The sequence below is a fragment of the Plutella xylostella genome, chromosome 31, assembly GCF_932276165.1.
Source record: "Plutella xylostella chromosome 31, ilPluXylo3.1, whole genome shotgun sequence".
Lineage (NCBI taxonomy): Eukaryota > Metazoa > Arthropoda > Insecta > Lepidoptera > Plutellidae > Plutella > Plutella xylostella.
This window is the reverse complement of record NC_064011.1, coordinates 4,560,124-5,136,839: the sequence shown is the minus strand read 5'-3', so window position 1 is coordinate 5,136,839 and position 576,716 is coordinate 4,560,124. Positions and strand designations below refer to the sequence as shown.

General features: G+C 37.4%; 16 protein-coding genes, 2 long non-coding RNA genes and 1 other non-coding gene across 28 annotated transcripts in view; 10 read left to right on the top strand and 9 right to left on the bottom strand.

The window, feature by feature from the left end:
• Positions 1 to 11,097: 11,097 nt before the first annotated feature.
• Positions 11,098 to 24,750, bottom strand: LOC125491095 (pro-resilin-like). Its single transcript, XM_048632186.1, has 8 exons — positions 24,576 to 24,750; positions 23,844 to 23,905; positions 22,400 to 22,519; positions 14,730 to 14,822; positions 13,844 to 14,135; positions 13,245 to 13,394; positions 12,435 to 12,569; positions 11,098 to 11,917 (listed from the first exon to the last, which is right to left on the bottom strand). Exons 1-8 carry the CDS (start codon positions 24,579 to 24,581, stop codon positions 11,777 to 11,779), a joined length of 999 nt encoding a protein of 332 aa, XP_048488143.1. The 5' UTR covers positions 24,582 to 24,750; the 3' UTR covers positions 11,098 to 11,776.
• A 75,925-nt stretch (positions 24,751 to 100,675) lies between these two features.
• On the bottom strand, positions 100,676 to 101,347 carry LOC119690536. Its single transcript, XM_038105874.2, has one exon. It carries the CDS (start codon positions 101,345 to 101,347, stop codon positions 100,676 to 100,678), a length of 672 nt encoding a protein of 223 aa, XP_037961802.2.
• A 15,378-nt stretch (positions 101,348 to 116,725) lies between these two features.
• Positions 116,726 to 119,033, top strand: LOC125491094 (trypsin, alkaline C-like). Its single transcript, XM_048632185.1, has 4 exons — positions 116,726 to 116,730; positions 117,717 to 117,911; positions 118,310 to 118,601; positions 118,953 to 119,033. The coding sequence occupies exons 1-4, from the start codon at positions 116,726 to 116,728 to the stop codon at positions 119,031 to 119,033; spliced, it is 573 nt and encodes a 190-aa protein (XP_048488142.1).
• Positions 119,034 to 122,077: 3,044 nt separating this feature from the next.
• Positions 122,078 to 125,962, bottom strand: LOC125491093. Its single transcript, XM_048632184.1, has one exon. It carries the CDS (start codon positions 125,960 to 125,962, stop codon positions 122,078 to 122,080), a length of 3,885 nt encoding a protein of 1,294 aa, XP_048488141.1.
• Positions 125,963 to 135,312: 9,350 nt separating this feature from the next.
• LOC119692929 (DNA-directed RNA polymerase II subunit RPB1) lies at positions 135,313 to 138,846 on the bottom strand. Of its 2 annotated transcripts, none has more exons than XM_038114629.2 (4): positions 138,655 to 138,846; positions 137,835 to 137,913; positions 136,603 to 137,305; positions 135,313 to 135,924 (listed from the first exon to the last, which is right to left on the bottom strand). In XM_038114629.2, the coding sequence occupies exons 2-4, from the start codon at positions 137,911 to 137,913 to the stop codon at positions 135,816 to 135,818; spliced, it is 891 nt and encodes a 296-aa protein (XP_037970557.2). In that variant the 5' UTR covers positions 138,655 to 138,846; the 3' UTR covers positions 135,313 to 135,815. The 2 variants fall into 2 exon arrangements, with proteins under 2 accessions (XP_037970557.2, XP_037970558.2); XM_038114630.2 differs by lacking the exon at positions 138,655 to 138,846 and adding an exon at positions 138,003 to 138,076.
• Positions 138,847 to 150,482: 11,636 nt separating this feature from the next.
• Positions 150,483 to 159,708, top strand: LOC119692931 (pro-resilin). Its single transcript, XM_048632354.1, has 6 exons — positions 150,483 to 150,676; positions 152,430 to 152,462; positions 155,461 to 155,892; positions 156,277 to 156,412; positions 157,264 to 157,347; positions 158,997 to 159,708. Exons 2-6 carry the CDS (start codon positions 152,448 to 152,450, stop codon positions 159,104 to 159,106), a joined length of 777 nt encoding a protein of 258 aa, XP_048488311.1. The 5' UTR covers positions 150,483 to 150,676; positions 152,430 to 152,447; the 3' UTR covers positions 159,107 to 159,708.
• Positions 159,709 to 160,308: 600 nt separating this feature from the next.
• On the top strand, positions 160,309 to 171,295 carry LOC119692915 (damage-control phosphatase ARMT1). 4 transcript variants are annotated; one of them, XM_048632312.1, is made up of 16 exons: positions 160,309 to 160,724; positions 162,483 to 162,561; positions 162,650 to 162,751; positions 163,151 to 163,269; positions 163,901 to 164,057; positions 164,484 to 164,597; positions 164,822 to 164,899; positions 165,302 to 165,409; positions 165,941 to 166,034; positions 166,653 to 166,800; positions 167,094 to 167,223; positions 168,093 to 168,171; positions 168,488 to 168,519; positions 168,791 to 168,968; positions 169,230 to 169,401; positions 170,448 to 171,295. In XM_048632312.1, the coding sequence occupies exons 1-16, from the start codon at positions 160,486 to 160,488 to the stop codon at positions 170,563 to 170,565; spliced, it is 1,947 nt and encodes a 648-aa protein (XP_048488269.1). In that variant the 5' UTR covers positions 160,309 to 160,485; the 3' UTR covers positions 170,566 to 171,295. The 4 variants fall into 4 exon arrangements, with proteins under 4 accessions (XP_048488269.1, XP_048488270.1, XP_048488268.1 ...); XM_048632313.1 differs by lacking the exon at positions 168,488 to 168,519 and having other exon boundaries at positions 167,094 to 167,224; positions 168,097 to 168,203; XM_048632311.1 differs by lacking the exon at positions 168,488 to 168,519 and having other exon boundaries at positions 167,094 to 167,224; positions 168,094 to 168,203.
• Positions 162,328 to 162,400, top strand: Trnak-uuu. The gene has a single exon. It is a non-coding gene; the product is annotated as a tRNA-Lys (tRNA).
• A 7,126-nt stretch (positions 171,296 to 178,421) lies between the features above and the next one.
• Positions 178,422 to 201,557, bottom strand: LOC105397750 (zinc finger protein 37). Its single transcript, XM_048632183.1, has 25 exons — positions 201,464 to 201,557; positions 200,374 to 200,500; positions 199,835 to 199,977; positions 199,321 to 199,504; positions 198,312 to 198,681; positions 198,011 to 198,084; positions 197,485 to 197,644; positions 197,028 to 197,138; positions 196,312 to 196,398; positions 195,740 to 195,831; positions 195,103 to 195,193; positions 194,343 to 194,510; positions 193,599 to 193,668; positions 193,128 to 193,251; positions 192,623 to 192,740; positions 191,109 to 191,246; positions 187,781 to 187,919; positions 187,260 to 187,401; positions 186,764 to 186,904; positions 186,339 to 186,401; positions 186,166 to 186,214; positions 180,161 to 180,226; positions 179,479 to 179,517; positions 179,176 to 179,258; positions 178,422 to 178,523 (listed from the first exon to the last, which is right to left on the bottom strand). The coding sequence occupies exons 2-25, from the start codon at positions 200,497 to 200,499 to the stop codon at positions 178,434 to 178,436; spliced, it is 2,868 nt and encodes a 955-aa protein (XP_048488140.1). The 5' UTR covers position 200,500; positions 201,464 to 201,557; the 3' UTR covers positions 178,422 to 178,433.
• A 1,842-nt stretch (positions 201,558 to 203,399) lies between these two features.
• LOC105384440 (heterogeneous nuclear ribonucleoprotein L) lies at positions 203,400 to 537,314 on the bottom strand. 3 transcript variants are annotated; one of them, XM_048632216.1, is made up of 16 exons: positions 537,137 to 537,314; positions 433,555 to 433,668; positions 269,780 to 269,865; positions 260,362 to 260,458; positions 243,061 to 243,115; positions 225,819 to 225,902; positions 216,668 to 216,754; positions 214,135 to 214,214; positions 212,750 to 212,845; positions 212,167 to 212,277; positions 211,784 to 211,905; positions 211,272 to 211,422; positions 210,631 to 210,749; positions 209,914 to 210,002; positions 209,303 to 209,441; positions 203,400 to 206,764 (listed from the first exon to the last, which is right to left on the bottom strand). In XM_048632216.1, exons 1-16 carry the CDS (start codon positions 537,197 to 537,199, stop codon positions 206,761 to 206,763), a joined length of 1,497 nt encoding a protein of 498 aa, XP_048488173.1. In that variant the 5' UTR covers positions 537,200 to 537,314; the 3' UTR covers positions 203,400 to 206,760. The 3 variants fall into 3 exon arrangements, with proteins under 3 accessions (XP_048488173.1, XP_048488174.1, XP_048488175.1); XM_048632217.1 differs by having other exon boundaries at positions 212,167 to 212,262; XM_048632218.1 differs by lacking the exon at positions 216,668 to 216,754.
• On the top strand, positions 262,723 to 264,640 carry LOC125491103. The gene is made up of 3 exons (XR_007268114.1): positions 262,723 to 263,222; positions 263,860 to 263,974; positions 264,570 to 264,640. It is a non-coding gene; the product is annotated as an uncharacterized LOC125491103 (long non-coding RNA).
• On the top strand, positions 288,859 to 290,356 carry LOC125491101. Its single transcript, XM_048632219.1, has 2 exons — positions 288,859 to 289,316; positions 289,512 to 290,356. Exons 1-2 carry the CDS (start codon positions 288,965 to 288,967, stop codon positions 290,339 to 290,341), a joined length of 1,182 nt encoding a protein of 393 aa, XP_048488176.1. The 5' UTR covers positions 288,859 to 288,964; the 3' UTR covers positions 290,342 to 290,356.
• LOC105384418 (3-oxoacyl-[acyl-carrier-protein] reductase FabG-like) lies at positions 329,392 to 330,866 on the bottom strand. The gene is made up of 2 exons (XM_048632220.1): positions 329,959 to 330,866; positions 329,392 to 329,913 (listed from the first exon to the last, which is right to left on the bottom strand). The coding sequence occupies exon 1, from the start codon at positions 330,738 to 330,740 to the stop codon at positions 329,979 to 329,981; it is 762 nt and encodes a 253-aa protein (XP_048488177.1). The 5' UTR covers positions 330,741 to 330,866; the 3' UTR covers positions 329,392 to 329,913; positions 329,959 to 329,978.
• On the top strand, positions 331,928 to 334,821 carry LOC105390176 (3-oxoacyl-[acyl-carrier-protein] reductase FabG). Its single transcript, XM_048632221.1, has 2 exons — positions 331,928 to 332,814; positions 333,281 to 334,821. Exon 1 carries the CDS (start codon positions 332,026 to 332,028, stop codon positions 332,776 to 332,778), a length of 753 nt encoding a protein of 250 aa, XP_048488178.1. The 5' UTR covers positions 331,928 to 332,025; the 3' UTR covers positions 332,779 to 332,814; positions 333,281 to 334,821.
• LOC125491102 lies at positions 525,522 to 527,079 on the top strand. Of its 2 annotated transcripts, XR_007268113.1 has the most exons (4): positions 525,522 to 525,908; positions 525,985 to 526,050; positions 526,170 to 526,234; positions 526,480 to 527,079. It is a non-coding gene; the product is annotated as an uncharacterized LOC125491102 (long non-coding RNA). The 2 variants fall into 2 exon arrangements; XR_007268112.1 differs by having other exon boundaries at positions 526,170 to 527,079.
• An 800-nt stretch (positions 537,315 to 538,114) lies between the features above and the next one.
• LOC105390175 (adrenodoxin-like protein 1, mitochondrial) lies at positions 538,115 to 540,664 on the bottom strand. Its single transcript, XM_048632299.1, has 5 exons — positions 540,614 to 540,664; positions 540,251 to 540,302; positions 539,908 to 540,014; positions 539,402 to 539,542; positions 538,115 to 538,742 (listed from the first exon to the last, which is right to left on the bottom strand). The coding sequence occupies exons 2-5, from the start codon at positions 540,274 to 540,276 to the stop codon at positions 538,639 to 538,641; spliced, it is 378 nt and encodes a 125-aa protein (XP_048488256.1). The 5' UTR covers positions 540,277 to 540,302; positions 540,614 to 540,664; the 3' UTR covers positions 538,115 to 538,638.
• A 745-nt stretch (positions 540,665 to 541,409) lies between these two features.
• LOC105390174 (zinc finger protein 808) lies at positions 541,410 to 544,992 on the top strand. Its single transcript, XM_038114544.2, has 3 exons — positions 541,410 to 541,576; positions 542,062 to 542,189; positions 542,914 to 544,992. Exons 1-3 carry the CDS (start codon positions 541,453 to 541,455, stop codon positions 544,954 to 544,956), a joined length of 2,295 nt encoding a protein of 764 aa, XP_037970472.2. The 5' UTR covers positions 541,410 to 541,452; the 3' UTR covers positions 544,957 to 544,992.
• Positions 544,993 to 550,192: 5,200 nt separating this feature from the next.
• On the top strand, positions 550,193 to 564,521 carry LOC105390173 (F-box only protein 28). 3 transcript variants are annotated; one of them, XM_038114509.2, is made up of 10 exons: positions 550,193 to 550,685; positions 551,087 to 551,214; positions 553,961 to 554,081; positions 555,750 to 555,875; positions 558,617 to 558,680; positions 559,118 to 559,230; positions 559,682 to 559,769; positions 560,532 to 560,621; positions 562,173 to 562,292; positions 563,209 to 564,521. In XM_038114509.2, exons 1-10 carry the CDS (start codon positions 550,602 to 550,604, stop codon positions 563,535 to 563,537), a joined length of 1,263 nt encoding a protein of 420 aa, XP_037970437.1. In that variant the 5' UTR covers positions 550,193 to 550,601; the 3' UTR covers positions 563,538 to 564,521. The 3 variants fall into 3 exon arrangements, with proteins under 3 accessions (XP_037970437.1, XP_037970438.2, XP_037970439.2); XM_038114510.2 differs by lacking the exons at positions 550,193 to 550,685; positions 551,087 to 551,214; positions 553,961 to 554,081 and adding an exon at positions 554,481 to 554,615; XM_038114511.2 differs by lacking the exons at positions 550,193 to 550,685; positions 551,087 to 551,214; positions 553,961 to 554,081 and adding an exon at positions 554,922 to 555,044.
• Positions 564,522 to 567,292: 2,771 nt separating this feature from the next.
• The window catches only part of LOC105390172, an 18,182-nt gene continuing 8,758 nt past the window's right edge, over positions 567,293 to 576,716 (bottom strand). The window contains exons 2-3 of the mRNA XM_011561423.3: positions 570,810 to 572,262; positions 567,293 to 568,799 (exon numbers count right to left, since the gene is read on the bottom strand). Coding sequence (XP_011559725.3) covers positions 568,590 to 568,799; positions 570,810 to 572,255 — 1,656 coding nt within the window. The 5' untranslated portion in view covers positions 572,256 to 572,262 and the 3' untranslated portion in view covers positions 567,293 to 568,589. The remainder of the gene's footprint in view (positions 568,800 to 570,809; positions 572,263 to 576,716) is intronic.

Here is a 576,716-nt window from a genome sequence, read left to right as displayed (position 1 = left end):
AATATGAGTTTAATCGAAACAGTATAGAACTATACAACCTTATCCCATGAGTCGTATCTTGTGTTTATATAAAATCCTTTGTCCAGGCCATGTAGCACGGCACGCTATTAAGACGTGACAAAAGTTGTCCGTCTCGCTCGCTCTTGAGGCTGCGCGATGTGAGTGAGCGAGATGCAAAACTCTTGTCACGTCTTAAATGCGCCATGTGCTAGCCCTTCTGGATGACTGACTGAGAATCAACCTTTTCTCAGTGGAACCTTTTCATTGCCCGTGAGTGTAACATCACTGTTTTTCTGTAGTAGTATGTAAGCTTAACAGAAAATAGATGAAAAATCTAAAGGCTCCTATTCACGGGCGCGCCAATCCGCCGGCGATGATCCTTGTGCAAGGCACAACAAAGTTGACAATCGACTGCAACTCGCCGCTCGTGCAGTGTGTGGGCGATGACGGATTTGTCCACGGATTGGTCCGGCTCGGGGCTCGGCTCGCGGTGCGTGTAGTGAATGGGGGCTTAAGGCTTTGAACTTATATTTACCATTTGGTCGTCCAGTTGAGGTGGCCCTTCTGCGAGGCTGTGGCGTAGTCTTTTTGTGACGGAATATTAGAGAGTTAGTCGCTCTCTTCAACCTTGGACCTTGGGTGAGCCGTGGAATCAGTACATCTTGGTCTAGGTTTGAAACGAGGAATGTAAAATTAATATTACTTAGCTTATTTTTAAAGCTATAGACAACGGGTCAATGGGCATCCCGACTAGGCTTAACTACGACTATTTCGTTTAGGCCTGGGTCTCCTATTTACGCCGTGGGTCGCGACCAGCGTCACGCCGTAGGTCGCGTCACGATGCTCACTATAGAAATGTACTGATGCGGTCTCCCTCACACGCCGACGTTGGCGCGTAGACATAATGAGCATTGTGACGCGGCCTACGGCGTGACGCTGAACGCGACCTACGGCGTAAATAGGAGACCCGGGCCTTACTAAGCGTGCCGATTGCGTGACAATATCCTCCGTTAGTTCGTCGATTTAAAGTGTGAATCCCGAGATGCGGTCTGGAGAAAACCACACGAAGGGGGGTCAATTTTCAGTTTCGTTTTGGCAAGAAAGCGATTGTTAGTTGCTAATTTACGGTGGTGGTAACTCCATACGCGAAATTACTCGATGAATTTTGTAGGGAAATTTTAGTTCTGCTACCGACCGCCAGGGGCACTGTTCATATTTTCATACAAAATTACTCGATGAATTCTACTTCACGTTCACGATGAAAATTCATGCTAAGGGGTCAGCAGCCTCCTATGTAACTAAACTTGGAACCACGGATTCAAATTAATCTTTTATTAAACGTAAAGAAGATTATCTTACTTATAGTGTAAGAGAGATCGTCTATATGCTCGCCGTATATAGGAGAAAGACATAGTAGGAACTGAAAAACAATACATTTATAACATAATAATTGTGGTTAGTTCAAATATCTACTAAGGTGGTCTAATCTAGGGAAATCTCGATCAAATGGGGATTGGGGCAAATATTTGCATGTATTTTTTTCAGTAATTACATCATTTTCAGTTTCTATGTGTATACTTGCTGTTCCCGTGAGCTTCGCTTCGGCTTAAAAAGTTTTCCCGTGGGTATACCGCGATAAAAAGTCGTATATCCAGGGTGTCAGCTAACTCCACACCAAATTTCGTTAAAATTGGTTCAGCGGTTTTGACGTGAAGAAGTAACAAATATACACACATACATAAAACACATACTCACAAACTTTCACATTTATAATATAGGTAGGATACATTAGGTGTGTGAAGTTAGCAGCCTAAAGTTAGCAGCCTTTGAATACCCGACCAAATTAAGATGGTCACTTCAGTCATTGCATACTTTATCAATTAAAACACGTAAAAAGCCCCAAAAACATTGGAATAATAATGCTAGGTATTTATATAAACACTAAAATATGTTCTAAAATAAATAAATTCAAAAAAATACGACGTTTACTTACTGACGCTCTTGTTGGTTAATGGATATTTTGTATGGGGGCACCAAGATGCTATAGACCTGCCCGCATCTCACCGGGTTTTATTTATGTGTGGTGAGTCATTAGAAAATACTGACAGAAGTTTCATCAACATTGAAACGGTACAGCAGGTGTCCAGGAGCCACTTTCTGACGGATTTTGGGTGAAAAATTGTCAATATTTCACGAATATTCAAGTTTGCAGGTGGAACCTGAAGAGATTCAGCTGCAAATGATAGTTCATATGAAAGGTATTATTAATACCTAGAAACAGTTTTCAGCAATTTCAGATTGAATGACTTTTGGTGACTCTTCAAGGTGAAAATCAAAAAATAAAACTTAGCAGCCCAAGATTAACATTTTGTATAGCGGCACCAAGATGCTATAGACCTGCCCGCATCTTACCTGGTTTATTATGTGCGTTGTGTCATTAGAAAACACTGACAGAAGTTTCATCAACATTGAAACGGGATAGCAGGTGTCCAGGAGCCACTTTCTGACAGATTTTGGGTGAAAAATTTACAATATATCACGAATATTCAAGTTTGCAGGTGGAACCTGAAGAGATTCAGCTGCAAATGATAGTTCATATGAAAGGTATTATTAATACCTAGAAAAGGTTTTCAGCAATTTCAGATTAAATGACTTTTGGTGACTCTACAAGGTGAAAATCAAAAAATAAAACTTAGCAGCCCAAGATTAACATTTTGTATGGCGGCACCAAGATGCTATAGACCTGCCCGCATCTCACCTGGTTTATTATGTGTGTTGTGTTATTAGAAAACACTGACAGAAGTTTCATCAACATTGAAACGGTATAGCAGGTGTCCAGGAGCCACTTTCTGACAGATTTTGGGTGAAAAATTGACAATATTTCACGGATATTCAAGTTTGCAGGTGGAACCTGAAGAGATTCAGCTGCAAGTGATAGTTCATATGAAAGGTATTATTAATACCTAGAAATGGTTTTCAGCAATTTCAGATTAAATGACTTTTGGTGAATATTCAAGGTGAAAACCAACAAATAAAACTTAGCAGCCCAAGATTAACATTTTGTATGGCGGCACCAAGATGCTATAGACCTGCCCGCATCTCACCTGGTTTATTATGTGTGTTGTGTCATTAGAAAACACTGACAGAAGTTTCATCAACATTGAAACGGGATAGCAGGTGTCCAGGAGCCACTTTCTGACAGATTTTGGGTGAAAAATTGACAATATTTCACGAATATTCAAGTTTGCAGATGGAACCTGAAGAGATTCAGCTGGAAATGATAGTTCATATGAAAGGTATTATTAATACCTAGAAACGGTTTTCAGCAATTTCAGATTAAATGACTTTTGGTGACTCTACAAGGTGAAAATCAAAAAATAAAACTTAGCAGCCCAAGATTAACATTTTGTATGGCGGCACCAAGATGCTATAGACCTGCCCGCATCTCACCTGGTTTATTATGTGTGTTGTGTTATTAGAAAACACTGACAGAAGTTTCATCAACATTGAACAGATTTTGGGTGAAAAATTGACAATATTTCACGAATATTCAAGTTTGCAGGTGGAACCTGAAGAGATTCAGCTGCAAGTGATAGTTCATATGAAAGGTATTATTAATACCTAGGAATGATTTTCAGCAATTTCAGATTAAATGACTTTTGGTGACTCTACAAGGTGAAAATCAAAAAATAAAATTTAGCAGCCCAAGATTAACATTTTGTATGGCGGCACCAAGATGCTATAGACCTGCCCGCATCTCACCTGGTTTATTATGTGTGGTGAGTCATTAGAAAATACTGACAGAAGTGTCATCAACATTGAAACGGTATAGCAGGTGTCTAGGAGCCACTTTCTGACAGATTTTGGGTGAAAAATTGACAATATTTCACGAATATTCAAGTTTGCAGGTGGAACCTGAAGAGATTCAGCTGCAAGTGATAGTTCATATGAAAGGTATTATTAATACCTAGGAATGATTTTCAGCAATTTCAGATTAAATGACTTTTGGTGACTCTACAAGGTGAAAATCAAAAAATAAAATTTAGCAGCCCAAGATTAACATTTTGTATGGCGGCACCAAGATGCTATAGACCTGCCCGCATCTCACCTGGTTTATTATGTGTGGTGAGTCATTAGAAAATACTGACAGAAGTTTCATCAACATTGAAACGGTACAGCAGGTGTCCAGGAGCCACTTTCTGACGGATTTTGGGTGAAAAATTGTCAATATTTCACGAATATTCAAGTTTGCAGGTGGAACCTGAAGAGATTCAGCTGCAAATGATAATTCATATGAAAGGTATTATTAATACCTAGAAACGGTTTTCAGCAATTTCAGATTGAATGACTTTTGGTGACTCTTCAAGGTGAAAATCAAAAAATAAAACTTAGCAGCCCAAGATTAACATTTTGTATAGCGGCACCAAGATGCTATAGACCTGCCCGCATCTTACCTGGTTTATTATGTGCGTTGTGTCATTAGAAAACACTGACAGAAGTTTCATCAACATTGAAACGGGATAGCAGGTGTCCAGGAGCCACTTTCTGACAGATTTTGGGTGAAAAATTTACAATATATCACGAATATTCAAGTTTGCAGGTGGAACCTGAAGAGATTCAGCTGCAAATGATAGTTCATATGAAAGGTATTATTAATACCTAGAAACGGTTTTCAGCAATTTCAGATTAAATGACTTTTGGTGACTCTACAAGGTGAAAATCAAAAAATAAAACTTAGCAGCCCAAGATTAACATTTTGTATGGCGGCACCAAGATGCTATAGACCTGCCCGCATCTCACCTGGTTTATTATGTGTGTTGTGTTATTAGAAAACACTGACAGAAGTTTCATCAACATTGAACAGATTTTGGGTGAAAAATTGACAATATTTCACGAATATTCAAGTTTGCAGGTGGAACCTGAAGAGATTCAGCTGCAAGTGATAGTTCATATGAAAGGTATTATTAATACCTAGAAATGGTTTTCAGCAATTTCAGATTAAATGACTTTTGGTGAATATTCAAGGTGAAAACCAACAAATAAAACTTAGCAGCCCAAGATTAACATTTTGTATGGCGGCACCAAGATGCTATAGACCTGCCCGCATCTCACCTGGTTTATTATGTGTGTTGTGTCATTAGAAAACACTGACAGAAGTTTCATCAACATTGAAACGGGATAGCAGGTGTCCAGGAGCCACTTTCTGACAGATTTTGGGTGAAAAATTGACAATATTTCACGATTATTCAAGTTTGCAGGTGGAACCTGAAGAGATTCAGCTGCAAGTGATAGTTCATATGAAAGGTATTATTAATACCTAGAAATGGTTTTCAGCAATTTCAGATTAAATGACTTTTGGTGAATATTCAAGGTGAAAACCAACAAATAAAACTTAGCAGCCCAAGATTAACATTTTGTATGGCGGCACCAAGATGCTATAGACCTGCCCGCATCTCACCTGGTTTATTATGTGTGTTGTGTCATTAGAAAACACTGACAGAAGTTTCATCAACATTGAAACGGGATAGCAGGTGTCCAGGAGCCACTTTCTGACAGATTTTGGGTGAAAAATTGACAATATTTCACGAATATTCAAGTTTGCAGATGGAACCTGAAGAGATTCAGCTGGAAATGATAGTTCATATGAAAGGTATTATTAATACCTAGAAACGGTTTTCAGCAATTTCAGATTAAATGACTTTTGGTGACTCTACAAGGTGAAAATCAAAAAATAAAACTTAGCAGCCCAAGATTAACATTTTGTATGGCGGCACCAAGATGCTATAGACCTGCCCGCATCTCACCTGGTTTATTATGTGTGTTGTGTTATTAGAAAACACTGACAGAAGTTTCATCAACATTGAACAGATTTTGGGTGAAAAATTGACAATATTTCACGAATATTCAAGTTTGCAGGTGGAACCTGAAGAGATTCAGCTGCAAGTGATAGTTCATATGAAAGGTATTATTAATACCTAGAAATGGTTTTCAGCAATTTCAGATTAAATGACTTTTGGTGAATATTCAAGGTGAAAACCAACAAATAAAACTTAGCAGCCCAAGATTAACATTTTGTATGGCGGCACCAAGATGCTATAGACCTGCCCGCATCTCACCTGGTTTATTATGTGTGTTGTGTCATTAGAAAACACTGACAGAAGTTTCATCAACATTGAAACGGGATAGCAGGTGTCCAGGAGCCACTTTCTGACAGATTTTGGGTGAAAAATTGACAATATTTCACGATTATTCAAGTTTGCAGGTGGAACCTGAAGAGATTCAGCTGCAAGTGATAGTTCATATGAAAGGTATTATTAATACCTAGAAATGGTTTTCAGCAATTCCAGATTAAATGACTTTTGGTGAATATTCAAGGTGAAAACCAAAAAATAAAACTTAGCAGCCCAAGATTAACATTTTGTATGGGGGCACTAATATGCTATAGACCTGCCCGCATCTCACCTGGTTTATTTTGTGTGTTGTGTCATTAGAAAACACTGACAGAAGTTTCATCAACATTGAAACGGTATAGCAGGTGTCCAGGAGCCACTTTCTGACAGATTTTGGGTGAAAAATTGACAATATTTCACGAATATTCAAGTTTGCAGGTGGAACCTGAAGAGATTCAGCTGCAAGTGATAGTTCATATGAAAGGTATTATTAATACCTAGGAACGATTTTCAGCAATTTCAGATTAAATGAGTTTTGGTGACTCTACAAGGTGAAAATCAAAAAATAAAAATTAGCAGCCCAAGATTAACATTTTGTATGGCGGCACCAAGATGCTATAGACCTGCCCGCATCTCACCTGGTTTATTATGTGTGTTGTGTCATTAGAAAACACTGACAGAAGTTTCATCAACATTGAAACGGGATAGCAGGTGTCCAGGAGCCACTTTCTGACAGATTTTGGGTGAAAAATTGACAATATTTCACGAATATTCAAGTTTGCAGATGGAACCTGAAGAGATTCAGCTGGAAATGATAGTTCATATGAAAGGTATTATTAATACCTAGAAACGGTTTTCAGCAATTTCAGATTAAATGACTTTTGGTGACTCTACAAGGTGAAAATCAAAAAATAAAACTTAGCAGCCCAAGATTAACATTTTGTATGGCGGCACCAAGATGCTATAGACCTGCCCGCATCTCACCTGGTTTATTATGTGTGTTGTGTTATTAGAAAACACTGACAGAAGTTTCATCAACATTGAACAGATTTTGGGTGAAAAATTGACAATATTTCACGAATATTCAAGTTTGCAGGTGGAACCTGAAGAGATTCAGCTGCAAGTGATAGTTCATATGAAAGGTATTATTAATACCTAGAAATGGTTTTCAGCAATTTCAGATTAAATGACTTTTGGTGAATATTCAAGGTGAAAACCAACAAATAAAACTTAGCAGCCCAAGATTAACATTTTGTATGGCGGCACCAAGATGCTATAGACCTGCCCGCATCTCACCTGGTTTATTATGTGTGTTGTGTCATTAGAAAACACTGACAGAAGTTTCATCAACATTGAAACGGGATAGCAGGTGTCCAGGAGCCACTTTCTGACAGATTTTGGGTGAAAAATTGACAATATTTCACGATTATTCAAGTTTGCAGGTGGAACCTGAAGAGATTCAGCTGCAAGTGATAGTTCATATGAAAGGTATTATTAATACCTAGAAATGGTTTTCAGCAATTCCAGATTAAATGACTTTTGGTGAATATTCAAGGTGAAAACCAAAAAATAAAACTTAGCAGCCCAAGATTAACATTTTGTATGGGGGCACTAATATGCTATAGACCTGCCCGCATCTCACCTGGTTTATTTTGTGTGTTGTGTCATTAGAAAATACTGTCAGAAGTTTCATCAACATTGAAACGGTATAGCAGGTGTCCAGGAGCCACTTTCTGACAGATTTTGGGTGAAAAATTGACAATATTTCACGAATATTCAAGTTTGCAGGTGGAACCTGAAGAGATTCAGCTGCAAGTGATAGTTCATATGAAAGGTATTATTAATACCTAGGAACGATTTTCAGCAATTTCAGATTAAATGAGTTTTGGTGACTCTACAAGGTGAAAATCAAAAAATAAAAATTAGCAGCCCAAGATTAACATTTTGTATGGCGGCACCAAGATGCTATAGACCTGCCCGCATCTCACCTGGTTTATTATGTGTGTTGTGTCATTAGAAAACACTGACAGAAGTTTCATCAACATTGAAACGGTATAGCAGGTGTCCAGGAGCCACTTTCTGACAGATTTTGGGTGAAAAATTGACAATATTTCACGAATATTCAAGTTTGCAGGTGGAACCTGAAGAGATTCAGCTGCAAGTGATAGTTCATATGAAAGGTATTATTAATACCTAGAATCGGTTTTCAGCAATTTCAGATTAAATGACTTTTGGTGAATATTCAAGGTGAAAACCAACAAATAAAACTTAGCAGCCCATGATTAACATTTTGTATGGCGGCACCAAGATGCTATAGACCTGCCCGCATCTCACCTGGTTTATTATGTGTGTTGTGTCATTAGAAAACACTGACAGAAGTTTCATCAACATTGAAACGGTATAGCAGGTGTCCAGGAGCCACTTTCTGACAGATTTTGGGTGAAAAATTGACAATATTTCACGAATATTCAAGTTTGCAGGTGGAGCCTAATGACACACCAAACATAATAAACAATGACACACCAAACATAATAAATAAACCAGTTGAGATGCGGGCAGGTCTATAGCATCTTGGTGCCCCCATACAAAATGTTAATCTTGGGCTGCTAAGTTTTATTTTTTGGTATTTTACCTTGTAGAGTCACCAAAAGTCATTTAATCTGAAATTGCTGAAAACCGATTCTAGGTATTAATAATACCTTTCATATGAACTATCACTTGCAGCTGAATCTCTTCAGGTTCCACCTGCAAACTTGAATATTCGTGAAATATTGTCAATTTTTCACCCAAAATCTGTCAGAAAGTGGCTCCTGGACACCTGCTATACCGTTTCAATGTTGATGAAACTTCTGTCAGTGTTTTCTAATGACACAACACACATAATAAACCAGGTGAGATGCGGGCAGGTCTATAGCATCTTGGTGCCCCCATACAAAATGTTAATCTTGGGCTGCTAAGTTTTATTTTTTGATTTTCACCTTGAAGAGTCACCAAACGTCATTTAATCTGAAATTGCTGAAAACCGTTTCTAGGTATTAACAATACCTTTCATATGAACTATCATTTCCAGCTGAATCTCTTCAGGTTCCACCTGCAAACTTGAATATTCGTGAAATATTGTCAATTTTTCTCCCAAAATCTGTCAGAAAGTGGCTCCTGGACACCTTCTATACCGTTTCAATGTTGATGAAACTTCTGTCAGTGTTTTCTAATGACACAACACACATAATAAACCAGGTGAGATGCGGGCAGGTCTATAGCATCTTGGTGCCGCCATACAAAATGTTAATCTTGGGCTGCTAAGTTTTATTTGTTGGTTTTCACCTTGAATATTCACCAAAAGTCATTTAATCTGAAATTGCTGAAAACCATTTCTAGGTATTAATAATACCTTTCATATGAACTATCACTTGCAGCTGAATCTCTTCAGGTTCCACCTGCAAACTTGAATATTCGTGAAATATTGACAATTTTTCACCCAAAATCCGTCAGAAAGTGGCTCCTGGACACCTGCTGTACCGTTTCAATGTTGATAAAACTTCTGTCAGTGTTTTCTAATGACACAACACACATAATTAAGCAGGTGAGATGCGGGCAGGTCTATAGCATCTTGGTGCCTCCATACAAAATATCCATTAACCAACAAGAGCGTCAGTAAGTAAACGTCGTATTTTTTTGAATTTATTTATTTTAGAACATATTTTAGTGTTTATATAAATACCTACCGTTATTATTCCAATGTTTTTGGGGCTTTTTACGTGTTTTAATTGATAAAGTATGCAATGACTGAAGTGACCATCTTAATTTGGTCGGGTATTCAAAGGCTGCTAACTTTAGGCTGCTAACTTCACGCAGGTGGATACATTATATTTATGCATATGACTTACAATAAATATAGAAGGAGCAGCCATTTCTCTCTGACTACCAATAGTCAGATAAAAATATTATGCAAACATTACTCAAATCGACGAAATAAAATGAATTTATGGAAATGGCATTTTTATGATTTTCACATAAATATATAATTTTATTACTACTAAGTACTTGCTATTTCGCATACTGTGTTATGGAACTTCGTTGTCAAGCCAGAAAATGAAAATGAAAAAATATTTATTTAAATATAGCTGTTCCCGCGCGCTTCGCTTCGCCTTAAAAAGTTTTCCCGTGGGAATTCCGGGATAAAAAGTAGCCTATGTTCTTTCCCAGGGTCTAGACCGTATGTATACCAAATTTCATTCAAATCCGTTCAGTAATTTTGGCGTGAAAGAGTAACAGACAGACAGACAGACAGACAGACAGACAGACACAGTTACTTTCGCATTTATAATATTAAAGTTAGGATTAGGATTAGTTAGGATAGTTAGGATTAGGATTATGAAAGTTACAAAATATGAATAGGCAGCAAATAGGTATTGAACATTTGTTGTCTGATCATGATAAACAGTGATATGGATAGGTCATATTTTAAGCACTAAAGGCCGATTTTCAATAGCCATATAATAGAAAAATGCCAGCTGTGTAATAAGATATGTAATAGCACAGCCTAATACAAACATTAGACGCGAAAACATCGAATGATTCCCCAAATAACTTTTATCTAACCATTGAAAAATCAGGCCTAAAACATGAAAATATAGTAGAGTCAGAAACTCAACATCATAAATATGAAACGAACATAAAAACATAGGGCCTTACCACAAAAACATAGACAGTATTTAACAGAAGTTTAGCGCTGTCAAACGCCTAAAAAATCTGCCAAATTTCGTTTTAAATACTAGTTAAACAGTGTTTAAAGTTTTTTTGTGGTAGCACAGTTAATGTCTAAGAGGGGTTAGGATAAAAACAATTTGGTATGCAAAAACATTTTATTTCATTTGATTAAATATCTTACCATCTAAATTCTTGGAAAAAATTATAAACTCTACATTTACAAGGCAGAGTATAATATTAACAGTAATGTATCGAAGTTATGTATTTATCTAGTGAGTATTATTCATTTACTTTGAGTACCTAGTATGAGATACAGATACATAATGAAGAACTACAAAGTAATACTGACCATAATCATAAATTATACAACTATGAGTATAGTATATAATATGTAGGTATGTAAAGGCTATACATATTTTATGCTATGAAATACTGACTTAAACTATACATAATGTTAATAGATTAAATGTTATATGATACAAAAATCCTTTTACATGGCCACGGTTGTCGATTATCTACGAGTATAATGAAGAAGAAGAGCAAAAAATAATGGCACAAGGCTTGAAAAATTGTATATAGAATATAAAATATATAAATGCTTAAAGTGTCGTTATAATAATATTTTATGTAGGCAATATATGATGACAAGATGGATTAAATATTATATTAAAATCACAGATATAGATTCCATTAATTAGGTCAATCAAAGACATACAAGTATTATTAAAATAAAAACCATACAAAAGCAAGAGATCTCAGAATAAGCATAACACATAAAACGCATAAAACTCCAAACACAAAAACAAAACAGAAATAAGCACTGGCTGGAAAGAACTAAAGCACCGTTGAGAAAAATGCAAACTACCGAATCTATCAGCAAAGAGGTCACATAAGTGTTAGTAAGGGCCGGATCCTCCTTGGTAGCCGCTAGCTGACAGGTCCTGGCTGTTTCTGTCGTAGCCTCCTTGCCCGCGGCCGGTGTCTTCGTAAGAGATCTTGGGGCGGTAGCCATCTTGGTCTGCCTCGTATTCTACCGTCTGCAAATTATTAAGTGTGAGTGTTAGTGACAACATTTAATAATGTGTAAATATATGTTTGGAATGACTTGCGATTTATACGTATATCTTTAGACCCCTTATTTATTACGAAAAAACATTGAAGCTTTTATAAAAAATGTTCTGTGATGTTTTTTTTTACTCAACAACCGTCCCGGTCGCAGCAGTCGTAAAGCCTAGTTGGAGGCTTTCGGGCAGCTTGAAAACATGACAGTCGGATTGCCCACTTACCCGAAAACTCTTTCAGCACAAGCTTGCTCAGCCGAGCCTCAGCAGTAGGGACGTGATTGGTTGTAATAAACAACCCCCGATATTCAACATTAAAACTCGCATAACTTTTGAACGGCTTATTCGATTTTGATAAAAATAGCTGAGAACACTCGAGCTAACATTACCTATGACACAAAAAAAACAAACCGCAAATTGGTCGGGCCGTTTGGGGGATTAGCTACGCTAAACAGATACACAGACACACAGACGCGTTAAAATTATAACTAACCTGTTTCCTGCCATCGGGCAACAGCACATAGTAGAGTCCCTCGGTCCTATCTCCCATCCGGGACTCGCGGTGTCCAAAGTCGTTGCCAGACTCGTCATCCTGGACTTTGTAGTCAAAGCTGTAGTTGGCTGGCTCCTGCGGGGTTTGGTAGTGGATTAGCGGTGCATTTCTTCAAAGTCAAATGTTTTTATTCATCGTATAAGTATAAAATTTTCTGATGAACGTAAGTTTTTACTAACTACCTACTCTCCGGATTTAAGATTTCGGATAAGGGGCTCTTTCTGTCTTTGGAGAAGAACGGAGGCAAACAACTCCTAAGCCATATTTAAATAAAGACTTGGGCAGTAATACTCTTGTTACAGCTCGGAAATCCGAGTAGAGAGGCCGAGACAGTGTCCGTTGCTAGCCGTTTGTTGGTGGAGAACCGGCCGAGGATACTGTCTCGCTCCACTCGGTAGGTGTAATCAGGGTATTAGCGACTAACCACCAGTTGACTATAAATAGCATGAGCTTCGAGAGCGAGCGCGAAGGTATTTTTTTGTCATGAGCATCTTGCGCCTCGTGCTAGGCTGAGTAGATGATATTAAGCCCTCTTTAAAGCGTATCTTGAGTATTTGACAGTGCTAAACTTTACGTGTTCCTAGTTTTGGTTCCTAGTATGTATAAATAAATAAGAATCGAAAGCAGTATGTCAGGATCATGGCATATGGAGATCCATAGTCTCTGCCTACCCCTCTAGGAGACAGGCGTGTACTTTAAGGCATAAGGTACCCCTTTTTCATAAAATAAACCGATCATAACACAACTCACCCCATTGCCCTCTCCGTCGCTACCATCATAACCATTACTCCTTGCGTTAGGAGGCAGGTACTGTCTGGACTGGGCTTGGCCTGAGCCTGAGCCGAGGCGGCCTGAGCCAGAGCCAGGTGGGCCATACTGCTGAGATGGGGCGGAGTATTGCTGTGGAAAAGGAAAAACATTGCGACTTATTTTATAAATTAGGGGGATTTGGGAAGGCTGGTAAAAAAGGCGAGAAGTCATGCGATAATAATGTTTTAAAGTAAGCGTCCAACTAATGGTATCGTACGTACTTAAATGTATAGAGAAACGTCTTTTGGCAATGCCGATAAATTGGACGCATAAGTGTGAATTTCTGAGCCTGCAAAGAATACTGAATGCGATGCGTCCGTTGCGTACGCTTAATCTTCGTTCCAATAGTAGGCCACAAACTGCTCTCTTGTTAACTATACCTACTTTGCGCGATATGCCTACATCTGTCAGTTAGAAACTTGATTGGGCAGTATTATGTTTGCAGCTGACTTATCTCACTCGCACCATCTTATAACGCGTAAATTATAGCCTTGGCAATTGTGGCTAAAAAAACTATTTTATTTTGACTAATAATTCACCTGAGACGGGGCACCATATTGTTGCGAAGGCTCCGGTGCGTTGTACTGGCTGGACGGAGCGTTGTACTGGCTAGACGGTGCGCTGTACTGGCTAGACGGTGTGCTGTACTGGCTAGACGGTGCGCTGTACTGGCTAGACGGTGCGCTGTACTGGCTAGACGGAGCGTTGTACTGGCTTGATGGTGCGTTATACTGGCTGGATGGGGCGTTGTACTGGCTTGATGGTGCGTTATACTGGTTGGACGGAGCGTTTTGCTGCCGAGATGGCGCTCCATATTGTGCTGATGGCCTGCTGAAAATAGAAAGATGATTATGGTTAATTAAGTTGCAATGTTTAGATGGATGTTATTTTATACACTTTGTAAATTAAACCAGTTTTAGGGTGGATTTTATTAGTGTCGTTTCCGTAGGTATATGAATGAACCCGTCGAATACTAAACATTGCGAAACGCAGACTGATTTTTAATGCTGGAAATTGATTTATAATGCATATGTCACTGATAAAATTTAACTCTGTAGCAATACTACCTTTACTGTCTAATATTATGAACATTGTGTACGAGCCTCATAAAATGCTAAGCTAGCTTAGTCGAAGTGATAATGCTTATGCCATTTTCATTATCGACCTGTTAATACAAGGCAAATGTATGGATTTGTTTACAGTATTCTTAAAGTAGGCACTAGCGTAAGTACATGTTATCTGTATATCTGGGGTCAGTGGTGTCCTAAATAGGTTTTTTAAAAACCTGTAGTAAGGTACCGCTACCGTTAAAGTACAAAAAACTATTAATTACATTTAATTTAGTTCAACAGAAAAATAAAAAGTTAAAGAATGTTATAGAACTCATGCTGTATTTTACAAGGTATAAGTATATTATTGGCTTACCTCTGGCTCTGTCGTGCAGGGGTTCCGTACTGGTTGGACGGGCGCCGGGCCTGCGCGGGGGTTCCGTACGATGAGGATGGACGGTTCTGAGATCTGTGGAGAAGGGTTTAATAGAACACACACGCACTCACGCCTTGTACTAATGTACTCCCTTGCGGGGTAGGCAGAGGTGCATTGCTGCACCCACTTTTCGCCAGAGTGTTATGTTAGTCCCAATGTAATAGGGGGCGGGCCTATTGCCATTTTACGGGCACATCCAAGACCCGAGAACAAATATCTGTGTTTTAAACAAATATCTGCCCCAGCCGGGAATCGAACCCGGGACCATCGGCTCAGTAGTCAGGTCACTAACCACTACGCCATTCGGTCGTCTACTAGGGTTTAATAGAATTACGGTTAAAAAGAATAATTAATATAAGACAATATCAACTAATTTGCATTAAAATGGCGTGAGCGTCGTGTTTTCAAAATCTTTTCTGAGTCTTTTGTGTCAATCAATCCAGTTTCGGAACAGTTGCATAATGGACGCACAACTGTGTTTGTGACTTGAGAATGTAAGCTCTGGCTGGCAACAACTGTTCTTTATCTGGGGGCACGGGCGTGCGTGTTTTGAAACTATACAAGGCCAGAACGCAGAGGGTGGGACTGCTCACGTATAGTTTCAAATTAAAACGGTGCCATGATTTACTTGAAAGTATACAAGGCCATTACGCACTAATCGCGTATATTTTCAAGTAAGTTGGGCCAAAATTATGACTTGAAAATATACTGCAGCAGTTACCACTGCGTACTAATCGTGTATATTTTCAAGTGCCAAGCGGCAATGCGAGCACTTGAAACTATTGGTGATTAGTTACCAGGTAGCCCTCTTGAATTGTTGCTCTCTCTTTCTTTCATGCGAAATAGAATAAGTTTATTGCTTTCTAAACATTGCATCATCATTCCGCACTCGGCATTGTTTTCGTAACGTGTTTTTTGTTAACATCGTACAGTTAAAAAGTATTTATTTAAATTAGAAGAAATATTTCAATATATTATTATGAGATAGTAACTTAAGCCTAATAATAAAAAATGTTACAAACTAAACTACCTATATATTATACAAACTAAACCTATGTACATAACTAAAACTATATAGTTAAAAAGTAAATTGATTTAAATTAATCTGTAGAACTGTTGTTAATAGATGATTCCGTCTCCGTTCCTCCGATCGATCGGTTGTTACTGTGACGCTGTCGCGCTCGTCCGGTGGATTGGTTGACACGATCAAAGACTAAACAATTACCGACTAGATAGGACAGTGCTGTTCACGTCGCTCACCATCATGTCGCTGTGCAACATCTGTGCCAAAACTGTCAAGACCTCGGAACTCCTTAAGTGCACTACACTTAGATGCAAACACATCTATCACTATTCATGTGTAGGTGTTAAGGAAAGTGCACTTGCCAACTTCCGTGCTACTCAACAGGCAACATGGAAGTGTGCTGGAAATTGTTCGATTAGAAGCTCCAGACATGCAGGAGATCTGGAGGCGTCTCCAGTAGCAGCGGGGTTACAACATCTGGACACCAAGAACGAGGAGCTGCTCAGGGCTATCGAGGAGGTAATTTCACGCCAGGGCAAATCGAATCATGAAGAGCTCTTAAAAAATCAAGAAGAAATTAAAGCCAAATACGAAGATATGATAACGGCAATTAATAAATATTCAGAACACTATGATGGGATAATGAAGGAGTTAAAAGAAATTAAAAAGGTCCAAGTTAAAATTAATGAGCTGGAAACTAAAAATGCATCTCTTACTAAAAAATGCCAGGACCTTGAGCTTCGGGTCTGTAATATGGAGCAAAAAGCCATTAATTGTGACGTTGAAATAGGAGGTGTTCCTGAGAACAAGGGTGAGATACTTCAAGATATAATAAGCAATATCTGCACCGTCATCCGCCCCAATCTTCCTATACCTGAAGTCAAGACCTACCGCACAGGGGCAGCTGGACCGGGGAAAACTCGCCCGATCATTGCTACATTCCAATCCCAACAAGAGAAGAACAATTTCATCAAGTCGGCGAAAGTTTTCAATAATGCATGTAAAGATCGCAGTAAGTTGAACCTGTCTGATATTGGTCATAAAAGCGCTTCGTCATTTATCTATATCTCGGAAAGGTTAACTCCCAGATCTAAGTACCTACTCGCACTAGCAAAGAAAGAAGGTAAATCTAAAGGGTATAAATAAATATATATGGTCCCGCAACGGTAGAATTTACATGCGTAGGGAGGACGGTGCCAACGGTATGCACATCTACGACGAAAGTTGCCTAACTAATCTTTGACTACTTTTTTCCACATACCGCTCTGCAGCTTTGCTTTTGGTAAAAAACGTTGCTAATATAAGCCTACTGTGTAATATCTTATATTATATTATTACCTACATTCATATACAATATTATATGCATTTTGTATACGTCATTATATATTATTTATTAATGTTATTCTACTTATTCCCAAAAACAATTACGAATATTCGTCTACCGCAACAAATGATCCACAATTTCGCACACACAATACTGACTGCACCCTATTTGAGCCTTTTTTGCTTGCACTATATGTGATACTTACGGCTATTTGCTTTCATAACAAAACTTGTTTACGACGAAGATCACCCTTCGCTTATGGGTACTTATTACGTGCAGTTTTTTGTTTGAAGTTTTATTAATTTCTTGTTTTCGATCGTCAAATTGAACTATTAGACTTGCCAGAAGGCTATGAAACGCACACTCTTAGCGATATGAACGAGTGCAGTAGCCTTTTAAGCAACTTTAACCTAAAAATACTGTCCTTTAACATACGTAGCATAGATGCAAACTTCGAAGAATTTTTAATTATATTGGGCAAAACCAAAACAGAATGGAACATTATTTGTCTCACAGAGTGTTTCTTACGCTCCGCTAAATACTCTCTGGAGATAAATGGTTATCGACAATTTAGGTCGGAGCGTAACTTCAACTTCAATAAAAATGATGGAGTAGTGCTGTTTGTGCGAAATGATCTCCAAATTACATGTTACGAATCTGCCGAGTTAATTGATTGCACAAACTTCACTGCCATAATTAATAATGATACCTTATTAGTAGCCATCTACAGGTCGCCTTTCTATAAAGATAGCAACTCCTTTTCTAAAAGTTTACTTAATTACATAACGAGTAATTCAAAATATAAACACATCATTATTACAGGTGATCTCAACCTGGATATATTGGACCTAAATAATGAGAAAGTCCAAAGTTTCATTCTTGGACTGCAGGAGTTAGGTTTCTGCCCCACAATTACTGTACCTACTCGGCTAGCCTCCAACACTTGTCTGGATCATTTTTTCCTTCGGTCGAAGAGTGAGTATAAGGCTGCCGTGTATCACGCAGGCATTACTGACCACTCACTGACAATGCTCGGTGTCCACACGAGTCTCCAGACATCCTGTCATCCTCGACGGAGCCCAGAACCCGTACGAACTAACTATAATGAAGCTAATAAATTAATATCAATGTTCGACTGGTCAGAATTATATACAATAACAAATGTTGACGATGCATTTAAATACTTTACTACTTCCATAGAAAACATAATTAATTCTTGCACTGCGCCTATGAAAATAAGACATAAAGATAAAACATTTAAGCCATGGATTACTAGTAGCCTACTTTGCTGCCTGAGAAAGAGAGACCAACTTCACATCCAAGCCCACAAAAACCCGAATGATTTTACCATACAGATATATTATAAAAACTATAGAAATATGTGCAAGGAAGCCGTGAGGTTGGCGCGCTCTCTCTACTATAAGGATCTTATCACAAAAAATAGACAAAATCCAAAAAAATGCTGGCAGCTCCTTAATGAATACACATATGCACATAAGAAGAAAAGTGATAATTCTGATATACATAAGTTAATTAAAACATTAAAAGAGAGTGGCAATTCCAAACCCCTTAATGAAATCAATATATTTTTTGCTTCAGTAGGTGAATCATTGGCTACAGAGTTAATGACAACCACTAACACTAATATTAACACATTGGTATCCCAAATATCAAGCAAGTCATTTTCCAACAATTTTTCATTTTTCTTCTATCCGGTTACAGAAATAGAACTAGCTAAAATTATAAAAAAATTAAAAAATACATCCTCTCCAGGACTAGATAAAATTCCAGCATTGATTATTAAATCAAATTTTCCCTTCATAGTTGATCCATTACTTTACATTTTAAACCTTAGCCTCAGTACGGGACTTTTTCCTAGCTGTTTAAAAAAATCAAAAATAGTTCCCATCTTTAAAGGAGGTGTAGCTAGTGATATATCAAATTTTAGACCTATTTCTCTTCTCAGTGTTATATCAAAAGTTCTAGAAAAGGTTGCTAAGGCAAGATTAATAAAGTTTCTTAATAAGCACAACCTTCTTAGCAAAAACCAATTTGGCTTTCAGGAAGGCAAAAACACTGAAGATGCTATCCTGTTAGCTGTTTCGAGGATTGCCCGTTGCTTAGATGGAGGGAAGAAGAGCATAGGAATATTCTTGGACCTAAAAAAGGCCTTTGACACTGTGGCTTTTCCCATACTTCTCGGCGAGCTCGAAGCTCTGGGTATACGTGGACTACCCCTGCAGTGGTTTGAAACCTACCTTATGGATAGAAAACAGCTTGTCTACGCTTCCCAGGAGTTCTCTGATGAGCAGAGGGTGAGCTACGGTGTGCCGCAGGGTAGCGTCTTGGGTCCTGTCCTATTTTTGACATATTTAAACGCACTTTGTGACCTTAGTCTTGATGGAGGCAACGTAATATCCTTTGCTGATGACACGCTACTGATATTTACTGGTGACACCTGGGAAGCTACGTTTGAGTTTGCTCAAAAGGGATTTACGACAGTAATGAAATGGCTAAACTCCAAACTATTGACTCTCAATAAAACAAAGACCAAGTATATTTGCTTCTCCATCTACAGTAACTCACAGCCATCTACATTATTCACTTTAAAAACGTGTCAATGTGCTCCTAGTCTGCGATGCCACTGTGTTAATTTGGAGAGGGTAAGCCAAATACGATATCTAGGAATTATTATTGACCAGAATCTCTCTTGGAAACCGCACATAATTGCCATTTCCAAGAAACTTCGGTCTTTGATCCACTTTTTTTGGCAGCTTCGTAACATCGCTGATAGTAGCTTAATGTGGAGTGTCTACTATGCTTTGGCACACTCCGTCATTGACTACGGCATTTTAGCATATGGAGGTGCTTGCGCCACTACGCTTAGTTTGGCTCAACCTGCCCAAAATAGTATAATTCGTGTGATAAACAAAAAACCGTCACGCTATCATAATGAGGATCTCTATAAAGAAGCAGGTGTCCTTAATATTCGACAACAGTATATGTACAGGCTGTGTAATTATTACCACAACAATAAACATCTACATAAACTGAATACTCGAGTTGTTACTCGATCCGCACACGTAGGTAAGTTACTGGTAGATGCTACAAATACTGTTTTTGGGCAAAGATTTTACTATTGGCTTGGCCCGCGACTGTATAACAAAATACCAGCCGATGTAAAATCTCACTTAGAGCGTAATAAAAGGGCATGCAAAAGGTGGATAAATGGTATTGGTATTGTGGACTCAGAAATACTATTAAAACACATCAATAAATGAGATTTTTTCTAGTTACTTATACTGATTGTCACACACATTATTAACCTATTATATGTGAAATTAGATTGAGGTATACATTACTTTTCCTATATATATCATATCTTATGTATAATATATATTCTATTTTAGGTATTCTACCCAGGTTTAATATATTTATGTTAAATTATCCTATTTATATACGTATTATATATTTAAATTAATTAGTCTGTTTGATACAGTAGGCAAAATATAATTTACCTAGTTTTTTTAATAATAATATGTTCAAAACATTCCATTAATAAAATTGAAAGCATAATGAGGAACGGAACAGAACCTTCACACTTCAGCACGGGCCTGCCTAGTGAAGTGTGCAGACAACTTACTGCGATCTTATGATCCCACAAAACTGTAATTTCATTGTGTAATAAATAAAAATAATAAAATAAATAAATAGTAAAACTGATCTCAGAAGAGGGTGTAGAACAATTCATAAAAGACAATTACGGTGAATTCAAAACTTGATGAAAAATATGTCTGTAATAGGTCTATAGGGTAATACCTACTACACTCACAAGCAATGAATAAGTCCAAGTAGCAAAAAATCAACACCAAATGACCCCAATTATTTAAAACATTTAATTTAGAATTTGATCAATTTACGTTTTTAGGTGGTTATAATATTTTGATGGGCTGTTAAATGTACTTTATTATTGCCGACAGCGTCATTAAGCTAGCTTTTACCGTTCAGGAGCTATCGACACTGAAACTTTTTCATTGCTTGTGAGTGTATTTATTTATTTATACACTTTATTGTACACATACACAAGCAAACATAAAAGAGAACAGTTACAAATCAAAAAACACAAAACGTATACAAAGGCGGGCTTATTGCCAAAAAGCAATTTCTTCCAGCCAACCTTCGACTGGATGAAAGATAAATGCCATTAGATCCCTTAAATCATTTGAGTAGGTACAATTACTGAGTGTAGTAGGTATTACTCTTAATTCATATAAATAATAAGATATTAGTATTCTTACTTGCAAATATGATTGCTATAAATTTATTATAAAATGATCAATCAAATTAGAGCTGGTTCATCTTTATTTATTAACATTCTATAGGTATGACAGGAAGAACAAGTAAATTGTAGTCATTTACATTTACTGAAATAGTTAATTAAATCAGAATCAGCATGTAGGTATAAATTATATGCGACAAGTACGCCAATCAAGCAATGTGCGTAATAGCAATGTATATTTTCAAGAACGATTTAGTAAATCCCAACTTGAAAGTATACGCGATTAGTACGCACAAATCGTGTATATTTTCAAGTAGAATATTATTTTTTTCCACTTGAAACTATACAGTGCTAGTACACTATGGGTGCGTTCTGGCCTTGTATAGTTTCAAAACACGCCACGGGCGTACCATTTTTCTAGATGCTGAGTCGCGAGCACAAGTTTCGAACCTCCGTTAACGTTGCGTATCGTCAACTGTCACTGTCAAAATGTAAGGCAAAGTTAGTTCCAAAAGTGACATTTGTTTTTTCCATATGTTAGGTGGAAATTCACCAAACGCTAAACGTATTTAGTAGCCTGTCATACGTCTGTCAGTTAGCACAAAATGTATTTAAAATTTGATTGAAATACGTTTAGCGTTTGGTAAAAGTGACCCTTCGTGTAGATTCGAAAATAGTATCGAATCCTATGCTCGCTGCACAGCTCAGCCACCGTACCACACCCGTCACATTAAAGTAGCTATCAAGTATCTGTCAGATTCAAATTAGGTCAGAATTAACTGACAAGCGATGTGGTTTAAGGGCGTCTTGCACCAACAAATTAAATCTAGATTTAGTTTTAAATCTCGATTTATGCCATAAATTTAAATGGACTGACGTTACTTCAATCGAGATTTGACATTAAATCTAGATTTAATTTGTTGGTGCAAGAGGCCCGAAGTGTTGATTGCTACTCTGTCGGAAGTAGTATCCCTAGGTTGTACCTGAACACAGCATCAGTCTGCCTCTGCACTCCTGGGGCGGGCGCGCCGTAGGTCTGGGCGGGCGGCGCGAAGCTGTCCTGATTGGTGGTTCGATAGCCGCCTTGCTGGGGCGGCAGGTATCTGGAATTGAAGGGAATAGGAAGATAAGCGAAGAGGAAATGTGTTGTTAAGTTGTTATAGAGAAATTAAAGAATAAGTGCCAATTTCTCTATTGTCGGTTAGATAGAGCATAACCAGGTATTAGTGGTTGACTTATGACACATCTTTCAAGAATTTTATATGGAGATGACGTATAATTGATAACCAATCCCTGGTCGGTTAGATAACCGTCTATGGAGAAATTGGTACTAAGCTGAACATAAAACATAGACGTTTAAGAAGTATGTTATTATAATATTATTGTTATAGAGAAATGAAAGAATAAGCACGATAAGCGTTGAAGTACTTAAAAGTGCAGGAAGTTAGTAATAATGATGGGACATCTCAAACACGGCCATCTGATCCCAAACTAGGCAGAGCCCAGATACTTAGATAGATATAATTATATTAATCATCATCATCATCTCAGCCATAGGACGTCCACAGACCTCCCCCAATGATATTTATTTATTTATTTATTTGATACTTTATTGCACAAATATGAAATATAAGTGTACAAAAGGTGGACTTAATGCTAAAAGCATTTTCTATCAGCCAACCTACAGGAGGTACAGAAAAACTAGTAGAAAGGTGCAACAAAAAAAAAGTAGTTACTAAATTGAAAAAGCTGATATCTGTGTGCCTTGGCCGCTTTGTACTACTGTTGCGATGTACCTAATCTTATTTTAGCATGTAAGTTTAGTAGTGAATAGATATTACCAGTAAATATATTAATATTAAGTTAAATTAACAACACACCTAACTTAAAACTTAGTTCTTAGATATAGAAAGTTTTGGCAAATGTTGTGAATACATATAACTGGTACAATTACTAGAATAAGAACTATGTAACTATAGTAAAGTTTAAGAATGATTTGTATTGTGTGTGTACTGTTTGTATTCCTTTACCAATAAATAAATAAGTAAGTAGTTATAATGAGAGCGCATGTCTACACTACGACACGACCTTTTCATCACAAACAAAATGAAGTCAAAATTGCGGGAAAGAGATTATATCCTCACTGTTTATTTATTTCTAAAAAAAAACAAACACTCACACCTTGTACTAATGTACTCCCTTGCGGGGTAGGCAGAGGTGCATTGCTGCACCCACTTTTCGCCAGTGTTATGTTAGTCCCAATGCCAATGTAATCGGGGGCGGGCCTATTGCCATTTTACGGCAACTTAACTATAGACCAGAGAGCAAATATCTGTGTTTAAACAAAAATATCTGCCCCAGCCGGGAACCGAACCCGGGACCTTCGGCTCTAATTCTAGTTCTTAAATAACAAAATGTTGTACTTACCTATTATCTACAGGCGGCTCCGCTATGGCAACGGCTAACAGCATTGTACACGCTAATACGATCTGAAAATTATAAAAGAAACACATAATTAACAGAATTTGAGTAAGTACATAACGAGTAAAGCCCTGTACAGAAATGAAGCTGGAAACTTATAAGCGCTTTATTTTTCATATTTTGCCGAACCAGCTCTGCTAAGAGCGAGAAAAATATACATAGTAAAGTAAGTGCTAAGTATCCATAGTAAAATATTATTATTATTTTATTGTCAAATCTCGATTTAAGAAACATCAGTCCATAGGTATAAATTTATGGCATAAATCGAGATTTAACACAAAATCCAGATTTAATATGTTGGTGCAAGTGGCCCTAAATATCATTTCTAGGTTAGGGCAACCCTGTACCTTTTTTGCTGGCTGTACAAGGGTAGTCTAATTGATTGCTGGTAATCTGTATCACCATGTTGTTTTGGACCATGACTTACAAGACCACCCTGTATTTGAGTCTTTAATTAAATTAAAAACTAAAACCCATGTAATCATCAAAGTAAATGCATAATCTCCACATTTAGACCCCGAATATTGTCGGTGGATCGAACCCGGGACTTCGGCATAGCAGTCAGTCACTAACTAAGCACCTCATAATTTTAACACAGACAACCATAAGTAATTTCACTAAACAACTTATAACATCCCAATTCTTTCAAATGCTTTAAATCCTTAAACCATATCCTACCTTCATTTTGCACCCGCACTGATCCAAAACGGCCAAAACTAAACACAAGTCTAAATTATTCTTCCAATAAACAAAACACAACACAATTTTTCTTCACCAAACTGTCATGCTATAACGAACTTTAGATACGATATAAATAAATAAATATAAAATTAACAAATTCGCGGCCGTCAAAGTGTTAAAGTGATCTACTGTCACGTGTTAACAGATCTAGTTGTAAGAGCTGTTAACTCATAAGCGGTGAAGATGCGAATGATGTTTAGTCAATCTCGGCTAGGGCTTTTATATACTGTGGCGAGCGAGATTAGAGGAAATTTGTAAGGTCTTCAGCCAGTTACATTTAGTGTGGGCATGTAGAGCGATGCTTCTTAAAGGGAAAGTACTTACCATAAATATTTAAAAGAGCTTTTTACTGAAATACATACACAGATGCGTACATTCTCATTCAAACATTGAAACATATTTATTAGTATGTTTTTTCGTCAAAAATTTCGTTAGAAACTATGTTACAAATAGTATATTTATTATAAGTAATTATGACATTCATTATGTTAACAATAATTTTAATCAATAGATTCAAATCATCAAAGAGCGGTGGTAGCTCAGTCGGGTAAGCGCCCGCTTCTCACGCCAGAGATGCGGGTTCGAATCCCGGCGCTGACATGTACCAATGAGTTCTTTTCTGAATTTAAGTACAATGTATACCATCGCTCTTACGGTGAAGGAAAACATCGTGAGGAAACCTGCATATCTAGATTTAGCTAGATATGTGAACCCGCAGTGGACCAGCGTGGTGGGAAATGGTCCAAGCTTAGGAAGGCAGTTTAGACCCTGGGAATATGCACAAAGGTTCCATTCGAGAGAGCCAGGTGCAGGTACTTACACCCCGACAGAGAATAGAATAGAATATAATAGAATCAATAGATTAAAAATGTACTCGTAGTCAAACCACATTAATTAAAATAATTAAATTAACATATTTGAAATAATTATGCAGTAAATGATTCATCAAAGGTATAGAACGCTTGCTCAACAACTGTAATCCTCCAAGGGGTAGTCAAAGGTGACTCGCAAGTGAGCCACCCGCTTTTCGCTGTCACATTGGTACTCACGTGATAGGCCGCGTGCCGTATCGCCGTTTTTTGAATGAGTACAATGCACTTAGACCTGGTTCAGAAGAGGCGAATTCCCCGAATCGTTTCGCGCGAATTCATACGCGCGTAGTTGAGATACTAGACATCAATATATCGCGTCCACAAGCATCGCGCGAATTCAAAATACGCGCGTAAATCGCGTGCACTACGCCAGACTCTCGACTCGCGCGAAATACGCGCGAATCGAGATACTACCGGACACCTTATTTCGACCAGTTAACGAGCGAACTCTAAAGCGTTTTTCCTTCAACTCCATGTTTCCTACTGAATTCCTCCCCAAATTTCGCGCGTTGATACGCACCTTGTGGACGCAACGGTCGCGCGTAATATCGCGGCGTATTCGCCCTTTCTGAACCAGGTCTTAGGGTACACATCTAGAATCTAGATGTGCAGGATTCCTCGCGATGTTTTAATGAAGCGAGAGTACCTTAATACTGAAGATGGAGCTTTTTCCTGAAAGAATAAGTTTTATTTTTATTTTATAACAATACAAACTGCATTCAAAGACACTCACGAGCAATGAAAAAGCTCTACTTACAAAATGCCGACATTTTGATTACAATAATATTTTACGTTTTCAGTTGGAGGCCCGGGTCTCCTATTTACGCCGTAGATCGCGTCCAGCGTCACGCCGTAGGCCGCGTCACGATGCTCACTATAGAAATGTACTGATGCGGTCTCCCTCACACGCCGACGTTGGCGCGTAGACGTAGTGAGTATCGTGACGCGGCCTAAGGCGGTGACACTTGACGCGACCTACAGCGAAAATAGGAGACCCAGGCCTTATTCTGATGCGCTGTTGACGGCGTCATTAAGCTAGACTTTTCCCTTTAGGACTTTTGAGAGTAATTTGGTGCTAGGTATGTCACTGGAACTTTATTGTGGGAAAAAACGTAGGCTATTTTGAGCGACGGTATACAACTATACAGTATATGTTCGTTTGTACTATATGTATGTGTATGTATATCTATATGTAGCAAAAATGGTAAGTATAGTAAACCGAAAGACAACCGGATGGCGCAGCGGTTAGCATCGCTGACTCTTGTGCCGAAGGTCCCGGGTTCGATTCCCGGCCGGGGCAGATATTTGTTTAAACACAGATATTTGTTCTCGGGTCTTGGATGTGCCCGTAAAATGGCAATAGTCCCGCCCCCTATTACATTGGGACTAACATAACACTGGTGAAAAGTGGGTGCAGCAATGCACCTCTGCCTATCCCGCAAGGGAGTACATTATTACAAGGTGTGAGTGTGTATATAAAAAAATATATTATATATTATAGTAAAACGAAAGAGGGTAATTCAGGGGCTCATTCTGAACAACTATAGCTCCACGACTTTTCAAAGTTATTCAGTTAAAAGTTACAAAATCGACTTTGTATATACTAAGAAGTCACGACACCATTTTAGTTAGGTAGGTACTTTAGTAAAGCTGATCTTCAAACTTCATTGAACAAAAGTCATAGTGTTTTCTTATGAGTTATCTATGCCCTTCCTTACTAGACCATAACACCATGTATAAAATATTTTTTATGCTATTATCACAGGAACTTTTTCATTGCTCGTGCAATGTTATATGTTATGGTCACACATGTATATCTACTGTATAAATGCAATTTCTTGCAAAACTCAAAATCGCATCATCCGTTCAAACCTAATGCGTGCACATGTCCTAAACGCCAAAGGGGATTATCTCAAATTATGTTATAAATGTTTTAATGGCACATTAATATAAGGACGGACGGATCTGAGTTCTGACATACTTTCAAAAGCTATAGAAGATTGGTCGGGAGTAGTTAAATTCGTTGGAGGCTTCAAGATGCGCAAAGTCCATACGCAATATCGAGATCACGCGGGGGCAAAGAGTAATAAGTCTGTAGATGTGACTTATCCAAATGGCCTTAGAATATTAAAAAAAAACTTTCAAAGTGTTCAACAGAGAGTATATTGTCCTCCTTAAAAGACAGGCGCAAATTTTAATTTTCCATTTTCGTCCGTGCGTCCGTTTAAAAATGTTTATTTAGAATTAATGCATTCAGTAGTCGGTGTTCAGAATTAAACGTTTTTAAAATATAATACGTCTTTTTATTAATCTTTGTTAAATTTTCGACGTTGTAAACTGAACAATATTGATTTATTTGCTATAAAATGGTGTGAGCGTCGCGTTTTAAAAAACGTTTGTTGGTTTCTGTGGTAATGAATTTAGTTTTACCGTTGCTTAATGGTCGCTCAACTGTATCTGCGACATGATAATCTAAGCTATACCTGAACGGCTAGCACGGGGCGCAATGGACAACATTTCAAAAAACTAAAGCTGCTATAAATCGAAAACCATTTCGAGATTTAGCTCTAAAGGACACAAAAAAAATGTTTTTGTATTTTTTGGATGTATCATTTTCGAGAAAATCATAAAATAGTAAAAAAGTGCTGATGACGTCATGCATCAGGTGCGATGCATTTTGATGATCAAAGCCTATAGATTTAAAAACAAAGTAACTGTCACTTTCATTTTTGATTGAATTTGACGTTTTATCGTGACGTTGTTGTTTATTTGGGTCATTTCCATTAATTCTGTTCTGACACTTTCTGACTATTTTTTTATTTATTATTAACAGATGACCTCTATATAATATGTCCCAGAGCATGCCACCGCCTACACAGCTGAAAAAATGCTTCTGCTTATTTTTTTACATGATAAGTACCTACTTTCCATCATCAGAAATATCAATGTCATTTGAAAATGACCCATTTGTTGGTTGGCATGTAAACAAAGTTTAAATGTCACTTGTCAGTGTCATTTATGTTTTTTTTCGAGACTCAGGCAATAGACAAAAATAAAAATTGAGCCTAATATGTGACTTCACTTCCGGTTTTAAAATAATTAACTTTAAAGTTAAAAATAACATGCAAAAATTAATGTATATACAAAATAAAAAAATACGGGTCTACTAATTTTCTATAATCTTTCCGAATAGCTAATAAAAATATAGGGTAAAGAAAATGAAATGTTGTCCATTAAGATGTGACTAAAGTTTTGCATCGCGCTCACTCACATCGCGCAGCCTCAAGAGCGAGCGCGACGGAGAACATTTGTCATGTCTTAATTACACCTCATGCTAGCCTTTCTGGTACTACATAGTTATTATATTAGTTGTAACATTTTATTGTAATGTTACTAATTTAAATCGTGTCTACTAACAATATCTGAGTCTTGTTACTTGAATAAATGAATTAATTATTTATTTATTTATTATTCTGTGGCTCTTTGTAGATCAGTTTAAGTATTGTCGCTTCTGTCTGTGCGCCTACTTAATCTACTCTCAGTTCGTGACTCGCTACTGAAATATAGAGCGGTCGCTGTATTTTGCCAATCATACTTTTTTTTAACCCATAGACCAATTTATTTAGTACCTCGCATTAAATTATAAAACTAAGCTAATTATAATTATGCTTTTATAGTTGCTCATCTGTTATAGGACTGTACAACATTCAGATGAAAAAAGCCATTTTGAAAGTAAATCCTAACACCTGATACCCTGGTACAAATATCTGTCTTTTTAACAAAACCCGGCCAGGAATCGAATTCGGGGCCTTCGGCGTAGCAGTCAGGGTCACTAATCACTACACCATTCGGTCGTCAATGTACTTATATTAATAAAAATACTATGTTAAAGTTGCGAAAATAAACCAACTAATCCAGTTTAAAAACAACAATAACATAACTTTTGGTTTCGAAAACAATGCCTCAGGCTACTTAGTGTGAATTGAATATGAATTGATACCTGTAGCCTCTTGTATTTTGAATAGTAACATCTTAAGTCACATAACGAGTTACTGATTCGCACTTGACCGAATTACTAAGAATTTATTGTTGATAAGAATTGATTGACGACCGAATGGCGTAGTGGTTAGTGACCCTGACTACTGAGCCGATGGTCCCGGGTTCGATTCCCGGCTGGGGCAGATATTTGTTTAAACACAGATATTTGTTCTCGGGTCTTGGATGTGCCCGTAAAATGGCAATAGGTACATTGGGACTAACATACACTCTGGCGAAAAGTGGGTGCAGCAATGCACCTCTGCCTACCCCGCAAGGGAGTACATTAGTACAAGGCGTGAGTGCGAGTTTTTTTTTTTTATTGTTGATACTTATTACAAAAATATGTACCTTCGTGATTTCTGTGAAATCTATGGAATGGGGGTCATTCTATTTGACGAAAAACTAAGTAACAACGAGCGAACAAGATAGAGCCGTGTAAGTTAGCGCAGCGATCCGAAGCTTCGGAAAAGCCAAAGTCAAAGACAAATGTTTTTATTCATCGTATAAATATTCTGATGAACGTCATTTTTTACAAAGTACTCTCCTTTCGGATAAGGGTGCCAGTAACCGTCTAAATGAGAAATTTAAGTATGATCTGGAGGTTCCTGCTAGTAGGACAGTCACATAGGTACTCACGCACAACGAAGATGGCAGCTATCAAAGTATTCAACAGTCTTCCAGATGAAATTAAGTCTCTGACGGCTACTAAGTTCTTTACTAAATTAAAAGAGTTCCTCATTGTTATGTGTCCATATAGCCTCAATGAATTTTATGATTTCAAGCCTGCTGCTTAACATGAATTGAAATTAAATTTTAAAATGTTAAAAACTAATTCATTAAGTTCTTATTCTATTAATAAAATGTAATAACTAACATAATTTTAATAATTTAATATTTTGCATGACATTTTACTAACTATATACATTTTGCTACACCCATTGGGTAAAATTGCATTGAAACTTTTTTATAAAATTATATAATGTAAATCTATATTTTGTAACATGTGATTTAAGGCAATAAATGAATGAAATGAAATGAAATGGGTCTCTTTCTGAAAGCCAAACTGCAGCCCTAAACACGACTCTATCAAGTTGCATTAAGCGTGCCGATCGCGTCACAATCCTCGTTCGTTTGTTCGTCGATTAATGACCCCGCAACTCCAGTGTTTATAAACAACACGAAAACGAGAACAATTAAAAAGGTTAATGTAGTTAAACAATACAAAATGATTGAGTCAACAAATGAATCTACTTATCCTAACTAATATTATAAATGCGAAAGTAACTGTGTCTGTCTGTCTGTCTGTCTGTCTGTCTGTCTGTTACTCTTTCACGCCAAAACTACTGAACGGATTTGAATGAAATTTGGTATATATACGGTCTAGACCCTGGAAAAGAACATAGGCTACTTTTTATCCCGGAATTCCCACGGGAAAACTTTTTAAGGCGAAGCGAAGCGCGCGGGAACAGCTAGTATTTTATACATATTAACAGTACATGTATTACAAAGTATTAAGTCATACAACTACATGCACCTCCTCCTATTTGTATGGACCTGTCGTCTCATACATAATGGGATGAGTTGTATGACCTTGGATTATGATATGACACAGATTATAATACTACAGGTGCTTATACTGTTGAGTAATGGTGATAAGTCCTAACCTTGTTGATAGAAAGGTCACAGTTGTTATTAAATGGGGTGACAACTCTTTATTAATACGGTTACAAGGGCTAACTTATACATCAAAGAGAAACTCTGTAAAAAAGCTTATTATAAAATTGATGATTACTTAGGGGACGTTAATGCATGGCTGCGATAAGTAGGTAGTTAGCTCTGCTCATATACTTACATATTATTATTATATTATATTATTAAGCTTATAAGTATTGTATACCAACTAGTTTTAAGTCTTTTTTTTTAAAGATGGCTCAGGAGTTTCTTGCCTCCGTTCTTCTCCTTAGACAGAAAGAGCCCCCCTTATCCGAACGGAGAGTAGTTTGTAAAAATTGACGTTCATCAGAAAATTTTACATTTTTATTTATTTATTTGATACTTTATTGCACAAATATGAAATATAATTTTTACGATGAATAAAAATATTTGACTTTGACTTTGACTTAAGATAGGTACCTTATTTTTATAAAAGGCAATACAAAATGTTCTTCATATAAATAATTTATATTTAATTCATATCACAAAATTATAGCGATAAATTATTTATCGCTATTTGACCTTGGAATAATCACCTTAACATGAAGTAAGTAAAAATATTATTTTAAAACTGTTTTCACTATCATCATCATCACGACCCATCACGTCCCCACTGCTGGGGCTCGGGTCTCCTTCCAATGAACTGGTTTTCACTAAACTTTGTTCAAAATGATGAGTTTTGTGACCTGTTTTCGGATTGTAATAACCTATTAATACACAAAAAAACACTAATAACGAATAGAATCTTCCTCGCCCGAGGACAAAAAGTGCATCTTAAGAAAGTCGGTAACAAAACTTTGTTCATACAAAAGAATTCAACGCGCTCATTTCACTGAAAGTTCATCTCTAAAGACCTGGTACTACGGTCTGCTAAAGCTATGGTATTCCGATTCTTTTGCCAATAACTGTGAATTGGCCACTATTATTTTAAAAATAGCTTTGTAATAGTAAATTATTTGAGTCAGAAATAGAGATACAGGATGTTAAAAATATTGAAAAGGGGTCATTCTGAACAACCTTTGTACTACTAATTATTTATAAGCTCAATAATATAGCAGCCTTATCGCTAAAAGCTATCTCTTCAAGGCAACCTTTGGGTGAATGAAACATTTATGCAATAAATGAAGTAGGCAGTAAGTAACAAATGCTGTTTTTTTTTTAATCCAAAAAATATATAAATTTGTGGCATCCGCAATAGCATTTTATGCTTAAAATACCTACTACGAGGAAGCGGTCTATAGTGTCCATATAATATTGAAGTGATGTACGTTCAACAGAAAATCGTGACCTACGCAACTTACAACAGGCGCTATTTCTACAGACTGACAGGTGTAAAACAAATGTTAATGAGCGGTGCAGATTACTATATTTGTAAATCGATATATCGATTACCCGTTTAATTATTATTAGGAGCTCTAGTAGTTCAGTTTTGATGGTTACAATTACAACAATCCGGAACAGGGAAAAAAACACAAAAACACGCACTCACGCCTTGTACTAATGTACTCCCTTGCGGGGTAGGCAGAGGTGCATTGCTGCACCTACTTTTCGCCAGAGTGTTATGTTAGTCCCAATGTAATAGGGGGCGGGCCTATTGCCATTTTACGGGCACATCCAAGACCCGAGAACAAATATCTGTGTTTAAACAAATATCTGCCCCAGCCGGGAATCGAACCCGGGACCATCGGCTCAGTAGTCAGGGTCACTAACCACTACGCCATTCGGTCGTCCGGAACAGGGGGTCACTCTATATGACGAAAAACGAAGTTTCAGAGCGCTGCTGCACGAGCCACGACTCTATCTCGTTGTATTAAGTGTGCCTATTGCACGACAACTCTCGTTCGTTCCTTTTTTCGTCAGTATACCCTCCAGAACCGAAATGAAAACGTACTATGCTTTGATTACATTTTCGGAATTCAAAGGACAAACCCTAGTCTAGCTGTTTACCAACTATTTCGACGACCGAATGGCGTAGTGGTTAGTGACCTGACTACTGAGCCGATGGTCCCGGGTTCGATTCCCGGCTGGGGCAGATATTTGTTTAAAGACAGATATTTGTACTCGGGTCTTGGGTGTTGATATTTATATTTAGTATCTATCTATCTATGTATTTGTGTAGATATATCAGCTGTCCGACACCCATAACACAGGTTCTGCCTAGCTTGGGGTCGGATGGCCGTGTGTGAGATGTCCCCACATATTTATTTATTTATTATTATTTATTTGCCGACATATCAGGTCGAGTCAAGATAGAAGATAATTTATTCATTTTTCTAAGGAAAACTTACAGCTTAAGTTTATGGAAAGATGCTAAAAGTATGAATTTGAAAGCCAATAAAGTTATAGGATATACTGCAAAATAATTCTTTCTATACCTACTTCTTCTTCTTTCGTGTCAGTGAACATGCGAATTTTTATATTTGTCCAGACCCAAAAGAAGCAACTTTGATAGCATTCTGGTATACATACTGTTACTGTGACACTGCCTTAGGTATCAGTGGCGAAGGTTCCATACAACACGATCCCTATTTCATAATAGATAGAGAGTAGGTATATTTTTTTCACACCGGCTATCCCTATATAAAAATCATCCCAAAGGTGGTCTGAAAGATCAGTATAAGCCTTTTCAACCCTAATTAGGCCAAAAATTTCACAAGTTTTAGTTTTCGGCGGCTGCATTCTGCTGTTTTATGTGAACCCTGTCGTGGGTCTCCCCATTATGTCACCTTATGAGGTCTCGGAGTCTCTAGAGGTAAAGTTAAATTGTTATAGTTCTCTATCAATCAAAACCTGGGCCACGCTAGCAGTAGTACCCTACATAGGGACCCTATCTATATCTAGGATGGTGTAAAACATCTCAAAATGAAAAAAAAAACCGCTTATATAAACAATATACGAACAAGATGGTTTGTCACACACAAAAACAAAGCAAAAAAACGATTTAAGTTTAATCTAATGACAACCTTTATACCAAAGCATAAAGTCACAACTCTTCTAACCGAAGTAATTAAAAATAGGAGCTCAGGTAGAAGTGAGATATTTGTTGAGACGTTTCTTTTGCACTGACACTCCATCTGATTTGTATTAAAATATCGATGAACACCTCCAAATGAGTAGAATCCGCGTAGGTAAATTGATTCAAAAGTGACAGTTGATGGGTTCTTACGATTCAGATCAAGGATGAGCCTCAACTCGGCAATTCTGATTTTACGCAGGCATTTATTATATAAATAAATTGAAGTGCAATGCGTGACAGACCGACTAACTTACATTCAATTTGTATGTATCTGAATTATCGGAATATTGAGCAAGATTACTCAGGCACATAACTATGTACCGTTAGTAAGTTGACTTTGATAATTAAATAATCTACCTTGACCTATATTTTATTTTTGGCGGTGTTAGGTTTGTCCTAATTTATTATTTTATTATTATTATAGACACTCACACCTTGTACTCCCTTGCGGGGTAGGCGGAGGTGCATTGCTGCACCCGCTTTTCGCCTGTGTTTATGTTAGTCCCAATGTAATAGGGGCCGGGCCTATTGCCATTTTACGGGCACATCCAAGACCCGAGAACAAATATCTGTGTTTAAATATCTGCCCCAGCCGGGAATCGAACCCGGGACCTTCGGCTCAGTAGTCAGGGTCACTAACCACTACGCCATTCGGTCGTCTAATTTAATGTAAGTATTAAGTAGTCAAATAAAAGTTTTATTCGCAGCGCCTGACAAACAGAACACAAACTGATGACATTTACATAAACAGTTTTATAAATGAGAAAGTAGGAAAATTTAAGACTTAAATTTAGAAGGACTTAATAATAAGGATAAATAATTATATTAATAATATTTCATGCATGCATCCCAAACTGCTATTTGTGAAAATAGGTTATAATATGTAAGGTAAGTACATTTAAGTACCCTTTAAGTAAGTCAAATTACGTCAGTATTATACTAAACTTAATAGTTATATTACAAAATGCTTCGTGCTTTGCTTTTAACTTGATTTTTCACACGCTAAACCAACGATCGGAGTGATGATCAAATAAATATCGATTAAATGGAGTGAATAATCGGTTAAATTACTCGTTAATTGATACCAGCTGTGAGTGAATCGCTAAAAACTGCTAACTGCTAAGGAGTGTGAAAAAATTCTATTGCAACAGCAAACACGGACGGCAAAAATAAGATTTATCGATTAAACTATGTTTATCCATTACTATTAATTAGTTTAAAAACAGAATACTAAGGTAGGTTTAAGTAAGATTAAGAAATACTGATAGGCTAATTTGTTAATATTTTATTGTGCTATTAATTGATTGAAAGCGTTAATGTCCTCTTCTCCCAACCTAACAAGGGTTGGCTGGAAGAAATTGCTTTTTGGCAATAAGCCCGCCTTTGTACATTGTTAGTTTTCTTTTAATGTTCTTCACCTTTTATTAATTGTAACTTTATAATGTACAATGAAGTGTTTATAAATAAATAATATCTTCCGCGGGCCACCACTATACAGGCATTTAGCCTAGTGTGGAGACCACTGTAATTGATGTTGTAATCTCTTTTTTTTTAAATAAATTCTGATTCTGATTATAGCCGACTTCGAATGTTAATTTTATAAAAAAAATATTTATTTAGAAAATATTGTGAACATTTTTGACATCTAAAAACTACTAGGTACTTTCGAAATGTTTTGAATGACAATGTAGGTAAAAGACGGAGGGAAAAATCGCTTTAAGCGATAAGATCGCCATTAGTACTTGTGAGTTAATCTAATGATTCTATAATCAATTAATCATACTATATTATGCTATTTTTGTACAAATAAAGAGTAACTATATATCTCTACAGCTCTTTTACCTATTCTACATTATTCTAATTGGTGGTTTTACTCAAGTTCATTTTAAATTGAACAAGTACACAAACAATAGCCACATCAGAAGTCAGTGTCAAAAAAACCCCAGACGAATTTGTATGGCGATCAAAAAGCCGATTTTATTTAATAGATTCACTCGATTCACTATCAGAATCGGAGCAAGGTCGAATCGAATTACTCGGTGAATGTGGCAGACGATTCGTGCATCGATGAATTTATTCGATCATTGCAATTTTAATGCGAGTAGGTAATTAGTTTGGTTAGTAAATCTCTATTTTAACACACCGTCAAAACGTATGATACTGTAAAATTTAATCCAATATTGATTGTTTGTTGCTAAGCGGTTTTCAAATTAATCAAGTAAGAGATGATGAAAGTTTGGCTGTGTGTTTTACCTGTAGCCACTCTTCTTTTTCATAGCGTGTCGTTCACAAACACTATTTTAATTATTAATGAATTAATTTAATACATTTATTTCAGATTAGGTACTTGATCCATATTCAGTACATGTCAAATTGTCAATATAATAAAACAATACCTGTGCTACCACAAAAAACTTTAAATACTGTTTAAGAAGTGTTTAAAACGAAATTTGACAGATTTTGTAGGCATTTTACAGCGCTAAACACCTGTTAAATACTGTCTAAGTTTTTGTGGTAAGGCCCTACAATTTAAGCTGGGGTATGGGTGGTCACTGTGAAGAAAGGATATTCAGTCAGAAGGACGTAGTTATTATAGAGTAAGTACAGTTAGTTGATGACAGGCCTATCTCCAGTGGGAAAGATTGGTACAATATGGTGTATAGCTATATATAGCTGCTAATAAAGCTGACTGTACTATGTGAAACATGCGCTCGAGTGTACAATAATAATGTTCCGATCATGATGTTGTCTCGAGCTAAGAAATCAAAATATTGTAACGACACGACTTTGCGAAATTTTCTACTAGTGCTGCGCCAGTGATGGAAACTATATTTTATATATATATATGTGTGGGGACATCTCACACACGGCCATCCGACCCCAAGCTAGGCAGAGCTTGTGTTATGGGTATCGGACAGCTGATATATTTACACAAATACATAGATAGATAGATATTAAATATAAATATCAACACCCAAGACCTGAGTACAAATATCTGTCTTTAAACAAATATCTGCCCCAGCCGGGAATCGAACCCAGGACCTTCGGCATAGCAGTCAGGGCCACTAACCACTACGCCATTCGACCGTCAAAAATCATATAAATATATCGATACTTTCACAGATTTTTTCGTAAAATTTACAGTGTGGTATGGTTTTGATGCATTACAATTACATTATGTTTTATGAAATTATTTATTTAATAATATAACTAAATAATTTATTTAAAAATTAAAGTGGCACTGTATCTAATATTTAAAATATTCCTTTTTTTGGACACTCTTATTTTCCACCACTACTTCTGTTATTTATTTATAAAAATGTTCATTGAATGGGAAGGCACTGACTCTCAAGATACAGGGTTACCTAGTTTGGGAGTCAGGCTTTTCATGTTTTATGTTTACTCTGCTTGTTTTCAATAAATATTATTTATTATTATTATTACTCGCTGATATTCCTGCAGGAGCTTTAAGTCCATCTTATTGTAGGTAGGTACATTACTGCTGTGGTAAAGTGTGTAATGAAAGTATAAATAAATAAGAGGCAAGAAACGGAGCCATATTTCTAAAATGAAACATAAAATAATTTTTAAACTTACTATTAAAACTACACTCCCGGGCAGAGAAAAAGTTCCACTCACAAAATACCGACAACTAACGACCTCAATTGTATCAAAAAATTAATTTAAAATTGGAATAAAATATTGCCGTTTTCGTTGGTAATATTCTGATACTCTGTTAAATGCACTTCAATGTTGTAGAAGACGTTAAGATAGCCTTTTCCGTTTAGAAGTAATCTGGTGTTTTTCTCAGTGGAACCTTTTCATTGCCCGTGAGTATATAAATCATCGTATCAGCCTAATAATATCTAGTATAATGCAAACAAACACAAAACAAAACACGCACTCACGCCTTGTACTAATGTACTCCCTTGCGGGGTAGGCAGAGGTGCATTGCTGCACCCACTTTTCGCCAGAGTGTTATGTTAGTCCGAATGTAATAGGGGGCGGGCCTATTGCCATTTTAAGGGCACATCCAAGACCCGAGAACAAATATCTGTGTTTAAACAAATATTTGCCCCAGCCGGGAATCGAACCCGGGACCATCGGCTCAGTAGTCAGGGTCACTAACCACTACGCCATTCGGTCGTCAATAATAATAATGCAATATAATGCAAATAAAACTATTTAATCAAATATTATCGATAAAGTAATTTTGGACATCACTAGCCCAATTCCAACCGACTATGCACTCACGTATGTCGTGAGACGACTTGTTTTTATACTCGGCTATCAAATTAATCCTATTGTATACAAATTGTGTTATGTACCTCCTTATGTATTGTGGTTTTGTAGAGCTTTATTTGTTACATAATGTGCAAGGCCGATGCATTATTTTGTTAAAAGTAATTGTTTTATTTTGTAGGGTAAATTGAGTCGCATTATACAGGATGTTGTAAAAGTGATAATGATGTTGATTCTGAAGGCAGAAATTCTAATTTTAACGCTGTCAAACTAAAAAATTTGCTGGCATAAAATGACATTTACGGATACAATCATAGAGTCGAATTTTAAACAAAGAAATTAAGGTTTTGACAGCATTAAAATTAGAATTTCCGCCTTCAGAATCGGCATCAATAATATGCTAAGGAGGAAGAGGGTGACTCTGGGGGTAAACAACTTTTGAAATATCATGAAAAAAATATTTAAGTCCCTATAGGAAAAAAGACGTGACCAATAAAGTTTCTATGGAGAAGGAATTTTTCTATGTGTTCAGAATGACCTCTAGAGTGACCACGTTTCGGCTTAGCAACATCCTGTATATAAGGTGAAGTGCGGTAATTGCAACTAAAAATATTGAAGTCGTAACTTCATCATCTGATAATTCTTTATATATAAGGAAATAGTATTACTGTAAAATCATGCCAAAGTCAAAATTTTATGTAGATTTTATTCTACTATCATGACAAAGAAAAACTCTGAAGAATAAAGAGCTATTGCCAAAAGTTCCGGCAAAGGCAAAAATAGTTGCAATTACCCCTCCTGGCGGGTAATTGCAACTAATCGTTTTATCTCCATATTTTTCTATGTGTGGTGTATATTGTGTATTTGAAACACAAAGACAAAGAGAATATTCATAGGATTGTGACACTTATCTCCTTGTAACTACGACCAACTTCGCATGAAACTACTGTTTAGCCGTGGGTCTGGTAATTGCAACTAATTTCTCAAAAATAGTGATGGGAAATTTATCGTAATTTTATCGACAGTCATGTAGTGTCTGCCATCGACAAGCCAAGAAGACCATGGTAGCAGAATAAAACTCGGGGATAAAAATTAATAGCTATATTTTTATTAATCAACATTATATATTTTACTTATGTTTAATCAAACAGCCTTTTTACAATTTTTTTGGAAAGATTTCGGAATTTACCGCAGGCAGGATGCCGGGTGGAATTTTGCAGGTTTTCTAAAAAAATGTATGCTTAACAGATATGTTTAAAATTTGGTATTCAGCCTTTTATTCTTATTTGTGTGTTATATTATTAGTGATTGTATCGATATATTCATGTTCACTGCCCCATCACTGGCTTTTTCCAATTTCATACAAAAATTGGCAGCTAATTGTAACCACCCTAAAAACTGCAAAATAGTTGCATTTACCAGACTTTGCATTTTTTGTGTGGTAAATGTAACTACACAGAAAACTCGGAAAACAATCGTGTTAGAATAAAACAAATACATACAAAATGACTTACCGTTATTAGTTTTTACTTTTTTTTGGAAAAACCTTGCGAGGAACCACTAAAAAATATTTTATAAAATAAAAATGCACACCATGTCCATCCGACTCCAGCAGACTCAAAATGGCCGATGACAAAAAGCTTTATAACTCCCACAATTCTTGAGCTATCAGCGCCATCCACATTTATGGGTAGAACTTTTATGATTTAAAATTGATTTTTAGTCTGTCGTTTTACAATGAAGTAACTCTAGAGGGAGTTATTGAAGTTATTTGCAATTACCGGATAGTTGCAATTACCGCACTTCACCTTAAACATTGAAATAAGTAAATGAATGGCATTTAATTAGTGGATTTTCGGATAGCGGATGTACTAAAGGCAAACGTAGTGTGGGACGCCCTCCGGCTAGATGGGGTGAGGACTTGCGAAAGTTGGCTGGTTATGATTGGATGCGGAAAGCTGTAGATCGCATCCAGTGGCGTGCTTTGGGAGAGGCATACGTCCAGCAGTGGACTGCTATAGGCTAATGATAATGATGATGATGGATGTACTATAATGTTGGGTTGGACTAAGATTTTCATGATCATACTGTAATAATTACGATAAATTAATTCGTACTAACTATCATAATACGTTAGAGTAACTATAATACACTCTCCTTGACGGCCCTAGATACCTACTTGACGGCCGACTGGTGTAGTGGTTAGTGACCCTGACTGCTAAGCCGAAGGTCCCGGGTTCGATTCCCGGCTGGGGCAAAAATTTGTTTAAAGACAGATATTTGTACTTGGGTGTTGATATTTATAATTAATATCTATGTATTTGTGTAGATATATCAGCTGTCCGATACCCATAATACAGGCTCTGCCTAGCTTGGGGTCGGATGGCCGTGTGTGAGATGTCCCCACATATCTTTATTATTATTATATTACTTATGATGTTTTTTGGACACTTGGACCACCCTTTGCTATTTAGGTACTATTACCATAGACTCCCATAGAGTAACTGAGAGAAAAGTACCAAGGTAGACTAGATCTGTCTAGTGTCTACATCTATAATCTAAATAGAGATGCCTCATGGCTAGTTGCACGTTACGCCTATTAGGGTTTAGATACTTACGCCTACATAATGTTTGTACAGTCTAGCTCAAAGAAAACTGACTGAGTAGGCTTTCCCCTATGAGCGCCTGAACACTCAAATGATATCCTTTATCATCATCACGACCCATCACGTCCCCACTGCTGGGGCACGGTTCTCCTTCCAATGAATGAAGGGTTAAGCCCTAGTCCACCACGCTGGCCTAGTGCGGGTTGGTGGACCCCAACACAAGCAAGCTTGTGCTGAGAGAGTTGTCGGGTAAGTGGGCAACCGGACTGTCACATGTTTTCAAGCCGCCCGAAGGCCTCTGACTAGGCTTAACGATATCCTTTATGGTTAGTATTAATTAACTCCTAATAATAATAATAGCTATATTAGCTATTTATACAATTTATAGGATCCTTATGTAGTGAAAGAGAAAACAGGTAAGACGATAATATGTATCTTTGTTTGACTGTACTTTGTGCTACCAAGAGGCAAGAGGGTAATGTCTTTCTACTATGTTACAGTTCTAAAGGCATAAACAATGAGATACGGTAATTTTAAACCCCATCGAGAAGCATGGGTGATATACGTTTTCGCCAACGATTTGGTTTTTGCATGTGTAATGTACTAACTTAATTAAGTTTTACAGATACATTTGCGTTCTTTTACAGTAAATACTTGTATGATCAGAAATAAAAACATTTGAGGATGTCACACACGCCATTTACCCTCATCTGTTATGGACGCGTGCGGGGCAATCCCGCGTGCGTGAAATCCGCATGCTGTTAAAAACAGCCTTAGGGGCCGTCCATTAATCACGTGAAGCTCAAAGAGGGGGGGAGGGGGTGCGTAAAACCTCACGAAACATCACGAAGGGGTCTCGATAGACATCACGTGTATTAATTTTTTGTCAAAAAGCGCTAGGTATTTCTGACCCGAAATTTTTAACGGCGCAAAAATTTGAACGATTTGTAAGTATGAAATAATATTATTACCTTGATTGACTCGCCCGCCGTTGCTAAGCAATGACTCCCCGCGCTAAATTTAATTTTCGTATATTTTTTCTACTTAAAAATAGCGTTTACAAAGACTTCCAAATAAATACACGTGATCCAAGGGGGGGAAGGGGGGTTCGGAGTCAAACCTCACCAAATATCACCAGGGGGAGGGGGGATGGGATCTCAAAAAATGAGAAAAACGACCTCACGTGATTAATGGACGGCCCCTTACACCATAGAATAACAAGTACATTACACGCAACACGAAGCTTGATGCGGGGCAGTGTAAGACTCTTTAACACTTTTTACTGTAAAATTAAAATTATATGTTGCATGTTGGTGATAAGTGATAAGTCGCATGTTATTAAAAAATAAGTTAAGAGAGCATGTACTGCCAAAAAACTGCCTTGTAGTTTGGCGGTGTTTAGTTTTAAGTTAAAATGTAGGTATATATTTTTTCTGAATAAATAAATAATAAATAATCAAGGACCGCCTTATCTAAGGTGCTTATACTCTTGCCTCCACGGTTTTCGCCACCAAAACTAGACCAATCTCGAATTCAGACCAATCGTGCGTGAAGACGCGAGAACGACACGACACCAGCAATTTGTATAATATTTTGAATGAAAGGGTAATACTCAGCCTGTGCTGTAGGGACGCTCAGATCTTGCGAAATTTTCTAAGAGGATTTCGTCATTATCAAGTATTAATACGACTGATGTCTGATAAAGGGTTCAGTATAACCTACAGGTTTTATTTGGGACTCCAGAATGTATCCTAGAGGTTGTTCAGTACACAACTATATGTACAAATAAAATAAATCGCAAGTCATTGCATACATAATTAAGGTAAATGTCCCTGTAGTTGATAGCGTCCCAGTAATTGATAGTTTCAACTTTATGGTTGAATAATAAGAAAACTAATTAAGTTTTTAAACGCACTTTTGTAAATATTTGAACTTTGAAGTCTCTCAAATTGACTACCAAAGTGTAAGTATTCTGCATCGATTCAATTTGACGTTAAAATTTTTTTCGCGCGTAGCCGTTTTCATCAACGCGTTTACTTGTGTTTGGTAAATTGAATAACTAAGCTCGGAGTGTTCGCCGGTATGATTTTGCAGTTGATTTATGGCGTTTTACGGGTAAGTATTGTTTTTATTACCTTTGAATGTAAATTTACTTCACTGGTTCATGCTTCTTTTACCAATTTTTATTATATTTACTTGTTTGTGACGAGTATCATCTACTAGGACAAGAAAAAATCAAAAACCCAGTAATTGATACCCCCTATCAAGTAACGTTTATGAGTAAAATATGTTGCTCAGACATGAAAAATGTTTAATGTTTTTATGTTTGAAAATTACTTTACTTTTGCTATGACAGATTTTTAATACTTTGTATTATTTTTTGTTGATGACTTCATATCAATTACTGGAACACAGAATGTAAAACTACTTTGTCAATTACTGGGCGAAGTGAAAAATTTCCTATCAACTATAGGTACATTTTGAGACTGTTTGAATTTTCTCGGAAAATAATAAAAAACGTTTAATTAGATACTTGATTGTAAGGAAATAATTTAGATAGAAGACTGATTTACCAAAATTTGTTACTTAGTTACCGCCTGATTTCGTAATAAAAGTTTTTCCCTAACAACGTTTTTATTATTGTCACTATTGTGTCAACTACTGGGACATTTACCTTATATTAACACAATATTAAATTTTGTAACTAACACTCACACTTAATAATTTGCAGACGGTAGAATACGAGGCAGACCAAGATGGCTACCGCCCCAAGATCTCTTACGAAGACACCGGCCGCGGGCAAGGAGGCTACGACAGCAACAGCCAGGACCTGTCAGCTAGCGGCTACCAAGGAGGATCCGGCCCTTACTAACACTTATGTGACCTTTTTGCTGATAGATTCGGTAGTTTGCATTTTTCTCAACGGTGCTTAAGTTCTTTCCAGCCAGTGCTTATTTTCTGTTTTGTTTTTGTGTTTGGAGTTTTATGTGTTTTATGTCTTATGCTTATTCTGAGATCTCTTTCTTTTGTATGGTTTCATTTTAATAATACTTGTATGTCTTTAATTGCCCTAATTAATGGAATCACTATCCGTGATTTTAATATAATATTTAATCCATCCTGTCATCATATATTACCTATATCATATATTATTATTACCACACTTTAAGCATTCTTTATATATATTTTATATCTATAATATAAAAAGGAATCGCAAAATGTGTTGTTTATTTATTTTATTTATTTATATAAGGCACATCAACAGTACATGTTATAATACATTTACAAAAAAAAGGTTAGAGAGGTACTTATCTATAACAAGTACCAATTACAGATAATAAGCTCAACACTTATTAGGCACATAACAAAACATAAATATAAACTCATCACTCAACAACGCCTCGACCAATTTGGCCAAATCTTTTTTTTTAATGATTTGTAACTAAAACGTAGTCAATTTGAGCTTTATTGCTATGGAATAAAATTCATATTAAATTACAAGCACTCACTGTTGTCTTATTTGAGGTTGCGTTCAACCTTCCAAACTTTTTAGTGATAAAATAAATAATTTTGACAAAATTTCAAAAAGTAAATTACATTCTGCCCATCTACAAGTCCGATGGACGTGGCGCTGCACTCGCAGGAAGTGTCATATCATATGAATAAGTAGTTAGTTCCCGACGGCCGAATGGCGTAGGGGTTAGCGACCCTGACTACTGAGCCGATGGTCCCGGGTTCGATTCCCGGCTGGGGCAGCTATTTGTTTAAACACAGATATTTGTTCTCGGGTCTTGGATGTGCCCGTAAAATGGCAATAGGCCCGCCCCCTATTACATTGGGACTAACATAACACTCTGGCGAAAAGTGGGTGCAGCAATGCACCTCTGCCTACCCCGCAAGGGAGTACATAAGTACAAGGCGTGAGTGCGTGTTTTTTTTTTTTTTATATATCATTTAATCTAATAACATTATGTATGGTTAAGTTAAGTTGTATAATTTAAGATTATGTTCAGTATTACTTTGTAGTTCTTTATTATGTATCTGTATCTCATACTAGGTAAATGTGGTAATGTCAAAGTAAATGAATAATACTCACTAGATAAATACATAACTTCGATAAATTACTGTTTATATTATACTCTGCCTTGTAAATGAAGAGTTTATGAATTTTTCTAAGAATTAAGATGATAACATATTGAATCAAATGAAATAAAATGTTTTTGTATACCAAATTGTTTTTATGCTAAACCCTCTTAGAGATTATTTTTTATGTTCGTTTCATATTTATGATGTTGAGTTTCTGACTCTACTATATTTTCATCTTTTAGGGCTGATTTTTCAATGGTTTGATAAAAGTTATTTGGGGAATCATGCGATGTTTTCGCGTCTACTATTTGTATTAGAATATTCTATCACATATCTTACACAGCTGGCATTTTTCTATTATATGGCTATTGGAAATCTGCCTTTATTGTTCAAAATACACTCACGGGCAATGAAATGTTCCACTAAAAAAAGCAACAAATTACTCCTAAACGGAAAAGGTTAGCTTAATTACGCCGTCTGCAATATTGAAGTACATTTTACAGAGCATCAGTATATTACCAACTATCATCATCAGCCAATAATCATCCACTGCTGGACATAGGCCTCTCCCAAGGAGCGCCACAACACTCGGTCCTCGGCCTTCCTCATCCAACCACTACCCGCCACCCGCCTAAGGTCGTCAGTCCAGCGGGCAGGAGGGCGTCCCACGCTGCGTTTGCCTGTTCGTGGTCTCCACTCGAGAACTCGCCTACTCCAACGGTTATCGGTTCTTCGGCATATATGACCAGCCCACTGCCACTTCAGCTTGCATATTTTGACAGCTATGTCGGTAACCTTAGTCCTCTGACGGATAACCTCATTTCTGATACGATCCATCAGAGAAACCCCAAGCATAGCTCTCTCCATATTACCAACTAAGAACAGTAATATTTTGTTCAAATATTAAATTAAATGTTTGAAAATATTGAGGTTGTTTGCTGTCGGCATTTTGTGAGTGGAACTTTTTCATTGCCCGTGAGTGTATTACCTCTCCATATCACTGTTTATCATGATCAGACAACAAACGTTCAATACCTATTTGCTGCCTATTCTGGCTTGACAACGAAGTTCCATAATACAGTATGTGAAATAGCAAGTACTTAGTAGTAATAAAATTATATGTTTATGTGGAAATCATAAAAATGCCATTTCCATGAATTCGTTTCGATTTGAGTAATGTTTGGATAATATTTTTATCTGACTTTTCGAAGTCAGCGAGAAATGGCTGCTCCTTCTATATTTATTGTAAGTCATATGCATAAATATAAATAGTAATAACTATGTATCCTACCTATTATAAATGTGAAAGTTTGTGAGGATGTGTGTTATAATGTATGTGTGTATATTTGTTACTTCTTCTCGTCAAAACGGCTGAACCAATTTTAACGAAATTTGGTGTGGTGTAAGCTGACACCCTGGTTTAACACATAGACTACTTTTTATCGCGGTATACCCACGGGAAAACTTTTTAAGGCGAAGCAGGCTCACAGGAACAGCAAGTATACACATAGACATTGAAAATGATGTCATCACGACCCATTACGTCCCCACTGCTGGGGCACGGGTCTCCTTCCAATGAAGGAAGGGTTTAGGCCTAGTCCACCACGCTGGCCAAGTGCGGGTTGGTGGAAAATGATGTAATTACTGAAAAAACATATGCAAATATTTGCCCCAATCCCCATTCGATCGAGATTTCCCTAGATTCGACCACATTAGTAGATATTTGAACTAACCACAATTTTTATGTTATTAATGTATTGTTTTTCAGTTTCTACTATGTCTTTCTCCTATATACGGCGAGCATATATACGATCCATCTTACAGTATGAGTAAGATAATCTTCTTTATGTTTAATAAAATGAAATGATTAATTTTAATCGGTGGTTCCAAGTTTAATTAATACATAGGAGGCTGCTGATCGCCTATGGAGCTACCACCACCGAAAATTAGCAATTAACAATCGCTCGCTTGCCAAAACGAAACGGAATATGGACCCCCCTTCATAAAAAGCTAGCGTAGCTTTCTCCAGACCGCATCTCGGATTCACACTTTAAATCATGATAGATAGATAGATAGATAGAATATTCTTTATTTGTACACACACACATAAAAGAAACTTACATAACTTAAATACTATAAACTATGTACAAAAATGGCGGTCTTATCGCTTAAAGCGATTTTTTCAAGACAACCTTAGGGTGGAAGGATATTTTGATTAAAGAGGGGTTAAGTGTACTAAAGAAAAATGATAGATAGATAGTTGCGGTCTCTCAACTTTGCAATTAACTAAGTTTTTTTGCCGCCATAGACGAAAAGGTTATTAAATTTAATTAATTCGGTGATTTACAGCCCCTATCAATATGACACTGCCTCTACCGTTGGACAAGGTTCCTCCAGGATTTGAGATTGTACCTCTACCTGAACGTTATGAAGAATTTCATAAATACAAAGGAGAAGATCAGATAATAATAAGAGGTAAGTACTTACTCTATTTAAATACTGATGCCAAATTCTCTTTTTCACAATATCTTCCTACGGCTGTTTAAATGTATAAATATTTAATCTTATTTTTAAATTTTATCTTATTATTTCTTAATAATAGTCTACAATTTATGTTTCCCCATGTTACACTATAGTTTTCCCCGCGAGCTTCGAAATTAGGGCATGCAATACCGGAAATATTTTCAATACTGGTATTGAGTTCTAATACCAGAACGGGATCCCGGTATTAATACCGGTATTAGACTTCCTTGTTATAAATGGCATATATTTTGTTTAAAGGTCATATAGGGCAAAATACAACAAGAAAAAGCAATCAAATTCTGTATTATGTATATATGTTTTACGAAAATTGAGTAAGTAGGTTTCCAAAGGCCAAAAACCGCATGTAACGGTTGAAAACAAAGTGCATTTTCATAGTATATGGGAGCACAAGGCTAACTATATCTTAATGGCATGATTTATAGCCTAAAAAAGCCCGATTCCGGTATTATTTCAATACCGGTATTAACTTTCAATACGGGTATTGAAAAAAAGCGTGAATTTTGTCCGGAATCCCGGTATTACGCAATACCAGTATTGCGGTATTGCATGCCCTATACGAAATCCTTAAAAGGTGTCTCATGAGGTTCCCGAAGGCCTAGCACGGGACACGGGGCGCAATTAAGACGTGAAAAAAGTTCTCCGTCACGCTCGCTCTTCTTCTTCTTCTTTCGGGTCAGTGAACATGCGAATTTTTATACTTGTCCAGACCAAAAAGAAGCACCTTTGATAGCATTCTGGTTGGCCTGGAGTAAGTCTTCCCGTGTGCAGGTGAAAGGGCACAGGGGACAGGAGAGTAAATGCTCCATAGTCTGGGGGCGGTACCACAGTCACATAGGTTGGTACCAACGGTGTAGCCCCACTTGCAGAGATTGTCCTTGCAGCAGCCTACCTCTGCTCGCAACCGATTTAGAGTCTTCCAGATGTGCCAGGGAAGACTGTTACCGGGAGCAAGTTTTTCCTCAAGAGGTAGGAGAGGATCCTGGGGCTGCTTTTCCTCCCAGCAGAGCCTTAGCCTTGCGTTTTGTGGGTTTTCATCCGTTAAGGACACCTCACTATTTAGAACGCTTTGCGGCTCTTAAGGCGAGAAGGTGCGGCAGTATGTGAGTAAAGTGGATGTCTGGAGTCGCATTCTTGTTTGGCTTTCTCAACAGAACATGCCACTTTACGCCGTATGCTAGGGGGTGCTATCCCAGCCAGAGAGTAGAGTTTGTAGAGCGGTGTCGGTTTGAGGCATCCCGTAACTATACGAGCTGTATCGTTAAGAGCAACATCTACTTCTCTAGCATGCGCGGACCTTGCCCATATGGGGCAGGCATATTCTGCAGCTGAGAAGCAGAGTGCTAAGCTACTTGTTCGTAGAACTTGCGGAGAGGCGCCCCAGCTGGTAGACGTAAGCCGTCGCAGAAGGTTGTTTCGGGAGCTGACTTTCTTCTTGGTGATTTGGCAGTGAGTTTTGTACGTGAGGGATCTATCCAGGGTCACCCCGAGGTATTTTTGTGACGAGCAGTGCTGGATTTTTACCCCTTCCCATGTTATGTCCAGCTCTCGATTTGCCTGGTGGTTGTGTAGGTGGAAAGCACATGACTGAGTTTTTGATGGGTTTGGCCTCAAAGCGTTTTGACTGTAGTATCTATCTATCATGGCGAGCTGATTTTCCGCATTTAGCCTCCAAGGTGGGCCATTATGCGTGAAATACCTATGGGGTGACTAGCTATTAAGCCACCCAAGCTCACGCCAGAAAGCCAGTAGACGACCTAGGTTGCTCATGACTTCCCGGAGGGACCCCGGAGATCCGAGGATTTTTGATCGTAGTGTCTCCACGCCTTTGCAATGTAACAAGACATGGGAAGCTGTTTCATCTTCCTCCACGCAACTTCTGCAAAGAGGAGTGGTGGAGATTTTCATACGATATAGGTGTTTATTTAACCGGCAGTGGCCTGTTATGGTACTTATCACGACACGTAAGTTTGCTCTGTCCAAGCATAATAATTTGCGTGTTAGTTTAGTATTAATTAGTGGTACAAAAGCTTTTGTTTGTTTGCACTCGGCACTGTTACTCCAGAGATTGGTGTGGCATTCTGTCGTTCGGGAACGCAACCAAGAGCGAATTTGGTTGAAAGGGATCGGTACTATCGGCTCTGGGCCTATTGGTGCAGTGTCAGATCCCTTTCGTGCAAGTTCATCAGCAGCGTCGTTCCCCAGCGACCCGCTATGCCCTTTTATCCACTGGAGGGTTATGGTATTGTTTTGTGAGGCAAGCGATTCTAGAGCTGAGTGACACTCTAGTACTAGCCCCGAAGTTATAGTTTTGCTAGACAAAGCTAGCAGAACTGCAGCACTATCAGATAGGATACGAATACGTTGATTCGTAACCTTTCTAGATTTGACTGCGTTAGCGGCCCGTGTAATAGCAACACATTCTGTAGTAGTCACCCAGTTTCCGCAAAGCTTCAGCGCTCGCTCTTGAGGCAGCGCGATGTGAGTGAGCGCGATGCAAAACTTTTGTCACGTCTTCATTGCACCCATGCTCGCCGTGGATGAAATCTTACGTGTAACTTGTTAATGTATAGCTTTAAAAATAAGCTAAGTAATATTAATTTTACATTCCTCGTTTCAAACCTAGACCAAGATGTACTGATTCCGCGGCTCACCCAAGGTCCAAGGTTGAAGAGAGCGACTAACTCTCTAATATACCGTCACAAAAAACCTACGCCACAGCCTCGCAGAAGGGCCAAATCAACTGCACGACGAAATGGTAAATATAAGTTCAAAGCCGTTCAGTTTTTCTTTCTCACAGATTTAAATGTGTAACACTTACTAGCCGCCCTGCTCATACAAAGTGTTATGTCGCTATATAACTTATCAATGATAACCGTATGATCAACATTCTTACAAGTACATTCACAACAATCAGAACACTCCGTAGGAAAGTCTATTTTACTTAGGGTCTGTTCCACAATGTCTGGTTAGTGGCTACCTGACGGATAAAATACATGCTGTCACTTTCTGTTATTATTTTTTAGACAGTGACAGCATGTATTTTATCCGACAGGTAGCGACTAACCAGACATTGTGGAACAGGGGCTTAATGTACTGTGACATTCATTATAATATAAATCAATTTGTTCGAGCTTCCTTTCACCCCATATTACACTATTAATTATTTTTGAGCTGTCACAGGACAATTTCGACCTAATTACATTCAAGTTACATTCTATTATCAAAGGGAAATGATCTGACCACATAACATCATATTTAACATACACATTAACAATAGAATATTTTTTTACTGGTGTTTTATTATTTATAGTTCATCATAAAAATCCAAAAGTGTAAGTACAGAACATACATTTTAAACGGGTTGTGGTTAAAAATATGATCAAAGAATACCTACCAGCGAAAATCTAGATACCTACAGTACTAGTTTATGAAAAATATTTTAATATTATTATTTTTTCAGCGAGAATGTCCATTTTAATATTTGTAAGTTGCATATGTCCTTATACTAAAACTGAATTTTAATGAAATTCATCATCATAGTCGGTCGAAAATCGTCCAATTCTGCACATAGTAACAGTTAGGTCAAAACAACTTAATAGTAATAGTCAGAAATTAACGTACAAGTACCTAAACTTACAAGAAAAAACGTAACTTTATTTAGTTCTCGTAAATTGCGAAACCCGTACATTTCATCCAGCGTTCGTAATTTGCACGGGGCTCAAGACACGTCCGATAAGACATGACAAAGCTTTATCTATGATGACGATGATCTAAACCATCTTTGACATCATATTTGATAGATCAGACTCTTTAGTGAAGGTTTTACATGTTTATTTCTCATAAGCTGTTCCCGCGAGCTTCGCTTCGCCTTAAAAAGTTTTCCTGTGGAAGTCCGGGATAGCCTATGTTCTTTCTCACGGTCTAGACCATATGTATTATGTATAGCAAATTTCATTCAAATCCGTTCAGTAGTTTTGGCATGAAAGAGTAATAGACAGACAGACACAGTTATTTTCGCATTTATAATATTAGTTAGGATAAGAATTATTATACATTCATCACCTAAAAGTGACCCGGACATTTACAGATGTATCCCAAAGGTTCATGAAAAATGACACAATTAAATGTAAGTATGTCTAAAAATACTATGAGTATGTGTAAAGGAGTCTACACACCAAACCCGCCGACCCGCCAACACAGCCCGGCGGCTTGGTGTCGGCGACTTTGTTTCAAGAATCATGTTGGCGACTCGTTACCGCGCGTGCAAGTCGGCGGCATGGCCGGCGACTTGCGTATGCGCACGCTCAGTTGCCCGCCGACACTCCACGTTCGTACACACTGCAATCACTAACTAAAAAAGTTGTACTGATTTCTTGCCGCCGACTAACTCACCGACACAGCCCCATGACACATGTTGGCGGGTTGGCGGGTTTGGGTCGCCGGCACCAAGCCGCCGGGCTGTGTCGGCGGGTCGGCGGGTTTGGTGTGTAGACTCCTTAACAGCTTTTACACCGTTCAAGAAGTGAAAACTGAAGTCTGTTTTACTCTCAGATACTAAATAGGGAATATGCATGCTTTTTTATGTTCTTATTCAATAGTTTCACATCGCTTTATTTTATATTTAAAAAAAAACATCGTTAAAAAAAGGAATTTAAGGTAGGGTAAACGTTGGTGAAATTGGCCATCCCCAATAACTGGCCACACGGCTTTTTATTCGCCTAAAATAAGATACACGATGACAGCACGCCATCTATTATAGCTTGACACTAACCATTAGTAAGTTGTCGTTCATTTTAGTTCTCACTTATTCCGCTTGAAGGATTGGTCTTCAAAATATGCGCAATTTTTTGACAGTCGGCGACAGTGCGTCTGTTAAAATGGTTGTGCGCTAAGAAAACGTTAAGCGAAAACATTATTTCGAGAGGCGATATTTTTTGTCTCCAGCTTCTGTGAGTGACTTCAAATAGTGACAACGATAGATTTTGAGGTAAGCAATTATAATTGGCCATGCTAACTTTCTGAACAAGAATGGAATGCTTAAAACCGTTTCGAGGAATATGCTTTCTGTACAATTTCTAGTTATCAGATTTTAAATTAAGTCTCTATTTTTTTAATTATTCAATAAAAACTAATAATATATATAACCTTCATTTTGCCCTTTCTATTTTTTGTAAATTAGGATTTAATGCACAAAATGCATTTGCCAATTAACAAAGTACTCTGTGGCATCTGCCTACAAAAAAAACAGTTAACGTCAAACTCAAACGTCAAAGCGTGTGTTTATTTATCTTTGCCATTTGTTACAGAGAGATTAGAAGTAGAAAAATTGTTTTAATTTATAAATGAGCAAAGTAGAAGGAAAGAGAAGGTCTGGAAGGAGGAAATTGATGTGGCTGTGCAATATCAAAGAGTGGACCGGTGTAAAAACCGTGGAAGAAATATTTAAACTAGCCAAGAATACAGAGCGCTGCAAAGAGCTGACTTCCAATGGTGGAGAGGCACTACAAGAAGAAGATTTATGTTCTACCTTGTTTTGAAACTCTACTACGAATAAATAATAAACCAGCGCATACTACGATGGCAACAAGATCGGTTCATTTCGAAAAAGCTGACTCTCGAAATTTGCCCGAAGCTTAACCCCTTGGCTGTCGACCAACCTTTTTAAGGTGGACAATAAATAGCTCACATATTATGTCCCGCCATCTCTAAAGGTGTTACTGGTCTGCCATATTTAAGTGAGTGATATTGCCTATGTGAACTACATATACAGGGTGTCCCAAAAGTCAACGTCATCCCTTAAAGGGCTGATAGGTCAGCTCATGAGAGGCCAGAATATCACAATATGACCTTAGTAAAAACTCGATAATTTTCGAGATATTGACACTTTTATAAATTTGCTGAAAATCGACACCTTGGATCAGTTTTTTGCGTGCCGCCGGTACAAAAATCCATATTGTTAGAATTTGTTTGGTGTTGCATCACCCTGTATAGCCCTGCTATTGATCGCAGTCAAAAAAAATATCGAGTAATGCTGTATGTTTAAAAAAAAACACGGTTTTCAAAGTCATAAAAGTAATCGTATTTTTTTATAAACAACTTTGACTCTACATACTGTAAAAAAAATATACCACGCAAACCTGGCACCTTATTTGAAAAGATTGCTCATTTAATGCAGTTTCCAAAATGGTATGAAACGTTGCTATTGTTTCAATTAACAAAAAAGTTGTTGCTATTTTAGTACAAAACGACCTCGATGTAAAATTGTTTGAAGGAAATTTATCTGACTGAATTTATAAAGGGTAAGTCATGTTGGAATGAGTAAAAGTAAAATAGGTGGTGTGGCCGGGAGTGGGAAAAGAGACATCGTTGTCACAGTTAATAAAAAAAACGCATTTTGAATATCTTTCTCGAAAAAAGTGGACTATAGCACCTCCACATTCCCCATAAATGTAACGCATGGTAACGTACATTCCTGAGTAGTGCTAATGTGTGATATTGTACAAGTAAAACGCTTACACATGTACATTGTACACACACAGTATCCAAAAAGGGACAGATCAGTTTGTCATTAACATTACCTCTAATTACTTGTTATTTATTTTAAAGTTATTGTTAAACAAAACTCTCAAAATTATGATTATGACCATTAATGAGTATAATTTTTTGCTGATTATGTACTTAATATAATAATGTGGTGTTATAATTTTGAGAAATAAAAATTAAAGTCAATAAATGTTTGTTTTTTTTAAATAAGGTGTAAAAAACGCAAAATATGTTTTATAAGAGTTTGGTAAGTTTTTTCTTAGCTATTTTTGCGTCATTTATGTTGCCACGGCTGACCCCACCACCCATTTTACTTTTACTCATTCCAACATGACTTACCCTTTATAAATTCAGTCAGATAAATTTCCTTCAAACAATTTTACATCGAGGTCGTTTTGTACTAAAATAGCAATAACTTTTTTGTTAATTGAAACAATAGCAACGTTTCATACCATTTTGGAAACTGCATTAAATGAGCAATCTTTTCAAATAAGGTGCCAGGTTTGCGTGGTATATTTTTTTTACAGTATGTAGAGTCAAAGTTGTTTATAAAAAAATACGATTACTTTTATGACTTTGAAAACCGTGTTTTTTTTTAAACATACAGCATTACTCGATATTTTTTTTGACTGCGATCAATAGCAGGGCTATACAGGGTGATGCAACACCAAACAAATTCTAACAATATGGATTTTTGTACCGGCGGCACGCAAAAAACTGATCCAAGGTGTCGATTTTCAGCAAATTTATAAAAGTGTCAATATCTCGAAAATTATCGAGTTTTTACTAAGATGATATTGTGATATTCTAGCCTCTCATGAGCTGACCTATCAGCCCTTTAAGGGATGACGTTGACTTTTGGGACACCCTGTATTTATCTTGCTTTAACCTCAACTAAGTGTAAAAAAAACGACAAGGATGGCATATAACTATCGGCTGTTAAATCGACTGCCCCCCGACCTTTATATCCTTATAAAACCTTTTTCTCGATTCGCCTCAATGAGGCGCGTTATTCAAAAATTCTTAAATAATAGAAATGATTATTTATTAGTGTAATATAAATAATATTTTGTACTAGTTTTGCTGTACCTCCTGTAGGTTGGCTGGTAGAAAATGCTCTTAGCATTAAGCCCTCCTTTTGTTCATTTATTTCTTATTTTTGTGCAATAAAGAATTAAATAAATTTTGAATTACATATTATATTATCCTAACTGGGTTCCCTTCATCTTCCCTAATCTTTATTGACCAAAACTCGTTTCGCATAACTCGTATGGTCTAAACTTTTTTGGCCGAATCATCACTAACTTAACCATTGACTTATATATTACTAGCGTAAGGACAGGCCCAACCGCTCTAGAAAATGGCACCCTCGCGTTGGCCCTAAAATCTCATAAATCGGTTATAATTTGTATGAATTAGGGCTAGCGCGCGGGTGTCATTTTCTTTTGACAAAACGTTCAGACGGGCGTATCCTTCCTTTTGAAATCGTTGAACTTAACCTAACTTAATCTTGTTTCTCGTAATAATATCTAAATAAATAATATATTGAGTAGGTATGTAGCATATATACAAATTGTGGTATTTTTCTCCTACATCCGAAAAATAACGATATTGAATGATGAAATATGAAAAATGGCCGCCGACAAGTGAGGGGTTAACAATGTTATGATTTTAGAGTTAGATGACAATGACATTCTACCTCACTGTTGCCTCGCTGACGTTAAGTGACACTTGCTTGTTTTTTTGTGGCGCAGGCAAGGATAAATTCTATTATGCATATGTACCTAATGTTATGTGACGTCATACATATATTCAGCCGGCCAAATTTTAAATAAATATTAAAAATAGTTGTAATGAATAAAATACAAAAATAACGAAATTAGTTCCTTAAAATGGTCTATATTTTCAAAATAAATTATAAAAATACATATCATAGATTGGTAGCATGGCCAATTCGTACTAATTTCATCCTTAATTAGAATTTTATTGGAATTTAAGGTATTTTAAATAAAGTTAAAAATTTAAAACTGACACGACCACTGTAAACACCCGTCATGATGGCGCTAAGTGTGACGTCACACTTTCGTTTCACGGCGCAGAATAATACGCTCTGCTACGCTCAGTTCTATGGGCATAGATTATTCTGAGATTGACATATACTTATGATTTACGAATTTAACAATTATTTAACTGCTCAAAAATTCATAATAATCACAAATATTGATGGAGACATAATTTAGAAATAACAAAGTTTATTAAAAATAATATTTGACCTTTATTTGAATTATATGCACATTCCCTATTGTCAAATTCTGAACCGTTCATCAAAGTCGATTGTCCCGCCAATAGATCGATACGTTACTTAATCGCGGGACAATCGACTGTTGATTGGTATCTGAGATTAAAAAACAGCTTTAGGCCCTCCGAACAGAAACTGGGTTGATGACTTCAAAACTTTGTTTATTTAAAAATAATAAATAATATGCGGGGACATCTCACACACGGCCATCCGACCCCAAGCTAGGCAGAGCCTGTGTTATGGATATCGGACAGCTGATATATTTACACAAATACATAGATAGATAGATATTAAATATAAATATCAACACCCGAGTACAAAATATCTCTCTTTAAACAAATATCTGCCCCAGCCGGGAATCGAACCCGGGACCTTCGGCATAGCAGACAGGGCCACTAACCACTTCGCCATTCGACCGTCTATTTAATACATATTTATTTTACTTTAGTGACGCCACGTAAGCTATATTTTAAGCTTTTAGTGATAATAAGGCCCTAATTAAGTTACAACTTGTAAATTTTACTATTCTTTTTTGGTGTACTTACAATTAATGTGTTTTCTATTTATCTATTTTTTACCTGTCTTCACCTTTGTACTCATGGACTTATAATGCTATTAATAAGTATAATAATTAATATGCAGGGTGTTGCAACAAGGGTATATTAAGCCGAAACCTACATTTTCGGGCTTAGATATAACATGCTGCACATGTAGGTTTCGGCTTAGTATACCCTTTTTGCATCATCCTGTATAATAAGGACGTGGCATCTAGAAGTTAGAGCTAACTTCTAGATGTTAGAGCTAACTGAATTGAATTGTGTCACTAATTGTAAAACCTACTAAATATTTTTATTTTACAGTGCCTTTCGGTAAATACTGATTTCTCACTTCTTTATCTAACCGATAGGGATTGATTTATAGAATAAACGTCATTATTCTATATAAAATTCATGACAGTTGTGTCAAAAGTTAACCACTACTCCCTGGTTATGCTGTTGCCGGGTGGCTCTAATGAGCTATGACCCTAAGGATTGTTTATTGTTAATGTTTGGTGGTACCTAAACTACCACGGTACGTAATATATTTCTCCTACAAAAATTCGGTCATTGACTGTCGGTCGTGTGCAACTGTGCACTATGCAAGTTCCTATATTATTTTTAACACACACACGCACCCACGCCTTGTACTAATGTACTCCCTTGCGGGGTAGGCAGAGGTGCATTGCTGCACCCACTTTTCGCCAGAGTGTTATGTTAGTCCCAATGTAATAGGGGGCGGGCCTATTGCCACTTTACGGGCACATCCAAGACCCGAGAACAAATATCTGTGTTTAAACAAATATCTGCCCCAGCCGGGAATCGAACCCGGGACCTTCGGCATAGCAGTCAGGGCCACTAACCACTACGCCATTCGACCGTCTATTATTTTTAATTTAAAATTTAATATGATTGCAGTTACAGCTGGTAAGCATTCTTTATGTTGGTTGTAATTTTTATCCCCTAAAAAATAGTTATATTTATTGCAATGGAGGAGAGTCAGGGAGGCCACTGGAGGGGAAGGAAGGAAACTTGAGGGATAGCGGGAAAAGGGAAAAAGGAATAGATGGAAGGAGAATAGCAGGAAAATTGGAAACAAGTTATAGCTGTAGTTTACCTATCTTCAATTAATTGAGTATTTTGTGCATTTATTATATATTTGTACAATATAGAATTCAATAAAAATAAAATAAAATATACCTGTCATAAAAATGAATTATTGTTAGCCTCTAAGGTGACCTCTTTGCATCCTGGCTCGATTACTAGTATAGTGGCCGCTAACAACTCTAACGAGCAAACACGTAGGTACAGTGCGACAGACTTATCTGTTCCGGTGAGAGCGAACTAAATTGATCCATAAATCATTACTTACTGAATTATATATTGCAAAAGATTAGATGGGTTTATTAAAACCACAGAGCGAATTACCACTACTTGCAAACTTAAAATCTTATAGAATGAAGAAATATTAGACATTTACGTGAGCTGTCACCGGAACAGGAACCGGAACTGATAAGAGATTGTGGCCATTTGTGGCACTGTATTTGATTATTATCGTTGCTAACCCGCAAATAATTAACATTACATCGTATTAAAATATCACAATGAATGGTTTTGAATGTTTTTTTAGCGGTACGCGGAAGTAAGTTAACGCAGTTATTAGAAAAAATATACAGGGTGTTTGGTGCATCGTTTGCCAAATTGATGATACCAGGCCCACAAATAGTTCTTAGGACAACGGAATTAATTATGTCGATTTTTTAGTTTTTTCTTTAAATAACCGAAATATACCGAATAATAAATTAAAATGGTGGATGTGGTGGTGTGGTCTTCAGCTATCATCTGAAGAACCCCCAATCCACCATTTCAATTGGCAAACGATACACCAAACACCCTGTATATTTATGTTTGCATAAAAAAGATTTTACTTACTAAAAAACGTGATATTTATTTATTTACAAAAACTAACACTATTATTACAGTTATAACCAATTCAATAGTGTAGCTACTTAACATAATTTTACATACTCCATTATAATTTAAAATCTAGACCAACAAACAATAATATTTAAAAACAAACAACTAAAATACAGGAACTTCCTATCCGTAACAGATAACAAATAAAGTCACTTTCGTGAATTCACTCAGCGGACAATGATGAATGTCCGTCCTGTCATCAATCCAGTAGAGCGATCCGGAAAAAACGCAGCACATTCTATTCGATAGTCTATTCGAAAGTGCTGTCAACCTGTCAACAACAAAATGGCGGTGTATAGATTAGCGAAAGTTTGACAGCTATCATTCTATAGGTCATTGTCAGAATAATATTATGTACTCTGTGGTCGTTCTTTTCGAAACTCATTCGAAAGGTAAAAAGTGTTCGAAAGTGCTGTCAAGTTGACAATAGTCGCACTCGCTTTCGATTCTATTCGTTAGCTCGAATTTTTGTGATACGGGTACTGTTCAAGAGGTGTATCGCGCGGGTGACGGGCGCCTGCCGGAGCAGGGCGGTCCTGCCGCAGGGTGCAGCAAACGTGCGGGATTTACGCGATCTTAAAGAATTGCTAGGCACCGTCAGCCGCAGCTGCTGAAGCACACTGGGATTGCCAGTCTTTCCTCTCCATATCCTAAAAAGGTATGATGTCAACGGTAGATCGCGACGAACTTCCAACCTGTTGTAACCCACCATTCCTAGCACGAATAGAGTTGGGTACAACAGTGGGTATCCAGGATAGACTCCGTACATTTTCATGTAGAGAAAACGTATGAATTTATTCTGTCAATCATGCTACTGTACTTCACTTCACTAGGAGCCCACACTACGGCGTTGAACTCTAATTTGCTTCGAACTAAAGCATTAAATAGAGCTTTAATGGCCGTGATATTTTTAAAACCTCTAACAGTTCTGAGCACAAAACCCAAAGTCTTAAACGCTTGTTTGCATACTCCCGTTATATGTTCCTTGAACGATAAATCCGAAGTCATTCGCACGCCGAGGTCCCGTACCGAGGTTACTCTCTCCATTGGGCTCCCCCCTAGAGTGTACTGATGTTGTACCGGATTTTTACTACGACTGAAAGTGATTACGCAGCATTTGGAACCATTGAATGACAGTTTATTCTCACGACTCCACTTCTCGACATTGTTAATGTCCTGCTGGAAGCGAATCTGATCATCCTGACATGAAATTGGGGCGAACAACTTAAGATCGTCTGCAAACAATAGACAACCCGAAGATTGTACTGCTTCAGGCAGATCATTGATCAAAATGATAAACTGCAATGGTCCCAGGTTGCTGCCCTGACTTACTCCGGACTTCGTGCGGTAAGGGTCTGAGTAATGGTTTCCACATTGTACGTACTGTTTGCGATCTATTAAATAGCTCGCAAAGAATTCCAGCGTCTTCGGAGTGCATCCTGCTCTTGCCAATTTCAGGAGAAGCACGTCATTAGGGGCCGTCCATTAATCACGTGAGGCTCAAAGGGGGGGGCAGGGGTTACGGAAAACCTCACGAAACATCACGAGGGTGGAGGGGGGGGGGGGGTCTCATTAGACATCACGTGTATTAATTTGTTTTCAAAAAGCGCTAAGTATTGCTGAACCGAAATTTTGAACGGCGCAAAAATTTTAACGGTAGATAGGATTTATTGCAAATACAGAAATGTTTTTCAATTCAAAACGCAATTTTCGTTATATTTTTTGTAGTCAAATAATAAAAATAGCCTTTACATAGACTTCCAAAAAAATACACGTGATCCAGGGGGGGAGGGGGGGTTGATCCCAAACCTCACCAAATATCACCAGGGGGGAGGGGGGGTTAAAAAATGAGAAAAACGACCTCACGTGATTAATGGACGGCACCTTATCTACTAGATCAAAGACCTTACAAAAACCGAAGTAGGCCGCGTCGACCTGCACTCTCTCATCTACTTCTGGTGTTATGGCAGTGACAAAGTTCAGAAGATTCGAGGTAGTGCTACATCCTGAGCGAAAGCCGTGCTGAGCATCACTCAGTTGTTTTTTAATCTCCGTATAAATAACCTTATTATATAGAGAGGATTCGAAGACCTTAGAAAATGTGGAAAGAATAGCCACCGGTCTATAGTCTTTGACGCCAGTTCCTCCGCTGCCTTTTGGCACCGGGATGACTCTTGTCAATTTCCAACAGTCCGGATTCGTGGATTTCTCAATACATAATTATATTATATACTAGCTGTTCCCGCGAGCTTCGCTTCGCCTTAAAAGGTTTTTCCGTGGGAATTCCGGGATAAAAAGTAGCCTATGTTCTTTCCCAGGGTCTATACTATATGTATACCAAATTTCATTCAAATCCGTTCAGTAGTTTTGGCGTGAAAGAGTAACAGACAGACAGACAGACAGACAGACAGACACAGTTACTTTCGCATTTATAATATTAGTTAGGATGTGACAAAGCGGGCCCGCCAGCACCTCACGGCAGTCTCTAACTAGGTATATATTTATTCTTTGACGTCGATGTCGGTAGGTGCTCTGCCCATATCATTAAAGAATCTTATTAAGTACTTAATTGCTGGTTATGATATTATTATGTGTTGCAAAAAGGGTAAAAGTATTCTAAGCCGAAAAGGGGTGACTCAGGGGGACCTTCCGAAAAAAAATTTGCAACATCCTGTATACCTACTAACTACTACCCTCTTTTGTATGATCCATACTTATAAGGTCAATTTCTATAGTTAGTTACTTACTGTTACTATACTTATTATAAAAATCTATTACCTATTTATCATTGCAGTGTTATACATTAGGTACAAAAGAATTCCCACAAAACCAATATTATAGGTTTGAATTAAGTTCGGTATCACTATAGCTTTGTCTCTGTAAGAACATAATATCTAATAAGTACTTTTTTATATATTTTCAGTCATAGCCAAAGTAGGTAAGTATTATTCTGAATACTTTACAATTTTAGGTGATAATGCCTTAAAGCTGATATGGGAAAAAAATTATGCCTTTAGTAGTTATGAGGTGTATGGGGAAATTATGTATATGCCAAAAACAGGTATGCAGATATGCTTATTTATTAAATATTTATTTACATTTAGAAAGTAAAATAAAGCCTTTGAATTGTATGCCATCTATCTAGGTATGGCAGTATTCTAGAACTTTCCTTTTAAGTAGTAGTAGGTAAGTACATCATCGTTTTGTGTAGAGAAAATCATGTACGTAAACAAATTATTACTTTTCATTATTACAGCAGGTACACAAAGTAAGTAAATATTTTAACCAAAATTGGTGACTTCAGACTATCTAAGTACCTTTTTGGATCGAACTGTAGGTACTTACCTACTAAAATGTACTACTTTATTTCAGTTCGAAAATTCTGTAAGTGTTTGACTTGTTTTGTCCATGTAATCAAAGGGGTGTCGATTACAAGCATGGAAGTAGAAAAAAAGGCGGAAGGAATCTCGCTTACTAAAACACTGAAGCACCACAATGGCGGCGACATGAGAGTGCGTGGGTGCGTAGATGCGACAAACTGACTTACTTTGAGTGTGAATGTGTATGTGACGGGGCCCGTCGTAACAATGAAAGTGACTTAATTTGGGTGCTTCAGTTTTTAGTTAGCGATATTCCTTCCTCCTTTTTTTCTACTTCCATGATTACAAGTGGTTGTTTAATTAAGCCGTGGGTCCCGGTTGCTGCCTCGGCAGCAGCCTAGTCAGAGGCTTTCGGGCAGCTTAAAAACATCTGGCAGTTTGTGCTGAGAGTTGTCGGGTTGCCCGACAACTCTCTCAAAAGCTTGCTTGTGTTGAGGTCCACCAAGTCGCACTAGTCCAGTGTGGTGGACTAGGCCTAAACCCTTCCTTCATTGGAAGGAGACCCGCGCCTCAGCAGTGGGGACGCGATGGGTCGTGATGAAGTAGTTTTTAACCGGAAGCGGCAGACTCAGGGTGGGATTGTGAACAATTTGTTGTAGGTATGACTTGTAAAAACTCGCATTTATTAAATACCTACGTAGGTAAAATGTTATTATAATTCTATCATCTTTAAACTTAACAAAAACTTATATCTCTAGGTACCTACTGTAACTTACTATAAACAAAAAAACTATGTGTCTTCGCTCCGGAACTCATCCGACGCAAAGGTCCCCGAGGCGCTGGCAGCGTTGCCTCGCTGTACAGCCAGAGAGATCCTCTGCATCAGAAACGCTCCAGAGCGGATGTCTAGCCCGCAGTCCCTCATGCGACGGCCTAGGCTTTTGATGAATATTTTGCCGTCATGACTCCAGATTCCCGTATTCATCTTTATGCATTAAAACTTATATACTTATACTCTTAACAGCAGAATGCCTTATCCAACGTCTTCTCTCCGTCCACCCAAAGTTAGGTGATCGAAGAGGTCGCTCTTAGCGACAACACCGCCATTTGTAAATTTTCTTAAATTTAGTTTTATCTATAATGTGTTTACGGTGTACAAATAAAGATTATATTATTAAAATAACTCTTCATTTTAATTTTCACAGTAACTTCCACAGGTCAGCATATAATAATTTAAATATTTTTATAGTTCTATTCTATTCTATTCTCATAGGGGGTGAAGTTCCTGTACGTGGCTCTCTCGAGTGGAACCTTTGTACATATCCCCTTGATTTCAGCTCAGCCAGCCTAGCTCCCGAGTAAACTGGAGTAGCAGGCCTGGGTGTTGTAATAGCTGAGGTAGGCGCTCTGTTGGTCCAAGAATAGATAATCTTGTTTCTGTAGTAGGTGGACAAGCTAACAGAATATGTTCAACCGTCTCATCTACTTCCTTACATGTCCTACATAAGGGACTAGTTGAGTTACCTATGGTATATAAGTGTTTATTCACGCAACAATGTCCTGTTATTAATCCTACCATTAATGATATATTACTACGGGACAGGTTGAGTAAGTAGCGTGTAAGTTTATGGTTGTATGATACAATAAACGCTTTACTTTGTCTGCAATCTACACGATTTATCCACTCCTGATTGTGTTCAGATAGTGTTTTATCAGTGAGACATTGCCTTATTGCCTTTGATGACAAACTAATAAATGGTTCTGGCCCTATTGGTAGGGTATTTGATCCCATTCTTGCTAGTCGGTCAGCCTCGCAATTTCCTATGTTGTCGTTATGACTTTTAATCCATTGTACTGTTACATTATTTGAAATGCTTAGGTTTTCAAGTGTTCTGTGACATTCTAAAATTAATTTAGATTTTGTTACAGTTCTGCCTAAGGCACCTAAAATTGCCATACTGTCTGTGTAGAAGCAGATATTGCAATTTTTTGTGTATTTTATTTGTGTAGCTCCGTCAAGTAGGCTGGCAGCTTCTGCCTGAAAAACAGTAGCTTTGTTCCCGAAGCTGACAGAGTATTGTAAATTAAGTTCCGGGCAGAAGACACCTCCACCGCTGCCCTTCTGGTTCTTGGCTCCGTCAATGTAGATATTGATGTCGTAATTGTGTTCGTCTGATGTGCCACACTGATCTCGCTGGATAGTGTAGCTTCGGTTGAAGATAAACGTCTTTATAGTAGTGTCGCTGCATTCAGTGGACCCGGGAGCCGACAACTTGGCAATGTCAAGTATGCGACTGTGTCCCTGTGCAGTAGTATTCGTTGACCATAGTCCCATGTTACTTAGCCTTATCGCCGCCGCTTTAGCTTCCTGCTTGATGATAATATCGAGTGGTGGAAGTCCTAGAATTATTTCTAGGGCGGCTGTTGGGGTTGACTTCATACATCCGGTGATTGAAACGCATGCAAGCCTTTGAAACTGTTGTTTTTCACAGTAATGAGGTTCGATCTTTGCCACCAAACCACTGCTCCATATGTTATTATAGGTCTGACCACCGCTGTGTACAACCATTTACACAGCTTTGGCTTGAGTCCCCATTTGGATCCAACAAGTTTCCTAGTTTGGTATAGGGATATTGTTGCTTTACTTAGGGTTTTCTCCACATGTTTAGACCAGCTTAGGCGGTGGTCTAGCCATATGCCGAGATACTTTACCTCATTTGTTAACTTTAAGGTTGTATTAAAAAGTTTAGGTAGCTTTAAATTACCTATCTTAGTCTTTTTGGTAAATAGAACCATTTCCGTTTTGGTTGGGTTCACTGACAATTCATGTTTGTGACACCATTCCTCTATGATGTTCAGTGCAAGTTGCATCCTTTCACATAAGGTATTTACAAACAGACCGCCGATGAGAATCGTAACGTCATCGGCGTAGGCTATTGTTGTAAAACCTTTATTATTTAGATCGCAAAGTAGATCATTCACAACTAAAACCCACAGCAATGGAGATAACACTCCACCCTGCGGACATCCCTTTGCTACTTTGCATCTTATTGTATTTGTTGAAGTAAAAGATACTGTTCTTGATTTAAGCATATTTGTTATCCAGGCACTGATGACCGGGTCTACATCATGATTTTTAAGGTTATTACTTATGCTATTGAACATAGTTTTATCAAAAGCTCCTTCAATATCGATAAAAACTGCAAGGCAGGATTGTTGTAACAATATTGAATTTTCAATTTTGCTTACCACTGCGTGTAAGGCCGACTCTGTTGACTTACCCGGTTGGTATGCATGTTGGTTAGGATGGACAGGTTTCACGGAAAGTGCACCGTCACGTATATATCTGTCACACAGTCGTTCTAAAGTTTTAAGAAGAAATGATGACAGACTAATGGGTCTATAGGCTTTCGGAGAGGTGTAGTCATCTTTACCCGCTTTAGGCAAAAAAACTACTTTCACCTCCCTCCATCCCTTAGGTATATACCCGAGGGCTATACAGGCTCTGAAGATACCTACTATCCGTGGTGAGATAATATCTACCTCCCACTGTAGGAGAGCCGACACTATACCGTCTGCTCCCGGCGATTTGAAGGGAAGGAAAGAGGTGATAGCCCATCTTACTTTTTCTTCATTTATTACGGCGGCCGCAATTTTTATAGTTTTAACAGTGCATTTTGTACCTCTGCTTGTAGATTGATTTAAAGTTTCTAGAAAAATAGTTGAATAACACATTAAAATTTTGTTTCAGTTAAGAAAATCGGTAAGTATATAATATATACAGGATATTGCAAAAAGGGTATACTAAGCCGAAACCTACATGTGCAGCATGGTATATCTAAGCCCGAAACTGAAAACAGAATTTCAAAATTTGCGAAAAAAAAATATCATTTTCCATAAAAACTTTATTGGTCATGTGACTTTTTTACTATGACTTAGATATGTCGCAGGCATTTTGTAAGATCTCGCCGTTTACATACGGCGTCGTCAGTTTACAAACACTCGCTGTTTTGTAATATGTATATTGCCGTGTCATTTTATAGTATGCCACAACATTTCATTGACAATCCATATGCCGTTTATATGTATAATGCTGCGGCAAATTGATGGTTCTTACCACGCGCGGCGCTGTTGATCAAAACAACAAAAATGGCGTCAAGTTCTGTGACTCAATAAATACTGAAAACAGTGCAAATATTACGAATGTAGAAACCTTTTCACCAGATAAATGTGACTTTGAAGTCATTTATTACAGTGCAGGAGCAGTAAAAAGGCCGTAGATAAACAGCAAAGTTTTTGAGGTTATCCCGCACCTAAAAACTACTACGTTATCCATAGATCCCGGTGTACGAAGAACATAATGCAGGATATTAATTTAGAGCTTCATGAATTGTGTAATAATGCAGGATATTAATTTAGAGCTTCATGAATCGTGCAATTGCGAAAGTTTGCAGTAGAGATACTTGCAAACCATTGTTTAAAAAAAAAAATATTAACATTGCCCTCTATATATCTGTATATTTTCGAAATGGCCGTATTTGTCAAATTAAACTTTAATATTTTCGGACACTTTAGAAGCATACGTTACGGTAATAAGATAAGCACTCCTAAACACAATACCGCACTTTTTAGTAAACCCACCCTCTATTTTCAATAAACTACTCGTACCAAAGGACATAAGAGACGCACAGGACATCCAAATGTTTAAAACCAAACTTAAAAACTATTTATTAGACAAGACTTATTACAGCGTCAATGAATTCCTATCCGATACACAGTAAGTCCCAATTAATATAACTAAATGTAGGTACTTATACAAAATGTGAATGTGTTATCTTTAGTTTTTGCATGTTTAATGAGAAATTATATAATATACTGTAATCCATCTTAACCTAACCTGTGACTCACAAATACATTATTTTGATTTGATTGTTTAGTAAAGGGTTTAGCGTTTTTCTAAGTTTAGTGCATTCGGGCACCAGTATTTGTTTTTATCTGGAAATGCCTAGTTTAAATGACTACGTTTTTATTTTATTTAAATGTATCTTTTTATTAAATATTTAAACTAATGTAGTACCTACTTTAGAAAACAAAAAAAAACTTGAAATCCTGAAATAAAGTCTGAATTTTCCATTTGTTCAAAGTTCAAAGTGTTCAAACTGTGTTTTATCATGGTCACCCTAAAACTGCTATTAACGTCGAAATCAGAACGATTGAACGAGTTATCAATATGCCTTCGGCAAATTACAAAACAGCGAGCGCTTCTAAACTGACGACGCCGTATGTAAACGGCGAGATCTTACAAAATGCCTGCGACAGATATACCATGCTGCACATGTAGGTTTCGGCTTGGTATACCCTTTTTGCAACACACAGTATAGACCTTATCCGTTACGCCACCATAACTCCATTACACTATTATATCAACCAAAATAATAATAAATATTTAGTAGCATTAAGTCCACCCTTTGTACACTTATGTTTATATTTTGTGCAATAAAGGATGTAATCAATAATTATATTGCATTTTTATCTCATACGTTTTTTTTTTTATTTAAGTTACCAAATGGAGTAAGTATTGAAGTAGCTAAGCAGTAGCAATTAAAACATATCAGGACCATGAAAGTCTTTTAAAAACAATACTACTAAATCATACGTTCACGTTAACTTCAAAAAAACAATTAAGTAAGTACTATTAAAAATTATAATGATAATGCGTATTTTTTCAGTACCCAGTAAGTAATACAGTTTTATTTGAGACGTTAAAAATTGTTACACGGGATGTTTTTCACATCTAGATGTGTGTAAAGCTGCGTACAGACCGGCCAAACGAACGCCAGCAAGCGGGTTTCGTTGACCTTCGTTGCTGCAATCTGCCCTGTATTATGTATGATAAATATCCATCAATGGGCGTTCGTTGGGCTGGTCTGTACGCGGCTAAACCTGTGGCGGACTCCTAGCCACTAGTTCAGACGAAGATCAACAGATGGCGCTCGGAACGCAATACAGAGAAGATGTATGGGAACTACGCAAATTACTATGAAAATCCTACATCGCGCATTCGAAGTTTCTCACCTACTCTGCAATATATAGAAATCCCCAACGCTAACCGTTGGGCAGCTGCCCACCAGGCCACACCACCCGGCCTGGTCGGAGGATCCTCCCTTTGCATGGGGATGCTCTACCACCTCCAGCATCTCCATAAACCCACAGTGGACCAGCGTAGTCGGAAATCGTCTATGCCTAGAAAAACTGTTTACACGGGTCTGTTGCATAAATGTTCTATTCGATAGAGTCAGGTGCAGCAGCCGTATCACCACCGACACATTAGCAATTAACAATCCAGCAATAACAGCGGTGTCATCGTGAGTATAGACTACAACATTTTGTCGAGCATTTATGTGTAATGTAACGTTCTTACAAATGGTACAATACATGCAAAAGCATAACAAAAAGTTCGTAAAAGGATGATACACTAGACTAATCGGATACCAGCTCGTTGATCTGTTTCAAGTAAAATGTTGCAGTATATAATCACCTTTAAGGATTGTTAATTTCTAATGGTCGGTGATGGTAACCCCACTGATATAATGCCGTTAATAAAATAGAAGTTGGACATTAACTAGCATTTAGGTGGATCGCTTTATATACCTAATTCTGCAGCCCAGAGATATACAATAGTAACCTGTTGTACCGCTAACAGACAATTTGTTAGTTTAAATTCAAAAATGTATTTATTGCAAGTCACATTAAGGGATTAGGTATCAATGAGTTGATTGGTTACAAACGTGCCATTTTAACCTATAGTTTCACCATAGTGTGTTAGATCATTAAAGCCCCTGTTACGTTAAAGTATCATCTAAAACATTTTTTTTTATAAAATAATATTACCCACTAATGATATTAGTATTCATTAATCTACTGAACTTATCTACAACCTATTAATAATGTTTTTGCCCATCCAGAACCAAAACCAAAACTGCCTGTACGACCGCGACCGCGACCGCCGCGCCCTAAACCATCGCGCCCTAAACCATCGCGTCCCGCCAGGCCCACTCGGCGACCCAGATCGACCACTCCTCGCTCCCAAAGGACCAGGACGACGCCTGGTCTACGCAAAACGACGCCGCGGAACAAAAAGGGCAAGGGCAAAGGCAAAGGGAAAGGGAAAGGGAAAGGGAAAGGGAAAGGGAAAGGGAAAGGGAAAGGGAAAGGGAAACGCAAACGGCGACAGCGCCGACGCAGTGAGCAATAGCTTTATTTTAACGCCATTTATTTGATATTCTTGAAAAGTGTAAAATACGAGTAGGATCTTTATTTAATCCTGGTGCCACACTAAAGCTGCGTACAGACCGGCCAAACGAACGCCAACGAACGGGTTTCGTTGACCTTCGTTGCTGCAATCTGCCCTGTATTATGTATGATAAATATCCAGTTGGGCGTTCGTTGGGCCGGTCTGTACGCTATTTAACGTGAAATGCCATCTTGCTTGAAATTAAGTTGAATTAAAGTAAATTGAACGACGTTTTCATTTTCTTTCGCCAATTAATGAGCATCACGTCACGATGGCCTCTTGTTAATTGCCTAATGAACGTTATATGAACGCGGGCAACGATGTTTGAATAGAACGATGTCGAACTAGATGGAGTGTCAGTGCAAAAAAAAACGTCTCGACAAATAACACCCCACTTCAACCAATAGCATTTATTTTGAAATAGTTTGGTTAGAAGATTTGTGACTTTATTCACTGGTCCATTTTCATGCATCTTATAGCGTTACCTAATCTATGCTTCGAGATCGAGAATCACATCGCAAGCCTCTTGTAAACTGACAGTACGGTCTGTAGAACCGTGAATGCTGCACATGCTGGTTTCGGCTTAGTATGTATACCCTTTTTGCAACACCCTGTATAAACACCTGCATTAGAAGCCTACTGTTTTATTTACAGAGCGACGCCGCTGTATCAGACACGTGGAGTGTATGAAACATGGTATCACGAGCTACATACTGGACGTAATAAGTACACCAGAAGATGAAAATGGTAAGTCGAACAGGAAAATAACCTACATACATATGCACTCACGACTGTAATCCCCGAAGGGGTAGTCAGAGGTGGTTCACAAGCGAGCCACCTACTTTTCGCAGCACATTTGTACTCACGTGATAGGTTGCGAACCATATCGCCGTTTTGGAATAAGTACAATGCACTTAGGATACACATCTAGAATCTAGCACGTGGTATTATTGTACTTAAACTCCTTAATTGAAAAAACAATTGAAAGAATTCATTGGTACAGGCCAGGATTTGAACCCACGGCCTCTCGATTGAGAGGTCGAGGCGTTATCCATTACGCCACCACCGCTCGTCGTGCCTCGTATTTCTATTATACGCTCATAGAAGGTGTCTCCACACGGCGATATAACCGCGAGTGGTTGAAACGCGTATCTCTAGCAGCCTATGAAGAAGGCCATAATAATGATAATAATGGTAGAGACTATACCAGGGACAGACTGAGCTCTCGCTACGCAACGTATGCTACGCACATCTAAACTACGATATTGAAAATAAACATATACCTAACATACCTAACATACCGTTTTTAGTTGGTAATATCCTGATGCTCTGTTAAATGTACTTCAATGTTACAGAAGGCGTCATTAAGCTAGCCTTTTCTGTTTAGGAGGTATTTGGTGTTTTTCTCAGTGGAAACTTTTCATTTATTTTGTTACAATGGACAACATTTCATTTTCTTTACCCTATATTTTTATTAGCTATTCGGAAAGTTTATAAAAAATTAGAGGGCCTGTATTTTTTTATTTTGTATATACATTAATTTTTGAATGTTATTTTTAACTTTAAAGTTAATTATTTTAAAACCGGAAGTGACGTCACATATTAGGCTCAATTTTTATTTTTGTCTATATGTTTTGACAAGTGACATTTAAACTTTGTTTACATGCCAACCAACAAATGGGTCATTTTCATATGACATTGATATTTCTGATGATACAAAGTAGGTACTTATCATGTAAAAAAATAAGCTGAAGCATTTTTTCAGATGTGTAGGCGGTGGCATGCTCTGGGACATATTATATATGTAGAGGTCATCTCTTAATACGTACTAACCATTTTATATGATAAATAAAAAAATAGTCAGAAAGTGTCTGAAATGAATTTATGAAAATAACCCAAATAAACAACAATGTCACGATAAAACGTCAATGTCAATAAAAAATGAAAGTGACAGTTACTTTGTTTTTAAATCTATAGGCTTTGATCATCAAAATGCATCGCACCTGATGCATGACGTCATCAGCACTTTTTCACTATTTTATGATTTTCTCGAAAATGATACATCCAAAAAATACAAAAACATTTTTTTGGTGGCCTTTAGAGCTAAATCTCGAAATGGTTTTCGATTTATAGCAGCTTTAGTTTTTTGAAATGTTGTCCATTTTAAATTAATTAAATCTTTGATAAAATTGAGATCGTTTGTTGTCGCCATTTTGTGAGTGGCACATTTTCATTGCCCGGCAGTGTAATATAGGCCTGTGTGTCGTGGTTTAAACATAGCCTGAGTGGCCTACCCCTACCTTCTACCCCCTTTCTTGAGGTGTCAACGTTCTTCAAGCGACCAAATCTAGACACGCGGTAGCGTGTCAAGCCAAGTTCGAGAAACAGAACTGGCGAGCCACATCGTGTGTGATATTACACGAACCATTTCAAGACACTTTTGACCCCCTCATAAATCAAAAACTATTTAATATAAACGTATGAAATTTGGCTCATATATTGACACTTAGCGAGATACATATCGCGGGCTTCATGCCAGAGGGGCGTATGCGCAAAAAATTTGCGTTTTGCGTTTTTCATGCCAATCGATTCCTATACTAGTAATACACGTTCTGTAATTTTTTTGAAATTTTCAGTAAACTAGATTTTGAGATATTAATAAATAACATAAAGGCGTATACGATGTAACAATAATTTTGTGTCGTGTCAAAAAGGCGTATAGACACCGTATAAACATCAGTAGGACGCATTTAAATAATTACGTCATATCAGAGAGGCGTATAATTTAGATATGTGAACTCACCAACCCGCATTGGACCAGCGTGGTGGGAAATGGTCCAAACTTAGGAAGGCAGTTTAAACCTTGGGGATATGCACAAAGGTTCCATTCGAGAGAGCCACGTGCAGGTACTTACACCCCCACAGAGAATAGAATAGAGAGGCGTATACGCATATAATACGCCGCATATAAATGCCTGCGACATATATACGCCGTCTATAGACGGCGTATATATGTCGCAGGCATTTTGTAAGATCTCGCCGTTTACATACGGCGTCGTCAGTTTACAAACGTTCGCTGTTTTGTAATATGCTGAAGGCAAAATGTATATTGCCGTGTCATTTTATAGTATGCCACAACATTTCATTGACAGTCCATACGCCGTTTACATAATGCCGCGGCAAATTAAAGAATTTAGTTCTGGTTCTTACCACGCGCGACGCTGTTGATCACAACAACAAAAATGGCATCAAGTAGTGGTTCCGTGACTCAATAAATACTCAAAACAGTGCAAATATTACGAGTGTAGAAGCATTTTCACCAAATAATTGTGACTTAAAAGTTGTTTATTACAGTGCAGGAGCAGTAAAAAGGCCGTAGACAAACGACAAAGTTTTTGAGGTTATCTCGCACCGCTCGATAACTACTACGTTATCCATAGATCCCGGTGTACGGAGGACACATGCAGGGTATTAATTTAGAGCTTCATAAATTGTTTAGTAAAGGGTTAAGCGTTTTCCTAAGTTTAGTGCATTCGGGCACCAGTGTTTGTTTTTATCTGGAAATGCCTTGTTTTATTGTTCTGTATAAATGACTACGTTTTTTATTTAAATGTATCTTTTTATTAAATATTTAAACTTATGTAGTACCTGCTTAGGTACCTACTTTAGAAAACAAAAGTAAAAAGTCTTACTTGAAATCCTGAAATAAAGTCTGATTTTTCCATTTGTTCAAAGTTAAAACTGTGTTTTATCATGGTCACCCTAAAACTGCAATTGACGTCGAACCAGAACGTTTGAACTAGTTATCAATATGCCTTCGGCAAATTACAAAACAGCGAGCGTTTGTAAACTGACGACGCCGTATGTAAACGGCGAGATCTTACAAATTGCCTGCGACATATACATCAGTGGGGCGCATTCAAATAATTATCGCCATGTCATATAGACGTATGTGCATATTGCTAACAAAATATAATGTCAATTTGCTTTCACTATTGATATTGACGCCTAGTCCTTTCCAGTCCAGAGTTTTAAATACATCTCCCAATGCATCACGGAACAGTATCGGAGAAATTACGTCCTCCTCCCTCACGCCCCTTTGCCTATGGATAGATCTTGTGGCTGGTTCTATACTTGGACAGTAATCGTTTCAGTGTCATTAGGCACTTCAGCGCCTCGATGTATCGTCAATCTATTTGAGATATCTGCAAGGATGCCAGAACAGCCCAGATCTCGACGGAGTCAAAATTTTCACAGTCTACGAAAGCTAGGCACAGAGGTCGATTATATTCTTCCTTCTTCTGTATAATCTGCCGAACTGTGTGTATGTGGTCTACGGTGCTATAACCCCCACGAAATCCGGCATGCTCTAGCGGCTGAAATTCACCAAATCAAGTCTCGTGATGACTGTTATAAATGTACATAAACATCTTATTCACGTCGTCAAGAGTGTGATCAGTCTATAGGTTTTTAAGAGTAATTTGTCTCCTTTCTTGAAAAACAATATAGACCTACACATCCGGGGTTCTGGCTGTTGCGCATGTGAAGCGTACAATTGGGCATAGAAGTCCTTGATCGCTGCGACTATCTCCAGCTTAGAATCGTTGATTTTGCTACGGCTGGTTGACAATTTTGTCATTAGGGTCACTTCAAGTCGCTTAGCAAAGACATTCGATCCCCGGTTTTGTTTAATAGCTTCTTCAATCCGCTGTGTGTTGAAGCACCGGAGGTCACGATTGGCCTTGCGCATCATTTTGTTGAGAGCTTCTAGTTCTGACGGAATGGTCCAGCACAAGCGTTTTATCTCCGTAAGTCCAAGAGTCTCCCCTGATAGCTTAGACTTCCTTCCCGTGTGTTACATTGCACCGAACCTAGTGCCATCTTTCTGTATTGCATTGATCACGTCGTTGCAGGCTTCTTCAATGTGTGTAGTAGTTTCAAATACGTCAAATATATTTTTTAGCTCCATCAATGAAACCGTTCGGACCCCGCAGTGGTCTGGCGCAGAGTTGGTCAGAGGGTGGACTTCATCAGTCACCGTTCTTCAAGCTTTAGGTAGATATTCAGAGTTCCTCTGAGTATACGGTGATTAAACCGATTGATCACTGATATATCTCTGAATATGTGCCACCTTATCAGTCATGATTTCATTTTTCGTGATAGAGTCCGGTTTGCACCAGGTCCTCCTTCTTTGGGGTTTCTTTTTGAAGAAAGAGTTCATCAAGGAAAGCCCCTGAATTTCTGCGAAGTTTCAGCTTCAGCCCTCTGTCATTTATTTAAGTATTTTTTTGTTCACTTAATATAGAGTAAATTTTGTTTTAAGTAACATTCATTCTTGTTTTATTTTGTACTCTTATTGTTCCTAATGAATTATTCTGTGTTTTTTACAGCTTTACCATGTATTAATTAGTTCCTAAAATAGTTTTTTTTTTATAGGCGTATCATCTCTCTTAAATTGAGAACATCCGTTCAATTACGCCATGGCAAAAGGGCGTATGAAATTCTAAAAAAATAGAAGCAGTTATATTTTTGGTTATATTTTGCTATCAGTATATTAAATGATTTAAGTTTAAACCAAATAAAATATAAATAATGAAATTGGGTAACAAATAAAAAAGTTTGTTTATACGCCCATTATTTCTATACATAATATGATAAAAAACGGATACAATAATTTCCGTCAAGGCAGATAGACGTATACGCCATAAAGTGTACTTAAAGCATACATTTTATGAAAATTTAGTTTTAATAAAAACAAAGAATAATTAATCAAGGTATATGCAAAATAATAGCAAACTCCATTACTTATTAACAAAGTTATGATATTTTTTTGCTCTCCTGAAAAGTAGGGTCGAAGCAGATACGTCCCTCTGGCATGAAGCCTGCGATATGTGTTCTAAATTTCATAAGCGTATCTCAAACGGTTATTTAGATATTAATGTCCAAAAAACCTCATTTTTAACATTGACTGACTCACGTATAGATCAAAACTCAATGGTACTATTACTATCATTATATAATATTATTATGCGAAAACTATGAAATGGTTTTGAGATGCTTTTGCATAATATTAATGTTAACTAGTCTAAGATAGCTGTTAATGGAATGGAATGGAATGGGATCGGATCAAATCGAATCGGATCGTATTGGATGGAATCGGATATGTACGGATCGGATGGGAACGGATCGGATCGGATGGGATTTGATGGGAATGGATCAAATCGGATTGGATCGAATCTGCTAGAATCGGACGGATCGGACAGATCGGACGGATCGGACAGATCAGATGGATCGGATCGGATCTGCTCAAATCGGATCGGATCAGATCGGTTCCAATGAGATTGGATAGGTACGGATTGTATCAGATGGGATCGCATCAAATCGGAGCGGATAGTACGGATCTGATCTGATCAAATTGGATCGAATCGGATTGGACAGATCGGACGAATCGGATGAATCGGATGAATCGGGCGGATTGGACAGATGGGATCGGATCGGATCAGATCGGTTCCGATGGGTACGGATTGTGTCGGATGGGATCGGATCAAATTGAGTCAAATAGGATCGGATCGGACAAAACGGCTCAAATCGGATCGGATCTGATTAAATCGATAAGGATAAAATAACACTGACAAGAAAATTAAACGTAGGAAAATACAGTAATAATATTGAATATATGATATGTAGGTTGAGTGAATAATTATCCTTTTTAAAAGTCTAGGGACTTAATAGTTTTTAGGGTTCCGTAGCCAAAATGGCAAAAACGGAACCCTTATAGTTTCGTCATGTCCGTCTGTCCGTCTGTCCGTCTGTCACAGCCGATTTACTCGGAAACTATAAGTACTACAGTGATGAAATTTGATGGGAATATGTGTTGTATGAACCGCTACAAAAATATGACACTAAATAGTAAAAAAAAGAATTGGGGGTGGGGCCCCCCATACATGTAACTGAGGGATGAAATTTTTTTTTTCGATGTACATACCCGTGTGGGGTATCAATGGAAAGGTCTTTTAAAATGATATAAAGTTTTCTAAAAAACATTTTTCTTAAAGTGAACGGTTTTTGAGATATCAGCTCTCAAAGTCGTAAAAAGTATGTCCCCCCCCCCTCTATTTTTATAACTACGGGGTATAAAATTCTAAAAAAAATAGAGGTGATGCATGCTAATTAACTCTTTCAACGATTTTTGGTTTGATCAAAGTATCTCTTATAGTTTTTGAGATAGGTTGATTTAAGCTACGGAACCCTTTGTGCGCGAGCCCGACTCGCACTTGGCCGGTTTTTTTTTATGCATTTTTAAATTTGACTTTTTAAAAGGACCTACGGCGTTACGAGGATAATATACACTCACGGGCAAAGAAACAGTTCCATTAACAAAATGCAGACACAAATTAGCATAATAAGGAGGCGTCGGCGTGAACAATATCCAATAAAAAACATAAATGTAAAATGAGACGACGACCGAATGGCGTAGTGGTTAGTGACCCTGACTACAGAGCCGAAGGTCCCGGGTTCGATTCCCGGCTGGGGCAGATATTTATTTAAACACAGATATTTGTTCTCGGGTCTTGGATGTGCCCGTAAAATGGCAATAGGCCCGCACCCTTTTACATAGCACTGGCGAAAAGTGGGTGCAGCAATGTACCTCTGCCTACCCCGCAAGGGAGTACATTAGTACAAGGTGTAAGTGTTTGTTGTGGTTGATGTTGTTGTAAAAAAAAGTTTTTATGGTGATTCGCAGACGAGGACGACAAAGGAGTAACTGTAGCAGGTTTATGGAATAGTGGTAAGTTTCTATCCACACATTATCGTACACCTTTGCTTTACTTATCTTTTTTTGCTTGAATTGCCAATTTGTGTGTGTTTTCTGTTATGAAATTATAAATCAAGACTTAACACCTTTTATTTAGTTATGGAAAATTGTATACAAGGTAAGTAGACTTTTTTGGTTATAGATAGATCTTATTTTATTACCTATATTAACGAAACATAAAGTTACATATTATTATGTAAATTCAGTTATTAGTTTAATTAACAATTCGATTGTTATTTCAGCCGTTTTAGGAGAACCGGATGAGTATGTTAAATTATTCCTTAAAATACCTCTATTCATTACTTTGCCTTCAAATGTAAATGATTTATGATTTTTTACAGTGAATTTGGTAAGAAACTGACTTTCGTAATGCGTTCGATGCAGTAGTTTTTCATATTTTCCTCGGGGTGCTGCGATCTTTTAACTTATCTCCAACGGTAATTGACTGGTTTCGTAGATACTTGCACGGACGCCGGCAAAGAGTTCGTATTGAGGAATCTAACTCACAGTGGTGCAATACCAGGGCTGGTGTCCCACAAGGTGGCGTGCTATCCCCACTTCTTTTTTGCATATTCATTGAATACTTTTGACACTTAATTTTACTTCTTGACTATCATCATCACCATATGTAACCAGTAGTTACTTTAAATCCAAACAAATATTCAATTTATATTTGATTTAATTATTTCTGCAGTCTCAGACGAAGATCCTTCGGCAAAAGAATGTTGTCCATGCGACGCAAATAATAGTAAGTGAGAAGTAAATCATTACCAGCTAAATATTTTAGTCCTCAGTTAGACAATGGATGCTTTTGAAATAGATTGAGAGTCTAAGTGAGAACTTACATACGTTTTACAGATGCAACTGAGTCTATTGAAGACTCCGATGAAGAAATAAGCGACCAAAAAGAAAAAATTAAACGTGAGTATATAATTATTATATTTAGTTATATCATCTGGCATTGGAGACAACTGGGGTCTGGGGAACACAGGGCAGGGCATTCATTAAAGAGTTAGGGCGTCGTCTTAGGGATCGAGGACATGACAAGCGCTCTGGGGCGTACTTGATGCAGAGGATCTCCCTCGCAGTGCAGCGCGGTAATGCTGCCAGCGTGATGGGAACCTTAGGGTCGGGTGCGTCCTGGGGCGGGCTATTTGTATAATTTTGTATAATATCTAATTATGTTTTTCTATGTCTCGTTATATCATCTGAATTATATCGTCACATCTCTACGAAATAAGACAAAGTACTTAAATAAAATCACTTTCATCATCATAGTAAGTTTTTTATCTCATTTCAGTGGCTCCAGGTAAGTAATTTTATATACTTACTGTAAAAAAAATGGCAGTGCCGTGAATTTGTGGTAACTGATTTAAAAATGGTATTGAAAATGTTTTTGTTTATTCATTTATTTCAGTTGCAGCTGGTAATAAGTGTTTTATTTACTCCATATAAAATTTTAAATTAATATTTAATCGGTTTTTCGACTACTAAGTTAAAAAAAACTTTTTTACCGTTGCCGCTGTAATTTAACTAACATTATGTGGGCACTTTTCTAAACTTAATAAACAGTAAACTTACTTCGGCAACAGTAGCAAAGATGCATGTATACACAATTACACAGTGCTGTTACGTAACATGCAATGTCACACGGAATAAAAAAACCCATAGTGTTAACCGTGAAACACTACGCTCATGAACACAGCATTTGAATAATGAGAATTTAAGCTGAAAGAAGGTTGCTCAGGGGGTCATCCTGCACAAATTTGAACAAAATTTGGAAATTCACTAAAAAATACAGTTATGCATAGTAAGTAAGTCACGTGACCGACAAAGTTTCTATACTTAGATACCTAAACCAATTTTCGTTCTTGAATTTCCAAAAGTCGTAGAAAAAAAGTTGTACAGAATGGCCCCCTGAGTTGCTTTAGTATACCACTTTTGCTACAACTTTAGTTTAGTTAATTTGTGAGATAAGAGCTTTGTTCCATAGTCTTTTTTTTACTATTGTCTGGTCATGTTCACCCTAACCAGACATTACAATGTTGCAGTACTATATCCCATTCAACGACTTCGCTGAATGACGTTCAGTCAAGACGTCAAACGTTACATTCAGCGACTTGACGAGTTATCCTTTAGTCATACAATTGAATAGCGCCATCCAATGAACGCGCTAGTGATTCAACCAAAAAGGAGATTCAACAAGACGCCTGCCACATATACATTATATAATATATACCGGGTGATTGGTAAGTCGATGTATTCCTTCAAATGGGTTATAGACGAAAGCATTTCCAGTCGATTGAACCCCATAATGCATTATCCAAAAGTCAACCATTTCCGAGTTATTTAAGTTTTAAGTTTTTTTTTATTTTTCCCAAATTTTATGTTCAAAAGCAAAATATTTAAAAAACTAACGGTTTTTTTTATACTTTTTTGATTGTTTTGCATTAATGACACCTTAAACAAGTAATTACAACCATTAAATGCGCAATATCCAACTTAATTTAGACACAGTGCTTCAAAATAGGTGAAACATTAAGAAAATTTTACCAAAGGTGAAAACAAAAATGCTAAATTAAAAAAGAATTTTATCTGAAAAATTTTCAGGCACAACAGCTTAAAAACATAGTCAATGTCTAAGCTTTAAAATGACATATTTCAATCTAAAATCGATTAAGGTATGACCAAATATATATAGCCAAAACAATTACATAAGCGGACAAATCTTAGTAGGGAAACGAACAAGATTTTTTCCATTTTTAAGGGAATAAGTCTTATAACTGGACTTTTTAGAGCGCCGAACCGTTTGCTAATAATTATTGTTCTCCGATAGCGCGGTTCCTCAAAAGCACAGATCGACGACAAGGTTGCTTCACCGAAATGATGCTTGTGCGATAACACGGTTAGCCGAAAGTAGTAAGTACTTTTCGATGACTCGATGTAGCATTCTTGCTTTTTCGACTGCACAGCATGTGAAATTGTTTAACCGACAAATTGCATCTCCCATAACACTATTCGGTGAAACTTTTCAGCTAAAACATTTAGCACAGTGTTTGAACACGGTGAATGTAAAACAATCATTGTTGAACAGTGCTATTGTCACGTGCTACTGGCAAATCATGTTTTCGGCGAATTAACGGTCGTCGAACAGTAGTTTTGAGGAACCGGCTTGTGAAGAATTCTTTTGTGTTACCAATCATAATTGAAAATTACTTTCGGCTAACGTGTTATCGGACAACCATTATTTCGGTGAAGCAATCTTGTCGTCGATCTGTGCCTTTGAGGAACCGTGCTATCGGAAAACGGTTCGGAGCTGTACAAAGTCCACTTATAATACTTTTTACCTTAAAATTAGAACAAATCTTGTTCGTTTCCCTACTGAGATTGGTCCGCTTCTGTATTTGTTTTGGCTGTATCTTGGTCATACCTTAATCGATTTTAGATTGGAATATGTCATTTTAAAGCTTATTAATTGACTATGTTTTTAAGTTATAGTTCCTGAAAAATTTTCAGATAAAATTCTTTTTTAATTTAGCATTTTTGTTTTCACCTTTCGTAACATTTTCTTCATGTTTCAACTATTTTGAAGCACCGTGTCTAAATTAAGTTGAATATTGACCATTTAATGATTATAATTAGTTGACCAAGGTGTCATTGATGCAAAACAATCAAAAAAGAATTGAAAAAACCGTTAGTTTTTTAAATATTTTGCTTTTAAACATAAATTTTGGGAAAAATCTAAAAAAACTTAAAACTTAAATAACTCGGAAATGGTTGACTTTTGGATAATGCATTATGGGGTACAATCGACTGGAAATGCCTTCGTCTATGCCCCATTTAAAGGAATACATCGACTTTCCAATCACCCTGTATAATATATGTTGCGTTACACCAGTGTTTATCCGCCTTGCGAATGGTACGCGTGTTGCGTCTATATTTACGAGTATGAAAACATTAAGTACCTACATATTACGTTAGTCTGTAGTAGTCTATACCTGACTTACATTTGTGTTACAATTTCGCAGTATTAGATCCACTAGCAGAATGTAAGCATTTTTTTTTACTTTTTGTACAGTAAAATATAATAATATGCGTAACATCGTACATTGGTATATATTTTTCTTGTTCTACTTCTTCTTTTTAACTAATTCAAAATAACAACTCACGTCGAAGTGGGGTTTTTATTTTGACACTGACACTCCATCTCGTTATTATATTGTTACGGTCTTATTCATAAAAAGTTACGGGAGACCTATAGGCCTGCTATAAGCAAATGTCAAAAAAACTTTATTCATAAACGATCAATAGCGCTAAAGAACTCTCCAACTGATTCGTAAAACCTTGATATGCTAAAGTTGGCTGGACCCTACTATACACCTTCCGTAAGCCTCCTCTTGTACAAAAACATGGCGGCCGGTCAACAGCTGTTGCTTTATTGACGATTTGACATTTGTTGTGAGTTAATATTTGCTGAAAATAAGTTGCCATGGTAACGTAAAAATTTAATATTTTTTTTTGTGGGTTTTGGCTTGGCCAACTGCGCCTTTAAGCCAACGTAAACTTTTTTAAGTGCCGCGCCGTGGCTAACATAGATAATAGAGATTGATAAATAAATGAAAGTTTTCGCTATTTTTGTTTATGGTTTCGTCGGACCGGCAACTTAATAGGGTAAATGTCAAAATGTTTGGTCTGTGAAATCTATTAGCATCACTATAGTTACTGAAGGTTTACGGAACTATTATGAATAGAGATTTTTACGAAACCTCAAATAGGCTTAATGTGTTCCGTAACTATTGAGCTCAGTAAACCTACTTTAAGGTTTTTTTTATGAATAAGACCGTTAATCTATGGTACCATACGATGCAACGAGATAGAGTCGTGGTTCGCGATAATCGCTCTGAAACTTAGTTTTTCTTAACTAGAGTGACCCCTTATCGCGGTCTTTCCCTAAAATACTATGTTTTAAAAAAAAAATACAATTACGACTGTAATCCCCGAAGGGGTAGTCAGAGGTGGCTCACAAGCGAGCCACCCACTTTTCGCAGCACATTAATTGTACTCACGTGATAGGTTGCGAACCATATCGCCGTTTTGGAAGAAGTACAATGCACTTAGGATACACATCTAGAATCTAGATGTGCAGTGCAGCGAGCATAGGATTCGATACTATTTTCGAATCTACACGAAGGTCACTTTTACCAAACGCTAAACGTATTTAAATCAAATTTTAAATACATTTTGTACTAACTGACAGACGTATGACAGGCTACTAAATACGTTTAACGTTTGGTGAAATTCCACCTAACATATGGAAAAAACAAATGTCACTTTTAGAACTAACTTTGCCTTACATTTTGACAGTGACAGTTGACGATACGCAACGTTAACGGAAGTTCGAAACTTGTGCTCACGACTCAGGTTTCCTCACGATGTTTTCCATCACCGTAAGAGCACGTGGTATTATTGTACTTAAACTCCTTAATTGAAAACACAATTGAAAGAATTCACAGGCCAGGATTTGAACCCACGGCCTCTCGATTGAGAGGACGAGGCCTTATCCATTACACCCCACCGCTCTATAATACTATGTACCTACTGCAATGATATCTATTAACAAGAGTGACATTTTGCAGTTTTAGTGCCGGGATACGCAGAAGGTAAACCTTATTAATAATTATAATACTTAGAGTTCTGATTATTGTGTGTTGTTCCTTTTGGGCCGGATTTTTGATCCGTGGTCAACTTTTTGGTCAAGTCGCGTGTCAAGCATGACAGTTGCCTGCGGTGCTTTTTAACTACTTACCTATATACTGTATACATATACAATATAATGGTTGAATGGTTGCCATTTTTGACCAATGGTTGAGTTACAGCTACGGATTAAAAAACGGGAGGCATGTTGTTTCGTTGCTACAGTCTAGGAGAGGTTGTTGAAGTTTGATTCACCGCATCTCCATTTATTTTGTCTATAGTTTTCTCTTTGCCTATGGTCCACTCAACGAATTAACTTGAAATACCTACGATCAATTTGAAACTCCACATTTTGAAAACAACGCTTTTTAATAGAAGTTGTTTTTTACCCGACTGCCGAAGGAGGAGGGTAATGTATGTATGTATGTATGTAAGTATGTATGTATGTATGTATGTATGTATGTAAGTATGTATGAATGTATGTATGTATGTATGTATGTGTTTGTCTGTTTCTTTGCCCTCCTTTAGCCTAAACGACTTGATAGATTTTGATGTATGAGGTATCGTTAGAAGCGTATTGATTGCGCAATGGTTATAGGCTATGTGACGTTACATTCAAATGTATATAGCGCCCACTAGAGGACAAAAAGTGATGATCGAAAAAAATATTTTTTTCCAACTATGCCGTGTGGGGTATCAAATGAAAGGACTTGATTAGCACATTACAAAAATATGCAGTATTTAAATCACAACACCAAAATTATTGAAATAAAAAATTATCATAAACTAAAACCCGACTACGGACATAAAATTTCATTAAATAAAAACAAATAAAAAATTACAAATAAAAAATATAATTATAAACAAACAAAAAACTCGACTGCACGCTAAAAAGATGAAAACAAGCCCCAAATTAAATTATAAACAAACAAAAAACCCGACTGCACGCTAAAAAGATGAAAACAAGCCCCAATGTTAATGGAAAGTATCGCAGGCGGGGACCAACTTGACCACAACACAAGGTATCTAGGTAACATTCAGCTAAATGGTGAACTCTCTGCTGGTCCCCGCCTTCGATACTTTCCATTAACATTGGGGCTTGTTTTCATCTTTTTAGCGTGCAGTCGGGTTTTTTGTTTGTTTATAATTTAATTTGTTTTCGCACAATGTTTCAATCGTAAAATACCTTATAAGTATTTGTTTTTATAGTGAAAATGGGTAAGTACCCTTTGACTCACGAATAGTAAAATATGTTTTTTAATCTCAGATACTAAATTGACAGATTCAGAAAGGTTCATCAACAGTCGATTGTCCCGCGATTAAGTAACGTAATATCGTTCTATTGGAGGGACAATCGACTATTGATGAACCGTTCAGAATCTGTCAATTTAGTATCTGAGATAAAAAAACAGACCAGCGACGTCGTAGTCGAGCGGGCCTCAGTGATTGTAACTGATCACTGAGGTTAAGCAACAACTGGCACGGTCAGCCATTGGGGGGATGACTAATTTCAAGTGGTTCTTTTCTGGACGCTTCCGTGCTTCGGACGGCACGTTAAGCCGTGGGTCCCGGTTGCTGCTCCGGCAGCAGTCGTTAAGCCTAGTCAGAGACCTTCGGGCGGCTTAAAAACATCTGACAGTCGGGTTGCCTACTTACCCGACAACTCTCTCAGCACAAGCTTGCTCGTGTTGGGGTCCACCAACCCGCACTAAGCCAGCGTGGTAGACTAGGCCTAAACTTCATTGGAAGGAGACCCGTGCACCAGCAGTGGGGACGTGATGGGTCGTGATTTTATGTGATGTGACGTCGTTTGAACATATGTAAGTACAGCATGGTTGTATGATTCGTGGTCGTATTGTGACCGCGTAAAGTAATGACCAACTTTCTACACTAGTCTTACAACGCACTCTTTCATTTCAGTTTATCAAATTAGTAAGTTATTATCAACATCTCTCAGACCCCTTACCATGAATTTTCATCGTCAACGTGTAGTAATTTATCGAGTAACTTTGTATGAAAATATGAACAGCGCCCCTGGCTGGTTGGTAAAATTTTCCTACAAAATTCATCGAGTAATTTTACTTCACGTTCACGATGAAATTTCATGCTAAGGGGACTGGCGTCTGTAGACTAAATTGATTAAAAATTAAAAATAATGGTCTATCTAGCATGTTAAACTATAAAGAAATGAAATCTTTCCAATATTAGTGTAAAATTAATTTATAAATTTTACATAACTAACTACGAAATAAAAATTATAATTAAGTACACTATGTTCGTCTTCGAAAAATAAATTATTCATAATTTTTTTACTGTGGTTTATTCAGTAATTTTGAATACTTACGAGCAGTAAGTCAACTTTTCATTTCAGTAAAGGATGTAATAGACCGTAAGTTTATCAATATTGGTCTTTATTGGTGCCTAATGATAATATTCATATATATTATATATTCATTATTTAAATAAATTATTGTATATATATGTATCTATGAGTAGATTTTGATTAACTTATTTCTCATTGGGCCTCATGGGACATTATGAATATTTTATCAACTTAATAAATATTTTTGTACGATTTTCTAGAATCCAATGGTAAGTATTTACTTTAGGATTAACTATCTCTTTTCTTGAGAGCGGTGGTATCTCAGTCGCGTAAGCGCCCGCTTCTTACACCAGTGATGTGCCAATGAGTTGACAATGAGCGCTGACATATACCAATGAGTTCTTTGAATTTAAGTTCAATGTACACCATCGCTCTTACGGTGAAGGAAAACATCGTGACGAATCCTGCGTATCTACATTAAGCACATCTAGATATGTGAACCCACCAACCCGCACTGGACCAGCGTGGTGATAAATGGTCCAAGCTTAGGAAGCCAGTTTAGACCTTGGAGATATGCACAAAGGTTCCACTCGGGAGAGCCAGTTGCAGATGCTTACACCCCCACAGAGAATAGAATAGAATAGAATATCTCTTTTTTTTCTTACAAATAATCGATTGATATTTCAGCTCCGCCCAGCGAACCACCTGCTGAACCCCCAATCAACATGTTAGACGCGGCCAGTCTGATAATGCCGCCCCAATTCGGTACGACCTTTTTAAGCCTAAAGCTTTCTGCCCACTACATCGTATAACCATGACCGTGATATGAACGTGCCAGGCCAAAACAATATCTTTGTATAGAAAAGTATGATACTATGCCCACTAGACCGTTACGCCACCGATTCGTATCCGATCATTGTCGCCTAGAATATTTTGCCGGTGCCGATACGTTCATATACCAGCATTCGTATGGGAATGGGAACCTCTTTTAACATAAAAAAACTGCTTTATTTCAGGAAAAAGATGTAAGAGACGACTTGGCTGCATTCAAGAAACTATTCTGAACCACTTATTAAACGTTGTGACTGCCCCGATAGATAATAGCAGTAAGTCAAACATGTGAAGTATAGTCGTGTTTCATACATAGCTATCTAAGATATATGATTGTGTCGCAGGCAATTTGTAAGATCTTGCCGTTTACATACGGCATCGTCAGTTTGCAAACCCTCGCAGTTTTGTAATATACCGAAGGCAAAATGTATATTGCCGTGTCATTTTATAGTATGTCACAACATTTCATTGACAGTCCATACGCCGTTTACATAATGCCGCGGCAGATTGAAGAATTTAGTTCTGGTTCTTACAACCAATAAAAATGGCGTCGAGGAGTGGTTTTTTGACTCAATAAATACTGCAAACAGTGCAAATATTACGGGTGTAGAAGCATTTTCTTCAAATGATTAAGTCATTTATTACAGTGTAGGAGCAGTAAAAAAGCCGTGGACAAACGACAAAGTTTTTGAGGTTATCTGGCACCTTAAAACTACTACGTTATCCATAGATTCCAGTATTCGGACGACACCTGCAGAATATCAATTTAGAGCTTCATATTTTTTTAGGAAAGGGTTAAGGGTTTTCCTAATTTTAGTGCATTCCGGCATCAACAGTGTTTTTTTTTATACCGATACGCCTTTTTTATTGTTCTGTATAAATGTCTAAGTATGTTTGTTATTTAAATGTTGTTTTTGTTATTGTATTGTATTGTATTTATTCAGTAACAATTTACACTGTACTTAAAATTTAATATTAAATCCAAATCTTAAAATTAAACATTCTGTATTAAATACACATTAATATAACAAATAAAAACATAATTAACTATTACATCACATTAAAACCGAATTAAAGTTATAAAATGGAAAATTGGATTAAAATTTTAATTTGGAAAATGGCGACCGAATGGCGTAGTGGTTAGTGACCCTGACTACTGAGCCGATGGTCCCGGGTTCGATTCCCGGCTGGGGCAGATATTTGTTTAAACACAGATATTTGTTCTCGGGTCTTGGATGTGCCCGTAAAATGCAATAGGCCCGCCCCCTATTACATTGGGACTAACTTAACACTCTGGCGAAAAGTGGGTGCAGCAATGCACCTCTGCCTACCCCGCAAGGGAGTACATTAGTACCAGGCGTGAGTGCGTGTGTGTTTGAAAAAAAAAGGTATATTTTTTTTTGTGATAACACAGTTCATTTACTTATCATTTAAAAACTCGTCTATCGAATAATAACATTTCTTTATTCAACAAGCTGTCTATTACACAGTACTTACTAAGTGTATTTATTTTAAGAAAACAAAGTAACAATTCTTACTTGAAACTTTGAAATAAAGACAGATTTGTTCATTACTATAAACTGGGTTATATCATGGTTACCCTAAAACTGCAATAAACATCGAAACCAAAACGATTGAACGAGTTATCAATATGCCTTCGGCATATTACAAACCAGCGAGCGTTTGTACGTTTGTAAACTGACGACGCCGCCGTATGGCTCTTACAAATTGCCTGCGACATACTCGTATGTAATAGGTAGGTAAGTAGTTATTAAGTGTAACAATCAATTGCCGAAGTCAGAAAAATACAGATAATGATGTTGATTCTGAAGGCAGAAATTCTAATTTTAACGCTGTCAAACTAAAAAATTTGCTAGCATAAAATTACATTTACGGAAACAATCATAGAGTCGAAATTTAAACAAAAAAATTAAGGTATTGACATCGCTAAATTTAAAATTTCTGCCTTCAGAATCGACATCAATATCATGCTCATTCTATTCATCTTTTGTTAACTGACCCCTTAGCATGAATTTTCATCGTGAACGTGATGTTAAATTACTCGATTAATTCTACTTTACGTTTGCGATGAAAATTCATGCTAAGGGGTCTGGTTTGGGTTTTGTGAAAGGGACAGTACTAAAAGTAATGTTATAAACAAAAGATGGGTTTTTGCAGACAACGGCACTAATTACACAGAGGTGCTGAGTCTAGACAATTTGTGGGATTCTAGTAAGTATCTATCCTGACTGATGTTGTTTTTCTTAAGTAAGTACACTTGTCCAAAATTAATAATGTACATGCAGATCTTCACACCCGAATCATTAAATCGTAAGAGCCTTAAAAAATCACTTGCATTTTGCACCTTGTTCGAAAGAAATAGGGAGTCAATATCATGTGTCACATAATCGAAAACAACCGATCTGTCAAAGATGTCTATGCGCATTATCAATTTTGGAGCACTATCTATTTTATTTTGGCTATATTACAAAAAATAATAATGTTTGTAGTTAGTGACTCATAGCATAGATTGTAAATGTGTAAGTATATGTAACTATGCGACCTGTGCCTGCATTGCGATTCTGTAAAATCAGACTTCACTTCGCATCTCACTTCGAACTTCATTCTCCCTTCACCTTTCACTTCACGTTTGAACAGTAATGATATATGTCATCTCTTACATTATTTGTCAAAATCTCGAATTCGCTGTTCTACAGATATTACAGAATGCCAATTTGAAAACTCACTCCGGATTCAGAATCGAGTTTTGACAATTTTATTAGCTTTATAGAATCGCAATGCTGAAATATAATTATATTATAGCAGAGCACAGTAAATCATAGCAGCTACCTCGCTGTAAAACATTCGTTTCAGCTTGTAAAAAATTAGAAATTAAAAAAAATAGGTTGTTGCAAAAAGGGTATACTAAGCCGAAACTTACATATGTAGCATCTGTATACAGGGTGACTTTTTAAACACTAACGAAATTTTAATATAGCATTCCTTGGTTAAAAATATAACATACGTGTATTTTCTTTCAGTACCTTTCAGTACTAAAATTATAAGATATTGGCACTCAAAGTTTTCTCAAGAAAACCAAGATTCATGGTCACCGTGCGCGAGTAGCGTGAGTAGCGCGTCTGGCCACGCCCACTTGCCCGCGAATCCTAACTAAGCGAAAGTACCTAATTGTGTCTGTCTGTTACTCTTTCACGCCAAAACTACTGAACGGATTTGAATGAAATTTGGTATACAGATGGTCTCGTCGTTTTTATCGCGGAATTCCCACACGAAAACTATTTAAGGCGAAGCCAAGCTCGCGGGAACAGCTAGTTTCAAATAAATTCATAAGTTGCTCAATGATTTTCCCCATACTTTCAAGGGGTTAGAACCGTCAAATTGCAATAAAAATCCAAATCCAAGGGGACCTTACCGCAACACCGTAATTAGCACACACTTCCTCAATCACTGTAAGTGATGAACAATTGATGAAGTATCAAATTGTTCGAAGTGGAGTCCCTTCTACACATCTACACAAAGTCTGGCACGTCACAACACTTTCAACTCATTGTATTTTAATTTATTTAACACCACAATGTAATTTTTCACTTCCTCGAAAGCGACAATTATCTTATTTCTGAGGTCTGCGAGATTTTGGGACTCTTCGACATACCTACTCCTACTCTTGGTTAGAATACATTTAGCACACACACACAAACACAACACAAGTCGGCCCGGGGTGCGCGCGCGTCGAAAGAAAAAAGGTTTTTGAGTAAACAGAGACACGTGTGACGCGGCGGTGCGCAGGCGACTGACGTCAGATCGATGACGCATTACCCATTAGCGGCGGCATCCTTTGCAAAATGAAGCTCCGCCCCTTTCTCATGCTAAGCGAGAATTTATTGGTTTATGGCGGCAATAAGGTCTAATTTCGGCTTTGTTTGTATCGTGAGAAACCTATCGCTTTTAACATTTATTGCTCAGTGACTCAGTGACCATATTTTACCAATATTTCGGGATACAAAAAAAATAAATCATGAAAAATTTACCTACTAATTTTTTCATTGAAATCGACTCTATTGTACATACCTAACTCATGGAAAAAATTTCGTTAATGACTAAAAAGTCACCCTGTATATAAGCCCGGAAATGAAATTATAATTTCAAAATTTGCTGCACATGTAGGTTTCGGCTTAGTTTACCCTTTTTGCAACACCCTGTATAATATAAATAAAAGTATTAATCGAGGCCTAACATGGTTATATTTTATTTAGTTACGGGACAATGTGGTTATGGTAAGTACAAGTACAATAATTTACATACATTTACTCTAAATTTTACACGTATTAAAGTTGAATTAACCAGAACTTGAGCATGAATGCAGCTCTGTGGTTGGCTAAATAAAGAATATGCGTAGTTAAAAAAATGCACCTAAAAAAACTTCAAGTATTAAAAAAAATTAAAACCAGAAGGTACCGGACTTTTATGTATAATAAGCGGCGGTGGCGGTCTTATTTATTTATCTTCATGACAACTGGTGGAAGGATATTTTCGATCAAATAGGTTCTTTAGGAATGCTTATACAAATGAAACTATACAAAATTATTATGTTTCAGGAAATACTGAAGTTGCAAAAGGATCATCTAAGTACGTACCTTTCTACTTCTGATAACTACACTCACGAGGTCACGAGCAATAAAAAAGGTCCACTTACTAAATGTTGATATTAAATTTAACTAAGCCATTTTATAAAATACATTATAATATTATATAATGTAAGCAATGTAAAGGGTTCTATGACCTATCCTGCGCAAATATATTGGAGAAGGACTTCAAAAAATTTACCTCGGAAGAAAAGTCTTGTTGGATTTGTGCATTTTGTAAAAGTAAAAATAGGAAGGGAGGTGACAATACTAATACCCCAGTAAGATCTAATAGCGCACCAAAGCTTGTTGAGGAAGATCGCAGTGCTCATGTCACACTTCGGAGCCGCGACCGCCAGCGCGGGCTATCCGGGCTCCCGGTGCCGCCGCCTGACCAGGACGTTGGTCATACAGGGTGTGTAAGAATGGAAGAGTTAAAAGATTTGATAGCAAAGGAAATCAAGGAAAACTTATACTCCAGCATGTTTAGTATTATCTCAACCAAATTGGAGCCTCAGCTAAAAACCATTCGCGAGGAACTGGCGGACTACAGCCAGGCGATGAAATTTTTCAACGATAAGTTCGAAGAAATCGTAACCAAACAAAGTGAATACGTTGACAAAGTCAAGACCTTGGAGGCCGAAAATCAATTTCTTCGTGATCATGTGGAAAAGATCAATCAAAGACTGAAACAAATCGAAGACAATGCACGTTCCACGAACATCGAGATACAGTGTCTGCCGGAAAATCGAAGCGAAAACCTGATAACTACTGTACAGCAGCTGGGAAATGTAGTCAAGTGTCCATTGAATGCTACGGATATTACTTACTGTTCGCGTGTAGCTAAAATGAACACAGAAAGTAACAGACCTCGCAATGTTGTAGTGAAACTCAGTAGCCCTCTGCAGAGGGACACTTTATTAGCGGCATGTATAAAGTTTAATAAGAACAATCTAAATGATAAATTAAACACCAGCCATCTGGGAATCGCTATTGAAAAGAAGACACCAATTTATATATGTGAGCACCTGTCTCCCGAAACTAAATCCTTGCACGCTGCAGCTAGACTAAGGGCTAGGGAACTTAACTATAAGTTTGTGTGGGTTAGAAAAAACCTGTTTCATTTGTCAAAGACAGTACTTTAATTCCGAAACCTCAGCTTAAACTCAACTTCTATAAGGCCGATTATAATGTGATTAACAGCAAAATCGAATCTGTACCATGGGCCAATAAATTTTCTTTATGCAAAAACATTGATGATATGGTTGATGTTTTTTATAATGAAATCAATGACATAGTAAAGAATCATGTTCCCCAAAGTAAGATTGCTGGTTCTAGTAAATATCCACCGTGGTTTACCAATACTCTAATTAAAATACTACGAGAGAAGCATAAATTGCATATAAAGGTTAAAAGATACGGAAATCCGATGGACAAATTATCGTTTGAGTTGCTTAGGGCTCGATGTGATAAACTACGCAAAGAAAACTTTAATAATTATATATCTAAAATTGAAGAATCAGTAATATCTAACTCTAAGTTGTTTTGGTCATACATAAAACAAAAAAGGCAAAATAAAAGTACATACCCTGCAGAAATGAAAATGGGTACCAAAGTAGCTAAAACTGGCGATGATGTATGTAATTTATTTGCTGATAATTTTTCTAAGGCCTACAGTCGCTTCAATCCCCAAAGTAGAGATGATTCAATAAACCAGCATTCAAGCAATAACTGTATAACCACTGCATCATTTAATTATTCAGAAGTCTTTTTGGCTTTAAAAAGATTGGACCACGCCAAGGGTGCTGGAGCGGATGGCTTACCGGCAATTTTTGTTAAGAATTGTGCTCGGGCGCTTAGTTATCCCCTTCAATTAATATACAACGCGTCTTTACAGTCTGGAGTATTCCCTACGGTTTGGAAGGAAGCTAGAGTAATCCCGCTTTTTAAAGCCGGTGATAAAAGTTCAGTTACAGATTACCGTCCTATATCAATATTATCAGTAGTTGCCAAAGTTTTTGAAAAACTTATACACAAAATTTTGTTTTATCATGTTAGGCCTCTTCTATCAAATAGTCAACATGGCTTCATGAAGGCGAGATCTACCTGTACTAATATGGTGGACTTTGTGGATGAAGTTTCGCAGGCTGTTGACTCTCGAATAAGTACTAGTGCTATTTACACGGATTTTAGCAAAGCTTTCGATCGGGTGAACTATTCTATTCTGTTAGGAAAACTCGAAAGCCTGGGTGTAGGGGGTAGTTTGCTGTCCTGGCTAGGATCTTATCTCCATGGTCGAAATTCTAAAGTGGTAATAAATGGTTATTCATCGTATTCATTTGAAGCCGTATCTGGGGTTCCGCAAGGATCACACCTAGGCCCATTACTTTTCAATGTTTTCATAAACGATCTTCCCCTTTGTTTTCAACACACAACTTTCTACCTTTTTGCCGATGACCTGAAAATAGTGAAGCCCATATTGTCGTTGGAAAGCAATGATGAACTTCAGAGTGATTTAAGTCGTCTGGTTGAGTGGTGTGATGTAAATGGCATGCCCTTAAACACATCTAAATGTTATCACATGATGTTTTCGCGATGTAGGCAAAATTGCATACCTCATACATACTACATAAAAGACTCCCCTTTGAAAAATGTGGTTGAAATCAGGGATCTAGGTATGGCACTGGATAGTAAGCTACAATTTAACAAACATGTAGAGTGTATAGTGAATCGCGGCTTTAAAATGTTGGGCTTCATAATCAGAAATACAAAGGACTTCAAAAGTGTTTCAGCTAGGCTAGTTCTCTTCAATTCTTTAGTACGTAGTTGTTTGGAATACTGCAGTCCAGTGTGGAATCCACACTACGCTGTGTATGAAAAAAGAATTGAGAGTGTACAAAAAAGGTTTCTGTGGCACTTAAGTTACCGTTATGGCCTTGCAAAGAAACTTCAAAGCTACAAAGAGAGACTAGAATATTTTCACATGCAATCTTTATCTTTACGTAGAAAGGTGGCAGATATTATTTTCTTGCACAAGTTGGTCAACGGATTGATAGATGCACCGACACTACTAGCCAAATTACAAATAGCAATACCTGTACGTTTACCGAGAAAAAATAAATACCTGCTTTTCCATATTAAAAAAAGCAACACAAATTTAGGGCAATTTTCTCCACTAAACAGGATGTGTAGATCTTTTAACTCAATTGCCAAAGGAACGGATATTTGCATATCTCAGAGGCTTCCAGTTTTCAAAAAGGAACTGATGCGGTTGTTGCAGTCTCAGGTTCAAAGCTCCATATTATTTTAAATGATCATATACCTATATTTATTTTATTTAATCAATAATTATTTTTAATCAATCTGTTAATTTCAATGTAAATTCAATTATTAATTGCCAATTTAATGCTATTCTAATATAATTGTTTCAATGAATTATACTTTGTTATAACTTAATTGTAAATTATTAGTGCTTTAATTTTAACAATTTAATTTAATTATTACTTATAATGCATGCTGTATTCGCCTGTTATTGAAGATGCATTTATCATCAAACTGTGATTTTTTTATTAAGCATGAATGTAATGTAATCTTTGTTGGCGAATCTTATAAATAAATAAATAAATAAATAAATAATTATATCACTAAAATTTTACAGCGAAACAGGTAATTTTGTAGTTATATTAACAATACAATACAATCCTCTTTATTTGCACCAAAATAAAAATTTAAAAATAAAATCAGTACAAAAAGGCGGCCTTATTGCTTATAGCAATGTCTACCAGACCACCTTTGGATGGAAGAGAGTTTAAAATAACATTAATGACATTAATAACTAAGCTATACCTATATCATAATGTATAGTGTAAGGGGTATAAAATCAAATACATATACATGTATAGGTAGGTACCTACTTAAATGTATGGAAAAACGGCGTCGGCAATGCCGATGAAGTTGACGCACTTGTGTGAGTTTCTTCACAAAGTATACTGAATGCGATGCGTCCGTTGCGTACGATGCTGAAAGTTAAAAGCGAACCTTTAGCTGCCTTTTATTTTACACCACTGAAATTAGGTTAGGTACCTACATTATGTATAGTTTGTAGATCATGTCAATTCATGTGCATTTAGAATATGCATCAGCTTATGTAAAATACATGCCTAAACAACATCAAAGGTATCTTATGCCTAGTTTCACCATAGTCTGTTCGATCATTAACACCCCTGTTACATTGTAATGTCATCAATTATATTACGTCCCAAAATCTATCATTTAGACCTTACAAAAAGCCACCATATTAAACACATGCTGTATCACCAGAAAATTCCTCACAACATCCGTCATTTCATCACAAAATTAGGCCCTCCTCACTTGGCTAACGCCCGTGAGATAGGAAATAAACCTCCACCTTAGCATGAATTTTCATCGTGAACGTGTAGTAGAATTCATCATGTAATTTTGTATGAAAATATGAACAGCGCCCCTGGCGGTCGGTAGCAGAACTAAAATTTCCCTACAAAATTCATCGAGTAATTTCACGTCACGTTCACGGTGAAATTTCATGCTAAGGGATCTGAGAGCGAGTTATTTCACCTATCGAGAAGTGAAATCGAAACGCAAATTTGTATGGCGCGGGAGACACGCCACCTAGCGGTAAGTAGCTGTACTAGCTCCGCGCCATAGAAATCTGCGTTTTCGATTTCACTTCTCGATAGGTGAAAAAACACCCACTCAAGGCCCAGAAAACATATTGTAATAATAATAATAATAAAGCGGCAGGGCAGCTTGTGGCGAGCTGTTGGGCATTAGCGACCCCACCCACCCGATGCCGGGGAGAACCCCTGTTCCTCATCTCTGGCTTGCCTTTATTGGTTGTCCAGAGTGAACACTGACGAGGAACAGGATCTCCCACCTCTTGCTTGCCTTCATTGGCTGGCTTGAGTGGTGTACCGCTAGAGCAGAAATGCTCGGAGGAAGGATGTATATCCAGTAAGTGCTTGTAGGGGTCTTGACCGGCATCCGCGATTGCTCTGAGAGCCTTGGTATACCTCTCCACCCTCAGCACCTCATGCCATGTTGCCCCCTTGTTGCTACGTCACTGTTATGTGCTAGTGACTGTTTTGGGGGGCCCATTTAATGTGTGTGCGAGTCACCCCCTGCCTTTTTATCCGTGTGTGAAACATATAGGTCAGGCAGGGGCCATAGTCCTTCCATAGTCCCAGTCACCCAGTCCATTTAGCACCACACTCCATAACCCTGTATTAGTTCTCTCCATATCCCACAATATTCCCGCACTAACCGGGGATTTTCCTTGGGTTAACTTCTATAGTCTGCACAGGGAAAATCGTCGGTTGGTGTCACATTTCATATAGATTAATGTTGTCAAACGGGCCTCTACATGTTGGCTTCGGCCCCATGCACGCCTTCCAAATGCCCGGGACCCCATGGTCCCGAGACGGTAACGACACAACATAATAATAAATGTGATTCACAGATTCGTCTACGGAAGAATGTTGTTCTTGCGAGGAAGAAGAAGATAACGATAGAAGTGATAATGACGAAGAAGGTAATATTTATAATAATATTCATTAAGTACCAGCTTAGGTCACATAGAATTGGTCTAAATATTAAATTCATCATCATCATCATCAGGTCCTGGGATCCCTAATCAGGGACATAGGGCTCGAAGTGTAGATCTCCACTCTGACCGGTCCTGTGCCACGCCTTCGACTTCGTGCCAGCTCATGGCGAGAGTGACTGCCTTCTGCACGACAGTATATAATATTAAATTATTTCTTACTTTTTAGTGGTTACCGCAACTACCTCAAGGGAGTACATTAGTACAAGGCGTGAGTGCATTTTTTTTTTAGTGGTTATTTGAAGTCAGTTTTTTTTTAATGGTATTTTTTAATAATAAATTACAAAGATTAGATGTTTTGCGAGCATCGCTTGTCCTTAAAACAGAAGCCAGTACAGTAAAGTAAGAAATAAACCTACGTACGTGCGACAAACTTATCTGTTCCGGTGAGAGCGAACTAAAATGTTTATTTCCTTTAAAAATATACAAGAGATGGTGAATGTACTGACCCCCACACTAGGCAATGCCTGTCCCGTGGAGGATAGAGATAATAATTAACCCATTTAAATGCGGCTTTACAAGAACTTATACAGTGCAATCTTGGATAAATTTGATATATGTTAGAAAATAAAATAAAAAAGTGTGTTTGTGTATGTGTGTGTGTGTGTGTGATGGTGTGTTTGTGTGTTTAGATTACTTTACAAGGGGTGCTAGAAAGTGTGTATGCGGTAAGTGCCAGGAGGTGATGATGAAATCTGCGCTATTTTAACTGTTTTAATAGACTTTCTGATTCATCATAGGTCCAGCTTATGAGATGATTGGTGATAATTAATTTGGTTTCAAAGGTAGAGCAGTGTTTGAAGTTAAACAAATAGACCAGTTTATTATGAATGGAAATGTGTAAAGTCGAAAGCGTTGAGCAAAGGAAGTCTTTACTGATGGTATAGGTAATTTGAAGACTCTCTTTCTAAGCATTTCATGATAGTTATCAGAATTTATAGTTTTCTCGTGAACTGAAACAGCCACCCTCATGTAGAAAAGTTTTCTTACACTAAGAACTTGGGCTTCTTCGTAAAGTGTAGTAGTTGGGAATCTAATTGGTTTCTTAAGAGCGACCTTTAAGACCCCTCTTTGAGCTCTCTCTAAAATGATGAGTGTGGAGGCCGCTGCACAACCCCAAGTCAAAATGCAGTAGTTTATTATGGACTGACAAAGTGAAAAATATACCATTTTGATAATTTTTCCATCATCTATGTCGCGAAGATTTTTGAATACATATGAAAACTTCCTAACTCGTTTTGACATTGAGATCATATGCTCTTTAAAGGTTAATCTTTCGTCGATGATTACGCCTAGGTACTTTAAAGATTCGGCTCTCTCAATTGAGCCACATTTACAAGTGAGGTCCGTAGAGGACAAACATTGTCGGCTATGGATCTTGATATGCGTAATCTCATGAGAATTTGATGCAGCAGTCTTATGAAAGCACATAAATTTTGTTTTTGACGTGTTGATAGTTAAAAGATTTGAATTTAACCAGTTTAATACCTGCGACATACCGTCTTGTGCTTTTTCAGTGACTACCGGCCAAGAGCAGCCATGGAAAATAACTGCTGTATCATCTGCGTAACAGAGAATGTCAGCGTTCTGGAGAGTGTGTCTATATCGTAGAAAAAGTTTCGGCCCAAGAATACTGCCTTGTGGAACGCTCAAGGCAATTGACCTTAGGCTACTCACGTGATCACCAATCTTGACACTTTGGTTCCGATTTGTCAAATAGCTAGTGAACCACTCCAGACCTGATCCTCGGACACCGTACGCTTCTAATTTCTTCAAAAGTATTGGGATAGAAACTGTATCGAACGCCTTTGCTAAATCAAGAAAAACGCCGATACAGTTACGCCCATTGTCAAGATGAGCTGAAATTATATCTGTGAGAAGCGTAACGGCGTCTTCGGTGGATCTTCCTTGACGGAATCCGAACTGCCGATCCATGAGCAGAGAGTTCGACTCTAAGAAAGACACGAGTCTTTTGTTAACTATGCGTTCTAGCAATTTTGAAATGCTACCTAAGAGAGAGATAGGGCGGAAGTTGTTGGGGAGGTCTTTTGAGCCACATTTGTGTATAGGCACAACTGCTGCAGATTTCCAGGCCTGTGGGAATACCCCAGTCCTAATGCTCAAATTAAATATTGCTTCAAGCGGTTTTGCTATCACGTTACACGTAGCTTTGAGCATTCTATTATTTATGTTGTTGAGACCTGGGGAACTGTCAGGATCCAACTGCATAATAAGATTTTTAATTTCCTCTTCATCTGTAGGCGAAATGAATAGAGATTTCAGTGGTGTTTCTTTGATTTTTACGTTGTTGGCTAATGATTCCTGAGTTTCGTTAGATTGAGTTAGAATAGAGTTTGCTAGGACTTGACCTACTGAGGAAAAATATTTATTACATTCGTCTAATGAATCTTCTGTTGTATCTTTGATTTTTGTGAGTTCATGGGCTGTTTTATTGTTTTTTGAGTGTCGATGCGTTATATGATTAATTGATTTCCAGAGCTTTTTTTGGTACATTCCTATATTTTTTGAGTTCTTTATTATCGTATTCGGCTTTGGGATTTCTTAAAAGTGCTATACAATAGTTACGATATCTAGTGTAGATCAGCTTCTTGGGGGCATCATTAGGATATTTTCTTGATTGTGAGTGTAGTTTATCTTTATGTTTTGAGCACCTGATCAAGCCTGAGGTCATCCAGGGGTTTATGTTAAATTTAGAGTGACTAATTTGTACAACCTTTGAGTGTATACTGACCAATTCAGATAACGTATTTGAAAAAATTAACACTGCATCGTTCAGAGACTCGTTGTTTGTTACATTTGACCAGTCTGTCTGTTCAATAGCTTTTTTAAGTCCTTCAAAGTCGATTTTAAGTCTAGATCTTTTTAGAGGAGGACATTTTTCTGATTGAGTATTGATTCCAGCCATAACCATGGCATGGTCAGTGAGATCAGTTTTACAGATTATAGAGTTAGTTAGGCTTTTTGAGCGGACAAATATATGATCTATACATGATTTATCGTGGGTGGGCGCGTTAATGGCGGAAATCATGCCATGTTCCGCCATAAGATTTAGATAGTTAGAGGTGTTTTCATCAGTTGAAGAGTCGAGAATGTTTATATTGATGTCAACAGTTAGGATGAGACTTGAGGTGCTAGTGTGATTTTTGAGATAAGTTTCTAACGAGTTAATAAATGCAGCTGGATTGATGAATGACAGGGATCGATAAATACCAATAACAGTGAAGGCTTTAGGAACCTCGACCACCAGTCCATTTGCTTCATCTATGTCAGGTTCTGGTATTTCATTTGGTATTTTCATAAATAATTACCCCACCTGATTTATTTATGTATTTTTTTGTATTGTATGATGTGTATCCATCAATTTGTTTGACTATCGAGGAATCATTTATCCAGCATTCGCTCAGAACAATTACGTCAAATGAAATTTTCAATCTTGCTAACATTACTGATAAAAATTCAAAGTTTTTTTGCATGCTACGAATATTTACGTGCAGAAGTGTAACTTCATGTTTCGATATAATTTTCCCACACTCTTCTGGAGAGGGAATAGAATAGCATTCAATATTCATAGAGTTATCTATCTCATGTATTAAGTCTAAAGTTGTCATTATGCATAAATTGATTTTCTAAAAATAAATAACATTATATTTATGTATGTAAGAATCGAGTGAGGCGGTGAATGCTAATACTAAACCCATTTGTGAAGGATGTTGTTGAAAAATTTCAATTAATATGTCGGATGATTCTAGCATACAAAAATAAGTGAGCGAAAACCAGAAGAGAGAGTTTTGAAAGCAATGCTGAAGGATACTTGATCGTGTTTTGAATGTTTGAATCGTGTAGTGTTCGGTGTCGATAGTGCGTTGGTGTATGTAAGATGTGTAATTTGTTTGTATGAAAAGTAAACATTGATAAGCTATGTTGATAAACAATTAACATGAGATATATTATGTAGAAACAAAAGCGAAGTCCGTAACTAAGCAGGCTATTCGCTTGGCTGCAAGTTATGTATATTCTTGGCTGACATCCTCTGTAGATCTTCAGATGTTCGAATTGGGATTGCTGGGCTTCCATCTCGGCCTTCTCCTTTCCGAACGTAGACTGTGCCATTTCTGACCCAGCAATGTTTGAATCCTTGAGCTTTGGTCCAGATTCGGGCGGCCCGAAATAACTGTCGGTTTCCAGTGGTGAGACGTTCGTTGACATACATCTTCCTTTCAGGTCCGCTTCCAGCGACATTCTTGCTATCGAGGCAACGCCGAGCTTTTGCTTGTTTGAGGAACTCCTTTCTCTTAGTCCTACGTGTGAAGGAGACCACCAGAGGGCGGGGCAGTCTGTCCTCTGCCTCTTTACCCCGTGGGCCTACTCGCCTCACATAATCAAGGTCACGCTCGTCCATGGTTAGCCCTATTTTCTGAGCAGTTGTCAAAACCAGGTGGTAGGGGTTTTCGTTGGGAGTTTCAGTGAGACCCAGGATGTCCAGCTCATATCTAAGGGATTCATGAGATTGCCTATCTACTTGTTCTTGCAGAACAGCGACCTGTGATTTCAGGTCTAAAATCAGCTTGTCCTTCTCCTGCATGTGCTTTTCGTAAGCTGTTATTTTACTTGCTAGACCTTCGAATCGCTCGGCAAATTCGTTCTGCATTTGTGCCATCGTCTGACGCATTAGTCGTAGTTCTGAGACAAGCGGTTCCATATGTTTTGTATCGCTTGAAGCTTGGGCTCGGTTACTATTTCGTCGTCTGGGCACTGCGAGCAGCCATCGTTGTTCGGTGAGGGTGGCGCTGGTTTCTTTTGACCAAGTTTAGTGTTCCGCTTAGTCACGTAGTCGTCATGTGGCGGGCGGTCCTGCTCTCCACTTCGAGTTGGCGGGAGGGGTGGACGCACAGATGTATCGCGGTTACATGTTTTTGGCGTCTTGCTGGAGCATTCCGGACATTTCCAGTTGTTCCTCCGCTCTTAGTCTGGGGCGTAGAAGCTATGAAAGCGCTGGGTAGATATCCCTATACAATCGATATCGTATCTTAGCTTGCACGCGTTACAACTCAGATATTGGGACGATTTGATAGCTCCGCGGCAGGCAGCACATTTACCAAAGTCATTAGGAGGCATATTTGTTGAGAATACAGTATACACTGTGCAAACAAATAAACACTGCTGTAAGTTTCCTTCAAACGGAACGTTATTGACACTGACAGGTGTTGGACGGTTGAGTGACAGCGCGCTTCGCTTTCCGATTGGTTGCTCAGTTGTCACTTGTTGACATTTGTCAGTTTGTTTGACGTTTGTTATTGTCCTATCTTTCTATCTGGAAACCGTCAAAGTTCCTTTTTGGGGTTAAGCGAGAGTTCATTTGGTAATTACTCACGAATTTGGGTTGATCTTTTGAAGCTCCTGGGTAAAACCAATGCCTCGAGTTATGAACTCGATGCCACTCAAGCTTCACTGCACTTTTAGAGCTGTTTTCTAATTTAAATTGTGAAAATTAAACCGATTGAATTGTTAGCTGTGTTTACGTTAAGCCGTCACGTTCCGTTCTCTGAACTTACTAATTTAACACCGCAAGAGCGAATTAACAATACGAGCAAACTTAAAATCCTATAGAATTAAGAAATATTAAACATGTATGTGCTGTCACCGGAACTGATAAGTTTGTGGCACTGTATATAGACACATGACACTTTTATCTATCTGTTTCTCTTACCTAAAACCAAACAATTGATCGGCTTTTACATATGTGACCAAAGAGCATGTAAAAGCTAACGCTTGTGTGACGCCTGACATATTTTTTTTATGTCCCCGTTTTGTGTCCGCGTTTATTTTTTTTATAAAATTACTAACGCATAGAAAAAACCAAAATAAGAAGTAGGTTGAGCGATAAATCGTTGAATCAATTAATTTTTCTAAAACATTACCTCAAGTGTCATTAATTTTCTATTTTAATTATACCTATGTCATAATAATATTATTTTCAAACTCTTATTAATTATAATACATTTGTTATTGTTTAGTTTACAATTAAGAAAAACAAATAATTTGGCATGGAAAACAAATCATTATAATTTTGGTTGTTAATTTATCTGACTGTTGCTTTTTTCTACCTATACGAGTGATAAATGTATATTTTATTTAATTGTAAGTGTTTTAATAGACTTTTAATACCCAAAATTAGCAAAACCAATAATTTAAAATAAATTCCCGTTTCCCGGGAACAGAAAAAGGTCGGGAAAAACGAAACCCTAATGTCAATGTCATTGTCAATGTCAATGTCAATGTCAATGTCAATGTCAATGTCAATGTCAATGTCAATGTCAATGTCAATGTCAATGTCAATGTCAATGTCAATGTCAATGTCAATGTCAATGTCAATGTCAATGTCAATGTCAATGTCAATGTCAATGTCAATGTCAATGTCAATGTCAATGTCAATGTCAATGTCAATGTCAATGTCAATGTCAATGTCAATGTCAATGTCAATGTCAATGTCAATGTCAATGTCAATGTCAATGTCAATGTCAATGTCAATGTCAATGTCAATGTCAATATCAATGTCAATGTCAATGTCAATGTCAATGTCAATGTCAATGTCAATGTCAATGTCAACGTCAATGTCAATGTCAAGTTCAATACCGGTATTGAAACAATATCCGGTATTGCATGCCCTAGTGTCAGCTTCATCCATACCATAATTTCTTCAAAGCCGTTCAGTACTTTTTACTTATGTGAAAGAGTAAAAAACACCCTCCATAATTACACACTTCCGCTTTTATACTTATATGTTTTAGGTATTTCGTAGAATTCTTGGATCTCATCTCAAGTTATCAACGTGGTTATTATGTTTTTTATTTATTTATTTATATACGGTTACGGTTACGGCACCAACCTCTTCCCATCCAATGAATTGACGCTGCGACTATCATCTGACCAAGATGTTGTGGCCAATGATGATATCAGTGGCCACAGCATCTTAACAGATGATAGTTACAGCATATCCAGAGCAGAGGCACTAGGTGGCGGATGGCACACCACATCTTCTCCTGTGGCTGTAAAGTCCAATCGCGGCACCACACTTTCTCCCACAGAGATCGCAGGTGAATTGCGAAATCGCACAAGGTACTTCCTTTGTACGAAGTCTTTTCCGCTTTATATTGTTTAGCCAGACTTCGTCGTGTTTTTTAACTCCCTGCTTTAATACGCTCCGCCATTTCGATCTGTCATGCGCCACAGTCTCCCATGTGTCAGGATCGATTCCAAAGGAAGTCATGTCGCGCTTGCAGCAGTCCTTGAAACGTAGCATTGGACGTCCCACCTTTCTCTTAGCGAAAGCGATTTGGCTTAGCAGAGTACGTCTTGGTAAACGAGTGGCATCCATCCGATGCACATGCCCCAGCCATCGCAATCTCCGCTGTTTAAGCATTGCGGTAATACTGGGAAGCTGTGCAATTTGCAACACCCTTTCGTTAGTGACCCTGTCTTGCCAAGTGATGTTTAATATGCTACGGAGACAGCGCATGTGAAAATTGTTGAGTCTCCTTTCTTGCTTTGTATACGACGTCCATGTTTCCGCTCCGTACAAGAGTGTGCTCAGGACACAGGTTTGATACACAATCATTTTTGTCCTAGTTGTAAGATGGTTGTTTGACCACACTCTGCTACTAAGCTTCCCAAACGTCGTAGCCGCTTTACCCAGTCGGCTTCCAACTTCCACGTCCAACGACAAATTGCTTGATATATTGGATCCTAGATAGCAAAATTGATCCACAACGTCAAGGGGCACACCATCCAACAAAATTGTCGGTTTCTGGCTGAAGCCTTGTGCTAAAACGACTGTCTTCTTTGCATTAATTGACATGGAAAAGAGGGAACAGGCATGCGCGAATTTATTTATGATAACTTGCAAATCCCGCGGAGACCTAGCAATAAAGGCAGCGTCATCGGCAAAGAGCATTGAGTCGATATATAGGTCTTCTCGTTTAGTGCGTGACCTAAGTAGGGTGGAGTTAAAAAGTTTTCCGTCAGTTCTTGTGTGCAAATACACTCCCTGAACTGAGTCCTCAAAAGCAGCTTTAAGAAGCAGGGAGAAGAAAATGCCAAAAAGTGTCGGTGCTAGAACGCAACCCTGGCGCACTCCTCTCCGCATATCAAACAAAGCCGACTTTCTACCGTCATAAACAACGGCACCCTGCATACCCTCGTGGAAAGACTTCACCAAGTTAAGAAGTTTTGGTGGACACCCTATCTTTCTGATAGCGATGTAAAGACCCTCCCGGCTTACAGTATCGAACGCTTTGTTGAGGTCTACAAAAGCTATCACAAGGGGACTATTTTGTTCACGTGACTTTTCCTGCAACTGGCGTAAGGTAAATATCATATCCGTAGTTGAGCGTCCGGAGCGAAATCCGCACTGGGCCTCGGGATATACACGCTCGGCAAGTCGCTGGAGTTTAGCCAAGATGACCCTCGCAAACAGCTTACCGACGATGCTAAGAAGGGAAATGCCGCGGTAATTATTGCAATCCCCGCGGTCCCCCTTTCCCTTATACAAGGTAATAATATTTGCGTCGCGCATATCGTCGGGGAAACGTTCGTGCTCCCAGCACTTTCCTAGAAAATTGTGTAGGATTGGCAACAAGCACCTGATCTTAAGAAGTTCAGCAGAAATGCCGTCCTCACCGGGGCTTTTGCCGTTTTTAAGTAGAGTGACAGCTTTATGCAGTTCACTTGCGGTGGGAAGCTGATCGAGCTCGTGCCAAGTTTCCAGTTCGTGGATGGCGACCACAGCTTCAGGATCGATATTGACCGGATGTGCATACAGCTCAGTGTAGTGTTCTACCCATCGGTTCAGTTGTCGATTGCCGTCAGTAATAACGGAACCGTCGAGTTCTTTTAAAGGAGCTGATTTCTTTGGTAAAGGTCCAATAGCTTGTTTGATCCCTGCAAAAACACCAGACAGGTTTCCAACGGCAGCACAGATCTGGATGTTTTCGCAGAGTTTCAGCCAAAATTCATTTGCAAACTGGCGACTTTTCCGCTGAAGATTAGACTTAGCCGTCCGGAGTTCATCTCTTGTTGCAGTGCAAGGGTTAAGCCGATGGTTTAGAGAGGCTTGACGTTTTGCATCGAGTAAAGGCAACAGGTGGTTTTTGTTCTCTGCGAACCAGTCGTGAGATTTTGATGTATCATAGCCAAAAACTTTACCAGCGGATTTTGTCAGAAGTGACTTGATAGACTGCCACTCCAAGTCCAGTGAAGCGTCGGGATCCCAAGTTCCTGCGATATGACTTGCCAAATCACTAAATTTGCTCACTAGTTCTGCGTTCCTGGTATTAGAGAGCATTAATTTCTTTTTCCCGGGAATTTTACTAGAGTGAATCTTTTTGGGCGTAAGGCGAACTTTGCATATCACAAGGGAGTGATCAGTGTCACAATCAGCGCTGTGGAAAGTCCTCGTTTGCGTAATATCTCTCAGGTCTTTTCTCCTTGTCAAGGCAACGTCCAGTTGATGCCAGTATCCAGAACGAGGGTGCTTCCAGGAGACACGACGCATTAGTTTGCCCTTGAAGTAAGTGTTTGTAACACATAGCTGGTATTTGCAACAGAATTCCAACAAGCGCTGGCCGTTCTCGTTTTGTTTACCCACGCCGTATTTACCAAGGCACTCGGGCCATGCTTGATCATCTTGCCCGACGCGGGCATTAAAGTCACCCAGGATTAAGATGCGGTCTCCAGGATGTATTTCACGCATTGTGATGCACAGTTGATCGTAAAACTCATCTTTAGACTCGGCAGAGGACTTCAGTGTTGGAGCGTATGCGGAAATAATAGTAACATAGCCGCAGGTGGTTAAAAGACGCAGGACCATTATGCGGTCAGAAATTCCGCGAGGACCTTCTATTGAGCTTAGGAGGTCGTTTCGAACCGCAAATCCTACGCCGTATTCACGGTGTTCATTAAGTGCTTTGCCTTTCCAAAAGAACTTGTAGTTTTGCTCGCACATCGAGCCCTCATCAGGGAGCCTAGTCTCTTGGAGCGCAGCAATACTGACATTGAGTCTGGTTAGTTCAAGATCGATAACCGATGTTTTGCGCAGATCTTGTGCGCTTGGAGAGCATCCACTGATGTCCGGGAGGCCTGTCCTCATTGTCCGGACATTCCATGTCCCAAAACGCAGGGCAGTGTAAGCGTTTACCTTTTTTGTCACATTTCTAGTACCAGGTGTAACTAGCACAGCATCAACATACAGGGGAAGCCTGTTTGTTCCCCACACCCTAAAGGAACAGTCAATGCCGGGACGGACCAGTACCATATTGGCCGGGGGCTGCCCAGCTGAAGCGGGCGGTAACCGGTCAATGGGTCTACGATGGACCCTCCCACTGTCAGGAGTGACCCCTGGCGCCCGCACTTACGCCCATGTGTGCGGACTTAAAACCGGTCACTGCCACTCCCCGTGTTGTTTTCCACGCAGCTAAGCTGACGTGGGTGAAGTGCCCTCTCCACAGACGTGGCTGTGCTGTAGGCTATCGTCGGGGTCACAGGTGGTGGATGGTGAACGACTACTAGATATAGTAGCCAACTGCGAATTAAATAAGCAGTCCCCAACCAAGCAGCAGGGGTGACGGCCCCTAAGCATTGGTCTGCAACCGTCTAGGAGAAGGAAAACTCCAAAATCAAACCCGGAATTGGTGTGGCCAATGATGATAATGATGATGATATACGGTTACACCAAACGGATAGCATACATATTACATGTTTTAATATTATTTTATACAAGAATTGTGCACGTCCGTAACCCAATTATTGGTGAACACGGCATTTTTATATTCACAACAGCTGACTTAAACTAACATGCAACTATCCTAATCCTAACTAATATTATAAATGTGAAAGTAACTGTGTCTGTCTGTCTGTCTGTCTGTCTGTCTGTCTGTCTGTCTGTCTGTCTGTTACTCTTTCACGCCAAAACTACTGAACGGATTTGAATGAAATTTGGTATACATACGGTCTAGACCCTGGGAAAGAACATAGGCTACTTTTTATCCCGGAATTCCCACGGGAAAACTTTTTAAGGCGAAGCGAAGCGCGCGGGAACAGCTAGTAAGTAGATAAAATGAAAAAAAAAACTAAACCTAATTAACCTAAATGTAGGGGTGTAAGGGTTCTAAACATCCGAATGAACCAATTGCCAACCTCACCTGCCCGTGGTGCACCCTGCTAAATAACAGACGAGGCTCTGGCGACCGGATGATGGCGGTATAACCATCCAAAAACAACTACACTAAATCCCATAGGCCGGCGATGGGCAGCAGCGTCACCGGTACGAAAAGTGTAGCCCTGCGATCACCAACCCGCATTGCCAAGCGTGGTGATTATGGCAAAATCCTCCATGGAGTCACACCCAAAGCCCCGGCCCCCAGTTCCCGGCAGCCCTACTATTCCTGACTACGGCAGCGGCCTAGGTAACGGTAGGGCAGGGGGTGCGAAGAATCCCCGGGTTACGAATGGCTGCCATCAACGACTACAACTGGCGACATACAACGCACGGACACTGAGAGACGACGAGAAGATGGTAGAACTCGAGGTAGAGCTTAGCAAAATAAAATGGGACATCTTAGGGCTATCAGAAGTCCATAGAGAGGGCGAGGACACGATGACCCTGGAGTCCGGCCACATGCTCTACCATCGCGAGGGCGACCAACTGTCCCAAGGTGGCGTAGGATTCCTCGTCAACAAGACCCTTGTCAACAACGTAGTGGAGATCAGCAGTGTGTTGAATCGGGTAGCGTACCTAGTACTAAAACTAACTGAGAGGTATTCCTTGAAGGTCGTACAGGTATATGCACCAACCTCGGCATACTCTGACACAGAAGTCGAAGCAGTATACGTAGATATCTCTAGAGCTATCAAGTGTACTGCTAAGACCCAATACACCGTTGTGATGGGGGACTTCAACGCCAAAGTGGGAGTACAAGAATGCGACGAATCGAGGGTAGGACCTCATGGCTTTGGTAGCAGAAACCAGAGAGGGCAAATGCTTGTTGACTTCCTCGAAAGGGAGGGGCTGTACTTGATGAATTCTTTCTTTGAGAAACAGCCCCAGAGGAAGTGGACATGGGCAAGCCCCGATGGTAGGACGAAAAACGAAATCGACTTCATTATGACTGACAAGCGGCACATATTCAGAGATGTCTCAGTGATCAATAGGTTTAAAACTGGGAGTGATCACCGACTTCTCCGAGGTACTCTGAATATTAACTTCAAGCTGGAGAGGAGACGTCTGGTGAAGTCGACCCTTCGTCCCACACTACACCAAATTAGAGCTGGCAACACCAGCTTCCAGAGAGAACTACAGAGCCGATTCGAATCGCTGGAAACCACTACGGATATTGACGCGGATACAATCCAAATAGTGAAGGCTCTTCGTGAGGTGGGCCACAGACATTTTAGCGTGAGAAGCAAAAGCAAGGAGTCTAAACTTTCAAGCGAGACACTCGAGCTTATGAGGCAGAGGCGCGAATTTCCGTCGGCAGGTGACACTTCGTCAGAACTACGGGTACTCAACAAGCGTATAAAGAAGCTGATACGAAGAGATCTCCGTCGCTCCAACACACGCGCCATAGAAGCAGCAATTGAGCAAAATCGGGGGTCAAAAGTCTTCGTTCAGCAACTTGGGAGAAGCCACTTGACGAAGTTGAGGTCTGCAGATGGTAATATCGTTGCCTCTAAGCCGGAGGTTCTTGCCGAAATCGAAGGTTTTTACGGACAACTTTATGCTTCACACGCGCAGAAGTGTGTGGCGCAGCTTACCGATTCCAGAGCGCCACTAATACGCCACTACACTGACGACATCACTGACGTCGACATAGGTGAGATTAGGATAGCCCTTGAGCAGCTTAAAAACAACAAGGCTCCGGGTGAAGACGGAATTACTACAGAGCTTCTGAAAGCTGGAGGTATTGCAATCCTCGAACAGCTCCAGAGGCTCTTCAATTCGGTTCTTCACAATGGCATTACACCGGAGGCATGGTCTGAGAGCGTCGTGGTATTGTTCTTTAAGAAGGGTGACAAAACCCTTCTGAAGAACTATAGACCGATCTCGCTTTTAAGCCATGTATACAAGCTGTTCTCAAGGGTTATCACGAACCGTCTTGCCCAAAAGTTAGACGAGTTTCAGCCCCCAGAGCAGGCTGGGTTTCGAAAAGGCTTTAGTACAATAGACCACATCCACACAGTAAGGCAGATTATACAGAAGACCGAAGAGTATAATCAGCCTCTGTGTCTAGCCTTTGTGGACTATGAAAAAGCCTTCGACTCCATCGAGACCTGGGCAGTTTTGGAATCCTTGCAGAGATGCCAAATCGATTGGCGCTATATCGAGGTGTTGGGATGTCTGTACAATGCCGCTACTATGACTGTCCAAGTACAGGACCACAAGACAAGACCTATCCAACTGCAACGTGGAGTGAGACAGGGGGATGTAATATCTCTGAAACTGTTCACCAATGCATTGGAAGATGTCTTTAAGACGTTGGACTGGAAAGGACATGGCATATGTATAAATGGCGAGTACATGTCACACCTCCGCTTCGCGGACGACATCGTTATTATGGCAGAATCTCTGCAGGAACTCAGCTGGATGCTAAGTGGCCTAAATGCTGCTTCCCGACGTGTAGGCCTCGGAATGAACTTGGACAAGACGAAAGTCATGTACAATGCTTACATCAAACCGGAGCCGGTCGCCGTTGGTGAGGCAACACTCGAAGTTGTGCAAGAATATGTCTACCTCGGGCAGACTATTCGGCTAGGCAGAAGCAACTTCAAGGAGGCTGCAAGGCGCATCCAACTGGGTTGGGCTGCATTCGGGAAACTTCGTCACATATTCTCCTCGGCCATTCCTCAGAGCCTGAAGACAAAAGTCTTCAACCAGTGCGTCCTGCCAGTGATGACGTATGGTGCAGAGACGTGGACACTGACGGTAGGACTGGTCCACCGATTTAAAGTCACTCAGCGTGCTATGGAGAGAGCTATGCTTGGGGTTTCTCTGATGGATCGTATCAGAAATGAGGTTATCCGTCAGAGGACTAAGGTTACCGACATAGCTGTCAAAATATGCAAGCTGAAGTGGCAGTGGGCTGGTCATATCTGCCGAAGAACCGATAACCGTTGGGGTAGACGAGTTCTCGAGTGGAGACCACGAACAGGCAAACGCAGCGTGGGACGCCCTCCTGCCCGCTGGACTGACGACCATAGGCGGGTGGCGGGTAGTGGTTGGATGAGGAAGGCCGAGGACCGAGTGTTGTGGCGCTCCTTGGGAGAGGCCTATGTCCAGCAGTGGATGATTATTGGCTGATGATAGGGCGTCCAGTAATTTATTCTTTTATGAGCCGAGAGAATCATGATAAACGTCAATATTTATATTTTTTCGTGAAGTATTGCGTTTATCCTATTGTACCCCAATAACATACGGTATACCGGGAAGTATCTTACTATATACTTTTTTTTTTGGGGGTATGTGCAAAAAAAGTCAACACTTGTCTTTTAATCTTTAATTAATAACTATTAATTAATTAACTTTAAATCAAAAATTATTAAAATTTATTGATCACAATATATACAAATTCGGTCAAAAATTGTTATACAATTGTTTGGTCTATGCATTAATAGTATTTGCACACCCACCTGCTGGTTGACCTTTGAACCCACTACAACTTTCATAATTATAATATCACAAATCACAACATAATGATGACCTCTCAAGCACTACATGAAACCCAGATGACGCTTGAAAGAACAATGGCTGCTCGAATGGAAGATTTTGAGAGGAGACTCGGGAGCATCAGTACATCCTCCAAGAAGCTGGACCTCGAGGAGCTCACGCGGGACTACATCAGCTTCAAGGAGTCCGTGCTGCCCATGCTGCGCCTGCTGCAGGAACAGATCCTCAGTGTCGCCACTCAAGTCGATGAGATGGATTGCCAGACCCGTCGGAATGTCCTCCTCTTCACAGGCATCAAGGAGGAAGACAATGATGATCCCTCTGCATTGATCTGCGACACTGTGGTCTCTCTCATGGGGATCTCGGAATTCAACAGAAGCTCCATGGTGCAGTGTGTCAGGCTTGGTGCCCGTCGTCCTGATGCCACAAGGCCGATTTTGGTTAGACTTGCCAGTCTAGCCACTAAGTCTCAACTGTGGAACAGCAAGACGAAGCTCAAGGCAACTCCAGTGGTCGTCGGCGAGTTCCTGACGAAGCCGCGGCAGCGCATCTTCATGCGCGCGCGCCGGCACTTCGGAGTCAGCAGCTGCTGGACGAGGAGTGGCGCCGTCATGGTGAAGTTGCCCGACGACAGCCGGGTCAAGGTGGTGACCGAGGCGGCGCTGGACGAGCTGTGCAAGAAGCACCCCGCCGTCACCCCGAAGGCCAAGGAGACAGTGAAGGGGCCCTCTGCGAAGCAGGTGGGCAGTCAAGGCAAGGTCACTCCGCCTAAAGGTCGTGTTGGTGGTGCGACTGCGCCTGCGACCAGAAGTAAGACTGCAGGGTCCACTGCATCCAGGGAGAAGCGGTGATTCTTCGCTGTTACGTAATTTAATTCTTTTTCTCGACCTCGAAGGTACTGATAGTTTTTGTTTTTTGTTAAGTGCCCACAATACTCTTTGCAACTTTTCGTTTTGTGACTGTCATTATCAATTTAACGTGATGTGTCAATGTCAAGATTGTCAAGTTAATCTGTCAACTTTTTTTTTTTTTTTGTTACGTTCCAAAATAAGTTGTCGTTAGATTGTAACTGTTATTATTCTGAGATTTTAATTGTGTTGTTTGCGTTTTTTATAAGTTTTTTTTTTCTCTCTCTTCAGTCTGTACCAAAAACGCTGTTAATTTTAGATGGGCATTTGTTTGATGTTGACTTTTGCATTCCGGTACATCATTTTGTTAATTCATTGGTTTGTTTATTGTTATTAACTAAAGTTACTTTTCAGCCAGCAGGAGCGTGCAGGCTAATTGTTCATTTTAGCTTACAGTTAGTTTTTCAGTCACGTCACTTGATAGTTAAAATATATTATATTTTATATCTTATTTTATAGTATTTATATTATATATAGTTATATATTAATTTATCATATATTTTTATATTTTATGTCTGTCGATGATGACTCTTTCGCGTCGGCTGACTCCTCGTTATCTTATTTGAGCGCTGATGATGATCTGACGTTGGGTGAAATTTTAGCTAAGGATTTTGCGCCTCATTCCAAACAACTTAATGTTTGTCACATTAACGCTCAGAGCATACCCGCGCATTACAGCGAGCTCCTCGACACCTTTTCAAGTGGTGCCTCTCACGCCATCTTAGTATCGGAGAGTTGGCTTAAATCAACCTTACCCTCCACTTCTTACTGTTTACCGGGCTACATTCTAGTTCGGAATGATCGTGAGGGGTGCAGAGGTGGCGGAGTTGCCATCTACCTGAAAAGTAACATTCCGTATAAGGTTTTAGCTCAATCTCCGGCTCGTAATGCTCCCGCGGAATACCTGCTCCTTGAACTCAATCTTGGTTGCAAAGTCCTTCTTGGCGTGGTCTATTGTCCCCCCACCAACAATTATTTTTCTTCCTTGGAGTCGGTTTTCGAAACTCATGTTTCTAACTATTCTCATCACTTAATCATGGGTGATTTCAACACCGATCTACTTGTTTCTGACTCCCGTTCCCGTAAATTTCTCTCAATCGTCGATTCTGTCAATTTAAAAGTCTTGCCGTTAATGGCTACCCATCACTCTAACACCTCAGACACACTAATCGACTTAATCCTCTCCTCCGATGACTCACTTATTGCCACTCATGGCCAGCATCTCGCCCCCGGTTTTTCTAGGCACGACCTTCTTTTTTGTTCATACAAATTGCGTATCCCAAAAGCGAAACCAGTGGTCTTACTCCAAAGGAGTTTTGCGAAGATGGACGTGGAGAAGCTTAGGCACGATGCGTCGCTGGTACAATGGAGTGACATGCAGGACCTACCCAGCGTCGACGACAAGGTTGCATTCTTATGCTCTAACATACTCCACATTTTCGACAAGCACGCCCCGGTCCGACCTGTCAAATTGAAACACCGACCTACGCCTTGGCTCACCGACACTGTCCGCAAGGCTATGGCTCATCGCGACCGTCTTTTTCGTCAATTCAAAAGACATCGGACCGATGAAAATTGGTCTGTCTGTAAAGCTGCAAGGAATCGGTGTAACAAGCTGTGTAGGAACGCTAAACGCCGATATATCCTGGAACAAATCGAACTTTCTACTCCTGCAGGGATTTGGAAATTCCTCAGGACTCTTGGCGTGGGAAAACCTCCTAGTCAAGATGTTCAAATACCGTTTGATATTAATGACCTCAACCTCCATTTTACCACAGTTCCCTCACTTGATCCCCTTACTAAGAGTTTGTCATTAAATATTATCAAGAATACTATAATTGCCACGCCAGACATCGATTCCTTTGAATTTTCACCAGCATCGCGGGACGAGATCAAAAAGATCACTGAAATCCAAAGCCGTCGGTCATGATAATATAGGGCGTATTATGGTAACAACACTTCTAGACATCCTTCTCCCTGCAATAACCCACATAGTCAACCACTCCCTTTCCACAGGACAATTCCCGAACCTTTGGCTTAAAGCTTACGTCCTTCCTCTTCCCAAAGTTCCAGCCCCCTCCGCTCCCAATGAGTACCGTCCTATTTCCATATTACCCTTCCTGTCAAAAATATTAGAATCTGTCGTACATCGCCAACTGACTACATTTCTTACCAAAGGCAGTCTCCTCAATCCTTTCCAGTCTGGATTTCGTTCGGGACACAGTACGACCACGGCTTTGCTTAAAGTGACAGAGGATATCAGATGTGCCATGGAGGATCGGCGGGTGACAGTTCTGGTGTTGGTCGACTTCAGTAATGCTTTTAATGCAGTCGACCACGACCTGTTACTTGCCGTTCTCGAATGTCACAAGATCTCTGTTCCCGCTATCAGCTGGTTCTCCTCTTATCTTCGAGGCCGCCAGCAAGCAATTCGTAACGGGCCTTCTGTTGTATCAGACTGGGCTGACTTGACTGCTGGTGTACCTCAAGGCGGCATTCTCTCCCCCTTACTTTTTTCTACTTTTATAAATTTCGTCACATCTAGCCTTCATTGCTCCTACCACTTGTATGCCGATGACTTGCAGATTTACAGCCATGTTAAAATTGACGATCTTGATGCTGGCATTGCGGCGGTGAATGGAGATCTCGATGAGATACCTACTAAGGTGGTCGCAGCATTTTGGCATTTCCGTCAACCCCAAAAAGTGTCAGGCAATAATTGTAGGAAGTTCAAGACTTCTATCCTCTCTGGACTACACCACTGTTCCACCAGTTCAATTTGACGGTCGTGTGATACCTTTCTCTCCAACTGTCAATGATCTTGGTCTGATCATAGATGAGCACTTAAGTTGGGAGCAACAGTTAGACAAAGTGTCCCGCAAAATCTACGCTTCTCTCCACTCTATGCTTCGCCTTAAAAACTTTCTTCCACAACACACCAAACTAGCCTTAGTAAACTCTTTGCTTCTACCTATCTTAGACTATGCGGATGTGTGTTACTTGGATCTGACCGAAGTGCTACTCAATAAGCTTGAACGCTTATTGAATACCTGTATCCGTTTCGTTTTTGGGCTACGTAAATATGATCACGTTTCTCAGTACCGTTCACAGCTAAAATGGCTCCCCATTCGTGATCGTAGGAATCTTCGTATCCTATGTCTCCTTTTCTCCGTTCTCCACGAGCCTAATACTCCTCCCTATCTTAAATCCATGTTTGATTTTCTTTCTGACACTCATACACGTCATCTCCGTTCCTCCCATAATCATCTATTAGCACTGCCCTCTTTCCATTCCGGTTTTATGTCTAACTCCTTCGCTGTCACCGCCGTTCGCCTATGGAATAATCTTCCCGAGAATATTAGAGAAGCCCCTTCTCGCCACATCTTCAAGCGACTAACCCGCGCTCATTATCTCAGCAACTTAAATAAATAGCATTTTCGTATACCTGTCTGGATATTATATTATTATATGTTTGTATATATTATATTTATGTATCCTAATATTATATGTATTTTATTATTATCTTTTATAAATTTATATAATTATTTGAATGTATTGTTATTATATATTAAGATAATTATTAAGTGACTATTTAGTTTTTAGTTTTTTCATCTTACATACTTTTTCGTTTTTTTTTTTTTTTTGCACATCTTTGTACGTGTTTTCCTGCACCTCCTGTAGGTTGGCTGGTAGAAAATGCTCTTAGCATTAAGCCCACCTTTTGTACATGTATTTTTATATTTGTGCAATAAAGAATTCAATAAATAAATAAATAAGTATCGGGTGGTATTTGTTTTTAGCAGAGGTATGTAGAAAGTTGTTGTATGAGGAAGGCGACGGTTTAATCTCGGGACGGAATAAAATATTAAGCGAGCGCTTCGGGACTATATATTTGGTGGTTGATGATTTCCAAAGGAATATTTGATCCATTAGCTACCTACGATTTTCTAACGAAACCATTTTAAAATATTCTAAACGGGAATTGTAGTCGTTCCATCTACTAAATCCCTTTTCATTGTGTGCAAGATGCCTTGTGAATGATTTTTGCAGACGTTCTATTCTGGTATTGTGTACATTGTACATAGAATTTGCAACAATTTGGTTGTAGTGAGCAGTTGAGCACCAAAACTCAACTTACTGTCCAGTATTGCCCCAAGTCTAGAATTTCAGTCACTTCTTTTATATGCCCGCTGCCGATTAAATACGAAGATTCTAACTTGTTGGTGTTTTTGGTGAATTTATATGGTTGCATTTAGATACTTTCAAGGACATAATAGTTTTGGTGACACCATTGTTTTAAACTGTTAAGATTCTCTTAAATGAGACGTGCATCTTCCAGCGACAGGTCTATATATTTTCATATCATCTGCAAAGACTGTGCAGCTGCAATGTTTTATGTAGGTGCTTAGTAATGTCGTTAGTAAATAATAAAACAGAATTGGGCCGAGGTGCGATCCTTGCGGTACCACAGATGTTGATATGTAGGGATCTGATTCACATCCATCCGCAACCACTTGCAACCGTCTATCCTTTAGACAGGATGAAAACCAGGAGTGAAGCGTACCACATATACCGTAACTACCAAGCTTTCGTAACAAGATCGCGTGGCTAACCATGTCAAAGGCACTGCTGAAGTCGGTATAAATGACTTCGGTTTGGATATGTTTTACTAAATTTTCAGCAATGTCTGCCACAAATGCAACCATGTTGGTAGTCACAGACTTACCGCGCTGGAAACCATGCTGCTTTATGTTTATCATAGATCTAGTATGATTAGATATTTATAACGGGACAAACTAAAGATTCGAACAATGTGGAAAAAGAGCTAATTATAGAATAGGCCGATAGTTTCCTTTCTTATGAACTGGTACAATACGGGCCTCTGGATGGAAATACGCTAGATTTATTTATTTAAGTTTCAGTTAACACTCCAACTCAATCTTCAGCATGAAAATCATTAAACGCTGCGTACTGCAGTATACAGTACTGGATTTATACTTCCCAAGAAGTACCAGAACAGTCCACATCTGGCCTTCCTGTTCTAGCTGCCACTGGCTTTCGGTCTAAGGTCATCGTTCCAGTACAAACGAGGATCCAAATATGGCAATAAATATTTTGATTTGATCCCCTGGTATATTTGTTTGTTCTTACTCGGGGACTAATGTATAAATATTGTATTATCTTCTACAATATTTATAAAATCTAGCTAAGAATCAGAAGAAGCCCTTTAGTAGTGGAATCTATTTTCCGAAATTCCACCCCTAAAGGGTTAAAAAGGGGAGGCAAAATTTGTGTTTGAATAGAATCGTTTGCCCATATTTGTGAAACGCGAAACATTCTATGGGTGGAAATGAAATTTTATCGGTTCTAGACGATGTAAGATTTGTTATAATTTTGTACAGCGGCGGTCGCGGCGACGGCGCAGCCCGAACCTACACCTACCACACCTACAGGATAGTCGGGGAGACGACGGTCGAGCAGTACCCCTCTGTCGTGCAGGTGGACTTCCTGTTGCCCAACATTGGGTGGGATCAGATGTGCGCCGGCACCATCCTCACGCCCTTAGTCGTGGTCAGCGCTGCTAACTGCTTTCTCGGGTATGTACCTGTTCAATTACAATACACTTCAATACACTTTATTTGCACCAAGAACAAAAATAACAAGAACAAAAAAGGTTATTTTGTTATAAAACAGTACAAATGGCCGACCATATTTCTTATAGCAATCTCTAGCAGCAACCTTTGGATGGAAGAGAGTGAATTCACTTACTATCAGTTCCACAACTGGGCACATCAAGTAAAGCAGAACTTGATCATGGAATGAAGACACTTTTTAGGACCTCTTGAAGGTTGGAGGTGCCGCTCTGTCATCATCGTTTATTGCAGCAAGCATCCTCTCATAGTCTTTAATCTTTCATAAGTGTAACAAGATAGCGCAAATTACCGCCACTTTCCAAGTTCTACTTAATCTTACACACTTTCCATGCCATCTGCAGGAACGTAGCCGCAGAACGTAGGCGCATCCGAGCGGGTTCCTCCATCAGGAACTCCGGGGGCACCATCATCGGCCTGCGCTCGTACCGGAACCACCCGGAGTTCCAGATCCAGCAATCCATTTCATCAATCATGAATAATAATATGATGAAAAAAAACGCCGCGGTCATCAGTCTGCTGTACCTGGCGCAGCAGCTGGTGTTCAGCGCCTCGGTGCAGCCGGCGTCCATCCCGCCGAAGGAGCATCTGCCCAGCGGCTCGTCGGTCACCCTCGCCAGCTGGGGACGCAGCGTGGTCAGTTCTCCTTCATGATTTCAGCCCCTACTTCGATGGAACACCTGTGAAAGGAGTGTCCTATTTGTGATGCGACGTCGCGTAGTTCTGTGATCCAGCTCACAGATTGAGACTTGCTGTACATATGTATGACCACCGTCATGACTTTAGGAGAACACGCAGTCGAGTATTGAGAAGATGTCGAAGCTAGGGCAGTTTTCGTTCATTCGACATTCCCTCGCACACGGTGTAAGATATTGTGTGTTGACATTATTTTAGTTATTTACTTAATTACGAGAAGTTAAGGGAATGAAAGTCTAGCGCTTGGTTTGATGGACATTAACAATAACTACCCCTCCTTTCTCGGAGAAGGTTATGTCATACGGTGGATTGTTTAAGATGAATGTCTGTGTCAATGAGGAACCTTACTCCTTCCGAGGGAGAAAGTATTAAAGAGTCTTAAACCCAATAACCCAAGCAGTGACTGTCTGAGGATGTTGAGATAGCAATATAACCTAAGTACTGATTCCACTGTTGCTGACCCTTCCTTTCCGCCTGCACCCTGACCAGGACTTCTCGCCGGTGCTGCGTGAGATGACGGTCACCACGGTGAGCTTTTGGGAGTGCATCCAACAAATCGAGGGTGTCACGCCGGACATGATCTGCTTCGGGATCCTGGAGAGACGGCCTGGAGAGGCCGCCTGCAGGGGCTTCGCAGGCGGCCCGATGTACCAGGACGGCTTGCTCGTGGGAGTGGTCACGTTTACCCATACCTGCGCTTACGCCTACTCAGGAGTGGCCACCCGTGTGTCTGTCTACGAAGACTGGATTTGGAACAACAAAAACAATCCGTTTTGAGTAACTGGACAAGTGGACATATACGTTTTTGTATTATACAAATATATATGAAAACATAAGTATACCTATGTGATTTTATTAATTTGTCCTTAGTTATAGTTCGTTTTTGGGTCTGAACATTCACGACACTGACACGCAAGAAAAATAAAGGATGAGTGAATATTGGTAAATTTTTGGGGTCATCTAATATACAGGGTGATTGGTAAGTCGATGTATTCCTTTAAATGGGTTGTAGACGAAAGCATCTCCAGTCGATTGAACCCCATAATGCATTACCCGAAAGTCAACCATTTCTAAGTTATTTCAGTTTTAAGTTTTGTTTAGGTTTTTGCCAAAATGTATGTTTAAAAGCAAAATATTTTAATAACTAACCATTTTTACCCGACTGCCGAAGGAGGAGGGTAATGTTTTTCGATTGTATGTTTGTATGTATGTATGTATGTATGTATGTATGTATGTCTGTTTCTTTGTTCCCTCCTGTAGCCTAACCGGCTTGATAGATTTTGATGAATGAGGTATCGTTAGATGCGTATTAATTGCGCGATGGTTTTAGGCTATGTGATGTTACATTAAAATTGTAGCGTCTCATATCGCAACGTCTGGCTTTGGCGATCTGTCTGTTTAGACGTCTGTATTTGACCATATCAACTGAAGACTGCAACCTCATTTCTCTCCGTTCTCTTATGAGACTCAGAGTCCCATCTGAGAGTTTTTGAGGTCCTCGGTTGGTTCGGGACGAAAAATATTTCGATCCTACCTCTCGGACAGTTTCCACAAACCTATTATTTAAATCGTGAACTGTAACGCAATTCTCTAAACATATCAGGCGGTCGCAAAGCTCAGACTGAAAGCTTTCGGGATCTTGGATTTGAGCAGGAGTAGGACGGAGCGTGGACTTCATTAGACGTTCTATTTTGCAGTTTATATTCAAAGTGCCTCTTACGAGTCGGTGATCGCTGCCGGTCTTAACCCTACTGATCACTGAGACATCATTGAATATGTGCTTCTTATCCGTCAATATGAAGTCGATCTCGTTTTTAGTCTTCCCATCGGGGCTAATCCACGTCCACTTCCTTTGTGGCTTCTTCTCGTAGAAGGAGTTCATCATATAGAGGCCCTCCTTCTCCAAGAAGTCAGCCAGCATTTGCTCACGATGGTTCCTGACTCCAAATCCATGTGACCCCACTTTCGTCTCGCCGCCTTCTTGTTTTCCGAGTTTCGCGTTAAAGTCTCCCATCACCACCGTGAAATGAGTAGTGAACTTACGCAGGGCAGACGATACGTCTTCATACGCAAGTTCGACCTCATCATCGGTGTGCTTAGATGTGGGTGCGTAAACCTGTATGACCTTCATTGAGTATCGTTTAGATATTCTCAGGATGAGGTACGCAACCCGTGTCGACACACTTCCGATTTCAACGATGTTGTTGACGAGGGACTTGTTGGCGATGAACCCGACACCCCCTTGGGACAGTTGGTCGCCCTCCCGGTGGTACAGCAAGTTTCCGGACTGGAGAATTTCCGTATCCTCTCCCTCTCGTCGGACTTCGGATAACCCTATAATGTCCCATTTTAACTTGCTGATTTCCTCTTCCAGCTCCTCTATCTTCACGTCTTCCCTCAGTGTCCGTGCGCTATATGTTGCCAGGTGCAAGGGTCGGTTGGGCTGGTAGCCGACTCTCTGCCGGAGATTCTTCGCACCCCCTGCCCCGCCGTTACCGTGACCGCTACCGGAGTCCGGGATAGCGGGGCTGCCGGGGACTGGGGGCCGGGGCTTTGTTTTTTCCATCATTAGGAGGTGTGTTTGCCATAATCACCGCGCTTGGCAGGCGTGTTGGTGATTCTCTTTTTTTACGGCGGGAGATCGCCGCCTCTGCTAGGAGAGGAGGTCGGGTCGATTTACCGCCGTCCGACATTCGGCGTTGTCACTCGTTAGCACCACCCAGGGGACACTTGTAGGGTAACTTGGGTTTGTACCTACCGTGTGGACGTGAGCGACAAGCCCCCCCAAGAAAAAGCAACAGTCAGATAAATTAACAACCAAAATTATAATGATTTGTTTTACATGCCAAATCATTTGTTTTCTTAATTGTAAATTAAACAATAACAAAGGTATTATAATTAACAGTTTGAAAATAATATTATTATGACATGTAATTAAAATAGAAATTTAATTACACTTTAGGTAATGTTTTTGTGGGTGTTAATTAGGTTGATTTTACTATGTCACTGTATTTTAAAGGTGGAGAAATGATGAGCAGCGTGCGTTCTTATTGATGGTTTATTTGCTACTAGAAAATGAACTCAACATACCGCCCCCCAAAGGGCATTTATTAAAGGCCCTTTTAAAAAAGTGATTATACAATGCTAATGGCCTTAAGTAGATAGAATTCATATGATAGATCCTTTACTTGACTGAATACATACTTCTTTACTTACAAATTACAATGCATTTTTATTTAAACTGAATTTTAACTCTGTGGACTGTATCTTAAAGATTGATTAAGTAACTACTACATTTTTCAATAAGTAACGTTAGGTAATAAGAACATTTTAACTTAAGTATTTGATCATGCAACTTATTTAATTTAGAATTAGTTAGGTAAACAAAGCTACTGAAAATATTAAATAATTAAGTTTTAAGTGGCAGTGTCTATAGGTAAGTAACACAATTTATTCATAGGTCTTTCTTTCAGGTTATCTTTCTTGTATCGCATGAATCTTCTGCAGTGTGTGATGACTATGAGGAGTTGTGTTAAATCTTCCATGTTTTCAAATTGTTTCTGTATGTTTTCATCTTCATTTACTATTGTTGTATTAATCTTTATCTTTTCTCCTTTTTCCAGGTCTGTTTCCAGGTATGCCGGTTTGCTGTAGATGACTTCTTTCTCTCTTAGCCACTGTGGGCCCTTCCACCATAGTTTGTGTTCCTTTAAATCTGCTATTTCAATGCCTCTCGTAGCTACATCTGCTGGATTCTCGTGAGTCTGGACATGATGCCAATTGTTATTAACATCGTCTAAGATAGTAACAACTCGATTACGTACGAAGGTGTTCCATCTTGCTGGATCTCCAGACAACCAGGACAGTACGATTGTGGAGTCTGTCCAAGCATGAACTTTACTTTCAGAAATCCTCATGGCTTCTCTTATTTGTTTCAGCATCTTTGCAAGCAGTACTGCACCGCATAGTTCCAGACGAGAGAGTGTTACTGGTTTTAGTGGTGCTACTCGAGTTTTAGCGGCTATTATGTTGGTTGTTACATTTCCTTCTTTGTCTTCTACTCTGAGATATGCTACTGCTGCATAGGCTTTGGTGGAAGCATCACAGAAACCATGTATAGTTGTATGATCTCTGTTGCTTTCAGTCGTTTCATGCCATCTCTTTACTTGTACTTGGTCCAGCTCTTGAAATTTCTCTCTAAGTTCTATCCACTCTTCTCTTGCTTCTTTGTCTACGTCTTCATCCCATCCAGTTCTTTGTAACCATAATCTTTGCATGAGTATCTTTGCAGGGATATAGGGCAGGGCAGTTATCGCCGGGGCAATCCATCCAAGAGGATCGAACAACTTCTGTATTTCTGCCAGGATACTTCTCTTCGTGTAAGATTCAGCTGTAGCAGGTAAGTTGTTTTGATATTGAAATACATCTTCTCCCATGTTCCAGATGATACCTAGTGTCTTTATGATACCATCTATGCCAAATTTAATGTTGACATGAGTGCTAATCTTTGATGGTTCGAATTGTTTCAGGAAATCTACGTCATTTGAGCACCACTTCTGTAATATGAAACCTCCTTTCTGTAATATCTTCTCTATATCTTTAGCTGTTTTGATTGCGTCTTCTAGTGTTTCCTTTCCAGATACTATATCATCCATGAAACAATCTTCTTTGATTATTTTAGCTGCTTCTTCGTTAATGTGGCCTTCATCTTTAGCTAGCTGAAGCAGAGTTTTAACGGCTAAGTAAGGGACTGAAGCCGTTCCGAATGTTACTCTGTTTAATCGATAATCTTTTACAGGTTCTGCCTTACTTTTACGCCATAGGATTCTTTGATTATCTTTGTCCTCCTCTGTTATTAATATCATTCGGTACATTTTAACTGCGTCAGCAGCGAAACAAACTTTGTGCATGCGCCATCTCATTATAATGCTTCGCATGTCTTCTTGTAGTTGTGGACCAACTAGCAGTTCATCATTCAGGGATGTATTGTTGGTTCCCTTGCATGAGGCGTTGAATACCACTCTACATTTTGATGTTTCTTTCTCTTCCTTCATAACTGCATGATGAGGTAAGTATACAGCTGGCTGGTTGATTTCTTCTATAGGTACTTCTTCCATATGCTCCATCTCAAGATATTCTCCTATCACCTTTGTGTATTCTTCCTTTAGCTTTTGATTCTTTTCGAAGCGTCTCTCTAGTTGCTTTAGACTTCTCAGAGCTATGTCTCTCGATCCATTCTGTATTGATAATCTATTCTCTGTTTTAAAAGGCAACTTCACAATGTACCTGCCATCTTCTGTTCTGGAATGATTTGATTCATATATTTCTTCACATCTTCTCTCTTCTGCGGTTAGGATCTTTTGCTCATGATCATTCAATTCCCACATTTGTTTTAGCATACTGTTTATTTCCAGATCAATCTGATGGTGCATTACTGTATATTCATCTCTGTGTTCCTCTGTAGTGATGTGCCCGAAGAGAATCCACCCAAGGCTGGTATTTTGAGCACTAGGGGTGCCTGGGGGACCCTTGATAATCTCGCCTTTCATAATTGCGGCACACACTTCTACACCCAGCAGCATGTCTACAGGTCCAGGTTGGTTGAAGCCGGGGTCAGCTAAAGCTATACCATGGATGTGTGACCAGGTGCGTTCAGAGATAACTCTCGTTGGTAATTGTGATGTTAAACGCGTAGGCATTACATAAACTTTCAATTTGAGGCTGAATTTGTTATCTTGGCTTGAAAGAACCTCAATTTGTGCTACGTGTTTGACTGTTGTCTTTGTTGTGCCGACGCCAGTGATTGTACCATTGCAGGGTATCCTCTTCAGCTTAAGTAACTGGGCGGCTCTCTCACTAATAAAACTTGCTTGTGATCCATTGTCGATTAGTGCTCTTAACATGGTGACACGTCCTGATGATTCATCTCTCACTGGTACTAGGGCTGTAGCCAGGAGCGCAGTAGACGTGTTGGTTGCTATGTTGGTTGATAACTCTGAGACTGGTTCATTGATGTTGTTGTTCTCGTTGGTAGCTGTATCATGGTGACATTCTACATTGTTTGGTTGATAGGTTTCATGCAGTAGCGTGTGATGACGCTTCTTACATACTCGGCAGAACATTCTGAGTCGACATCTAAAAGCTGAATGTCCTGGGGCCAAACAATTGAAACATAGTTGATTGCTTTTCACGAACTCGCATCTCTCTCTTGGTACCTTTGATATGAACTCTCTACAATGACATAAGGTGTGGTTTTCTTTGCACATTGAGCAGCATTTCTCCTTGTTCTTATAGTTATTGTTACTGTTGGTGTCCGTAGAAACATGAACTTTGTATTCTCTTTCTCTGTTTTGGCTCTGTATTATCTTCTGTCTCTGTGGTGGGTTAACTAGCTCCAGTGTTCGATATTTAGTTTCTAAGAATCTTGATAACTCCGTCCACTTAGGTAGTTCTGCGCTGTTTCCATTGAAAGCTGATTGTTCCCATTCTTGATGTGACTCTGGGTCCAACTTCTGAATGACCAGAAATATGATGACTGGATCCCAAGAATCAGTTGATATGCTTAGGTTTCTCAGGCTGTTTAGACAATCATTAGTTGTGTCTAAGAGTGAACGAATGTTGTCAGCTGTAGGTGCAGAGATCTTCCTTTGGTTAAATAATCGCTTCAACACAGAGTTGGTAATAAGTCTCATATTGTTGTATCGTTCTTGTAACAGTTTCCACGCTGGTTCGTAATTGCATTCTACAACTTGCATGTGCTTCAGTAACGACTCTGGTTCTCCTTTGATGCTACTCTTCAAGTAGTGTAACTTTTGGACATTGCTAAGTGTAACATTGTTGTCTACCAATGATGTAAACAAATCCTTGAAGGCCGGGAACTCTTCGTAAGACCCTGAGAATGTAGGCAGCTGTATCCTTGGTAGCTTGACCTGCGACGCGTCAGCGGCCTCCATGTTGGTGCTGGCTGCGCCTGCTGACTGCCGGCTGGTGGCTGACGGCGAGCACTCGGATAATAAGTCAGTCAAATCCGCTTGTAAACCCAAGTATAATTCTTCAACTTCGTAGTACTCGTCGTTTGCAAAGTACGGGTAATTCTGTCTATTTTGTTTAGGTACTTTTCTAGTTAGGGCCAAATGTGCATTCGTAAAGTCTCGCCAATATTCTTGAATAGTTTGTAGTCTCACGGTAATGTAACCTTTCGTAAGCCTAGCCCTAGGACATTTCTTGAAATTAACTAACACTTTTTGAAACATTGATATTTTATCTTCTAAAATTTGCAATAGTTCCTTTTCCGCTTCCATTTTGAATAAACACTATATTTACGTTTGATAGTCCAAAGTGTTAGGTAAGTATATCGCACTATTTTAATGTTCAACACGTTCACAAAGTCAATTCTTATAATAGTTATTCACTTAGCGTACTAATACACACTTTGATTAGGTATTTAGTTCTTTAGGTTTCGTTTTTAAGCACTGGTTAGTCCATAAGTTAACACTGTTTAAATTAATGTCCACACTTGCATTACTTTAATTTTATTTGAATTTTAACACTTGTTTTCTCGACTTCCCTCGACGATAGATAAGAATTCTTTTGTTCTCAGCCGGGCTGGTTACCGGCGAATTTGTAGTAAACAACTTTGATTCGGCTCGATAACGACCATTTTGTGGGTGTTAATTAGGTTGATTTTACTATGTCACTGTATTTTAAAGGTGGAGAAATGATGAGCAGCGTGCGTTCTTATTGATGGTTTATTTGCTACTAGAAAATGAACTCAACAGTTTTAGAAAAACAAAAATAGCAACACCAAGCATTTAAAATTAATTCCCGTTTCCCGGGTGTCAATGTCAATGTCGATGTCGATGTCGATGTCGATGTCGATGTCGATGTCGATGTCGATGTCGATGTCGATGTCGATGTCGATGTCGATGTCGATGTCGATGTCGATGTCGATGTCGATGTCGATGTCGATGTCGATGTCGATGTCGATGTCGATGTCGATGTCGATGTCGATGTCGATGTCGATGTCGATGTCGATGTCGATGTCGATGTCGATGTCGATGTCGATGTCGATGTCGATGTCGATGTCGATGTCGATGTCGATGTCGATGTCGATGTCGATGTCGATGTCGATGTCGATGTCGATGTCGATGTCGATGTCGATGTCGATGTCGATGTCGATGTCGATGTCGATGTCGATGTCGATGTCAATGTCGATGTCAATGTCAATGTCAATGTCAATGTCAATGTCAATGTCAATGTCAATGTCAATGTCAATGTCAATGTCAATGTCAATATTAATGTCAATGTCAATGTCAATTAGGGTTTCTTTTCCCTAATTGACACCGTCCTTCCCGAAACCGGGAAAAAAATTGCATTCCCGGGAATTCCCGGGTTCGATTTTTTATCGATTCTATGCTATATTTTCATCTTTATTTATCTGTTTCCTCAACCTTAAACCAAAAAAAATTATCGGCAGGCTTGTCGTCTTCGATCAGAAACTCGGTTTTGTCTTAAATTTGTTTAATTTATTTTAAATAAATGACTCATCTACATCACCTTGTTTCACCTCTTCCTGATTCAATATTTTCATCTTTATTTGTCTGTTGGTCCTACCGCCTACCTAAAACCAAATAATTGATCGGCTTTTAAATATGTGACCAAATAGTATGTAAAAGCTAACGCTAGTGTGACGCCTGTCATATTTTTTTTATGTCCCCGTTTTGTGTTCGCGTTTATTTTTTATAAAATTACTAACGCATATAAAAAAAACAAAATAAGAAGTAGGTTGAGGGATAAATCGTTGAATCTATAATTTTTTCTAAAACATTACCTCAAGTGTAATTAATGTTCTATTTTAATTATAATTATGTCATACTAATATTATTTTCAAACTGTTATCCTAACTATTATTATAAATGCGAAAGTAACTGTGTCTGTCTGTCTGTCTGTCTGTCTGTCTGTCTGTCTGTCTGTCTGTCTGTTACTCTTTCACGCCAAAACTACTGAACGGATTTGAATGAAATTTGGTATACTTACGGTCTAGACCCTGGGAAAGAACATAGGCTACTTTTTATCCCGGAATTCCCACGGGAAAACTTTTTAAGGCGAAGCGAAGCGCGCGGGAACAGCTAGTTAATTATAATACCTTAGTTATTGTTTATTTTGCAATTAAGAAAAACAAATGATTTGGTATGTAAAACAAATCGTTATAATTTTGGTTGTTCATTTATCTGACTGTTGCTTTTTTCTACCTATACGAGTGATAAAAGTATATTTGATTTAATTGTAAGTGTTTTAATAGACTTTTAATACCCGAAAATAGCAAAACCAAGCATTTAAAATAAATTCCGTTTTCAAGACTTCCCGGGAATTCCGGGAAACGGGAATTTATTTTAAATGCTTGGTTTTGCTATTTTTGGGTATCAAAAGTGTCTTTTAAAACACTTACAATTCAAATATACTTTTATAAAAAAGCAACAGTCAGATAAATTAACAACCTAAATTATAATGATTTGTTTTACATGCCAAATCATTTGTTTTTCTTAATTGTAAATTAAACAATAACAAAAGTATTATAATTAACAGTTTGAAAATAATATTATTATGACATGTAATTAAAATAGAAATTAAATTACACTTTAGGTAATGTAATGTTTTAGAAAAACAAAAATAGCAAAACCAATGAAATATTAATAATTTCGTGACACACAAAAAGGGTAGGTAATAGGGCATGCAATACCGGATTAATTTTCAATATCGGTATTGAGTTCCAGTATAACAACCCAATACCGGGATCCCGGTATTAGACTTCCTTGTAATAAATTGCATATTGTGTTTAAAGGCCGTATAGGACAAGAAAAAGCAATAAAATTCTGTATTTTGTAATAGATTTTTACGAGAGTTGATTAGTTGATTATTACGGTTCAAATTTTAGAATAATATTTTTTTTACATACGGTGTGCGTTTGCGCATTATTTCCAACGTCCGAAAACTGCATTAAACGGTTGGAAACAAGTGCGCTTTCGTAAGATATAGGAACACAAGGCTAACTATATCTTAATCGCTTTATTTATAGCCTAAAAAGTTCGATTCCGGTATTTCTTCAATACCGGTAGTGAAAAAAGCGTGAATTTTGTCCGAGATCCCAGTATTACGGGATCCCGGTATTGCATGCCCTAGTAGGTAGTTATTTATATAATTACGTTTAACATTTTTCTTAATTGCTCCTAGTTTTTTTCTGAAAAATATCAACCGACAAAAACTTATCATTATGTGAGTGCATATGTGAGAGCATATTCTGTGTAAGGGTTGGCCAGAATTTGTGCAGGTAATAGAAAGATAAAATAATTTGTTATTAAAGAGTCTTAAACCCAATATCCCAAGCAGTGACTGTCTGAGGATGTTGAGATAGCAATATAACCTAAGTACTGATTCCACTGTTGCTGACCCTTCCTTTCCGCCTGCAGCCTGACCAGGACTTCTCGCTGGTGCTGCGTGAGGTGACGGTCACCACGGTGAGCTTTGTGGAGTGCAGGCGCCACAGCGAGGATGTCACGCCGGTAATGATCTGCTTCGGGATCCTGGAGTGGGACAAAGAGGTCGCCTGCAGGGGCGGCACGGGCGGCCCGATGTACCACGACGGCTTGCTCGTGGGAGTGGTCATGTTTACCCGTACCTGCTCTTACGCCTACTCAGGAGTGGGCACCCGTGTGTCTGCCTACGAACACTGGATTTGGAACAACAAAAACAATCCGGTTTGAGTAACTGGACATATACGTTTTTGTATTATACAAATATATATGTTAACATAAGTATACCTATGTGATTTTATTAATTTGTCCTTAGTTATAGTTCGTTTTTGGGTCTGAACATTCACGACACTGACACGCAAGGAAAATAAAGGGTGAGTGAATATTGGTAAATCTTTGGTGTCATCTATATACAGGGTGATTGGTAAGTCGATGTATTCCTTTAATTGGGTTATAGACGAAAGCATCTCCAGTCGATTGAACCCCATAATGCATTATCCGAAAGTCAACCATTTCTGAGTTTTTTCCATTTTAAGTTTTTTTTTAGGTTTTTGCCAAAATGTATGTTTTAAAGCAAAATATTTAAAACTAACCATTTTTTAAATACTTTTTTATTGTTTTTCATCGGTGACACCTTAGAATACGAAGAAGTATAGCACATCCTGTAAATTTTTCTGCAAAGCATTTTAAGTCCATAAAGACTGCCAGTACCTAGTTCAAACGGCTACGTTAAAATCCGCTAACTAGTTGGACGTTTTGTGACGCTTGTTCAATCAACATTCAGCCTAGTCATACAACTGAATAGCGTCATTCAGTGAACGAGCTAGTGATTCAATCAAAAAGGAGATTCAACCAGATGCCTGCGTCATGTATACAGGGTGTCCCAAAATCAGTTGGAGGGCTGATAGACCAGCTCATGAGTGGCCAGAATATCAAAATATGACCTTAGTCAAAATTCGATCGTTTTAGAGATATTGACACTTTATGACACTAAGTCACTAAGGTCATATTTATTTATTTATTTAATACTTTATTGCACAAATATAACATAAGTGTACAAAAGGTGGACTTAATGCTAAAAGCATTTTCTACCAGCCAACCTGCAGGAGGTACAAGAAAACAAGTAGAAAGGTGCAAAAAAATAAATAAAATTGAAACACGAAGAACTAAATATAGTCACTAAGTAATTAAATTAATTTTATTATGATATTCTATATATGATATGATATTCCATATATACATATTATGATATTCTGGCCTCTCATGAGCTATTCTATCAGCCCTCCAAGGCATATCACTGACTTTTGGGACAACCTGTATAAGGCGCCTATCATTTAGAACAGCTATACTCAAACTGCGGCCCGCGGGCCGCATGTGGCCCGCCGGGCCTTTATCAGTGGCCCGCGTGCCATGAGAGAATATAGAGAATATACATTCTGTATAAAAAGTATCGGCATTACATCCTTAAACAAAAAATGATTGTTATTCATCAAATTTTATTTTATCACCTCAAAGTTTGCTCCTTCAGAAACGATACACATACGCCAACGAATTATCCAATCATCACAAATTTTTTTTAAACGCTGTTTTCAGAGTTGTGTTTAGTTTTTGCGGCGATTTTTCTTTATTGTCTTCTATCGATTGGAAATAGTGTCTCGAAGTGGTAATTTGAATTTAGGGAAAAAAAGAAGCTAGAGCCGTGAGCTGCAGCAATATCTGGTTAATATTGTGGATGCTCGATGGTATTTGATGAATGTTTGCTCAAAAATTCATTTACAATGATGATCCTTGTGCGAAAGGCGCGATATTGTGGTGCAAAATCTTTTCTCGAATTTATTTTCACCACGATAGTCAAGATAACAGTCAACATGACTTCAACTAACAATCGATAGAAGACAAAAAGAAAAATTCGCCGCGAGTACTAAACACAACTCTGGAAACAGCGTTTAAAAAAATGTTGTGATGGAGTACAGTACATGAAAACGGAACTGGATTATAACTAATTGTTTAAGACCGTATTTAATCGATCCATTTCATATTTTTTTTGTGTGTGTGTGCGTGTTAAGGACAATCCGTTAAAAAGCCATTATCAATCAGTATTTTAGTTTTAAAATGTATGTAAATGTAAATAAATAACTGAAAATGATAAAAAGTCTTAGCAAAATCGCACTCTTTACTGTCAGGACTTTTTAGTTGCACTGTATGTGTATCGGAAGGTGATAAAATAAATTTTGATGAATAACAATATTTTTTTGTTTTATTGATCTAATCCCGATACTTTTTACACAGAGTAGTATATGCATGTGTTTTTATATTATTATTCGATAGTTTAAATCGCTTTAAAATAGTTAAAAAAAATTTTGCTTGCGGCCCGCGACACCATGACTTAAACGTGTTTGTGGCCCTTAGATAAAAAAGGTTGAGTACCACTGATTTAGAAGTAGACACGACAAATGAAACAAAAAATAAATTAAAGATAATTTATTAAAAATCATTCAAAATCCAGTATTTTTACTGACAAGCAATAATATATTAAAATGTACTCAGTGTACGCAAATCTTTCTACACATAAGACAATCCCTTATATTATATCAGAATATTTAGAAAATCATAAAAAAGTTGATAGTCGAAAGGGGGTTTACTTTAACTCATTGTCATCATTCTGAACAACTTTGGTTTCATTACTTTTAATGGTTAAACCCTTTACCCCCATTCTTTGTACCAATAATAAAAGCATTACTATAAAGTCGTCGAAATATAATAGGCCCGTTTGGACAGCTACAAAATGTATGGGATGACAGCTGGTGTCAAACCTAAATCATGAAAAATCTAAACAATAAGTAAGTTTTGGTGCTTCAAAAGTTCTTTTTTTCTATCAGCCGTTAAAAACTAAGCCAGATTATGTGTCTTTTTGTGTATTTCATCAAGTAAATCAAGAGTAAATAGCAAATTTGTGTAGCTGTCCAAACGGGCCTGTTATATTTCGACGACTGTAATCAAACTTTTAACATCAAATTACTTTGGAAATGTTCCATCCACCGACATCCACCAAGTATATGAAAGTAACAAAAAAATATTTAAAATTATCTTCTATATATATCATTAATTAATTATACATAATGTACTTCCTATAACTACCTTCCAACATTTTTTTTCCATAATATCTCTCAATTAAAAAATATTAGAAAATGTCAATACCTAAAACACAGTTTAAAATTCATAAAATCAACAGCGCTTAAATATTAAATAGTTGAATTAATGTTTCGCCTATCTTTTAACAGGATAACATTTTATCAATGATCAACCCGAAGGCTGGCCATGGTCATCTGGTAACATTATCACTCTAAGAGGGGTAAGGTTTCTATTCCCCAGAGTGATTTTTAAGTATAATATAAAATACAAAACTAAATAGCAAAAATTCAAAGCGAATAAAGTACTATTGTAACTTAAGAATATGGAGATCAATGATAAAATTTCACCCTCGACCGCAAATCGCAATATCTCAGCAAAAATAAAGATAGTCATATTAAACTATGTAGACACATCTGCAGGTCTAGTACAGGTTTTATAGATTGGCGAAAACTATAAAAGTTTACGTTTTCTCGCATACTAAGTGGCTTTTCTAGCGGAAACTATCATGAAACTTGACAGATAATGTATGCAGATGACAGGAGAAAACTTAAACTTTTTTAGTTTTCGAAAATAGTAAATACTGTACTAGAGGCTCCGTATTATATACCTACTAAACGTAGATAATACAGTCATTAACAATAATACTGAAAGAAACCCAGTGGGTTTTCTATTTGAAACTTCTTATTTTAAACTACTTTTAATTACATAAATTATGGTACCCCAAGATACGGGCAAAGCCTAGTTTGGGGACCACTTTATTAACTAAGATAACTTAAATAAGACATGTGCAAATTATAGTGTAATATTAATGTACCTAACGGAAAATGTATGTACCTAAACTGTTTTTTGTGCAATAGAGTTTCTTTTTTTTATTATTTATTAAACCCAGTGGGGGTTACAAAAATCAGCAATCTAAAGATGCAAATAGCTACTTTAAAAATATATAAATAGCGAATCTTTGAGCTCAACTCAACCAAACAGTACTTACTAAAATACTTTGTCAAGTGTTTAAAAAGTCATTGGTTTTACATTTCACATAATTATAAGCTGGCAAAATTATACACTCACGGGCAATGAAAAGGTTCCACTGAGAAAAACATAAAATTACTCCTTTAACGAAAAAGGCTAGCTTAATGACACATTCAAGTAAAGTTAGGTTTTTTTTTATTTTTTATATTTATTTTCATATAATATTTTTTTTTGCAACAAAATTATTATTTGGCTCAAATTTTTATATGTATTTTTTCTTTTATCTTTGTAGTTATTGCATGTCATATTATGTAGCATGGACTTTAATCTTTAAAATATTTGTACGCCCTGTGGCATAGCATAGTGGAACTTTGTTAATATTTACCACCTTACCATTAACCTGTGTTAAACAAATAAATGATTTGATTTGATTTGATTTGATTTGTTAACTACTACTACTATACTTATAAAAAACAAAATGAAATTTCTGTGTTCGTCAAAATGATAAAAGATAAAATTTGTCGTCAAAAGTTGTGTAAAATTATACAGGATTAATTTTTACTTCTCTTACATAACAAGAATGAAAATAATAAACAGATCATGTAAAAATGTGTGCTGAGGTCATTAAGAGATTATTTTAAGTAATACTATCACAACAAATTTGTGGTTGTTCCTTTGTCTTGCATCAGAAAACATTACAGAACAAAAAAGATGAGATTTTATCTATCATAATAGGAACAAAAATATGAGATCGATAAATATTATGGTCAGTCCTAAGATTCCTAATAAACTAGTTAAAACAACAGGTTTCTTGGTTTGTCAATTTGTATACAACATGCATTTAACATTACAATTATTTTCTCTCAGTCATATCATACTTGCTTATAAAAAACTTACTTACTAAATTGTCTAAGATTAGAAATACTGGTCAATCTTGGTCATAGCATTAATCATTAAAATTATCTTGTCAAAAATTATAAAGTTTTTTGTCACAGTGGAATAGGTACCTACTACCTATAGATTTACGTATAAACATGATTAAACTTTTAGCGAGTTTTAAAATTATAATTATAAAAACTCTGAAGGTGCAAAAACTTTAGCATACGATGGACACAAGAATTTAGCATACGATGCGTGGCAACGCGCAACGTCATTACTAAAGGCCTAGAAATACATAGAACGTAGGGCTAGCACGGGGCGCAAGACTTTCCGTCGCACTGTCGCTTGAAGTCTTGGGCCCCGTGCTAGCCCTTCTGGTTTCTATGTATTTGTATGGATTTCATTTGGCAGCCAGCTATACGAAGATCGCCGAAACGGCCATAAAAGTACAGTGGTTTACAGAGAAACTTGACCACTCTTGCTACTGTGAGGGGTCAGGTTTCTGTGTAGGCCACTGTACATATAAACTAGTAGTGACGTTGCAAAACGTAGTATGATCTAAGCTTGTGTCGTCCGAAGCCTATTTTCGCCTTAATCATGCAGTAATGGTAACATAATTTGTTAAATACTTGAATTATACAACTAGAATACAGATAATGACATGATTCAGTGGTATGTAAGTGTAAAATGTTAAAAATATTATAAAATGTCAGTTGAATAATCCTTTTTGTCACAAATTAAAATGGTGTTTGTTTCATTATTTTGTCATGGTATTACTTTCTTATATCGTCATAGTAAATCGAAATACCAACCTTTATAAACATTTACCATAAAATCTTTAAAAAACTAACAACACTAAAAAAGCTGTCATAGTTTGAGCAATATTGTTGAATTATAACTTATAAAACCGACTATCAACTAGGGCAAATTACGAAAACCTAACTTAAATTTGTAAGTACTAAAAAGAGCAAGTGCTTACAAACTATAACTTAATTCTAAAATCCCAATCCTTACCCCCTTATTCATAGAGAAGTTACAAAACGTTTTAACTAATAAACTGTTTTGTCCCTCTCCAACAAAGAACAATTTGTTCTTTGACAGAGAGGGACAAAACAGTTTATTAGTTAAAACGTTTTGTAACTTCTCTATGAATAAGGGGGTTAGTCTCTAAAATGAAATTTAAAAGGAGCATTTTTAGTGTCTCAGTCGATCCATAAAATCTACAGCGTCCTGCGGCCGCTACACGGGTTCTTTATCGGCGTCGATAAACTCGTATCGCTGTATTATGGCGAATCGCGATAAAGTGACGTCTATAACGAACCCGTGTAGTGGCAGCTACCCAGCTACATGCAACCAACGCAAGGCCAACTGACATCTAGAGGCCAAACTTGGAACTAATCTCCGAAAATTCCACCACAAATTCAACTGGTTCACTCTGTAAATCGTCGAACGAACAAACATGATACGATACAAACAGATAGAGCCGTGCTTCGCGCAGCGCTCCGAATCTTCGGAACAACAATATACAGCGATAACCACGAGTCTATCTCGTTGTATTAGGCTTACCAACTGAATGACAGCTCTTGTTCCTTCATTCATTCGTTTTTGGTAGTGGCCCTCCTGTTGTCATTAAATTTTAATAATATTAGTACCTCCGTTTCCCGTTACTCTTGATTCTGGTATTCTTGAGTGTGATGGTGGTAGATTGTAGAGGCACGCCGTTGTTGATGCTGCGGAGGACTGGGCAGTAGGTGCTGGAACGGGAGATAAGAGGGGTTAACTAGTGGAGATGAAAGTATAGTTAGATTCACAGAAGATGGCTACAAATGGGGGTAGACAAGGCGTGAGTAAAGTGAGTGAGGTTTCTGTCTACCAGTTAAATAATGTATGTAACTAGGCCTAGGTATCTATCTGCTGGCTAATGTTGGCTGAAAAAATCTAGGATTAAAACAATTTTTTGCTTATTCTACTGGATTAGATGGCGGGTGACCGTTTGGGGTGGCGATCGTTAGGAGAGGCCTATGTCCAACAGTGGACTACAGAAGGCTGAGAGAGAAAGTAAAAACAGCTAATAAAATGCATGGTCAAATGAAGTCAAATCATTCATTTTGGTTTTCATAGTAATCCCCTAATGCATGGGAAAATCAATAACAATCTTCTTAACCTGTCAGAGACTGAAATTAGATTTACTAGAACTAGGATTTGTCACCAGATAAAGGGTTAACCAGTCACATGATACGTCAGAGGCCAAATACAAGTTATTGATAGGTACAGTCCGCTGCATAAGTAGCTGTACACTTTTGTACCTTGTCAAACTCACTAACTGCCTATTACAACATTGTCAGTTTGTTTGTTATGTAGCTAGTTAAACAAGGAACAGAAGTGTATAGCTACTTTTGCAGCTGACTGTACATAAACAAAGAAGTACTCACATAGTATGAGCATTATCGCCAGAAGCACCGCAAGTGGAACACACATGGGACCTCAAGATCGGACATGTGACCACACTCCTGCCCCCGACTCGCTCCCTGATTGTATGGTTCATGTACACCACCGGAGTCTCCCCGTTCTTGCGACAGAACGAACACATCTTCGACCCAGCCATGTCAAAATTGCCCATATGCGGAGGAGACGCAAACGGCTGGAACGTTTTCGCGTTGACTTGAAAGGTTTTCGGAGATGTTTCGTTGAATTTTGCAGTCGGTGAGTACGTTGATGAGCTCGGGGAAGCATTGGATGGACTCGGCATGTAGGTTGGGCTGTTCGGTAGTTTCATCGGGGTTTTGAAACCGAAATCTTTCTTCTCGGGGAACAATTCGTAGTGTTGTGGGTATTCCATGTAGTGGTTTGTTGGGGTAACACCGTAAAGTTGAGGCTCTTCCCTTACCCAGTTTGTTTCGTCTTCGTAGCTTTTCCTAGTGTCAGGGTTGCATGGTTGCGGTTCAGTGTTGGTGAAAATCTTGCGGCCAACTATGGGGCGTTGTCTTGCGAATGGGATACCGGGGCGGGTTATCTCAGCATATTCTGGGGATATGGATTCGGCAGAACTGGACGAATTGTTAGCCATAGCTCTGGTCTGTACCGGTGATTGGTTGAAAGGGTGCTGAGCGAACATTGGAGGGAGGTCAGGCATTTCTGAAAATGGGAAAAAAAAATAGGAATTAGAATACCATAGCTAATAAATTGTTATTTTTCTCTACCATGTGATATTTGATGTCTTGTTTTCTACCTTACTACATTTCTCAGTTGATGTACCAACTACCAAACAAGATAAGTACACAATTAGTTACACAAATGCTAATTAGACAGTCTGCTACAATAGGCAGCCTTATATCATAGATCATAGAGTTATCTTCCAGGCAACCCTTGGTTGGATGTGTGACTGAGAGTAGTAATTGAGGAATATGTATAAAAATTGTGTGTACATTTTAAATGCACAGTTTTTAATCTATCTAGATAAAGACTATAAAGAACCTAGGTCTGGCTCTGTAATCTATGACAAAAGTTTTGAAGTCTCAAGGTCAAATCAAATTAACTTTAAATGGCGACCACATTAGAAATACGATTACCCGACCGCTTGATATACATCAAGAATTCTTCACACACAGACACAAACTTATAACACCATTCCATTTATATCATAAGAAAAAATAATTTAAGTTACCATTGCTCCGAGATTTGGGGAATAATCTGTTGATCTCTGATACGTAATCGTCCATGTTTTTCGTCGGGTACATTTTCATCTGAAATGACACAATTTTAACACGTTAAAAAGATTTAGAAGCATCTGCAATCGAAATAAATAGGTAAAAAAGGCATTGTTGTTATTTACTTGTTACTGTAGGTAGAATAAAATAACCTAAAAAAGAGAAAAGTCAAAACAAAAACTATCTAGGTACCTATCTTGGGCATTGGTAGGGTTGTGGTTGTGACGTAATTTCCGGTAGAAAAAATAAAGCTGCGTTGACTCTTGATTTTTTATAAATTATTCATCAAATGTCATCAATTAATTCACCAGATATAAATAACTAGGTACCTAACAAAATAATTTTAAAGCATTGACACTATAAAATCCAGTGGAGTGCTTTGGGATTTGGGAGAGATCTACGTCCAGTCGTCCAGTGGACTCGATAGGCTGATGATGATAGCATGCAATGGAAATGCCTCACTTCTACTTAGCATGGAAACTGGTTCGCCTATACGTTTTATTATTGTCTAGCCTGAAATAAATGATATTTATTTATTTATAATGGTTTTACTATTAGAATCTAAGGTGGAAATTCAGATTCAGTTTGGAGTCTTGAATCTTGAGACTCACAAAACTGGCGAAAAGTAGGACCTAGTAGTAAAGAGTGAGAGAAGTATTGTTATTTTTCTATTGAGATTCCAATCAGAAAATAGTCTGCATTATAAAAGAAACCTGCCGATTTAAATGTTATGGTAAAGGGAATGGATACCCAACTGAATAAACGTGAAACTCGTACCTTATTATCTTGCACACCAAACGGCACGTTCACAATCACAAAATAATAATTTAATCCACCACAAACAAACAATTAACTCAGCGCAAACCCAACAACCACTCAGCGCAAGATTCTCGCGAGAAATGAAGAAAAAAACCGGCAAAATGGACGGTTTCGGCGACTTCAAAGGCTTTGTTTACGTGCCGCCACTACGCGGTGCCTTTTGTTGTTTTGTTTTGACGCTGCGCCGCGAAAATGCGGTTTTTGTCAAAGAAAATCGGCAAACATAGAAAAGCTTCCGCTATTCGCCTCTAGATGGCGTTACTAGTCTCGTTTTGAGTTTGTGAGAACTCTACATCAAGTAGAGTTGATATTTTCTCGAACCAAAAAAAGGCGTTATACGTTTGACGCTGATGCTGACTAAATTAATTAGTAATGTAGTCACGTCGGTACCATCAAGACGCATGAACTGATAGACTTTACACCGTTTTCCCAAGAGTCAAATTCGAATGCAATAAATAGGTACAATCCATCAGAACAATACTACCAGTACCAGTTTTCCACAGTAGGTAGGTACGTATCTAGAGCAAGTTATGTAATCCTAACTTTAACTACCTATCAGTACATCTGTAGATTGTATCTCGTAAGTAAGTATCTATCGTAGGCTAAACGATCTACGAACAACAAGCTACAAAATGTATGGTATCTTAGGTACGATCCATTGTTCTAAACAAAATATTAGTCCAGTGATATGGGGATTCCCACAAGAACAAAGCAAGAACTGAGTTTTATTTTTCTGAAGTAGACTAAGTATATCCCATTTCACGGGGAAATACATCTGATACAAACAAAAACTACCCTTATTAAAATGTAATAAGGGTTCTGTCAGATGTCTTTCCCCGTGGAATGAAATATAGAAGGACTAGCAGTCTAGCACAGGGCGCAAGACGTGACATAAGTTCTCCGTCACGCTCGCTCGGTTGCGCGATGTGATGACAACAGCTCCCGTTAGCTATGTCACTGATAAAATTCCCCCCTCTTAGGTAGGATACGGTAGTTAACAGTAGGTACTTACCCACTTCGTCGACGCTTGAGGAGCCGCGGTTTTGACTACCGCTCTGGGGCGTACATGGCACAGAGGATCTCCCTCGCCGTGCAGCGCGGCAACGCAGCTAGCGTTATGGGGACTTTTGGGTCGGGTGCGTCCTGGGGTGGTTTATTTAGCTAAGTAAGTTGTGTTTTGTTTGTTTGTTTTACATCAATATAATAAAGTACTTAACATCAAGTGCTACATAGATAATTGTAGCTTCGCCCCAGTAATTACAGTGCTAAAGAAAAGACCTTTACACGGAAGAACACCTTAGGATTTGCATGGCGAAACTAAAATAAAATACTTACCTAGATGATAGCCGATAGAAATCTAAATACCTAAGTAGTAAGTATTAGTAAGTTAAGTATACATCGGAGTATATTTAGATTTTTGTTAGTTTAAATAATAAATAAATAAATATGTGGGGACATCTCATACACGGCCATCCAACCCCAAGCTAGGCAGAGCCTGTGTTATGGGTATCGGACAGCTGATATATCTACACAAATACATAGATAGATACATATTAAATATAAATATCAACACCCAAGACCCGAGTACAAATATCTGTCTTTAAACAAATATCTGCCCCAGCCGGGAATCGAACCCGGGACCTTCGGCTTAGCAGTCAGGGTCACTAACCACTACACCAGTCGGCCGTCTGGCCGGCAGTTTACCCCACGCCATAGACCCAACGTCATGCTTTAGCATAATCTTTGAATTCATCAATGCGATAAATGCGAAAGTAACTGTGTCTGTCTGTCTGTCTGCATGGCTGTTACTCTTTCACGCCAAAACTGCTGAACGGATTTGAATGAAATTCGGTATACCTAAGTACATTATGGTCTAGACCCTGAGAAAGAACATAGGCTACTGTTTATCCCGGAATTCCCACGGGAAAACTTTTTAAGGCGAAGCGAAGCTCGCGGGGACAGCTAGTAAGTAATAAAATTAAAGTGTTTGCGCAAGGGGTACATACACATACTGGATAGTAATCTCTTTTTCTGACTGTACAAACAAGTTGGATTTGAGCTGTAATTTCATAAAGGTACTCCCCGGTACAAAATCTCTACAGTAGACAACACAATCGATTTATAATTCGTGACCTTGCTCTGATTGTGAATGTGAAGAGAAAACAGAAAACATCTCATATTCTGATATGAGTTCGATAGACTGGAGAGTCTATATAAATATTTTATTATCGTTTTGTTGGTTAGTTGATTACCTGTAAGCTAATATTAATGATTTAATCGCTTTAAGAGTCATGAATAAGAACCTAGTATATTATTGTGAAATTAGTTCCTACTAGCTTTAAGTAAGTCAATTTGCAGTGCCCACTATGGGTATCAAGTTGTGAGTAAGTAACAATGTTACGTACCTACTAAGTATTTTATTTTAAGATCATTAAACTTGATGGTAATAAAATATTTGATTTGATACCAGCTGGCCTAGCACGGGGCGCAAGACGTTAGAGTTGACAAAGAAAATCGCGCGCGAGTCAAAACTTGTGTCACGTCTTGGCGTGCGCGTCTTGCTCCCCGTGCTAAGCCTTCTGGAACTTTTTAATTGATCGCGAGTGAATTTTCTTTCGGCCTAGCTTTCAGTGGGATTGATAGATAGGTATAGTGCGACAAACTTATCTGTTCCGGTGAGAGCGAACTAAATTGATCCATACCTCATTATTTACTAATGAATTGTATATTGACATAGATTAGATGGGTTTATTGAAACCACAAGAGCGAATTACCAATACTGGCAAACTCAAAATCTTATAGAATGAAGAAATATTACACATTTATGTGAGCTGTCACCGGAACAGATAAGTTTGTGGCACTGTAGGTGTAGGTTACTTACACTAGATTACAACCTTCACATAGAAGCCGTAAATTGCATAACTTCAATCAAAATCCTGACGTTTCTGGGTTATTAAAACACAACACAATACAATATAATGATATCAATACTTACCATCATTGTTATATTTGTTGTGGAATACGTTTTGGGAGGAGCGAGGTTGCTTATTGTGTACTTAGGAATAAGTATAACTGCAGGTAGGTATTTTACTTTATACTGATAGGGTTGCCACTTAGAATAGAACAAAATAATAGAACGAAAATTATTTAATCGGCGGCCATATCGCTAAAAGCGATATCTTAAAGGGTAGGGGAGACCGGGGACAAAAGTAACAGTTTGTAGTTTCTGTCTGATTTCTCGTTATTAATAACATTTACGATAAAATAAATATAGTCATATAAAACTTTCGTTTATAGTCTACAAATATCCATTATTACTTTACTTAATACATCTCGAATTTTAGCATTTCTAAAGCCTCAAAAAAAAAAGGGAAATCGTTACTTTCGACCCCATGGTCAGGACGAAAGTAACAAGGCATGGGTCGAAAGTAACAACCCATAAATTCTGCCCAATGTTATAAATACGATTCAAAAGAAAGAACAAAAAGAACAATCAAATTATTTAGTTAAGAAAACTTCTTACAAAACTATCGAAACTAAAAAAAACTTATGACTTATTGACAAAACTAAAAAAACTTCTTAATATAAACTTTAAATGAGATCCATCATTTAAACTGACTAACTGATAAGAAGTTGTTTTATTTGTGCCATAATATACAATATTATGACACAAATATCTAATCAAAACAACAAAAAATAAAAAAATATAATTTGACCTGGCAAACTTACGTAAGTAATTCGTTACTTTTGTCCTGCCGCGAGCTGTTACTTTTGTACCCATCCCCATTTTTGAAATATCAGGCGACATAACTTTAAAACAGCACGTGTTATTCGAAAACAATTTATGACATGCTACAGACCATCTTATAATGAATCAATAAACAAATAGTCATATGGTTCTTGGCATCTTAATTCTACGTAAACACTTAATGAATAAACACCCAAAAACTTACTTTTGGTGTGTAAAATCACGAAATGCTCACTAAAACAACCTTGCACCGCGGCACGGGCGCGGAAAATGATATCATGCGCGGGGGGCATGGCTTGCTGACTACCAGCGGTCGCTTGGGAAGTTAAGGCTATTGGGGAAGTCCACAGAGTCTTTGTTACTTTCTACCCGCTGTTACTTTTGTCCCCGGTCTCCCCTACCTTTGGGTGGAGGAATAACTTAAAGAATAGAAAGATACCAGTTACAAAAGTGATAAGTAAAGTATAGTAAGCTAAAAAGGTATGGTTCAGCGGTTAATTCCAAAACTTACGCTGAGTTGCAGAAAGGAACATTAAGCTAATGTCGACATTAAATCTATGTTCATCTCTTTCTGTCTGTATTCTGTCAAAGCAAGGCAGCAATAGATTTAAGGTCAACATTTAACTTAAAGTCCCTTTCTGCAACTCAGCGTATCACTCACAAATACGAATCTAAAATCGGTTCAGCCGTTTGGGGGCTAATCCTAATCCTAACTAATATTATAAATGCGAAAGTAACTGTGTCTGTCTGTCTGTCTGTTACTCTTTCACGCCAAAACTACTGAACGGATTTGAATGAAATTTGGTATACATACGGTGTAGACCCTGGGAAAGAACATAGGCTACTTTTTATCCCGGAATTCCCACGGGAAAACTTTTTAAGGCGAAGCGAAGCGCGCAGGAACAGCTAGTGCTGTATAAGTACCATAGACATATTATACACACACACCTATAAACAACATACACATAATATAGGTACAACACGATAAACTTATAACAGCACTCTTTTTTGTCGGGGGTTAAAAATGAATCCTAATGCGTGCACTTTAGGGACAACCCTATGCAATAGTTTGTTAATGTTATACAGTTGTTGTTGTTGTTATAAATACTCACTCATTGTGACCTTATTGTTATAGTAAGTTGATGGCATAGCCTGACAGTTAAGGCCAAAATCAAATCCATATTTTCAAATATATAAACAAAATAATCACTTACTTACAGTATACAGCTGCACGTCACGAGCAATGAAAAAGTTCCAGTGACTAAATTACTCCTATTAAAGTACCTAAGTACATTTATTAACAACGCATCGAAATCCTAATCCTAACTAATATTATAAATGCGAAAGTAACTGTGTCTGTCTGTCTGTCTGTCTGTCTGTTACTCTTTCACGCCAAAACTACTGAACGGATTTGAATGAAATTTGGTATACATACGGTCTAGACCCTGGGAAAAAACATAGGCTAGTATTTTATACTAGTTGATCCCGCGCACTTCGCTTGGCCTTAAAAAGATTTCCCGTGGGAATTCCGGGATTAAAAGTAGCCTATGTTCTTTCCCAGGGTCTAGACCGTATGTATACCAAATTTCATTCAAATCCGTTCAGTAGTTTTGGCGTGAAAGAGTAACAGACAGACAGACAGACAGACAGACAGACAGACAGACAGACACAGTTACTTTCGCATTTATAATATTAGTTAGGATGTACAGTTTAAGTAGTATACCTTGCACCTCTACTCCCATTAATTATGTTAAAATTGTCTCTTCCATCCAAAGGTTGTCTGGTAGAGATTGCTTTAAGCAATAAGGCCGCCTTTTTTGTACTATTTTATGTATACATATAAGTTGTGAATTGTAATATGTCTTTAATGGTGCAAAATAAAGAGTATTCTATTCTATTCTATTCTAAACTTAGCAAAACATAAATTACAAAACACATACGGTTACCATACGGTAGGTACCTAATTAGACTACTTACTGTACTTACCTACTTCTTTCATTACGAAATCGGATAACGCGTATTATTATAATAATATTATACTGTACAATGCTAATGTTACATCTTACATGGGTAGAAATGGAAAGGAACTCAAAATTAAATGAGCTGTAAAGGAATATAATATGTGTTTTCGGTAACAGTTGGTAAGTATAACATGCATATAACTTCACTTAACTACATGCTTTGATTAACAATATGAAGAATTGACAAGATGGTGTGTCACACATAAAAACAAAGAAAAAAATCTATCCGCATTTGGTTTACTGTCAGGCCGTTTTAAGTTCAACCTAATGTCCACCATTGTACAAATTAATAAAGTCACAAATCATCTAACGAAATAATTCAAAATCAGAGCTTAGTGGATAACTAGCTAACTACTAACAACATCTAAAAGTGCAAGCAAGTTGGGACAGATTAATTAGGCAGTTTTTCTTGTACCCCCTGTTTTTATATATTTAATATATATTTGTATATATATATGTATATTTATATGTATATATTTATATATATATTTTGTATAGGTAGTATTTTAGTATTACTAGGTATAGGGTCATATATATTTATTTATGACTGGCAGAAAATGCTCTTAGCATTAAGTCCACCCTTTGTACTCTTACTTGTAATATTTGTGCAATAAAGAGTTAAATAAATAAATAAATAAATAAAAGTGGGGTGCTATTTGTCGAGACGTTTCTTTTGTACTGACCTCCATCTAGTTTGTATTAAAATATCGTTGCCGACATGCTTTAAGTAGCATTGCATACAGTTGATACAGTTACTTTATTTATACACTAGCTGTTCCCGCGAGCTTCGCTTCGCATTAAAAAGTTTTCCCGTGGGAATTCCGGGATAAAAAGTAGCCTATGTTCTTTCTCAGGGTCTAGACCATATGTATACCAAATTTCATTCAAATCCGTTCAGTAGTTTTGGCGTGAAAGAGTAACAGACAGACAGACAGACAGACAGACACAGTTACTTTCGCATTTATAATATTAGTTAGGATTAGGATTATTTTGTTACATAGCTTAGTAGTTAGTACTCTAGTTTAATTATAATTATTTATTCTGAATCTAGATTGGACCTAAGATACACATTTGGGCTAGAGTATTTCGAAACAGCCTCTGTGGTCTAGTTTTACAATTTATTTATTTGAAGACAAACAAATGATACACTACTGGTAACTTGTAACACACATAGAGACTAATTTTATGAATAGTGTAAAATACTTTAATTAAGTGTGTAAGTAGTGTTGTGTCACAAAAGTAAAATGACGTTCACTTACGTAGAAAGAGTTCGACACAGCTAACTTTGAAACAGATACAAAGTACGTCACGCGGCTTCGAGAGCGAGCTTTTGTCACATCATGACGAGCGTGTCTTGCGCCCTGTGCTAGGCTTGCAGACGATGCTTTAATAATTATAACTCGCTATCACCCCCTCACCATAACCATCCGTGAAGCTATCGCCTTTAGACTAAGTTACTTATCTTATCGACATTAGTAAGTACCGTCCAAAGTTATAGATAGGTATATAGTGCACCTCATCAATAACCACCATAGAGAGATTATTGGCTCCCCACAGCCGCACCAGCCAACCAAGGCCGACCCGAGCACGAGTCGAGAGCAAAATAGAGCACATTCGGATTTCGTAATTTTATGAATAATGGTATTCGGCCGGCCAATTAAGATAGTTTTTAATGAACTACCATCAACTTCTAAAATCCTAACTTATAATATTATAAATGCGAAAGTAACTGTCTGTCTGTCTGTCTGTTACTCTTTCACGCCAAAACTACTGAACGGATTTGAATGAAATTTGGTATACATACGGTCTAGACCCTGGGAAAGAACATAGGCTACTTTTTATCCCGGAATTCCCACGGGAAAACTTTTTAAGGCGAAGCGAAGCGCGCGGGACCAGCTAGTAGAATATAAACTTTACATATGAGTAATTACATTCATGCATATGCTCACGACTGTAATCCCCGAAGGGGTAGTCAGAGGTGACTCGCAAGCGAGCCAAACGCTTTTTGAGTGAGTGCAATGCACTTAGGGTCCACATCAAGAATCTAGATATGTAAGGTTCCCTAACGACTTTTTCCTTCAACGACATCGACATTAGAATAGACTTTGTAAATGGGGGCCCTAATATAAAAACTTAGACAGTGTTCAACAGATGTTTAAAATTGTTTACAATTGTTTTTTGTCTAACCACTTTTTTGTTTAATTTGCAAAACTAGCTTTGTCGGCCTCTATGCAGTTATTGTGTGCCCGATACATCACTTTATAGGTACATAGTACATATTGACTTAAATAAAACCTTTAAAAAGTAGGTATTTAACTCGTACATTTATAAGTAAGTAACTATAATTAACTAGGTAGGTATTTAACGCTAACCAACCTAGTTTCTGTAATCTCACATACAAAACACCTAATATAAATCAAACCTACCTTAAAAGTAAATCTTATTGCAGAAAAGGTAAATTATAACATCACATTAGATTTTATCAGAAAAAATAGTTAACAAGTCTTTTGTTGCTGGTTTTAAGCTTTATTCCCAACTGATCATTTATAAAATTTTAAATGGTCACACATATTGGTAATATTTATTATTAAAATGGTTATGAAGTGATATTTTGTGCATTAACTTTTTCTTTGTGAAATCACTAACATAAATGAATAGTTAATTAAAGTAATAGTTTTGTAACGTAATGTTAACACTACCAAAGGTGTTTACTTACACATTATTTTACGGAAATGAAAAATTCATGCAATTAATACATATCTTTAAAAAGATTAACCTCGATTCTTAACATTACAATTTGAACAAAGTGCAAATTCGTGGGCTTTGCTTTCCATTAAATACATAACACTACATGCCCCAAATTTCTTTTCATTTTCAATTCAATATGCCTTACTTTACTTTTAATTTTTTATTATTATGGCCAGTATAAAATGATCCAAAGTGCATTATCCGATCTCTTAAAACGTAGTGTTCTTTTCTCTATGAGCATAACTTATAATGGATTTTTATTATAATTATTATACATTATTATCCGATGGGAATGAAACAATATTCGTATCGTGAGAGAGACCTTGAATCGGCCGATTTTACAATTTCATTTGCATAGGATTCTATAGAAACTATAAAACAATTGTTTTCAAGCAGCTACCGTTTTCATTCTATGGGAACATTTTTAATCACTCCTTGAAGTAACAAACATGGCTAGTGAGAATATATTATATCCAATGCCACATACATGGTACTCTCCGAAACCGTTCAAGGTCGTTCACTATGTACTAGAAGTAGAACTTACTAGAATTGAACAAAACTCTCTCTACCCCATAAAATAACCATATTAGCACCTACCAGGGATCAGTGTTTGTTATATTCACCTACTGGAAGGATTGAAGTAGGTAATTCAGTATTTATCGAAGAACATTTTGCTATACATATAATCAATCCAACCTTCCACAATTCCTGGCAGGGAACGTAGGAGAGTGCATTTCTGCCCTCTGTTTTCGTGAGTGTGATTGTCCCAATACTGCTCAATTATATCTATTATTATGCTTAATTCAATAACGTAATCATTACTTATAACGTACCTTAATTACATGTACGTATCCACATAAATTATACTCTAAGATACTAGGTATTATATCATGGAATAATTAGATTAATAATAATTATGCTCCAATTCGTATAAATATTTTAAGCATTGTCACAATCAATTTAGGTATTATACAAGACACGCGATCGACAAATTAGTGTAATAGACTCACACGATTGTTCTTTATATTCTAGATACCTACCTATATAAAGGACAAAGCACCTTTAAGCACAGACTCAAAACACACATCTTGTTACAAAAGTTGCAGTCATGAAGTATTCCATGAGTAGGTACCTACATCTTTTTGAGTTTGGTTAATGCCTATATAATATATATGTGCTTACACAAAATGTTAGACCTACCCTTAAATCTAAATGTATAATTGTTGTTTCACTGTTTATAATATCTTTTATTGTAGTACCTAACTAACACTTGTTTGTTCACTTACTTGTTTGTTTATTTTTTGTTGTATGCTTTGTAATTGGTTAATTCAAACGATCGCACTCCTACTCTACGGCGTTCCGTTCGCAAAGGATCCAGCTGAAAACCAGCGCTATAGTCCCCGGGATTATAGCACATGCTGAGTCTGGAGTCCTTTTCGACACTGAGCAGCAACTAGCACCTAGTGTACCCTACGTACTAATTTATTAATATTTATTTTTCTAGTAATTAAGTATTTTTGTTACCTGTTTTACTGTCCATGTTGTTGTTTTTGTGTCAAATAAAGTTTTTCTATTCTATTCTATTCTATTCTATTCTATATTAAACTGAAATCATAGTTTCAATATTACCCATTCTTAGTTGGCATCTTTCTTCAAGTCACACAGCCAACAGACAAGTAAACCAATGTGAAGTTACAGTATAACTCCTCTTTGTTTTAAAATAGTTATAATAAAATTTCATCCACCTAAAGATCAATTTTTATTACATTAAACTTATGACACTAATCTATTCCCATTGGCATCAAAATTTGAAGCTTGAGCTTGCAGTAACAATCAATATTTATGAGCATAAAAAACAGCAAAATCTCATAGAGACCAGCCATCTAGATTGTAGTACCCAAACACAACACACAGTGTCCTATTTCTATTAATCATAGCCCAATAAGCGGATGGCACACACAACTGAAGAGAGCCGTAAATGCACAAATTGATGGTCCCACCCAGGGATCTACCACGGGATCTTTATATGAGACTAGCTGTTCCCGCGCGCTTCGCTTCGCCTTAAAAAGTTTTTCCCGTGGGAATTCCGGGATAAATAGTAGCCTATGTTCTTTCCCAGGGTCTAGACCATATGACCAAATTTCATTCAAATCCGTTCAGTAGTTTTGGCGTGAAAGAGTAACAGACAGACAGACAGACAGGATAGATAGTTAGGATAGGATTCTACGTCCAGATCACAGTAGGCCTCCACCACTATCCCACTCAACAAAATTACTTGTACGTGGTGTATGCAATATCGCGATTGTGCGTGCACAACCGTAACAGCAGTAAATAAAATAATCACATATGCCGGCCATGATTAATAATAATCAAAGCTTCTATATTTAATAGCAGATCCCTTTCTAGAGCAAGGTTATGGTCGGTCACGGCGCGTTGCGAAAAAATACTATAACAATTAAGGGCTTTTATGATACAATAACTAAATGGTGTATGATTCTGACATTAGCATTGTTGAAAATGTTATGCTGCTTAGCTTCTTTAAAATCGCCTATAACAAAAGGTAATTTTGTGTGACTTTGCCGCGGAGCAATTATTTAGCCTAACCGTAGAAAACTACCGACAGTGACTAATCAGCATTTCTGGGCTGGTTTTGATGAAATTTACTCTCAGTACCAACAGGTCCATTGCAGATGTTTCAGTTATTCATAATAATTACACCCCACATCCGCAAACACTATCTTGCAGAATCTGTAAAGTGTCAAAGTCAAAAGTCGTTGTCCTTATAATGGCCAAAGTTTAGCAATGTTTATTTTTCCACGAACAATATTTTTCTTGAAAATGAAATAACTAGAGGTGTCAGTGTCCTTTTTATATTTACTGTTTACTAAGAAAATCATTTAAACCACGTAATAAGGGGTAGAAAATAGTAAAATACTTAAATAATTTATTAAATTATAGCTTAAGTGTAGAAACTGGGTGAAATGATCAGTACGGAACAAAATATCAATCATAAATTACATACTTACTATTTCATCCAAAATATATATCAAATACGCAACCAAAACAAAGTAAATAGTGCATTACATAGTTGCATCGCAGATTAATTGCACTGCAATCGCACATTGCAATTTTCAAGGACGCATTAAGTAGCTTTTAAGATGCGATTGCCAATTTCCTTAGTAAAAATCAAAGTAACATCTCCGCACAGATTACTCAAAAGGAGATGGACCCTCACTTGGGCGAAGTATAAAAACATCTTTGTGAGAAATTGTACCACATACCGTGATTTAAAGTGGAGCAGTGCGGTTGGCTAGCCAGTGGCAGTGACCGAGCGCGCGAAAACAGTATCTCAAACGAACAATAGTTTTAAGTTCATATTTTTTTCTCGAAAAAGTTTGATTACCAAAGACTATTTTGTGAAAAAGTTTTTTTGAACTTCTGTGGTGATTGTTTTGATTAAAGTGTAAGTTTGAAAGTGGTTTTTTGTAAAGTGATTATTATTATTACAATAATAAAACAAAAACTGGAGCGGTGCAGTGATAAATATATAAAAAATAGCAAATGGATTAACAAAAAATTCACGGAATAAAAAGACTCAACGAATTAATTAATAATATTAAAATCTTACGACATTATTGTATAATGTAAATTTTCCAAAAGATAAATCGAATTTAAGCATTTTTACCAATAAAGAAAAGGTTTTGTAGATATAAATAATTAAGAAAATTAGGGATGTGCATGTAATAATGATTAACTTCGCATATTTCGTTAAAAGCTCTCCGCCCTGAATATTGAAAAATTGACTTCGGTTACAGTTTGGTTCAAACTACTTGATAGTTCTGAAGTTGTGCTTTATTAAACTAACCAACTATCTATCTAAATATTTCATTATTAAATATATAGGTACCTATTTTGAATGTCAGTATCAGATACACCGCGAAATAACAAACATTTCCCCGCCTAGATCCGCATCGCTTCAACGAAAAGATACAAATCAGTTTATTTGTGCTTTTCTTCTCAAGAGATACATAATCATGTTTCCGGGGAAGCAAAAACAATGGCTATTATGAACTAGTATGGTTGTTTATTTAGAATGATATTTCGTTTGAAATGTTATCTAGGTGGGAATAAATAATACACTCGATTGTCAATGTATGAGTTAATAATTATGATTATGGTTCAAAACGTGTTCAATAAATAATTTACATGTAAATGAATGGTGCATTAAAAAAATACTTATTCTTTCCAACATGATAAATTAATCTTAACGCTTATTGCGGGTAATCAACGATTGACTTTACTCCACTATATTCCAAAAGAAATGTACTAATTCCAAAATGACCTATCTCAAAACCTTCAATATTGTAATAAAAACCAAAAGAAATGGACTAAAAACAAACTGATTATCATTAATAAATAAATTATTTATATAAAAAAATTCTTTTTTTAAACCAGTACTTTAGACACTAAACAAGAAAAACAAAACTCATAATTACTACATAAACCCTAACACGTCCTAGTTCTGTCGGGAGATAAACGACAAAGGGCAATTAGATGGAGTGTGACAAAATATCACACCATTGTGCGAGATCCGAACTAAATACATGCTATTTCAGACACACTATAGACCATTATAGTAATTGCGATATTTATATTTAAACTCTGATATTGTGTTTCTTTGCACCATTTACAAATAGTTTATAGACATAAATCTGGGGGCACGGCAGTGCCCCCACCAAGTCGAGCAAAAAAGCGGCACGGCCGTACCATCCTTTTCTCGAAGCATACATTTTTACCAGTCACCTAACAGGCGGTTCCAGGGCTAATAGAAATTTATTTAGAGAGTATGTTAAAAAACCAATGTATGATTTTCGTATAAAATAGAGGTAGCTAAAATTATAACAACAAGAAAAAATATTTATTACATAAATAAAAAGCCTATATTTCACTTAAATAAACATAATTAAATTAAAAACGAACAAACGTTTAGTGCAACGAGATAGAGACTTGGTTAACCAAGTATTATATGCTAACCACGACTCTTTGTCGTAGATTGATTGTCAACTCTTCATTCGATTTCTAAAATAAACCTCCAGACTTTTTCCTACAAAAATGCATTTCCTAAGATAAAGAGTGTAATTAAAATAAGAAATTTATTGAACTCAGTTATACCTATTTACATTACAACGTATTGAACATTCAATTTTATTTCACAGGTTCCACGAGCCTTCAAAATGACACATTTAAAGGTAAGTCAAAATAGCTATTATACTCGTAAGTAGGTAGATTCATTATTAAATAAGTAATAATTAACTCAATACCATTCTCATCGACTTGATCTAAACACCTTTATCACCTCTATGGGACAAAGAAACCAGGCTATGGATTTTAACACTTAGTTTTAACCCTTCTCTAATACCTAGGTAGTCTAGGTACCTAATTTACCTGCGTATGTTTTTTTAATCATCGTCTCCTGATATCAAACAATGGATCATCCAAGATAATGATCAGTTGGGAAAATAAGCTTAGTGATCGGATCCGGCCCGATCCGATCCGATCCCAGATTCCGGGTTGGGTTTGACATCGATAAAATAAATAAGCCTAAGTTTTACTTAAGTAATTACTTACTGTACTTGCATTATTATACAGGGTGTTGCAAAAAGGGTTTATTAAGCCGAAAGGGGGTGACTCAGGGGGCTATTCAGAACAACTTTTGTTCTATGAGTTTTGGAAATTCACGAAAATAAAAATTCCTTTTCCATAGAAACTTTGTTGGTCACGTGAATTTTTACTATGACGAACGTTTTTTTAAACAATTTTCAAATTTTCATAAGCATTGATTAAAAGTTCCACATAGGTACAAAATGCGGACACCAAAGAATCCAATGTACTGTACTTACCTATATACTTAATGTGATTGGAACTTTTTCATTGCTTCTCTATCTACCTAAATTTATGGTCGGATACCATTAAATGTTGCATATTGCATAATATGGATGTTCCACTTTAGATGATTATTTCGAATTGGCGTTGGTAGGTACTTACTATAGGCATTTAATTTGATAGTTGTATTTTTAGTAGTAAGTACTTAAGTATTAAATTAAAAAGTAAAGTAAAGTAAAAAGTAAAAATGTTTATTTCCTTTAAAAATATACAAGAGATGGTGAATGTACTGACCAACACAACACCCCACAATTAATTTGGAAGTTTATTTTAAAATCAAACCAATATTTTTACACGTGGTCTTTATTATTTAAAATCTGGAAGGCCGAGGACAGGATGTTTTTGAATTCGATCGGTGCAATAGAAACGTCTCGGCAAGTAACACGTCTCGAGGATAATAGTCAGTTTGTCACGGTGATGATAAAAGATAAATACTTAAGTAGGTACTTATAATACATAAGAATATAATATGTCAATCAACCCAGGGTGTTGGGTATAAGTAGATACCTACATTTCTACATATTATTTATACGTATACCGACCAAGTCAATTTTGTAGTTACTTACTAAGTAGGTAGTTGAGTCCACATCCCATAATAACTTCAATTTTAATCAAGCCATTCGGTCTAGATTCTAGACTTTCTCACGGTATGATGGACGCAGCAGTCCCATGCAGTTAGGATTAGGAAACCTAGCTCACATCTATCATACTAGATTAGATGGACTTGCAGCTTGCAAGCAAACTTTGTTGTGTTAAATGACTTTGACCACAATACATAAGTACCTATATGAATATTGCTTACCTAATACACTCTTCATTCATCCTACATCTGAAGATATACCTCTTTCCCTGGATAGAATATTATTATGTTTAAAATTGCCTTTTCCATCCAATGGTTCTCTGGTAGAAAGGGCTTTAAGAGCAATAAGGCCGCCTTTTTGTGCTGTTTTATTTAAGTACTTATAAGTTGTTATTTTGTAATGAAGAAATATGGCACCAACTTCAAAAAAGAACAGTTCCTGCTTAGGTTTATTTGTACTGTCACATACGAGTAGCTATTGTGTAAACCTTAAATTATTTCTTACATTTTAGTGGTTTTTTGAAGTCAGTTCTTTTATTTTTTTATTATTATTTTATTTTATAGTTTTTAGTTTATTTCCAATAATTTTCAATCAAAAGTAAGGTGCAAATGATACCAAAAAGTCCTACTAATCAATACGAATCATTCAAGCCTAAACACGAAGTAGTTGCTATATATATACCGTTGAGGAGTTCCCCTGACTGCCTTCCGTTTCCATCATCAGATCAGCTCAAGGTCACCATCATATTTTTTTGTTATAAGTACTATATTTACGTTCTTAATTTCATTAGAATCGGTTAATATGTGCCCAAAATGGAAATTAATACCCCGTTTTTACCCCTTTACCCACCCATGGGGGTGAGACAAAATTCTGAAGAAAAAATGGGATCACCTGGGAGCTCAACCCAATACAACAAAAAAAGAATTTTCAAAATCGGTTCATAAACGGCGGAGTAATCGGTGAACATACATAAAAAAAAAGATCCCGACGAATTGAGAACCTCCTCCTTTTTTTGAAGTCGGTTAAAAATAACTTTCATGATGCAAAATAAAGACTTGTAAGTACCTACTTATACTTACATACAGGGTGTTGCAGCTTCCTATTACGAAATACCTACCTAAGATAAGACAGTTTGATTGCTAGGTACCTAGGTCTTGCACATCGGTATATGTAGAATGTAGATAAAATCACTAACAGCTAACTACTCACTGGAAAAGTCCAGATTTAACAATAGTTAAGTTTAGGTTCGCACTATCTCCGGCATCTTTGGTCTAGAATCTAGGTTTCACATGGCAGGCTAAGTACTAACTTGGGTTCCTCTCGTATGTTGTAGGTACAGTCAACCAGAATTATCGGTTGGTACATTCAGCAAAAGAGATACTTATGTAAATGTATGTAGGTATACCACCCAAGCGCTAATATCCATCCACTGACTGATAATGATTGATGATAGAAGACATAAGTAGTTACTTATCCTTACCTACTCAATTGTATTTTGTATCGATACACTCAATTTTGATTCATTCTCTTTCTGAGTCTTCGGATGAAACTGGTTAGCGCTGGGAGTGGGTCTTGGTCTTTTAAAATCAGTTTGTAAATCATATCCTCTGTTCTTCTTCTCTTCCGATGAATCTAGATCTGACACCAGACATTTTTTTTTTCTGTCGGTGGCCAGCCTTTCCCTTTTTTACTCTATTTCTTATACTCTTAATTATTATTCCAGACGCTAATATTCGCGGTATTCGCTACAATCGCGAGTTGCGAGCCTCCAGTGCAACAAGGATACAACTACAACTCACCAAACAACTACCAGAACGGATTTAACACACCAAGCAATAGCTACCTACCTCCGAACACCGGTTACAATGCTCCCAGTACGGGATATAATGCCCCCAGTACGGGATATAATGCACCCAGTACGGGATACAAAGCGCCTAGTACAGAATACGGCGCGCCGAATATTGGTTATAATGCACCCAGTACGGGTTACAATGCGCCTAGTTCTGGATACAACGCGCCTAGTACGGGATACAACGCGCCTAATGTGGGATATACCGCGCCTAGTTCCGGTTATAACGCGCCTAGTGGACAAGACTACAACGGAGGTTATGACAGCCATAATCACGACCACGGCCACGGTCATGAGAGCGAAGTGGTGAGTTATTTTTTACCAACCTTCACTTTGAAAATATTGTTAAGTAAATATAAAATCATAGGCATTCTTTCATTAGTGGAGATCGGAATTATCTGAATAAAAATACCTACCTAAAGAAAGTTGAAAGTAACCTATGTGGGATGTATGTAATAACATAAGTTGTTTTCTTTGAATAAAGATTAATTCTATTCTATTCTATTGTATGTGGAGACTTCCTTACTCAGGAAAAAAACTTAAATATGATGAAAGTAAGCTTTAATTAAGAAGAGTACAGCTACCGCTAGTCTTTCAGACTCATACATGTTACGCCAAATTTTACAGCCGCTACATATGGATTGTTGATTGCTAATGGTGGATTGTTGACCAAATTTCATCAAATTCCAGCCAAAATCCTACGAGTTCGGCTACTCAGTGAAAGACGCTCAGTCGGGCAACGACTACGGACGGCAAGAGACGTCGGACGGCAACACCGTGCGCGGGGAGTACCGGGTGCAGCTGCCTGACGGGAGGACGCAGATCGGTATGTTTTATTTACATACATAATAATATGCTCACACCTGTCTCCCAGAGGGGTAGGCAGAGACTATAGACCTCCACGTGCCACGATCCTAACATACTTCTTTCGGTTCTTCTACATTCATAAGTCTCCTCATACACGCTCGTAGGTTTCGGAAACTCTTGAGGTGGCTTTTCTTCAGTATGCCGACACAACCATTCATCTCCAAAACTTTTATTTAACTTTTTACATTTTCGACTCATAACTTATAGTTACAAAGCGCCCAGTACAGTATACAAGGCACCCAGTACTGAATACAAAACGCCTGATACAGAATACACCGACAAGTACGGGTCATATTACGGCGTTCGCTACAGATTTTGGCCTTAGATAGGTACCTACTAGACAGGAGGAGATTGTGAGGAGAACATGAGTTTGGCACTCCTCGCGAAAGCGTTTCGTGTAGAGTAAAGGCAGATTTAGACAGGGTCAGTGCTGTGCTGACCCGTAAAAAACCCCATGTAAATTGATTTTAAGTCAGTAAAGTGGCGACAAGTCAGTGCACTTGTAAATTCGCACATGAATATTTTAAAGTCAGTCGGTCAGCCAGCACAACACTGACTAGTCTCGATTTCGGCGCCAGTCACTGACCCTATCTAAATCTGCCTGAAGAGCGTTGGCTGATGATGATGATGATGATACCTTATGAGATTCCAATTGGTCTCTATTATTCATGATTCATGACGTCTAATAGAGACCAATTGCAATCTCATAAGATCATGGTTCTAATCGCTTTTTTTTCCTTCATGGATCATAATTTTCGTCGCCATTTTCTCCTTATTTCATGACACCATGACATTGTGTTTTATCCGCAGTGACGTACCACGCGGACTGGAAGACTGGTTTCCACGCGGACGTGCGTTACGAGGGAGAGGCGAGGTACCCGGAGCCGCAGCAGAGTGAGTAATACCCCCCAAATTCGTTAGTTAAGTACCTTCTAAGCAACTTCTAAGACCTTTCCTAGGGAACACCATATGCACTACACGCAACTCTAGACTTTCGTTTCCTTTGGCTAGCCAGTTTGAACATAACCAGCTGAAGGATATTACTGACAAACCTTGCCCGTGGAACCTACATAGGCTATCTAACTAGGCTAGGCCTTCGACATCAAATCGATTTAATCTACAAGAATAGAAAAAAATAACAACTGCATAGGTGTAAGTACCTTCCTACACTTAATCCAGCCCTGGGTCAGTTGACTCAGTTGGCACTTTGGCAGCGTATTCGAACTGGTGCTCACCTATTCAGGATTACTTGATTAGAAGCCGGGTTCCGCTCATCTCGCATAATCTTTATTGACCAAAACTCATTTCGCATAACTCGTATGGTCTAAACTTTTTTGGCCGAACCATCACTTTGCCAAGACTTATGTGGCATAAGGCTCGTTTCGTCTAAAACTCTTTAGGCACAATCTTTAAACACCTAAGTTTCGTTTGCTCAAATTTATGTTCGTCTATACCTATGTATAATCTTGTTTCTCCTAATGTTATCTTAATAAATAATATATTAAGTATGTAGTAAATGTACAAATTGTGGTATTTTTCACCTACATCCCGAAAATCACGATATTGTATGATCAAAAAATCGAATGTTAACGACCAATATAATTATTACAAACCCCATGAGATCGAAACCTAAAAATAGGTGCGACGACGAGCAAAGCGAGGAGGAGCGTGTTAGGTGCACATGTTCATCAAAACCAAAGCGGAGCGCAGCGAAGCGGAGCGGAGCGTTTTCCAAACAGCGGAAACAATACAAGGCACCAGTTTGCGCTATGTAGGGAGACGCTCCGTCAAAGTTAAAGCCAAACGAAAATTATTACTTTGTATAAACCTATACCATAGCATTATTAGGCTATTCAAGATTTGGCCATACCATTATTAGGCTAAACAATGTTATGCGAAATAACTTTTTACTAAACGAGATTTATGCCATACGATTTTCGGCGTAACGAGACTTTGACCAAACGTTACTATGCAATACGAGATTAGGCAAATAAATCTTATGCCAAAAAAGGTAGAACCTTAGAAGCCAATTAGAGGATTAGAGGAAGGCAAACAAGAACCAACTTAAATAAGCAATACTTACATTACTTACGAAGTTCATAACTTCGACTTCGTTCAGACTACGCATTATTTATATATGTACTTAGTTGTCAGCCTATGTACAACTCTATACTTAGATAAGTTTTCTTTAGCTTGAAGCTTGCTCGTGTGTGGCCAAATCTCATAGGTAAGTACCAACTAATTTAGTTGGTCTGAGGGCTTAATAAAATTCGCCCGTAAGATCTTTAGGCTACCCAATTTGCGTAAGTACACGATAATGGTAAAATTAACAGCAGCATAATCCATCCCGGTGGCCAGTTGGCACTTAGCCAATCAGCCAAAGCGCCTAGTCAGTTCTTGTATAGAAGTTAGGTAGAGGAAGGTAGTAGGCAAGCAAGTAGAAATACTTAGATACTTACTTAAGTACTTAATCCTATTAACTCGATATGATTCAATATTAAGTACCTACCTATTACTTACTGAGTTATTTTCATTCCTTGCAGATGGCTACAACTACGGAGCTTCCGACTACAGCGCATCCAACGACATCCACAGCAACACCAACAGTTACCGACCATCCACCGCCTACGGACCCCCTGGATACCATAAATAGGCTAATTACACCACCTTACCTCAAAAATAACATGTACGATGAACTGGATCCATTGGTGTAAAAGCGCCATCTGTTGACGAGTGGAAAAACTAATATTTTTTAAAATTGCATAGCGCCATCTATTGTACAAAAACATAACCATAACAACCAACCATGGAGGTTTGGTTTTTGAGATCTATCATGTTTATGGACTGTTTCCTTTCATAGACAATCTTGTTTTATGAATCTCAGAATAATAGCTAATATTGAATTTTCATTCCACCTTACAAATCTGTAAGTAGAAACGGGTAATACTCATCAATGGCAAGCAATCATCATTTATTTTAACATAACTTAATAGGTACTTACACTATGTTTAAGTACCTATTTCAAGTTTTCAATAAGTTATCGTTCTGTCGTCGTTAGGGCATTATGGTCTATTCACACAGCGGTCCGTTTGACGGGATCCGTGTTTTATTGTATAACGAGTTAAAACATAAAAACGATCCTGTATAAAAGACCTGCTGTTCAAATGATCCTTAGTATTAATGTAGTGTAGGTAGACTTGTTTTAAGTTTTTATACCTGCTTACCAGTATTTTCAAAGTAAACAAAGTTACCAAATTCATGTGTTTTCTTTTAGTCCCCTAAAAACCCAACACATTAATAATATTTGTACATACCTAAGGTACACGCTATATTATAAAGTCGCGTACAGACCAGCTCAACGAACGCCAACGAACGGATTTCGTTGACCTTCGTTGCTGCTATCTGCCCTGTATTATGTACTAGCTGTTCCCGCGCGCTTCGCTTCGCCTTAAAAAGTTTTCCCGTGGGGATTCCGGGATAAAAAGTAGCCTATGTTCTTTCCCAGGGTCTATTCCGTATGTATACCAAATTTCATTCAAATCCGTTCAGTAGTTTTGGCGTGAAAGAGTAACAGACAGACAGACAGACAGACAGACACAGTTACTTTCGCATTTATAATATTAGTTAGGATATAAGTTAGCATTAGGATTAGGATGATAAATATCCATCGTTGGGTGTCCGTTGGACATTCGTTGGGCCGGTCTGTACGCGGCATAAGACAGTGAGAATAGTATAGAACAGACAACTCCTCACTCGAAACGTTTATCAAAACTTTTTCTTAGTGTAAAGTTTTAGATCTCAGAATATTTATCTTCTAAAACGTCATTGAAATGTCACTTCAAAGTCAAATGAATGTCATTTTCATTTGGATGGCTCCGAACAGCTGTCAAATTTGATAACAAACCAAAACATGAAAACCTCTCCGAAATAACCAAAATATTCCACTTTACCATCTAAATTCCAGTACAAAACACATCCGTTTAGCAATGAAGTAAATTATCTGTTCAAACCTAAAATTTAACGTGCTAAAACATGTCTAAACCCGAGCAAAACCCTGGCGAAAGCTCCAAAGTTGGTGAAGAAGTAGAAAAGGGCAAACCTTGTAGTCAAATAGAACCTGATGAAGATGATAATAAAGCTGAAGAAAGTGTGAAGCCGGACTTCATCTATGGAGGCCCATTTATAAACCAAAGACGTTTGGATGGAAAACCAGGAATGTTTGTTGATGGGGTCACTCCATACAACACTCAACTGCAGGGGACATTTAAAAAGTAAGTTTTTTGCCTTTATTATTATTATCCTTGGGGGTGCAAAGTCTCTGAAGTGACATGTAAACTGTACCTACACTACATAAACTGGCTATATGCTACAGAGGCTAGATCCACTGCTCCATGGATCCCTGATGTCATTGTCTGACAGAAGGTAAGTATGGTGCCTGTAGTATATGACCAAGTTGAGTGCTACAGAAGGGCTAGTACGGGGCGCATTTAAGACGTGACAAGAGTTTTGCATCGCGCTCACTCACATCGCACAGCCTCAAGAGCGAGCGCGACAGATAACTTTTGTCACGTCTTAATAGCGCCCTGTGCTACACTGGCAGGTCTCTATAAATATATCACATAGTTTAGAAAACCTGGTTGCTTGTACTGAACCTACCTTATATAGGCCTAAGTCTGACGCACTCTTGGCAGTCAACAACCATTTTGACCATGGTAACAAACCCAAGACTGAGTGTGTGTGTTTCATATCAACTTGCTAAGAAGAAGAAGCAACTGGCAACCTACCTGACTGGCTAATCATTTAACCATGGTGGCAATCCGGAGTCTAGTTTCAGTGTTTGTCACTGCAATGCTTAGAAGAAGATTAATGCATAAATTTTCCATAACATTCCTTACCCTTTCATATGAAACTACCTAAAACCTAACACTGAGTTGCAGAAAGGATCTTTAAGTTAATGATGGCATTAAATGTATTGTTGCCTTGCTTTGACAGTATACGGACAGAAAGAGACAGACATAGATTTAATGTCGACATTAGCTTAAAGTCCCTTTCTGCAACTCGGCATAAGACAGGTTGTTAGTTGTGGTTGTGAGTACAGAGTGTAGTAGGCTGATGATGATGAAATTTATCCATGCATAATGAAAAGGTGAGTGTGTGAAAGTCTAATTATCCACCAATCATATTCACTGGTAGGGTTCAGATTTCTTTCACATCATAGCTGAATAGCATAGCTCTGGTGGCAAGGCACCCATAGGTTGCCAAGTGAAGAGGTGTTCAAAATTATCTTTCTGTATTGACATACGGTCAGCTGCATAAGTAGCTATACACTTCTGTACCTTATCAAACTGACGAACCTTCAATGTTTCAATGAATGGATAGGCAGTTTCAGATTGACAAGGTACAAAAGTGTATAGCTACTTTTGCAGCTGACTGTACATATTTGCTGAGCAAAATTTTTAATTTCATTGTTTAATCTCATTATTATGTGTGCTTTGCCTTTTTTGGTTTGTTCAAACTATATGTATTTACATATAATAGGATTATTTACTTAGTGATAAAATGTATAACTGTTGTCTGCATTCAACTTCCATCAAAGGCTATCATTAATAAGTTTAAATGATAAGAGTCGTACATTTCTTGTTCAGTACCTATGAAAGAAAAATACAGACAATATTAGCTAAGAGGTACTGACCAAGTATTTTCAATTTCTACTACATATTCAAGTTGTTTGAATTTGCTAACTTGTTTCGATGAATTTTTATAGAAAAAAATTTAAACCTTGATTTTTTTATTGCCACATCCAAAACAGTCTAAAACAGTATACATCAATGTCACTCTTGCAAAATGTAGGCTAATTTCAACATTATTGTCACGGCCCGGATAGCTCAGTCGGTAGAGCATTGGACTTTTAATCCAAGGGTCCAGGGTTCAAGTCCCTGTTCGGGCGATCTTTTTTCTTTTTTTTTCTTTTCTGTAGTGATATTTTGTTGTTATTTGTGTAATAATTTTATTTTATTTGGGTATTTCAGAAGTTTTGCCTACTTTTCTCTGAAAGAAAGAATGCCGATTATACTGACAAAAGTTATTGATCAAATGTCGAAAATGACTGTAAGTATGAAGAACAATTTAATTATGCCAGCACAATTTTGTAAAACAATAATAATGCAATTAATTAATTACTACTAATAAATTACAGGATTCAGAGCCGGAAGCCAAAGAAGTGATAACAGAAATAGCCAAAATGAAAAATGAACTTGTCACCAACAAAATGTTTGCCCATCTGTCTTCAACTACTAAGGTAATTCTTTTAACATGTCTAAATTAAATTTAATGTAATGAATGGTAATGAAAACCTGTCCCCGCTGCACGGGTCCGTTATTGACGTAGAAAAACGTCAATATATCGTGATTCATCATATCGCCATAAAAATACGCTGTGATTGGAGGAACGCGAATTAATCAAGTTTATCGACCTCGATAACGGAACTATGCCTAAAGGACAGGTTCGATTTTAATAGAATGAAATGGCGAAAAATTAAATTTCCCTTCTTTAAACAAACTTTGTCGGTCACATGACTTTTTACTACAAATCTCCTTTGCAAAACCTGTAGGAACCCCCTTATGTATTCAATAGCGAACATCCTATAACGGGGTAAATGTATAATTTAAATACTAATAATCTGTGAAAACTTTTCAAGGAAGCACAACGATGGAACGACTGGATCACGGCCGCCCAAGTGCACAGTTACTTCAACAACCCGTGGGTATTCAGCGAGTGCTATGTGTATAGACGATTGCAGGATATCTTTGAGAGGAGGTGAGTTATCAATAGCTATCGCGAATACATAAATAGAGGCCAAACCATGATTTATTATTAACCGCCGACCAAAAAGAGGGGAGTTTAACGTGTCTATGTATCTGTGTGACTCTGTATTTGTATGTGTATATCTGTCTATGGTATGATTTTCGATTTGTTTTTTGGGTCATAGGTAATGTTACCGCGAGTGTTCTGAGCCATATTTTATCAAAATCGACTTAGCCATTCAAAATTTATGCGAATTATAGTGTTCAAATGTTATTATTATTTAACTCTTTATTGTACAAATATTACAAATAAAAGTACAAAGGGTGGACTTAACGCTAAAAGCATTTTCTGCCAGTCAAATGTTCGGGGTTTTTATTGTTACCTACATATCGATTGTATAACCTTGCTTAGCGCCGCTGTCGGTAACGTTAGGAACTAATAGGCACAGAATTTCCGTCAAGATAGCGTAAAAAAATTGCATAAGAACCTAGCGGTAATTCATACGAAAATACAGATTATTCCTTGAATTAAACGATATTTTAATAGAAACGTAGAATTTTATTGAAAACAAATAAAAAAATAGTAACCACGCCATCTAGTTAAACTCATTATCACTATATCATATTTCATCTTCGATCCACAGCCCTAGCGAATCCCTCCGCTCTTTCGACCCGTTCGCCGCTCAGAAGAAGCAAGCGTTCACGGACAACCTCGAGGCGAGTTGTTTAGCTGCGGACGAGTTGACCAGATTGATGAGTAGTGGCGAGAGCAAGCAGGCCAAGTTTGCTACGCTTTTGAGGGTGAGATTTTGTTACACACTAACATTTAACACCCAAGACCCGAGAACAAATATCTGTCTTTAAACAAATATCTGCTCCAGCTGTGGATCGTACTGTGGACCTTCGGCATAGCAGTCAGGGCCACTAACCACTACGCCGGTCGTCATAAAACACGTAAAACAAATATTTGACATGATCAAAAACATTTTTGATGGTAATCCTTAACGTTCCCCATTTTCATACTTTATACTGGAAGAGATTCATCAAAATCCATCAGGTCCCCTTCAAATGTAGGAAGGGTTTAAGGCCTAGTCCACCACGCCGGCCTAGTGCCACCTTGGAAGAGATGACTTTTTAGTAATAAGTAATAGTTTAGTAATAAAAACTATTTATTTTCTGTTCTCTGTTTGTGAAACTGTTTCTATTTGTGTGTCTTTATCCTTCCAGCTATCCTTATGGGCTAACAAGTGCGACCTGTCTCTTTCTTGCGGCTCCGCCGTCGATATGAGCAAGGGAGAGGCGTATATCATGGACCCTGTCAAGTGGATACAGGAGTGGAAGGTAAGAAATAACTATACAGGGTGTTGGAAAAAAATATTTACATATACTTACATTATTTTTGTAAGTTTTACAATTATAATTTGCTGGCAGTATACCTACTGTGACAGAAGACAACCTAGCTTTTCAGCTCAAATAGTGAATAGTTCCAAAGTCTGCCACCAGTTGCTATTTAAGTGTAAAATGGGCGCCACTATCGCTACTAAATGTATCTATGTATTTTACAGAAAAATGTCCTAGTGGATAACAGCAGTAAAATAAAACTAAACTTCAAGAAAGGGAAACCAATCAACCCAGAAAATAAAGTAAGTTAAAACTTATACTAATTTCATTTCTTAGCCAATTATCGTCCACTGTTGGACATAGGCCTCTCCCATAGAACGCCACAACACTCGGTCCTCGGCCTTTCTTATCCAGCCACTAACGGCTACTTGTCTAAGGTCATCTAAGCGGGCCGAAGGGCGTCCCACGTTATAATTATTGCCTATTCGTGGTCTCCACTCGAGAACATCTTGTCATCTACCTTTGTAAGAGATCGCTCTGGGCGATAACACCGCCTATTGTTCATTGTTACTAGTTTATTAGTTTTTTTGTATGGTTTGCTATATTGGTGGCCAATAAAGACATAATATTCTCTTCTGTTCCCCAACGATTATTAGTTATCATGACCGATAACTTATGAATTCAATAAAACTTCATTTTAACAGAAACTAAAGTGTATATGCAAAGAGCTATGGATGCCGCCTTTGGGTAAAAAAGGTAAAAAGGGGAAAAAAGGCAAGAAAGGCAAAAAGGGAAAGAAAGGAAAAAAAGAGGTAAAACCTCGATAATTTTTTTTTGTTCATTAATTATTTGTAAAGTTATTTGATTTGATTTATTTCATTGTTATTTGTAATTTTACTTGTTAGTATTATTGGTGTATTAGGTAGCATAGCACTAAGAGTGAACTATAAATAGAACGTAAATTAAAATACACACCTAGTTATAAAATATTTATTAATCATAATATTTAGGTACTTGTAATGTACTTTAGTGTACTCCATAAATAATTATTTGCTCCTAAACACATATACGTAAGTATATATGTGTATTTGAGAGTATTTTATTATTGGAAAAGTTACAATATAATTAACTTTCTTGTTTTATTTCTTTTGTATTTTATTTTTGACGAAGCGACGGTGGATCGTATGTTTAATACATTTTTTATTTTAATTAATTAAACGAATTTTTGGTTATTAACTTTAATCTCCTTAAATTTATTCTTACAGAAGTCGCAATAGTGAAACTCAGCTACTAAAATTATCTTAATTTGAAACCCGTATATTAAATTTTTTCATAATTTCCAGAAGCTATCCCCTGTAGATGCGCCCCCCGAACCCCCGCCTGGGGAGAAATACCCGTGTCCCACCAAGATTGTCAAGAGACAGACTATTATGTTCGGTAAGATTGCATTTATTATTTAGGTAGGTACTAGCTGTTCCCGCGCGCTTCGCTTCACCTTAAAAAGTTTTCCCGTGGGAATTCCGGGATAAAAAATAGCCTATGTTCTTTCCAAGGGTCTAGACCGTATGTATACCAAATTTCATTCAAATCCGTTCAGTAGTTTTGGCGTGAAAGAGTAACAGACAGACAGACATACAGACACAGTTACTTTCGCATTTATAATATTAGTTAGGAAGTTAGGATTAGTTAGGATTCTCGTGTAAATTTCTTCCTTCCGAAAAACTACTGGCCAACCGAGCAACTTTCCCTAAAAACAAATTGAAATGATCAAATATTTGTTTCTCAAAACATTACGGATTTTGGACTTCTGTCATTAAAATCAATTTTCAGCTTTCATTGCTATTATATTTTTTAAAGATTAGCAAAATTTTATAAGGTAGGTACTGAGTGACTGACACTGTGGGTGTCATTCTGAACAACTTTTGTTCTAGGATTTTTGGAAACGCGATACAAAATATTGTTCAGAAAAAAATCTTGAATAATAAATCCTGAATGACGAAACTATTGTATTATCAAAATACACAATTTTCTACATCATTTCGATTTAATCCGCAGACATAGTATGCGACAACGCCGGCTACGAGCTTGTGACGGACTTACTGCTCGCGGACTTCGTCATCCAGAGCACCATCGCTGAGCGAGTCAGGTTCCATGTGAAAAGTATCCCGTGGTTCGTGTCTGATGTCACGCCCAACGATTTTACGTGAGTGTCTGTCGAGGAACCGGTGTTCGGTTGGGTGGATTAAGCCCCAGTTCCATCATGCTCTGTTAGATCATAACAAGGGATTAGTTGTTGACTCTTTGACACATCTGTCAAGAATTTTATGTGGGGATGATTACAATGCAATATGGGTGTTAGTGATCTAACAGACTTTGGTGAAACTAGGTCCAAATAGAGTAAATTTTTAAACAAATAAATTAGCTTTTGACAACACTTCAATATGGTCTCTTACTTTCTTTGGTTCTTGAGCACAGAGTTGTAATTACTATTTGCAGTTGGACAATAGAGGCGTGTCTCAACTCCAGCTACAGTCGGACCGGCCCCGTGCGCCCCGACCCGCCGCCGGTCAAGAAGAAGAGCAAGAAGAAGAAGAAGACTGAGGGAGAAGTTAAGAAGGAGGAAGAACGTGAGTAGAATACACTACTAATAAAAGATAGGTCGTTTGGGGGACATGGTATTCTATATGATTGAATTAAAACAGCATAATGAGTTTAGAAAACAAAATGCATGCGAATATGCTTCAATATTTAACTAAGACAGCATAATGGTGATAAAAACAAAATATTACCTATATAATAAATCCAATTTTAAGAAATTTATAGACATATTATATTTTGAAGTGATACCTAGCGCATTTAAGTTGGCTGTCTGAATTCAAAACGTGAAGTGTTTTTGCTATTGCTATTATTTAAAAAGAACGGAAGAAGAGCAAGAAGAAGAAGAAGACAGAGGAAGAGGTTAAGAAGGAGGAAGAACGTGAGTTTTTAACACCCAACGGCAAAAGGGGGTTGTAAGTTTAACGTGTGTTAGGTATCTGTCTGTGGTAGCGTAGCTCCCAAACGGCTAAACCGAACAAAATCATTTTTTTTTGGGTCATAGGTAATGTTACCGCGAGTGTTGACTTACTTTGAGTGTGAATGTGTGTGTCGGGCTCGTCGTAACAATGAAATCGACTTACTTAGGGTGCTTCCGCCTTTTTTTATACAGGGTGTTGCAAAATTGGTATACTAAGCCGAAACCTAAATGTGCAGCATGGTATATCTAAGCCCGAAACTGAAATCAGAATTTGGAAATTCGCGAAAAAAAAAGATCATTGTCCATAGTAAAAAGTCACGTGACCAACAAAGTTTCTATGGAAAATGAATATTTTTTTTCGCTAATTTTTAAATTCTGATTTCAGTTTCGGGCTTAGATATAACATGCTGCACATGTAGGTTTCGGCTTAGTATACCCTTTTTGCAACATCATGTATAATGTTTTTTTTGTTTTTCCCTCCAGCGGCGCCCCCCAAAGAACCTGAGAAACGGTCGGTCTCGGCCAACTCGCTGCGCGCGGCGGCGGCGCGCTGGCGGCAGTACGTGCTAGATGGGAAATTTGTTGTTATGGTAAATATAATCATGTCTTACTGCCAGTTTCTATAACTGTATCTAGGTACCGATGACTGGTTTTAGATACTTTCATACTATTTTGACACTAAGCCTGAAACTTCGCCTTAGTCGGTTAGATCATAACCAGGGATTAGTTTTCAATTATACGTCATCTCCACATTAAATTCTTGACAAATTCAAATTCGTGTGAAAGGTCAACCACTAATACCTGGTTATGATCTACTCATCTAATCGTCTCTGGCGAAATTGGCACTTAAAGTCAGTTAAAGCTACAATCTGTGAGTACGTGTTGGATGGAAAATTTGTTGTTATGGTAAATACATAATATTATTATGCCTAAGTAATTAGCAACCAAATAAATGTATATTTATTACCGAAATATCACATTTAAATTTACCAGTAAGCTCATATTATTATGATATCTCCCAAAAGATGTCTAGTAGTCATTGCTTGAGACGATTCGAGCTCTATTAGTTCGCTAGAATAAGTTCTGTAGAATCTTTATTGCAACTTTTCTCATTTTTGTTTGTAATTATTTTCCTGTGTTGTATAAAATAAACCATTTTTCTCTCTTTCTTTCTCAGCACGACGACTATTGGACAGCCCCGCACGTTTTCAACGACATGAAAGAATACGACTACAATATGTACAGGAAACTTCAGTACGCATCTCTAATACTGTTCAAAGGAGATCTGAACTATAGGAAACTGATGGGGGAAGTGTGTTGGAACCCACTGACGCCGTTTCAGAAGGCTTTACAAGGTAATGGTAGATTATAATAATATACAGGGTGTTGCTAAGAGGAATTCTCAGCTTATAATTTTTAACAAAATTAATTCTATGACTTATTTTCAAGAATTTTCTAAAGTTCGTACAGTTCGTAGTGCATTTTTTTAATGAAGATAGCAACTTTAAGTTTAACTCCTTTTTTAATATTCTGTATGATGTGCCCCGCTATATTAAGTTTCTAACAACTATCTTGTCATATCACATTTCTTATATCAATAACCACTTTCCCGTCAGGTTTCCACCCGGCCCCGATAATTGCCGTGCGCACGGTAAAATCCGACCTGATATCCGGAATGCCGAAACCGAAGAAATCCAAAAAGAAGAAGAAGAAGAAGAAAGGCAAAGGGGACAGGTTAGCTGAAATTACTGAGGCCGACCCTAAGTGGATGGAGACAGGAAATTACGGGTAAGAAGTTTGCAATATCGATTATTTTTATAGTTACTTGAAAACTTGAAACAGCAAAAAGATGGCGCTTTAAACAGAATTGCCGTATAAATTTAGTAATTGGTATACTAAAAAAAGGTACAGAAATTTCAAAGCAGTGCAGTAAAAATCTCCATTCTACCAATGTCCATAATTTAAATCATGTGCCATGTGCCACATAAAAGTAGGTAGTCACCTATAACGGGACGGCCGTTATAGGTGACTACCTACTTTTATCCCGGAATTCCCATAGGAAACTCTCTTTCAGCAGTAATACCTATATATGTTACTGTAAAAGCTCGAACAACAGTAAATCCTAAGATTTACGCGTAAAACCTAAGATTTACCAACTCTTAATGGTAAAAGCCCGAAAGATTTTGCGATTCGCACTTTTACCACTATTCACTTGGTAAATCTTAGGATTTACATTAAGGCACGGTAAATGTTGAAAAAGCCAGGTTATAACTTATAACCTCCGTAGTCGAACAAAGCGTCCGTAGTCGAGCGGGCTTCAGTGATCGTAACTGATCACTGAGGTTTAGCAACAACGAGCATGGTCAGCCATTGGATGGGTGACCGATTTCAAGTGGTTCTTTTCTGGATGCTTTCGTGCTTCCGACGGCACGTTAAGCCGTGGGTCCCGGTTGCTGCTTCGGCAGCAGTCGTTAAGCCTAGTCAGAGGCCTTCGGGCGTCTTGAAAACGTCTGACAGTCGGGTTGCCCAATATATATAAATTCTGAAAGAAAATAATTTAAGTTTTTGATTGAAATAAATGAATAGGTAATAATTAATCTTTGTTTTATTCCCAAAACCAACTTTTACTAGGTGTCAGTGGTAAAACCTAGCATTTACCAAATTCTAATGGTAAAAGCCCGAAAAAAATGACCCATTTTCACAAATCCTTACATTTACCAACTCATGTTGGTAAATCCTAAGATTTACTGGTAAATCCTAGGATTTACCGTTGTTCGGGCTTTTACAGTAACATATACACACTTATTCACACAAACACTTTTCCACTATTTCAGCGTAATCCAGTACTGTAAGAAGAAGGAAAAACTGAAGAAGGCTGTGAAACCTTGTAAGGACTTCTTGGATGATTGCCAGGGGTACTGGTGCCCGCCGAACAAAGAACAATACTCGTAATATTGAAGTTAGATGTATGGCACGGCCTCGGAACAAAAGCGGCTTAACTCAAAATTTCTCAATTTTGATTTGCAGTCAGAAAAAGATTTAAAATAATATATACGGGCACTGGAGCCCGCCTAACAAAGAACAATACTCGTAATTGAAGAGGTTTTAACTAAAATAACGTTACTTGAAAAAATATTACTTACAAAAGAAATTCCCAATTTTGCAAAAAATTGCTTATCTTAGATTTTTGTGTGACTTGCGAACTCGCCGAAAGGTGGACGCTTGACTTTTATGTGGAACAAGGAATATGGATTTACCCACTAATCATAAATTATGAATATGTATCATCCTTTAAAATCATGTCTAATGTTACTTAAATACAGTTAGCTATGGGGACAAGGGTTTTAGCATGTTAAAATTTTACTATACTATATCAACTCTTTTTTAAAATCATGTAAATAATAATATTCAATAGAGTTCTTATAACTCCATACTTAAAATAACTCATCTCATATAAGGAATGTTTTAGTTATGAATATTATAAGATATTTTAGATCTGTAAAGATTTGCTTTGCAAAATAAAATTTTACTTTGACTTTTAAGGTACTTAACTAAAATCAATTTCGGTTATCTATATGCCATATTATTGTTAGATCTTTTAAATTATTCACTTTTTTACATTGTTAGCACAACATTTTTGTTACCTAATTCTACAGTAAATAAATTATGAAAAACATAAAAAGCATTTTTTATTTAAATATTGTACTTACCTAACTGATATATTATTATTATTTATTTATTTACACATCATACATAACATTACAGGCTAGAGACCTATGGCGTTACATATGGTTATTTCTAAAAACACAAACTACAAATTGTAAACTTATCATTATACTTATATCTTAACATCATTTACTATACCTAACTATATTACTTAAGTACGTTTACATAATGGACGAACCTTTCATTCCGATCTCTGCCATACTTTTACACGCTCTCAACACGGTGTTGAGTGAGTCGGCAAACAAGTCGACACCGGGCTGAGCGGCGAGCAGCCGGGCTAGCAGGCGCCGGCCGCGCGGCACCGGAGACTCCCGGTACAAGTTGGTGCGCGAGGGTGCCTCTGCCAAAAGCATGTGTCTCCTTGCTCTCATAAAATTGTTAGGTACAAAAAGCACTAGGATATTGTGGAGCAAGTCCAAGCAGTCTACCTTATTCCTTATGATACTCAGAATAAACTTTGCCAGTGCCATGTTTCTTCTGAGTTCTAGCGAGTCATACCCTAGGTAACCTTCCAGAAAACGCGTTGGGTACATAAATGGGTAGTAAGTGTACTTTTTCTTGTACAGTGACCTCAAGAATCGTTTCTGGACTTGTTCCATCGCTAAAATGTATTTGTCCTGATGGGGACTCCAGGCCACCGCCGCATTTTCCAGGATACTACGGACCAGTGACTTGTATATGGTTTCCGTCGCTGCATAAGTGAGAGGGGCTGAGTTACGCAGCACGAATCCCAGCCGCTGGAAAGCCGTTTTCGTAACCTTCTCCAGGTGAGGGCGGAAGGTTAGTTGCGCATCAAATTCAACGCCTAGGTCCCGTACCTGCCACACTCTCGCTATAGGAGCACCCTCCATGGTGTACTGGTGCTGGTACGGTGATTTTGACCTGGAGAATGTCATCATCTCGCACTTACTGGGGTTGAAGTATAACTTATTCTCTTGACTCCATTTATGCAAAGCATTTATGTCACGCTGTAGCTCTAGAGAATCATCCTGAGAGTTAACTGCCTTCATCAATTTGACATCGTCAGCGAACAACAGTACCTTAGAGTTGGTGACTACATCTGGCAGGTCGTTTATTAAGATGACAAACAAGAATGGTCCCAAGTTTGATCCTTGACTTATTCCTGAGTGAGTTCCATAGGGTCTCGAGACATATGGGCCATATTTCACAAATTGTTGTCTATCCCTGAAGATGCTGGCGAATAGTTTCAACAACCTCGGCACGAATCCCATTTGACTCAGTTTAATCAGAAGCGTGTCATTGTCCACACGGTCGAAGGCCTTCTGGAAGTCCAGGTAGATGACATCCACTTGGTTACCTGCCGCTGTGTCAATCTCCTGCGCGATAAAATCTAGCATAGTTACCAGATTTGTCACTACCGACCGCTTTGGCAGAAACGCGTGCTGAAGAGGCGTCAGATATGGTGCACACTGTGGTAACAGACTGGCATGTAGTGTCATTTCAAATATTTTTGCCATTGCACATAATATAGCCACCGGTCTATAGTTCTCCACTTCAGTTTTACATCCTTTTTTTGGGATCGGTGTTACTCGCGATTCCTTCCATGTACTCGGGTAGTCACCTGAGCTTAATATTAGGTTAAAGATATAAAGTATCGGATGTTTTAGCTCACCTATGCAGCCTTTAATTATGTAGGGGGGTATGGCGTCAGGGCCAGGTGAGGTTCGCCCTCTGAGCTTACGCACTGCTTGCAAGAGGTCTCGCTCAGTAAAGGCGAGCACGTCCACGAGCCGTGAGGGAGGCGCCGGGGCGGCGCTCGCGACGTTCGGGTCCAGCGCAGGCCGGTCTGGTAGGAACACAGACTCAAAGTGCTCAGCATAGGCTGAGGCCGCAGCTTCCCCACTGTACTCCTTACCTTCCTTCGTCACTTTCGGTTCGCGCCCGCCTCTGTTCCTTAGTGAGTTAACGTGACTCCAGAACTGCAGAGGTTGTTTGTGAAGCTTTTCCGAGATAGCTTTACAATACTCATTGTAAGCCACTTTTATATCTTTTCCCAATTTGCTCCTAAGAATTTTGAACTCCTCGTAGACCTGTACGTTACCTGTTCGTTTCCATGAACGGTGAACACGTGCCTTAAGCTGAATATTTTGTATTATAGCCTTATTGTAATACACGGGATAGATCCTAGTATTAGTTGGCTTACGTTCTTTTTTTGGAATACACTGATCAAACACGTCATATATTTTATTATAGAAAAAATCTAAAGCGGCATTTACCGTTGACAAAGCATATAAAGGTGTCCAATCAATATTATTAATAAATTGGTAAACGCCTAAGAAATCAGCTTTAGCAAAGTTCCAATCTCGCGATGTGTTGATATTAGATGGAGGCAACACCGTGTCTTGTTTGGTGAAGGCATACGTCACCTTCACGTCGAGCGGCGGGTGGTAGGGGTCGATCTTCGTGAGCTCGGCGCCGGGCGGCACCGCGCGCACGACCGCCGCACCGCTCAGCTCGGGACTTGTCAGCACAACATCCAACATTCCATCTCGCATATTGGTCACGCTATTATACTCACAAAGATTAGTAAGACTTAAAAAACAATCATAATAATTTAATGTTTCGAAACTTGCCGTATTTAAGTTAAAGTCACCTAGGACAATTATTTTGTTAGTATTGTGACATTCACATACAGCTTCAATGTTCTCGAATAAACTAATGTATGACTCATACTTAGAATTAGGACGTATATAAACAATACATACATAAATTACATGTTGCTTGTCTACCGAGAGTTTCGTCCATAGCGCTTCATAGTGTTCTGTGGCTCTCTCGTACCTAGCCATTCGCTCGAGCGTGAGGCTGGGCCGCGCCATCAGCAGCGTCCCTCCGCCGGCGGTCTTGCGGTCGTGACGCAGCACCGTCCAGTCCTCGGGACAGAATTCAGCGTCGCTAACTGAGCTATCAAGATTAGTTTCTGTAATCGCTATCAATTCGTATTCTGTTGAGAGCTGGACATTGGTTTTGAGGGTAAACAGCTTGGATTTGAGCCACCTGGCATTCTGGTAATAGGTTCTCAATATGTAGCTTTTACCTCCCGTGCCTCTTCGCTGAGTATTTTCAGTCCCGTTAGGATGAGATATTGTTCCGGTTTCTGCTTTTGTGAAACCAAATCCACTCGCCAAACTCAACATTAATGGGCCAGATATTAGGGTCACATAACTTATCGTATGCGCTCTCCGGCACTCCTATAATAAACGATGAATAATCCCTCTCCGATTTCATTTTTACTTGTTCTACTTTAATACTATCGCATCCTATTTTCTGACTTTTTATGTGTTCCTCTATTTCGCTACAGGATGTGTTCTTCTTGAGACGCCACACATGTAAAAACTTCTTACGCTCAGTTCCCTGAATTTTTGTAACCTCTCTGTTACCTCCCTTTTTAACCTCAGATAGAATACTTCTCCGCTTCTGCACCATGGTCCATTCTCTCTAGGCCTTTCTAATGTAAAAATACAATATCTACAAGGAGAGAATTAGAAATTAAAATTTAGCACAGCTACAAATTATGTCTAGGTCTTAGGTAGACTAGGATTTTTTAAATAAATAAAAAACTGAAAGTCCATTAGTTTCCTATAAAACTTTAATTTCATAATGTACACCGTGTGGAAGAAAAACTCCGAGAAATCAAATCATAATCATAAATACAAATAAATAAACCCCCTTACACGAATATTGTATAGGATTTTTAACACTGAGAGGGTTTATACAGGGTGTTACACTTCATAAGAGGAGAAAAGATATGTATAATTACACTACATTGTTTTTGTAGTGTAAGAAACCTACCTATCACATTCTATAGACATAATTTAAAACCATAAAAAAACTATTTACAAGTAAAAGATCAGAGATCATCTCAACACATTAAAAGTGGGCAGTGATTAAATATATACAGGGTGATTGGTAATTAGTGGCGGACCCGTTAAGGGGAGATAGAAGAGGTCAATTCTAGTCGATTTCAATAAGGTATGTACTATCCGAATGTTAACCATTTCTGAAATATTAATAACTAGCTGTTCCCGCGCGCTTCGCTTCGCCTTAAAAAGTTTTCCCGTGGGAATTCCGGGATAAAAAGTAGCCTATGTTCTTTCCCAGGGTCTAGACCATATGTATACCAAATTTCATTCAAATCCGTTCAGTAGTTTTGGCGTGAAAGCGTAACAGACAGACAGACAGACAGACAGACAGACACAGTTACTTTCGCATTTATAATATTAGTAAGGATTTTAGAATTTTATAAAAAAATCGACCACAAAAAGTTTAAACATTTATTTAAGAAAAAGTAGACTTTTTTAACCACTTTTTTAATGGTTTTACATTATTAAATAAATGAAAAATAATAATAGCTATTAAATTTACATAACTAACGTTATCTTAAGCCATAGGCTTCAAAACATCAAAATTAAAATAAAATAAAACAGTCACTTTACAGAAAAAAAACCTTAATTAAAATAAAAAATCACATAACAATTTTTGTTGCAAATTAGCTTTAAAACTTCAGTATTTCATTAGCTTTCGAATGGGGTATAACAAACCTAAATTGGCCAAGGAATGCCAAAAATATGACTTTCTTAACACATAGGGCAGGTAAAAAACTAGAACAAAAGAGGCGCAAGAGTATTGTTATCTAAGGACTACTTGGCAACCTTTTCAGCCCGCTCCTGAAATTTAATGCGTTCGGATATGTTTAAGAAGTGTCCGTAGTCGAGCGGGCCTCAGTGATCGTAACTGATCACTGAGGTTAAGCAACAACTGGCTCGTTCAGCCATTGGATGGGTGACCGATTTCAAGTGGTTCTTTTCTGGATGCTTCCGTTCTTCGGACGGCACTGCTGGGGCACGGGTCTCCTTCCATTGTAAGAAGGGTTTAGGCCTAGACCATCAAGCTGGCCTAGTGCGGGTTGGTGAACCCCAACACAAGCAAGCTTGTGCTGAGTGAGTTGTCGGGAAAGTGGGCAACCCGACTGTCAGATGTTTCCTGACTAGGCTTAGCGACTGCTGCCGAAGCAGAAACCGGGACCCACGGCTTAGCGTGCCGTCCGAAGAACGGAAGCGTCCAGAAAAGAACCACTTGAAATCGGTCACCCATCCAATGGCTGAACGAGCCAGTTGTTGCTTAACCTCAGTGATCAGTTACGATCACTGAGGCCCGCTCGACTACGGACACTTCTTAAACATATCCGAACGCATTAAATTTCAGGAGCGGGCTGAAAAGGTTGCCAAGTAGTCCTTAGATAACAATACTCTTGCGACTCTTTTGTTCTAGTTTTTTACCTGCCCTATTGTGTTAAGTAAGACATATTTTTGGTATTCCTTGGCCAATTTAGGTTTGTTATACCCCATTCGAAAGCTAATGAAATACTGAAGTTTTAAAGCTAATTTGCAACAAAAATTGTTGTGTGATTTTTTATTTTAATTAAGGTTTTTTTCTGTAAAGAGACTGTTTTATTTTATTTTAATTTTGATGTTTTGAAGCCTATGGCTTAAGATAACGTTAGTTATGTAAATTTAATAGCTATTATTATTTTTCATTTATTTAATAATGTAAAACCATTAAAAAAGTGGTTAAAAAAGCTCTACTTTTTCTTAAATATATGTTTAAACTTTTTGTGGACGATTTTTTTATGAAAATCTAAAATTATTAATATTTCAGAAATGGTTAACTTTCGGATACTACATACCTCATTGAAATCGACTAGAATTGACCTCTTCTATCTCCCCTTAACGGGTCCGCCACTAATTACCAATCACCCTGTATATATATAATAAATTGCTTTTTAAAGTATTTTAAACAATAAAGAGAACTTCATGATATTAATTATTATTCTCAAAATTTGGAATTAGCACGTAGTTGGCGGGAAACGTGGCAGTTTAGGGAAAAAACTCTTTCAAAAATGTTATGAATGAAACGAAGTTATGATTTTTTCAATTGGCAGCGATATTTCTGCGAATATAGTTCTGTCCAGTTTCACCATAGTCTGATAGATCATTAACACCCCTGTTACATTATAACAAGGGATTAGTTGTTGACTTTTGGCACATGTGTCAAGATGACACTTACAATGAAACAGGGGTGTTAATGCTTTAACAGACTATGATGAAACTAGGGAAAACCAAGGAGATGCGCCTTCGGTCCCTTGATGACCAGCCGCTCCAAATCAATGGCGTCGACGTTGAAAGGGTTAGCAAATTTACTTACCTGGGGGGAGTAGTAGATCCAACAGGTGGGACAGACTTGGACATAGAGAGTCGTCTGAACAAGGCAAGAGGCGCGTTTGCCCAGTTGAAACCAGTGTGGAGCTCCAGCGTCATCACCCGGCGAACAAAAGTGAGGATTTTCGAGTCTAACGTGAAGTCAGTCCTGTTATACGGTTGCGAGACATGGTTCGTTCGGAAAGACCTATCCAGCAAGCTACAAGTATTTGTCAACAAATGCTTAAGGCGAATCCTGCGGATTTACTGGCCACGAACCATTTCGAACGCGGAACTGTGGAGACTGACCAAGCAGAAACCTATCGACCAAGAAATCCTCATTAGAAAATGGAGGTGGCTGGGGCATACCCTTAGAAGACCTGGAGAAACTCCTTCGAAGCGCGTACTCACCTGGCAGCCACCTGGAAGCCGTAAAAGAGGCCGCCCAAAAACAACCTGGCGACGTTCTGTGGAGAGTGAGGCAAAGGTTATGAGGATGGAGTGGGAGGATCTCGCAGCCGCTGCCCAAGATCGAGTCAGATGGAGAAATCTTCTCAAAGCCCTTTGTCCCTGCTGAGGGACGTCAGGATGGATGTATGTATGTATGTATGTATGATGAAACTAGGGCTGAAGCTAATATCCACCTATATCCAACAAACTATCGACCAACATTTTGACCCCAACGGTTCTCGGTTCTCCGACAGACATGACATTTAGTGCCTGTTTCACAATGTCTGGGTAAGGGCTACCTGTAGGGTAAAAATACATGCTGTCACTACATAAAACATAATTACAGAGAGTGACAGCATGTATTTTATCCGACAGGTAGCCATTATCCAGACATTGTGAAACAGGTTCCAGAATATATAATAGTCTAGTCTAGTTGATGGCGATCCAGCCGGTGCCTCCGTCAGCTAGTTGTATCTGCACGAGACGCACCGTCGCACCGTTCTCATCGTTAGCCACTATCTGGAAAGAGATGCACATAACATTTATTTATTTAAGTGTCATTATGTGTATTGTGCTTAATTAGAAATGAGAGTAACCTGCCAACAAACTGTTTTCACAGTTTGGTAGACATTTAATTATTGTAATAGGTACTCAGCATGTATTTTTGATAATAAAGATAATAATAATAATAATTTATACATGGGTGTTACAGTTACACACATGAACCGACAATTAAAATCGGTGATGGAGGCGATCATGAGAAGTATTTTCTTCTTTGAGACCTATTAACTATTAATACTGTATCCAAAAGTTATTGAGATATACATTTACTATTTTTTATAATCAAGCAAAATTTCACCTTTATTATAGAACCTTACAGATCAACGTTAGTTTTAATACAAACTAGATGGAGTGTCAGTGCAAAAGAAACGTCTCGACAAATAACACCCCACTTCTTCCACTGAGCTCTTATTTTGAATTATCAGTTCGGTTTTCCCGCGGGAATTCCGGGATAAAAAGTACTAAGAGTTAACCCGGGTTCCAGAGGGTCAATAATTTGGTTTGGAGGTTCATAAAAGTTGGCTTAGCCGTTTTCCCATGAAAGAGTAACAAACATCCATTCACAAATAACTTTAACGTCTATAATATTTGTAAGATAAAAAAACTTTACCTGTGTGCCTTTCTCTAAATCTGCGGTAGTGATTGACTCCAATATACTGGCGTCTATTTTCCCACTGCCCTCCACTAGGTTTTCTGAAACATAATAATATTATGAACTTATGTATGTAAACGTGGTAATTTGATTAAATAATGTATTCCTTTGCGAGGTAGGCAGAAGTGCATTTATGTAACCACTTTTCGAAACTGATAGTTTTGTGTTTAAGAATGGCATTCTTATAAAACTAGTGATGAAAAAGTTTCAACCACAAAATCTGACATCAAATGGCTTAAATTTATAAATAGTTATACTTACGCGCTAATGATAGCAAAGTTGAATCATCGCTTTCCGGAGCTGAAATTACAAAAAAAAAACAATATTATGGCACTAGCACTAGAACGCCTAGTTCTACCAAAGCATAATAGTGCCTTGTATAGCAAAAATTGTCACATCATGACTATAAAGGTCTATAACTGTATACCGCATGAAATAAAACAATTGCCTCTAAAACTATTTAAGCATAAACTAAAATATTGGTTGACAGAAAATGTATTTTATTCAATCAATGACTTTTTTAATTATAAAAGAATGAATTATAAATTAAATTATGAGATTGCAAATGAATTTTCATATGTATTAATATTTTGTTATTCTTATTTTAATTTCAATTGACATATAACTAGTACCTATTTAATTAATTGTATTGAATTGGCATAGTATTTTAATTTATGTAATTATTGTGGTGCATTTAATACCTATTTAAGTAATCTCAATTTATGCATGAAGTAACATTTTATTTTTTTAAGAAAATAACATAAGTATTTCACATACCGATTCCTCGGTGAAGCATGATAGAAACTGTAATTTGATATTTAAGATCTGATGTATAACCTTGTTTCTTGTGAATAAATGAATTCTAATTCTAATACAAACAGATAACAAACTTATAACACCTGTATATTTCACTCGTAGTTGATTAAATAATCAAAAAACTTACCACCTTGCACGATAATCTTATTTTCCCCTTGAATGAACACTTTTGAGATGTCTTCGTTTTGAGAATCTGGAAAATATAAAAACAATACATTATATCTTTGAAACGGCGATACGGCTATGTAAGTACAGCGAAAAGCGGGTGACTTGCTAGTCATTTCTGACTACCCCTTCGGGGATTACAGTCTTGAGCATATATTAGGTCCTTACATATGAAATTGGCGTTTTGTCGTACTGGCCACTTTGATCTCAAATATTACCTTTATGGTTAGGAATTCCAAATTCAAATTCATACAGCTATTTACTCATGCATTTGTGTTTCAAACCCCCTAATTCATTTGTTTTTTCTTCTTTTGTTTTTTTCTTTGTGTCACTCTGTTTACAAAATGAAAAACTTGAAATATCGCGTTATTTACGAGTATAAGTTCCACCGTGGCACCAGTGCTGCAGAAACGGCTCGAAGGATTAATGATGTGTATGGTGACGGTGTCGCAAAAGAAAACACAGTGCGTTTTTGGTTCCAACGTTTTCGTTCTGGAAATTTCGACCTGCAGAACAAGCCTCGTGGACGGCCGGAGTAAAGGAATATTCGTGGTGGATATTGTGGTAATTAAAGATAATTAATCAGTTAACTCGTTTATTGGAAAAAGAATAACGGCTTACGAAAAAGGAACAGATTTGACAGCTCATTCAAATTAAGTCTTAGCACGACAACAGCGCCATCAGTGGCAGAAATAGGAACTATAATTGGTTGCGTTCCAATATCAATAACACCCTCCCTAGGGACGCAACCCTATCTTCGTTATACAAAACAAATGTTTTTCAGCACTAGTGCCCTTGGTAAGGTTGTCTGCTAACATTTCCTCCCCTTTAATATAATCAAACTTTAACTTTAAATTATTTACATGGTCTTTTAGGAAGTGATAACGAATATCAATATGTCTGGTCCTAGGTAAATAACAATTACTATACGACAATTTTATAGCACTTTGATTGTCGCTGAATATGACGAGAGGCTTGGTCTGCTCCTGGCCCAGCTCCTCGTGCAGCTGCTGCAGCCACAGCGCCTCCTGCGCCGCCGACGACATCGACATGTACTCGGCTTCGGCGGTAGACAATGCCACAGTCTGCTGCTTGTGTGACCGCCACGATATTGGACCACCCTGCAACAAAAATATGTAACCCGTACACGACTTCCTATCGTGCACATCGCTCGCCCAATCGGCATCACAATATCCAGTGATGTTTTTATCACCATCTTTGGTGTATACCAGTTTCAGATTCTTGGTGCCCTGAAGATATCTGAAAATTCTCTTCACTGCAGTCCAGTGTTCAGCTGTAGGATTTTTATTGAACCTACTCAGTGTATTCACTGCATATGAAATGTCAGGTCTAGTGATCTGCGCCAGATATAATAAACATCCAATAGCTTCTTGATAAGGACAGTCACAGATTCCTTCTTCCTTTTTATCATTGAACTTCATACCAGCTTCAAATGGTGTTTTCACGGGCTTACAGTCTGACATTCTGAATCTTGCTAATATTTCATTTATATATTTTTCTTGATCTAACAAAATCTTTTCTCCATCTCTAGTTATGTGAATACCAATACATTGACTTGCCTGACCAATGTCCTTCACTTCTAGGTTTTCTTTCAGTTTCTGTTTGAAAAGATTTTTTGTGTTATCATCTGAGGTAAACAAAAGTAAATCATCCACCCAGATAGCTACAAAGGCATTCTTCTCTGCATTAGAATAGACACACGGATCAGTTTTCGATTGTATCATTCCCAACTCTTGTAGGACAGAGTTTAATTTCAAATTCCACAGTCTGCTGGCTTGCTTTAGTCCGTATATAGATTTATGTAGCTTGCATACCTGAGATCCATTCTTATACTCTTCTGGCTGCTGCATGTAGATCTCTCTGTCTATGTCTCCTTGTAGGAATGCACTCATAGCATCCATTTGATCTATATTCAGTCCATACTTGGCTGCTAAAGCAAATAGGTAGCGTAAAGTTGTGTACCTGACAACTGGTGAATAAATTTCTTCATAGTCGGTGCCCCATCTCTGAGCATACCCTTTTATAACAAGCCTCGCCTTGTATCTCAGCACATTCCCACTCTGGTCTGTTTTTGTTTTGAACACCCATTTATATGGAAGAGCCTTTTTCCCTGGAGGTAAATCAGTCAAAGTCCATGTTTCATTTTTCATCAATGAACAGTATTCATCATCCATGGCCTTCTTCCACTCTGCACCTTGAGGCGACGTGAGTGCTTCTTCAACAGTCTGTGGGTCAGTCGAATCCGTAAACAAACACAGTAGGCCCTGCTTGTCCTGACATGCCTCATTTTGTTTAGCATGTGATCGTGTTGTCCGTAGTGTTACATTACTATTGTAGTCTTGTTTCATGTGACGAGGAGGACAATAAGTTTCATCGAGCTCTCCAGTATCAGTGTCATACTCACTCGAGTCTTCACTTTCTTGTATATCTGCAGAAGTGGACGGCTCCTGAGTCTGACTGCCTGAGTTGCGTTGCAGCGGAACGGAACTTGCAGTGGTTGATTGGCTCTCCTTTGCTGGAACATGAGATTCACAATCGATTGGTACACTGATATTCTCATTGTAATTTTCCATGAATGAAACATCTCTACTTTTTACAAGTCTGTGTGATACAGGGTCCATCAGTCGATATCCCTTGGTGTTTTCACAATAACCCACAAATATCATTCTTACTGACTTTTTATCCCACTTTTGGCGTTTTTCTTTGGGTACATATACCATAGCTACGGAGCCAAATATCCTCATGTGAGATAAATTGGGTTTCTTACCTTTCCACATCTCGTATGGGGTTTTACCTTGAAGTGACTTTGTCGGGGAACGGTTCACCACATATGCCGCAGTTGCCAGTGCTTCAGCCCAGTAGCGCTTCTCCAGGTTGGCATAGAATAGCATGCATCGTGCCCGTTCAACTAAAGTCCTGTTCATTCTCTCCGCCATCCCGTTTTGCTGTGGAGTATATGGAGTAGAGGTCTGATGAATTATGCCATGATTTGATAAGTACTTTTCAAAGTTGGTATTACAATATTCTGTACCATTGTCAGTGCGAAGCTTCAAAATCCTGTGATTTAATTCATTCTCTACCTTTGCTTTAAAATCTTTGAAGCTCTCAAGAATATTTAACTTATCTTTCAGTAAATACACATGAACCATTCGTGTAAAATCATCAATATAGGTTATAAAGTATTTCATACCTGCAAATGATGAATTCTCCATTGGGCCACACAAGTCTGAATGTATCAGTTCTAGTGGTCTTGTTGCTCTTGAACCAACATGATTGAATGGCAATCTTGCTTGCTTACCTTCCATACATTGAGTGCATGTGACATTACTGGTATCCTCAGACAGAGTCACACCATCGGTACAAACTGGCAGCTTCTTCACATCTGTGACATTCAAATGGCCCATTCGCAGATGCCACAGGTAAGTGCTATCATTCTGTGAACTTGAGGTTAGGTGTACAACTTCAGAACTAGTGTCCATGACATATAGCTTGTTACTCAGTGTCGCTGTGCACACCACTTCATTCTTAGAGTTTTGTATCTCACATCCATTTCTGGTAAAGGTCACATTATGTCCACTTTCTACTATAGTGCTGACTGAAAGTAGATTGGCAGCCAGACCCGGAACATACAAAACATTCTTAATTTGTATCATATCCGCTTGACTTGTTTGTATGTTGATACATCCGACACCCTTCACAGCTAATGGCTCTCTGTTTGCTACAGTTACTTGTTTTACAGTTGGTTCGGTGACATTGTACATCCAATCATTTCTACTTGTCATGTGCATGGATGCACCGGAGTCCAATAACCATCTATCCTTCATAATGCTTCCTTTGGTTGCCGCTGAGAATGCTGCTACAAAACCTGAGTTCTCTCCTTTGTTTGCTGATTGTTTCTTTGGCTGTTTACAGTACTTGGCAAAGTGCCCATTCTTATTGCAATTGAAACATCGGGGTCCCTTCGGCTTCACTGGCTGCATATTGTTTTTACTTCTATTGGTATTTGTGTGGAAAGCTAACTTTGATGTGCTTACCTCTTGTATGAGTTTTGACTTAACTGAGTCGGCACTAATTTTGATCCCAGAACTCTCCAGCCCCATGATCATAGGTTTGTATTCTTCTGGTAGACCAGCCAACATCAAAGTACCGAGCCACTCATCATTTACTTCAAATCCAATGTTCCGCAGTTTGTGAGCAGTGTTCATTATCTTACTCACATAGTCTTCAACACTATTGCTTGACTCCAGTGTAGTATTTATTAGATCTTTGAGTAGACCTACTCTTCTAGTTAGACCATTGTCATCAAAAGCTCTTTGCAAACTTTCCCACACTTCTTTTGCAGTTTTGCATTCTTGAACATGAACGTAGTTCTGTGGGTCCAGCAACAATATGAGTTTAGACTTCGCCTTCACGTCTTTAGCCGTATCAACAGGCGTGGAGTCTGGACGTTCCACGCAGCACCACAAGTCCTCGTGCTCCAGGTAGGTCTTTACGCCGAACTTCCACGTTGCGAAGTTTTCCCTCCCGACCAGCTTTTCCAAGTTAAATAAGTTTTGCCCCATTTCGACAGGACCGGTAACCTCAAATAAAACCGCAACGACAATTTTATCGGTTTGAAGTTTTCAGCACTTTACTTCGGTACCACTTCACTGTTCCAACCACGCTCTGCTACCATAAAGGAATATTCGTGGTGGATATTGTGGTAATTAAAGATAATTAATCAGTTAACTCGTTTATTGGAAAAAGAATAACGGCTTACGAAAAAGGAACAGATTTGACAGCTCATTCAAATTAAGTCTTAGCACGACAACAGCGCCATCAGTGGCAGAAATAGGAACTATAATTGGTTGCGTTCCAATATCAATAACACGGAGACCAAAGTTGATAATGAAGAATTGAAGGATATTGTGGAAGCGGATCCATCGCAAACCACGTCCGAGTTAGCTGCAGGCTCCGGTGTTAGTGATAAAACTATAGAATAGTCCATAATCCACTTGAAGCAAATTGGGAAGGTGAAAAAGCTTGAAAGGTTATGAATTGAGTGAAGCAAACCGACAAACGCGCGTCGACTGCTGCGTTACGTTACTCAACCGGCACAATAATGAAGGAATTTTAAATCGAATCATTACCTGTGATGAAAAGAGGATCCTCTACGATAATCGGAAGCGCTCATCGCAATGGCTGAACCCTGGCGAACCAGCCAAATCCTGCCCTAAGCGAAAATTGACTAAAAAAAAGTTGCTTGTAAGTGTTTGGTGGACTAGTGCCGGTGTCGTTCACTACAGCTTTCTTAAATCTGGCCAGACGATTACGGCAGATATGTATCTATTGTCAGCAACTGCAAACCATAATGGAAAAGCTAGCTGCTAAACAACCGAGGCTGGTCAATCGCTCTAGGCCACTGCTGCTTCAGGACAACGCTAGACCACACACTGCACAACAGACGGCTACCAGATTGAGAGGAGCTTCAATTAGAATGTCTTAGACATCCACCGTACTCTCCGGACCTTGCTCCAACAGATTACCATTTTTTTCGCAATTTGGATAACTACTGGCAAAGGAAAAAAATCAACTCCGATGGGCAGTCCAAACCGCCTTCAAAGATTTTATTGATTCCCGCCCGAATGGTTTTTTTAGTAAGGGGATCAATGAACTACCTATGAGATGGCAAAAGTGCATACATAGCAATGGTACATACTTTGATTAATTTAATATATTTCATTTAAAAAAAAACGACTTTATGTTCCTCCTATAGAAAACGCCAATTTCATATGTAAGGACCTAATATTTATGTATGTAGTATATATCATTCAAAATTAGCGGTACCATAGTGAACCACGAGATGCGAAACTTATTCGAGTGAGGGGTATACCGTATACCACGCTTATTTTCAAGCAAGTATATTAAAGTAGATTGAGTGTGTTAAATATAAACTAGGGAACTTACCCTCATTCTCTAGTTCTAACGGATTTTCTTCCAGTGCGGGTATTCGGAACTGAAATTAAAAAAAATGAGAATTATTTATAACATTTTTTTTTAGGTGTATGATTTCTGAATTTGCGATAATATTTATATATTGCATGATTGTAACTCTTATTAATAAGTATTTATGTAATTACCGAATCATTTTCTTCCTGCGACACTCTCGGTTGATTCACCACTATTGATTCAGTCATGTGACCCTGTAAATGTAAACATGTATGACGTATACGTTTATAAAAACAGATATGTTATACAAAGAAAATACGATCGAATGGTGTAGCGATTACATACTATACTTAAATTATGAATATGAAAGTATAAATGTAATAAATTCCAAAATTTTATAGAAACGAACCCTTTCTGTCATATAAGCAGCAGCGGTTTCCTGACATACATCAGACTTCTTATCCCAGTGACTTATATGAATGTAATGAGTGATGTTATAAATATAAAACAGCGCACACTAGCGTTTATATGCGCTTATCAGACACTCATAGAGCTCCTTTTCAAAGTGACTTGCACATGTAGTCAGTACAAGTGTAATAAGTGACGTTATACTTACGCTAGCGTTCATATGAGCCAACAGTAGCGGTTTCCTCATGAATCCTTGCGCGCAAACAAGACACTCGTACGGCTTCTTGTCGGAGTGAACGAAGCGGTGAGCGTTGCGGTTGTCGCGAGTGTTGAATGATTTGCCGCACACCTGTACAGGAAAAAATATGGAAAGTTAAGAATAAAATTACCATTTTGATAGATAATTGAACTACAATAGGTAATAAATTCCTAAAGTGTTATTTATTAGAAAAATTCTCATCACTAATCACGATATCGGTGTAGCCGTCGTCGCGATTGTCATGTAAGATAGACAAATATGTTCTTATTTTATCAAATTCATATTTTACTAGGCTAACTCTAAAAGCTACAAGTTGACACAATAAAAACTTAAATCGGTTCAGCCGCTTCGTAGCTACGCTACTAAATACACAGACATACAAATACAAACACGTTTATCTTATGACACCCTTAACTAAGAGTCTGGGGTTATCCAAACATCTCACCTCGCAAACATAAGGCTTCTCGCCCGTATGTATCCGGATGTGTTTCTTGTAGTGCTCCGGATACACAAATGTGGCGCGACACACTTCACACTGGTACGGCCTCTCGCCGGTGTGGGCGGCTTTTGTGTGGTAGTCTAACAGTCTGTGGGTGGAAAATATGTATCAATAAGTCATCATCATTATACGCCTATAAGAGATTTCATTGATTGAGACTTCACTTGTATAAATCACTTTGTAAGTTCTTTGTTGTCGATATAATTTAATCTGATGCTGTCACGTCTGTATGGCTGTGTGCTTAGACAGTGACAGCAACAGTTTTATTCCTAAGAGAATATTTATCTGATGATTATTGAAAAATCGGTATCGACTATGCTCTAGACTGAATCGACATTTAGTATTATGATCTATGAAATAAACTAGATACACTGTAGCAGATGTAATAGTTACTTTGGGTGTGGTCGGTTCATAACCTTCAATATAACTTCGACTAAAAATCACAATCACACATTTTACACTCATACCTGCGTCGTTTGAAAGTCTTCCCGCACGTTTCACACTTGTGTCGCTTGTCGCCCGTGTGCGTGGCTCTCGCGTGGGACGTCAGGTTGCTTCGCTGCGAGAATGTTGCGCCGCATATGTTGCACGCGAATGGACGCTCTCCTGTTGAGTGTGAAAACGTAAGATAATGCTTCTGGCTTGGTTCTACCTTTTTTGGCATAAGATTTTTTTGCCTAATCTCCTTTTGCATAGTAACGTTTGGTCAAAGTCTCGTTACGCCGAAAATCGTATGGCATAAATCTCGTTTAGTAAAAAGTTATTTCGCATAACATTGTTTAGCCTAATAATGGTATGGCCAAATCTTGAATAGCCTAATAATGCCATGGCATAGGTTTATACAAAGTAATAATATTCGTTTGGCTTTAACTTTGACGGAGCGTCTCCCTACATAGCGCAAACTGGTGCCTTGTATTGTTTCCGCTGTTTGAAAAACGCTCCGCTCCGCTTCGCTGCGCTCCGCTTTGGTTTTGATGAACATGTGCACCTAACACGCTCCTCCTCGCTTTGCTCGTCGTCGCACCTATTTTTAGGTTTCGATCTCATGGGGTTTGTAATAATTATATTGGTCGTTAACTTTCGATTTTTTGATCATACAATATCGTGATTTTCGGGATGTAGGAGAAAAATACCACAATTTGTACATTTACTACATACTTAGTATATTATTTATTAAGATAACATTAGGAGAAACAAGATTATACATAGGTATAGACGAACATAAATTTGAGCAAACGAAACTTAGGTGTTTAACCTCTAGAATGCCGTGTGCCAGATCTGTCCCAACCCCCCTTGTCTGCCTAGTGACAGATCTGTCCCAAGAGCACTTCATCGCGATTTTTGTGATTTTAGTTATTAATTACCATGAAATAGAGTATGAAATCACCTGTAATTTATTCTATATGAATGAAACAACCATCGACAACATTCATTGATTCAAAAACTTCACTTGTTTACTAGTAGCGCGAAATTCAAATATTGGTACCTTGAACAGTCCTTGTACTCGCGACTGTTGGTAATAAAATAGTGATTTCGTATGGAAAAAACGTCAAAAGGTAAGGAAATACTATGTTTTCTTGTTATTTATTCAATTTTGAAGGTATAGTGATAAATCAATAGTATAAAAAAATACAAAAAATCATAGTTTTTATCGATCTAAAATTGTACCGGATTATTGCCTGAAGGGTGCGTAACTTTGTAAACTGTTTTCTAGACTATTATGTAAAAACATCAATACATAATTTATTTCATTTATAAAGATAATTTTATTGATAATACATATTTATATTGGTTTATTCAATAAATAGCCAAAATTTTAGATAAAATCAATATTTTTCAAGGTGCATCCAATATTTACACACACACATACGCAAACAAAATGGCCGCCGCTCGTGTATGTACACGAAGTGCGTTGGGTTGTTATACAGCGTGTTTTATTTTTTAGGATCATTGCTCTAGTGAACGTGAAGTTTAGGCTCTTTAGAATGATATATGATGTGTAGATGACTCTGAGAGGGTGATCACCTGTCCTATTTATATAAATAAATATATGTATATATATTTATAGTATAATTTTTGTTGAAAGTAGGATAACAAATAAGTAAATATGATTCAGTAAGTAACTTACGTTTCAGTTTTTATAATTTAGTATGCTAAAATACGAAACATTATAAAAATATTATCATTCTTGTTTTCATTTCATCAAAAGTGAACACCCTTGATTTGGGACAGATCTGTCACACGGCGCACTGGAGCAAGCTCTTGTCACGCACACATGCACATGTACAGAAAATGGAGTCTTTTGAAATAAAGCAAATTATAGTCATTTTTCAAAGTATAAATTATGAATCTATTTCCTCTAGAGTTTATATTTTATTGATATCAGTTGAAAGCTACATAATCTCTTCAAGTAATAAATATAAAAAAACCTGGATTGAAACTAAAATTATATTGAAATAGAGGTATTTTTATGTGACGGGTGCAGTTTCAAGTAAAAATCTGTAATCAATGACCTATAGAAATCAAATAAAACTATTATAACCAATAAAATTCATTGTAACACGTTCATTAGCTATCTGACTATAAATTTCAATCGATACATTATTGAGTACCAAACAATAATACCCAAATATTCATATAAATGTGATTCCCGCGCGGGCGCTCTCTACTGTCAAAAAGCGCCGGCAGACGGCAGTTACATGTGTGCGCGGCTGTTCGGCATAGGAAAGGTTAAAGATTGTGCCTAAAGAGTTTTAGACGAAACGAGCCTTATGCCACATAAGTCTTGGCAAAGTGATGGTTCGGCCAAAAAAGTTTAGACCATACGAGTTATGCGAAATGAGTTTTGGTCAATAAAGATTATGCCAGATGAGCGGAACCCTTCTGGCTTACCACAAAGTTAGATGCTGACAGAAAAGACTAGGAAGGAATGCTCTAAATATGTACACTTTAGGGATCCTTTGGATGATTGTTTGGTTGACTGATGGAATGAGTGTGTTTGTGTTGGTCTATAGCTGCAAGGAAGCGCTCCGAATCCTTTCTTAGTAGAAGGCTGTAATTTTGGTCAAAATACACTGCACCATGACGTACAAACGTACAATGTACCATGTACATGTGACATAGTAACTTACCTAGTACCTAAATGGAACATTTTCATTGCACGCGAGTGTAACTTATGTTGTCTTCAAACAGGATACTAATTACTGTGCTATTTATTAGTGCAGTTTGCGCTAAAAAACTGAACTTTCTGTCAAAATACTATAAATAGTAAGTGACTTAATACAGTTGGTATTTAGTTTCCCTAACTTACCAGTATGTAACAACTGCTGGACTATTTTGCATGTGTTGTATGCATATATTTAGTTCCTGTTTGTTATTTATTATTATTATCACACAAATCTCACCAGTATGTGTCCGGATGTGATCTCTGATCTCGGCCTTGCTCGCGAATGCTTTCCCGCACACTCCACACGCGAACGGCTTCAGTATGTTTGTAAATACAATATGCGCAGAAGGTTGTCATTTGGGTCAAGATTCTACAATACATTTGGTATCCAGTGGCCGCTACAGGCACGGGTTCGTTATCGACGTCGATAAACTCGTTTAATCCTCCAATCACAGCGCCGTATTTATGGAAAATCACAATATAGTGACATTTATCTACGTCTATTACGAATCCAGAAGCTTTTCCTCTATTGCTACAAGGAAGAACCCTTTATTTAAGCCAAAATTTCCGCCATTATGTTCAAGATACTATACATTTGTTATCCACAGCTTCTATAATCTATAACTAACCTGTATGTGTCCGGATGTGATCTCTGATCTCGGCCTTCCTCGCGAATGCCTTCCCGCACACTCCACACGCGAATGGCTTCAGGCCGGAGTGGACTACTCCGTGGACTTCTAAGTTGTGCTGGGTGCCGAATGCTTTACCTGAAATAAGAAGAATTATATTACTACATCATATAAAGCTTTTCGCGGCTGTCTGTATGTATGCATGCTTAGATCTACTAGAGTCAATTTTTTAACAAACGAGAACTGAAATAGCTTTACTGCGTTTCTATTGGTCCTAACAATGACTCATCTCACTCTCTCAGTATCGGAAATGTGCGAGATATACTCAGTACTCGTTTGTTAAAAAAATAGAATACACAGTACACAAAGGATTTTGATGTGGTTTTTTCTGGGGTTTTAGAGTGATATAAGTTAAGTTAGAGTGATATAAGCTAGAGGTTTATAAACTCAAACTCAAAATTTTCTATTCATCGTAAAAATATAAATTTTTCTGATGAACGTCAATTTTTACAAACTACTCTCCGTTCGGATAAGGGGGGCTCTTTCTGTCTAAGGAGAAGAACGGAGGCAAGAAACTCCTGAGCCATCTTTTCAAAAAAAGACTTAATACTAGTTAGTATACAATACTTATAAGCTTAATAATAATTATTATAATAATATGAGCAGAGCTAACTATTTATCACAGCCATGCATTAACGTACTTTTTATTCCGGAATTCCGTAGGGAGAAACTTTTAGGAAAAACTAGTAATTTGTCGAATGTACTTTTTACAGGATGTTGCGAAAGTGATAAGTATAGTATGCCAAAAGTGTCATTCTGGGCAACTTTTGTTCTTACATAATATACAGTATAAAAAAATCCTAGGTACTATTTGTTTTTTTTTAATAAAATAATATTCTATTGTATTGCACTGTATAAAACTCACCACAAACTTTACATATGAAGTCCTTGACCCCCCAGTGTGTTTTCTCGTGCTGCGCCAAGTTCTGTTGTGTGAAGAACTGAGCTAGTCATTCTAAACAACTTTTGTTCTTGCAGTTGTAGCAAGCATTCAAATAAGAAGCTAAATTTTTTTAATAGATTTTGTACACATTTCACGCAGATACCAACGCTATTTGGCTTTCTAGACATTTTTTAAAATAAAATTCTCATATTTCGGTTATTTTATCAATATTGTATCGCAAATATTGTATACTCATCACGAACTTTACATATAAAGTCCTTGACCCCCCAGTGTGTTTTCTCGTGCTGAGCCAGGTTCCGTTGTTTATTGATCAAACAGCAGAACATCTTGGTTCTAGTTTAAAACCAGCGCTATGGTGTGGTGTAGTATACCTGCCACAGCATCAAGCTGAGCTAGAACCCATTTCGGCACCGAGAAGCCACATTCATGCTCATTTTTCATTTATTTTTGTATTACTTTTTAACATTTTCTTTTATGTGTTGTTTCTGTGTATGCTAGAAATAAATGAATTTTCTTTCTTTCTTTCTAAATAAAGTAATATTGTACTCACCACAAACTTTACATATGAAGTCCTTGACCCCCCAGTGTGTTTTCTCGTGCTGCGCCAAGTTCTGTTGTGTGAAGAAAGCCTTGCTGCATTGTTTGCATTTGAAGGGGCGCGGGCGGTCCTGGGATAATTAGATAAATAAATAAAACTTGAAACTAAAATATCCTACTTACTAATATTATAAGTGTGGATTTTAAGGATGGATGCATATTTGTTAATTTATAAAGGGAAAACGGTTGAAACAGCCTGTCTCTGAACAGTTTTTATCCCGAAATCACTACGAATAAAACTGTTTTTATCCCGAAATCACTACGAGTAAACTCGTTATGGTTAATTGAAGAACGCAGGAAAAGGGTAGGGTAGGGTAAGAGGCGGTATGAAGTTCACCGGGCCAGCTAGATGGACAATAAATAATTAAGATCGCATTATTCGCATCGCATCCAGTGGCGTGCTTTGGGAGAGGCCTACGTCCAGCAGTGGACTGCTATAGGCTGATGATGATAATTACCATATGCGTCTTCAAGTGAGCCTGATATGTATATTTAGACGAGAATCTCTTCCCACACTCTTCACAGCAGTACGGCTTGTTGCCTTTATGATAGTTCATATGTTCTATTAGGAGGTTGCGGGATCTGTGGACAATAATAACAATATTAAAAACTACCTACTCTACAGAGTGTTGCAAATAGGTATATAGGATTAAATTTCCAGCTTAGATATAACATGCTGCACATGTAGGTTCCAACTTAGTATACCTTTTTTGCAACACCTGTATAAGGTCACAGTACATAATAATATAAGCGTAAACGGATCGCCTGACCTATAATCCAATATCGACCTTAAATGTATTGTGCTTTGCTTTGTCGGCATGAAATATATGTTGGTCTCTTTCTGTCCGTATACTGTCAAAGCAAGGCGGCATGAATGTAAAGTTTATTTCTGAAACTCAGCGTAAGATTTATGAAGGTAGGGTACTCACCCACAACGTTTATGGCAAATATCACACTCGTGTTGCTTTTTCTGTGGCTGTGAGGCGCCACTATGCGTTGCTGAAACAATATAAAAACTATTAATAGAGAAATTTAAGAGTCAAGGAGATCGAAGATAGATGTAGATTCCTAGCATGATACTCCTAACAGATATATAAAAGATATTGCAACAACCTGTATAAAATTATATTTAATTATTTATTGCACAGATATAGGATATTTAAGTGTACAAAAGCTGAGCTTCATGCTAAAAGAATTTTACCAGCCAACCTACAAAAGGTACAGGAAATCTAGTAAAAAGGTGTGGATAAAAATAACAAAGAATAAAGAACTAAACTAAACTAGCGGGACAACTCACTGTTGATGAACCGATCAGAATCTGTCAATTTTGTAGCTGATATTAAAAAACTGACTTTAACTATTAATAATACTAACCGATATGTTTATTGTATTCGGCCCTCATTCTAATAACTATGCCACAGTCCGCGCACACATACACTCTACTGTTGTGAATCTGCTTCATGTGTTCCACTATCTATACTGTCCTAAACCTAGCATATTTATGAAAGATATGATTTATACTAAAGTCTGTTTTTAATCTCAGATACTTAATTGAAAGATTCCGAACGGTTCATCAACAGTCTATTGTCCCGCGATAAAGCGACGTATCGTTATCGTTATTGGCGGAACAATCGACTGTTGATGAACCGTTCAGATATAAATAATATACTAACCAATATGTTTATTGTATTCGGCCCTCTTTCTAATAACTATGCCACAGTCCGCGCACACATACACTCTAGAGTTGTGAATCTGCTTCATGTGTTCCACGATGCTGTCCGGTTTCTTAGTCGAGAAGCCCGGGTTCGAATCCTGAGAGGATGAGTTGTCTTCCGTTGTGTCTGGAAAAGAAAATAAATATATAACACTCACAAGCAATCAAAACGTTACAGTGAAAATAGTCCTAAACAGAAAAGACTCGCTTATGATGTCGTCTGCAATATTAAAGTACAATTAACAGCGCATCAGAATACCTAATACCAACTAAAAACGTAAATATTTTGACCAAAATCTAAATTAAATATTAAAAATTAAATAAAAAACGGGGGGTTATTTGATGTCGACATTTAGTACGTGGAACTTGCCCGTGAGTGTACTACATATGAAATGTCATAATGAGCGGTGGTAGTTCAGTAATGCACGCTTCTCACGCCAGATATGCCGAATACCAATGAGTTCTTTAAGTACAATGTATACCATCGCTGTAAAGGTAAAGGAAAACATCGTGAGGAAACCTGCACATCTAGATTCTAGACTGTTTCCACGAAATTAAAAAGTGAAATCTCTAAACATAGATTAATATGTGAACACCAATAAAATTAGGGAGTAAGTACAAAAATAGTTGTTTTCACGAATCTCCATCATATATGACTTGCTTATACTATAGCGTTTGTGTAATTTTTATTAGTTATTTATACATAGATAGGTACATACCATCATTTTCATCCTTATTCTTCTTGGCGTTCTCACACAGAACGCACTTGTACAAAGACCCGTCTCGCTCCACTAACTCGATTGTTGAAAGCTGAAAATATAATATACATTGTATATTTGCTGAAGAAATCATATTTATAATTTAGCCTATTTACTTTAAGTTTTTTTATAATCTGATACCTTAATATTCTTTAGTTAAGAATTAAATGCATTTTATGTTTATAGTAGCACACTTCACTTCACAATGCCTCAGTATTTAAATTACTCGCATAAGTCAACAACACACAAATACATAATATACATAGACTTAGTATATAGTATACACCTACTAAGTCTATGATGATATATAATAAAAAACACATACAGAAGAACTGGGAACCTCCTCCTTTTTCCGATGTCGCTAAAAAGGTTACATAAAAGCGATCTTTTTCAGGCAAAATTTGGAGTAAGAAATGAATTATTAAGTAAATGAGGAAGGCGTAAAACACTACAGGACATTTATGGATCTTCTTTAAGATTGGACCACCACAATTTCATTGGCAGGTGGATTGGAGGTAGGCAGAGACACATACATATCAAAGTGTAAAACTCCCCTTTCACAAGGCGTTTAAAACCAACATCAATACACAACACTCACAGGCCGTTCCACTAACGGGTCATCTTCAACTTTGCTCTGCACAGACTTCACTCGGAACATTTCACCAGACTGCACCTTTATGAAGGCTCCACCTGAAAATAATTAAGTTATAGAGTTGAATTTTATTAGTGCTCGGGCCAAAGTATTTATTTCTGTAGTTAAGTGAATTAATAAAAAATAATGAAAGTTACTGGACTAGGCCTAAACCCTTCCTTCAATGGAAGGAGACCTGTGCCCCAGCAGTGGGGACGTGATGGGTCGGATGAATGAAAGTGAATTACTTAAAATTAATTTCAAATGAATTGATTGATACCAAATTAATTTAACATTAAGTAAGTTTGCCATTCCACCAGAGATTTGCTATGCTAACCATACCTATTCATTGGTCCACAACCACATAGCATAGCACTGGTGGGAACTGATTTCCTTCATAACATCACAGCATCGCTGCTGTCTGGTGAAAAGGCATTGAAGTAAAAATATCTTTGTAAATTAATCATCATCACAGGGCTCCCTTTATTAGAGAGTATGGTATACATAGATTCCTCTTCAATATAATAAATATACATTACCCTGTTCTTTAGCAGCGGCTATGATCGCGTTGGCGGTCTCCTCGTCGCCAGACACTTGCAGTTCTATCTGAGATTCGTCGTTGGAATCTGAAAAATATATAAATAATGGGTGTTTTGATAAAGGATCTTTTGGGAACCGCAAAGCCCGTTCCGAAAGTGTTTGGGGTGCAATAATATAAAAAGACCCCATGATTGTAAAAATCCACAGCAGGCCTGATTTTCTGAGTATAAAAATATCAATGGCCTGAAGGTTTTTACCATTTAATTTCTACATCATTTGTTCTCGAGTGAAAGTCTGTTTTTAACCGACTTCAAAAAAGGAGGAGGTTCTCAATTCGTCGGGATCTTTTTTTTTAATGTCAGATTCTGAACGGTTCATAAACAGTCGATTGTCCCGCGATTAAGTGACGTTGCGTTCTATTGGCAGGACAATCGACTGTTGGTGAACTGTTCAGAATCTGCCAATTTAGTATCTGAGATTAAAAAAACAGACTATAGGTGTTCAATGTTTCTTTTGTTTGTGTAAAAAACAGACTATAGGTGTTCAGGTGTTGTGTACTTATGTTATTATCATTTTTTTGGTGAGTGGTGCTAGACACCGAATAAAGACTTTTTATCTTATCTTATCTTATCTTCAATGTTTCTTTTATGGGTTGGTGTCATTTGTATAAATAAGTCTCCTACTTTCATAAAAACACATTAATGTAAAATCTCACCATTCTGCTCCCCGTTTTGTGGCACAATGAATATTTCATCGTCCCCGTACAACTCTTGTCCCATCACTACGCGGAGAAACGAGCCGTTGGAATCAGACATCACTATTGTATCTGTTGAGAAACAATATTAGAGTAGTAAATATTACAGCTTGGTAAGTAAGTGTCGAAAATGTAAAGTAATAATTATTTTAGTTACAGTTTAATTTTATTTCCACACATATTTAGCACCAATCTATGAAATATTATAAAATTTACTAAGTTTTTAATTGATGTTTTATTTTACATTATCTTTAACTATACTTAGTTATGAGATCACAATATAGTGTTTTGGCTAAATTGCCAAATTCTCAGTTTTTTTTTACACCAGGCAGTTGTTGTTTTTGCATAGGGTGGCGTACAGAATACATCTTTAATTTACTGTTACATTATTTCAATTTAATAAAATTTCAACACCTACCCTCATCCACATCCTCTTCCAATATCTCCACCTCCACTTCCTGTTCATTCTCATTCTCGTTCTCGTCATTTTCATTCTCATTCTCGGAGTTGCTTCGACTGTCCGACTCTCTCTGTATGTTGATCACTTGCATATCTGCTGATTTGTTTTGTATGTTGTTCTGGAATATGTTAAACATGGTTTAATTATTTATGGTACCTTAATAACAATATATAATTTATTTGCTGCCAAGAATTGCAAAGATTTAGCCAAGAAAGATCCAGCCTTAACGCTGAAAGCGATCTCTTCCAGGCAAACTTTGGGTGGGGAAATGGCAACCTACACATAATCATTATAAAAAATGGATATTTTTTTTTCATATACAAAAAATATACTGGTCATTAAAAATAGAGTACTTATAGTAAGTCAAAAGGTATTAATTTTTACATGTTTTGCTCTACGAACGTAGGAAATTGGTGAAAAAATATTATAGTACAATGTCAAACAGCCTATAAATGTAGGAGCAAAAAATGCTACGGAAATATACCTTTTTAATATGCTCAGCAAAAACCGAGTTGTAATCAGTTCCACTTTTCTCTTTTGCTGCTGAATTAGTGCAATCTGGAATAACACATATATATTTGATATTAATTAAATAAAAATATTGTGACATTACATAGAAAAATAAGAAATTTTTGAATAAATTTTGATTTAAAAATTAGAATCTTATCTTTTTTTTAAGACTAACAAATTTATAAGAGACCCTTTTGTTTGTCTTAAAATACTTATTTTAAGACAAACAAAAGAAAAGATTATAAACTTAAAAACACTTTTTTTAAACTACCAACCTTCATCAATCTCCATGGGCAATTCATCATTATTCTCCGCATCATCCTCATCAGCCTTATCACCACCGTCACCTTTTTTCAAAACCAGTTCAGCTAAATCATTCAACTCATCCCCTGCAGAATTTTCACTATTTATTATCGGCATTGAAAACCCCCCATTGGTAACTTCTGATATTTCAGCTATTTCATCGACTAATGATGTGGTTTTTTTAACCGGAGACAGAAGTAGCGGACTGTTGATAGTTATTTTCGGTTTTGGATGGGTATTTTTGAGTGTGTTCATAGGATGGGTTGCTACGGGAGTCGTGGCCGCTGGTATTAAGACTGTGTTGGTCGTGTTTGGTAGTTTTAGCTGGATTGATTGAGATACCTGTAACAAAATTGTAATAATTACAACCATATTTTTTGATTAGGTTGGTTTTATAACTTGGCCTTAGGGAGAAAGAGTGGAGTGTAGAGGTGGGTAATGATGAATCTTATTGATGAATTCGAATCATTACACAATAATGTCCAGAATATTGACCAGATAAGTAGGTATTTGCATCAAAAAGTTCCACTAGGTACCGCTGAAGTAAAAGTGTATTGAATAAGGTACTCATTGACATATCGCACCTTTAGTACGATATCGCATATTTATTTCATATTTATTATCGCATAGTTTTTCCCGTTTCCCCATAAAGTCGGTTTTTTGAGTTAGGTCATTATTGTACTAAAGGTGCGATATATCTGTTGTTATTAAATACAACGCAAACACACAGCCCTTAAAAATCCATTACACGACATGGGCCTCCTCAATCTCCACGCTTGGCAGACAGATTGGAGATAATACATTGCACACATTTACTTGTGGTTTCAGAATAATAGATAGATAGAGTACTCTTTATTTGTACATCAATAAATAATTAACAATTGTACATATACACGTAACTGGGGTACAAAAGGTGGTCTTATCTCTTATAGAGATCTCTTCCAGACAACCTTTGGATGGAATTAATATTAAATAACTTACCGGTTTACCCAGACTGCCTCTATTCAAGATGACATAATTGGCTGGTAAAGGCTTTAGTTTCGAAGCTGCGACTACCACCTTCGCCTGACCTTGACCTTCTGACTTCTTACTGACTTGACTCACGGTGTTAGAGATTTTGCGACTTGAGTATTGCATGGCCATTTCGGATTTTATGTCTCTTAATCTGAAAAAAAAATACCTTTATAATTTGTATACAACTAATCTGACTTGCTAATGCTTTAACCATGGCGATAAAGAGCTTTACTTGATAGCCTTTTACTCATCCTGTGAAGAAAAAAAATGTGAGGAAAACTGTGAGATTTAGCTCATCTAGATGTGTGAACCCACCAACCCGCAGTGGACCAGCGTGGCCCACCACGATAGGGAAATGGTCCAAGCTAAGGAAGACAGTTTAGTGCTTGGAGATATGCACAAAGGTTCCACTCGAGAGAGCCAGGTGCCGATACTAACACCCCCAAAGAGAATATAATATAATTTATTGTAATATTCTTACCTTTTCTGCAAGTTATCATATTCGCAGCATGTTTTGTAACATTTTCGGCATATCAATGTTGATTTTGAATCAGTCTTGTTGATTTTCCGACATACTACCTCTTGTAGGGTAACCAAAAGTTGCTGTCCGGATGGAACAATTGACTGTAATGTAGAATGGATTACATATTATTATAAGACATAATTACATACATGCTCATTGACTGTTAAATTTCACCAAAAGGTTAATCAGATGTCTGCACTGCTTTTCTGCAATTGATACTTGATCAGTTCGGACATGTGTAACACTCTCTTCTAAATTTATTTAATTTCATTGTACTGCGGTGCTACTACAAGTATCAGTACCTCTCATTCTATCCTGGGACGTTCCCTGTATAAGTATACTTAACAATGTTTTTAAGGAAACTTTAGGTGAGATATTTATGCCAAAGTATAAGTACTTGTCCACCAACCCGCATTAGGCCAGCGTGATGGGCTAGGCCTAAAACCTTTACATGGAATGGGTTGTGATGTGGTGACATACTGTATATTTTTACTTACATCTTTACTAAAGACATCAATGCTATTTTTCACACCCAGGGGATCATCTCCATTTGAAGGTGGCTGGACCACGATGAACAAATTGCAGACGAGGCAATTTGATGTCTGTAGAAAGGTCATTGCCATCCTGAAAATCAATCATTTCAATGTAATATTTGCTAGTTTCACCATTTACACAGTCAAAATTTATAACTGTTAAGGTAAGCATCCACCTATTGTTATCGCATGCAATGGGCGCTTTGCATTCAGTAAGTATTCTTTCTATAGAAATTCACACAAGTGCGTCCACATCATCAGCATTGCCGACAACATTTTTCCATACATTTATGACTATGAGTTTGGTGCAATAGCTGTATGCTTACCTTTAACCAGGCAGTGTACCATATGGACCACTTTATTTTGAATATATTCAAATTATGACCTAAAACCAATGAAAACTAGCAACTTTCATGTAGCCACAACTGGTTAAGTAGTTAAATTGCAAGTAATCATGATCTGTCTAATATATTGGACTAGACATGGAAGTTTTCTACTTCTTTGGGACTACACTAGGGTTTGTGACCGTGGTGAAAGAATTAGCCATAGCATCAGTCTCTGACTGCCCAGGTAGCCAACTTATACATGATACAGTAGTTGATATGTCCCTTGAGGAGGTTCAAACATACACTGCTAGTGTGGACTACATAGGAAAGACCAAGGAAATAACGGACTCATATTATGTGCCTGTGTGCCTAGTTATATACATCTGATTTTGAGATAATAAGTGACACTGTTATGTACTTTAAATATTTTATGAATAGAACTTTCAATAATTTAAAATATTTCTGTAGAAGCAAGCGTTACGTAAGGTAAACAATAAAATTACTTTAATTTAACTATCGAAACTTCGAAGTTAGTTTCATTTGTTTACATTCTTATCAATAAGTTAAGAATTTCAAAACTGTTACCACCCTTACAAATAAATCCCTCATACATTTCGTGAAAAGGTTACCGTAACGATGATGCTGAATTATGTCAGCCATATTGGGGTCAAAGAAAGAAACAGAACATCTTCACTAATGCCTTGGCTGAATAAATACTACAAATTTACCTGAAAACTTATTGCATTTGCCTTTTGTGAAAATAGACGAGGTTTATAAATTTTTCCAAAATGTTGTCAGCACTTTGTCACAAGCAGCCACCATTACAAAATAATTTTATAGATGGTTTCCGAAATATTCCGCCAGGGGCGCTAGGAGTTTCCGGTAAGCAAGTCTGTTCTCGATGCGCAATATTCGTTACTGGCTAAAATCGGTTATTTATTTTAAGTTATTATTCTGACGTTTTTGGAGCTCTTAGAGATTTTTTAAACTAATTTTAACTGAACTTCTTATTTACATGCGGCAGTATTTGTATTCACCTAGAATTCCCAATACAATAGGTATTATAATATGGGCAGTCTCATTATTATTATAACCCATATTCAATGGTGGCGAGCCGCATTTAATGTAATTCTCTGCAAATTTTATTTCTTTAGATATGATAACATTCTATTTATTACCGACTTTTTGTAGATCCTGCTCGTAGAATTTTAGGCTACGTCCACAACACCAGCGGGCGCAGCGGCGACCACATTGTTACTACTATTAAGTACACCTACCTATTTACTATGTGGTATGTCATATGTGGAGTGGAGGCGGGAGATTTGTACGTAATTTTCCGCCATAGAGTACTAGTGTGTATCGCTGGCGATGGCGTCGTGGACGCGGCCTTCGATCGATGTATAAAAACCTACATTTGTTTTCCTCCCACCATACGGCTGGGTGTGGGTAGAGGCGGAAAGGTACTTATAGTAGATCGCATCCAGTGGCGTGCTTTGGGAGAGGCCTACGTCCAACAGTGGACTGCTATTATACGCTGATGAAAATGAGTGGAGTGTGAAGTGCACTCCCAGAGTGCCAATACTAACTCATATGAGTCAGGTTTCTTTTCCCCAGGCTGTACCTACATATTTACATTTATAGTGCCACAAACTTATCTGTTCCGGTGAGAGTGAACTAAATTGATCCATATCTCATTACTTACTAATTAATTGTACATTGATATGGATTAGATGGGTTTATTAAAACCTCAAGGGCAAATTACCACTACGGGCAAACTTAAAATCTTATAAAATTAAGAAATATTAGACATTTACTTGAACTGTCACCGGAACAGATAAGTTTGTGGCACTATACATTACAACTTAGTGCGTTTCATCGGTTATTATATATGCCGTTATGTTGGCAGCATTTTTAGTGTTGCCAGAAAATAGAAAATAAGCTTCCCCAAAAATTTGGTAATTTTATGTTTAATTAATTTATGTAAAGAAATAATATTTTTCTTTACTCAAGCCTTTTTTCCTACTGTCTGAATATTATGAGCAGAGTAATTGGATATTTCATATATTCCTTTAAATATTAAATTGTAGCTGCCTGACATTGAAAAATATTTAGATTTGGCTATAAAGTAGCTAAGTTGGCAACATTACAGGCTTGACAGACAGGGGAGTCAACATTACGGTATATAATATATTATAATATTCTACGAAACGCACTCTAAGGGCTATATTTCACCGGGACACCATGGCGGCGCAACCAGTCGCCGCTAACAACAAAATGTATGGAGCTCTACGGAGAGTTACTCACATGGTGTGCGTTTGGTTGCGCAACCAATCTATACATTTTGATGGTAGCGGCGACTGGTTGCGCCGCCATCGTGTCCCGGTGAAATATAGCCCTAAGTATTTGAATGAGATCTTTCGCACCTGCTCCTGTACGTCTAGTACAGGTTTTGATAGTTTTTCGAACACTATAAAAGTTTAAGTTTTCTCGCATTAAAAGTGGCGCCTCTAGCGGAAACTATCGTGAAACTTTTCAGGTTTCTTTCCACCATACCTACATACTTACAGTATACTTACCACATACTTACATTAATTACAACTTTATGAATGACATCTTCACTCCAGCTTCTGAGCAAGGCAGGGTAGGTAAAAACAAACACGTACAAATAAAAACATTCTTTATTTAGTCCGTAAATAACGTACAATTGGCAACTCAGGTGCTGCTTCTATTCAATTAAATTATCTCTCCTTACGACTAGACTGTACTTATCTACAATAATTTGAATTCGAAATAATTTAAAGAAATATTTACAAAAGTTACCCGTGCCACTACTTATTATAGATATAAGAATTTTGATAGTAATAATAACCTTGGAATATCCTCTTTTGTCATACCATTAGCTGTACCATAGCTTGAGCTTAGCCAATGAGAAAAATCTTAGTAAACTGAACGAATTTATTGAAAGAATCAAGGGTTTTTGGCATTGATACTTTGGTACCATCTATTCTCGTTGCAAAGTTAGCGTTGTGGGACTCAGATAAGCGTCCACCTTGCATCATACGCAACGGACGTATCGCATTCAGTATTATTTGTATACATATAGAAATTCACAGAAGTACGTTTCTCCATACATTTATGCGAATCCGTTTGGTCCGATAGGTACGAAGTCGAAAGGTAGACGCTTACCCTAATAGAGACGCCGAATGGTATATAAAAATATAGGTACTTATGTTTGTCAGTAGTGGGTGTGTAGAAATGAAACATTTGCTGTGTTGACATGTATTTAATGTTTATAATGTAACTACAATACCTAGTTTCAAAATAGGTAGAGTTCTAAAAATAATTAAAAATTATATTAATTAGCATGTTTTCATGTTCACAATGTCTTTTCAATAATAATTGAAATTGGCCCGGCCGTTCTGTTTGTTGAATATTATGGTGACAAAAATTAGTGTTGCCATGTCAAAAATATTAAATAACCTTTTTATTTTAAATCCTGAAAAATATTTTTTGAGACTAGCTGACAATAGCTAGTCATATGTTATATCAATATTATGTAAGTCTAAGAATAAAAATACGGCTGAGCCAAAATTCAATAGTAATGCAAGAGAGTGCAATGTTTCCAGCGAAAACCATGTTTGCTGAGTTTTTTTATGTCATAGTTAATAATGTTGGTAATATCAAATAATTCGTAAATTTATAGTATTTTTATACACTTTTTGGAATCTGATTGTAACTGATCCGTAGTGTGTATTCGTCCCCAATAGAGCTTTTAAAATAATACAATTTTATAAATATTATATTGGCCGGTAACACATTGTGTGTTATGTGTAACAAAAAATAATTTTACTATTAAACACACCACAAAATTTCAGTGCAATGTCACTACTTATATTTGGTTACAAAATTGTGACATTTTCGACAGTGTTGCCATTGTAACTTGAAATGTAGGTACTATATATTTACGAAAAATCTGTGATGTTAATGAGATATGGGATTAAATGTAACTGGATTGAGTTGACAGATTGAATTAAATGTAAACAAGAAAGGACACGGACGAGGAACATGTTGCAATTATTATAACTACTTATAGGTATTTTTTTTCCTTTGCAAACTTCCTATAAAGTGTCCCATCTAGTTACATTATACCTTAATTTGATGTATATAAGTGGGAGTAGCTAAAGAAAAATTCACACCGAAAAGACCCGAAGATTCTAGATTAAACAAAAAACATTTCATAAACTATTAAACATATTTTTTTTAACACAAAACAATTTTAAGCTAGGTATCACGACATTTATTTCTAATCGCTATACACAAAATATCATCGAAAATATGTCTAGGGAAAAAGATATGCATCTATTTTATTTGATAATATTTATTTATTTATATTAGACCGCTAGTTTAGCTGGTTTCTCACTGATTAGGCATATCTATGAAAGGAGTTTTCTCGACTAAGCAGTTCCAAAGATTTAGGTACGCTAAGACAAAAAGGTCACACACATATACCTAAGTATATTTATAATCTAGATTTAGGAAATTAAAGAACAAGTCTTAAAATATCTTTTCTGGTGTTTCCAATAATTGTATTCAAGAACTATATTAAATTCATGGCGGATTCATTTCATTAGGATGATATAAAAGATTATATTTATATATTTTGAGGAATTTATAATTGATATTATCATTAACACATTCCATAGTAATATGACTTTTTCGTTTTTATCATCCTAGTGACAAGCTTTGTTCCAAGCATCAACTTCGCTAGAATTTTAAATATTTTTATCGTATTTTAAGAAAATTTATAGAAAAACGGTTGTTGTTTTCTTTACTAATTCAATATAATTGACATTTGCTGAATCTTACTACTAGCTAGAGTGCTAAAGCTATTTATTTTCTTACATTTAGATATTTTTTGGTTCTTAAATGATGATTTTTTAGTTTTAAATGGTCAAAGAATTTGTTATACAATTTATTATAAGATACAGTAAATCAGAACGACTATATGTATATGACATAAATAATAATGAAAAAAAAACTCTACACTCATGCAAAGAAACATGTACACTCTATGCGTGTTTAAATTAAAGTAAAATCTGATTTTTTTCCTTTACTTGCTACTATGGTAAAAGATCTTAAAATTAACTTAAAATGAAACTCAAATGTTATTAACTTCTCTTAACATTTCTTTATTTCTTGTACATTTCACAACTGTCATTTCGTTTTAACTACAACCAGATAATTAAAAAATAATCAAAAATCCGTAATATTAAGATCATAAGAATTTCAAATCATGGAAATTATATATCCATGTAAAAACTGGGATGATATTTCATTTAATTTTTTAAAAACAGGATGTAAAAAAAACAATGAATTTCCATAACACCTAAGTCAATTATTTCTAAAAAACATACTTAAAAATGGGAAAAGTCAGTACCATTCTCAATGCTCAAGAATGAAAGTCAAATAAATGATTACATAATAGTTAATAATTATAGAACAACGTTTTGAAAGAAATTTACATCGACACAGGCTTTGAAAATGGCACTGGGTATCTAGTCTAGGTTCAATTATTAAAAATGGGAATATTACTTAAACAATAAACCTACTAAGGTTTTAGACACAAATAATAAAGAAAAAAAAACAAAATGCATACACATAATATGCAAAAAGGCGTGGCCTCACGAAAAAAAAAACACAAGATAAAGAAAAAAAACTTGGAAATGTTTATGTGTTGTAACATGAACAAACAATGTACCTACCGTGTCTAAAAAGTTAATATTAAAAACTAAATGTTAATGTCTTTCTATGCGTGATAAAGATCACATTGTAATTAATAGTAATTAAGTAAGGAATTATAATGTTGCCATCGCGTCTTGAAATAAAAAGTCCCGACTCTGCTTGTGTGTTGGAAAGTATTTTTGCAATGGCAACCCCCGCCCACTTTTTTTGACGTTTTTCTGTGTGTGTTGTATGTCGTCCATCTTGATATGTGTGTTTTTGTGTTTGCGCCGCCCCATCGTCGTTAACTAGAAGCAGAGAGTATAAATTGAGTGCATTGTATCTTAAACTTTACCTAATATGTATACGGGGGTATGTGTCTTAAAGTATATAAATTGGGGTTGAAGTAGCTACGTTTTCAACGAATTTGTGTTCAATGTTGCCGGTAAGCTTTTACAGTTGTTATATGTATACCTAATGGTGAGATACAGAAAAAAAAAACAAAAAAAACTTGAGCAAACATGATTAGAAGAAAAGTATAGTCCGACATTTTGATGAGAGATCGGTAGTATTTTTGAAGAAGAAATATTACATTTACCGCTGTGATATGTAGATTCTCTAGTAAAACACAAAGTTGAATAATATATTGAACGCTACACAAATTGACATCATATTGACAGGACGAGTTTGCACGATCGACCACAGCGGTGTGTCAAAAATATTTCGTGTTTTTTTTACACCTAATTATTTCCTACTATAATATAGCGTTGAGTACAAATATCTATTTTAAGCTAAAAAGCTTTTTTTTATTAATAAATACAAAGCTTTAACGCTGTGATCGATCGTAGAATATATATATATATATATATATATATATATATATTTATTTCACTTTATATATTTTCCTTTTTACACATAATATCTACAATGACAAGTAGAGTTTTTAAAATTGACAATTATATTAGCAATCAGACTAACTTATGCCTATGACACACATATTATGCCACATTTTATACAACAGTAATATTATTATTGACTATTTAAGGATAAAATCCTTCTTCTTACACCTATCAACAGGACATTCTTAGAAAGTTTTATTTCGATTTTACAAATTGTCTATCTATGCTGAAGACTCTATACACATATGTGGCAAAATAATAATAAGATATACGTAATAATTATGTACAATATTATAGAACGCTTGTACGATAAGTATATTATTACGTAACATATTCATCATACTGTGTTATTCTAGATCCTCTTTTATAAACTTTGGCTTATTATTTGGCTTAGACGGGGATAAAATATATTTATATTCAAAGAACGAATGCCAATAAGAACGAGACACCCAAAGTTTTTAAAAAGATTTCCGCTTATACATGAGTTAATAGTTTATAGAGTTTTCCGAAAATAAACTTATACACGGAGAGTTAAGGATTTCCAAAATTATTAACGAATCGGTCAGTTTTTTGCTCTCATTTACCGACTTTATCCAATTTCAGGGCAAAGTACTTACATAATATATTTTATTTTATTTGTTCATGCATACAAAATACTTAAATAAAATATTTCATGAATCGTCATTTTTAAGGTGTTTCACTGTGGCAACACTGATTATGAAACTTGGGTTCATATCCGTTTTACAATCGATAGTACGGTCAGGTGCAGAGAAACCTGACCCCCCTCTCATAGTAACAATCCTTCTGATCAGGTCAGGTCAGGTTTCTCCGCCCCTTACTACGATTTGATCATTTTTTTTTCTAATTTATATTTTTTTAAGTTTGGGTTTGACATATAATATTGTGTGGATAATCTTGTGTGGTATATTTATTATTTTATTAAGACATTTAATGATGATGTTTATTTAGGTACATGGCGATTTAATACACTAACAAGTAAGTGATAGAGTAATAGCATGAAATGAATGAGCAAAAAACTAACCGACAGTATTTTCTATGGTCCCTACAGTGAAAGTATTATTAAAAATATAAGTTTTTTAAATATTATTAAGACGTATTAAAATACATAAATAGCGTTCGAGAAGAGTAAAACTTTAAAAACTTCAGTCAAGTCACCACAAGTGGCCATTTTACGATATTGTAAGTAGGCTGCAGTTAAGTAGTACCTATATATATTTTTATATTAATTAAAAAGCCTTCTTCAGAATTGTTTTGTCTTGCTGACTGTACAAATGTACATAGCTTTTTTAAATACGCCTCGTTAGTCAATAACAAGGCATTTATTATAAATACAATTTGATTGAAACATCCTAAAGCCAAATACTAAGTGTAAATAAACTTTTTGATTAAAAACTTTTTAAATAAAATATGAAACAACAATAAACTTCTTTTCAATCATTCAACTAGGGAAATTTGTGCAGTAAAATTTTAAAACTTATTTATAGGTACAGTATGATTAAAATCAATCACATACTTAATATTTTACAAATTTAAACATTTAAATTGAGAAATACCTAATAACATTACGGTAACAATACAAACGAAAAAACTTAAGTCTATATCTACACAAAACCGAAGGCATGACAAAAATTTGACACTATTACAAAACAATCTATATCTGTCAAAAGCCAAAACCTTCGCGGTCGAACAACAACAAAAAAAAAACAGCAACCAAAACAAATCTAAACCCCAAACTGGCATAACAGACTAATAAAAGCACAACAAAGAAAGAAAAAAGTCAAAATTGTCTTTTAAACTTTTTGGTCCATCCGTCCCAATCTTTACCACCTCATTTTTCTTTTCACAATGTCTTTTCACTGCTGGCAACCCGCGCAACGGTTTCTTCGCTATTCTAAATTTAAAATTTTAAACGGTTTAAATGCTTACTAATACTCGTTTTCGTCGATGCCGTTGTTTTGTCTCTGGCTGGGGTCCTGTGAGTTCTTGCCCGGCTGCTGCCCCTTGCCTTGGCCGATTTGTCGCGACGACGAGAAACACAGCTTCATTACGAACGGGAATTTCGCACCTGGAATTTATTTTGTTTTATTTTAATAAGCGATAGGTACAGAGGGAAGTTTTGTCAAGCAGTGAGCGGTTACTGGCTAAATGTGAATGAAGGGGTAAAGAATTATACAATAGGAGTAAATCTTATTGGAAAAATATACGAAATAAAAAAGAATCTACTACTAAACCAACATTAGAATAAAATAAAAAATGTATTTTATGCTTAAAGAATCACTACCATAAAAACAACAAAAATTAAATTAAATTGCAAATATAAGCCCTAAATACAAACTCTATATAAATAATTATTATGGCCAAGATGATGACGCTAAATCTATGAAGGTATGGTGCACAAAAAGAGCCTCATCCTAGGCATTCAGTAACTTGACGCTAATTTGACTGGCCAATCCTTTCACCACGGCGCACGGTGACAAAGCCTAATGTTTTTCATGAATAATTAATTATATAAGAAGAAGAAAAAGACTAAGACTCACCAGGATGCTGAATGGTGGCGTGGTTGCAGGCCATGATCGCCATCACCGACTGCGATATGTTCTGGAACTCCATTAGACCGGACGATGATCTGGAATACGAGACAATTTTGTTTTTCATTTCAGTATTATCTACTATCTGAATGATCTATATTGTATGTGTAGGTATATTATGTCAGTGGGAACGTAACTGCGAAAATAAAGTACAGTGAAACCTGGTTAAGTGAGAATTCAAATCAAGGTAGTATACTAGCTGTCTTGGTAATATTTTTCAATGGAAATAACTAATTCCAGCTATAGTGAGTCCCAGATGTGGAGGTTACCCACTTATCCAAGTTTCACTGGACTAGGCAATATACATTCAGAATAAATTAAGGTATGGTTAGTTTTTGCGATAAAATCATGGTAACTCAGGACTGGTAATGGTAACTATTGGCCTGTACAATTACTTAATTATGCTAGTTATATTGTCAACATTACCGTTCGCTTTTCAGCGGGAACTTGCTGATGGTGTGTGGCGGCGCCACGCCGTCCCAGAATACCTTCAGCTGGGCGTTCTATATTAGCGTGAGGATCCATTGATGCGCTGCGTTCTTGCATAGCATCTTCAATGGGGTATTGTGAAAAATATATGGCCACTACAATGCTGCGACGACGCAACGCACCCTTAGCCTAAATGTGATGATTAGCCTAAAAGAATAGTGATATTGTCGTCATTACCGTTCGCTCTTGAGCGGGAACTTGCTGATGGTGTGCGGCGGCGCCACGCCGTAGTCCTGGAACACCTGCAGCAGCTGCTCGTCCGACACGTCCGGCGGCGTGTTGAAGAAGTGGAGCACCTGGAGAGAGAAACGTACTCTATTAGACATCATCATTGACCTCAACTTCTACCGTTAGGGCTTTTTAAAAAAAAACAGAATACGCCGTCTCGTCGTTCCATACTCTCGTTATCTCATATTATTGAACACCTGCTTAGGGCTCCCACAAATAAACACGATACGACGTCGCGTAGTGCCATTCAGTAGCTCCCTCCCAACGCCTGCGAGTGGAAAGGAGAAGTTTGTACAACGCGACTATCCAGTATAATATAATATATCTATGGATGCGACGTCGTATCATATATCATATCGTGTTTATACGTGAGAGCCCTTAAAAATGATTGTTAAAGTATTTGTAGCTTTATTGGCTACCGCATCGTCCTTGATACCATAGAAAATGGATTGTCGTATTGGCAAACGTCAACGTCAGCCATTGCTCATATAGATCTGGACATATATAAACATAGCAAACGAATGCAATTCACTCCAGGACAACCAAAATGGCATCAAAGTTCTGTTTTTATTGCCAATCACGACACGTACCTTAGACGGAGGCTGTATCCTGTTCTTGTGTATGGAGGCGGGCGTGAGGAAGCGGTTGTTCTTGTTGCCGACGTAGTCCTTGAACGAGGGGCTCTTGTCCGGTAGAGGGTACGGGTTCATCACCTCGGATAGGTACGCTTGTTTTGAGAACCTGGAAAAGAAATAATATACTTTTTTAGGTCACTGAAAATTTTACCATTATTATCAAGTACCAGATACAAGATTCTCTAAAATTTGATTGTGCTTATAAAAAAACGTCTGTATAAAGTAAGACAAAGAGAAGTTTTAATATAATATGTTTCAAATTTCCAAAAGTCGTAAAACAAATGTTGGTCAGAATGACCCTTTGAGTCTTTCATCTTACTTTTGCAAGATCCTATAAGATGTATAGGCTACCATAGCTTACTTAATTAGTAAAATAATAATTGTCTTTATTCAAATTCAACAGACACAACAAAGTGTTTAAAACAAAACAATTACATCATCTAAATATACAAAAGTACAACACTCACGCCAGCGTCAGCGTGTAGTCTCCGACCGTCACATTGTTGAGGTTCTGCACACATCTCTCAACAGACACCGCGTCACCCATTTGAACCATCGCCGTACCTTCTTTTGTCTTCAGGAACTTTATCTGTTGGCAACATCAGTAAAATGATAAAATCCCTTGGCTATGTCAAGAAGAGTGAACATAAGTTCAAAGATACTCTTTTACGTCAAAACGCTTAGGCAATTTTTATGACATTTGGCATGTAGTAAGCTGACACCCTAGATTACAGGCCATCCACATACATGCTAACTTTCGTGCCGTAAGTCCCACGGGAAACAGGACAAAACTTGCGGGAAAAAGTAGTAAATCAACATTAAAATATACAAAAACGATAGTACAACTCACTCTGACAACGTTTCCGTATAGGCAGCACAAGTTGAAGAGCCGGTCCGCGTTCACAGTCTGCGGGTCGAGGCCGTACACCATCATCACCGCGCCTTGCTGCGGGGGCCCGCCCTGTAGCCAGGAGAGGACAATAGTAAGCGAGGTCTAATGATTTTAAAGCTTTTCTTCGATAGAGCAAAGCTAACTTATTTTTTGTGTGAAGTTAGTTTTTTTTTTATTAAATAAGGATCTTCCGAAAACAAATATGGTACTGAGGATATTAGGAGATAATTTCTTCCACATAAAAAAATATATAATAAAGTTGTTATGTTGTTGTGTGTGAAATAATGTACGGATGGTGACAAGAATAGTGCAACAGCCGCTAATCTGACTAACCAATCCTTTCGCATTGGTGCAGCTAGAAGGATACCTTCTTATAAATCTGATTAGAAGCTAAATGAACGCACGCAGGTGCCGCGTTGTCGTCTGCTATGAAAAATCATCGTGTTGCCCTGCTAGCGACTTGATCTGAACGCACTCAAACAAGTCGACTATAGAGACCTTCTTTCACCTCGGTGACTAACAACTGCAAAGACCACCTCACCTGGTTCTGCGGCGGCATGCCCGGGTGGTGCATGGGCGGCGGCGGCGCGAAGCCCTCCCCGCCGTAGCCTTCGGGACCGTAGCCGCGCCCGTCTCGCTGGAACATGGTGTAACATTGGTTCTTTAGTAAATCCGTTGCTTTTGTTCATCAAGTGTTCATTATAATGTTGACGGTTATATTGTTAGTGGTTAGTGAGACATACTGCTATGTCGAAGGTCCCGGGTTCGATTCTTGGCCGGGGCATGCATTTGTTTTAAAACAGATATTTGTACTCGGGTGTAGGGTGTTAATATATCTATCTATGTATTTATCTGTGTAGATAATAAATTATATCAGCTGTCCGATACCCTAATTACAGGTTCTATCTAATTTCGGGTAAGATGGCGGGTATGAGTGTTCGTTTCAAATTAGAAAGAGTTACAGCAACTGGATATTTTCTTATTAGATCTGATTTTTATTGTTCTATAATTCTTTTTACAAACGCGAATGCAACGATGGTAGCAAAATTGTACAGCCCTTATTTATAAATAATGCTTTTTAAATTAACTTGCTTAATTGGACTCATCGTCTTCAATTATTCAGTTTAGCAATCTGCTTAAACCCCTTGAAAGGCTTTAAAGCGAAAATCCAGGCAAGAATTTTATAATCCCCAAGAATTATATTTTAATTAGCTGTAGTAATTCTTTATTCATCCACGAAATGAATAATTGGGACCCAATTATCGAAAGTACGAAATTCAATAAAATAACCATTAAATTAAAATGGCGAACGCAAATAATCATGAACTCGTGACTCGTAGATAAATAAAATAAAATATTGCAATGTTTTAACATTAAACATCTTTTTTCCAATTGGATTTATTATCTCGCCGATACGAGTATGAGCGTTCAATAGAGTTTGAACCTCATGAATTGGTAAAAAAAAAAACAACTTTTATTATATTTTTATTACATTGATTTGTGTTAGGTATATTGTGAATAAACGTTTTCATAAACGATTAGAAAAGTAATTCGAATTAACGAGCTGAGTCACACCCTTTCGGCTTACCATACTACTTTTGTAGCACTACTTTTGTACAGGGTGTTGCAAAATTGGTATACTAAGCCGAATCCTACATGTGCAGCATGTTATAACTAAGCCCGAAACTGAAATCAGAATTTGGAAATTCGCGGAAAAAAATATTGCTTCTCCATAGTAAAAAGTCACGTGACCTACTAAGTTTCTATGGAAAATGAATATTTTTTTTTCACGAATTTTGAAATTCTGATTTCAGTTTCGGGCTTAGATATACCATGCTGCACATGCTGGTTTCGGCTTAGTATACCCTTTTTGCCACACCCTGTATATGCGAATCGTGTGTGTGAGAGAATTTGTCAGCAGCTTACCGGATGGTGCGGCGGCGGCGGACCATGTCTCTCCTTCAGCATGCCCGGGGGCGGGGGACCGCCACTACCAAAGTCCATATCTATAAGTTGAAAAAATCAAAAATGTATTCATACATTTCTTAACCATTTACAGAAGGCCTAGCGCGGGCTTAATTCAATTTGTTAAAGTACGAAATGCGGGATCCATATCTCCATTTTCCATAGCCTTTAAGGTAAGCGTCCACCTTTTGGCATCTTTCACACCGGACGCATCGCATTCAGTATTCTCTGTATAGGGTGTTCCAAAATTGGTATACTAAGCCGAAACCTACATGTGCAGCATGGTATATCTAAGCCCGAAACTGAAATCAGAATTTGGAAATTCGCAAAAGAAAATTTATTTTCCATAGTATTCACCAAAGGTTAACTGGTAGAAAATGCTGCTAGCATTAAGTTCGCCTTTGTAACAATTTATTTTGTTCAATAAAGAGTTTAATAATAATAATAAAAAGTCACGTGACCAACAAAGTTTCCATGGAAAATGAATTTTTTTTTTTTCGCGAATTTCCAAATTCTGATTTCAGTTTCGGGCTTAGATATACCATGCTGCACATGTAGGTTTCGGCTTAGTATACCAATTTTGCAACACCTTGTAGAAATTCACACAAGTGCGTCCACTTCATCGGCATTGCTAACTTCGATTCTCCATACATTTATGGCAATCCGTTTGATACGATACGCACGAAACCGATAGGTGGAAGCTTACCATTAAGGTCATGCAATGGTAGGTGTGCTGTTAAGTTATGGGGCAAAATCAATTGGGAAATGGCAGGCTTTACTGATCATTATACTGATATGTAGGTACTTCTCTCTCTCTCTCTCTCTCTCTCAGCCTTCTGTAGTCCACTGTTGGACATAAGCCTCTCCTAACGATCGCCACCCCAAACGGTCACCCGCCATCTGCATCCAGCGGCTTCCCGCTACCTTCCGCAGATCATCAGACCAACGGGTTGGGGGGCGACCGACACGGCGTTTGCCGACACGGGGTCTCCACTCCAGAACCTTTGTACTCCAGCGGTCGTCGGCATGTAGGTACTTAATAATATCAAAAGGCATGAACAGTTGCAGACATTTAAAAATATCCTAGTTACAGCTAAGATTGATCAACTGTAGATAGAATTCTGGTATCGTTAATGCTATAGTTTTTCTACTTGTTAAAAATATATCAACTTCAATGCATTAAATCTTATATTTTTGTATCAAAACACCTATTTAATATCAAAGGAAGGAGGTTACAGAGGGAAACATGCATTCTGTGGAGGTTTTATTAGAAATGAAAGTCAGTTTGTTTTGTGTTCAGAAATGTTTTATTAAAATAGTGTAGATACAAAGAGATTGTCGGTTGTTTTGAATTGTTCAGAATGTTGTAGAAGGTAATCCATAAAAGTGAAATATCCTGGTTTTCACATTGTACTTTTCATTCAGAAAATATGTAGAGAAATTCGTAAAAAAAAGTCAGAAATTTTCAAAATGAAAGCCAAGATAATGTCAATAGTGTACATAGTGATACTGTTAATGGGTGCAGAGCTGTGGTAAATATAATGTAAATATTAAAAGGACTGTAATTATGTAGAAGGACTGTAATATTTAGTTGTACTACTTCACTACTTCACTGTCAAATCGTACCTCTAAAATTGATTGTTAACATTTTACTTAAATTTCTTTTCCGTATAGCATTTAATGTTTTACAAAAGGCCTTTAGAATCGTCTCCAATGAGATGACTTGATTTAAGTGTCATACCACAACTCTGCACCATGCTACCTCACTATCAATTAAATAATGTGCTAAGTATTCATGGAATATCTGATGTACGTAGGTATACAAAAATATGTTCCACTCATACGTAGGTGCATAAAATAAGGCTATGTAAGAGTATAACTGATTTATTATTATCTGTTGTAAGTGTAAAAGTAAAACATAAATAAATGCATACATTATATACTGTACAATATAATTGTAAAAGTAATCGGTAAATTTTATTATAGGTAATAATATATAAATATATGAATGAATTATGTAGGTAAAAATATGTTTACAGCTTTCTGTAGATTAGTAGGATCACAACATCAAGGTTACATCTTCTAAAACTATGGTTAAACACTCATTTTTCCACATTAACAGACATGCCGATGTATTCTAGAACACTGTATCTATAACTACAATATTATTGTTAACTCACAATCACACCAAGTCACTAAATACACTAAATATATAAAGTTATTTCTTTTAACAATTTAGGATTTACTCAAACATTACATTGATGCTTTCAACAATTAGGTATAAAATCTTAGTTTATTTACCTCAGTGTCTCAAAAATCCAAAAAAACTTATAAACAAAAAACTGTGACAAACATGAACGATTAAAATCACTTTTTTTTTCGCTGACAACTCAGAACTGTCATTTTGAGACACTAGTCACATTCCAAAATGGCGGACCATTTTCCCACTTCCGTTTTAATCAAAAGTAGCATCTAAAACAATATGAATACAAACCATTTTGTCCCTGATCACAGGAATGCTGGCTGCATGTGTCTTCACTGCAGGTTTTCGTGACAGGTTGGTTTTTCACCGTGGCGGCATCTGCCAATATTATATTCTGTTTCATCACTTTTCACCTTAGAAGGGTCAGCTGAAAATCAACGCTGTGCCCTTATTGTCTACAGCACATGCTGAGCTGGAGACTTTTTCACGCTCTGTACGGCAACCTGTTGTGTTATTGTTTGTTTTGTATTGTATTTCTTTCTATAATTTTTTGTTGTTGTAGTTGTTAGTGTGTCAATAATAATGTGTCTTCATTTTCTGTATTTTGCATCCAATGTGGCAGCCACGTTTCTTTTTTGATCTGTCATATTCTATCTGTGTGTATTTTAGCGTAGAAGATTGTGCTTTGCGGTTGTGTTTCCTTACATAATTGTGCAAATTAATAATCTTTAGGTGTAATCCAGTGTTTAAACATCAGCAAGTGGAGTAGAGTAAACATCAATAAATTTATAACCATTTTATAGAAAAATATAGAAAAATTAAAACTCATGTCCAATAAACCTACTCCATTTTCAGTAATTCGCATAATTACTCGTAAATTTCCAACGATCGATGCTACATTTAACAAAATATAAAAGCTTTTAGTAGGCAAATAATTTCGAAACTTTATATTTTTCCAGTTCATATTTTTTCCACAGATGAGGATATAGAGAGCAGGATCAAGAAGGCGAAGGCTGCGTTTGCCCAGCTCAAACCTGTTTGGGACTCAAATGTGCTCACAAGGCGGATAAAAATCTCCCTCTTCGACTCCATCGTGAAGTCCGTATTGCTCTTTGGTTGCGAAACGTGGAGAGTGACGAAAGGGCTGACGAACAAACTGCAAGTGTTCGTCAATAAGTCCCTAAGATCGATCCTGCGCGTTTTCTGGCCGAAGACAATACGTAACGAAGATCTGTGGAAGCTGTGCCGACAATCTCCCATCGGCAAGGAAATTGCGAAGCGAAAGTGGAGATGGATTGGGCACACTGTACGAAGAGGAGCTACGAATGCCGCAAACGTAGCTTTTGACTGGAGGCCACCAAATGGCAAGCGCTCCCGTGGACGCCCTGTCCAGACATGGCGCCGAAGCGTCGAAAACGAGCTGCGAGCCGCTGGACTAAGCTGGAGCGAGGCCAAAAGTACAGCCGAAGATAGGCGGAAGTGGCGGACGTTAGTGGAGACCCTCTGCACCTCTGGGGTGCCATAGGAACAACAACAACATTTTTCCCACTAGCTTTTTCCGCGTTTTTCGTTCTGCCTTAAAACGTTTTCCCTTGGGAATTCCGCGATAAAAGGTCTATATCTTAATCCAGGGTGTCAGCTTACTCCATGATAATTTTCATAAACATTGGTCCAGCCGTTTTATCAGCGGCTGCAGTCCGCCAAGCAGACGGACTTCAAGTCCTTCCGTCTTCGGGTTCCCGCCGACCAGCAGAAGGTTCTACTGAACAAGGACTTCTGGCCTGCGGGAATCGTTTTCCGTCACTACAGGGAGGCGAAAAAGACTATTAAATCCCCTGCTATTAATAGTGCTAGAGTTTAAGTTAGTTAAATTTTATAATTATGTTATTTTATTTATTATTTTGTATGATTTAAAATGTATGTGTTTAGTTTATAATATGGGCCACTGATGCCTGAAATAAAGGTTTATTATTATTATTATTATTATTATTTATCGTTAAAGATACCTACAAAAATATCCGCAGCGAAAGCGAAGAGATAAACAAGTCACGAAGGCAAAATATAAACACCCTGTCTGTATACATCCACAAGTCCAGAATCAGGACAATCTATATTCAGGGCTCAGCTAAGTGTTTAAAAGCACATCCTGTATGGGTATAATTGGTTGAAAGCCATCAATTAGCCGACATCGGCCCGGCAATTAATCAAGATGGACCTAGATCGGATAGCCTGTTTTTAATGTAATTTACCATGTGTAATTTAAGTTGAGGTGATTTGAATCGAACATTTTGGGCCTATTTCACAATGTCTAGTTAGTAGCTACCTGTGGGATAAAATACATGCTGTCACTGTCTTAAAAAATAATAAAAGAGAGTGACAGCACGTCTTTTACCTAACAGGTAGCCACTAACCATACATTGTGTAACAGAGCCTTAGAATATTGAGGTCAATTCAGAAATAAATATGTTCCAAAAGTTTGTAAGTAAGCTTTAAAATACTCATACATATATTTAAAAGTGGCTAAGCTTGCAACACTATCCTGCAAGCCTTTACTCATTGGTGTGTAACAATAACCCTTTAAACAGTACTACCTACAGTAATATCTAAATCAAATTATAGCCCTACAACAATAAGTATGTCTCCCGTATTAGCGGACCCTATGTATACAGGAGGGGGTTTGAGGGCCTATAACTAGATTACATCGATTCCATTCCAGTAAAAGGGGGCACCATTACACTATCGCATAGGTACCACTATCTACTAGTTTAAACCGCTTACTCCCGGTGACCCATTGGTAAAACAGACACAATAGTTTTTGAAGTATAATATAATATATGGGGACATCTCTTACACGGCCATCCAACCCCAAACTAGGCAGAATTGTCTCTGATTTCTCTGGATGTGAGTATCAATCGAATTTGATACATAGAAAATTCCAGTCTAAAAAACCCGAAAACATGAATGCACTGTCAAAATGTTGAGAGCAAGTACATTTCTGTAATTGGGTTTATAATTTTATCAAGTAAATAAAGCTATAATGTTCTAAAAATACCAATGCTCAATTTTAGCACTGCCCCGAAAACAAGTATGCACTGTCAAAAACAAAATACAAAAATATGTAATCCATTTTACCTAGGCTGAATTTTAACACGACTACAGCAAAGTAAAAAGATTATTAACCTATAAATTCAAGTGAAACCTAAACAATCTTTCGTCTTTCCCCGCTTTGGCAGTAAATGTACTAAAAACCCATATAGATAGGCACGATAAAAAAACTTTTTTTTTCTAAAATGAAGTTACAGCCGAGAGAACGTTTTCGATATGAAAAACGGAAAATGGCTGTATATTTTTTAGTGTTTTTTCCACTGCAGGTGGTCAGTGGTCACTCTAGGGAAGATTAGGAGTGCTGTTGCGTCAACAACGACTCTATCTTGTCGTATTATACGTGCCGATTCCATGACCGCTCTCGTTCGTTCGTTTTTAACCCCTGACAAAAAAGACGGGTGTTATACGTTTAACGTGCCAAACTGTCTGTGGTAGTACAGCTCCCTAACGGCTGAACCGATTTTCGATTACTATTTTTTGGGCTATAGCTATCTAATGGGACCTAAAGTTTTCTTAACCATAGCCATATTTTTGACCTGTTGAATCTCGGGGGTTTTTAACGTTGTCATTATTGCCAAGCTAGTGTAAACCTCGGGCCGAGGCCGTACTGTGAACCATTTTGCGTCTGCATCTGTGCCTTTAATTTTTATGGGACCCACGGCCTTCTGGTAAGGGTTCCGTGGTAGAAATGTGGGAACCATAAATAAATAATATAAATAGGTGGGGACATCTGACACACGGCCATCCGACCCCAAGCTAGGCAGAACCAGTGTTATGGGTCTCGGACAGCTGATATATCTACACAAATACATAGATAGATAGATACTAAATATAAATATCAACACCCAAGACCCGAGTACAAATATCTGTCTTTAAACAAATATCTGCCCCAGCCGGGAATCGAACCCGGGACCTTCGGCATAGCAGTCAGGGCCACTAACCACTACGCCATTCGACCGTCAACCATGACCCCTTTCAGTGCTAAAGAAGCCTAAAGTGTCTGCCCACCCATCGGTATCGTAAGTATCGGACCAAACGGATTGTCGTAAATGCATGGAGAAACGGCTTCGGCAATGCCCATGAAGTGGAAGCACTTGTGTGAGTTTCTATACAAAGAATACTGAATGCGATGCGTGCGTTGCGCACGAAGCCAAAACGTGGACGCTTACCTTAAAATTATATTATCTTTGTTTAGATGTGGAACCACAACGATAAAAAATAGCACCCTCAGTTTTTATTTTTTCTTTTCATAGGTAAAGTACCGACGAACGAAACGACGAGGTGCTTTTTTGATTATTTATTTTGAAGTTTTTTTGACGCTCAATCGCGCCGCTGCAGCTATTTTTGCACCTTTAGTTTTTTAATACACTCGCAAGCAATGAAGTATTTAATGAATACATATATTTTTTGAATTGAATGAATATATTTAATACACTAGAAGCAAAAAGTTCTAGTGAAAATAGCACTAGATTACTCCAAAAGGAAAAGGCTATCTTAATGACGCTCTTGCAATATTGAAGTACGTACATCGCATCAGAAAAATCAGAATTCTATCGTACCATCACCAACAATGATTACATACATTAAAGTCTGTTTTTTAATCTCATATACTAAAATGTCAGAATCTGAGCGGTTCAAAAACAGTCGATTGTCCCGCGATTAAGTGACGTATCGTTCTATTGGCGGGACAATCGACTGTTGATGAACCGTTCAGAATATGTCGTATCTGAAATTAAAAAACAGACTTTAGCAATTAACAATCCATAACAAGAATCGTCGTTCGCCTGTCAAACATCTGTCAGATCCATACAAGTTACATCAGTATTGCTAAAGTATTGTTAATTGCTAATATTCGGTGGTGGTAACCGCACAGGTTTCCTCACGATGTTTTCCTTCACCACGAAGAGCTTTTAAACAATTTCTAAAGCATGTATTTTCAGTGTTTTCATTCATGCATTATTACCGGCGATCTTTTATGCATGCGACGTGAGCTGTGGGCGGCGAAAATTTATAGATTTAATTCCAAGAGGTGTTTTAATTCATAATTTAACAGGGTTTCCCGCTTTAATTTCATATTTAGCAGGATAATTTTCTTTGTGAATCCGAGAGTAGAGATTTTAGTATTTTTTTTAAAGATTATTTATCATAATAAATCTTAGTTTTCTTATAAATTTTACTAGCATATTTTAACCTTTCTTTAAATATAATAGGTATATCAAACATGTACCTAAGTTGAGTTTGAAACACTCTGGAGATAGTTTTTTTGGAAAAACAATACCTATTTACAGGTATGTAAATCATCATTATTGTCCAGATAAATCTCAATCTCTTATTCCATCTATACAGATATCGCTTTCGTCTTTTGAACCCTAATTAAGTTACAATACAAATCGTTACTTTAATCTATCTACGAGTCTTATATCTATCTACCTATCTTTCCAAACGCGTAAGCTCCATTTTCACCATACTCTATTAAGTCATTACCAGTGGATTAGTTGCTGACTTTTGTATTGACACATCTGTCAAAAATTTAATATGGATATGATGTATAATTATTGATGACATTAAGATGTAACAGGAGTGTTAATGATCTAACAGGCTATGGTGAAACCAGGCCTAAGTCTCTCAAAATCGGATTAGCAACACCCGGACCCAGGGAACTGGGCCAAAGTCCGGTGGAATTCGGAATCCTAACACTTCAATAAAGGATTAGAGAGCGAACTTTCAACTGACCCGGTCGAATCCGGTTTAAACCGGATAAGTCCGGATGTTCACCGGCCGCCACTTCGTGAACTGTTTGGATTACTGTAACATTAACTGCCTGATAATGTATTTTTAATTTATTTTGGTATATATTTATGTAGTCGCCAGAAAAAATAATTTTGTGATTAATTAATGACTATGATGAAAAAATATTAGAAGGAAAAACAAACTTAGTAAATAGTATAAATTGTGAAAAAATCGGTTTCTTTAACTAATGTTCAGGGTATAAATGCACTAGAAGAGGTAATTAATATTCAGTCTATTTCATAGTAGGTAAAATACTCTTTCTTCAGTACCCAAAAGACAAGCTACAATCAAAAGATCTCTCACACTTTTATGCGTACTAACATAAGATGATATCGAATTTTCTGAACATTACACTCGAAGTTTTAACAAAACACAACTAAAGTATGTATGAAGTAGACAATACATACAAACAACATAAGCTGATATCTAGTACTACAAGTCTACAGTTGACGCCATTATAAATGCAATTTCTTACTGTTGAAATTTGACTCGTACAACCCAGAAATTAAGAACGTTACAAAGTTCAAAGTGATACGCTATGCGAATGCCCCCGTCTGTACAAAAGCTGAAATACAGGCTGAAATTTTATCAGTGCTCGCGTTGGAGGCAGTTTTGATATGTCTCTGTCTATTTAAAAATGAAAAAGTAGTTTTAGTAGGTTTCGAGATAAAATGTATTTTATTTAATTCATAATATGGGGAAATTTTGTTCATGAATTATTTTACGTTGATGTTAGCAAGAAATTATTTAGTAGATATTTTCAAAAAATTAAATGTCCTTCTGCTGTATCACTGACAATATTCTTCCCTATACTACATAGACTTTAGTTGCGGACTTAGGAGTTCCACGCCAGATTGGGCCATGCACACAGTGTACACTCGGCGAGAAAACTGTTTTAAAAATACCAGTCATAATTTGACCAGACGACCGAATGGCGTAGTGGTTAGTGACCCTGACTACTGTGCCGATGGTCCCGGGTTCGATTCCCGGCTGGGGCAGATATTTGTTTAAACACAGATATTTGTTCTCGGGTCTTGGATGTGCCCGTAAAATGGCAATAGGCCCGCCCCCTATTACATTGGGACTAACATAACACTGGCGAAAAGTGGGTGCAGCAATGCACCTCTGCCTACCCCGCAAGTGAGTACATTAGTACAAGGCGTGAGTGCGTGTTTTTTTTTTTTTTTCATAATTTAATAAATTAAACAATGGAAGTTTAACTGCTTCTCAAATTAACTTATATTTCGGACGTGTATTTTTAAGTAACCAAGAGTGTTTATGTTCGATTTTAATACGTATTTTTATGAAGGTATATTTCATTTCACTAAAATAACCGCATCCAAAATCTAGCGTTGTTTCTGCGTATTGCAATCAAGATAATAAAATACAGCGAAGGTTTTGTCTTCTTTATTTTACTAAGGCCTAATTTTTCAATAGTTAGATAAAAGTTAACTGGGGAGGACTGATGCTGTCGCGTCTGAATGTTGGTATTAGACTGTGACAGCAACAATTTTATTCCTCAGATAACATTATATATTATACATTACATCCTAAAATTATATGTATATTATCCTTGACGACCGAATGGCGTAGTGGTTAGTGACCCTGACTACTGAGCCGAAGGTCCCGGGTTCGATTCCCGGCTGGGGCAGATATTTGTTTAAACACAGATATTTGTACTCGGGTCTTGGATGTTGATATTTATATTTAGTATCTATATATCTATGTATTTGTGTAGATATATCAGCTGTCCGACACCCATAACACAGGTTCTGCCTAGCTTGGGGTCGGATGGCCGTGTGTGAGATGTCCCCACATATTTATATTTTTATTTATTATATTTATAAATTTATATAATTATTTGAATGTATTGTTATTATATATTAAGATAATTATTAAGTGACTATTTAGTTTTTAGTTTTTTCATCTTACATACTTTTTCGTTTTTTTTTTTTTGCACATCTTTGTACTTGTTTTCCTGCACCTCCTGTAGGTTGGCTGGTAGAAAATGCTCTTAGCATTAAGCCCACCTTTTGTACATGTATTTTTATATTTGTGCAATAAAGAATTAAATAAATAAATAAATAAACATTCATCAGACTATTAAGAAATCAGCCCTAATTAATATAGTCATTGAAGTTGAAAATTTGTAATTGTACTCATTTAAAAATAAAAAGTACCAGGTGTTCTTCTTCTTACTCTTAAAATTATTATTAATTTAGATGAATGGTGTGACTGTATTTGTATGATGCTGAATAAACCTTTGGCTTATATTTGGTCTTTAGTTACATTGACTAGTGGTTCCGCCTGTACTGCAACAACGTTAGCCCCTGGACTAGGGCATGCAATACCGGAACTATTTTCAATACCGGTATTGAGTTCCGGTATTGCAACTCAATACCGGGATCCCGGTATTAATACCGGTATTAGATTTCCTTGTAATAAATGGCATATATTGTGATTAAAGGTCGTATAGGTTAAAATAAAACGAGAAAAAGCAATGAAATTCAGTATTTTGTACTAGATTTTTACGAGAATTGAGTATTAGAGTTTAAATTTTACAATAAATTATTATTTTTACATCCAGTGTCCGTTTACGCATGGTCAACAGTAGATATCAAAGGCGAAAACTGCATCAAACGGTTGGAAACAAGTGCGCTTTCACAGTACATAGGAATACTATATCTTAATCGCTTTATTATAGCCTAAAAAAGTCCAATTCCGGTATTACTTCAATACCGGTATTAACTTTCAATACCGGTATTGAAAAAAGCGTGAATGATGTCCCTAATACCGGTATTACGAAAACCGGTATTGCGGTATTGCATGCCCTACCCTGGACACATCTCCGTACCAACTCCGAGTTCGCTCTAAATCTGTTTAGTCACGGATCCCGAAGCGATACGGATCGAGAACACGCTGTATAATGTACCTATTGAATATCTATCTATGTACAGAGTGTAAGTGCATAAATAAGCTTGGAATTACACCGAGACAGCAAATTACTACTACTATTACAGTTAAAACCTAAAATGTGTCTCCCGTATCATTGTTTCAGTACATGGTATTTCCGGTAGTGTTTTTAAATAGCAATCACTACATTTAAATTGCAGGGAAGCGTCATCAATATAATCACAATACTCAATGTAAACTTAAGTACTTTTATACTAACTGTACTCAACATACTCACAGTACTCATACCTAACGTACTTACTATTTACCCTAAGCACTCAATGTAAAACTATACCCACTTTCCACTCAACATGTACTCTCTGTAATCAACGCACAAATTGTACTCAACGTAAACCTTCTCACTTTACTCAACAAAAACGCACTCTCTCACCTACTGCACTCACTGTGCTCAATATGTACTGACTGTACTCAACATTGTACTCACGTACTCACTGTACTCAACGACACTGTAATCAATGTACTCAAAATTATTGTTCTCAATATAAACGCACTCTCGCACTAATTATACTAGCTGTACTCATTGTACTCATTATTGTACTCAACATGTACTTGTTGTACTCAAAACTGTACTCACTGAAGGGCTGCGGGCGGCCGCCGGTGTACTGCGGCGACTGCAGCAGAGGCGCCGAGCGTTGCGCCGGCGGCATGTCGTCGTTCACTGCGGACAGACAGACAGATACATTAGTACTGGATGTGTTGTATAAGAGAGTAATGAAGCAAAATAGTAATAGGAGGGATATTGGGCAGCAATAGCAACAGCTTCCATTACGTGGGTTCGTTATCGACGTAGATAAACGTCACTATATCCCACTAGATTTGCTATAAATACGGTGTTATGATTGGCGGAACGAGTTTGTCGACGGCGATAACGAGCCCGTGTAGCGACCGCAGGAGGGGTTCTCAGGCTTAGACTCAACTCACATTGGCAAGGAGTCGAAGCGAAGCGATGCGTAGAAAAAAACTACTTATAGCATATGAATTCATCTCAATTTCTCTGTTATTTAAGTACCTTGACTCCAGCCGAGTGCCGAAGCGCGTATGCGCGCGTACATAATATATTTAAAAAAAATGCAAAAATAACAGAGCATTAGAGATGGATAATGCTATGGCTTTTTTGACGCGTCGTCGCTTCTCTTCGACTATGCTCGAATGTGAGTTGAGCTTTAACTAAATACAAGCAGAAAGGGTCGGCGATGCGACCCAGCAATTCCACCTGTAGACATAGGTAGGTCTGGTCTCCCAATGAGCGCCCTGTCCTCATCTTTACTCATCCAGCCATTACCTGTCTAGTTTCAGCAGCCTAGAGTTTCGAAGACATAACCAGAAAAATCTGGCTTTTTATCCGTTAAACTAATTGTGTTTTTTCCCCAAACTCTGCTAGCAATTCACGCCCGGTTACTGAAATCAGACTTTAAAGTTACAGTTGAATCAAAAATGACTAGAACCGGGAATACATTGACAAGCAGGGGTTGGTGAAATCGGGCCTTAACCTAGGTTTAACCTAAGTTTGACAGTTAAACCTGTCAGCACTCACCGTCACTGTCAAACGCTGTCAGGCACGGACGCTATAATCTTGGCCACCCGAAGCCAGTTCCCTGCACATATAAAAAGACAAGCACACTCTTTATATTTATCCTTTTCTCGCTTACGACCGACGGTATATAGTCTGTCTCATGACCACGCTTAGCGTATAGGTGCATGCCAATTGTTCAGAAAAACACGAGAGAACCAAGCTACATAATAACAATAAATCAAAAAAATAATATACAAATAAATAATTATTATGAGAAAATAACCGGTTAAATTCAACATCGACTGTGAGTGTACTGTGGCTCTCGGTAAACTGTGGATTTCTGTTCTGTGTTGTCTGTTTCCGCCATTTTGGGTGCGGCCATCTTTATTTTCAACTGTCAAAATGTCTCCATTCATAGTGAGACATTTAAAAGAGTGTGTTTGACTTTGGTTTTATATGTGCATGGAAGATTTATTAATAGAAATATAATAGATAATATTTGCTAGTTCATTAACAATCAACTAAATGTAATGTTAAAATATCGCTGTAGGTCTGTGAATGAAGATAGCTGTTAAGACACTTTCACACATATTGTAACACATCATTTTTGTGTCTTTCTTTACTTTAGTGTAAAAGTGTCCTATGTAAACGAATGTTTTAAGCCTGTAAAACAGTAAAAATGCTGTAAGCACAATAAATAAATGCAGTGTCATCGTAATGTCCTGTTGGTATGAACATAATAATGTCAATAGGTATTAGGTATTAGGTAAGTAAGCTGAAATACATACTAGAATAAACTGCCTACAATTAACAATTATCACATGGTCGACTTACACCAACCGTTTCTGACATAATTATCCAACGACTGTTAAACAGGATTAAGTGCGATAAGTTAATCCGGTATTTAAATAATGTTGGTGAAAGTCGCCCTGGCTAACATGCAGTAAATTTATAAGGTATGATTTAGTTATTAAAAAACAGACATTTATATGTACCTATTACATTCACGAGCAATGAAAAAGTTCCACCCACAAAATGCCGAATTTAAACACAATATTCACGTTTTTAGTCGGTAATACGAGTATTCTGATGCGCTGTTGAATTAACTTCAATATTGCAGACGGCGTCATTGAGCTGGCATTTTCTGTTGTAACTGGAACTTTTTCATTGCTCGCAAGTGTATTATACAGGGTGGGCCAGTGAAAAGTTTAAATTTAAAAAAATCACAGAAAAAAAAGCAAAGATTATGGAAGAGATGGTGGCAATACCAACAATATGCAAAAGAGTATTGACAAATTTCCATTCTCGTTTGGAAGAACGCCGAAGTCGCGACGGTGGTCATATGAACACTATTATTATTTCAAAAAAAAAATCCCGACTTCTGACGTTATATTAAAAAAAGATTTTTTGAAATATTTCTTATAGTTTTTTTTCTGTGATTTTTTTAAATATAAACTTTTCGCTGGCCCACCCTGTATAATAAACATATTTTCGATAACAATAATCATTTCACAGTGTGCTAATATTAAAGGTCTACTAAAGACACAAAGTCTTAAATAAAGTAAAGTAAAACTGGAGTGCACTCACGAAAGCTTGTTTAACCCAGATGAGCTATTAGAGAAGTGTTATAAGATTGTTGTCTGTGTGTGCGTGTGTGTGTGTACGAATGCAAAAGGTCATGTTGTTCAGAAATCAAGAGTGCATACAGTCAAACTATAAAGTCCTGACATCAAAGAGTGCGATTTTGCTAAGACTTTTTATGATCATATGTTATTTACTTACTTTTACATACCTATATACATTTTAAAAATAAAATACCGATTGATTATGAATTTTTAACGGATTTGTCCTTTAATAAATATAAAATGCGATCTTAAACAATTAGTTAGGATCCACTTCCGTTTTCACGACTTTATAGATGTACTTTATACTGTACAAGCAGAGTCATTTCATCGCAAAAAATAAGATTGCATATTATTATTAATTTCTCGACAAAAACAGCTGTTACTTAGGCGTTATTAGAAAAGATAATTTCCCTGGGCAAGAAATCGATCAATGTCAGACGGGAGATGGTGAAAAACAAATTGAATTACATTCTGAGGAAAACTGAGGGCAATAAATACTGGGAATTCTGTTAACGCGTTAATATAACTTATCTACAGGGTGGTTGGAATAGTGTTATGGTTAGCCGAAAGGGGGTGACTCAGTAGTAAATAGGAAATCGTGAAAAAACGTTCACCTTTCTAGAATATAATTTGAAAGAAGAATTGAATACAAGATTCGTATTGATAACAACAAGACAATAAGACAGCCATTTTCATTTAGTTTCTTAATTTCTCCGTGTTATACCTATGTAGGTCAGTACTAAACGTATAAAAAGTATTCTGGGTAAGTACAATGTCGAAGAGTGTAATACCATGTTAGGCTCACATCTAGTTGTGTTGCCGAAGCATAAAAAACCCTCACTGAATATAATATATTATTAGATAGGTATTTATTACTGACGTGTACCAGACATGAATGGAAAGAGTGATTTTCTCGATATTTTCCGTAACAATTCTTGCCTCTGGGCAGAAACAATATCTGAACTGCCTATCAATTTATATAACAACAGGCGTATGTTCAATACATTATTATTTAATACTAGCTGTTCCCGCGCGCTTCGCTTCGCCTTAAAAAGTTTTCCCGTGGGAATTCCGGGATAAAAAGTAGCCTATGTTCTTTCCCAGGGTCTAAACCGTATATATACCAAATTTCATTCCAATCCGTTCAGTAGTTTTGGCGTTAAAGAGTAACAGACAGACAGACAGACAGACAGACAGACAGACAGACAGACACAGTTACTTTCGCATTTATAATATTAGTTAGGATTAGGATAGGCATATAATATAGGCATAACAATATTATGCGATTTCGGATACATTTTGTTCAGATTTAAAGTAAAATGGACTCTTGTCTCAATTCAATTCAATTCAATTCAATCATTTATTGGTAATAACTTAAATAATATTACAAGTCATTTACATAGGTATAGGTAATTGGTAATTATGCACTAGGTATAATTAAGTTACTTATACAATATAACATAGACTAGCTAAAGTAGGTAGTTATATAATTTTATTCATAAAGTAGAAGCACTGATAGTTAGGTATTTCTTTATACATATAAATAATTTAGTTATTAGGTAGTACATCAATAGTTTTTAGGTATTACTATTAAGTAACAACATTTCAGCATTATTTGCATATTTGCATTGTGTTTTAGTTTGATAGTATCTTATTTGAAAGCTTTATACACACTGTTTTTCATCGTTATGAGAGTTACCGTTGGTAGTAGGTACCAATAGTGCATGGGTTGGCGAGGTAAGGTCAAAGAACTCATTTATAGTATAGCATGCCGAATTAAGCAACATATTTTTAAGTTTTTTTGTAAAGGTGGCCTCATTTGTTTCGTTTTTAATGTTCTCAGGGATTACGTCAAAGATAGTATTTACTATTTACACTCACGAGCAATGAGAAAGTTCCAGTGACATAATATGGTACTCTGTCCTCGGCCTTCCTCATGCAGCCACTACCGCTACGCTACGTTTGCCAATTCGTGGTCTCCCCTCCCCTCAAGAACTCGTTTATCCATCCCATCATTTAGCTAGAAAAAAATAATTTGCTAACTATCCTAATTAACAATTAAAACACCCTATCACGAAAAAACAAAAAAAAAAAACACAAAATGATAACAAAATAGAATCCGCTGTCTTTTTGAGCGCAGAGTTTTTTTTTTTAATTTAAATAAAACAGTTTCATAAAGGCCTTGCCTTCATTAAAAGTTTTTAATGAAACAACAGAGGGTCAGATGCGAGTCCTGTAAAAAATATACACGTAAGTTACCGTACTTTTTACCGTCGGCGAATAAAAAGGGGTTCTTTATGTTTGAAGTGTGATGACTAGTAATACGTGTTATGGTTCAGTTGGGAAGATATTGGGAGGTAGGTAGGTTCAAATAATTTGTGTTAGTTTGAAGAGGGCGTGAAACGTGTCAGTTTTGGGAAAAACTAATTCAAATAGAATTTATTTTTTTCAATTGAAGGCGCTCTAGGCCGCCTTGACATTAGATTTACTATGTTTTACGGTGTGCAAATAAAGATTAGGTATTTAAGATTTATTTAAAAACAGTAAGCGTTGCCAGACTACAGTATATATTCGTATCTCCAAAACAAACAAACATAATTACGCTCACGACTGTAATCCTCGAAGGGGTAGTCAGAGGTGACTGGCAAGCGAGTCACCCGCTTTTCGCTGCACATTTATACCCAGGATAGGTCGCCAGACGTACGAGCATATAGCCGATTTCTAAATGAGTACAATGCACTTAGGGTACACATCTAGAATCTAGATGTGCAGGTTTCCTCACGATGCTTTCCAAAACGTTTGCAGAAAGTCTATAAATACATCATCATCATCATCATTAGCCTATAGCAGTCCACTGCTGGACGTATGCCTCTCCCAAAGCACGCCACTGGATGCGATCTTTAGCTTTCCGCATCCAATCAAAACATGCCACCTTTCGCAAGTCGTCACCCCATCTAGCCGGAGGGCGTCCCACACACATTTGCCTAGTCGCGGCCTCCACTCCAGAACACGTTTACCCCATCGGTCATCGGTTCTTCGACAGATGTGACCAGCCCACTGCTACTTAAGCTTACTAACTCGGTGAGCTATGTCGGTGAGTTTAGTTCTCTGTCGGATTACTTCGTTCCGGATGCGATATTTCAGAGAGACTCCAAGCATAGCTCTTTCCATAGCTCCATACATACAATCAGCTAAAACTCAATAATTCATTCACACTCATTTGTTGTCTGTTTTGAATATGAAGACGGGCGAAGCAAATATTTTGAATAAATCTCATCGCTTTTGCGCGCAAATTGTTCGAGCAATGCAATCGCATAGAAACCGAAGGCGACTTTACATATTCATGGACCGTTAGAACCAGGGGGCTACTCTGGCCAGATATATCTTGGCCCAATTATTGTTAAGACATCATTTTTACTTCATAAATCCTAACTAATATTATAAATGCGAAAGTAACTGTGTCTGTCTGTAACCCTTTCACGCCAAAACTACTGAACGGATTTAATGAAATTTGGTATACATATGGTCTAGACCCTGGGAAAGAACATCTAGGGGCTACTTTTTATCCCGGAATTCCCACGGGAAAACTTTTAAAGGCGAAGCGAAGCTCGCGGGAACGGCTTGTATTTTATAATTTTATTGATGATGAAATTATAAATCACTGCGAATGAAAAGCATATAAAACATCTTCCTAATTTATATTGGGTTTTAACGTTTGCCTACGATATTAGGTATTCAAAATAATAATTAAAACAACTACGAAAGTTACGAATCTACGTAAACATTAATCAGTACTTATTGCATTTTTTAAAAGCAAATATCATTATACGTTGCGGATTGCAGTGGTCCGATTATATCACAATGTATTTAACGTACCGATTACATGACAGCCCTCAGAAACTTCTTACTTCGTCAAGCGAGAGTAGACCCCCTGGTATTCAATAGTATTATAGAGCTCAAATACGGACCCAAGACCGTCTTATATGACTGAATCTGGACCAAGCAGCAAAATATTTACCGTTTGCACAACATACCGGGGGTTGCCATATTTATACTTTTATAGAAAACTAGCTGTTCCCGCGCGCTTCGCTTCGCCTTAAAAAGTTTTCCCGTGGGAATTCCGGGATAAAAAGTAGCCTATGTTCTTTTCCATGGTCTAGACCGTATGTATACCAAATTTCATTCAAATCCGTTCAGTAGTTTTGGCGTGAAAGAGTAACAGACAGACAGACAGACAGACACAGTTACTTTCGCATTTATAATATTAGTTAGGATGTGAAAACTGCCTGTTTTTTAAACAACTCGTAAATGTATTATGAACAATCAGGTGTGTACTTAATCCTTAAAGAATTTAGCACAAGTCAACTTGCAGGAGGTTCAGGGTTTGATACCTATTATCGTGGCGAGCTGATTTTCCGCATTTAGCCTCCATTGGTGGACCATTATGCATATTTGATACCATTAATATCACACTGTGATTTCAATTAAGGAGTTTAAGTACAATAATACCACCGTGCTCTTACGGTGATGGAAAACATCGTGAGGAAACCTACATATCTAGATTCTAGATGTGTATCCTAAATGCATTGTACTTATTCCAAAACGGCGATATGGTTCGCAACCTATCGCGTGAGTACAACTGTGCTGCGAAAAGTGGGTGGCTCGCTTGTGAGCCACCTCTGACTACCCCTTTGGGGATCACAGTCGTGAGTGCATATACATATAATATCACAGAGATTCTCTCAGTGAAGACGGGTGCCTTATCTATCTTCTATCTCCTAAAGCGCGTTTTTCCGTGCCTTTTTACAATAGCACACACAGTTCAGTATTGGGTAAACATCGTGAGCGGTGGAGATCATCCATGTTGGCCGGACCTACCTGATTCTATACTGTACGTGGTTTTGACAACCTACGCATACAAAACGCGTTTTCGTTTCCATGTGCCACTTGATGGATTTCAATCAATTATGTGGGTAGTTTATAAACATGGTATTGTATAAACAAAATTATATTTAGTCCGTATATAGTCCCATTTTGAGAGAATATACAAATAGGAGACACAATTTTTTTTCTTTCTCAGTTAAACAATTTTACAGTTAGCTAAGGTGCATTTATGTTTAGTGGTAAAACCTCCTTCTCGCTTAACCAAATCTTATACCGTTTCATCATAAAACCAATCGCATTATACATTTAATCAAAGGCCTTCAAGAACCGCCAAACTTATGCACTTACTTAGCAAACACTCATAAAAAGCATTTACATCGCAGATAACTTAACTTTGTTTTACAACATCGTCCACTGCCGTATTCCGATCCTAGTTTGAAAGCTTACGGGTCGCAGTAACTTCGGAATTTATCGATACTCAAAGTTTACTCGTGATTAGTCGTGATTGACTTTATTTCACTTAAAACTACGTCTTGCGAGCGTCGATACAACTTTGTAAGGCGGATTTTACTGTGAGAAACGGTAAGGGTTAGTTAAGCAGTTTAGCGCTCGAGTTTCTAAAGTTTTTTATAACAAGCATAGTGTTTCAATTAAGGTATTGAGTCACAGAGCTTACTAAGATACGATAGTTACACTACAGCTATAGAGTACCTAACTAATCAAACGCAGTTACGCGCGTGTACCGCTAGGTGGCGTTTATTTTTCACTTCTCGAACCTTGTAAAACGCCCTTCCACGCTCTCTGTAGTCCATACCATACCTATGACGCACCCTTTTAACACACAATACACATACACATATATCAAGCAGCAAAACGATATACGAATCCAAATCGACACGTTTCTCTACATCGACAAATACGAAATCCGCGCCTATCGCCCGTCCAATACAACCGGGCGGAAATAACCGCCCATAACCGCTTATTGTGTCCGGGACAAACAAATGAACGCTCCCCGGACCCCGAGCGATAAATTGAGGCAGGGTGAGACTATTGAGTGCACTGGGAACCACGTGGCATGAGCTAAAGTCTGTTTTTTTATCTCAGATTAAGAACGGTTTAAGAACGATTCGTTCTATTGGCAAGACAATCGTCTGTTGAGGAACCGTTCAGACACCTTAGCATGAATTTTCACCGTGAATGTGAAGTAAAATTACTCGATGAATTTTGTAGGAAAATTTTATTTCTGCTACCGACCGCCAGGGGCGCTGTTCATATTATCAGTGATCGAATTAATAGGAGTGGGGTTACCACCACCGTCGCTCGCCTGTCTAACATCTATCAGACATCTACCATACAAAATACGTCAGATTTGTCAGGAGAGCTATGCTGCAATTGTTTATTGCTAATGTGTCGGTGATTGTACGGTAGAAGGAAGTTATTGCTCCCTCCTAAGAATAGAATAGGCTCCTTATGGTTATGGGCCACTTTTCAAGACAGGCAGAAGAAGTGCAACAAATGTAAGCATACTTTCGAGCTCTCGTATATAAAAAATATTCTAATGTAACTTCACACCCCGACCTACACTCCTGTCGTCACCCGCTGACTAATGGCCAGGAAACTCGCGGCTTGTAAGGAAATTGCACTCGCTCCGTCCCTCTCTTTCGCACGGCGAGTCGCATACGACATCTTCCGTCCCGCTCGCGCCAACTGGTACTTGTCAAATAAACGGACAGTTCACTGGAGGTTACTACATACGGTTGGATTTTATTCTTTGAAATGCATTTTTAGATGTTTAGCTTAGCAGGACAGGTTTGGTTGCACAAGTAACTTTTTGGCACAAAGAATTTGCTTTTAAATCTTGAGTGGTCACTGAATATGAAAGAATGTATACGAAATTAAAGAAGCGCTAATCAAAACACTATTTAAAAATTCAAATCTAACGGAAATCAAAGATGGCCGCCGCACCGAGCCACTCGTCGTCTAATGGCGCGTCCTCAAGGCACGAGCTCGAGCCGCTTTCAGCCACCGACTCCTTATTCTTATTCAAATTGTCTGTTGGCTGCAAAATGCATTTTCTTTGCCGCCTGTTGTTTGACATCGATGAGCGGTGCTTGCTCGCTCGAGACAGGCGAATGGCGGTATCTTCAGCGTGGCATTGTTGTTCGTGAAATATCGCAGTTTGAATTTAATATTATTATTCGGTTTGCATTCTTGGGAATGAGTTCGAAAATGCGAAGCGGAGCGTAATACTTACGTCCTTCGTCAGGCAGCCGGTTGGTTTATCAATAAATTAATTCACCATAGATATTAATTGAACGATGAAGAGGAAGGAAAGGAGAAAAGTAATGGCAAGATCTCAAGTTGCTGGCCATCGACAAATATATATATAAAGCATAGAAGCGCCTGGTGTCAGCCTCAGACTCCTCGGAGCAGTCGAAGAAAAGAAAAACCAGAGCATTTTATTTTTTAAATCATAACCTTTCAACTGCCAACGCTTCACGTGGCGGCCTCGACTGCGCTCGCTCGCATCCAATATTGCCATCGCCTTGCGCTCGACAACGCAATGAATACTCGAGCAGACACGCCGTCGACACCATGCATGTTTGTTTAATTTACGTTTTATAGCCATTTCTCCCGGTTTCGCTTCTCGTTGAAATGTTTTAGAGCGAAAAAGTTGTTTGTGATCCCAGATTGGCGCCCAACACGGGACAGTCCCACGTTGGGTGCCAATTTTGTACATTCATACACAATACACTCTTTTTTGTTGCGATATTCTTGAATCCATTTATGTTTTTTGTACCTAAATTGAAATAAGAATTCCGAAATAAAAATCACCGAAATCAATTTCCGCTACAAATAATAATACGCTTACTCGTCCCCAGATACGATTCCCAAGCAAACGCCATCCACTTCATTGCGATTCATTTAATTTGTAATCCGATAAACTAGGCTGCTTGTCTGTATATTTATGTAACTACATCCCGACGTCAAACGTCTCATATCGCTTTTACCCTCCAAGCAAACTTAACCTCAAAAACCTATACCACACGTCCTAGTTTACTTAGAACTGTCATGTCTATTCGTGACGAAGTGTTGAAAGGCCGTTTAGTCTTTATAGCTGTATCACTGAGAGTGGTTTTTGCATGGCAATAGTCGAAATGTAGGGTAGATGAATATTTTAGCGGGCGCGTCGCGTGTCTTGCGCGTTTTTTTAGCCGCGTCGTGACACGAAACGGTATTTACGCTCAATTTCAGTAATTTATTGTGACATTTGTCGTATTGTCGTGAGGGGCGTAATGAAATGCCCATCTTTATGCTTTCCGTTTGTGGTTTAATATTAATTTGATCTCTTGGAAGGTTGAGGAAAGCTTTTGTGCTCCTTTTTGTTATTTATAATCTGACCGAAAAGAAAAACTTCGAAAAAATCATATTACTTATATTTTTACAGAAAAAATATATACATCGGTTTAACCATAAGAGATTCTGAGCCGCGAGCACAGGATTCGATACTATTTTCGAATCTACACAAACAAATGGAAAAAGAACAGTATCGTCAACTGTTACTATTTTCGATACTACACAAACATATGGAAAAAACAAATGCCACTTTTGGAACTAACAAATTTGCCTTACATTTTGACAGTGACATTTGACGATACGCAACGTAAACGGAAGATTCGAATCCTGTGCTCGCGGCTCTGTTTAAAAACGCATACCTTACTTATGTCACCTCCCCTTTTCAACTTGAGAAATGCAAGTAAAAAAGTGCACTCCAACCAGCGATAATTCCAATTTTAAAATCACCTCATCCTTTATTCTAAGCTATTTCAAACGAGAAAAGGCACTGGCAGCAGAGAAAGAAGAAATAAGGTAAAACGAATTTTATTTTCAACTGAAGAAAAAGTAAAACCTCGTCCAATAATACACATTCCAGCAAATAGTGCCACTACAGCTTAGGGCTGCAGTTTGAATATTATTTGAATATCGATATTATAATGCATAACATTTATGTGGAATGGAATTGAATTGAATTGGAAGATGTCACTCTTAACCGTATTGTATATCGCGGTATTAAGTATGTAGTAGTTAGTGACTCTAACTTATAGGCCGAAAGTCCCGGGCTTGGTTCCCGGCTGGGGCTGGTATGTGTTTAAAGACAGATATTTGTACTCGGGTGTTGATATGTATCTATCTACGTATCTATATGTGTAGATACATATGTCAGCAGTCCGATACCCAGATTACAGGCTCTGTCTAGCTTGGGGTCGAATGGCCGTGTATGAGATGTCCTAACATATTAGTATTATCATTATTTTCTTTATCTGTGTGTGTTATATTGGCTACATATATTATCAATCCTTCTATCGATACTCGTGCATCCCTAGTCCCCACTTGCCGGCGAGGATATCGAGAGACTATCGGAGCGAGCGGCGCGGCCGACCACTCCGAGAGGCGATTAGCATCGTAGCCATTCGATTTGCGTGAACCCACCGAGAAGTGGAACGTCAACAGTGTGGTCTACAGGGTGTTGCATAAAGGAAAGCGTCCATCAGTCGACATCGCACGCAACGGACGCATCGTATTCAGTATTCTTTGTATAGAAAGAAAATTGACTCTAGTGCGTCCACTTCATCAGCATTGCCGACGCCGTTTATCCATATATTTATGACAATCCGTTTGGTGCAATACGTACGGTACCAATAAGTGGAGGTTTACCTTATAATGAGCCAACAGGGAGTGAATCAGCGTGCCACTACACAAGTTTTGAAAATTCCCCATAGACACCTTATTTGGTTAAATTACTTTTAACTATGGCAAAACAAAAGTAAAAAATCTGAAATTTCCAAAAGTATTAGAACAAACGCTGTTCAGAATGACCCTTACCATGAAGATAATGTTACTTGATGATGTTTATATTACGAGTATCAAGACTATCAAGAGACACCGCACTAGTCAAGTTCCACATGCGGTGTACTCGATTACGAATCGATGCCGGAACGGAGTCGGATCAATTCATTGGTCCGTTCATGGAATTACACTTTTATTCGCTCCAATGTGTCGAGGATTACACTGCGGATCGTGAATGAAGAACAAAATGGCGGCCACCTGCGATTGTTGAATTTATGACAAAAGATAAAGAAACAGTTATCTGACACACTGACAAAAACTACAGAAAATAATACAAAATAACAACAATAACACAAGGTTGCTGTCCAGAGCGTCAAAAAAACAGTAAGGCCACAGCGCTGGTTTTCAGCTGGCCCTTATAAGAAGAAAAGGACGAAACATGCTTTGTGCGAACGCGATCTTATATTGCCTCATTTGTCAAGTAATTTGATTCCTTTTTTTAAATACTGTTTGGACAGACACAAACTGACTTGATGGTGCTTACTAAATAACTAACTAACACGTAGGCTTCAAATTTATAATCAATTCAAATGTAAATCCACCAACTGCAAGTGTATTAATCATGAGACTCCCACTCAAGAAAAGTTGTTATGACGTTTAAAAAATGGCACCGAACAAAAAAACAGACAGGGAAAAAAAGAATAATCTACCTCCACCCTTGCCAACAGTAACTGGCAGGAATCGCAATGCAACCAGAACGAGTTAAGCGCAAAATGGATGATGCACTTTGCATAACTTTGCATTTTTCGAACATCCAGCGAATGACATAAATCGATTGTCGCAACGGCCAATTTACTCGGACCCCTCTCTTCTTCTTTTCCACCTTGATATTTTAAAAAGCAACAACTATCGCAGAGCTCAATAAACTTTGGTCGCCGATAGATTTCTTTTTTCAGTTATAGGTAATTCATTCGAAATTCGAATGCTACTGGCATAATAGAACAGTAGAAAAGCAAATGTAATTAGGCCGCTAACAAGTTACGATGCTGGCATACTGATTTGTTTCCGCAGAGTTTTTAATAAATTAAAAAGAAAATAAAAATGCGGAAACTTTGCCTATTGTGGGAAGTTTACCTTTAAAACTGGATGAGGCCTGCACAACAAGTAGTATAAACTGTCGGCTTATTAATGAAGACGTTTTCTTAATGAAACGGGACATATTTATATTTTTAATTTTTTTGATAGATTTAAATTTCAAGTAAAAATTAGGGTCATTGGTTTTTACTCTCATTATTCCATGAAAATAACAAAAGCCCTATTTGCTGAGAGCATATTTTCAAGATACTAGTAAAGTTGGCTCCCGACTCCCGAAACACAAAAGACAAGTTTCTAAACTATAAAACTAAGTACATTACGGCCGATAAACATATTTGAACTCATTTTCGTGCCAAAACTTTCAAGTTGCTACTCAGAATGGATGTCAGGATACGTAGAGAGAGGTTCTAAAGTAGGTTTCCAATATTTTATTAATTTGGCTCACAAAACAAGGTTTTACATGACCATATATATTATGTAAGTATTTTTATTTTATAAAATGGAAAAAATATAAATATTTCAATATATCTACAATAATTAGGTAGGTAGGTTACACAATTTCGGAAAGGCTCAGTATCAAACTAAAACAACACCATCAAATCAATAGGGCGATAATACAAACTATCAACATTCATTTAATTCAATAGGGTGTTAAAAACAAGAAAAACTTTTTCGCAAGACAATCCACTCTCGCAATGACATACCTGCTGCGTGACCTATTTTAAAGGTAAAGAATGGATGATCGCGATTTTGGCTCGAAACAGCGTAAAATCGTCACGGAACATTAAATTTGTGTCTTTATGTAAGAATAATGGCCTTCGGAAGGAAACGGGGTGGTATGGTCGCATGAATTTGGTAACACTTAGTTATGTATTGTTGGTGACATTTTGAATTATTATTTTGTGTTTATAAAATAAGTGTATAGAATTACCCATGGGATACATTAAAATAACTTTTATGTTCATATTCAACTGTTATAATTATAACTGAAGCATTTTTATTATATACATAGAACGATTGAACAACATAAATTCATCATTTATAACACTCTGGCTAAAAGTAGGTAAATACAGCAATACACCTTATGCAAGTAAGTTTTGTAGAGGTTTTAGGGACAAGGTGTGTGTTTATGTTCTTATGTTATGAATTTAAAGTATTCTAGAGTTTTTTTATTGCAAATATTAATTTTGGCGCCCGAACATGGGACTTACTATACACAATTGACGCCCAACGTGGAACAACGATTTTGACATTAATTATTGTTAAGCACCACTTCTATCTACCCTACAGCTTGAAAAATGAGAATTAAAAAAAAGACGCCTACTTCATAACTGGGTCAGCCTTGTGAAGGAACTGTGCGCAAATTAATAATGGAATTAGAACTCGTTTGTGAAACTGAACTGAAATAAATTACTTAAATGATGAAGTGCTGAAAATTGCTTAGTATGTAATATTGGATAAGAATAGTTAATCAAGGTTTCCTGAACTTCAGCTAGAGTACTTCTTTACATTAAGCTCATAATAATAATGTATATACTAGTCTAACTTTACACCGAAAAACATAGGTAGATATGTATATGAATTAAAACATCATTTTATCACGACCCCACTGCTGGGGCACGGGTCTCCTTCCAATGAAGGCCTAGTCCACCACGCTGGGCAAGTGCGGATTGGTGGACCCCAACTCAAGCAAGCTTGTGCTGAGAGAGTTGTCGGGTAAGTGGGCAACCCGATTGTTAGATATTTCCAAGCTGTCCGACTTGGCTTAACCCTAGTGATCTTAGCAATATCCAATATCTTCTAAAATACATCATTAAACCAACGTTACGGTTAATAACAACAACCCGTCACCATAATGTCAAGTAAACGGCGGCCATCTTGTCGGTATTCTAATTTCAAACGACGCTCGAAGGCTCCGCTCAATATGAAACGGATATTGCTTCACGCTAGCGTGTGACAGCGCATATTTTAAACTTGGATCTAATATTTAGAAAATGTTTCTCAACAAAATAATAGAAAAAATGTCCCCAGCATAGGTCGATTGTTCGTTGATGACGATGATATTCTTGAAATACTTACATAAACATATATATATCTAATGTTTGTCTTATGTATGACTGAAGTCTAATTTTCCGTAGATAGAAAGGTATGTATGTAGTTAAAAAGCTATATTGCAAGCAGAGTGTTGCAAAAACGTAAACGCACACGTAGGTTTCGACTTAGTTTACCCTTTTTGCAACAGCCTGTATACGAGTAGGTGTATCGTCGTGTCGGTGAAACATTATGTATAAGATGGAAAGACCTGGCGTTGAAAGCCACATAGATGAAAGTTAAATTAAATTACCTCTTTACAGGGTTTACGGTAATAACCAAGGAAATTCACTGTGAAATCGATGGAATTATTTTCCTATCATATTTTCGGTTATTGTCAATTTATTTATGCCCCCGCGCAGGAAGCTGCCTCAATGCAATGTGCCAATTTGTAATTTCCGTTGTAGATAGGTACAAGAGTATGGTTTCTGATAAAACATAAAAAATCTTATTATAAAACGAAGATTAAATATAGCTTTGGGATTAGTTCAGATATTTCATACATTACAAGTAATCTACAGCCGATTCTAAACCAGAACTATGTTTAGTCTACGTTTTGTAATAATGGTTTAAGGATAAAAGATTTCGGATTAATTTATAATTGAATACCATCATGATAAACCAGTTGGTGTAAATATGTATTGTACTGAAATTTCCATCAAGTATACGATGTGATAAATGCTAGCTTACTGTATTATTAGACCTAGCGATGGAATTTACTAATCATGCATTAAAAAAAAAATTATAGGTAAAGAACGACACGACCTAAAGGTCACCGCGGGGATATTTGTGATAAATTATTCTTTAGTTTTTCCTTGGGAATAGGGAATATGCCTGTGATTCAAATAAAGGTCAAATATTATTTATTATTTTAATAAACTTTGTTATTTCAGAATTATGCCTCCATCAAAATTTTTGATTATAATTCATTTATGAGCGAGTAAATAATTGTTGAAAAGTACAAAAAACTTCGCTAACTTGAAATCTTTGAAACGTTGTGACGATTATGTCAATCTCAGAATAATCTATGCCCATAGAACTGAGGGTCGGCGCGACTGGCGAGACTCATTATTCTGAGCCGAAAGTACTGACGTCACACCTCTTCAAACAAAGTTTTGGGCATTTATAGTGGACGTGTCGTTTATAAATTTTTAACTTCTTTAAAATACCTTAAATTACTTTTTTTGGCGTTAAATTTTTCTTTAACTATAATAAAGTGATGTAGGTATAACAATCGAATAAGAATGTAAAAAAAAATACATGCATATTCATGAGCCATGTCGTATCCTACAATTATTTATTTGCAAAGAAATAAGATAATTATTATTCGTAAAAACATTCAGAATATGAGGTCATAAAAGTAGCATATTTAATTAATATATTAATTCTACCAAATTAAATTAAATATTCAAATAATATATTATGCAATTTTATAAGCAGAGTTGAAATTAGAATAATAATATTATAACCCCATAATTTGCTTCCTATAATAAAAAACAGTATTTTGTTGGCGATCAAAGAGTAGATATTAAAAATAAATAATTTAATTTGGTACTTACGAGTCATACTATTCATAAAATATATGTAGTAAATATGGTAAAGAAATCTGGCACAGGTTCACAAAATAGTAAAAATACACAGCATATACTCGTGTATATAATTTTTCACGTCAATATCCCATTGTTGTGTAAAATCCTCTTCAACGATTTCAATAACATATTTGCTGAACCATTTTGAATGAAAATAATTAACAAACTCACGTGTGGTGTAGTCCCAGCTGTCTTGGTCATTTTTGAAAACATTCAGTCTCTCTGGCTGTAACAAGGAAAAAACATAATTATTACCTTAAAATGTATATTTTTATTCACTGAGTGAGACTCTACACCAAATGACCCCAATTTAAAAAATAATGATAATTAGCAATTTGATGAAAATATTTAGGTACGTTTTTAGATGGTAATATTCTAATGCAAATCTAAACTTTTTCATTGCTCGTGAGTGTATATATTGATTTATTCACGTTCACTGTAAGCTTGTTATAATCGTTCTGACTAAAACTTCAAGGGTCCGATAACGGTTGAATTTCGATAACAAAACTTGACAGTGATTAAATAAAAACACATGAATAATAAAACTTAAAATATAAATAATCTGTAATAATTATAAGTACACATTAGAACATATAATTTTATCTTTTAACAGTTAACATGTGTTTGGGTAAGCAACTTGAATTATAATACATCATAATATCTTAATTAAGAAAATCTTGTAAACCTGTTATGTACAGGTACTTATAAATAAATAAAAAAATATATAATTAGATACACATTTCGTAGTAAAGCCATATAACGGCTGTAACTTAAGTGGAATTACTGTAAGCAAGTTCACAATAAAAACAAAACCCGTTTTATTCGTCCAACTATAATAAAAAAATAGCCTAAGTTACGAGTACTAAAAGTTTTCCCAACAAAGCCCTCTTGAAATTTCAGTTTTATAACTCCACAAGTCCACAAAGGCTGAATGCAGAGGACATTGCAATAACGAAGTCTGATCTAGAATGTGCTTTAAAAGTTTTGGTTAAAGTATAGTTTTTATCCCCTTAAGTTAATATCAGTACTTAGATGGCAATGACAGTAGGATAGTAGTTTGGACTTTAATATATTTTACATACGAGCTATGAAAAAATTCTACTGAGAAATGTACCCAATTACTCCTAAACAGAAAATACTTAGATATTTAACACTAAATCTAGATTTAATGTATTTCTGCAAGTGGCCCTAAATGTTTAAAAAAGTTGGGGCTATTCGTTGTCGGCAATTTGTGAGTGGAAAATTTTCATTGCTCGCCAGTGACATACGTAGTTTTTATTATTATAGTTTTTATTTTAAGTCCGTTTAAACCGGATTAACCCTAAAATAAAACCTGTGCACGGACAAAGTTAAACATCCAACATTCAACTGTTAATTTTGTACCGTTAACTTTTTAAAGGCTTCGTGTAAAAACCCTCATTTACATCCTTCAGTGAAACAGAGTGCGGGCCGGCTGAAAACTTTTACAGGTACAGTAATTTTTAGCACAGTTTTTCCGACTGCTGGAATGGTGTAGGAAAATATTGTGAGAAAATCTTAATTTATGGAATTCCAACGTATTTCATTATTATTTAACATTTTTCACAATAACGTTGCATTAGTGATATAGAAGTTTGATACCTAATCATTATTTTTTAAGGAAGAAGAAGCATTTAAATAAGTAAATAAATCACGAATATCTCATTTTAAAAATACACCTTTGCTACGTCAATAAATAGTATCTCTCTCTCTCAGCCTTCTGTAGTCCACTGTTGGACATATGTCTCTCCTAACGATCGCAATAAATAGTATAATACTTAAATATTTTTCCATTCAACTCTCATCCTACACGATCCTATATTTATCACGATAAAATAAATATCGAAGCAAATATTTTCATTACTATTTTTACACAATAATATTATGTTTTCCTTGAAAATGGAAATAAGAGCTATCGAGTGGGTTTACCCGTGCTCGCGTCCCACACGAGTGTAATAAATACGTCTATTGTTTTATATTACGGGTATTCCCATTTATCTGCCGCCCACAGCACCACGGGGCATCCTTTCCTCGAGAACCTATTTTATAAGCCTGATAAAAAAAAAGTGTTTTAAGTTTCAATATTTGCCGGATTGGGAGGTAGCCGCATTGGATCGAGATGAGTGGAAAATTAAAGGGGAGGTCTTTGCCCAGCAGTGGGAAAATAAATAGACTATTTAAAAAAAAAAAAGTTTCAATAATTATTTCTCTCTGTGTCGGTGAGTGTATCTCCGAAAAAGGGATGGGATTGGATTGAAAGCCTTCTTTTTTAAATTGGGTCTTATGAGAATAATTATGTGACTCTGCTTTATACAAAAAAAAAGTTTTAAGTAGTAAACAACATATATCTAAAACGGATTTTTCAAAAACAGACAACGATAAAATCATTTTCTGCCTACCCATGGAATTTCCAATTCAAAAAAAGCTGTACACTAAAATTTTCACACACTTTTGTTCACAATATTTTCCGCCTACTTATTCTCCCATATTCACTGCATCAGACCCAAGTTTAACCCACAACGTGGCGGCGGCGGCTCATCGCATCGCCGACAACGGTCTGAGAGGCGCCAACTCACTGATTTATTGTGCAGATGAGCGCGAGTAGGAACGGGTTATGTAGTCCGGGAGTTTATATAAAACTAAATAGTTAAGGTTAAATTGTCGAAATGAAAAGATTTCTACTCAGATTGTATTTATAATCAGTTAGGTTATCGCCATTATTAGTAGGTATGTGAGCGAACATTCAAGTTCGTCCCGTTTTTACTTGAAATTAATCATCATGATTTATTTTCATTTTAGACGCAGGACGGCTATTTTGCCTAAGAATGTAATTGAACTATTTTTATCCCTCTTTTCAGGCAACCAAACCTATTTTCAGAACAATTTTAGGTCTTCGAAGAACAGAGATAATACCTAATATGTTCGATGATAGTTAAATGTTGGGTTATCTCATTATATCAAACTTCAGCCTTCCAGTCCACAGTTGCAATGCACAGATAAACACAACACCGCCCGCGGAGGCCGCAAGACTACATCCTGCCTCGTGTCTCAATGCGAGAATGTTGAAAATCGAGAAGCATTCTCGTTCTCGCGTCATGTCAGGCGCTAGTGGCGTGGCGCCGCGGGCGGCGAGTTTTGGCACTAAAAGCTCTTTTGTTGGTGGAGAATTTAAAAGTTGCAAGTTTGTTGGAAAGAGGTTAAAGGCTCAATAAGCTGTGGCTTTTAAAATTATTTAATTTGTTCAAGTGGTTAGGTGGAATAACATACAATTATATCCTATGCCTGATTAAGGGTCAATATAAAGATAGAAGCAAATTTATGTGGTAATAGTAACTTTTCTTTAGACTAGTCTAGCTTAGCGCGCGAGCTTCGCAACGCCTTTAAAGTGGTTTCCCATGGGAATTCCGAGATAAAAAAATCAAATGATTTTATTCATCGTATAATATAAAATTTTCTGATGAACGAATTTTTTTACAAACTATTCTCTATGCTTATAGCACTCAGAATTGCTTCTAAGATTCTCCACACACTACTACAACAACTAACCAGCGATATTAAATATTTTTACTACACCGCCGTGTTTTCATAAGTAACGTTTAATATTAACTGGAGTACAGTTGTAAACACAAGTGCTAATAAAATGAGCATCTTCCCAGTTGGCGATCTCTTAGCTGAAGGAAGCTCTTACAGTGCACTGCTTGATGAGTACAGTGGCTGCCAGGGGATGTGGAGAGCTTTTATATGTTTTTATACAAGGTGTTGCAAAAAGGGTATAATAAGCCGCAACACCATGTACACTTACAAAAATATAGTAGTTAATACAATTTATTTTAATTTTAATTTTAAAGTTTTTATTTTTGTTTCAGAATTTTACGTAGGTACTTACGTCACTTACGTGTATTTACATAAGTATTCATAAAAAATAGTACGGTTCTATATTATTCATAATTTTACGCGTAAACAGCAAGCTTTCTCTAAAACTGCTACTGGAGATTGAGAGGAGAGAAGAGACATATAGTTAGTTATTTTTATCCTAGAATTTCTAATCATAAGTAGATCAAAAATTAATTCAGACGTTAGTTAATCGACATAACAATATTATTTAATAAAATGTGTATGCCCCTTTTATACACGGTTTATTGATAAAATGATTTTAAACAAACGTTTAAAGTGTCCCTAACAATCTGTCTTCCACTGCACAAGTCAGCGCCGCCTCGAGACGGCAAGAGCGACGTGTTCCGACGAACACAAGCACTCCACTCCTTCAACGCAGTCACGAGTAGACAGAGTAGACATAGAGTAGACATAGAGAAGACTTAGACTCCTTAGACTATAGAGGGTCTAACCATAACCACTTAGACACACGCTAAACGGTTTCAAGAGGCTGTGAAAAGCCTTACCAATTTGACAAATTCATATCTTACCACGGTACAGTTAAACGTGGTATTTTTTTATTGATATTGGTACGTTATTTTATATTTCGCTAACAATAAAACACTTTAATCACGTTATCACAAACACAAAAATAAAAATATATAATATACGTTTTTTATATATATTTTAAATATGTCGTTTAAAGTTTAAAATAAACTTTATTTTTTACTATGCTGACGCCCCAACGCCAATCAACCAATCAGCGACCCGACGCATGTAAACACGGCACGCGTCGACCAATCCCGTAGCTTCATCCTTCACCCTGCCTTGACCCCTAGATTAACAATATACGAACATGATGGTGTGTCACATACAAAAACAAAGCAAAAAACTGTACGCATTTTGTTTACTGTCAAACCGTTTAAAGTTCAACCTAATAACAACTATAGTACCAATGAATCAAGTCACAAATCTTCTTAATGAACTAATTCGAAATAAGAGCTCAGTGGTAGAGTTGGGGTGTTGATTGTCGAGACGTTTCTTTTAGATAAATAGATAGAATATTCTTTATTTGTACACACACAGGAAATAAACTTACATAACTTAAATACTAACACACATGTACAAAAATGGCGGCCTTATCGCTTAAAGCGATTTTTTCAAGACAATCTTAGGGTGGAAGGATATTTATGATCAAAGAGGGGTCAAGTGTACTAAAGAATTCTAAAGGAATATTTTGCACTGGCGCTCCATCTAGTCCGTATTAAATATCTTAGTTTGACCCTCACCCGGAGTCCCTTTCATTAGTATTCAAGCGAGACAGCGGGTCAGGCCGTATATAGTGAATCTAAGCTTTTCTTAAACTTGTTATTGGTTACGTAGTCATAAGGAGGGTAGCCCTTTTTAACCACCCGACAGAAAAGTGGGGTGTTATAAGTTTAACGTTCTGTGTATCTGTCTGTGGTAGCGTAGCCAAAACGGCTGAATTGATTTTCGTTTTGTTTTTTGGGTCATAGGTAATGTTACCCTGAGTGTTCTTGGCAATATTTTATCTAAAAAGTCAAATATTTTTATTAAAAAAAAACACACACTCACGTCTTGTACTAACGTTCTCCCTTGCGAAGTAGGCAGAGGTGCATTGCTGCACCCACTTTTCGCCAGAGTGTTATGTTAGTCCCAATGTAATAGGGGGCGGGCCTATTGCCATTTTACGGGCACATCCAAGACCCGAACACAAATATCTGTGTTTAAACAAATATCTGCCTCAGCCGGGAATCGAACCCGGGACCTTCGGCTCAGTAGTCAGGGTCACTAACCACTACGCCATTCGGTCGTCTTTTTATTCATCGTATAAATATAAAATTTTCTGATGAACGTCAATTTTTACAAACAAAAATCCCCATTTACCCACTCTTTAACTAAAACTTCGCTCATCGAAGGATTTACCACGGTTTTTTCTACTGACACACGTCAGTATTCATGTCACATCAAGACCCTTACTAAACCCTCAGTCGTAAAGGGAAGACCCATCAAATAAACGGTTTTATAGGTTTTTAAATCGCGTCTGTGAATGACAGTTTGCCATCTTAAATAGGGCGTTAAGATTGGGGATAAGGAACCGATGGCGTAAATGAGTTATCGCAAGTTAATAAGAAAGTTATACCGGTAATAATATGCATAGTCATGAATAAGTTAACCTAACTAACGTTAAAAACCCCCAACATTCAATACTGCCGATTTTCATAAAATATTGCACTCACGGCCAATGAAAAGGTTCCACTGAGAAAAACACCAAATTACTCCTAAACGAAAAAGGCTAGCTTAATGACGACTTCTGCAACATTGAGGTACATTTAATAGAGCATCAGGATATTAACAACTAAAAAAGGTAACTTTTTCATTGCCCGTGAGTGTACTACGAATACCCGGGGTGTCATTACCTATGACCCTAAAAACACAAAGGTTTCGCCGTTTTGGGAGCTATGCTACCACAGACACCTGCACATATCCACAGACACTTTAAACTTGTAACACGCCTCTATTTTATCGGGGTTTAAGAAGCACAATAAAAGATTAATTTATCACTATCCATTGCAACATCTACTTCCACAACAATAAATAGCGACCAACTACTAGATAGCAAACGTCCAAAAACTGTCACTAAGTCCAACAAGCGAAGAGGCCAATCCTACAGACTACGCCACTTCGGCCAAAAACTCCAATATCTTTCCACTAGAAACTTCTTTAGTAGGTTCTTGAATCTCGACCCGGTAGGTTCGGTTGGTTGCTCTATTTCTTGTGTGTATAGGGTTCTACCTTTTTTGGCATAAGATTTTTTTGCCTAATCTCGTATTGCATAGTAACGTTTGGTCAAAGTCTCGTTACGCCGAAAATCGTATGGCATAAATCTCGTTTAGTAAAAAGTTATTTCGCATAACATTGTTTAGCCTAATAATGGTATGGCCAAATCTTGAATAGCCTAATAATGCTATGGCATAGGTTTATACAAAGTAATAATATTCGTTTGGCTTTAACTTTGACGGAGCGTCTCCCTACATAGCGCAAACTGGTGCCTTGTATTGTTTCCGCTGTTTGGAAAACGCTCCGCTCCGCTTCGCTGCGCTCCGCTTTGGTTTTGATGAACATGTGCACCTAACACGCTCCTCCTCGCTTTGCTCGTCGTCGCACCTATTTTTAGGTTTCGATCTCATGGGGTTTGTAATAATTATATTGGTCGTTAACTTTCGATTTTTTGATCATACAATATCGTGATTTTCGGGATATAGGAGAAAAATACCACAATTTGTACATTTACTACATACTTAATATATTATTTATTAAGATAACATTAGGAGAAACAAGATTATACATAGGTTATAGACGAACATAAATTTGAGCAAACGAAACTTAGGTGTTTAAAGATTGTGCCTAAAGAGTTTTAGACGAAACGAGCCTTATACCACATAAGTCTTGGCAAAGTGATGGTTCGGCCAAAAAAGTTTAGACCATACGAGTTATGCGAAATGAGTTTTGGTCAATAAAGATTATGCCAGATGAGCGGAACCCGTGTATAGTTTTCCTAGTTTTAAAACTGTCTAGCCGTTTTGAGATCTGTAGTGGGAACAACTCTTTTCAACTCTAATCTAATCTTTGAGTGGGAATGTTGATTCCTGCTTATGATTCTTTCTGATTCATTCTTATTAAACCTATGCGCAATGTGCATATCACCTTAAGGTGTACATTGCAACAAACGCCGAACAGTTCTTAACTCAAGGTGACTATCCGTATGCCCAGTAGGTACATAGTCCTTAAAGTCCAAACCTGTCTCTTATATGCCGAAAATGTTAAAATTATTACAAACTACTCAGCAATACATTTTCATCTCAAACACATTTTGACAACTTAAAACGGAGCCGAAATATCCAAACCAATAATTTTTATTTTTACCATGAAAATTTCGAATTTAGGCTAAGTTTGACACAATTTTTCCCCTAAATTTTGGGTTCTTGATATCCCTCCAAGTCTGAAGCGCAACCTACACCCAACCCTCTTTATACTATATATTATACTAGCTGTTCCCGCGAGCTTCGCTTCGCCTTAAAAAGTTTTCCCGTGGGAATTCCGGGATAAAAAGTAGCCTATCTTCTTACCCAGGGTCTAGACCGTATGTATACCAAATTTCATTCAAATCCGTTCAGTAGTTTTGGCGTGAAAGAGTAACAGACAGACAGCGCTTCGCTTCGCCTTAAAAAGTTTTCCCGTGGGAATTCCGGGATAAAAAGTAGCCTATGTTCTTTCCCAGGGTCTAGACCGTATGTATACCAAATTTCATTCAAATCCGTTCAGTAGTTTTGGCGTGAAAGAGTAACAGACAGACAGCGCTTCGCTTCGCCTTAAAAAGTTTTCCCGTGGGAATTCCGGGATAAAAAGTAGCCTATGTTCTTTCCCAGGGTCTAGACCGTATGTATACCAAATTTCATTCAAATCCGTTCAGTAGTTTTGGCGTGAAAGAGTAACAGACAGACAGACAGACAGACAGACAGACAGACAGACAGACACAGTTACTTTCGCATTTATAATATTAGTTAGGATTAATATAATATTTGTTTAATATGTGGGGACATCTTCACACACGGCCATCCGACCCCAAGCTAGGCAGAGCCTGTGTTATAATAATAAAAGTTTATTTCAGCAAAAGCCGTATGGGTATCGGACAGCTGATATCTACACAAATACATAGATGGATACATATATTAAATATAAATATCAACACCCACCTATAAGTTTTCTATGAATATAGGGGGATAGAATTTAGGCTAAGTTTGACACCATTTTTACCCTAAATTTTTAGTTCTAGATATCCCTCCAAGTCTGAAGCGCAAACTATAGGTAGAGCTTCCACTATATGCATTTTTGACGTACCCTTATGTCTGGTAAGTAAAATGGTTGGTATACACCCAACCCTCTTTATACTAGGCAAGTAGGGTAGTGTGGAGTAACTTTGGACAGGCCCATTACTGCTTCGATTGGAGTTGAGCGACGCTCGTTAAGGCTGACACGAGGATAGTTCACTGCTGCAAAGATAGCAGTCTGTTCCGTACACCAACGTTGGTTTTGAAAATAAATTATATTAATTCAAAATAAACTTAGGTAGGTATACATACTCTTTGTGTAAGACAGCCAAAATTTGCTTTGCTTTTGTTTACATACGCTTTCCAGGATGTGTATATTACATATCGTATATATTACATACCTCGGTAGTTGATCTAGATTGTATCTTAGAAACTTAAAACTGTGTACCATGTTTTGATTAACTGCTGTTTTGTATACCATATTGATAAATAAATAAATAAATGAATTCCTGTTTAGTTGGTTCTAGGAATTCGATAGCTGCAGTTTATGATACATTTGACAAATTGACCTACTTTAGATCTGTTAACAGGTGTATACAAATACTGATTGAGTTTTTGCTGCTGATGATACATTAGAAGTGCTGTTAAGAAGTGTCACACTGCGAGTGACGTACAACCTGTTTCAGGCTACTGACAATAATTTTACAGGTTAATCTTTAAATGCCAAAATTCAGTTTGTATTTATAGGTCCTAGAAGGTAGATTATCAAATCGTAAAACGTCCTTACAGTATCGCTAGCCCTGAAAAGTACCCGATATCAGCCTTGCAGACTAAGTTTTCGGCAGAATAAGGCATCCATTGAAAAGTTTCGTAAGATAATGTTGAAATTTATCGTTCGCAGGTTTAGATGAACAAAAAACGGACAAGATGGTTGGTTATATAAAAAAACAAAGCAAAAGATGTCCGCATCAAATATTTGAACCAATGAATTAAGTCACAAAGCTTCTAACCGAACTAATTCAAAATAAGAGCTCAGTGGTAGAAGTTCCTTTTGCACTGATTCTCTATCCAGTTCGTATATTGTTAGTCTAAGTTCGCAGGTCGAGCCGATCACAATCGCGACAATTTACAAGTCACGGATATCATTTATCATCTTACATGGAAAAGTAGGTATAACATTATTATTAAAACAAATCATCATCATCATTAGTTATTTTTTGCACTTCCCTACTTTCTGCTTCTGAACATCCTGCAGGTTGACTGGTAGAGAATGCTCTTAGCATTAAGTCCACCTGATTGTACAATAAAAGTATAAATAAATAAATTAGCCCTCTGTCGCCTACCGGTGCTGTGCCGCTCTGGTCAACGGCGTCTGATCCATAAAACAAATGTAAAAAAAACAATCTTAATCAATCAATAATTTTTTAAGCTAAATTTTTATTTAAGTATATTATGTAAATTAAATAGGTAGGTTAGGTACTTATGACGTAATCCATTGAAACCTCTTAAAGCCGAAAAATCACAAAACCCCCGAAATCTGTTAAAAAAATAACAAAGAAAAGCTCCTGAAAAGATCAACTTTCAACAATTTACAATGGGGAACAATTACACACGGCCCTTTCACGTCACATCCTTTATAATAGCATCCTTACAGTGATACTGTGACGTAGTGACGAAGAAGATTCTACATAGATTCCCCAATACAGGGTGTTGCTACCGAAAGGGGGAGAATCAGAATTTCCAAAACTCGTAGAACAAAAGTTGTTCAGAATGACTCGCTGAGTCACCCCCCTTCGGCTTAGTATACCCTTTTTGCAACACCCTGTATACCAAAAAAAAAAAAAAAACCTGTATACCAATGTGCATTTATTTAGGTACTGACTCTAGAGTAAACTGGTAGGGGTTCCTATGTATTTTTATAGAATTCATTTGGCAGCAGAAATAAATAGAGCTGCACTAAGGAACTTTAAGCTAATGTCGACATCCTAACTTAATATTATAAATGCGAAAGTAACTGTGTCTGTCTGTCTGTCTGTCTGTCTGTTACTCTTTCACGCCAAAGCTAATGAACGGATTTGAATGAAATTTGGAATACATACGGTCTAGACCCTGGGAAAGAACATAGGCTACTTCTTATCCCGGAATTCCCACGGGATAACTTTTTAAGGCGAAGCGAAGCGCGCGGGAACAGCTATTAAATATATTGCTGCCTTGCTTTGCCAGTACACGGACAGAAAGAGACAGACATGTTTAACACCGACAGTAGCTTAAAGTTCATTTCTGGAACTCAGCTATAGAACGGAAATTTTTTCATCAATTTCATCAAAATCACAGCTTTTAGATCCATCTTCAGCACTGAAACCTGTGCCTGAAGTGCTGTGTCGTAAAATTACAAAATAAAATTCCCTGTCCCAACATCTTTTACAACTTTCAAATAATCTATAAATCAGTATGTACAACGACGCGACACAAAAGTGCCCTTAACAATGGAAAAACTAGCGAAAAATATGGAAAAATGACACTTTAAATATAAAATATTTACTATTCGCAGGCTGCGTGTGGTAGTTTCGGTGATAAATATCGGGTGTTATTGTTATTTATAAGCCACTATGAACATGTATCATGGTGTCGTGGCGTGGGGCTTTCTTTAAAAGAAGCTTTAGTATAAAGGGTGAAATTTTGGTGTATCGGTTTAGTACGAGTAGTGTTCACAGTTTGCTAGTTTTGCGCTCACTCTACGCAATTTGAGGTAGGTATTACGCGCGTCTAGTAACAGGCGAATATTTCACCTACTGGGAACGCAGCCTAAAAGTCAAAGTGAAAGTATAAGTAATTTTTTTATAAACGACAATTTTTTACAGACTACTCCCTGTTCGAAAAAGGTCCATTTGACTTTGGAGAAGAACGCACTTATACCTAACAATGACATCCTCGCCATCATAAAAATATTATGGAAAGGGCCTGGCAAAACAATGAAATACTTATATACAAGCAAAAATGATTGATTTCGTAATTAATTGTATATTTGTGTATTTTTTCTATGGGGCTCATGTTGCCTGAAAATAAACGTTTTATTATTAATCCATTTATTTTGGGTAGTTTATTTTGTTTATAAGTATTTTAATTAAAAAGACACACAAAGATTGTTTACGTTTTTCGCCCAATAAGAATGAATACAGTATACCTATCCACTTCTAAAATCTTTCCAGACGCTTCATACATATCGCGTGGTCAAAAACGCTAAGTATTCCGCTGAAGCGAAACCAAAGCAACAAGTAGCCAAAATGGCGTTCCGAAAATCAAATTAATTCTCTAAACATGCATTTAGTTGCCGCAAAAAGTGGGTATAGCGCGACACCAAAATGGGAGGCGAAAAATTAGGAATCCCGAGTAACATTTAAAGCCAGGCAATTAAACTCAATTAAAGCAGGGGGGTCACTCTATATACCGAAAAACTAAGTTTCGGAGCTCTGCAGCGCGAGCCACGACTCTATCTCGTTGTATTAAACGTGCCGCTTGCACGACAGCTCTCGTTCGTCCGTTTATCGTCAGTATAGAGTAACCTCTAGACCGGAAACGCCGTGGCACGTGACACACGGCTAAATCGGGAATCGGGAGCAGAGTACTGGGAGATATAGTGAGTTGTATTATTAGTTGACAGAAGAAGGAACGGATTTCTCCGTTCCTTGATACGAAAACGAAGGAAAAATCTGTCCGAATTTTGTTTAAAATGTCAAACCGTTTTAAGATCAACCTAATGATAACCATTGAGTGATGAATAAAGTCACAAATATTCTAACCGAACTAAGTCAAAATAAGAGCTCAGTGGTAGAAGTGGGGTGTAAATAAAAAAAAAGTTAAAATCTGTCTATCATATGGAAAATTCATACATATTATGTATAACTCATCTAACAGACACCGATTTATCTTACAATTTTCTAAACAACCTTGAGAGTTCAATTCAAATTTACTTTTTGTAGCAATTCCGAAATAATTATAAATTAAAAGTAAATTTTCCGAGACTAAGTAAGGTCAGGAAAGCTATTGTGTGGACATTACATTAAAATTTATGGATTAATTAAATTTCTTAAAGCTACAATGGCAGTTATGATTTTATTAGAGAGTAAAATGGCAGAATATCCCATAAGGATTTTATAGCTCTTTTGAATTATGTACCACATAATTGAGGAATTTTCATAGCGTATAATATAATAACCCATGACAAGCAAGTAACGTTTTCTACTTCTTTACCTCAAAAATAGACAATAATAAGTGCACTTTTTAAGAAAAACTTTATCACATTCATCACATACATGTAAAAAAAGAACATCTAAATAACCTGACCAACCCCGACATGACATTCAACACTAAAAGACTATGCATGCGTCTTCCGAACGGCTAAGCTGATTTTGATAAGATATTTATTTATTTATTATAATAACAATAATGCTTAACAGCTACGGCCAACACGCAATTAATATGGCTAAGAACACTCGGGGTAACATAACATAATTATGACCAAAAAAAGTTGTATGTAATACTTGTGTGTATAATACTTGTCATTGTTTTATTATTTTTATTTCAAAGCTCAGTACTTTTTGGCATGGTTGCCAGCGACCACTATACTTCACACTACACTACACTATATTGAGCTTAACTTTCGATTAAGTGGTAATAAAATATGCCTTCTAAACGCTCTCAAAGTTGTGTTTTTTTCGCTTTTCCGGGTTCCAACTGACTCAGTTCATTTGTACGGTTTAAAAAACGTTTCACTCCAGCCGTAGTAAAAATTTCAAAGTAAACCAACTCAAAACCTGCTTTCAATCACGAGTAATGAAAAAGTTCTACTTGCAAAATGTCTCACACCAATATTACCTAATACTAAATTTTAAAATATTTAGGTACTGTTTCACAATGTCGGGTTAGTGGCTACCTGTGAGATAAAATAGATGCTATCACTCTCTGTTATTATTGTATGACAGTGACAGCATGTATTTTGTCTCACAGGTAGCCACTATCCAGACATTGTGAAACAGGCAGTTATTCGAATGGATGCGCTATTAAATGTACTTCATTAAGCTATTTTCGTTTAGGAGTAATTTGGTGATATTGTCACTGGAACATTTTCATTGCTTGTGAGTGTAATATTTTCAGGACACTCTACTGTAATTTCTTTACTGTGCCGTGCGTAACGTAGAGACTTAATTATACAAAAACGGGTGTGTTTAAAAGAGCCTGGAAATGTTTTTTATTAAAATCTGCGTTACGGTGCGTTTGTGCCGGGTTACATATCCTAACTAATATTATAAATGCGAAAGTAACTGTGTCTGTATGTCTGTCTGATACTCCTTCACGCCAAAACTACTTAACGGATTTGAATGAAATTTGGTATAGGTATAATATGGTCTATACCCTGAGAAAGAACAAAGGCTACTTTTTTCCCGGAATTCCCACGGGAAAACTTTTTAAGACGAAGCGAAGTTCGCGGGAACAGCTATTAAATTTATATAAATGGCTGACAATGTCCTATCTGGTGCCTCTGGAAAAAAATCTTAAGAAGCAATTGATTTCAAAATATCTGGATAATATCGCTGAGTCAAGTAAAGACAGTTGATACAATCTTGAATTTTCTATACTACTAGTCATTTTGAAAGTTTCAACACATAAAATTGTTACACAAATTCTAAAATTAAATAAATTTCATCATTCCAATTTATATTGACTTAAAATTCAGGATACAAATAATCCTCCCCCAAACCTCATTTCCAAAATCCACAAAAAAATTACTGCTGAGAATAGAAAGTTACTTTTTAATCCCATCAAAAACGGATTGCCTACGCACGGATTAGAAAAAAAAAACGCCCTCGGAAAAAATATACTTTTTTTTGCGGATAATTTTGAAGTGAACTTGAGAAGTCGTTTTCATTAAAAAATAATTAGAAGGAAAACTTTTTACGTGGATATTTTCTTACAAAAAGGGATTTAGGCCGTTGTTGCTTATCAGTCACCCGATCGAAAAAGATTAATGTTATACGATTGACGTGTGTGTCTGAAGTAGCAGTTCATATACACATTATACAGGGTGATTGGTACGTCGATGTATTCCTTCAAATCGATTGTAGAGGAAGGTATTCCCAGACTATTGATCCCTTCGTCTTATCCGAAACTTAACCATGTCTGAGATTTTTGTTTAGCCAAAATCTTATGTAGGTAAAACTCCAAAAATTAAAAAAAAATGCTTGCTTATCAAATCTGACGTAACTTTGTTGAATCTGACAGATTCTTGTCAAGTGGGTGAGCACATTTGGAAAACAAAACGCGGTTGCCGGCCGGCGATGCCGATGACGATGGAAAATTAAAAAATCACACCGCGAAAACAAAACACTCTTCGTATCGCGCTGCAATATCGGAGCGACGCCGGACCGACAATTGCAACAGGCATTTAACCGTGCACAATCAAGAGTTCAATACGTACAGTCCAACACAAGTTACTAACCCACCCACTCTTCAAACTTCACCCTTTGGACGCACGTATTAAGAAGCGAAGCTACAAAGTCAGCGCGACTATTCTGCTAGGGGTGGTGAGTACGGACGCTCAGTTGACCGGAAGCGGCGGGCGCGCGTCGGCGTCCATTTCCGGTTAGTGTCAGATCGCGTCCGCCCGCCGGCGAGGCAGCACGCGTTTGTTGTTCGATTTTACGATGCAACTTGTAGTTGTATTAGCTGCATGTTTGAAATTGATGCAAATTAGATATATTAATTTATTAAACAACTTGTTGGAAATGCACGTATTTCATTACCGAAAAAAACAGAGCTTTTATCATTTGAGTAGAGCTTCGCCTTAAAATATTATCCTGTGGAAAACTCCAGGATAAACAGTAGTATATGTAAACACAGCTTCCTACAAACCAAATATCATCAAAATTGGTTCAGCCGTATTTCCGTGATAAACATCCATACATGTAGTCATGTATACAATCTTACGTGTCATCAGCCTATAGCAGTCCACTGCTGGACGTAGGCCTCTCCCAAAGCACGCCACTGGATGCGATCTTTAGCTTTCCGCATTCAATCATAAGCCACCTTTCGCAGGTCGTCACCCCATCTAGCCGGAGGGCGTCCCATACTACGTTTGCCTAATCTTACGTGTATTAAATTTAAATTCAGCAGAACAGCTTCTATAAAAAATGCTGATTCTGCTTTCTTCGCCGAGTAATTCGGTTTACGCCGGGGGATACCCCCAGGGGCTTGGAACACAATACCTCGGCGCCTCTAAGTGGTGATCACCTCTCGAAGGGTAATATTTGTCAAGTTTTGAGTTACAAATTGCACGAGTCGCCTTAACAGTAGTGGGGAGCGAAGATTCGTTGAAAAAAACATGTTTTTTTTAGGGAAGTTTTTTTGTAATTTACTGCTCCTACTGCTACTACTTTCTAAATTTGGTATGTAGGAACAGGAAGCTTACCGGGCTGTTAGTTTATGAATACGCAAAATAGTTTTATGCCAGAATTTCCGAGGGCTATTAAGATGAAGCGAAACTCATGGGAAAAGCCAGTTGCATATCATTGAAAGTTCAAAAAGCGATAAATACTCGCTCAAAGATCCGTAAAACAGCGAAAAAATACAAAAAACCCACTGATTTCAGCTCCGCTGTCCCGTAGCTTCGTTTAAGCTGTATTGTCAAATACCTCTTTGAAAATCCAGTTCACCTTTAGCCCTCGCTTCGGAAATACACTCTATTCCAACGAACGCGAGTTCAAAGTCGAAAAACACGAGTTGCACATTCGAAAAAGAGCTTTACAAACTTCGTGCGGTTACGTTTGAAGTACGAACGGAATTAAATAAATAAAACCTTAAAAAGCAGCAGTCAATAAGGTTTAAATTCCTCTGTGTTCTTCATTGTGACGTCACCACTGGGATGAGGTGAAATAAAAAGCGTTCCTTTTTGAAACCAAGCGCTGTATTTTATTTTTCTTTATAAAATTCTATACGGCCTGTTGTATTTCTTATTTTTTGGGTTAATTAATGTTAATTTGATGGATGGAGTTGGTAATGTGTCTTGGTAAACCTTGAATTTATGTCATCTTTTTTTAATATTTTCGTTTCAGGATCCTTTCAGTATACACTGATACGAAATATCTTGTGATTTATGTATATAAATCTATAAGAGGGAACATTCACATATACATGCCTTTATACTCTCTCCATTATATTGTTGGTTTTTAGGCAGTTCAAATCCCATACATTTTTGAAGACTGCAAAGGAAAACCAACTTTACTTACCAGACATAAGGAAACGTCAAAAATACAATAACATAGTGGAAGCTCTATAGGAGGTAGTCACGTTATTTTTAAGATTTTATTTACACATTACTGAAACTTTAAAAATAAGTTTATGTCCGTATTTTCTATACATTTCTTAATGTACCTACGCACTTCTATGACAACCGATCTATATGGCTTAATTTGCTATAGTTCTAAGCCAATACATTGGGTGCCTTAATCACAATCTTCAGTACTAAGTACTACTTTGTAATTTAGTCAAAACCTTGAGTGCTTTAATCAGAAGCTTGAGCACTTTAGACAAAACATTTGGCACTTTAGTCAAAACCTTGAGTGCTTTAGTCAGAACATTCATTACTTTAGTCAGAACCTTCATTACTTTAGTCAGAACCTTCATTACTTTAGTCACAACTTATTAACTAATAAGTAAACAAGCTTGTACATACCTTAGCGTATTCTATCTTAAGTGTACAGCATCCCGAGTATATGTCGCACCCGTGGAGTGAGTCTTTCGCCCGCGTCGCGCTGTCTATACTGTCGAATGTGTGCATTGAGTTAAGGAGAATAGAGCTGGAAATCGAATGGCACAGTTGTATTAAGGAATTGACGAAGAAAGAAATGGTTTATTCGCTTTCAGAAAACACAACACGGTATATGTATAGTTATAACTTTAATTAATGTATCAACTTAGGTACCTACTTACATTTAAAATTATGGACACGGTATACAATATTAAAGGACATAAGAGCTGAAAGACAGTCATAATAAAAGAGATAACACGTTTTCTAATAAATTAATTAAAATCATACCGTATATCTACCATAGTTGGGCGTTTCTGTCAACATATGCCTATGTAGTAAAATTTTCCTAAATAAAAAAACAGAGGTGCAAAGTAACCATTAAAATTGAGGGAGTGAAAAGTGTAGAAGCTGTAAAGCCATAAAAATACACAAGCACTATCCTGTATTTTACTAGCACGGGAGTCAGGTGCGAACCCGTATGACCGTCCAATTAGTACTAAATAAAATATTTTATATATTTTTAAAGAAATAACCTAACCAACGCTAAAAACCCCCGACACTCAACACTAAAATTAGCATAACTTTTGAACTGCTGAATCTATTTTCATGAAACATAGCTAAGAACACTCGGGAAAACATTACCTATGAACCTAACAAAACGAAAACCGTTTCAGCTCTTTGGGAGCTACGCTACCACGGACAGATACACAGACACGTTAAACTTATAACACCCATATTTTCTCGCCAGGGTTACAAAAACTGGGGTCAATCCGCAGGTAATACTCGTCTGAGTCTGCAGCAAACGACCCCATTTCCCGAATCGTAAAAGTGCAATATAAATAAACACCTCTTTGAAAAAAAAAACTTTATTCCCGATGCCGATTCAATCGGGAATTTATTACTTTGTTAGCATTAGTGATCGTTTGATTACGGAGTAGCCGTACTTTCATCACGACCCATCACGTCCCCACTGCTGGGGCACGGGTCTCCTTCCAATGAAGGGAGGGTTTTTAGGATGGCCTAGTGCGGGTTGGTGGACCCCAATACAAGCAAGCTTGTGCTGAGAGAGTTGTCGGGTAAGTGGGCAACCAGACTCTCAGTCGTTTTCAAGCTGCCCGAAGGCTAAATGACTATGCTTATACATTTCAATATCTATCGCTTTCATCCTGAATAATATTAACCTATGTAACTTTTTATGATTTTTTTTTTATTTTAGATATTTGTTAAAAAAAAGTGAATTTAATTAATGTTTTGCCTTACTCTTAACTATAATCTACTTAACCAACTTGTTTCCCTTTCTGACTCCACCTGTAAATGTTGTTTGTATTCTGCCTATTGGTTTAAATCTATTTCTGTTCAAGGAAAATTGATTTCTTATTCCCACAGTTCCGTACATAAAAATATTAAGAAAATATCAAACGTAAATCAAAGTAATATTAGAGCAATCTCACGATCGTAAAAGTGAGGACTGGCAACTATTTACGATTCAGTGTTGCCATTAAATAAAATTATAATGTGAAGAGCTCGGCTATGAATTATTGTTTAGCGTGGGAGTTGGCAACATTATTAATATAGAAATGTCTGGAATGCTTATATGCAGTCGGTCAGTTGGTCATTAATTGTGTCACTGAAAATGTTCACATAGTATTTGAGTAGTTTGGTATCGAAATCGGATAACACCATTTTTAAGCCCCAACGGAATAAAAGGGGTGTTATAAATTTAACGTGTCTGTGAATTTGATCTGACTGTGGTAGCGTGTATACATATAGCTTCCAAACGACTGAACCGATTACGTGCCTCCAGCTATAATCCTCCAAAATTTAAACTCAATAGAAGCTATTTCTGATGATGCCAAAAAATAGTCGTGAAATAGTCATAAATAGTCGTGTTTTCCAAAAAAATAGTCGTATCATACTTTCGGAGTTAGAGCTATACTTTATGGAGGATTATAGCTGGAGGTCTCCAGCTATAATCCTCCAGCCTCTGCAGAACAAACGGTAAGGCCTATCGACTTGGTTAAGGTCTCAAAAAATAGTCGTGAAATAGTCGTAATGACATGCCAAATTTCAGAAATAGTCGTCAAAAGATAGCTGAGATATAAAGGTACTTTGCTGCAGCCCTGGTGGAGGATTATAGCTGGAGGTTTTGAAAATATCGAATATCTTTGGAACTACTATGACTATCGGTTTGAATTATGTCTCAAAAAATAGTCGTGAAATAGTCGCTTCTATTTATTATAATTTTAAGCTTGATAAAAGCTGTTAAATAATGATATCAAATTCTTCATACAAATCAAAGAGGACGAGAATGCCAAAGCGAGCCAGTACACAAAAATAATAGCACTGAATACAAAAATAAAAGCAATAGCATTGAATTACTCATGTCGAATTTATCTATAAATCATTTATTTCGTCATACTTTGCATCAATAGTATCTAAACGAATCTTTGGTATGACATTTTATTGCTTTTGCTCTTAGCCTTTACCTTACTGTGTACAGAGAAAACGTATGCCTATACACGCAAACATTTATCTCTGTTATCTTGACAAACGATAGCGATGACGACTACGGCGATGTAGTACCTAGGTCAGTTATTGTCATCCCTTACTAACCCGTGATCAGACAAATATTGCTATCCTTGTCTCCTTTCTAACCGGCATGCATCGCACGCATAGAACGCGTGAGCGACCGCGTCACCGGTAACATCTTGACAAGCTATAGCAAACCGGTATTTATTACGTCCCTTATGTGACCACCGCCGCGCGCCGCCACCGGTGAAGTTGGGGTTAGTATTTTGCATGTTTTGTTTGATAATTTGTTTACAGTTTAGTGCAAACTATGGTCACGATCGGTGTTATTGTTGGTTGTTAAAATATTGTGAGTGCTCTATACGCAAATGAATGTTCAAGATGTCATATTCTAAAAAATATTAGTGGATGCAGATAAAAGTGTTTAGTGAGTGCTATGTTTTAATATTGCAAATAAGTATCCTTTTTAATACTCAATATCAAAGCAAGCCATCCCATTTTGTTATGCTCAGCTTATTTATTAACATGATTTTTATTGAAGTAACGTAGCCAAATTATTTTTTAATATCTATGCTTAATATGTATGGGGATTGTTATTCAATTAGCAATTTTACACTATGAGCGAGTAAATTGTGCATACATGCAATCAAGGCATTCATGTACATAATATATCTTAGTAGATACGAAAATATGTGGGTATCATCGATTGTTTCTTTATCTTTATCTTTATCTTTATTACCCACATATGGTAGACCTGGTTAAATGTGGATATTTACCCCTCTATAGCAAAAAAGGCGTTATTGTTTGTATTTCTGAATGAAACTAGGCAAATAAATATATTTATAAAAAAATATATGTGTAACCTACCTATAAGCCTACCCATTATTATTTCAGGTGAAAACACAGCCTATCGATGTAATGCGCCGATAAACTATCATGACTGCATTGATGTAATGCGCTAAAAACTGCAATGGCTCCGAATACATGATTACCAGATAACAAATCCTGGGTAAGAATTTATCACTATTTTCATATGGTATTGTGCTTATGCTAGGCCTATACAGTGTTGTGGTACTTGTGGTGCTGAAGTTGATAAAGTTATAACAGCCAATTTACTTGTCAAAACTCATTTGTACCTATCAGTTACAAGCGACAAAAACGTGTTTCTGAACTAAATACCTATGTAAGTAATTCACACCCTGTGAAATTTCATACAAGTTTCAAACGCACCGTCTAACCAAACCGGTTTTGGACAAAAGCCAAATTGTTTTCTCAGCTATCCCTTTCGCTCAAAAACAATAGAGGTCGGTTATCGGACATATATATTGAAAAAAGCGAATACATTAATGAACAGTATTTCTACTCTACCCTTTTCGCACACAAGTTCGCAGTTTCAAGTTATTATTGCAATAAGTTACTGATAAGAAATTTTACTCCACTGTTTGCTGTGGTCTCCAAATGCAATAATTTACCATAGTCTAGGTGAAATAACGTTATTACTACTCGTATCTACCTACTCGTATATCATATATATATATACAATATTTAAAAAAAAACAAATATTTTTATTAATAAGACGTTAATTTGCCTTAATTTTTTTTCAGCGCAGCTTACGTGTGTTCTTCAATAACGTCCCAAGCTACAGTGGCTGTAGATAATTTTTGCAAGTTCTACACCTACAAGATTCATTTATCTGGGCATTATAGATACCCTATTATCACCTACGAAGTTATTTAGGTATATTTATTAAAACCATTATACAAGGTGTTGCAAAAAGGGTATACTAAGCTATATCATTTTTCATAGAAACTTAGTTGGTCACGTGACTTTTTACTATGGAGAATAAAAATAATTAAATCCTAATCTACCTAAAGATTGTTTAATGAATAACTTAAGTATAAATAAAAGTACTTTCGGCCTGTGATTGTAATTAAATGAGTTATATTTCATTATGACAATAACCGTGATTATACTTACCTAAACCTACTAATGAACAATCTGTGATTACTTTAACTTAAGCTTATTATGATATAGGGCTAGAAAATAATTATTTTTTAATAGTGAAATAATTACATATTTAAGTTCATACCATGTTTTTTTTATTGAACTACGTCAATATTATATTATTACTGTAATACTCATAGCATATTGTAGGTATAAATAATATTTTATTTAGCTTAGTTTAGTTTCGTGTTTCCAGTTAGGTTAGTATGTTTGCATACATAGGAATCATTTGTGAATACTCTGTTATCAACTAGTGAAAACTAGTAATTGGATTTCAACTGTTTATTTTTAGTGTTATACTGTTAAATTTTAGCTGTAAGTTTTCCATAAAATAAAATAAAAAATAAAATTACTTAGCAATAAACCAACTGTGATTATTTTAAATTAAACTAAATATGTTTATAGGTAATAGTCAAATAATACTGAGATAATTGTATGAAACCTAATCTACCTAAAGATTGTTTAATGAATAACTTAAGTATAAATAAAAGTACATTCGGCCTGTGATTGTAATTAAATGAGTTATATTTCAAACACCGTATTTTATTCTTATCGCTTGAGTGCTACCCTGTACTGCGTCTTCAATAAAACTAATCCCAATTTCACCGGCGGAGGTGGCGGCCACATCAACGCTAATAAAAAAACAAGAACAGCACTATTTGTGTGATCCTGGGATAGTAAAGGACGTAATAAATACCGCTTTGCTATTGCTTGTCAAGATGCAACCGATGACACGTTCGCTCACGCGTTCTATGTGTGCGATGCATGCCGGTTAGAAAGGAGACAAGGATAGCAATATTTGTCTGATCACGGGTTAGTAAGGGATGACAATAACTGACCTAGGTACTACATCGCCGTAGTCGTCATCGCTATCGTTTGTCAAGATAACAGAGATAAATGTTTGCGTGTATAGGCATACGTTTTCTCTGTACACAGTAAGGTAAAGGCTAAGAGCAAAAGCAATAAAATGTCATACCAAAGATTAGTTTAGATACTATTGATGCAAAGTATGATGAAATAAATGATTTATAGATAAATTCGACATGAGTACCTACTTCAATGCTACGGTACTATTTTGTGTACTGGCTCGCTTTGGCATTCTCGTCCACTTTGATTTGTATGAAGAATTTGATATCATTATTTAACAGCTTTTATCAAGCTTAAAATTATAATAAATAGAAGCGACTATTTCACGACTATTTTTTGAGACATAATTCAAACCGATAATAATAAATAAATAATAAATATGTGGGGACATCTCACACACTGCCATCCGACCCCAAGCTAGGCAGAACCTGTGTTATGGGTGTCGGACAGCTGATACATCTACACAAATACATAGATAGATAGATACTAAATATAAATATCAACACCCAAGACCCGAGGACAAATATCTGTGTTTAAACAAATATGTGCCCCAGCCGGGAATCGAACCCGGGACCTTCGGCTCAGTAGTCAGGGTCACTAACCACTACGCCATTCGGTCGTCATAGTAGTTCCAAAGATATTCGATATTTTCAAAACCTCCAGCTATAATCCTCCACCAGGGCTGCAGCAAAGTACCTTTTTTATCTCTGCTATCTTTTGACGACTATTTCTGAAATTTGGCATGTCATTACGACTATTTCACGACTATTTTTTGAGACCTTAACCAAGTCGATAGGCCTTACCGTTTGTTCTGCAGAGGCTGGAGGATTATAGCTGGAGACCTCCAGCTATAATCCTCCATAAAGTATAGCTCTAACTCCGAAAGTATGATACGACTATTTTTTTGGAAAGCACGGCTATTTATGACTATTTCACGACTATTTTTTGGCATCATCCGAAATAGTTTCTATTGAGTTTAAATTTTGGAGGATTATAGCTGGAGGCACGTAACCGATTCCCGTTTTGTTTTGTTAGGGTAATGTTACTCCGACTGTTCTTAGTTCTTAGCCATATTTTATCAAAATCGGCTTAGTAATTCAAAAGTCAAGTGACTTAGTGTTGAATATCTAGGGTTTTTAACGTTAACTTAGGGCGCTAATCTGACTATCCAATCTTTTCACCAGCATAGTGACAAACCCTTGTCTTGCTGTAAGCACTGTCACCGATACGCTTAAATTAAGATAATAAATATGCATAAACTTAAAATAATTGCGATTTCGGAACTAAAACCAACCCCTGCACATTGAAAACTTTTTGAAAACGCAAACCGTTTGCATCAAAAAACTAATTAAGGCGAAGACATCTGCGAACGGGTTGTTACTTGTTGTAACTTGTTCCATCTTGTTCCACCCAGTCGTCTCGGTTCCACATAAAATATCGCTCCGTCTATTCAAATAAGAAGAGAAGTTTCCATGAAATTGGATTATAAGCGCAGGGCACTTTGCTCAAGGGAGCGGCTTTGGTGGAGGCGATAAATCGTTTCTTTGAAAATGTACAGGGACTACAGGGTGTTGTCATTCTCCAAAGTAAAAAGTCACGTGACCAACATAGATAGATAGATAGATAGAAGAATGGAAAATGAAATATTTGTTTCGTGAATTTTGATATTCTGTTTTAATTTTCGGGCTAAGATGTACCATGCTGTACATGTAGGTTTCGGCTTAGTATACCCTTTTTGAATAGTATCTCCTTAATGACGGGGCCTTTGTGAAATGGTGGTAGAGTGATATTATATTATGACAATGGACAAATAATTGTAAAATTTTACGTCCAATAAATAATATTTCATTTCATTTCACTATATCACGAATTGCCATAAATATTGCGCAGTGATTTATGGAATACGAAGGTAGATACAAAATGTTAAAAAAGAACATAAACTGATAGTAAGTCAATCATTCTAAACAACTTTGTTCTAAGAATTTCAGAAAATCGCTTTAAATATAGATTTTTTATAAAAACTTGATTTCTTACGTCACGTGATCGTCTATAGTAAGTTTTTTTAAGTGGTAAAAATTTGTACATTAAATATATTTAGTCAAGTCGCTCTTTACAATGTAACCATCGCCTTAAACGCCAACTTTCTATTAATAAAGTTGTAAGACAGAGTACAAACATTTTGTATAACACGAATAGCATTCCAAACTTGGTCGGATAATACCTTTTTGATGTTGCAAGAATTAAATTCGCTTTTAAACGCTTACAAGCAAGAGTCCCTTATGACTTAAAATTTAAACTTTTCGTCCTAACTTTAGGTACTGTTAATAAATTAAAATACCCAAAAGCATGGTGAATTCATGAGTTCCTTGATCAATCAATATACCTTCGGAGTGTATTTTCTACTTTTGATTTTGTCGGTGACAAACAAAAGAGCTAGAGTAGGGTTTGTCAACGTGATTAGCGCATTGGTCATTAGCTAACATTATTATTAAACATAGACTAAACATAGCCCAGGTTTAGAACCGGTTATAGTATATAGAGATTTCATACATATCAGTAGTCTAAAGAGGTTTAAACTAGAACTATCTTTAGCAGGCCTGTGTCACTCCGCGCGTGGGCGGCGCAGGCGCCAGCCTGGCGCCTGCCGCCTGGAAGGGGCAAATCTAGTCGGCTGCCGCAAGCGGAAGACGATACACGCGCGCGCTATTTGTTCCTATTTCGTACTAGTTTATAAATGTCGTATTTAGGTATTTATTAAAATTTATGAATAGAAAAATGGAGATAAAAAGCAGCAAAAAAATACTGTGCTGTATTTAATTGCTTAAATACGGATCGTGATCTAATTTATTTTTTTAGATTACCAAAAGATGCTGACAGGTAAAACTAATCTAAGTATTTTATTGATTTCTTCTACGTTCCTTATTTGAAATGAAATTAATCCGAACTACAAACCCTTTTTTTCTCCATGTTGAACAAAGTCTATTCCAATTTTGTTTTCGTTAAAGTATTAAATTTACAGACACAACTACCTTCAAAATGTATTAATGAATCGATTATAAAATGTGCGCTGAGTGGGATTAGTGCTTAACGAAACTAACACGTTCTGTATCATAATATAAATTATATCCATAATATAAATTATAACGAAAAAAAAAACATGTTTTCACAAAATTTAATGTTTTAGGTACTTAGATTCATACATATTTTATGTACTTCAAAATATCTTAACTATGAAATTGTTATTGTTTTTACTGGTTATTTCCAATAGAAAAAAAGTTTGGAATAGCTTTGTATTCTAAATTCAAATTAATTTTGTTTTAAAACATGACATTCTTCTTCTTTCATTTTACAAAGTCAGTCCGTTGCTTAGTAAACGTTGTAGTCTGTGGTGCTGAGGCAACCCTAAGGTGGCTTCTTTTTTAATGCGTATAACCACGTATAACTTATTATGCACCGTAGTCCAGTGAAATAAGGCGCATATTCCCTCAAAAAATAATTGGTAGGTAAGTAAATAAAAACGTGTGCGGCTGGAACGCGATCTAAATTGGATCTTATTGCTTATGGGATGGAGTCATATTTCTTTGCAAGCCATTGCGAAGATGGACTTCTGTACCTGGTACTAGTTATTATTCTGTGTCTTTAGCCTTCTTTTTATAATAAGGGTAGCGGTCTCTTGGAAAACCAAAGTCTGCGAACTACACTGACCAAGGCGTATAAGTACCTAATTATCTTAATGCACGACATGAAGTCGAAACAAGGTATTCAGAGTAAAACCACGCGTGCCGATTTTTGAATTGATAATGAATGCTGGGCGAAACTGTGTATGAACAAAAGTTGAGAAAAGCTCAACATTCTGACTAGTTTTTGACACGCGCATTACGTACACTTGGGGAATCTTGTATAATTGACGTGTGTAAGTATTATATTCTATTGCAAAGGATATTCCACCATCGCCTGCACTCCATTCTTCTTGAACACCACGATCCTCTGCACCTGGCCGTGCGGCGAGCTGATTGTGTGTACCACGTCCTGCAACAAACAGATGGAGCGGTTAGTCAAACAGAAATGAGGAGGAGAAGATATAAAAAAACAATAAATAAAGAATATGTAGTCAATACTATTTAATTTTGTTGGGGGATACACGAAAGAAAAATTAAATTTTCCATAGAAACATTGTTGGTCACGTGACTTTTTACTATGGAGAATGAAATATTTTTTTCACGAATTTTGAAATTCTGATTTCAGTTTCGGGCTTAGATATATGATGCTGCACACGTAGGTTTCAGCTTAGTATACCCTTATTGCAACACCCTGTATATTACCTATGTATCTATAGGCTATTTTGGAAATAAGAATAAGTATTCATGAAATAATGAAGTCCATAAGAAAATGGAGTATCATTTATACTTTCAAAAAACTGTTAATAATAAACTTTTTACACGGCTGTGGCAATATTATTTGCAGAAAATGATATACTCATCACCATGTTTCGTTTGTATAAGTAGATTGACTATGGCTTTTGGATCAAATTACATAGAAACCGCTTACAGTTTCTTTGGCATTATTTGTATATGCGGCGTATAAATTTACATGAAGTCGCGTTCTGAAAGAATCGAGGGGAGCAAGAATAGGTACTTAGTTAGGTAAGTATGTCTGATTCTAAAAGCATTTAGTTTAATTTTAAGAAAAGCTTAGTGCAGGTCATCATCACTGTTACCTATGTATAAAAAACGCATAATTATAACATTCCGGGAATTAATTCCACCAGAGCTTTAGTCCATTACTAACCCCCCAAAGACCACGTCACAACAGTCCCCGTGACACCTCAGCCGTTCTACCGCGACAACTCACGGCAAGTTTAGCCAGTAACTTAGCCTTGTTAACGTTACCACCGAGTTTAGTTTGGACGTGAGATTTGCATAGTTTTGGCTGCAGTTATATTACCTTACGTAAACCGTTTGATATACAGGGTGTATATGAAAGTATGGAACAAGTGATACTGGGTAATTCAAGGACTTTTTCTGAGCTAACTAGAAAGCATGTGTCCCTAGGCACGAAAAATGCTAGTCATTCACCCCCTTTCAGGCATTTTTTAAAATATGTGATGCAGTTATGTAAATAAAAATAAAGTAGGTACATGTGAAAATTACTATTTCACCAAAAACCTGCAACCACAAACCCAATCGGTACCCACATGATACAAAAGGTAAACAATGAACATACAATATGAATCCCGCATCCCACATCAAAAATTCACGCTATAAAATAGACAAAACCGCAAGACTTCCAAAAGGCCAACCCTTCCGTGGACGCAGTAAACGAATTCACGAGTTAAATCTGCGATCTAAGATGAACGATATACGAACAATACGGTTTGTCACATACAAAATCAAAGCAGGAACTGTCCGGATTTTGTTTACTGTCAAACCATTTTAAGTTATTTATAACACTTTATTGTACACAAAACATACAAGCACAAAATGAAAAGTTAAAAATAGTAAGTAAACTAAGGCGGGTTTATATTGTACCAATGAATAAATTTACAAATCTTCTAACCGAATTAATTCAAAATCAGAGCTCAGTGGTAGAAGTGGGGTGTTATTTGTCGAGAAGTTTCTTTTGCGTCACATGGATACCCTAAGTGCATTGTACCTACTCATTCAAAAAACGGCGATACGGCTCGCGTCCTATCACGTGATTACAAATGTACAGCGAAAAGCGGGTGACTTGCTTGCGAGTCACATCTGACTACCCCTTCGGGGATTACGGTCGTGAGCATATGTTTGTGTTTCTTTTGCCTTGACACTCCATCTAGTCCGCATTAACCATCGTTGCCTGCGCTGCAGCGTCGAGGCTGGGTATAATCGGCGCGCGAGGCACTCTCCTCCATATTTGATCACGCGTCCGCCGACCGGACACGGGTTAGAAAGAAGTGGGTTGGAGAATATGTTAGCTGCTGTATATTTTAGCTCAATTTTAAAATGCATGAAATAACAAAAAATAGTTTTTTATGAATGTAAGGACGTTAAGAACATTCATTCAGTCACATCTCAAGAAACAATCAACATGCTAGACACGGGTTAGAAAGAAGTGGGTTAGAGAATATGTTACCCGCTGTATATTTCAGCTCAATTTGAAAGTGTATGAAAAAATAAATATGAAATAGTTTTTTAAGAATGTAAGGACGTTAAGAACATTCATTCAGTCACATCACAAGAAACAATCAACATGCTAGACACGGGTTAGAAAGAAGTGAGTTAGAGAATATGTTACTACCTATATATTTTAGCTCAATTTGAAAATGCATGAAAGCAAAAAAGAAAGAAAAAATTATATTATTATTATGAAAATAGTCACATACACAACACTCGTATTTAACATCCATGGCCCAAGAGCAAATATCTGCTTTAAAACAAAAGTGAATATTTCGTTTAAATTTTAATTAAATTTAGGAAAAAAATGAGTTGTTCGGTGTCGGCATTTTGTGAGTGGATATTTTTTATTGCTCGTGAGTATACACTCACGTATACAGTTTTAATTAATCCAACTTTCAGCCACAGATGCACACAAGAGCGTAGCACGGAAACGGAACTCAAAAACGTTCCTTCACTGCACTTCCACCGGATCCTACGCCGTTATAACCGGTTTGAACCGGTTATATCCAGCTATGAGCCGGTTTGAGGCAGACAGGCCGGTTCCAATCCGGCATTTTATTATTTGCCGGGTATTTTAGCGCTGCCTCGGCATACTCGATAAAGTTTAACGAGAACTGGAATAGCCCTCTATTCCGGGGTGAAAACGTATACAGTCCCATACTATGATGCAGGAACTTTTATTTTTTGCGTCATTCTGAACAAAGCAACGTTATTCATATACATATAACCCGGACGAATAAAGAAGCACACAGCATACAACCGTCAAACCAACCCGTCATTACCTTATTTTTAATTTAGCCGGGTTATATCATAATTTATGTCAATCATCAAAACAAAAAATTAAATCGCAAAACGATTTAACGCATAATTATCGATAGCTTTAACATAAATAGAATCATAAATGAGAATCAGATAAAGATGGATATCATTGCAACAAGTCATGAAAACAAAGACTTAAGTAAATTTTGGAAACAGACTGACAGACTGAGTCCCAGGATGAGCCTTCCTGTAACTGTAGATGGTATTTCCGATGGTACAGATATTGCAAACCTGTTTAAAAGTAATTTTATTGTTCCCCCTACACAATCTGTGAACTACATGACTCAACAAGGCGATCATCCCCGTGATGTGGCTGCTGATACACCTCATATACAGTATACTGTGAAAGATGTGACGTCTGCAATCCATTGTATGAAACGAGGCAAATCACCAGGACATGACGGGCTGAGCGTCGAACATTTGAAGTATGCAGGTGTACACCTGCCCAGAGTACTCACGCTTTTGTTTAATTTTATAATTGGACACTCTTATCTGCCTAGGGATTTTATGAAAACTATTGTTGTGCCAGTGGTGAAGAACAGAACAGGTGACTTGAGTGACAGTAACAACTACAGGCCAATTTCGCTAGCCACTGTAATAGCCAAAGTGTTGGACAGTTTGCTTAATAAACACTTGGACAAATGCTTGCGGCTGCACAGCGGGCAGTTCGGTTTCCGCGCAGGGCTGTCGACTGAGAGCGCCATTATGTGTCTTAAGCAAACTGTTCAATACTACACTAGTAGAAAGACGCCGGTCTATGCGTGCTTTTTGGACCTTTCAAAGGCGTTCGATAGGGTGTCCTATGACATTCTGTGGGATAAGCTTGCGAAAGAAATGCCACAGGAGTTGGTTTCAGTTTTTCGCTACTGGTATGACAATCAAGTTAACACAGTTAGGTGGTCTAATTCCAGCAGTGGCGAGTATAGGTTGGGTTGTGGGGTAAGACAGGGGGGTTTGTCTTCCCCTAAATTGTTTAACCTGTACATGAATGATCTGATAGGTGAGCTCAGCAGCACCAAAGTTGGTTGCTCAATAGATGGCGTTATGATCAATAACATAAGCTATGCAGATGACATGGTGCTGCTGAGCCCATCGATCAACGGTCTCACGAGGCTTCTGGCAGTCTGCGAGTCGTATGCGGAAACACACGGACTTAGGTACAATACTAAAAAAAGTGAACTGTTAGTGTTTCAGGCTCCAAATATAAAAAAGAGACTGGTTCCTTCAGTCTACTTAGGAGGAGTAGAGTTAAACAGAGTCACCGAGTTCAAGTACCTGGGTCACGTGGTCACGGAGACGCTCGTAGACGACCTGGACATGGAGCGGGAGCGCAGGGCGCTGGCGGTCAGGTGCAACATGCTGGCTCGCCGGTTTGCACGCTGTACTCGACAAGTCAAGCTGACCTTGTTCCGAGCGTACTGTCAGTCCTTCTACACGTGCAGCCTGTGGGTCAACTACACGCGCCGAGCCTACAGCGCGCTGCGCGTCCAGTACAATAACGCACTGAGGATCGTGTTGGGGCTGCCGAGATTCTGCTCCGCATCAGGTATGTTCGCTGAAGCCAGAGTGGATGACTTCTTTGCCGTCATGCGTAAGCGAGCAGCCTCCTTACTATCACGTACGCGGAGCAGCTCGAATGCTATCCTCAGTGTGTTGGCGGATAGGATGGATAGTCCAATTGTGAGGCATTGCGTAGGTGTACACCTTGACCGAAATAAGAAATGAATGTACTTAACTATTTATTTGTTAATTCAATTAATTTATTCAATTTATTATTTCATATTATTTAATCCAATTTATTTCACATTTAAAATGACATTGAAGTATATTTATTTATTATTTCTGATCTGATTTAATTTAATTTTTGCATGTACTTATGATTTTTATATTTTGACTAACAATTTTATTTGACATGTTTTACTAATTTACTATGGATGATATATCTGAAAATAAATGTTTAATAATAATAAATAAATAACTATATAACACCAAAAGGGATTAATCAACGATTATGTCAATCGAATGTCAACGTAATTTCCGCTGTAACCGCAACCTTATTACAGCACCAATAAGGGTGTATTAACATAATTATAACGTGACCACATCAATCAGCGATCAAAGTGCGTGTTAAACCACAGAGTTTGTCAACGTTGCAAGTTTAATATATTGGGTTAATATAGCACGCATTGAATGCATGAATTATTGATTGGTTTGATTACAATTTATTACAATGATTATGGACACATAATACTGGGTGTTGCAAAAAGGGTATACTAAGCCGAAACCTACATGTGCAGCATGGTATATCTAAGCCCAAAAAATAAAACAAAATTCACAAAAATAAAAGTCATTCTCCATAGTAAAAAGACACTTGACCAATAAAGTTTCTATGGAAAATGTTATTTTTTTTCGCGAATTTTGAAATTCTGATTTCAGTTTCGGGCTTAGATATACCATGCTGCACATGTAGGTTTCGGCTTAGTATACCCTTTTTGCAACACCCTGTATATTATTAAAGGGATTATTTAGCTATCTGGCCTGGACACAGCTGGTAAATGTTACCCGCTATATACCAAAGATAACACTATGCATCTAAAGGTAACAACCCAAATGCACATTGCACATACTCACATAATGTTTATGAACTACCGATAATAATCATGATGTTATCATAAAAACTCTGCAACGTAAACAAAAACTTTCATTCTTTTTGCCGCACTCTCAATATACGTACAACTCCTGAATTCCATCATCTTTTTTTCATCTCCGCTATAAAATAAACACGGGAAAAATCTCTCGTAAATACAGTCATTAAATGTAATCAGCAGCATCGCACCCAATAAGAGAGAAAAAGGGGAGAAAAATATATGGAGGGGGGATAATAATTATAGTGTAACGACCCAAGATTGGGGTCTTCCGTAATACACCGTGCTGTGGGTATCTCAACGAGGCAGGTATTAACCGACTAATTTAAGATGTCTTTTTCAGTTAAAAAGTAAGTAAATAATAAAATGTGGGGACATCTTACATACATAGATAGAGATGAGATATGGAGATACAAACTATTTCTGATTTACTCATAGGTCTCAAGTTCGATTCCCGGATGGACTCAATAAAATATATTTTCCTGGATTGGTTAGAACACTTGAGCTGTAGGAAGGCTAATGTTAGGGAAATTCAGGCCTGTCAAATTTGGCCGCGCAACCTGTAAACGTCCTGTACGTACAAACTAAGGGTGCTTACATAAAGAACCGGGTTCCCTGTATCTACCCGTACCGGTAACTTGATAAGGTATGCTAACTGAGAGATTTAAAACCGGGAAATGTTATAGCGCACTCGCAGCTAAACAGCAGGTTACCGGTACGGGTAGATACAGGGAACCCAGTCTAACTATGTAAGCATCCTAAATAAGTGATTCTATTTATGTCCACTTAAGTAATGTACCGACCGACGACCGAATGGCGTAGTGGTTAGTGACCCTGACAACTGAGCCGAAGGTCCCGGGTTCGATTCCCGGCTGGGGCACATATTTGTTTAAACACAGATATTTGTTCCCGGGTCTTGGATGTGCCCGTAAAATGGCAATAGGCCCGCCCCCTTGGGACTAACATAACACTCTGGCGAAAAGTGGGTGCAGCAATGCATCTCTGCCTACCCCCCAAGGGACATTAGTACAAGGCGTGAGTGTGTGTGTGTTAAGTAATGTATTTAATAAAAATCTGTTTTGTTTGTCAATTGTTTTTGGCATTTATGCTCCTTACGGGGTGTGAAGAAACCCGACTATATTCTGGTCCACTTTATCACCTCAATCGGGTAAGGTCAGATATGCGTACTTAACTTTGTAGTATAATACGGTTCATCTACTTCGCTTGTTTTTCCTCAATAAACTTAACACAGTATTACTGTAAGGAGGCACTCGTATTACAGTTGTCTTTTATTTATTTATTTAATACTTTTTTGCACAAATATGCACCTCTGCCTACCCCGCAAGGGAGTACATTAGTACAAGGCGTGAGTGCGTGTTTTTTTGTTTTGCACAAATATAACATAAGTGTAAAAGGTGGACATAATGCTAAAAGCATTTTCTACCAGCCAACCAGTTTTGTAATAACCAACGGAATTACAGAGATTTTAAAATTAATTAGAAAGTTTAGCATCTACATATTTTGAGTCTTTCGTAGGGGCACATCAATAATAGGTGGCATAGCTTTTAATTATGAGTAAAATAACATTACCTACCTAATGCACTTATTTATCATATTTTAAAGGAGGATATAAATATAAGGTTAATGTACCTAAAACAAATTGAGAAGTTCCATGAATAAAAAAGCTCCGAAAAGCTCTAACACGAAACATTACAAGTAGTGACAGATAATTCGACGCCATTGGACGTGCATAATTGATCAGGAGGCTTATTGTATAATTTTCCTACTATCGCTATCGCTTTCCATATGACAGGAGCAGCATATGGCAGGACATTGTAGCTCAGAATTCTGCACTGCGATTTCGGGCCGTTGGTTCGAGTCCCAACCAGGACGTCGTATTTGCCTAGTGTCTGGATATCTATGCATTTGGGAAGTTATATCACTCATATTAGAGGATCGGCATTATTGTGTGAGATGTCCCGACATATTATGTTGGAGTCTGAAGACCGTTGTATAAAATGAGCCCAAATATTATGTAGGTACTTAATTTACTGCGGATCCCAACTGCAGGTCACAATGGCAAGACGTCAGCTACCCATTCTATTCTATTCTCTGTGGGGGTCGCAGTACCAGCACCTGGCTCTCTCGAGTGGAACCTTTGCATGTGCATATCCCCAAAGTCTAAACTGCCTTCCTAAGCTTGGACAATTTCCCACCACGCGGGTCCACTGCGGGTTGGTGGGTTCACATATCTAGATTTCATGTGCTAAATCTATAGATATGCAGGTTTCCTCACGATGTTTTCCTTCACCGTAAGAGCGATGGTTTACATTGTACATAAATTCAAAGAACTTATTGGTACATGTCAGCGCCGGGATTCGAACCTGCATCTCTTGCGTGAGAGACGGGCGCTAACCCGACTGAGCTACCACCGCTCTGCAAATCAGTCAGCTATCCAATTTAAAGCGATAGTGATAGCACAAAATATGAAACAATTAGACCGCCGGGACATCTATAGAGGTAAGGATTTTTCGGGCCATTTCTTTTTATAGCGTCCAGTAAAAACACTCGGCCAAGACCGCTTGTGTCTAATGGCCACACACTCAGGGGGGTTATTCCATCTTAGAAAATAACCATTCAAGTGCTAGTCCGACTAGCGGACGAAAGGTTCCGTACCATTGACTACGAACGACCTTAACTGTCACAGAACGTTAGCAATTAACAATCCATAAGCCGCGTCGCTTGCCTGTCACATCTGATGTAACTTGTATGTATCTGACAGATTTTTGACAAGCGAGCGACACTGCTTATGGATTGTTAATTGCTAATGTGTCGGTTGTGGTAAGATAGCAGGTCTAAGGTTACGCCAAAAGAAAAAGAGTTCCGCTGGAAAAAATATCCTGGAACCGCTGAGATAGAGTGACCCCCGGGGCGAACGCTTTCAGACAAAAGGGTGCTTCACATAAGAAACCAATGGCCGGAGTAGACTTCCACTAATATTTCTGAAGATGCATTAGTGGCTGACGACATTTTAAGATATAACTAACTATAACTACGTATATACATATAACTTAAACGATGTAAGGTTTTGTGAGTAACTACAAGTAAGTATATTCAAAATATTTAGATTATTAACAATCTTCATTTATTTATAAACTATTTAATTAGGTATTTCTGCTTCAGTGGGGCGTAGTTTTCCAATAATTATTGATAACAAAATTACTATTCCAGATTTGACCCCATTTTTAATTAGTAAAATCACGATAAAACATATAACCCATACATACTTTTAACTTTATTTTACTCTAAACCAGCTGCCAGTCAACTGTTAAAATTTCACCCTGTATAACAAAGTCAAAGTTCCGCTGACCGAAGGAAAAACACGATACTTACTGTGCACTAAACGTTCGTTCGCAATTAAGTAATTTAATACAAGAAACACTTTCTACCAGACGCCTCGATGTAGGTACAGTGGAAGACAGATTATTCAGGACACCTACAAAATATAATTGTCTTTAAAAATCATCATCATCACAACCTATAAGTTCACACTACTGGAGCTTGGAGTCTCCTTCTAGAGAAGGGTTTTAGGCCTAGTCCACCACGCTGGACTAGTGCGGGTTGGTAGACCCAACACAAGCAAGCTTGTTCTGAGAGAGTTGTCGGGTAAATGAGCAACCCGATGGTCAGATATTTTCAAGGTGCCTGAAGGCCTCTGACTAGGCTTCACGACTGCTGCCGAAGCAGCAACCGGGACCCACGGCTTAACGTGCCGTCCAAAGCACGGAAGCGCCCAGAAAACAACCACTTGAAATCTATGATGTGCCATCTGTTGCTTAACATCAATAATCAGTTACGATCACTAAAGCTAGCTAGACTACGGACGCCTGTAAAGTGATACCTATATCTACAATACACACGTCCGCAACAGTACAACATGCCACCATGTCGTCTAATGGGTGTCCCCACTTAGTGGATACCTCAGACGGTGGAGGGCGATACGAAACAACAATGTCTGGACATGCCCCTACGCACCCACATGTAATAACTCAGCTAAGTAGTTACAACATGTTGCGACCAAAGTAGGAGTAAATTTTTCGTTGGAGCAGATTGAAGAGTTAAAAAAATATAACTAAACTGAAACCAAAATTACCGATACAGTTGACAATGCTAAACTCGAATGCAGAGATTTATTTGGGCTACTTTAGTCACCTGAAAGTCCTGAGACTATACCGAGAGTTCAAAGATATCAAAGAATCAAGCCAAACCAGAAAAACCAACCAAAAAAAATCCTTCGTACCTAACCTACCGCCATTATTTAGCCGAAACAACTTCGACAACATAGCGAACCTTCACATAACAGGGGTATTACTCCGACTTTGCGAGAACGTTTCTGCTTGCAGTCGCCATCCCATACATTATTGTGATGTTCTCTTTTAATCATTTCACCATTATTATCATCACGTCTCCACTGCTGGGGCACGGGTCTCCTTCCAATGAAGGAAGGGTTTAGACCTAGTCTACCACGCGGGCCCAGTGCGGATTGGTGAACTGTGGTGGATTTAAGGCAATTTCCCTGCCAGTCTTATATTTCCACCGTGTATATTCCAGCCAAAAAACCCTATTCGTCAATCAGGAGTGCGAGCTCTGCCCACGGCTATCTCAGTTATGTATGCGAGGGATTAATTTTTCACCGCCCTACGCCGCCCGCCCTTCGCCGGCCGCCCTAGAAGCTCTGCATTGTCTGTTTGGGCAAATTTGCCCTTTAATATTTAATGAGTGTTTCATTAAGCAAGATAGCCTGTGTAGCGTAAATTATGTGAGTGACAGTGAAAGATTCATCATGATGCATGTGTAAGGTAAGCTTCTACTTATCGGTATCGGACCAAACGGATTTTCTTACATAAATGTATGTATGGAGACACGGCGTCGGAAGTGCCGATGAAGTGGACGCACTTCTGTGAATTTCTATACAAAGTATACTGAATGCGATGCGTCCGTTGCGTACGATGCCGACAGATTGACGCTTACCTTCACCGCATTATATAGCATATATAAATATTACGATGAAGAAATATACGTATTGTCACCTTTGTCTGTCTTATATTAATTATATTATAATAAAAAAACCTCACAAATAAATCGATCCCTAATATTAAGCATATTTTAAATGTAACTTCTTCTATAAAACTGTCCAAACAAAAAAAAAAATACTCCAAACTATTTAAACAAAAAAAAAAAACCGGCAGCCAAATCCCGCCCGGGCCCCGGTGCGGGCGCCAATCGAATCTGAATTCAATTCAATTCAATTCAGTTCAATTTTATTCTGAATCTGCTTGCAGTTCCGGATGCAGTATTTATGAACTCCGTAGGGGCCTGTGCCTATTGCCGGCGGTGTGCCGGCGATGGAAATTTCTCGGCGACTTTATTGGGCTTCTTGGTAGAATGTTTGGTTTATGGGCTATGGTCTGACACATTTTTATGGTAAAATATTTACATTCCGTAGTGTACCTATAATGGTTAACTGGACATAGGAATTATTATTATCATTATGTATCAGGTCAGGCAAACTTAGTGTGGTACGCACTCCGGCTAGATAGGGTGACGACTTGCAAAAGATGCCTGGTTATGATTGGATGCGGTAAGCTATAGATCGCATCCAGTGGTATGCTTTGGGTGAGGCCTACGTCCAGCAGTGGACTGCTATAGGCTGATGACGATGATGATCAGGTCAGAAGTCAGAGTCAAGCTAAAAGTTATATTTAAAAAAAAAGCTTCTTTACATAATGGAGGTAGGATTTCAAACTTGGAATTAGCATGACGAACAGATTTACTCACTATATTTATACAAAGCTAGTACCTACACTATAAAACAGAGTTGCGACTAAACAAAACACAACCGGAAGTGAGTGAGAGGGCGGCCATGACAACCGGAAGTTGGGGGCTCACTTCCGGTGGCTTCAACCGTACAAACCACACACGTGCGGTAGCATTTCCAGTTTAGGAAGTATTTTTATCATGCCTATTGTTGCCTCTTGAGTTTTCATTCATATTTTACCCTATTTTATAAAATTTAAATAAGTTTCGGTTTACATATAGTAAACCGAAAGGGCACCCAAAAAATCTATGGATAACCAATTTTTTTATACTTTGTACATTTTTTAAAGTCTTACACCAAAAGCTGTTCAGAATAACACTTGAGTCACCCCCTTTTGGATTACTATACTACATTTTCTATTGCAATGCTTCTTTATCATTGACAGATTGTAGTCAGTATCTATCTACTAATTGCTCCAACCTTTGGATGTATCACTAACAAAATATCGCCCTCCCAGTTCAAACGTTTAGCTTTGGAATATAATGCGTTTACCTAATAGCTATGCACCCTCAGTGGAATATAGGTACGAGGTCAACATTTGTATGGTAAATGGGTCATGTGATACATATAAGCCTACCAAACATAAACACTAACTACCTACCTACATATTAGGTACCTATGTACTAATGTAATCCGCCACAGAAAGAGGCACTGTATATTTGTTAGAATAGAATATAGTAAAATAGCTATTCCATGGTTTAGTAGACAATAATTTTACAATAATTCAGTTTTTTTTCCGCTATTTTAGATTTGGACTTAAAATGGCAGTTGCTCAGTACATCTGGTACATTCATTTGGTAAACGAGAATTACACTGATAAAACTACACCTTATGTTCCAAGCCTAGTACAATTTTTGTACTACCAACCTTTGATATTTCCTTATGTTTTCTTTGCTCATATTGTTGTATCGGCAAATATACGACTTTAATAAACAGACACCATATTTTGGTTATTACAAAAATGTTACAAGCAAAATATTGGTTCGTTTTGGTACCAAGATAAAATTTGGAATACGGAATACTATAGTTATTGCTAAATACACTAACGAACAATAAAAAAATTCACCTGTCATTGCCGTTCCATATATAAACTTGTAATATTGTAATCTAGATGGATGTTACTCTTTCACCGGAAAATACTACATGTTAGTGATAAGTCACATGTTATTAAAAAATAAGTTAAGAGAGCATGTACTGCCAATAAACTACCTTGTAGTTTGGCGGTGTTTAGTTTTAAGTTAAATTGTATATATTTTGTTCTGAATAAAATAATAACCAATCAATCAATATATTGAGTTCAATGTGAAAAACCAGGACAAAGACAACTTTTCATCCCAGAAATCCCTCGGGAAAACCTCTTAGGGGAAACGGGAAAAGCCACTACACATTTACGTATAAGTATATAGGTAGTATATAATGCATATTGCACCACACACGATTCAATAAAGCGCCAACTTCGCGTCCGCACGGGTAAGTTTGACCGCCGGTAGCTTTTGTTTTAATACGCTGTGATAGCCGAGCCAGTCTATGGCTGTGTGGTTAGAAACTTTCGTTTGTAGGGAGACTGTGGGAATGTTATTGTTTGTTATAAATATTATTATGCATGATAATGTGTGCTGCTTTAATATAAAGTTCGTATAAAGTGAATGTATTAGTTAATAAGCTTATATCGATTTCATTCATACAAAGTTAGACATTGATAATTATCTATCGTGGAATTTTGTACGGGAGGTCAAAGGTTCTTGGGGAAAGTTGTTCAGTTTGACCAGAAGATCACGTGGAAAATAGCGAGCATTTTATTTGTACCTCCCGTATACAGGTAAAGTTAGGTATTTTAATTCGTTTGATGGTGGGTTTTATGAGTATGGCATAGTTTTTCGTAGAGAATACATAATATAAGAGAGAAGCAATAGAGTATCATTTTTTGTTACATATTGTGATTTAAATATTGTTATAATTCGTTCAAATTTATAAACCTAAATAATTGTCCATAGACTAACCAAAACATTTACTAAACTTCCCAGCCTGCAACCTCAAAAGATCCTTGTCAAAGTTAAGTTTGCCAACTTTAGCTGCCGCCGACACTACCTGCGACTATTGGACTTGTCCCAAGCACCCTTTAGCCGACTGTACTTGGCGAACTAACCTCATCAAGACATAAAAACATATGGACTGTGCGACTGTTGGTCTAATTGAATAGTTTAAATTGTTATGTTATGACGACTGTTATGAGAATTACTCTATCATTGAAGTAGTGGGACATATTAGGTTATTACGTTTATGTTATTATTTGATATTTATAATGTTTGCTTATTTATCTTAAATAAGGGCGTCTTGCACAACAAAGTTAAATAAAATTAAATCTATGACCTCTTGCTCTGACATTATACTGTCAGAGCAAGAGACAAACTATTTAATTTTATTTAACTTTGTTGTGCAAGACGCCCTAAGACTCGTAGAAATTTAATGAATGAAAGTATATTCTTCGATATTAGAATGGCCGACCACGATAAAATTTCTATCATCCATCGATCCTGCGCAAAGCAAAACATATTAGTTAAAAGTAAACTTAAAATTAAACTTTCTTTTCCATTTTAAAATAGCGATACATCAAGGCTAAAGTCTAGCTAAAGTTCTAAAAAGTCACTGCTAATCCTTTGGCTGTCAGTCAGCGAATGATATATTGCTTTCCAGGTGTTTTCCAACTAGGAGCTTCGGATTGATCCCACTACACGCCAAAATCATGTTTTAACTGGCATAGCTTTTGGGATTATTTAGATTTAGACGCCACATGTCATGGCTTATTCGAATACGCTCGCGGATTTAACGAGAAAATTCTGTAGTAGCGGATAGCTTAGTAATTATTTTTAGATATAATTTATATGCGGATTTGCTTATGGTTTTCTTGCTGGAAAATGTCTGCACAAGTTAGACGAAATACTCTTTAATCCAGTCATTATAATACTCGTAATTACGTATACTATTGTATCAGAAGATCCTTGTAAAGTCATCAATATTAACCATAGGTATAATTTTAACTTCGAGAGCTTTGGTGCAACCGAACCGAACACATCCATTAATTACTCTTGTCTGAGATAGCGACTGCAGAAGGTGGCTGGGTGTGTAAACTTACATTCAAAACTCGAACTTCTATGCACAGTTTACAAATGATAATTGACATGTTTATTAAACAGCTAAAGATAAAAGATAAAATACTCTTTATATGCCCACAAATAGAAACAGTTACAACATTACTGTAAAAATGGAAAAACCAAATTCTAGTGTCAGGATAATTATATTACCCTTATTTATAATTAAAAAACACAAACCCTTATACCTACAAAACAAACCTACAACCAAACAAAACAACCCACGACCTTGAAACTCACATCTCAGCTTAGTCACAACAACAGAGGAAGCCCTTAAAATATGCCGCGAAATACCCAACGTTACGTTGACTCCGTCGCGTCACGCGTCTATTTTTAACACACGCTCGGTGACGGACGACGCGTCGTCACGTTAGCGACGTTGAGCCCAACCGCGCGGGCTAAATGCGTAACGCACCTATTCGACGTATTGTGAAAAAATTGCTTTGATTGTTATTTTTAACTCGATGGCGAATATGATTTTTTTATATGATAAGTTACAAGATTTATAATAAGAGTCTATATGGGTGAGTGGACTCATAGGAATGTAGGTTTAAAAAGTTATTTAAAGACAGTCATGAACTAATTCCAATCTTTTTAGTTAAATTATTAAAAAACTGTGTAAGTAATAAGGAAAGGTAGATGGTAGATTGAGAAGCCAAAAATAATTATCCAGCCCGATAAACTTTCATTAAACAGCTAAAGATCGCATCCAGTGGCGTGCTTTGGGAGAGGCCTACGTCCAGCAGTGGACTGCTATAGGCTGATGATGATGATGATGATCATAAGCTTTCATTGAATTTATCCTACAAACAACTCATCATACATTCGTGGTAAAATCGAATGATTTACGAAACATCATGAGTCCTCAAATAAGACTGAAACATCTATTACTAGCTTCGGACTGTTCGGACTTCAGTCCACATCACTCACTCAGTGAGTCATGTAAAAAAAAACCACTACGAAAGATCAGACTCGTCGGCTAAGCAGATTTTGAGCCAAATTAGCTTTTATTGCCAATGAGATAAGAATACTAATTGGGTGGTTTCAGCTGGTGGGCAGAGACTTGTATATGACACAGATGGTGGTTTAGATGGGTCACTGAGTGGGTAATACTTCGCTTCAGCTAATAAAGGTTTAACGCGGAAATCTTAAGGTTGTATAAAACATGATCTATATTATGACAAAAAAAGTTTAACCTATCTTTTAAGTATTTTTGACAGATTCATAAGGTATTTGACAACGCTAAAATCGGTATGTAGCCGACTACTATAAAAGGAGAAGGTTCTGTATGTATGTTTTTTATAACAGTTAGGAAGTACCTAATAGACCTAATACCTATGAGAAAGATAACATTTTAATCGTTCGTAGTGTAAAAAATTTCTATATTCGCTTTTATTTATAGGTACTACCTATGTTTGATTTAAACTCTAATAATAATTTTTCAAGTTTTATTTTAAACAAAAACAAAAATTTCAGATGAGCTATTTAGTCGCAGGTTAAAATAACCCATCTAATGATTACTCTGTGCTCCGTCTAGATCCAGCACTCAACGTCTAAATATAAGACAGATGTCGGCAGAAATTACAAGCCACTGCAACTGTTAAATGTGTGTTGGACTCGCGTTTAAACACATTAATACAAATTATGGAGACATCACACGACATATTTGCGACTGGGCCGTTTTGACGTGATGACTACTTAGAATTGCCCGGTAAGGTAACGTCAGAGAGCAACAAAGCTAACTATGCAACAGAAACCGGGGTTCAAAGAAAGTTGATCAGGGCAAAAAACATTCCTTGCAATTTCTAACAGTCACGTGACGTGGTGCGTTTTTGTTTTACTATTCTTCATTCAATTACAGATACCAGTTAAATAAAAAATAGTCTCCCATATTTTATACCCTTGCAAAACTAGCTTAGCTGGACTCAATCTAAATACTCTCCCACAACCTTATCCTGACTAATTTCAAAATTAAAATTTCATTTTGTGGGACATCTAAAATCCACAAGCCGCATCCAGAACCTACAACCTTAGAAATGTCCAAACACCAGACAAAAATTATAACAGGAATCGCATAAAAATTGCAACAAAGCAGAAAAAGAGATTACCCACGACGAGGGGAGACGCGGGTGGTTGGCTCACTAACCGGGTTGATCCGGGGTTGAGCCGGGGTTTCGGGTTAGAGGGCGCAAGTCCTCACCAGACGACTGTATTATAGAACAACCTAACCAACGCAACATTAAAAAACCCCGACATTCATCACGTAAGGACGCAGAACTTTTAAACAGCTAAGCCGGTTTCGATCAAATAAAAACACTCGGAGTAACATAACCTATGACGCTATAACTATGACACAAAAAAAACCCAATAGAAATATAACTCGATAGTCAATACTCAATTCAAACTTAAAGCCATCCAACGAAACAAATGATTTCATCTAAGAGACTAACAAGAAAACCCGAGCGAATCACATCTCCCCAACTGCCCCTGCGTCTCAAATATTCATTACAGCTGAGCTACACTGAATCTGTTCTGGAGGGTCACTTCAGCTTACGAAATACAAGAAACCTAACATAACCAACGTTAAAAACCACAGAAATTACACTCTAAGCTCCAATTTAACCATATTGGGTTAGAGCACAACGAGGGATTATTGCTTGACTTTTGACACATCTGTCATGAATTTAACACGGAGATGACGTATAATTGATCAACGTTTCCCTGGTTACGATCTAACTGACTATGGAGAAATTGGAGCTAAAAGTCACATTAATTCTAAACGGCTAAGCCGATTTTGATAAAATATAGCTATGTTCTTAGAACAAAAAAAAAACAAATCTAAAATCGGTTCAGCCGATTGGAAGCCACAAACAGATACAGGCCTTTTTTCTTTAAAAAAAAATAAATCATGGCGCCACTACTAACCAAGACTCGATCTCATAGCATTAAACGCACCGATTTCATGGCAACTCACGTTCGTTTTCTTTTTGCGAAACTAAACTAACCCTCTTGACCCTCAGGGGTTAGTTAAATTAGTCGCTGGTTTATTCATATTGCTTGTTTTCTTGCCGTGATTGTTGTGGGCTTCGTAAATAACGAAATAATCTCTCACTCACACTCACTGGCTAGATGTGCGTACATGCGTTGTAACGGCTCATTTCCTTGCCTAAGCTATCATCAGTACTTAAATCCTAACTAATATTATAAATGCGAAAGTAACTGTGTCTGTCTGTCTGTCTGTCTGTCTGTCTGTTACTCTTTCACGCCAAAACTACTGAACGGATTTGAATGAAATTTACGGTCTAGACCCTGGGAAAGAACATAGGCTACTTTTTATCCCGGAAATCTCACGGGAAAACTTTTTAAGGCGAGGCGAAGCGCGCGGGAACAGCTAGTATCGAATATTTATTCTACCTAAAGGTAAGCGTCTACCTTTCGGCGTCGTACGCAACGGACGCATCGCATTCAGTATTCTTTGTATAGAAATTCACACAAGTGCGTCCACTTCATCGGCATTGCCGACCCCGTTTGTGCATGCATTTATGACAATCCGTTTGGTCCGTACAATACTGTAGGACGCTTACCTTAAAGGGTGCATTTCCACTAAATATTTCCACCGCAACATGGTAGCAAAGCTCTTATGGAAAAGCCTCCAAAAGTTCCCTCGTACAACTGTTGGAAACAGTGTATGAAGGCGTAACATTGTCTATCAACCTGGCCGGAGGGTGCCTGTGCCTATCTAATATTAATGTTTAATTCTGTTCCAAGAAACAAAAGCACTTATACGGGGTGTTTCTTGTAATGCTGTTGCAGTATTCACACACAATGTTTTCGTGCTATTTCGCGAAACAGTGAAAGCCTCCGTATTTCGTGACGCGTATTTCTAGCGACGCAGGGGCTAGATTAGAACGGCACGTGTTGAGTTTTCGTGGTGTCGATTGTACCTACATTTCAGCAACACTCTAGTGCTTCTTAATACGTTATAACACAACTCCTTTGGCGCAGAGAGACCGAGTTAATAAAACCGAGCGACATTGTTTCTCAGCCTATATTTCAAACATTGAAAATTCTATTAAAACAAACCCCAAAGCATTCTGGTCGTACTTAAAAAGTAAAAATAATAATAGTACATTTCCCTCTTCCATGTCTCTTGATGGTGTAACTTCTGACACTGGCCAAGGTATTAGTGAACTTTTTTCATCATACTTTCAGTCAACTTTTTTGAACCACTGTAATAATAGTAATATTTCCTCTAGCAATGCTAAACAGAACTTAATTAATAATATAGCCCCCTCTAACTCAAATTGCGATATTGGCTCAGTGGAAATCAATGCATCTGAGGTTGAGAGACTACTGCGTTCTTTAGATTTGACCAAATCTGCAGGGCCTGATACCATACCAGCCGTTTTCTTAGTGAATTGTGCATCTGAATTAAGTGTACCGGTTGCATTACTCTTCCAACGCTGTATCAATGAAGGTATCATGCCGTCTCGCTGGAAAGCCGCCTTTATTTCACCAATCCATAAAAAGGGCTCCAAAGACTGCGTCGAGCACTACAGACCTATATCCAAACTGTGTCTACTGTCTAAGATCCTGGAGCGCATTGTCTACACGCAGCTCTACAGCGCTCTGAAGCATACGTTTAGTCCAGCCCAACACGGTTTTCTGAAACAAAGATCCACGGTCTCTAACCTTTTAATTTTTAGTGACTTTCTTACAAGTAATCTGGATAACGGTGATCAAGTCGACGCAATATACACAGATTACAGTAAAGCCTTTGACCGAATAGACCACTGTTTACTCCTAAACAAGCTTCATCTTGCTGGCATTAGAGGTAATCTATTCAGATGGTTTACATCCTATGTTAGCAATAGGTCTCAGGCGGTTGTACTTAATGGCTACACTTCTGCTTGGAGATATATTCCTTCTGGAGTACCTCAGGGGTCTCTGCTGGGTCCCTTACTATTTATTGTTTTTATCGGCGACATCGACACCTGTTTTAAAAATTCCTCATATTTACTTTTTGCAGACGACATGAAAGTATTTATGGTCGTCAATAATGCTGCTGATGCCTTATGTCTGCAAGAGGATCTTTGTAGACTTGACCGCTATTGTGTGAGTAACAAGTTAGACCTAAATGTCGCCAAGTGCTACTGTGTTACCTTTTCTAGAAAGAGACATTTGTTCGAAGCTTCTTATACAATCAAAGGTCAAAACTTAGCAAGGGCGCTCTCATCGCGTGATCTAGGTGTCACCTATGATAGTAAATTACTATTTGATCAGCATATTGACCATATTGTAAGTAAAGCGTCCAAATCTCTTGGTTTTATTATGCGAGCCTCTAAGCCTTTTAAATCAATGAAGACTGTAAAGCTGCTGTACTGTGCGTATGTTCGAAGTCATCTTGAATATGCCAGCCAGATTTGGAACCCTCAATACGATGTTTACATAAATAGGCTGGAGAAGATACAGAGGAAGTTCACACGCTACATCGGATTTAAATTTAAGATTCCCTACACCGACTACGAACACCGCTGTGAACGCCTCCATCTCCTTCCTCTTAAACTCCGTAGGACAGTAGCAGACGTTATTTTCCTTTTTAAAATAATTAGAGGTTACGTAGACTGTCCGGAGCTGCTTCAGATGGTAAACTTCCATGTCCCAACCAGACCATCCAGGAAATTTAAAACCCTCCACATACCTGCTTGCAGCACAAATTTCCGACAAAATTTCTTTTCCTTACGAGCAAGTAATGCAATTAACAGTCTCTGCAACTCAAGCGAGGTCGATATATTTGGCAGTAGTTTGGAAATGGTCAAAGCAATTTTTTTCCGCAATTTCGTGTCGTCTTTGGCGTAGCGGCAGTAGTAGTGTATTATTATTAAGTCGTGCACGTTGCTTTGTATAATTGTTTTATGTAAGTATAGGTAAGTATTTGGTATGTTTACTTTTAAATGTATTTTTTTTTAAAGAAAGGTACAACCTACTATAGAAATTATTGGTTAATTAGTTAGTTATTGAGTTAAAATTTTGATAGTTACATTACTATATTTACGTTTAATAACAGAAACTAAGTTACATTATTGTTAGAATAATTAAGTATGTGTGTACAATCTTGTGATCTTTATATTATTAAGTTGTATATCAGTGAAAACTGATAATTTGCTTTTAGTTACACTTTACAATTGCTATCCAACTGTTAATAGCTGTAAGTTTTCCTCAAATGTAAAATAAAATAAAATAAAATAAAATAACATGTTGTATAAATTACCTTAATATATTTTACTTGCGTTATAATGTCCTATACTTACTTAATGCTTCTTTAAAATACTTAGAAAGACTTAGATTTATCTGCGACTATAAAAAAAATAGATTCAACAAGCAATAGCAATGACAAATTTTATCTGCCCTTACATTAACATTTCACAAGAATCAAAATATCAAGTTACCTCAAAAATTATATTTTACATTCTGTATGTTTAAACACAATCCAAAAAACGTCTCTAAAAAGGATTTCCTTTTAAAAGCTCTAAACTACTTTAGTACGTGAATAATCACCTGTCAGTCGGCTAGACTAGACTAATTCCAGGCTCAACCTAGTAACTCTTTTTGTTCCTAGATTTAGCCGGTCGCAGCGCTTAAAAAGGAACGATTAAGGACGGCTGCAGAGGTGGCGTTCCAACTACTTCCAACCGCCAAGAATATTCGAAAAACGATCTCTAGAAATTAATAACCTAACCAACTACCCCATATTTAACATTAACACGAAGAGTCGCATAAATTTTGAATTACTCTAAAAAAATTCATGAAATATAGCTAAGAATAATAATAATAGTAATATGTGGGGACATGTCACACACGGCCATCCGACCCCAAGCTAGGCAGAACCTGTGTTATGAGTGTCGGACAGCTGATATTCTACACAAATACATAGATAGATAGATACTAAATATAAATATCAACACCCAAGACCCGAGTACAAATATCTGTCTTTAAACAAATATCTGCCCCAGCCGGGAATCGAACCCGGGACCTTCGGCATAGCAGTCAGGGCCACTAACCACTACGCTATTCGACTGTCAGAATATCTAGGTAACATAACCTACGACCCTAACAAAACAAAAATTGGTTCAGCCGTTTCGGAGGCTAAGCTACCACAGATATATACATACACACAGATACACAAAAATCCGAAGGTGCCATGAAAAACTGAAAATAACAAAAACAAACCTTTAAGGCAGTGCTAAACTCGCTTTTAAATCTAGTTATTATATTGTATGAGAAGCTTTATAAAGAGTAATTCTGCAAAGTTCTAACCGCTACGTGTGCAGCAGCCCTAACCCGAGTTTAACCGTCCAGATTAATAATGTATTAGATGCACTCTTTATTCTAAGCCCTAGTTTCAGTGCATTGTGTCTAGATCCTAGGTTTAACGAGGTTAAAAGTTTTACCTCATACAGAAACGGTGCACTACGCGATAAAAAAAATAAACTTTTTCGCCGGCAGTTGCAAAATAATGTAGAGAGCTTTTGACAATAGAACTTTCGTCCATATTGCTGAACTGAACAGTTAGTACATTAAAAATATGCTTATTTTAAGGCTTTAAATTAATAATTTTAACAGACATCAACATAATCTACTTTACTAACAAATCCATATTTGTCAAGTAGCATTAAGCCCTCATTTTGTAATTTTTTTCGAAACTGAAATCAGAATTTCAAAATTCGCGAAAAAAAAACATTTTCCATAGAAACTTTGTTGGTCACGTGACTTTTTTATTATGGAGAATGGTTTTTTTCGTGAATTTTGAAATTCTGCTTTTAGTTTCGGGCTTAGATATACCATGCTGCACATGTAGGTTTTGGCTTAGTATACCCTTTTTGTAACACCCTGTATAAATTTGTGCAATAAAGAATTAAATAATAATAATAAGCCAATACCGACAAAACAGTCAATTGCACCAGATTTACCCCTCAGGTGTATTAGTATCTAGTATCTAAATTGAGCCAATTAAGTATATAATGTGCTGAAGTACGGTTCCTAACAGTATCTCTACGGGACCCTCCGCCGCTAGACCTGCGATCGGGAACAACACTTACAGTTATTGTTATTACTACCGAACCCTAATTAGGGCGGCGATCACAATTACCTTCACTGTACCGTAGTAGAGATTAAGGCATTATGGAATTGGAAATAGACAGTTTATCTTCCTACTAGCTGTTCCCGCTAGCTTCACTTCGCCCCAAAAAAAAACCGTGGGAATTCCGGGATAAAAAGTAGCCTATGTCCTTCCTAAGGGTCTAGACCATCTGTATACCAAATTTCATTCAAATCCGTTCAGTAGTTTTGGCGTGAAAGAGTAACAGACAGACAGACACAGTTACTTTCGCATTTATAATATTAGTTAGGAAGTTAGGATACCTAATCAATTCTAAGAAATATAATTTTTGTTTCATGTTATTTTATGTCCTCGGATGACAGTCAAACTATATTTATTCCTCCATACTATATTCATTAGTCACGAGCAATTAAAAATTTCCATCTGCCATTGACATATCAGCTGTCCGATACCCATATTAAGGCCTGGGTCTCCTATTTTATGCTATATGCGACGTCCGACTTTGACGTAAACGTTTCGATCAACGTCCTACGGCCTACCTACGGCGTCTACGCGCCAACGTCGGCGTGTGAGGGAGACCGCATCAGTACATTTCTATAGTGAGCATCGTGACGCGGCCTACGGCGTAAATAGGAGACCCAGGCCTAAAGGCTCGGTCTAGTTTGGGGTTGGGTGGCCGTGTGGAGATGTCCCCACATATTATTATTGTATTATTCTTTCATATTTCCTACTCTTATTTGACACACTGTTCAAGTGAACTTAAAGTTACTTACATACTACCTGCGTCACCTACTCATGTAACGACCGTATTCAACATACCTGAAAAAATACATAAAACAACATTAATAAATGAAATATACGCAGTGGAAAATTTCATGGCCAATACAAACTTATAAACCCCTTTTTTCTAAAGGCGTTATTTTAAAAAGACCATCTAAAAAACTCAACGCAAAAGAGTGCGAACGCAAATTTTCGTATTTTTCTAACAAAACAAATGCACTTCAAATAAAACAAATGCCTTTCAAAACAAAACAATCTTTCCAACAAATGGCTACCTCTATATTCAACCAACATACATCTACAGTCCGAAAAGGCCGTCAGTTCATCAAAACAAAAAACACTCAAAAATGTGTCACTCGCGAAAAATATTTTGTAACATTATTTTATTCATACCGGCAACACCTGATGATAGGGCTCTTCCACTCTAGTCCGACCAAATGGCATCTCTATTTTAAATAAAATCCATATAGGACGAACACGTAACGCACCGTCTCTATATTTTTCATAATACACTCGCTAGCAATGAAAATGTTCCAGTGAAAAATATTAAATGAATTGAAATAACATGTTTAAAAAATTTGGGCAATTTGATTTTTTTACAGTTTTTTTTAGTTATACATATTTTTGGCTAAACCAAAAGTTTTGCTTTAACTTCATATAACTTTATCTTTGAATTCCTTTGTTTTTTACAAAAAAATCTCATACGCCAGGTAGAAAAAGCTTTTAGCATTATGTTAGCACTTTGTACACTTATTAATGTATTTGTGCAAAATACTTCAATAAATACAAATATTTTACCTCCCGATTTATAGTCAAAGGTCCAAGCTACGTGATGGGAATGCACCGGCCGTACATCCACGACAGGGAATTTATTCAAACGTTCAATTTAGGAGCGCGATGGTGTCACATCCGTATCCGCTTGGCGACAATACGTAAATATTCACACAAAAACACACATATACACCTGTCACACTTTATGTTTGCTAGAGTGTAATTTAAAATATCGCAAACTTTTACATACCTAATCAATGATGTTGATTCAATTCTGAAGGCGCAAAATTATGAATGTCAAACTACATTTTGTCACTGGGAAATAGCACAAAGGTTCCATTCGAGAGAGCCAGGTGCTGGTACTAACGCCCCCACAGCCACTGGGTAATTAAATTTACGGAAACAGTCAGAATTCAGTAGATTATTTAACTAACAATTTCAGGTTTTGACATCGTGATGTTTAAAGTAAAGTGAAGTAAAGTGAAGGACCTTCATGACCAAAATAGCAAGTTCTGTCACACAGAAAAACAAAGCAAAAACTGTCATACACCTTTTGTTTTCTGTCAAACCGTTTTAAGTTCAACCCAATGGCAAGAACAGTGGTAGAATTGGGGTGTTACTAAAATTTGTCGAGACGTTTCTTTCGCACGGACACGCCATCTCGTACCTATATTGTTAATCTAAGTTCTTCAGCAAAACGGCTAGGCGAGTGTTAATCACAGTTTAATCAGCGGATTGATAGATGGCGCCACCGCTGACGGATCACTGACGCTTGTGCCGAGTGATAAATCACTTCTCCTTTGTTATAATACTAGTGAACCTTTAAGACTATGGAGGCATTATTCCGTTTCCAATAGGTATAGGTAGGTATGTGTGGTAGAAATCATACATCCTAATCCTAACTAATATTATAAATGCGAAAGTAACAGTGTCTGTCTGTCTGTCTGTTATTATTTCACGCCAAAACTACTGAATGGATTTGAATGAAATTTGGTATACATAAATAGTCTAGACCCTGAGAAAGAACATAGACTACTTTTTATCCCGAAATTCCCACGGGAAAACTTTTAAAGGCGAAGCGAAGCTCTCGGGAACAGCTAGTACATAATATGTTTACGCCTGTTATCCCCGAAGGGGTAGTCAGATGTCAGTCACCCGTTTTTCGCTGTACATTTGTACTCACGTGATAGGTCGCGAGCCGTATGAGTACAATGCACTTAGGGTACACTTCTAGAATCTAGATGTGCAGGTTTCATTAGATGGTATACAGTCATATTGTACTTGAATTTCAAATAACTCATCATGGTAACATGTCAGCGCCGGGATTCAAACCCGCATCTCTGGCGTGAGAAGCGGGTGCTTACCCGAATGAGGTATCACCGCTCCTTAAAAAATAATACATTAAATACAGGGTGTTACAAAAGGGTATACTAAGCCGAAATAAGTATATATCTGGAAAAGCTTATTTGTAGTTAAAAAGGGACAAGCTCTAAGGTAAATCATCAAGAAGAATTACTTATACGAATTTATTTATTTATTTATGAACACTTTATTTTAATGTAAAACCATTAGTAACATATTTTTAAGTTCATTGTTACTAACAAAATATGGATTAATCCGAAATAAATGATTTATTATTATTATTTATGTTACATTATAAAGTTACAATTAAAAAAAATAAGAATAAGATGAAGCTACATATACAAGACAGCATATAACTAGTACAAAACTAAATACTACACGCAAAATAATTTAAAACAGCGCAACTGTTTGAAATGTACTAAGCCAATTTGTATGAAACAATTTATCTTGTCACAGCATCCGCCATACATCAAAAACTAGGAGAGATTTATGCACTAAAGACTCGGTAAACTGAAAAACTCGAGTTTCAACAAATCGTTTCATAATTTGTCTGAATAAAAAATTCAGTGTTTCCCGACATTGCAACGAAAGCCTGAGTCAAAACAAATCTATGCGTTTTTATTAATGTTCGACTATTAGTGTTTAGTTTTATCTTGATTTTATTCGAATGTATTTTGTGGAATAGAATTGTTGGTATAGTTGCTTTAAAGATATAGAGGTTAGCTGAAAACAGCTTTTTATGCCTTTATTGTTAAGCACATGCTGAGTTGGTGCCTTTTGACGTACTGGACAGATATAAGCATATATTGTATATAAACTGGCTACTTTAAAAGGCTAAACCGTTTTTGATATCACTGGGGGTAAGATCACTTATGACCCAAAAAACAAATCGAAAACCTACCATGATCAAATCTGAAACTACGCTACCACTGACAGATACACAATCCTAACTAATATTATAAATGCGAAAGTAACTGTGTCTGTCTTTCTGTTACTCTTTCACGCCAAAACTACTGAACGGATTTGAATGAAATTTGGTGTACATATGGTATAGACCCTGGGAAAGAACATATACTACTTTTTATCCCGGGATTCCCACGGGAATACTTTTTAAGGCGAAGCGAAGCTCGCGGGAACAGCTAGTGTTAAAAAAACCCGTCGCATCGTCCCGATAGCATCAATCGTCTCACGACACGAGAACCGCGTCATTCAGGGTGATTGATGCACTGACACATTCGCCGCTCTGGCACCCCGGACTCTGCAAAACTGTGTGTATATATATATATATATATATATATATATACACACATATATATATATATATATATGCGTATACAGGGTGTTGCAAAAGAGGTATAGTTAGCCGAAAGGCTGTTTACACACATAGGATTTAGGTCTCTTTGTGTTTCACAATCATATTATTTTAGGTCGCATTTTTTTGTACCGCTATACCTTTCACTCTCAGTCCTCCTGCAGGTTGACTGGCAGAAAATGCTTTTAGCATTAAGTCCATCTGATTGTACATTATTTCTTATGTAAATTGTGAAAGAAAGAATAAATAACATATAGTAAGGATGTTGCAAAAGCAGTATCGTTACGGTAAAAAAAATGGCGTCAAACATAGTTTATCTGTAGGTTTATATATAAAGGGTGTAGGAAGGTTGCTAAAGTAGTATAGTAAGTCGAAAGAGGGTGGACGACCTTAACAACTCATCATTAGTGAATAAAAAACTTTTAAGGGCGTAACAAAATACTTTTTTTCGGATATTTTCTTATAAATTCAAGCATAATACCTACCTACTTACACAAGAGTTTCTTGGAAGTAATTACGAAATTCGCGGATGATTCGACGGACGAGTTCCATATATGGAAGCGACGGGGCGTAAAGGAGTGATGCCTATGAATAACATCGGTAAACATGTCGCCTATTCAAGCGTGACAAACTAAAATAGATTTCATTGAATATTAGAAGTGAATTGTATCGTATTATAAATCACGGTACACGAACTAATATATTTATTTATCTGAAGTATAAGAGAGACTTTGAGTAGTGAGCGCATTGATGATATAAATAATCTGAAACCTACATAATATCTTGGGTACAAATAAAGAATATTTTATCTATCTATCTATCTGCTAAAAATAAGTAAAACATGAGGACATCAAAAACACCAGTACCTAATTAAAAATTAATTTTCAGTTTATAACCAGTATAGAGCGGTGGTAGCTCAGTCGGGTAAGCGCACGCTTCTCACGCAAGAGATGCGGGTTTGAATCCCAGCGCTGACATGTACCAATGAGTTCTTTTAATTTAAGTACAATGTATACCATCGCTCTTACGGTGAAGGAAAACATCGTGAGGAAACCTGCATGTCTAGATTTAGCACATTTAGATATGTGAACCCACCAACCCACAGTGGACCAGCGTGGTGGGAAATGGTCCAAGCTTAGGAAGGCAGTTTAGACCTTGGGGATATGCACAAAGGTTCCACTCGAGAGAGCCAGGTGCAGGTACTTACACCCCCACAGAGAATAGAATAGAATAAAATAACCAGTTTGCTAGACTCACTGATAAAATTCTACACTAAAATAAAAATATAATTTACTCAACATACCTACCTGTCTGTATAATCATTGCCATAACGCAGAAAAAAACACAGACAGCCTTCGTAAAACGGCAAAAAAAAACAAGAAAGCACGTGTCAAAACATCAAATTCTTACACCCAAGTTACCAGGGCAACATACATCCCAAGACGTATTCGGAATGTATGCACGGAACGAAAGATTTATTATGCGGCGAAGCCCGACCCACCAGTGTTTACGTTTGTGGCTTTGCAAGAGAAAAAAAAAACTCATCCGCCATTTGTAAAACATGGCAGGCTGACACGGGGAAGTCTGTAAATTATTCTGTAACTTACACAGTACTGAAGTTTCATAGCGGATTCCGTTTTTGATCCGCAAAAATGGCGGATTTACCAGCGGCTACTGTCTCTAGATGAATAAAGAAATTGGTGTATTTATGTGGAGCAATCACATAAAAAGTGTCAGCGAAGGGAGATAAAAATGCTACGTTACTGTACAACAGCTGTTGTCTAGGTCAATAACCTTTTTTTGTTATGAAAAACCGGCCTAGGAAACTAATAAAATCGCCTGAGCATTATTTTATGCCCTGAGGTTACCCAGATTCTTTCGCGTTTAGTGTTTAAACCTAAGCCTAGAGACAAAAACAAAATTTGCAGTACTGAAATAAATACTGTAACTTTATTACATTTTCTAAAACAATTGGCTAATACGCTCGATATACCAGCTTACAAGAAGTTTCTAAATAATACGTATAAAAGCTAGGCGAAATGCCAAATTGACTCATAGAAAAAATATCTACACTAAAGTATCATTAAAGCGTACGACAGACGCATCTAGATATATTATGTTGGTATTCTAGTAGGAAAGTATTTATTTTGCAGTAAAAAGCCGAGATAAAATGTGTGTTTTTTATTGACCACTTAGTGAATATAGAATCTAGAATACAGAGACTAGGCGCCAATTGTATGCCAGCGGGAAACAACAATCAAAGAAACAACGAAATAATCCCAATAAAACGTAGTTTTGTTGCTTATAAACATCAGATAAATTAGTGCTAACAGATTGATACAAAATCGTCATTGTAAGCCCGTTATTGTCCACTGCTGGACATAGGCCTCTCCCAAGGAGCGCCACGACACACTGTCCTCGGCCTTCCCCATCCAGCCTCTACCGGCCACTGTCTAAACTACCACAAGTCCACAGTTATGAAAAATATAAACTCATTATCTAAGGGCTGTTTTTTCAATGCTCAGAATAGATAAGTTATCTGGGTAATAATTCTGATACTATCATGTCTGTCTACCTGTTAGAACGTGATAGCAACTGTACTTCATCTAGGTACAATTCTACAATATTCTACATATGGCTGGCTATTGAAAAATCAGCCCTAAGACAATTTATACTTCACAGCCTGAAAAATTAATTAAACCTGACCCTACCTGCAAATTGTCAAAGCTATAAAAATATACTTGGAGTCAGAAGAAAATCTATAAGAGGGCCCTTTCCAATTGATTTGATTTCCATCAGCGCTTTCATTCATTCATTTGATTTCGTTCATTTCATTTTCACTCCGGATTGACATAGAACGTCATTATCGCTGACGGAAACGACATCTTATTAGATCTTTGCTGCCTTTCGGAGGCTTTAGGTGGTGTTGGGGTGGTCGGGAATGTTATCTTATGTTTGTATGTAATCGGTAGATCTAATGAAACGTTTTTGTTAATAGCATAGTTAGCGTTAGAGTAATCAAAAATTGCGATTACTAAGAAGTAAAGCTAAATAAGAATTTAGCACGCTGATAACAACAAGAAACACAAAACAAAGAGACATAAAATGTTGCTGTCAAAAAGGAACCAGCTCAGCATGTGTTGTAGTCTATACAGCCACAGTGCTGATTTTCAGCTAACCCTTACGGCTTACGACTAATGATCTCTAGCCTTATAAGGTAAATAAATGAAAATAGAGTCGTCAAAATAAGCACATCTTATTATCTATTAAATATCTCTCTCTTTGTACGTGCCAGGAAATGACAATCCCTAATTGGGTATTTGCCCTCTATATTTCCGTCCATACCCTATCTATCTCACCATCCTTTCATCCCCAGCTACACTGAGAGCCAACTCCTCAACTCCCGGCACTAAGAGCCAAATCCATCATTATTAACTATTTTATTTCGCAAACATCAAACAGAATTCAACAGGCGTCTTCAACTCTAACCTGCCAACGGAATACAACTCTTATTCGCGACACAATAAGGCTTCGTTTTCTGTAATGCGAGCCTCAAGAGTCCTCATACTCGAGTGAAGGAGATAACAGCTTCAGACCCCAATGGGGGTGAGAGAGACAGTGAGAGTCTGTCAAGCGCGTCTTGAAAGCAATAAAAAATGCCGAGCTTTAGAAAATTTTGCAAAGCGCTAAGCACCGGAGTTATTTCGCGAAACCGTTTCGAGACAGAAATAGGTTGTGGTGTTTTTAAGTAGGTCGTCTGTTATAAACCAAGGTATACTTTTCGGTGGCCTAAAAGGGAAATGCTGAGATGGAATCGTGGAAAAATGTATGCAAAAGAAAAGAAATGTCTTGTAAATATAGTCGAATTTCGACCACAGCTGCCAATCAAAATGAGTTGACTGCACATACGTAGATTATAGCATCCAAGTAATGTTCGATGGCAGGTATAACCCGGAACCAGGATACTATTAGGTACATTATTTATATTCTATTATGTTGCATACAGTCGCTAATCCTTCTTATGTGTGCTTGTATTCTATCCTTGAGTGAAATGAGACACCGTATAACTTTCGACCATTCGCTTATATTCGTACTTTTCGCACTTTCACAATTTTTAACATCAATAGCAAAATCCAAGAATCAATCCATCTCGAGTCCATAGACCAATCCCCCAAACGTCACTTGTTTTTTTTTTAAACCTCCGTTACATTATGGTGTTAAAAATCAATTCTTATTCCAACAATGTTAATGAACCTAACAATCGTCCATCCTGACAACGTGTGCGACCCCGCGCACGACGCCGGTGCGTAACCTAACAATCGGCTGGGAACATTGGTCCATGGCACAGAGCTTACAATCATCAAACCAGAAATAAACTATGTTTTATAAACTACAATTTAGAAACAGTTAACATCAGCAATATGTTTTATAATCATTAAGTTTAACAATAATATAGCTAAGTTTACTAATATTAAATTTAAACAAAATGTAATCACAATGCTTTTTTAAAGTAATTTAAACATAATTAAATGAATTAAAGTTTATAAAAACTGAATGTTCAAGAGTAACCCAACTTGGAAGAAACAATAAATGCATTTAACAATAACAAATGAATGGGAATGTTCTTCGGTTAACACTAATTATACAAAACAATCCAACTTAATAATATATACCCAACATTTATCATTAACTAAGGAGTATAGGAAACGAACTTTCTCAGTAACCTAACTTACAACCATATTCATAATTTACCGAAACCTTATCAGTAATATAGAGTATAGGAATCTAACTTTATCAGTAACCTATCTTACAAACATTTTCATAATGTATTAAACTTTATCACTAATATAAATAGTATATGAATCTAATTTTATCATTAATCTAACTTACAAACATATTCATAATGTACCGAACTTTATCAGTAATATATAAAGTATAGGAACCGAACTTTATCAGTAACCTTACTTACAAACATATTCATAATGTATTGAACTTTATCACTAATATATAGTATGTAAATCTTACCTTATCAGTAACCAACTTACAAACATATTCATCATGTACCAAACATAATCAGTAACATAGATTTTAGGAACCGAACTTTATCAGTAACCTAACTAACAAACATATACATAATGTACCGAACTTTATCAGTAGCCTAACTCACAAACATATTCCTTATGTATCGAACTTTATCAGTACTATAAAGTATAGGAACCGAACTTTATCAGTAACCCAACTCACAATCATCTTCCTAATATACCGAACTTTATCAGTACTGAGTATAGGAACCGAACTTTATCAGTAACCCAACTCACAATCATCTTCCTAACGTACCGAACTTTATCAGTACTGAGTATAGGAACCGAACTTTATCAGTAACCCAACTCACAATCATCTTCCTAATGTACCGAACTTTATCAGTACTGAGTATAGGAACCGAACTTTATCAGTAACCCAACTCACAATCATCTGCCTAATGTACCGAACTTTATCAGTACTGAGTATAGGAACCGAACTTTATCAGTAACCCAACTCACAATCATCTGCCTAATGTACCGAACTTTATCAGTACTGAGTATAGGAACCGAACTTTATCAGTAACCCAACTCACAATCATCTGCCTAATGTACCGAACTTTATCAGTACTGAGTATAGGAACCGAACTTTATCAGTAACCCAACTCACAATCATCTTCCTAATGTACCGAACTTTATCAGTACTGAGTATAGGAACCGAACTTTATCAGTAACCCAACTCACAATCATCTGCCTAATGTACCGAACTTTATCAGTACTGAGTATAGGAACCGAACTTTATCAGTAACCCAACTCACAATCATCTTCCTAATGTACCGAACTTTATCAGTACTGAGTATAGGAACCGAACTTTATCAGTAACCCAACTCGTAATCATCTTCCTAATGTACCGAACTTTATCAGTACTGAGTATAGGTACCGAACTTTATCAGTAACCCAACTCACAAACATATAATCTGAAATAAATGGATTATTATCATTATTATCATAAACAATGTACTGAACTTTATCAGTAACCAATCTGAAATAAATGGATTATTATTATTATCATCATAAACAATGTACTGAGCTTTATCAGTAACCAAACTCATAAACATATTATACAATCTTTAGCAAGCAGTCTTTCAATAATAATGCCAAAATTGTTTTTACAAAATTACAATGTTTTGGGTGCTGAAAATGCCAGGCAAAGGAGCTACTTCTCTTCCTAAGACTCTTGCAACCCTAAATAGATCTATGTACGGCGATAAGAGCTTCTAGTTCTGTCCCTCATCGTCAGAACAAGTCCTTGTGCATAAGTTGCTGTTTTTCTGCCTTTGTCGCCCTATTAGTTTTGTGTTAATTAGGGTTTTCTATTTGTATGTGATGTAGTTTTAGTTTAGAACTAGACATTTTCCACCAGCACACCGAATGATGGGATAGGTTGTGTATTACTCATGCCGAAATCGAGTGTACTACGAGAAATTTGTCCAAGAAGGGACCTGTGCATAGGTTATTATTGTTACCTTCCATTTATTTCTGAAACTGAATAATTTAAATGATAATTTGATATGTAGAGCGAGGTCTCCTGGCACAGGTATTTTTATGCTTAATAGGAGGTATTTACCTTGTATTAGTTATAAGTGAAAAGTTTTTGAAATAAACAATTTTTAATTTTTTTTTAATTAAAATTTTCTTATACAAGTTCTGCTCATACGTTCGAAGCATACTCGACTACGCCTCACAAGTGTGGAATCCTAGGTACCATGAATGTATAAACTGGGTTAACAAATACAAAGGATTTTTAGAATACCTGCCCTCCAGGACCGGTATAGCTGTTCCCAGCTAATGATGACAGCTGCAAGCGTCATCACCTCCTCCATTATCCAACCGTAAAATAGCTGACATCATATTTTCATTATTATTATTCACGGCTTAGTAGACAGCCCTACGTGGCCCCTTTTTTTAAATAAACTTTGTCATTCCGATCACACATATTTTTATTTTATTTTTAATAATACTTATTTTACGTGACTCTGACTATAAAGCCATGGTCATTCCTATCACTAGCACTAGCTGTTGCCTATGATCATCGCTTCGCCTTAAAATGTTTTCCCGTGGACGACTCCCGAACTACCCACCCAACAACTTGCCATGGTGGTATTAAACTACTTACATGAGAATTGACAAATACTTCACTAAAAATGATTTACCAGACTGCATACGGCAAAGACTTGTATGGCAAATGGCAATGGCAAAATACTCATTTCACTTAATAATCTATGTGTTTCGCATGTAGCCAACTAACGCAATACCAAATAACTTTGCATTCACTAAAGTTGGCATGTGAATTTTCAAGCGTCTAACTTAAACGGTGCTATGCGATATCCCATAATATGACCGGTACAATTCTGATCAATAACTTTGCTCTAAATCGCGTCACGCGGAAATTTTATATTTATGCATTGAATAAAAAATTTGACTCTTGACACCCCCTATTCCCCCTTAGGGGTTGAATATCCCAAAAACCCGTCTTAGTGAGCACCTAAGTTACAAAATGGACCTCATGCAGCACCAGACTCCCAGCACTTGTAGCTTCTAAGTTTTCGTAAAGACTCAGTGTGCACGTCACATTATAGATTATCATTTATTTCCAAATAGGCTGATTAGTGATCATTTTGCTTCTCATAAAACTGGTTACTTTAGTTCGTTTTCTTTTAAAGTTTTTATTTTATAATGTCGTTCTCTCCTTTTGTATGTAGGTATTGTTCATAAATAGCGGTTGTTCATAACTCTTACGATTAGATTTAGTTTATTATAGGTATAGTTAAACCTCCCTGTACCATTTAACTAGTCTACCTAGAGTAACAGTAGAGTGGAAACTTGAGTAGCATAATTTACTTTTGCATCGTTACCTATATTAAAATTTAGTTAAGTTTTCTCAGTATTATAAAATAAAATATTAGATATAGATTTGGTATATAACTCTGTAATGTAGAAAATATGTAACTTTTTATGTTATTATTTGTTTATAATTATAATTAAATTATTAAAATGTAAAAGTCTAATTCGGAATTTGTTAATTAAATTTACTGGTTTTGAGTGAACTATGCACCATGTATTTATTAAGTTATAAGTTAAGTTGCAATTGTTTCAGAATGTACATTTACCTAACTATGGTAAAAATATTACATACATAATGTAACTATTATCACATGTTTAAAACAATTGTATTTTTATTTTTATTTTCTTCAAGAATTTGCACATTTATTGTTTTAAACTAATTTAATGTTTTATTTGGTTACTAGAGTACCTAACTGTTTAAGTTTAGCTAATTTCATTCCATTTTACAATATTTGGAGAAGTTACTGCTATGTATATTATACACAATATGAATATCTTAGGTAAATAGCTACTAGCTAGCTAATTACACTTTTCCACATGTGGTTGTAAGTGTAAGGGTCGCATTCTAGAACTCATATAAAAGATCTGTAGACTCTCAAGGGTAAATGTAGCATCAGAAATTCGCTAGTGCTGAGACTGGTTCTAAAATTCGATTCTTAGTTATTATTCATAAGCGTTTCATGACCCCAGATGTGACACACACTAACACTATACACTATTAGCTGTACTTTAATAAATTCAATCAGATAATAAAACTAGTTGAAAAAATATACTGATTTAAGTTAAATTGTTCACCAAAGCAACTGTAAGGTATCTATTTGCATCACAATATTTTCCCTACTAAATGTAACAAACTTTGATTAGTTTTTTTTTTTGTTGTGTTTGAAATGTGATTAGATAAGGTCAAGGTCAGGGAAAACTATAGATCGCATCCAGTGTTATGCTTTGGGAGAAAAGCCTACGTCCAGCAGTAAAGAGCTATGCTGATGATGAGATTCAACATTAGTATTTTGTAAGCATTTTAGTTTCATCAATATCTAAGAATAGAGGTAGGATAAGGGAATACTAAACATCTAATTAATTGTAACTTCATTCACAATTTGACCTATCTAGTAGTTTACATTTACCCCATTACCCTTTAATTTTTAATTTCATCTGTAACTGTAGTTTTACTATTATTGGCTTTACTAAGTCAATCATCAGTTGTGAACCCAACCCTGTTGCATTAAGTGCACTCATAACTGGCTTAGGATACGGTGAAAAAAAAAAACGGTGCCCCCTTACTTTACAGTCATAACAAGTCTCTAAAAGATAAGTTAAAACAGATCCAAAGTTGAGCTTTGAATAACATCACAATAGTTTTGATTGTTGTTAACATGTCCATCTCGTAACATATAAAAATATAAAGTATAATTATAAAAGAGCAGGGCCGCCTGTCCTGTAGGGCTGGAATCCCCACTGCTCATCAAGAATTGCAACAACAGGTCTAGATGAAAACAGCGCAAAACCAAATCATCCAATCTAAGTGCCTGTTTACCAAGTCAGTGTATGATATAGTTAGCAGCACACTCTCTCTCTGAACACCACATTGATTGAGGAGAGACAACCTCTCACAAAAACAAACCTCAATTGACCAATCAAGTCTTCTTTTCTGCCAAGCACCTCTTCCAAGATCTGGCCGTAATTTGTTCATACGGAACACACTTAAAAGTTTTCCTTGCCACTCTGGTCTAGTCAAGAGAATAGAGTAAAGACCTTCATACCAAATCTTAGCCAGACCTTGAAGCTTTTGCAGTGCAAAGTGAATGGTAGTGTTGTAAAGCTATCCCTTAAACATTCAAAAATATCTCTTTATCGAGACAAGACCAACCTCTTTACCTCAAACCAGTCCTTTGCTATCTCCAGCTTTCCTCTGCTCCAGCTGTCCTCTGCTCCAGCTGTCCTCTGCTACGGCTGTCCTCTCTCCGCTCCAGCTGTCCTCTCTCCGCTCCGGCTGTCCTCTCTCCGCTCCGGCTGTCCTCTCTCCGCTCCGGCTGTCCTCTCTCCGCTCTGGCTGTCCTCTCTTCGCTCCGGCTGTCCTCTCTCAGCTCCGGCTGTCCTCCTTCCGCTCCGGCTGTCCTCTCTCCGCTCTGGCTGTCCTCTCTCCGCTCCGGCTGTCCTCTCTCCGCTCCGGCTGTCCTCTCTCCGCCCTGGCTGTCCTCTCTCCGCTCCGGCTGTCCTCTCTTCGCTCCGGCTATCCTCTCTCCGCTCCGGCTGTCCTCTCTCCGCTCCGGCTGTCCTCTCTCCGCTCCAGCCTCCAGCTGCCTTCTGCTCCTCTGCAGCCTCCGTCTGCTCCGCTCCAGCCTCCAGCTGCCTTCTGTAGCCACCGTCTGCTCTGCTCCAGCCTCCAGCTGCCTTCTGCTCCAGCCTCCAGCTGCCTTCTGCTCCTCTGCAGCCTTCGTCTGCTCGGCTCCAGCCTCCTGCTGCTTTCTGCTCCTCTGCAGCCTCCGTCTGCTCCGCTCCAGCCTCTAGCTGCTTTCTGCAGCCACCGTCTGCTCCGTTCCAGCCTCCAGCTGCCTTCTGCTCCGCAGCAGCCACCGTCTGCTCTGCTCCAGCCTTCAGCTGCCTTCTGCTCCTCTGCAGCCTCCGTTTGCTCCGCTCCAGCCTCCAGCTGCCTTCTGCTCCTCTGCAGCCTCCGTCTGCTCCGCTCCAGCCTCCAGCTGCCTTCTGCTCCTCTGCAGCCTCCGTCTGCTCCGCTCCGGCTGCCTTCTGTTCAAGCACAGACCCTGGCCCGGGCCTCATCCTCCATGGCATCCTGGACTCGGTGATCTCGGCCTTGGGCACCTTGGGCCCTTCTTCTTCTTTTCAAACCATGGTCCTGGGACCATCTTGGTCCCCAATGTGGTGTCTCTGAAACTCGCACACAAAAAAAACATGGTTTGAATCGGCACCAGACATGTACCACCTCTTAGGCAGTATTAACTACTCTGTGTATAAGTTTTGGGACCAAATATCAATATGTCACTTGTTTCCAAAGGGATGCTTTATGGGTCGCGTAACTAACTATATTGATATAGACTAACAGTCATGTCTAGAAAACTGATTGTACTTGCATTCATAATTAAACACAATTTTTCCTGATTTTCTAACTATTTGAGGTTATGAAAACTTTGGCATTTAAGTTTAACTTCACTCGTGGGTAAAATATCCATTGTTAATTGAAGCTATTAAGTATACTATTGTATTCCACATAAAATCGTAGTATTCACAAGATTAATAAAGTCATTATTAAGATTCATACAACAAAAATGCACGCGGAAACTTACCACTCCTGAAATGTTGCATACAGTCGCTAATCCTTCTTATGTGTGCTTGTATTCTATCCTTGAGTGAAATGAGACACCGTATAACTTTCGACCATTCGCTTATATTCGTACTTTTCGCACTTTTACAATTTTTAACATCAATAGCAAAATCCAAGAATCAATCCATCTCGAGTCCATAGACCAATCCCCCAAACGTCACTTGTTTTTTTTTTAAACCTCCGTTACATTATGGTGTTAAAAATCAATTCTTATTCCAACAATGTTAATGAACCTAACAATTATATTCTCTGGTTTCGTCGTGGTGGCGTAGCCGATAAGGTCTCGGCTCTCAATCTTGAGGCCGTGGATTCGAATCGACCGACCAATAAATTCTTTAGAAATAAGGAATTTAAGTACCACATACTCTTGCGGTTAAGGAATACATCGTGAGGAAGCCTGCATATCTAGATTTAACACATCTAACCCGCAGTGGACCCGCGTGGTGTGAAAGGGTCCAAGCTTAGGAAGGCAGTTTAGACCTTGGGGACATGCACAAAGGAATACACCCCTAAAGAGAATAGAATATATTTATCAGTCTTAGCGTCTGTAGTCGAGCTAGCTTCAATTATCGTAACTGATCACTAGGCCAGCGTGGAGGACTAGGCCTAAAACCTTCATCGGAAGGAGACCCGAGCCCCAGCAATGGGGACGTGATGGGATGTGATGATGACATCGCAGTCGCACCATACTTCATCCAGCATCGTCAACAACAGAACCAATACATTTCGAGATCGAAACAAAATTCTAAACCCGCGCGTAAAATAAATCCTAAAGCGTAAAATCCTGGACACTCACATGACACAGGGTGGAAATTTTTGAGTGAAAAAGTTAAGAAAGTTCAATGAATTAGACAGAATGAGATATTATTATGTATAGTCGAAAGAAATTAATACACACACTCAGTAGCTCTCTATAAACATTGAAAAGGTCGTCGAGGTAAACAGTTTTGTAGAAATCGTTATCCTAACTAAACCTAACTAATATTATAAATGCGAAAGTAACTGTGTCTGTCTGTCTGTCTGTTACTCTTTCACGCACTAACTACTGAACGGATTTGAATAAAATTTGGTATACTTATGGTCTAGACCCTGAGAAAGAACATAGGCTACTTTTTATCCCGGAATTTCCACAGTAAAACTTTTTAAGGCGTAGCGAAGCTCGCGGGAACTGCTAATATGTTATATTTATACAAATTCCTATAAATTTAACTTCCACACATGCCAGCGACCGCGATCGGTAGGACCACGCACAAAATACCACCCCATACACAGCCACACCAAGCGATCTCCACCTCTAACCCAATCCCACAGAGTCTCATTTAGACTACACATACAATAAATTGACATATCACATACGGATTTTTCTGTCACGTTCGCCGCACCGGTAGCGACAGGAAGCTCTCGTTCATTTCGTTCGTTCATTCGGTCACTCGGTCACGTAGTGAATGAAACGCGTGACTCGGTGAGCTGGGCGACGAATGAAAAATATAATTTGCTACGTGAATTTAAGCGTATGTTGTAAGTTGTGACCGCGAGGTTACGTTGCAATCATTAGTGCCAATTTCTCCATTGTCGGTTAGGTTATCTAACCGACAGGGATTGATCTATAAATTCAACGTCATCTCCATATAAAATTCATGACAGGTGTGTCAAAAGTTAACCACAACTCCCTGGGTATGCTCTAACCGAGTATGGAGAAATTTGCACTTAGGCTCTCGTATTCGGCACTCATATTCGTGTATTGTTAATCTAAGAATACATCGAATGTAGTTAATAAAACGACTATAGTACGAAGTCTCAATACCTCTCACTGAAGTCGAGTGCACTCAAGATAGTCGGACAAACTTACAGTAAACTCCAAGTTAAAAGTGTCTTTGTACACAAGTTATTTTTACTTCGCGATCGCTCGCGCTGACTGAGACATATCTGCTGAATAATGCAGACGAAACAAACTCGGAACAATTCTATTTTTATATACAGACCCTCTAGTACGGGTTTTGCTATTTATGAAAACGAAAAAAGTTTACGTTTTCTCATGTCATCTGCATGTTACATTATCTGTCAAAAGTTTCATGATAGTTTCCATTAGAGGCGCCACTTAGTATGCGAGAAAACGTAAACTTTTATAGTTTTCGACCAACTGCCAACTATCAAACATGTAGTAGACCTGCTGATAGGTCAGCTCCATAAGTGCCTAGGTATAGACTTTTGTACCTTGTCAAACTCTATTCTTACAGGGGGCGAAGTTCCTGTACGTGGCTCTCTCGAGTGGAACCTTTGTACATATCCCCTTGATTTCAGCTCAGCCAGCCTAGCTCCCGAGTAAACTGGAGCAGCAAGCCTGGGTGTTGCAGTAGCTGAGATAGGCGCTCTGTTGGTCCAAATTTAGAAATAGACAATTTTGAAATGAATTTTTAAGCTGTTTGTAAGATTTACAAGGTATACAGGGTGTTGCAAAAAGGGTATACTAAGCCGAAACCTACGCTTGTAGCATGTTATATCTAAGCCCGAAAATGAAATCGGAATGTCAAAATTCATAACATGCTGCACACATAGGTTTTGGCTTAGTATAACATTTTTGCAACACCCTGTACCTATAAGTTGCATGCATACAGTATGCATCAAGAAGGCTTACTTTGTGCACGTTTCTGCCCCTGCCTTGTCAATCCCTGACTAGAAACAGGATACCCACTAAGGGCCACTTGCACAAACATTTAAATCTAGATTTAGTGTCAAATCTCGATTTAAGAAACGTCAATCCATATAAAATTTGACATCATCATCATCATCATCATCATCATCATCAGCCTATAGCAGTCCACTGCTGGACGTAGGCCTCTCCCAAAGCACGCCACTGGATGCGATCTTTAGCTTTCCGCTTTAAAATTTGACACTAAATCTAGATTTCATATGTTAGTGCAAGTGGCCCTAAGACCTTTATGTTAAAGACAATAAGTGTCTTCATACATTAAGGACGAGTGAGATGCAACATTATAACATGAGACAGACAGAGCGCCAACGAGATTGTATCCTGATAGGTGTATTGTGTGGTGTAAGAAATAGCTATGTTTAAAATATTCAAACTGTTTTTTTTCAGTAAATGACCACGGATCAAAAAACCAGGCCTAGTTAACATCAGTAGGTAATCTGGCCTTTTTTACGTCGCTCATGTACCTATTTTTGATAATTTTCCATCTAATCTAAAAAAACGTATTTAGATACCCGTCAAACAGCTGTTAGTTAATACAATTTTAAATACGTTTAGAGTTAAAAAAAACTGACCCAAAGGGACCTAAATTTTTATCTTTACTACTTAGACCACACTCCACACCCAGTGACAAACAGTCCTCATTTAACTGGAACAAAGGAGTGTAACATTTATAGTTTCAGCGATAAGACTTCATTCAGCTTAATTAGATGGCATAGTTTCATCCAACTTTACAATGGAAAACGGCTGAAGCTCGTCTCAACTTTCAGGATTACGTTTTATGCTTTTTCAGGATTGCAACTTAAGAGATTGGTTTCGAGATGTCTTTCGGATGACTTACTTTATAGTAATGAGGATTTGCCCGGTGTCTTTAGACTTGTTATAGATTTTAACTCATGACGAAAAAGAGGGGTGTTATAAGTTTAACGTGTCTGTGTATGTACTGAACTGACTGAACCAATTTTCGATTTGTTTTTTTAGGGTCATAAGTGATGTTACCCCGAGTATATTTTATTCTATAGAAATAGTTTTAGCCATTCAAAAGTATAATAATGCGACTTTCAATGTAGGCTATCGAGGGTATTTTTTTTAAGGGTATTCATATCTGTGTCCCACTACTGGGCATGCTCCCTGTTTAATATAATAAGGATAAAAGAAGTTTAACCGACCCAAAAGTTACTTAATTTTTTGCACATTAGTCACAATTCTACGGCTGTAAATATAACAAGTTGGGGACACACGAATTAATTCTGGGTCAGGAAATATAACCATTCCACCGAGCGTGGCCCAAAGAGATGAAAGGTAGAAGAATAGTTACACTTGACTGACTATGTCGCGACCTTTGTACAGCCAGCGAGGTACACTACGCAGCAAAAATAAGTAGTACACTTTTCACAGTTTTTAAGTAAAGTAAAGTTTTTGCAAAAGAGGCCTTTTCGCGTCAGACACCCCGACACTTCGTGGGTTTGAAAAACGAATGAAATATATATTTTATTTAACCGAAAATTACGATTACGAACCTTTTTTTTCGAGTCATTTTTACGTAGCGTATTACAAATTATATATTTTTATAGTTATTACATATTTAAAGTGAGTAAGTACTTATTTATGCATCGCAGTGTAATCAGTTAACTGACTGAATGTACGGTCAGCTTCATAAGTAGCTATACACTTTTGTACTTTTTAAAGTCAAACCGTCAATGTTTGAATTATCTTTCAGTTGCGGTTTGTGAGTTTAACAAGATACAAAAGTGTATATCTACTTGACTTAAAGCTGACTGTACCTTGTGCGCTGTAGTGAACATCCGCAGCTTATAGAAGGTCGCATGTGACTATGCGACCCTGGTACACACGAGATCAATAATCAAAAGGGACTCCTTGTTACTAGTCGACGTTTAAGGCGCTCCGCTCACTGCACGAGAGTCGAGGCGGCGGCGGCGTCGCGGCGGCGGAGGCGTGACTTTTCTATGCAAAAATGAAAAAGTTACTAAACGGACGGCTGATAGGTACTATTGTTAAAAATTAACTCACAAGCTGTAGAGGTGTTGAGTAAGTATACCTATACTAAATTTACCATTCTTTACCGATTAATTGTAAATATTTTTGGTTTTGTATGCAATAAACTGCGCAAATAAATTAAACTTATGTAGGGATATTTACCTAGCGATTTCATAATTACAGATGACTACCAAAGCCCTTGAAAAGCTTTGGAAAAATTGCACAAAAAAGCTATCCTAACTAATATTATAAATGCGAAAGTAACTGTGTCTGTCTGTCTGTCTGTCTGTCTGTCTGTTACTCTTTCACGCCGAAACTACTGAACGGATTTGAATGAAATTTGGTGCGCGCGCGGGGACAGCTAGTTTTATAATATATAGCTGTTCCCGCGAGCTTCGCTTCGCCTTTAAAAGTTTTCCCGTGGGAATTCCGCGATAAAAAGTAGCCTATGTTCTTTCCCAGGGTCTAGACCGTATGTATACCAAATTTCATTCAAATCCGTTGAGTAGTTTTGGCGAGAAAGAGTAACAGACCGACAGACAGACAGACAGACACAGTTACTTTCGCATTTATAATATTAGTTAGGATATCACTGTACAAGAATTTTATGTACATTTAATAAAAGTTTTCCTGTGAGAATTCCGAAATAAAAGAAGAAAGGTAACTGATAACTCGAAACAGAATCCCACGGGTTAGGTATATGAATAATAAATACTCTAATACATTATGTACTATGCCAATCTGTCGGTGTAAGGGATTCCCCCATTCTTTATTTACCCCATTGTTTTATATATTATTTGCGGGTAGGAAGAAATGTGGATTCATTTTACCCGTCTCGTTTTGCACGGCTGTTTAATTTTGAACTTTAACGACTGAGCTTTAGACGACAATTTTCTGTGTCACTGTGACATTAATTAAATGCGTCTTTTGTTTTAAATAATATATTCTTGATTTGAATTAAAACAGAGCGGGCGGTTTGGTGAAAGGCTTTGAAGCTTGCAAATAAACGCACCTAATTGTTTCTACGTTGACAGATAATGAATAATATTGCGTTTCGGAATTTATCAAATTACTAGCTGTTCCCGCGCGCTGCGCTTCGCCTTAAAAAGTTAGCCCGTGGGAATTCCGGGATAAAAAGTAGCGTATGTTCTTTCCCAGGGTCTAGACCGTATGTATACGAAATTTCATTGAAATCCGTTCAGTAGTTTTGGTGTGAAAGAGTTACAGACAGACAGACAGACAGATACTTTCGCATTTATAATATTACTAAGTTAGGATACACTTGCGAAAAATGAAAAAAATCTGTGACATATACCATCAAATTACTCCTAAACAGAAAAGGCTCTAGCTTAATGCATCAATAATACTAAAATTCTGATTCCTTTGCATTCGATGCTGTTACAATTATGTACCTACTACATACTTACATAACAAGTAGGCATGACTTAGGCCACTCATCATAGCGAAACTTACCTGAAATAAACAAAAAAATATTATTAATATTTCCATCTATTAATAGAGATCTGTGTAAAACCTACAGGGTGTTGAAAAGTGGTAAGTACATACAGTAAACTGAAAGACGACCAAATTCAATCGGAATGACGAGTCACCGCGTTTCGGCTTACTACACCACTTTTGCAACACTCTGTATACAGGGTGTTGCAAAAAGGCTATACTAAGCCGAAACCTACATGTGCAGCATGGTATATCTAAGCCTGAAACTGAAATCAGAATTTGAAAATTCGCGAAAAAAAAAGTTTCATTTTCCATAGAAACTTTGTTGGTCACGTGACTTTCTAGTTTTTACTATTAAAAAAAAAATTTTTTTTTTCGCGAATTTCCAAATTCTGATTTCAATTTCGGGCTTAGATATACCATGCTGCACATGTAGGTTTCGGCTTAGTATACCAATTTTGCAACACCCTGTATAGCAGAGCACCCTGTAGATACCGGGGAGTTCACGCACCGCCTACCTCCAATATTGCAGTTTGATTTACTGCAACCGCATCAGCTTTTCACGATTTATTACCTCACTATCGGATGGTAGATGCTATTTAAACTTACACGTAATACAGGGTGTTGCAAAAATAGTACGGTGGCCTGCGCCTAAAAGTATACAGGCGGAGTTTTTAAAATAACGATCTCAAGCTCACATGCTGCTCAAGCACATCCACATAAACACCACTGCTACACACATCACACACAACACGTCCCCGGATTTATAACAGATGTAGCTAGTCCCTTAATCATCAGGGATCGCTATTTTAAAAACTCCGCCTGTATACTTTTAGGCGCAGGCCACCGTACATACAGTAAGCAGAAAGGACGTGACAGGGGGTGGGGGTCATTCTTCACAACTTATGTTCTGCAACTTACGCAAATTAGCATATATTTTTTTTTAATAATCTGTACTTTTTCATACAGATAAAGTAACGTGTTAAGTGCGATGTATTGCCATAATAGACCTTTGGACCACAATCCATCATTGGTATAGTTAGTTCCACGTTGGGCGCCAAAAAAGCTGTGCAGTAAAAGTGACAGGGGGAGATAGCACGAGTCTGTCCGCCATTTTAATATCGTTTCTTGATTTACGCGCCTTACGGTTTTCTTTCAATATAAACAACAGTATTAAGTATTACTGAAACACGCGCCACGACATAAGCTAAGAGCCTCACCGTCCATTCAAGTAACAAACACAATCGTACGCCAAAACACTATAAACACAAAACCTCAGTTCGCAAATTACGCACCTTACTACAACAAAGCCCGTTGAACCGGCAACAGAACGCAATTAAAACCGCTTTCACCCGGTTCAATCTTAGATTAACGATGTACCAACAAGATGGTATGTCACATACAAAAACAAAGCGAAAACTGTCCGCATTCTGTTTACTGTCACACCGCTTTAAGTTCAACCTGATGACAACCATTGCACCAATGAATAAAGTCACAAATCTTCAAAACGAACCTATAAAGAATAAGAGCTCAGTATAATTATAGAATACTATATGTAACGGATGTTACTATTTATGTAGCAATAAACCATACACCGATACACCGCCCTCTAATTTATTACCCGACTGCCGAAGGAGGAGGTTAATGTTTTTTACTTTGAATTCTTTATATTTAACGTTGCCTGTGAGAGATCTCTCTTAGCGAGAAGGCCGCCTATTGTTCATTGTTCCTAGTTTATAAGTAACTGGTATTTTTGTGTGTTTTAATAGTTGTCCAATAAAGGTATATCCTATTCTATTCTCAGTGGTTGAAGTGGGGTATTATTTGTCGAGACGTTTCTTTTGCACTGACACTCCATCTAGTTCGTATTAACTATCGTTGGCTTCACCCGGCCCGTCCGGTTTCACCCGGCTGCGTGTTAGTCGCGCGACGTGCAATCACCGGCCCGGATGTAGTGTGATGCGTCATCAATGCAGCGCTTGCATTCTTTTTAACCCCCGACGAAAATGAGGGTGTCTGTGTATATCCGTCTGTGGCAGAGTAGCTCCCAAACGGTTAAAACGACTTTCGATTGTTTTGTTTTTGGGTCAATAGGTACCCCAAGTAGTGTTTAGCGATATTTTATCAAAATCTGCTTAGCAGTTCACAAGTAATAGGACTTTTAGTGCTGAATTTCGAGGAAGGCCGAGGACTGAGTGTTGTGGCGCGATTAAAAAGAAATGATGATCGAAAACATTATTATACTGCTAACCTCTACACTCTGATTATTCCCACAACCCTTCACTACTTTAAGGCTTAACTCAACTTATCAAACAATTCAATTCCAAGCGCCAAACAGATTCAAAAACACTATCTCACATCTTAAAACGGCTATTAATTCACAAACTTGTCGCGCCCCGACCTAGCTGTCGGTCCTAGTCGGATTTATTACGGAGGCATCCATTTAAATTGTCCGCTGCCGACATTTATTCCAAGATTAGGGACCAATCGGCGAGCCCGGCGGGCTGCGGTCAACCAATGAGAAAGGGTTTTGCCACAGAGCTGTTAAGTTACAGTAGAACCGCTAATAGTTATGGCCTCCTGGTAGATTTTCTAGCTTGTTGGATATTTATAACAAGATAAGCGCAGGACTGGCCAACTCTAGGTCTATCTCTGTATCATCCAAGGACTTCAGACGGTCTTCTTTGACCACTACCTACTTGTAAACAAAATAAAATTCCATTTTTTTCAGTCTTAAATTTCATTTTTACATACATACATACATCCTGACGTCCCTTAGCAGGACCAAAGGGTTTTCAGAATTTCATTTAAAAAAATCTTTAAATTTTCTTGTGCTTCTATCTTATTTGGTGCTTATTATCAGATACACTGGCGTACAAAAAAAATATTCACCAGCCGTTTCTTTAAGTCACTGGAACTTTTACATTGCTCGTGAGTTTATTTGCACTGTGCCTCTGATCTCACATCACTTAATGTGAGAGAATCACTGTACCGTTTAAAGTTGAGAAGCTTGATAGCTTTCCGGTGTATATTCGAGGAAAGTTGGCTTAATCCTTCTCACTTTGTGATTAAAGGGTCCAGCTATACATATGTGAATCCTATTCAAAACGTACCTACGCCGTGGTGGTGTGGCGTAATGGATATGATATATATATATATATAGGCTATCCTAAAAGTTACGCCATATCATAGAGAGCTGATAAGTCAGGTCAGGAGTGACCAGAAAATCGCAATATTCCCTTTGTAAAAAGTCGATAGTTTTCAAAATATTATTATTTTTTAAATCGATACCTCCAATCTGATAAGGATTTTGCGTGCCATCGGTATAAAATTCCATATTGTTAGTTTTTTTAATAACCCTATAGTCCAGTTATTGATCACAGACCAATAAAATAATGAGTAATGGTGTTCAAAATAAGATGGTTGTCTAATTCATAAAAGGAAATCATAACATTATCTCTTTTGCCGACTGTACATGCCTACAGAGTTGTACACCGATGGACGCGTCGCAAGATCGAATTACCGCCACTGGGTCAATTATATTGTATATACAGGGTGTGTCGGGTTACTAATTGATTCGCTTTTAGACCGACGTTATGTAGGACGCTACATCTGTTCATAATGTAGGTGATAGGTATCTACACTTTACGTCTGTGTATTGTGTTACTGATGGTTTAAGGTAAGCGTACGGAACGGACGCATCGCATTCAGTAGGTGTTGTTTGTATAGTAATTCAGACAATTGCGTCCACTTCATGGGTATTGCCGACGCCGCCGTTTCTCCATACATTTATGAATATCCGTTTGTTCCGATACGTTCAATACCGATTGACCGACAGGAGTGTATACTCTTTCCGAAAAAGTCGAAATGTCTTACATTGACGCTTTGAAAAACTCCCACAAAGCGATTGTATTTTTTACGAAAAAGGACAATTATAACATTAGCCTATATTTTAGTCATCTCCTCTCCACAAACTTAATGCTCTGACAAACACTCCGTGTATAGTTTAGCAATCGACTTCGGTTGAGTAACTAATAGGAGTAAGTTACTTCGAGAGCGTTGTGGCTATATTTGTAATTCAAAGTGTTTTACAGTTTGAACTACTGTAAAAATATCACTAGTATTTAAATGCAATACGTGTACACCTTCCTCTTCTACTAAATAAGTCTCTCATTCACCCAAAGGTTGCCTGGAAGAGATCGCTTTTAGCGATAAGGCCGCCTATTGTGCTTACTCCTTTTGTTATTTAATGTATGTTGTGTGTTTTGTTCAATAAAGTTATATTGTATTGTGTATTGTATTGTACTGTTCTAATTTTGTATTAAGGTATTCGATTGCTGATTGGTATGGAGAGTGTACCGAAATATACAAGTTGTTGCAGAAAGGGTATACTAAGCGAAAAGGGGGTAACTCAAGGGGCCATTCGGAACAACATTATTATACTAGTTTGGAAATTCGCGAAAAAAAAAGTTTCTCCATAGTAAAGAGTCACGTGACCTACAAAGTTCATATGGAAAAGGATTTTTAAAAATCACGATTTTTTATTACGTGAAATGAGATTATTTAGAAATGCGTGGCATACTACCGTAGTATTGTCAATTTTCTCGCCTGTGGAGACGTCCACCTGTAGGTCAGAATCAGAAGTAATGTTTTGATCCAAATTCACACCTACGACTGTTGAAGAAGCCCACAAAACGCCAATCCGAATTCAATTAATCGCGTACACCGACACACCCAACCCTACACGTCGAGTCCTAATTTGTAATTCAAGCCGTGCGCTAAATACAGGATTAAGGCGAAACAACATTATTGTCACGGATTTGAATAATTTGCGGAAACGTGCCCAAACGGATTACCGGCCGTATTCAATATCGACTTCGCCTTAATAAGTCTTGTTTACCCGACGATTCGAATACGCGGCTAATTTCGAAATAACTTCTAGTGAAAACAAGGGGGTTAATGCCGTGGGGATAACAGGAATACCTCTAACTTTGGAAGACGAAGGCTTTGCAGGACAGAGTGTTATGATTATGAAGCTCCTTGTGAGAGGCGTATGTCCAGGAGAGAACTATTACGGAACTGTTAGTCATTTGTCTTTTTACTTTAGGGAAGTAGATTTTATTTCATGATTTACCAATAGTCATGTAGAATGAGCCCTAGACTCACCACCTTTCAGCTTACCATTCTCCTGTATGAAGAACAGATGATGGTCACTCGTTAAGACTCCTTACATGTAGCCATGAAAAACCTCCAATGATTACCGTAACCACCATTATGCAGCCAGCACTGTACTCGTTACATCACTAACATTACTCTGCACTATCCAGTATCAATTACATACCGGTATTATGGTAGCCATTGGTAGCCGAGCCGGCCAGTGGGGTCACTCTATATGACGAAAAACTAAGTTTCAAAGCGCTGCTGCGCGAGCCACGACTCTATCTCTTTTTAATAAACGTGAAGATAGATAGATAATTCTTTATTGCACACAACACAAATTACAAAAGAATATGCACAACATAGACGGTACAAATGGCGGCCTTATTACTAAGAGTAATTTCTTCCAGACTACCTCAGAGGAGAGAAATTATACAAAAGAAAAGGGGAAAGTGCCGTGCAGGTTGCACGACAGCTCTCGTTCGTTCGTTTTTCGTCAGTATAGAGTGACCATCCAACACGGACGTGCCTCGCATGCGCCACGCACGGCACGGTACGATACGGCACGGCAACGTAACACATACGTGTAACGGCAGATTAAATCGGCATGTGCACGTGATTGTTGGAAGTGGACGGTTTTTGGTTGGGACGACGGTTTGACCCCCTTTTGGATAAAATATATTTAGATTTAGACTTTATTTATACATTAAAAAATAAGTTTCATAAAATACACTTCAAAAAGATTGACACGAATAGACAAACGAATAAGGTTCATCACATCATCACAATCCATCATGTCCCCACTGTTGGGGCACGGTTCTCCCTCCATCTTTCATCAAATAAAGGATGGGTTTTAGGCCTAGTCCACCGCGCGGGCCCAGTGCGGGTTTGTGGACTGGATGGTTATTTAATAAGAGTAAAATTATAAAATCAACAGTTATTAAAAATCCTCTGTGACAAGCTCAGAAAAATTACAACATTAATACAAATAACAAAACGCCGATGATAACAATATAACCATAATTTTTAAAAAACATATATTTTCAGGGACCAACAACAGGTCCCTACAGGAACAGTTCCTGAAACGGCTGCATTCACCGCCACAGTGTCATTGTTGTCATTTTATTCCTGAAACGGCACAGATTAACCTCGGCCAACGGAATAATCGGCCAAATTGAACAATCGGACAAATTTAAAACGAAGAAAATTACCGATAATTGCCGTTGTGCAACTTTAATCTCTGTGTAAAATACTTGTTAGCCGAATGCATGGTACAGCTCTTTTTAATTTGGGTACTGTAATTTTAATGTTCTGTATTTTTTATTGTGTAGATAGATAGAATATTCTTTATTTGTACACACACATAAACTAAACTTACATAATTAACTTAAATACTAACACATATGTACACAAATGGCGGCCTTATCGCTTAAAGCGATTTTTGCAAGACAACCTTAGGGTGGAAGGATATTTGTGATTAAAAAGTATAGTGTATTAGTGTATGTGTTATTTAAATAATCGATATTAGTTTCGGGTCCTTTTTCACCTCTTCTGTGAGAGAAATCCATTGCTACTAGAGGGGTTCCGCTCATCTCGCATAATCTTTATTGACCAAAACTCATTTCGCATAACTCGTATGGTATAAACTTTTTTGGCCGAACCATCACTTTGCCAAGACTTATGTGGCATAAGGCTCGTTTCGTCTAAAACTCTTTAGGCACAATCTTTAAACACCTAAGTTTCGTTTGCTCAAATTTATGTTCGTCTATACCTATGTATAATCTTGTTTCTCCTTATAATATATATATTTTTTTTAAATGTACAAATTGTGGTATTTTTCTCCTACATCCCGAAAATCACGATATTGTATGATCAAAAAATCGAAAGTTAACGACCAATATAATTATTACAAACCCCATGAGATCGAAACCTAAAAATAGGTGCGACGACGAGCAAAGCGAGGAGGAGCGTGTTAGGTGCACATGTTCATCAAAACCAAAGCGGAGCGCAGCGAAGCGGAGCGGAGCGTTTTCCAAACAGCGGAAACAATACAAGGCACCAGTTTGCGCTATGTAGGGAGACGCTCCGTCAAAGTTAAAGCCAAACGAATATTATTACTTTGTATAAACCTATGCCATAGCATTATTAGGCTATTCAAGATTTGGCCATACCATTATTAGGCTAAACAATGTTATGCGAAATAACTTTTTACTAAACGAGATTTATGCCATACGATTTTCGGCGTAACGAGACTTTGACCAAACGTTACTATGCAATACGAGATTAGGCAAATAAATCTTATGCCAAAAAAGGTAGAACCCTACTAGAGATTTGCTATGTGGACCAATGAATTTAATTAGTGTAGTTAAAAGTATACTTTTATAAGAAAAAACATCAATATATACCTAATTGTTCCATGGAAAATTGCCAGATCGAAAATCAGAGCTAGTGTAGAGTGGAAAAGGCACTCGATAAAAATAATTTATTCAATGAATATACACAATTTTCCCTGACGTTACAGCAATAAGAAATGATTTAAATTCAAAACTAAAATACCAGGTATTCCAAGGAAAGGCATTAAAATATCAAAGAGGAATAATAATAGACAGAGAGTCTTCTATTTGAATATTGTATAACTTACAAAAAGCATTCAATGGAATGAAACGAGGCGGGTTCTTCCTTTCTGTGAGTCTTTAGGAATCAGTTAAATATTTTACTAGAACAAAAAGAAAATATTATTCATTTTAGGTATGTTAGTATCCTAATCCTAACTATATAAATGCGAAAGTTACTGTGTCTGTCTCTCTGTCTGTCTGTTACTCTTTCACGCCCAAACTACTGAACGGATTTGAATGAAATTTGGTATACATATGGTCTAGACTCTGAGAAAGAACATAGGCTACTTTTTATCCCGGAATTACCACGGGAAAACTTTTTAAGGCGAAGCGAAGCTCGCGGCAACAGCTAGTTTAGATATAATTTGAAAAATGGACCTCCATAAAAATGTTTTTGGCTATGTGACTTTTTACTATGCATTAAGCATATTTTTTTCGTGATTGAAAAAAAAAGCGAAAGATCAAAAATTGTTCAGAATGACCCCCTGAGTCACTCCTTTTCGGCTTACAATACCATATGAGCAACATTCTGTATATTAGTTCAATATAATATAATATTTATTTGCACCCCAAGACATTACTGCATATAACATAATAAAATAAAAAGTGCGGTCTTATCGCTAAGTACGATCTCTTCCAGACAACCCACAATAACAAACAACTAATAGTTAATTATTCTACCGGTGTCCAGAGTGAGTGTTACTTTAAAACACACCGTGGGATGGAAATTGCAAATTTTCTCGTAATATCTGTTTTCTACTGATACTAGCGCTTGTACTCTGCAAATTTAATATCGTCTTTCACCATTTATGACTCAGTAAGTAGTTGGTGCTTTCCTTTTGCTATTTTACTGACTAAATCTGGCAATTATGTCTATTCTGAAGGCACAAATTCTAATTTTAGTGCTGTAAAAACTTTTAAATTATTTGTTTTACTAGGTATATGAGTGGTTATGATTTTGTGCCTTTAAAACCGACATTACCACGAAATGTATATCTTACTTTCAATGTGAAAATAAAAACTATTCAAGTAACTCAAAGAAAGTTAAATATTTACTCAAAACTGAACCAATATTGGCGATTTTCCTTAGACAGAAAGAGCCCCCCTTATCCGAACGGAGAGTAGTTTGTAAAAATTGACGTTCATCAGAAAATTTTATATTTTTACGATGAATAAAAAATTTTGAGTTTGAGTTTGAGTTTGATTTGTAAAGATTGATTTTGCCAAGCTGAAAAAGCGTTAATTTATATTTTATTTTAAATGAGACTAACATTTTACCTACATTAAAAATTTCAACAAAACTGTTTAGTTTGCAGTACATATCATTAAGACACTCACGGGCAATGAAAAAGTTCCAGCGTAAAATACCACAAAATTACTCCTAAGCGGAAAAAGCTAGGTTAATGATGATGTCTGCAATATAGAAAAACATTTAAAAGCGCACCTTTAAACCTTATTATTATAAATTCTTTATTGCACATAAAAACATTGTACAAAGGCGAACTTAATGCTAGTAGCATTCTCTACCAGTTAACCTTTGGTGATGTCGAGAAAGTGGTTGGTAGTGCGATAGGCTGAGAGGAGAGAAGTTATTTACTTTAATCGAGACACAGAGATATACTTACTTATACATAATAGCTATACAAATTATATACATACATATATAAATATATTCCTACATTATATTATAACCTTATAAACCTTAGATTATATGTAGGGTAAAATTTTTGTAATTGGACCAGTTTCTTTGCCCGAGATTGTATAATATGGAATATCATACATTATTTGGGACCCCTATTGTTTTCAAAAACTGTTTTCGTTATTTAAAATCCCGGTAAGAGGGGTGATGAGAAGGGAGGGGGGGGGTCCATTGTGTACGTTTCACTTAGCAAGTCTGGCGGAGTTTTCACGCGGGGTTACTTTAGGGTACCGTTTACAACTGTAAGTACCTGTTTCAAAATATCTGCAGCAAAGTATGTGAGTAAGTAATGATTTATTACTAATCGTCATCACGTCATCACGACCCATCACGTCCCCACTGCTGGGGCACGGGTCTCCTTCCAATAAAGGAAGGATTTAGGCCTAGTCCATCACGCTGGCCTAGTGCGGGTTGGTGGACATAAGCAAACTTGTGCTGAGAGAGTTGTCGGGTAAGTGGGCAACCCGACTGTCAAATGTTTTCAAGCCACCCGAAGGCCTCTGACTAGGCTTACATGCAAAGTATGTAAATAAGTAATGATTTATTACTAATCATTGTTTTTTTTTAATCCGATTCTCTCTGTAAAATTGTGGTATGTGCACGTTTTGCTGATGCTCGCGACATTACAAGCATCAGTTTGCCAAATTGCAGCTAAAGTTTTCAGTACATTTTGCGTTTATGATTCCTACAGGTTTACGTTGAAACAGGATGCTCAAAAAAGGAATAGTAGGTAAAGAAGTAGACGCGAATTTCCGAAACTCGTAGAACAAAAGTTGTTCAGAATGACCCCTGAGAGACCCCTTTCGACTTTTTGCAACACCCTGTAGAATGTTCTACTTTTTTGAAAAAAAAAATAGTGAAATAAATGCACAGATATTTGATACAGCAAAATTATACAAATGTGGATGTGTGTTTGTAATATCATAACTAATATTATAAATGCGAAAGTAACTGTGTCTGTCTGTTACTCTTTCACGCTAAAACTACCGAACGGATTTGAATGAAATTTGGTATACGTATGGTCTAGACCCTGAGAAAGAACATAGACTACTTTTTATCCCCTTTAAGGCGTAAGGGAAAACTTTTTAAGTCGAAGCGAAGCTCGTGTGAATAGCTGGTCTTGATATAAATTTACCTACGGAACCTCCGTATTTTACATAGCACAGTAAAACCTTCTCCTTTCCATTCTAAGCAGCCAAAACGTCGTTTAGTGAATACGAAAAACGTAATGGATTTTTAAATACTTCTCCGGCTTCATTACAAAACGGCTTCCGGCCAAAAAGGGGGGAGGGGGGGTGAGGTCTCCCTTTATTTCGGCTCCACTCTTTTGTATTATGAAAAGTGCTAAAAAGTATACTGAAATACCTACCTAAATAGTTTATATGCAATCATGTAATTTTTGGTATATGTATAAGTACAGATATATAGGTTTCGTTTTTGAGGAACACAATCGAGGCTACAATTTAAGGGTAAGTTCAGACAGAGACTTTGATAAACCGTTCCACGCCATTGGACTAAACAACACAAAAAATGGTACTAAAATCATTTTGAAAAACCCAAACTTCCCCTTAACCCTTAACAACATAAAACTGAGTAACTAACTACAGCCGTAACAAATCCCGAAAGCTAACGAAAAACCGATACAGTCGAAAAGAAAAGTGTCTCCACTAACTGAAATTAACTCGAGCGTCCCCGTACAGTCGCGCTCAAAAGTTGTTACACGAAAAAGTATAGTTGAGTGAGTCCGGAGGCAGTTACTTGTGGCGCGAAGTACAGTCGCCGTAAAAAGTGGTTGCGGCGGAGGGTAGGTAGGTACAGTCGCGGCGAAAGTTGGAAGGCACAAAAAGTCGCGAATTAGCTGCGAACTTTTACTGGGACAGCGTTTAAGGGTAAGCATTAATGAAGGTTAAAAAATCAGAATACAGAAACGTTCGGACAAATTAGGATAAAGGATATTTACTGAATGTATTATTTTTCAGTACGTACATTCAAATATATATAAAAATATTTTATGTAGGTTCCAGCAGTTAATTGGCAATTAGCATAATTATGAGCACTTGAAAGTTGATTAAATTCATATAAAAAATATCAAAGTATCAATTGTCAAGTATATTCTAATCGCTTATGAAGTAAACTTTATTGCTCAATCATCAAAAGTAATACTGACCAAGCATTTGCAATCGATGCTATACAACATAAACATCCATCTTTCCAAGTATCAACATTCAAACCATCCCGAAATCTATCACAGCACACATGACACTCGCATATTGCTCCATCGCAGCCCGACTCAATTCCCCGGACACGGTGCATTTTAAACACCTCACGTCGATCGTAAGTGACGGACATACGGGCAGCGTCCAGTGGCCACTCTAGCTTAACGAAATAAGGTAGCATAACACTTAAAAAGAAAACCGCGTGTGTTTTTGAAATTACTTATTCATACTTTTTGTATGTTAAAATGATAGATATAGTACTTTTTATTTGTACACCAAAAAGAATAATACAATTAACAAGATGTAACTCAATTAGGGTACAAGTGCGGTCAGTGGTTTATCTCTTTTCTGTTTTTATTTTACCTGTGTTGTTTTTCTCTCTTCCATTCAAATACGAAGGTTTAAAGAGCCAACCATCTCGTCGCATTAAACGTACTAATCGAATGACAGCTCGACGAAACTCCCTAACTGTCCATTCCGTCAATCCAGAGTGACCCCTTCGCACGTGAGGTATGCGAATTGGCACTTAAACGTCACCTGACGGACGCTCGGCCCGTCACTAGTTACACGTCACGTTTCGTGACGGACCGTAATCCCGCAAAGTGATGTCCACTTAACACGGCTGCCGAATGAACGGCTTTAGTGGGACGGTGCTGAACTCACGTGGGATGTGGATTTGGTTTGCTTTAGTGAGTGTAAGGAAACGCCTTCATGACTTAATTGATTATTTTTTGCTTTAATTAAAAATACAAGTCGCAATCGCATTTTCAGTTGCACTTGTTTCTGTTGATGGAGTCTAAATAAACCTGTACTTACACAAAAAAAAAAACTACAAATTTAATGATTATAGTCACAATAATGAAATAACACAATTAAAAAAAAAACAAACTTAATAACATTATATGCTTCGCCTTAATGCACTTGGGACATGTTTGAGCGACTCAAAGCCTCGCTTTTGCAGCGCGAGTGGCGACCGGAACCACAGATTTTGTGACAGAAAGAGTGAGAAAGTGTATTTTTTTTATTTAATCTTTTAAGAGGCATTTTTTGAATGCTTAAATAAACGTGTAGTAGTTTTAGTATTTTTTTAAAAACTGTCCATTAACTTAAAATTCATTTAACAAGTTAGAAATCAAATTTAATTGTGATTGCAAGAAAATATGACAATAATTTAACAAGCTATGTTTTACACACTGTATAATATAAGCAGTATGACGCTTCACTTCGGAGTTCAACCTCATAACAAATATTTACCCCATCCATACAAAAAATAGCTTCAACCGATTAATCAACATCGGTTAAAGACCCAAATCATAGCGACACCCTCCCCTTGTATGTCTCCCATAGACGACACGCACTAGTGATGCGACATGAAGGGAGCCTACTTGAGTGACGTAACAATTGTACCCTGGGTATACACCACCCTAGGCAGGAGCGAATGAAGTTACTCTGATTGGCCAATCTTTTCACCAAGGTTATAAATCTAATCCAGTTCTAGTATCTAGAAGAAGAAGACGATAGAGACGAGAAGAGGAATGAAATATCTGAAGGACTATCATTCCTCTCGTCCTGTCCTCCGTATCAGTCCAATGTCCAACGTTTTTTAAAGACCTGCGTTTACCCACCGGCCGCCTCGCGTTTCCTAAAACGAGATCCTATGATCGGTTTGTATGGACGTGCTCTCGGTGACAACCATACAGACCATGCATTGGATCGTTCTCGGCTTAGAAGCGGATAAAAAGATTCACTGGAGTTATAATGAGTGACGCACGCATCCACCATCCAATCCCATCCCTACCCTCTACCTGTCATCGCCAGCACACCCCACCCCCTGCAGCACATCAGAACATCCGTTCACCGCACCGTGCCGCCGAGTGTACCCCATCCATTACCGCCATGCCGCCGACTGTACCATTTCCTGCGCCTCCATTGTGCTCGGGTTACGTACAGATAGCAACCGGACACCTGGCTGGGAGTGATTAATTGGCTAACTGTACTTGAACACTCTCACTATTAGGTACAATGACAAAAGTTCCACCTGCCAATGCCATGTGCTATGTCATCATTGCTCGTGACTGAATAAGCATCAAGTCACTACTATGTATTAGTATCTTAATACTATTTAGTCTACGAAAAGACCTAAGGCATCGGAAGTATCCGACCTGAGTATTTGGAAATTATTGAAATAAAAAGTCACGAGACCAACCAAGTTGTTTCGAATGGTCCCCGAGTCGTCTTCTTTACCCACTAATTAAATTAAAAAAAAACAAATAAATGCCTTTTTTACTAATTATTAGTAAAAACATGTAAGAGTATTTTTAGTAACAGAAGTTTTACCACCCTGTAGATGAGAATCAGTAGAGGCCCTAGTAACTAATTAAATACAAAAATATCGCCTAAATCTGCCCTTATATAATTTATTAATGATTAAGTATATGATTTCATCCATATCTCTTGTGATAATAGCGCAAAATATATACGACTTGATAAGATAAAATATAACCCACAGGCGAGGCGTTATCGTAACTAGTGATTCGCGATAACGTTTCAAGATATCAGTTGCTTTATTAGTAACATAATTAGTTTTAGCCACTGAACAAACGTTAATGAAATATTATAAAAATAAAATTGATATTTAAATCTAATCTAAACAGCGTTAGGACGCTTACCAACCGCTGAGAACCTTAAAGTAGCATAACTTTTGCACAAGTAGCTAAATATGGCACAGAACACTCGGGGTAACATTACCTATGAGCCTAAAAAACAAAACAAAAATGTGTTCAGCCGTTTGGGAGCTAAGCTCTCACAGACAAATACACATACAAGTAACCGGTAGTGGTTGGATAAGGAAGGCCAAAGACAGAGTGTTGTGGCGCTGCTTGGGAGAGGCCTATGTCCAGTTGAGGACGATTTATTAGCTGATAAGAATGATTGTGAAATACAGATTATTAACTATGACAAAAAGGATGGCTGAAATATTCATAGAAACTAAATATTCGTGACAAATTAATTCAGAGGTCAAACTAACAAACACAACAGTTTCATGCGGATACATTAAATAAGTGACTCCCCGCGAATAGATATATGGATATTAGTTATGCTAATGTTATTAGAGAGTACCGGATAATACTGTTGGATATGTTAATATAATTGCTGCGATGTCTTCCCCATATTTGCATGTTGTATAGTAGTTTTGTATAACTGTAAATGTGTGTTGTTACAAGTTCGTCAGAACAGGATTCAACAAGATTTGCAGTAAGTATTTATGAATAAAACAAACTCATGATTTGTTTTGATAAAGTTGTCTTGATAAAAAGCGCATTGAAATTTTGAGTTCATTTGTTCTGCTATCTTCTTCTTAACCTGCCGGTAACAAATACTGTAGCTAGAGTAGAATTTGTTACTTTGGTGGAAGGATATCTTTCAAAACAGTGACAGATAAGTAAAAAAACATTTCCAAAATTAAAATACAAAATATATTTACAAATGAAGACATAATTCGCAGCTATCCATTAGAAACATGAATTATGAATGAGAACATGATTTCAACTTAGGCTTTCAAGGAAACCGTTACAGAATATAAAAAGTACCTTTTAGAGCTAAGTGCGTGTGAAACATAAAAAAATACATTAATTTTCTCGGAGCAAGATGTTATATTATTCGCCTCTGATAGACAGACGAGGAACTTACACAATATCGCATAAGTCTTATGAAGTCTTATCGCATGAATACATTTATTAGCATAACATGCCATTCGCCTTTGACCCTTAACAGGCCTATGGAAATATGGATCCACATTGATTTAAACTTAAACCCATTGATCTTAGGGCGAAAATCTATGTTTTTTCTGTTATAGTATTCTAACGAGTACTGAAATTGTTTAACTGCTTTGCTATTAGTCCACGTATTTTATATCTGCGTTGGTATTGGTCCTCCTAACAATGACACATATATGACTCTGTCAATATCGGAAATGTGCGAAGAATGCACTCAGAACTCGTTTGTTAAAAAATATACTATAGTTAAGTAGTAGCCATGTTTTAAAAACTAGACGCAGCCCCATCGACACACAAACTAGTAGCATTCAAACTGGCACACATATCACTAGCTGTAAACACGATCAGCCGAGCCACTTCCTCCGCCTCTATCGGCCTTTTGAACGGCATCACTTGCTCTGCCAGATTATTTATCACCACATCTCTCTGATCATCAGGTATGTTGTAGTTTTGGAGGAAATTCGAGCGAACCATACACGTTCTTACTCCGTTCATTCTTACTCCTTCTCCTACTAATTCCGCCGCTCCGGCTTTTGTGAATCTGTCCAGGGCGTCTCTAACCATACTGAATTGCAGCATGCCTGGTCGAGACCTGACTGGCGCTTCGTAAACATTCACTATGTTACCTTTAGTCTTTATCAAGTACGGGACGCATAGCTGGGTCAGTCTGTACGGCACTTTGAGGTTCAACGCTATAAGTTCGTCGAATCCGTCGATGTTGTCGTCGAATAGTGACGCCATGTTGCCTTTGCCGGCACAATTCACTAGAACATCTATCCTTTTGTATTTTTCAACTGTTGCTTTCACCACTTCTTCGCAAGCCCCTTTGCTGGTTAGGTCTAATGCTATTCGAAGGGGAAGATTGCCAGATTTGGTTTCACAGTCTTTGGCAACAGCGTCTAGTCTTTGTACATTTCTTCCGATTATGGCTACCAGGGCCCCATGACTTGCGAATAGTCTCGCGCTAGCTGCGCCTATCCCACTGCTGCCTCCCGTCACGATCACAACTTTGTCCTTGAAATCCATGCTTCCCTGGTACTTTAATTCAGATCCGGTTTAATTTTTTTGTAAATAAATAAAAATTACATCGTTTTGATAAACGAGTGCGTGCTGTTGTATTTATAGCGATACTGAATGATAGTTTATCGTTTAAAAATAGTGATAAAAATAACACATACCTACCTGATTTTAGTATGTCATTGGTTGATGATTCATTTTCCGATTATAATCTACACATAATTCTATCATTTTTACAGTTCAAGGTGAGTGAAGTGAATGATTGTTTTATACTAGGTAAGTATATTCCAAAATTTGTAAACTTATAAGTATTTGCAAACCTTGAAATAAAATCTGAAACAACTTAGTACATAGGGGTAACAGGATTTCAACTTAGTACATAGTAACAAGTAACTTATACAAAATAATACATTATATTGGTATCAAAGCTTCGGACAGAAACCTCCCGTACTATATAAAGTTCACGACCCCACAACATATTGTTCCGTAAGAATCCTTAAACATTTCTCGTCAGCAACTAACAAACGCAACCAGAGTTCGCGGAACAAACTATTCGTCTCACGGGATTCGACTCGGAAACACGGATTCGACAAAGCCGAACCGCCAACTTTTCAAACCAAACGGGAGATTTCACGCTAACAGAACAAAAACTTTCTTTAACTTTGAGATAGTAAAAATCGTTACTACTGAAATTAAAGAAAATAGGCCTAAACACAAAAACTTAGACAGTATTTAACAGATGTTTAGGGATATCAAATGGCTAATAAATCTATCAAATTTGGTTTTAAACACTTTTAAACAATGTTCTTTGTTAGTTGTTGGTTGTAATACTGCATATAGGTATTTATTTATCACACAGAATAATGTAGTTATATAATTTCCGATATATCCGAGAGAGATTCCAATGTTGTGAAGTGCAAGCAATTAATAAAACATCTGTTATAAATAGAATTGCAAGACCAAGGCCGCAAGATAATAACACGTCCATTAGTTGCATATCTAGAAATCAAAACAACAGACTGGCACGACTATAAAATTATTAGAAAACCCCGAACAACCATATACAAATTAAGGCAAAAACATTGAAGGTCATCAACATTACATAACCAAAAGGCTCACCGCAGACTGCTATATGATTACCGTCATTATATCATCAACAACAAACAACTAACCGGTTCGCAGAACGAATCTCGATCTCGGTCATTTATCAGTACTTCCGAGCACACTTCTGCGGACTGACGTGTTTTCACGCGAGAGACAGATAACAATACAAAAACAAGCGCCGTCTCCAACCATGGATTTCAGTGATAAAGTGGTGATCGTCACAGGAGGCAGCAGTGGCATCGGAGCGGCGTCCGCTAAGCTCTTCGCTTCTCATGGCGCCCTGGTAGTTTTAGTCGGCAGAAACGTCCAAAGACTGGACCAAGTCGCGTCCGAATGCGAAGTGAAAGGCCAAAAACCTTTAAAACTCGCCTTGGACTTGACCGCAGCCGGCAGTTGCGAGCAAGTTGTAAGAAAAACCATAGAGACGTTTAAAAAAATCGACGTGCTAGTCAACTGCGCTGGCCAGGGCATCATGACGTCACTGTTCGACGATGACATGCAAGTTTTCGACGAACTATTCGCTCTGAACGTTCGCGTCCCCTACCGACTCACCCAGCTTTGCGTTCCGTATCTCACAAAAAGCAAAGGCAATGTGGTAAACGTTTTCGGCTCCCACTGCCGAGGCACTCCCGGAATGCTTCCCTTCTGCATGTTCAAAGACGCCATGGAACGCTTCACCAGAGCTGGAGCTTTAGAACTCGTCTGTGTTGGCATACGCATGAATGCCGTCAGAACTGGGATCTGCCGGACAAACTTCTTGGCCAATTTCAACGTTTGCGAGGAGGCGAAAGACGCGGCTTACGAGATGATATGCAAGGATGTGACTCCGAATAACGTGCCTATAGAGCCGGAGGAAGTGGCTCGGATGGTGGTGTTCACAGCCAGTGAGACCTGCCCCAGTGTGAACGGTGCTAGTCTGTGTATAGACGCGGCCGCGTGTTGACTTTGGAAGTGATCAATGAGTTTTTGGACTGCGCTTTTTATTTATTTATTTATTTATTTATTTTATTTTATTTTTGTAGGAAAACTTAACTATATAACAAGAATACATTAATTAAGACTAAGTATAAAATACGTTTAACAAGTTTCCACCTATATGATAAAGAAATAAGCATAGGCAAAGGCAAAAATGGAGTGTACTCTAACTAATTATTACTTACTTATAGAAAACTTGCAAAACTACAACTAATTATACCTAATTAATATTGAAATCTTAGAGATATATATATTAGGAAACTTAACTACTTATACAATACAATAATATTTATTTATTTATGCTTGAGAATCGAAATAATCCTGAACTAGCCTATTGCATACTGTTGACAGGCTATTTGCGAAGATGTCTATTTCAGTATGCTTAGAGATAAGTTTATTGATAGCATGCGGTACGCGCCAGAAGAATGAATTTTGACAATAATTAGTAGAAACTATAGAATAATTAGTAGTTTAATGTGGACATCTTATGATGTTAGTTCTTTATTATTAAGTGAACCTTTTGGATAATGATTATCTCTATTTTATGCAGTAAGTAGAAAGAAAGATGAAAGAAAATCATTTATTCAATAAATACCTACACACTCACACAGGCAAGCATAAACTACAGAACAAGCCAAACAACTACAAGTGAGAACCTGCTTTTTGGAAGCCGGTTAAAGATACACTGTTAAATAAATATACCTGTTGAATGCATTTAATAAAACAGGAATTTGACTCGCATTTTCTTCGACGTGTATTGAAATTCATTGCAAAATGGTTACTATATTTATTTCTCTTAGGCTGAGAATTGTCCCTCCAGTTTAAATATGTTGGTTAATATTCAGGGTTATACAATTATGGTCTATTACGGTCTGAATTTTGATATATGTACCTACAGACAGCAACAATTAAAATAACTTGAAAATTTTCTGAATTAAAAATATTTTCTACTACCTATCCTTATACTAGGACCGTGTATTATTTATTTGAATTGTGAGTTAAATGTTAATTAGCTTTATAATAAGTTGGTCCATTAAATAACAATGTGTTTTGATATCGCTTACTATAAATAAATTGTTGACTGAGATTAGAATTTGTACCGTTTGTGATAACTGTGCTATTTTTATTCTGTTAATAACAAAATAAATGCATTTCACTGTTAGTACCTGATTATATATTTCATCATCATCATCATCAGCTAACGATCGTCTACTGCTGGACATGAAGCCTCTTTACTATGTTTTGTAATGATAAAAATATTATAGGTACTTATTGAAATATAACAAATTCAGTAGAGATGCGTTTTTCTTTACTTATTCATTTCATCTACTGCTGGAAATTCTTTACTTACCTGCAACAAAAAAATATATGAATTAATACAAAATTATAATACGAAGCAGTAGTTAAAGTCTTAGTTAAATATGTCAATTACACATATATTATATAGAAATAATTGATTTAACATGGGATTAACGGCATGCTTTTACTCTATGTATTACACTCACGGGCAATGAAAAACTTCAATTGATAAAATCACCAAATTACTTCTAAACGGAAAAAAACTAACTTAATGGCGTCTTCTGTAATGTTTAAGTACATTAAACGGAGCATTAGAATATAACCAACTAAAAAAGTAAACATTTTGTTCAAATTTCTTATTAAATGTTTTAAAAAAAATTGCCATTTGGTGCATTTTGGTAGTGGAACTGTTTCTTTGCACATGAGTGTATTTTTAGACGGTAACAGCATATATTTTATCCCACAGGAAGCCATTATACAGACATTGTCAAACAGGCACATAGTCTCTACTATAACCAAGAATTCCTATTCCAGTCGTAACCAATCTGTGTTACAGTGAGCTAGGTTAGTTTTTTGGACAGAAGCCAGTATTTACGGCGTTCCATGTTTTACGACAAACAAACATAATTTAACTGTTCCATCTGTCAGTGCATTATTGTAAACAACTCTACAAGCACCATCTCTTAAAGTGACATAAAATATGCTGTAGAATCGTTATCTTCTTTTTATTTTACCCGTAACGTTACTATTTACTATTACTATACTACAGAGCTCAACTTGCTGGCCAGCTATAGAGAAAGATGAAAGCGCCCGGTGTCGTCAGCCCCAGACTCCTCGGAGGAGTAGCGGAAATGAAGAAAAAAGAATGTTATTATTTAGCATAATTGGCCATAGGTACGAGTATATGGTAAACAACTGTATGACTAGATGGTAAACTGTACACAGTCAGGAAATTATAGTCTCCTTCTAAGCGACTCGGTGGCTGGTGACAAACTAGCGCTGGACTAGTATGTGTCACCGTGGAGAGAGGATTTAGCCAGTCGGATTAGTCAAATTCAAAGCAAAAAGCAGTAAGTAACGTCACATTTACACTCAACGACAGTGACATGTAGGGTTCGGGTTAAAAATCAACAACTCCAACCAACAGACTATTTGGCAGCGCGACAATAATTGTCTTGCGAATAAATAACGCGGTACAGTCGGACAATAGAACTAATTATATCTGTTGCTGCGGCCCTTGGGACACTCGCTTGAAGGGGAAGTACTGTCGGACGAAAGTTGTAAGTAACTTAACCCTTAAAAAGGTAAAGGGAAAATAGTTCCCACCTTATTTTAAATTCTAGCTCTAGTTAAGAGCGAAAACCAATGAAAAAAATTGTATTGACAAGCCTTATAAAGGCTTTCATACTAATGTTATACAGGAGAAAGATTTGCTTGTATGTGGGTACTATGTTTGTAAGACAAAAACTACTGAAATTATTTCAATTAGCGTACTAAAAGCAACATTTACACTAGTTTTTCAGATAATTTTTAAGGTAGGGGGACGGACATGCTAGAATATGATATAGAAAATGCCATAAATATGACAGCGCTATCCTCTGAGTATACTTGTGATGCAAACATTCATGTATTTCTTCTCCCATTAATCATTGTTCTAAACTACATACAAATACTACCCTATTATTCAGGGGATATGATTAAGTCAATTCTTTTGATGTTGGCACGCGAATTATTGAGAGGGCTTACAACTGTATCATTAACCCTTACTTACAGAGAAACATAAATAATTAAAGATCTTTGTATTGTTTTACCTCCTACCTACAACATAACATCATACACTGAGCTGAAGAAATAGGTTCCACAATTTTTAAAAGTAATTTTTCTTCTTAAATATACCTACTAATAGTTGTAGCTGAAGTTTTATTGAAGGAGGGACAACTCATTGTCCTCAACAACATCTACTAAGTTTGACGTTAAATTTGAGATTTTAAGCTCCAATTTCACCATAGTCGGTTAGATCGTAACCAGGGAAAGGTTGATCAATTATGCGTCATCTCCATATTAAATTCTTGACACATGTGTCAAAAGTCAAGCAATAATCCCTGGTTATGCCCACTATGGCGAAATTGGCACTAGACGGATATATATTTTCGATTTTAACATTTATCTCCGGAATTAAATAATTAATAATTAATTATTACCCGTGGTCACGAACACCCCTCAAGACTTGACAAACAATAAATATTAACCTCTTGCACGTAGCTTTTAATAACACTCTTGTCAGTGGCGATCATCATAAACAGTGGTTTAACGCAGCCACGGTCCATGTGTTGTGACACTGCTTGATGGGCCACGCCTGGTGACAGGAATGTTAAACTAAAATGAAATGGTAACTACATTGATAGATAATTTATGTCAGTGTAGCCCAAACCACTGGATGGATCAAGCAAACATTATTTAGTAGAAGTTACAAGGAGATGGATTAGAAGTTTGAAAAATATGCAAGTTGACTCTTTCTTTCCCCGAATTTATTTAAGATACTGTCAGTTTACAAGAGGCTTGCAAGTGTCATCATGATACTCGAATTCTGACTTTTTCTATCTAACACACATACACATTAATTTGCTACATAGAGAACCTTTCCGCGTCCAATCATAACCAGCCACCTTTCGCAAGTCGTCACCCCATCTAGCCGGAGGGCGTCCTACACTATGTTTGCCTAGTCGCGGTCTCCACTCCAGAACACGTTTACCCAATCGGTTATCGGTTCTATCGGTCATCGATTATAGGATACTGCAAGTGCAAATAAACTCTACACATTAATCACCCAGTGGACACACTCACACAATGCAGTCCGGAACCGTCGCGTTTCCAAAACAACAGGTTAGATTGTCTGGCACCGCGCTGAGCACAGAAATACCGAGCGGACGAAACACAATAGATACGGTGGACGACGAGCCGGTGCACGAAGTGGACAGTGCTAATCAATCCTACTAATAATAAAAGCTGAAAGTTTGTCTTAAAATCAAAATGGCAGAACCGATTTTAATGAAATTTTATATGGAGTTGCTGACACCACATATAGGCTAGGTACCTTTTATCGCGGAATTCCCACGGGCAAACTTTTTAAGACGAAGCGAAGCTCGCGCGACAGCTTAAAGGGAGTGAAGGGAGTGCTGTTATCAGGATGTCGGTATACAAACTATTGATTTTTTAAGATCGACTTACGGGTGAAAGAATTAAATGGTAACTGAAACTGAAAACTTTTTGAAATGATTCAGATGGTTATCTAAAAACATAAATTAATAAAATTTCGAAAACATAATATTCAGTCACATATTGTAACCACAAACAGAATACAGAATACCTCTATCAGGCACCCCTTTAATTTAGTTACTATTCTGAAAATACAGAGCTCACATTCAATCACAAACAAACAAGTGAAGCAATATCAAGTACGCATAAGCACTGTCCGCTGCGTACACTCAGTGCTAAAATAGACAAATGATTGCCATAACTCATAACGGGGTAACTGACACGCTGAGTAATGGCGGCAAATGTACAAACATAATTAAAAAACAAACGACTGTAGGACATGTGTTTTTTAAAATAAATTAACGCAGATTGCCGCATAAAAAGGTTTTATTGCCGTCGATTTGTCAAACTCTTTGCGTAGATTCTGCGTTTTTTTTCGGTGCTGCTTTTTCCTTTGTTTAGGCATGGTGAACATTGTACTTCATTACGTAAGTATTTGAAATTGAAAACGTAACAACAGCTCTAAATCGATAACAATTTCATACCTCATGGAATTTGAATACTGATAGTGAATAATAATATTTTTTTTTAATTCGAATGTTTAGTTAGATACAACATAATTATAGAGGCTATTGTTGTTAAAATAGTACGTGTTTATATAATGACAAATCATGTCAAACAACTCATCACACAAAATCTGTTCAAAATTACGCGTATATTTACCGCTTTTAAACTTACTACAACAACACTGTATCATACCATTATCTTCAAGTAAGTAAAACATTCCACAGCCAACGCACATACAAACACACACACACAATAATGGGCAATTCTACAACACCAGTACAAGATACCTACAGCAGTTACGGAAAATGTAAACCCATTTGATGGACAATTTGGCAAGCATTGACTGCTTCGATTGCTAATAATTTAATCTCTACGGCCGAGTAGGAATCCAGAAATAACGCGCGCTATTTAGACGATATGCTGTTTGGATCTACATAAATACATATAAATAGCATAGGTTCTAACATTTTCAAAATTGGGTAATTTTTACAAACGCTATTTTAGGGTCAACGTAGGTATGTCATGATCTGCGGATACTTTATATTATTGACGTTGCGATTACTGTAGTCACTATTTCTTTGTTCACACACCTCTATCATACGACTTTTTCAGCACATTTGTCAGAACACTGATGAAAGAAGAAAAACTGTATGGCAAGAATGTAAAAATTAAGAATTTTCAGGCAGATTAAAAAAAAATCGCTATTATGTTCTAATTCTGCAACATAAAATTATTATGCCATTATTATTAACGATCACCCATCAAATCTCTGTCAAGCGTTACTTAGACCTATGGTCTGGAAATAAAGATAATTTATTATTATTATTATTATTAGCCTGGTTATCATTACTGAGCGCATTGAAGTCGCAAAACAAAAAAAAACAACTTAATACTTTCTTAAATTTTCTTCAAAATCAGCAACAGTTGTCGACATAAAACCAATAACTTAAAATAAAATAAAAGCACGCTCGATCTCACTTCAAACGCTCGCTCTAAAGAATATTGCAAGTTTAGATTTTTCGCGAGTGAAATGTCACTCTAGCGGTGTGGCCAGACGTAAGAAAAAAACCCTTTTATTTGGGTACAAGATTCACAACCTTTTTAAGGTACCTACGACAAATTTAATAACTATTGGATGTTGTTAATCCTTATCCATCCGGTATTGAGACACAAATAACATAACATGCGAATAAATAGACTATCTGATCTATCTAGTATTCATATTTTTGTTTTAGCTTAGCATTTCAAGTAATCTTTAATCTTTATCCTTTTCGCGTTAAAATATTCCTATAACTGCCGTGTAAACTATATAATTCCGCGTTACCTACTCGACTAAAGCCTCAATTTTTATAAAAATCTATTAACTCTATCACCGCCATAAAAGCACTTTCACACGAACCTTCAAATCCAAATTTTTACAAAAAAAAAACTTTTAATTTTTACTGGGAATTTCAGAACAAAAGCTCAGAAACACTTCATTCGCGCACAGACGGCCGGGCCACGCGGACGTGTCGGGGCGGAGAGGAAATGAATTCAATTTAATATCGCACCGCCACTGAACTGATGCTATTAAGTTTTCTTTTAATAGAAACGTGAACTAGATTCAACTTTGGGCCTGAACGATATCTGGAAATTTGGAATGTTATTTTAAATTAACCAATTTTTTAAGTGTTTGTTTTTTAATTTTCATTTAAAACTAAATCTATTTCAAAAGAAAAAAAAAGTTTTTGAAACCTGTCGGTCGCCATAGCAACTGAGATTCGCAACCGATTGCCGAAATCGATGTTGTTAGGTACTTTGAAACTTTGCATTGTTCTTTCACAATACAGCGCACCCTGAGTTACCTCTTTTCGGCTTACTAACACTTTCGAAACACCCTGTATAGCGGTTTACCATTTCATCAGCTTGCCTATAACATGCTCTTCGTAAAAACCTCATTACAGCAACCTGAAAGTTAATCAAGTTCCTGATTTATATTTCAGCTTCAGCGGACGCGTAATTAATCAAGACACTGAGAGCGCCGTTTTTAACTCCACTATTTATCCTCACTATCGGACCGAAGAGTGGTATCGGACGCTACGATCGGTAAAGATCGACCAAAGTAATTCGATTGCGGATGGAAATGGAAGCTAAAGTCACTAAAATGTAGAATTCATGATTTAAATTCATCCATTTTTAAACAACAGGTGTTAGGGAAAGCGGACAAAGTAATATCCTACCTATAGCATTGCGAGGCGATTTCTGAATGAAAAGTAAAATATTCTTAATCACTATTTGTCTCAATACGTAAATTTAAATAAAATGGCTTAACCAGATCCAGAGCAAACCAAAACGCGTTCGCATGTACAACATAATATACCTTGAATAACGCCATAGTCTTTTTCAAGTTTTCAATTTATTTGTTCATTTTGTGACAATAAATTAGAGCAATTCTCTTCGATATGGCGTTGTATTCCAGTCCACAACAAAACTGAAACAGTCCACAACCACAGCAAAACATGAATCCGCCATTTTGTTTCAAACGCGACGCTAGCGCCACCACTCCTAGCCAACATCTCCCCGTCAACCTACACCTATTTTGCCGTGTGATTAATTGAATAATAAAGCTCGGATCCGGATAAGTTTTCCCGCTTATTTTTTTTCTTTCGTCATTCCCATTCACTTGAATGAACGACGGCTCGACCAATCAGCGGGCTCGTTCGCACGTGGAGATCGCCGGCAGATATGAAATGGTGCCATTCCACTAAAGAATGGACGTTCAATCTCATATTGACAATCGCGCTTTAGAAAACGTATGCTGAGTTTTCCAGAGGGGGTCACTCTTTATGACAAAAAAACGAAGTTTGAGAACGCTGATACGCGAGTTTCGACTCTGTCTCGTTGTGTTAAACGTGCCGATTCGAGACAGCTCTCGTTCGTTCGTTTTTCGTCAGTATAGAGTAACCCTTCTGGCGCTGTATTCTGGCTATTTCAGCGTATCAATGATTAACTAATGGCTATTAATTAATTACCTGTGTGTGTTAATTAATAACATTCCCCAACCTACCTTACCAGCTAGGATTTGACATAGTTAAGGCCGAGTTTGACAGTTGAATATAAGTTATGTCACATGTAATGTGGGCAACACTCACGAGCAATGAAAAAGTTCCAGTGATATAATATGAAACATCAATGGCACATGGATCTTTTTCATTTCTCGTGAGTGTATGTATACAGGGTTATTGGTAAGTAGACCGGATCCTTTCAAGAGGTGATAGAGGAAGGCATTTCCAGTCGATTGAACCCAATAATGCATTATCCAAAACTTAACCATTTCTAAGATATTTAATATTTAAGGTTTTTTTAATTTTTTGCCAAAATTTTATGCTTAAAACCGAAAATAAAAAAAAATTGCAACATTTCAATATTTTTTTTGGTTGTTTTGCATAAGTAACACCTTAATAAACTAATTAAAATAATCAAATGTGCATTATTCGACTTAAATTAGACATAATACCTCAAAATAGTTAAACAATTTTAAAAAATATTCAAAACGTAAAAACAAATAAATTAAATTAAAAAAGAATTTCATACGACATTTTTTTGTGCACTTTAGTTTAAAAACATGGTTAACTAATAAGCTTTCAAACAAGATAATTCAATATCAAATCGATTAAGGTATCACCAAGATATGGCCAAAACAACCAGAGAAAGCGGAGAAACCTCAGCATGGGTTTCCATACTAAAGTCAACAGGACTGAAAACAATCACACTTTTTACCTTTAAATTGGGCTAATTTTGTTAGTTATCCTGTTGAATTTTGTCCGTCTGTAAGTCGAATAATGCACATTTTATAATTTTAATTAGTTTATTAAGGTGTTACTTATGCAAAACTACGAAAAAAAATATTGAAATGTGGCTAGTTTTTTTTATTTCTGGTTTTAAGCATAAAATTTTGGCAAAAAATTAAAAAAAACCTTAAATATTAAATATCTTACAAATGGTTAAGTTTAGGATAGTGCATTATTGGGTTCAATCGACTGGAAATGCCTTCTTCTATCACCTCCTGAAAGGATCCGGTCTACTTACCAATAACCCTGTATAGAGTAGGTATTAATAATCTGTACATCACCAAGAAATAATTACATGACAACTTAATTAGGGTACGAAAGGTGGTCTTATCTATCTCTTTCAGACAACATCTGGATGGATGGGCTAAAAGAGATATAAATACATTATATATCTCCCGTCGCTGGAGATTATCTCGGCACCTCCAGAATCGACCTCCTGTTCAGTGATCAGATATGATTCTAACTTTAATAAGGCAATTTCAATTTTAATGCCATCAATATTCTGACACTTTTTATCGGCTACAGCACCATTTTCTTGATTTTAATTTTATGTTAAATATAAAATATCAATCTGCATATTTTATATTACGAGGACATTTACAATATATTTAGGTGATGAATAAAGTGCGCAATTCTTTTATAGTTCGGTTATATTAGTTAATATAATATTATAAGTATGTATGCGTGTATTCATCCATCTAATTTATTTCTGATCTACAAGTCCAGATTTTACCACGATCAATTAATGTACAAAAGTATTCAACAAAATAGATTACAATATTCTGTACAATACGATCTAAATATAATTTGAAAATTGAATTTCTCTTGCTTACTCGGGACCAAGTTAACAATTTAACTCATTTATACCATTCACAAAACTAGGAAGATATTTTTAACCCTCTCAGACACGAGTCTGAGTCTCCGAAAGTGGGTCTACTAAGTTATCTCAACTCTTACCTTAGAATAGCCCCCCAGCTTGGCTGCGGGCCAGACGCCAAATTCGACTAAATTAATAAAAAGCTCACTAAGTGGTCATACGTTGAATTGTCTGTCTCTGTTTTCTACTGTACTATAACCTTTAGTTTTCTACTATAGGGGATGAAAAATATATATGTTAGTAAGTAAAGCGGTATGGTAACTTGACATCCTATATTTGCCTCCTATAATGAACAATATGTAGCATTATCGCTAAGAGCGATCTCTTACAGGCAACCTTAGCTCTCTTACTCTAGCAGTGGGCGGAGCGCCTAAAGTCTTCAGTCCAGTGGGAGGGCGTCCCACGCTACGCTACACCACTAAATTATGCACAAAGCTCAAGTCACGTCACATGTTTGCGAGCAGTTAATTAACCACTCTGTTTATATTGACATTGTAGAGTCAGACCGTGTCTTCGTTTTGCTTGTACGAGTGATATCCTGTTAGGTATACCTAAGCTAGAATGTTTATTAGATAGAATGAGACAAACCTAAATGACAATGGGCAGATTGGGACCACCCTCCAATAGCATTAAGACTAACATCGTTGGATAGGTCTTGTCAATAGGAATAACTTTTGCTATGACAGCTTTGTTGTCATAGTTGTCCGTTCAGAGATATTTGACTTATAAGTTCCGATACTCGTCAGTTCATCTTACTGCTATTGGAGGCTGGACCACCCTCCAATAGCAGTAAGACTAATGTCGTTGGATAGGTCTTGTCAATAGGAATAACTTTTGCTTTGACAGCTTTGTTGTCACAGTTGTCCGTTCAGAGATATTTGACTTATAAGTTCCGATACTCGTCAGTTCATCTTACTGCTATTGGAGGCTGGACCACCCTCCAATAGGAGTAAGACTAATGTCGTTGGATAGGTCTTGTCAATAGGAATAACTTTTGCTTTGACAGCTTTGTTGTCATAGTTGTCCGTTCAGAGATATTTGACTTATAAGTTCCGATACTCGTCAGTTCATCTTACAGCTATTGGAGGCTGGAACACCCTCCAATAGCAGTAAGACTAATGTCGTTGGATAGGTCTTGTCAATAGGAATAACTTTTGCTTTGACAGCTTTGTTGTCACAGTTCAGAGATATTTGACTTATAAGTTCCGATACTCGTCAGTCGGAACTTATACGACCATCCATATCAAGACCTATCCAACGATGTTAGTCTTAATGCTATTGGAGGGTGGTCCAGCCTCCAATAGCAGTAAGATGAACTGACGAGTATCGGAACTTATAAGTCAAATATCTCTGAACGGACAACTGTGACAACAAAGCTGTCAAAGCAAAAGTTATTCCTATTGACAAGACCTATCCAACGACATTAGTCTTACTGCTATTGGAGGGTGGTCCAGCCTCCAATAGCAGTAAGATGAACTGACGAGTATCGGAACTTATAAGTCAAATATCTCCGAACGGACAACTGTGACAACAAAGCTGTCAAACCAAAAGTTATTCCTATTGACAAGACCTATCCAACGACATTAGTCTTACTGCTATTGGAGGGTGGTCCATCCTCCAATAGCAGTAAGATGAACTGACGAGTATCGGAACTTATAAGTCATATATCTCTGAACGGACAACTGTGACAACAAAGCTGTCAAAGCAAAAGTTATTCCTATTGACAAGACCTATCCAACGATATTAGTCTTATTGCTATTGGAGGGTGGTCCCAGCTCCCATATATTTTTGCCCATCCTCTTTTGCAAAAGAAACAAATGACGCCAAAATAAAAATAAAGTTTTTATGGCAGCAAATATTCTTTGAATTTCGTGATTATTTATGTACAGTCATCATCATCAGCCAATAATCATCCACTGCTGGACATAGGCCTCTCCCATGTATTGTACTACAAACAAAACTACCATCTTTTACCCGCTCATTTCTATCGCAAGATCTAGATAATAAAAATATGCTTTTCCATGCTGAAAGTTTCACAGTAAAGTTTCTATGGAAAATTAAAACAAAAAAAACGCCCATTTTCAAGCCATAAAACAAAAGTCGTTCGGAATGACCCCCTGAGTCACTCTCTTTCGGCTTAAACTTCACAACTTTTACAAGACCCTGTAGAAATTAATCCTAATATCCTATATACTCCTAATATTATAAATGCGAAAGTAACTGTGTCTGTCTGTCTGTTACTCTTTCACGCCAAAACTACTGAACGCATTTGAATGAAATTTGGTAGGTATACATATGGTCTAGACCCTGAGAAAGAACATAGGCTACTTTTTATCCCGGAATTCCTACGGGAAAACTTTTTAAGGCGAAGCGAAGCTCGCGGGAACAGCTAGTCCTATTATATATTCCACGCGGTTACCCAACATTTCTAATGCTAGCCTTTACAGTATAACCTAGATAACGCTAGAACCTATCCGCCGTTAGACGGTCTACATATTACTATTATTGATTTGAGGGTATTTCTGTACCGGCTTGTACATAGCTCCCACTTTGTATGCCATTCGTAGTATAGCCGCGGAGGTAGGAACAGAATAATATTTATTTATATTGAATGAGATTCAAACCTTTTTTTTAACTTACCTATCAGTAAGCATAAAAAATAGCGAATGTTAGCGAATACTTCACCAAAAACAATTATTTTTAAACAAAGACTATAAATTTAAACGTACAAAAGACAGCCTAATTGCTTATAGCAAGCTCTACCAGACAACCTTTAGTTAAGAAACAAGCAACACTATGAATGCAGCTTTGTTTATAAATACAGTTAAACCTGGATAAGTAGGACCTGGATAAGTGGGAAACCTCCATATCTGGGTCTCGTGCTGAGGTCCCGGAACTTTAGCACTTGATTACCTCTGTTAGTGAGACAAGCAAACCTCTTTAAATGGGATTCTTATGATATATTTGAATGGTAATGTTACCTCTATAATTGATAAAGCTAGTGTATTTACCTCTATGGCTGAGACAATAACTATGTTTTAATGAACTCTTACAAATTATTGACATCAAACTTTAATTAAATTTACCTCTGTAACTGAGATACATACATTCATAACCTCTATAACTGGGACTACATGTAATATTCCTGTTTGTGTAATCGCATCTAGTATGAGACCCTCTGTAAATGAAATTTTTATTATTAAAACCTGGATATCTGAGACACTGTCTTAGTGGAATGTCTCTATAAGTGGGACAAATAGGTTGTTCCATCGGAATCTTACTTATCCAGGTCTCACTGACTAAAACTGACTTGAACATTTAAGATGCTCTGTTTATTTTTCCACCCTGTATATTATGTATAAGATAGTTCATACCTCCATACAATGAAGTGCTCACGCTTACTTCACAAGTTTTTCGTCTCATTGGACAAATTGCGATTTAGGCTTATCCAGGAAAATTCTACCAGAGCACCCTTAAAGTTAATAAGTTTTTTTACACTGACTGACAGTCGGAATAGTTTGGAGAAAATTGTAAAGTAAGGGATCTAGGCAGCAAGTCAGCTAAATCTAATGGATGTAGCACGTAAAAACTATTTGACATTTTAAAATGTACATAGGTACCTATTTCACGGTTGAAGTTCAAAGTCTGAATAGTGTGAGGATGGCATGACTTTTTCGGTATATTAGCAGACTTCTCACACTGATATTTACTCGTAAGTATACCTATTGATGATTTGCTTGATCATCCATTCATACGTTTGAAAACATCTTCACGGCACATCACGAACAAATTTTCATAATTTTCAAACAGGCTCGTTTTACATCATAATGCCTATATCCCGCAAACCCTATTCACAGAATTAAAACGACACCGCAACAGGCGAGCTTAAGACAAAAAGCGATGAAAGTGAATCCGCGTAGCTAGAACAATACGAGGATAATCTCCTCCCGAGTTGTGACACAGCGGAGCCAGCTAGTGATGGGACACAGCGGAGCCAGCTAGTGATGGGACACTCACATCCGCATCCGTATTCGTAATGAGTAGCAAGACACTGTGAGTGCTCAGCAGGAGCCTCCTAGAGTGATGTATCCTAATTACAACCCACGCGAGTTAACTTGGCACCTGGTCGACAAGAACCAGAGTCGGGTACCCTCGAGCTAGTGGATTTTGACACTTGGATTTTGCCGGTCATGTGCCAAGTTAACTCGCGTGACTTATATGTTCTTTAAAACGCTGACATGGCATCCCGAAGGCGGAAAACGTAGTCTCGCCAGACCAGCGCTCAATCAAGAAAGAAATGGGCCAGGTGGGGATGTCTTGGGGAGATGTCTCTGAGCTGGCTCCAGATCGCACAGAGTGGCGGGGCGCTTCACTTGGGCCCTTTGCCTCCCAGCGGAAATTGGGAATAAGTTAGAACTATAGATATTTTTGTCACCAGACTTTTTACTTTTGACTTTTACGGGGTTTTCAAGTCATCTACTTTCGTCTTTCTATATCGTTTTGGCAACAAAAATATCGATAAAAAAACCGCACCTCAACACATCCCTATCCAAAAACTCATAGAATGTTCATACAATGGCGTGCATTACAGCTTATCTGGCTCGCTCCATTAGGGTTATTGGAGTACACGTATGTGCGTGTGTGTGTGTGTGTGTGTGTGTGTGTGTGTGTCGCACTTTTGTTGGCATGCAGTGTACGGTTTAAAAACGACTCTATTATAAAAGGGACGTCTCGGGGTTTTCTGAGCAACTCTCGGTTGAAATTTAAAATTGCACGATGAAGATTGCTGGGGCAAAAGTCGAGTTTTAAAATTTCTGAAATTAGTAAGAAAACGCTACTAAAAATGTACCTACGTATTTAAGTAGGTATGTTGTTTAGAAATCGCGCGTGCCACGCATTTCTATATACTCTCATCTCTTTGAAATAAAAAACAACATACATAGTAATTGTACACTTATATCTCATATTTGTGCAATAAAGAATTAAATAAATAAATAAATAATATGTGGGGAAATCTCACTCTCCCAAGCTAGGCAGAGCCTGCAATATGGGTATATCAGACAGCTGATATATCTAAACAGATACATACCTAGATGGATACATAATACACCCTGTATAAAATAAACTTCTCTTAAGCACTCCATCCTGTCGTGACGACCCTTAACTCTGTCGCGAGACGGCAAGTTTCAAATGCTCACTTTAATAAGCGGCGCGTCTGTGCGTTGTTATCTCTATGTGACGTGCTTGTTATATGGCCCAGTCAAGCTGAAGGACTGTGTAACAATCTTTACGGGAACATGTGTGCTTACTTGTAGGGCGAAATTTCACGAGAATGCTTTGAGCTGTAAGTCCGATATTGGGCAATAAATGCATTTTCAGAAAGCTATTTTTATACGGTGTCTTTGGTGGTTCTTACACAGGAACAAATCACGCTGCATACATACATACATAGTAGGTAATAGATATTTAAGTATCTCCGTTTGTAAAGAAATACAGTCCAAGACATAGGTAGGCTATACGTACGTACAATTCATGCGTGAAGCGAGACAGTGTGAAGACCGCTTTACAGCATCAACATTGCGTATACCAACCTATGCGACTTTGGTACCGCCCCCCAGACTATGGAGCATTTACTCTCCTGTCCCCTGTGCCCTTCCACCTGCACACGGGAAGACTTACTCCAGGTCAACCAGCATGCTATCAAAGTTGCTACTTTTTGATCTGGACAAATTTAAAAATTCGCATGTTCACTGACAGGAAAGGAGTCTTCTCCTCAGAAGCATCAACATTTTTATTTCAGCGTTATGAACAAAGTTTCGCAGTGTCACCAACGGCAAAGATTTAAAACTACACCCCTATCTATCACGCTTAGAGCTCTAAAGAAGTAAGTACCTACGCGATAGTTCGCTCTAAAGAAGTAAGTAAGTACCCACGAGCTGAAAAACTGTTCCCGGGACGGTGTTCCAACAAAGCGTTTAAGTATTATGCGCTTGACTAACTTTTTCAACGGAACAATGGCTCGTGTGAGAAGTGAATGAAGAATATTTGGAGAAAACCTTCTGTACAGGTAATGTTACCCCGAGCCCGAGTGTTCTTCACCATATTCTATGAAATTAGGCTTAGCCGTTTAAAAGTTATGCGACTTTTAGTGTTGAATCTCAAGGGTTTTTAACGTTATTGATATTGCATTTATTAGTACGTTGGTATACCTATGAAGATACGTTGATGATACGTAAGTTTAAGGTCGCGAGCCGTATCGTTTTTTTCTACAGGTTTTTGCAAAAAGCATATACTAAGCCGAAAGGAGTGACTCAGGGGGTCATTCTGAACAAAATTAGCCTCCTGAGACCCAGTGACCAAAAAATTCACAACTTTCAAAGCCGAATTTCATAGAATAAGGCTCAGAACACTCGGGCTCGGAGTAACATTGCCAATAACAAAAAAAAAACAATAATAAAATCGGTTCATCTGTTTGGGAACACAGACAGACACACACACACTTTAATTTTATAACTCCCCTCTTAATCGTCGACGGTTATAAAGAGGGTTACTTGCTCCATTCCATATTTAAGTTCAGCTAATCTTGATATTTTCAGAAGTGTAACAAACAGAAGAGAGAGAAAGAGTCCAAAGGTCTAAAGTATTATCATTATTACTCGTCATTATATTAAATTGCATAACTATGTACTTAGAATATTTTACACTTCCACAAAATGCTGTCCCCGAAATGTTCACATTTAGTTAAATTGTCTCAATTTCCTTCCCTGAATTTCAAATTGATAATTATTTCGTAGTGTGATTTTAAGTGCCGGTCGTTTTCTGCTAACATTAAGAAATCTCGGGAGTATTATGATCTTTCCCCTTGTTTAAGGTGCTTTTTCACAAAAGATGTGCTATTCTACGCTATGCTATGGATGTGTTACATATCCACCAATCATATTCATTGGTACACATAGATTTTATAGCGGGTCTACTGTGGCAGCGGATTTATTTCACAACATCACAGCATAAATGCATAGCATATCTTGGTGATTGGTGAAAAGCACAGATTTCTTAAAGTCTGTTTTTTATCTCTGATACTAAATGGACAGATTCTGAACGGTTTATCAAAAGACGATTTTCGCGCGATTAAGTGATGTATCTATTCTACCTGTGATACACATCTATTAGCGGGACAATCGACTGTTGATGAACTGTTCAGAATCTGTCAATTTAGTATCTTACATAAAAACAGTCTTTAGTTAATATTTATTTATTAATTAAACATTGAAATATCACACACATTACAATAAATTTCCCACAAAACCAACCATGTCATCGATTATGAGTTTATGACACTGAAGACACCGGTTTTTGTAATGAATAGTAATTTAAATTACCAAACTACCTCCTAAGTTACTTAAAAGTATAAAACAAAAAGCGGGAACATTTTTACGACCGTAGGCTTCGGCCAGTGGTCTTATAAGAGTATAACTTACTGATATTAACGCCAAGCCCGAGAGAATTCATTAACTTACCTGAAAAAAAAGTTATACTTTAATATAAAGTTATAACCTAAATTATAAACCTAATGAAATGAAAATTACATGGGTATTATCCATTGCTTTTGAGGGCAACTTAACACGTGATTTAGGAATTACAGTACAAAATAATATAAATTTAAGAGCCTGTATCACAAAGTCTGGATAACGTCTACCTGCGGGATAACAGACAGACTGTAGACAGAAGATTAGACTGATCTATTAGAAGATCAGACTCTCTGTAATTGTGTTTAGACAGTGACAGCATGACTTTTATCCCACAGTATACATTACATTACTCAGACATTGTGGAACCGGCCCTAAGTGGGCTTATTTCTCGGATAAGGAAATATTAACAACGATATTTCGGTTCACGATACAAAACCTCGTTTTTTGTACACAACAACAATAATCAACATTCACCAACCGACAAACAACCAGCCAACTCTACCCAAAGTCTCTCTGACACCACTACCAGACAGCAAGCCTGCAAATCTTAGATACAGGGTGATTTATTTACACCTCCGCGGCGCGTGTCTTGCAATAATTAGCGCGTTGAAAGACACCAGTCACCTCGAGAGCCCCCTGTTGTTTTCAGATGAGATTAAGCTGAAGAAAATTTAAGTTATGGTGGCTTTTTAAGACGGATAGCAAAGTTTCTTCCATTAGCTACCGAACATTAGCAATTAACATTACTTAAGCGTCGCTAGTCAAATCTGACGTATCTTGTCAATCTGACTGCTAATGTGTCGGTGGTCATACGTTAGCTGATATAATTTATTGGATAGAGACTTTTGTAGTTAACTACTTGACCATCATCATCATCATCATCAGCATGCAATCGTTCACTCATTATCGAAGTCACAACTCTATCCTCGGCCTTCCTCAAAAGCCTCTTTCTATGACCTCGAGTACAAACGTATAGCGAAAATTGGTCCGCGTGCGAGTTGCCTCTAACTACCTACTCAACGTCAAGTTTAAATTGTGACACGATGTTTGTAATCGCTGTTTTTTCTCCATTTTATTTCTAAGTCACCTAGAATCCTAACTAATATTATATATTCGAAAGTAACTGTGTGTAAACCTCTCTATGCCGTAACTACTGAACGGATTTGAATGAAATTTGGTATACACATGGTCTAGACCCTGACAAAGAACATATGTTACTTTTTATCTAGTAATTCCCGCGGCAAAACTTTTTAAGGCGAAGCGAAGCTCGCGGGAACAGCTAGTATAATATACAGGATGGAACTTTATCGTGAGCACACGCTTTGCTAATTACACCTCAGGAATATCTACCAACACTAGCACTAGGTCTCGTCTAAACCCCAAATGTAGCATCCAGCATTCGGAAACCACATCGTCTGCGGAGCGGTTCCACTACATCAGTCACACTGTGCAGCCCGTTCACTGCTAGTTGTGTTAGTCTTTTATTAAAACACTTAATCGTATACAAAATCACCACATACAGCGAAAAGCGGGTGACTCACTTGAAAGAAACGACGTCTAGTACAGATTTTATCGTTTTTTGAAAACTACAAAAGTTTATGTTTTCTCGCATAGACAGTGGCGCCTCTGGCGGAAACTATCATGAAACTTTTGACAGATAATACTAAAACTTTTTTCGATAAAGTACCACACTTTTTTTAATGTCTACCCCATGGCGGATTACAGTCGTAAGGGCCGCATCGTGTGCATGCCACAGATATTTCTATGTAAAACGACGCAGCGACACCACTCCGGCGCCGCACCGCCGCCGCAACGCACCATGTGCTCTTGCTCTAAGGTATCATCTCAGGAGTATCTATCAACACTAGCACTAGGTCTCGTCTAAACCCTAAATGTAACATCCAGCATTCGGAAACCGCATCGTCTGTAGGTTCCACTACATCAATCACACTGTGTAGCCCCTTCACTGCTACTTGTCTTAGTCATAGAATAGAATAGAATATAGCATTATCAAAAGCTACACTTAAATTAACCCTACAAATATAATGTGTGTGTGTGTGAGAGAGAAAGATAATATAATATATTTATTTGCCGCACGCAAAAATACGTTTTGCGAATAAAATTTATGCGAATGTCACGCAATCGGCAAACTTAATACAACGAGATGGAGTCGTGGTTCGCGCAGCGCTCCGAAGCTGCGTCAACACTTTCCTCGCCCTTTTTCACACAGACACTTTATTTAGTGCCTCTAAAAAGTTGCTCAATTCATGTTCGGGTGCGAGTGACAACGTATAGTGACTAGTGTACGAATGCAACTATCGGTAATTGGGGCTTCAGACGATTAGTCCAACCTTAGAACAAGGCGTGCCGTTTATCTTGTGATCGAAACCGTGTTAGTGCCTTAATGTAAAATAGCCTTTTTATAATCTAAATATACAGGATGTTGCAAAAAGGGTATACTTGGCCGAAACCTACATGTGCAGCTTGGTATATCTAAGGCCCGGGTCTCCTATTTACTCCGTAGGTCGCGTCAAGTGTCACCGCCGTAGGCCGCGTCACAATGTTCATTATGTCTACGCGCCAACGTCGGCGTGTGAGGGAGACCGCATCAGTACATTTCTATAGTGAGAATCGTGACGCGGCCTACGGCGTGATGCTGGACGCGACGTACGGCGTAAATAGAAGACCAAGGCCTAAGCCCGAAAATGAAATCAGAATTTGAAAATGAAACACCTGTAAACGTAACACCCTGTATACACTTAAGCATTCTTAAAAGAAGAACGATTTGCTATAATAGTAATTTTGGCATAACGGATTTTTTTACAAAGACATTTCATACAAAAACCAACTATTGAAGCAAATAGAATCATACCATACCATGTTTAAGGCTGGGTTAAAACCAAATCTGACAAATTATAAGGCATTTGACAGTTCCTTGACAGCGTTTAGCATGATTCTTAGTTTTGATGGTATATAAGGCCAGAATAAAAAGCTAAGCCCCAATTTCTCCATAGTCGGTTATCTAACCGACCAGGGATTGGTTTATCAATTATACGTCATCTCCATATTAAATTCTTGACAGATGCGTCAAAAGTCAACCAATAAGGGGATATGCTCCTACCCACTATGGATAAATTGCCACTAAGGGCCAGTTTTTGATCCCTAGTTAACTCAACCACTGATCATAAATCATTACTATTAGTTGGAAATCAACGAAACTTGTATGTAGCTAAAATTCTTTACCCATGACTTGGCTAATGAATCTAAACTAAAAACTGGCCCTAATGCTGCGTACAGACCGGCCAAACCAACGCCAACGAACGCGTTTCGATGACCTCCGTTGCTGCAATCTGCCCTGTATTATCCTTATCCTTACTAATATTATAAATGCGAAAGTAACTGTGTCTGTCTGTCTGTCTGTCTGTCTGTTACTCTTTCACGCCAAAACTACTGAACGGATTTAAATGAAATTTGGTATACATACGGTCTAGACCCTGGGAAAAAACATAGGCTACTTTTTATCCCGGAATTCCCACGGGAAAACTTTTTAAGGCGAAGCGAAGCGCGCGGGAACAGCTAGTGTATGATAAATATCCACCATTGGGCGTTCGTTGGGCCGGTCTGTACGCAGCTTAAGAGAAATTCTTAAAAGCGACAGGCACACTCACTAAAAATATGTGAAAACGGTTCTCTGAATATCAGCACTAGGTACCTACCGCTTGCATTTTATGAACACTGTTTGAACGACCCTTTGAACTCACAAGACTATAAAATCGTGACTGGATGTACAAGTACCTTAGATTAACAATTTACCAACCAGATAGAGTGTCAGTGCAAAAGAAACGTCTCGACTGAAACCCCCCACTTTTACCATATCTCTTATTTTTAATTAGTTCGGCCAGAAGATTTGTGACCTTATTCATTGGTAAATAATTGTTGTTATAAGATTGAACTTAAAACGGTTTGACAGTAAACAAAATTCGGTCAGTTTTAGCTTTGTTTTTGTATGTCATACACCATCTTGTACATATATTATTAGTCTAAGTCAAGTACATTCAACGGCATGCAGGGGGGATTATTATTAAAGAGCAATTTGCCGAGGACGTGATGAGAAAGCCATAACTTTTACCAACTATGGAAACTACGCAAAGATGCACTCTCCTATAGAGCCTTGGAAAGTTTAAGGGAAAATTACCCTTAGCAACTCGTGATGTTACGCGATACTGTCCGGAGGGCGTAGTGGGAGTTTTTGTACCGATCGAGAAGTGAAAAGTGCACGCGATCTCAGTATACAGTAGTATTCTTATGGTGGTGAAAGGATTAGCAAGTCACATTAGTGGCCAGGGTGTGCCGGACGTACAGATAACCCATCTATAAAGAGGGTAATGAATCCTAACTAATTAGGTAGGTAGGTACCTAAGTATTTAAGTGGGTGTTTTGTCGATTTTTTTACTTTTGTATAAGCCAAGCCAAATACAAATCTGTTGAAAAGACATTATCATGTAATAGTTTATTTTTAACATGTAGGTATCAGTAAATAACTGAAAATGGTAAAAATATACCTAGCAAAATCACACTCTTTATTTTTTATGACTTTATAGATGGATTGTATACAGGGATTACAGGGTGCCATTTTAGTCATGGACCAAACGAAACAGGACGACAAGATTTACTTAGATTTACTAGAGCGTTGCAAGATAACATCGTGGTTAGCACGGCAGCGCTCCAAAACTTCGTATTTCGTCAAGCCACAGCAACCCCCCAGCCACTCACAACACGCAATATAAAAGCAAGTATACATAATCCTAACTAATATTATAAATGCGAAAGTAACTGTGTCTGTCTGTCTGTCTGTCTGTTACTCTTTCACGCCAAAACTACTGAACGGATTTGAATGAAATTTGGAATACATACGGTCTAGACCCTGGGAAAGAACATAGGCTACTTTTTATCCCGGAATTCCCACGGGAGAACTTTTTAAGGCGAAGCGAAGCGCGCGGGAACAGCTCGTACATAATAATTACAACCGCAAATACGTGGGAATCACTCGACTAGTGAAAGTGTTAGATGCAACCACACCTACTTCTTATATACTGCTGAGGTGATGCGTAACCGGTTAATGGGGGATTACTTTAGCTTGACAAACAATGAACGAGCTGTGCAATCGGTACGTTTATTACAAGGAGATAGAGTCGCGGTTAGCTTCGTTTTTCCTACGATAGAACGCCCCCTTTACTGCACAGGCTGATGAGAATAATTGTAATTATTAAATACTTGCACTTTTGTTCTTATCAATACGTGTAGTATACGTATTAATTATCGCTATAAATACCAAACGAAGTACGGTCGGCTAGTATAGTCTACTAGGTTTTAGATTCGGCCAAAATAATAAAACTATTTTCAACCTAAAAAAAATACAAAATACGAGTAAAAGCAATTGTCGCTCAAAGAAATTTATCGTCGTCTCATCATTTTCCTCTGCAAAAAACTTGAATAAGTTTAATTAAAAATAAAAACAAACCAAAGCAAAGAAACTAATGAAGGGGCTCTTCGTTAAAAATGAGTTTAGTTTCTTTGATAATAATATACAGGGCGTCCTCAAGACAAACCCTGCCGTCCATTTAATTTTTTCATCGACTTTTGTTGTTTTATAAGGAAAGTTAATTACCTAAGACAGAGTACTTGCATCAGTTGAAGATAATAGGCTAGGCTAAGTTGCTAGGTATTAGGGAAAAGTCTCAATGGAATGGAAACACAGACATACCTATGTTAGTTTTTTTTTTTAATACAGTATATATATCTATTAGAATTAAATAGACGACCGAATGGCGTAGTGGTTAGTGACCCTGACTACTGAGTCGATGGTCCCGGGTTCGATTCCCGGCTGGGGCAGATATTTGTTTAAACACAGATATTTGTTCTCGGGTCTTGGATGTGCCCGTAAAATGGCAATAGGCCCGCCCCCTATTACATTGGGACTAACATAACACTCTGGCGAAAAGTGGGTGCAGCAATGCACCTCTGCCTACCCCGCAAGGGAGTACCTACATTAGTACAAAGCGTGAGTGCGTGTTTTTTTTTTTTTTTAGAATTAAATTGACGTTTATTAAATTGACGTTTACTCGCCACTACTCGAACCTTCGATAAGCAATACAAACTCGCACTACTACTACTATTGCATCCTGTATATAGGCTGTAATTATATATATTTTGTCTCGTTGAAAAAGCGGTAGATAAGTAAAATAATCTGTGAGGTATTATTATTATCACATTTTGTCGCACTCCGCACGTTGCTACATGCTACATGAACCGGACTGTACCCTACAGACTACAACACAGAAGTTACAACACGTCTCGATCATATCAATTCGAACCCAGCACGCCACAGTACCACCCGGCGCCTACCACTGACGCATCTACTCTTATATTTACGGCCATTTACAGCTATTTATGGCCATTTACAGCCGCCAGGTGACAATAAACAGACGGAGTTTGCGGTAGAAAGTATGCATGATAATGGCCGTTCTGGCACTACAGTGGGAATAAGAGAAGAAAGAAGTATAGTCTTGTTTATAACTAAAAATAATCTGGCAGACATTGCTTTAAGTACCATGCTGTAATAAATAATAACAAGTACTCTTTGGTGAAATACAAACTTGATAAACAATTCTACGAACTAGACGGAGTGTCAGTGCAAAAGAAACGTTTCAACGAGATGATCAGTGGAGACTACGAAGCGTAGAGTGGGACGCCCTCCGGCCCGCGGCCCAACGACCCTAGACAGGTGGCCGGTTGTGGGTGGACGTGGAGGTTCTACCTTTTTTGGCATAAGATTTTTTTGCCTAATCTCGTATTGCATAGTAACGTTCGGTCAAAGTCTCGTTACGCCGAAAATCGTATGGCATAAATCTCGTTTAGTAAAAAGTTATTTCGCATAACATTGTTTAGCCTAATAATGGTATGGCCAAATCTTGAATAGCCTAATAATGCTATGGCATAGGTTTATACAAAGTAATAATATTCGTTTGGCTTTAACTTTGACGGAGCGTCTCCCTACATAGCGCAAACTGGTGCCTTGTATTGTTTCTGCTGTTTGGAAAACGCTCCGCTCCGCTTCGCTGCGCTCCGCTTTGGTTTTGATGAACATGTGCACCTAACACGCTCCTCCTCGCTTTGCTCGTCGTCGCACCTATTTTGAGGTTTCGATCTCATGGGGTTTGTAATAATTATATTGGTCGTTAACTTTCGATTTTTTGATCATACAATATCGTGATTTTCGGGATGTAGGAGAAAAATACCACAATTTGTACATTTACTACATACTTAATATATTATTTATTAAGATAACATTAGGAGAAACAAGATTATACATAGGTATAGACGAACATAAATTTGAGCAAACGAAACTTAGGTGTTTAAAGATTGTGCCTAAAGAGTTTTAGACGAAACGAGCCTTATGCCACATAAGTCTTGGCAAAGTGATGGTTCGGCCAAAAAAGTTTAGACCATACGAGTTATGCGAAATGAGTTTTGGTCAATAAAGATTATGCCAGATGAGCGGAACCCGGACGTGGAAGACCGAGGACAGAGTGTTGAGCCGCTCCTTGTGGTCTATGTCCAGCAATGGACGATGTTGATTATTACTCAATATGCATAGTCCTAAAACTCTCCTGAACCTTAACAAACGCAGATAAACCAAGGTAATATTCATCATTCAGAAGGGTAAAAAATCCCTTTTCCGACCACAAATTTTATTGTATTTTTACGAAAACTTCTCAGCCAGTTAATTTGATTCAGTATTCATTGGTAGGATTTGTCTAACGATTGAGGAAAGCGATTGAAGTGACTGAAAACTCAATTACAAAAGCTTTGAAAAAATACGCCAATTATTTTAACTGTGGCGGCCTTTTGCAATAAAAACGTTTTCAAGTGCGCGCTGCCTCTACACTGCTTGATAAAATTAATCAAAATATACAGGGTGTTGCCAAAAGGGTGTTAAGCCGAAAAGGAATGACCCAGACAGGGTCATTCTGAACAATTTAGTTCTAGGACTTTTGGTAATTTGCGAAAATTTGTTATTCATGTTTTTATTACGTTTGTAATGTTTACCTTAGCACGTTTCATCCCTTGGGTAACAACGTACCTACTATTTTAACCCAAAACTCGCTCTACAAAACCCTTTTAACCCAAAGCAACGATACAAAAATCCACTTGCTTATTACGAATCAGTTGACAAACTCCGACACATTAAAGTTAACGCAAACCTCATTTTGTATCTTCCTACGGGCGAAGGAGAATAAGGTGAGATCCCCCGAGAGCGGGCCGGCGACGCGTCTTGGGCACTTCTTGATGGGGGACTACTGAATTTGCTTAGGGTTCCGTAGTTCGTTGGAGAAACATGTTTACTTGTCTGTGTGTCTGTAATATTTGTATACTACCTGTTACCTACTATTAAAAGAAGGCTTTATTCTTTGTTTATTGGGTGTTCCCGGCTGGGGCAGATATTTGTTCTCGGGTCTTGGATGTGCCCGTAAAATGGCAATAGGCCCGCCCCCTATTACATTGGGACTAACATAACACTCTGGCGAAAAGTGTGTGCAGCAATGCGCCTCTGCCTACCCCGTAAGGGAGTACATCAGTACAAGGCTTGAGTGTGTGTGTGTGTGTTATTGGGTGTTTAAATCAAATGTGACATATTTATAAGGAGTTTGACAGTCAACTGAGAGCGTTTAGCATGTGTCTAAGTTCTGATTGTAAAGTCGCTTTTCCAAAAAAACTTTTTGTGTAATGAAACTTTTTAATATGGAAAATGCATTTTTTTATGAAATTCCGCATTTCGTACAGCAAAATTTGTTTAGATTGGTGATCTGAGTCACCAACTTTCAGCTTGCTATAATACCTACTACTTTTGCACCCTATATAGGCTTTATTTCACATAATATTCTATCTCGGTAAAAAATAAATAGATAAAATAATTAACGAGGTATTAGTATTATCACATTTCGTACTGTTAAAGACCTCTGACGCCGCAAGTCCGACTCGCACTTGACCGATTTTTTTATTTAACTTCTGAGACTTCAGCGGAGGTTGTCAAGAATTGCTCGAGAGTGCTTCTTTTCATGTTTCACAAGGGTTTTTTTCACAGGAAGCTGTTGCAAGATTCGGAGTTTCAGGGGGTCACTCTATATTATGAAAAACGAAGTTTCAGAACTGAATTTTTAAATTTTAAATTTTTTAATTTTTTTTTTTTTTAACCACGACTTTATCTCGTTGTATCAAACGTGGCGATTGCACGACAGCTCTCGTTCGTTCGTTTTCCGCCAGTATAGAGTAACCCCTCAGGATTTTTTGACGCAACATAATTAACGCACAGTCAAAAGGTTTTTAATGAGATCTTTGAACCGCGTGATATTAAGTGAAGTTGGTGATAAGGGTCAAATTGTGGCCACCTCCAAGTTCAGTTCAAACGGACTAAATTAATTTCGACACATAGGTACAAGAATTTCATATTTATTGTCAACAAAGCGGAAGTTATTACTTCAACAAGCTCATTTGAAATTAAATTGGTTTGGGATGTTTAATTCTAACAACAAAAAAAAACAAAAGAATATAATAATAATAATAATAATAAGGCGGCAGGGCAGCTTGGGGCAGACTATTCGGCTAGGCAGAAGCAACTTCGACAAGGAGGCTGCAAGGCGCATCCAACTGGGTTGGGCTGCATTCGGGAAACTTCGTCACATATTCTCCTCGGCCATTCCTCAGAGCCTGAAGACAAAAGTCTTCAACCAGTGCGTCCTGCCAGTGATGTCGTATGGTGCAGAGACGTGGACACTGACGGTAGGACTGGTCCACCGATTTAAAGTCGCTCAGCGTGCTATGGAGAGAGCTATGCTTGGGGTTTCTCTGATGGATCGTATCAGAAATGAGGTTATCCGTCAGAGGACTAAGGTTACCGACATAGCTGTCAAAATATGCAAGCTGAAGTGGCAGTGGGCTGGTCATATCTGCCGAAGTACCGATAACCGTTGGGGTAGACGAGTTCTCGAGTGGAGACCACGAACAGGCAAACGCAGCGTGGGACGCCCTCCTGCCCGCTGGACTGACGACCTTAGGCGGGTGGCGGGTAGTGGTTGGATGAGGAAGGCCGAGGACCGAGTGTTGTGGCGCTCCTTGGGAGAGGCCTATGTCCAGCAGTGGATGATTATTGGCTGATGATTATTATTATAGGGCAGCTTGTGGCGAGCTGTTGGGCATTAGCGACCCCACCCACCCGATGCCGGGGAGAACCCCTGTTCTTCATCTCTGGCTTGCCTTCATTGGTTGTCCAGAGTGAACACTGACGAGGAACAGGATCTCCCACCTCTTGCTTGCCTTCATTGGCTGGCTTGAGTGGTGTACCGCTAGAGCTGATATGCTCGGAGGAAGGAAGTATATCCAGTAAGTGCTTGTAGGGGTCTTGACCGGCATCCGCGATTGCTCTGAGAGCCTTGGTATACCTCTCCATCCTCAGCACCTCATGCCATGTTGCCCCCTTGTTGCTATGTCACTGTTATGTGCTAGCGACTGTTTTGGGGGGCCCATTTAATGTGTGTGCGAGTCACTCCCTGCCTATTTATCCGTGTGTGAAACATATAGGTCAGGCAGGGGCCATAGTCCTTCCATAGTCCCAATTACCCAGTCCATTTAGCACCCCACTCTATAACCCTGTATTAGTTTTCTCCATATCCTACAATAGTCCTGCACTAACTGGGGGTTTTCCTTGGGTTTACTTCTATAGTTTTCACAGGGAAAATCGTCGGTTGGTGTCACATTTCACATAGATTAATGTTCTCAAAAGGGCCTCTACATGTTGGCTTCGGCCCCATGCACGCCTTCCAAATGTCCGGGACCCCATGGTCCCGAGATGGAAAAACAACAACATAATAATAATAATATGTGGGGACATCTCACACACGGCCATCCGACCCCACGCTAGGCAGAACCTGTATGGGTGTCGGACAGCTGATATATCTACACAAATACATAGATAGATACATATTAAATATAAATATCAACACCCAAGACCCGAGTACAAATATTTGTCTTTAAACAAATATCTGCCCCAGCCGGGAATCGAACCCGGGACCTTCGGCATAGCAGTCAGGGTCACTAAACACTACACCATAGAGCCGTCAATATTTAAAAATGCTTTGAATTATCGAAAAGTTATTACTTCAACAAATTGGAATAAAATTGATTTGGGAACTTTGATTCAGAATAGAGAAAAAACAAAAGTATATTTAAAAAAAAACTCTTGAATCATCGAAGCGAATACCTTTAACAATGATACCATACTATTTTTTATCACTTACAAATTTCATCGTATTGCGGATGTCACATAAACAGCAGTTCGTAAACTTACCTGAAAATAAAAAAATATATAACAAGTTAGACATACATAACAAAAAGATATCGATTCTGATACACAGATAAACCGACACGACACGTTTAACTTACAACACCCCTCGTTTTCCGTCGGGTTAAAACACCGTATGTAACAGTGTGAGGCATACCCGCATACTGCTAATAGCTGCAATGCCTGCGTCGACCCGTGGGGATAATCACAAAGATGTATCTGTATTATACCCTGGGGACTGGACTGTTCTACATAGTTTACTGTAAATGAATTTGGTGGTCAATGGAAGCAGTGCATTTATTATACAGGGTGTCCCGTAAATAGTGGACCAACGGTAAGAGGGATGACTCAAGAGTCAATCTGAAAATCGTATGTTCTATGATTTTTGGAGTGCATGAGTATATTTTGACGGTTTTTGTGAAAATGCGTGAAATTGTAGTAGTTGAATTGAAAATATTGACTATTGATAATCCGGATTACCGTATTAAACGAAAAATTCGGGTTTATTATTTAACCATAGTTTTGAGTCATTGATGCGAAATCCTTGTGCTAAGAGAGACTAAGATGGAACTAAACCGTCTTCGTAAAAGTAAAGTGATAGGATGCTAAGTAGATGGCAAGAGCTGGATGCAAATACCTTCTGATGGCATTCATTTGCTCACCCTTCCAAAAGGAGAGTCCGTAAGGCGATTGCGATTGAATAAATCTATTTAGTATTAAGAGGATCCCTAAAGCTAAAATGCTAAAGTCGGCTTGATATACTTGATTAGATTGGAAAAACGGTAGCTTCTATCACATTGATAAAAATATATATTGTAGCAGAGGGTATACTGAACATGTTAGTTGCTTAGAAATTGGTGCAGGATTATAATAAGTATGTTAAAAAAAATTGCAAACACACCATGTCTTTTGCCATTTTTCGACTTATTATGAAAAAACCCTCGAAATCAGAGAGCTCATTTTCATGGAATCTTATATGTATGTGTAGGTAATTAAATTCTTTACAAAGTTACCTTAAAGAGTTGGATTTAATGGACCAGAAGTCAACTTTTTTTACAAAAAACTAATAAATTCCGGTTTAAAAATGGTGGCGGCCTGTTAGGAGCGATACCCACGCCATTTTATTTTTTATCAAATATTTCACAAAAACTGATTAAATCAACAAAAGATGACTACAAATATTATAATACATATGCATTTGCTATGAAAAGTATATTTTCTGGTCATTTTAGATGGAGAAAAGCCGAAAATTCTTAGAAAACATTTCGGCTTTTGGATTTGTTTACATTTTTTACTATAGAGTTACAGATGCATAGATAAAGGTAAGCAATATTAATAATGACAATGACACTTATTAGCTTCTCCGAATAAGATCTATGAGGTCAATGCAGTATACCAAAGCGCGAGCCTGTTAATATTCTGAGGGCTATATCTACGTACGTAATATTCAAAGGAGGTTAGGTCGCGTTCGCCCCGGCTGCCGCGACCCCTTCATACCACGGTGATCATTATCGCTTCGTGCTTAGGAGTTATTTTTCTGTTGATATTAATATAGGTATATTTTAAATAAAAAATGCACTGAACTATGTAATGTCAAACTTTTATTGGATAATTGCAATTTAATTATGTAGGTATAGGTGTTATCGGTTAATGCAAATAATTGAAGTTTATTTTACTTAAATGTTTGTGTGTGCTAAACAATACAGGGTGTTGAAAAGTAAGTAAGTACATAATATATCTGAAATACAAAATGTATTGTATAAGAAAAAAAATGAAATTTTGTCAAACTTTTATTTTAAGACCTGGTAAGTACTCTGTACAATACAGGATGTTGAAAAATAATTTACTACGGCTAAAAATTTAAGAAAAAAATAGTATATAAAAAACAAAACGATTAAACAAGCTTTGCAAAAAAACGCTTAAGTGCAACTTAGGGCAAGCAATTAATAAAAAAATCTAGCTATCCATACAAGCAGAACCCCTTCAATATGTAAATATAATGAACAAAAAAACTCTTGAACTGTTAGCGACAAAAAAGGCATTAACAATTAGGAAAGAAATAGAAAATGGTATAATTAAATTTAAAATAAGTAAAAAATAAATTGTATAAGTAAATAAATAAAGTCTCCTTCAAGTCAAATGCGTTATCTGTATTTACCCGACAGCCGAAGGAGGAGGGTAATGTTTTTCGATTGTATGTTTGTATGTATGTATGTTTGTGTGTTTCTTTGTTCCCTCCTGTAGCCTAAACGACTTGATAGATTTTGATGTATGAGGTATCGTTAGAAGCGTATTGATTGCGCGATGGTTATAGGCTATGTGATGTTACATTAAAATGTATATAGCGCCCTCTAGAGGACATAAAGTGATGATCGAAAAAGAAAAAAAAATCCAACTATGCCTTGTGTGGTATCAAATGAAAGGGCTTGATTAGCACATTACAAAAATATGCATATTGTAGGTAATTTAAATCACAACACCAAAATTATAGAAATAAAAAATGTTCACAAACTAAAATCCGACTACTGACATAATATTTCATAAAATAAAAACAACTAAAAAGTTACAAATAAAAAAATATAATTGTAAACAAACAAAAAACCCGACTGCACGCTAAAAAGATGAAAACAAGCCCTAATGTTAATGGAAAGTATCGCAGGCGGGGACCAACTTGACCACAACACAAGGCATCTACCTGGTCTATCTAAGTAACATTCAGCTAAATGGTGAACTCTCTGCTGGTCCCCGCCTGCGATACTTTCCATTAACATTAGGGCTTGTTTTCATCTTTTTAGCGTGCAGTCGGGTTTTTTGTTTGTTTACAATTATTTCCATATCCTTTAAGCTTATTTATCGGTCTTAACCTTTTTTTTTTGCGGCTTTTTCAATTGCATCTTCAATATACTTAGGGTTTCTTATTTCTAAGTTTCTTGTGTGTCGAGGATCTAAAAGTTCCGGTAATATACAATTTAAATAAAAATTGCACAACTTTGTTTTCATTTTTTTTTCGAAAAAATCATGGTCAACATTTATCCATTCCGTTTTTAAGGGTTTATGTTCATTAAACCAAACTCCAAATAGACATTTTTTTCTTTTTGTAACGTGTAGTTGGCCTTGAATTTGGTAATACCAATTGTGGCTCAAGTTAATCCCTAAATTTCCATCTTTATCTGTAACCCAGAAGTTAACTTTCTTTTCCTTTATGGCCTCTTCTAGACCTATAGGCGGTTATGGGACACTTAACTTCTACAACCACATCTTCGCCACTTATTCCGTCAGGTGTTGCCCCTAAATATGGTACTTCTGAATCAATAAAGAGTCCGCATGGTTTGATATCTATGCCTTCTTGTTTGGACAATTGTGCAAGGGCCATTTGTTCATGCTCTTTTCCATGTTGGAGTGGTTCCGCTTGAACAGATCCCTTATACAGGGTGTTGCAAAAAGGGTATACTAAGCCGAAACCAGCATGTGCAGCATGGTATATCTAAGCCCGAAACTGAAATCACAATTTCAAAATTCGCGAAAAAAAATTATTCATTCTCCATAGTAAAAAGTCGCGTGACCAACTAAGTTTCTATGGAAAATGAATTTTTTTTTTCGCGAATTTTGAAATTGTGATTTCTTTATTTACAATTAGTACTTAGGGACCTTATAAACACAAACTAAACTAACTCAATAAGAAAAAAAATATTTACAGAATATACTTTGAAATAAGACAAAAAACTATAATTTATACTATCTTAATTAAGTACTTTTAATTTACAAAGGAAAATATCCAGTTTTAAAGAATTATTTTCGAAAACAAATAGGTATTAGTAATGAAAATTTTAAAATTATAAACCATAGGTGCAATAAGTGTTTTTTTTTTTTCATTTTAGCGCGCGCCGCGCGTTGCCGCGAGGGGGTGTGTTGCGAAATTAGTTTTTCCTTGGAATAAGGAATCCGAGCATAGAAATAATTAATAATAATAATAATTTTTTATTGATGGTATTACTTAATTATCTCACTAGCACGCTTTATTTTCTTGTATACTACATACATTTATGATTTTGATATGTATTTTGTTTTGAAAAAGAAAAAAAAATCCAACTATGCCTTGTGTGGTATCAAATGAAAGGGCTTGATTAGCACATTACAAAAATATGCATATTGTAGGTAATTTAAATCACAACACCAAAATTATAGAAATAAAAAATGTTCACAAACTAAAATCCGACTACTGACATAATATTTCATAAAATAAAAACAACTAAAAAGTTACAAATAAAAAAATATAATTGTAAACAAACAAAAAACCCGACTGCACGCTAAAAAGATGAAAACAAGCCCTAATGTTAATGGAAAGTATCGCAGGCGGGGACCAACTTGACCACAACACAAGGCATCTACCTGGTCTATCTAAGTAACATTCAGCTAAATGGTGAACTCTCTGCTGGTCCCCGCCTGCGATACTTTCCATTAACATTAGGGCTTGTTTTCATCTTTTTAGCGTGCAGTCGGGTTTTTTGTTTGTTTACAATTATTTCCATATCCTTTAAGCTTATTTATCGGTCTTAACCTTTTTTTTTGCGGCTTTTTCAATTGCATCTTCAATATACTTAGGGTTTCTTATTTCTAAGTTTCTTGTGTGTCGAGGATCTAAAAGTTCCGGTAATATACAATTTAAATAAAAATTGCACAACTTTGTTTTCATTTTTTTTTCGAAAAAATCATGGTCAACATTTATCCATTCCGTTTTTAAGGGTTTATGTTCATTAAACCAAACTCCAAATAGACATTTTTTTCTTTTTGTAACGTGTAGTTGGCCTTGAATTTGGTAATACCAATTGTGGCTCAAGTTAATCCCTAAATTTCCATCTTTATCTGTAACCCAGAAGTTAACTTTCTTTTCCTTTATGGCCTCTTCTAGACCTATAGGCGGTTATGGGACACTTAACTTCTACAACCACATCTTCGCCACTTATTCCGTCAGGTGTTGCCCCTAAATATGGTACTTCTGAATCAATAAAGAGTCCGCATGGTTTGATATCTATGCCTTCTTGTTTGGACAATTGTGCAAGGGCCATTTGTTCATGCTCTTTTCCATGTTGGAGTGGTTCCGCTTGAACAGATCCCTTATACAGGGTGTTGCAAAAAGGGTATACTAAGCCGAAACCAGCATGTGCAGCATGGTATATCTAAGCCCGAAACTGAAATCACAATTTCAAAATTCGCGAAAAAAAATTATTCATTCTCCATAGTAAAAAGTCGCGTGACCAACTAAGTTTCTATGGAAAATGAATTTTTTTTTTCGCGAATTTTGAAATTGTGATTTCTTTATTTACAATTAGTACTTAGGGACCTTATAAACACAAACTAAACTAACTCAATAAGAAAAAAAATATTTACAGAATATACTTTGAAATAAGACAAAAAACTATAATTTATACTATCTTAATTAAGTACTTTTAATTTACAAAGGAAAATATCCAGTTTTAAAGAATTATTTTCGAAAACAAATAGGTATTAGTAATGAAAATTTTAAAATTATAAACCATAGGTGCAATAAGTGTTTTTTTTTTTTCATTTTAGCGCGCGCCGCGCGTTGCCGCGAGGGGGTGTGTTGCGAAATTAGTTTTTCCTTGGAATAAGGAATCCGAGCATAGAAATAATTAATAATAATAATAATTTTTTATTGATGGTATTACTTAATTATCTCACTAGCACGCTTTATTTTCTTGTATACTACATACATTTATGATTTTGATATGTATTTTGTTAGGTACGTTTGTACTTTGACAGCAATAAAATATTCTTGACTTGTATTTTTTTTTTTTTCCAAAAGTCGTAGAAGTAAAGTTGTTCAGAATGAAGCGAAGCGGGACTGTATCATACGCTTGAATTATAATAATATGTTGATTATTTGTTTTAACTGGATTTTATTAATTGCTAGACGATTAACAATGCACACTACAGAGGCCCTGTACAATTTAAACTCAGCTCCCATGTCAGCTATACTTACATATAATTAATTAGGTAGGTAAGTAAGTATATTAAATATTAAAAGTACTTTCAATTAAAAATAAATGTTCTCGTATCACGTACAAAACAATAGGATATTAGTACCATCGAAGTTCCACTTCGAAGATTAGTACTTTTAGTATATTTTTAACAAAGTGGCATGTCTTCACTTTTATGTTTTCGAGTACTATGTTGAAATTTCATGTCATTGTCCGTAGAACGCCCCGCATACCTCAACCCCCCTCACTAGATTTGACAGATGCTGATTTTCTTCTGGCTTGAGTGACAGCCTTAAGTTATAATACGATCACGGCAATGAAAAGGTTCCAGTCACAAAAGCATCTAATTACTCCTAAACGAAAAAAGAGTAGTTGATAATAATATCTTGTAACTAACTTTAGTAAAATTTGCTTCAATATTGCTGACGGCGTATCTAGCCTTTGTCATCATCATCATCAGCCAATAATCATCCACTGCTGGACATAGGCCTCTCCCAAGGAGCGCCACAACCACAACACTCGGCCCTCGGCCTTCCTCATCCAACCACTACCCGCCTAAGGTCGTCAAGTCCAGCGGGCAGGAGGGCGTCCCACGCTGCGTTTGCTTTTCGTGGTCGCCACTCGAGAACCCGTCTATCCCAACGGTCATCGGTTCTTTGGCAGATATGATGCAGCCTTTTTGGGGTAATTTGGTGTTATTCTCACTTGAACTTTTGAATAGCTCGCGAGTGAATTACCTAAAACACTGACCACCAACCCGTTGAGAATTCCACTACACCCGTTTGACTATTATTAGCGCGTGCGAATCCGAATTATTAGCAACAACATAGAGTGGCTTGTTCGGGGAAAATAGCCATTGAAACGTACAGTCAGCTGCAGAAGTAGCTATACACTTTGAACTTTGTCAAACTCACTAACTGCCAACAATGCTACAAACACTGCCTCAATAACTATTTTTTTTTTGTGGACATCTTACACACGGCCATCCGACCCCAAGCTAGGCAGAGCCTGTGTTATGGATATATCTACACAAATTCATAGATAGATACATATTAAATATAAATAACACCCAAGACCCGAGTACAAATATCTGTCTTCACCTAAACAAATATCTGCCCCAGCCGGGAATCGAACCCGGGACCTTCGGCATAGCAGTCAGGGCCACTAACCACTACGGCATTCAACCGTCAATATTTATTCAATCATTGATTTGTTTAGTACGTAGTTTGACAAGGTACAAAAGTGTTAAGCTACTTATGCAGCTGACCGTACAACGAACCGCTATCGCCACTCAGATAAACACATTCCAAAGCTCCAAACACGTGTGCCATAAGGTTTGGATTGCGACTGAATGTGTTGCATTTATTGTGGCGTGCACTGTACGAGCGTACCGCTAGTAATTCTACCCAAATCCACTGCGATTGAGCGTAGAGTATTCAAATATAGTGGGTTTAAATATTTTTTAGGGAAAATGTGGTAGGTAGGTGCCGTACGTAGTTCTAAACGGTTTTACCGCAAAAATAAGTCACCTGAAAATCTGTAAAATAACTTTGAAATCTGTCCACTAGTGTGTCTGTGAAATAGTGCGACGTGTTTTTTTCCGATTTGGGGGCGGGGATGATACGAATGTGATTCGCTATTTGAATAACTAGTCGGACTAATAATATTTCTTTTCACATGAATTCCAACATCGAAAAATTACAAATGTTCAAAGCGTACATAAAATATACTCATAATAACAATCTAAAAAAGCACTCCTTTTAAAGTCTAAAAGTTAAAACCCCGCCACTATTCATTTCGCACTCTGAAATTTCAAACTAACATTTTGACCAACTCCCCATCCAGTACCACACCAATTTCAGCTCTATTACTTGTGCAATAAACCTGAAATTCCACCGCAAATTGAATGATTTAAGTAGTTTGTAAATGAAGATTAGGCTATAATGCGCTCTCTCATACAGGGTACCTATTATGCGGTTTTATTAACGTGTTGCATTTAGGCTTCACTCTGAATAACTTATTTAGGTGTTCTATGGTTTTATTTACTTCAGAGAACTTACATTTTAATTATCCACTTGTGTAAATAATTAATTCAAAATAATACAATGAGGAACTAACTTACATTTTAATGAAATTAAATTAGGTAAATATATATTATTAAAAAGTTTTTAGGTTATGTCAATTTTATAGGCTGCTCCGACAACCGAGACCAGTAAAAAAATATCCTTTGCACCATATAAAAAAAAAGAAAAAAAAGACGTTACACCTACGAATCCTCCACAGAATACGAAAACGAATTTAAACGAGCAGATTCCATTTTCAATTTTACCGCGCAACGTATTTAGCCGTGTTCCGTGTTCAATTTGAATTTTATAATTTGACAGCACGCACGACGCTCATTGGCCGAGAGCAATAAAACAAAATGGCGGCCCCGGGGACATATTGGCTCGCTCGTGTGATGGCTTTATCCTGTTATGCATTGCAGTGCGAATATAAATAATATGTTTTAACTGGCATTTTCTGGTAGGTGTGTTATGTAATTAAGCTAGTGACGAGTATATTTTTATGATCATTACGCCGTTAAACGAGCAAAATGAAATGGTAGCGGACTATTTCACGACCACTCTTCAACTAATTAATCAGCTAGCGTAACTGTAATTATATGATATCAACCAATACTGACATCTCTCTCGTGTAGGCTGTCCCTATTGGACGAAATACTAAATGAAGTGTCACTATTGGTTGACTTCTAATTTAACCTTTTATCTTATGCTATTAGGATATTATGCCACATTTGAAAGTGAGAGGCATCTATTCATTTTGGTAAAATTTGAATATTAAAACACGTATTTATACGCAAATTCCAAAAAACAGAAAACTTATATATTAAGATCATGTCGCAGAATAGCGTGAGAACCACAGACGTCTATAGTGAGAACCGCCTAAAGCTGCGTACACACCGGGCCAACGAACGCTCAACGAACGCCAACGGTTATCCCAACGATGGATATTTATCATACATAATACAGGGCATATTGCAGAAACGAAGGCCAACGAAACCCGTTCGTTGGCCTTCGTTGGGCCGGTGTGTACGCAGCTTTAGGTGTCAAAACCACTACTATTAACAGATATTCCACACACTAAACCCTGGTTCTGACACCGGCAACATGTCGAAACAAGCCAAGATGGCTGCTACTCTGCGGCTAACTTCAACATATTAATTTCAAAACGACTAGTCTAGGTTACCAACTTCGTAGCTTTGGTAGGCCGATGTTTTCATTATTTGATGATCGCAGTTTTATAATCGGATGGAAACTAAAAGCTGTCAAAATATGGGTTCGCATTATAGAAATCGGGTTGGGATCAAATAAAACTAAGGTATATTACCTATATTATATATGATTTTATACCATAACATAACACTGGCGAAAAGTGGGTGCAGCAATGCACCTCTACCTACCCCGCAAGGGAGTACATTAGTACAAGGTGTGAGTGTTTGTTTTGTTGTAAACCACATTCTAATATAGATATAATATGTAGGTATATCATTTTATGAAGCTAAAATCTTTTTTCTTTCTTATCGTTATAAAAATAAATACCTAGCTACAAAAATTTAAAAATAAAAATTTGTCTTGCGGGCCGCAGGTTGGGAAGCGGTGTTCTGAAGAAATTTGCGTGCAAGCCGCTCGGTTTATACTGTGCTCCAATGACTCGGATCTTATTAGCGAACAAGTTACGCAACGTCCTGTATATATGCACTGACGTAGCTTGTTTAGGTGCAGTTATAACGTTAGTGGAGATTGAGAAATATTTGAACAGTATTATTAGTTTTTAATGATATTTTTGGACGATAAATCCGTGCATAGAGTGTCCATGGTTAAAGTGGACCTATATCTAAAAGATAACCTGGTGAAATTAGCAAAAAATATTTTAACACAGCTGTAAAAAAGGCAAAATAAAAAATATTCTATATATTCCATTAATAATAAAAAAATAACACAAAAACTAACACGAAAACTAACATTTAAATACATCACACAAATTTTATAGCCAAATTAAATTTCACTAACAAAAATACAGGCTGTATAAAAAACACCACTTAATTTCCACCCCCATTCGACCAGCCGACACGGTGACAACTTAAACGACCCCAAATGTTTCCGAAACACACCACTAGATGGCAATCTTTAAACAACTAGCGCCGTTTCCTTTCAGTAACATGAATAAAAATGTCTTGACAATATCTTTACGTCGTATCTCGATTAGGGGACACGGGTGGTGATTTCGTCACTTTAATCTTAATTAATTGTTTTTTTGTCTTCTTTAGCCGCATTGTTCAGGTTTTTGATTAAACTTTCATTAAAACCCGGAAAAGATATTTAAAATTTAAGATCAGATTTTCATAATTCCATAGTTAATAAGGAGGCCTTGCCTTGCAGAAAGGTAACATTTAGTCTATAAGTATTTAAAATAATACATATGCAAACGATTAGGCCATACATTTACAGTAATTTACACCTATTTGAATTGCGCAGTGAATAGCTGAATTAGGCCTTGGTCTCCTATTTACGCCGTAGTTCGCGTCCAGCGTCACGCCGTAGGCCGCGTCACGATGCTCACTATAGAAATGTACTGAAGCGGTCTCCCTCACACGCTGACGTTTGCGCGTAGACTAAGGCCTTGGTCTCCTATTTACGCCGTAGTTCGCGTCCAGCGTCACGCCGTAGGCCGCGTCATAATGCTCACTATAGAAATGTACTGATGCGGTCTCCCTCACACGCCGACGTTGGCGCGTAGATGTAGTGTACATCGTGACGCGGCCTACGGCGGTGACACTTGACGCGACCTACGGAGTAAATAGGAGACCACGGCCATAATGAGCATTGTGACGCGGCCTACGGCGGTGACACTTGACGCGACCTACGGAGTAAATAGGAGACCAAGGCCTTATCGTTTAGTACAGACTACTACAGACTTACATTCATGTTTAGGAAGGTACATTTTTACTCAACTCAGAAAGTGGACCTAAATAGCTAGAGGCGTTTTCAGCCCACGCCGTTTTTAGATAGATAGATATTCTTCATTTGTACACAAAAACATGGATTACAAATCTTAATCTAACACAAATGTACAAATGGCGGTCTTATAGCTTGAAGCGATTTCTTCCAGACAACCTTTGGATGGAAGGATATTTAGGTATCCCTATACCTTTTAACCTATTGACTTGTACCAAAACGCCACTCAAACGGTCTAATAGCTTCTACTACTAAATTCACTTTCTTTATTTAAACATTACAACGCACCAGGGGGCCACTCTACATGACGAAAAACGAAGTTTCGAAGCGCTGCTGCGCGAGTAGGGCATGCAATACCGGAACTATTTTCAATACCGGTACCGGGATCCCGGTATTAATACCGGTATTAGATTTCGTTGTAATAAATGGCATATATTGTGATTAAAGGTCGTATAGGTCAAAATAAAACGAGAAAAAGCAATGAAATTCAGTATTTTGTAATAGATTTTTACGAGAATTGAGTATTGAGTTAAAATTTTGCAATAAATTATTAAAAAACTGCATCAAACGGTTGGAAACAAGTGCGCTTTCACAGTACATAGGAATACTATATCTTGGTCGCTTTATTATAGCCTAAAAAAGTCCGATTCCGGTATTACTTCAATACCGGTATTAACTTTCAATACCGGTATTGAAAAAAGCGTGAATTTTGTCCCTGATACCGGTATTACGGATACCGGTATTACGAATACCGGTATTGCGGTATTGCATGCCCTATGCGCGAGCTACGACTCTGTCTCGTTGTATTAAAAGTGCCGATTTCACGGTAGCTCTCGTTCGTTTGGTTCTCGTCAGTATAGAGTAACCCCCAGTTCGGACAAAACTATCGTTTATACGCTTGTCACGTCCGATAAGATATGTGTGTCAAGCGATACTCATCGCTTCAGCGGAGATAATACGGTTCAAAGCTGCGCGTAAACAAACCACCCCTATGTTTGTGGTTTCGGCATCGTGTGATAAATACAAATGACGAGGTAAAAAGCTATCAAACTCATTAATATCTGTCCGCTTCGTTCAATTAGTTGCTCATTAAAATAATATATTTTTTCAGGTACAAAAAGGTTGTGTTAAAATTATTCTCTGAAATTTTTTAGGGTTCCGTAGCCAAAATGGCAAAAACGGAACCCTTATAGTTTCGTCATGTCCGTCTGTCCGTCTGTCCGTCTGTCACAGCCGATTTACTCGGAAACTATAAGTACTACAGTGATGAAATTTGATGGGAATATGTGTTGTATGAACCGCTACAAAAATATGACACTAAATAGTAAAAAAAAGAATTGGGGGTGGGGCCCCCCATACATGTAACTGAGGGATGAAATTTTTTTTTTCGATGTACATACCCGTGTGGGGTATCAATGGAAAGGTCTTTTAAAATGATATAAAGTTTTCTAAAAAACATTTTTCTTAAAGTGAACGGTTTTTGAGATATCAGCTCTCAAAGTCGTAAAAAGTATGTCCCCCCCCCTCTATTTTTATAACTACGGGGTATAAAATTCTAAAAAAAATAGAGGTGATGCATGCTAATTAACTCTTTCAACGATTTTTGGTTTGATCAAAGTATCTCTTATAGTTTTTGAGATAGGTTGATTTAACTGTAATATTATATTTGCTGCTACGGAACCCTTTGTGCGCGAGCCCGACTCGCACTTGGCCGGTTTTTTTCATTATCATCACAACCACTCACGTCCCCACTGCTGGGGCTCGGGTCTCCTTCCAGTGATGGAAGGGTTTAGACCTAGTCCACCACGCTGGCCTAGTGCGCGATAGTGGACAATTCATAATTCAAAGTAACATTTTTACAGTACAATAATCTATAAAATAGTGCAATGTTTTTCAAAATCCACTTTAAACAAAAATTTGCCACATAATTAAGACTAAAATTTCCTATTCAACAATGGCCGGGTCAGATAAGGGTGGTAATGGAGTGTCCTGTATCGCTGTTTGCCGTCTGTCCGGTGGTTCTACACTGATTTATTGGACCTAAATCGACTAACGAAGAAAGGAGAATTGTCACGCAATCGGCACGCTTAATACAACGAGATAGAGTCGTCGATAGCGCTGTAGTTTTGTTTTTCCGAAGCTTCCGAGAGCTGCGCGAAACACGGCTCTATATCGTTGTATTAAGCGTACCAATTGCTTAAAAGTTCTTCTTCCTTCGTTAGTCGATTTATAGAGTGACCCCCGTGCAGCTTAAATGCTTAGTTTCGAATAAGTAAGTGTCTGTTGAACTGGACAGAAGGGTTTTGATTAAGACCTTAATACGATTGCGTCAAACTGATTTCGAAAGTCGACGTGTAAATACGTCATTTAACCTTATTTACAACTTTGTCTTTACTTTAATGGCGATTTAAACGGATGATAACCTCTGTCTTGTCTAAGCTTACTACGTTTGCCAGTTATAAAGATACTAGCTGTTTCCGCGAGCTTCGCTTTGCCTAAAAATGATTTCCCGTGGGAATTCCGGGATAATAGCCTATGTGTAATCCACGGTGTCAGCTAACTCTATACCAAATTTCATTAATATCGGTTCAGCCGTTTTGACGTGAAGAGGTAACAAACATACACACACTCACATACTCACAAACTTTTGCATTTATAATATTAGTAGGACTACAACACGCGTCTCACCAATTAAATCGCCGAATTTAACCCAAAAAGCGATAAGGTCACGTTTATCACCGTAGTAAAAGCTATCATGCAGCGAACTCAAGTATACTTTCTCAACTCTAACACTGAAAACTTCCAATAAATTATTACACATTCAGCAAAATTAAAGTACCTAAATAGCGGAAGGGCCCCATCTGCGTGCGATACATCACCGGGGGCAGATTCCGCTAATGTGTTCGCTGCTGCCGACTTTAAGCCAAGTTAATAACTTGCCTCGTTACTAGTTTGTGCCTGTGATGCTGCACTTGTTAAGTTTTAGCCATATACATGGTGTGGCAAAAACGGTATAGGAAGTAGGAAGTCGAAAGGCGAATTTCCAAAAGACGTAGAACAAAAGTTGTTCAGGATGATCCCATTAGTCACCCCCTTTCGGCTTGCTACAGTACTTTTGCAACATCCTGTATATGAAAGAAAGAAAGAAAGAAAGAAACATTTATTTGACACACTGAACAATAAAAACAGAAACAAAAAAGAGCAATAAAGTGTATATAAATAAATAAAAGAAAAAGAATACTACAAAAAATATATATGAAAAAAAACCAGAAAATAATACAATACATACAAACAAGGGAGAAAATGGGGAATATACCTCGTACATACTTGTTTTGTGACCTGAAGTAAATCATTTACTTCTTAGCCCCCCACCCAAAGTAATTGTTTTGACCTTAAGATACATTCAAGAAAGTTATTTCATGCAAAAATACCACCAAACCATTAATAGATCAGTGTAACCTGAAATTCCACAGTTTTTTTAAACCGCCCGAATAAAAACTATCACGTTCTCATTTCAAACGAGTAGAAACTCTTTGCTGTCACTGACAAGAAACTCTTTGCGAACACACTCTTTCAGTCTTCTTCTTTATAAACGCTCCATGTAGCCCGCGGCCGCTTTCTGACGCGGGGCAAAGCCGTCTACGGGGCAAAGTCGACTACGGGACAGTGGGGTAACTCTTTATGATAAAAAAACCGGCCAAGTGTGAGTTGGACTCGCGCACTGAGGGTTCCGTAGAAATTAAATTTTAATGACGTAAATTTGTATATTGCGAAATTACACCTTAATTGATACTTTTACCCGTTTCTGAGAAAAAGGGTGGTGACAGACGGAGGACAAAGTGATCCTAAAAGGGTTCCTCTTTTCCTTTTAAGGTACGGAACCCTAAAAAGGAAGATTCAGAGCGCTGCTGCACCAACCACGACTCTATGTCGTTGTATTAAACGTGCCGATTGCACGACATCTCTTGGTCGTTATTTTTTCGCCAGTATGGGGTAACCCTCCAGATACCTCGGTCATTCTAGTTTATGAAAAACTAAAACGCCTAAATACCTACCACAGTTGCAATATAACCCTCAAGCCATACGGAATACGAACTATACAAAGAACAAGACCAAGATAAAGACTAAAGTGTCACGCTGCACTGTAAGCGTTATAAATACGGCTTTAATATTGTGCGACATTTGAGCAAGTGTTTTTCAGTCGTAGACTTTTGTAAGACAATTTTTTTTCAGATGCAGCTAGGTAGGTACATAGGCATTGGGAGATTTTGATGCGAAAGCTGTTGTTTCTTGAATGTCGGTTTTTTTGCGTTGGTTTATGAGAAAAGTTGTATAGTAATATTACTACTATGTACAGTAAGGTGCAGATAAACCTGAACCCCCTCAGAAGCATTGTTACTATGAGAGAGGGGTCAGGTTTCTCTGCACCTGACCGTACTACCTATACTCTTGCATCAACCTGTATACGATACAACATTTAGCTTATTCTTCAATTGGCCCACATATACCGGTATTAATATTTTGACTAACAATTTTCGACATGTTTTACTAATTCACTATGGATGTTATATCTGAAAATAAATGTTTAATAATAATAATAATACCTTAATACTACCCCCCTTTCTCTCTTCAATTCTGCGCATTTCGTCCTTCCTAATGAGGCTACTAATTCTATACAATCTTCCGTCACATTAAGACGCTAACAGCACACCCCTCCTCGAAGAAATAGGTATGTTAATGGGGACGTAAATCAGCAAATTATGAAGTAAATGGGGCATATATAATTGGGACACTTGACGGACGGGGCTTTTTTAGGAACCAGGGGGTTACTTTCTAAGACATTTTATTTTAAATCGGTCCATATACGTATGGCGGTGTAATCGGTGAACATACATAAAAAAAACATACAGACGAATTGAGAACCTCCTATTCTATTCTATTCTATTCTCTGTGGGGGTGTAAGTACCTGCACCTGGCTCTCTGGAGTGGAACCTTTGTGCATATCCCCAAGGTCTAAACTGCCTTCCTAAGCTTGGACCATTTCCCACCACGCTGGTCCACTGCGGATTGGTAGGTTCACACATCTAAATGTGCTAAATCTAGATATGCAGGTTTCCTCACGATGTTTTCCTTCACCGTAAGAGCGATGGTATACATTGTACTTAAATTCAGAAGAAAAGAACTCATTGGTACATGTCAGCGCCGTCATTGGTTCGAACCCGCATCTCTGGCGTGAGAAGCGGGCGCTTACTCGACTGAGAACCTCCTCTTTTTTTGAAGTCGATTAAAAACAGTTTTCGAAAGCTGCTGCGCGAGCAACGACTCTATCTCGTTGTATTAAACGTGCCGATTGCACGACAGCTCTCGTTCGTTCGTTTTTCGTCAGTATAGAGTAACCCTTCCGTGCCTGTCCGTCTTTTGACTATAATTTCCATTGAGTGACCTTTTAGCATCATATTTCAATAATTAGGTAAAACCTTTCTATAGAATAATTTGCAAAAGCATTTAAACGATGCTATTTAAAGGTAAGCCGTACACTTATCGGTATCGTATGTATAGGACTAAACGAATTTTCATAAATGTACGGAAAAAAGGCGTCGGCAATGCCGATAAAGTGGACGCACTTGTGTGAATTTCCATACAAATAATACTGAATGCGATGCATCCATTGCTTAAAATGCCGAAAAGTGGACGCTTACCCGACCTCCCGTATTCCCCAATAGCCTTCAACTCAAAGGCATGCCACGACATCCCAGCCGTGACCCGTGACCCATGGGTCAGGCGGGTCGTCACAGCCTGAATAATTCAGTCGTCGTAACCGGGGGTCACTCTCTAAGTCTACCAACGAACGAACAAGAATTCTCACGCAATCGACACGCTTAGTATTCATTTATTTAATACTTTTGCAATTTGCACTTTACTCTGTCCATTATATTATTGGTTTCTTGACATTCGAAATCCCATACACATTTGACGACTGCAAAGGAAAACCAACTTTACTTACCAGACATAAGGAAACGTCAAAAATACAATAACATAGTAGAAGCTCTATAATATGATAAATAAGTGTACAAAAGGTGGACTTACCGCTAAAAGCATATTCTACCAGCTAACCTACAGCAATAGAGCCGTGTTTTAAGCTGCATATTTGTTATTCCACTGAAAACGCAGTGTCCTTTGTACTAGCCAAAGGCGCTGTCTTTTTGACGACAACAAATTCACTAAATTAAATATGATTTATATCTAGTATATAAGATTAATTACCTATGTTTCAATATTGCTGTCTAAGCCAAATAAAGTTTGTATTTATTTCTTTCTATTCCGAAGCTTCGGAGCGCTGCGCCACGACTGTCTCGTTGTATAAACCTTTCCGATTGCGTGACAGTTCTAGTTCGTTCGTTCGTCGGTTTATTAACCGACTTCAAAAAAAGGAGGTTCTCAATTCGTCGGGATCTTTTTTTTTTTTTTAAGTTGGTGCCATATTTCTTCAGATTACTTTGTCACCGCACCAACATCAAAAAAGAACAGTTCCTGCTTAGGTATATTTGTACTGTCACATACGAGAATTTGTGTAGTTACCTAAAATTATTTCTTACATTTTAGTGGTTTTTTTGAAGTCGGTTTTTTATAGAGTGACCCCGTGCTTTACACTCGCGACTCAACAAGTGAGGAGCCCCCGGGGACGGGGACGTAATTAATTGTCGTGTTGTTGCGTCACACTTATCGCTTCCTTGTTTTGAGAGATCGTGTTGGTTGTTGTTACTTAAATAGTAGAATCCTATCGGCCGCGGGTTCGATTCCCGAGCGGGGCAGATATTTGTTTAAGGATAGATAATTGATTTCGGGTGTCTGTGTAGACATATCAGCTGTCCGATACCCACAGGCTATGTCTAGTTAGGGATCTGAAGACCGTGTGTGAGATGTCACCACATATAATTATTATATTTTATTACTCTGTCCTCCTTATTATAAACCTCCCCTCAAGACATTATTTATACGACAAATTTAAATTTAGCTCCCCATTAACAAAACCTCCTAAAACACAGGTCATTTAATGTTGACACGGTCATACATTATTCACAAGCCGACACTATCGCCCAACAACACAGCAGTTCATTTGTAAATGTTCCACTTTAAAACTAATATCAAACAATGACGAAGCATTATGCTATACATTTCACGGAAAGCGGTGTTTCACCCCTGTTACTACATTACATTAGGGTTTAGTTAGTAGAGCTTGTCCAAAGAATTAAGGAACTGTATATCAGCCTACCCAGCTAGACACAAAAATTTATGACTCCTATAATTCTCAACCGACTTCGAAATAAGGATGAGGTTCTCAATTTCGTCTCTATCTTACTATGTATTTTTAATGTATGTCCACCGATATTCTCGCCAATTATGAACCGATTCTGATAATTGTATTTTTGATGTATTTGGTTTGTGGGTCTAAGAAAGATGATTTACGTTATGAGTAAGCATTATATATGGCTATAAAGTGAAAATAAACCTTTTTTCTGTTTAGAATACAATAGAAGAATAGAATTGATGCGAAGCTCGCGGAAAAGAGCTAGTTTCATACTCGCTCCCTAGAAACTAATACATTAACATTACACAAGCTTCACACTTAAGTTGAGTAAATCTTACGTGAGCGAGTTTAAGTTGCAACTTAAAACTTGAAGTTGATATATCTGTGTAGTTTCAAGGAGCAGGTGTAAAATGAATTACCTCAGTGTATTTTGTCAAGTACTTAGATAAAAAATATACGAAGACGATGGTGTGTCATACAAAAACAAATAAAAAAACTGTCCGCATTTTTTTACTGTCAAACCGTTTTATGTTCTACCTAATGACAAGCATTGTACTAACCGAAGAATTGCGTAGTGGTTAGTGACCCTGACTACTGAGCCGAAGGTCCCGGGTTCGATTCCCGGCCGGGGCAGATATTTGTTTAAAGACAGATATTTGTTCTCGGGTCTTGGGTGTTGATATTTATATTTAGTATCTATCTATCTATGTATTTGTGTAGATATATCAGCTGTCCGACACCCATAACACAGCTTGGGGTCGGATCGCCGTGTGTGAGATGTCCCCACAATTAAATCTTCTAACCAAAGTAATAATTCAGTGGTAGAAGAGGGGTGTTATTAGTCACTTGTGTTTTCTTTTGCACTTACACTCTCACTTTATTCGTATCAAAATACCGTTGCTTCAAGTCGTACAGTCTTTAAAGTCCGCCCTCAACCAGTCTTGATACTTAGGAACTAGTGTTCACCTCTAAGTTACCTCAAAGCTCATTTCCGGTGCGCAAGTACCAAGATGGAGCAACTTCACTACACAAGTTATATTTCAAAACTTTTCGCAAAACTTACGGGTTTTCCGGGGATTGCTAATTTATTTACAGGTAATTTGTTTGTCAAGTTCCGAGAACTATATACAGTGCCACAAACTTATCTGTTCCGGTGAGAGCTCACGTAAATGTCTAATATTTCTTCATTCTTTAAGATGTTCAGTTTTCCCGTAATGGTAATTTACCCTTGCGGTTTTAATAAACCCATGTAATCTATATCAACATATAATTTATTAGTAAATAATGAGATATGGACCAATTTAGTTAACTGTCACCGGAACAGATAAGTTTGTCGCACTATACGTTAGTAGTAGTTTTACGATATAGCTGTCAAAAATGCTGTTGCTGAAATGGTCCTTCCTACCTTTGTAACTCATAAAAAGAATACCAAACTGATGTAACGTAACGTACCTGAAACAATATAAAAAAAAATCATTAGAATAAAAACCTTTTCCTTCAACCTAGGGGACCAAACAAGTAGTATGTAAATATAGTTCCATGCGCTTTCATTTTTGTAGCTTATGGATAATCCTAACTAATATTATAAATGCGAAAGTAACTGTGTCTGTCTGTCTGTCTGTCTGTTACTCTTTCACGCCAAAACGGATTTGAATGAAATTTGGTATACATATGGTCTAGACCATCGGTCAGCAACAGGCGGACCGCGGTCCGTTTGCGGACCGCGAAAGGTTGAACCTCGGACCGCCAAATATTGTAATGTAGGCATGTCAAGTATAAATAAATACTTTGAATATTATTGTAATATTTTGAAACAATCTAACTTAGTACCTACCGAATCTAATAAATCTGTTTTACAACATCTATATCGATCAAAAACATCGCGCCGCCGCCGCGCCGCCCGCGCTGTCGAGCCGCCGAGCGCGCTCTGTTCATAGGTAGGTACATACTATATAGTATAGCTTCTCCGACGACCATAATAATTATAATAAGGACAACATTTTTGGCATATTTGAATATCGAGCAGTGGTGGCGTAGTGGATAAGGCCTCGTCCTCTTAATCGAGAGGCCGTGGGTTCAAATCCTGGCCTGTACCAATGAATTCTTTCAATTGTGTTTTCAATTAACGAGTTTAAGTACAATAATACCATGTGCTCTTACGGTGATGGAAAACATCGTGAGGAAACCTGCACATCTACCCCCTTATTCATAGAAAAGTTACAATACGTTTTAACTAATAAACTGTTTTGTCCCTCTCTGTCAAGAAACAAATTGTTCTTTGTCTGAGAGGGACAAAACAGTTTATTAGTTAAAACGTATTGTAACTTCTCTATGAATAAGGGGGCTAGATTCTAGATGTGTATCCTTGCATTGTACTTATCCCAAAGCGGCGATATGGTTCGCAACCTATCACGTGAGTACAAATGTTCTGCGAAAAGTGGGTGGCTCGCTTGTGAGCCACCTCTGACTACCCCTTCGGGGATTACAGTCGTGAGTGCATGCATATGTACCGATATAGATGTTGTAAAACAGATTTATTAGATTCGGTAGGTACTAAGTTAGATTGTTTCAAAATATTACAATAATATTCAAAGTATGTATATGTACCTATACCATTTTCCAGGGGCAAAGATATGGGTGACACTTTAAAATTTTCCATTTAACGCATGAATACTATTGCAAAATCTGTCATTTTATTGACAATGACTACAGATAACATATATTTCTAGAGTACGCACTTTGGTGAAATGGAACGTACTAGAGATGCGACACATCAAAGTCGACATTCTGAAATCGATTAAAATTTATACAATATTACAATTTTCTTTTTAGTCAGATATTTTGATTAATTTAATTATTTGATACTTTATTGCACAAATTTAATCTAGACACGCGGTAGCGTGTCTAGCCAAGTTCGAGAAACAGAACTGGCGAGCCGCACCGTGTGTAATATTACATGAACCATTACTTTACTGCAGGACTGTGATCGTTTCGCTCGGATAGATTGTTTGCAAGATGAACTGATCATTAATGTCGACTGTTGACTCTGATACATCAGATTCTGAGAGCTATAGCAGTAGTAGCATATACTGAAAGCGTTATAGCAATTATAATGTGTCTTCCGAAAATACGAATAAATTCATATTTATATTAATCTATGGAGTATATACAAATCGATAGGTTCAAGTCGATAGGATTTCACTCTCGGACATCTCTAGAACTGTCAAACTCAAAACGTCCCACATATCAATAGCTCTGAAAAATGGTATATGTATTTTTGGCCGATCTTAGCAATGAATTCGCCACAAGGTTCCAAGACTTTGCAGAGATGGGCAAGCTATCTCTGATACTTAAGTTAAGTACCCTTTTAAGTTCATGCAGCCGTCGAATGGACAGATGTGGCTGCCAAGCAAAAGTCCTTGCTGCCAAGTTATTTAATCTACCAAAGGCGTCACTTCATCATCACGACCCATTACGTCCCCACTGCTGGGGCACGGGTCTCCTTCCAATGAAGGAAGGGTTTTAGGCCTAGTCCACCACGCTGGCCAAGTGCGGGTTGGTGGACCCCAACACCAGCAAGCTTGTGCTGAGAGAGTTGTCGGGTAAGTGGGCAACCCGACTGTCAGATGTTTTCAAGCCGCCTGAAGTCGAGCGGGCCTCAGTGATCGTAACTGATCGCTGAGGTTAAGCAACAACTGACACAGTCAGCCATTGGATGGGTGACCAATTTCAAGGCGTCACTTCAAATGGAAATAATCGATCTGCAAGATGTGTCTTTGCAAATATATAAAAAGGTGTCAACTGAAGGATTTTGGGTCAAACATGGCCCAGAAGAATATCAAAATTGACTATTTTTGGTTCGACATACATATGCGAAAGACCTTTTCAAAATTTTAGGAATTTTTTGAAAAACAAATATTGTTTGAGATTAACAGACGCTCACTTAGAAGACACTCTTCAAATTAGCTGTTCTTCACGAGAACCAAACTATAAAAACCTGGCTTAAGACCGCCGATACAATTTATTCACAAATTTTAGTAATAAATAGCTGGACTTACTTATTATATCAGTTTTTTTTTCTGGACCTTTAAAATTTTTTCGACCAATATCCGGACTCTACCTAAAACTACTTGCCGACCCCTGGTCTAGACTCTGAGAAAGGACATAGGCTACTTTTTATCCCGGTATTCCCACGGGAAAACTTTTTGAGGCGAAGCGAAGCTCGAGGGAACAGCTAGTGAGAGTATAAATATAAACTAGTTAATAAGATAAAATTAGAAAATATTAGACCTAAAACCTTATTAATTACCTACTTACATCTACAAAAAAATATCTCCGCCATAACCTTTAACCCATACTGGCTCGTGAAAAGATTCAATTTCAGCAAAGAAGAAATTCTCACCCAACTCAAATTGGATAAAATCTTATTGAGACGTATAAATCAAAATTCTGTAACAGAGATCGGAATATCCATGTACAGTGCGCGAGCTCGTAGAATTAGATTCGAGTTTCGTTTGATGACATAATATACTCTAATTTTTAATTCCGCGGAATTCTAACATTTCATTAGTGATACCACTAAAAAAGCTCTTCACCGAAAAAAGGTAAAATTTGGATCCATTTAAGGGCAATATTTTTTTAAATGTTTTCATAGAAAAACATTTTAAATCTAAATATTTACTTGCTCAAGTGAAGTAGGTAATACAAAAATAACAAATATTTCAATACTAGCTGTTGCCACGAGCTTCGCTTCAACTTAATTAGTTTTCCCGTGGGAATTCCGCGATAAAAAGGCTACTTTTTATCGCAGAATTCCCTGGATTAACACATAAGCTATTATGTGTTAAACCAGGGTGTCAGCTAACTCCATTCAAAATTTCATTAAAATTGGTTCAGTTGTTTTGACGTGAAGAAGTAACAAAGGTACACACATACATACATACACACATACGCACAAACTTTCGCATTTATAATATTAAGTAAAATCACGACTCACGACCATTGTGTCGAATTCATTTTAATTAGGTACTTTATTTTATTCTTTAGCATGGCATCACTTGCTACTAAATTCAGGGATAACAAACCTTTTTAATCGATTTGAAATAAAAGATTCTCAATTCGGTAATTACATAATATGTTCGGTATATAGGTACCTATGTAAGATTATTGGAACTGCACCATATTAACATAATATGACAATCCATTAAGCCTAATAAACAAATATGAATTTTTTTATTGTATAAGTATGTTTATATGTTTGTTGGTATGTATGTTTGTCCATGAATATCTCGGAAACGATTGATCCGATTGTAACTATTCTTTTTTAGAGTTCCGTACCTGAAAAGGAAAAAAGGAACCCTTATTGTTGTCCGTCTGTCTGTCACCACCCTTTTTCTCAGAAACAGTTAAAGATATCAAGCTAATATTTCATTTAGATGTACATAATGATGAAATTAAAAGGAAAAATATCTCAGGTAAGTAGACTTGTACGGAACCCTCAGTGCGCGAGTCCAACTGGCACTTGGTCGGTTTCTTATCGTTGACCTTTCGCGTTGTGATAGTTTGTTGATTTTTATAAACGTTAGGGAGCCACAACCTGGCCCTGGAAGCGGCCCTATCTGACAGAGCACAAAAGTCAGACTTTCTCTCTCCCAGAAAGAAGCGTCCTCGTGGTTCTTTTTCGCCTAACGTAAAGACCATCATTCTAAATATTTAAAAATATAATATAGAAAATTGTCCGGATACAACTGATGTTCAGACTTGTATTGAAAAAAGTACCCAGCCAAAAAAGGTTTGTGATCTCTGACATGTCAAAAATTGATAACTGTCAGAATTCCGTGAGATTAAAGATTAGAGATTAGTATGATTGAAGTAGGTGACAGTGCCAAATTGTCTACGAATAGGTATAAAAGTGTATTATCTATTTAAGAACCTGACTTACATAAGTAGGTTTTATACGGTAAAATAATATTATACTGAATGATGTTAAATAAAAACTGGGTAAGTGTCATACCGGCTCGAGGAGGTTTTTAATACGTTTTAGCTCAAGTAAACTCAGAAACTAAAATATTTGCTGACTTTTACGATAGTGTACAGAGCGGTATGCAATATGTCACACTCTGTATAAGATTATTGTCAATTAGAGATGTCAGGATGTCAGGGTGTCAGAATGAATACATAACCGATACGTATAAAGGTCTATAATGTACTAATCGTGTATTTACAAAGATGTCACGACTTCTTTAATTGAGGGCGCGCATGTACGCGCTGTCATCAAATAGTCTCATGTATGAGTGGCTCATACAGATAGTTTAATTTGCCCGAGGATTAGAGCCACCTCTCACGTTTTTGAAAATGATAAAGACACCAGCTAATTTATGTAATATACGAATGTATGTGAATAATTAACTATCTACATAGGTAGTCTTAAAACAATTATCAAATGCAGTTGTTGGCGTGAAGATACGGATGATATTAAAAATATTCCATATTACTATTGTCAGCTAGGTTTGTCTGAATATCTATCCTATTACGGCTATAAGCGATAAGACCGCCTTTTGTACCCTAATAAAGTTGTGATGTAAAATTGATAATTATTTCCTGGTGTACAAATAAAGAGTACTCTGATGTTGATTCTGAAGGCAGAAATTCTAATTTTAACGCTGTCAAACTAAAAAAAATGCTAGCATAAAATGACATTTACGAAAACAATCTTAGAGTCGAATTTTAAACAAAGAAATTAAGGTTTTGACGTCTCTAAATTTAAAATTTCCGCCTTCAGAATCGATATCTCTATCTATCTAACCGAATCCAATTCTATGCGCTACCCGACTGTACACAGTTAACAAGTTCCGTGGGAAGGGATCATCCAGGTAAAAAATTGTGAAGGAATGATAAGTACTCGCTAACCCCAAGTATTGGTAACGATCGCACGATACGTAGGTAAATTATATACATTGAAATTTATTTATTTCGATCATCACCTCGCTTCATACATAGGATTAGATTTTATTTTTTGTTTTTTTTTGTAAATACGTATGCTAAATTATATAATTTTATCTCATACATTGATAAGTTTAGGTTTACTTTAAAAAAAATCGTGTACGAAGATCTTAGTAGATCTTATATTTCCAGATTTCCTCACACCCACAGACCGTTGTTCATGTAACACCGTATAAATAAATATAATATATTTTTTCATTTCACCTTTCCATCGTGCCCTAAACCCGTGTGCCCCTCGGGAGTGGACCCTCTGATTAAATCTGTCGAGTGCGTGCTGGAGACTTCAAACTTCAGTAATTTTGGCTAAGAATTTATTTAGGTACACATTGTTTTTATCAATTTTTTGTATTTTTATTGCTTTGAATACAATTTCGAAAAAAATGCCTGCGCCCATCAAACAAACCCTTAACAATTACCATGCAATTTCACGAAAAAATAAGAACACCACACTCATATAAAATTGTAAACACGGGTCAAACCACGCGGGTCCAACTAGTACCTACCCACCACAGTCGACAGTGGACCCGTGTCAGGGTTGTCAACACACGTGATTGCCTTCGCGAGTGAAAATTGAACTGTCCCCCACTAGAGGGCGTTATACGAAAACGTAACTAGGGGTTTTATCGTTACGGTATTTAGATCTGTTTGCTGACGAATACTGTATTTTTATGACAATCTGTTTGTTGTGTCGATAAATTCTGGCAGTGTCGTTTTCAGGATTAACATACTCACGGGCAATGAAAAAGTTCCACTCACAAAATGCCAGCACCAAATATTCTGATGAGCTGCAGCAAAGTACAGCTTTAATATTGCTGGCAGCGTCATTAAGCTAGGCTTTTCCGTTTAGGAGTAATGAGGAGGTATTGTCTAATCCTCATCACCAAACAACAACAACAACATCAACCTAAACACAATGCAATATTTAAATAAACCTGCGACAGTCTTAATCAAAATTAAATTTAATCAACATCGGCCTTGAATAGAAAATGAGTAAGTGAGATTTGGCAACGTGTTACAAATTATGAGTAATTTTGGCAACAACACGTTTCGGTTCCAATTCATTAAGTTTTGGGATCCACCAACCCGCACTTGGCCAGCGTGGTGGACTAGGCCTAAAACCCTTCCTTCATTGGAAGGAGACCCGTGCCCCAGCAGTGGGGACGTAATGGGTCGTGATGAAGTTTTGGGATCGCCCCCCTGTCATATTGAACTGAATCACGGCACATGCCTGAATAAACGTCATTATATCGCGATTCGCCATAAATACGGTGCTGTGATTGGTGGAACGTATATTTAACGAGTTTATTGAATAGCCCAAATGAATAAAAAGATTTGCTTCTCCATAGATGGACAAGTGACTTTTTTACTGGGGAAGGAAAACGTTTTGTGGCGAATTTCTAACTATTTGAACAAAAGTTGTTCATTGACCCAGTGATAAGTTGGTTGTGACCTTGTGACTCAGGTCACGTCCTTTCGGCAAAGTATACCACTTTTGCAACACCTTATATACTATACATTATACATCTGTGATCTTTCACAGACGACGTATGGTTTTAAGATGTACATAATTTACCAACTTTATCCTAACTAATATTATAAATGTGAAAGTAACTGTGTCTGTCTGTCTGTCTGTCTGTTACTCTTTCACGCCAAAACTACTGAACGGATTTGGATGAAATTTGGTATACATACGGTCTAGACCCTGGGAAAGAACATAGGCTACTTTTTATCCCGGAATTCCCACGGGAAAAACCATTTTAAGGCGAAGCGAAGCGCGCGGGAACAGCTAGTATACTATACATTATACATCTGTGATCTTTCACAGACGACGTATGGAATGAAGATGTACATAATTTACCAACTTTATCATTTAAAATTGCAAGTACCTAACATTTACAACCGTTAAGTAACATAATAAATAACTAAGGCTGCGGTATATCGCTTTATTACACATGTTAAGCCATTTCACAAGATATATCGAGTGAAGACTTCAAGAGTTTGTTACTGTATTAGCGGTAAGTAATCTCGACTCCGAATATGACTTAGTTCATAATTAGTTGAGTTAGTCAAGAAGTCAAAATTCGCAGGGAGTAAGTACATTATTATAAGGCGTGAGTGCGTGTTTTTTTTTTTAATTTCGCGTTTTGCGTCTATACACAATTTTTTTGGGAATTCTGATTTCAGTTTCGGGCTAAGATATACCATGCTGCACACGTAGGTTTCGGCTTAGTATACCCTTTTTGCAACATCCTGTATACAAATCTCTTAGAATGCCTTAATAAGAAATAAATTTTAATATAGGGGTAATTATAAGGGGCCCGTAAGGAAACTATATATACATGAATGTTTGTTATTCATTCACGGTAAAAATACAGATTTTTATTTAAATTTAGCATGTAGTAAGTTGAAGCTGACACTCTAAAGTATGGACAAAGGCTAATTTTTATCTCGGAATTCCCATTGGATTCTTATTAAGGAAAAGCCAATCAGAACATATATTATCTAGTATTTAGAAATTTTAAGGTTCCTCTAAACCTGCACCTCTAAATCATGGAATTCTTAGTAGAAACGCCTCAACTTAAACGCGGGGATATGTTGTTCCCTTTCAGAACTTAAATGAAGTTATTTATAATGTAAAGATTTGCTGATAAACACAAGCAAACGCATGCGGGCCCAAGTTTAATTAGTTTCGCGAGATCTGTAAGAATATTATTATTATTAAATTCTTTATTGCACAAAGTAAATTGGTACAAAGGCGAACTTAATGCTAGCAGCATTTTCTACCAGTTAACCTTTGGTGATGTTGAAAAAGTGATTGGTAGTGCTTAAGGCTTTGAAGAAAGAAGATGGTTGATATTGAGTACTAAACCGAAATATTAATATCTTAATATATACCTCGGCTGTCCAATTTCAAAACACAGTAAGCGCCAACTTTAAAAATAAAACGGGTCTTTTATACATTATTTTAGGCGATTCCGCACATTCCTGCATTGTCAGAATATCAAAAAACGGCTTAGAAACGAAAATAAAATTTCTAAAAACCTAGTAACTCCACCCTGCGAAATCAAAAATGCCACGAAAACCATTTTAAAACACAGTAAGAGCCACCAACCATTTTAAAACACAGTAAGTGAAAATTACTTACTAGGTTTTAAAATTGTCAATGGCGCTTACTAGGTTTTGAAATGGTCAGCAAAGGTCAATTTTTGCCCGTTAATTTTAGTAAGTCACAAATGGCATACATTATTACAAACACTTTTTTCGAAAAAATATCAGATATTTCAGAACCCGTATCTTTGAACCAATGAGACCTAGAGAGGTGAATTAAAAGTAGAACATAAGGAAATTTTGTCTTCTTTATAAAAGCCATAGAGACCTTTCTTGTCAGAACCTTTCTACTAGCCCTATTTTGCATAAACCAAAAAAAACTCAAACATTGTAAACTAATTTTAGCTCAAAATTTAGGAAATATTGTCTAATTTAAGGCAGCTATAAATAATGTTCATGTCAGACATGCCTTCTTAATATGGCGATTTGGTTCATTTAGATAAAACTTAAAAATATGCCGGTATTTCAGCTATTACTTAGTGCGGTCGTGTAAAAGTGCTGCAAAATTTGATTTATATTATGTGAAGGATCCAAAACATATAAAAAAATAAAAAACATATAAATTATTACGTTATTATTGCAATTTCAATATACTTTACTTGTCTTAAATTACACAATAATGGCTCTTACTAGGTTATAAAATGGTCAGTGAGGGCGGTTTTAGGGTGAGAAAACCATTTAAAACCTAGTTAGTGTTTTCTTTTGTGCATTACAGCAACAATATTAGTCATATTTAAATGAAATAGTATTGTATGTAAAGCCTAGGTTCTGCCGGTTCTTTTAAGCTTACATTCGTTTAGATATGTATCATAGTTTTACCAGGGCATTGAAATGAAGGGACAAAAACGTTTTTTGGCTCTCCTGAACATTTTGTCTCTTGGCTGTTACTGTGTTTTGAAATTGGACAGCCGACCTATCTATACAATATAAATATACACATGATACCTAAATAAATACATTACATACATACATAAATACATACATAAAATTACTATCATCATCATCATCACACAGATAGGGATCAGTTAGGCAGAATGTTCTGCTCTTGGAGGTAGTGGAGACGAACTTTAGATTTAAAAAGATCTATAGACTTAGTTTGTCGTATTATAGCGTAGTCCTAGCTACGAATGAAATCTCGAAACGTTATGGTGGTAGTATACAGTGTGCTGTTTTTCGGACCCGACAAACTTTAAGTGTGGGGGTTTTTGCTCGATGAAATTACTTGTAGAATCCACCCTTAAAGTTTGTCGGGTCCGAAAAACAACACTCTATATAACCATACAATTTTAATACAAATGATAAAGATTTGTTTGTTGGTTGGAAGGAGAGAAGTTTATTCAACTATTTTTGACATTCGTGAATGGTATACTTATCTCTTTAGCTGAATGTTCATATCACTATAGATCAACTTGTAGATACCACAATTTAGCCATTCGGTTGCTACCCTTACTTTCGTTAAAGATGGACGGTCCATTTTTATGGTCGTAACACACCCTCGAAACCAAACGCTATGGGCATCCTAAAGAGGTACAGTCAATCTATTAAGTCCTGTCAATAAAGATTGCAATTTCGCAGACTTTTTAGCACTGTCAGTTATTTACTTGCATTGACATACATTCTAAAAATAAAATTCCGATTGATAACGGATTTTCAACTTATTTGTCCTAAAATAAATAAAATAGATCGAAAAACAGTACAGTTCATAATAATTTATTTTTACCAAATATATTTTATTTAAAAATATGTAAGTAATTAAGTATGTTCGTATTTCTTTAAAAACAAATACTATACTGCCACTTCTTACCACAACCATTTTTTGCAGACGACCCAAAACCTTCCTCTCATGAAACTATCAGTCACACCATACGCCCTTCGAGATACGATCGAGATTTCGGCGATGACTTTATTGGATTTTCTCACTGAAACTTGTACCATTTGAACGTTTTATGACGCATGAATAAAACCTTATCGACTTTGTTGGACGTGCGACCTGCGAGGGGGAGAATTTGGGATTTATACTGATCTATGTACAATGTATACAGTCAGCAAAAGATATATAGGGGATGAGTCTTTCATACACTCACGGGCAATGAAATAGTTCCACTCACAAAATGCCGACACCAAACGACCTCAATTTTATCAAACATTTATTTGAAAATTTGTACAAAATATTACCGTATTTTGTCGGTAATATCCTGATGCTCTGATAAATGTACTTCAATGTTGCAGAAAGTTGTTTATTTTATAAATAAATAAATATATTTTCTATACAACGACTGCTTGAATGTTTATTTATATCTTGGAATTAGACATTGGTTTATTTAACTACTTATGTAAAAAGTATGTACAAAATAAAAAGGAAAGATGTTGAAAAATACAAATATTTGTATTTAATTCACAAAAAGTACCGAAACTGTGATGTTTGCGATCGACTTGTGGAGGTTTGGCACCTATTCTACTAAAGTTCGCTGAGTTAATAGACTCTGTACGTAATATGACATAAATATTACTAGAGTGCGAATAAAAAAAAAATATATACTTTATTGCACACAAACTCAGAAATATACAACATTGACGGTACAATTTGCGGCTTTATTACTAAGAGATCAATTTCTTTCAGACTACCTCGGAGGAGAAAAATTAGATTTAGCGTTCGGTATTACAATAACATAATTCTCTTACTAAAGCAATGCGAGGAAATATATGAACGTAATATTAATTTAGCAATTGAAAATCATCATGTACCTACGACATTAGGTAGTCATGAATTCAGATACGGAAGGGTAACGACAGCTGAGGACCGATTTTTGTGACGCCATTTTAAAAGCGCCTATTTGAGGTAAGCGTTCGCCTCTCGGTATCGAGCGTCATCATCATCATCAGCCTATAGCAGTCCACTGCTGGACGTAGGCCTCTCCCAAAGCACATCACTGGATGCAATCTTTAGCTTTACGGTATCGAGCGTATCGGACCATTCGGATTGTCATAAATGTATGGAGAAACGACGGCAATACCGATGAAGTGGACGCACTTGTGTGAATTTCTATACAAAGAATACTGAATGCGATGCGTCCGCTGCGTACGATGCAGAAATTGGACGCTTACTTTTGCAGTATTGTTGAATGTGTGCAGTATTGTATAACAAGGGTCGGCTGGAAGAAATAGCTTTTTGGCAATAAGCCCCCGCCTTTGTACATTGTTAGTTTTCTTTTAATGTTCTTCTCCTTTTTTATAGTAACTTTATAATGTACCTACAATAAAGTGTTTATAAATAAATAAATATACGCATCTGTTTCTGAAGGGTCCGAGTTTTTAATTATGTTGTTGAGCTCAAGTCGTGAAGCAATTAGCGGAATGGGCCCCCGTGCGTGTGTTTGTCTGGCGCTCAATTTAACTTCACGACTCGAGCCATGAGTATATTCATCCAGAAGTTCACTTCGTTGTTTAATCATTTGAAGGGTATTTAAGTGGCTTCAGAACAAACAAAATATAATGCTTTCCGCTTTTGGAAAAACCATATAAAAGTATTATATGATTTAATAATTTTATAGGGTGGAAATGACAAGCTCTCAAAAACTTTAACCACATGAACATGATCTACTGTGGTCTAACTGAGTAACTTTCAGTAACATTCGTTTGACCACTACTGTATAATTTTTTTTATGGGATAGCAAAAGGGAAAATTATTACGTCATCCCTTTTCCTAAATTTTTATTTTCTAGTGTCACAAAATCTTTTAATATTTTAGTATTAAATTGTACCAATATGACGAATAAAGTACAAAAGAAACAAAAGTGGTTTATACGCTACTATTGAAGAGTCAAAAGCCTTTCCTGCAACGCGGGAAAGAAATAAAAAATACTGAAAAGGAGATAGGCTCAAAAGCCCGCCCCTTAACCACCCATGGGATTCCCTATCTAAACCTTGCCGAAGGGAAAACTATCATATATTTATAGAGGCAACTCTTGTCGAAGTGGTGATTGAAGTCAAGAGAGCGGTGGTAGCTCAGTCGGGTAAGCGCCCGCTTCTCACGCCAGAGATGCGGGTTCGAATCCCGCCGCTGACATGTATGAATTAATGATTCTTTGGAATTTAAGTAGAATGTACCATCGGTGGTCGCTCTTACGGTGAATGAAAACATCGTGAGGAACCTTGCATATCTAGATTTAGCACATTTGGACCAGCGTGGTAGGAAATAGTCCATGGTTTTGTGTGTGACACACCATCTTGTACTTATATCGTTAATCTAAGCGTTAACCAGTCAGGATATAAACTGTAAACATGTTTAAACATGTTTTGTTTGTACCCCGCGATTGCGATCTCCCCTCCCTAATACACGTTTAACTCACTCACTTACACCAAACATGTTTCGGGGAAAGGGTAACTTTAGCGATCATACCCACTTGTAACGGGTAAACGATAAAGATAATCTAAATTCATGTTGTGGAACAAAGGAACCAACTATAAAGGTAAGCGTCTACCTTTCGGCAACGTACGCTACGGACGCATCGCATTCAGTATTATTTGTAATGAAATTCCCACTTTCCTGTGTACAAACCGCTTAAAAGCCGATTAAACACTAAGGTACAAAAGGCAGTCTCATCACTAAATGCGACTTCATCCAGACAACCTTTACTACCTTACCATAAAACTGCCATTTGTACATACCCATGTGTTAAATATATTTTTTTGTGCCTAGATATGTTTTTTCATTAAAATTAAAACTTTTCTTGTCTTGTCAACTGTGGAAAGTACCAGGGAAGCAGTAGCTCATAAGAGATTTGTTTACACGATACACACATATTGCGTAAACGTGCTTCGCCGTGATTGGCCCGTAGACGGGGGTGGTACAGCGCAAGCGGCAGCAGTGATGAAGATATACCAGCTGAGAGAAAGAGACATCCATACCAGAAATATGGATAACTAACTAAAAACGTAGGTTGTATTTTCAAATTTTAAAATAAATGTTTTTAAAAAAGGTGTTTATATTGTTTATATTTTTGTCGGCATTTTGTAAGTGGAGCATTTTCATTGCTCGCGAATGTATTACAACATCATTCGTCCCCACTGCTTTGAAGCTTAGGTACTGTATCGTGGAAGATCGTGCAAATGTTTAATAGATGGACGTTAATAATGGCGGTTTTTTGTACAAGGGTTCTTTCTATTACCCCCCGTTTCGTTACTGGCGTGTGAAGATACCATTTTTGCGTGAACGAAGCGTATTATTTTTGAGTACTTAAGAATACTATATTGTAATCATACACTATAACACACAACATGATAAATATATTATAGACAAGCTGTCCCCGCGCGCGCTTCGCTTCGCCTTAAAAAGTTTTCCCGTGGGAATTGCGGGATAAAAAGTAGCCTATGTTCTTTCCCAGGGTCTAGACCGTACCTATGTATACCAAATTTCATTCAAATCCGTTCAGTAGTTTTGGCGTGAAAGAGTAACAGAGACAGATAGACAGACAGACACAGTTACTTTCGCATTTATAATATTATATATTATTATTAAGTTAGGATTAGGATTGGTAGAGAACCTCTGAAAATTTCGAATTCAACGCGATAAAGCTAGTGTGCGCTCATGAGCTTTGGCGTACCCGGCGTGACCCCTGGTTCATGGTGGCCAGGCGCACAGATAATTCTTACGAGTGTTAGTACATGTCACACCACGATAAAATCGACTTCGAACACAGGTCTGTCGTAGTAAGGACAATATGGCTAGGTGGGGATTCACGGATGCACAAAATCTGAACTGCTTGTGTGAAGCGCCACAAACTATGGAGCACCTCACTTCATGCCCCGCGTGTCCCTACACCTGTAAGCGGGAAGAGCTCATGACCGCTACCAGCGGTGCAGTATCAGTGGCCCAGTTCTGGGCATGTATTATTTAGCGACTTTCTTGGTTTGTCGTCGATACGATAAGAAGAAGACGATAAAATGTTGTAGTCAATGATTTCAAGTAATATGTAAGTCAATGGTTATAGTATACTTAACTAGCTTAAATGCGTTGGATTCGGTTTTGTCAGTCAGGTGCACAGTTAATTCGTGCGTGTAGTATGTTGGTATTTCCACATTCAAACACTAAATACTCGTACTATGTGACCGGAACAAATAACAGTGACAATTTCCAGATAACCAGCGTTAGTGGACCCCCGATGCATCTACTACCATCTCTGCATTGGAACATTTGATGGAGATCCCAGGTAAATGGCCATTTAGATTCTGCGGTTTGATCAAATGTTATTATTCGATGGTCGTTCAGTTGCCACAACTATTTACTGCTGTTGTTACGGATTGAGAAATTTAAATATTTTATTATTTGAGCAATTGTTGCTATTTCAAAAACATACATTATCTATAAAGTCACGAAAATACAACACTTTTTGTAATTTTCAGTTATTTACAAACTATTTTAAATACCGGCTTAAATTATTACAGGATTATATATTTAAAAAAAATAGGATTTCAGTTTTCATTATATAGCGCCACTTTTTAGTAACAGCTATTAGATTAGATTAGCCAGAGCCGCGAGCACAGGATTCGAAACCTCGGTTAACGTTGCGTATCGTCAAATGTCACTGTCAAAATGTAAGGCAAATTTGTTAGTTCCAAAAGTAGCATTTGTTTCTTCCATATGTTTGTGTAGATTCGAAAATAGTGACAGTTGACGTTTCGAATCCGGTGTTCGCGGCTCAGCTATCTTCACGTTAAAAAACGCTACCTACCTCCAGATTCTAAGCAAAAAACTGAAGCATTGCGTGAGCGAGCTAAAACGACACTTATTACTTAGGTAACAAATGTGTCACTTAAACCCCACAGTGTAATATACTATGATGTGAGTGTGCATTATGTAAATGGGCAGTTGAGTGACATATTTATGTTGTTCTGTGTAAGCTGTACAGGGATGGACTGAGGGTCTGTCTCCACGGGCGAGGAATAAGCGACGATAGTATCGTCCTGCCATGTATAAAATGAACAATTTATTCTTCCTTATTTAAATTATTATCTGATTTTGTGTTCTATTTTTGTTTATTTACCAGTAAGGCCTTCTGAAATACAGATTGATATCTAGTTCGGAAAACAGTGCTCAATATACTTTGTATCTAATATGTTTTTGGTGAAATAAATATAGCTATACATAATATATCTGTCTGTTATAAATTAAATATCTATGCATGTACATACCTACTGCTTTTTTATAATAATAAACATAACAATCACAGAACTCGTGTATCATTGACGTACCATTAACAGTACAAACAAAACACAAAATTTTATGCGATCAAAGTTTTTCTAATTTCTTACTTACACTCGCGACAAATGAAAAAGCTTCACATGCTTTTGCCGTAACATTAATGTCACTGAAACTTTTTCATTGTTCGTGTGTATGTATATTCCGGTATTAAAGTATAGTCTTGCTAAATTTATATTAAATATATTATCCCTCAACGTCAGGAACCCCAGGCCAAAATTACCCTAATAATACTGGCCAAATCAGTATAGACAAACATTATCAGCAAGTAGGCCACACTCCTGAGTCCACCCCTGTTGATTATATCCTAACACTCTCTACTTACATCGCATCCAGTGAGTGTCCTTAACATTATATAACCGGCCAAGTGTGAACCAGGCATGAAATTTTCCGTTCCATATTTAAATATTGGTGAAATAATATTACTTAGGTTCACTTTTACCAAACGCACGTATTGAAAATTGTATTTAAATAAAATAAAATAAATTGTATTAACTGACAGTTGTTTGACAGGCGAATACCTAAATACGTTAAGCGTTTTTCGAAATTCCATCTTAGGATCACTTTTACCAAAAGTACTGTTATAAATACAAATTATATAACAGTACTTTTGGTACTTTTGGTAACTGCCTTTTGTACCCTAATTAAGTTACATTTTGTTCATTTTATTATTCTGTTTTGGTGTACACATAAAATGAATTCTATCTATCTACCTACGAGTATTATACACATACTACATGATCTACGATGTCTAAAGTAGCAGTATTCCAGTACTAGAAAAAGTAGCACCACATCCAACATCATTTTAATGAACATGTTTTTACGGAACCCTAAAAAACTTGCCACTTCACTCGGAAACAAATTGCTCGCCTGTTTTTGACACTTCTCGTACATTTCATACTGTCTGCCGGCGGGGTATTTTGTTTATGTAACGTGTAAGTACTTTCAATTTATCAATATTTATCTCTGATACACAGCGAAAAGTTTTGTCTCTAACCAGAAGGCTTAGATTAACAATATACGAATAGGTGGAGTTTCCGTGCAAAAGAAACTTGCCAACAAATAAGAACCCACTTTCACCACTGGGCTTTTATTTTGAATTAGTGCGGTTTGAAGACTTGTAACTTTATTAAGTGACAAAATGGTTGTCATTAGGTTGAACTTAAAATGGTTTGACAGTTAACAAAATGCGGAGAGTTTTTTGCTTTGTTTTTGTATATGATACTATATCTAGTTCGCATATCGTTAATCTAAGCGCACACGTATTACTGCTGTTGAATACCGTCTGATTGTAATGGCGACGGAGTTTGAGGGCAACTTAATAACAAGGAAAGACGAAATTACGGATATTTACCCCCTTGAGAGCAAAACATGATACATTCTGAAATAAACCTTAATATACTGAAGTTGAAGAAGATAAAATACACTCTCTGTAAACTAATTTAAGTTGATTGTGTACAATACATGCACATGAACATACATAAGTTCCTAATTCAGTTGCATTAGAACCACCGCACTGTCAATGTGTGTCTTTATTTAGTGATTTAAAACCTCAATATACAGTCCACTGTTTAAACTTATTTATGTGGTTTTTAATTTAACGACCAGCACGTCACAGATTGTACTAGACGCTACACACATACCTACTTTTAAAAAAATGTTTTTTTTTGTCGCAGCAATAGCAAGATAAACAAAACTGTTAGATATACAGTTCCTTTAGATATCACATTATATTATCATTAACTAAATATATCATGGTAATTTAAAAGCGATTTATCACATAATTATTAAGTATAATGTAAATTATGGTAAAGTCTAAATTTATGGTAATTGGTTCTAGGCAACAAGTTTTAGCAACAAAAGCTAATAATCCCACAATAGTAATGGATGGCGGGTCTATTGAACAGGTTACTGAGGCGCGTAATCTTGGTCTGGTTTTTGACAGCGGTCTGACTTTTGAGAAACACGTTTTGGATGTGGTAAGAAACTGCTTTTTCAGACTTAGGGTTTTGTACAGAATAAGACCATACATAAATGAGGAACTGCGTATACAGCTTTGTGAGTCACTGGTCCTCTCTAAGCTGAACTATGCTGACACGGTTTATGGTCCCTGCCTACTTAAGAAAACTTTAAAATTGTTGCAACGAGTTCAGAACGCCTGCGCCCGCTTCTGTTTCTGTATTCGTCCACGTGCACATGTAACACCGTTCCTGAATAAATTGTACATTATTCGGATTACTTGTACAAAAAAATCGATTGGTCACGCAATCACCATTCTATCAATACTAGAGGTTCCAATTATCTGATGCTTACCCCCGCTCATAAGTCAGCTTCATACCGACGTAGTTTTAAATACTTAGCTAGCAAGATTTACAATAACCTTCCGCCACCAATCCGTGATCTCAAATCCGTCTCATCATTTAGGAGTCGGTATAAAATGTTTTTACTAAATAGGCAAAAACAAAATCAGTAATAAGCAGTTATATATATCACACACACACACACGCACACACACATACACACAAACACACACACACACACACTCACACACTCACACACTCACACACACACACACACACACACACACACACACACACGCACACACACATTTCATTATACATTACATATTTCCTGTCTTTCAGCTGGCCTTACAACTATACATAAATAACAGAATACTCACAAGCATAGTTATGTACATATGAGTAAGCATTTGTTTATGCACTGTTATATACTATATACCATTTATTTCACAGTTTAACAGACACATTTATTCTTTCTTCCTATATATTTTTTACAACGTATTTAAAGATCCGTTAAAATTAATAAAATGTTATATGCTAATTATGGAGCATGCACTTAGAATAGACCTACTTATAACATATGTATACGCCACATAGGTACCCTTTAAGAACTGGTTCTGGCAGAATTATCAGCGCTATATATATATACACACTTATATATGTAGCACATGCTGAGTCTGAACCATTTCGCTATCACTGTGCACGACATGGAGATTGGCAACCATAAAATATTGTTTATTTATTTAATGTATAAGCTGTGTACCTACCTAATTTGTATTGTTATTTGATTTTCCATGTTGTGTATTCTTGAAGGCGAATAAACTATTTATTTCTTTCTTTCTTTCTTTCTTTCTTTCTTTCTTTCTTTCTTAATGTATTATCAACAATTTACACAATTGTTGTTTTTTGTACAATATAGGTAACAGCTCTAATGACAAAAATGAGCTAATGTCACAACAATTACCACAACACAACATAATACTCATAAACACTGCAGCCAATTTTAACGCATCACAATTCCTTTAGTAACCCTAGAACACGGCATATCCCGTTTAAAACATGACAGGACGTCAAAAGTGACAGCTGTGACGTTCGAACACCGAATGCGAGCCGCCATCTTGTTTTTCAGCGTCAAGGAATTTCCGCATCTACGCTCGCGGACACAGAATTGAAAATAGAATGCAGCTACCGTATTATCTTTCGCGTGTGACGGTTAGGGTAATGAACGTTTAATTTGTTTGATGTTTTAGAAATTTCGTCGGAAATGCTAGACGCGTGAAATTGAAAATTAATTTTCGAGGAAAATGTCTATCATTATAACATTGTGATGTTTTCATCTGGTGAGCATATGCACTCACGAACAATGAAAAAGTTCCAGTGACTTAGCACAAATTACTCGGAAAAGGCTATGGCTATTAATGCCATAAATTTATATGGATCGACATTTCTGAAATCGAGGTTTAACATTACACCTAGATTTAATATTTTGGTGCAAGTGGCCCTAGATAAATGACGCCGTCTGCAAATTTGAAGTGCATTTAACAGCATTAAATGTGACTTTAAACAGAAAAGATTGCAAATAGCTACATCCGTTGCGAGGCTGCAAGGAATTATTTACCACACAATACAAAAAAATTTAATAATGCAATAAGCATTGAATAACTTAATAATTTTTGTGCTAAACAGACAGTGCACTGTAAAACAGGGCTGAGAAATGAAGCAATTAAAAACGGGAAAAAGCAAGAAAACTAGTTTTCATTGCAACGACGCTGTCTTGACGTTAAGTTGTGAATTATAGTCGTTGTTGATAAAAAAATAGAAATTAAACTTAAGAAAACTTTTGTTGCCGAGTTGGCGCTAAGCTTATTTTATAATGAGTTCAGATTAAATTATACTGCATTATTCTATTCTACTCTCTCGAGTGGAACCTTTGTGCATGTCCCCGAGGTCTAAACTGCCTTCCAAAGCTTGGACCATGTCCCACCACGCTGTTCCACTGCTGGTTGGTGGGTTCACATATCTAGATGTGCTAAATCTAGATATGCAGGTTTCCTCACGATGATTTCCTTCACCGTAAGAGCGATGGTATACACACACACACACTCACGCCTTGTACTAATGTACTCCCTTGCGGGGTAGGCAGAGGTGCATTGCTGCACCCACTTTTCGCCAGTGTTATGTTTAGGCAGATATTTGTTTAAACACAGATATTTGTTCTCGGGTCTTGGATGTGCCCGTAAAATGGCAATAGGCCCGCCCCCTATTACATTGGGACTAACATAACACTCTGGCGAAAAGTGGGTGCAGCAATGCACCTCTGCCTACCCCGCAAGGGAGTACATTAGTACAAGGCGTGAGTGCGTGTGTGTGTGTTATGTTTAGTCCCAATGTAATAGGGGGCGGGCCTATTGCCATTTTACGGGCACATCCAAGAACCGAGAGCAAATATCTGTGTTTAAACAAATATCTGCCCCAGCCGGGAATCGAACCCGGGCCCTTCGGCTCAGTAGTCAGGGTCACTAACCACTACACCATTCGGCAGCCAAAGGCCGGCCGTCTGCGATGGTATACATTGTACTTAAGTTAAAAGAACTCATTGGTACATGTCAGCGCCGGGATTCGAACCCGCATCTCTGGCGTGAGAAGCGGGCGCTAACCCGACTGAGCTACCACCAGGATTATTTTTTTGGACGGTATTTTTTTACATTCTCGTGAATGCGTGTCTAAACTTCGCATATGCCTATGTTATAAAACGTATATTGTATCTATTGTATGTATTGAATAAATTTGCCTACATCTATAAAATAAAACTTACAAATAAAGTTTACTTACAAACCGACTACGCGGCCTCGTAGCCGATCGCTACGAACCGCTACGAGCTACGCCGTAGCAGTGATGACTTACCTGGAAAAAATAAAAAATATTAAATTTAAATGTAAATTAAAAACAAATGTGCACAAAATATACATCGAATATCGTAAAAAAAAGAATGTAAAAATTATAACTTACAATTTTTTTTCATACATTTTTAATACGAATCAAATACACCTCTAAAACTCCAAAAAATATATTTCCTGAAATAATAAGATAATTTCTTGAAAACCTTATCCAAGCCGAAACCTGAACAAACAGGGAAGTGTTTGCGTAGGACGCGACTTCATAGCATAAACAATTTAATTTTATCATTTCAGTGCAAGCTTTTGACAGTTTTTTTTTTTAATTCATAAAAAGTTTCCGATTGGCAGTACAAACGGGTCACGATCTCAGTTTGAATCTTTCGAAAAAAATAATTTGCTCCACGGATTTACAAAAAAAGGTACAGTTAGCCGAAAGGCAGTGGATCATACTTAACAACAATTGCTCTGTGACCCCATTTTAACTAGGTATACCTTTTTTTCAAACACCCTATATGTTAACAGAACCTTGCCCTCTTATGAGAAAAACCTGTCACACATAGCACAAACAATATTTAGATAAATTATTTCTAACCTCAAATTATTGTAAAATCATAATATAACTATTCAAAACCTTTTCACCCTTATTGACTTCCGTAATAACCAATTTAACATCAAAACAACATAATAACAAGGTAATAAGCGAAGAGAATCACCCAACTACAAACTATTATGACAATACTTAGTTAACACGTTCACGGACCAATTCTCTAGGCAGCGAACGTGTTAACGCGCGCATTAATGCCTTATTATAAGACAACTCTAATAACGACTACGTTATAAAGGATATGATCATGTACACTGAAAATGGGGGACGTGAAATGAAGTGCGTGACACGGGAAAAAATATAGAATTAGAATAGAATAGAATACTACTTTATTGACTAAAAAGAACACAAACAATTAATTCTTTTTTACAAAATTTATACACTCAGAGCCCTAACCTTAACAATAAATCACTTTAGTGAAAGTTCATACATGGTCAAACTATTGCAATTAATTCTTTTTTACAAAATTTATACACTCAGAGCCCTAACCTTAACAATAAATCACTTTAGTGAAAGTTCATACATGGTCAACATATTTATAAACGATAAATATCTATCGAAAGCTAAAGATCGCATCCAGTGGCGTGCTTTGGGAGAGGCCTACGTCCAGCAGTGGAATGCTATAGGCTGATGATGATGATGATGATCTATCGAGGTTTTGATTAGTTCATCACGACCCATCACATTCCCACTGCTGGGGCATGGGTCTCCTTCCAATGAAGGAAGGGTTTAGGCCTAGTCCACTACGCTGGCCTAGTGCGGGTTGGTGGTTGATTAGTAAATCAAATTAAATTAATACATTGGCAGCGATTCTGAAGGCAACAATTTATCTGGTTTGAAATTCAACTTTATAATTGGCGCTATAAAGTCTTTTTTTTGCTTTGACATTAAAAAAAGTGTATTTTACAAATTAAATAAGTCTTAACATGTTTAAAATTTAAATATTACTTCTCCATTATTCCATGTTCCACGCGTTTAACATTAATAGCTCGTTACGCAATAACCGCCCTTAAGGCGGGGGCTAAAGAATGGCATTCTCTTATAATAAATTGGTGTAAATTCTTTATGCGACATTGATGTATGTAGGTATTTTAACAAGTTTTTAAGAGGTGTTTGTATTTTGAATTGTTGACGGGCTTTTATGTAATGTTCACTTTATGTAAGAAACAGGGTGGTAACAAAATATAAAAGGGATGGTATTTACAAAAACTTACAATAAGAAATTGATGAAAATCAATTAACTAGCTTTGTCAATAAATAAAAAAACATAACTTCCGTTTGAAAGCGTTTTTCCCAAAACTGCCACGTTTCACGCCCTCTTCAGGCTAATTCTAATTATTACAACTCACCTCCCATACCTAGGTAAGTACCTAGAATGTACAAGTTTAAATGAGAAACTCTAAAATCCTCTTCTTCGCATCTTATTTATATTCAAGAAAAATATCTCAGCTCCAAGTCCCAAACAGTAACGCTATGCGAGTCCTTCGAACAGTGTTTAAAGCGGCGGTGGGCACGAGACGAATCGAGTTTAATTTGAACAACAGGCACAATGGCGGCCGCCACCGGAAATATCGTTTACGAGACGCACAGCCTATGTTGGAAGCTGTAGCGGAATAGAGTGACGACCGAAAAGCGTAGTGATGACTGCTATGCCGAAGGTTCCGGGTTCGATACCGGCCCGGGGCAGATATTAGTTTAAACGACAGATATTTGTAATCGGCGTTAGTAGGTATGTATGTGATATTCTATTCTATTCTATTCTATTCTCATAGGGGGTGAAGTTCCTGTACGTGGCTCTCTCGAGTGGAACCTTTGTACATATCCCCTTGATTTCAGCTCAGCCAGCCTAGCTCCCGAGTAAACTGGAGTAGCAGGCCTGGGTGTTGTAATAGCTGAGGTAGGCGCTCTGTTGGTCCAAGAATAGATAATCTTGTTTCTGTAGTAGGTGGACAAGCTAACAGAATATGTTCAACCGTCTCATCTACTTCCTTACATGTCCTACATAAGGGACTAGTTGAGTTACCTATGGTATATAAGTGTTTATTCACGCAACAATGTCCTGTTATTAATCCTACCATTAATGATATATTACTACGGGACAGGTTGAGTAAGTAGCGTGTAAGTTTATGGTTGTGTGATACAATAAACGCTTTAGTTTGTCTTCAATCTACACGATTTTTCCACTCCTGATTGTGTTCAGATAGTGTTTTATCGGTGAGAACTTGCCTTATTGCCTTTGATGACAAACTAATAAATGGTTCTGGCCCTATTGGTAGGGTATTTGATCCCATTCTTGCTAGTCGGTCAGCCTCGCAATTTCCTATGTTGTCGTTATGACTTTTAATCCACTGTACTGTTACATTAAAGAGACAACATGCAGAAAGAGTTAAAGCAAAAAGACACGGTTATTAAAACAATGGAAACTGAACAGTTGCGGATGAAGCACGAAATTGATAAACTGAACTCACGGATCTCTACTATGGAAAAAATCTCTCGCAGCAATAATCTTGAGTTACAGGCTATCCCGGAAAATCGCGATGAAAATGTTAAGTCATTATTCAAACGTCTGTGCGAATGTCTAAATGTTACGGTACCTGAGAGTGAGATTAAGGCATGTCGCCGTGTAGCGAAAATGAAGGCTGACTCTGATCGTCCAAGAAATATACTAGTTACGCTCTCTACATCAGATCTTCGTGATAAAGTTATATCCGCCGCAGTTAGATTTAATAAATCACATCCTGACGAGAAAGAAAAACTCAACGTATCACATCTCGGTTTTCAGAAAACAGGTAGAAATGACAGAATATATCTATCTGAGCACCTATCTCCAGATCAAAAACAGCTTCATGCTTCGGCAAGGAAATTTGCAAAGGAGAATAATTATAAGTATGTATGGGTTAGGTATGGCCAAATCAATCTTCGCAAGGACGACACCTCAAAAGTATTCCATGTGAAAAACGAAGAATCTCTCTGTAAACTCATTCAACCAACTGTTAGCACTAATGTACCTAAGTAACTACTGTCATTATTTTAGATTTTACTTTGAAATTACATACTTTTATATTTTTGTACTCTTTACTCTCAAAAATGGTTTTAATTTACTATCAAAACGTCAATAGAATTAGGACTAAACTAACAGATTTCTATAAAAGTATGCTTAACTGTAACTATGATATAATTTGCCTAACCGAAACAAATTTAAATGATAGCATATTTGATGGAGAGATATTTGATAAAAGATTCAACGTGTTTCGTAAAGACCGCCAAAACACAAGTTCACATAAAGAAGAAGGTGGTGGCGTCCTTATCGCTACAGCGAAAAACCTCAATGTTATTCGTCAGGAGTCTTGGGATAGTCACTTGGAGGATGTCTGGATAAGTATTATACCTCAAAATTCAGCAGATCCAATATTGAATATATGTCTTTGTTACTTACCCCCCGACTTATCAATTACAAACCTAGAGAGTTTTTACTCAAATTGCCAACATAATATTCTGAATAATACTGCATTGAATGTCGGTAATAGCCAATTTCTATTAATAGGTGATTTTAACGCCCCTAACCTTACCTGGACACAGTCTCAGAAACCAAGCATGATGGAAGCTAGTTACCCTAATGATAAAAAGTCATCTCTACTATTTGAAACATTGTATTTATGCAATCTTAATCAGTTTAACAACATCCCCAATAAAAACAATCGCTTTCTCGACCTAGTTTGCTCTACACTTACTAATGTAATAGTTTATGGTGTTGAGCCAATGAGTCGTCTTGACACTCATCACCCAGCTCTATTAGTAGACGTGGAACCTAACATAGTTTTTAAAAATGAGACCAAATCGTATGAAACGTCTTAACTTCAGCAAATGTAACTATGAGTTGGTAAGGGCCAAACTTAAATCGGTTAACTGGACGGAAATCCTTTCGCCTGCAGATGTCAATGAATGTGACAATGTTTTTTACAACACACTTAATGATATCATAAAAACTTATACGCCCCTGACTAAAACAAATATCATTTCTTATCCGCCATGGTACAGTGAAAGTTTAATTCGTTGCCTTGAAGAAAAAAACTAATATCATAAAAGGTTTATAAAATACCAGAATCCTCGTGATTATGATTCTTTTTCACTGTTAAGAGCTAGGTGCAAGAAACTAACTAATGCGTGTTACAAATTATTCATATCCACAGTAGAAGACTCGCTTACAGATGATATAAAACACTTTTGGAGGTTCATCAACAATAAAAAAGGCAGTGTAACAATACCTCAAACTATGAAACTCGGACACGAAGTAACCTCCGACAGTCAGAAGATTTGTGAATTATTTTCTTCTTATTTCGGTTCCGTTTTCGAGAAGGATTTAAATCAAGATAATATTGATACAAGTTTCTCTGCTAAAGCCTCTACAAGTAACAGTAGCTTATCTGAAATTAAGTTAAGTAAAATCGACATTCTCACTAAAATTAAAACCCTCAATGTAAATAAAGGAGCCGGGCCAGACGGCATACCACCCTCATTTGTTAAAGCATGTGCGGATGAACTATGTATCCCACTCTCAATCATCTTTAATAAATCTATTAAATGTGGTGTATTTCCGTTACAGTGGAAAATCGCCCATGTTGTCCCTATTTTCAAATCAGGCGATAAATCGCTATGCGACAACTATAGACCAATAAGTATACTGTCTTGTATTGCAAAGCTTTTCGAATCACTTGTCTATGATAACATATATACACAGGTAAGGCCTTTATTGTCTGAGAAACAACATGGCTTTGTTCGAAATAGATCAACGGTCAGCAATCTCCTAGAATACAAAAACTTTTTATGCGATTGTTTTGCTAAAGGCGGCCAAGTCGACAGCGTTTACACAGATTTCTGTAAGGCGTTTGACAAAGTTAACCATCGCATCTTATGCTCTAAGGTATCTTCTTACGGGATTCACGGAAGCTTGTATAGATGGATTAAATCTTATTTAACTAAAAGGAGCCAATTGGTAACAGTTAAAGGATACCTATCAGCTCCAATAGACATCTCATCTGGAGTGCCACAGGGATCACACCTAGGCCCTCTTCTATTTATATTATTTATCAATGACCTTGTAGATAAACTCAATTGCCACTATCTAATGTATGCTGACGATTTAAAAGTCTTTACCGTAGTTAATAATGATCGAGACTGTTTGAATCTGCAATCTGATCTTGATACCGTAGAAGCCTGGTGTTCTCGAAACAAAATGTTCCTTAACACGAATAAATGCTCCATTATCACTTTTAGCAAGAGGAAAACGAATAAGATCCTACATAACTACACTCTGTCAGGGCACATTCTTGATCGAAAAAGTGTGGTAAGAGACCTTGGTGTTCTTTTCGACGATCAACTTTCTTTTAGACCTCACTATGAGCATATTATAAAAAGAGGAGCAAAACTTTCAGGTTTCATATTGCGTTCCACTAAAGATTTCAAAAACCCTAACAGTTCCATATACTTATTTAACTGTTTAGTCCGAAGCGTCCTGGAGTATGCGAGTGTCATTTGGTCACCCTATTATGATATTCATTCCGATAACATCGAACGTATCCAAAAAAAGTTTCTAAGAACCTTAAGCTATAGGTATCATCATGGTCGTATTAATTATGTAGATAGGCTTTCCAAATTCAAAATGGTGTCACTCGAAGCGCGCTGTGAGCGAAGCGACTTGATATACCTTTACAAGATTTTGCATGCTAGAATAGATTCCCCCACTCTGCTATCATTGATTAATATTAACATCTATTACAGAACCCGCAATCCTAAAACATTTCTGGTCCCAACTTGTAAAAACAATATAGCATACTTTAATCCCATTCTCCGAATGTGTCGACTTTATAATGAGTTATCTGTGAGTAACAAAGACATTGATATTTTTAATAACAAATTCTTTACATATAAAAAATCTATTGGCATCCTTCAGAGCTCTAACCCGAATAGCTAGTTCTAATTATTTCAACTTCATAGTAATATTTAGTTTTATTTAATAAAATTAGTAGGTATTTACCTTATAGCATAGAACACATGTAATGAGTAATGTTCCATCCTAAATAATTAATGTTGTGCATGCATGTTTTGGGTATCAATGTAGAACAGATGTTTAGTTGTATTTTTTAAATTTTGTAACCATTGTTATCTGTTTTGTGTGCCTCAATAAATAAAAAAAATAAATAAATAAAAATAAAATTATTTGAAATGCTTAGGTTTTCCAGTGTTCTGTGACATTCTAAAATTAATTTAGATTTTGTTACAGTTCTGCCTAAAGCACCTAAAATAGCCATACTGTCTGTGTAGAAGCAGATATTGCTATTTTTTGTGTCTTTTATTTGTGTAGCTCCGTCAAGTAGGCTGGCAGCTTCTGCCTGAAAAACAGTAGCTTTGTTCCCGAAGCTGACAGAGTATTGTAAATTAAGTTCCGGGCAGAAGACACCTCCACCGCTGCCCTTCTTGTTCTTGGCTCCGTCAATGTAGATATTGATGTCGTAATTGTTTTCGTCTGATGTGCCACACTGATCTCGCTGGATAGTGTAGCTTCTGTTGAAGATAAACGTCTTTATAGTAGTGTCGCTGCATTCAGTGGACCCGGGAGCCGACAACTTGGCAATGTCAAGTATGCGACTGTGTCCCTGTGCAGTAGTATTCGTTGACCATAGTCCCATGTTACTTAGCCTTATCGCCGCCGCTTTAGCTTCCTGCTTGATGATAATATCGAGTGGTGGAAGTCCTAGAATTATTTCTAGGGCGGCTGTTGGGGTTGACTTCATACATCCGGTGATTGAAACGCATGCAAGCCTTTGAAACTGTCGTAGTTTGTTTTTCACAGTAATGAGGTTCGATCTTTGCCACCAAACCACTGCTCCATATGTTATTATAGGTCTGACCACCGCTGTGTACAACCATTTACACAGCTTTGGCTTGAGTCCCCATTTGGATCCAACAAGTTTCCTAGTTTGGTATAGGGATATTGTTGCTTTACTTAGGGTTTTCTCCACATGTTTAGACCAGCTTAGGCGGTGGTCTAGCCATATGCCGAGATACTTTACCTCATTTGTTAACTTTAAGGTTGTATTAAAAAGTTTAGGTAGCTTTAAATTACCTATCTTAGTCTTTTTGGTAAATAGAACCATTTCCGTTTTGGTTGGGTTCACTGACAATTCATGTTTGTGACACCATTCCTCTATGATGTTCAGTGCAAGTTGCATCCTTTCACATAAGGTATTTACAAACAGACCGCCAATGAGAATCGTAACGTCATCGGCGTAGGCTATTGTTGTAAAACCTTTATTATTTAGATCGCAAAGTAGATCATTCACAACTAAAACCCACAGCAATGGAGATAATACTCCACCCTGCGGACATCCCTTTGCTACTTTGCATCTTATTGTATTTGTTGAAGTAAAAGATACTGTTCTTGATTTAAGCATATTTGTTATCCAGGCACTGATGACCGGGTCTACATCATGATTTTTAAGGTTATTACTTATGCTATTGAACATAGTTTTATCAAAAGCTCCTTCAATATCGATAAAAACTGCAAGGCAGGATTGTTGTAACAATATTGAATTTTCAATTTTGCTTACCACTGCGTGTAAGGCCGACTCTGTTGACTTACCCGGTTGGTATGCATGTTGGTTAGGATGGACAGATTTCACGGAAAGTGCACCGTCACGTATATATCTGTCACACAGTAAAGTTTTAAGAAGAAATGATGACAGACTAATGGGTCTATAGGCTTTCGGAGAGGTGTAGTCATCTTTACCCGCTTTAGGCAAAAATACTACTTTCACCTCCCTCCATCCCTTAGGTATATACCCGAGGGCTATACAGGCTCTGAAGATACCTACTATCCGTGGTGAGATAATATCTACCTCCCACTGTAGGAGAGCCGGCACTATACCGTCTGCTCCCGGCGATTTGAAGGGAAGGAAAGAGGTGATAGCCCATCTTACTTTTTCTTCATTTATTATGGCGGCCGCAATAGATTCAGCGTAACTAGAAGAATTAATTATTGGTGACAGCTGTTCTTGATCACACGACTCTTCTGCTAGCATTTCACAGCCAGGGAAGTGCGTGAGCAACAGGAGGCTGTTCCTTTCGGTTTCGTTTTTTGTGTAGGTACCATCTGGTTTTTTTAATGAATCTAGCTGATTTTGAGAGTCATTTGACATGCATTTTTTTACCCTCGCAGCTTTAGTTTCACTTTGAATTGACCCGCAAAAATTCCTCCAGGATTCCCTAGTTTTTGCTCTAGTCTCTTTTTTGAATTTATTTCTTGCTAATTGAAACGCTTTCCAATCTTCCTCTTTTTTCGTATTTTTGGCGCGATTGAAAAGTTTTCATGTGATATTATGTATCTACTTGTATCTATGTAGATATATCAGCTGTACATCATAAACCCATTACAAGCTCTGCCTAGCTAGGGGTCGGACGTCGTTTGTTAGATGTCTTCACATGTTATTATCAATATATTCAACCTCATCATCACAACCATCACGTTTCCACTGCTGGGGCAAGGGTCTCCTTCCAGGGAAGGTTTTAGGCCTAGTCCACCACGCTGGCCTAGTTCGGGTAGGTGGACCCCAACACAAGCAAGCTTGTTCTCAGAGAGTTGTCGGGTAAGTGGGCAACCCGACTGTCAGATGTTTTCAAGCCGCCCGAAGGCCTCTGACTAGGCTTAACGACTGCTGCCGAAGCAGCAACCGGGACCCACGGCTTAGCGTGCCGTCCGAAGCACGGAAGCGTCCAGAAAACAACCACTTGAAATGTGCCATGTGTTGCTTAACTTCAATTATCAGTTACGATCACTGAAGCTAGTTCGACTACGGACGCTTCATATACCCTAAAAGACCAGAAAACCAAATCGCGAACTCTCATGCCCTTAAACTCACCGCTACACCCATCCAACAGTCTTGAATTGGAAGAAAGCAATTAGTCACCACAAATGGGGGGAGACAGGCGGAGAGGGGAGGGGTACAGGTAAACAAATAAACGCCACCGTTCTAGACAAATTCAAACCGAGAACCCTTAGATTAACAACATACGAGATGGTGAGACACATACAAAAATGGAACAAAAAAACTGTACGCATTTTGTTTACTGTCAAACAAGTTTAACCTTAAGTTAAACCAATATTGTACAATGAACAAAGTCACCAATCTTCTAACTGAATTACGTAATTCAAAATAAGAGCTCGGTGGTTGAAGAGGGATGTTATTTGTCGAGACGTTTCTTTTACACTGAAACTCCATCTTGTTCGTACATTGTTAATCTAAGCGAGTATTGTAATATGGGCGGGCAACTCGTTAACTTTTAACAGGAATTAATGCAGCTCTTAATTCGTGCGTAGTTAGGCGTGCATTTCCACTGCATGTTTGGGTGGTCCAATTTAGCGGTTTATACGGAAGAGATGCTGTTCTATGTTGATACTCTAAACCGGGAGATTATATTTATTTTGTTTCTTGTGGCTGGTGTGAGTGGGACGCCCTGCAGCCAGCTTAACAGGCGTTGAATCGACGATATGTAGCCTTATACATTCAGCATTATCATCAGCCTTTAGTTCCTCCACTGCTGGACATAGATAGGCCTATCCCAAGGGTCGCCAACCTATCCAGCTTCTAACGGCTATTTTTCTAAAAACGTCGGTCCAGCAGTATAATTTTTTGTAATTTCTGACTCTCACGAGGAAAATAATATACTCATAATTTTCCCGTTGCAAAGCTAGCATTGTCGGATGATACGCCACCCGTTATCTAACTAGCTCTATAACATCACTGGCGTGGATGACACAATCACAGTATAATCCACTAATGGTACTGCAGGGGCGATATCGAAATGAGTCATAGTGCGACTGAGCTGATGATAACAGCGTCATAGATATATAATATAGGTATTGGGTTAGGTCAGGGTTATAGTTATTGAGCATATTAACTATAAATATAGGGTATTATATTTTCTGCGGGCGGGGGTGTAAGTACCTGGCTCTCTCGAATGGAAACTTTGTGCATATTCAATGCTTGCACCATTTCCCACCACGCTGGTCCACTGCGGCGGCGGCGGTCCATATCTAGATATGCTGGTTTCCTCACGATGTTTTCCTTCACCGTAAGAGCGATGGTATACATTGTACTTATTCAAAGAACTCATTGGTACATGTCAGCGCCGGGATTCGAACCCGCATCTCTGGCTTGAGAAGCGGGCGGTAAACCCACTGAGCTAACACCGCTCTCATAAAATAATACTTAATTTCTTATAATTTTGTTTGGTATTAAAAAGAGAGTTTATTAAATTAAGAGTCAACTGTTTATATCCCCACTGGGTGCAATAAAACCACCTTAAGTCCTGAACATAGATATTTCAATTTAATTATTAATATCGGGAGAGAATGGGTAATATAGAAATCGAGGCATACTCCTGAAACTAAAACTACTCATTTAAATTAGAATAACATTCGGAATAAGTACCTACTTACCTTTTTTAGTACATTTTAGTGATCTCTTTTATATGGAATTTGTATTGGTAGGTAAAAGTATAAATAAACAATATATTAGGCACTCTTATATAAATTACTTATAGTAATTATAAAACTGCATTACCTAAGTGGACACGGCACGTAAGTAATGTAAACTTATTTCGATTTATTCACTGAAAACTTTTCATTGCTCGTGAGGTTAACTGGGGGATACAATACAATACAATACACTTTATTTGCACCAAGAACAAAAATAACAAAAAAAAAGAAAACTTAAAAAAATAAAACAGTAAAAAAAGGCGGCCTCATTGCTTATAGCAATCTCTACCAGACAACCCTTAGATGGAAGAGAGTGTGTCTATAAACGATTGTGAGGTACGATTGGGATTTCTTACTTCACTATGAGCCCGACTGGCACAACTGCAGTATAACGCCAGCGTCCAATTGCCCCTTTGAAACACAACGCAACAGATCCATTCTCGAAGATTATCCACCAACAAACGAGAACACGATCGAGATCCCACTTCTGACAAGAATTATACATATCCTATAAAACCTTATTAGAAGTAGGTATAATTTCACGTAATTGTTTTACAATTCTGTAGTACACTTGACGCTATTTGATCATAAAAATCTTTCCACACAAAGGTTATCTTGAGAAAAAAACACTTTTGTATCTATGTGGTAGTACATGAGCTATGTAACTCCTGTTCTTGTTTGTGTACAAATAAAAAACATTGATGTATCTTTATTTATTATTTTTATTTATTAAATACTTTATTGCACAAATATGACATACTAGCAGGTCCAGCGAGCTTCGCTTCGCCTTAAAAAGTTTTTCCGGGTTAAAAAGTAGCCTATGTTCTTTCTCAGGGTCTAGACCATCTGTATACCGAATTTCATTCAAATCCGTTCAGAAGTTTTGGCGTGAAAGAGTAGGTAACAGACAGACAGACAGACAGACACAGTTACTTTCGCATTTATAATATTAGTTAGGATAAGTGTACTTTTATTCCTTTCTTAACTTATTTATTTACTCTATTCACTGGAGTAAACGAGTACAAGAGTACACCTCAGCTCTCGCGAGTAAACTTATCGGTGTTCGCGGACGAAACATTTGCTAAATTTAATTACAATTTGGCGTGCGCCGGCCGCTAGATCAAAGTGATTCACGGTTAGTATTCACGTCGGGGTATCAGTTAAACTGAGATGTCGCCACTGCATACGTAGCACGGGGCGGGAGACGAGCACGACATATAGGTAAGCGTCTACCTATCGGTGTCATACGTGTCGGACCAAATGGATTTTCATAAATAAAAGGCGGTAATTCGGCGTCGGTAATGCCGGTGAAGCGGAAGCACTTGTGTGAATTTCTGAATGCGATGCGTCCGTTGCCGAAAGGTGGAATCTCACCTTAAGACGCAAAAGTTTCTCACCCGCTATAGAGCGCAAATAAATAAGGGTAAGATGGGGGTCCCGTAACCTTATAAATAAGTATATTATTTAGTTTTGCCCAAGGTTAGGTAAATTCTCGAACATCTCTCCAAGAATCCGAGCGGATGTGGGCGAGCCGCGAGCGTCACGTGCTTTTGCCACGTCTTGTCCCGCGTGTTTTGCGCCCCGTGCTAGGTATGCAGTTGTTGGATTTCGCTATACCTTGTTCCATTTATGAAGTCCCATATGACAAGCGTTTGTGGGTTTTAAACACAGTACAAGGATCCTGTCATGGGACTCTTATGTAAAACAAGGTATAATCCTGTCTCTATGTAAATAATTGAACAGCCCGATGGCTTTATAAAACGTATTCGTAAACAAAAGTGATTTTAATACTTTTCATTTCAATTTACATAAAAAATACAATAGTGTTATGTATAGCAACCTATGTATGCATAGTTATAAGTACACATTGATACTGCCCAATAAACCAGTTCCTAATTGGCCGTCTTGCGTTTCACTTGTACCGTACATTACATTGGCGCAGTCGTATTTTTTATTCGTGGTGCATTCATTTCGTTATATCTATTCAATTTCGTGAACAATAACAATGGTGCTCAGAAAAATTGAAGTTTTCGACGTGAATTCCCAAGACTGGGATGCTTACGTGCGCAGATTGAAACAATTTATCGCGCTTAATGAGATAGATACGAAGTTGCACGTGGCCACGCTCGTCACCGTTGTGGGCGAGGTGTGCTACGAGCTGATGTGCGACTTGTGTGCACCGGACCTACCTGAAGACAAAACATTCGATGAACTCGTTCAGATCGTGAAAGTACATTTGGAACCGCAAAGGTCGGAAATTGCAGAACGGCATGTTTTTCGGCAAAGGAAGCAGTTACATGGCGAAACTATCAGCGACTACCTTCAAAATTTGAAACATTTGGCCAAAAGTTGCAATTTTGCCAATCAGTTGGAGATTAACCTACGTGATCAATTCGTGTCTGGTCTCCACAATGAGGAGATCAGATCCAGGCTGTTTGCCGAAAAGAACATCGACTACAAGCGAGCTGTGGAGCTGGCTCTGGCGCTGGAGGCGGCGGAGCGGCACGCGGCGTGCGCGGGCGCGGCCGGCGGGGCAGCGGCGGCCGGCAGCAGCGCGCGGGACGACGGGCTGCACCGCGTGGCGGCGGCGCCGGCCCGGGGCAGCAGCGAGCAGCCGCCGCCGCGCCGCCAGTGCTCCCGCTGCGGGAAGCCTGGCCATGTGGCGGGCAGGTGCCGCTACAAGCGTTATTCTTGTGATCAGTGTGGTGAAAAAGGGCATTTAAAAGTGGTTTGTCATAAAAAAAGTGACAGTGCAAGACCGTCAAGAGGTCAATATTTCCTAGAAGAATCAGATGTTGAGGACTGTAACTTCTATAACTTGGTTTCTGAAGGTAACGATAAGCCATACTATCTTAAATTACAAGTGGAAAATAAATTATTTAACTTTGAAGTGGATACTGGAAGTAAAATTTCAGCCATATCTAAGAATATTTACAACAAATATTTTCCAAACAAAAAAATTGTAAACAAACAATTGAGGTTAAGGTCATACACAGGCGATATAATAGAACCATTAGGATATATTACGGTGCATGTTACTTTTGAACGTCATTCCGCTAAATTGGATTTGTATGTAATCGAAAATGGGGGCCCTCCACTGATGGGACGCAGTTGGATACGTGAGCTGAATGTCACCTCAATACCTTGTAACTCGTTATCAGAGGAAGACCCTCTCCTACAACAGTTGCGTGATGAGTTTCCGACGGTATTTGCTGGTGGGCTGGGCACGTACCGGTCCCGCATGCGGTTCCACCTGGCGGACGAGACGCCGGTGTTCGTGAAGGCGCGGCCGCTGCCGCTGGCTCTGCGCCCGCGCGTGGAGCAGGAGCTGGAGCGGTTGCAGCGCGAGGGAGTCAGTATGATTTCAGTTATCTAAACTATGTCGAAGATAATTTTCCTGTTACTTTTCAGGAAGTTAAATCTGAAACTATTAAGGATCCGTTGTTATCAAAAGTTATGAATTATGTGAAGTTTGGTTGGCCACCGAAAGTAGACACACCAAATGAAAGAGCCTTCTTTGTTCGAAAAGATTGCTTACATCTGGTGCAAGACTGTTTAGTTTGGGGATACCGAGTAGTTATACCGTCTAAACTTCGCAGTTCAGTGTTAGACGAGCTTCACGAAGGTCACTGCGGCATAGTCAAAATGAAGCAAATAGCTCGCAATTACTTTTGGTGGGAGGACATCGAGAGGACGGCGCGCGCGTGCGCCGCGTGCCGCGCGCTGGCGGACCGGCCCGCGCCCGCGCCGCTGCACAGCTGGGCGTGGCCTGCGGAGCCCTGGGCCCGGATCAACATGGACTTCTTGGGTCCGTTTAGAAATAAACATTATTTAGTTTTAGTGGACGCACATTCCAAGTGGCTAGAGGTCGAACAGGTAAGTAGTACATGCGCGTCAGTGATAATAACCTGTCTCAGAAAAATATTCGCCCGTTTTGGCCTGCCAAAAAGATGTGTCAGTGACAACGGTCCACCGTTTTCCTCTGCTGAATACGGTAAGTATTTAGAAACAAATGGTATCAAGCGAATCTTTTATTTATTTTTATTTATTTTAACACTTTATTGTACACAAAAAACATAAATACATAACAATTTATAAACACAGTAAAAGCATACAATGGCGGGCTTATTGCCAAAAAGCAATTTCTTCCAGCCAACCTTTGTTGGTGGATAAAAGAGTTACTTACGAGCTATTAAGTTACAGGTACAACAACAGTTACAACAAAGAAAATTAAAAATTAAAACAGTACTAATATAATACAGCCTACAATTCTTGTTGCTCAATCTTAAAAATACCTATACCTACTTAAAACATTAATACAAAATAAGCATATAAATAAATACCTACTAAGAAAAATACATAAGTACCTACTTTAAAATATAATGAAAAATATATATAAAATATATACCTAATATTGTAATACAAAAATAAATATATATAACTATATCTGCCAACCTAAGGTATTGAAATAGTGTTTCTTCACATTGATTTTAAAAGTAGCCAGCGATGGCGATAGTCGTACGCTCACTGGTAAGGAGTTCCATAGACTTGCAGCCTTCATAGCGAAAGAATCACTGTAGGAGGCCGCATTGTGGTTGGGTATACTCAACAACTTGTTTTCTTGAGACCTCAACTCTCGACCATGGGAATGAGAGCACAAGAAAGAAAACTTGCACTTCAGGTATGCGGGAGATGAGGGGTTGTTTAGCACGTTATATAATAAACAAAGGATATGAGAATCTTAGTGGCGCCGTACCATCCGTCCAGCAATGGCGCAGCAGAAAATGCGGTACGTTCAGTGAAAAATGTACTCAAAAAAGCAGTCTTAGATAATGAGAATTTAGATACAGCTTTGAGTAAATTTTTATTCACGTATAGGAACACTGAACACTGCACGACAAAGAAGGAGCCAGCAGTCGCACTAATGGGCAGGAGACTGCGGGGCCGCCTGGACCTGCTGCGCGCGGACACGGCGGAGCTGGTGCAGGACAGCCAGCAGCGGCAGCAGCAGCGCCGCGGCGGGGACCTGCGCGAGGCCCAGGAGGGAGACCACGTGTACGTCAGAGACTACGGTAAGAATGACTATAAATGGAAGGAGGGTACGGTACTTAAGAGAACGGGGCCTCTGTCTTATGTTGTCAAGACTAAAGACGATCAACTCTGCAGGCGTCATATAGACCAAGTCATAACCACAAAGAAAGGTCGCCACTCCTTATCGCGTTTTGATGATGGTACTGACAGAATAAGAGAAGAGGCGCCGACAACGCTCATTGACTCTCCAAAGTATGAACGCAACCCGATGTCGAGGCAAAGTGATGAGTCATCGTCAGCTGAGCCGACGTCGAGTTCAAGGTCATTGTCACCGGCCGCCGCCGCCGCCGCCGCACAGCAGGTTTGTAACAATGAAGTTAGAACAGTGAGCTCGCCTCGTGAAAACTCACACCATGATTCTAAAAACATAAAACCTAATCATCCTCCACATCGTATGATTTTAAGATCACATGCAAAAAGTAGTAATGTTTAAAATCTTTAAATTACTTACCTGCTTAGTAAGGTATTTAATGATTTTAATGTACTTATGTAAATAAATAAACTGAAAGTTACCTACCTTTTAAAACGATCATAATAGTTAGTATGTTAGTAAGTGTACATACATCTTTGTAATTAAGCTTATGAATTATATGTATGTACCTAGTAGTAGTAAGCTATAAAAATAAGTAGTTAGTATCCTAGTTTATTACTTACCTATAATATTATAACTTAGATAGCTCAAAGATAAGATGGAAAAGTGAGAAAATTATTTGATTAATATGTCTATACCTACCTACACTATGTTTATTGTATGTAATTACTCACTTAGACTTTTGAATTTACTTATTTTAAGAGGGAGCAGTGTTATGTATAGCAACCTATGTATGCCTAGTTATAAGTACACATTGATACTGCCCAATAAACCAGTTCCTAATTGGCCGTCTTGCGTTTCACTTGTACCGTACATTACAAATAGATACACTTCCTTTTTTACAGCAACAAAGAGTTACGTCATATGAAATCAAATCAAAACTTTATCAGTCAACAACATGCAACAGACGTATTTATTTTATAGTCTAACTACAATATCTATCTATTGCAATTGAATTTGAAAGGGATTTTTGTAGTTAGCTTTTAAAACCGATTACCAGAGCTTTGTTGAATAGTTTAGTATGTATCTATAAATAAGCATATCTATCGATTCAGTATAATTAAATACTTAACTATAAATCATCATCATCATCTGCCTATAGCAGTCTACTGCTGGACGTAGGCCTCTCCCAAAGCACGCCACTGGATGCGATATTTAGCTTTCCGCATCTAAAAACTTCAAAGTGATAGCGTTTATTAAAAAACAATCAATAACACCACCAAGCGGACTGCGCCCCGTACGCACGTCTAGATTGGCCCCAACATTACCATATAGATGGGTACGATGGGTCCAATGTATTTGTGCAATCCTCGAGGGAAATGTCCCGACAGTCAGACGGGTCCATGCGTGTTTTAATAATTTTATCTACTATTGATTTATGGGCTGAAAAAATATATTTTTTCACTGCGTTCGGATATTACTTGTTATTAATGTTATGACAGCCATTGTTGGCTATCGCAGGAGTCATTATTCCCAATGGTGCTGTTGAATATGTATAATAGAAGGTTTTTATTCAGATACATACGAGCCAGTGTCGCGGGTAGAGCCTTGTTAGCACTCTCCACTTCACTATAACATCGTCATAGAAACTGAAATCCTAGAATGGCTCAGTAAAGTCGTGCTACACCCTGTATATTTACCGTTTATTCATACAAAAGTTACAGAACGTTTTAGCTATTCAAAGTCAAAGTCAAATATTTTTATTCATCGTATAAATATAAAATTTTCTGATGAACGTCAATTTTTACAAACTACTCTCCGTTCGGATAAGGGGGGGCTCTTTCTTATTGAACTGTGTGGTCTCTGTGAAAGAATAATTTTCAAGTACAGGGTGGAAGCACCTTCTGAAACATCGTATCTGCTGCAGCTGGAGTGACCTTAAAAGCGTCTACACACAAACGGCTGAGCATGATCAAAGCCCGGTTGAATTTACATACATATTCACGTTTGAAAGGATACAATGAAACGAGGCTATCTATGTGAACTACACAGCACATACACGCGTTTTAGCTGCGTACAGACCGGTCAAACGAACGCCAACAAACGGGTTTCGTTGACCTTCGTTGCTGCAATCTGCCCTGTATTATGTAGGATAAATATCCATCGTTGGGCGTTCGTTGGGCGTTCGTTGGGCCGGTCTAGTCTGTACGCAGCTTTAGATAGTCATGTACACAGAATGTAGGTATTTGTTTAAAATCTAAAATAAAAAAATACATTCTGTGGAAAATAGAAAGAACGCCTAACTGCTACCACTGAGCTCTTAAGTATTTGAAGTAGTACGATTAGATAATTCGGTTAGTCCCGCTATGGTATGGTCCCGGTATGGCACCCTCTTAAAATACCTATCAAAAAGAGATAATTTGAGACAGTAAACCAAATGCGGACTGTTTTTTTGCTTTGTTTTAATACCTGACACATAATCTATTTCTTATATTGTTAATCTAAGAGTATTTGTCACCGACTCCATAAGAAAATCACCACGCAATCCAGTGCCTTAAAACTTAGATCAAAACTGCAATAAAATCCGAATCACCATTTAGCTGTAGCGAGGCGGCAAAGGACAAATTTCAATTCGCTACTATCTTGTACCAAGTTTAATTGGTTAAATTAAATTACATAGTTGTCGGGTTTATCTTGAATTATAGTGGCGCTGATAATTTCTGTTAGCTTTGACAAATCTTGATTACTTCGGCTCGAGTTTACGTATACGTGTAGGATACTTTAATCTATTTGTTTGCTAACTACTAATGATACCTACCTAAATACACCACGAGCAATGAAAAAGCTTCAGTGATCGTCCTTTTTATTGCCCGTGAGTTTAAGTATCTAACTTAAAGCAAAAATATATAAAAAAATTACAATAACTTGAAAATTATCTCGCCACTAGTTAGATAGATGACGCTTACTCGGTCGGCCGGCGGCAGTTTTCCTTCTAGGGACGCAGCCTAACCTATTGTCATACAAGCTAAAACTAACGGTGAAGTGTCCAATCCTCAAAAATACTGCTGAGGCACGGGTCTCCTTCCAATGACGGAAGGGTTTAGGCCTAGTCCACCACGCTGGCCTAGTGCGGGTTGGTGGACCCCAACACAAGCAAGCTTGTTCTGAGAGAGTTGTCGGGTAAGTGGGCAACCCGACTGTCAGATGTTTTCAAGGCCTCTGACTAGGCTTTAGAGAGTTGAAGTGACTAACGAAACAGCAATACAACATGGAGTAAGTGTCGCATGAAATATTCATCGTACACGCATGAGTACGAATCTTGTTGTCCCTAACACGGAGTGGTTTAGGCTAACGTCTTCGCGTATGGTGCAAGAGAAATACACTGGCGATCAATGGAAAAGTTTGAGTGACAATAGCACAAAATTACTCCTAAACGGAAAAGGCTAGCTTGATGACGCCGTCTGCAATATTTAAGTACATTTAACAGCGCATCAGAATATAACTAACTTAAACGTAAATTTTGAAATGTAATTTTAAATTAAATATTTAAAACAAAAAAAAAAGTAAAACTTTTAATTGCTCGTTAGTGTATTATGCTGGCCTAATTTATATCGTAAACTTTGATTCATTCTATAGCAATGTCGGTAACCTTAGTCTTGTCTGTAATCTGTGTCTAAAAAAATATCTGTTCCAACCGGGAATCGAACCCGGGTCCTTCGGCATAGCAGTCAGGGTCACTATCCGCTACACCATTAGGTCTTCGTAGTTCTCTTATCACTTGGACCTCTGTCACTACAACCCAGTTACTCGTAACCCCCTTAACCATAAGAGGTCAGATTACACTGCGCCCCTCGCGAGCGAGATAAGCTCGCCCGAATGATGTACACTCGTCCTTAACTCGACTACGCATTTGTGGACCGGCCTTAACGAGGTTTTTAGGGGACGGAAGTCTTGAGTATATATAGGTACTGTATAGTTGTATGTGCGATATAGAGAGGTACATCGTTATCTTAATTTAGCAATACTACTTCATATTACTTAATATGTGAATTATACCGAAACGCAAAAGGTTAAAAGTATGGATGGATGGAAGTTTATCATTATTCTTTCACGAGAAAACGCCAGAATAAATTTTCATCTAAAATAAAAACATGTAGTAAGCTGTGTCCTAAATAAACGCAGGCTGTTTTTTATCGCATAGTTCCCACGGGAAACCTTTGAAGGCAAAGCAGAGCTCACGGGAATAGTGAGAACTAGGTATATAACTGCGAAAGTTTATCAGAATGCTCAAAAAAGTATGTTTGTTAATCTTTCATGCAAAAACGAGAAGAAGTTTTTCATGAAATTTACAGTAGGTATTACTGTTTAATGCCTGGTAAGATTGCTTTGCAGATAATTCACATTTGGGGCATGTTTTACCTTGCACAGTGAATAATTTTCATTCAAAGATTCCCATAACACTAAGGCCTAAGGTGCCCATAACAAAACAATTCATACCAGTTTCCCTTTTCGATTAACTGATTTGATATTTACTACGCTTACGATTTTTCATGAGAGGTGTAATCATATTTTTTTCGCACAGGCTTCCCCACAAATTTAACTCTTTCGCACTCTTATGAGTAAGTACTCGATGACAACCATAGACCACGCAGCAATAACGTTATCAACAACGCACAGCGATAACGCAATCCTATCCACACACACATCTTACCAAGTACCGGGCTAAATGCACGTCCCAGTTATGACGGCATGGATTTAGATAAGCACTGAAGAGATTCGGAAACCGGCGTCCTATGTGCCTCGTTTCGGCCCAGTACAGTCAGCGAAACAGACACGTATGCCACTCCAATGCAAACAGAAACTGTATAACAGTTTGATCCTTAAACTTGTGGGTGGAAGAAAGATAATTCAAATAAATAATATTTCAACGATATGCTATCGTTTTTTCGCCTCTTAAATCAGTTTAGGTATCTATGTTTAACCGACTTCAAAAAAAGGAGGTTGTTCTCAATTCGGCGAGATCTTTTTTACAAACATCAAAATCTAAAGATCACAGCAAACATAGGTTCATAACATTCAGACAGGCAGGCAGGCTTTTAGTAGTAGACGCACTGATAGTGATACAAACAATCTCCATACACTGAGAGAAATTTTATTGTAGAAATAAAAAAATCGATTTGCAATGCCCGTTAATACTATTTTAAAATAAATCCAACAGAACTTTACTTTAAAATAATAGTGAAACATAATTATTAAAAACTTTTGTTATTTCCATATTGTAATATCTATAACATGACTTTTGTTTTTGAGGGTATTATTAAAAAATCATATGATTTACAATGCCTATTGATTTCAATACAGTATTAATTATTTTCACAAAGGCTTGTTTAATTACTATAAAACATCCAAATGTAATAACAACAAAAAACATTTTAAAATTATGGTATTACTACATTAAATAAAATTTACAGTTCCCTCATAATACCAAGTGTATCGATTTGTGAAGTTGAGTGTCGTTGCTTTGTAATTTCTTCTCTGTGTATTTTCTAACGTACAATGATAATTCCGAGTATTTCTTAATACTAAAAATTTATGTAGCCCTGATGAAAAACATACATTTGTGAAATCAAACAAAGTTTGTAATCCCAAATGAATATTTGGTTTTTACAAGTGACCACAATGATTATTCCGAGTATTTCATAATACTAAAAATTAATGTAGTCTTTGTTAGTGTTTAGTTCATATGCCCGCTAACAGATGTCACTATGCAATAGTCTACATCGCGGTATTAAGTTTTCTTGTGTTATATTGACTTTCTGGTACGTACTTCCACCAGTAATCAGTGCTCAGATTTGGACTTTTACAAGTCTCATATCGTACTTTGATTCACAGTTCATAGTGAGATCCTAAGTACGTATAGAGCATAGACTAATATTGTTTGTGGTATAGAGACGGTAGCTACGAGAGCGAAGCTGATGGAACTCAGTTTCCAGTTTCCTTACGCTTCACTCCCGGTGTGGCCTGCGCTATGGCTATTGATATCACCAAAACGAGTACTTGAAATTACAAAACACCCACAATATATTTAACTTCACCAATGTATTTCCTAGTCAAGACAAAACTAAAGGATTATTAGAAATTACAAATTTTATGTACAATTATCACAACACAAATGTAGAATATATAAAATAGTTAGCTGAAATTACTAAACACACTACTGAATCTCAGTATGCTAATGTATTCCCCAGTCTACACATTAAAAAACGAAAAATATGTTCAGTAATAATAAAAACACAAACACTAGTATCACAAAACAACGTCTGTAAGTAACACAAAGTTTAGTAATATTTACAGAGGTACTACTAAAAGACACTATTTTGTTAAACTTAAAATGACAAAGTTTTATAAAATTCGCTATATCTATTGTGTAATGTCTACACATATTATTTACTTATTTATACAAAACTGAATTTACAAAAGTCCGACTGTAACAGTAACAGTAAATTTGTTGTCCTGGGAATAACACCCATTTTAGTAACTTCAACACTATTTTTGTACTTTTTTCTCTCAGTGTAGGTTTAGCATTTTTCATGTATCACACCCGTCGCATCAGTAGATCATAAAACTAAAGTATTTGCGCTGAGGTGACACATATCTCTTCTGCTGACTGTACAGAACAGCTTGGGGCTTAGACTAATGATGTGCAAATGGTTATGGCTATTGATTCGTGCGCCCATTTGCAATCAGCTGTGATGGTGGTGGCTTACGTAAGTGTGACTTAAGGCGATGAGTGAATTTCGTGAGATAATTTAAGGGCATTACCAGGACCAAATAGCGCCAATGATAAAGAAACTCATTATTTGATCATTCCTACTACTGTACTAGGTTTTAGGAGGTAAAATTGGGATTAGCTGGACGAACAGACTTACCAAGCAATTCTAGGTTTAAAATATATATATCACTTTGAAATGAACTCGCAAACCGCACGCTAATATTTAAATTGGCGTAGACAAATCTCTTAGCACACCCAACCTCATTACTTTAAAACTATCCGACTTTTCCTTTCCGGACTTCTAGAGAAGCCCATTCAGGGAATCCTACTTTAACCGTAACTATTTTTCTCGGAAGGATATTCTTTATCATTTCGTAACATTACCTCGTGTAGTATCTATGATAATATACTTTTTACAAGTTTTCAAATGCATATAGGTAGACAATAGATGCGAATCTGTAACCAAGAAATTTTAACATTTACGCTTCGTAACGTTCTGTAAGCAAAAGTATGTGTATGTATTCCACCCCAGTGCAAACTAAAAACAAGGGTGGCATATAGATTATCAAATGATATTTTATGGATAAATGGTATGTTTCGCAAACAGTGATAGCATGATTTCTGCAAGGCAGATAACTTTTATCCAGCTGTGGTTAAAGAGGCACACCAGGTTAAGGTATTTTTCATGACGTCACCTAGTCATAAATTTCATGTGTTTGCGCTGGATTAGCCCATATACGTCTATTGCTGACTGTACATAACATTATGACTACACCCTAGCTTCGAGATAGCACTCGCAAAACTCTTTCCAACATATAGGATTTCCTGAAAACGATAAGCCGTCGACACAGGCGCGTTATCACGAACTGAACACACCCTGTATATAGGATAATGTACCTGAAAATTACATGCCTACATGTACACGATAAGAAGCACATGAGGATGAAGTATGATGATGATAAAACGGTAAACTGAGTTTGAAATATGAACGTATCACAGGTTAAGTGAAAGATTTAGCTGAATCGCACTTTGTTATGGTTGTTCAATCATAACCAGTTTTAACCACGACGGAAAAATAGGGGTGATATAAGTTTAACGTTTCTGTGGACGTGTAACATTGTGGTTAACATGTTCATTTATTTAGTAAGACATAATTATATACTGTGCTACTGTCAAAAAATAAAACCTTCTTTAATGGGTGTTTCACTTAAAATTTGACATATTTATAAGGCGTCCAGAAAATTAGCGTTTAGCATCCTTCTAAATTTTGATGATAAAGCCCATAACGCTTTTGCATACTACGTCCCATAACGTTTATGCATATGAACCTATACGTATCGGAAAGCAATAAACGTTTTATTTCTTTCCCCTGCAACCGAAGTTAAGTGTGGAACTAGTTGGATACCCCATCCCGGACACCGCTCACGTACAAAACTTCGAGTGTACTTCTCCCTTACAGTTGTTTGACAAGGTTTATTGCAGTTTGATGGCTGTACACTTCTTTGGCAGTGCTTTCGGGTGAAGCAGGAAAGAAAGGACTAGAAAATGTTTGAGCGTGTTCTTGTGAATATGATATCCGAAGTTTAAATACTCCTTTTGTAGCTTTAATATACAGTTTTGCATACAATACCTACCCTAGTGCCCTAGGTGTCAAAAATAAATAATTATTTGTGTTATTTTGGGTATTTTTTAGTATATTCTCACAAGGTGTCTTGAAGATCGTCGTGTGAAACTAGAGCGTATGGTCATTACAGTCCCGTAGCCTTTCGTTTGTACTCCACTTTTTACGTGTAAACACTCCACTAACTCGACTGCAATGGCCCACTTTCCGCACTTGTATAATAAATGTACTATTGTCTAAAGTCTAAACATATCTTAGAAGAATACAATGTAGTAGGTTTTGTCTGGGATAAAAAATATATCCCTACAAATATAAATCTTTGTTCGATCGAATTGACTTCCATCAAACACAGCTCAGACTCAGTAGGTATGTATTCCTATTACATTATGGATTATGGTGCACATACAAAAGGATAGATCTACACTATAAATAATCCGTAAAACGTGCTCTTTCCCACTTTCTACTCGCAACAAACTTGTGGCAACTGTGAGTTTCAAGTGTGATAAAAAATACTATCACGACAAGACAAGACATAGTAGTGATAGTGTGACGTCAAAGTGATTTTTCACTATCATTATACTAATCCTAACTAATATTATTAATGCGAAAGTAACTGTGTCTGTCTGTCTGTCTGTTACTCTTTCTGGCCAAAATTACTGAACGGATTTGAATGAAATTTGGTATACATAATAATATACTCTAGACTAGTCTAGACCCTGGGAAAGAACATAGGCTACTTTTTACACCGGTATTTCCAAGGGATAACTTTTTAACGCGGGAACAGTCTTTTTAAAATAAAACGATGTCCTATGAGATATCAGTGATATCGCATACACGAATACCTATTGATAATAGACAGAACAATACAACTACTAGTTCAACAATACACATTTAATCCAAAACTAATTTCAGTCCATCGAGTACCGTATCGGGATTGCAACCAACCACCGCTACTCAAACATTGGAAAAAGGTATATTAGAAAAAACATTTGAATGCCAAGATTTGACTGGACGAATCCGTTATTTGTTAGTGCCAAACTTTTTTAGGTACTTCATATAATATCTAATTTACTTTAATCAATGTCACAAATTCTCAGATACAATAACAGATTACAGGTTTCATATATATTTTTTTTCTAAAATGTATTAATTTCGAAAAGACGAAACGTTTAATATATCGGAAAGTGTACTGGGGGCGTTTTGAGAGGTCAAATTGAAGTAAAATTTAAGAAATAATTAGTGTTAAATTCAATGCAATTTGAATCCGAAGTTAAACAAGTTCGCCGTAGGGAGCCCGAAGTTTAAGCACCACCGGTACGGACTAGGCACACGCATATTGACAATTAGTTAGTAACTGACAATTATACAGTGTCTGTGTGTGTGTAATCGAAACGTGAAAATTCGGATCAAATCTAAGTCAAAAGATTTTATTCATTTTTGGAGTTATAAACACTGGAGTTGAAATTGTAAAATGACTAATAAGATTCAAGATACAATTATTTGCATAAATACAGGTTAGTTACATTCATCTTATGTGTAGGTTAGGACATGCCATGCTTTTCCATGAGATAAATATAGAGAGGAGGCGTCATAGTCATAATTTTATACATTTTTACACTAATTACTTATACCTATATTTAAATTTTACATTATTGATTAAGTTAGGTTTCAATTGTTTCAATTATGTCAAAAAATTATATAAAACAGTAATATCGAAATCAATTAATTAAAAAAATAGTAGATACCTATTATCAGACCTGCCAGCATACATGAATTTATCATCAGATAACATTTAGAATAAGATCACATTTGTCTCAGTTACTTACTTTCAAAGGTACTGGCCGGACCGTATACAAGTGAGAAAGTATTTCGTGGAAAAACAATCCTAACTAATATTATAAATGCGAAAGTACCTGTGTCTGTCTTGCGGGAATAGCTAGTTTTAATAAATAAAAACGCCAAATCTTAGAATTGAACAATAGAATAAAAATAGTCTTTCAGAAAAACATAACTTCGCTTATTCGTCGAAACCGGCTAATAATTTCAAAGAATTCGAAGTGGGTTCCGCCATTTTGTCAATCTCTTTTTACGATCGGGAATCAGTTGTTTCTAAATATTCTTGTTCGGAAATACCAATGAATAAAATGGTTCCTTATAAATCTGATATGAGAATATGAGGAATATTTGTTTATTTACTTTTATATTGAAGCACAGGGGAACAGTAAGGTAAGTAAAATTGAGATTTGATAGTATTTTGTTCCAAGAAACGATTGCTTATTGTTATTTTCATATACCTACATAGGTATAAATAAATAGTAAGCTATTTTTAAGTTCGATATTGATACCAATACATATTTAAACTTAACGTATACACATTATACACTATAAACACTGTCTTTAAAAAACATTTATTCATCTTTCGTCGGCATCAGTCATTTTCGATTTTTTAAATGATAGTTCCAATGTGATGAGTTATGAAAAATATTAAATTTTTCAATAGGTATACCTATATAACCACTTTCTCTACGTATATGCATAAGGTAGTCCGTGTATCCAGACTTGGTAGTAAGTAAACCCTCAAAGGCGTGTTTTGAAACTATACAAGGCCAGAACGCAGAGTTTGGGACTGCTCGCGTATATTTTCAAATTAAAATGGTGCCATGATTTACTTGAAAGTATACAAGGCCATTACGCACTAATCGCGTATATTTTCAAGTAAGTTGGGCCAAAATTATGGCTTGAAAATATACTGTAGCAGTTACCACTGCGTACTAATCGTGTATATTTTCAAGTGCCAAGCGGCAATGCGAGCACTTGAAACTATACGTGATTAGTTACCAGGTAGCCCTTTTGAATTGTTGCTCTCTCTTTCTTTCATGCGAAATAGTAATAAGTCTATTGCTTTCTAAACATTGCATCATCATTCCGCACTTGGCATTGTTTTCGTAACTTTTTTTTTGTTTACATCGTACAGTTTAAAAGTAAATTGATTTAAATTAAATTGTTTTTAATAGTCAAAATTATCTCAGAAGAGGGTGTTGAACAATTCATAAAAGACAATTACTTACGGTGAATTCAAAACTTGATGAAAAATATGTTTGTAATAGGTCTATAGGGTTAATACCTACTACACTCACGAGCAATGAATTAGTCCAAGTAGCAAAAAGTCAACACAAAATGACTAAATTTTTTAAAACATTTATATTAGAATTTGATCAAAATTTACGTTTTTAGTTGGTTATAATATATTGATGCGCTGTTAAATGTAATGTAATATTGCCGATGGCTTCATTAAGCTAGTCTTTTCCGTTCAGGAGCTATCGTCACTGGAACTTTTTCATTGCTCGTGAGTGTAGTAGGTATTACTCTTAATTCATATAAATAATAAGAGATTAGTAGGTATTCTTGCTTGCAAGTATGATTGTTATAAATATCAATTTATCAATCAAATTAGAGCTTTTTCATATTTATTTATAAACATTCTATAGGTATGACAGGCAGAACAAGTAAATTATAGTCATGTACATTTACCTTAATAGTTAAGTAAATCAGAATCAGCATGTAGGTATAAATTATATGCGACAAGTACGCCAATCAAGCAATGTGCGTAATAGCAATGTATATTTTCAAGAACGATTCAGAAAATCCCAACTTGAAAGTATACGCGATTAGTACGCACAAATCGTGTATATTTTCAAGTAAAATATTATTTTTTTTCACTTGAAACTATACAGTGCTAGTACACTATGGGTGCGTTCTGGCGTTGTATAGTTTCAAAACACGCACCCTCAAAGTTATCATAAACCAAACAAATCGGACCAACAATCCATCTTCCACGCGGCCACTAAACTTCACAATCAAAACAAACAGTATCTATACATTGCCGGTCGAGCGAATAAAACTCAAACACAAGTCCATCACACGCACCATTGTACACGGAACGGTGCAATCATCACAGTTTGCTCAACTATTGTCGTTCTCAGGTTTCAGACAGAAATTTATTGGAATGTGTTTTCAGGAAACCATGCTGCATTGGAATAGCGCACAGGTTTTTTTAAATATGTGGGGACATCCATCTTCACTGTCTTTTGTTTAAACCCTCTATGTAGAAAGAGAGCTGTTCTATACCTAATAATAATAAATGGCGAGTTCTTGTATCGGAGGCCAAGACTCGCTTTGGGTCGCTGCGCCAGCGGAGTAAGTTATTAACATGATTATTATTCATTTTTTTAATACACACTCAACAGATTTAACTAACCAACGCAAAGAATAAAGACTTTATTTTTTTTTTAAATGGCAATTGTTTTAATTATTTCGGATACCTAAAAATGTTATCTATCTTAACTATGCTATCTTTCTTTCCACTTTTCCTATCCCTCCCGTACCGATGGAGCTCAGAACAATAACTCTCGACCCATGACTCGGAACGATATACGCGTCGCCGTTCCAACTTTAAATTGCGTCGCCGACAGTTTGAACCGTTGACTCTGTGCCGTCGGACGCTTAGATTAACAAAATACGAACAAGATGGTGTGTCACACACAAAAATAAATAAATAAACGCAAAACGCATTTCGTTTATTGTCAAACTGCTTTAAGTTGAACCTAATGACAACCATTTTACCAATAAATAAAGTCATAAATCTTCTAACCGAACTAATTCAAAATAAGAGGTAGAGAGAGCTCAGTGGTAGAAGTGGGTGTTATTTTTTGAGACATTTCTTTTGCACAGACACTCCATCTTATTCGTACATTGTTAATCTAAGCTCTGTGCCGTTGGATGCGAGATCTTCGTTTGTTTCGGTGACACTGAATTGTGATGCAGTTTCACAACTTTCCTATGATAACGCTTTTCTTTGAACTTTGTCAAACTATCCATCCGGCAATGTTTGAAAGAACACATCTAGGTTGTTAGTGAGTTGACAAGGGAGATACAAAACTGTACAGATAAATAATATATTACAAAAGCTTACCACAGTTATAAAAACGTCTAAATACATGCATGTGTTTTATCTACATAAAAAAAAGTTCCGTTTAAATTGCATATTTAAGTTTGTCCATCACTTGTATTGAGTAGTTTAACTATTTGTATTTAGTCCGCCGTTGTGTTCACACACTGTACTCTAATGACATGTACCTACCTATTTTGTAAAATGCTGTTTGTATTTGAATGCAATAAATAAAATAACTAAATTGAGATTTTGGAATTTTCACAAGCAATATTTTAAAGCCAACGAGTAATACTAAATTTAATTCCAAAATAAACATACGATTGGCTTGTCATAAGCAGCAGACGTCTATTGCGAGCAACGTTGTAAATTGAGGCGACTTGTTGCGCCACAATGTTGGCCACTCGGCTTTATAATCGCTGCGGCACTACGGAATAATGAGTAATGTTCCTAGGATCGTAAATAATCATAATGAGTTATAGTATTGAATCTCAAACCTTATACGGATTACCGGTTCTTAGATTTTTTCGGGTTAAAGTTCGTTCAAAATAAAATAAAAATAAAACCTTAACCCCTCCATCCCTTAACTGGAGTTAACCTCTATCTATAAGTACATAGAATATAGTACAGAAATCCATTCACAAAACTATGCCAAAATCACCAATTATTTTCGCTTTTTGTTTTTATTTTTTTATTGTTTATGGAAATTATGGCGAGGTCCCCCGATAGTTGACACTAAACTAAAAAAAGAGCATGATTACCTCATTTTTGTACTTTCTTTCTCAAATGAGTCAACACATCCATGGTACCGCAGCAGCCAGTTCGCGAATCGGCGTCAGCTTACAGTAGCTCGTTTTTATTTACTTTTTCCAACAACTCTTGAGAGAGCCAATTTAATTGTGCGCACAGATTTATGACGCTGCCTTGCTTCATAAGTGTAAATTTAACCGCAACATTATTACGATGTATGTAACATTGCACGATTTTCAATATAAAGTTTACCATTCTATTTGACATTTCTGAGTAAAAAAATAGCTGCAAGCTGAATTGAATCGAGTGAATCGATAAACGATTCCTCGAGTGGAACCCGCGACCTGGCAAGCGCAGCGTGGGACGCCCTCCGGTACTGGCCAACCTCCTTATGCCTCATATAGACTCACGCCGAGAAGCCGCTCGCCGATAGCGACGAGAACACATGTTTGACCACACCGTGAGTGTGGATGGTTCATTGAAATCTCGGCGTGAGTCTGTATGAGGCATAACTCCTCAGGAAGTTGTCTGGCGCTACAAAGGGAGCGGCCTATGTTGACTACGATTTAGGGTCCGATACTGATGATAATGTAAAATAGACATAACATCTCTCACCAGCCCCTTGACCCAGAAACTCATGGTTAAAATTTGGTGATGGTGAAGCCAACGATAAAGATTACGGTTAAGGTTTTACAGTTTACCATATGATACGTTATCTCTGTCACCTGCATACAGTTTAACGATAGTTTCTGCTAGAGGCGTCACTTTTTAGACGGGGAAACGTAAATTTTCATGGTTGTAAGCACTCACCACAGTGATGGGGTAGGCGGGGTTGATGATGGTGTACAGCAGGATGTGGTTGGGCCGCGCCGGGGGCTCGCGCTTGCGCCGCGGCTCGCCCGACATGAAGTTGTTGCCATTGCTCTGTGGAGAGAGAGAGAGAGAGAGAGAGTTAGTTGAGAATTCATAATTAGAGAAAGAGTCACTTTTCCGGTGGAACAAGTGATCCCTCGTCCAAACTGGCGTGTAGATCGGCGCGACGTTGTAGAAGAATTGAATCATGAAACCTTTCTTAACGTAATACGAGTATATAACAGATTGCAAACAATCACAGACGCTTTCATCAGTGTAATTTCAATTTTCAACGACTCAAGCTGTGACACAAAACTACACACTTCTTAACGAAAGCTGAGTCACATAATTGCACAATCCTTGCCCAACGTATATCATTTCCATTACATTCGTAGCATACCCAACACTACAGAGGTACACGTAAAACCACGGACGGTGAATCCACGCACAGGCGAATGGATGTAATTATGTCGTTCGCAGCGGACACGGCTGCCGCGCCGTAGGCTGATTTACACGCGTCACGGTGAGAGATTTACCGCCAGCGGGGTCACTCTCTTAAGTACACTGTACCCTATTTGTGTCTCTTTTAGTCCATCCATCCAAAGGTTGTCTGGAAGAGATCGCTATAAGACCGCCTATTGTGCCCTAGATGAGTTTCGTGTAAGGGAGGAAAAAATGGCGACCGAACCAACCGATTAGAACTGGGGAATCGGGAACAGTCGTTTAAGGCGCCATCTGTAACTAGCTTTTTTACTTTTTCTCCCCATTGTCACGCACATCTCGTTCGTATTAAGCATGCCAATTGCGTGACAGTTCTCGTTAGTTCGTTCGTGGATGTAGAGAGTGACCCCACAGGGCTAATGCGGTGCGCAGATGGATACTGGCAAACGATCGCTGCAGTTCATGATTATCACTGACTGCTATTGCAGATGCATGGGATAAGGTGAATTACAAATAATGGCCCAGATACTAACTGCCGAAAATTTGCTCAGAAAGGTGAGTTTGGTGACCCCGACATGATAGATAAATAAATGACAACAATGTACTTATTTTTATATATTTAGTTAATCTTGAAATGGTTTTATTAAAATAACGTAAATACTTTGTATATGTACAATATAAAGAAAAGATACTAAAACAAACAATTTAAAAAGAAGTTTCACTAAAAGTCTTCTTTTGTTCGGATTCGAAAGCACTCTTTGAATGGCCAGATAGATTCTCTGAAAAAAATAATGTAATTATAGTCTCGAGTATAAGCATGTGACTCGTGAGTTCACACAAAATTAAATTGATCAGAGTTACATGCCGAGTTATACCTTTTCTGTAGACATAGGCTGCATAAGGCCAACCGAATCAATGACTAGGTCATCATAAGCACACAGAGCTAACCAGGCAGATAAACATATATCACTGGATGTCACCAACCTGCCGTGATTCATGACTTCCTGGTACCGTGGCGGTAATCCGGCCGCTTGCTTACACAAACTAACCCGTGTTCTGTGTCAGGCATCATGAATATTAATTTAACCAGCTTTTCCCGCGAGCTTCACTTCACCTCAAGAGGTTTTCGTGGGAATTCCGTAGGATTGTTACGCGGAAAATTTCATAAAAATTGATTCAGCCGTATTGCCGTGAAAGAGACAAACAAGATGTATGTTTAAATACTGTCAAACTTGCATGTAGGATATCAATATTAGTAGGATTCATGGTTACACTTTAATGCAAAAATGGCATATACCTATGGCTCGCAACCAAGCAAGGGCTATAAATTATACACATAATAAAACAGAAGAAATGTGGTTGTTTGTTTTTTTTTTTATAAAATCTTATTTCTTCTAGAGGCTAAGACGCTTCATTACGGGTAAGTTTCTTTAAAGAAGGAGCTTTCAGCTAGAACTCATAAGAAAATTCAATTTAAGCTGTATGTATATTTTTTTTATTAAACTGCACAATATTATACAAAACGGCAACGCGTCAAAAGACCAAACCGAGCGTGCAACCCAGCCATAGTTCAAGACTCAAACTTTAAAACTTCTCATCTTTATTCAACGGCCAAAAAGAGCAGTCTCTTTCTGTCTCTTTCTGCCGCTGTCTGTTTCGAGTGCAATCACGATTTAGTGCACAATAATGAGAGAGATGACAGTATTTGAGTCCGCCCGTCGCGAAGTTACATCCATGAATTATGCATCAGATTATTTAGCTGCAAGGGAGATAGTGGCTTAGTCACTGGTTAAGGCGAAGCGGCCAATGATGATCCATACAGGATTATTATATAAATCTCTCGCTGTATGTATATTACACACGTTGTGTACCTAGGCAAGTTTTGGACAATGCAGAAATAGGCAATCAATAATAGCAATAAAATAAATGAATAATAATATTTATTTCAGGTTCATCATACCCATATTACACACAAAACAACTCTTACCGTACAATTAACGTTAAATTAAGAGTTATCGACGTAACGTAAATAAACAACACTATTTATTTACTATTTACGGCGCAATGATTGGTCGATGAAGGATGCAAAATTACTTCTGTATACACTCTCGAAGTGAACCTAGATCCTGAGTATTTCTGAGTTGACTAGACTCAGTAACATAGAAAGTTAAACGAAAAAATAAACCATCTACGAAAGCGAAGACTCGCGCATATAACATAATTTACTTCAACTTTACCTATCCCATACTTTTTGATTAGAACCTCGTTGAAATTGAAAGCGCATCCCCTTAAGCTTCGCTCAAGACGCTCCATATTTGAATTTCGCGCGCGAATGACGTCAGCTTGGCAATTTTTCTCACTGGCCAAAGAGATTGCATTATCATCTTTACGACCTATGAAATATGGACGCTTTTTCGAATAGCTCAACTCGCTGAATCCGTTTAACTAGGTGAATGAGAAAACTATCAGGGAAAATATTTAAGAAAACAAATACACCTGCGTGACCTAGATCTAGTACTAGCTCGGAAAAATCCTCGGCGCCCTAGTTTTTCGCTTGATTTCAAAGGAAATTACACGTCTATACAGGATGTTGCAAAAGCAGTATAGTATGCCGAAAGGGGATAACTCGGGGGTTCAGTCTGAGCTACTTGTGGACTTCGGCATGAAAAATAAACGTTTTTTTCATCAGATGGCTGTGTGTGAGATGTCCCCACATGTTAAAATAAATTGGACATAGGCTAACTTTTATTTTAACATTTGACTGTGCTATAAATTGATTAAAAGCGTTCATGTCATTATCTCCCAAGCTAACAAGTTGGCTGGAAGAAATTAAAAAGCCTTTGTTTTTTTACGTACGGTCAGGTGCAGAAAAACCTGACCCCCCTCTCATAGTAACAATGCTTCTGAGGGGGGTCAGGTTTCTCTGCGCCTTACTGTACAATAAAGTGTTCATATAAATAAATTAAGTATTAATATTGTGTTCAAGCCTTTACTGAAAAAAGGTACAAATAAATTCGCATGTCAAAATACAACGCACAATTTATCCCGCCTCACAGTCCAATTAAAGTCAACAATTACCCACGATTCAACCAATTAATGCCCGTCAATAATTAGAAACGTATTTATAAATGAGTGATTTATTTCATTCTCACTCTAATTAGATTGCATTTGATTGGCTGCCGTGTTAATTGATATCGATTTATCATTTCCGTGGAATTCGTTCGTTTCGTTGCTATACTGATTTTTCCATAAATTCAGCAAGAATAACTAAAATACAAAACAGTACATTTACTTAAACTTTTTATACATACTTACTTCATTTTTTTATAATTGTAGTAGTAGTCACTAAGCATCTTTATTATTATAAACGTATCTTTTACGGATTTTAAATAAATTTTCAGGACACAGTCATATTTTAACAAAAAGTAGGTATCACCTTTAATGATTATGTTCGTGCTTTACTTTCCTAAGCTAAAACATTTAGAAAAAATCTGCCTTAAAAAAATATTTTATGATTGTATGAGTTTAAATATAACTTATTTTAACTTTAACTTGATTAAAAAAAAAACATTTTTACTTACTTAACATCCTAATTAGAAAACAGCCACTGTATTTATGAAAAGAGCGGGACCACCTGTCACAAGTATTCTTATGCTTACTAGGTGGTTCCAACCTTGTATGTAACTAGTCATAAGTACGATAAAGAAATAAACAATATTTGAATTTGAATGAGCCAGTCTGAAACTGCCTAGTTGTAAAATTTAAGTTCTCGTCCATGTCGGAATTCACGGAACACACTTTTTCCTTTTACCTGTACAAATAAGAACCTGTTATGATCCATGATTAATGTTGTTTGGCCCACAATTGCTATAGGGGTTGTATACAACGTCAATTTTATTCGAGTTTGATTAATCGTTGCTTTTATATGGTTACGCGGCGAAACGCAATGATAGCAAAATTTTTTTTCAAAGAAATCGAAAGGAAGTTAAGATGGGTATTTCCACTTTACTATTTCTTTCAATAGGTAAGTGTATGGACCATATACTAAATGTTTGGCCTTCTAGTATGTTACGCTTCATACTAGAAGGCCAAACATTTAATATATGGTCCATACACTTAACTATAAATAATAAATAAATAATAATATGTGGGGACATCTCACACACGGCCATCCGACCCCAAGCTAGGCAGAACCTGTGTTATGGGTATCGGACAGCTGATATATCTACACAAATACATAGATAGATAGATACTAAATATAAATATCAACACCCAAGACCCGAGTACAAATATCTGAAAAGTCTTCAAACAAATATCTGCCCCAGCCGGGAATCGAACCCGGGACCTTCGGCATAGCAGTCAGGGCCACTAACCACTACGCCATTCGACCGTCGACCGTTGAAATAAATAGTGAAGTGGAAGTGGAATAGGAAGTTACTATTCTTTTAAGGCACAACAAAGCTCGTGGGAAAAGCTAGTAACAAATATTATAAAGGCGAAAGTTTGTGAGTATTTGTGTATATTTGTTACTTCTTCACATCGAAACGGCTGAACCGATTTTAGTGATTTTTTTATGGAGTTAGCTGTCACCCCGGATTAACACATCGGCAATCGAAGCGAAGCTCGAGTGAAAATGTTGTTACTAAATACTTAAATAAACGATAACCCATTTAATTTGTCTCCAGGTTCCCAAGTAAATAGGCAGTTGTTCTCCATACAAACAAAGTAATGGATGTTTTGAGCCATTCGTTTCACGAATTGGCCGTTGTGACGTCAACTCGTAGTTAACCGAACCGCTTACTCGAGACGTTAAACTATTATTAACGAGTCAGCGGTATTCAAATTGTTGTCACTACCCACTGGAGCTAGGAACTATTACTACACTCACGGGCACTGTAAAGGTTCCACTGAGAAAATCACCAAATTACTCCTAAACGAAAAAGGCAAGCTCAGTGACACCTTCTGCAATATTGAGGTATATTTAACAGAGCATGGGTATATCCCGATATACCAAACTAAAACTATAATATTTTGTTCAAGTTTTTAATTAAATGTTTGAAAAAATTGGGCTTGGTCGGTGTCGGCATTTTGTGAGTGGAACTTTTTCATAGCCCGCGTGAGTTTATAAATACAGCCTATAAAGGGGTAATTTAATTATTTATGTATTTGATTCACCAAAGATTACATTAATTACATGCTTAATTAAATTAAATTAAGACTAAAGATAAAGTATCTTCAATTGTAGGTGAATACAGCATGCATTATACTAGGAATAATTTTCAGTTTATTGTTGAAATTGAGGTACCTAGTATTTTTGAGAACCTCTGGTTTTAGTTTATGGATGTAAACAAAACATACGTCGCGGGTTATTCACTCAGCGACCATTCGGCGTTACACCGTCGCGGTAATGAAGCGGAGTTATGCCACGGTAATGAAGTCAGCTGCCGGTACACGGGTTCATTATCGACGTAGATAAACGTCACTTTATCGCGATTCGCCATAAATAGAGTACTGTGATTGGTAGAACGAACATGTGGTGTCAAGGTATATAATGTTGGCACAGTTAAGCCATGGTAAATAACTCGGGAATTAGGCGATTCGATGGCGAACTCAGGTAATCGTCATAGCTCTTGAAATCGTCAAGATGAAGTGGTAGTGGGCAGTGGCCATATGTGCCGATAAACCGATCACCGGCTGGTCGCGGCTGGATGAGGAAGGCGCTGCTTGGGAGAGGCCTGTCTCCAGTAGTCGACGATGACGGGCTGATGATGATGATGTATACTTCATCGAATGCGTTGACAAAGCTGTTATTGTATTGTTGATATGGCAAAAATGTTGTAATTATCTGGATGGCAAAATTTTGTGTTAAAAAACTCAATTTTACATAACATTAATACCCCTTTATATCTTACTTAGTTACAAATTTTGCGCTAAAACCGGCCATTACACGTATTAACCGACACTCACCGCGTCCGCTGAACCTGTTTATTTGCACGTGTCTGTTCGTCTGTCACTCGGTTTTGATTTACACCCGTCACGAGTCGAGTGACGGACTGACGGATCTGACGGATGGACAGCGCATGCACGCTCGGCGAGCGTAGATGAACAAATGTGACAGATTTATGCAGTCCAAGTGTCGTCCGATTCGGGAGTCAACTTGCGAATTGACTAAATGCCCAGTCGTGAGTGTATCAGGCCTCAGGTATTGATTTCAATGTTGTGTATAATTCTCAAAAAATAATTTGAATGGAATTAATAAAGTTTAAAATGTCGAATTAACGGTTACGCATTCCTTGTGGTCTTACATGAATAAAGAACTGGACAGATTTTACATTCTTAGCGGTCGTGCATGTAGAAATAAGTGTATCTCTTCTAGGAACCCGGGATATACTCATGTATAAATAAGTATAACATCATTTCCTTCGATGATGTCTTGTGTATTTTCCTCTAGAGCAAAACGCAATATGTTTCTGTATTCTCTACACACACATTATGGCAGCTGTAAACACGTGTACGCGCACTCACTGTCAGCTGTCACACACAAACCGACTCACACACACACACAGACCGAATGCCGAAACCACAACACCCATTAATGTACCATCGGGGAATCAATTGCTAGCTTTAAAATCGTCGAAATAATAATTTTACTCGATGTTTCTCTATGCCTAATAAACATCGAAGCACAGTAAAGCTATAAATAGATGAGAGTGTATCAACCATAAATAGAGGCCGGTTAATTCTGATTAACACCTGCGATTTGTGGCGGCCAATGCCTCGGGTAATTTCGCCAATTCGGCATATTGTGTGCGTACAAACTCAAGTTTATATTCTACTAGCTGATCCCGCGAGTTTCGCTTCGCCTTAAAAAGTTTTCCCGTGGGAATTCCGCGATAAAAAAATACCCTATGTGTTAATCCAGGGTGTCAGCTAACTCCATACCAATATATTTCGTGAAAATCGGTTCAGCCGTTTTGACGTGAAGAAGTAACAAATATACACACTTCGAGCACATTTGCCACGTGCATAGCATAAGAGCAAGCTTTTCAAAAAATCTCGACTATGAAAACAGTTTTTTTCCGCTTTCAACATATAATATAGATATACATATATTATACAATCACCAACAAAGGGTTTCGCGTTAGGTTACGCCTGGAGGGTTACTTTTTCCTAAAAACGACCGAATGAAAGTTGCTATGCAAACGGGACGTTTAATACAACCAAATTTGTTGCTGTCAGTGTCAAATAAAGTTTTTCTTTCTTTCTTTCTTCTTCTTTCTTTCAAAATACAGTCTGGTTAGCTTAGCGCTCCAAAACTTTGTTCTCCGTAAGGGTATAAACTTTTTCTTAATCTAGAGTGACCCGACTGATAGCGGTCGGGGTTTCCCCTTGCACAACCCTTTCACACGCTAATGAGGCTCGAATGGATTTTAAATGTTGTAATTATGAAGTGCTGAAAGGGCCGGAAGCATGTATAACAAAAAATATGCCGTTAAAATACCACGAGGTTTTTCCGGAAAATGTTTCGAATACTTTTGAACGGAAAGACTATTTTTTTATTTATTTATTTATTTATACTTTTATTGCACAATATACAGAAGTAAATATGTACAATGAGGTGGACTTAATGCTAGAAGCATTTTCTACCAGTCAACCTGCAGGAGGTACCGGGAGCTAATTGTATGGGAGTGTAAACAAAAAAAAAAGAACTTTACACGATTTTAGAGAGAAGAAAAAAAAACAAATAAGTGCAACAAATAAAAATAAAATCCTGCAACAATTTATACTTATGGAGTTTACTAATAGATAATTTATAATCCTATATGCCTAATATATATATATATATATATTAGGCATACATAAATAATATTATTATATAAACACACAACAATAGAGGTGCAAGAAAAGATGATCTTTCTTCTATACTATTCTATGATAAATATAATATGATGATTATAACTGCGACTCTATCTCGTTATATTAAACGTACTGATTTGCATTCCGACACTTATAATTTCGTCAAAACAAGAGTAGCTCTTCTGATCATTATAAAAAATAGCAATATGTTTATTATATTAATAATATCCTGTGACCGCGATCATTGGCTGATGTAAACTATTGACCTACACTTTCTTCAAATTCAGAAATAACATTAGGTACGAGTAAATTCATACATACAATATAACTCGTGGGTAAAGTTTAAATTTAATCTTATAGTTTAGATTCAGGGTATAGTCATAGATAGATAGATAGATAGAATATTCTTTATTTGTACACACACACATAAAAGAAACTTACATAACTTAAATACTATAAACTATATACAAAAATGGCGGTCTTATCGCTTAAATATTATAAATAGCTTAATTATTATTTTTAAATCTAATCTGGCTCAATACGGACTCGATTATTCTTAAGTCTGACTGATTTTGCTTATCAATCTCAAAAATCTTTCACTTGATCTTTCGCCCGCAAATATTTTTTCGTACAGTAAAACATAAGAATTAATGTACTCTCGTAAAACAAACGAATAACGTTATCCGTTACGTCGATGAGGCACAACGACGTCGATGAAAAGAAACAAGCCATGTTTTTGACACTAGTGATGGGATTATGCTGGTTTTTTTTTCTTATTTCAACGTAATTTTCTTAGTTATTGTCAGTGGTCGGTTGCAGAAAATTTACCCTTAATTGGGCAAAAAGAAAAATCTCATATAACTTAACCCATTGGATTAAGGGGAAAAATTTGTATAGGTTTAACTCAATTAAATAAAAACATAATAATATGCATCAAATACCTACACAGGCATCATTATAAAACATTAAACGCTATGTTATTTAATAAAATAAATGTAAACGAAATGTTAACGCAAAGATCAACGTTTCACCACGCAACACTTTGTTTTGATTTGTGCTTCCTCAATTAACGCACCGGATATTTGTAAACACACCACGAAAATATACAAAACTTAATAGCAAAAGCGTAGGCTTACCACTTTAATCAACGTTGGGGTGGTTCAGACCTGCTTTGTACTGACGAGTGCGGTTGCAAACCGTATCGCCACTTCATAATTACAACGCATTTTTCTTGACCATGATATTTCTTGACGCATTCTCTCACCGGGCACCTACTACATATAATTCTATTCTATCCTAACTAATCCTAATTAATATTATAAATTTTCTCTTTTTCAGGCGAAGCGAAGCTCGCGGGAACAGCTAGTACTCTTATAATTAAGTCTCCATTTATTTATCTATTCTACTATTGTATTGATCTAATTTTAATTCTATTGAAGTCTTCTTTGTCCGAGTTTACCAACGGAGCTTAAACCGCTAGCCACCCGAGCGTTGTCTGTACGTTGCGTTACCGCTTCGTTGACCGAGCGGTGACGCTGCGTCGTGTCGTTCCGCATATCGTTGCGTCGCGTCGCGTCACTGCAACGCAACGCAACGTCAGTAATTGCTTTTAGCATTAAGTCCACTTTATTGTACATAATTACTATGGTATGTTGTGAAATAAAATAAATAAACGTTCAACGCAACGCAAACACAACGCTCGTGTGACATCGCCTTAAGTGTCTAGTTAACTATAGTACTATAGTTCACAGTGAAAACATTGCGATGCGGTTTTACATAATTTGTAACATAATTTTATTATTATTATGATGACTTTCTTTAAATAAGTTTGCGGTTTACTAGTAATTTGTATGCTAATGATGATTGCAGTAACGTGGGTAGAAAATATTTTAAATCATAACACGTTTTTGTATGCACATTGTTTTGATAGGCGCCGTAAACTTTTTTTTACTGTATTTTTATGACCCAGTCCAAGAAGGTCATTTAAAATAATCTAGCCATAAATTTTTGCATGTATTAGTAATCTATGTCAAAGCATGTCAACAATAGATTTTATTTTAAAGCCCCTGCGTAAATGTTAAGTACCTATACCTTATCAGATACAAACCTATTACCTAGGTGATGTAAATATTTTTTTTCACAGGCAAACTTTATGCTAATAGCATTCTCTTCCAGTTGAGCTTGGCTTTTGTGGAGAAAGTGATAGGTATCGTATGATAGGCTTACAGAAACAGGTTAGATAAGTTTGTTGAAATACCTACACAAACCGAGTCCCAGATACAGTGATACCACCAACGAACATTAGCAATTTAGCGTCGCTCGCTTGGCAAATCTGACGTAAGGACCTGCCAGATGTTTGACAGACCAGCGACGCTGATTTCTTCTTCTCCCTAATATCCTTTTCCTTATTTAGGGTCGGCTTTGTGCGACGCTGATTATGGATTGTTAATTGCTACTGTGTCGGTTATATTAATTTAGACCCAACTTAAAAGGTCAACTAGTTTTTTTTATCCTTTACCCATCCCTAATAATGACATCGTTCCATTTTCAAAACGCACCGTTCGGTCCAAACGGGAACTGTTAACTTCAAACGGAATTGCTGTTTTGTGAAATTGCCAGGAATAAAACGGAAAAAGTGTCTTGTTCTATATTAAAACAAATGAAAAATTGCCAAGTCTCCTTCTCCGGAGGTAGTTCGGTGGAACGAGGGTTTTTTTACGGCTTCATTTGAGGAAATGCCGCATTATTTTCGTGTTTATAAGTAAATGAGAAATTATGAAACAGCGTCTTATTACAATGTACTCGAATGTGAAGTCGCTAGCTAGTATAATATAGGGTGTTCCGTAAAGAGTGAACCAACGGAAAACTGACAGTCTAGTACGGGTTTTGCAATTTTTTTATACGAAAAAAGTTTATTATTTAAGTTTTTTGTCATCTGCATACATTATCTATCAAAAGTTTAATCATAGTTTCCGCTGGAACGTGAATTTGGTGCCAGAAAACGTTCATAGTTTTCGATAAACTATCAAACCTGTACCTACTAGACGGGCTGGAGATACAGGGTTGTAGTCGAAATCTCAAACATCAAATTTTGTCATTTCTGTTTGTGTTGGTTTCTACGCAATATTTTCGTTTTTTGCAATGAATGTAAAATGTTAATTTTAATGTGTAAATGTGTATGTATAACTATGGGACCTGTGCCTGAAATAAAATGATTTTATTTATTTATTTGCATTCAGTAAAATAATTTTTAAAGTTTTATTTCTTCTTATGTATAAATAACAATTAAAACTGAATGAAATTGCACCACGAGGCGTCATTACGGGCGCTACATGAGAATTGCACGCAAATTAATTAATCACCAATTGAATAATTAACTCGAGCATCAGAATATAAATCAGAGCAACGAAAAACGTTGCACTTTAAATTAATTATTTTATGAAAATACTTTTAATTTATGACGATTGTAGTCTTTTTGTAAAAAAAATCTTTAACGCAAGAAATAACTCAATATATTTTTTGTAAATTTGACATTCGAGTACATTTGACGTTTTTTGTGTGATATCTCCAACCTTCCAAAAGTGGAGATTCGTCGGAGAAGGCTCATTACCTGCAGAGCTGCTTACCCAATACACTCGCTAGCAATGAAATAATACTTACAGTGACATAGCACCAAATTACTCCTATAAGACTAGCTTAATGACGCCATCTTCAATACTGAAGTACTTAAATTTAACATCGAGCAGATACAGCTCATCAGAATATGAGCATACGTAGAACATACGAGATTATAATATGTATTAACTTGTGCGATTCACGTATCGTTTCAAGTTAAAACTTCACAGCAACTCCCCAAACCACTTTGAAATCTTATTTAAGTTGCTTAGCTAAGTTGTATATCTGTATGTGAAACAATCTCGTACACGTTTCAACACAAATATAACCGATTTTCCATTTGAAATTATGCTCGTGGTATTATTGTCTGCAGCACGTGCTGAGCAGGTGCCTTTTTGACGCTCTGGACAGCAACCAGTTGAGTTATTGATTTTTTTTTGTTTATAATTATGGTCTGTATTTTGTTGTTTTGTATTGTATAATTTTCTGTATTAGTTGTTGTGGTTGTCGGTGTACCTAATATTTTTTTCTTAACTTTTTTACTCTTGAAGTACAAAATCAGCCAACAATCGTGCACTGTTAGACATACGACACTTTCTATACGTGGAGTAATATTTTATCAATGACCGACGACGGTTCAAAATAGGCCACCCATTTGTCCAACTAAGCAATCAAAGGATAACCCCAAGACCTCAGGTTTTCAAACACAACGTATTTTCTCCAGAAATCAGACTGCCTATCCCGGATACGGATACGATTCGGAATTCGATATTCGGAAAATATCGGTGGTGTTAATTTTTAAACTACTACTAATATCAATAAAGCTAAGTTTAAATGTGGATGCTATATGGGGAAATCACTATTCCTATTTCTGATAGAGAGAGAGAGAGAGAAAGAGAGTGTAGCCCTAAAATCAATTCGAATGATAAGGCTGGCTTCTATCATTTTAGATTCATCATATTCACTCGTTAAAATAACTTAACCATAATGTGAAAACATACTAGGCTTTTTGTTATAGGTATAGAAATTAAGTTCAGTAATGATTTTTATAGATATAAAGCTGATAGTCTTCCATACAAAACTTATGGTTTTGCATGGAAAACTATAGCTTAGAATGATTTAGTCTAAGCATTTAGAAAATACTAGCTGTTCCCGCGCGCTTCGCTTTGCCTTAAAAAGTTTTCCCGTGGGAATTCCGGGATAAAAAGTAGCCTATGTTCTTTCCCAGAGTCTAGACCGTATGTATACCAAATTTCATTCAAATCCGTTCAGTAGTTTTGGCGTGAAAGAGTAACAGACAGACAGACAGACACAGTTACTTTCGCATTTATAATATTAGTTAGGATTAAAAAAGTAAGTAGTATAATAAATACGTATCTATAAAACACACACCGACTTTAAAAAGATACCAAACAGATTCACATAACCTCCAAGAATATCTCACACGACCATTCTCGTATTATTACGATTTCACCTTTTGCCTAGTCAATAGAAGCTACCACCGCGAGGGAATAAAACAGGATTAAGGTGGGACAAACATGGGGAATAAAGTCATCAGTTTATCTTCGTAAGGTCCGATTTCAGTCGACACGGATTTAGTAATTCTTTATTGGTTCAGAATTTAGTGGGTGAAAAGGGAATTTGTTAATAGTGATGAATTTAATAATAAAAAATTTATTGTGGGATGTTTTGGGTTAGCTGGTCAACGCATTTACGGCTTGCCTTTAGCTTGTCTTGCAAGTCACTAAATTTCCGTACCCGAAAGGGGTAACAAAAGCTACAAAAATATCTTCTCCATAGAGACTTTCATAGTCACGTGACATTGTACCTACTATGAAAAAAGAATAAAGTTATCAAAATGACTCCCCGAAGGTCTCTATAACCCCCGAAGGCTTACTATACCACTTTTACAACACCCTGTATATAGCCACCAAGAAAAATCCGTGTGTAGAGAGAGAAAACTAACGGCGTGCACAGAAAAGGGGCCTATAATTAGTTTCTTAACTTTCCCCGTCCGTTAAAAGCAAAGGCTGCGCCCTTAGATTAACAATATGCGAAATAGACGGTGTGTCAGTGCAAAAGTAACGTCTAGACTAATAACACCCAACTTCTCTGCCACTGAGCTTTTATTTTGAAATAGTTCAGTTAGAAAATTAGCGACTTTATTTATTGGAACAATTATTGTTAATTATTATTAATTAGATTGAACTCAAAACAGTTGACGGTACACAAAATGCGGTAACTTTTTGCTTTGTTCCTGCATGTGACACACCATCTAGTTCGCACATTGTCAATCTGAGGCTGCTCCAAACAGAATCACGGAGGATATTCTCGACAATCGACCTCTCGGCAGATTCACTAGAACATCAAAGACGTCGGGTAAATCTACTTAGCGGATTGTTTTCTGACTGGAAGGGTTTAGGGGCCGATTCCGGGAACAGACCACTACGTCTTTTAGGCGCGCTCGACGTTCTAAAGTGGAGCTAAGTTCGTTAGCTCGGTACAAACAAAACACTCGGCCCAGTTAATAAAGGATGTTCGGCACCGACAAAAACTACCACTTATCATTGACTCATCATCACGACCCATCACGTCCCCACTGCTGGGGCACGGGCCTCCATCAAATAAATAAATAAATATGTGGGGACATCTCACACACGGCCATCCGACCCCAAGCTAGGCAGGACCTGTGTTATGGGTGTCGGACAGCTGATATATCTACACAAATACATAGATAGATACTAAATATAAATATCAACACCCAAGACCCGAGTGCAAATATCTGTGTTTAAACAAATATCTGCGCCAGCCGGGAATCGAACCCGGGACCTTCAGCTCAGTAGTCAGGGTCACTAACCACTGCGCCATTCGGTCGTCATAAAGGAAAGGTTTTATGCCTAGTCCACCACGCTGGCCTAGTGCGGGTTGGTGGACCCCAACACAAGCAAGCTTGTGCTGAGAGAGTTGTCCACCAATCATTAGCAATTAAACCTTCAGTTGTACCTCCTGCAGGTTACTGGCAGAAAATGCTTTTAGCATTAAGTCTACCTGATTGTACATTATTACTATTGTAAATTGTGCAATAAAGTATAAATAAATAAATAAATAAAATTGCTTAAGAAGCGCCGCCGTTTTTAAGTAATTTGGTGCTATACCACTGGAACTATTTCATTGCTATACACAAGGTACTTAATACACCTGTATGTACAAACAGAGCAACCAATTTTGTCCCAGATGTTGCTCGCACACAACAGGGAGCATTAATAAGCAAAACGCGTACGAGCGAACGCAGCGTAGCTCCAGCCATTAGTTAGCGTCTCTGCGAAATGCTAATTCTGCTTCTATGTAGATATGTGCAGTTACATGAGTAAATAATATATTATGTGGATACACAGTTGGGACGCGGTAAGCAGAATCATAATAATATAGGCACGCCTAGAAACCCTAACTCAATGGGTATAGGCGAGCGATTTCATTCCACCTTAATTGAAATTTACAGATTGGCATCCACATAATGACTTAGGTACTCTATTATGGCGTATAACAACTCAATCCACTCCGTTACCAACTTAACTCCATTTGAAGTCGTCTTTGGTCATGTGGGGACAATTCAAACACGGCCATCCAACCCAAACAAGGCAGAGCCTGTAATATTGATATCCGGTAGCTGTTGAAAATGAAAATGAAAATGAAAATGTTTTTATTAAAATATAAAGTTTACCTTACATAACAACATACTGTGATCCTCACACTAGGTAACACCTGTATCGTGAGAGATCAGGTTCGAACTTATACAAAACAAGTCATAAAGCCCGGTTTGTCACGCAGGACGTAAAATGAAACATTTTTTAAAAATAATGAAGGCATGCATATAACAAAAATATATATTGTAATTACGTAAGTATGCTAAGTTAAAACCGTAAACAAGCAAATATAGAACACATATACATATACACACAGATACAAAAAAATATATAAAAAAAAAAATATAAATAAATAAATAATATATATATTAATCAACGCACATTAACAAGTTCTCTGCATCAGAGTACGATAATTCGGTCAACCAGCGGAGGGCTACCAATTTGGCTTCCCTCATGGATTGATCCTTTATATCACACTGTTTGGTAATTTCGTTATAGATATGCGCTGTTACAAAAGGCGGAAAACGTTTGGCAAACACTGTGTTTATACAAGGCAAAGGAACCCTAAACACCCGCTTCTGTATCATGTCCAGGAAATCGGTAGAGTTTATGGTGTTTTTGTGAGTGACGGTGAATGTTTTTAGTATATAAAGTTTGCGCACACTGAGAAGTGCAATCTCCTCATAGAGAGCTTTTGTGGGATGTCGACGTGGCTTTTTTAATAATACCTTAAGCACTGATCGTTGTGCTCTTTCAACTGTTATCATAGTGGTCTTGTGAGCACTGCCCCAGCACGATATGCAGTAAATTAGAAGAGATTGACACAGGGCGAAGTACACCGTTCTCAGGGTATCTAGAGTGGCAACTTCTCTAAGATGCCTCATAATTGGTATGATCCTTCTGATTCTTGCGGATAGCGCTGATATGTGGGAGTGAAAGTTTAACTTTTGATCCACGATAACACCAAGATATTTTATTTCCGGAACATTGGCAATACCCTCACAGTCACACTGGGCGCTACTGCCATTGCAGAAGTGTATTTTAATCTTCAAGTTATTGGGAGGTTGTGAGGCTTGTGTTATTCGAAATGCCAGATATTTAGTTTTATTGGTGTTAAGTGTAAGTAGGTTGTTCTGCAGCCAGTCAGCTACCAACGACATTCCAGCCTCAGCATTAGCGAACGTTTGGGCCCAGGTATTACCGTGGAAGATAATTGCTGTATCATCGGCGTAGCAAATTAAATCGGCTTTTTTAATAGACAGCGAATGAATATCGTTCATATAGATGATGAATAATGTTGGACCCAATATACTCCCCTGTGGTACTCCAAAAGAGACATCTTTAAGCGTGCTCACATGTTCACCAACCTTCACACACTGCTTCCGTAAGGTCAGGTAGCTTCTAAACCAGTCCAAAGGAAGGCCTCGTACACCCATAATCTCTAGCTTTCCTAGAAGAATTGGCACAGAGACAGTGTCGAAGGCCTTAGCCAAGTCAAGGAAAATACCCACACACTTTTTTTGGCTGTCCAGGTGACCAGATACCGTTTCCGTAAGCAAATTCACTGCATCTTCCGTGGACATCCCCTGTCTAAAACCAAATTGTCTTGGTGATATTAGTGCCTTTGTCTCTAGGTATTTTACCAAGCGTTTGTTGATTATTTTTTCTAATATTTTAGAAAATACACCAAGTAGGGAAATTAGTCTGTACTTGTCGGGTGCATCTTTGGGACCCCCTTTGTGAATGGGAATTATTGCAGCTACTTTCCAATTTACAGGGAAAACACCTGAACTGATACTTAAATTATAGATAAATGTCAGAGGTTTAATTATGGACATTCTAATGTATTTAATAAGCGAATTACCGAGCCCATCAATTCCTGGAGCCTTTTCATTCTGCAGATGCATGATATACCCTTCGACTTCAGCGAAATCTGTTGGATCAAAAACTATTGAGTCCACCATACTACTACCCGTTTTGAGAGAGGAGGCAAGTGCGTTTTCGGTGGTATTAAGCCTGTTTAATGTTTCGTTTGCCAAGTTTTGTCCGATTGTTGAGAAAAAGTTATTGCATTGTCCCAAAGATTGAACTGGGTCAGATGTATCTGGCAGGGTCAGTAACTCCACAGCATCCTTTTTTTTCTGTGATAAACTGCAAATATCTTTAACCACTTTCCACATTCTTTTTGGTTTCTTAATGCATTCATTCAGTTCTTTGGTCTCGTACTCCATTTTTATTTTATATAGTAAGTCATTGCAGAAGTTTCGGTAACGCTTATATGTTATCTGGGCTACTGAATTAGTGGGCATCTTCCTGGCCTTGGTATGTAGGCGGTCAGTGTTAAATCTACAGACCGCTTACTACATGCAAAAATTTATATAAATTCGTCCAGCTGTATCCCTGTGAAAAATAACATCCATCATACTCACAAACCTTCACGTTCATAATATTAAGTAGGATATATAGGCACTATACTACGTATCTACATATACAGGGTGTCCCACATACATACCGCTCGGCCTCCAAACCCTTTCGTACACCAAATTCATCACCATTACAACGGCGAGGCGCTTACCTGCAAATAAATATTTATTGCACATTAGAAGGGTTGAGTTGAGATTAATTAAAAAAACATACAAAATGGACAGCCACATTAGGGTCGGCGTTATGTTAATAGAACGTTTAATAAGATATTCATGCTACGCTGTGGTTGGTACCATAATATATTATGAAATACTTTCCGATTACCTAAATTTACTTGTGGGATTCGCATACCTACTACAGATAAATTGAGCAAGTTCTAAATCTATTATGAAAAGAAGTGATCCCAGTATCATACCCTGCGGGACACCGGGGTTAAAGTGAAATAAATGTTGGCTTACTTCTGGAAATGTGCTCATTTGTTAATAATATTGTATGACACACTGAGATACACAAAATATATTATTACCTCTATAAGAATAAATGTTCTTGTCTTGACAAGTAACACTCTAATGGTCAATTCAATTCAATGAATTTCCTAACAGTATTTGTGCACCGCCGATAAAAGATCTTATAGATGAAGTTTGTCTATTCTGACAAGATTTTTTCATGAAAACCATATTTATGAAATTAAAGTTTTAATATAGCATACAAAAATCTCACATTTTAACACAAGAAGAGAAAATTATTAATTTTTTGGAGCTGAAATTACTAAGAGTTCATTAAATATTTTTCTAAGTCATCAGTATAAATATTTTCCTTGCGTGAGGGAAACCTTTTAATTAGAAATTCCGAGAAAGAATTCTTGCTCATTTTTGGTCATAATTTGTAGGTAACGTACTGGGGCACTTAATAGCTAATTTAAATTACTTTATTTAATTATTGGAAATTTGTCTCTATGCCAGAACAAGAACTCAGCCACGAACCTACCTAATTAATGAATAATTATTTAAAATAAGAAATTGAAGTAGTACAAACATACTATGTGCTCTTACATGAAAGGACCGTGAGGAATACCGGCACATCTGGATTTAGCACATCCTGATTCTATGAACCTAATAACCCGTGAACCAGCGTGGTGGGAAACGGCCCAAACTTAGGAAGACAGTTTAGACGTTGAACATAAAGGTTCCATTAGAGAGAGTGAGGTTCCACAGGGCTAGCACGGGGCGTGAGAATAAAAGTTCTCCGTCGCGCTCACTCTCAAAGCCGCCCTATCCGCACGTCTTGCGCCCCGTGCTAGCCCTGCTGGTTCTTGCACAGAGAACAGAATAGAAACTGAGGATGTCTGATTCAAGTGGGTGCTCCTAAAATGGGTGAAAGGCGACATAAAGGGAGCCGCTATCAGTACTCACCTACAACCCACTTCAGCCATAGAAAGGCGGGTACTAATTAGGAAGCCATCGATATAGTGAACCGAAACAGTATTGTAACTTCATCCGATTATACTTATACCTATGTAGTATTATTTTATTATACGTGCTATACCGACTGACATTATAAAGAGGCATGATGTGCCTGAACATATATAATTATATCCTACATAAGTATATAATTATTGTAAGAAATTAGTTCTAAACTAATATATTTTTTTTTAACAAGCATGGATGATTCTCGCCATAATCTCCACACTTTACATGCAGGTTGGAGATCTAACACAAAAATATATAACTTTAAAATATTATTGTCACGGCCGTGATACGATCCCACAAGCTTTGGCTAAACAGTCAGTGTAAATAAACTGCTGTGCCACCCGGTCCTGTTCCACTAATCGATACAAACCCACGGTCCCCAAAGCAGATTACACTACTGCTTCGCTATTTGGCAGCATCGATCTAACCGCCATTGGTAATTAGTGGAACAGGAAGTGGTTGCCGGCAAACTAGATACGTAACTTTTGTGTTGATATTATAGTTGCTATGTTTTAGGCGATTTTGTATTACGACAAGGTTGCCGCATGAAACTGTGCGTTATTTAAGGGTTATTACAATACGTAATAAATTAAATAAGGTTGTATTGGTGAGTATTGTATTGAGTGGGTGCCGGGCGACGGGCGCCGGCGGAGAGGCAGGCCGAGACGGAGATGGCGGGACGACCTGGACAACTTTGATCACAACTTTACTGGGCTGAGGGTGCACAGGATCGAAAGGTGTGGAAGATGAAAGGGGAGGCCTTTGCCCAACAGTGGGAAAATAAGTAGGCTATTCAAAAAAAAGGTTGTATTTTAACTTCCCCGAGCGAAAAAGGGTTTTTAAAATATATATTGGTGTTTTGTATTCTTCAATTTTTACCTTATTCTTCCATACTATTTCTATCGTACCTTTCACAAAATCTTCTTATTTTCTTGCTAGTCCAATCCCGAGGTACATGTTCAGGGGAGGCCGAGTGTCGGTCGCGTCTTAATACTCGAACTAAATCCTTTAATTAAACGCTCCTCACCCTTCGGCCTATCTTAAGCCTCCGCGGCCGTGGCTAGGTTGTATGTTACTGTGGTTTACTTATGGAGTAGGGTCTGTAGGTAGATGGATCACTATATAAATATGTGTACCTACTAATGTGGATATGAAATACATACAGTATTATCGTAGCTTAATACACGCAAACAATCATCAACTTAATCATTGTACATTATCTAGGTATATAAACGACCTGAAAGTAACCAAACTACTTTTAAAAGATACTTCCATATACGCGGTGAAATTTTATCTGTGAACCAGCCGAAGGGAAGTTCATGAACCCTACATCACAACATTCACAACAACTGTCAAAAATAAGACGGAAATGTTCGGCAAAAAAACACAATTTTGCAATAAATATTTCTCTAATTCAGTTTTTGCAGCAAATATTTTTCTTTTTGCACGTATTTCATTCACAAACACCTGCCTTCAGGGGGTCCACTAACAAAATTGCACGTGACCGTGACACATCTACCCTACAACCTGTGTCGAAGGCTTTATGCCGACATGATGCGTTCAGAGAATGTGAAATTGCTCTATATATGTGGATTATGCGAGATAAGGGCGCGCTACAGGGGGTCACTCTATATCAATGACGAGAGAAAAAGAGAGAACCCGTTAACATCGTTACTTAAAAATATATCGTCGTCTCTTTTTAACTTATTAGTGTTATCGTACGTAAAAAAGAACAACAATAGTTTTGTCTTTGCCTAAAATGACAACATTGCGGCTGGTCGCCATGTTTAGTGGCAGCAAACCAACCAATGACGAAAGAAACGTCATTGCAACTAACCAACCAACAAGCACTTCAGTTGTCAAAGCGATTTGCTTATTCCAATTTATCCAATGACGAAAGAAAAAAGAGCCCCCATTTTAGCTGGCACAGAGTTTAGGTATGCACGTATTTTTCGTGGGTATGTCAAGTGACTTGAGTCCTCATTTTTCTTTCGTCATTGCAGTATATGACTAAGTTTCGAAGCGCTGCTGCGCGAGCCACGACTCTATGTCTTTGTATTAAAGGTGCCGATTGCATTCGTTCGTTCGTTTCGCGTCAGTATAGAGCGACCCCCCAGGGTTGTATATTGAATTCTTTTATAGTGACGAAATATTTTATGTTTACGCCCTTACGAGTCTCAAGGTGCCTTTGTAACAATGTTTTGTAGGTACTTGGGGATATTTTGTGATTTGTTACTTATATTGCATGTAATCTTTGACAAGATGACAGATATTTGTTTTCGTGTCAGTGTCACTCGATTCTGTTTTTCTGTTTTCGATATCGCGATAGGATAGTGCTTAGATCTTAAAGTAGGCTTCAAAGGCAAATGGCCTTATGCTAAATGCTTACAAGAGGCTGTCTAATGCCGTATAAATCAGTCAAATTCCGTTTTTAACAACCGCCAAACTTGGTAATATACTCGTGAAGTTTTAACTTATTTATTTATTTATTTTGGACGGTCGAATGGCGTAGTGGTTAGTGGCCCTGACTGCTATGCCGAAGGTCCCGGGTTCGATTCCCGGCTGGGGCAGACATTTGTTTAAAGACAAATATTTGTACTCGTGTCTTAGGTGTTGATATTTATATTTAATATGTATCTATCTATGTATTTGTGTAGATATATCAGCTGCCCGATACCCATAACACAGGCTCTGCCTAGCTTGGGGTCGGATGGCCGTGTGTGAAGATGTCCCCACATATTATTATATTATTATTTACTTTTTAGTTTTGAAGTTCGGCAAATCCCCATAAGTTCGACTCGCCGAATCAGGGTGACTAATACCAGTGTCACAGGAAGGGACCTATCAGATCGTGGGTACTGTCGAGGCATTAACTAGTAACCTACCTCAAAGCTTAAAATCGCTTGATAGTTCCCGCCCGTTCACTAGAAATACAAACGCTCACACGACGAGTTACGCACGGGATTTTGATTTCAAATCGCTTGTAATGATGGTTAACCACATTAAAATGTGTCGCTCAAAGGTTGCCTGGAAGAGATCGCTTTTAGCGATAAGGGCTCTTACTTGTAACTGTTGTAACGTCATTAATAATAAGTTACAATACAATATAACTTTATTGAAAAACCACACAACATACATTAAATAACAAAAGGAGTAAGCACAATAGGCGGCCTTACCACTAAAAGCGATCTCTTCCAGGCAACCTTTGGGTGAACGAAAGACTTATGGAGTTAAGTTGTGTGTTTTTCAATAAAGTTATATTGTATTGTATTTATGATTTGGAGTCATGCTTCCACATTCCCCTACTGTACAAAGTTAGTCGAGTTAATTAGGCAATTAATAGAGCGACAGAAATAGATTTGTAAACAGACGCCCTGTTGACGCAATCATCTGAGATTCAAATCTACTTGACGAATCGTAATGAGGGGGACTTTACAGTACCTTTGCGATTGAATGTTATAAGGTTATGTTACGAAGGGGAAAAAACCGTAGGCATAGATTTTAAGTCTATTCAATATGGTCCCTAGGTCCCAACTGGTTATTTCCTAAATATAGTTTACTCAAGCCGCTTTTTACCCAGAAAGCCTTTTTCTCAAAACTGTCAAGGACATCAATCACCCTAGTTATGGCATTTAATTTTTTTTGAAACCTAAGCCTTAAAAAGTCTGTCGTGTGGAGACACCCTTATGGTTATTTTATTTATTTAATTATGTTACGAAACTAGCATTGTTCCTAATGCATACGAAATAACGAAAAACTCCCACGATGTCAAAATACCTATTCGACTTATTAATAGGTACACAAAAAAATTCAGTCGAAAGACAGAATAGAATTTTCCTTAATTATACAGGAGAGGAAGGAAGCCACGGAAAGGAAAGGGCTTTTTTCATTCCCGTATTTATAAGACAAAGGGGTCTATAGTAGATTGCAGGTGAGCCGCAAACGCGGCCCGCGGGCTATTACATAATACCCACACTATATACAGGGTGTTGCAAAGACGTATGTTAAAAGAGTGACAGATTGCGCTTGATTATGAACTTATTATTATTATTTTATTTTTTTTCATTAAATAGTTTACAAAATATTTTTCGCTTAACCTAGTGATTCTGAAACTTGTTACAGTTTGTACGACCATTAGTCATTCCTCTAAATTACAATTAATAGAAAGAACTTATTATTAGGTAGGTATAAAATACTTCCTTTAAATAAAGTTTTTGGGTCTCATTAAACTGGCCTGAGTTCCATTCAATGAGGCCCATTTAACATGTGGTATATCCTTAAAATAGTGATATTTTAATTATTTATAGGATAGCAAGTTATAATTTATTTAAATATAATCACTGTCCTAGAAAGGTCAGGCTTACCGACGTTTAAAGCTACGTTCCCTCGTTCTATACATCCTATGTGTTTTTTTTATTTGTAACTGTTAAGTACCTATTATGTTTGCTTGTGCATGTGTACAATAAATATATTTCCCTCAAACGTCAACAGGTTGGCCTGCCCTGCCCGGCACTGAGTACAGAATACTCTCACAGGTATTTTTCCTTCTACGTGATAGCGATACAAAGTCCAAAGTAAACAAGAAACGGTCAAGTCCGAATCCTTCTCATTAGCCCAAGGACTTCGCGAGTTAAGTAACCTCGTTTCTTGAAAGGCAAAGTTAACAATAACTTGATTAATTGTTATTATTAAATATCTCGCATAGACCAGAGTAAGAAAATCATTCACTGGCGCGGTAAGGAGATTAAAAAGGGGTCTAACAAATGGGTAGATACATGCATTTAGGCTCACTGTAACAGCTTAGTTCCTATTACCATACTGTGAGCCCATCCACGTCCCTAACTTAATAATTATGCAGGACATAGCTCTTTTTTGAAACCTAAACTCACGAGCAATTAAAAAGTTTCAGTGACATATGGAACGTCAATGGCAGGTGGAACATTTTCTTTGCTATAAACTCACGTGATCGGTCTCGAACCGTATTGATTGAGCGAGTTTTTTCTACTATCCTAACTAATATTATAAATGCGAAAGTCACTGTCTGACTCTCCTACTATAGAATAGATTTATTATATTAGGTTTTGTATTTATTTCAGACAACTGAAAAACTTTAATACCGCGATGTAGGATCTTCATATTAATTGACCTCGGTTCCATACAAGCTCTCTGTATTGCGCTTTTAGTGCCATCTGTTGGTTATATCCGGAACTGTCTGTCTGTCTGTCTGTCTGTTACTCTTTCACGCCAAAACTACTGAACGGATTTGAATGAAATTTGGTATACATATGGTCTAGACCCTGAGAAAGAACATAGGCTACTTTTTATTGCGAAACGGAGGTTGTAAGGGGTTAAAAGGGGGGGTTAAAAGTTGTATGCGAATACTTACTTTTAAAAGATAAAAATCTGGCGTAGTGGTTAGTGACCCTGACTGCTATGCCAAAGGTCCCGGGTTCGATTCCCGGCCGGGGTAGATCTTTTTTAAATAAACTTTATATTTAAGCACTTGATGAGCAATAATTAAACATTTTGTTCTAGCGTTTTTGAAACTTCGACCTGTGAGTGGATGAAATAGTGGTTCATATTTTGTATGAAGTTCGTCATTTTTGAAGATAAAAACATTATATTTTGTATTTAGGCACTACATAATCACAAAAAAATATTATTAGCATTTTAAAAAAAACCCAGTGTGGGGGTGTAATATATGGGTTGAAAGTTTTATGGGTGTTGAGTTTTAGAAGTTTAATTTATATAGTAGCTATGTCCGCTCCTAGATGGCGTTGTCGGATCGGATATAGATCGCGGTATGGTTTGATTTTAGCTAATGTACTTATAGTTTGTATGTATTTGCGGTAAGTTTTTTGAGGTCCTCGAAAACAACCCAATAAACGACTGTACTTTTCATTACGAGGTTTCATTCATTGTCATTTGGTTCTTATGCGTCATTTTTCAAGATAAAACCATGAAACTTATTACGTAGGTGTTTTAGGAAAAATGTGCAGAGATTTTCTATACGGAATTCCCATGACTGACACGCACAGGCTAAACGTAGCGTAGGCACTTGAAATTTGGAAGGGACGTAGCTTAGGTACCGTATTTTCCCACAAAACCGGAGTTAGCGGTTGAAATTCGGCATTAACTTAGGCTGTTTTTAACAGCATGCGGATTTGATCACGCACGCGGGATTTCCCTGCACGCGTTCATACAAGTATTAAACATTGAAATATAATATAAATTAAACATTTATAAATTACTATTCTGCCATTGCTTTACAAGTCTTTGCTCAATGAAGTCATGAAAATCATTTTTAGTCAAGTATCTTCGTACTTATTTCATCTAATTTAATACCACCATGGCATGTTATTGGGTAGGTAGTTCGGGAGTCGTCCACGGCAAAATAATTTTAAGGCGAAGCGAAGCTCGCGGGCAACAGCTAGTTATTTATAAAAACACCAAACCTTATATTTTTGAGTTACGCCCCTATATAACGGGAGCGCCGCACACAACGCAACCCAGAAAACCGCACCTCCTGTACACAAACACCCCAACAAACAAGCTCACGGCTTTAATATCACGTTAGCCATTCTCTTTTATGAAAATTGTTGTGTTAGCTAACTTTTGTCTTGTCAAATTTGCCACTTCCGGTGCGCCGCCATTTTGCGTCGCCATCTTGAATGTTTCATTACGCTTCCGGCTCTTGTTAACATTTGCTTACGGCGTTTATTGTTGACGTGATGTTTAGTAATTGGCGGTTTGTTTATGTTTTTTCTTTGCCCGGCTGAATGTAGTTGACGCTCTTGAAATTGTGATTACTGTAGGTTTAGCAAAGCAGTAATCAGGACAGGCAAGCGTAGTGTGGGACGCCCTCCAGTGACTAGTGACAGAGTGTTGAGGCGCTCCTTGGGAGAGGCCTATCACCTATGATTATGGGCTATTGATGGTCACAATACAATTCATTGCTTGGAATACATGGCTATATGGCAATAAGTTCACGTTTTTTTAGCAAATACATTACGTATGCAACAATGTTATTTCATCGTTGGCTAAATAAATTATTTATCATGTAAATAAGTTGTTATTAAATGTATACAAATAATCCTTTCTCCCATATGAATTTGAGAACGTTAAGAGTATTCACATTCCACTAAGAAATCCTATTAGCGTTACACCGTGTTTTAATAATTTAAGCTCTCTCAGTAAATAACAATAGGTAAATGCAGAGAGAAACAGACAGAGTACTACACGCTCAGTGAAACGGGATCTCAGGGTATAGTATAGAAAACACAGTAAAATATCATCATAATAAATTTCATAATGTATTTTACGTAAAATTTCTCATGAGAAAATTACATAGCTTCTGAATATCAATGGTGTAAAATAATAACTTAGAATTCCTGCATATACTGAGTGTTGCAAAAGTGTTATACTAAGCCAAAAGGGGCTAATCAACAGGGTGTGTGATTTGAACATTATATTTTTGTGTCAAGTTAGTCCGTAACATCATCTAGGGTTTTTTTTTAATTATTATATCAGAGTTTAAAACCAGTGCTATGTCCTGCCATTGCAAATTGCAAAGCAACACTCACGCTCAAAACGTTTTTCTTTACTCATGTTTGCGTTTTTTTTGTGATTGTGTGTGTGTATTTTCATTCTTTCTTCCATACACAGTCGGCCTACTGCTATAGTTTACTCCACGCGGGCTCGCGGGTACAAAATGCAACAACTACACATTCCAGATAGCACTTTACATAATCTGTCGGAGGCTCATTTAGGAGCACAAACCGAACACGGGACGAGCGAGATGTGCTCATTATGTAAAAGCCTAACCAACGTTGAAAATAAACGAGATTTCAACACTAAACGTTGCATATCTTTTGAACGGCTAACCCGATTTTCATAACATATGGCTAAGAACAACCGAGGTAACATTACCTATTACCCAAAAAAAAAACGAAAATCGGTTCAGCCCTTCGTGAGCTATGCTACCACAGACGGATACACACACATAGAAAAAAACCCATCTTTTAGCCGTTGCAAAGTACGTACATACATTGTCGACCTCCAGTCACATCTCCCCACTTCAATAGCTCTCACCCAGCAGCTCTCTCGTTGCGTACTGAATACAAACATCCGACTAATTTGTGTAGAGATGTGCCGGCACTAGTCACTGTGACAGCTACACATTGTACGGTGGAAGAAAAGCAAAATGGCGCCGGCGCCTGTTACATTTATTAACAAATAGCTTTTTACTGTGGGAATTCCGGGATAAAAAAGAGCCTATGTGTTAGCTTCATCTTCACCACCCATATATACATACACATAGAGTCACGGGTCTTCCAAGGAAGCAAGAACTTCTAAACATTATGATACAATGCTGCAATGGTGTCAATGCACTATAATCGTCGCAATAGTTGGGATTGTGTTTCATAAAGTCTTGGAAAGAATACCAAAAATATCTTACGTGCCCACACGGTATGACTGGGCATAGCGCATTAAGTAAACACGTTTTAATAATCCTTACTAATATTATAAATGTGAAAGTAACTGTGTCTGTCTGTCTGTCTGTCTGTCTGTCTGTCTGTCTGTCTGTTACTCTTTCACGCCAAAACTACTGAACGGATTTGAATGAAATTTGGTATACATACGGTCTAGACCCTGGGAAAGAACATAGGCTACTTTTTATCCCGGAATTCCCACGGGAAAAAACTTTTTAAGGCGAAGCGAAGCGCGCGGGAACAGCTAGTAAAAAATAAAATAAATGTTCACTAATCGCATGTACATTTTTATGCTTGCCACCTCAACATAACCTTGCACTGGAATAATACATTTAAGGGGAGATTATGGTTTGGAGAAATTATATTATTAAAAATATACGAACAAGATAGTGTCTCACTTTCAAAACTCGTGAATTTTCAAAACTCGTAGAACAAAAGTTGTTCAGAATGACCTCCTTAGTCACCTCCTTTCGGCTTAGTATACCCTTTTTGCTACACTCTGTATAAATATAAATTTTATTGAATTGTCTCTATTAATTAGTAAGCTTAAGTGGCAGTGGGCTGGTCACATCTGTCGAAGAACCGATGACCGATGGGGTAAACGTGCTCTGGAGTGGAGGCCGCGACTAGGCAAACGTAGTGTGGGACGCCCTCCGGCTAGATGGGGTGACGACTTGCGAAAGGTGGCTGGATATGATTGGATGCGGAAAGCTAAAGATCGCATCCAGTGGCGTGCTTTGGGAGAGGCCTACGTCCAGCAGTAGACTGCTATAGGCTGATGATGATGATGACGACCTTGTCTGCACACTTACTCTCAAAATAAAATCAAATTTCCATATTAATCACATTACCCCTTAACTAAATTTTTCTTGCGACCTTCAAAGTGCAACGCCCCAACACCGACGCTCTTTATTAAATCAACTGAGTATTTAAACATCATAAATAAACTACCACTAAAAGCTTACAAACACGAACTAATAATCCGCATGAATCACTTTGAATTTCATCCAAAATAGCGTCTTTTCATTCATTATTTACAACAGGTTTTCCGTAACATTGCAAGCGGAATCCGACTATAATTCTAATGCAGTTGAGTGTGTTTTTGCGTGGAAGCTGAGGAATGCGGTTGGCGCTAAGTCAAAGTCCAGATTTCAGGAATTGAAATGTTTTTCATACTCGCGATCGTTTCGGCACGTGGTGGTCGGTTCACACATTTGTTTTGTGTACATTTTTGCTGCAATCCGATGCATTGGAATAGGATTTGTGTCTTTCATGTTACAATGGCTTTTATTTAACGGTTCGATAATGTTAGCTATTCTGAAGGCAGAAATAATAATTTTAACGCTGTCAAACTATAAATTTTGCTAGCCAAAAATGACATTTTCGGAAACACTCATAGAGTTGAATTTTAATTATGGTTTTGACAGCTCTAAAATTATAATTTCTGAATTTCATAATCAACATCAATAACATATTTTTAAGATAAAAAGAAACAAACAATAACACGACAAATTACAACTTCCCAAACATAGATATAACTTACTTTTTTAATCTCTTTTAATCAATTACTGAAAGAAAGGGCCTAATAAGAAAGACCTTGGGTGTCTACGCGATAAAACATACAAATAATATTAGATACTGAAAAGGTTACTAACTGAACATACAATAGTTCAGCACCATTCAAAGCTTGTCTGGTAGAAAGAGTTTTTATCATAAAGTCGCGCATAATTATATCGTCTGTATGCTATGAAAATCAATATAGGTACCTATCTCGAAAAAGACATTTTACAGGATTTTTTCAGAGGAGCGAGCATGAAAACTGAAGTAGTATCATACTGTGACGTCTCTTTGATTTTTTTTCGAGATAAATTGTTTTTCGCTATTAACGTACTGAATTTAAAACTATGAAGTATATTATTTCTTTATAAATATGCATAATAAGGGTGACTTGCACCAAACATTTAAATGTTATGAAATCTAAGCAAGCCAGCAATTATGTTTCAATTTTTGGTGTAAATCACCCTGAAATACTCATAAATTTAATTAAAATAAATATTCTAACTAGGTACTACTAATAAAAGCTACACAGACAAAAAGCTACCCACTGACCCGAGGGTAAATAATATTAATTATGAATGCTATAAACGATTTCAATTAGAAAGACTTTTTCGCCCCTTTCCTTTATTATATACGAAATGCCTAATGAATACCCCTCTCTGACGTTTATAAAGATGTTAATGACGAAAAGATTTTGAATATTCCGTTATTTTAGACAAGAAAGTGGTATTGGGGTTGTCAAAGGAGTTTTTTTTTACTTTATCAACCTATTTTTAAGACGATAATTTTTTTTTTAATAGAGCATTGTAAGATGAAACAAAAACCGAATTTGGAAGACTTAATGATTCAATCAATCTGGATTTGAAGCTCATCAGTAAAATTAGTATTAAGTAAATCTGTTTCAAAATGAACTGCCAATTTCTGAGTGGAACTGTCATCGATAACGGATCCGTTCATCTCTTATTTTAAAAGTCCCTTTTGGTCTTTATCGTTGGCATTAAATTAATATTACGGAAGAATTCATTGTGATTAAAATATATGATTAATATTGGTCAGGATACTAACACAGTATAAGAATATTGTAACTGACACAATTGGACCAAAGTTGTAAATTAAATAAATTATTATTATTAAAAGCTAATAATTGTATTAAAAGCTTTACTACAAACATAATAAAATATTAACAACTAGCTGTTCCCGCGAGCTTCGCTTCGCCCTAAAAAGTTTTCCCGTGGGAATTCCGCGATAAAAGTCTAGCCTATGTTCTTTCTCAGGGTCTAGACCATCTGTATACCAAAGAAGAATGGCGAAACCTGACCCGCTTTGCATAAGTTAGCAGCCACTAACCAAACTTATTTTAAGTTATTGATAAAAATGTCTATTATCAGGGAAAAATATTTAAAAAAATCTAAACCATGGGGTTCTTGAGATATTAGGGTTAAAAAGTAAATAAATTAATAATTTTTCGTTAAATAAGATATTGATGAATGGTACACGCACAAATAAGTTTTATAATCTAAATCATGGGATTCCCAATACATAGCGCATCACAAAATGTATTACATGATTTTATTTATGCAAATAATATCATAATTATTTTTGCACATTTCACACTCAGAAACCAATTTTTATAAAGAGACCAATTTCAAAAATTATTTCATTCTTTTCAAGTTCCCGATATCCCGAAGTATTATAAAATACTTTTTATCCAGAAATTCCCACGGGAACACTTTTAAAATCAATTTTTAGCTCGAGGGTAACATCTAGTACAGTAGAAAGACTTGATCTTTCATCACCTATATCTTCGTTCTCCCATGCCTCATAATAATAAAATTAATACCAGTATATGCTGTAGTCACGGACTACACATCAGTGTATGTTTCATCAATGGCCGCTCTGGGTCATGGCGCCATAGAGAAATGGCCATTCTCCTTTCATTTATTTATACTTTTATTGCACAATTTACTAAAGTAGATGTACAATCAGGTGGACTTAATGCTAAGAACATTCTCTATTCATTCATTGAAATCCGTTTAGTAGTTTTGGCGTGAAAGAGTAACAGACAGATAGACAGACACAGTTACTTTCGCATTGTGATGCATGGCTGTGATAAGTAGTTAGCTCTGCTCATATTATTATAATAATAATTATTAAGCTTATATGTATTGTATACCAACTAGTTTTAAGTCTTTTTTTGAAAAGATGGCTCAGGAGTTTCTTGCCTCCGTTCTTCTCCTTAGACAGAAAGAGCCCCCCCTTATCCGAACGGAGAGTAATTTGTAAAAATTGACGTTCATCAGAAAATTTTATATTTGTACGATGAATAAAAAATTTTGAGTTTGAGTTTTTTGAGTTTGCATTTATAATATTAGTTAGGATAGAAGCCTACGAGCTACGACTCCGTAGCGCTACGCATAAATGCTACGAACCATTTCGTAGCACTGCTACGATTGGACGCGTAGCACGCTACGATACCTGTCGTAGCTCGTAGCAAGGCTTTCAGACTTCGTCATCTTCATAGATTTTTTTAGAGTGTGGCGATAACAAAACTCTCGCCACTGCATTAATTATCGTATATGTATTCCCACAAAAAAGTTTTAACCCTGAGTAAAGTGTGTTTGACAAGAATGACAAGGTATTTGAGAGAAGTATCCAATATTTTACAGCGCTAAACATCTGTTTTACGTCTGTTCTTTTGCGGCCAGACTGACTGCGAATAGCGATGCTAACAGGCAAACCTCGTTTTCAGGAAGAACTACTAGTTTGTCTGTAACACCGACAAACCTACCACAATACGATCGAAAATTGAAACCAAAATAGAGCTAAAAATCTAAAAACACACTCGACACGAAACACCGGGGGGCCTAAATCCCGCTATGTAATTAGAAGCTACATACGCTCGCTTCGAGCGGGGGGGCTACTCCAAACTACACGAATGGAAGATCCTACATATAATGCATTAGTTCGCCTTTGTACAACTTAATTTCATCCTACTAATATTATAAACGCGCTAGATGGTTACTCTTTACAAACACTACTGATGGCGTAACGTGAAGCGAAGCTGACAACAGCTACAGTGTATGAATTAATCTATGAATTAAACTTCACCGACCAATGTACTGAATGTTTAACCGTGAATGTATCTTAATATTGTACCTACTATATGTAAATTAACTTTAATACACTTTTAATACACTTTAATGTGCCAAGACATACCATTCCGGTTTAATGGCGCTGTCAAACAAAATTTTAAAATGATTATATGCTTGTTTTTGTTATAAATAAATAAAGAAAAAAAATGTTACATGACGGAAACAGTGACGTTCTTATTCATCTTTCGACTAATGAGGCGTTTGTTAAAAAAAAAAAGTTCCTTTTTGGAGAAATAGATGGCGTTGTCTGGGGTTGTACCAACTTTCAAACCCTCAGAACACACTCAGATTACAATATGTTATTCTGTGAGGCTAACGAAATGTGAAAGTGACGTAGGTAGGTAGAATTGTAGTATTATTTTCTCTATGATGTCGATGTCACTGTTGCTTCAGCGTTCAGTGCGATTGTGCGTACAGCCGTTCTTTTCAAGTTTTCTCAGTTTCCTTGTGTTTCTCCTGTATTAATTGAGTTGTAGTTGAGCTATCTGCTCCTCCTCCCTTGATACTGTAGAGTTAGTGCACTTGAGATAGTGACTCTTTTGAGATCTTTGGGATCTTATTTAGGATCATACAATAAATAAAAATAGAAAATCAGTTCTCGCACGCAGCACCCGTTCAAACGGCGCGCATAGAGAAAAGAACACTACGTGACGGCGCGGGTAGAACTATTCACAGAATACTTAGCACTATCCCAAGCCACATGCAGTCTGAGCCTCGGAAGGATGGCTTGCGCTACCACCAGACATTTAATCACAACTAGTGAGTTCTTATTCTGAGTTTAGTACTCTTTGCTCTCTATGTAATTTTTGAAAGTTGGTACACTGCGTTTTCACGCCATCTATCGGCTTACCCAAAAGCTCAACTGACAGCTGTCAAGGAAAACGGCTCATTGATAGTGACAATATTGTGTCGCCATCTGCTGAAAACCCTCGCTGTGGCCTTATTGTCTACAACCCGTGTGCCTAATTGGTGCTCTGGCCAACAACATTTTTAAATTAGTATTTTGTAATAAGTGTGTTATCTAAAAGTATATAACTCTGTATCTTCATAATTATTCGGTCTAGTCACCTAAATCCCAGGCTACAGTCACTAGTCGTGAATCCGGAGTGCACCCCCCGGCGTCGCGGTTTCAAAGCCCCTTTGTTTCCGGTCTCAGTTTTTAATTTCAAACAAATAATGGCGTGTACTGATGAAAAAAACTGCGCGCAACGTGTGCCTCCAAACTGAAAGATTACACTTTTCAGGTTTCATTTGATGGCCGGGTTTTTGGGAGCATGCTTGCCACATTGCACATTCAACAAAAGGGATATAGAAAAAATATGCTGTAACACTAATATGTAATATAAAAAAAATACATGACGTCTGTATTAAATAAACTTACAGACTGGAAAAAATTATAGTATATTAATAATAATAAATAACAAATATTGAAGTTTCATTATAACGCGAATATACTGTAGGTTATTAATATTAATGCGACTACAATGTAAGTCCAATTGATGAGGATGTTTATGGTGCGTACAGACTATACTGAATTTAATGTGCACAATTTCTAGTTATTGCTCTCAGCCTATCGCACCAAAAATCACTGACTGCTATGCCGAAGTGTCGATCCACGATAGAGACAAATATTTGCTAAGTAGTCCAGTCAATAAATGACTCAAACTGAGGTGTAGAGTGCGTGAGCAGGTAACTAAGCGATTCCTTCAGAAACTTGATCAGGGGGCTTAGGTTGTTAACATACCAAAAGTCCTGACTCCTAGGTGATGAGCGGGGGGAAGGAGGGGGGGATAAAGGTACTAATTTTTGGTTTTTAGCTTATATCTCAAAAACGGTGCATCGGAGAGAAATATTTTCAAATAATGAAAGGGAGCTCTTAAAATTATCTAAAACTTTTATAGCATATGTTTTTTTCTAATTCCTAACCGTTTTCGAGCTATACCCTCGGAAAAAGTTGAAATTTACAAGAAAAAATTATTCATGTCAAAACATTCATAAACATTGCTTCATATTGTCTAAACCTATTCAGAAATGAAAAAAATGAATAGAAAATAAGTTGTAGATTTTTAAATTTCCTTTGATAATATATATAGATATGCTGGTTAATGTCCAATCCACCTAAAGTTACAGCTATTTTACTTACACTTAAGCTTACTAACTCGGTGAGTTATGTCAGTGAATTTACCAAAATGCAAGTTTAAAATAGCTGTAACTTTAGGCGGGTTGGACATTGACCAGCATATGCAATATATTCTAAAAGGGAAATAAAAAATCTACAAACAATATGAAGCAATGTTTATGAATGTTTTGACATGAATGATTTTTTCTTGTAAATTTCAACTTTTTCCGAGGGCAATAGCTCGAAAACGGTTAGGAATTAGAAAAAAACATATGATATAAAAAATTTAGATAATTTTAAGAGCTCCCTTTCATTATTTGAAAATATTTCTCTCCGATGCACCGTTTTCGAGATATAAGCTAAAAACCAAAAATTCGTACCTTTATCCCCCCTTCCTTCCCCCCGCTCATCACCTAGGAGTCAGGACTTTTGGTATGTTAACAACCTAAACCCCCTGAACAAGTTTCTGAAGGTATCGCTTAGTTACCTGCTCACGCACTCTACACCTCATTCCTTGACTGGACTAAAGACAAAAATTTGTTCTTGGGTCTTCAATGTTTGTGTCGTGTGAGTATGAATAATTGTAATTATAATATTAAATTCATACAAACATGTCAAAATATGCAAGCTGAAGTGGCAGTTGGCTGGTCATATATGCCGAAGAACCGATAACCGTTGGGGTAGACGAGTTCTCAGCTCTCAGTTCTCAACGCAGCTTGGGACGCCCTCTTGCCCGCTGGACCGACGACCTTAGGCGGGTAGCCGGTAGTGGTTGAATGAGGAAGGCCGAGGACCGAATGTTGTTGCGCTCCTTGGGAGAGGCCTATGTCCAGCAGTGGATGATTATTGGCTAATGATGATTCATACAAACACATTGGTTTGTTCTAAATTAGGGCCGAACAAGCTCATCTCAGTGTGGCAGCACCTGTATTCGGTCGTGCGTTAAATTTGAATCGTCCGACTCAATCGAGACTATCGTTGACGATTCATTTATTTTAAGCCGCTTTATTTTATTACACGCGATTGTCCTTTTATTTTGTATATTTGTGTTCAATATTGTGAAATATTTTGTTTTGCATACCGACTCTAATTAAATGCCAGTGATTTAGACAATGCCCGTATATTGCCTGATCGATGCATGAATATTTTATATGTGTAGCGAATACTTTAACCTGCAGCCCAACTGTGCTATAAAAAAGTTCCAGCTGCTATTGACGATCCATTATGTAACTGGAACTCTCATTGCTCGAGAGTGTATTTGACTATGTTATATGTTATAACACACACACACGCACTCACGCCTTGTACTAATGTACTCCCTTGCGGGGTAGGCAGAGGTGCATTGCTGCACCCACTTTTCGCCAGAGTGTTATGTTAGTCCCAATGTAATAGGGGGCGGGCCTATTGCCATTTTACGGGCACATCCAAGACCCGAGAACAAATATAATAAATATCTGCCCCAGCCGGGAATCGAACCCGGGACCATCGGCTCAGTAGTCAGGGTCACTAACCACTACGCCATTCGGTATATGTTATAACCGATGGGGTAAATGTGTTCTGGAGTGGAGACCGCGACTAGGCAAACGTAGTGTAGGACGCCCTCCGGCTGATTTGATACGGAAAGCTTCAGATCGCGTGGCGTGTATTGGAAAAGACCTACGGCCAGCAGTAGACTGCTAAATGCTTAAGAAGAAGAAGAATATGAAGACTAGTCAAATATAAACCAATTATTCACATCCTATATTTAAAGATCACTCACTCGATCCAGTCTTTGGACTAATGCGCAATAACAATTTACAAATTGAGCTTTGTATCGGCGTCTCAACATCAAAAGATCTATTTCGGTCGGTTGCAGACCACTTCGGTGGGCCGACTATTCGAGCCGTTACAACAAATCATACCAACCAATCGTGGTCGGTAACTTAACGTAAGCAGATACATATAAACATTCCCTCAAATTTATAGTCCGTACTGTAAATTTACAACAAAGTTAAACTTGACTTTGAAACACACAAGTTTCGACTCTTTACGTCGGTCAATAAGTTGAAATGCGCATATTACATCGTCAATTTTAAACCTATCTTAAAGTATCAAAAAAAAACCTTGTTTATTTAATTTAGATCAAAATTTGTAAAAATTTTAAGGCGTCTGAATGCCAATTGACAGCGTTTAGCATGTGCCTGTTTTGATGGTAAGGCCCATAAAAAACAAGGTGTTGCCGAGAGCTCCGCTTGCTTAGTCACTTTTTTACATTTTGTAACTTCTCCTAAGAAAAAGCCGTGGGAATTCCTGGATAAAAACCTACATGTAAATCAGAGTGTAAGCTTCCTACACATCTTTATTCATTTCAAGCTTTCGCTTTGAAATACACATAAAATTCTCTCTAAACGTTTATACATTTCCACAAATTAATTTAACATGGATTGATCGAAGTGGATTCAATTAATATCCAGTGATATTAATAGAGTTCACTAAAGAATTCTACACAGAATAGGTCTTCCGCGCTGACAGACAAAGCTCCTTATATTAAGTATAAATAAATAAACGAGTAGTTCTTTGGCCGAATGTGCACAATCTCAATCTTCAGGCATCATCTTGATTTACGCACTCAAGAGATCGGATCACTGTGTTCCTAAAATAGCTCCTAAAATAACCAGTTGGTAATATAACTATAGGGTGAAACTTTATCAGTGACGTTCTGGTCACCAGTACCTGCTTACTGTAATTTTTGATGAACTGCAAGAGCTTGTTTGTCGTCTTAATGTTGAACATACCTGTAACAAAATAAAGTATAGTTAGTTGCTAATTCTATATCGATCTAGGCGTGTTCATCATCATCATAAATCAAGTTTGTATGCTATCAAAGTTGCTTCTTTTTGGTCTGGACAAATTTACAAATTTGCATGTTCACTGACACGAAAGAAGAAGAAGTCTGTAATATGCTAACTTAAGTTCACAGCACATATAAAAGTTGTTTAGAATGATCGCCTGAGTCACCCTTTTCCGGCTTTACATACCACTATTCCAACACCCTGTAAAATTATGTTTAAACGTAAATGTTTAATCTCCAACAATTAACCTACAAGCTTTACTCCGTATTAAGCACAAAACTATGTTAAATCTTGAAGTAATACCTCAGTAAGGGCGCGCTCTCACCATGTCGTGACGACAGAATATCGTGTAGTTAATAGACTGTCCGACTCTTACCCCCAAATTCATAGAACGTATTGTAAATTTACAACAAGGTTAAAATTTACTTTGAAACACACGACTTTCGACTCTTTACGTCAGTAAAAAGGTTGAAATTTGTACATCACAAGGTCAATTTTAAACCTATTGTAAAGGGTCAAAAAGCTCTATGAATTTGGGGGTTACACTACAAAACGTTAAGTTAAATGTTAAACAAACGTAATTATAATCCTTAAATGGCCTATGTTAAGTTAAATTATGTTGGTTTATAAGTTTTACTATTGATCTGTGGATTATACTATAAATAAATAAAAATAAAAAAGTTTGCGTGGTGTAGTGGCTTGTATGTTTAAATAGAGGTGTTCACATATAGACCGACACTATTTACTGTCGCCTACGATATTGTAGGTTGGCTGGTAGAAAATGCTCTTAGCATTAAGCCCACCTTTTGTACATTTATTTTATATTTGTGCAATAAAGAATTAAATAAATAAATAAAAATATTTTTGCAGCTACTTTAATTCTTTTTTATACGAGTATGTACAACCATAGTGAATATAGTCGTCCAACGACAAACCAACGATAAACTAATCGTCACGACACGGTGGGAAGTAGTGGGAACGCGCCCTAAGGGCCCTCTAACTTTACAGGCCGAGTGACAGGTACTTAAGGGGGTTATATTCCAACATTTTATGATTCGCTAAGTCGATGGTCTCAGGGGGACCGTCCAACCTTTGTCTCGAGATTCGGCGATATTTCACAGAAAAGGTTTTCACGGCTTTTGTCCACTGCCGTCGGCAATGGAGAGAAGAAAAGTCTTCTTCTTCATAGCTTTTTCCTTCTTTCGGATCGGCTTAGCGTGTGATGTCACTCCGTTTTGCCTTATCCTCTGGCATACCCTGATTCACTACTACGCACTCTCTCATATTTTGTGTCACACAACCAAGCCACGTCTTTCATGCTCTTCATCTTATACGCCTTCTCTCAGGTCTCATTTGCAACACTTTCTTTGTTAAATAATGAACTTCTCTTCTCATGACATGTTCAAGAGAGTCCAAGGAGGGAAGAAAAAGTGTTTAAGGCTAAATCAAGAACAATTATTGTTCCTAGTGACAGGACACAAACAAAACAAACAATAAATTGTAAACAAATCGTCAAGTGACGTCCAGGCCCTGTATTACGGGGCGCTATTAAGACGTGACAAAAGTTCTCCGTCGCGCTCGCTCTTGAGGCTGCGCGATGTGCGTGAGCGCGATGCAAGACACGTCTTAAATGCGACCCGTACTAGCTCGATGTGTAGTGAGTGTGTGTGTGTCGGCAGCAGTGGACAAACGGTGTAAAATTTCACACAAAGCGGCGCGAAGATCCGATGTCACCGGACAAACATTGCGGATTACAACGATACGATCGCTCTTTACACTTACAAGTATACATTTATTCCTGAATGATATACAGGTGATATAAAAAGAAATGCTTTTATTAAATAAAACACTAATTGAAATAATATAATGAGGTGTGAAACTAATTAAGCTAAACTATCCAGCATTCCCTAAAGCCTAACCTTATCGGCATTTCCTAAACCCTAAAGAACCGAGCGAAGCTAGGCCATTCACACCAACCCTGTATTTATTAAAACCTAGTGTTAACCGGGATTACCTAAAGTGTAAAGAGCCGTGCGAAGCGTATTTTTTATGTTGTTTGAAAGAGGCACAATCAATAAAACTAGGACGTCTGATTCTCACTCTCAAAGGATTTCAAACCAACCTATACATATTACAATAACGTAACCTGAAAATAATTCCCAAATGCACACAACACCGTAAGATGATGAAACTTAAACGAAATTGGTTTTCTCTTCCAAACCGCACCATTGAATAAAACACAGAACTCTCCCACACTCTATCATTACAAAAAAAATACGATCAGGAGCTATCACGCAATAATCGGGTTTCGCAATTTACGTAAACGAAAAAAGTTTTGTTTTTCTTCTGTCATCTGCATACATTATCTGTCAAAAGTTTCATGATAGTATCCGCTAGAGGCGCCACTTTGTATACGAGAAAACTGAAACTTTTATAGTTTTCGACAATCTGCCAAACCTGTACTAGACCTACAGTTTAATAGTACGTTTAATACAACGAGATAGAGTCGTGTTCCACAGCAGCGCTCCAAAACTTGGTTTTTTCGTAACCTAGAGTGACCCCCATGCGTTTCCTAATGAAGCAGATGAAACAACGCTTTTACGACGCAATTTAACGAGCCCAAGTTTTATTAGCCACTGACGACGACACCCTGTATAAGACAAGAAGTGGAATGATTTGTTCCTGAAATCTTACACAACATTCTGTAAGAATACTTTAACCGAGCGTTTTTTTTTTCTACGAGTATATATTTTTTTATATATACATTTATTTATTTATGCAACACTGAAGTGTACAAATTACAAAACTATCGGGGTACTATCGGGGATTCTTAACGTGCGAACCTTTAGGTACATGAAGAGTACAGTGCAACTTTAAAGTCCTGAAAAAGGAAGTGGATCCTAACTAATTGTTAAAGACAGTATTCAATTGATTTATTATATTTATTTAAGCACGAATCCGTTAAAAATTAATTACAAATCAGTATTTAATTTTTTAAATGTAAGGAAATAATTGACAATGATAAAAAATATTTGTAAAATCGCACTCTTTATTGTCATGACTTTATAGTTGAATTGCCTGTAAGAACCATAACAAAATCTAAAATATAATTTATATCACAACTCGACTGTACACTGTACAGAGCCCGTGCTAGTGTAAACACGTGTCAAACACATTTGAGACAAGTTAGCACGACTGAATGAATGTGCGTGTTGATCGTTTTACCGTACACCTCCGTTCACGGGAGCTGACATGTTCTATAGAAATATAAATATTTATTTGCTGAATATGGGTTTACAATATTAGTTGTTTTACATGATTTTGGTTCATACATATTCTGTCAGGCACCACTCTCACTGCGTGCGCAATAAATATGCTATAGCGGTTATAAAGGGAATTTATAAGATTATCAGTGATCGATATCACTATCCGCCAACTCTGAAATTGCGAAAAAGTGAAAAAACTACTCAACCAAAATGTATGGATCACCTGCTGCTGACGTAGATAAAAGTCACTGTATCACGAATATAAATCTGTATTAAAATAATACAATGTGACGTTTGCATTTGTTAATTCACAGACTACATAAAGCGTTTTTGTAACGTGTAAAGTATTCTAAATAGCCATCACTTATGAACTAACCTGTACGTATAAGTACGTACAATGTTTGTGTGTGTGTCTGATGGACGCAAAGTCGGAAACAGTATTTTAATGTCTAATGCGTAGTGATATTAATGCACTGTTAAATTATTTATTATTGTTTCGTTAAGTTACCGAGGCATATTTAATGTAAATTGTTATAAATACGATCACAAAAATCAGATTCTTTTACAAATTGTAAGTTTTACAAACCTCTCTTTTTCGATCTCAGTTAAACAAATGAATGAATTGAACAAAAGAGTAGAGCTACATTCATGATTATAAATAAACTAAAAAGTAGTTTTCATTGCACGTTGTAAATCAGTTTAAACGCCACTATAAAGTCAGACACCGCCACTGCAGCCGCCTTAAATCATTAGTGAAGAATTCAGATGACAGAATTATACACTTTTTGCTTGTCTGAAATGCTAGTCCCAAATTAACCCCTTTGCCTGTAGTGGTCTAAATATGGCGACCAAATTTAGAACTTTGTGCTATTAATTTAAGGTCAAATACGATTAAAATGTTTTTTTTATCGTATTTATAAACGCGACTGTTATGTACGGGAAAACGACTGGACCAATTTTAATCAAACATAGTACCTAAGTGTGCAGTAAGCTGACACCCTGCATTAACACATATCTAGGCTACTTTTTATCCCGGAATTCCCATGGGAAAACCTGTTTAAGGCGAAGCCAAAATCGCGGGAACAACTAATTTTAAATAAAAAGATTACATATTCTTCAAGCCACTACTATCAATGAACACACATCGCTCGCCCACCACGCCACTACCGACACTAGACACTACGGTAGCCCGTAAAAACTGTCCCAAATCCAACCAAGAAGGTTACTCTATACTGACAAAATACAAACGAACGAGAGCTGTCGTGCAATCGGAAAATTTAATACAATGAGATAGAGTCGGACCTTAGGCGGGTAGCCGGTAGTGGTTGGATGAGGAAGGCCGAGGACCGAGTGTTGTGGCGCTCCTTGGGAGAGGCCTATGTCAAGCAGTGGATTATTATTGGCTGATGATTATGAGATAGAGCCGTGGCCCGTGCAGCAGCGCTCCCAAAATTAGTTTTTCGTCATATATAGTGACCCCCCAGCTTCACAAACGAGGTAATAAAACTACGCTCACGCTCGTAAACTGGGACTAATCTTGTTCATTAGATGGCGCTAGGTAATGAGATACTTGAGAGGATGAAATATTGATTTTTAATAGCTATGTGCTCGTGCCACTGTGGATAAGGGATATTGAAGGTCACAGCACACATAGGTATTAAGTTGTAAAGAGATCGTGGCCGTATCAACTGGAACCGTTCAGTAATCGTTCGAGAATCATCGAACATTTACCGCCAAGATTGGCTACATAAGCCACATCCGGGCACACCAACGAAGCCTAAATCTCCATTAGCAGTCGCCGTAGCCGTATCGGCTTGGAAGACATCATCAATGTAATCGCCTTGCCTCGGGACAAGCTCGGGTGAAAGTCAAAACGGTGACGATCCGTTTACGTTACGTTTATGTGTGCTGTGACCTTAAGGCCCCACTGCCGATTCTGCCATGCATCACGATGCGTGTTGCGCGAATGCGTGTCCGAACATTGCTTGTAAGTGTCTCCGTTTGTATAGAAAATACGCACAGACCAACACAGACAACGCGCATTAATGCAATTTACGAAAAACGTTGTGTGATGTGTTAATTACAAAAACTAGACATTAGTAATTAAGTAATATGCGGTCAAATTCATTCGTCAAAAAACGTGTCAATCTACCTATACAGAATCCTGTGATGAAACTTAGGACATATACTGTGGTACCACAAAAAACTTTAAACACTGCTTAAAACAAAATTTGACAGATTTTGTAGGCGTTTGGCAGCGCTAATCATTTATTTATTTATATTTATTTATTTATATAAGGTTACACCAACAGGATAGCACACAAAAAGGTTTTAATATTATATTATACAAGAATTGTTCACGTACGTACCCCAATTATAGGTGAACACAACATTTTTATATTTACAACAGCTTACTTAAACTAACATGCAACTATGAGTAGATATAATAAAAACCTAAACCTAATTAACCTAAATGCAGGGCGTCCAGTACTTTATTCCTATATGAGCCGAGAGAGTCATCATCTTTTAAATACTGTCTAAGTTTTTGTGGTGAGGCCAAATGTATGGAAATGACAGAAACATACGGTATAAAATCACTTCGATTGAAGTAATAAAACTAAGGCAGATTCACACCGCCATTTACACACACTTGACAATATTACGACTGCATAAGTGCAGATCAGTGTTGCGACAAGTCACTGCCTCAGTTCTGGGTTCTGTTCTGACACTCACATATTTTACGGCAAGTTTACTGCCCCGAGTAAAACTTATTAGATTCAAACATTAGATGCATTATTATTTATTAGTGTTATTACTTTAGAAATGGTCAATAAAACTAGTTTTATCACTGAATGTTCTTTAGGTATGTATGCCGTTGTGTTTACTTACTTATACCTACACTTGCGAACATTGCGAAAGTTCCACTCACAAGATACCAACACGCATTTGTATTTATATTTAGTATGTATCTACGAGTATCTATGTATTTTGTGTAGATATATCAGCTGTCCGACACCCATAACACAGGTTCTGCCTAGCTTGGGGTCGGCTGGTCGTGTGTGAGATATCCCCACATATTCCCCACATCATTAACTTTGTGTAGGTACACAACAATGACGCCTTGAGCCTAAATTTATTACAAGTTATACAATTTACACTTACATACGAAACACGTGCGTTGCAATTAAATTAATTTATACCAAAACATTAGTGCAAAATGTGCGTACATAAAAATGATTTATCACTTTTTAGAATGATTTGAATGCGCACTAAAACGAGGTTATCTGGAACGAATTACTAACGTTTCCGCAGAATGTACTAAAAGGAGGGAATCGCAATATAAGTTTGAGGAATCCGGATATCGTAATAACATTATAACACACACACACGCACTCACGCCTTGTACTACTGTACTCCCTTGCGGGGTAGGCAGAGGTGCATTGCTGCACCCACTTTTCGCCAGAGTGTTATGTTAGTCCCAATGTAATAGGGAGCGGGCCTATTGCCATTTTACGGGCACATCCAAGACCCGAGAACAAATATCTGTGTTTAAACAAATATCTGCCCCAGCAGGGAATCGAACCCGGGACCATCGGCTCAGTAGTCAGGTCACTAACCACTACGCCATTCGGTCGTCTGATTATGATTACTTGATTACATGACTAATAACATTATAACTGACGAGGCAAATCACAAATGATATTGTACTCATAAAAAACGGCACTACGGCTCTCTACTTACCAAGTTAGTTCAAAATTTACAGCGAAAAGCGGGTGACTCGCTTGCGTGTCACCTCTGACTATCCTTTCCTCATTTATTCTTTAAGTCTCTCCTCCACCCAAAGGTTGCCTGGAAGTCACTTTTAGCGATAAGGCCGCCTATTGCGTAGTATCCACTGTATTATAAATTGTAATTTGTGTCCTTTTTAGTCTATAAGGTAGTATTCTATTCTATTCTATCCTTTCGGGGATTACAGTCGTGAGGATATGCATGAAAGTAAATTACCTACCTTTGTTTCCACGTCAACATAATGTTATGAAACATTCAGTGACAAATTGTGACAATGTTGCACAAACATTAATTCCCGTCGTAAAAACCACCCTTGCGACAATTTCAAGTTTGCTTAATTACTATTGCAATTATGAATTAAATTGCATGTGAAACCATTTTATATCTTAACATAAAAACAAGGGACATAAATTTTATGCTGATGCTCAAATACCTTATGAATCTATTAAGTACACACCCGTTAAATTTTCAATAAACTTTTTTATTGCTATAAAGTTAACAAAATTTCACGATTTCCGAACGTCAGAATAACTCCAAAACCTGGAGGTTACATTTAATCTCCAAGTTTCTTTATAAGGCTGTTAAATACACCTACGCATATGAATATTATGGTAATGTCGACCGTATCTGCCCTTAACGTGTGTACGTATACGCGTACAGTCAGCTCTAGTAATATTGTATTGTATGAAATATACTTTATCCAGCTTATCTAGCACGATGCGCAAGACGCGTAAAACAAGTCGGTATAACAATATTACCTGCACAGCCAGTAGGACAATTGGCAAAGAAAACGCTACAGTCATAAAATACAGCTAACCTAGCACGGGACGCAAGAAGTGCACATCATAATAAAAATAAAAGACTCTTCGAAGGACCGCCAAAACACAGCGAAATTCAACACTAACATGTTAATTTCATCATCTAAACGAACATTACGCCTGACCACAAACCTATATGACTAAATTTCCCAAGTATACTGCGCGTGTCAAAAGGCTGATCATAATTATATTCAACTTTTGGTTCATACATTTAGTTCCGTCCAGCTGTCATTCCGGCACGCCCGTCCTTCCCGTGAGAATTCCGGGATAAAAAGTAGCCTATGTTCTTTCCCAGGGTCTAGACCGTATGTAAACCAAATTTCATTAAAATCCGTTCAGCAGTTTTGGCGTGAAAGAGTAACAGACAGACAGACAGACAGACAGACACAGTTACTTTCGCATTTATAATATTAGTTAGGATTAGGATTGCACAGCAATTGTGGCATCTAGTCATACAGGTCTTTGCGCCTGACTGTACCAAGACGAACCCTTACTTCAACCCTAGATATTGGCGTATTCTACAGTTTAATATAGGCCGACCCTTGTACGTTGTACCTATATTGTACGTACAATGCGCGCGGCCCCTCGCCTTAATGCATAATAAGTTGAGTTGCCGACGGATATTGGACAGGTCAAGTACTTGCTGTGTCGGATGTCTTGTTATTGTGGTTGAGTTGTATTTTGGTATTATTTTTACTGAGCAAATATGATTACGAGGTTGAATCTTCCCGCAGAGGTGTTAAATTAGAGTATGGTTTATTGCAAGAAAGTCAAGGAGCCACAAAAGTAGGCAAGGTTGCAGGTTTTTATTATTAATCTACCTCTAGCTTACATATTCGACAAGTATTAACAATTTGTTTCACAATCTCTAAAGATATCTGCGTTTTTTTTGTAATTTTATTATTGATTGACAGCCCTTTTTTTACCGCAATTGAGTAGTATTAAAAAAGCTGCAGCCAATAAACAAAACAGAAACTCCACTATGACCTATAATCAACTGCATAAAAAACACATAATCAATTTCATCCCGCTCCGTCTTAGAGAGGTAATAACATAAGCACCCCCCGCCCCCTGTATTCAATCTTCACCCCCCCTCTTGCATAACGAGTTAAGTACGAAGTCCACGGAACTAGGAACTAACGTGGACAGTGCATTATGCAGTTTTGCATCGAGAGAACTCTCTCTCTCTCAGCCTTCTGTAGTCCACTGTTGGACATAGGCCTCTCCTAACGATCGCCACCCCAAACGGTCACCCGCCATCTGCATCCAGCGGCTTCCCGCTACCTTCCGCAGATCATCAGACCAACGGGTTGGGGGGCGACCGACACGCCGTTTGCCGACACGGGGTCTCCACTCCAGAACCTTTGTACTCCAGCGGTCGTCGGCTCTTCCACTTCAGCGTGCTAATCCTTTTGGCTATGTCGGTAACTTTAGTTCTCCTGCGGATTTCTTCGCAGGAGAACTAAAGTTATCGAGAGAACACGAACAGAAAAATAATACTAACTAATGTAAATATCCTTCCACCCTAAGGTTGTCTTGAAAAAATCGCTTTAAGCGATAAGATCGGCATTTTTGTACATATGTGTTAGTATTTAAGTTAAGTAGTTAGGTTTATTTTATGTGTGTGTACAAATAATGAATATTCTATCTATCTATCTATCTAATGTGCAATGAAAAAGTTCAACCTGTCTTTGACGTTTCATATGTCACTGGAGCTTTTTCATTGAGCACCTCGTGTGTGTAATCCTTACTAATATTATAAATGCGAAAGTAACTGTGTCTGTCTGTCTGTCTGTCTCTCTGTCTGTTACTCTTTCACGCCAAAACTACTGAACGGATTTGAATGAAATTTGGTATACATACGGTCTAGACCCTGGGAAAGAACATAGGCTACTTTTTTATCCCGGAATTCCCACGGGAAAACTTTTTAAGGCGAAGCGAAGCGCGCGGGAACAGCTAGTTTAATAATAAATGGGGAAATCTCACACACGGCCATCCCACAAAATGTATTAATGTTTTTTTTTTTTTTATGAAACTATTAATTGAATTATGTATTTATGTAACAAGAATACTCACTGCAATATTCCAAAAATACCAAATGTAAAACCTACATTCATTTGGTAACATTTACAAAGATACAATGCGAAATAGCTCTTTTTTCCCTTCAACACAGTTTCCATCCATTCCATAGAGAGTATTAGTTCCTGGGCAAGGAGGGTTCTTCAACAGTATTAGAATATGATAGCTTGTAGAGATGCATTCTTTCCATTGTTATTTGTTTATTATAGTAAGTAATAGTGCTATTTCTATTCTTGCTTTGAGTTCTCGCTTTCTATAACGAGATGCGCTGTTTTGATGAAATTGCAAACGTAATACCATGTTTATTGTTTTTAAGTTTTTATCACTAACACTCAAGTAATCCACTCTGAATGTGAATTTAAATGCTTTTGTTACCGTATCTGCGAATGTGATACTCCTTCTTGAGCGTAATATTTTTTTTACGATAAAAATATCAATCTAACCAAAGGTTGTCAGGCAGAGATCGAGTGATAAGACCGGCTTTTGTTAATTAAGTTACAACTTGTTAAAGGAGAATGGCCAAATCTCTATGGCGCCATGACCCGCCAGAGCAGTCATTGCTGAAATACATATACTGATGTGTAGCCCATGACTACAGTATATCCTGGTGTAAACTTTATTATTATGAGGCATGGGAGAACGAAGATATAGGGTGCTGAAAAATCAAGTCTTTGTACTATTCTAGATGTTTCCCCCGAACTAAGTATCGTTTTTAAAAGTGGTTAAGTTTTAATGTTGGTAAGTTTTAATTATTTTTTCCTTATTTAGAACACCTTTAGTCAGATTTCGCCACTGTCTTTTATTATTCTTTTTTTACTTAAGATGAACAAAGTTTGTTGTCCAGACAGTCAAAACGGCACCAGCTCAGCATATGCTGTGGACAGTGAGGCCACAACGCTGGATTTCAGCTGGCCCTTAAATTTTTTGGTGTACAAATAAAATGTATTTTATTTATCCATCTATCTAGCCCGGATATAGAACGCGAAACCTCTGGGTGTTGAAGAGTGAACAAGGCTGTAAGGCCATACATTGTACACATCACAACAAACAATGTTCGCTAGACATAAAACAAACGGCGATCGCCGCTGTAGCCGAAATGTAACGCGAGCAAATAAAAGCGTCCCGCGGCCGAGTCAAAAACCCCACTAGTCAAGTGCTTTTTCTATTTGGTGCATTACCAGAGTGCAGTGTTTGGGCAGTGGGGTAACCGCTTAGTACAAAATGTACGGGTAAATAGTTAACGTAGAGAAAAATGCGTAGATTTTCTTACATAGAGCGCTCCCTAAAAAATTCCCATCCTCTAATGGCTGACCTCAACAGAGATAGTGCTCATCGGTGTTTAGGTTTAAAGCTATTATAAAGGGTGTTAAAAAGAGGAAATTGTAATAGGGACTATTAAAACATCGCACATAAAATATTTGCTTATCAATATAAAGTTTGTTGGTTATATGATTTATACTCTGAGATAATTTTTTTTCGGAAATATTCAATAGTGTTGTTTAGATTGACAAGCTCAATTTTGTTTCGGTTAGCTATCCCATTTTTGCAACACCCCGCAAATCGGGGTGTGTGTGCAATCACACACACACACACAGCCGCTCATCCTTACAACCACCAAAAGTAAACCTACTACGAAGTCTGTCAGTTACATTACACGTGGCTATGACTAGGAAGTGTCTGGACTGCCCGCTCACTACACACGCACATAACTCTCCTGTGCATCGGCGGAGGGCCGTTTGGCGGACGTCCAATTTATTCAACCACTCGCTCTGTACGCCATTGTACTAGTCAATAAAAAAAACGCATAAAAAACAAGAGCTTTTGTCTTCGCATGTACCGGGACACTGAGGGTCTCACACTTTTAAGCTGGCAACCGAAAGTAAACCTTGTTGCGATGAAAAAAGGTTCTGTTTTCAACGTGATATAATTTTTAAAAAAATCGGTGCGGCCGAGCCGGTCTGTGTGAACGGACCTTAAGGGTTTCTTTAGCACTGACACTCCATCTTGTTAATTTATTGTCAATCTAAGCGTACACCACGAAAAGAGCCTCTCCAAGTGACTTGTGTCAGGTAATGTGAACAATGCAATCTACACAAACATATGGAAAAAACAAATGTCACTTTTGGAACTGACAAATTTGCCAAATTGGTATTGAATTTACCTTACATTTTTGACATTGACAGTTGATGACAATGTTCTTTTTCCAAATGTTATTGTAGATTCGAAAATAGTATCGAATCCTGTGATCATGCTTCTGAAAAAGACTTCGGTATTTGGATGGTCATTCACTTTACATTCGTTGCATGCGTCAACCTCTAAATCCGAATTCATGATTATTCAAACAAACTGTCAGTCTGTATGCAAAGTTTGAAATGCAAATTATTTTTAATTTACCTCTTTTTAGCAGCTGAAGAAAAACAACTTCTTTAAAAATAACCATTCCATCTGCTTCTTTATTAGTCTGGAGCGTCCAAAAACATACGCGTTTTTATGCCAAAAATTATTATAATTCCAAAACACTTGGTATTTTCAAAATGGCGGGTGTCGCTCGAGAATTTATAATGAGTAAACATTGCCAAAAGGTTCATCTGTAGAGTAAAGAAATATGTAGAGGGATGGTTTTATTAACCCTTTATTTACAGCTCCGGCATCTGTCAGGACATCAGGGAGGGGTCTCACCACCCCGAGGCGACTCTCCTTGTGAGTACTGTGGATATACGCTGCAGCGGCTAGATCCACTGCTCCATGGATCCCTGATGTCAGACTGCCGTCTGACTGAAGGTATAGTGCCTGTGGTTTATGACCAAGTCGTCGGGAATTATAGGCACTATAAAACAATACGTAGTTTTAGAAAACGGGTATCGTAACCCTCTATTTATTAGAGCTTACAAAGTGTTCGTAAGATAAGGTAACATAGCCTGAAATAGCGTTGTATTACAGAAACCTCATTTATCTTAAGTGATATCATAAGTGAAAAAAATAAACGCTGGCAATTTCGTTTAAAACTCCAATAAAAGTTTTTATTTTTTTATTGGAATACAAGCGGTAGTCAGTTAATATGTTGGTTCACTGTCCTTACGAGGACGAAACCCGACGTGACAAAAAAAGAAAGAAAGAAACCTCAACAAACCCACTGCATTTACCTTCTACTCTATAGTTGCACTTCAGGGACGGCGCGACTGCTCCCGTTAATTTATTAATTGATACGAAACCTAATTACTCATCGATTTATGTTTTCCTGACTCACACCCCTAGACATGTGCAATTCGGTTTATGCATAGCTATACATATTGTATATGCACTCACGACTGTAATCCCCGAAGGGGTAGTCAGAGGTGGCTCACAAGTGAGCCACCCACTTTTCGCAGCACATTTGTACTCACGTGATAAGTTGCGAACCATATCGCCGTTTTGGAATAAGTATAATGCGGAGAGGAGATGTGGAAATAACGAAATCTGAATGGTTATTCAAAACACATCTCCTCTCCTCTCAGCTTTGGTGGAATACCGGGCCTTGTCCTATTTTCTTTAGGACCAGAAATTAAACTTTCCGAGTCGAAGTATGCAAGTGGACGATGTGGGAAAGCAGACAAAGTGGGAAAGTGTACGAAGTGGGAAAGTGGACGAAGCGGGAAAGTGGACGAAGTTGGAAAGTGGACGAAGTTGGATAGTGGACGAAATGGGAAAGTAGACGAAAGGTTCGTGAAATGCGGCAAACGGTCCGCGAAATCATACGCGATGAGTTACAGAGTACCCTCAAATTTTACTCCGATAAAATAGATGACTTTGAAGATAAAATAAAAGACTATGACTGTCGAGTAAAACTAATGGAAAATCAGTGCAAGAACGCAAACAATAAAATTGCAAACTTAGAACTCAAGAACGAGGTCCTGCAGCAAAAAATTAATAAAATGGAGCAAGCCCAATTCTGTAACGACATCGAGATCTGTGGCGTCACCGAGGACGAAAAAGACGTTAAGAAATTAGCTTCGCTTGTGAGCAAGATAATCCAACAAAAAGAAGAGGACATTGTAAAAGTGTACAGGAAGAAAAAACCCATCAAGCCCGGCGTAGCACAAGGAGCCCGTGCCATGGCAGATGCGCCTATCGTTGTGACCCTGCGTGAGGGGCGCCGCGACTCATGGCTAGCCGCCGCGAGGAGTACCAGCATCAGCGCCAGGGACCTCGGGGTCAGTGGCGACTCTAAGGTCTTCGTGCGTGCAGCATTGAGCCCTACTACGGCGTACCTGCTATGGAGAGGAAAAACAGACCTGAAGGAGAAATCACTATGTAAATATGTGTGGTGCAAAGATGGCTTGGTAATGGTACGTAAAAATGACGGGGATAAAAAAGTGTACTATGTGCGATCAGCCAACGACATCGAAACGATCAAGAAGGAGCTGCTAAAATGAGGTATGTAAACTTACATTAAAGTTTACTCCACTTCTCTTAACTGCGACAATATTTGTTTTATATTGTCATTACAAAATATACATCTTTAATGAATAATTATGAAACAGAAGTATATGAATCAACCCACTCCACTTGGAGTGAATATACCCATGATATAAATCCTCGACAAAATAAACTACTACTTTTACATGTCAATATAAGATCACTGATAAAAAACCATTCCCAACTAGAGTACATTATCGCCACAAGCAAGCCAACTATCCATATAATAATCGTAACTGAGTGTAATGTGAATGACCTGACAAAAACACTGTTTGGATTCAATAACTATACAATGTACACGGAGCTACGAAGCAACCGGAAAGGAGGAGGCGTTATAGTGTACGCTCATAAAAGTGTAACTTTCCTACAAATACCAGTGAATATATCTAGTTTTGAGTGCTTACTTGGTGAAGTGATAACAGCCGATGGCTATAATATGTATGTGTGTGCTATATACCGGCCCCCTAAGTTAAATATTTGCAATTTTATTAACGAACTATCAAGAGTGTTGAATAACTATCCGATAAACTCAAACTTTCTAATTGCTGGTGATATAAATATAGATATCTTGGTGTCTAGTCCGTTGGCAAGCTCTTATCAAAATACCTTATCTGAACTCGGATTCCAATCGTATATTAATCAATATACCAGAATTGAGACCACAGTAAAAGGCACATCTAAAACATGCATTGACCACATTTTCGTACGCGATACTAATGATCGAGGCGGGTACAATAACACTACCCTACACTCAGCTGTTGTGCGAAATGCACTAGCCGACCACTTCATAACCGGTCTCGCCTATATCAGTCAAAAGCCGATTGATCAAAATATAACTATAAACAAAATAGATGATAATAAGCTGAGATTGGAGCTTGACAATATTGACTGGACACCAGTATTTGATATAAATAACCCTAACGATATTCTAGATTTTATAGTGCATAAATTTAACAGTATATACGATCAATGTTGTATAAAGAAAACAATAAAAACTAATCAAAAATATAACTGTAACTGGATATCAGATAAACTTAAGCAAATGTGTAATAAAAAATCAAAATTATTACAAATACATTTAAGTGATGTAACTAACAAACAAAATGAGATTATATACAAAAGATATAGAAATAGAACAAACAGATTTATTAATAAAGCAAAAAATAATTTTACAAAAAAAGAAATTTATGATAACTTTAAGAACCCAAAAAAGATGTGGGAAATTGTTAATAGACTCACAGGTAGGATTATAAAAGCTGTAGATGACATCCTATTAAAGTCCTTTAGAATTAAAGCAAAAAACCTAGCAGATAAATTCTCTCAAGATTTTGAGAAAAATGTCTCCGACATTGTAATCTCGTGTAATGAGCCATTGCTTGATGAAAATTCATATATAAATACGGCAAAAGTATCACTAAGAATTAATAAAATTAATGACATCATAGTAGAAAAACTTATTAAAAAAATTAACGACAAAAAAAGTCCAGGATACGATAAGATAAGAGCCAAAGATATAAAATACATCTCCTTCAAAATTACACCAGTTATAAAACATTTAATTAATCAATGTATAAGTACTTCGACTTACCCCGACCAACTAAAAATCGGTTTAGTTAGACCAATTCACAAAAAAGGTTGTTTTACAAATACAAATCACTATAGGCCTATTACTATACTATCTTGCGTAGATAAAATTATAGAAAAATATTTTGGACAAAAAATTAATGAGTTCTTATCGAACAATGGCATCATTCATGAGAAACAATTCGGATTCCAAAGAAAGAAGAGTACCACTCAACTTCTATCTTTGTTTACTGAGGAGGTTAATAATCACTTGAATAATAAAAGACATGTACTTGCAATCATGATTGATTTCAGCAAAGCTTTTGATACACTTAACCACGAAACGCTTTATAAAAAAATGCAGCAGAATGGCATACAGGGACCAACGCTGGATTGGTTTAAAAACTACCATACAAACAGATACAATACAGTTAGTATTGCCGGTGAGCATAGTGACCTAAAACAATCCTTACGGGGCACGGCCCAAGGGTCGGTTATTGGTCCAACTGAATATTTGATTTATGTAAACGATATGTGTAAACTATTCCAGCGTGCTTCTGTTTACCAATTTGCTGACGACACATGTCTAATAGTAGGATGTCATGACCTAGAGGTTGCGCAATGTACAATGCAAAAAGAATTTGATCTGTTATGTAAATGGGCGCACGACGTTGGTTTATCCATCAATTATGAAAAAACTAAGTTAATGCACATCCACTCATCATACCTAAAATCTAGCATTACACCAACAATCGTAGCCCACGAACATAACTGTATGCATCTTCAACAAACACCATGTGATTGTAAGCCTCTTGAAATTGTAAAACAACATACCTACCTTGGCCTAGTAATAGACGATAAATTTAATTGGGGTCCGCATGTGGACCATGTGTGTAATAGGTTAAGAGCTATATTGGCTAAGATTAAAATTCTAAAACAAAAGATACCATACAACACCTTGAGATTACTATACTTGTCCATGGCAGACTCAATAATAAACTACGGCATAACGAGTTATGGCTATACCTATAAAACATACCTAAAACGTATTTATAACATCCAAATCAGACTGTTAAAAACAATAGTACCATTAAAAATTAAATATGAACATAGAAATAATTATGAAAACTTGTTCCAATATTGTAAAGTAATGAGTGTATATGATAAAGTAAAACTTGCAATTGTATGTGATAATCAGAATAAGATACAGTCACTTAACTTAAAGAAGAGATATGGTAGCCTACGAACTCTGCCAAAAACACCCACATTTAATATACCTAATTGTAATAACGAATACGGAAGAAGAATTTGGACGTACAGCCTACCCCATATATTAAACTCACTACCAAAAACTTTAATAAATAATGTAAGAGATGCAAATCCAAAGCAAGTTCGAAGTTTACTTAAACGTTACTATATATATATGACAGATATAAGAAAGAAGGGGATGTACGTGCAGATAATTAACATCCAGAATGATAATTGTACTATGTTTGTATTGATAAGGCACTTAATTATAACCACATAGTTATGTAAATGAGGGCAACCTTCCCAGGGATAAAAATCTCAAATATGTAAAGATTAAACCCGGGAATTACTAATTTATCCAATTAACCTTTTTTATGAAATAAACAGTTCAAATTTTAAATTTTAAATTTTTTTTTTTTTTAGACGAGTAGAGAAGTAGACGAAGTCGGAAAGTAGGCGAAATAGGAAAGTTGACGAAGTGGGAAAGTGGACGAAGTAGGAAAGTGGCCGAAATAGGAAAGTGGACGAGGTGCCCCTGAAGGTTAGGATACACATCTAGAATCTAGATGTGCAGGTTTCCTCACGATGTTTTCCATCACCGTAAGAGCACATGGTATTATTGTACTTATGCATAGCTATAGGACTGCAATCCCCGAAAGGGTATTTAAATTTGACTTGCGAGCTACATGCTTTTGGCCATTTTCGAACCAGTACAAATTAATGGTACTTACTTAATCGAGGATATGAATAGGATAGCATAGAATAGAATACTACTTTATTTATTTCTCTGAACACAAATAACTATTGATACAATGGATTAAATATATTTTGTTTGTACAAAACATATAATATTAACGCTTCAATCGTGTTATTGTCACTATGCACCTAGATCCGGTCATTAATTTAAGTTCTTAATTTAGTATAAGATATTGCAATTGCAATGTATAATACATAATCATCATTATTCAATGCATCAATATGCTTAATCCCGATAACTCACATGAATAATCGATGTGATTATCATTATAATTAGTGATAAATTTTAGGACATCAGTGTCGCGAGCATAGGATTCGATACTATTTTCGAAGGGTCACTTGTACCAAACGCTAAACGTATTTCAATCAAATTTTAAATACATTTTGTACTAACTGACAGACGTATGACAGGCTACTAAATACGTTTAGCGTTTGGTGAAATTCCACCTAACATATGGAAAAAACAAATGTCACTTTTGGAACTAACTTTGCCTTACATTTTGACAGTGACAGTTGACGATACGCAACGTTAACGGAGGATCGAAACTTGTGCTCACGACTCAGATTCAGTGTATCGATTTTCGTTTTGTTTTTTTTGGGTGGCAGGTAATGTTACATCCAGTGTTCTTAGCCATGTTTCACTAAAATCGGTTCGGCAGTTCATAAGTTATCCGTCTTTTAGTGTTCAAGGTCGGGAGTTTTAAACTTTTGTTAGGTTATTCCGAAAACAAAATACTATCATCCCAACACAACCATTGAAAAATGGTGTTTAACGGCCTACGTTTACGTTATAAATTGAATAGTTCCGTTGCTTTCTTTGCGGCCACAGCGCCTGTAAATTGTTGAAGAAGGCTGTTATTAAATTCCAACGTTGAAATATTGTTCAACGGTTTTAAAATTGCAACCGCTCAACCGGTGTGAGCAGGCCCAAGAAAGGGATAAGTGGAATGTTCAGGGAGAGACCTTTGCCCAGCAGTGGGACAATAGAGGTTAAGAAAAAAAAAAAAAAACCGCTCAATGTGTACATACAGGGTGGAGTTTTATCCATAAACTTACCATTGGAGTTCAATAGTAAGTAGATTGTCATGAAAACAGATGTTATATACCAATTAAAGGGCAATATTACCGTGTTAGCCAGAGGCCTTCGGGTAGCTTGAAAACATCTGACAGTTGGGTTTCCCACTTACCCGACAACTCTCTCAGCACAAGCTTGCTTGTGTCGTTGTCCACGCTAACATTGCTACTAACATTCGCCTAAATCTACCCTTTGTATCTGCTGTACTGAAAAGGATATTATAAATAGTAATGTATGGCCGTGGACGCCCCCCGAGTTTACCGTGAAAGTAGAAGAAGAAATATCAAGCAATTACAAAGTAGACAAAAAGTTCCGAAATTGGTTTTGTAATCCAAAAAAGGATAAACTGATAACAATTTGTTGAGTAAGTCACGGGCAATGAAAAGGTTCCATTGAAAAAAGCACCAAATTACTTCTCAACGGAAAAGGCTAGCTTTCTGCCGTCTTCTGCAACATTGAACTACATTTAACAGAGCATCAGGATATTACCAACTAAAATCAGTAATTTTTTCATCCAACTTTAAATTAAATCTTAAAAAAAATTGTGATCGTTTGTTGTCGGAATTTTGTGAGTGGAACTTTTTTATTGCCCGGCAGTGTAAAAGAGAACCGTAATGTAACATTTAAGTCAAAAATATCTTTGTAAAAACAAGGAATATCTTTACAAAAACAATGTATTAAATGGATAAAAGTACTCTGAAATCCGATATCCACAAATTTGAAGCTACATTACAAAAACGCATAACATACCCCTGTTAGCTTACAGGCTTAAAATCAATCACGAAACGGGCACAAATAGCGATTTATTTAGTAACTCGTATATATTGTACCTACAGTATAAACTTTATCAGTGTACTACCCGATAGCAGGCCAACGTAAGGGAGCCGAGAAAATAATGTAAGGAGGCATTTAACTTTACATTGAAACACCTTATTTTCTCATGATTTCAGAGTTGGACCCATAATAAAAGTTGCTCAATATGACTGACGGGTATATTCACCTGCTAACGGGAACGTCACTCTTAAAATTTCACCCTGTATATTTAGGTGATATCGGAAACCGTAAATAAACTAATAAACAAAATACACGTAATCTCATTTTATTTGCTCGCCGTAAATATTTAACGTTTTGCGCTGAGATAAGTGAAAATTTTACCACTCCGGGGATCAACTCCGAATTCACGAAATGAACATTGCCATATGTGGCCAATAACGATAATTATGTTAATACGAACTAGATGGATTGTCAGTGCAAAAGAAAAGTCTCGTCAAATAACACCCAGCTTCTACCACTAAACTATTATTTTGAATTAGATCGGTTATTATCTTTGTGACTTGTAGCAAAGACTCGTGGATCGCCAAGTCAGAGTAAACCCACCGAGTAGAGTATTAAACTAGAAAATTATGTTCCGATTTCGTCGATTTGTCGCTGAAATAAATTGTACTGAAATATTAAAATAGTTGTAAAATTTACGGCGCAGTGAATATGGTATCTTCGTGTTTTATGACTGTGAAAATTTCATTGGAGTATCTTTCCTGTTTTTTTTATGAAGAATGGTTTTAACGCGTTGTAGACTTTTAGGGCGTCTTGCACAAGAATCTTAAATTTAGATTACGTCACAGACTTAGCTATAATATATATTAATATTTTTATAGCTAGCCATATTACTATATATTTTCTATACATTTCCGCAGTGACCACACACTCAGCTTCTTCTTCTTCTTCTTTCGTGTCAGTGAAATGCGATTTTTTATATTTGTCCAGACCAAAAAGAAGCACACTCAGCTATAATATATATTTCTGTGAAGTCACCAATTGTACGGTATATTAATATATATTATAGCTAGGTCTGTGACGGGCTTAATGCGTCATTCACAACTGTGCAGCGATTATAAGATTTCGAACCTCCGGTTTACGTTGCGTATCGTCAACTGTCACTGTCAAAATGTAAGGCATATTTGTTAGTTCCAAAAGTGACATTTGTTATTTCGATATGTTTGTGTAGTATCGAAAATAGTATCGAATTGCCACGTAAATTCGTGATAGGCGTAAGGATATCTTAGAAAGAGCGCTCCCTAAAAAAAGTGTTGCTATCAAACGCATGGTGCAAGAACTTAAGAAATGCAGCTACGTGACTGACTGAATTTTTTAACTTTAATTTCATGCTTAAGTTGTTACTGATGCTGTTTAACTGACTGAATTATATCCACAAGTCGTCATCAGAAAGCTTTGTGTCCATACATACCTGAAACAAGAACAATGCAACATTAATGATCATACATTTAGGGCCCCTTGCACCAACAAATTAAATCTAGATTTAGTGTCAAATGTCGATTTAAGAAACGTCAGTCCATATAAAATTTGACACTAAATCGAGATTTATCACTAAATCTAGATTTAATATGTTGGTGCAAGTGGCCCTTATAGGTATATGCAAAAAATCATTTTTTTATAATCATGTCAAAACATATCATTTTGAAAGTTTTTTTAAATAATAATATTAATATAGAGCATGTTCGGCACATGCACCAAAGAAATGTTGTCGGTCGATGTGTCGAACACCCTGTATGAAGGTAGCCAAATGTTCAAAATGAAACACGCTTTAAAAACAATAACTATGTTATTAGTGACAAACAAAAAAGACACTTCAACTTTTCCCCCTTAGAGAGTTAGCTGGTTGCACAAAACCGAATTGAATTTCTAGGAAAACTTTCATACAAAATTACTTATTTCCCAACCATATTACAACACCCACGAGCATAGAAGGACCGTGGAAAACCAAATACTGTAACACCTGAAACCGGACTGGCCAAAACACACCTTATCCGCTTGTGATTAGGTGTTATAATTGCTTTAGCAGTGCTATCCGCATTTGTTATGTTTAGGTGGCGATGCCTCGTTTTTATGGTCCCCTGGTACTCTTAAACGCTTGCGATGGAATTTATAGTGTAATGCATGTATGTGGCTTACGTTTTGTTTATGCTCCGTATATTTTATGGACCCCTGGTGCCTTTGTGTGCGCACGTTTTTAATAACAATATGAAGTGGAGTTTTTTATTATTATTATTTACCGAATGGTGCCGTTGTTAGTAACTAACTGTTGTGCCGAGAATTTCGGGTTCAATCCGGAGGCAGCTATTTGTTTAAGGAATATAAGTACGTTACATAGGTACATAAAAAACCTTAGAAATTAAATAAAATGATGTGGTCTTTTTTGTAAGATTTAAATTTAAAAAAATCATACATTTATTATTTATTCAAGTTTTTTTTGTTATCCAAATAATATTAAAATTGTGCACTAACTAAAAGATAATAAACTGAGTTCAACTTAAGACAGTGATTGAACAAACTTTTTAAATGCCGTACTCTATTCTATTCTATTCTCTGTGGGGGTGTCAGTACCTGCACCTGGCTCTCTCGAGTGGAACCTTTGTGCATATCCCCAAGGTCTAAACTGCCTTCCTAAGCTTGGACCATTTCCCACCACGCTGGTCCACTGCGGGTTGGTGGGTTCACATAATCTAGATGTGCTTAATCTAGATATGCAGGTTTCCTCACGATGTTTTCCTTCACCGTAAGAGCGATGGTATACATTGTACTTAAATTCAGACAAGAACTCATTCATGGTACATGTCAGCGCCGGGATTCGAACCCGCATCTCTGGCGTGAGAAGCGGGCGCTTACCCGACTGAGCTACCACCGCTCCTTCCGTACTCTATCAAATACCACTCTAAACACCCGTTAAACGTTATTTAAATTTCCATGAACAATCTCAATATCTCACAAACGAGTTAAATCCGACGTCAGATATAAATACTAAGCGGAATAATAAATATAAGAGCTAGAAAGTTCCGGGGCGCATGCCAATAACTCGGCTTCAGTGAACTTGAAGAATATTCCAGAAGTTATTGCGACTATGGAAATTAAACTGTGGTCCAAGAATACTGAAAATAAACTTGGCCGCATTCTGTGTTTTTTTTTACTCAGATTATTCACAGTTCGTAGTCCGTAGTCGAGCGGGCTTCAGTGATCGTAACTGATCACTGAGGTTAAGCAACACCTGGCACGGTCAGCCATTGGATGGGTGACCGATTTCTAGTGGTTCTTTTCTGGACGCTTCCGTGCTTCCCGTCCCGTACGGACGTTAAGCCGTGGGTCCCGGTTGCTGTTTCGGCAGCAGTCGTTAATCCAGGACAGAGTACTTCGGGCAGCTTGAAAACATCTGACAGTCGGGTTGCCCGAAAACCCTCTCAGCACAAGCTTGCTTGTGTTGGGGTCCACCAACCCGCTTTAGGCCAGCGTGGTGGACTAGGCCTAAACCCTTCCTTCATTGGAAGGAGACCCGTGCCCCAGCAATCGGGACGTGATGGTGAAATGAGACCTCGACTCTACCAGTAAGCGCCTTAGGTTATGATGATGAAGATATTTGAGCCACACACATGACTTAGGTATATGATTATAATCAATCCGGCGAACTTATCTCCTTACAGAGCACTAGAGGGCCGGGAAAGGCTGCGGGCGACTCGGGCGGAAACAAACGCCAACTCTCAAAACTACATTTAATTAATTTCCCGAACACGTTGCATTGTTCGGAACTTGGCCGTAAGAACACATGATTGAAAAGAGAAGTGTGTCTCGAGACATAATTTGGTTCAGTTTTTAAATAATAGGTAATTACAAACATGCATAAAATCGTTCGTCAAAAACTATTTATCCTTAAACTACTTTAATAAAAACAAACAATATTTAAGTCAAAAATACCACCCCGAGAAAGTCCCGAAGGTACCCATATATACAGGATGTGGAAAACATCGAAAGAGATCGAGTCAGGTCGACATTCTAAATAAATTTTGGAAACTAAGTTCTACGACTACAGCTTTTGAAAATTCGTGAATGACACCCTGTATAGCAGCGTTTCAACAATAACCGAATCATATAGCAGTTAAATTGAAAATTACAGCTACAAATGTTAGAAATCAGTAAGTATTATATGTAATTTTATGGTTCAACTTCTGAATTTCATCAATGGTGATGGTGACCCATTAATAGGAGTAAGATAAAATAACTCCTTCATCGTCATACATAATTACAATTTTCATAAAATACTTACATAAGCAAAGACAGTATTTCACATCTCTGTAACTAAATGTTCCAAGCTTGACCCCCTAGAGTTGGGATAATTGTTTGAAATACAAAACTTTATTTCCTTTATTTATTTATCTTGGGGCACATCTAATTCGCTTTCATGGCACAAATATAATCTCCTTTGTTTTCGCTCATAACTTCACAAGTTATCTAAGTTTAAGATTGTTTGAGAAAACATAGATAAATTCAAATTAGCCTTTATAAATGAATAGGAAATAGGAGGGTAAATATTTATTTGCAAAAATTGGGTTATATACCATACGCTGTTGGGGACATTAACTTATATATTGTTTGTATGTATATGTCAAGTAGGTCAAGCAAGACTGTCAAGAGTCTCACACTCAAACTGTTAGTGCTGGGGCGGCACACATATCTCTTTTGCTGACTGTACATGTACATCAGAGACTTAAGAACAAATTTCAGCGTAAAGGTGAAAATGACCTAAAAATACCTTTCCCAGCCGGGATTCGAACCCGGCACTCCCGACACCGCAACCAGCTTTCAACCAACAAACCACCCGACAAACGGAACAAAGAACGTAACGCATTAGTGGGCATAAACTTAACTGCCGTCATAAAACTGAGACGTCATTTACGTTCTCAGTTATCGTTCTGAAACTTTCAGTTTACGGCTTTCATGACGTTGCGGCGGATTAACGGGGCTAGTGTTTAAAATTCAACGCTATAGTTGCGGTGATACGATTCAAATTGGTTCAGTGAGTGAGTACTAGTCAGGTTGATTTATATTCGTTGGTATATGGATAAGCTATGCTACGGGACGTCGGTTAATTAAGTAAGTCTTTTTTTAAATCTCAGATTGGTACTAAGTTGATAAATTCTGAAAAACAGTTATTTGATCGACAATCGATTGAATCGCGATTAAGTGACGTATCGTTATATTGGCGGCACAATCGACTGTTGATGAACCGTTCAGAATCTGTCAATTTATATATTTATATATGAATCTGAGATTAAAAAACAGACTTTAGATAAGTACATATATCATATCGATCAGAACGTAATCGTAGGTCCACTGCAGGACATAGGCCCTCCCAATGGGCGAAAGGAACTACTACCTAAGGTCATTGAAGTTAGAGCTACTCTTGGTTTACACATGAGAACTCGTTGGCCCCACCGGCCATCGGTTTCTTGACATATAACACCGTTTACGACGCCATTTTCTATGGTATATGATAATTATGACATCATAAATTACACGGAGCGACAAAATCTAGACATACTGCCGTGAAATTAGCGCAGTACTAATCATGTCACTACACGGACAGACCCACCGCATCGGCCAATAGCCATAAAGTACAATAAAACACAAATAAATATCAACAAAACAGTTCAGTACCCACAAACATGTCAATGCTCGCTATAATTACAGCTTAACTGTAACATAAATACACTACACTGTGGCAAAGTGGGGCGTATTCTGGTAATTGTGAGCGATCGTATAGCGATGACGAGATTCGTGAAAGAGACATGTTGAAACTGACGACCGAATGGTGCAGAGGTTGAGTTGGTTGTGTCCGTGACTGCTATGTCGAAGGTCCCGGGTTCGTTCCCCAGCCGGGACAGATATTTGTTTAAAGACAGATATATAGACTCGGGTCTTGGGTGATAATAATTATGTATATAATATTACGTATGTATCTGTGTAGATATATCAGTTTTCCTAAATATACGAGACCTTATGGTCAGCCTACAACTAAAGTGCAATTCTTCATGAAACAAGCCAGTTTCCAAACAGCTTATGACGCATACACACAAATTGAGGGTTTAGAAAATGTTCATATTATTTTTACTTTAACTGGTTAGATGTATAAAAAATCATAGCCTTGCTTCCAAACACCAGCACGTCTAGTACAGGTTTGATAGTCAAAAACTATAAAACATAACGTTTTCTCGAAAACAAAGTGGCGCCTCTAGCGGAAACTATCATGAAACTTTAGACAGTTAACGTATGCAGATAGAAGCAAACAAAAACTTTTTTCGTTTCCGTACATTGCAAAACCAGTTAACCATCTCAGTACCGTCTAGAATACGGACATTTAACAGAAATACTAGAGTGATGGAAATGTCGCGGTGCATACCCAGTTCCCGACGATGTCCGACACGACCAGAATTGCATGTTTGATGATATTATTATTAGGTATTATTGCATATGTTTCTCTGAAATAATTCTAGTGACACTCGAGTTACTTGAGATAAGATTTTGCCTTAATGTTATTTACATAGGCAGGACTGTAAACGGTAGTCAGAGGTGACTCGCAAGCGAGCCACCCGCTTTTCGTTGTACAATTGTACCTACTCACGTGATCGGTCGCGAGCTGTATCGCCGTATTTGTCATGTTATTTATTGGTTGATTTTAAGTTAAAGAGAGTTAACCTATACAGTGATACGTAGAATTTTATTTTGATAGACGAACACATTAAAGGTATTTAAGTTTTCACTTGTAAAATATGTAAAAAAGGCATATATATACATACCTATATCGGTTACACTTGGTTTTGCAACATGTGCAGTTTTTTTTACAGTCGTGAGTATAAATCTTTATTTATTTATTTATTTAACTCTTTATTGTACAAATATTACAAATAAAAGTACAAAGGGTGGACTTAATGCTAAAAGCATTTTCTGCCAGTCATTTTAGCATTGTATGTATGTATGTATGTAGTACCCAAATAACAGTGTAATCAAAATGAATTGCAGAGGCAAAGAAATAAGCCAAGGAATGAGGTCTGAGTCTACTTTTCAGTAACTTCGTACCTACTGCCGTGATTGCGAAACCCAACGCACTCCTACAATTTTACACTACATTACTACAAAACCAATAAATCAAACTTGCAACGCATTTCGAAATCCAACGTCACACTCGAAATTAGTCCAACAACCACTAAACAATTTATTACACCGACTCATCGGTGAAAAAAAAGCAAAACAAACAATAAATACGTTCTCACCGTTTCAGCTGAAGAATTTTGTAATATCCCACCTGTACAACAAAACTCAAAGTGAAACCGCTTTTACGGGGGTTTACACAGAGATTACTTTCGCTCGCACGTGTTTTCTGTCAAAGGTGCGTTCGGGAGCGTGCAACAAGCGTTGAAAAATCGGTGCTGGCGCCTCGCCAACGTTCGAATACTGCGCGGGCCCGTTATATGCAAACGGCTGTTGTACAAATAAATTGTTTGTGTATGTCTCACTCGCGGTGGCGTGTTTTAATCGGTGAGATTGAATCGCGTTACTTTTTTACAACCTGTGATTTTTGACCTTAAAGGTAATCGTCCATATAACGGTATCGTACATTTGTCATAAACTTCTCTCAGCCTGTCGCACTACTAATCACTTTCTCGACATCACCAAAGGTTAACTGGTAGAGAATGCCTAGTAGCATTAAGTTCACCTTTGTACAATATTTTTTTATGTGCAATAAATAATTTTTAATAATAATGGAGAAACGGCGTCGGCAATGCCGATGAAGTGGACGCACTTGTGTGAATCTCTATACAAATAATACTGAATGCGATGCGTCCGTTGCGTGCGATGCTGATGAAAGGTGAAAGCATACTTTAAGGCTATGCTGCGTTAAAAATCGCAGTGCTCATAGGCCCTAAATGGAGATGGTATGATGGTATTATGATGGGTAGATGTGATAGGAGACATAACTCCAAAATGGATGGATCAAATCCTTTACATAGTATTACATCCTTAGAAGGTGCTGAAATAACAGAGAACAAATTTTATTTGTAACATTATCGCAATCACTTCTTTAACTACCTAGTAAGCAGTATGTAAATCATTCAACACATGAAAGGCCTATAATTACATACATAAACTAGACCTAATAACTTCATTTATCAATTTCAGCACGAAAACAAATAGAAATATCAAGCCTAATGTCTCATGAAGTTTTAAATAAGCCGAGATTTTTTCCGTCACTGAAAAATTGGCTTTATAACAAAAAATACTTATGAGCTAACGATTAATTCAAGAAAGCAAACTTTTCGTTTTCAAAATAAAGGATAAATGAAAGATTATGAATTGTAGCGTTTATTTGTACAGCAAATAAACGGACGATATTCTTTTCGAATGAAATATGGCAGACATATTTATTTTCGTGACAAATACTATTTGGAGGCTCTCAGGTTATAAATTGAGGTCTTTACGTCTAGGCTCGTAGTTTTGTGTCCAAGTAAATAATACTTAGTTTCGAGAATAAATAATAGGTATCGGTTAACTGAATTATTGTTAGTATTTGTTAGGACAAATTATGCATATTAATTTGTTTCAATGGTTGTTGGGGGTGTTATGCTCTATCTTACTCTTTTTAAATAAGAATATCGTTTGAGTCGTGGTGGTATAACGGATAAGGTCTCGGCTCTCATTTGTGATGCCGTGGTGGGTTCGAATCCTGTCATGTATCAATGAATTCTTTAGAAATGAGAAATTTAATTACAATTATACCACGTACTCTTACGGTGAAGGAAAACATCGTGAATAAATCTGCACATTTAGATTCTAGATGCGTAGTTGTGTACTCTAAGTGCATTAAACTCATTCAAAAACGATGATACGGCTCGCGACCTATCACGTCAGTTAAAATGTAAAGCTAAAAGCGGGCCACCTCTGACTAACCCTTCGGGGATTACAGTCCTTGCTAAATCCGATGTTTTCTATCCAACTGGATTTTTTGTCATGTTGATCGCGTGCCTGAAAAAAACATTTGTTAGTCGTATACCTCGAAATCAAAAAATCCTTGTAGCTTTTCACCTATTCGCATTTCGCCGCGATATCAAAATTTCTGAATAGATTTTTATTCCTGTAGTATAATTTTTGATCGCTACTGACAATTGTCTGAAAAAATCATAATAGATTTACTTTCGTGCCTGCCTTCACTGTAGTCGCTTTTCACCTTGATGGATATTTGTTTGTAATGCATTATTAGGTACATATCGCGATATTTCTTTTACACGACAACAATATGCGACCCAAATAAGATGCGACATAAAATACTTACTTGCTATTCAAAATATATGCAACTTAATAAATAAGCTATTGATAATACATGCTACATAAAAATTTGCTACTGTTGTAAAAATCTGTTAAAAATATATGCTAGTAACAAAATATACTACCGATATAATACGCTACAACAAAAAACGCTATCACGGTGAAATGCGAATAGGTGAAAAGCTACAAGGATTTTTTGATTTCGAGGTATACGACTAACAAATGGAAAAAAAACAGTCATTACCATAACTCATCCCTGTCACACTGTCATCCACAAACCCGGCCCCCGTTCACCAATCGAACGGGCCATCTTCAATGGGAATAATCTATCATCTACACATCTATGGTGTTAAAAACAGACTGTGAACCTGCGAATGACAGGAACATTCCCACGAATTAGTTAAACATGTCGAACGTAGAGAGATTAGAGATCAAAATTTAACAGATAGGTACATTTTTCATAATAATTTATTGATGTATATCGATCATTCGCTCTTTCTCAATTTATTTACACTACACATGGGCAATGAAAATGTCCCACATGGGTTTAAGTTGCTGTGTCACTATAACTTTTTCATTACTTTCGAGGGTATAAGTTAGAACATAACCATGGAAGTAATAATACAACAGGAATGCGCACTGCACCGAAAAAACGAGCCGACAGAGATAGTCAGCACGGAGCCCTCCATCTCTTTCTATTTTTGGTGACCATAATTTTAGGTAATTTATGAGACATCACTTCTATATTTATTTTATATTTATAGATTGACGTAAATAGTAAGATGAGCGAAATCAAACAACACACATTTTTATAATAAGTATAATACAAGTAAATAAAATTAAGTTGGGTGTAGTGTTGACAAGAAAGTGTCAAAACAGGTTAACATTAAACGCAACTATGTACCAAAAACGTACTCTGTGGGTGTTCCGTTTACATAGTCTAGTTGATGAAAATCATAAGATTTCAAAAAAAATATCTCAACCTAAGTGCTTCCGCCGGTTTTAAGCTTGATAAATTATCTTATAATACTCATATCTATCACCAAAAAAATCAACAGCTCATAACTCTTTACCAGCCTTATAAGAAACAGCCACAATAATACCTAATGATACTTAGGTATAAAATAAAATAAAATAAAAAGTTGAATGAAACAGGTCCTAATTAATGGAAAGTGATTCAAAAGTACGAATGAATGGTCACCCTAACCATAACGTCTCTCACAACAGTATAAACGTCATCCGTCATCTTGACAACTTCAGTCTTGTCGTAAAGTATTTAGAAAAACTACCAACATTTTTTTATGAAATTAGGTATTATTCATACAAATACCAAATATTTCATTAAAATTACATGTTTATAATGATTTATTACAAATTTGTATTTGAAAATGATATGGTATACAGTAGTCTATGAGTTAATTTAATATTTTTTTTGCATAGCTCTCTTCGTACAAAATCTACTAAAGTTTACACAACTAAATCCTGGCAATTGTTAGAAAGAGAGGAAGGGCTCTGTGGTAACCCTCTCTATCGGCTCGCGGCCTCTTTCACTTCAAATATAAATTTTAAGCTGAATTGATTAGGTCTATTTTTGTTTGCATTATTTTGGTGAGTGTGCATTCCTGTTGTATTATTACTTCCATGAACATAACTCATCGGTCAGTCAGTCATCCTCTAGGTAGTCTATGGTTACAACTTGTCACACTACTAATAAAATGGCGGCAAACTCACTGACATACCTACATTAATAAAATATTACATAAATTTGGTGTGCACAAAATGGTAACTTAACACCTGTTAATTTCTTGAACACTTGTCTTACATTCTACTTGGACAGATCGACCCACTGCCACTTCAGGTAAATTAATAGCTATTCTAAAACAATCCGTCTGACAGGAGGCTATTTTCATCGTGAACTGTAGAGCGATCCGGAAAAAACGCAGCACATTCTATTCGATAGTCTATTCGAAAGTGCTGTCAACCTGTCAACAACAAAATGGCGGTGTACAGATTTGCGAAAGTTTGACAGCTATCATTCCATAGGTCATTGTCAAAATAATATTATGTACTCTGTGGTCATTCTTTTCGAAACTCATTCGAAAGGTAAAAAGTGTTCGAAAGTGCTGTCAAGTTGACAATAGTCGCACTCGCATTCGATTCTATTCGTTAGCTCGAATTTTCGTGATACGGGTACTGGTGAACCGGTGACCGATACTTACTCTCAACGATACTTTAATACGAACTAGATGGAGTGTCAGTGCAAGAAACGTCTCGACAAATAACACCCCACTTCTACCACTGAGCTCTCATTTTGAATTAGGGTCAATTCAGACGTACCACAACCACACCACAGCCACAACCACACCACAACCACGCGATGTGGTCGGGCGTATATTTTGTATTGACAATGAATAATCCAATTCACACGTGCCACATTTTGCCGTTGTTATCGACCACCTGTGTAATACGACCACATCGCAACGGCAACGCCGCCACGCGGCGCCGGCACCGCGGCAACCTGTTTTCCATATTAACTGCACACGACGACGTGGTTACCACATCGCAATGACAGCGACAACGCAACCACATCGACATTTTGTCGCTGCCACAACACAACTGCAAAAAGCCGCTGTCACACAATTCACACGTAACCACAGCTGGACCACATTATGTCGCTGCGACGTGGTGTGGTTGTGGTACGTGTGAATTGACGCTTAGTTCGGCTAGAAGATTTGTGACTGTATTCAATGGTCCGGTCATCTGCAGAGAAACCTGACCCCCTCTCATAGTAAGAATACTTCTGAGAGGGGTCATTAGGTTGGACTTAAAACGGTTTGACAAGGAACAAAAATGCGAACAGTTTTTTGCTTTGCTTTTGTATGTGACACACCATCTTGTTCATACCTCGTACAATTTCAAGTTTTCATGGGTAATCCAATAAGAATCCGTCTGACTGGGGGCTATTCTCATCGTAACCCGCTGACCCGGCGCTTGTCCGATACTTACTAGACGCGGGCTGACTTGAACGAATGGATCTCTATTTGTGGACCGACTCGACACGTTTCTAACTTGCATCTTTCTTGGAATTGCAAAATATCACAGGGATCGATATTGTTATAGTAGCTAGGTTAAGTACCCTGATGAATTATAAAACGAATATTATTATTACAATCATTCAATCAAATAATTTTCATCCTCTCGCCCATTATTATTGTTAGTGAAATAAGTAAACAAATATTGAGATAAATACAAATTCATTAACTAACGTCCAACGAAAACCACCTACTAAATAAATAAATTCACGTTCTCTATCGCCATTTTCCTTTGTGAGCATAACCCCCTAATTCATTGACCGTATTGTTAATTACAACAAGGTTAAAATTTACTTCGAAACACACGAGTTTCGACTCTTTACGTCAGTTAAAAAGGTGAAATACAATATCAATTTTAAATCATTTTTAAAGTGACCAGAAGCTTTATGCTACATAGCTTCTTCTATGAAGCTTCAATCTATAATTACATAAATACGAAAGGCATAAACAGAAAGCTGTCGATCGCGGCTGCACCCTCATACCTGAGCATACTAAAGGTCGCGCATCTATTTCTGCTCAGCAGTGGATTCACTCCCCGAGGGTTCACTTTAGCTTGCGAAAAACTACGTTTCGGAGCACTACAGACTCTGTCCTGTTGTGTTAAACGTACCGATTGCATGGCAGCTCTTGTGCAATCGCTTTTTGTTTAGCTAGTCACACTTTCAGTGCATGTTCGACTAGTCGATCTGTCGATGCGGCGGTGGCTTCATCAGCGAAAAGGTGGTGATTGGCGGCGGGCGACATGCAGTCGCGGCAGACGACGTGTCGCAACGTCATTGCTGGTCTCTGTGTATTTGTACATACATACATAATTATGCTCACGACTGTAATCCCTGAAGGGGTAATCAGAGGTGACTCGCAAGAGTCACCCGCTTTATGCTATACATTTGTACTCAAAGTGATAAATCGCGAGTCGTATCAACGTTTTTGAATGAGTACAATGTCTTAGGGTACACATCTAGAATCTAGATGTGCAGGTTTCCTCACGATGTTTTCCATCACCGTAAGAGCGATATATGGTACTTAAATTCAAAGAATTCATTGGTACATGTCAGCGCCGGGATTCAAACCCGCATCTCTGGCCTCGGAAGCGGGCGCTTACCCGACTGAGCTACCACCGCTCTAAAATCAACTACTGCAGCCATGCCGTCTGTCGACAAATGGCACCTTAAGTCATGTGCAACATAAAAGTCACCCGCTACGCCCCGGCACTAAACAGGCTAAACACAAAACAGACACAGCCCTTAATGTGTTTAACCAGAGACAAGGAATAAATACTGCGTTTAACGGCATCGATTGAAGTGTGAACTTAGATAGAATGAATATAGAGTGCACTGTTCTGAATGTACAGTCAGCAATAGATATAAGTGTCCACCCGCAGCGTGAACACTTTCATAGCAAAATCAATCTAAGAGATGAATGACTCATAGGGGAATCAATTCAAAATCATAATATATTTCGAAGAACCAATGGCCGATGTTGGTTAAACGAATTTTCGACCACGAACAGGCATAGTGTGGGACGCCCTCCGGTCCCCTAGAAAGGTAGTGGATGGATGAGGAAGGCCGAAGACAGCGCGTTGTTGCGCTCCTTGGAAGACTCAGGCCTATGTCCAGCAGTGGACCACCACTGCACATAGGCCTCTCCTAAGCACTCTTCACCATCTGACGTACAATCAGTAGTACAGAATCGAGATTACCTATTCTTGGACCTACAGAGCGCCTACCTCAGCTTTTAAAACATCCAGGCTTGCTGGTCCAAACTGGCTTACTCAAGAGCTAGGCTGTCTGAGCTAAAATCAGGAAATATGTACAAAGGTTCCACTCGAAAGAACAACGTACAGAAGCTTCTATTCTATTCTAATCTTCACCCCCCTCAGAATAGAATAGAATAGTAGGTACACTTCACTGGAAGCGATCAAAAGTACGCTCTAGCCTATTCCGTGTATCCGCAAATAGAGACGCTATTAAAAGGCGCTCGTGGGCTCAGACAGAAATAGACTGTGTTTCCGTCAAGAGACATGACAATTTGCATTGACTAATGATCGGCCGGAGGGGCAATTCTCAGCCTTTAGAGTAGTCTGCCAGTGAGCGCCTATAACGCAATAATAATACAGTAGGGCCTCGCCCCGCTTATCCTAAAACTACCTATAGGTATTACATTTTAATAACTCTTTCATTCCATAGCCTAAGTTTTTAAAGGTACTAAAAAAAAAAAAAAAAAAAACACGCACTCACGCCTTGTACTAATGTACTCCCTTGCGGGGTAGGCAGAGGTGCATTGCTGCACCCACTTTTCGCCAGAGTGTTATGTTAGTCCCAATGTAATAGGGGGCGGGCCTATTGCCATTTTACGGGCACATCCAAGACCCGAGAAAAAATTAGATAGATTAAACAAATATCTGCCCCAGCCGGGAATCGAACCCGGGACCATCGGCTCAGTAGTCAGGGTCACCAACCACTACGCCATTCGGTCGTCAAAGTTACTGCTTATTTATAGTTTCTATTTTGTGTACCCATTATTTAATGTTAAATTAGGGAAATTTGCTATTGGCCTTACCCATTTAACACGTTTAATCTCATCTGTAACGCTGTTAATTTCCTTAAATAAATAGAATAAAAATTAAAAATTGCCTTTTTATGTAACTCCTCCCTTGCAGGGTAGGCAAAGGATGCATTTTTTGGCCACAAACAAGCCCCGAGAGCAAATAGAGAATCTCTGTTTAAATCATTACCTATTTTATTTTCAGTATTTCAAAGATGTAGTGACAAGAGTAGAGAAAGGAATGCTTCGGTGGTTTGGACATGTAGAAAGAATGAATGATGAAAGAGTGACAAAGGAAACATATAGAGCAGGAGTGAGTGGAAGAGTGGGGAGGGGTCGCCCTAGACGGACGGTTGTCGACCAGATTGGCGACATACTGAAAAAGGGCCAATTTAAGAGTACCCGTAACCGACGAGCATGTATGAATGTGGAAGAAGCGAAAGAGGTGTGTCAGAATCGTGCCCAGTGGAAATCCGTAATCTCTGCCTACCCCTCTGGGATACGGGCGTGAGCGTGTATGTATATGTATGTATTTCAAAAATAAAATAACGATATCAATCCAAATAATATCCCAACAATATTGCGGGCGATTTACAGAAATTGAAAAGAGATTATAATTATTCATTGTGGCGTATTAATTGTATCCGTTTTCCGACATTTTCAGCAAGCTGAAATAAGTTAAGACATTTTTTCAGTAAGGGTTACGATAATAATAAATTTATGTATTTATTCGTCCATTCAATTAACGATTTATGCATTCATGCCATGCCATAGAAGTAATAATCTAACGTTAACTTGATGATTCATGCCTACACCTAGCTGGACTTTTGTGCGTACTGCCTAATGCGTATCCTCAAGTTATAAACTCCCTTCCTAAGCTTGGACCATTTCCCACCACGCTGGTCCACTGCGGGTTGGTGGGTTTATACATCTAGGGCCACTGGCAGAAACATATTAAATCTAGATTAAGGGCCACTTGCACCAACATATTAAATCTAGATTTAGTGTTAAATTTCGATTTAGTGTCAAATTTTATATGGACTGACGTTTCTTAAATCGAGATTTGACACTAAATCTAGATTTAATATGTTTCTGCAAGTGGCTCCTAGTGTCTATCCTATCGGAGTGTAATAATCAGTCATACATAGAAAATGTACAACATCATTAAATACACTTAATTACACACATACTTAATTACACACAAAAAAATACAAAGTCGACTCCCCCACAATACTCTGGGGCGACCCTACTGACACTCTCACTAACAAAACATGACCTCATTACACACGGAAGCGATGGGTAAGATTAAAAAACCCGATAAAATAAAGTGAGCAGTGAAGCGTGTGTGAAACTTACGTAAACACAATACAATTTCCTTTTACATAATTAGTATTATGTGCGCACGTATAATAATTGTTCTTTAACAGTTCACTCATCGTCAATTTCGATTTTCAATCTTATGCATTGTGATTATTTTCATTTGATAATAATAACTATATTAATTTCAGACGTACACATCGTACGGTACAGTTATAGAAACAAACAAATAAAACTTTTCTCTTCCTAATATTAGTGTACGAGAAAAACTGTTACCGCTACACCGTTTCATTATTGACGTAGATAAACGTCACTATATCGCGATTCACCATAAGTCAAACGCTATGATTATAGGAACACGCTTTAAACGAGTTTATCGACGTTGATAACGAATCCGTGTAACGACTACTCATGTAGAGATAAGTAGAATATATAGATAACTTGACCAACTATAAGTACATTAAACAAAACACTGTCACCAGCTTTGTAATCCATTCTTCAATTTAAAACAGAAGTCATACAAATGTGACTATTACATTCTCCCTCGTCACAGGAAGCCGACATTTAGCCCTTAAATAAGACTAGGACACGCCATGTAGCGAACTAAATTACTATTGCTGGGAACGCAGCCCTTATGGTGTGGAAATAGAGGCTTGTTTCGGTTGAAACTTTGGCTACAGCTGACCGGAATAGTATAGTATGACACGCGAAGGAAAAATGTCTACTGTATCGGTTTTGACGAAACGCAAGTGTTAAGCGCCAAGCGATTTTAACCCGAATTTACATTTATGCCGATTTACATTTATGTCGACATTAAGCTAATATCGGCATATTCAATCTTTGTCTATCTCTATCTGTCCGTATACTGCCAAAGCAAGGCAGCAATACATTTAATGCCGAAATTGGCTTAAAGTTTATTTGTGTAACTCGGTCCTAAATACTTAATCAAAATTTATGTATGTATATAATGTAGTTATATGCACACACGACTGTAATCCCCGAAGGGGTAGTCAGAGGTGGCTCACAAGCAAGCTTAATCAAAATGGCGCCTATTATTTACGAACGAATCATTAGAGAGGATTCGGAGTGCATCCTTGCAATAGACCAATAGCGGCCGAGCGGCATAGCACGCACCAATGGCGTCGCGTAATTCTGCAACTTAAAGTAAGCGTCCGCCTATCGGTATTGTACGTAACGCACTAAACGGATTATTTATTTATTTATTTAATTCTTTATTGTACAAATATTATAAATAAAAGTACAAAGGGTGGACTTAATGCTATAAGCGTTTTCTGCTAGTCAATTATCATAAAATGTATTGAGAAACGGCGAGAAATGCCGATGAAGTGGACGCACTTGTGTGAATTTCTATACAAAGAATACTGAATGCGATATGTACCTACGTTGCATACGATACCGAAAGGTGGACTCTTACCTTGAGCCGTAAGCAAGATATTTCAGACAAAAATCGCTCTCGCTTATTATTTAAAACCCCGTGAATCGGAAGTATCGATTTTACAGTTGAAATAAGGAATGGCTATTCAATAATTTCACAGTCGGGCCTACTGCTTCTATGTAACTCAAACACAATTGACTTTAACTGGCAAACAAATGCAGTGGAAATAAATAATGAATATTTGGCTGGTAATAGTTACGAGGAATTTTAGATTTGGGCATTATACTATTATTATTTTTCTGGAATTGGGTGCAATTTTATAAGTGAACTCACCGTTATTACTATTTCAGAGTTCGTTCCATCTTATAAAAGTTGCTCAGAACGCTCTGGCAGGTACTTTGACCTGCAATGGTCATTGATAAAATTCCAACCTGTATTTACAGAAGGAAATAATTCTACGGTATTCTTTAATACGAGACGTTTTAACGAACACAACACTAGCCATTTGGCTTAATTAATTTAATTGTTAAATTATTTATAGTGCAATTATATTTCACGACACTTTATTACATAGGTTAGCTTTTATTTTAATTAATTTATCGATTTTCCTTTTGCAATTCAGGTGGCAATGGTAACATGTCTGCATAATATCGTTATAGTTATTTTAGGTTATAAGAAGTGCACGAGCACTCGTTCCAGCGTCCGATAGTGCTAACTTTGCAACGAGTAAAAGACGCGAGATGTTTTTTTAACTGGTAGTTCTAAATGATTGAAGAAGAGAAGACCACGACACGACACTGACAGATTTTTTTTTTTTTTATTGTTTATTCTAAAGAAAGCAGAGCTCATAATTTTGAAAATAAAATGGTGTACTAAAGACTTGCAATTATTTTTTTTTAATGTTTCTGTGACCAAACACACATTGAATGCAGAAGGCAATTTAATCGTTATTTCAATTGGGCCACACATTACGTCTGTTTACCTAGAAAATAAATATAACTATTTAAAAGATAGGGAGGTTGGCTGGTAGAAAATGCTTTTAGCAAGTCCGCCTTTTGTACACTTATATCTCATATTTGTGCAATAAAATATTAAATAAATAAATTTAAAAAAAATGCGAGCCCACTAACATTCCATCGTGAGTATACACACCTGTGTTTGACAAATACAGAACAAATATACATATTTATGTACAAAGTATACACATACAATACAATGAACGCGGGTAGCAGGCCATCACTCAAGAACTGAACTGTCACCGAATAGTAACTGTCGTAGAAATGATATATTGTCGTTGGAATAGACAAGCGTACGGTGGGCCCGTTCTAGTAACTAAACTTACGTTAACGCCTAAAGTCTGTTTTTTTTATCTAAGATACTAAATTGACAGATTTTGAGCGGTTCATCAACAGTCGATTGTCCCGCGATTAAGTGGCGTATCGTATTATTGGCAACCGTTCAGAATCTGTCAATTTAGTACTATCTGCGAAAAAGAACAGACTACCATAAAAAACTATATTGAAAGATCACTGACTAACCAAAAAAAAACACGTAGGCAATCTGAATGATATGAGAGTTGAACTGAACCAGTTGCGTTGAAAATTACTACATTCATTTAACACACATGAAATCACTTACCTACTTGTAGATTTTGTAGCAAAAGCCGTAAACAAAAATGTTTCTTACCTGAAAAATGAAATAAAAAAACATTAGTCGCCGGACTGTTCATATTCTGTCTACTCTGTGCTGTTCAATCCCTCAACTCCAACGTACCTCAAAGAGCGTTTCATTTTTAAAAACCATCCCGACAACAGACCAATGAGATCCTCACAAATGCGTTTATTAGATTTCCCATCGCATACTACTGAGTTTTACAGTAACTCATTTACTGTGACAGCTATAAGACTGTGGAATGCATTACCTGTAAATATCCGTTTTGCGAAGACAGCTATAGGTTTCAAAAAACAGGTAAAAGAACATTATCTTTCCTCCATCTTGCAATAGTACCTACCTATATTATATAAATCTATATAACTTTGATTACATTATGTATGTATGTATTTAAGTATTTATTATTAAACATGAATGTTTACTACACTTTGTACACCTTCCTCATTTATTCTTTAAGTCTCTCCTCCACCCAAAGGTTGCCTGGAAGAGATCGCTTTTAGCGATAAGGCCGCCTATTGCGTTATATTGTAAATTGTTATTTGTGTAAATTATTTTTAAGTCAATAAAGTAGTATTCTATTCTATTCTATTCTATTAGTACTTATGCTGGTATCTGGATAAGGATGGCTGAGGACTGAGTGATATGGAGCTCCATAGGAGAAGCCTAGGTCAAGGTCTAGCAATAATCTAGGTCTAGTATTATTATAAAATGGAGCAAGCTTTGTTTGATAAATTAAACAAAGCTTTTAAAGTTACGAGTCGATAAAGCAAATTGCTCTTAACAATAAGTGCACCTCTTGTTAAAGTCCTTCTTTTACGCCATCCATAAACGTTAAGATGCAGGCGTTAACTTCATAAAATGCAAGGCGGAGTATAAAAAATATATAATGGCATACATAAATTAGTAATTTCCTGGCATATTTTTTTATCGTTAACACGAAAACCTTTCATGTATTTGTAAGCAAAATAACATCTTAAGTTAATTACGGAACACACGCTGTTACAAGCTACATTAAAACAATAAGGTTATTAAACGGTTTTAAAAAGAAGTTTGGCTGATTTTTTTCATGACCTAAGTGTAACGTTGACTCAATACATTGCGTTTTAATAGTAGTGAATTAGATTGGATACCTAAATCTTTCAAATATAAATATGTCATGAGATGGATAATAAACGATATTCCAAGATCTGCTAATTTTTGATCTGTCATTTGACAGCCACTGACATTCACGACAACTGCCTAACACTACATCAAAAAAAATTATAGAATAGAATACGACTTTCTTGATGTCACAGAACACAAAATAACAATTTTAAACAAAATAAAATAACTCAATAGGCGGCCCTATCGCTAAAAGCGATTCCTTCGAGGCAACCTTTGGGTGGCGGAATTAGCGTTGGCAATGAAATTTGTCTATCCGTTGTCGTTGTTGAATCAAAACATAAAATACCAGAACATGCCCAATTCCACAGCAAAATCATCCCGAACCACCGTGCGCGGAGCTAAGCTGGGCAAATTGGGACAAAACTTATTTTCTGTCCGAAGGAAACGTCAATTTTCTTTCTGTATTTAAAGCTAATTGGGCACAAGGTGAATTGGGAAAAAGTGTACGGTGTCCGTTAAAAAATACGACGTAAATTTGAATGACCGCATCCGGTCCGACTATGAATAGACGAAGTTTGATCGACACTTTTCCGGATCAGCAAACATAAAAAGATTTCTTCTATACACTGAACGACGTCAAAATCACATGAGAAGAAAACAGATTTCCTGTGGAGCCCCTTACATTTTGATTTTATTCTGCAACGGATGTATCTATTTAAAATATCTTATCATGTTTACAGTAAAACTCCTTTCAGCAAGTGACAAACCCTCAAACCAACTTTAGAGTTAGTCGACGACGCACCAAGAAGAAGTCCAAATATATTGTTCATGATATACAGGGTATTGCAAAAAGAGTATACTAATCATCATACCAATAATCATCTAATCATTTTCCATAGGAACTTTGTTGGTCTCGTGACTTTTTACTATGGAGAATGATTTTTTCTTCCCGAATTTTGACATTCTAATATCTTTTTCGGGCTTAGATATATATAACATGGTACACATGTAGGTTTCGGCTTAGTATACCGATAGTTATACAGCCTAGCGGAAACTATAGTAAATTATTGGACAGAAAAAAGTGGGCAACGGAAGAAGAAAACGTTTGAGTACCTATTTACAAAGCGTAAAACCTGTACAAGTCTCAGACCAACTAAAAAGAAAATAGAAGAAAGTATTTTTACTTGGTATGAGGTACAAGTAATGTAAAGGTCTCATTTAACCTTTTGGATAGACAACCCTTAAAACAACTATTCAGGGACGAAAATAAACAAGTTACCAATTTAGCCGTGAGCTAAAAATAGGCAAGGTTTATTAAATTATAAAATCAGTTAACAGAAATAACTAACAACCCGCTTAGATATTTTATCATATTATTATTTACCGTAAGGTATATTTTTAACCGACTTCAAAAAAAGGAGGAGGTTCTCAATTCGTAGGGATCTTTTTTTTTTTTTTTTTTATGTATGTTCACCGATTACTCCGCCGTTTATGAACCGATTTTGAAAATTCTTTTTTTGTTGTATTGGGTTGAGCTTCCAGGTGGTCCCATTTTTTTTTCAGAATTTTATCTCACCCCCAAGGGTGGGTAAAGGGGTAAAAACAGGGTATGAATTTCAATTTTGGGCACATATTAACCGATTCTAATCAAATTAAGAACGTAAATATAGTTCTTATAACAAAAAAATATGATGGTGACCTTGAGCTGATCTGATGATGGAAACGGAAGGCAGTCAGGGGAACTCCTCAACGGTATATAGCAACTACTTCGTGTTTAGGCTTGAATGATTCGTATTGATTAGTAGGACATTTTGGTATCATTTGCACCTTACTTTTGATTGAAAATTATTACAAATAAACTAAAAACTATTAAATAAAATAATAATTAAAAAAATTAAAAAACCGACTTCAAAAAACCACTAAAATGTAAGAAATAATTTAAGGTTTACACAAATTCTACTCGTATGAGACAGTACAAATATACCTAAGCAGGAACTGTTCTGTTTTGAAGTTGGTGCCATATTTCTTCAGTTTACTTTGTCACCGCACCAACATCAAAAAAGAACAGTTCCTGCTTAGGTATATTTGTACTGTCTCATACGAGTAGAATTTGTGTAAACCTTAAATTATTTCTTACATTTTAGTGGTTTTTTTGAAGTCGGTTTTTTAATTTTTTTAATTATTATTTTTATTTGGAAGAAAATTCATTAGCATTTATTTGTGTTTCATAGCAACATGCTCGATGCCTATAAATATTTTGCGAGTATAATAATTTCATTATTTTATTAGTCGTTTACGAGTGGGAGGAATCTGTAGTCAGTGCCCTATTTAATATTAAATATTTTATTACATTACTTACAGTAACATCATAAGTATTTTAAAAATGTAGAAATTATAATTATGCTCTAGTCTTTCACACAAAAAATACTGAACGGACTTAGATGAAAATTCACGGTAGTATCTACGAGTACATGATACTATGGGCTACTTGTCAGGGTTCTTTTACAAACGCTATCAATTAGTTTTGGTGACAATAAGCACGCATAGTATTGCGGATTGCTACGGAACCCTTAATGGGCGAGTCCCACTAGCACTTAATCATTTTTTTTAAATCTATTAATTTAAAAACCTTAGCGTAGCTCGCGGGGACTAGCTAGAAATTTTATATTTGCAGCGGCCGCTACACGGGATCGTTATCGACGTCGATAAACTCGTCTTACTAATCACTGCGCCGTATTGCTAATCGCGCTATAGTGACGTTCATCTTCGTTGGTAACAAACCCGTGTATCAGCAGCAGGACTACAAAATTAATAACATTAGTTACTTATCACATTCTAATTCTAAACTCAACTTCAGAAGAGCAATAAAACGACACCAATCAACAAATTGTCCAAAAAAAAACGCCACCCAAACCAAGCCACATTATTTATCCTAAAACAAACAGCAGGAATTAGTAGTAAACACACACGTTTGACAAATGTCTTATTTAAAACCAACAAGAAACGTGGCACGAGCGTTTAAAAAAAAAGGGACCGCCCTCAGACACATCTATAATGGTCGACCTTGGAGTTAGAACTGCTCCAGAAAAGGCGAAGGGAAAAAATAACTTTACTTAGGGCTGATTTTTCAATGGTCAGATAAAAGTTATTTGTGGAATAATTCTGATGTTTTTGCGACTGAATGTTTGTAGGTATTAGACAGTGACAGCAACAATTTTATTCCTCAGATAACATTTATCTGACCATTGAAAAATCATGCCTTAAATGAATAATTTTTAACAGACGTTATAAAACAACTGGTATCCCTAAATGAATAAAGATATTTTTTACTTGTAAACATTTTAACTATTTCAGAAGTCAGTAACATGATGCATTCCACGACTCTTAGAATATCCGTTCTGTATTTTTTTTCTCATTCCAAGCGACATATGTGACGTTTCAGTTTTGAAAATAATTAAACAGCTTTAATAGTATTCAGTTCTATCTGATGTCGGTCCAAAGAAAACACTAGGAGAGCTGTAGCTTATTTATCGCGCGTCCAATTCATCATGGAAGTTGAATTATAGCTTTTATTAATAGTGGGGCGTGAGTCATTAGCGATAAGAGATATTGAATAGAGACGTACCTATTATATTCTATCCTAATCCTAACTAATATTATAAATGCGAAAGTAAGTGTGTCTGTCTGTCTGTCTGTTACTCTTTCACGCCAAAACTACTGAACGGATTTGAATGAAATTTGGTATAGGTACATATGGTCTAGACCCTGACAAAGAACATAGGGTACTTTTTATCCCGGAATTCCCACGTGAAAACTTTTTAAGGCGAAGCGAAGCTCGCGGGAGCAGCATTTTTATACCTTCACATTTTTAGATACCGTTGGGTCAAAGATGTAAATACGATATTTTAATACGAAATACGAACTGAAGTGTCAGTGCAAAAGAAACGTATCGACAAATAACACCCCACTTCCACCCACTACACCCTACTTCTAAAATAAGAGCTCAGTGCTCTTATTTTGCATTAGTTCGGGTAGACGACTTGTGGCTTTATTAATTGGTAGTACAATAACTGAACGAAGAAATGAACTTTTATCACAGTTTGAAAATCGACAAAATGCTGACATTATTTAGCTTTGTTTTTCGCACACTCCATCTAGTACGTATTGTTCATCAAAGCCATGAATAACGCTCATAGCTCCTCGTTTGTTCCACACCGCGCATATTTGATAAGTCGGCGCAACACTCGCGACGATAGAATGACGTACCGCATGACACCACTACTTTTTGTGTAGGTATATTAATGTTACTTAGGGTTTTCAAGTACCTACCTAGATATGACCGCCGGCCCGATGGTCTGATGACATTGTTAAGGTGGCCGGTAGACATTGGACTAGACTCGCACAGGACCGGAAGAGATGGTGTGATAGGGAAGAGGCTTATACCCAGCAGTGGGCAGATACGGGCTGATAATGATGATGATGACCTAGATATATCGCTCATACAGGGTGTCCTAAAACTTCATGCCTTGGAAGGATGATAGGCCAGCTCAGGAGTGGCCAGAATATCGTAATATGACCTTAGAAAAAGTCGATAGTTTTCCAGATATTGTTATTTCCTAAATTTGCTGAGAATCGACACCTCGGATCAACTTTTTGCGTGCCATCGGTACAAAATTACTTATTGTAGGTTTTTTTTTATAATATTGCGTAACCCTGTTATGTGAAGCTATGGATCACAGTCCAAGAAAAGGTAATCATATTTTTTATTAGGAACTTTGACTCTACTTACCTAATATAAAAAAAACCGGCCAAGTGCGAGTCGGGCTCGCGCACAAAGGGTTCCGTAGCAGCAAATATAATTTACAGTTAAATCAACCTATCTCAAAAACTATAAGAGATACTTTGATCAAACCAAAAATCGTTGAAAGAGTTAATTAGCATGCATCACCTCTATTTTTTTTAGAATTTTATACCCCGTAGTTATAAAAATAGAGGGGGGGGGACATACTTTTTACGACTTTGAGAGCTGATATCTCAAAAACCGTTCACTTTAAGAAAAATGTTTTTTAGAAAACTTTATATCATTTTAAAAGACCTTTCCATTGATACCCCACACGGGTATGTACATCGAAAAAAAAAATTTCATCCCTCAGTTACATGTATGGGGGGCCCCACCCCCAATTCTTTTTTTTAGGGTTCCGTAGCCAAAATGGCAAAAACGGAACCCTTATAGTTTCGTCATGTCCGTCTGTCCGTCTGTCCGTCTGTCACAGCCGATTTACTCGGAAACTATAAGTACTACAGTGATGAAATTTGATGGGAATATGTGTTGTATGAACCGCTACAAAAATATGACACTAAATAGTAAAAAAAACCCCCATGGGGCCCCCCATACATGTAACTGAGGGATGAAATTTTTTTTTTCGATGTACATACCCGTGTGGGGTATCAATGGAAAGGTCTTTTAAAATGATATAAAGTTTTCTAAAAAACATTTTTCTTAAAGTGAACGGTTTTTGAGATATCAGCTCTCAAAGTCGTAAAAAGTATGTCCCCCGCCCTCTATTTTTATAACTACGGGGTATAAAATTCTAAAAAAAATAGAGGTGATGCATGCTAATTAACTCTTTCAACGATTTTTGGTTTGATCAAAGTATCTCTTATAGTTTTTGATATAGGTTGATTTAACTGTAAATTATATTTGCTGCTACGGAACCCTTTGTGCGCGAGCCCGACTCGCACTTGGCCGGTTTTTTACTATTTAGTGTCATATTTTTGTAGCGGTTCATACAACACATATTCCCATCAAATTTCATCACTGTAGTACTTATAGTTTCCGAGTAAATCGGCTGTGACAGACGGACAGACGGACAGACGGACAGACGGACATGACGAAACTATAAGGGTTCCGTTTTTGCCATTTTGGCTACGGAACCCTAAAAATACGCAATCCAAGCATCTTATTAAATGTAATAAAATGCTCATTTAATGCTGGTTTTACTTTTCACCAAATTTTGCCAGCCCTAAAACTAGCATTCCCTTGCAAAATGAACTCGCACGAACATTCATCACAAATGGAGCGTTGTCCCGTATCTTATTCTATTTCAGTCCACTGTGTGTCAGTCTATTTGTAAGGACATAAGTCACAGCTGTGGGGTTACCACCACCGAACATTAATCATCATCATCATGATCATCAGCCTCTAGCAGTCCACTGCTGGACTCTCCCAAAGTACGACGCTGGATGCGATCCATAGCTTTCCACTGAACATTGGCAATGAACAAACCTTAAGTAGCGCGGCTCGCTAGTCATATCTGACGTTACTTGTATGGATGTGACTGTTATTTGACAGGCGAGCAACGCTGCCTAAGGTGGGTACTGTCCAACGTTACGACTGTTACGAGGTGTAATGTAAAATCGAACATTACACCTCGTAACAGTCGTAACGTTGAACACAGCGAGCATGAATTCGTGCAGTCAGTAGGTACGTAGTGTAACGGGTTACGAGGAAACCAGAGAGATTTTAGAACACAGCGTTGCGTAACATGCTCGCAGGGAATGTTATATTACAGTCCGTAACGTTGGACAGTACCCACGTTTATGGATTGTTAATTTCTAATGTGTCGGTGGTGGTACGGTAGCAGCTTACAGGTTATATTGCTGACCACGAAGGGCATCCTACGACAGGTTTGACTGTTGGTGGTCTCTGTTCGACTACCGGTCTATCGGTTGTCGGTTCTTCGGCAGATATAATTAGCTTCTTCTAACATCAGCTTGTAAATATATTTCGCGTGCGTTTCACTCCGCCTGATAAATAAAACTAAACCGATATTGTTCATAGACAAATAAAAAAAATGTCAAAGCGTTTAAATTTTACTAACTTATGGAATAATCATTCATAATTTCATAAATACTATACGCAACTTGTAAGTGCTATTCCAACTCTAAATCCATGCTTCCATTCACAATTAAACTTTTATGCCAAGTCATTAAGGTACATTTTTGCTAAATATGCGAGTCTTCACTATGAAAAATCCGTAATATTTAAATTGCTCTAGAATTCTACAGAACTGCATGCCACTAACACGTGGCGCCACCGTTAAAGGGGTTAATGTGAGCTCTATTTTGAACTAATTAAGACATAAATTGCATTGCCGGCGTCGTAAAATTATGGAAAGCTGTAAGGTAAGCGAATAGAGCTTTTTACTGAATTAGCGACTATAATTTATTCTCATGGCAAATATCATTAAACTAACGCTCCCATAGTACACTCACGGGCAATGAAAAGGTTCCACTGAGAAAAGCACCAAATTACTCCTACCCGGAAAAGGGTAGCTTAATGACGCCTTCTGCAATATTGAAGTACATTAAACAGAGCATCAGGATATTACCATTACCAACTAAAAACGGTAGTATTTATAAATTTTTTAAATGAAATGTATTTTTTTTATTCGAAATTGAGAAAATTGGGGTTGTTTGGTGTCGTAATTTTTTGAGTGGAACTACTTCATTGCCGTGAGTGTAATATAGGGTTATCAGAGTTCTGGTATGGTGTTGATTTTAAAATATGATTTTTAGAAAAACCAAACATATTCATAATCTATTTAAAAAAATACTACCTACACTCAAATAAACCAACAACACTAACTAATCCGAATAAACATTAAGCAACCGTAGTGTTTAGTGAAATTTACACTGATGCACTGCTATTGAGATCAAAATAACATTTATTTAATAAACAACAAGATTTACTTCGTTCGTAACTGTTGCGCATTTAGCAAATATCTTCTCGGAGTTAGAACGATTGCAGTAATAGTATTTAATTATTAGTATACTAACTTTTTTACACCCGACGAAAATAAAGGGTGTCATAATTTTAACGTGTCTGAGTATTTGTGTATCCGTCTGTGGTATCGTAGCTCCCAAACGTCTGAACATATTTTTGATTCTTTTTCAGTCATAACATAAGTACCCATAGTTATTTTACCCTGAGTGTTCTTAGCCATGTTTAAAAATTGTTCAGCCATTTAAAAGTTATGCCACTTTTAGTGGAAAATGTTGCAGGGGTTTTTAATGTTGCTGGTTAGGTTATTTTTCACTTGTTTTCTTTACCATCATCTATAGAAAGGTCACAGATACACACACACACGTCAAACATATAACACCCCTCTATTTCCGTCGGGGGTTAAAAAAGCACCGATTAAGAGCGATTCATCGAAATCGAATCAGCAGGAATCCGTATTTACAGCGCGAGCTCACGAGGCGCAAACAAATCTATTTTGTTTTTGTTTGTGCCACATCTGATGGCCGATAGCCGGCCTTATTCGGATGTTTAGAAATAATCCTGAAACGATATTTTAATATAGACGACCGAATGGCGTAGTGGTTAGTGACCCTGACTACTGAATCGAAGGTCCCGGGTTCGATTCCCGGCTGGGGCAGATATTTGTTTAAACACAGATATTTGTTCTCGGGTCTTGGATGTGCCCGTAAAATGGCAATAGGCCCGCCCCCTATTACATTGAGACTAACATAACACTGGCGAAAAGTGGGTGCAGCAATGCACCTCTGCCTACCCCGCAAGGGAGTACATTAGTACAAGGGGTGAGTGTTTGTTTTTTTGTTTTGTTGATATTTTAATATACGAACTAGATGGAGTGTCAGTGCAAAAGAAACGTATCGATAAATAGCATTTCTATCACAGACATTTTATTATGAATTAGATCGGGTAAAAGATTTGTGACTTTATGATTATCATTAGGTTGAACTTGAAGTGGTTTGGCAATAAACAAGGTGCAAACAGTTTTTTTTGCTTTATTTTTTTTGTATGCGACACAGCATAATATATGATTTCGTAAGTATATTGTTAATCTATGATTTAGGACTATTATTTTAATATCAAGTCATACCGGGATCTCATGTCAGTCGCTTCCTTTACCAGAATACTTTTCGTTAAGCGTTTGATTTTGAGGGACTTCTGTGGTTTATTGCTTTTGTAAATTGCTTTGGATTTCTATGGTATTGTGTAAATGTGTTTACATGTAGATAATTATGTTTATATAATGTATACCCAGAACTGGGAGTAATAAACTCTTCGTATATGAAGAGGTTAATATACGTTAACTTCTTAGTAATAATATCACGTAACTGTAAACATATAAAGGGCCTGCTTCACAATGTCTGAATAATGGCTACCTGTGGGATAAAATACATGCTGTCACTCTCAGTAATTATGTTTTAGACAGTGACAGCATGTCTTTTATCCCGCAGGTAGCAGTAGTGAAACAAGCCCTTAATCTACAAACATATTAATGCATAACAACATAATGATCTAATGCCGCCGTCAAGATGAAAGTTTACTGGCAAAATTAAATACGTCTGTAAATCATCTTCACGTGACACATCATAAACGTAGAACATAAACAAGTGTGGCGTACTGTTGAAGCCTCTAGACATCGTTTAGCGTTTACTCTAATGCTGGGGCCACACTAACGAGAAATTACAATAATTACTGATATTAAACAATGAAAAATATACCTTAAATCGGTGAAGGAAAACATCGTGAGGAAACCTGCATATCTAGATTTAGCACATCTAGATATGTGAACCCACCAACCCGCAGGGGACCAGCGTGGTGGGAAATGGTCCAAGCTTAGGGAGGCAGTTTAGACCTTGGGGATATGTACAAAGGTTCCACTCGAGAGAGCCAGGTGCAGGTACTTACACCCCCACAAAGAATATAATAGAATAGAATAGAATAGAATACCTTAAATCATTTGTTTAGTGATCAAATTACACTTTCGATTAACGTTAACGCGATTATCGCGATAATGAATGACATTGCAGTGTGATTCCAGCATAAGGTTGCACCAAAAAGTTAATCAAAATTAAATATATGACCGGTAGGAAAATATATCATTTCCTCTTCTTTAAACCCAATTGCCATGCTATTGACATCTATAAAATTTTGCAGACTTCTGGCCCACTACATCTGTGATGTTAAAGATCGAGAACTGACTTCAAGAGTGTTTCTTTAGAGAGTTTATTGTGGGAAAGTTTAATGCGATGTCGGATAGAACGTCATTACCGGCCGATTGAATGTTGAGTGACACTCAGAGATTAGCGAGCTGCAAAAAGTTTATTAAAATCTCTACTTATCATCATCAACATCCTATTATAACTATCCTCAGTGATGATGATGATGATGATTGGTCCGACCGATTTCGGCCATGGCGACCACTTCGACCCCTAGTTCTGTTGGCGCGCGTGCGCCCTAAGATGGCCCCCATATCCTCAGTAAGGGTATGATCAAGACCGATCTCGTCCCCACTGCTGGGGCACGGGTCTCCTCCCAATGAATGAATGGATTTAGGCCTAGTCTACCTGGCCTAGTGCAGGTTGGTGGTGCAGTAAGGGCCACATCTAATTACACTCACAGGCAATGAAAAAGTTCCACTCATAAAATGGCGACACCAAACGACCCCAATTTTTTCAAACATTTATTTTAAAATTTTATCTTTTTAGTTGGTTATATCCGATGCTCTGTTAAATGTACTTCAATATATCCGAAGGCGTCATCAAGTTAACCTTTTCCGTTTATGAGTAATTTGGCGCTTTTCTCAGTGGAACCTTTTCATTGCCCGTAAGTGTACTATTGAGATACATTAAAGTTATTATGTCAATTATTATATCATACCTCTATCGTAATGGGAACAATATCAGAACATAATCAAGCCGAAATCGAAAAATTTCGACAATAAACCCCGTGAACTATCGATATTTTAGATTTTAATTGAATGAAAACTTACAGTCGACTCTCCCGATTCAAGGGGGTCACTCTCTAAGACGAAAGAGGAATTTTCAGAGCGCTGCTGCGCGAGCCACGACTCTATCTCGTTGTATTAAACGTGCCGATTGCACGACAGCTCTCGTTCGTTCGTTTTTCGTCAGTATAGAGTAACCCTCCAGACGGCAGGAGCCTGCACTGGCAATATCACGAGTCACCTATTTTGTGCACTGCTGTCCCCGTTCTGCTAAACACAGAGGTGGAAACTGACGAACATTTACTACTACCTACGATTTGACAGAATTGTGCATTCCCCAACATTACGTTTTTTTATATATATTTTTTTATTATTTCCCAAAAAAAATACACAATCAATTATAGATAGTAAATCTCCCAAACTACAATATAGTTTAGCGGGAGGTATTATCTTTATATAAAAGAAAGTCGTGTTAGTTACACTATTTATAACTCAAGAACGGCTGAACCGATTTGGCCGAAAATTGGTAGAGAGGTAGCTAAGACACAGGAGAACGACTAAGATATTTTGACCCGGAATTCCCACGGAACCTTTTGAGTTTAGCATAAGAACACGCCTGAACTGACAACAGAAATGTCACTTAGGTCTGATTTTTCAATAGTCAGATAAAAGTTATCTGAGGAATAATTCTGATGGTGTCGCGACTGAATGTTTGTATTAGACAGTGACAGCAATACAAATTTATTCCTCAGATAACACTTATTATTATTATTATTTAACTCTTTATTGTACAAATATTACAAATAAAAGTACAAAGGGTGGACTTATCTGACCATTGAAAAAATTAGCCCTTAAAATACCAACCTGTTCATCAAATACTATAGCATACAATAGAACCTAGATTAGCAGAATGCCTACCGAGTTACAGGCAACTTTGAACCGAACAGCTTAAATTACTTAATGAAGCATTCAATGATAGGGAACTTTGGCTTTCCGCCGAGAATCGCCGCCGGAATTATATCACGTAATTCGACCCCGCAGGTTCGCTGGAAGAAATTGCTTTTGGAATCAATGCTTATGGAGAGTTATTGCCATAATCTCCACTCTTGGTAGGCGTGTTGGAGATGTCACAACGCAAATATTTGAGAACTACGGCACAATATTAAAGATAAAGATAATAAAATACTCTTTATTGCACACAAACAGAAACAGTATTACAAACATGAAAAGAAAATAAATAGCACAATCGGCGGCGTTATTACTAAAAGTAATCTCTTCCAGACAACCAAATTGATAGGAAATAGAAAGAATGAAAATTGGTATCGTGTGAAAACAAGAGATATTTATTTATTAATATTATGTTCACTAAAAATATCTGCCTCGATCGATCGATCGATCCAGGGAAGTTCTACTTCACAGTCATTTTTGGAATGAGTATTGGGATCTTAGTAATTAAGTGTTAGGCTCTTCTAGGTAGAGGCCTACATCCAGCAGCGTGCACCTATCGCCATCGCACGCAACGGACGCATTCAGTATTCTTTGTATAGAAATTCACACAAGTGCGCCCACTTCATCGGCATTGCCGACGCCGTTACTCAATACATTTATGAAAATCCGTTTGGTCCGATACTCGATAGGTACCTATAGGTGGACACTTACCTTCATTGGAATTTCATCCAGTCAATCTTTAAAGTGAGAATAACACTCTATATAACTCTAGAAGGGTGTCTAATATGTCTTATATCCAACAGAGAACAGTTATTATTTGTTCTGGCTATGAAACGGGCTTAGATTTAAAATTAGAACAATTTTTCTCCTGATGATGAATGATTCAATAGTGTCGATGAACCCGACAGAAGATCGTTTATAAAACGTTATATTTTTAAAATATCAATCCGTTATAGAATGTGTTTTCGATAACTGCCCGTCTATTCTGACATTTGTATGTGGAACACATGATTTTTCTTTTATCATCAACATTTTGTGTTACTTACTGCCAGTTACAATGACTCTACCTACCGATGACTGGTTACATTCATACTATTTTGACAAAATACCAGTCATCGGTAGGTAGAGTTATAGAAACTGGAAGTTAATTAATGATGGATATATAATGCATTGTTACGTTTGTGTATAAAATAAGTGCAATCGATAGAAATAAGGAGTAGGTATCGCTTAACACCTCTATCTATCGCATTGGAGTAGCTGTAATGATAGGTTTAAGTTATTAAATAAATAAATAAATAAATAAAAATCTTTCTTTTTCAAATCAGTTCACTATGACCTTTTACCCTGTATATCATGAACACAATATTTCAGATGAAAAAACTGAAGCTGTAACGAAGATAAGCTTTGAATTATAAAAAGGCGGTACTTCAATTGTAACTTATTTATACAAAGCACCGAAACCTCTTTGGCAATGCCTTCTGCGTTGTATCAAGGAGTTTATTTATAAATATCGGGCAACTCGACTGAACAAATTACACTTACGGTACTTTTCAACTGAATCGGTAGTCTGTTTTGTTGTTTAAGGGCGTGTCTATACTAATCATGTTTATTATTACTACACTCACGAGCTATGAAAAAGTTCCAGTCCGGAAAAGGCTAACTAAGAGCCACTTGCACAAACATATCAAATCTAGACTTAGTGTCAAATCTCGATTTAAGAAACGTCAATCCATATAAATTTATGGCTTAAATCGAGATTTAACACTAAATCTAGATTTTATATTTTCGTGCAAGTCGCCCTTAGGGTGACATGCGCCAAAGTGTTAAATCTAGATTTAGTGTCTAATCTCGGTTTAACAAACGTCAGTCCATATAAAATGAGGTCATAAATCGAGATTTAACACTAAATCTAGATTTAATATATTGGTGCAAGTGGCCCTTAATGACGCCGTCTGCAATATTGAAGTAAATTTAATAACAAAATATACAGGGGTACATCTTGTTAAAAAAACCCGCGAGATCGTCGCACCGCTTTTAGACCATCCTGTATACATATATGTGGTAGCATATTGTTCTATTGTGATGACTTTATTTTGGTCGCACAGTGCAAACTCTTATGATCCGACGACGTATGCTCGACAATAACTATAAATTTAGCATTTTAACTACTAGAAACCACCACGTTTATGTTTCATTTGTAAAGTATAGTTGACAAAAGAGATAAGGATCTACCCATACCCCAAAATAAGATTTTTTGTGTGTAGGTACCTTGTAACACCATTATTTTTGTAACTTAACATTTCGTTTATTGTTTACATTCTGTTTGTTTACTTTGTTAGTCTTGTCAAGTATCAGCTGTCAAATTCGACACACAGGATAGATTTTCAGTTGTTGTCTGTGGTCCTTTGAGAAAACTCGTGCCAGATCGTCATCGGACAGTGGTCAGTGGCGACATGACGCTCAGAACAATGATCGTGCTGACTAGCCACAGAGTAGTTTTGTGACGATGAGCTGACATCCCCGGTGACGGCTTTTTTCGGAACTGGCAAGGAGGCAAACCATTCTCTGTCAGAACGTCTCGAGTAAATGTGTGGTTAGATTTTTCTTCCCGCCCGCGTGGCGCAGGCCGTATTGGTACCAAGTTCCTTGCTTCATATTTCCTGGTGAGTATTTCGATCGTGGGTTCAGGTTATCTGATTGGTCTACGAGATAGATTCTGACTAAGTTGTTTCTTTGCAGTTACCAGATACGTGCCACAGACACCCACGCAGCATCACACCATGTGTACCTAACCTGAATTGCCGAGTGAGTAAACTAGCATTTCGTTGTTATTCGATTTCCGATTACTTTGGATTTCGAAAGCCATCTGTCTTGTCTTTATTTCTACACGTAGCAACGTCTAACCCCGCGTATTTCTTTTACAGCAATTTCAATCCTGCCCGGTGAAGCGTGCGATTGCCCGACGCGTGTCACCTGACCCAACCCCAAGGTAAGCGCCATGACCTTCCACGTGTCGATTAGGTTATTTTGCAAGTGTCACGTTTAAACAGCAAAGCTACCGCCTTTGAGACAAGCTCTAACCTTCCCATAATTGTTTGATTAGTGATTGACCGTAGGTTTTAGGTTAGAAATACCCAGGGGCCATTCAAGACACGTCACTTGAGACATGTTAGCTAGGCCTTCGCTGTCCTTACCGACCCATCCTTGACCCAAGGCTGTTTCTCGCGATTCCAGAAGGTGTAGTTGGTGACCAGAGCCGTCAGCGAGCCACGAGCCGTCCGGAGCTCCTGTCCTGGCCCCGTCCAGCTGTCCAGGTTGGCCGTTGTATGTTCGTTGAGCGGATACTGAGGAATTTCCTTAGGATTTCCATTAATCTTCAGCGGCATCAGCCTTCTAACGCCGCTGCTGAATGTAGGATTGCAAAGGCAGAACCCGGGTGGACTCTAGCGGGTTAAAACCTTTATTTTATTTTTTTTACTTCGTAGGGAGCCCCGTTAGAACGGGCAGTAGTATCTAAATTGCACTTTGAACCTTTTGTAGGCGCTAGGCTATCAACGTCCTTCGGTTACGGGGCCTTAACGTTAAACTGCTATCCCATTGAAGTAATATAGAAGTTTCTCTGGGGTTAATACCATCTTTCTATCCCTGTGGCGTGAAACACAGGGGTAGAACCTTTGGTTTCCCCACTTTAATGTAATTTCCTTGAAATACCTTGTATACTTCAACCAGACAATTATAAGGACTTAATCCCTGGTCTCATTTTAGACCTATTTGAGTTATAAAATATTGTGTGAGGCAGGGTTTTGATAAATAAATATTAATAACTGTACCACATTCTGATATTTTTATTTTCCACCTCATTGTAATTTCACTACCCACTACACAGTGGAAAATAGGCTTACAACCTATCCATAATTTTCATTAGATGAATGATAATTATTATAAATGGTGAATTCTTCCACCTTATGTGAGTCTCAGAATCGAATTTGTGCAATAATTGCTTACTGCAGCTCTACTTTGTTGACAGGTTTGCCCATGGGAACTCCAGGATAAATATTACGTCACGCTCCAATATTCTAAAATAATCATAAAGGCAAAGCGGAGCTTTCCTAAAAAGTTAGTTATCATAAAAAATACATATAATAATAATAATATAGACGAATTGAGAACCTCCTCCTTTTTTCAAAGTCGTTTAAAAATGCGCTTCACATTTCGCGTCTTTGCCCCACTGTACTGCTCTCATGAGGGCATAGATAATACTTGCATGTACTTGCGAGATTGCATGGAGGTACTTGGCTCGGGAGATTGCTAGGAAAATATGCTGCGAGAAAGCTGACAGGATCGTAAACAAACAGGGTGGGTTATTATCAGTGATCGACTAGGCGGATGAATTCATACCACATTCTGAGCTATAGTAGTAGAGATTCCGAAAACAAATTAAGCACTGTAACAAAGTTAACTTCTTCTTATTCTTCTTCTTCTTAAGTCCTTTAACTCCTAGTGGAGCATAGGGACACAACTACAGCTTTCCACTTCTGACGATCAGAGGCAGCAGCCACAACTTCTGGCCAGCTCATGTAGATCGACTTGATCTCCTGGGCTAATGTCCTTATCCAAGATATTCTTGGGCGCCCTATCATTCTAAAAAAGTTAACTTGTTTAACTTAAATTGTCCAAAATTAACGATAGAATCCGCGGTACCACAAAACTCTTGTTTTGCATGACACATCGTATCTCGGGTACTAACCTGCCTAAACTAACTAACTATTGTAGTATCTGAAATTGATTTCCCTGTGTGCAGCCATAGAGTAAATCTAATAGAGTAATCTCTAATATTATGTTGAAAACAGGGCAATAGAGTAAATAATACTATGTTGAAAACAGGGCAATAGAGTAAATAATAATATGTTGACAGTCTGGTCCAAGTGCTCAGAGGGGACTTCTTCAGTGGTGGTGCAGACTCTATCGTTCATTTCCGAGACTGCAATAATAGGTACATTTGGTTACGTTCAAAAAGCCACATTTCAGTAGAACCAATTAAAAGTCGTACTTCAGTGGCTATTGGTTTTAGCCTATGTTCTTTCCTAGGGTCTAGACCGTATGTATACCAAATTTCATTCAAATCCGTTCAGTAGTTTTGGCGTGAAAGAGTAACAGACAGACACAGTTACTTTCGCATTTATAATATTAGCTAGGATACGTCCACTTGCCATAAGATAGTTTGAAATGTGTTCCACTTCGAAAATTCCTTGCTTCAAATTTGTCGTTCACTAAATACCTATTGTGTGAAGCTAAAATTTTGTATTTATATTAACATATCCAAACAAATTTCGACTTTAAGCCCACCTCACACAAGTGTTAGTGACCCTGACTGCTATCCCGAAGGTCTCGGGTTCGATCCCCGTAAATATAATATATACTATCATTATCACCCCGTATAATATGAATAATATGTATCAGTGTAGATTTATATCAGATGTCCAATACCCATATTACAGGCTCTGCCTAGCTTGAGGTCCGATGGCCATATGTGATTTGTCCCTGCATATTATTATTACAAGACTGACCTGTTTTACTGTTAATATGTTAAAAGATTTGGAATTTTAATTTCTAGTGTACGACAGTTTTGATCCTTTTAAAACTAACAACCCTGAATTAATTGAAGGCCGTTTGTGGGTACCAACCTGGCTGTACCGAATTTTTTAGCAGTGTTTGCCAACAAGCAATGGATTAAAGAAGCTATTCAAAAGGTCCCTTGATACCATTTATTCCTGGGGAAACCCTAGCAAATAAATATTCAATTTATCGTATTTTTGCTTGACAACGCGTTCTGGGCTAGAAACGCTAAGACCTTGAACCAGGAAAGGGCGAATTCGCCGCGAATCGTTTCTAGTAGTAGCGTAGTTGAGGTACTAGACATCAATATATCGCGTCCACAAGCATCGTACGAATTCAAAATACGCGCGTAAATCGCGTGCACTACGCCAGACTCTCGACTCGCGCGAATTGCGCGCGAGTCGAGATACTAGGGACGCCTTGTTGCGTCCAGTTAACGAGCGAACTCTAAAGCGATTTTCCTTCAACTCCATGTTTCCTACTGAATTCCTCCTCAAATCTCGCGCGTTGGTACGCACCTTGTGGACGCAACGGTCGCGCGTAAATCGCACGAGAGAATCGCGGCGAATTCGCCCTTTCTGAACCAGGTCATGTAAGCGAACATTACCGACCGGGAGACGACAAGAATTCCCATTAGTTCCGCTTTGCTATTCTCTTAGGGGATTCATAAAGTTTTCTAGGAAATATACATTCCTTAGTACAGTATAGGCTTAGTGCAGAAGCGTACAGTTACCGTACCAATAGCGTCTAATCGTTAAGCAGCAAATCGCTCGCTTATCTGTCAAACATCTGACATATAGTTCATTGCAAATGTCTGGTGGTGGTAACCCCGCAGCAAACTAAAACCTTAGATGTTGACTCTAACAATTTAAATAGCTTTTTCTATTCTCTTAGGTTTTCACTGGTTTTCCTGTACCTCCTGTAGGTTGGCTGGTAGATAATGCTTTTAGCCATAGTCCCTTTTGTACGGTTACATTTTATATTTATGAAAATCTGCAAGCCTAGCCAGTTACAAAGAACGATATAAAAATCTTTAACTTCAATTTACATTATTTTAACTTAAAAAAATCTTAACACCAACATGCATCTATCGCTACTACACAACGCGTCACTGTTCCAAATATCAGCTGGGCGTTTATAATACTCTGTGACGTAATTCAAACGGACCAATCAGAAGCACGCATCCATTGGCATAGACAAGCGAATGCTAACGCCTCCTTGGCATTCTCGCGAGTGACTCACGGATAGGAAACGTCATCGTTTGACAGCTCCGTTTGACAGTTCGTAAAAAGAAACAATCGGTTCGGTTTTGTGCCAGTGTTTTTTATACAACACTACATTGCATATATTTTATATTGTATGTAGGTTGGTATTGGTATTCGGAAGGGAGTTTAATGGTGCAGGAAGTTATTGAAACATAAAAAAAAATCTAGCTAAAAATTGGGTTTCAATAGTTATAGGTACGGCGACTACGGCGGTCAGATTCATAGGACAATGTAATGAATAAAAGGTAGTGAGTGAGTTTAACCAGGTTACGTATTATAGTTATTTATGTGGCTGTATGTATTTGGTTGATCAATATAATAATAATAATAATAATAAAGCGGCAGGGCAGCTTGTGGCAAGCGGCAGGGCAGCTTGTGGCGAGCTGTTGGGCATTAGCGACCCCACCCACCCGATGCCGGGGAGAACCCCTGTTCCTCATCTCTGGCTTGCCTTTATTGGTTGTCCAGAGTGAACACTGACGAGGAACAGGATCTCCCACCTCTTGCTTGCCTTCATTGGTTGGCTTGAGTGGTGTACCGCTAGAGCAGAAATGCTCGGAGGAAGGAAGTATATCCAGTAAGTGCTTGTAGGGGTCTTGACCGGCATCCGCGATTGCTCTGAGAGCCTTGGTATACCTCTCCACCCTCAGCACCTCATGCCATGTTGCCCCCTTGTTGCTACGTCACTGTAATGTGCTAGCGACTGTTTTGGGGGGCCCATTTAATGTGTGTGCGAGTCACCCCCTGCCTTTTTATCCGTATGTGAAACATATAGGTCCAGGCAGGGGCCATAGTCCTTCCATAGTCCCAGATACCCAGTCCATTTAGCACCCCATTCCATAACCCTGTATTAGTTTTCTCCATATCCTACAATAGTCCTGCACTAACCGGGGATTTTCCTTGGGTTCACTTCTATAGTTTTCACAGGGAAAATCGTCGGTTAGTGTCACATTTCATATAGATTAATGTTGTCAAAAGGGCCTCTACATGTTGGCTTCGGCCCCATGCACGCCTTCCAAATGTCCGGGACCCCATGGTCCCGAGATGGTAACGACACAACATAATAATAATAATAATAATTCTTTATTTCGGATATCAAGATCCATATAAAAACACACACTTTACAAAAAATAATAATAGTAATTTAAAAAAAAAAAACATAAAAATATTAAAAACTAACTAAATACCTACACCTAAACATATATAAACTAATAATTACAAAAGGCATGCAAGTAAAAAAGATAGGCAAACAAAAAACAAAAATAAAATAAAAAATAAAATAAAAACAAACAAAAGATGTGACAAGATTTAGACCTATTTACACACATGTACACCCACCCAGTGTCTAGCAAATGGGCTGTCAATTTTATCTGCCAGAGTAGACAGGATGCTGTTCGGGCTACCACGAAACCTGCACATCAGTGATGCAATGCGTTTGCGCACAATAGCGTGAAATCCGTCCACGCGTGCCTCCACAAACATACCTGATGCACTACAGAATCGAGGCAGCCCCAGCATCACCCTGAATGCATTATTGTACTGGACGCGTAGCGCGCTAAAGGCCTTCTGCGTATATCTGATCCAAAGGGCGCACGAGTAAAAGGACTGACAATATGCCCTAAACAAAGTAATTTTGACCGAAGTCGAACATCGTGCGAACCTTCGGGCCAGCATATTACATCGGACCGCCAGCGCCCTACGCTCCCTGTCCATGTCCAGGTCATCCGAAAGATCCTCAGTGAGCACGTGACCGAGGTATTTAAATTTGTACACTCTAGCAAGTGGTCTACCACATAAGGTGACGGGAGGTACGTGCGAGGGAAGTTTTTGGCCTGATTTAAAAATCATGTACTCGCTCTTACTAGAGTTATACCTCAGTCCGTGTTTCTCAGCATACCGTTCACAGATACCCAGGAGCCGTCTAAGGGCAGCGATCGATGGACTCAGCAGCACCATGTCATCGGCATAGCTGATGTTGTTTATCATTTGGCCATCAATCGAGCAACCCAATTTGGTGCTGCTGAGTTCAACAATCAGCCTGTTGACGTACAGATTGAAAAGCTTCGGGGACGTCAGTCCACCTTGTCTCACACCGCAATCCAATCTATACGTCTCGGACTGGGTATTAGCCCATTTGACTGAGTTGGTCTGATTCTCATACCAGTATTTAAACACAGAAATCAGTTCAACAGGGATGTCTGTGTCCTGCAACATTTTTTCCCAGAGGATATTGTACTGCACCAGGTCAAACGCTTTTGACAGATCAAGAAAACACGCATAGATGGGTGTCTTCCTATCCGTGTAGTACCGGACAGTTTGCTTAAGAGACAGGATGGCACTCTCTGTCGATAAACCACTTCTAAAACCGAACTGGGCATCATGTAGATGTAAGTGGCTCTCGAGGTGCCCATCTAGTAAACTGTCCAACACTTTAGCAACCACGGTAGCAAGTGATATGGGTCTATAGTTCGTCTTATCGGACACATCTCCCGTCCGATTCTTGACAATGGGTACAACAATAGTACGCATCAGGTCCTCCAGCAGATATGAGTGCCCTACACAGAAATTAAATAGCATTGTCAGTACCCTGGGTAGGTGCACACCTGCATACCGCAGATGCTCAACACTCAGACTGTCGTGACCAGGTGACTTCCCAGGCTTTATGTTTTTGATGGCCTCCGTGACTTGTTTAGCCGTAAAGCAAATATGGGTCTCACCGGAACAAATATTACGAGTCGGAGCGTCTGACGCGGCCCGAGGTGGAACACTGCCAGGGTCTACTCTAAACTGCTGTTTAAACAGGTCAGCTATTGCAGATTTTTCAGTCAGACCTTCAACACTAACCGGCTGGTTCAGCCTAGGGCTACATTTGTGGGTTAATTTCCAAAAATTCCCGAAGTTTTTAGCATCATGATTGGTTGCAATTATGTCCATTTTTATTTTGTCTTCGTTATTTTGACACCACTTGAGTTTACTCTTAAATATAGCCCTAGACTGCCTCATGTTGTCATAAATTTCGCCGCAAGGCGGTCTATTATGTAATACCCACATATTAAATCTAAGCCTAGCCTCACTGTGAGCGTCTTTAACGTGCTTGTTCCAGCCAGTTATGTATCGTTTTGTCCTTTTTAAATTAATACAGCCCGTGTGACTAGAAATTGCAGCCTCACTTAATATGTTAACAATCTGTTTATACATTTTTTCTATAACTAACTTATGTTTAACATTATCACAGATCTTATCACTACATTGTCTTAGGTCATCTGGAAAATATATTTCTCTTAGTCTATTATGGCACATCTCACTATATATACCTATTTGCTCAGTGTCTCTGATTCCCCAGATGACCCTACTCGGTAACAAAGGGGGTTCAACAGTTTTAGGAGGCAGTACATCAAAATCACAGTCTATCATAAGCGGGAAATGATCAGACCATGAAACATCATATCTTACACTAACTTTTCGAATACAGTTGTACGCAACATTTGTGACCAGACAGTGGTCTAACCATCGCCTACACCCATGTGCATCACTTATGAAAGTGTATGTGTCTGAGTAATGGGGAGAAAAACTAAAAGCTAACTACAGATGGCGCCTTAGGCGACTGTGCATAATTCCCCAGTTCTAATTGGTTGGTTCAGTCGCCATTTTTTTCCCAAACAATGTAATTGGTCAGAATTAGAAAGCCACACTCGATTGTGCTGCCAAAGTTTCACTTGGTTTTCTTCCCCATTCGATATTATTAATGTTATAAATAATTGAGACAACGCTATCAAACACAAAACTTTTTCAAACTTCTACAGCAGATGTTATGCAAACTCCTTCTTTCATTTACATTCCAATATTAAATCGACTTATCTTCTAACTTTGTACATTTCGGTTTGATGTTATTCAAATGTGAATTTAATATCTAATGATCTATGATTATCAGTCTTAAATTTTCATACGAAAGTTAGTTAATGTACGTTTTTACCTATGGACTTATTTATTTCACACTTCAATTCTAATTGGATGCATACCTAATACAAAACAGATTGGCATCCATAAAATCACAGGCAAACATTCGTTCCGGATAATAAAATACATTATTTCAACGAGCAAATATAACACCGAAAACCGTAAATGTCACTTTGAATACATTTATAGATTTTACGCTATAATCTGGAGCGCGGAAAACTAATTGTATTAATTGACAACTCTTTGATGTCGCCTTCCTCGCATGCCAAATGAAAGGAGTCAATTAATCTATCAAAAGACAATCGTTATCATAGAGTATTTAAAAACAAAAAGGCCGACTATGCGCCACGTGCCAGTATTAAATCACAGAGTTTATTGTCCAAAGAGTCTCAACTCGCGACCCAGGCCGTTTGACGGGCGCGCGTCTTTAAAAAAAAACTTTTTATTTTTAATTCTGTCACGCCGCGTCAGTTTCTGATCAAAACTTATGACGACAGCTGCGTTCGGAAATTTTTGTGAAAATTTTAGTACTCGTCTAAACCGTTTAGCATGGCGTTTGGATAATAAAATTTGTTTTTTCTAATGCGTGCGAGCCTATATTGTTTGGTGACGGGAGTTTTTAAGCCGGCTAGAGTTGTCGACCTTGCTTTTGAGCCATTAATTAATTGAAATTACATCGATAGTCTAGCAATGCGTGTCAAAGCTACTATAACGATCATCCTTAAAAAGTACTTAAAACGTAATGGACCTAGATAACAACAGTTAGATATTTGCAACCCAGATACTTATACAAGAGTGAATTAAATCGGTAATTTTTCGGCTCTGTTCTATATCTTGTTTTGAACCAAAAAGAAATCATTAGCTCCAAAATTTTTACCTAATAAGTGCATGACAAAGTAAAAAAAAGGGGATAAGTACTTAAGTAGTGAACAACTTAGATGTAGAATGTATCTAGAAACTTTTATATCGCTATCACTAATGAACAATAGAACATTATATACTTGTACGTACATAAGTAATTAACTATCTACTGTTACAAGGAAGTTACGTATGCAATTTCACGTTGGCATTCTTCAGTACAATTACTTACAAGAAGTTAATGATCTACATTTATTTTATTTATGTATAGGTTCATCGTAGTACTCATAAATAGGTGTTCATTCTAGGGTTAGATAAGAATAGATTAATTATGATTTTCGTGGTTTTAGTGAAAAAATAATAATATAAAAGAAGTTTTATATTATCTGTTTACCTTACAAGAAAATAGTTTGGATAGCATAGCTAGGTTAAACGGACATTGAAACACAGTTTTTAAATAGATGTTCTAAGCCTAAGATTTGTAATCAAATAGTTTTTGTTGACAGATCGTAAGCTTTTTTAGTAAGTTTTAAAGTATCACTTATATTTACTTTGGAGGAAATTGTAAACAATTTATCAGCTATCTACTTTTACAAGAAAAGCAATATCAGCTCAGATTATCCGCAACAACAAATCAATCAGATAAATCATAAACTCAAATAATTGAAAGGAACTTTAGCCAGCGACGAATAAATTAAGTAGATTATATTATTTTATTTACATTTAATACTTTTGCTGGTTCAGCAATAGTATGGGTTTCGCTTTATAAACATTACCTATCCTATTTAGAATTATCCTCTGTTGTAGATATTAAGTACAGTCTTATCCTTTATTATACAAATTAGATCAAACCTAATCGAGTAATCTGTTTATTTATACCCATCTATGGGTGGATCAGTCAGTCTACTTGTAGATTAGTAGTAGTGAGAATATTTAGGTGAGTGTACCGACAATTTGTTTTGTCAATCATTCATTTTCGGATTCAAAATGTAGTGAATTTCATCACGACCCATCACGTCCCCACTGCTGGGGCACGGGTCCCCTTCCAATGAATTAATTCGTAATTGTTGTATTTTCTTTGAATGATTGTTCTATGTATTGACTTTGTGATAGGGCCCCAGTTATCTTAGAGTAATTAGCAGGTAAATAAGGAGATTTCTTATACAGTTTGGACACTTGGAGTAATGTGTACATACCTTGTTAAGGAATGCACACTATGTGCAATGTGCATTGACACATTTACTCTTAGCTTGACTTTTATGTTTAGTCTTATTGAAATTGTCTCGACTGTACTACTCTACTCTCTATACGTAAGAACGAGAGTCCTAGGTTCATTTAACGTGGAAGGTACGTAAATATAATAATATTCTGTTACCACTGGGTCCTTGAAGAACTATGATACACATAATAGAATTAAATTACATAATTAATTAAACTTGAATCAGACCGTAAGCTTTTATTTACAGAGGTCAGTGAACCGTGTACCCTTTGCCAAATATTCTAAATACCTAAGCCGATACATATTTTCAAACAGTTAAAAATAAGCGCTAAATCCATCATACTCCAGGAAAGTTGGCACTGGGATGGCATCGCATTGTTTTAGTTAAAAAGACCGGTGGGCTATGCACTAATGACATGTCAATCAGAATAATTGACAACCGCCTGACTGGGTCGACTGATGTTATTTTAGTCAGGACGAAATACCAAGAACACGTTGGAAATATTGAAGTCTTTACAAAAATTTAAAGGTCCCCTGGTAAGTATTATGATTAACTAGGTAACTAGGTAATATTGCAATGTTTACAATGATCGTAGAAAGTTACTTGTTAACACCTGATAACCAATTTTTATTGCATGCAAGCAAAGGAAAGTGCACGGATAAGACTTATCAGTCCCTACGTACCGCAAACAATTCATAATAAGAGTTGTAGGCACCTACAACATTTTGTAACCTCAAAATCTACAAAATCAACATTGAAACGTGGGGCATCGGTCCAACGACGTGTAAATCAACATTTTGAAATTGCTAAGCCGTCTAGATATATTCTGAGGATAGAGTGGACGTGTAGCTAACCTGTTAGGCGGCGGAATACGTAAAACATGAAGCAAAAATTGACAAAACTCGGCCATCTTCAAACGAATGTAGATAGAGTAGATATAAGTTCGGTAATGTTGATGAAATGTATCCTGCTCACCCTTTCAACGTCGAGGTCGGTTCCAGTGCAGAGTCTCTTGCCACCACTACCGTTGTAAGCCATCGTGCACCACTAAACAAAACACAAATCACACAATAACGCGTTCTATCGAAGAAACAAAGTTGTACACCACCAACGCGGATGGCGGTCGCGAACGGACTGAAATCAATGAACGAACGAAATGTGGACGCCGAAAAATTGGTGAATGAATGAGTGAATGATTGTATGTGCGTTCCAGTTGGCGCAAAAACCTCAACTTAACCGTAATAAGAAGCGAAACTGTTAATATTCTGAGGGATTAAGTAGTCGAAAGCAACATTAAATTATGTAATGTATTTCAGTGAGATTTCAAGTCATGCAAAAAAGACCATGGCTTTATCTCAAAGCCGCCTTTGGGCTTCTTGCTGCCGAATATTTAGAAAAGTATAGATACTATTTTTGTTTTGGGCTGGCAGCCCTACTCACGCCTTAAAATATAATGAGAAAAGTCGCTTACCAAGTTGGCCATATGTATGTACTATGCATAAAGAAAAGTTGCATACTACCACTCTCTCTCTCTCTACTAATTCTTGCCAAGCTATACAAAAGAATGAAGGCACCTTCTCGTTAGAGAAATACTTTGTTCCTTGGAAAGCGCTGACTACACAAAGTTAATGTATTAAAAAAAAACCTTCAATTTTCATATACCTACTTACATAAAAGTTGTGACATACCTACTTGCAGGATTCTCAAGTAATGCCACAAATAAATAATCCCTTAGTTGCATGGACATTCTTCACTGCCATTACCCACCAGTTATGAATGGGGTAAGGGCTTGGTAAGGGGCATAAAGTAGAATATTAGTCTATGGTTAGGGGTAGACAAAATCATAGAGAAAAGAACACTACGTTTTAGACAAAATCAGACAAAATCTCCAACTGCAGCGATGTTGAAATATGCAGATGTTTCTTAGATCATAACAAATAAAACAAATATAAGTTGAGAACAAGAATTTTATTGTTGGTTAATGCTGCTATACCTAACTCATTTTTCCCCAAAGTACCTCTTAGGTAACTAATAGGAAATAATAAACCTACACTATGTTAATATTGTTTATACAATAACTTAACAAAATATGAAAAACTGCCGTATTCTATATACTTAACTACAAGAATAAAACTCAGAAGTTGTTCAGTTTGATACAAGTTTGTACAATAATGTTTAAAATTTAATATACATATTGCGATACGCCATCTAGTGTGGACTGCAAGAAACGCGAGGTCGGCATAGGACGAATAGTTGTGACATTTCAACTCTAGATGGCGTTATATGTGAAAAGTAAACAAGAACGTTTTTGAGTTTGCTAGATTTGTGCTGCCATTTGGTTTGTTGATCCTCGGAAGAACGACTAAGTTCGTTTAATAGCTTATTTGATCATAACATTGCCAAGTTTTTGTCTTAAAGTTATTATATTGCAAAGAAGTAAGTAATAAAACTATGTTGTATTGTGATGTTTTTCTGAACTAATGCGGTGCTGGTTTGTGGCCATCCACATAAAAGTTTCTTGTTGCCTTTGGTAACTGTAATTCGATGCCTTCCAACTCTTTCGTCAAGACTATTTGACAACCTGAAAGTGAAAACAAAGTTATGTAAGGTGTAAGGGTCATCATCATCATCATCAGCCTTCTATCGCCCACTGTTGGGTATAGGCCTCCTTATTTGTACGCCAATTCTTTCGGTCCTGTGCCGCTCTGTCTGGTCCACTGCTTCCTCGCAACCTTGCAAATGTCATCGGACCATCTAACAGCTCTTCGTCCGTCCGTTAGGGTATTAGATCTGAATAGCTGGAGGTTTACTCTAGTTTGACAAAAAAGGAAGGAACAACAGCCCTGTATTTTAATGTCTACTGTACTTAAATTATAGGAGGGCCTGGGGTTATCAAAATAAAGATAAGGTACTGGCAACATCCTCTACTACACTACACTAATACTAGTCTATGCTAATACTATAAAAAGGTCACATTTTAAAAAAATGAAGCTTAACAAGACACATATCCAAAAAAGTATGGAGGTATATGTGCCAAACATGGTTTATTAATAATTAAATACAGCGCCATCTAGTATCACATCTATGAGTTCTATCACATTAAGTATTTTTTTTATAAGTAATAAGAAACTCCCATTGACACCCTGGATTAACACACAGGCTATCTTTATCAGGGATATTCCCACGGGATTTTTTTAAAAAAACTTGCTGTAACACCTAATCAAATAAATAAATACAAACCTAATCTAGAGTTCTCTTTCAAGAACGGAGCCATGTCCAGTAGATCATCTTCTTTCTCCTCAGAGGGGGGTAGTTTGTCCACAAAGTCGTGGTTGACATACACATGACATGTTGTACACGCTAGTGATGCCTCACACGCTCCTGGAAAAAAACATTAGTAGATATGTATGGATTCAGAATGGTTACAAACTTCATGGTACATGTGAGTTAAAACTCAAGTTTATAATTGAATGGTTAAATTTAAGTTAAGATAAAATTCAATTCATCATCATCATTAGCCTATAGCAGTCCACAGCTGAACAGAGGCCTCTGCCAAACAACACCACTGGATGAGCTATAGCTTTAAAATCAAATTATGTCCTTTTTTTTTATTTTGCTGTGTTTTATGCACAAAATTGCCTACCATGAAATATTAAAACTGTCTATCTAACATGGATCTGTGTTTACACAATGACATATGTATAAATTATTTAGGCAAACTTAAGAAGTATACAATATGTAAATACCTTCCATTTCAATGCCATATCTGTGCGCCAGATACAAGACATTATCTCCAATTTTTCCTCGTACTTTTGTCTTTTTGCCATCCTTATCTACATAAGTGATGTTTACTCTGAAATTTAAAATTTATTCCTGACTTTGATGAAGTTTTACAACATTGAAAATAGAGACAGATCTGATATAATAGTAAGTACTGTGTTGTGGTTCATTCATTTTACACAGTGTTAGATTTTAGGGATCAACAGTTATAAGGTTAGAAATGATGATTTTGTTCTAAAAAGCACAGTGTATAGTTATAGAAGAAGTTAAAAATTAGTAACACATCTAATAATAATGGTAGGTACTTACACTTCAGCCTCGGATTTAGGATCCATCCACTCATATTCGCCATGTCTTAGTCCTGTAATTAAAAAGAAAACATCTTATTGTTTCCAATAATATTACCTTTATGGCTTTAATACTACAAGGCCTTGTTATACTATATTTTTATCTATATAAAAACAAAACAAATTAATAATAATTTCATTTACCTGCCGATACATGAAAAGTACGTATTTTTTCACGACTACTGATATTAGGTTTTAACTTATGGATTATTAATGACCTACTGGTTAATGAGCGAAACATGTCTATGTGGTCATAATATTTTGGTTAAACCGAAATAAATAATTACGGATAATAGATTTCTAGGTTAGAACTTTTTGTGTTTACCTAAATCCTCTGATCTGACAGTGACAGTGACAGTTGACACTGACGTTTGGCTGTCAGATTTTCTTGACACACAGAACAGAACAGACGTCGAGCGAAGCAGTTGTGTTCCAGTTTCACAAAAAGCTTTAAATTTAGATTATTTTATTCGCTCAATTATCTGTCAAAATCAAAAACTGACGTAAAGTCAAAAAATCATTTTTTTATTTGTTTTTCATTTTCAATCAAATCTGAATTGAAGGCCATTTTACGAATTAATTAATTTATCTGTTTTTGTGGTTTGTGATTGCCACGAACTTGTTATTACGAGTTACAATGAAAGAAACAAACAAAATTGTGATTGCGAAATTTTAAAATTTAAATAGAATATGTTGGTAAGTGCTGAGAGTATACAATCCTAATGGGCAAAGTTATTGATACTAACCTATTTTCCTATAACCAACGATTTCCTTAAAAACATTAAGATGGATGAATTTCCATTCCTACAACTTTAATCCAAGTTTCCAAAGCAAACAACATGACTCACTATCCCAAACATAATGTTATATGTTATTAATAATAAAACATATTTATTTGAGTTATTAATTTTATCTGTTCGTGCCACGGCACTAGCCATAATCATAACATACATAACCAATGTTTTCTAATATTTTTTTAGCATTCTTTAATTCCTAAATATTTGAAGCTAAGCTAAAAGAAGCTCTGTGAGTGAAGGAATTAAGGCTCCTTTCAACAAGAGATATGAAAGAAATTGTTTCCACTAGTGCTAGGATCAATGCATATAATATACCACCACTTTTAATTACAGATATACTTATAATTATAAGTAGGGAGTAACCATCATGGCTTCAGAGAACCCAGAACGCAAAGACCCAATATCCTTCTTGCCTGAAGAACCAATGATCTATGAATTTAAGAAAAAAAAGAAGAAAAAAAGAAAGCATAAGCAAGAAGACCCTTTTAAAGGTGAGATTATTTAAAAAAGCTTCTTTGGTGACAAAAAAATTTACTGGGCTGACTTTGGTCACTAATTGTGAAAACAAAAAAATACGAAATAAGTGGTTAGTTACTGACTGCCCAGGGTGCACTCTGCACTATATAAAGTTCAGTTGATATAAATAAATAATAATAAAATGTGGGGACATCTCACACGGCCATCTAACCCCAAGCTAGGCAGAGCCTGTGTCACTTGTGAAGGCTATTATCATCCAGCTCAATATATTAGAAATATACATTTGTGACTGAGAGGGGTGACCATTACGGGCCAGCTGAAATCTAGCACTGTGGCCTTATTGTCTGCAGCACATGCTGAGATGATTCCTTTTGACTCGCTGTCCACAGCAACATGTTGTGTTGTTGTTTGCTATGTATTGTATTATTTTCTGTTGTCAGGATGTCAAATAAATGTTTCTTTATCTTTTATTACGTTATTTTCATTTTATATGTTTCAGATATAGCTGATGTTAGCAAACCGGTTGTGATTACAACTGAGCTGGACCCAGAAATCACCGAGGAGATATTTGACCCCGAAATCATTATAAAAGAGGAGAGTATTGAAGTAGACTTAGACTTTCAAGATGTGAGTTAACAAATAGCTTTCAATATCAGAAACACATACTTATTCACTCATAGCAAGTCTGACAAACACTACAGATAAACTATAATTTATCCTTGTGGTAAAATAGAATAGAGTAGAATAAATCGTTATTCACGAAAACAACTTATGATAAAACATACACCCAAAACCAAATGGTAATATTTAATGATTGACTGTGGTTTTAAAAGGATTATGTAGTCAAAAATTTGCAATAAACATAATTATATTAAAGTGAAACAATATGAAAATAGAAAATGGATTCATGCTATCATGTAGTTGGACCAACAGCAATTTCCATAATGTTTCCTTTATGTGTTTTTAGACCATCAAGTCAATTTCGCGTAAAGTAGAAATCTGTGAAAGTTAAATGTAGGTATCTACATAAAATATATCACGGAATTCTTGTATTTCCTGAAAGATTCTAGTTTCACACACCCATTTAATTAACAAATAAAGTACCTATCAATCCTAATCCTAACTAATATTATAAATGCGAAAGTAACTGTGTCTGTCTGTCTGTCTGTTACTCTTTCACGCCAAAACTACTGAACGGATTTGAATGAAATTTGGTATACATATGGTATAGACCCTGGGAAAGAACATAGGCTACTTTTTATCCCGGAATTCCCACGGGAAAACTTTTTAAGGCGAAGCGAAGCGCGCGGGAACAGCTAGTTATTAATAAATTTTAAATTTCCCATTCCAGTATGACGATGATGCTGGTCCATTGCTGGAGGAGTTGGATCATGAACCAGCAGTCCCCATAGCAGAAGACGAGAAAAGCAGAGCAGCCTTACTGCTAACATTCGAGAATGTTATCAGAAACAACCCCGTAGTAACCATGAAGGAAGCCGAGCCCGCACCGGATCTGCACAAATGTCCAACATGCCATTTTGTCTTCAAAACTGTACGCACACTCAATCTGCATCAACGTAGGAAACACAAAGCGCTCAAAAAGCTACCAAACTACCCTTATGCCTGCAAACAATGCGGTTTGTCATACGAGAAGAGAAACAGCCTTAAAGCCCATATTAAACGCAAGCATAGTCCGAACTCCGTTCCTTATGACTGTGAAAACAGAGTCTGTGATATCTGTTCTCTAGTCTTCAGAGGCAGTCGTAGGTTGCGGATGCATAAGCAAAGAAAGCATGGAGCGTATGCGGATGAATTCAAATTTGAGTGCGTTGACTGCGGGCTGACTTATGACAACGAAGCGAGCCTAAAAGTGCATAGGAATAGGAAACATGGTACAGTAAAGAGAAAGCGAATAGAACTACTAGCGTGTCCGGTGTGTCCTACTGTGTTTAGTAGCAGTGAGGCTTACATGAGACATATACAAAGGAAGCATCACGATTCCGAAGGAAAAATACCTGAAGAGATTACAGAAAACCTTGAGAACGACCAGACCGTTAAGGATATACACTGTAAGCTGTGTCCGTTAATGTTTTCTAGTATGACGTATTTACGTCTACACATGAGAAGGAAACATAATGCGATAGACGAGAGATTTTCACTAAAATGTGCAATTTGTTGCATGTCGTACGACAAAATTGAAAGTTTAAAAAAGCATATACAAAGAAAACACGGCGATGGCACACACTGTTACGAATGTAACAAAGATTTCGACGACCGCGAAGCGTTTATGGGCCACTCTCATAAACGGCCGATACTTGAGTGCAATATATGCGGTTTAATATTCGCGACGACCGGTGGATTGAAGAAGCATAAGCGTTGCACACACAAAATAGAGTCTGGTGTGAAGAAATTCGTGTGTTATGTGTGCAAAGAAGCTTTTTACTTGCGCCGTCAGTTGGCAAACCATTTGAGATGCGTGCATTTAAAGATATCGATACCGTGTAAGTTTTGTTCAAAGAGTTTTAAGAATAAAGATAGTTATAAACGCCATTGCGAACGTTTCCACGCCGACCAGTACGCTCCAGAGTCGAATAACTTCTACAAATGCAGCGTGTGTCCTCTGGACGACTTTTCAACCGAAAGTGACCTATCCCGTCATATAGACATGGCACACAGTCGCCCGAAAGATATTAAGATCGAAAACGGGCCTAAAATTAAGATAGAAGAAGGAATTGAAATCAGTGAACAGAAACTATGTAAAGATGAAACACGTACATACCAGTGCACTAAATGCGAAGTGAATTCTGAAACGTGGCAGGAATTGCGCAAACATTACGAGAAAACGCATCATTTGGTCAAAAAAACGCAGTGTCAAGCGTGCGGTAAATTTATAAAGGAAGCTGATCTACCGAAACATATGAAGTTGGTTCATCCTGTAGAGGTAGAAAAAAAATGTCCGTACTGCGAATTTGTGACGACATCTAAAGCCAGCCTTATGCAGCACACATTGAGGCACAAAAACGCCACAACAATAACCTGTGAATACCAAGGGTGTAAGTACAAATCATATTTCCAAGCCAAAATGGACAAACATAAGAAGAACCATTTAGAATTAGGGAATATGAAATTGCAATGCAGTAAGTGTCCTTTCCAAAGTATGAACAAATACATTTTGAAATATCACGAAGAAGCTCACGCGACGGGTAAAAAGAAATATACTTGTGAACATTGTGATTATTCGGCAACATTACCAGTGTATTTAGTTCAGCATAGGCTAAAGCATTCAGTGGAGAAAAAGTTTAAATGTGAATATTGCCTTTTCGCTACTAAATACAATACGTCGCTACGGTTTCACGTGAAGACTAAACATTGCGATTTGGGGAAACAGTCGTAGTTTTTATATTTTGAATAAATGTTATTTCGTTGTTTTTTTGTTTGTTTTATTGTTTATAGAATCTAGTTATTTTGAGATTCACTTGTTATGCTATGTTGGAGGAGAATATTGGAATTTTGATTCAAATTCATTCTCTCATTGGTATCTGTATTATTCTCATGCCTGTACAGGTATATAAAAACATACCGAATCATAATTCATACCTAAAGAATTCCGATTCCTAATGAATTAAATTACCTATTTAATCATAAATCATAATAATCTGCTGAAAGAAAGTCAATGCCATCTAGTAGTTAAATGCTAACTACATGATAAAATGCACGTTAAGCGACACCTGTTGGTAATCTTAAATACTACGTGGAGTGATGGTCTTGCCGGTTTGACGTGACATTCAAAACGTGCATGAGGATTAGGGATGTTCCACATAATAAACGTTCGATATATCGATAAAGCTTCACAGGCGATAAATTTGTAGCCAGCATCAAAATCAATCTATTAGTTTAAAAACACATCACTCACTCACTCTTGATGGCTCGTTGACCCAAAGTGGATCTTGGCCTCCACTACCAAAAGACGCCACTTCTCTCTGTTCTGCGCAAGTTCTCGCCAGTCGTCCACTTTGAGCTCGCGCAGATCCTTCTCCACCTCTAAACAAAAAACACATCAATAATCGTTTATTAATTTTATTTATTTATTTATTCAATTATGAGAGCCAGGTGCAGGTACTAACACACCCACAGAGAATATAATAGAATAAGACACCTGTCACAGTGTTCTTTCTATATTTTAGAAAGTATAGTGATAATGATTTTCTATGTAAAGTATTGAGTGATGCTGATACTAAAAACGACAACAACTTGTAATGAACAATTTATCAAAACAAATCAAATATTTAACTGCCATCACCATGTACATTAATGATCTTAAATTGGCCATGCTACCAATCTATGATATGTATTTTTTATAATTTATTTTGAAAATATAGACCATTTTAAGAAACTAATTTCGTTATTTTTGTATTTTATTCATTACAACTATTTTTAATATTTATTTAAAATTTGGCCGGCTGAATGTATGTGACTTCACATAAATGCATTATAGGATTTATCCTTGCCTGCGCTACAAAAAAAAGCAAAAGTGTTACTTAACGTCAGTGAGGTAGAATGTCATTGTCATCTAACTCTAAAATCATAACATTGTTAACCCCTCACCTGTCGGCGGCCATTTTGCATATTTCATCATTCAATATCGTTATTTCCGGGATGTAGGAGAAAAATACCACAATTTGTATATTTACTTCATACCTACTTAATATATTATTTATTTAGATAATATTACGAGAAAGAGGATTAAGTACTACTCTGTGTAAAAAGTATCCGGGTCAATAAAACAAAAAAATGTTTGTTATTCATCCAAATTTATTTTATCACCTTCAAAGTATGCTCCTTCAAAAACGATACACATACCCCATTATAAAGAATTATCCAATCATCACAACATTTTTTTTAACACTGTTTCCAGAGTTGTTTAGCACTCGCGGCGATTTTTCCATACATTGCACAAATATAAGAAATAAATGTACAAAATGAGGGCTTAATGCTAAGAGCATTTTCTACCAGCCAACCTACAGGAGGTATATGTCATCCTTGTGATTATGGATGCTGGTTTAAAATTTGAACATCATGTTAGCGAACTGGCTAAGGTTTCTTTATACAAACTAAAGCTTTAATACAGGATACGAGATTGCTTAAGTAAAGAATTGCGCGTAAAACTGTGTGAGTCTCTGGTCTTATCGAAATTAAATTATTGTGATACACTATTCGGACCCTGTTTGCTTGAGAGTTCCAAACGCATATTACAACGAGTACAGAATGCCTGTGCTAGATTCTGTTTCAGCATTCCACCTAGAAAACATATTACTCCGTTCCTGAACGCTGCCAGTATGCTTAGGATGGAGGCTCGCAGACAGCTTCATTTTGCCGTTCTTTTATTCGGAGTAATTAAACAAGAAACCCCTAAATACCTTTTTGACAAACTGGGGCGCTCTCGTGAGCCACCCCTTCACTTTACCCGAGGATCCCTTTATATGATAAAAGTACCCAAGCATAAAACTCAGGCATTCCGCGGAAGTTTTCGATATTTATCATCTAAATGCTGGAACAATTTACCTCCACCAATTAGACGAGCTAAAACCAAAAGTTCTTTTAAATATCTTCTTAAAAAATACCTTCTATCCCTTCAAAAACTTTGTAATATGTCACATTCCGCAACAAATGCCAAGTCATATTTCTTATTTTGAATTTGCTTGTACCCCGTCTAAAACTGTCGTTTTTTTTATAATTTGTAAACTGTATGTCTATTTATTTTTATATTGTTGTTATGCATTACTATTTTTTTGGTATGTTACTTAACTGTGTGTGTTTACCTAGTTGTGTTAAGCCATCCTGTTTATTCTAAAATATAAACTAAGTATTATAATATTTTTTTACACTGCACCGAGCACGACTCGCGGCCACCTGATGAAAATCAGCGTCACAGGCTTCTGTGACATTATGTTGAGACGGTGACCATTTTGTTTGAGACACTTTGTAACCTAGTGTATTTTTTATTTCTTTTATTTATATGTTTTGTGTCTTGGACGAAATAAATGCCTTTTTCTTTCTTCTTTCTTTCTAGGTACAGGAAAACTAGTACAAAATATTAATTTTATTACACCAATAAATTAAAACAATACGCTTCGTTGATCATTTTTATTATTTAATATTTTTTCAATAACGCGCCTCAACGAGGCGAATCGAGCACCAGGTTTTGTAAGGATATAAAGGTTGGTTGGGAGCCGATTTAACTGCCGATAGGTTATATGTCATCCTTGTCGTTTTTTTTACACTTAGTTGAGGTTAAAGCAAGATAAATGTAGTTCACATAGGCAATATCGCTCACTTAAATACGGCAGACCAGTAACATCTTTAGAGATGGCGGGACATAATATGTGGACTATTTATTGCCCACCTTATAAAGGTTGGTCGACAGCCGAGGGGTTAAGCTCGAGGCAAATTTCGAGAGGCAGCATTTTCGAAATGAGCATCTCTTGTTGCCATCGTAGTATCCACTCGTTTATTATTTATTCGTTGTAGAGTTTCAAAGTAAGGTAGAAAAGATAAATCTTCTTCTTGTAGTGCCTTTCCACCATTGGAACTCTCTTTGAAGCGCTCTCTATTCTTTACTAGTTTAAATATTTCTTCCACGGTTTTTACACCGGTCCACTCTTTTAAATATTGCATAACCACGTCAATTTCCTCCTTCCAGGCCTTCTCTTTCCTTCTACTTTGCCATTTCTATAAATGAAATAAATTTTTCTACTTCTAACTGTAACAAATGGCAAAGATAAATAAACACACGATTTAGACGTTTGCTTTTGACGTTAACAGTTTTTTTGTAGACAAATGCCACAGAGTACTTTGTTAATTGGCAAATGCATTATGTGCATAAATCCCAAAAAAAATGTAAGGGTAAGGTCAAATGAAGGTTATTAGTTTTTATTGAATAATTAAAAAAATAGAGACTTAATTTAAAATCTGATAACTAGAAATTGTACAGAAAGCATATTCCTCGAAACGGTTTTAAGCATTCCATTCTTGTTCAGAAAGTTAGCATGGCCAATTAATAAACAGCACTTAGAACTTGATACCCATATGGGCACTGCAATTTAACTTAAAACTATAGTAGGAACCAATCTTACTAGTACAATAACTATGAACAAATGTGAATCAAGTAGCGGTTATGTAGGTACCTAAACGTGCATATGTGTGGCGGTACGTAGGTGTCGAGTCATACAATAATAATGATAAATAAACTTTATTACACAAAAATTGTTTGGGTACTTACCAAAATTTTGCACATTTTACTCAAGATCTTTTAATTTAATAATAGTGGTCCCCAAACTAGGCGTAGCCGTATCTTATCATTAGTAATTAATTTATTAATTTATATCATATTTATAAGTAGTTTGAAATTACAGTCAATTCTGTTATTAATAAATTAGTTAGTCAGTATTTTCAGAAACGAATAATAAAGTACTTATACCTCGTTTACATTCAGCCGAAGTGAGCAGGGAAGTGGGCAGGGAATGGGGCAGGGAAGTGGGCAGGGCAGTGTGTAAACGCGATACTTCTCATGCCGCTGCCATTGCCACTCGCGCTGCCCGGCGCTCCCCTAAATGGCGGTTTTTTGTGCGGAAGTCAAAGGACCGGCAGCGCGAGCGGCAGTGCGTGTTTACATTCAGCTCCGACGCTCAGTACTCGCCGAGCGCCTGGAGGAGGTTCACTTGTACTTAAGTTGATTGTCTAATAAATTTCGGGGTTTTAATTTTTTTATCAAGAGCTAATTTCTTACGTGGTATGGGTACATTCGAGTAACGCATGTGACTTTTGTTTCTACTACGGATAGTGATCGTTTAGGTAATTGCAACGACTGAACCGATTTTAATGCATCAGATAATGTTGTGTCGCTCCTTAGTGGTCGTTTCTTTTTTCTGCCTATACATTTTTGCTCCCTATATAAAATGAGACCGCGGCCGATGTAATTATTTCGACGTCTGCCATTGCCGACACTTGAAAGCGAAGTGAGTGGTAGGGCAGTATGTAAACACACACTCCTCTCGATCCTGCTGCAGCAATATTTAGAGAATTATTGCCGGCAGCGCGAGGGGCAGCGGCAGGGGCTGAATGTAAATGGGGTATTACAGTAAAACTACTCGTATAAAGTCCTGAAAACGGAAGTGAATCCTAACTATCTGTTTTAAAGACCGTATTTAATCGAACAATTCTATTTATTTAAGGACAAACCCGTTAAAAAGCTGTAATACCTAAATCGGTATTTAATTTTTAAACTCTATGTTAAAGTAAGTAAATAACTGAAAATAGGTAGGAATAGGTAAATCTTAGCAAAGTCGCTTAGCTTTATTGTCAGGACTTTATAGTTCGACTGTAGGTCCCTACTTAAAATATTTTGAAAGAGTATTATCACTCTGGAAAAGTATTTAGGTATCTCTAATTTTAGGAAAGAGCATTACTTACCTACTAATTGAACGGTAAATTTAAAGATTATTTATTTTTGATTTCGGGATGGTTTGTTGAAGATTATGGCCTAAGTTGGCCCAGTCTCCCCTACTATTATGAATAGGGCATCCTGTACTAAACGGATTTCCGGTTTGAATCCAGATTATTCTATGCAATGCATCTCGATATCTTTGAGCACATCACTACGCTGCGTTCCGGAATCATTTTCTCACGAGACTTTGATTCACGTGAGGCTCACGCGAGCGACATTGTATCAATTTGTCAAACTTGATTGAATATCGGGGCTTCTATTTATAAACTTGTACACAAAGAATTATCGGGAACGGGAAGCAGAAATTGTGGAATTTAGGGATAAACAGGTGTTTGTGTGTTGCGTCCAGAAATCAAGAAGTAGGGGCAACGTTAGAACGATTCGTACTGCCAATGTTATCAAACAAAAATATGTTCTAGAAACTATGGGATAGTGAAAAAAGAGCATGCTTTGTGCGCAGGATATAAATGAAATGTGTGTGTGTTACAAATAAATGGATAATTAGTGGCTCTAAGAACTAACTAGAAGGTTTAAAAATGGATCTTCTAAGTCTACCGATGGTGATGCTTGAGAACATTTTCTCCTATTTGAGCTATGATGAAGTTGCAAAGAATAGACTGGTAAGTCTTTACTAAGTTTATTTATAGACTTGGCTAAACACTAAACTGCACTAATTACACTTCTGGATTGAGTGGATGACTTTGTACTTACCTAGGTACTCAATATTTTCTAGCTATTAAATTGTTTAAGTACTTAGTTATGCTGTTGTTGTAAATAAATTTAGATCACACAAACACAAAATTAATATTTGCTGATGAAATGGTCTTCTGAGATGCTAATTGTAAAGCTTCTCTGTAGTCTGTAATTACATACCTAAAAATGGGTTCAACATCTTTCATTACAAACTATCAATTAAAACATGAAAGATAAACAAAAGCTATTTTACATTTAAAATGATTGCATCTATGGAAAAGGCTAATCTTTAGGCCTGCATTATACTCTTCTTTCACAATATTTCCAGGTCTGCTCAGCTTTCAACGAGATATGCAAGCGAAGACTGAACCGAGGGTTCCTGGCCATCGAGCGGCGCCACTCCGTCGCACTGAAGACTGTCAAGGCACAGCTGCCTCGGAGAGAGTCTGAACGCAGGTTCGTTGACATCCACCACAATGAATGCAAAAGACGGATTTAATGTATGTCAAAAAGTTGAAAAAATTTTTTTTTTTAGATGGTACATTTAGTTCTACCCAGCTTCATGAAAGGAGCTTCCTTGATTATCACCTATTCCTTGCATAAATCCAGCTCTACCTCAGCAGTCAGTGTCTGAAGCTAATCTGACTGGCAAATTGTTTTACCCTGGTGACAACCCTATTCTACTTCTGGCGTTTGTCACCAACATCAAGTAAACCACAATAGATACCCATGAATCATGAATGAGCTATTAATTATTATTCTGATGGTTAGGACTGATAATTATAACAACAAGACAGGATTACTTTACCATAATAATACATAGCATAATATTAGCAGTATACATTTTCAAGTGAGATGCAATGATACATTCGAAATTAGGGTTTACAAGAGTGGTAAGAGACAATCTGTATGAGGATCATGCAAACTGTGTTTTGAAAGATAGAGAAGCAACTTTTATCACTCGGTATTATTGTAGAGTTAGTTCCTGATGTTTTAAATTTAACTTTCACTAGATTTGCTTGGCTGGCTACTGTGAGCTAATTATAATCTAGTATTAGGTCATAGCTTAGAATAAACATAGAGGTCTCATCACAAACAGGAAATATTGTGTAGATAAGTGTTAAATATGTACAGTAGATTTGAGTGGGATTGAGCCTTTACAATTGTGTTAATACAATGTAAATGATTCTTATGTAGTTATATGATATTGGTAATTTGATGTGTTAGAAGTTTACAACAGGATTCCCTGAATTGGTTAAAGTTGAATCTTTTATATTTAATGCATCTAGAATTCTAGAAATAAAGTAAGTAACTACATGATATACTGACTTTCAATAGGTTTCTTATCACAACATAAATAAACAACACATTATCTGAGTCATTCGTCAAGTCGCGCGCCTTAGACTCGCGCGCCACGCGCGAGTTGCCCCTCCCGTATTTACCTACTTTTTTTGTCGTCAACTCGCTCGACTGTGAAAATATGTAGAGTCAGCCACAAAAGTTATAATTTATTATGCTTAAGGTAACAACTTAAAATGTATAGGGTATTTTATAGGACTTTACTTTAAAATAAAATCAATAATTTTATTAATCTTGCTTGGCCAACTGTTCTCTTCAAACACCTCCAAACACAGGAACCATTTTTATTTGGTCGGTCTTTGTTATATTTATAACCTGCACGAAGCAGTACCGACTTTCCTCGCTGGGATGTTATGATTTCATGTGCAGTTTTATTACTAGATGGACCTGCTTGCGATGAACTTCCTGGAAGTAATTGCTACAGTTAGATCTGATTTGACCAATTGATTTGATTTGACCAATGAAATAAACGCAATTGGTTTTACATTTTCGTGCTAATTCGATATTTAATATAACGGTAACACAACGAAAACGTAACACTGTGTTTATATTACGGCAAAGTAGACTTGGTAATATAGTTAGTTACTTGATAATAAGTTAATTTACTATAGGCTTACCCCCACAATACATCAAAATCAGTAAAAACTGCCATTTTAATATTTTTGCGCTGTACTGTAGATTGTAAGTAATGCACTGTACATCTCTGCTTCGAATTAGGAGTAACACTAAGACGACGTCACTAAAACAATGACGTTTTAACCCTTTAAACCGGTTTTTGCAACAAAAACTTGAAGGACATAGCTATGACAGGTAAAATTTGCGCACGGGATGAGAGAGATAGCAAACTTGGGTATCATGCGTCATAGGTCACATCCCCTTTTGCCTCATTCTGCACTTCCAACATAGGCTTTATTGTATCTTTATCCCGAAATCAAAGCATCTACTTTAATGGCGACTGTATAGTCGGTACCTTCTTATGCTAATCAGCCAGGGAGACAATATTTAACTATATTTTTTAATTTCAATTCGTTTGCATCTGACCGTACATTACATGGGCACGCGAGTTGACGATATAAAAAAACAGAAGATGCCAACTCGCGTGGCGCACGAGTCTAAGGCGCGCGACTTGACGAACGACTCCATTCTTAGTACTTACCTACCTCTACTTAGTATACCTACCTACGTATTAAAAGACTATACTTCATACCATACAATATAAAGTGTCACCTTTTATCAATGTTGTGTATAAACTGAACTAACATAAAATATATTAATTATAGGTAGGTATTACTAGAAACATAGCGCGTGCTAAGCCTCAAAAAAAAGGTAATTCGATAGGTAGGTAGATGAGAAAGTTATATTTTACAGTGCAAAAAGTTATGTTTTGGATGAAAATGTACATATTGAAAATAATGTATATTTTCCCCCTTATTATGAAACGAAGACTAAAGATAGTTCTAGTTTAAACTCGGCTTTAAGCTACTGATTTATATGAAATATATGCACTATAAACAGTTCTAAACCAGAACATGAAATAAAATGAATAACATGTTGTACACTCACACATATGAACATATCGTTTATTTTTGACGTAGAATTTTACAATTTCAATAACTTTTTTGGTTGTTTTGCATAAGTAACACCTTAATAAACTAATTAAAATAATCAAATGTGCATTATTCGACTTAAATTAGACATAATACCTCAAATTTAAGTTGAATAATGCACATTTGATTGGAATTACTTGTGAATAGTCATAATATTACTCTACCACCATAATATTACTCTACCAACAATCTTTAGTCTACATTTAATAATAAGGGGCTTTTCTTTTAACTTCCAGATACCACCCGCTAGCGCGCCACTGCGACATCCTGTCGTCGATAGAGACCCGCATCTCGATGCTCAACATGACCTACTGCAAGTTCATAGACAGCGGCCTCTGCTGCTTCATACCGGGGAAGGTATTGTCTCATCCATCGAAGTAGAAAAAAAGGCACCAAAAAAACACTGAGGCACCACAACGGCGGCGACATGAATGACCCACACGTGCTTAGGTGCGACGTGATTGGCGCGCGGCGGCGAACTGACTTATTTTGAGTGTGTGGCTCGTCGTAACAATGAAATTGACTTACTTAGGGTGCCTCAGATAGATAGATAGATAGATAATTCTTTATTGCACACATAAACAGAAATTACACAGGGAAATGTTCAACATAGACGGTACAAAATGGCGGGCTTATTAAATACTCAGTTTTTAGTTAGCGAGATTCCTTCCGCCCTTTTTTCTACTTCACACACTACTTGGTCTCACGATATCTCTCTATATCTTACCAGTATACAGTGTGACTGTCAGATACCATGTCAGATGCTGTCAGATGCCATGTCAGCTAGCGCGATGCGACATCCTGTCGTCGATAGAGACGCGCATCTCGATGCTCAACATGACCTACTGCAAGTTCATAGACAGCGGCCTGTGCTGCTTTATACCGGGGAAGGTATTGTCTCACCCATCCAAGTAGATAAAAAGGCACCACAAAAACACTGAGGCACCACAGTGGCGGCGACATGAGAGTGTGTGGGTGCGACGTGATTGGCGCGCGGCGGCGGACTGACTTACTTTGAGTGTGAATGTGTGTGTGTCGGGCTCGTAACAATGAAATTGACTTAGGGTGCCACAGTTTTTAGTTAGCGAGATTCCTTCCGCCGTTTTTTCTACTTCCATGGTCTCGCGATTACATTATGTGCTTACTAATCTTACCAGTATATAGTGTAACTGTCAGATACTATGTCATGTACCATGTCAGATGCCATGTCAGCTAGCGCGATGCGACATCCTGTCGTGGATAGAGACGCGCATCTCGATGCTCAACATGACCTACTGCAAGTTCATTGACAGCGGCCTCTGCTGCTTCATACCGGGGAAGGTACTGTCTCACCAGTACAAGAAAGAAACTTTTATTTATTACATACTGACGAAAACAAAAACAAAAACAGCAACAAAATAATACAATACAAAACAAATAAGTAAAGGTGGTTTTCCAGAGCGTCAAAAAGGCATCAGCTCAGCCTGGTTTTCATCTGGTCCTTACATTACATAATGTTCTTACTTATCTCACCGGTATACAGTGTGACTGTCAGATACCATGTTAGATGTTATCACATTTTATCTGTGTCAAAAAGGCTTTTATTCTTTTCTGAGAGGGGCGATGTTTCCTTACATGACTATTTCAAATTGAATCTTTGTACATGCCTTTATTTTCAGCTTAGGCAGTCTAACTCCCTTACTACTATAGACAGCGGCTGACTTATATTAGAAGTATACAGGGTGATAAGATCTTAATTTAGACACTATAAAGCCTCAAAATATAATATCATACACAGAATACTCTCAAATTGATAAAGGTATCACGAAATACCATTGGACATAGAAGCTTGAGTCATTGTTGTAACAATTATTCTTCAAAAAAGGATTAAGGATAGTTTGACCTGTTTGTATGATTGTGCACGATCATCTGGCGTTTGGCTAAACCAATTTTGATGCAGCCTTAATTTTACCTGCCAACAGAAACTCCCCTAACAAATTTCTCACCCTACCTACTTTATAATGCCCAACTTTCCACCATCCCCAGGTAATCGACGAGATCAAACGCGTCCTAGCCACAGTGGAGAGCACGGCGACTCCGCCGCGCGCACACGAGGTGCTGCAGGAGCTGAGGGACATCTCCAGCATGGCCATAGAGCACTTTGATGAGAAGGTATGGTTAGCAAAAGAGATCCACCAGCCTCTGATGGAAAATTCCATCAAAAACGGTAGGTTTTTAAGGGTAAGTAATACGAGGTATAAAAACGCATGGTATAACATTCACAAGGTATACGCCCATATGATATAAATTTATTAAGTATAACGATCACTGCATAACAAACGAAAGGCATAATTACTAAATACATAATTTCGTAAAGAATAGCGTTCAAAAAGTATAATTTCAATTGATATATCGATTAAAATATATAACGTTTATAACATATATTATTCACCGGATATAATAACATTATGTATAATGAACAAAAAAATATATTATTATTGGAGCTATGTTGGGAGACGCTCCGCTCCGCTTCGCTGCGCTCCGCTTTGCTTTTAACGAACATGTGCACCTAACACGCTCCTCCTCGCTTTGCTCGTCGTCGCACCTATCTTTAGGTTTTGGTACTAGGGGTTTTCACAGCATTATTATTATTGAAGCTATGTTGGGAGACGCTCCGCTTTGGTTTCGACGAACATGTGCACCTAACACGCTCCTCCTCGCTTTGCTCGTCGTCGCACCTATCTTTAGGTTTTGGTACTAGGGATTTTCACAGCATTATTATTATTGAAGCTATGTTGGGAGACGCTCCGCTCCGCTTCGCTGCGCTCCGCTTTGGTTTCGACGAACATGTGCACCTAACACGCTCCTCCTCGCTTTGCTCGTCGTCGCACCTATCTTTAGGTTTTGGTGCTAGGGGGTTTGACGGCGATGGGTAATTAAACACAGATTATGCGCTATGAGAAGAACTTTATACAAAATTATAGTATATATTTTAATTGATATACGTAATGTATGTTATACGAATCGATATTAGTCCTCGTGAGTGTTAGTTATTTTGATATTATATGAAATGTACGATATACCAATTGAATCTTATACCTTATGAAAATATAGATTTTGTTGTTATTCGTAACGTTCATTATATGTTGTGAACGTTATTAATGTGAAATTATACATTTCGTTTTTATACGTCGTAATACGCACCCGGTTTTTAATGAAGAAAAGAGCGCAATCGTGTTAACGACACATTAACAATCAACAAGATTTGCAACCACGTTGATTTCTTTATAGTGGTGACCCCAGCGTGATATGACATTATCAAAAGTGATTATCAGTATTATCATCGCTCATCAACAAACCATATCTGTCAGATACACATTAAGTTGCGTCAGATTACAAAGATCAGCAATGCTGACGCTCGCTTTAGACACTGTCATAATATCACGTTGGGGTCACCACTCCCTTCAATCTCTTCAACTGCCCTCTGCTTTGAGTGTCTTTGTGGCTGCTCGTGCGGCGCTAGAGGAGAGCGAGCACGTGCTAGCCACAGTAGAGAGCACGGCGACTCCGCCGCGCGCGAGCTGCTGCAGGAGCTGAGGGACATCTCCAGTACACGGAGAGCACTACATGAGGAGGGAGGCACTATCTACCATCAGTTACTGTCTTCTTCTTCTTCTTATAGTGTCGATAAAATAAGTTACTATAAGACACACTGACGGCAGCGAAAAACAGGAAAAAATTGCATTTTTTCCTGTTTTTATTAGACACTTTGGTAAGGTAAAGACAAGACATAAGTTACTATCTTCTTCTTCTTATAGTGTCGATGGTGACATAAGTAACTATAAGACACACTGACGACAGCGAAAAACAGGAAAAAAATGCATTTTTTCCTGTTTTTATTAGACACTTTGGTAAGGTAAAGATAAGACATTAGTAACTATAAGAGACACTGCCGAAAGCGAAAAACAGGAAAAAATTGCATTTTTTCCTGTTTTTATTAGACATAAGTAACTTTAGACACTGTCATAATATCACGTTGGGGTCACCACTCGCGCAAATCTCTTCAACTGCCCTCTGCTTTGAGTGTCGCGTGTGGCTGCTCGTGCGGCGCTAGAGGAGAGCGAGCGCGTGCTAGCCACAGTAGAGAGCACGGCGACTCCGCCGCGCGCGAGCTGCTGCAGGAGCTGAGGGACATCTCCAGTACACGGAGAGCACTACATGAAGAGGGAGGCACTATCTACCATCAGTTACTGTCTTCTTCTTCTTGTTATAGTGTCGATGACGATGTAAGTAACTATAAGACACACTGACGACAGCGAAAAACAGGAAAAAATTGCATTTTTTCCTGTTTTTATTAGACACTTTTGTAACTTTTAACACTGTCATAATATCATGTTGGGGTCACCACTCCCTTCAATCTCTTCAACTGCCCTCTGCTTTGAGTGTCGCGTGTGGCTGCTCGTGCGGCGCTAGAGGAGAGTGAGCGCGTGCTAGCCACAGTAGAGAGCACGGCGACTCCGCCGCGCGCGAGCTGCTGCAGGAGCTGAGGGACATCTCCAGTACACGGAGAGCACTACATGAGGAGGGAGGCACTATCTACCATCAGTTACTGTATGTAATCATAACTAAAGACTAAAGGACTATTAAACACTTCGACGCAAAGGTACGGTTAGCAAAAGAGATACGTAACTACGCTGGAAAGGCAAAAAAACATAAGCGATAAAGCGATTACCTTGTCGAACGCGGAATAAACCACATTTCATGCCTATGTTGTGTTGTTGTGCTATTCGATTTTGACACACATAATTATCACGTCGGGGTCACCTTTATGTAGATGCGGAGTGGATCAAGCATTTGTCATAGTATAACAATAATGATGATTATTTACAATAGTTGTATGTTTTCGCCGACAGGTGGCGCCAGCGCTACGCAAGAAGCTGCAAGAGCCCACGGCCCCCGCCACCCACAGTCACACCGGTCAGTTCACACTATAGAATAATATGATAGAATAGAATATATTTACGTGCATTGCACTTGTTAAGGCGATTACTAGGGCTAACTTGAAAGACAAAATTGTCCAAAAACTCTGTGTCAAAAAAACGGTTACTTATGATTTTGTCTAATAAGCCAACTCCTACGTATCCTCCTCCTAGTTGGCTAACCAGGGCAATATGTCCAATTTCTGAAACCTAGAATATAAAGTTTAGTACTTATATGAAAACACTCTTAAATGTTTTCTGCGAGTCATCGTAAAAATATGGTAAACGACGCACACGACAACAAATAATTGTAAAATTTTACGTTGAATAAATTTTATTACGAACATGAACCCTGAAAAAAAATATTCTTAAGACATAAAAAGCACCATTTTATGTACTGGTCCCCCGTATATTAATAGAGTCCTACCTCCACAGCGCTGGGTCCTATCGCCATGACTCAAGAGCTGGTGCACATCCGGCGAAGGTCCTATCTCAATGCGAAGCTCTCTCTGTGTCTGGTGTCGCAGTATAAGAAGATCTACAGACATGTATGTATTGTTACAGTACTTATAGTTATACATGTTGCAAAAAGCCGAAAGAGGGTTACTCAGGGGGTCCTAAATTAATAAAATCTGGAGCTCAATGATGCTTTTATGGTAGCTTTTATAAACATGGAGTTGTATTATAGAAAAACAAGGGCTGGACTAGCATTTGCCGTCGTGGTGGAAGGATTGGCCAGTCAGATTATTTATCAGTCTGTGACTGCCCTGGGTGGGGGTACAGTTAAAACTTCAGGCAAAGGTTTTCGAACCGTGCATTTTGTGAATTATGAAGAATGGCGCAGAAACATAGAAGACACTCACACTCATTATTGGACTGGACCACCGAAATGAAAGTACAATAGCTTTTACATGGCAGGTATTCCATATTTAGATAAATAGAGAGATACTAGGTGTATCTCAAACACACTCTAACTGATGAATTATGTTTACATTGCAGATGCTGATTTACAAGAAGATGGCAGTGAGACAACGCAAGACTATTCGCGAGCTCACATCGAGACAGAGTGACCAAGATGCCGCTATAGGTACGTATTATCTATCCGATTTTAAGATAACCTATTTGTGCATCCTAGGCGGTTCTTAGGCCTGGGTCTCCTATTTTATGCTATATGCGGCGTCCGACTTTGGCGTAAACGTTTCTATCAACGTCTTACGGCCTACCTACGGCGTCTACGCGCCAACGTCGGCGTGTGAGGAAGACCGCATCAGTACATTTCTATAGTGAGCATCGTGACGCGGCCTACGGCGTGACGCTGGACGCGACCTACGGCGTAAATAGGAGACCCGGGCCTTACAACGCATGACGCTACATATTCCGAGAATACGTGTCAGAATGCATTGTAAGTATCTCCCTTATTTATATAGAAAACACTCAAAGTCCAACTAACTGAAAACGCATCTACAGGGTGTTGCAAAAAGCGTATACTAAGCCGAAAGGAGGTGACTCTGGGGGTCATTCTGAAAAACTTTTGCAACAGCCTGTATACATGCGTTTATACTATTCACGAGAAAACAAAACGCTTTGCTTCGCTGTCCGTCATTGGGTGAGGTCCATTAGTGCGTTGCGCTAGGCTGGGCTGAGTTGCAAGTTTTCACGTGGGAATTCCGGGAGAAAAAGTTGCCTACTTATATGTCAATCCAGGTGTCGGCTTACTTTATGCCAACATAATTATTCATTCTATGAAAAACAGTCCAGCCGCTTTCCGTGAAAGAGTAACAAACATGCATGACATCTACTTACTGCTTACAAACTTTCCCGTTTATGTAATTTTGTGTGTTGTTTCCAGCTGACCTAAAGAAGCGTATAGAAGAGTGTGACATCAAATACAGCGAACTGACACACACCAACCAGGCCGTCGGTGGGAAGGCCATCGCCGGTGAGTAGCACTGTAGCTTATACAGGATGTACCAATAAGTATCGTACGTATCGGACCAAACGGATTACCACAAATGTATGGAGAAACGGCGTCGGCAATGCCGATGAAGTGGACGTACTTTTGTGAATTTCTATACGAAGAAAAGTGTTGCGATACGTCCGTTGCGTACGATGCCGAGGTGGACGCTTACTTTAGAGTACACATCCGGAAGATAGTGAAACAACTGGTCGACTTTTTTTTAAAGCTTCTATTAATACTCATGTATTTTATACAGGGTAAAATTGTTTCAGTAAAATATTCCAAAGCGAAAAATAACCAGGTGTTTATTAGATTTTGGTTTATTAAATATTAGTAGACTTCGCAAAGTTCCCTAAAAATGTGTAGCCTTAAGTGAAATGTTATTGCGTTCTATTTCTATTTCTATTTTCTGTGGGGGTGTCAGTACCTACACCTGGCTCTCTCGAATGGAACCTTTGTGCATATCCCCAAGGTCTAAACTGCCTTCCTAAGCTTGGACCATTTCCCACCACGCTGGTCCACTGCGGGTTGGTGGGTTCACATATCTAGATGTGCTAAATCTAGATATGCAGGTTTCCTCACGATGTTTTCCTTCACCGTAAGAGCAATGGTATACATTGTACTTAAATTCAGAAAAGAACTCATTGGTACATGTCAGCGCCGGGATTCGAACCCGCATCTCTGGCGTGAGAAGCGGGCGCTTACCCGACTGAGCTACCACCGCTCTCGTTATTGCGTTGTCCACTCGCTGAAAATGAAATAAATTAGGTATACCCTAAAAGTAAAATAGCATTTTAGATATGCTTTAAATAGGTACACAATCTTAATTTCATTATTAAAACCCTTCAGTGGCAGCTCGTTTACTTTCGTATTTCGGAACAGTCTATGAACGATTAACATTTGTCTTTTTTACCGGACCGGATGGTGTAGGGGTTAGTAATACTGTATATTAAAACTAAAAGAGCCCTTTTTCATTCCTATTAGTATCAGTAAGTACATTTTAGTTGACTTTTACGTCAATTTTTTATTTTTTTCTTTCTTTTATGAAATGATTGCGTCTCCCCACGACGACTAGGGAGTCCCCAGTCGTTACTAGTAAATATCTATGTTTCAGACAAATCATGTACCAGTACCTACAGTACTTCAGACCTACGGTAATCAGTAATAAGTCCACTTTTTTAGTCTCTATCACATAAGCGTATATAAAAAAGAGACAAAAAACTCGACTTATTACTGTTTACACAAATATTCTATTCTATTCTATTAATTATAATATAATTATAATTAGATTGTTTAAGATGTTATGTGTAAATATTAGGTTATGTTACTTTTGTATGCAAACATAAATTTAGTTATTAAGTGTTTAGACACTTGTCTCCTTACCTTCAGGATTGACTGGAAGAGATCGCGTTTAGGCGATAAGTCCGCCCTTGTATACTAGGTAGTTAAGTTTATTTCTCTTCATCTTTTATTGTAACTAAGTATGTATTTTGTATACAATAAAGTGTTAAAATAAATTCTACTATTTCACAGCGTCCCCCCCGCCGGCGGTACAGTCGGGCTCCGCGCCGCCGCTGCGCCACTTCGCGAGCCAGATCAAGCTGGACCTGAGTGTATTGCCCATTGGCACCGGCTCACGACACCGCCCGCACTGTATGTATAGACTGCAAAAGTAATATGTATAGTCAGCAAAAGTAATATGTATAGTCAGCAAAAGTAATATGTATAGTCAGCAAAAGTAATATGTATAGTCAGCAAAAGTAATATGTATAGTCAGCAAAAGTACCGAATATGTATAGTCAGCAAAAGTAATATGTATAGTCAGCCAAAGTAATATGTATAGTCAGCAAAAGTAATATGTATAGTCAGCCAAAGTAATATGTATAGTCAGCAAAAGTAATATGTATAGTCAGCAAAAGTACCGAATATGTATAGTCAGCAAAAGTAATATGTATAGTCAGCCAAAGTAATATGTATAGTCAGCAAAAGTAATATGTATAGTCAGCCAAAGTAATATGTATAGTCAGCAAAAGTAATATGTATAGTCAGCCAAAGTAATATGTATAGTCAGCAAAAGTAATATGTATAGTCAGCAAAAGTAATATGTATAGTCAGCCAAAGTAATATGTATAGTCAGCAAAAGTAATATGTATAGTCAGCCAAAGTAATATGTATAGTCAGCAAAAGTAATATGTATAGTCAGCAAAAGTAATATGTATAGTCAGCCAAAGTAATATGTATAGTCAGCAAAAGTAATATGTATAGTCAGCAAAAGATATATGTATCCACCCCAGTGCATACAGTTTGATTAATGAAAGACTCATGTGTGGAAGATAGATTAATAGATTTAAAAGCGAACTTAGCTTCCCCTTAAAAGTTTTCACGTAGAAATAGTTACCTTTCTAAGTGTTAATCCAGAATATCAGCTTACAAAATGGCAAATTTCATAATAATTGGTCAAGACGTTTTTCCGTGAAAGCGGTGCAAACATAGTAATACGTTCATTTCCATTACTATCCATAACTTACAAAATTTCACACTTTATAATATTTATTGTTATTTGTTCCAGTGCTACCAAACATGAAGCCAAGAAAACCGGTCATCAAAATGCCTAGTTTCTCAGAAGACAGCGAGCCCCCGCCAAAGAAGCAAAAGAGCGAGGAAACTCATCAAAAACAGCCTAGCCCTACCCCTTCGACTTCACAAGGCACGGTCAAAAACCGCGCTCAAACCACTATGGAGAAAATCAGGGATTTCGCTAAAGAGATTAGGAATTTGGCTAAAACTAGCGAGCTAAATGTACCCGGCACTAGGATTAATAAACGCTCTTTGAGTTTCAGTGCTCTGGATGACGAAATTTACGGCAAAAGTGATAATAAGAAACAGAAGTTGGATTAAGTTTTGAGTTCTTGAGAGGTTGGATTAAGTTTTGAGTTCTTTTTGAGAGGTTGGAACGAATTTTGGGTTCTTTTTGAGAGGTTGGATTGACTTTTGAGTTCGATTTGATGAACTTGAGAATTTCGCGTTTGTTAAAATGTATGAATAGTTAAAAAAGTGGTCTTATATGAAACTCAGTTTAGATGGTGTAGTTACGGGATAAAAAAAAATGTGCTTGTAGGATATTGTATATTATGGATTATATGAGAGAGAAAGAACGTAAATATTGTAATCCTTCTAAATCTAAATTATAGGTATATGCTGGGTCAAAATAGCAGTACCTTTATCAGATATGTATGCCATTAAATAAAACATGCCAAGTAGCGAAAAAATATTATGAGTATTTATGTAGGCAGCTTTATAAATTGATAATATGGATATGCAAGAGACATATGATGATTTATTTAAAAACAAATATCTTTATCTTATAAAAGTTTAACATTTTCATTAATTACTTCTTAAATATTTAGTACTCGTACATAATATAGGCACTTGATATTAATTTATTGCACTCATAGACATATACATAACATCTAGTAATGTCTCTAAGTTAGTTTGATTTCTAAACTTAAAAAAAAATACATAGGTACCGTAATTAACCTACATTTACTTAAGTCGTACAAAAAAAAAAATTTTTTTAAGTTCAATTTTATTTATTTGCAGTAACCTACAACTCTAAAGTATAACTTGTTCAGTACACCCCCTTTCGGCTAACAATTAACCCGTTTTGAATTATAAAATGTGTTCGATTTTCTCATATTTTTTTCAAAATATTTTTATAATTATGCCATTATTTGGTCAGATACAAAATTAAGGTCTTGACTGATTTTATGTAATGGTTAAGACCGTGGTTATATCTAACCATTTCATCAATAAATAAATGAAAAAAAAATTAAGCTTTAACCATTACACGGATTGTATTTCCAAAGGAATATATTCATTCTTATTACGTCTATCGTAAGTTTATTATAGCATATTATTATGAGACGTCCGTATCTTTATTGTATTACGTGGACTGTATTGTAAAAACTCAATTGAACGTATGTTGTGACTGAAAAGCAATGTTCGTCGTAATGAAAATGTAACGTTTCTGTAAATACATTGTGTCTATGTTTGTGTAATAATCGGAGATATAAGTTTACGTATGTGCTATATGCTGATATAATATCTCGGTGTTTTGAAAGTTGTCGGTTTTGTTTCCATAACTAAAACAAACCTTTTTTTACGTAGAATACAGCGCCCCTAGGATACTATCGTAAATATTGTAATACAGATGACAGTACGTCTAGTACAGTGCCACAAACTTATCTGTTCCGGTGAGAGCGAACTAAATTGATCCATATCTCATTACTTACTAATGAATTGTATATTATAAAAGATTAGATGGGTTTATTAACACCGCAAGAGCGAATTAACAATACGAGCAAACATAAAATCTTATAGAATTATGAAATATTAGACATTTATGTGAGGTGTCATCGGAACAGATAAGTTTGTGGCACTATACAGGTTTGATATTTTGTTGATAACTTAAAAAGTTTACGTTTTCCCGCGTACAAAGTGGCGCCTCTAGCGGAAACTATCATGAAACTCTTGACACATAATGTCATCTGAACGACAGAAGAAAACCTAAACTTTTATCGTGTAGATGTAATATTTGTAAGTACAAGTACAGTGAAACCAACTGGTCTAGTGACTGTGTGCAATTTATTCATTCTTCTGAGTGTCATTCGTAGTTATAAAATGTCGATTGTGAACTAAACCACTTGGTTTCACTAAACCCTTAATTAATTAAACTAACTGAGTAAACATTAGCCTAATGGAACATTAATCTCGGCATTAAGTGTATTGCTGTCTTGCTTCGACAGTATACGGACAGAAAGAGACAGACATATATTTAATGCCGACATTAGCTTAATGCTACTTTCTGCAACTCAGCATAAGACATTTATCAAAATATAAAGTGTTCATATTATAGAGGATTGCATGTATTCACGTTGTGACTAATATTTATATGTATTTTCTAACGTAACAAAAATATGTTATTGGCCGTAATGATATAAGCTGATCTGTGACCTTTCTAGTTAAAAGTATTATTAAATACTCTTACTATATAAATAAATGTGATCGTAAGTTATTAAATCTTTTATTTTTAATAACATGCCCATTTATTTTTATAACAATGTCAATTAGACCGAAAACAGCCTGTGAAATGGGTATCGGATAAAATATATTTAAACATATTAACAACAACCAGCCTAAAGCTAACACAAGTTCTTATCACATGAATGTTTGTTTTGGGCATGATTCAAACCCGTGGCCCCTACCGTCGGCTCTATAAAATGTATAGGACTACTAGGAATAAAAATAGTAACTAATCGATACATAGTGGTTGACCTTTTATCTACAACCCCGTGTACCACAGTAATAAACTTTCCCTTAAATTAGTACAGCTATTAGACCGTAGAAACCAAGGTGCTATATGCACATTTAAGGAATTCAAGGATGAGTAACGTGCATAATTATATTAATTACCTACCTATATCGAAATACTGAACACTCCTTTTCCTCATGTCTGCTGTGCGATTAATAGTGGAGGGTATCAGTAAAAAAACAGGAGGCTTGATCGTCCTAAACGAGTAAGCCAGAGATGCGGGTTCGAATCCCGGCGCTGACATGTACCAATAAGTTCTTTTCTGAATTTAAGTACAATGTATACCATCGCTCTTACGGTGAAGGAAAACATCGTGAGGAAACCTGCATATCTAGATGTGCTAAATCTAAACCCACCAACCCGCAGTGGACCAGCGTGGTGGGAAATGGTCCAAGCTTAGGAAGGCAGTTTAGACCTTGGGGATATGCACTAAGGTTCCATTCGAGAGAGCCATGATGATGATGAGGTGCAGGTACTGACATCCCCACAGAGAATAGAATATAATAGATCGTCCCAAATTTATATTTTTCTCCGAAAAAAACCCCTAATGTTGAAAATCATGAAGCTACTTCCATTAGAGTCCTTAGATTAGGTACTCTATGCTGAAGTTACTTAACCGGCCAAGTGTGAGTCTGAATAGCATACGAATTATCGGTACCCTTATTTGTACCAGTAGAATATAATTCATTAGGTACAGAAGCCAAAAAAATGCAGAGCAAAATTTTTAAAAGGACCTAGAAGTTATTTAATAGGATAGCTGGATAGGTTAGGGATTATCTTAGATTATTTTTACTTATTCAGTTACTCATGCTTGTAAGTAACTACACTTACAGAATTCCTCTAAGTTGAATTCAACTTAAGTTACCGGTAATAAAATGATAAACGATTGCTATAGGATCACACCGTTAGGTGTAGTTTTATTTAAATAATTTATACAGTAACATGTTAATTTACTTAAAAACTATGAATAAATTGAATCTACTTACACGCAGGTACTAACCTGTATTAAAAATCTAAATTATGTAGGTATTTTATACATGTGAAAAGATTTTAATAAATAAAATTAAGGCACAATGTTATGAAATCAATATTTTATAATTAATTATGATGAAGTAAGTATGTACATAGTTATAAATAAAAGTTTTATGATTTTGTGAACTTACAAAGCTTCACTTGCTTTTTTGGCTTCTCTAGGTATCTATTGCACATATCCCAATCATTAAAAAGTAATTATTTATTGCAAAAGTCCCTTTTAAAGCTAATTAATTTAACAAAACGTGGACAATTTATGGTTTAGCCAAGGGAAAAAAATATGTAGTTATACTTATGTATCAGTACTAAACCATGTATCTCTTACCACAAAATAATTATACCTACCTAAATATATAATAATGTTAGATTTTAAATTGCTTAGTTACGACTAGCAAAACTCGCTAAGGGAAAATTAATATTTGATCTATAATGAATCAAACAGATAAAGATTTACAGCTAGGATATAATAATATAGGTATAGGTAGTTTCAGAGGCACATAACAATATTATTCTGTAAGACTTTACCTTGCCTATCTAAAAGTTAAAAACATAAAGTTTCATGACCCAGACATGAACAATGAGTTGTACTTTAAACGGATCACAGTCACAACATTCACGTATTACCTAATGTATCCTAATTCTCTGTTAGGCACCTATGTAAGTACCTAAGTTAGTTTCTAGGATCATCTTATGAAGCTAGAACATTGCTTTATTTATCTCAGTATACATTTACTGAGTTTAAATCCTCGTATAATCATAAAACAGATCAACTTTATAGAAGGTTCTTCTTAGCGTATCAATGACCAACGCTAAAGTTGGACAGGGCTAGCGTTTGTCATCGTGGTGAAAGAACTAGCCATTCATCCAGCCACCCTAGCCATCAGTCGAATACAAAGCTTGAACCAAAATGTTCTTGATCAATTATTGAATCAATTGTTAAAAACAAAAAGCCGTTAATTCGATCGATCGCTTATCTAACGTTAACAAAACGTTACAAAAAGAAACAAAAAAGCACTATCATCCTTGCTTGTGTAATACGGGGCAATTGCACAATACTTACAGTATGGTCGTTACATGTGTTACCGACATAAAATGATTGTTATTTGACTTTCACCTTTGTATAGTTTTCACTTTTCGCTATACGTATCTGCGTGCCGCCATGATGGTTTTCTTATGACCAGCGACCACCATTTGGCGGGAAATGCTATCTCTATATATTTTGGCGCGATTTATTTTCTAACGTCATTTGTTTCTCGGACGCTGACTTGCGTGTTTCATCCAGCCAGTGCTACAATTTTTTATTCGGTGATTTTTTTTTAATCATTTTGGATTTTTGTACCTTTGTAATATTGATACAAGTTGAAATAAAAATATGTGGTGTGTTTTGTGTTTTGATTTTTCTCCTTTGCTGTTTAGTTAATTTCCCTAGTTGTAATCCTTTCATAAATACTTAACTCAGGATAAATACTTAACCTACTTTTAGCAAAAAGTTTATCACACTTGCAAACTTTTTCCATACCCTCCACTAGGTGGCGTTGTTTAACTTTTTAATGCTGAAGGTGGTCATAGGAAATGTCCGCGTGAAATCCTTCAGGGCCGGCTGAATACTGAACTTTTTGCATTCTTCCATCAGGTAACAATACATGGTAGGCTCCATTGGTTTTCTCTCCTTCTTTGACTTCGTGATGGCCGAAATCGTTGCCACTGTGGTGGTCTCTTACTCGGTAACCAAACTCGTAGTTTGCCGCGTAATGAAGCTGTAAGGTAAGGTATGAGGTTATTATTCGGAGTTGTGAGTATGTAAGGTATAGCAGATATAGCTGAATGGTATCAAATGCAAATGCATTTAATGCACAAAAATGGTATTGTATATAGAGGAAGGTATCTAGAAATTAAATTGAATTGATGACTGACTAATCAGGTAAAAAACAATACGATTAAAGGTGCACACGGTAAATGATAACGATATTTATTATGCTAAAACCCAAGGTAATTCAAGGTACTACTACGCAGAAGATGTAGAAATTAGCAAACAGGTAAGTTGCCCAATAGGCAAATCAAAAAACTTTTATATCCGGATTGTTAGGTCAAAAAAAATGAAAGTTAAAGATTGTAATCATTTGCATTTTTGATTTTTTGTGCCTACTACGTAGGCAGGTTATGTAAAAACCGGTCTAGGTAAGTACCTAATTTTTAATGTATTTTTAATTTTGAGAATGATGTGCTACATTCAATATTTTAGACATAATTAATGAGTTAGAATGATCCACTTCTTAGGTAATGGTCACTTAGTATTTCTTTGTAAAACAATTAAGTCACCACTTATTTTAATTTTATGCAAGTGGTTCAACTTTCAAATTGTTACGTATTTTTTAAGTTTAGAATTTTGTCACATAAATTGGTAATTAAAAAAATGAGCAGATCTTTGGGGAAGATAAAAAATCACTTTCTAACTAAGTGTAACACATTTTTTATTGAAATAAATGCATAACAAAACTATTCTACACAAATAAATAAGTAATAACTATTTTTCAGTAATCCAATTAGCAACTAACACGAAGTAAAAACTTTTAAACATTTATAATCATTACAAAAGCTAAGTTGGTAAGTACTTACAATAACAAATTCATAGAATTAAACTCTTTTTTGCCGACGACATAGTAAGAACATTTCTCACAACTATTCTAATGCAACAACTTATTCAGTTTATAAAGGTTCTTTTTCAAATTTCTGGGCCGACGGCCTCGGGGATACTTCCTACTCCTATGTTTCCTAGGATAACTAGGCCGTCTAGATTTCCCTTTGCTAACTTGAAAAACGTCCAAATGCTCAATATTCAAATTATGGTGTCCCACTAGGCTTTTCAACTGAGATTCTGTGAGCATATACACTGGTTCAGGTTTAACGGTGGGACCAATAGGGTGATGGTTCAGAGCGGGGGGCCCATAAGATGTTTGGGGAACGCCATAAGACGTGTCAGGGACACTGTAAGATGTTTCCGGGACACCATAGGAAGTCTGTGGGACGCCGTAAGAAGTTTGTGGGACGCCGTAAGAAGTTTGTGGGACGCCGTAAGAAGTTTGTGGGATCCCGTAAGATGTTTGTGGGACACCGTAGGAAGTTTGTGGGACACCGTAAGAGTTTTGTGGGGAGCCAAAGTTGAGTCCATGATTAGGAGGACCATAAGAGTCCTGAATATCGGAAGTTTGGGCACCATAACTGTCTAAAGTATCAAAGTTTGAAGGGTTTTGATGAGGACGCCTATACTTTTTGAACTTTTTAGAGAAACTCACAGCTAAATCTGTGTTTTGATGATACTTCGACGATGGCGCGTAAGTCTGCATGGGATTGTAATTCGAATGGTAACTAGGAATAGGGTCTTCGTAGTCGTCATCGAAATCATTTATACCATCCTCGTAATCATCATTCTCATCTTCATCGTCATAAATCTCTAATTTAGCATATTTATTCAGCCTATTTCTAGATGTTTTTCTCGGTGGGGGACTATCGTCATAATCGTTGTTCTTAAATTCAATAGCTTCGCCTATAGGAAACTCTGGGGTAGTCAGAAATGTATTATGTGGGTTCAACGGTTTGTTAATACGTATTAGTCTTAGCCTTAACGCTTCAGCTTTGGCCGTTTCATTAGCTGTACTATTAACACCTACGTTTACTAGTTTAATGGTATTATTAGGTACAATAAAAGCATTAGTATCTAACTCTATGGACCTGCGTTTTCTTTTAAGATTGTTACCAATTTTACTTACATTTTCATCGCCGTAAGCTGAGACTCCAGTACCGTCTCCTGTTAGATGTTGGACGCCCTTGTGTTGGGCATTATGATGAAGATACATCTCACTTTGATCGCCATGTTGTTTGGGTTCCTTCTGGGCGTAAACTGTTGGGTGAGGGTACTGCAAAGTTTCGTACGTTGGAGTAATATCTTCACTCGCATAGTATTGTGGGTGGACATGATTGAAGAGAGGTTTGTATCCAGTTACGCCAGATGTTATGGTCTGACTGGCAACTTCGACTTTGTAGTAGTTGTTGCTTTTCATGGTTGTGGTTTCTAGATTCTCCGGATGAAACATATCTGGTCTATTGTTCATTGCTTCTTGAAGCTGCTTCTGAAGTCCGTAGGTTTTCAGCTTGTTCAGTTGATTGGGATCAGCTACGTCATCTATCTCTTCAGTGATCGGTGTGTGGTCTTTGTGTTCAGGTATGTAAGCTCCAGCGTAGCTTAAAGCGTTGTATTTTGTGGTATCATAGAAATCATTGACAGTTTGCACTGGATTGATCTTATTATGGTCTTTGGTGTAGAAGTAGAGGTCGATTGGTACGTCTGACTGCTCCTTAGACGATTGTATTAGAGCTGATAATTGCGATAGCTGATCTGAAGGGGCTTTCTTTAGCAAAGAACTTAAAGCATCCATGTCTTGAGAGGATTTGTATCCTTGCATCTGTTGATGAATCTTTGGATAGACATACTTCGTATCACTTGGAACCACTGAGGTGTACAGTTTGCTTGGGGCTTTTATTTGGCTGTTGAATTGACTGATACCAACATTTCCATTAGGTTTGATAGTCACTCCTTGGTCGTACGCTGGGGCTGGCGATACGTAGACACTCTGGAATCTCTTGTTAGCTAAATAATGCTGATGATCTGATCCGAAAGACCTGTGGCTTCTAGGTTTATCGTTAATGACTGCATCCTCTTTAGTAAGTTTGGTTATAGCTGGGGCTTTGAGTCCTCTTGCTTCATCCCTCATGACAGAGGTTAGAGGTTCTTTCAGTCTAGGTAGTCTTTTGTTAGGTCCAGCAGGTGGTGTTAAATCTTTGGCTTTGGCTTGTTGTTGTTCTAAAGCTATTTGATGGTTCTCCTGGCTGTCATGGTAGGCTTTCATGTAGCTGTCCATTTTTATTGGTGCATTCGTCCATCTTTGCACTTGGGCCCTGTGTTGCCTCACTCTTTCAGCGTTGAACATGGCTTGTTGATTCTGCGCGTGAAGTCTCGCATTTTGACCTGATAAGGGATTCCCATAAGGTAAAAGTCCAGGTAGCTTGGTGACTCTTGTGTCGACTCTAGCTTGCTCGTTGATGATTTCGATCACTGGTCTGGAGTTTGTCTTTTGTTTCATGCTATTGGCAGAGGTAGACTGGAGGGTGAGGGCGAGTATTGATGATAGCAGGACGGTTCGTGCTACGGCTGCCATTTTTCTTCTGAAAATGGAGACAGAAGGTATGTTAATTATTTGAATATACACAATACAGTAATATCAGGAAGTTTTTAATGTTATTTTTATAAATAATAACTTTACAAATTTAACCGATTTACTTTATGGGTAGAGCGAGCGAGCAAACATATAAATATATAAAAACATAAGGTTTTGTATGTTGGGTAGCTGTGTTAGTGTAGTTACTGCAATTTAGGATAGCTAACTTTAGGCCGTTTCCGTCGGCTTAAATATACTTAGTAGGTACCTACTCCTAATTGTTATAAAATATATTAGATCTGATTTTAAAACAGGCCAGTACTATGTACCTAGCAATGAGATGAATATTATTTCCTAACAGTATATTTCTAACTTAATGAAAATATAAATGCCTATCAACACCTTCATATTTTCCTGAGGTCTGAGTAAAGTTTCTTTTCCGTGTTTTTAGATAGAGCATCGTTGAAGATTTGCATTTTATTGCTAACATCTAGCTAGTATATTATTATTATACTATCTAGGCAGCAAATGCCTAGCTAGTTTGCAGTGTGATAGTGATCTTCAGAATAGGCAGGGTGGTGTAGTGTTTCTAATGTAGTCACTAGTCAGTCATATTATTTAATTTTGTTGCAATTAAAATCCTTAAATTACAGGAAAACAGAAAAAAACAATAGAAATAGGCGGCCTTATCGCTTATAACATAGGATAAGAGGTTACTTATGTGTAGATTAGATTAAAAAAAAACAGATAAGACGATAAGAACGGCGAATTAGAATCAGTCCACTAGATTTGGAGCTAAGTAGTTAAGTACATACACAACATGTCATGTTTACCTAGGAACCAATATGAAAAATAAAAAAAAAAAATATGTGGGGACATCTCACACACGGCCATCCGACCCCAAGCTAGGCAGAACCTGTGTTATGGGTGTCGGACAGCTGATATATCTACACAAATACATAGATAGATAAATACTAAATATAAATATCAACACCCAAGACCCGAGTACAAATATCTGTCTTTAAACAAATATCTGCCCCAGCCGGGAATCGAACCCGGGTCCTTCGGCTCAGTAGTCAGGGTCACTAACCACTAAGCCATTCGGTCGTCAAACTTATGAGTTGACTTATGACACCCATATTTACCGATTCATTTATGAAAGATCAATGATGCTGTAATTTAAATGCTACATTACGTTGATGTAAAGCCATTTTTTCTACTCAAGTTCATTCCCACATCTTGATGGATGTACAGTCGCTGTCAAAAGTGATTGATGCATTGAATTTTAATTTCCAATCCGACATTACCGCGTTCTAGATTAGATTCGCGAGATTTGCATGTGGTCTAGATTTTTTAAGACCATTAGGTTGTGCGTTATGTAATCTTATAAATAATCGATTTAATAAGTGGGTGAGCTGTTTGGTATATCGATATTAGATCTGACTTACGGTAGAAGTACTTTGCTATTTCATAACCTCGAGTAGAAAATATGAAAATAATATCATATTGTTATTAAGTAAGTGAGGCAATGCACCTCTGCCTACCCCGCAAGGGAGTACATTAGTTCAAGTGTTTGTTGTTTTTAAGTTAGTGAGGTTATGTTAGGTCGTAAGCAAGCATAATTTTAAAGGCTTCGATCTGTCATTCATTAGTTTAAACCATAGAATAACGAGTACAGGGTTTAAACATAGCAATTATGTCACGGTCTTGATTGAATCAGATGAATTAGATCAGTTTATCATAATAATAATAATTAATTACGACTAGCGCCTTGGGTACCCTACCCGACAGCGGTAGCAATCTGGCAAGCATTTTCTTTTTATTTTAATTTTATAATTATTATTAGGCTTAAGTTACTATCTCATAATAATATATTGTAGAATTTCCTCTAATTTAAATAAATTCTGGGACCTATATAAAAAAAAATTATAATTAATTTATTTTCGATATTGCACAGCACCTACTTAACCTACTTAATTTATTTTTTATTAACCTACTTTCGGGTCAGCCACGACATACATAAAAATAATTCTACCAATGATAGTCACTTACGTGCGCGACTGTACCGCTCCTATCCCGTTTGGCGCAATGACCATGAATCCACTTTCACTATCCGTGCTCTACTCGACTGTACACAACTTCACCATCCTTATAACTGAAGACTTAGAGGCGGTATTAGAACTGCATGCTTATAAAAGATTTGTCGTCGGAAGTACTGCTGGAGTAATGTTCGGAAAACGGATATAAGGTGTGCTTTTTGTGACAGTCTAGGAATATCTAGATTCGTTTAAGGGACCTAGGTCTGCCTGGAGTCTGTTGAACTGAGATTTAGAAGAATTTAGAGTCCATGCGGCTACTCCAACAGGTTAAATAGGTATTTTTATTTTTTATACATTAGTCTGCTACATGTGTTAGCTTCGATTAACAATATACGCTGCAGTATCAGTGGCCCAGTTCTGGGCATGTATTATTTAGCGACTTTGTTGGCTTGTCGTCGACATGATAAGAAGAAGAAGAACAATATAAGAACAAGATGAATAAGATGGTCTGTCACATACAAAAATAAAGCAAAAAACTGTCCGGAATTTTGTTTACTGTCAAACCGTTATCAGTCCAAGCTAATGACAACCATTCTATTCTATTCTATTCTATTCTGACAACCATTGTAAAAATTAACAAAGTTGTTAATCTTCCGAACTTATTTCAAATAAGAACGCAGGGGTAGAAGTGAAGTGTTAATAAATAATAATTAATAATAAATATGTGGGGACATCTCACACACGGCCATCCGACCCCAAGCTAGGCAGAACCTGTGTTATGGGTGTCGGACAGCTGATATATCTACACAAATACATAGATAGATAGATACTAAATATAAATATCAACACCCAAGACCCGAGTACAAACATCTGTCTTTAAACAAATATCTGCCCCAGCCGGGAATCGAACCCGGGACCATCGGCTCAGTAGTCAGGTCACTAACCACTACGCCATTCGGTCGTCAAATTGATTGTTATTTGTCGAGACGTTTCTTTTACACTGAAACTCCTTCTAGTTCGTATGTTGTTCGTCAAATATCGTTGTGTGTTAAAGTGCAACAACGACAACTTTATCAGTGGAAACTTGTAAAAGGCCTTTTACTGCTCATTCTTATGTTATACTTTCAAATTGTGCTGTAAGTTTTCCTAAAATAAAATAAATAAATAAATAAACTTTTCAACAGAATCAAGTGCCAACACCAAAAATATAATTATTAGGGCAACCTGTGGGAACCCTGTTTTTAAAACACAACGAAAAACGAGGGGTATTATAAGTTTAACGTCTCTGTGTATCGCTCTTAAACGGATAAGCCAATTTTCGTTTTTTTCCCCCAAGTGTTCTTAGCCATGTTTCTTGAAAATTGGGTCAGCAGTTTAAAAGTTATACGACTTTTAGTCTTGAATGACTGGATTTTTTGACGATGGTTAGGTTAGCTAGGTTATTATGGCAGTTAATACCGCCAATACTCTTGACGTAATAGTTTAATTAAGTAAACCATGTTTGCAATTTGCAGAACGTAATAATTTTTATTACTTTGACCTAAAATCTATATCCGTGTACAATCCGGTTGCAGATAATTACAGTTACAATTTACAATACAATGGATGTTATAATTATAATAAATAAATATGTGGGGACATCTCACACACATGTCACGAACATCCGACCCCAAACTAGGCAGAGCCTGTGATATGGATTGCGGACGGCTGATATATCTACACAAATACATAGATATATACATATTAAATAGATAAACGACAACCGACCTAAGGCAAACACAAATACACAACATTATTTATCACAGAGTTTGAAGTATTCGTAACTTGTTGAAAATGTGGGTTTTAACGTCAATATTTACACTACCTCTATAAATTCCCGACAATTGCTTTATAATTAAACATAACCAGTAGGCGTTTAAACGACGCCTTCTTTCATCACTTGCCTTGGGTACTGTGATGGAATTATCAGTATCTTGACACTCATCATCATAACCCATCACGTCCCCACTACTGGGGCACGAACTCCTTCCAATGAATTAGGCCTAGTCCAACACGCGGGCCTAGTGCGGGTTGGTGGACCCCAACACAAGCAAGCTTGTGCTGAGAGAGTTGTCGGGTAAGTGGTCAACCCGACTGTCAGATGTTTTCAAGTAAACTACGAGTAAAACACAAGAAGTAACAAACAGAGAGACCAATGAATGGAAAAAGGTTAAGTACACTTATATTATAACCTTGTTTGGTAGGTACTGTCCAAACACATTATAAACAGACAATAGGTATTGTGCATAACACGTCAAACATAAATTAAAACACCCAGCATTTCCTGTTCAACGTTTGACATGTCTTTGACTGTACCTCCTTGTTTTGTAAAGGGCTAGACTAAAGTATCTGCCTAGGCTGCCTAGGTATGTCCTCACCTAGG

Bases quoted from the DNA above. Each gene is read 5' to 3' on its own strand.
- LOC105390176 (XM_048632221.1), top strand. From the start codon at position 332,026: ATGGATTTCAGTGATAAAGTGGTGATCGTCACAGGAGGCAGCAGTGGC.
- LOC105397750 (XM_048632183.1), bottom strand. From the start codon at position 200,499: ATGGCAATGACCTTTCTACAGACATCAAATTGCCTCGTCTGCAATTTG. The intron at 196,399-197,027 runs GTGAGATTTTAC...TATATTTTTCAG, and splicing joins ACAAAACGGGGAGCAGAATG to ATTCCAACGACGAATCTCAG. The intron at 187,920-191,108 runs GTTAGTTATAGA...CACACTCAACAG, and splicing joins TCACATCCGGACACATACAG to GAGAGCGTCCATTCGCGTGC.
- LOC105390174 (XM_038114544.2), top strand. From the start codon at position 541,453: ATGGCTTCAGAGAACCCAGAACGCAAAGACCCAATATCCTTCTTGCCT. The intron at 541,577-542,061 runs GTGAGATTATTT...TATATGTTTCAG, and splicing joins GCAAGAAGACCCTTTTAAAG to ATATAGCTGATGTTAGCAAA. The intron at 542,190-542,913 runs GTGAGTTAACAA...TTCCCATTCCAG, and splicing joins TAGACTTAGACTTTCAAGAT to TATGACGATGATGCTGGTCC.
- LOC119692931 (XM_048632354.1), top strand. The intron at 156,413-157,263 runs GTATGTTTTATT...TTTTATCCGCAG, and splicing joins TGACGGGAGGACGCAGATCG to TGACGTACCACGCGGACTGG. The intron at 157,348-158,996 runs GTGAGTAATACC...CATTCCTTGCAG, and splicing joins GTACCCGGAGCCGCAGCAGA to ATGGCTACAACTACGGAGCT.
- LOC125491093 (XM_048632184.1), bottom strand. From the start codon at position 125,962: ATGGAAGCGGAAAAGGAACTATTGCAAATTTTAGAAGATAAAATATCA.
- LOC119692915 (XM_048632312.1), top strand. From the start codon at position 160,486: ATGTCTAAACCCGAGCAAAACCCTGGCGAAAGCTCCAAAGTTGGTGAA. The intron at 168,172-168,487 runs AGTACGTGCTAG...CTACAATCTGTG, and splicing joins GGCGGCGGCGCGCTGGCGGC to AGTACGTGTTGGATGGAAAA. The intron at 168,520-168,790 runs GTAAATACATAA...TTTCTTTCTCAG, and splicing joins ATGGAAAATTTGTTGTTATG to CACGACGACTATTGGACAGC.
- LOC105390175 (XM_048632299.1), bottom strand. From the start codon at position 540,276: ATGGATCCTAAATCCGAGGCTGAAGT. The intron at 540,015-540,250 runs GTAAGTACCTAC...TTTAAATTTCAG, and splicing joins CCTAAATCCGAGGCTGAAGT to AGTAAACATCACTTATGTAG. The intron at 538,743-539,401 runs GTTTGTATTTAT...TTTCACTTTCAG, and splicing joins GAAAGAGAACTCTAGATTAG to GTTGTCAAATAGTCTTGACG.
- LOC119690536 (XM_038105874.2), bottom strand. From the start codon at position 101,347: ATGGCACAAATGCAGAACGAATTTGCCGAGCGATTCGAAGGTCTAGCA.
- LOC119692929 (XM_038114629.2), bottom strand. From the start codon at position 137,913: ATGAAAATGTACCCGACGAAAAACATGGACGATTACGTATCAGAGATC. The intron at 137,306-137,834 runs GTAACTTAAATT...TCCCATTTTCAG, and splicing joins CCCCAAATCTCGGAGCAATG to AAATGCCTGACCTCCCTCCA. The intron at 135,925-136,602 runs GTGAGTACTTCT...CTCCCGTTCCAG, and splicing joins GGCGATAATGCTCATACTAT to CACCTACTGCCCAGTCCTCC.
- LOC125491094 (XM_048632185.1), top strand. The intron at 117,912-118,309 runs GTATGTACCTGT...TGCCATCTGCAG, and splicing joins GCTGCTAACTGCTTTCTCGG to GAACGTAGCCGCAGAACGTA. The intron at 118,602-118,952 runs GTCAGTTCTCCT...TTCTCGGAGAAG, and splicing joins CCAGCTGGGGACGCAGCGTG to GTTATGTCATACGGTGGATT.
- LOC125491101 (XM_048632219.1), top strand. From the start codon at position 288,965: ATGCCGTCTCGCTGGAAAGCCGCCTTTATTTCACCAATCCATAAAAAG. The intron at 289,317-289,511 runs GTAATCTATTCA...TACTTTTTGCAG, and splicing joins TCATCTTGCTGGCATTAGAG to ACGACATGAAAGTATTTATG.
- LOC105384418 (XM_048632220.1), bottom strand. From the start codon at position 330,740: ATGGATTTCAAGGACAAAGTTGTGATCGTGACGGGAGGCAGCAGTGGG.
- LOC125491095 (XM_048632186.1), bottom strand. The intron at 13,395-13,843 runs GTGAATTATTAG...CCTTTTCCACAG, and splicing joins AATATGGTGCCCCGTCTCAG to CAATACTCCGCCCCATCTCA. The intron at 11,918-12,434 runs GTTAGTTATAAT...AATAATTTGCAG, and splicing joins TGCCCGATGGCAGGAAACAG to ACGGTAGAATACGAGGCAGA.
- LOC105384440 (XM_048632216.1), bottom strand. From the start codon at position 537,199: ATGGCTTACAACGGTAGTGGTGGCAAGAGACTCTGCACTGGAACCGAC. The intron at 225,903-243,060 runs GTGAGTTTGTTA...GTCTGTCCGCAG, and splicing joins CAGCTGGGACTACACCACAC to TGAACGACGACATGCCGCCG. The intron at 212,278-212,749 runs GTGAGGTGGTCT...TCCTGGCTACAG, and splicing joins GCATGCCGCCGCAGAACCAG to GGCGGGCCCCCGCAGCAAGG.
- LOC105390173 (XM_038114509.2), top strand. From the start codon at position 550,602: ATGGATCTTCTAAGTCTACCGATGGTGATGCTTGAGAACATTTTCTCC. The intron at 550,686-551,086 runs GTAAGTCTTTAC...CAATATTTCCAG, and splicing joins AAGTTGCAAAGAATAGACTG to GTCTGCTCAGCTTTCAACGA. The intron at 560,622-562,172 runs GTGAGTAGCACT...ACTATTTCACAG, and splicing joins CGGTGGGAAGGCCATCGCCG to CGTCCCCCCCGCCGGCGGTA.